The 570,065-nt window shown below is 39.5% G+C and overlaps 21 protein-coding genes, 14 non-coding genes and 3 pseudogenes across 59 annotated transcripts; 23 read left to right on the top strand and 15 right to left on the bottom strand.

The window, feature by feature from the left end:
- Positions 1-28,371: 28,371 nt before the first annotated feature.
- cdon (cell adhesion associated, oncogene regulated) lies at positions 28,372-92,586 on the bottom strand. The gene is made up of 19 exons (XM_023351791.1): positions 92,176-92,586; positions 57,636-57,768; positions 55,677-55,955; positions 53,483-53,629; positions 52,420-52,563; positions 52,041-52,340; positions 50,936-51,205; positions 47,334-47,596; positions 45,810-45,984; positions 44,314-44,433; positions 43,107-43,310; positions 42,218-42,399; positions 40,854-40,959; positions 36,456-36,578; positions 36,172-36,363; positions 34,671-34,951; positions 34,506-34,585; positions 30,679-30,902; positions 28,372-28,923 (listed from the first exon to the last, which is right to left on the bottom strand). The coding sequence occupies exons 2-19, from the start codon at positions 57,700-57,702 to the stop codon at positions 28,763-28,765; spliced, it is 3,318 nt and encodes a 1,105-aa protein (XP_023207559.1). The 5' UTR covers positions 57,703-57,768; positions 92,176-92,586; the 3' UTR covers positions 28,372-28,762.
- A 91,467-nt stretch (positions 92,587-184,053) lies between these two features.
- On the bottom strand, positions 184,054-190,147 carry LOC111611936. 2 transcript variants are annotated; one of them, XM_023350957.1, is made up of 9 exons: positions 189,788-190,147; positions 188,400-188,643; positions 187,590-187,654; positions 187,340-187,490; positions 186,988-187,106; positions 185,838-186,018; positions 185,677-185,760; positions 185,498-185,593; positions 184,054-184,728 (listed from the first exon to the last, which is right to left on the bottom strand). In XM_023350957.1, the coding sequence occupies exons 1-9, from the start codon at positions 189,952-189,954 to the stop codon at positions 184,432-184,434; spliced, it is 1,404 nt and encodes a 467-aa protein (XP_023206725.1). In that variant the 5' UTR covers positions 189,955-190,147; the 3' UTR covers positions 184,054-184,431. The 2 variants fall into 2 exon arrangements, with proteins under 2 accessions (XP_023206725.1, XP_023206726.1); XM_023350958.1 differs by having other exon boundaries at positions 187,590-187,651.
- Positions 190,148-191,374: 1,227 nt separating this feature from the next.
- On the top strand, positions 191,375-191,538 carry LOC111612114. The gene has a single exon (XR_002754417.1). It is a non-coding gene; the product is annotated as a U1 spliceosomal RNA (small nuclear RNA).
- Positions 191,539-197,487: 5,949 nt separating this feature from the next.
- LOC111612098 lies at positions 197,488-197,674 on the top strand (annotated as a pseudogene).
- A 6,116-nt stretch (positions 197,675-203,790) lies between these two features.
- On the top strand, positions 203,791-203,976 carry LOC111612097 (annotated as a pseudogene).
- Positions 203,977-215,485: 11,509 nt separating this feature from the next.
- LOC111612095 lies at positions 215,486-215,648 on the top strand. The gene has a single exon (XR_002754402.1). It is a non-coding gene; the product is annotated as a U1 spliceosomal RNA (small nuclear RNA).
- Positions 215,649-216,024: 376 nt separating this feature from the next.
- On the top strand, positions 216,025-216,096 carry trnad-guc. Its single transcript has one exon. It is a non-coding gene; the product is annotated as a tRNA-Asp (tRNA).
- A 1,105-nt stretch (positions 216,097-217,201) lies between these two features.
- On the top strand, positions 217,202-217,364 carry LOC111612094. Its single transcript, XR_002754401.1, has one exon. It is a non-coding gene; the product is annotated as a U1 spliceosomal RNA (small nuclear RNA).
- Positions 217,365-217,740: 376 nt separating this feature from the next.
- trnad-guc lies at positions 217,741-217,812 on the top strand. Its single transcript has one exon. It is a non-coding gene; the product is annotated as a tRNA-Asp (tRNA).
- A 681-nt stretch (positions 217,813-218,493) lies between these two features.
- On the top strand, positions 218,494-218,656 carry LOC111612092. Its single transcript, XR_002754399.1, has one exon. It is a non-coding gene; the product is annotated as a U1 spliceosomal RNA (small nuclear RNA).
- Positions 218,657-221,093: 2,437 nt separating this feature from the next.
- On the top strand, positions 221,094-221,257 carry LOC111612107. The gene has a single exon (XR_002754410.1). It is a non-coding gene; the product is annotated as a U1 spliceosomal RNA (small nuclear RNA).
- Positions 221,258-223,360: 2,103 nt separating this feature from the next.
- LOC111612088 lies at positions 223,361-223,523 on the bottom strand. Its single transcript, XR_002754395.1, has one exon. It is a non-coding gene; the product is annotated as a U1 spliceosomal RNA (small nuclear RNA).
- Positions 223,524-227,916: 4,393 nt separating this feature from the next.
- Positions 227,917-240,266, top strand: bckdha (branched chain keto acid dehydrogenase E1, alpha polypeptide). The gene is made up of 8 exons (XM_005796842.3): positions 227,917-228,186; positions 231,020-231,199; positions 231,273-231,359; positions 231,433-231,541; positions 232,551-232,712; positions 233,921-234,127; positions 235,028-235,169; positions 238,933-240,266. The coding sequence occupies exons 1-8, from the start codon at positions 228,073-228,075 to the stop codon at positions 239,273-239,275; spliced, it is 1,344 nt and encodes a 447-aa protein (XP_005796899.1). The 5' UTR covers positions 227,917-228,072; the 3' UTR covers positions 239,276-240,266.
- Positions 240,267-241,877: 1,611 nt separating this feature from the next.
- On the bottom strand, positions 241,878-245,991 carry LOC102235283 (N-acetyllactosaminide beta-1,3-N-acetylglucosaminyltransferase 2). The gene is made up of 2 exons (XM_005796901.3): positions 245,905-245,991; positions 241,878-243,413 (listed from the first exon to the last, which is right to left on the bottom strand). The coding sequence occupies exon 2, from the start codon at positions 243,306-243,308 to the stop codon at positions 242,109-242,111; it is 1,200 nt and encodes a 399-aa protein (XP_005796958.2). The 5' UTR covers positions 243,309-243,413; positions 245,905-245,991; the 3' UTR covers positions 241,878-242,108.
- A 75-nt stretch (positions 245,992-246,066) lies between these two features.
- napa (NSF attachment protein alpha) lies at positions 246,067-256,175 on the bottom strand. Of its 2 annotated transcripts, XM_005796843.3 has the most exons (11): positions 255,950-256,174; positions 253,964-254,043; positions 253,760-253,876; positions 252,512-252,558; positions 252,356-252,433; positions 252,215-252,270; positions 252,038-252,122; positions 251,855-251,959; positions 251,696-251,764; positions 249,050-249,100; positions 246,067-248,042 (listed from the first exon to the last, which is right to left on the bottom strand). In XM_005796843.3, exons 1-11 carry the CDS (start codon positions 256,045-256,047, stop codon positions 247,941-247,943), a joined length of 888 nt encoding a protein of 295 aa, XP_005796900.1. In that variant the 5' UTR covers positions 256,048-256,174; the 3' UTR covers positions 246,067-247,940. The 2 variants fall into 2 exon arrangements, with proteins under 2 accessions (XP_005796900.1, XP_014331251.1); XM_014475765.2 differs by having other exon boundaries at positions 253,760-254,043; positions 255,950-256,175.
- Positions 256,176-259,284: 3,109 nt separating this feature from the next.
- bicra (BRD4 interacting chromatin remodeling complex associated protein) lies at positions 259,285-280,658 on the top strand. Of its 4 annotated transcripts, none has more exons than XM_023351610.1 (15): positions 259,285-259,335; positions 262,837-262,882; positions 262,987-263,032; positions 264,139-264,204; positions 266,565-268,529; positions 269,691-269,876; positions 272,573-273,226; positions 275,241-275,421; positions 276,166-276,266; positions 276,355-276,489; positions 277,411-277,472; positions 277,559-277,707; positions 277,788-277,882; positions 277,979-278,081; positions 278,908-280,658. In XM_023351610.1, the coding sequence occupies exons 2-15, from the start codon at positions 262,842-262,844 to the stop codon at positions 280,476-280,478; spliced, it is 5,355 nt and encodes a 1,784-aa protein (XP_023207378.1). In that variant the 5' UTR covers positions 259,285-259,335; positions 262,837-262,841; the 3' UTR covers positions 280,479-280,658. The 4 variants fall into 4 exon arrangements, with proteins under 4 accessions (XP_023207378.1, XP_023207377.1, XP_023207379.1 ...); XM_023351609.1 differs by having other exon boundaries at positions 277,976-278,081; XM_023351611.1 differs by lacking the exon at positions 264,139-264,204 and having other exon boundaries at positions 277,976-278,081.
- A 3,677-nt stretch (positions 280,659-284,335) lies between these two features.
- Positions 284,336-298,728, top strand: ehd2 (EH domain containing 2). 2 transcript variants are annotated; one of them, XM_023351557.1, is made up of 7 exons: positions 284,336-284,645; positions 286,501-286,871; positions 287,937-288,113; positions 290,589-290,704; positions 293,914-294,326; positions 295,131-295,295; positions 296,341-298,728. In XM_023351557.1, the coding sequence occupies exons 2-7, from the start codon at positions 286,651-286,653 to the stop codon at positions 296,887-296,889; spliced, it is 1,641 nt and encodes a 546-aa protein (XP_023207325.1). In that variant the 5' UTR covers positions 284,336-284,645; positions 286,501-286,650; the 3' UTR covers positions 296,890-298,728. The 2 variants fall into 2 exon arrangements, with proteins under 2 accessions (XP_023207325.1, XP_014331317.1); XM_014475831.2 differs by having other exon boundaries at positions 284,337-284,645; positions 290,589-290,686.
- A 5,097-nt stretch (positions 298,729-303,825) lies between these two features.
- nup88 (nucleoporin 88) lies at positions 303,826-307,290 on the bottom strand. Its single transcript, XM_023351971.1, has 2 exons — positions 305,315-307,290; positions 303,826-304,572 (listed from the first exon to the last, which is right to left on the bottom strand). The coding sequence occupies exons 1-2, from the start codon at positions 306,962-306,964 to the stop codon at positions 304,057-304,059; spliced, it is 2,166 nt and encodes a 721-aa protein (XP_023207739.1). The 5' UTR covers positions 306,965-307,290; the 3' UTR covers positions 303,826-304,056.
- Positions 307,291-308,339: 1,049 nt separating this feature from the next.
- psmd8 (proteasome 26S subunit, non-ATPase 8) lies at positions 308,340-312,984 on the top strand. The gene is made up of 7 exons (XM_005796845.3): positions 308,340-308,475; positions 309,275-309,347; positions 309,438-309,540; positions 309,642-309,807; positions 310,848-310,948; positions 312,171-312,282; positions 312,469-312,984. Exons 1-7 carry the CDS (start codon positions 308,371-308,373, stop codon positions 312,604-312,606), a joined length of 798 nt encoding a protein of 265 aa, XP_005796902.1. The 5' UTR covers positions 308,340-308,370; the 3' UTR covers positions 312,607-312,984.
- A 2,123-nt stretch (positions 312,985-315,107) lies between these two features.
- LOC102236047 (sprouty-related, EVH1 domain-containing protein 2) lies at positions 315,108-330,677 on the top strand. Its single transcript, XM_023351972.1, has 6 exons — positions 315,108-315,351; positions 320,915-321,080; positions 324,771-324,939; positions 325,020-325,081; positions 327,436-327,594; positions 329,684-330,677. Exons 1-6 carry the CDS (start codon positions 315,341-315,343, stop codon positions 330,662-330,664), a joined length of 1,548 nt encoding a protein of 515 aa, XP_023207740.1. The 5' UTR covers positions 315,108-315,340; the 3' UTR covers positions 330,665-330,677.
- Positions 330,678-330,789: 112 nt separating this feature from the next.
- On the bottom strand, positions 330,790-352,193 carry dhx34 (DExH-box helicase 34). 2 transcript variants are annotated; one of them, XM_023351970.1, is made up of 17 exons: positions 351,195-352,193; positions 349,748-350,059; positions 348,056-348,310; positions 347,876-347,978; positions 346,526-346,743; positions 346,277-346,451; positions 345,292-345,485; positions 345,104-345,205; positions 344,770-345,027; positions 343,421-343,594; positions 342,074-342,179; positions 341,241-341,347; positions 339,626-339,883; positions 339,359-339,550; positions 338,056-338,200; positions 337,791-337,963; positions 330,790-330,872 (listed from the first exon to the last, which is right to left on the bottom strand). In XM_023351970.1, the coding sequence occupies exons 1-16, from the start codon at positions 351,885-351,887 to the stop codon at positions 337,821-337,823; spliced, it is 3,435 nt and encodes a 1,144-aa protein (XP_023207738.1). In that variant the 5' UTR covers positions 351,888-352,193; the 3' UTR covers positions 330,790-330,872; positions 337,791-337,820. The 2 variants fall into 2 exon arrangements, with proteins under 2 accessions (XP_023207738.1, XP_014331339.1); XM_014475853.2 differs by lacking the exon at positions 330,790-330,872 and having other exon boundaries at positions 337,245-337,963.
- A 1,500-nt stretch (positions 352,194-353,693) lies between these two features.
- LOC102236556 (suppressor of tumorigenicity 14 protein-like) lies at positions 353,694-373,192 on the bottom strand. Of its 2 annotated transcripts, XM_023351793.1 has the most exons (20): positions 372,984-373,192; positions 372,672-372,825; positions 368,549-368,699; positions 366,518-366,648; positions 365,878-365,948; positions 365,631-365,788; positions 365,456-365,491; positions 362,389-362,623; positions 360,469-360,611; positions 360,186-360,289; positions 359,989-360,104; positions 359,750-359,886; positions 359,563-359,667; positions 359,359-359,466; positions 359,165-359,281; positions 357,736-357,858; positions 357,407-357,593; positions 356,249-356,520; positions 355,763-355,899; positions 353,694-354,477 (listed from the first exon to the last, which is right to left on the bottom strand). In XM_023351793.1, exons 2-20 carry the CDS (start codon positions 372,714-372,716, stop codon positions 354,319-354,321), a joined length of 2,535 nt encoding a protein of 844 aa, XP_023207561.1. In that variant the 5' UTR covers positions 372,717-372,825; positions 372,984-373,192; the 3' UTR covers positions 353,694-354,318. The 2 variants fall into 2 exon arrangements, with proteins under 2 accessions (XP_023207561.1, XP_023207560.1); XM_023351792.1 differs by lacking the exon at positions 372,984-373,192 and having other exon boundaries at positions 372,672-372,977.
- Positions 373,193-374,515: 1,323 nt separating this feature from the next.
- On the bottom strand, positions 374,516-456,802 carry aplp2 (amyloid beta precursor like protein 2). Of its 4 annotated transcripts, XM_023350746.1 has the most exons (18): positions 456,476-456,802; positions 416,541-416,714; positions 413,117-413,246; positions 407,182-407,294; positions 403,991-404,208; positions 400,265-400,485; positions 399,341-399,517; positions 396,961-397,094; positions 395,012-395,086; positions 394,638-394,796; positions 393,942-394,070; positions 392,349-392,448; positions 390,779-390,952; positions 389,279-389,314; positions 384,840-384,922; positions 381,612-381,689; positions 377,640-377,798; positions 374,516-376,727 (listed from the first exon to the last, which is right to left on the bottom strand). In XM_023350746.1, exons 1-18 carry the CDS (start codon positions 456,545-456,547, stop codon positions 376,626-376,628), a joined length of 2,334 nt encoding a protein of 777 aa, XP_023206514.1. In that variant the 5' UTR covers positions 456,548-456,802; the 3' UTR covers positions 374,516-376,625. The 4 variants fall into 4 exon arrangements, with proteins under 4 accessions (XP_023206514.1, XP_023206516.1, XP_023206515.1 ...); XM_023350748.1 differs by lacking the exon at positions 381,612-381,689 and having other exon boundaries at positions 456,476-456,547; XM_023350747.1 differs by lacking the exon at positions 389,279-389,314 and having other exon boundaries at positions 456,476-456,547.
- Positions 456,803-459,022: 2,220 nt separating this feature from the next.
- On the top strand, positions 459,023-475,686 carry prdm10 (PR/SET domain 10). 3 transcript variants are annotated; one of them, XM_023351775.1, is made up of 24 exons: positions 459,023-459,067; positions 461,323-461,455; positions 462,769-462,930; positions 463,011-463,070; positions 463,155-463,259; positions 464,089-464,257; positions 464,340-464,581; positions 465,090-465,290; positions 466,511-466,583; positions 466,659-466,776; positions 466,877-466,997; positions 468,032-468,295; positions 468,402-468,413; positions 469,639-469,983; positions 471,017-471,172; positions 471,248-471,427; positions 471,501-471,611; positions 472,532-472,732; positions 472,813-472,950; positions 473,220-473,390; positions 474,206-474,343; positions 474,414-474,588; positions 474,674-474,771; positions 474,947-475,686. In XM_023351775.1, exons 2-24 carry the CDS (start codon positions 461,384-461,386, stop codon positions 475,145-475,147), a joined length of 3,513 nt encoding a protein of 1,170 aa, XP_023207543.1. In that variant the 5' UTR covers positions 459,023-459,067; positions 461,323-461,383; the 3' UTR covers positions 475,148-475,686. The 3 variants fall into 3 exon arrangements, with proteins under 3 accessions (XP_023207543.1, XP_023207544.1, XP_023207542.1); XM_023351774.1 differs by lacking the exon at positions 459,023-459,067 and adding an exon at positions 459,253-459,341 and having other exon boundaries at positions 474,947-475,147; XM_023351776.1 differs by lacking the exon at positions 468,402-468,413 and having other exon boundaries at positions 474,947-475,147.
- A 993-nt stretch (positions 475,687-476,679) lies between these two features.
- LOC111612096 lies at positions 476,680-476,843 on the bottom strand. Its single transcript, XR_002754403.1, has one exon. It is a non-coding gene; the product is annotated as a U1 spliceosomal RNA (small nuclear RNA).
- Positions 476,844-484,212: 7,369 nt separating this feature from the next.
- Positions 484,213-484,375, bottom strand: LOC111612087. Its single transcript, XR_002754394.1, has one exon. It is a non-coding gene; the product is annotated as a U1 spliceosomal RNA (small nuclear RNA).
- An 866-nt stretch (positions 484,376-485,241) lies between these two features.
- Positions 485,242-492,814, top strand: ech1 (enoyl-CoA hydratase 1). The gene is made up of 11 exons (XM_005796846.3): positions 485,242-485,342; positions 485,540-485,587; positions 486,852-487,014; positions 488,164-488,252; positions 489,395-489,519; positions 489,597-489,645; positions 490,217-490,281; positions 491,521-491,591; positions 491,687-491,758; positions 492,048-492,198; positions 492,554-492,814. The coding sequence occupies exons 2-11, from the start codon at positions 485,551-485,553 to the stop codon at positions 492,656-492,658; spliced, it is 927 nt and encodes a 308-aa protein (XP_005796903.1). The 5' UTR covers positions 485,242-485,342; positions 485,540-485,550; the 3' UTR covers positions 492,659-492,814.
- A 33-nt stretch (positions 492,815-492,847) lies between these two features.
- On the bottom strand, positions 492,848-511,216 carry cep295 (centrosomal protein 295). Of its 3 annotated transcripts, XM_023351261.1 has the most exons (30): positions 510,869-511,216; positions 510,333-510,533; positions 510,100-510,224; positions 509,936-510,029; positions 509,109-509,222; positions 508,902-509,042; positions 507,863-508,046; positions 506,698-506,886; positions 506,419-506,622; positions 506,128-506,225; positions 505,739-505,945; positions 504,614-504,690; positions 504,260-504,538; positions 503,115-503,436; positions 502,389-502,563; positions 501,484-501,660; positions 500,646-501,410; positions 500,473-500,570; positions 499,384-499,474; positions 498,490-498,681; positions 498,289-498,410; positions 497,599-497,959; positions 497,394-497,528; positions 495,900-496,393; positions 494,758-494,928; positions 494,457-494,493; positions 494,099-494,356; positions 493,177-493,273; positions 493,001-493,100; positions 492,848-492,934 (listed from the first exon to the last, which is right to left on the bottom strand). In XM_023351261.1, exons 1-30 carry the CDS (start codon positions 510,965-510,967, stop codon positions 492,890-492,892), a joined length of 5,652 nt encoding a protein of 1,883 aa, XP_023207029.1. In that variant the 5' UTR covers positions 510,968-511,216; the 3' UTR covers positions 492,848-492,889. The 3 variants fall into 3 exon arrangements, with proteins under 3 accessions (XP_023207029.1, XP_023207027.1, XP_023207028.1); XM_023351259.1 differs by having other exon boundaries at positions 492,848-493,100; XM_023351260.1 differs by having other exon boundaries at positions 492,848-493,100; positions 498,490-498,678.
- Positions 511,217-511,547: 331 nt separating this feature from the next.
- med17 (mediator complex subunit 17) lies at positions 511,548-521,730 on the top strand. Its single transcript, XM_005796847.2, has 13 exons — positions 511,548-511,964; positions 513,522-513,769; positions 513,842-514,005; positions 514,918-515,137; positions 515,231-515,367; positions 516,575-516,656; positions 516,733-516,885; positions 517,390-517,520; positions 517,598-517,782; positions 518,544-518,681; positions 519,462-519,579; positions 519,647-519,806; positions 520,510-521,730. The coding sequence occupies exons 2-13, from the start codon at positions 513,535-513,537 to the stop codon at positions 520,716-520,718; spliced, it is 1,932 nt and encodes a 643-aa protein (XP_005796904.1). The 5' UTR covers positions 511,548-511,964; positions 513,522-513,534; the 3' UTR covers positions 520,719-521,730.
- On the bottom strand, positions 521,728-527,321 carry vstm5 (V-set and transmembrane domain containing 5). The gene is made up of 4 exons (XM_005796908.3): positions 526,948-527,321; positions 523,241-523,567; positions 522,774-522,917; positions 521,728-521,916 (listed from the first exon to the last, which is right to left on the bottom strand). Exons 1-4 carry the CDS (start codon positions 527,009-527,011, stop codon positions 521,885-521,887), a joined length of 567 nt encoding a protein of 188 aa, XP_005796965.2. The 5' UTR covers positions 527,012-527,321; the 3' UTR covers positions 521,728-521,884.
- Positions 527,322-527,946: 625 nt separating this feature from the next.
- On the top strand, positions 527,947-528,109 carry LOC111612091. The gene has a single exon (XR_002754398.1). It is a non-coding gene; the product is annotated as a U1 spliceosomal RNA (small nuclear RNA).
- A 1,390-nt stretch (positions 528,110-529,499) lies between these two features.
- On the top strand, positions 529,500-529,662 carry LOC111612090. Its single transcript, XR_002754397.1, has one exon. It is a non-coding gene; the product is annotated as a U1 spliceosomal RNA (small nuclear RNA).
- Positions 529,663-531,052: 1,390 nt separating this feature from the next.
- On the top strand, positions 531,053-531,215 carry LOC111612093. Its single transcript, XR_002754400.1, has one exon. It is a non-coding gene; the product is annotated as a U1 spliceosomal RNA (small nuclear RNA).
- A 1,687-nt stretch (positions 531,216-532,902) lies between these two features.
- LOC111612089 lies at positions 532,903-533,065 on the top strand. The gene has a single exon (XR_002754396.1). It is a non-coding gene; the product is annotated as a U1 spliceosomal RNA (small nuclear RNA).
- Positions 533,066-535,304: 2,239 nt separating this feature from the next.
- On the top strand, positions 535,305-537,132 carry LOC111611933. Its single transcript, XM_023350946.1, has 2 exons — positions 535,305-535,582; positions 536,337-537,132. The coding sequence occupies exons 1-2, from the start codon at positions 535,316-535,318 to the stop codon at positions 536,994-536,996; spliced, it is 927 nt and encodes a 308-aa protein (XP_023206714.1). The 5' UTR covers positions 535,305-535,315; the 3' UTR covers positions 536,997-537,132.
- Positions 537,133-537,822: 690 nt separating this feature from the next.
- Positions 537,823-537,959, top strand: LOC111612099 (annotated as a pseudogene).
- Positions 537,960-539,219: 1,260 nt separating this feature from the next.
- Positions 539,220-556,847, bottom strand: LOC102222669 (heterogeneous nuclear ribonucleoprotein L-like). Of its 7 annotated transcripts, none has more exons than XM_023351225.1 (14): positions 556,738-556,847; positions 555,539-555,654; positions 552,280-552,517; positions 551,032-551,117; positions 550,689-550,785; positions 548,584-548,656; positions 544,850-544,882; positions 543,354-543,425; positions 542,656-542,903; positions 542,462-542,583; positions 542,180-542,381; positions 542,046-542,103; positions 541,013-541,159; positions 539,220-539,677 (listed from the first exon to the last, which is right to left on the bottom strand). In XM_023351225.1, the coding sequence occupies exons 1-14, from the start codon at positions 556,813-556,815 to the stop codon at positions 539,619-539,621; spliced, it is 1,629 nt and encodes a 542-aa protein (XP_023206993.1). In that variant the 5' UTR covers positions 556,816-556,847; the 3' UTR covers positions 539,220-539,618. The 7 variants fall into 7 exon arrangements, with proteins under 7 accessions (XP_023206993.1, XP_023206997.1, XP_023206994.1 ...); XM_023351229.1 differs by having other exon boundaries at positions 541,049-541,159; XM_023351226.1 differs by having other exon boundaries at positions 543,354-543,422.
- Positions 556,848-559,599: 2,752 nt separating this feature from the next.
- Positions 559,600-567,064, bottom strand: LOC102223839 (serine/arginine-rich splicing factor 7-like). 4 transcript variants are annotated; one of them, XR_002754364.1, is made up of 9 exons: positions 566,844-567,064; positions 564,945-565,178; positions 564,680-564,856; positions 564,507-564,599; positions 563,986-564,027; positions 563,826-563,870; positions 562,618-562,716; positions 561,741-562,151; positions 559,600-560,237 (listed from the first exon to the last, which is right to left on the bottom strand). XR_002754364.1 is itself a non-coding variant. In XM_023351648.1 (8 exons), the coding sequence occupies exons 2-8, from the start codon at positions 565,166-565,168 to the stop codon at positions 560,186-560,188; spliced, it is 732 nt and encodes a 243-aa protein (XP_023207416.1). In that variant the 5' UTR covers positions 565,169-565,178; positions 566,844-567,063; the 3' UTR covers positions 559,600-560,185. The 4 variants fall into 4 exon arrangements, 3 of the variants coding, with proteins under 3 accessions (XP_023207416.1, XP_023207415.1, XP_023207414.1); XM_023351648.1 differs by lacking the exon at positions 561,741-562,151 and having other exon boundaries at positions 566,844-567,063; XM_023351647.1 differs by lacking the exon at positions 559,600-560,237 and having other exon boundaries at positions 561,000-562,151; positions 564,945-565,181.
- Between the last annotated feature and the right edge of the window lie 3,001 nt (positions 567,065-570,065).

The following is a 570,065-nucleotide window of genomic DNA, read 5'->3' as shown; positions in this document are numbered from 1 at the left end:
TTTGGATTCAGGCCAACATGGTGATGAATAAAGCAAAGAAAACTTTGATCAAGGAGCTGCACAGAAAGCAGCAACCGCACAATCACAAGACCACCCAGAAAAAACCACCAAAGCTCTGGTTTCATTAGGAGGGAAATGGATTCAATAACTTGTTTTTGAGAAAGGTTATGTCATAACATGTTGCTTAATGTTCTCAGTTGAGCACTAAACTCTCATAAACTGCATTTCCATTGACCTTTAAATTAAAATTATGAAAATAAGTTTATTTAATGGAAATAAATAGTCACGCTTTTCAATAAAAAGTTTCTGGTCTCGAATTACTCAAAAACTTTTGAGTATTTTGCAAAACTTGCATCACGAGTCGTGTGATCAACAACAGGATGTTACTACTGGCAGAAACGACACAGATGACAACAGGAAGTGGTTGGAGGATGATGGCGTCTCACATGTTTTTTAATGACTAATGTTTATATATATATATAAATGGAAAAAAAATGTGATTGTGAAACTGTGTTTTTTTGACATTAGCGGAATATCAACAACATTTTTTGTACATTTGAAATTAAGACGCAGCTATAGCTCCCACAAGATCAGACCGGAAGTAAGCCATCTTATTAGTAACTGTTTCACTGTTGAAACAGACAGGAGTCCTTCTTCAGTTTCGGCAACTTAATTTGCCCCACGCTGTGTGTGTATTTTTTTTTAAAATTGTTCTCTCTCAAACAGCCAGGCATGGACGCACAGAAAAAAAAGTCTCTTCTTGTTAAAACTTTACAACTGACAAAAACAGTGACGTAGAACGCAGCTCAGATCCTGTACAACCTCTGCGCCTGAGTAAAAGTAACTAGGCAAAATGTTTTAAACAATTAAATTAATAAGACAAATAAAATATATTAGATACGTGAATAAAAGAGTGTTTTATCCCTAACTTTAAAAAAATAGTAATAATTTACATAAAATACTTCTAGGGTGCAACCGGTAACCGGCGCTACAAAGAAGGAGCAAAACCTACTTTTAAGTTTTAAGGGTTTTTCTGCTCTACATGTTAAATATTTAGCAATAGTCAACAAGTCATTTGTGTTTGCTGAGAGTCATACAACGAGGAAGGTGACATTGTGATCGGTTGTTGCAATGGGAATTGACCGCACTTGTGGTTGCATTAAAAGTGCTTAAAGTTCATCCGCGTCACGAAAGACGTTATATTCTTAACATTGTAAATGTAAGCGCTAGAAACGTCAAAAGGAACATTAATAAAAAGAAAAAGGACTAATTATTAACTAGAATGTGCCGTCTATTGCCACGTTCTCCACACATTTGGCTACAAAGTACATCATTTATAATGAAGGAATCTGTTCAATAAACTACCGAATTATTTTTTAGAAACATTTGAAAATATGCTAGCCGCTAATTAAGTGATCAGATAAAGTTCGTGCCTTATCAGATTATTTGTGTTGGTTTCCGCTACATATTAGCAAGACACTCAGTATTTAGAAGTAAAGTTTGCTCACCTTCACTGGATGTAATGAAAACTCCTCTTTACTGTTTGTTTTTACACCCTGGAATCCAACAGTATCCAAACATCGCGGTTCTCAATGAAGTGGAAAGCTGCTTCCAATGGCGGCGGGATAACCGGAAGCAGGAAATGTGACGTCATGTGATAACTGTATCCAGCAATTCCGGTGTTTCCATTACAAAGAAACATAATTATTATCACACGTGATGAATACGTTTGCTCACCAGACAAGCTATTAAAACATGACGTGCCATTTCGTTTCCGCCAGTAGTAACATCCGGTTGTTGATCACATGACTTGTGTGATTTTCAAAATAAGCGTTTCCATTTCGTTGATAAACCTATATTTGAATTTGATAGAATGATCTGTGAAGGGAGTTAAAAAATTAAGGTGATGACGAGGAGACCTTTGACCTTCAAGAATAAATAATCAAAATACAAGTTGAAACATGCAGAAAGCTATTTAACAATTATAATAAGGGGTTGATTAATATAAATGCCAATAAAAAGAAATTTATTACTGAGAAAGTGCCATAAATCATTTTTAATACTCCTTTGTTTATATTAAAGCTATATTATTTCTTGGTCAACTAAAAATACATTTAAAATCTAAATCTAGCAGGGGTATGAAGAATTTTGCACTGTAGATGTTGGTGCATTTAATGAAATCATTTACTTTACTCCTTACACCATACTAAACACACTGACTTGCTGTTTTTTAGTTAGTTTTTCATTTAGCAAAATGTTACCATTTCTAAATAAAATATGTCGTTATTTAAAGAACGTTTGAAAATTGTAAATATAATGCAGTGAATGTCAACAAATACAGGAGAAAAGAAAATGTAGACATTTGATTGTAGAGAATTAGAACTGCCAGTAGATGGCAGTAAAGATTCTCTGATGAATTTTAATGAGGCTCGCTATTTTTCACCAAGACATTAGAAAATAAAAGTAGGGAAAATTATTTAAATGCTTTCCTTAAAGATGACAAAATAATGTGTGAGGAATTTCAGGTTTTTACGCTGTTTTACACATTTAAAATGAAATCAGTCAACAAAAACAAATAAGCTCAGTACTGCAAAATCACAAAATCTTGTTACCAAGAAGTTTAGTTTCTAGTGCCAATGTATCAGTACACTTGAGATAAGACGAAACAACCTTAAAAGTAACTTTTCAGAAAGATACTGGAGCTTATTTTAGCTTATTTTAAGTAAACAATTCCTTAATAATGATGAAAAAGTACTACTAGCAATAGATTATTTAAATTACAACATGGTAAAAAGTCTTTTACTTTGTCTTGTTTGCAATTGAAACCACAAAAACTAAGGCAACAGGGTTTTATGTTTACAATATTATAGATGTAAAGTTGTGAAAAAGTGTTTATTTATTCTTCAAATTCATTTCACTTTGTCAAAAAGTTATCTTCTGATATTTATCTGTAAGTTCTGTAAGTTCTGCTCTTTACAGTTGGAGGTTGCCATGGCAACAGCTAACTGACAGCTCCTCCCACTTTTTCTGTCAATTCTTCTGTCAACCAGAAGCAGTTCTGATAAAAACAGAGAACCTGAGTGTGTGAACTACATTAGGGCCATAAAGTCTGGTCAAAAGAAAAAGAAAAAGAAAAAGAAAACTAAAAAAAAAAAAAGAAAAACAATTTGAATCTGAAAAAAAAGGATTTGAAACTGAAAAAAAAATTCAAAACTACTTTTTAGATTCAAGTTATTTTTTTTATGTTCCAGTTTATTTTTTTTTTAAGTTTAAAGCTTGTTTTTCAGATTCAAATATTTTCTCTTTAGTTTCAAATTATTTCTTTTCGGTTTAAATTTTCGTCAGTCTCAAAACATTTTGAGCTTAAATTAATATTTTTAGTTTAATTTTTTTCAGTTTCAAATATATCTATTTTTTCAGTTTAAAACATTTTCCAGATTCTACTATTTTATCTTTGAAATCTTTTTTCAGTTTCAAATAATTTCTTTCAGATTCAATTTTTTTTTCCCACTTTCAATTTTTTCCCTTTTGAACAACTTTTATGGCCCCAATGTAGCTCCATAGCCAGTCTAGAGGACCAGAGATGATCAACCAACTGTATTTTTACTGCAAATGAAAGATTGTTACATTTTGGGGCATTAGAAGCCATTTTTAGGTATTTTTCTACATTTTCTTACAACAAATTAAACCTTCAGGTCGCTTTTAGGTGTAATTTCTAATGTCACATCATAATAATCTGGTGAAAATAGTGTCCACATGAGAAAACATAACCCTTTTCTCTGGGGAGTGGCAGACACAGAGCAGGTCCTGTCTGTGAAGTTTACTAGGGCCACTTGAGGTGAAGTCCAGCTCCATTTATGAATTGGTTATGAGCTCCGGAGGTGTCGTTTTGACCTTTTACAAAGCCGTGACCGCCAGCTCGGGTTTTGCAGTGAGACGGAGAGTGTAGTTGTACGTACGGCAGAGTCGTCTTTTAAAACAGTGAGAGCTCAAAGAGGTCTGGATCTTATTAAATTCCTTTGTCTCAGTCCCAATCTTGCCCCTCCTGGTCGGCCTGTCTGCTTTTACTTTATTCATATTCATTCCAGTCTGACCCTCCTCCTTCTGGGCCTTAAACATCCCATGATGCATTTCGTTACGACTGCGAGGCAGATGTGTCTAGTGGTGCAGAAATGCTCAAAATATGTCGACACCAAATACAAATATAGGGTGCACTGCAAAAACACAAAATAATGCCAGGTGTTTTTGTCTAGTTTTAGTGTAAATATCTTAGTCCACTTGAAATAAGACAAAACTAACTTCCAAAAACTTTTCAGCAAGATATAGGAGCTTGTTTTAAGTAAATAATTCCTTAATACTTAATACAGATTATTTCACTTTTAACAAAGGATAATGTCTTTTTATAAGTGAAATAATCTGCCAGTGGAACTGGAACTTTTTCATCCATATTAAGAAATTATTAATATAAAACAAGCTCTTGTAGCTTACTGGAAAGTTACTTTTAAGTTAGTTTGTCTTATTTCAAGTGTACTAAGATATTTACGCTTGAAAATAGTCCAAATTACTGAAGACTTTGTGCTTTTGCAGTGGATCATGTATTTAACACTGCAAAAATGAGAAATCTTGGCTAATTTAATCAAAGTAGCACTTGTATCAATATCAGTTAATTATTTTCTTAAAACAGTCTCCCATATTTTGCCTAAAAGTTACTTGGAAGTTAGTTTTGTCTTATTTCAAGAGTAATAAAATATTTGGACTAGAAATTAAACAAAAATACCTGGTAAGATTTTGTGGTTTTGCAGGGAATAATGTGCTTAACACTGTAAAAAAACAAAACAACAACAAAAAAAAACAATATCAAGTCAAATCCAATCCAATCAAAACTAGTATTTTTTTTTCTAAAATTGATATTAAGGATGTATTTACTTAAAACAAGCTAATATATATTGCTGAAAAGTTACTGTTAAGGTAGTTTTGTCTTATTACAAGTGAACTGAGATATTTGGAGAAGAAACTAGACCAAAAACTCCTTGTGATTTTTCTGTTTTTGCAGTAAGTGTAATCCAATGAATGGAATAACTCTGGTTTTGCTGCAGTGTAAATCTGACCTGGATAATAGACGGCTAGTTTATCCTATTGATCCCTGCAGAAATCCCTCCAGAGCAGCTGGCCGACGGCGGCCTCATCTGGAACCGCCATCAGTCGCTTGTTAAATGCCGAGTACGAGTCGGGGGGGAATGTGGCAGCATGCGGTCCCAGCCAATCCATAACCAGACACCAGGAATGGAGCACCAGCATCAGAGCAGGCACCATTTTTCTTTCTTTTTTTAAAGTTTGTGTGGGTGCTTGTGGTCAATATAGAATCTATACTTCCTCCTCTTTCTCTCAGTCCTGTCTATGTAATTGATCCCAGACTGGACATTTGAGTTGCCAGCAGCCGTTCATATAATTTTTATCTTTTAGACAAGCCCTCTACTGCTTCCAGATGGGGAAAGCACTCCGGGTTCAGGCTTGTTTTTAAAAAAAAATCTAATGCTTTAATGTCTTTACCTTGCAAATGGAGAAACCAACATGAGTGAAACACAGATGTGGGTCGCTTTGTGAAGCCTTGATGCCGACCTGTGGATCGTTTTGTTGTTTATCTTTGTAAGTGTTTGTTTCTGCGGCCACTGTAAGTGTGAATGGATGTTTTGTACACTGCTGATAGTGGCTGTGGTTCAACTCTGTGGGAAACAGCTTGTGCAACATCCCAGAGTCATTCATTTGTGATGATTTGCTTTTATTCTATTTCCACACCGATCTGCACAAAATCTGCCATCACCTGGAAAGAATAGCTAAGACAAACATGATCATTTTAAGTTTAAGTTTGCTTTTCTCTTGGCAAAATTCTAATTTAAAACATTTGTTTTTGAATATCCATCCATCCATCCATCCATCCATTTTCTGTTCACCCTTGTCCCTATGGGGTCGGGAGGGTTGCTGGTGCCCATCTCCAGCTACATTCCAGGCGGGAGGCGGGGTACACCCTGGACAGGTCGCCAGTCTGTCGCAGGGCAACACAAAGACATACAGGACAAACAACCATTCACACACACACACACACACCCCTAGGGAGAATTTAGATAGACCAATTAACCTAACAGTCATGTTTTTGGACTGTGGGAGGAAGCCGGAGTACCCGGAGAGAACCCACGCATGCACAGGGAGAACATGCAAACTCCATGCAGAAAGACCCCGGCCGGGGATCGAACCCAGGACCTTCTTGCTGCAAGGCAACAGTGCTACCAACTGCAACTGCGCCACTGTGCAGCCGTTTTTGAATAATTTGATGAAAAAAGGAACTATCAGAGAACATTTTCCTCTAAAATCAATGCGATTGAAACAGCTAGCTTACATTTAACATGAAAATAGTAAAACTTTTTATGTTAATAAAACATTTTAACATAAAATGACCCCAGATGCTTATGTTTTAATCCCCTCCATTGTCTGTAATGTTATGAAACAACAACGCAGCATTGTTTTTAGCCTTTTGTCATTAGTTATGCTAACAGTAGCTTCTGGTAGCATTAGCTTACCCTGAACTATAATAAAACGTTTTTTAAAAGCTTCACGTGATACACTGAACCTGATCCCATTCAATATCCAAAATTTTTATTGTTGGATATTTACTTTCATAAAATAAATGGATTTTAATTGTCACCTTATATTGTTTATTTAAAAAATAGCTGTTAGCTATTGACCCTTTGCACGTTACGTCACTCTTCGAAACTCGACCCGCTCCGCCATGACGATGCACTCCTTTAAACCCTGTCAAAGTCATCTGGGAGCCTATGACAGCTCCTATATAGTTGATTTCGCAATAAAAATGGTCATAAGGTGCTGCGCGGTCGGCCGCACAAACAGACAAGAGTGAAAACCAAACATTTTATTGTGTAATTTTTAATGAGGAAAGAGCAGCCGTCAATCATCATGACTGGCAGCCCTCGGTGTTATCACGGATTTGTAGCGAACACTTTCTACAAGGTAAGAAGACTAACGTTCATATAGCCTACTTTATAAGTAAGTTTGATTAGAAAGATATTGAATATCGCATTATGGAGAAGGTACGCGTCTAATTATTAGTAACCATGGAGACAGTGCCGCACCGTCATGTAGCCTAATATGGGAAAAAATGGTTAGCAGCTCAGTTTTTGTATATTTTTAATAATCCTCTGGCCTAAGGAGAAATGCCGTTTATGACAGTGATATAAATAATGTGGTGTGAATTCAGGCAATGTCGGTAATTTGATCAACACGTCAGGAGGGAAGAGGTATGGGTCGGTTTCTAAGCTAGCTGTTTCAAGCTTCTATAAATACCGCCGTCTATGAGCCCCAACCAGGTGTGTTACATTCAAAGGCAAAATAAAATGACTGGAACAAGTAGAAGTCATGAATAAACCGACAAAAACAACTCGGGAAAACAACTTCAGTCACTCAGTTCAATATTCCCAATCTTCACTTCTGACGTCCATCATGGCGCCTTAAATGATTAAGTGAAGTAATTGCTAAGGGTCAATACCTAGCATAGCATAAAATTTAAAGGTGAACATTCAGTGAAGATATGAAGACTGGTTCAATCCAGTGTGCTAATCTGAAAGCTAACATTTTTAATGCTGAGTTTTCTACCATCAATTGACAACAGAGTTTGTTTTTAGGCTATAATTAAACTAGAATTTATCATTAAACAAAATAAAATGCTGTGTTATTTTCTTAAGTTTTCCATTTGTTCCACTTAGCCCTTCTAAGGTTAAATGGAAGCTACGTTTCATGCTATGCTGTAAATCCAATGATTTATTATTGTTACTGACAAAACTCAAAGTGTCTAAAAGGTTAGTGGTAAATCTTTTAAAATAACAGATATATGAATGAAAAAGTAACACTGTATATGCAGCCATATTCAATTAGTCAAATATCTAATTTATGTTTTCAACATAAAGGGTTTTTCAGACAGAACCCTTTTGCCTGATCAACACAGCTTAAAATAGGGCAATCTAAGGAGCTCAGTGCAGATCGCACAAAGAGGATAATTTTCCCAAGCCTTTGCCGCACAGCCAGGAATGTCTCTTGGAACAATTTCAAAACAACTGTGGATTCCAGCGCTGTCACTTCAAACACTGGAAGGAAAACGCAAGAAGGAGAATGTCTGGAAGAAGACACACTTTGAAATTCCATGCTCAGGAAAAGTTGATCTCGATGGTAAGCAGCCTCCCAGAGCTTTAGCTTGTTCAGATGATTAAAATAAAGTATTATTTTATTCTGAAATGTTTTAGCCTGCAGAACCATAGACCTCAGGGACAAACTCTTCTGTATTGTCACTTTTTCTACACCTGCGATTTGAATAAACAGCCTGCCAACCGGCTTGTAAATTACACACTAAATGTGTCATCCCAAGAACACAAAGGAGTTAAACTATGTTTAAACTATTGCGCCACTGGGAAACTCAACAGTAATTTCACTGGTGAATGCTTTTTTTTTTCTTTTAGCTTTTTTCTGGTTTTATGGAAACATCTCAACAATTGGCTTGTCAACATCACAATGTGGGGATAAATTCGATAATAATAGAAAGCCGCAGCATTAATAACTTGAATAGAAGAAGTGACAGTGAAATTAGTCAGCTGACTGTAGAAATAAAATTCATTTAAAGCTGTTTTCTACTTCATCCATCCATACGAGATGGAAGTTTAAGAGTAATTTTTGAAAGTATTCAGTAGTTTTTAGACTTTAAAACATCTGTTTAACCCCATAAAACAAAAACAAATCAGCTAAAGCTAAAGGTTTTTAGCTAAAGCGATGCTAGCTGTAGCTAAGAAGAGCACTAGCTGCTACTGAACACTAAAACGTTAGTGGTAAAACTTTAAAAACAACAGATATATGAATTGAAAAGTATGACTGTCCAGTTATTTAGCAACCTAAGCTGAACTCCTGCATATTTGGTCAGCTGGTTTTACCGCTGTACAATGGCTGCTGGAAAACACAAGAGTTGTACAGTTATTGACGTACCAAGAAACCACTTGCTCCACTGTAAAAACACAAAATCTCACCAAGTTGTTCCTTGGCCTGAGCTGCCATGTGGAAAACAATGACAGACCCCCTGCTGTGGGAGGATTGTTGGTTTGAGCTACTGTACACTAAACAGCTGACCCTGGAGCAGCCTACGCGCCCTGTCGGGCAGCAGACTGGCAGGACAAGGCGCTCCAGAGGAAATCACTGCAGAGGTCAGAGCTGAACACAGCCTAACTGCTGCCTGTATCCTGACGGACAGTGGTCAGGTCTTTGCTCAGTATATAAATACTCCACGCTACATTAGCCACCAAAGCCTTTCCACATGTTGTTTGCAGAAGGCCTCTGCGGTGCTTAAACCCCGATCCTCATCTGGCTGTTTGCAGGTCAGCTCAGCCAGGACGCTGCCTGACACGGACCTGCGCTCTGTTTCACCAGAGGGGGAAACAGCCAGACCATGTGTTGTCCTGTGGTTTTTAAATACCCAAACCGGACCGCTGTTAGCCACGCTTCAACCAGCATGCTGTAAAAAAATACTCCTCTGCCGTATCCTCCACAAGCTGCTCCAGGAGTTTTTACTTTTTTACGTTCAGTAAAAAAGTAAAAACAAGGCAGAATAATAAAGTTTTAATAAAAAACTTGTATTGCAGTAAAACTTACACAAAATCTTACCAAGTATTTATGCTTTATTTTCTATTACAAATATCTTATTAGCCTTAAAATAAAACAATACTAACTTACAACTAGCTTTTCAGCAAGATACAGGAGGTTGTTTTTAAGTCAATAATTCCTTAATATTAATGAAAAGGTATGAGTTCCATTGACAGATTATTTCACTGGGAAAAATGTCTTGTTATAAGTGAATTAATCTGGCAATGGAACTAGTAGTTTTTAACTGAAAAGTTACCTGTAAGCCAGTTTTGTCTTATTTCAAGTGCACTAAAATATTTGCACTAGAAACTAGACAAAGATACTTGGTAAGATTCTGTGTTTTTGCAATGGGAATTCTTGTTGATTGTGCAGGAGGCTCTATTTCTGCTTTTCAAAGATGTACAGCTGTGTAATTGGAAACAGATTGTATTGCTGTTTGCCGCCATTTTCACGTGTAAGTATAAACGTTGAGGATGGACTGGTTGTAAAAAAGTAAAAACAACAGTTTCAAGAAAAAACCTTTTATTGCAGAAAAACTTACTCTGCAAAAACAAAATCTTACCAAGTACTTTTGGTTTAGTTAGTAAGTTTTGTCTTCAAATAAGACAAAAGCTAAAAATTGTAAAATCTCATTTTCTCTGTCATCATCAGTGGCCATGCTAACTAGCCTTAGCATTCAGGAAGAAGCTTTAGCATAGCAGAAAGACAGGGGGAGAATGTGAGTAACGCATACACAAGGGTGATTGACAGACATAGGACCCTCCCCCTGGGTCTGATTGGTTGTTTCTGACAGAGAATGTTGTATTTCTGCAGGTGGGAGTAGGACAACAGAGAGGAAGAAGAAGAAATAGATTTTTTTTCTGATTATCCGTCTCATGTCAAAGTATCACAACATTTTGACAGTTTTAACTATTATGTAAAAAGTTACAAAGGTTAAATCTCTTTTAACTCATGTTTGGGTAACAGAGTTGCTATAAAATGGCACTTTGTGGCTGGAAAACACATAATGCCGCCCCTTTAAACATAAATTGAATTTTGTTTCTTTTCAAACCTGACCCAGACTTCTGAGAAAAGCAGAAGTAAACGTAAAATATCTCCTAAACAATATTTTGTGCTTGTGTGCTCCTGGGGCTCCGTGAAAGGAAGAGGCCCCTTCCTGCCTCCCTTGTCCCAAGGCCAGTCAGCTGTGGCTTTGCTCTGCAGTCAAGGCTAACATGGCAAGGTGGGGGGAGGAGGATGATGCTTCTGTGTTTTTCACAAGACCAAACGCCTGCATGGCTGTTTGCCCAGCTGAAATTATGTTAGTCTGGCCAGGATGCAAGATGCTAGCTTGTGCAGCAGAGGATAAACAGCCTTCACCTGCTCAATGTGTGGTCCATCACTCGGCAGCCGAGTGGGGGGGAGGAACCGAGTTGTGGTGGTCTTTAAAGTCAGAGGAAGTCTACATTACTGGAGAAAGGCCAAGCCATTCTCATGAGAAAGAAAAACAAAGAGGTTGAACAGCAGTTTCTGTCAGAGAAGGAAAAATGGAGCGAAATCAGAATCTCGTTAGGTCGTAAGTGGAAACACACATTCTCACTGGAAACCAGTGCAGATTATTTTTATCATCCTAAATCGTCTTCTGTTAAAAGTGACCCATTATAAGTCTATGGGAAATTCAAAACAAGTTCATTACATTTTTTTGGCACAAAATAATTTTTAGATGATGAGATTTCAGTCTGCTCAGTTCTACCTGTTTTGAGCTGTTTTATACAACTGTTTGTCTTTGAGAAGCAGAAGTGGAGCCTCCTGCACAAGCAACAAAAATGCAGAAAGTGGTTTATGGATGGTAAGTCAACAACAAAACATTCGTCTTTTTCAGCAGCCATGGCACAGTGCATACAGCGGTAGAAGCGGGTAGAGTACCCAAAAATTGTACAGGAGTAAGAGTATCACGAATTCAACATATCTTTACTCAAGAGAAAGTAAAAAGTAGCCGTCCAAGAAATTACTCAATAGTAAAACAGTATTCGTTAAAAATGGGGACTTAAGTAATGAGCAACTGATAAAAACATCAATTATTTAATATTGAAAAGTTACATCATCAGATGGACCAAAATATTAAGTTATGGAAATGTTGGTATTTTAAGGACCAAAATGAAAATAATTAATATAAATAATATATTTACAAAGAAAAAAAACATTGTAAATGATTTTCTTTCAATTTAAAATTCTTGAAACTTTAAGTGTGCCCCTGTGTCTGATGAATTTTTGGTTAAAATAAGGTTGTTCGGGCGTGCCGTGGTGGCGTAGTGGTTAGCGCGACCCATATTTGGAGGCCTTGAGTCCTCGACGCGGCCGTCGCGGGTTCGACTCCCGGACCCGACGATATTTGCCTCATGTCTTCCCCCCTCTCCTTCCCAGTTTCCTGTCAGCCTACTATTATATAAGGGACACTAGAGCCCACAAAAAAGACCCCCTGGAGGGGTAAAAAAAAAAAAAAAAAAAAAACCAAAAGGTTGTTCTTCATTCAGTGATGTTACCAATAGTGAGTAGAGAAAACAGAAATCAGCAAAACAGCTGAAACACTGAGGCCCTGCTTATATGACAATGATCCAACGAAAATTGAATTTTTGTTTCGTTTCTGTTAACACATTTACATGAAGACGTTCTAATTACAATCTTTGTTTACACAGTAACGGTACGCATCGAAAAGGTGTAATACTCTCGCCACGCCACTAGTTGGTGCTAAGTTCTTTGAAACTAAGTGCGCATGTGTTTTAAAAAAAGTTCTACGTCGATTCCCCGTCAGGTACACCTGTGCGCTGGGGGAACCGTATCTGATGGGGAAACACGAATTGTAGTAACACCAGCATTGTCCGTAGTTTCTTCTTCTGTGGATTGTAGGAAGCAGCTACATTTTGCGTCAGACTATGCATGAGCTAGGGATTCCTTGACAGAAAAGATCCATTTATTCTGTTTACAAGACAATGGACACCGGTACGTTTCAGAAACATTGCACTCTGGAATCCATACTCAGTCTGTGCCGTTGTCAGAGGAAACATTCGGTGGTTTCATGTAAATGTACAGTACAAACACAACAAAACTCTTCCGTTTTCACCAGAAACTGTTGTGTAAACAGGGCCTGAGTTCCTTTGAACCAAGGCTAAAAATCCACCCGTTTAGATTTGCTTTTGAACGATAATATATGAAACTATTGACCAACATATTTGATGTGTATTGATGATTTTAACAACGGCATTTGACAAGATGCAATGGGCAGCAACAGCCTTAGTTTCCCAGACTTATAGCCAAGAAACTGTTTTTAGAAGCAAGTGAGACCCAGACGGAAGTATAAAAATGTGAATTTTGCATTATATGTCACCTTTAAACCATAGCAGCACATTCCCATACTGGTGGTCCCCAGAAATTAGAGGTTAGCTGAGCTTTCAACAATGCCACTGTGGTAACGACTGATCTAATTACAAGGCGCGCTCAGAGGTCCCACCTGTTCTGCCAGTGCTGCCAACAGTTTGCAGTCTGGCCGGGTGGCAGTAATGTGGAACAGCCTCGGCTATCTGGATCTGATTCTGACATCTTATCTGCTGCCAAAGATGAAGAAGAAACCGCAAGAAGTTGGCCGAACGGACCGCGGTACCTGAAAGCTTTTACCAAACCAGAAGAGCTCCAGATAAGAGATGAAGCTCCCCACTTTCGCCCAACTCCGAAACATTTTGTTTTTCAAACAGCTCACATTTTCCAGCCGCCTGGTCCTCTTCCCCCTGAAGAGAATCAGGCGGGCGGCCAGCAGATGTGGCAGGACTGCAGCGTTTCAGAGAGGATGTGCTTCACCAGACAAGAATGTGGTCAACTCTGTCTCCACGCAGCAGAACCGTCCGTCGTTCGTGGTCTCATTCACGACGCATCATGCTTGTTTTTGCAGTTTGTCTCATCTAGGATGCAGTAGAAGCGTAAAGCAGAATGACTTTGAGGCCAAGTTCAAATGTCTTCTTCAAAGTTTGGGAGTTTAAACAGTTTCCAGTCACTGTCTTCCAGTCGTGGGAAACTCCTGCTCCACCCTGTGATTCAGGAGTTTGTGGAGCCACCTTTCAGCTGATGTTCTCAGTCTGACCTTATTCATCCCTTTGTGGAGGAAATCTGATCTGCTTCCCTTCATTGATGTTTGCAGACATTAAGAGAGTTTTCACACCTGATAGTCTGGTAGAAGTTGCTGCATTTGTTACATTTTCTGCGGTTCAAAAAACCTGTCAAAAAAACAAACCTTTTGAAAAATTTGTTGCCCTCCTTGCCTGCGGTGGTGCTGCACTAAGAACCACTGAAGGAAACAACACAAAAACCTCTGAAGAAGACAATGAGCACAACTTCCTTCTTCACAAAATGTAAACAAAAAGTGGCGTCAGATTTTAGCGGTTGTAGGATTTCTCTTTTGTCTTTTTTCCCACGTTTGTTTTGGTTGTGTTTACCCAGAATGCCTTGCGTTGAAGTCCGCCTCCTGCTTTTGGAGCGGTCTCCGGTTCGTTTGGCGTTCACCAATGCATTCAAACCGAACCAGAGTTCACTTCAACTGAACCAAGACAGGTTTGTAGACGAACCAGGGTTAGACCGCTCCAATAGCGCAGGGCATTCTGGGTAAAAACAACCACACCGAACAAACATGTCGGTGCTAGCAGAAGAAATGGCTCCCATTTTAGCTGTTATTGATTTGCCTCTACCTGCTCTCTTCCCCTGCTGCATCCAATAAAAATAGTTTTGCTTTATTAACAAAAACAATTTCTATTATTTCTAAATTTATATGTTTTGGATCTATCAATAAGTCACATTGTTTTCCAACAAACCATTTAACTACAGTACTTTTCTCATTTAATTACAGCACTGCAGCTTGATTTATTGTTGAGTACATTTAAAAAACACACAGTATTTATTTATTTTCTTCCTTCTTTCTTTATTTTTGGCCCACAAGTCTTTTAAACTTGATGATGAAGTGACAAAACGTTTGGACACTCCTAATTTAGAGGGTCCTCTTGAACCCGATGTAAGCAACAACTTTGATTTTCCCAATTACGGCTCAAAGCCACAAAGAAAACAGAAGAAAGCAGAGAATTCTTTTTTCTTTTTTTTTTTTTAGAAAAACTTTCTTCCAAAATATTAAGAAATATATTCATAAATATTCACATGACAAGTTGAGGTTTCCAGCAACATCACGTTAAAAATGTTTTGAGCTCGTTCTTTTGTGGTGGACCTCCATATTACATCATCCTCTTGGCGGCGGCGTGACTCATGCTTTTATGAAGCAGTAAATCGGTTAGTTTTTTTTTAAATACACGCTTCTTGGCTGTCTTATCAGAAAATATCTGTGTTAACATCTTTTAATTTAACACATCACTTCGCTCTGCCCTCAATGTTGTCTTATTCTGCAGTTCAAATTACATCTGTTTGCCTTCCAGCTGAATCCTAAATTTAGCCCTTTCCTCTGATTCAGCGAAGAAAAAAAAACGAGCTACGTTTAAAGCTGTTACTAATTAGAGGTTTCTCATCAGTCTGGGGTTGCCTCCAGTATAAGCACAAGTTTATGGACTGCATGCATGGCAGCAGCGCTGAGCTTCGGACTCTAACGGCGCAGCCTGCAGGCCCGAAAATCTGCCAGATTTCACTGCAGAAGCTTTTTTTCCCCACTGAATGTGATACAGGTCTGTGATTTTACACATCTGGTGCACAGTTCTCATGGACATACAGTAGTGTGCAAAAGTTTTAAGACACTTCATATTTCTGACTGACTTTTTAAACGGTTTCTGCAAAGATAGAAAGTTACTGAAAAACCAGGAAAGGTCCGAGGGAAAACAATTGACCCGCAATGCTTTTCAAACATTCTCAAAATATTATGTTATATATAAGTCAACACTTATATATTAGTTTATACAACTAATATATAAGTTATATTATATAATATAACTAATATTATACACTGCTCAAAAAAATAAAGGGAACACTTAAACAACACAATATAACTCCAAGTAAATCAAACTTCTGTGAAATCAAACTGTCCACTTAGGAAGCAACACTGATTGACAGTCAATTTCACCTGCTGTTGTGCAAATGGAATAGACAACAGGTGGAAATTATTGGCAATTAGCAAGACACTAAATAAAGGAGTGGTTCTGCAGTTGGGACCACAGACCACTTCTCAGTACCTATGCTGTCTGGCTGATGTTTTGGTCAGATTTGAATGTTGGTGGTGCTTTCACACTCGTGGTAGCACGGACTCCACAACCCACACAAGTGGCTCAGATAGTGCAGCTCATCCAGGATGCCACATCAATGCGAGCTGTGGCAAGAAGGTTTGCTGTGTCTGTCAGTGTAGTGTCCAGAGGCTGGAGGCGCTACCAGGAGACAGGCCAGTACACCAGGAGACGTGGAGGAGGCCATAGGAGGGCAACAACCCAGCAGCAGGACCGCTACCTCCGCCTTTGTGCAAGAAGGAACAGGAGGAGCACTGCCAGAGCCCTGCAAAATGACCTCCAGCAGGCCACAAATGCGCATGTGTCTGCACAAACGGTTAGAAACCGACTCCATGAGGATGGTATGAGGGCCCGACGTCCACAGATGGGGGTTGTGCTCACAGCCCAACACCGTGCAGGACGCTTGGCATTTGCCAGAGAACACCAGGATTGGCAAATTCGCCACTGGCGCCTTGTGTTCTTCAGATGAAAGCAGGTTCACACTGAGCACATGTGACAGATGTGACAGAGTCTGGAGACGCCGTGGAGAGCGGTCTGCTGCCTGCAACATCCTTCAGCATGACCGGTTTGGCAGTGGGTCAGTAATGGTGTGGGGTGGCATTTCTTTGGAGGGCCGCACAGCCCTCCATGTGCTCACCAGAGGTAGCCTGACTGCCATTAGGTACCGAGATGAGATCCTCAGACCCCTTGTGAGACCATATGCTGGTGCGGTTGGCCCTGGGTTCCTCCTAATGCAGGACAATGCTAGACCTCATGTGGCTGGAGTGTGTCAGCAGTTCCTGCAAGATGAAGGCATTGAAGCTATGGACTGGCCAGCCCGTTCCCCAGACCTGAATCCGATTGAGCACATCTGGGACATCATGTCTCGCTCCATCCACCAACGTCACGTTGCACAACAGACTGTCCAGGAGTTGGCGGATGCTTTAGTCCAGGTCTGGGAGGAGATCCCTCAGGAGACCATCCGCCACCTCATCAGGAGCATGCCCAGGCGTTGTAGGGAGGTCATACAGGCACGTGGAGGCCACACACAATACCAAGCCTCATTTTGACTTGTTTTAAGGACATTACATTAAAGTTGGATCAGCGTGTAGTGTTATTTCACTTTAATTTTGTGTGTGGCTCCAAATCCAGGCCTCCATTGGTTAATAAATTTGATTTCCATTGATGATTTTTGTGTGATTTTGTTGTCAGCACATTCAACTTTGTACAGAACAAAGTATTCAATGAGAATATTTCTTTCATTCAGATCTAGGATGTGTTATTTGAGTGTTCCCTTTATTTTTTTGAGCAGTGTATTAATGATATAATATTGTTAATGTTGAGCTAATACGATGTTACTCAACATCGTATTAGCTCAACATCATTTTAGCATGTTGAGTAATATTAACTTAATTCATTCAGTGAGATGATTTAAGTTTTTAAATCCATATTAGCTAAACAGCTAATGTTAGCCTAAATACTAACATTTAGTGATAAATGATAAGGGGCACGCTAGCTAAAATATTAGTTGCGCTAACCATAAAGCATTATAAACACATGCTCTGCTAACATTAAAGCACTACACCAGCACATTATTTAGCAGAAGATTATGCTAAAATGCGATCTTCCACCATGCTTAAGTTCTATAATGTATTTATGTTTATCTTGTTAACTTTTTCTATTCAGTAATATGATTGAAGTTTTGAAGTCCAAATTAGCTCAAAGCATAAGTGCTAACATATAGTGATAACAAGTAACAGGCTAACTAGCTAAAAAATTAGTTGCGCTAACCCTAAAACATCATAAATATAACATCATAAATATTTGCTCTGCTAAAGTTAAGGGGCTATACCAACACATTATATAGCAGAAGCTAATGTTAAAATGCTAACTTCAATCACGTTTATACTCAGGTTCTACAATGTCTTTATATATCGTATTTATATCTTGTTCTCTGTTGTCTGTGTCTTATTTGGTTCCTGTATTGTATTGTTATTGGGCGGGAAAAGTACAGAGAAGAAATGAGGAGAGGAAATGGAACTGCATGTGTCTTCACCCTCTTCAAAATAAGAGCATGAATATAAACATCTATCTAGCCGAGGAATTAGTAACAGTTGATCACCAAAACTTCAACACGGATGTTGAACTTTATTCAACTAGAAGTTTAGAAATCAGCCAAGTAAATTAGGATTGGGTAAGTGCACTAAATGTTTTCAAAGTTAGCAGAAGGCGCTAAATGAAAATTAGCTCCACGGTTAGCGCTTTAGCAAAATGGTGACCACAACTGGTGATAAAAATGGCCTCATTAGCAGCTTATAAGTTGTAAGCAGCTTACAATTTATAAGCCTCTTTAATAAGAGTCAAAACATCTTGATTTAAAACTTTCAAATCCTGGATAACTGGATAACTGAACCTACACCAAAACGTTGAAGTTTATGGTTCCAGCTTGCCAAAGATTGAACTTGGTTGTTACTTTTTGCTTGTGACGCTTTTGTGTTATGAGTTTTGCTTTTTTGTTTTGTTTGTTTCTGGGGAAACTCAGAGGTCTTGACCTTGCCTGGCCTTTGTTTTCAATTTTCTTGGAAGTGATGGAATTTCTAAAAAGTTTCCCCTCAGCCAGCAACTTCAATAATAGATGAAGCAGCGACATCATCCTGACACCCTATATGTCCCTCTCTCAGATTCAGCCATTCGCCCGGTGGAGCGCCAGCCAGGAGGTGGAAATGCAGATGAATAATTTAAAGTGTAGTTTGACTGAATTTCTCCCCGCTGGTGCTCCAGCTGCTTTCAGTCCTTCTCGGTGTGAACAGCAGAGAAGACCAGAAAGGGGAAACGCTACCAGCGCTTCTGATTCCAGGCTTCCAGCGATGGCACCACTCAAAGTCTTTAGGATGACTCTATATGTCTGCTTCCTCCTCTGCTGCCTCCCACTTCCTCTACAAGGTAAAGGCTCTTTGTGTTTTAAAGAGATAACTTATATTTTCTATGTTTTTGTACTTTGATTTGTGATGCTAATGGTTCAGAAAACATCTGAAGAGCTTAAAAACACTCAGCTTTTTTTTTGTTTTAGCAAGAAGTTAATATTTTCTGTGTTTATGGTATGTTAGGGCCATTTTATATAGAAAAAAATAAGTAAATTTCCACCAAAAAACTGAAATTTTGGGAGAAATTTTCTAGAAAAAACAAGGATATCTATGAGTTCAAAAAGACAAAAAATTTGCAAGAAAAATAACTCAGGAATTTTGAGATTAATTGAAGAAAATTTCTAGAAAAAACTGAAATCTTTGAATTTTAAGAGTCTTTTCCTGAACTTTTGGAGGTCAGAAATTTCAAAGAGATTTTTAACAGAAATGCACTCATATTAATGGCCTTAATACATCATTGTAGAAATGTAACAAGTCAGCAGGCACTGCCCAGCTTGTTACCTAGCAACTGCAGGGAAGCCCCTGCCCGTTACCTAGCAACCTAAGCTTAGCTCCAGAACATTTGGTCAGCTGGTTTTTACCACAGTATGGCTGCTAGAAAGAGAAGTGTTTTGTTGACTTACCATCCAGAAACCACTTGCCACTTTCTTGTTGCTTGTGCAGGAGGCTCTACTTATGCTTTTTAAAGATGTACGTTGTGTAATCCAGCAGCCGATGTCATATGCGAGTAAACTGTGTGGTCCAGCAGCAGCTTATTTGGATTTAAAATGACAAAACACCCTAAAACAGCTCAAAATAGGCAGAACAGACCAGACTACAATCTCATTATCTAAGAATAATTTTGTGCGAAAAATGTAAAGAACATATTTTGTATCGCCCAAAGACCTATCCTAACCTGATGGAGTAAGCATAATAGATCACCGATAACAAAGAGCTTCAGTTAGAGACAAGCTGAAACTGGTATTTGTTTTTTTCCCTTGATTGGTATTATTATTTTGTCAGACTGCTGAGTAAAGCAAGAGACAGTCATAAAATTCACCCTATCAAGGATCCCAGAGGTTGAAAACTGTCTTTAAGTACCTGTTGTTCATCCCGAAACACAGAAGTGAATAAACCTGTCAGTCCGGAGGCTATTTTCTAGTCTTTCTTTGTTGATAATTACAGTAATTGACTCCAGCCATCTTGTCTCGCAGGTTTGGAGATATTTGACCCGGAGGAGGTGGAATACATTCGCTCCAACGCCACTGCAACTGCAGGTGGCTCGGTCACCTTGGACTGCGGCTCCGTTATGCCCGCCATCTACATCTGGGGGTTCACCAAACCGGGAACCGACAACAACGTGGCGGTAGCACACAACTACGGGCAGGGCCCCAAGGTCCAGCTGCAGGCCGGCAGCCTGGGCAGCATCAAGCTGCGGGATGACGCCCCCGCTTTGGTGGTAGAGGACCTGCAGAAGGACGCGGCCGGGATGTACACCTGCCAGGCTCTGTACGACACCGACGAAGGAGCCAGGATCACCTTTTACTTCACCCGGCTGGAGGTGGAGGACAAATAACGAGTTTCCTCAACATCGACAGTTTTAAAGCAAAACTTGGTCACATTGTAAAGCTTAAAGAGCCGGCAGGTGATTAAAGGCGATGAAGACCCTTTAACTCAAAAATCAAAGACTACTTGAGCTGTTTGTGGAAGTAGAAAACTAGTAAAAAAAACAACAAAAAAAACTTTATAGACACGTTGCTTGCAGAAGTTCTGCACTGGCGCACAGAGAGCAAAAAGTTGATTCTTTTACTTGCTGTCCATAGCCGTGCATCCACAGTAAAACAAAACCGTTAACTAAATAAAACCTGTAGATGATGGTATTGTTAATTTAATGCTGTGCACCACAGCAAAGAGGAAAATAATGCAAAAAAATCTCTGAAAAAGAACTCAAAACCTCTCAGTATTCTTCTTTTCTCTCTGTGACGGCTATGCCAGGCAGACCTGTTGCCATAGCAACTGACTGACAACAATGGCGCTAATGTATCAGTACTCAATACCAAAAAACACTCAAACATTTCCTAGACAAAGAGCAGATAATTCAGTTTCTTTCAGTTCTATGTTTTCAGGCTTGATGTTTATTTTGCGGTTTTTAATAAGTGATCTCTGAGGTAGATTAGCCACCGCTGTTGTTAGCTAAGCTAACGCTGCAGTGGTTCATTAGCTAATTTAAACACCTGCTCAACTGGTGACCTGTTAGAAAATTGGTGTTCATGTTGCCTTTTAAATTATGTTTTCTAACTGAATTGAAACAGAATTCCACAGCACATCTATATGTTAAAGTTGTCAAAGTCAAGCTAGCATACCGGAAATATTTCTCTCTAACTCGCCTTTGTTTGCAATTAAAACATTTTCCTGACCTTATCTAGTTGTCGTAGTGTTCACCATTAGTAGCAAAGCACTGCATCCATTATTCTTGCATATATCATGTGCATATTAAAGACTTAGTGCGTCATGTTGATAACTTGACAGCTAAAACCAATGCTAGTCGTCGGCTAGCAGTTTTGACGTGACGCTGCAACATGTCTGTAGTTGAATCCGCAGTTAATTCACATAAACTGAACAAAGTAGACTCAAATTTGTTTCAACTTCAGTTTGGAAAGATCATAAATCCTCTAGATCAGTGTCCAACTCTGGGAATCTCCCCAGTGCTGCATCAAAAGACAAACAAGCACCAAAAAAATCTTCAAACCAAAACACAATGAAGACACATAGCTTCTCTTGAGCTGTTTTTTTTTTTTACTTGAACTATCTGAAAAAACATTAAACGGAGCCAGAATTTAAGTTTAAGGGTGTGGTGACAATCTACCAAGTTTTCCTTTAAAGCGATAATTTTAATTAATCTCTGAATACAGTTTTTATGGCTCTTTCCTGGATGTTTACACATCTGTTGAAAGCAGCTAAATAATGGAAAATATGAGTCTGTCTTTGTAGAGTTAAGACTTTTGTTAAATGTCCTTGTAGCTGAAACTTAATGCAGACTGACACGCTTTGATCAGTGAAGACTGCACTATTGTCTCCTGCAGTCATGCAGTCATGCAGGTTGTGGTTTCAATTTCAAAGCCTTTCCCAGTCCTGACTATTGAAACCACCTGGACGGTGGATTCATTAGACAAGACTGTTGTTTTCCACACATACATACGACTCATTAGTGTTTTTTTTGTGTCCTAATAGCTCTGCAATGTCTGTTTTTTATGTGTTTGAGTGCATCAGGCTGTATGTTGTAACATTCATTGTAGTTGAGATTTAATCTGAAGAAACCAAATTCTGGAAACGTTTTGATAATATATACTGACAGAAATCTTTGCACACAACACAAATGTTTTTCTGAGCAATTAGTGTGTTTTAAATAAACAAACTGTTACTTATTTTTGAAATGAGTGAATAAATAAATGGAAAAAAAATTACAAGTCTTTAGGTTTTTTAATATTTATTTAGGATTTGACTGGATTTGAACATTGGCTTTTCATTAGTCATTCGAATTTATTGAAATAAAGGTTTAAAGTTTATCACTTTCTGAATTGCACCACTTAAATACAGAAAGTTTGATCCTGAAGGTTATTGGGATTACAGCTGACACCTTTATGCATCGTTGAATCAGCCTGATTATGCACAATAACTCTGACGATTACGTAATCGGATAACAATTATCACATTCAGAAGATATTTCAATTAAGCCTTTTTTATGCAATGTAAGAAATACATGAAAAGATAAAAATAAATAATTGAATTCTTATTTAAAGTTAGAAAATAAACATTTTATTGCTTAAAATGCAACAACCTAGCATTCCTTTAGTGAATGCTTTGTAACTTGTGGCAGCTAAAAACTAAATACTTTGAGAAAAGAACATGAGAAAAGTTCAGCCCTTTCTGCTTCACTTAACGTAAAGGCTGTGTTGTAATCTGTATTAATCTGCTGATTATCTTTTGGATTAACCAATTAATAACAGGATCGCAAAAGATGACTAATAAGTTTGTTGTTCTTTTATCAAATGTCATTTTCCTGAATGTGTAACATTAGTAAACATTTAATCAATTTCTAAATTAGATGACAATTATTTCAATTATCGACTAATCATTTTCTGCCCCAATTTAAATGTGTCAGTTTATTAAAGCTTTCAATGACCAATTAATCACAATTAACCATTTGAGTCCAATTTAAATGTCATTAATTTAATAAAACTCAGATGATTTTTAAAAATCTCAATTACAAAATGTATAAATGTTCTGGCTTAATTACTGCTCTGACTGGTCTTTTTGGAAAAATTCCTTTTTTGAGTCTATAAACTATAGTTAACGATGAATCACTAATGATCACTAAATTAGTTGACGACTATTTCAACAATCAATTTTGTCATGATTCATCAATTCAGCCCTATGATTTTCAGTGCTGTTGGCTTTTATCCAAAAGCAGCATGTTTTTTTTGTGGTTTGGGACATGTCAAGGAAATAAAAAACGCTAAATCTAGAAAGCCAGCGACAGACTGGTGGACTCATGGGTTTCTTTCATTCATTCAGGGCGTGCTGGGAAGAGAACGGTGGGCGGACTGGTGTTAACAGGTCGGATATGCAGCACAAGGGGGCAAAATTCCTGTCCGAACAATAAGTTTTCTTGTTCCATTGGGCTTCTTAATGAAGGGGTGTAGCCGTGTGGGTGGAGGGGGGCATGCAGGGCTGAAGCAGAGTGCCGACTGACGGATGTGGGAGATGGAGAAGCGGCTCATTTTAGAGACAACCTCAGGCTTTATCTCGGTCTCATCAGGCCGGATTGTATCTTTCAGCATCATCCTCCCTTTCCCAGACCATTTTTCTTTCATTTCTGGCTCCATTTTTGACCACATTGTTTCGTTCCTCTTTCAAAGCGACTGCATTGAAATAAAATTAAAGCTGCAAGCAAACTCAACAAACCAGTTCTGTGGACCAATACTTTTTATTTTTGGCTACGTTCACACTGCAGGGGCCTTAGTGCGCAATTCTGATGTTTTTGTTGTTTTTTTTTGTGAGTGGTCGTTCCCATTTCCAAATATATGCAATTTGTATGATCTCCTGTGTTAAATTTTGAGTCTTTATGTAATGATCATAACATTGACAATAGTATAAATAATGTTCTCTCGTTAGTCAAATATTACATACACAAATGTCACTTCTTTAAAACCATCCCTAACTTCATACAGAGAATGAGTTAAATTTGTCCTTATTTTTTGTGAAGTCAAAAAATGCTTGAAAATTTGCCCTGCTAAGTTTTCGATTCATTTTGTTTTGTTCTTGTTTCTCTGCAAAAATGTAGTTTGAACATATACTTTATATGTTATGGTACATTTATTTATGTTGATTGTATACGTTTATATTAATACTTTTTTTAAAAAATTGCCTGGATGAACCAGGAACAATCCTCAAAGTGTCCAGCATGTGTAGTAGAGGCCCCCGCAAATTTTTTGATACATTTTGGGATTTTTTTGTTTGTTCTCTGTAAAAAAAAAAAAAAGAAAAAAGAAGAAGAGTAAAAACATGATGTAAATGCCATGGTAATTTTTTTTTACGTTGATTGTATTATGTTTAACTTCATGAATACTAGAAAAATTATGAGGGGCCGTTTAGGACAAAATTTACGTTTTGTCTCTCACACACTACCAAAAACTCTCGCATACTCAAAAAAATAGCCTCGCACACTCCAAAAAATTACGTTTTGTCCCTCACACACTACCAAAAACTCACGCATACTCAAAAAAATAGCCTCGCATACTCAAAAAATTACGTTTTGTCTCTCACACACTACCAAAAACTCTCGCATACTCAAAAAAATTACGTTTTGTCTCTCACACACTACCAAAAACTCACGCATACTCAAAAAAATAGCCACGCACACTCAAAAATTACTCACGCACATTCAAAAAATACTCAAATTGCGTATACACACACTACTAAAATGTCACACACACACACACAAACGTTAACTTTCTCGCTCACATACACTACTATCAGCTCGCTCACATACACTGTACTAACAGCTCGCACATTCACAAACGTTAACTTTCTCGCTCACATACACTACTACCAGCTCGCTCACATACACTACTACCAGCTCGCTCACATACACTACTACCAGCTCGCGCACATACACACAAACGTTAACTTTCTCGCTCACACACAGACGTTTATCTCTCACATACACAAGACTAAAGTTGAACACACACACAGTACTAAGACTCGTTTTATGAATGTGTGAGAGCGAGACTTTTTATGAATGTGTGAGAGCGAAACTCTTTTTGAATGTGTGAGAGTTGTCACGGAAGAGGCGGGGCATAATTTTTGGATCAAACTGCGCATGCGTAGATCCTAAACTATAAGTTTCGATTGTTGACTCACTGTATGTTCTATTACTTAGTATATTTGTGCTTTTAAATATATATAGAACGTTTAACTTTCTTGTAGATTAAATGTGCTATAGAAATAAATGAATCTGATTGATTGATTAAAAAGAGCAAAATTGCTGTAGTACAATCTGTCCACTGGGTGCCAGTATTACAGGAATTATTAACCGGCGCCAACTAGTGCCGAAGAAGAAAGAGTTTGCTATACCGAACATGGCTAACTCTAATTCGAAACGAGAGAGAATTGGTCAGGCAGCTGCCATTTTAAACACCGCTCCGGAACGGAACAGAGATGAGAGTTCTGAATCTACTGTAGCACTGCGGGCAGTCGTTGAATCGTTTAATGCGCCTGTCAAAGTGCTGGTTGCCTCCGGAGAAGATAGAATGGTGTTTAAAATGGCAGCTTTCTACTTGACTAAAATTATATTTTTAAGGGGGTACATCACTGAAAAAAGTTTGAGAACCACTGCGCTAGCACATGAACAACTTAACCCGCATTGTCGTCCTTTATGATTGTTGTTTTTCTTCCTGCTTCCGCATATCAGGACGCCGAATAGTGACGTTTGTCGAGTATCAATGACGTAAAGGTCGGGTGAATTCGACCACATCGAAAAGATCAGATACTATCAACAATCCTATCTTTGTTTTTCAGACTGTCGTGAAAAGATCAGATACAGGTTAACATTCAGATTTGGGTCAAGCGTGAAACCTTAAAAACATTTCAGAACTAAAATCCTTTTGTTCCTGGGAAAGAAAAGTGTTTTTTCCCCTCCTGCCAGCCCTAATGGCACTGCTGCCGCCGCCATCAGATCTGAAAATAACAGCCGGAAGAGGCCGCGCCACAGCACAGACTCGGTCCAGGAACATGTACCATGACTGAGGGGAGAGGATGCCAGGCGAGCCGGGTCTGGCACCGAACCGGGCCAGACAGGCTCCGAGCGTTTGGAAAGCCCGAACCGAGGTGGTCCTTAGTGAAGCACAGCAAGGCAGGCATCACACTGCAGGCAAAAACTCAAGTTTGTGAGTTTTTTAAAGGGTAAGTTCACTTAATACCCTACCATCATGCTGCCACGTCCTTGTTTGACAATGGGAGTGGTTGCTGCTCTAGTAGATTGGGTTCGTTTACAGTATTTCCAAAATAATAATAAATATTCACAACCTATAGAAGGGAACAAACTAGTGGAAAAAAATTAAATTTAGGGTGCAAGATTTCTCCATCATCCTGAGATTAAAGAATGTAAACTGGCATACTGAGGAAAGAGAATTATGGGAATAAAATAATTTTGAGATTAGAAATTAAACTAAATTTTGACATTGATATGAGAATTTTTACTTTTTTCCACCAGAATTTAGATTTTTAATCTGAGAATTCTGAAACTTGAAGTCAGATTTCTGGGGCCAAATATATATAGTATATATGGTATATAATGCTGGCGAAAAAAGACAAAATACTAAAATGAAAAATTAGACTTTCCAGGTTAAAAACCAGAATTCTAGCTGAAAAAGGTCAGAATACTGAAAAAATAAAATAAAATAAACAAAATGAAATCTTGGGGGAAATCTCTGAATTCTCAAATTAAGAATAAGATGAAATTCTAACTTTAAGTTTAAAGTCAGATTTCTGACAGGAAAAATATCCAAAAACTGAGATTAAAAAATCTGAATTCTGGCAAGAAAAAGAGTTTTAAAAAAGTCAAAATACTCAAAGTTAGAATTCTAAGATTAAAAATTAGAATTCTGGAAAAAAAAGTCAAAGTTTTGAAATTCTATTTTAGAATTCTGAAATCCATCCATCCATCTTCTTCCGCTTATCGGGGGTCGGGTCGCGGGGGTAGCAGCTTCAGAAGGGAGGCCCAGACTTCCCTCTCCCCGGCCACTTGTTCCAGCTCTTCCGGGGGAATCCCGAGGCGTTCCCAGGCCAGCCGAGAGACATAGTCCCTCCAGCGTGTCCTGGGTCTTCCCCGGGGCCTCCTCCCGGTGGGACATGAACACCTCACCAGGGAGGCGTCCAGGAGGCATCCTGACCAGATGCTCCTCAACTGGCTCCTCTCGATGTGAAGGAGCAGCGGCTCTACTCTGAGTCCCTCCTTGATGACTGAGCTTCTCACCCTATCTCTAAGGGAGAGCCCAGCCACCCTACGGAGAAAACCCATTTCGGCCGCTTGTATCCGCGATCTCGTTCTTTCGGTCACGACCCAAATGACCATAGATGAGGGTGGGAACGTAGATCGACCGGTAAATCGAGAGCTTCGCTCTTTGGCTCAGCTCTTTCTTCACCACGGCGGACCGGTACAGCGCCCGCTTGATGGCAGACGCTGCGCCAATCCGCCTGTCGATCTCCCGCTCCCTTCTTCCCCCATTCATTAAAATCAAAATGATTGCAAAAAAATAAAAAATAAAAAATCTGAATTCTAAGTTTAAAATCAGAATTCTGGAGAAAAAAAGTCATAATACTGAGATTACAGTCAATGGCTGGGGAGCCTTTGATAATACAGAGAAGGATTCTCCATAAAATCAAGAAAATCATGGATCACCCTGCTTCTTGGGAAAACAGTGTTCAGTCAGAGGCTTCTTCAGATTCGCTCTGATACAGACTGCTACAGGAGATCATTGAAGAATTTGAATTCTTCAAATTTGAAGGAAAATTACAACAACATTTAATTTCCCTTTGGGATCAATATAGTATTTTTGAACTGAATTGAAGTTGTAAGACTGAAAGTCAGAATTTGTGGGAGTCAAAATTTTGAGATTAAAAGGGAGAATTTGGACAGTGGAAACCAGATTTCTGAGATTAAATTCATAATTTGTTTCTATCAGTGGCCCTAATCCTCTTCTGTAAAATCTTCATATTCTGTCCATCTGCTGGTTGCAGATTTGCCATGTAAACAGAGATTACATCCTGTAAAACTCCAGATTAGCATCAGACTTCACTGTTAGCGCAACCGCTTCACTTCTGCAACAGATTGGGGTCAAAAGGTCAGCGCTGCTCTCAAAGCCGACGTGCGTTTTGCGGAAAGTGATGAGTTATCGAGCATCCGGCGAAGCGCGCCGCAGCCGGGCGGATCCAAACAAAGCAAGGAGTGTTTGCGGAGTTCAAAGGTCACCAGATCAAAGGATATTCTGAGAAAATGGATGTTTGTCTCCCATATCTTCTTTTTTTTTATATTATTACAAAACTTTACACAAACAATCGCTAATCTCCACAGCTTGGAGCGGGACACAAAGGGACAAAACAACAAAAATAAAAAGTATTTCTCATCCAAAAGGCATAAATAATATAAAAGACAAACTTTTTTCTTTTAAACAGATACATTCATATGAAATAATATTTTACTACTACAAAAAATAAATAAGTCTTCTAAACAGTTCTTGATGTTTCATGAGTTTTCCCTCCAGTGGGATTAATAGTTTTTGTTTTGTTTCCATCTCTGAGTCTTTCATTCCTTAACGTCCATTTTGTCTCAGTCCCGTTTCACCGTCACATTTAGAGTCTCTGTCTTCCTCCCAGTGTTCCCGCCGGTTGGGCTCAGGCCTCCTGTGGGCCGGCCGGGATCAGCTCTCCCACCAGGCTACTGCTGGAGATCCAGCCGGGCTTCTCGTCGCAGTCCAGGTCCGGCAGGCCCAGCCCGTCCCAGGAGGACACCACCTGGTCCTCCGTCTCCACGCTGTCCTCCGGCTCGTCCTCCGCTGCAGAAACCACAAAAACAGAGAGCGGTGAGACGGCTTGTCAGTTTGTACTTCAAAAAAAAAAAAGCAAATAAAAAAATAACTGCAAAGATTAAAGGAAAATTTTTTATTTAATTGTTTTTCTTGTCACACCATTTGATTATGTTCTGTGTTTTTTGTTCTGAACGTATGAATTTAATATTTACCTCCTTGTTTTGATTTGTTTGTTTTGTTGTTGTTGCTGTTTTACTTTCTCTTACTTTGTAGATCTTTTTGTTGGTCTGTAATGTTTGTTCTGTGTGCACTAAAGAAAGGAGAAAAGAGGCCGGATTCTGGAGAAGCTCATGGTGCAATTTGTGGCTTTGCTGCAAAGTTTGTCTGCAAACATGAGAAATGCTGATATAAAACCGCAGTGGTGACAGTTCACTGCTGAACTATGAGAGCCTTGCATCTCTTAAAGGGACGGTGTCATAAAAAAATTAACTTTTTTTGTGCTTTACTTCATGTTATAATGTTATTCCCTCATCTAAAACAAACATGGAGTGTTGCATGTGCGAGACATACTTTAATCTCCATGGCAACCATTCAGCTGTGCAAAACGCCTGATTGGACCTAACTCCACACCCACTCAGCTCCTTCGGACTAGCCAGCAGCAATTAGTGGGACTGTGCATCTCATTATAGAAGCTACTTCTCACTGAAACGCTGGTAAAAACGTTGTTAAAGGGTTAATAGAGGAGCCATGTTGGGACGACTTCCAGAAGGCGGAGCTTCAGAAAGAGCAGGAGTTTTTAAAGAGACAAAGGCCCAATTTTAAGGAGTTAAATCAGGAAGGAAAATTTCTTTTAAGTGATATTTGATATATACAACTATTTTATACCAATTGAAGGTAAAATAGTTGCTTTATTGCGCTACAACACGGCACAAAGAGCCTGGAAAAGAGATAATACTTCCCCTTTAAAACAGCAGTTTTAGACTAACACATTGGAAAGTATTTACACCCTTCACAACAAACGTGAATGCAGTGTGTTAGCATTAGCTCTGGACAAAGTACTCAGCTAGTGTACTTGAGTACAAAACTACCAAAAACAGGATGATAAAAGTTTGGTGTTTTGGTCTTAACTTTATTTAGAAGGATAATTTTGTTTACAGAGACTTCATAATTAATTTTATTTGTTGTTTCATTGATTTATTTTGGATCTTTAAAATGTTCCAGTGTTAGATGTTCAGTAGGATTGAAAGTTTCTTGAGCTTTGAGATTGTGTTCTTACATTATTATGCCTTTATTACCATTATATTACTTGAAAATGGTTTCAAATCAATATTATCGTTTATTGCGATAACTTCTGGGACCCACCCCGACAGACCAAAGTGCAATTAGAAATGTAACATCCAATGTAAAATAAATAACAAGGAAACAGAAACTGACTAAATTGTTCCCATCAGTCAAACATGTCAAATGGTTCAGAAAGTACAATTAGGAATTCTAAATAAAATGTAAAATAAATAATTAAGCCTAGAATTAGACTGAATAGATCTGCCTATTGTCACAGATACCAGGTCTAGAATATTTTTCATAATATCGGACTGATACAGATATTAATATCGGATCGGTGCATCTCTACTTTATAGTTTCTGATTCAAATTAAATTTCTTCACTAATCTGAACCCAGATGGACAAAATTTTATTTAATTTCCCTTCAGGATCATAAAAATATGATTGAATTTGAACAAATATGCTTTAAAATAATAAAAATACTAATAATAAACAAGTCACCGGTGCTGTCTCCCTGAGAGTTTTCGTTGTTCCGGATCAGACAGCAGGAATGCTGGGAAGGCGACGACCCTCTGTTCCCGTCTGGCGGCTGGAAGCCGGCGTCGGGGTCCGACCCGCGGCACTGCGGGGAAACCTGGCCCAGCGGAACCATCTCCAGCCCGTCCTGGTGGCACGGCGTCACGCGGTGCATTAACGGCGCAGCGCCGTTGGTTTTATTGTAGCATCTGGTCGGAGACGGAGAGGCAGGATTAATACCAAAACAAATCAGGAACGGATCCAAACCGGCTGACCAAACCGTGACACATTGTGGTTTATAAGTTTCTGAGCTCGACGCCGCTTCATCGGTACACGATGTGATTGTGACGCCGCCCCCTCCATTTTCCCAGCAGCCAGAGGTAAATAAACACAGAGCTCATTAGGTCTGCCGGCTGGATGCACACAGAGTAAACTGTGATGCTGGAGACTCTTAAACACATAAACAAGGCAAACAGGGGGCCGGAGCTGCATCTCAGTCTGTGTGCGCGCGAGTCCGTTTGGGCCTCAGAAGCACGTTCTGTCAGCTCTGTTTTATAAAATGTGAGGAATGTTTAATATTTTAACCAAGAGGAACTGTTCTGCATCATTTAAGCGTTTTCAGATTATTTATTTTCCCGGTAAAACTGCAAACCATCAGAAAATGTGGAGATTTAAAGTTACAGACCAAATGTTTTAAATCTGAAAAGTGTGGCATGCCCTCCTGTACGTCAATATATATTACTGGATTAGACGGGGCCCAATTAGCCGCTAATGCTAGCGACGTGCATCAACAGGCGCAATTACCAATCGGAAGAATTCGTCACTTATTTCTTATTCGTTTTCTATAAAAAATTAGAATATTTCAGATGTTTTGATGTGTAAAATATTTATCATACCATGATATAAATCTATAAACCGTTCGGCTTCTGTCAGTTTTCTTAAGATGCAACAAAATATTTAAAAGATTCCTCTTTTATTTCGGACTATTATTTTGATTTCACCTAATTGCCACTGTAGGAGCCATAGTTCGTTCAATACTTTATGAACGAACGTTGCATCTTTGATGACAAGCGAGGCAATTAGTCCCGGTTTTGTCATTTGTTGATTTTCCAGAAACTACAGTGGCTGCAGTTTGCCACAAAAAAGGAAAAATAACGCAGAAAAACTGGTGAACAACTCAAAATGCCTCTGTTTTCTCATTCCCTCTGTGTTGGCTTTCCTCCACATGCACATCCGTTGCCGTGGCAACCAACTGGCAGCAGTTCGACTAGCTGTCATGGCAGCAGAGATTACGTTCAAATTAAATTAGCCAATTTAAACACCTGTTCCATTGATATTCTGTCACAAGATGGTGTGTGAGTCGCCTTATTTTGAAATGCAGAATTGAAAACCACATGTACCTGTTAGGATGTCAAAGTCAACTAGCATAAAACCAACCTACTTCTCACTTCATTAACATTTTTCTCCCAATAGTATCTCAGGGTGTTTTCACACTTGATAGTCTGTCGAGTTGCAACATTTGTTACGTTTTCAGTTGCTGTGCTTCTCTTTCTAGCTGCACTGTCAAATGAACAAAACCCTTCAAAAAAATCAGTTCCCCTCCTCACCTGTGGGAGCGCTGCACCAAAAACCACTGAAGCAAATTACATGAAAACCTCTGACAAAGACGCTGAGCGCAACTTCCTTCTTCACAAAATGTAAAAAGGTGGAGTGGTGTCAGATTTTAGCGGTTGTAGGATTTCTGTTTGGTCTTTGGTAAAAGACAACGAGCCATTTCACCCGCTAGCGCTCGGCTAACGCGTTTGTTTAGTCCATTTTAATCTACCTGTAGTTCATTTGTCTAGAAGGTCTGGTTTCTTTGAGGAGGTGTGAATGTGTAATCAAACTCTGATGCCGACCAAAAAAGCAAACTCTAGTTTGGCTACAAACATAGATGTCGGTTTGGTTGATGTGAATTCTGGTGCGGTTTGAATGCTAATGTGAACGTCAAGCGGACTAAACACTGCTCCAAAAGCAGGAAGTGAACTACAGCGAGGGCACTCTAGGTAAATACAAAACAAACTGGAGAGTCTAGCGCTAGCAGGAGTAGCTTGTGGTTTCTTTTACCAAACGGAAAATAGAGAAATCTTACAACCGCTAAAATCTGACGCCACTCCATTTTTTTTTACATTTTATGAAGAAGGAAGTTACACTCAGTTTCTTCTTCAGATGATTTTGTGTCATTTCCTTCAGTAGTCCTTGGTGCAGCGCCACCACAGTCGAGGAGGGGAACAGGTTTTTCAAAAGCGAACCAAACCAACAGAAAATGTAACAAATGTTGCAATTTTAGTCACCAAAGGCGGCTGTCCCTGGATCCACTGTAACTGAATTCAACGTCTTGATAGATATCGAAGTTTGCGTTAGAGACAATCCAAATAAAGAAACAATGTAGGTTTATTTATAGGAATCGTTAATAAATAGAACGGAGCTCAGCGTGTTTCCAAAAAGCACAAAGCCAAATACAATGACAATAGTTGCCCCCATTTGAGTTGCGTTTATACAGAGCGCTGAACATTGAGGGTGAAGTTCCTGCATAAACTGTGTGGTACATTGTAACCTGTGTAGATTGTGCTTCGGTTTGTCTGTTGCAGAAAAACATGTTTTTTTGTTAGTGAAATGGGCTTTGACCATGTTTCGCTGTTAATCTCAACTCGCAAATCTGTTTCCCAATGGGTTTGGACTTTTCATTTGTAAGAGGATTTAGCATCATTAGTTGCCCATAAAAAAAGAAATCAATTTCTTTTTATGGTTGGGACTCATTAAATTTAAGAAAATGTTCTACGGGATTGAAGCTTGGCTGGTCATCTGGAAAAATAAGCGATGATTGTACAAAATGTCTTGGAGAAAACTAAAGAAGTCCTTCTGTAAAACATCATGCTTAATTTGTATTTGCCTAAAAGACATAAAACCACCTTCTTCAAACAAGTTTTAAGTTTTTGTGATACCAGTTGAAAAATATACTTTGACCAATGCCAGGAGGAAAGGCTGGTCTTAATAAGTGGCTCCATTGGATATTTTCCTCTCCCAATGAGTCTTAATGTTACGCCAAACTTTTAGTGTTAAAAGCAGTAAGTTTTTGTTTCTAACAACAATTGTCTACATGCAATTCTGGTGTTTAAAAAAAGAGTTTAAGCATCTTGAACTTAAGCCAACATAGTATGCCCAATAATAATATAACTTAGAAATAGCCTGACCTAGAGCTGGGCGATTTCAATTTCTGATTTTAATGGTTTTTTCCTCTTAGTTCCTTCTTCTTTTCAAAAAGTGACTTATTTCCAATAATGTCTTCTGTGAGTTGTGCAGTTATTTAATACTGAATATGATTAAGTATTCAACATGAAATTATTAAATATTGCATCATATTCAATAATTTCACTGAACTCCGATGCAGAACCGCACAGCATTCTGGGGGATGTAGGCAGAGGAAATGTTTAAGCCGCTCAGTCTCAGGTTGGTGGAATCAACTAACTCACTCACTCTTTGGTTACCTAGCAACTCATCCATTCTTTGGTTACCTAGCAACAACCCGTTAAGCAATTTGCACAGCAGCAGTTTAAGGTTTCCCCACCATGCCTCATAACGGCTTAAAATTAAAAATCAACAGTGTGGGGTTAAAGGTCACAAGGAGACCTAGGAAGGAAGGAAGGAAAAAAAGAAGGAAGGAAGGAGACAAAGAGGCCAGAGAAGGAAAAAAGAGAAAGAAAGAGAAACAGGAATGAAGGAAGGCAGTTTGAAGAGAAAAATCTCCATTGTCTTTAAGAACTTCCTCCCACCTGTTGTTGTTGCAGAGGTTCTGGCAGCTCATACACTCTGACGTCTCTTTCTGAGGAAGAGCCGTGTACAAACTCCCACCCTGACAACACAACACCAACATCTGAGTTAGCCTCCAAAAAACAGCGGACACACCCCTCTGCTCCGGTCGCCAGCGGAGAACTCACATTCAGGTGGTGGTGGGGGTGCGGGTGCTCGCACTCGTGGGTGCTGTGAGGCAGGGTGCCGTCATGGCCGTGCGGCACGAAGCCGCCAGAGCCGTTGAGCAACGTCAAGCCATTGGGGAGTTTGTGGTGGAGGTGATGGCAGCCCTGAGGCAACATCTGGCCGCCGTAGCCACCGTGAACGCCTCCATTCACGCGCCCGCCGCCTGTCGTCAGCGTGGTGTACTCGAGCACGTGGCCGTTCAGGTCCGCCGGCTGGTACAGGTAGCCAGGAGGGTCATACTCTGCAAGGTGGTGCATAAATGGAAAGCTTTAGCCCCTTTAAACCTTAAAATCAAGTCTTATTTTGCTAAATTCACTTTTTGTGTTTGCATTTGGGTCTCTACTGCTTCTAAAAACAACTCAACCCAAGCCAGTTGTTTTTTTGGCAACAGGTTAATGTTTGTTGGTGTCTGGAAAATTAGCCATTTCAAAAACATTTGAAATGCAATGTCACAAATCAGCAGGCACTGCACTGTTACCTAGCAACCGCAACAGAGGTTGTTATTGATGTGTCTTATTAAAACCAACAGGTTGAAATACTGATCTTACCAATCTGATTAATCTATAATAAAATGCAAGATTTGTTTATTCGCACTGACCAAACAAAGTTAATTTTCCAGTTTAAAAAAAAAAACTTTTGTTCACCCGAGGAAGCCCAATGAATGATGGGGAAAAGGCTGCAGAAAGCGTAGACCTCTGACTCTTTTTCAAATTTCCCCCAAAGCTTTAAAACCCACAACTATTTCCACATCCAGAAGGTCAAAGAGCGAACGTAACGAACCATAAGCCAACAGTTTTGCAAGCACCTCGGGACAAGTACATGCACTGGAATATGACTCACAAGCCGCCGTGGAGCCAACTATTATTAAAGGTGACCTGTTATGCTTCCCTGAACAGGTTAGGATAGATCTATAGGCTATGTAAAACATGATAAATACATTCTTATTTGGACAACAATATTCATAGACCATGAGATTATAGTCTGATCAGTTCTTCCTTTCAGAATGAGCCGTTTTTGGGCGTCTGCTGTTAGCCACGCCCCCTAACTTGACGTTTGCAGCCATTTTCACATATGGGTGTAAACAGATGCGCAAGTATACAACCGTCTTTGAACATTACATAAACCAACAACAAAACTCGTCTTTTCAGCAGCAATTGCACAGCGCATACATACAGCAGTAAAATCAGCTGACCAATCTCGCAGGAGCTCTGGTTGGGTTGCTAGGTAACGGGCTGTGCCTGCTGATTTGTGATATTATATTTAGTGATATGAAGAATACTACACTCAAAGAATAGAGGAAAATTGGATTTTAGCAACAAAAAATCAGAATTGAGCATCACTATCTGCTGTTCATCATCAAAAATCTGCTTTTTAAAAAGGTTTTTAGAAGCAGTTGAGACCCAAATTGAAGTACAAAAATGTGCAAAATGTGAATTTTGCGTCATCAGTCGTTGGTCTCACTGTGCATGTTGTTCTGCTGCCGGTTCCTCCACAGACACATGGCGATGAAGGACAGCAGGATGAGCACCATCACTCCCAGCACGCAGCCGACAATCAGGTACAGCAGACCGCCGGGCGGCGTCGGGGGGTCCGGAGGATGCGGGCCGGGCGGGGTGAAGGGGTGCTGACTGGGCGAATCTGGAGACTGACGAGCTGCAGAGAAGAGGAAGAGGAGCGGCGGCTTTAGAGGAGAAACGTTTGCTGATGACATCATCATCATCGACGCTAGAGGCTGAAACTCTCACCTCTGGTCTCACAGATCATCACGTTGCTGTAGTCGCTCTCCCCACCGCCATTGAAACATTGCATTTTGATGTCATAGGACGTCTCTGGCTGCAGGTGGCCAATCATGTGCCAGGTTTTCACACCTGAGACGACGATGACGACAAACGAGACAAGAAGTCAGAGATACGCATGAAGATAGGGTCAGGGGTTGCTTTAAGGACGAGGAATCACATTTACTTTGTAGTTTTATGTCATTTTTAGATTAAAGGAAGCAAGGAAGGACACCAAGGAAGTGATGAAGGAAACAAGTAGACCAAGGAAGGAAGGAAATTAAGAAACAAGGAGATAAAGGAAGAAAACCAAAGAGGGAATGAAGGACACATGAAGAACTAGGAAGGAAGGAGGCAAAAGTAAAAAAGAAGAACACAGTGAGACCAAAGATGGTAAAAAGGATACTAGGAGACCAATGAAGGATGAAGAGAACCAAGGAAGGAAGGACACAATGAGACCAGGGAAGGAATGAACACCACAAGGAAAACAACAAAGGAAGCATATAAGAAGATGAAGTAAGGAAGGAAGGACACAGAGTGAAAGGATGGAATGAATGAAGGACACAAGAAGACCAAGGTAGAAAAGAAGGAAACAAAGAAACCAGGGAAGGAAGAACATCATGAGAATTGGAAAGGAAAGAAGGATAAAAGGAAAACAAGAAGGGAAAAAAGCCTACAAAGAGACTAAGGTAGGAAGGAAGGGCACAAGGAGACCAGGGGAGAAATAAAGGAAACTAGCTTTCTTTACCAAGATAGTAAGGAAAGACATGAAGACCAAGGAAGGAAGCAGACTAGGAGACCAATGAAAGAATGAAGACTAAACAGAGAAAAAAGATGAAATAAAAACACAAGAAAAGCAATTAAGGAAACAAAACGAAGGAGGAAATTTAAAGGTTTTGTGCAGAAACCTGATAAATAAAACTGTTTCTGAAAGACAACGCGACTAAGGAAGGAAGGAAGGAAGAACATTTTTTTGGAATAATGAAGTCTGGAAACAAATGTTTTGTCTATTTCCTTGTTTTCATTCAAGGAAATAGACAAAATTTCCCTTTTTTGTCTATTTCCTTGAATAGACAAGGACACAAGTTCAGACTATTTCTGAACTTGTTTCTGATGGAAACAAGTTCTGATGTTCCCATCAGAACTTTATGGAAACATCAAGTTCTGATGTTGATTGATGGAAACATCAAGTTCTGTTCTGTTTCAGGTTTTTCAGCCTCCACAGCCGTCCTGTAGAACGTGGTGGAGAAATTTAAACCACAGATACATTTCTGTAAGGAGCCAGAATTTGTTAACCAAGTGTTTTCCCTTGGTCTCATTTTCAGTGCAGTCCCTGTTCACAACCACAACAGTAGACGAACCGGGACCCAGACGGTCGCATCGCTCTGTTCCAGCTCCATATATGGCTGCTTCATGTTTGCTCTGGCTGGCCTCCAGTGTTCCCACTCCGTACATTCCCCACGGCTCAACAACCACACACTGTCACACCGCAGCAACGCGCTGCAGAATCACACACCAGACAACGGCCTGTGGATGTGGAAACGCTACATTTCCAACAAATGAGGCTGAAATAAGCTGCTGCTTATGGTCCGAGTGGTGCAAAGTGACCTTCTGAAAACACGCTGCTGCCTGAACGTACGGAGGGCTGACTGATAGGAGTAAATATGTAAGTTAATTAGTGATATGCAGACCAGAATTTTATCTGAGAAGAACCAATTGGAATAACTTACATCTGTATAAAAATCTCCTTTTATTGCATACAGTTAGTATTTAAATATTCAAAATGTGTTGTTTTATGAAAAAAAAGCAACATAGAGCGGTAAAACCAGCTGACCAAACGTGATAGTACTCAGTTGGGGTTGCTAGGAGACAGTCGGAGCACCGCTGGGGTTGCTAGGTAACGGACTGGGCTTTGCTGGGGTTACTAAGTTACTAGCTGCTGATTATTACATGCGTAAGAGTTTTGAAATGGCTCATTTTCCAAACACTGTCAGCCTGCCTGACCGGCTGAAACTTTGTTTTTCTCCTGTGTTTAAGCAAATCCAGTCATGGGCACGTTTCCGCTACTGCGCTGTTAGTGGCGTTAAGTTAGCATGTTAGCGTTTTCGCTGATTTTGAAAACGTTTATCACACTTAGATTTCCCTAAATGTATTTTTCCGGACAAATTCTGAAGTGCTAGTTGACTTTTTGCCGTTTTTAAACTTTCAGTTGAATAAAGTTTGGCGTCCGTGTTGAAATCTTGGTTTTTGACTGTAAATAATTCTTCAGTTAAACGTTTACATTTATGCTCCTGTTTTGAAATAGTTGAAGACTGTTTATTTCTGTTTCCTCTCCTCACATTCTGTCTCTTTTTTCCATAAAATTTATTTCAAACAAGAAACTTCCAGGGACAAAATAAAACCAGATAGTAGAGAACCAGATGGGCACTCTGCCACTATTCTACTAATGCGCCAACAGCAAAGCTAATTTTTCGCTAATTGGCTCGTTTTTAAACTTTAGATTGAATAAAGTTCAACAATTGTGCTGAAAGTTTGTTTATCGACTGTTAAGACTTCTCCAAGTAGACAGACGTTTATATTCACGCTTTTATTTTGAAATGAGTGAAGATTGTTTACGCAGCATTTCTGGTTTTTCTCCTCATGTTCTTAATGCGATACGTTTACTATGTACCCAGAATGCATTGCTGTGTAGTTGTACAGTAAATAGTTTAAAATCGACTGATTTCTGACTGAAGCCATACAGAGTTCAATTCGGTAAAATCAGCAACAACATAACATCGATTTTATTAAGTTACTTCAATGCAAAGCTACTAAATTTTCAGATAGCTATATATCTGGCATTTATATTATTAGTTTTAGTATATTGTCAGATCAAGTAGAAGCAAATTTCTTCTGATAAATGACCCCAGTTGTGTTGATAATCATCTGTTTTTTGTACATAGAGCACCGTCTTTAAAATGCTGAAATTAACATGATGTCTGGATTTCAAACAAAGAAATATATGTTGATGTCTAGTTAGAGATGGGAAAAACCTGAAATTGTCCCCAAGTTGGACAAAAATCCTCTAAATATGGCTGCAGTTTGTTTAATGTACTGAACTCAGAGTGACATTTTCAGCTGTTTTGATATTTTGGAGTCCAGCCAGGCGACGGGTTTGGAAAGCCAAATGCTCAGATGTTGCAGAGTCGTGTTGGGTCAATAGATGCCTCTCCTTCCCTTCCTGCAGCAGGCTCAACTGTTAGCATTCCAGGCAGCAACCTGAGCCCCTTTCCTCTGAACGGGCTCCGGTTTCAGCCCGGTACCATTAGCAGTTTATTAAAAACAGACCCCAGAAGACACCCTGTCTCTATAAATCAGACGGACAGACATGTCCTCTCTTCACTACTCCCAGTATCCGTTACGTTTCCAGCTCCAGTTGATCTGGACACTCTGAGGTTACATCTACGGCAGGACAAGGCTGTCGACAAACACTCTGTGAACTCACTCTACAGCGTGCTTTAAAAGTTACTTGTTATGCTTCCTTGAACAGGTTAGGACGGGTTTATGGTGTTATACAAAACATGTCCAGCATATTTGTTTTGTACAAAATCATTCTTAGATAATGAGATTTTAATCTGCTCAGTTCTGCCTATTTGGGTTGTTTTAGAGCGTCTTGTCACTTTAATAAGCTGCTGCTTATTGGGATTCAACAAATAAATCAACGTTTACACTGGCACATGAAAATAACTGCAAGCAGTTTTGCCTCCATGCACATCTCAGAGCGTTCTCTGGAAGGCAGGTAAAGTTTGCATTTCATTAGGAAATTAAGGTCTCAAAGTTTGGAAAGGTTGAAGTCCAGTGGTTCCAGTCAGTGATGGTCTGGGTCGTCATGTCAACTGCTGGTGGTGGGCTAGTGCATTTTCTAGAGACCGATGCAGCTGTCTACCAACATCAGAGCAATTTAGAGAAGCTGAGTGACTCAGTGGCACAATAATGTAACCATTTTATCTTCTTATTTTTTCTTAGTATGGCCTTAATAGTCCATCAAACATTGAACAGCGGTAAAACCAGCTGAACAAACGTGCTGGAGCTCAAACTGCTGCGTAAACTGTATCATGTTGGGTTGCTAAGCAACAAGCTTGACTTTGCTGGGGTTGCTAGGTAACGGGCTGGGCTATGCTGGGGTTACTAGGTGAGAGGTCGTGCCTGCTTATTTGTGATGTTACATTCAGAAAGCTTATATTTCAAACACCAAAACACATCGACTTATTTAAGAAAAAACAAAACATATTTTTAAATTGTTTGGAAACAGTAGAGACCCAGAAGGAAGAACATGCAAAGTGTGAATTTTACACAATATGTCCGCTGTAAACTCCTCGGTTCTCTCACCTTCCACCACGTCTCTTTTGTAGTCGCTGTCATTGTCGCTGTCCGTGGGTCTGTAGTAGATGTAGAAGCCTTGGATCGGAGTGTTGTTGTTACTCGAGGGGTCATACTGGCAGGAAAAAACACATTTGTTAGACGGCAGAAAATCAGCGGGCAATTACAACCCAAAGCGAGGCCATTTTCCCCCGCGGCTAATGGCGGGCCTTGATATCAGCACATGATGATTGCGCTGTCTGCCCGAAGCTCGGGGAAATAATGAGGCCGGCTGAAATCAAGAGGAGAAAATGAGGGGAACTATCTGCATCCGTCTGCAGCTCAAACAGCAGAATCAGAACAAAGAGGGAAATTTCTTCTTTAATGAGAAAACATTTGAGTCTCAGCTGCCACAGGAAACGGGAAACAGAAATTCAGTCCATACAGGAAGTTACCATCGTAAATATTAACGCAAAATTCTCAAAATTCATTAAGCTGGTTAACAAGAATACTAACGCTGCTAGCTGTTTTACATCCCTTGTTGGTTATTTAATGCTCTGTTTTACAGAGATGAATTTCTTTAATCTCTGTAAAACATTTTATTTCAATGCTTGTCATACGGTATATGTTTCCTAAGCATCTATATTTCATTTATTTGCTTTTAAATATGATGAACATACTAAAACATGGGAGAATCTGAATGATGCAGTGGTCCTCACATTTCTTCTTTTCTGAGCTGTGGAAGTCTCTTTATCAGTTTGGAGGCTTAATATTTGCTTCTTTTTTTTTTTTTTACTAATGTAGGAGAAGAACGAACCAAGAAAAATAAAAAGGTCGAAGTGTTTTAATGTTTCAAAATGCCTCAGTTTCTTTCTATTTCTATGAAAGCAAGTTTCTCTCAGTTTCTCCAAAAGACAGAAATCCATCATCTTTTCTGTCGACATTTCAAACATAACAGACAAAACGAACTTAGAACTATTTAAACTAGACATAAATCATTTATCTTAAGTCAATAATTCCTTAATATTGATGAAAAAGTGCTAGTTCCGCTAGCAGATTGTTTTATTGATAACAAGACATTTCTTTCTCTGTTATTAGTGAAATAATCTACCAGTGAAACAAGTATCTTAATCAATATTATTGGTAGATTATTTCACTTATAACATGAGAAAAATAACTTATTTGCCAGTGGAAATAGTACTTTTTCATAAATAATAAAGAATTATTGACTTAAAACAAGCTCCCACAAAATTACTTGTAAGTTGATTTTGTCTTATTTCAAGTGCAACAAGACATTTTAACTAAAAATTACTTGGCAAGATTTGGTGTTTTTGCAGTGCACAACCAGTTTCTCATCAGGTTGTAAATGAAAGTGTTTGTTTTGATCGACTCACGGTCCAGCGCAGCATGATCTGCGTGTCGCTGATGGCGTCCGTGGCCAGGATGTGCGGTCCGGCCACGGGCCGGTCGGCCTTGTGAGGGCTGGCGTTGGGGACCTGGTACGGCTTGGAGGGCGTGCTGGGCAGGCTGTCGCCGTACGTGTTCGAAGCCAGGACCCGAAACCTGTAGGTGGACCCTGCCACACGAAAACATTCAGATTGAAAAATACGTTTTTGATCCCAAAGGGAAATTAAATGTTTTCTTAACTCATATTAATTCAGATTCTTCAAAGAGTCATTGTAGATGGTGATGGCGGGAAAGAAAGCAGGAAGCAAAGCTCGGAAGTAACCAGTTATATTTGATTTGTAGAAAATGAATGTACTTTTTGGAGTATTTTTACTTTTTATTTTTACTTGAGTAATTTTATTAGAAACTTCAGTAAGATTTCTGGATACTTTACACACTGTTTTAACTAAAAATTCACCAGACATAAACACACACCTGCAGTTTTTGTTAAAATTTCACAAGTTTGATTTTTAAAGAAATTGATTCTGAATTTTTTATATGTATTTTTTATTACTTATGTCAATTATTTTCATTTTGATCTTTAACATACCGAAGTTTCCACATAACTTTATATTTTGATCCATCTGATGATGAAATTTTTAAATATTAAATGGTTGATAAATTGATCAGTTGAGTCGCCTTTTTAAAAAATAATTTTTTACTCTTACATTATTTCTTGGACGGCTTACATTTTACTTTTACTTGAGTAAAAATATGTTGACGTAGTTCTACTCCTACTTGAATATAATTTTTGGCTCAACTCTGCTAAGATTTGTTGATGTAGGAGAAAATCTGGCTGGATTAATTCAGATTTTCCTGACTGACATGAAACCTCACCAGGCTCCAGATTGCGGATTTCCACAGACAGCTTCAGAGGTGAGATGTTATCCGCCGCCACGATCCACTCCGCGCTGCGGCCGCGCCTGTACTCCACTCGAAACGCCGTGACCGGGGAGCCGCCGTTGGCTCGAGGGATCCATGCCACGTAGACCGAACTGTCGGTTGCCATGGAGATGGTTGGACGGTCGGGAGCTTCTGGAACTGTGAACGAATCAAATGAACATCAGGACTCAGGAAGACAGAATTGCAGTCTTTACTCTGTTACCCGTCACGCTAGCATAAGTGAACATGATCAGGATAGCCTTTCAGCTAACATTAGCTTTCTAGCTAATTTAGACACAAAAGCTTAAGTTTACTTACAGAAAGGATTAACTTAATGTTACCCATAATGTTAAGGTAACATGATAATAAAAGCATTTAAGCTAACATTAGCTTCTTAGCTAATTTGCTAATGCTAATGTGTACTTTAGCTTTTGACACCAACTATAATGTCACAAGATGCTCAGTATTTCTCATTTTAAGCTTGGTATAAAGTTAAAGTTCCTCTAAAATTATGACCTTATTTCATTAGTGAATAGATTAAGATAATGTTGCCAATCATTATGAGCCAACATGATAATGAAAGAATTTAAGCTAACACTAGCTTCCTAGCTAATGTCAACTCCAAAGCAAAAGTGAACTTACAGGGTAGATTAAGTTAATGTTACCCTTAATGTTAGTATAAGCCAACATGATAATGAAAAGATTTAAGCTAACATTAGCCGAACAGATAATGTTACTTTACACACTGCAGTATTTAGTTATGAGTACAAAAGTATCTGTGTATGAGACTTTGAAAGACGCATACTCACTATTATGGCTCTTAGTCACAGAGACAGAAGGCAGAAGGGGTGGAAGGAAAAGAGGGTTAGCTGAAGAAAGAGACGAACTCCCAAGCAGAAAGTTTAGCAGCAAAGTGAATAAAACATGCATACAATGTGACCCCAATGCTGTGTGCAGTCTGAGATTTTCTGGTTACAGCATTTCTCTCCCAAAGAGTCGTTACATGCTGTCAGCTGCTGGTTCACTGTTTGTGCTTCCATGCGAAACAAAGCAGAGAACTTTCTTCTTTTTTTCAAGCATTAAGTTCTGATTCTGCAGATTCCTATCCAGAATGATGATAGGAATCTGCAGATTCTGCCGTTGTGATCTGGTCTACACCTACGTCTGTCATGGAGGACGACGCCATAGTTCGTCTTCGTGGGTCTGTCTTCTGGAACCTTGGGTGGAACTGGGATGCTGGAAGGCTTGGAAGGATTCTTATTACTGGGAGAGATGGTCTTTTCTGGAAAAAATATGAAAAAAATATCTGGGGTTGAGACAACATTAGCAGCAGGAACCAGCAGCAGATTTAGAGCTGATGAACATTTTTCTATCTTGCGACGTATCCTGGAGTTTTAAAAAGTACATGGGTGTAAATGTGAGAAGATGAATAGAAATTTCTTCCATGTTTGAAATGTCTGTGCCACTTTTGATGAACTTCCGTTCTGAATAGAGCATCTTTATTGGGATGAAGTGTGTGGAATAAAGAGAAGTTACTGTTACTATGAAGTGGATCATCTGGGAATGGATTTTTAATTTTCAATGGATGCCTTCAAGTGAGCAAATAGCTGGAATTAAAGAAATTTCAACATTGATTTCTTTACATTAGTATGAACATATGGAAGCCTGAGACAGATGCTTATGTTGATTTTTTAAAGCTGTGCAAAACCCATTTGAGCTTCTTTTAATATGCTAATAATTTTCATTCAAATACAGACAATATAACCATTTAAACAACAAAAAAGAAGTGAAGTTTTTTAATGAACCTGAACATTCACAGTCATAAAAGTCTTAAAAGTTTCTGACTCTGGAAAACTTTGTGAGTCTTGTTGTTACACAATAATAACACTGTTGTTCTTTTCAAGTACGTAAACCAGCACTGGATAATAAATCAATAATAATAAGTCATGACAGACTCATAATATCATTAGATAATACGTCTGATAGAAATTTCAATAACTTCACTGAATTCTGACCCAAAACCGCACAGCATTCTGGGTGATGTAGGCAGAGGAAAGGCTGTAGCTGCTAAACCTCTAATGGCTAGTTAAGAAAAGTTTGTGGAATCAACTAACTCACTCACTCTTTGGTTACCTAGCAACTTATCCATTCTTTGGTCTCCTAGCAACTCATTCATTCTTTGGTTTCCTAGCAACAACCTGCTGAGTAACTTGAGCAGCAGCAGTTTCAGTTTTCACCACCGTGACTCATAGCTGTTTAAAAGTAAAAAAATAACACCACCAGTTTGTCAGTATTTCAGATATTTAAAACAGACGTATCAGTAAATATGGATATAGAGTAATTTAATCTGCTTTTTCCATGATCTGTTTTTCAGCCATATCAACCAGCACTAATCTAAATCAAATCTTTTCACTACACAACAAAAACACAAAATATTACCAAGTATTTTTGGTCTAATTTACCATCAGAAAATGTGTTGTTATAAGTGAAAAAATCTGCCAGTAAAACAAGCTCCTTTATCTTGGTGGAAAGTTACTTGTAAGTTAATTTTGTCTTATTTCAAGTACACCAAAACATCTGCAGTGAAAACTAGACCAAAAACACTTGTTGAAACCAGTTTATTGACCGTTAAAAGTGTGTTTTGTTAGCGGGACTGACCTTTTCCTGTGCGGAACGTGAGCATGGCCGGCTGACCCTCGCCCGCTGCGCTCCGAGCCACCATCAGAACCTCGTAGAGGCTGGAGGGCTCCAGCTCCGACAGCCGCAGGGTTTTCTCGCTGCCGGGGACTCGGACCGTCTGCCAGCTCCCCACCACTGCTCCCATGTCGTCAACCTGATGCAGAAACACACAGATGCCTGTAAGCAACAGGGAATTAGCTTTTTTCAGGCCAGCGTTTTTTTTAAGCTCAGAAACAAGGCCTGTGAGATTTATGTCACAGTTTCCAACTTTAGCAAAACTGAGTGCTGCTGCCAATGCTGTCCTTACTGGTTTTGCTGCAGTTTTATAGTGAGATGGACTCTGAATCACAACATTTTTTAAAGGGGGAAACAACTCAAGGGGTGTCCAAACTTTTGGTCACATGGGCCAAAATTGCCAGGTCAAAATTACCAAAAGAAACTAAAATCAAGCCAATAACGTAGTTTTTTTGTTTTATTAAATGGACGTTTTTCATCGTGGATTAGGTCAGAGCAATATGGCTGAAAGATTTATCACAATATAAGCATTTCTTATCAGTAGATATCAATCATTATTGATTAGTTTTATGTTTTAGATAAGTAAAGAAATAATAAGATAATTAATTACTTTATATTGATTTTTAAAAAGTATACTATTATAACAAGACATTATTCCCTTGTTAAATTAGACCAAACATACTTGGCAAGCTTTTGTGTTTTTGCTGCGTAGTGAAAATATTTGGTTTGAATGTGGCTGGAAAACGTATCACAATATAAGCATTTCATGTCAGGTGATACTGATAATTACTGATTAGTTGTTTTGTTTTAAATATATGAAATACTGCCAAACTGATGACATGACCTGTCCTGTTTCATCCACAGTTTTCACTCCACATCATTTTTTTTTGATTTTCAAGCAGTTATGAGACAAACTGGCGAAACTTTAAACTGCAGGTTACTCAGCAGGCTGTTGCTAGGTAACCAAAGAACGAACGAGTTGCTAGGCAACCAGAGTGAGTTAGTTGGTGCCACCAAAATTTCTTAACTATATTAGTATTGACTATTTAAAATGATATCAGACGTATTATCTATTGATATTTGTTACGTGTTATCATGACATTTATTATTATTGGTTTATTTTTCAGCTCTATTGTAGATCTGAACTTAAAAATTACTTTGCATATTTGTCTTGTCTTGTTATGAAACAAGAACTTTTTCATCATTATTAAGGAATTATTGACTTAAAACAAGTCTCACTGTCTTCCTGAAAGTTACTTTTAGTTTTGCCCTATTTTAAGATATTTGCAGTAGAATACTTGGTAAGATTTTGTGTTTTTGCAGTGTACTTTGTGCAACACCTCACATTTTTTAAGACAATTATTTCGTTAATATTTTTTACTTTAAAAAGTCATCAACCACCTCCTTACATTTTTGATTCACTTGTTTCAGTCAACAACACTTCAGATCAAACAAAGGGAATAAAAATGGCAGCAGAAACGTTCCCACCTTGCGGTATTTAACAAAGTAAGCGTTGATGGGACTGCCTCCATCTCGGCCCGCTCTCCACTCCAGGTCGTAAACGTCCGGTTTGTGCGTCTGCGGCGGGCTGATGATGATCGGCGCCTCCGGAGTGGGCCGGTCGCCGCTCCGGTCGGCCGGCGCGTTAAACGGGTCGTCGTCTTCGGTCAGGAAGCTCTCGTCGCTTTGAATCGGATGAAACGACGGTGAAGCTTTGGGCAGCAGAACGGCAGTGGATCCCAACTGAGGATCTGTGAGGGAAAAAATATCAAATCTACGTCAGAGGAGACAAAATCTGAGATAAATCACACGAATCCATAACTGTTCATTTACATTATGCATCAAAAGTTAAGGTCTAAACTCTAACTTCTTTTAGCAAAAATTTGTCTTTATATTTCTTAGGACTTCAGAAAAGACAAATGCAAACGGTACAACATTTGATTTTATCCAAATATTTGTAGAGCAACAAAGGACTGATTTCTTGATTATTAGGTTAAAATGTGATAATCTCACACGCTTAAGCTTTAAAGCCAAGACACTTCTGCCAAAAACAAACGCTAAAAGTACCGAACATCAAAAAAGTACAGAAGAGGATTAGATACACTGATAAAAACCGTTTATTCTGAGTTTAATCTCATAATTACAGCAGTGTATCTGGGCCTTTGTAGATAGAACATAAATGAGTAGATTTCAGTTTAAACCCTGAAAATTTTGAAAGGTTTAATGTTGTCCAGTGAGTGAAAAAAGGTTAAAAGCTTGTTTTTTTTTAAATTTAATCTTTGATGATCAGGAAGTCAAAAAACTAAATGCAGGTCTTAAAAACAAGTTGTGAAATAGAAAATTAATAATAAATTTGTCATTTAAATATATAAATGAATGTAAAGCCAACAGCATTATTACATCTTTGTCCTTAAAAAATGGATCAAGAGAAAAAAGAAAAATAAATCCTTAAACATAAAAAAAATAAAGTGAAAAAAAAGTGAACTTCTCTTACAAAACAACATTTTTGGAGGAAACCGTCTCCAGGATCTGTCAGTTTTCTACTGAGATTTATGCATCATCAGAATCTGAAGCTTAATTTTGATTTTGATTCCTCTAAAGTTGCAAAACATTTACAGCAGCCTCAGCTGACCAAAGTGCTTCACAACAAAAACGACGTCACAGGCAGATGAATGATGAAACAGAAAATAAAATCAAGTTGAGTAAAAATAACAATCTTTCTGTCTCCTCCAAACCGCTGCGGCTCGGAGAAACAGCCAAACAGCCGACACGGACTGGACCCTGAGGTCAGAGCTGAACTGGGAGCAGAGGAAGGTTTTCCACGTTTCAGGGCTCAGGGTCCCGTAACAAGCTGCTGCTGCTGCTGCGCACCGGTCCACTTTGTAAAACAAACAGGCCTGAAGCTGGTAACATGAGACCTGATCCCCGGACCGCGGCCAGCTGCCGCACATTCCACACACAGACCAGTAAAATACCGGAGAGAATCGCACCTGAGCGGCCCGGAGAGACAAACATGATCCAGACCATTTGGGAGAGGCACATGGACGGTAAATACCTAAAGTTCACTTTGGTTTAGGGCTGAAACGATTAATCGTGATTAATTTATTAACTAAGTTAGCAATCAATTAATCTGCAACTGCAATTGATCACAACAACTGAAGGCAGCACAGTTACTTTATTGTGCTATAAAATCAGGTAACTGTGTACCTGGAAAATACATAGTAAAAATACATAGTAAAAATACATAGTAAAAATACATAGTAAAAATACATAGTACCGCCTCTTTGGTGATCGCAGCAAAACAAACACGTACAATGTTGTAAAAATACCAGATTAAACAAAATGCAGAATGCTAATTTCCATCAGTAATCCCATAGTCCCTAGTTGGGTCTGGAGGTGCTGGTGTCTATCTCCAGCTAACGTTCCGGGTCGAGAGGCAGGGTCACCTGGGACAGGACACACAACCATGCACACACACACTCACACCTAAGGAGAATTTGGAGAGACCAATTAACCTGACAGTCATGCTTTTGGACTGTGGGAGGAAGCCGGAGTACCTGGAGATGCACAGGGAGAACATGCAAACTCCGTGCAGAAATACCCGGGAATCGAACCCAGGACCTCCTTGCTGCAAGTCAACAGCTCTACCAACTGCGCCACTGTGCACAGTTGGTAGGTTGTCCTATAGTTATAGTCCCTATATATGGCTATAACCATATAACCATATATAACCAAATGTTATAGAAATGTCTATAACATTTCTGCTATAGACAAAAATGTTTTTACAATAGAGTTGCATAAAAATGATTTTTCACAGATAATCTACCAATATAATCTGTAGTAATAGTCCTAGGAGGATTAAGACGACTAGATTCTCAATCCTCTTCTGAAAACTACGTAAGAGGATTGGAACCACTGGAAAAAACTAATTGAGACTTTTTTCCTCAAATTTCTATCTTTTTTCTTATAACTCTAGAGTTAATCTCAGAATATGGAATTGTTTCCCAGAATTCTGAATTTATTCCCAGAATTCTGATTTTTTTTCTCAGAATTCTGATTTGAAACTTCTGAATTCTGAGAAAAAAAGCTAGAATTTTCTTTTTAGTTTTTTTTTCAGTGGCCGTAATTTTCTCCCGTACAAAAAAACACCTCATGTGTTATTGGAAAGAATCGAGGGCGGCCTTTTCATGGTGATGGAAAACATTCGTACGGAACTCAAAAAGAACCAATTTCAGATTATTTCTCCTGATTCATTGCAATAACAGTTTACTCCGACTACGAAGGACTCGATAAGCTCTGCGCCTGGTACCATGGAGTGTTTACTACATCTCCTGATAGTCGGGCCCCGGGTTCTGCGTATGAAGGTGGTCTGCAGAGACTGATCCCAACTCTTCCTGGTGCGGTTTGTGGAGGGGATCCTGTCTGATTTGAACTCCCCGTGTCTCGGCATTAATCAGCCAAGGAGCGAGGCCTTGGCACGGGAGAGGATCGGAGGCTCGGGAGGAGGAGGAGGAGGGCTGTGATGTGTTAATAAATAAAAGGCAGTTGTGTACGATGTTGACAGCTGGGTGGTCTGGACCTCGTCATAGCCCTCCGCGACTACTCCTTACATTCCTGCGTCCGGAGCTTATCCCCGACGGTGCGCACAAAGCTCACTCTCACGCTCAGTTCAAGGCTCAGGAGGAGGCGGCCTTGGCTTTGGCCTGCACCCCCCAACCCTCCTACACACACACACAGTGTAACACAGAGAGCAAGGACGCCCTGCAGATACTGTATGTGCAGACCTCCAGAGAGCCAACACAAGCTTAGGGTGGATTCACAACTGATTTGAGACAAAACTGCAATATTTGCTACATTTTCAGCTGGGGTGGTTCACGATCTCACTGCACTGTCAAACAAACCAAACTAATTGAAAAACCTGTTCCCCTCCTTGCCTTTGGGGGGGCGCTGTAGCAAGAACCACTGAAGGAAACAACAAAAATCTCAGTTGAATTTTTAATGTCATAAACTGGAAATAAAAGCTGAAAATCACCCAGGTTTGAGAACTTCCCATCAGTTGAGAGAGTTGAGGTCAGTCGAAGCTGTCATACCTGACTGTATCGTGAGGAACCCGTGCGACTGCGCCGAGCCGATGCCGTTGTCCAGCAGACACTGGTACACGCCTTCGTCCTGCGGCGTCGCGTCCGACACCACGAGCGAGGACCCGGAGATTTGTAGGCGTAGAGATGGAGCGACGGGCTCGGCGTTGAACAGCCAGGTGACGTTCGGGGACGGGTTTCCTCTCGCTGAGCAGGTGAAACGAGCAGAAGAGCCCAGAGGAACAAGCAGGTCACCCGGTCCGTCGACGATGGAGGCGGGCTCTGTTAGAGAAACACGGACAAACCATCATCTGCAGCAAAACGTCTGCAAACCTCCTGGGTTTTCTTTAGTGTCATCATTCAGTTTAAAAATATTCTTAATCACTGTCTAGCTATTAAATACCTCCTTGTGCCACACTTCAATTAAAATTCAACCAATTACAATTATGTAACTGGTTGAATTGTAATTGTCTACATTTTGTGATATAAGCACATCAAAATCTTCTTAAAAGCATGCTAACATACGACCAAAAAAAAAAAGAAGAGTACATTTTTGCCAAAAATGTAGAAATTTTTAGATTAATCTCATAAATTTTCTTGGAATTAAAAAAAAAAAAAAAATCAAGGAAGTTTCTGAGCTGAGTTGAAAATTTGCCTGAAAAAAAAAAATCTCAGAAAGTGAGGTTATCTCATATTTTCTAGAAAAAGAACATGGAAATTGGTGAGTTTGAAAAGTCAAAATTTGAGAGAAGAAACTCGAAAATTAATCTAAAAGTGTTTTTGAGAAAAAATGATAAACTTTTCAAAAGTTTCTGAGTTGAACTTTTGAAAATGTTAAGAAGTCCAACAAAAAACTCAAACATTTTGAAATGAATCTCAGAAATTTTCCAACTTTTTTCTAGAAAATATCTGAGTTTGAAAAATTGAAAATTTGTGAGAAATTATTTCCACTAGTTTTTTGAAACTCATACATTTTATAGAAAAAGAGAAGCAAATTTTTGACTTTTCAAACAAAAAAATCTTCTGCGTGAAATTTACTCCTTTTTTAATCTACAATGGTCCTAATATCCCGTTGTATTACCACGTTAACAGCCCTAGTTTTATTTCTCTTTCTTACCGAGAACGTTTACAGTGTAGTCGGGGCCGATCGCCGTGCCCCGCTCGGTCTGGACCCTGCAGCTGTAGCGCCCTTCATCGCTCCTCGCCAGCCGCGTGAACTCCAGGTTGTTGTTCCGTCTCTGGAGCGAAGGCCCCGATGCGACCTCCTGACCGTCCTTAAACCACGCGGCTGCAGGCGCAGGACTCCCAGAGACGACACACTCCAACGTCAGCGGCTCCGAATGCAGCATCGAAACCGACACCGGAGCGGTGGGATAAACTATCCGAACCAACGAGGAGGAGGAGGAGGAAGAGGATCCTGTACACAAACATGCAACGAATCACTTCAGTAGTAAAAACAAACAGAAATCTGCATTTTTTAAATGAGTTTTACTCACGTTTGACTAGCAGCTTGACGCCATGGGACTGAACAACGGTTTCCCCGGTAACAGGGTTCACGGCGCCGCACTTATACATGCCCTGGTGCTGGGCCGACACCGAGACAATCTGCAGGTTGCCGGATGGAAGTAATAAATAGTTATCTGAAAAGAGAGAACAGCACATTCAGTTACAGCGTTTAATGGGCTGCAAGTAACAAAAAATACAGAGCAGGGTGGAGAATTTCTCCGTTTTATGCAGCACAAATAAACTTTCACCTCCTTTTGATAACCGATGCATATTTTCCGGTTATTTTAGATTTCATTATAAGATGGGATGTTTGCAAGTAAAACATAATTTAAAAAAGAATAAAGAACGAAGACAGATCTGCTGCTGTCAACTTTTGTACAGTTTTAGCTTCGTTACTATTCTGGTATACGTTATTTTTTTAAAGCAATCTGCTTTTTTTTTAATCTATACATGATTAACTAATTAATTAACAATTATTTCAATAATAGATTATTCATGATTGTTTCATCCAGCATGATTAATCGATTAATCATATATAAATATGCTTAATCGATTAATCGTTCTATTTACATAGAGAGAAGGGTTTTTATTTGAAATGTGAAATATTATTTTTTTGTACAGTTTTGGTTTAATTACTGCTCTGAATGCTGTTTTTAAGCAATTTGCCTTTTTCTGAGTAACTGATTAATTGATCAATTACTAAATTTGTTGATTATTTTAGTAAATGACAATCATAATTAAAAGTAAACATAATCACAATATGATTAAGAATTCTCCACCTAAAAGTTAACCAAAGCATAAACACTAAAATTAATTAACTAATAAAACTAATAATAACAAATAAACACACTAAAAACAAATTAAAACCAACTAAATTAAACAAACACAACAAAATAAAACTAAAATATACTTTTATGACCCTGATAAGAACTGGGATACATTTGTTTTGCAGAGAGCAGTGAGAGGTCTGGCTCTCCATCAGGAGTATGAAACAGACTAAATAAATCATTATTAAAGTTAAAAAGTCCTGTCTTTACGTAGCTTCAAACAAACCTCTCGACTCTTCGATCCAGTCGCCTCTGACTCTCAGTTTGGGGCGAGCCGGCGGAGCGCTGCGCGGCAGCGGACACTCTACGACCGCCGTGCTGCCTTCCTGCGCCGACACCGCCGGCTGTCGGCCAGCTTCGTATTCTGATATTTCTGCATGAAACGGAGAGAGGAAAACACTCACTGAGCAGCGGCGCTACTTGAAGTGAAGCTGTTAGTGTTGGATCGCCGGGTTTGTTTATTGTTGCAAAGAGGGATTCAGTTCGTGCCGGATACGGCTTCCGATCGGGGTCAAGCACTTAACGTGTGGAGGCCAAGAGAAAGCAGCGTCCCAACAGGAGCATAACACGCTTCCACACAGGAAACCCAAGGCTCATTAAGGACAGCAGTCAAGAGGAAACTGGACGGCTGCCTGACTGAAACTCCAACTGCTTCCTTCCCGTCTGCCACTCGGCGGCCGGCAGCCGAGGTTACTCTTCCTTTCTACTTGTTCGAAACGCATAAATGAACTTCCTTTACTCCTTTACTCAAGGCCGCTTCCTCTCTTTCTTCAACGCTCTTTGACATGAAGTGTGCAGAGTGGGATTATGATCCGTGTTGAGGCTGGGCGATGCGTAGCGCCTTTTCATTCCTCCAGATGGGTTCCTACTGCATCTAAAATCAGCCCAAACACTTAAAAATGGAAGAAAAAAAAACACACCCAGCTGTTTTGGGGCAATAAGTTCATGTTTTTTGGTGCCTGGAGTGAGCCGTTTAATCGTGATTGTTTCATCCAGCATGATTAATCGATTAATCATATCTAAATATGATTAATCGATTAATCATGAATATGATTAATCGATTAATCATTCTATTTACATAGACAGAAGGGTTTTTATTTGAAATGTGAAATATAATTTTATATCTCGAATGTAACGAGATAAAAAATGTAACGTCACAAATCAGCAGGCACTGCACCGTTGCCTAGCAACCCCAGCGGAACTCCACCCATTGCCTAGCAACCCAAACTGAGTTCCAGCACTCTGTGCTTCCTTAAAACTTCAAATATGCAAGAGAAACTAAATGATGTGGTTAGGCAGGTCACAATAAGTAATAAATAAGTTAAAATAAAATAACAAAATAATAAATAAAATAATCTCTCCCTTTCTACCAAAGTTGGATGACTAAAGTCTTTTTTTTTAAGGATAATTTTGTTTACAGACTTCATAATTTGTTTTATTTATTGTTTCTGTTTAGTTTATTTATTTTGGATATGTAAAATGTCTCCCAGTTCCAGTGTTTAAAGTTTATTAATCTTTGAAACTGTGTTCTTGCAGTATTACCATTATATTACTTGAAAATGATCTAAACAAAAAAACAATATTAATGTTTATTGAAATAACTTCTGGGGCAATTTATTGTCCAGAAAATGTGTTATTGTGACAGGCACAGATGTGGCAGCTCATTAACTCAGAAGTCTTCAAAGAATTACAGTAAATGGTGAAGCAGGAAAAATCTCCTGTAGCAGTCTGCATTTAAGAAGCTTCTGACTAAAGACACTGAACGGGTTGGCATAAGTTTATGGTGTTATAAAAACATGTTCATTTAATTTTTTGCACAAAATCATTCTTAAATAAAAAGTTTATTGTCTGATCAGTTTTGGACTCCTTTCAGAATGAGTTGTTTTAGGGTTTCTGTCACTTTAAATCAAGATTAGCTGCTGCTGGCCACGCCCCCAACTCAATGTTTACACTCACACATGAAAATGACTGCAAACAGATGTGCAGTTGTATAACTACTAATGCTTTTCATCTTTGAAAAGCATTAGTAGAGCCTCCTACACAACCAACAAGAATGCAGCAAGTGGTTTCTGAATGGCAAGTCAACAACAAAACACTTCTCTTTTCCAGCAGCCATTGTACAACAAGCTGACCAAACGTACTGGAGCTTTGCTTGCGTTGCTAGGTGATGGGGTGGGTTCAGCTGAGGCTGCTAGGTAACGGAGCAACGCCCCTTGAATGTGTTTTAACAATCGAGAAGATTTTGAAACTGCTCCTTTTCTAGACACCAGTAACTGGCTGTGTGTGTTTTTTAAAAGAGCTTTGGCTGTTTTTAAAAGCAGTTGAAGAACAATAACATATAAGATGTGAATTATGTACAACAGCTCCACTTTTGAAACAATAAAATCGATTTACCGCCCAGCTCTAATCTGCCTCCGTACCTGCTAAAGCCACCCGGGCGAGGCGGCTGGCGACGGCCGGCCCGCGCCCCGAGCGCGCCACACACTGATAGACGCCGGCGTGGTCGGGCGTGAGGCTGGAGATGACGAGGGAGCCGCGGCCAAGCTCCACCCCAGGCAGCGAGTCCCGGTCCAGGGGACGGCCTCGGAAGCGCCAGGAAACCGCCGCCGACGGAGGGCTCGCCGAGCACTGCAGATGGACCGCAGAACCTGGACTCTGGACCACAGAGGTTGGCTCAGAGCGGAGAGACGGATACTGAGCTGGAGAGAAAACATGACAGCAGAAACGTGAATCATCCGATTGCACCGCATTACGACATACAGTCTGGGATTTCTCACTAATAATAACAACACTGGGAGGCTCCAGCACTCAGCAACATGCTTCTCCTTACTAATACAAAGAATTGGTGCAATTTGGAGATGATTATCAGTTCATCTAGTTTTTAAATTATTCCTCCAAATGTGCCACAAAAAAGCAGCAACACCAGCTGGTGGTACATTAAATGTGGTCACTGTTTAAAACCTGATGGTAGAAGAAAAAAAACTTATTGTTAACTTAAAACAAGCTCCTGCTTCTTGTTGAAAAGCTACTTCTATGTTAATTTTGTGTTATTTCAAGTGTAGTAAGATGTTTGGACTAGAAACTAGACCAAAAATATTAAAATAATCGCTTGATTGTGATTAATCAATTACTAAGATAATTGGCAACTGATTTAGTAATTGATTAATTGTTAATTGCAGTATAAAGACTCAAAAAGAGGCTATTTGGTGAAAGAACAACATATTCAGAGCAGTGATTAAGCCAAAACTGTCCTAAAAATATAACATTTTGTATTTAAGATTAAAAAACATCTTTGTCTGTAAATAATTTCTACCCAGAACTCCTCAAGTTGCACAACTTTAGCTTCACCTGGTTCAAATCCTGTAAAAATAAACATTTCCAATTAAGCATATCCAATTATTAATCAGTTAATTTAAAAATTAAACAGATCCGTCCCACGCTGTATTAAGTCAAGCAGAAAGCGCTGAGCTTTTCACATGTTGTAAAAATTTTTCTTAGCTGCAGATGATCAAAGCGTTCCCTAAAGAAATACTGTTATTCTATTTTAAGCAATAAAACGTTTAGTTTCTCATTCAAAAAAAGGAATTAAATACCTTGTTTATATTTCTATGCATTTCTAATGTTGCATTAAAAAAGGCTTGAGCGGTTAAATAAAAAAATCTCTGGAACAAAACAATTTTTTAAAAATCCAATTATTCACCAGAATAATTGATAGATAATTAATTTGTAAAATTATTGTCAGTTGTGGCCCTAATTAAATATCCAGATTCTCTGCTGGATGCCAAATATGGAAAATATTCTCATGATTTTTCCACATTTTGTGACTTTATAGCCTCATTTCAAATTGTATTAAATTAATCTCTTTTCTCAACACGCTACCCACAGATTTCCCACTGTGACGGAAAAAAAAAATACAAAAGAGACAATAATCCAATTGTTTTCTGCCTGTTCTGGTTTCTATTTATTTTATTTTATTTATTTTTTTGCTGCATTTTAAGCTTTAGATCAGGGGTGTCCAAAGTGTGGCACATGGGCCATTTATGGCCCTTGAAATGATTTTGATCGGCCAAGTCAAAATATAAAAAAACTGATAACCACAAATATTTGGATATTGTCTGTTTTTCTTGTCAAAAACTGTTTTTTATTTTATTTTAGATCTTAAAGGATTTATAAATTTCATAAAAAATATGTTTATTAGAGAACATAGAACTAAAAAAAAGGGGATTTAAAAAAATTAATAATTCTGATGTTTTTATAAAGATGCTATAAAAAAAGGAAGGTAAGTTAAAGAGCCGGGTTGTCATGGATGCATTTAAAGAGCAAAAACAGTGGGAATTTTCAGTTTTGATTCATTTAAGGGAAGAATAGTTCAAACTTACTTGAGCAGCTGATAATCTGGCTGAGCCACAGCACAGTGGACAGGAGGACCCTTAGGCCACTGTCCATGGCGGCCTTTGACCCCAGCCAGCGGCCGTGTTGCCTGGAGCGCGCGCCCTCGCCTGCTTAGAAAACCTGAAACACAAAATACATTTGAAAATTAAAAAACAGAAACAAGGTGGGACTTTATGGCTTGAAAACTGATTTTATTACACAAATATTGTTCTTGTAAAACATTCCCGTTTTAATAGGCTTGATCTGGACGCCACTAAATAAAAATGTGATTTATTACATTAAGCTGCACACAGAAACTGCATTTAATCATATTGTTGAATTTAGTGATATTTATAGATGCTCTGGTGGCTGAAAAAGTATCACGATACGGACGTTTCATATCAGTCAAAATAATACAATTATTGATTTGTTTTTTTATCTGAAATACAGCCGAACTGGGCGACCGTTCCTGTTCAATCCACAGTTTTCACTCCACGCCGTTGTTTTTTATTTTTAATCAGTTATGAGGAACAGTGGGGAAACCTTAAACTGTTGCTCCGTAAGTTACTCAACAGGTCGTTGCCAGGCAACGGAAGAATGGGTGAGTTGCTAGGTAACCAAAGAGCGAGTGAGTCAGCTATTCTAGAGGTTGAGTGGCTACAGCCTTTCCTCTGCCGACATCACCCAGAATGCTGTGCGGTTCTGGGTCAAAATTCATTGAAATTATTCAATATTCTATAAACTGACATACTGATTTATATTGTTATTGATTTACTGCCAAGCTTACTGAAAATATTTTTGTTTACTGAAGTAAAAACAATAATTAATGGGAGAAAACTACAATAACTGGAATTATGTTGCGCGCTTATAAAAATAAAACATACCAAAATTATAGATATACCTTTCGCTTTTGTGCTTATGAATCTATTTATTTCGAACTGATGTGAGATAATTTGTTTTCCCTCCACACAAGCAGTTTACGTCAGTACAGTTACCAACAGTAACAACTCCTGCTGGCGGCTACGCTAATCCGCAAAACAGCGACAGCAAAACCTGAGAGAAAACATCAGTCGGTTGGTTGTTCAACGATAATTGAAAACATCTTTTGAAAATGTTGTCGTCTGTTGAGCATTCATTAACCAATCCACATATACTGAACCACAATATAATGCTTTGACCTTTTAGAATGAAAAAACTAAAACTACGGCCGCTTGTCAAAATAACAAATCTTTATGGACAATAAATTGTCCCACAGGTTATTGGGAAAAACGACAATATTGTCGTCTTGAGACCATTTTGAAGTAATGTAATGGTAATGGCATAATAGCAAGATGATAAACTTTAAATTCTAATAAACATTTTAACACTGCAACTGGAAGGCATTTTAAATATCCAAAATAAACAAACAAAACAACAAATAAAATGAATTACAAAAATGGACAGTGGAGGCCAAAAACACCAGAATGAAAAGTTTTATCATCCAGTTTTTGGGAGAAAGAGAAAAACGATAAATCATGCAAATGGAAATTATTGAGCTCATTTTAATTCATCATGCAATTAATTGATTTATTTCTTATTAACTAAAACTATTAAAAAAATAAACTAAAACTAAACAATATTTAACTGGTAATAATTAATCAAATCTAGCAAACATTCAGATAGTTTTTAGACAAAAAGTCACAAAAAAACTAAATAAACTATAAAAACCTAAAGCTATTATAATCCTGATTTACTGTCCAGCTCTGTCAGTTTTGTTTAGTTTTTTTATTTACCGTCAATAAGTGGAATTTAACACACCAAGAATACATTAAATCAAAAGTCCTGTAAGAAATGTTCAACGATAAATCATCATCAGCTTTACCTATAAACCAGTTTAACACCAGTCACAGCAGGAACATGAGCAAAATTACACAGTTAGTCAAAAGAAACTAACTGTTTTGATTAAGTAGAGTCACGTCTGAGTTGGGTTGAAGGCCAATGAGTAAAAATAAATGTTAAGATAAATGAGTGAGGACATTACGAGTCACGTCGACACTAATATTCCCCTCTTGTCCCACCGTGTTTCCTCCACACCAGCAGAAGAGCCAGAGGACAAGAGGAGGCGCGTAATTAGGAGCATTCCTCCATCCTTTTCAAATCAAACCCTCTGAAAGCTCCTCCTGCTCCTCCTCCTCCTCCTCAGAGAAATCCCGGCCGGCTTTGATCCCGTGCTCCTGGTTGGTAACCAGGCCTGGAGCCTCAGGCTGCACAGACAATGGCCGCCCAGCTGTGACATTCACGCTGGCGCTCCGGCGGCTCGCAGCCATCAGCGTTCGGGGCTGGGGGGGGTCAAAGGGAAAAGGCCCGGCGCCTGGGTGGGATGGCAGGAGGTGAACAGGTTTCTAACCCTCATTCTTCAGGCTAAGAAGTTGTTTCAAATACCTGACAATCAGTCAGGTCAGTTTGCTTAGCCTCCTGTCGGAGAGCAGGAGCTCATTTTCAGTTCTGACGGAGACAACTCAACCGATGCGTAGGAATTTAAAGCAAATATAGTGAACAGAACGCAAAAACACTAAATATTACCAAGTGTTTTTGGTGCAAACATCTTAATACACTTTAAATAAGACAAAACTAGCGTAGAAAGATATAGGAGTTAGTTTTAATTCCTTAATATTTATATATTTCACTTATGACAGAATAAACGTATTTTTTCATGAAATAATCTGCCAAAGTAACTAGTATTTTTTTTTAATTAATTAAGGATTTATTTACTTAACTTAATCTCCTATATTTTACCGAAAAGTTACTTGTAAGTTAGTTTTTTATTATTTTAGGTGTAATAAGATATTTGCACTAAACCAAAACTACTTGGTAAGATTTTTAGTTTTTGCAGTGAACTAATCTAACGCAACTTGGGAGAGAAAGTACACTGCAAAAACACAAATTACTACCAAGTATTTATTAGTCTACTTTCTAGTGTGGATATGGGAAACATTTCTTTATTTTAGTGAAATTATCTGCTAATGTAACTAAAACCTTTTCATGAATATTAAAGAATTAATTTAAAGCAAGCTCCTATATCTTACTGAAAGGTGAATTTTAAGTTAGTTTAGTCTTATTTCAAGTGTACTACGATATTTGCACTATAAACTAGATCAATACTACTTGGTAAGATTTTGTCTTTTTGCTGTTAATAAAGCCAACACAGCTTGGTAGAGTAAGTACACTGCAAAAACCCCAAAGTATTTTTGGTCTAGTTTCTAGAGCAAATACAAAATTAGTACATTTGAAATAAGACTAAATTAATTTGGAAGTAGCTTTTCATCAAAATATAGGAGTTTGTTTAGGTCAATAATTCATAATATTGATGAATAAATTCTAGTTCCAATGGCAGATTATTTTACTTACAGCAAGACATTTTCCCCATGCTGTAACGGAAATAATCTGCCAACAGAACCAGTACTTTTCACCAATATTAAGAAAGTATTGACTTAAAACAAGCTCATCGTATATCTTGCTGAAAGTTACTTATGAGTCAGTTTTGTCTTATTTCAAGTGTAGCAAGACATTTGCACAACAAACCAGATGAAAAATACTTGATAAGATTTTGTGTTTTTTGAAAATCCTTCAAAATTTGCCAACGTCTCCTGCTATAAGCAGCAGAATCAACATGTCAAGCTGTTTACGCTGCCTGCAGTTTAATGCTAATGCTAATCGCTTTAAATGTCAAAACTCCGGCCTTACTGATGCCACCCGACTCCATCTCTTCATCGGAAACCTGACAGAGAAGACGAGGAGGAGGAGGAAGGAAATAATAAACTCTTCCAGCTCCTGGCTCACGCCCCCTTCTCACTCCGGGGTCAGGGGTCAAGGAAGAGCAGAGGGAGAGGTCACACCAGCGGGTGTCTGGTGGCCCCGGGTCACCCTCGCTTCTTACTGTTTCAATCACAAACCAGGCTTTTCTTCCCAATTTAACACACAGAGTGAATGACTGGTGAGCAAAATCTGCTTTATTATTATTAACACTAACTGAAGGGCTGAATAATAAATCAACAATATATCACAATATCAACAGATAATACATCTAATAGACTATTGAATATATGAAACAGTCACTAAACCACAGCACTCTGGGGGATGAAGGCAGGAAAGAGTTTAGATGATCAACCTCTCAAAGTGAACTAAGAAGGTTGGTGGGATGAACCATCTCACTCACTCCTTCATTACCTAGCAACCCTCTCACTCTCCGGTTACCTAGCAACAACTTGTTGAGTAACTTGCGCAGGAGCAGTTTAAAGTTTTGCCACTGAGCTTCATAACTGCTTAAAACAAAAACAAAAAAAATCAGTCTGTTCTGACCCAAAGGAGCTAAAACTGGCATAAAAATGTAATTTCTCTATAAAAACAGTGTCCCATAGCAACTGTTTATACTAAAACATGGTGTGTTGTCATACTTTCAACAACAAAAAATGCTAATGTTGTATCCACTTATGTTGTGGCTCTGAAAGAGAATCTGTCAAAATTAGTATCGGGAGGAAAAAGCTTTACAAAACCCATAATTGGGAAAATCAGCTACAAAACATTTGCTTACTGATGCCATCTGTGCTGTTTTAGCCCCAATAAGCTAACGATGGCGTTAAAATGTCAACTCCTTGATAATTTCTCTTGGTTTTAAAGAGTAAAACAGTGTTTTAGAGAGACTATTTCTTACACATGGTATAACATCATTCTTTCTTCCAATAATAAAACAGATCACCTACTCCAGGAAGGCTAATAAACTACTACTAGTTTGAATGTTGGTTTATCCTCGTGTATACGACTCAAATAGAAATCTGAATTTATCAAAACTAGAATCTGGAGGCAAAAGATTTACAAAAACACCATACATGGAAAATGACTACAAAATGTGCTTAGTTATGTTAGCAGTGTTAAGAAGAAGAAGAATTACTTTATTCATCCCAGCAGGGAAATTATTTTGCAGTTACAGCAAGAATTTTTTATACACAGATTAACACACACGACGGGAGCTGCGTCTGCAGGCAGCCAGCTGAGCCGGCACCATTTTTGAAGGAGGACATGCGGGACCGGGAGTCGGGACCGGGAGTCGAACCCGCGACGTCCGCGGGTCTAAGGCCTCCAAATGTGGGAGGCCCCTGCGCCACCACAGCACGCCCCTAGCTTAACCCCTAGAAGCTAGAGATGCTAACTGTGCTAACCATAAGAAGCTAAATATTGTGTTAAAATGTCAACTCCATGATCATTCTTCTTGGTTTTAAAGGAGTAAATAGAGTTTTAGTGACTGTTTATTCTAACACAGGGTTTGACGTTAGCCTATCAATAAAAAAAAGATAACTTACTTCAGGAAGGCTGGAAAACTACTGCTGGTTTTATATTATGGCTCTTAAAAACAATCTTGGGAAATCAGCTACAAAATTTGCTGGTGCTTGAAATCCCACAATAAGTCCATTACTGAGCTAGCACAAGCTAAAGATGGGGTTAAAATTAGGGATGCTGCGATCAGGTTTTTTGCTGCCGATACCGATCACCCATGAGGCCGATCTCTGCCGATCTTTGCCAATCGCCTGGATCGACTGTTTATTTTTCGTGGTAGTTATAAAAGATACTATGTGATCTGTCAAAATTAAAAAATGATCTGGTAATAAATTCACCTAATTAACGTAAACATGCAACATGCTTGCAGGCACAATACAGCAGCTGGTCAGTCAAAAGAAACACTGAAAAACCTGCAACCAGTTAAACAACAAGGTTCTCTGCACCATAAATTATACATGAGTCAAATAAATCTCACAACACTGCCTATATCAAACAATGTCTAGTAAAAGAGGGAAACATTCATTCAAAGTCAAATGCAGGTTGCATCAAAATAAACAATCCTAAGTTACTGAATCAGAACTTCCTAAGAGCGGCTAGCTGATTAATGCTGGTTCTGATTGGCTGGTTCTGACTGAGCGGATTAATTCTGCAGAACACAGGAGGAGGGAGAGGAGATCGATTATTATCATTATTTTTTTCATAAGTTATCTCTCATGTTTGGACATAGCGAAAGTTTTAATATGTGAAATCTTTGTTGTTGCTTATGTTACATACTGCAGCTTTAAGCAGAAACGGCGCTCCGTCTGTGGAATATTACTACCAGTAGCACGTAGTGGCGGTCCAAGAGCGAGAGCAGAACCAGCGTCTTTCACCGCCAACTCAAAGACTTTAATTGTTTTTTGGGTTATTTGTTTAGCTTTCTGACTGTCGTGCTAACCAGGGTGAGTGTTGGTAGTTGTGCTGCTTTACCTGCTGTCTGGCCGCTCCTGCTGTCATTTTGTTCCTGCGTTGAGCCTCGATGTAGCCAAAGTCCGTCAAGAGTTTGTTTTTTAAATGTCCTATTAGATTCGTTGTGTTTATGCATTTTGACGCGCTTCACCCCCGAGCTAATTTCCCCATTCACTCTCAGAGCGTTAAAGTTCCACATGACAGGATTTGTTGCTGCGCGAAGACAAGAAGAGATCAGCTGCACGCGCAGGCTGAGAAGTGAGATACAGGTGATCGGTTTTGGTGATCACCGATCATACACTTTTTCAAGGCAATCGGCCGATTATGATCGGTGACCGACCAATCGGCACACCTCTAGTTAAAATGACAACTCCATGATCATTTTGTCTCAGTTTTTAAAGCGTTACACAGTGTTTTATAGTGACTGTTTATTCTAACGCATGGTGTGACATTAGACTTTCTTTCAATAAAAAAATAATGACATGGAAGCTAGAAAACTACAGCGAATTTTAACGTGAGTTTATCCTCTTAAATTATGGGTCTTAAAAAGAAATCGGAAAATTAGTATCAGGAGGCAAAAGCTTCACAAAAACCAAAATTTTCTCTCTGGTGCTTCCTGTGCTAACCACAGGAAGCTAATAATTGTATTAAAATGTAATTTCTCTGTTTTTAAAGAGGAAAACAGTTTTACAGTGACTGCTCTTTCTTACACATGGTGTGACATCACCCTCTTTCAACAACAACAACAAAGAAAGACGGCTTACTCCAGGAAAGCTAGAAAACCACCATTGCTTTGAATGTTTTATCGCAGCTCTTAAAGATAATCTCTCAAAATTAGTGTCGGGAAGCAAAAGCTTTACAAAAAGTCCAACAGTTGGGAAATAAGGTACAAAGTTCCAGTTGTTGCATCTCCAAACAGTGCAGAACATTTTACTGAAAAAGACACTGAAGAGTCAAAAGAGCTGATCAAAATGGAAACGCAACCCTCTCTCCTGTACTGAAACCTATCATTATTGACTAAGTATCTGGAAATTTGATGCGAGGGCTCGGAGTCGCACCTCAGGATGTATATTCTTTGCATTTCCAGCTCAGGTTTAAATGTGAGCATGCTCAGTCAGGCACATCAACCCACATCAGACAGAGGCTGGCGTTTCTCCACCTCACAGGTCGCAACAAGCCCTGCACGCTGCCCCCATGTCAGCGCTGGAAACTCCTGCCTCTGCCGGAATAATGATATATAATTACAACAATAACAACAGTGCTGGAACAATGCGCTGCCAAGCACGGGCACTTTGGCACAAGGTACAGTAAGACACCGGAGATGATTCTGTATCCGTCTTATTTCTACTCTCATCTCGGCTCGTAGCTCCGTTGGGCCGTGAACTTCCAAATGGATGCCCTTGTGTAAACACACACAGTTGCCTTATCGGGCCCGTCGATCTGCCGTAACGAGGAAACAAAGGGGCATCATTCCTGGTTCTTATCTGTTTGGCTTTTTCCTGTGACATCCGCCACCATGAAGCCTCCTGCTCAGTGGAGACGGACACCATGAGGCTCAGAGACCGACCCGTCTGAAGGCGACAGCAGCCGCAGCCAAAAGAAACTCAAGCTTCCTCTTAAGACTAAACTCGAAGTAGCTTTTAAATAAAGGAAGCCAAACGACGAACCAAACGCTCCTAATGTGTGAAAGTGTAGCTAGCAAAACCCCGCCACCGACAAAGTTTGAAAACTCCAAAGTGGGCGGAGTCAACACACACTAAGGGGCGTGGCCAAGTGGAGGTGGGCGGAGTTATAGTGGGCGTTTTCACACCAAGTAGTTCGTTCCAGCAGTAGAAATCTTACAGAAATGAACAGAAATAACTGATCTGTGTGGTGACTAGTTTAAAAAGAAAGTTAAGTGTACCATCTCCTGCCTCAACGTCAAATGTTTACCAACTAAAACTGATTTTTTTTTTCTTAATGCAAGGCATCAACTTTCAGCCATCTCTACTTATAAACATCTCTGAATCTCAGTGTAATCTACGTTGATGCTCTTATTTTGAAATGTAATTTTCAACAACTAACATAGTTCTCACAAGTCTGGACAGGAAGTGACTCGCGCCATCTTGGTAGGAAAGCACAGCACAAAGCATAGATGAGCCACAACTTCCAGACCAACAAAAAGAAAGTAAAGCTCTGGAGAATATTAAGAGACACTTAAAATGACCAGTTTCTCTAATTTTACTTTTTATAGGTATATATTTGAGAAGAAGAAGAAAAAGAATTACTTTATTCATCCCAGCAGGGAAATTATTTTGCAGTTACACCACACGACAGGAGCTGCGTCTGCAGGCAGCCAGCTGAGCCGGCGCCATTTTTGAAGGAGGACATGCGGCAAAGGTCATCGGGACCGGGAGTCAAACCCGCGACGTCTGGGGTCTAAGGCCTCCAAATGTGGGGCGTGCTAACCCCCTGCGCCACCACAGCACGCTGCATATTTGAGTAAAATGTTTTTTTATTCTATGAACTACTGACAACATGTCTCCAAAATGTCGAGCAGTAAATTTAGTATTTATTTGCAGAAAATGACAAAAAAGAAGCAATGCTTTCAGACCTCAAATAATGCAAAGGAAACAAGTTCATATTCATTTAGAAACAACAATATTGATGTTTTAACTCAGGAAGAGTCAGAAATCAGAATTTGGTGGAAAAACCAGGAGGTTTTCAGTGCTGTGGGCTCTTAGTTTTTTCCAGACCTGTATATTGGCACTCTTGACCAATGTGCAAGAGAAATATAAACAAAATGGCTGCTGTCAGGATCAACCATCATGAGATAGATAACAGATAATGTGGACAAACTGCCTCCCATCTCCTACCATGACATAGTTCACATTAATGTCCAAACTTTATGTCACATGGGCCAAAATCGTCAAGTGAAAGCAAATTTTAAAAAAAGTTAAATCAAGCAAATGAAGTAGTCATTTTTTGTAGTAGTGGTAAATGCAAAAATTTCAACAAGATTTCGTACATTTACTGTATTAAAATAAATGCATCTAGTTGTGTCACTTCCTGTCAAAAAGTTTACAGTATTTACCCAAGTTTAATAAATTAGATTAAAGTTGATTTGGATGCAGCAAAGTGACATTTTTAGTAATAGACATGGTTCTATTTATTATAAAAGCTACTTGTATATATAAAACACAATACTTTGGGTTGTTGTAAGAAAATTATGTTTGTTATAATTTCACCCTCATCACAAATAAAAAGTCTCCATCTACATCACATCCCTGAGCTGGATGTGTCAAATATGCATCATTCTTGAATTTCAGTTGGTGGGCGGCAACAAATCAGTTCAAGGGCCACAAATGGCCCCTGCACCGCATTCTAAAACTTTGAGACTTAAAGCCTTAAGAAATTAGATTTGTTTCATGAATTCTATTATACTCATCTTTGGTTGTAAATTATTTGAAGCTAAAGCTAAAAAAAAACATAATCCATGATACTAATTACTTTATTTTAGCGAAACATGGTAATTACATCATTAGCTAACATGTATTGCAGTTTATTCTTTTTTTGCACTTTAACTGAAGTGGATGTCAGCGAGTTCAAGCGGGAAAGTTGCTTGTCTTGTGTTTAGTACATTTTTAACTGACATCTGGTTTAAAGGTTTGAAACGCTTCGGTTTGATGCAGCACCTTCACTTATTCATCTAAACGGTTCCTAAACGTTTCACAGTAAATTCAAATTGCTCTCAAGCAGGGTTACTTTTCAAACTTTTCCAGCACTTCACTGTGGAGTTAAAATAAAACTGAACTAAAGAAGACAGTTTCAATTCATTATATGGCATCAATTCTTACTGCTATTACTGTTAACAAAAAAATCCCAATTTCAAAAACATATAAAATATGTTACCCCCTAACTCTATCCCTGACCACCTTTATTTAAATTACACAGATCAAGAACTTATTGAGCTATGAGGAATAATAAATATTAATTACACTGAACAAATCAGCTTGTGTTGAGGTAAATTACCTCCCTGCTCAAATTAAATGTGCAAATATTATGAAAATGTTTAATTTTTACACGGTGTTGTACTTCCGTTTGGGTCTTTGCTGATCTAAAGATAGTCCAAGCACTTAAAAAAAACCCAGTAAGTTGATATTTTTTGGTGTCTGAAAAATGAGTCGTTTCAAAAACCTTCTGAATGCAACGTCACAAATCAGCAGCCACTGCACCGTTACCTAGCGACCACAGCAGAGTTCCGCCCGTTACCTAGCAACCCAACCTGAGCACCAGCATGTTTGGCCAGCTGGTTTATGTGCCATTTAGTGGCTACGTTTTGTTGCTGACTTGACAAAAACCACTTGCTGCATTCTTGTTGGTTGCGCAGAAGCCTCTATTAATGCTTCTCAAAGACGTACGGTTGTATAATGGCTCATCTGTTTGCAGCCATTTTTACAGGCGAGTGTAAGTGTTGAGTTGGGGTGTGGCCAGGAGCAGCTTATTTAGATTTAAAGTGACAGGAGACCCTAAAACATCTCATTCTGAAAGGAGCTTGAGCAGATTCAAATCTCATCATCTAAGAACGATTTTGTGGAAAAAATGTAATTCTTTAGCCCATAAATCTATCCTAACCTATTGAAGGAAGCATAAGGGGTCACCTTTACGCACAAGATAATCACCTGAACTTCTCTAAGGAGTCTTTAAAGAATGTCAAACCTTTCCAAACCCTGGAAAACACTTTTTCTAAAGGATTTCAGGCACTAAAATCCAACTTTGATCTAGGAAATCATCTTAAAATACAGGAACCCAGCGGGATCCCTGGTGATGACACAGGAGAAAATAAACACAAAGCCTGGATCCCCTCAGGGGAGGGAAACAGATCAGAGTTATCAGGCGGCTAGCACCTGCACTTTGTTTTCTTTTTTTAACCCTCCAGCCTGTAGGAACTACTTAAAGCCCCATTTACCCCCGTCATGCGGGGCAGGGCCCACATCCCTGTCGTACCGGGTAAACGGCGACAAAAGCATCAAAGAGCCGGAGGGCAGAGGAAGAACAGGTCACCACTTGGTGCAGAGGGCCCGGCCTGTTCGCTTCACAACGCCGCGCCAAAAGCAAACAGAAGCTCATGGATTTGATAACAGGTACCGATCGGGTCCAAATTACACCAAGGATTCATGTAAAAACAACAGGGTGAAGCAGATCAGCGGGGCGGAAGAGACGGAGCAAGTCTTTTCTGGAACGGTGGTCTAATCTGACCCGTGCTGAATGCCCCGAACCTGTCTGCACTCGCCCCGCGTCTCACCGACCGACGATCCGCAGCGAACACATTCCTCCGTTCCACAGAGAGACGAGGAGCAGAAACCCGAACGAGACGGCGGGTAGTTCAGCACGGAGGGACGGGGACAGACGGGTAAAAAGAGGGCAAACGGCCACGCCTCGATTTCCTCTTCCTCCGCTTTTAGTTCAGCTCAGGTACCACAGAGTATCAGAACCACTCAGAAATATTTTTATAAAATTACAAAGAAACACGTATGACAATAAAGTCAATATAATATGACGAACTTTATGGTAAAAATATAATTATTATGGTAATATGACTTTATTCTCGTATTATTTCGACTTTATTCTTGTAATATGATGAGTTATAATTGTAATATTATAACTATTCTTGTAATATGACTTTATTCTTACATTGTTTCATCTTTATCGTCTTATTTCGACTTTATTCTTGTAATATTATTACTTTTTGTAATGATGTTATTCTTTAATTATATATTTATTCTAATATTATGACTATTCTCATATTTTTTTTACCTTATTCTTGTATTATTTCCACTTTATTCTCATATTTCAACTTTATTCTTGAAATTAGATTTTTTAAAACTACATTTTTTCTTATTATGGCTCCGTCATATTAAGGGAAACTTCATTGATTGTTTTAAATGTCCGGTTTTCCCATGAAGCATATTCTATTTTTATTTTTTTTTTATTTACAATTCTTCAGGTGCAACAACGTTTTCAAGAAGCAACTTAAACTTTCTAGTAAAAACGACGTTATGCTGAAAATAATGCTTTAAAAAATGAGGAACTTTGACTGCAACTTTTTGAAAAAGGTTTCACAAAATCAGTAATTTTATTCTGAAAGAATCACCAAAAAATGTTGCGACATCCTGGAGGGGCTGATTTTGGGCTTCTAGAAACTATTGAGTGGAGACAGGATGTTCTGGTTGAGCCCAACACCGTCTGATTAAAGACTTTATTAGAGGAAGACAGAAAGGGAAGGAGGAGAATGAAGGGAGAGAAAGACGGTGGGAGTTGGAAAGAGGTGAAGGGAGTTGGGACGAGAAAGCGGAGTTATTTTATCGAACTGTGAGAGGTAGAAACCACATTCAAGGGCTTTTGGAGGATCCACAATGCAAGCTAGCTGCTTTCTCAGTTGGAGAAATAACGTCGTCGTTTATGTTCACTTTAAAGGTATCACGATAATCATTTCATGTCAGTCGATATCAATAATTATTGATTAGTTTTTTTGTTTTATATCTCTGAAATACTGCCAGCCTGGTGTCGTGACCTTTCCTGTTTTATCCACATTTTTCAGTCCATGTTGGTTTTTTTTGTTTGTTTGTTTCAAGCACAGTGGAAAAACGTTAAACTGCTGCAGCATCAGCCACTCAAAAGGTCGTTGCTAGGTAACCAAGGAATGAGTGAGTTGCTAGGTAACCGAAGAGTGAGAGAGCTAGTTGAGAGAGTAGTCGTCTTCCATCTGCCTACATATAATCAATAACAATATATATCGCCATAGATGTGAGATCATGTCAATAGATAAACGGTCCAATAGAATATTCAATATATAGAATATTTACTGAACTCCGGATCCAGAACCGCACAGCATTCTGGGAGATGTAGGCAGAGGAAAGGCTTTAGCCACTCAACCTCACAGCTAGCAAAGCAAGGTTGCTGGAATCAACTAACTCACTCTTCTGTTACCTAGCAACTCACTCACTCTTCTGTTACCTAGCAACAACTGTTGAGAATAAATAATTCTGTGTTTTTCCTTTTATCTCTTTTAGCTAGCTGCAAAGCTAAAGCTAAAGGAAATGACATGTTAGGAAATGCCCTCAAAGCTAGGGCTAAAGGAACGCCCTCTTTAGAGCGTAGCTTAGATGGAGGCTAACAAAGGGAATGGAAAACTTTTGTTTGATGCCATTTTGTCCTGCTAAATCCTAAAGGTAGCATGAGAAATGGACCAGCTGTATTTTGGTATTAATAAATTAATGAATTCAACTCACTGATTCTTCTTCAACTTCATACATCAAGAGCTTAACATGGAGAACAGATAAATTCTCCACACAACCTACTGAGTAACTGGCGCAGCAGCAGTTTAAGGTTTCGCCACTCTGCCTCATAACTGCTTGAAAATGAATAATAACAGTGCGGAGTGAAAACTGGATGAACAGGAAAGGTTTCGCCACCAGTCTGGCAGTATTTCAGGTATGTTTTTTTTAAAACTAGTCAATAATTATCGATATTGACTCATCTAAAAAGCTTTTATCTTGATAAGATTTTCAGACAGAGAAGGGAAGGAAGGAATTAAACTCCTTATGTTATGGAAAAATGGTCAACCCTCTTGAAATAGGAGACAACTCAGGTTTTTAAGATCAATCAACTTCAGATTTATTCATTAATCGATAAGTAGCGTCCTTGCTTTAAACCTGGTGCTTTTGCTGCAGACACTCGAAGCATGTGTTCGGTTTCCGGACGGAGCATCAGCCGTCCTGGAGGTGACAAAGAGGCCAAGGCGGCCCCAGAGCGCTTTGACGGCAAAGTCCCTGCGTCCGCTGCCGTGGAGCGGGATCAGACTGGCGGAGGAATGAAAGGCGAGGCCCTCGGGGATCAGACAGTCACATCCCACAAAGCCCTGTTTACCAAGGACACACACACCCCCGCCTCCTCCCAACAACGCCTCTGTTCACCCAAAAGCCCGACTCTCCCCGAGTGCCAGGGCCGGGACCTGGGAGACCGCGCTAATTCCAGCCTGAGGCGCAGAGAAAGGGAGACGGAGCCGCTGAATGGTACAGTATGTGAAACCCCGTCTTAATTGGCGATTGTTCTGGAACGTCTTGTTTTTCCTGGGAATCTGCGAGGCGGCCCGGTTGTTTCCCAAGGTCCTGAACAGCGGGGATTAACCGCGGGGAGGAAACTCAATAGCGCCCTCGGACACTGGAAACAGAGCTCCGAGTATCGCCGCCAAACAAGGCCACCTTCAAGACCTTTTGCAAAGCGCATGTAACTAACAACCCTGGGCCTTTGTGTGGGCCCTCTGGGCGCTTCCAGCTGATTTCACAGGCCTTTCAGCCATTAGCGCAGACAGAAAGGTAATGCTGAGGGATGGCAGGAATGCTCAATGCGGCCCTTCTTGGCCTGTTCCAACCAGAGTTAGTTCACCAAAACGAACGGAATGACAAAACCTGAAATTGAAATAAATAAAAACGGTGATTAAATGGGGAAAATCTATAACTAACTGGAATTATATTGTGCGTTTATAAAACTGAAACTATAGCCATGCTATAAAGACTTAGCTATAATATCTTTAATTGTTTTTTGGATTAACCAATTCGTAATTGAATAGAAAAGGTGCTTAACTGGCAATTTTTTCTTATATAATGTGAACCAAGTGAAGCTAAAAATGTAACTTGAGAAGTTTTGAGAAAAACAAAAAAGTTTTTTTTATCTTAAATACAAAATGTATAAATTTTTTATTCAGTTTTGACTTAATTACGTCTCTGAATATGTTGTTTTGTCAGTAAATTGCCCCTTTTGAGTTTGTATCCCCAATAAACAATTAATCTGCTACTGAATTAGGTGACAATTATTTAAAAAATTTATTAATCACAATTAATCACGATTAATTGTTTCATTCATCCCTATAAAAATCAACTGAATTTAACTGCCTTGTACCAAAGTGTGTCAAGGATTACAATATGTAAACATGATTAATCAATCAGATTAATTAGAAAGAAGGGTTTTTATCTTAAAAAAACTTAAAATTTTTATCATTTTTGTACAGTTTTGACTTAATTACTGCTCTGAATATGTTGGTTTTTTTAAAGTAACTTGTCTTTTTTTAAGTCTGTACACTCAAAATTAGTTGGTGATTATTTCAAAAATCAATTAATCACTATTAATCGTTTCATCCCTACAAACATTAACTGAATTTGACTGTCCTGTATGTAACTTCATAACCGTTTTAGAATGGGATAAAATTAGTTTCTTCAAACAGAATCTGGTCCAAAACGTGATTGTTTTAATAACTTCGGTTCGTATTCGGTTAAAGTTAACCAAAACGATCAAAACCATGAAAACATTTTTGATAACTGAAATAAAAACAGTAATTAATGCGACAAGCCGGAGACGTTTACTATAGTTTGCAAAACGGCCACAGCAAAAGTTGAGATAAAACACCAGAAACAGTTGATTGTTCAACTATAATACATCTTTTGAAAATGGTATTTTCTTGTACTTACTTACTTAGACTTGTAAGTAAATCAATTAATCGTATGCTAAATTAATACAAGCTTAATTTCCACTTGCGTGATTTATCGTTTTTCTTCTACTGAATGACAAAAAGCTCCAGTCTGGTTCTTTGGTCTCAACCAGTCGTCTTTTTTTGAAGGATAATTGTATTTACAGGAACTTTATAATTCATTTTATTTGTCGTTTCTGTTGTTTGGTTTATTTATTTTGGTTATTTAAAATGTCTTCCAGTTCCAGTGTTAAATGTTAATTATAATTTAAAGTTTATTGATCTTTGAGAATGTGTTTCTATTGATATTATATTATTTGAAAATGGTCTCCAGACAACATTATTGTTTATCGGCAAAACTTCCTAGACAACTAATGAAAACTAAACTGAAACTAAGGAACATTTAACAAATAGAAACTAGCAAATGCACTCTAAAAAACTTATTAAAACTAACTGATTTAGACAAAAGGTCACAACGAAACCAAACTACTATAACCCTGGTTCTAGTAGACTCTAGTGAGTCTTATTCTCCACAGGAAGGGGCGGGGCCTGCGCAGGAAGTCACAGATATCAGTCCAGATTAGAGGGATGATGGGAAAACGCGCTGATGTGATCCAGAAATGAAGAAAACTTTTATCAGCAATGCCCAGCGTCTCTGGGGATGCAGAAATCAGATCCATCTGCCATGATGATGGACTCCATCGTAACCACAGCAACAAACTTTGTTCAGCTTTTTCCTGATTGGTTCCCGACGCCACAAACAAAACGGTTCTCAAACTGCGGTACTGGTACCACTGGTAGTACTTTGGTTACACTAACAACTGTTTTAGTAACTTATTTATCTGATGATTAATCGGCTAAAGAAAAATTTAATTTAACCTCAATTTTTTAAACAATATTAGAAATACATTGAAAGAGTAAAATAAACAATTATGGTCTTTTTTAAAATAATGTTTCAAATGTATGTTATGTAGGGGTGCAGCATAATTATTTTTGTAATTGATTATTCTGACGATTAATCGGGTAAAAAAAATAAATTAATTTAATCTGTTCACTTTTTATACAATTCTAAAAATACATTGTCAGAGGAAAATATACAAATTTATTTACTTTTAAAATGAGGTTTCAAATTTATGTTATCAAGGGCTGCAACTAATTTTGGTAATCAATTATTGTATTGATTATTCTGATGATTAATTAGTTAATAAAATTGGCACCTTATTCAGATTCTTCATTTAACTTCTTAAGGTTTTTCATACAATATTAGAAATACATTAAAATATGCAAATAAACAATAAAATATACTAAACACTAAATTACCTTTGCAAACAAGATCTTAAATTAATGTAATTTCAGGCTGCAACTCGCAATAATTTTAGAAATTAGTTTTTCCATCAATTATTCTGACGATTAATTGATTAATCTGATTTTTAAAAAGTTGGCACATTGTGCAAATTTCTCATTTAACTTCTTCAGCTTTTTATTCATTAGAAATACGTCAAAGTGTACAAATAAACAAATAATTTTCCTTTTAAATAAGGTATCACATGTATGTAATCTAGAGCTGCAACAATTAGTAATTGATTATCCTACCAATTATTCTGACGATTAGTTGGATGAAAAAGGTAAATTTTCCAGATTTTTCATTTAACCTCTTAAGCTTTATTATGCAATATTAGAAATACATTAAAAGAGGCAAATACATAATTAAATCCCCTTTTTTAAGTAAAAAACAAACAAAATATAACAATATAGCTTTCCTTCAGTGACCTTGAACCAGGTGAAAATAAAACTGCCACTTGAAAAGTTTTGGGTAAAATATTTCCACAGACAAAGATGTTTTTATCTTAAATGCAGAATGAATGTGTATTTTGTACAGTTTCAACTTAATTACTGCTCAGAATGTGTTGTTCTTTCAGCAAATGGCCTTTTTTCAGTTTGTGTAATCCAGTTAACAATTAATCGATTCCAAAATTAGTTGGCGGTTAATCGCAATTAATCCAATTAAAATTGATATGGCTGCTAATGAACAAAGGCAGCAAAAAAGACAAGTTGAAGACCAGTAAATTGGTCTTTTCTTCTCCAGAGCAAAAATTACTGCAGAAAGGGACGGAAATCCACCGGTCCATTAAAACACCAATGCAACCAAATCCCATTCCTTCTTAGCCCAATTCCAATCAATGTCAGACTTATTCTACTGATTTCAACACAGTCAGAATGGTCATGTCATATTATTCACAAAATATGAAATCCCTTCCTAAGAACTGGCTGTTCAAGCAAAGCCATTAAAACGCTAAGGTCAGTGTCCACGGTTCAGCACCGACGCAGGCAGGGAGAAAATGGCATCCACGCAAGATTTGTTCTGCAAAAATAAACTCTACCGACCGAAAAGAACACAAAGGCCACATTCACATTACCACAAAAATCTGGCTCATCTGAGGAGATGAGAACATGCTCTATGAACGCACAAGGCCAAAGGTAGAACATTCTGGAAAGTGTGAGTCGCAATACATCAGGCGTTAGTTAAAATAACAATTCAGACATAGAGCCGAACACGGTGGAGGGAGTGTGGTGATCTGGGCCGACTCTGCTGCAGCCGCAACATCTGAACCAGAAAATCACACAGGAAAACTACATTTACTGGGTGATAAATTGTCCCAGACGTTATCGCAATAAACGATAATATTGTTTTGACACCATTTTCAAGTGATATAAAAGTAATAATGGCATAATAATGCAAGAACACATTCTTAAAAATTAATAAACTTTCAGTTCTAATGAACATTTAACACTGGAACTGTAAGACATTTTAAATAAACAAAATAAATACACAAAACAACAAATAAAATTAATTATAAAGTCTTCCTAAACAAAACTGTCTTTCACAAAAAGGAGCTAGTTGAGACCAAAACACCAACCTGACGACTTTATCATCTAATTATTGAGAGAAAAAAGAAAAATGATAAATAATGCTAATGGAAATTTCTGAGTTTGTTTTAATTGAGCGAGCAATTAATAGTGACAGGCCTACGTTTAGTCCACTTGTACACTGGAAATTAGACAAAATTAACTTACAGGCAAAATATAAGAGCTTGTTTTAAGTAAATCATTCTTTATTATTAATTTTAAAAAGTACTATTTCCACAGCATATTATTTATTCTACTGTCTTATCTTGGAACTGGCACATTCAAGAATTATTTTTTCTTGAATCACGCTCCTATATCTTGTAGAAAAGATACTTGTCAGTTAGTTTTGTCCTACGAAAATATTTCCACTAAAAACTAGATAAAAACCTCTTGGTAAGATTGTGTTGTCTTTATAGTGTAAAATGAAGGTTTTGGAGGGTATTACTAAATTATGCTGAAATACAGAACTTAACAAAAAACACCAACTCAAATTTAAGACTTTCTAAGACCATTATGAATGAAATTTAAGCCCTCTATCGCGACAGAAATGATGAAAGCTGCAGCTCTGTTTTCTCTTGCTTCCTCCTTTTCAGCTGCATCTCCCTTCAGAGGAACGACTTGGTTGAAATAAATTTCTTAAAAAGCTAAAATTGGAGCCTGATCGTGTTTAAAATCTAATAAACCTCCGATTTCTGAATTTATGTCGCACCAAAAGCTGAACTTAGACCACTGCTAGCAGTAGCATTGCAAACAGTTTTCTGTGTTAAACTTTTCAGTAAAAAAATTTACTTATCATGTAGTTTGGCAACAGATGAAATCCAATGATAAACGATAAATTTGCACTTAAACCATAACAGACGCAAAAACACCCAAAAAACTAGCTGGCTAGGTAGGAAGGGTATGTTAGCATCTAGCTAGCAGTAGTCTACGAGTTGCTTGAAAGAAAAAATTAAGCAAGAAAGGAACAATTTAGAACTACATAGAGCATTAAAGATTAAATAGTTCTTCCACGTCAAAATTTACAGCCTGTGATGAACACATCAGATTTTTTGATTAATTTAAGAATTTAAAGTCTTAATTTTAGACTTTTTAAGAATGCGTGAATCCTTCGTAGAAGAAACTAGGATAACGCTGTAAAAAAAACAACATAAAAATACTAAAATATCTCCAAAGCTATGTGGTAGATTCATATAACAAGCTGGTAGGTATTTGGGAGAAATTTCAAATAGCAAATTAGTTTATTACTCTGAAACAATTATGTTAAAAATGCGTGAAATGTAAAAAAAAAACCTCTATTTTCTAAAAATCTATTGACATGGACTTTGCAAGTCTGCACCTTTCAAACCTTTATTTACTTTTTAAAACCTGTGCAGCAAAACGATAAACATCCAGGCAGTGCAGACGGCCTAAAACGCCTGCAGAGATGAAACTGCTTGGTGTTGCTTTTGGCGTTTTGTTTGTTGCTCGACAGGCATGAGAAAGAAAGAACTTTTCAGTCGTCTGTGTGATGAATGGACTCTGAAAGTATGATAAAGCTAAAGCAACGGCTGTAGATCCATGGAGGGGAGGATTTATGTGACTGCGAAAACTTGAACCCCCACAAGCAGACGGCTCAACCAAAACAAACACGCAGAAAAAAAAAGAAAAAAAGTTAAAATATAATTAGTCTTCTTCACCGAATCCACAAATCTTTTGCAAACAAACCAGCTGTCTTACAAGCCTGAGGACCTCAAGATAAATACTTGCTCCTAAATAGAAAGTGTGAACACTTTATTTAGGCTGTCTAAATGTTTATCCGTCTCCATTTGTAGCACATCTTGTTGTGCGTGCGGCGATCGCGAAGCAAACTCAGAGGGAGATAAATCCACACATCTGGGCCTTAAAATAAAGACGGAACTCCTTGGAAAGCCGTTTCTGATGCCAGAGGAGTTTTCTGTGGAAGAAACGACCACAAGAAAACAAGAAAACGTTGCATCTCTTACAGACACCCACCAGCTTTGTCAACAAGGCAGGAGTCTCTGCTCCAATCACTGCAAAAACACAAAATCTCTCCAAATATTTTTGGTCTGGTTTCTGGTGTAAAGATCTAAGTACACTAAACGTAAGAAAAAACTAACTTAAATATTTCAGTTTGTTTGGAGTCCATAATTCCTTAACATTCCTGAAAAAGTACTGGAGAGATTATTCAGTTATAACATGGGGAAAGTTTCTTATGAGGGAAATAATCTGCCAATGGAACTAGTTCTATTCCTATTCAATATTGAAGGGCACATATCATGCAAAATTCACATTTTGCACATTTTTTGGTCTCTATCGCTTCTGAAAACATTCCAAGTGTTTTTTTTTTAAAAAAATACCCGCCTGTTTTTTTGGCAATCAATTAATATTTTTTGGTGTCTGGAAAATGTGCCGTTTCAAAAACCGAATGCAACGTCACAAATCAGCAGGAACTACAGGTCATCTAGGAGCCACAGACCGTTACCTAGCAACCCCAGTGGAACGCCTTCTGTCACCTAGCAACCCACACTGAGTTCCAGCATGTTCAGTCAGCTGGTTTTACTGCTATATGTGCTGTACAATGGCTGCTGGAGGCGACAAGGGTTTAGTTGCTGACTTACAGTTGTTTTGTGTTGATTATAGACATATCCTAACCTCTTCAAGGAAGCATAACAGGTGATTATTTATTTAAAAAGAGCTCTTGTATCTTGTAAGTTGTAAGTTGGATTTTTCTTGTTTCAAGTGTTCTAAAACATTTGCACTACTGTAGAAACTAGACCATAAATACTTACTAAGATTTTGTTTTTGCAGTGCAGAACCAATCTGAATTAGATTATTCGGCTCACTTTAAATATCTTTTATAAATAGGGGTTTCTGCTGCTCCCTGAAGGGCCACATGTTGGTGGAGGGAAGGCCCAAAATGGCACCCGCAACCACAGAACCAGAGGCAGGCAGCGGCGGTCTCCATGCTGCCTCTCGCTCTGATCTGGGAGAAAAACAGCCCTTCAAACAAGACGCCTGTTTGCCAGCTAAAAGGAGAGAGCCAGTCCCTGCGTTGGCCCTTAATATAGTCTCGCTGATCTGAGCGTCGGCTTCCAGAGCGGCGCAGGCATTCCTGTCCCTGCCGAAAACCCGCCCCACTCAGATGGGACTCATTGGTTCGGCGTTTTGGGAGTAGAAAGCTGCGGTCGCTAGCGGGCGGGCGGGCGGGCTCCTGGGGGCCTCGGCGCTGAGGTGACGGACCCACTGAACGGGGTCACTTACAGGAAGGGAAACAGAAATGAATACTGCAAACAGGAAAAGCCAAAGAATGCAGAAGAAAGAAAAATCGCATCACATCTCCTCTGGTTCACAAGTTCAGCGCCAGAGTTTCTCCTTCCTGGAGGGGAAAAGTTAAGAAAACGACAGAACAATGGCGGCCATCAGTCTTCTGTTGGACGATTTCAGTTTGATTCTGGCAGAACCGCAACGTACGGGTTAAGATCTGACCAACATAAAAACAAGGGAAAGAGACAGTACACCCTCTTTTGGTACTAAATGTTTTATGAACCAGGATATATTAATGAAAAATCTGGTTTTTACTAAATCTTAAATGTATGGAACCTAGAGAAACAACTAATGATTATTTCAGTAAATCAATTATTCTGACGATTAATCGGAACATTTTGGGGCTGAATTGGCACATTCTGCACATTTTACCTCTTAACCTTTTTATACAATATTGGAAAAACATTAAAAGAGGCAAATTAGCAAATACTTTTCTTTGTTAAATAAGAAATAAACTATTTATTGTCTACAATGCAATAATATACTGTAGCTTTCCATTGGTGAATTTTAACCGAGTGAAACTAAAACTTTGCCACTTGTTGAGTTTTGTGTAAAACATATTTAAATGTTGTTTTTATCTTGAATGCAAAATGTATTTGTATTTTGTTAAGTTTTGGCTTAAATGCTGCTCTGAATATGAGCAGTATCTGAATTTGCCAAAAAAAAGACAAATAACCTTTTTTTAACCTTTGTACTCCAGTTAGCGATTAATCGATTGCTCAAATAGTTGATTTCAATAATTGATAAATCACAATTAATCATTTCAGACCTAATGTAATTAACACAAAGTGTTAAAAAAACACAATTAAATGCAGACAGTTAACGATTTATCGATTACTAAATTAGTTGATTATTTCAGTTATCGATTAATTGTTTCAGCACTCCTGTAATCTAACCTCAAACACAAATGGATACAGATTTTAGGGATGCCTATATCAGCACTAACATCAGGATTGGCGGATGTTTGTCATTTTTTTAAACATATCAGTATCGGCCCAATAAATAAAACTGGATCAATATTATCGACAGATATTTATTTCCATTTTATTCGTTTCTGGTGGAGGAAGTTATTTGTCTGGTCATGTGACAGTGATAACGCAGCGCAGGACTGTGGGGGGTTTAACCTACGCAGCAGTAAAGTCAGTGGTGAGGTAATTTTTTCAACCCATATAATTAGATTCAGGTTTGGACTTTGACTAGGCCAATGTAACTCCTCCAGTTTGGGTCAAGCTTCAGTCATCAGACTCAAATTTGACTTAAATTCACATACATAGGAGCTTGTGGTAGATTTTTAGTCTACCTAGCTCCTGCTGCTGATTAAGCCCATATCACCAACCTTCCACCACCGTGCTCGACAACTGATGACTTGAAATAGTTTTTAAAAGTCCTGATAACCCCTTCCAGATTGATGCTGCCTTTGCAGTTTGCTAACCTTTGTTTCCACACCAGCAAAACAAAGTAAAACCTGTTACTTTCGTAGAAAGTCAAACTCATGACAATCAATTAATAAATCCAGCTGATTTAAATGCTGTTTAAATGGTGAACCCCGTGGAAGCAGTGGGGGTGCGCTTAATTTTCATTTTCCCTCTTTGTTTAATAAATATTGTCAGTAGAGAATCTGCTGCAGTCTGGATTAGATTTAAATGTTTATAGAAGCAGATAAGTTTTATTCTGTCCAGAAACATAAAAGAGGACATATTTTTATTTTGCAATGGTTGTAACATTTTCTTAGAGTAAAAAAAGAAGAAGAAGCAGCAGCAGCAGCATCCCCTACTGCGTCAACTACACCGTTCCTGGTGCATTTTCATTATCTAAAGCTGCCTGGATGGTTTATTCTTCCTCATAGCAGCCGTGTGTGGTACTGATCCACATTCCCTAATCATGCTGGGAACACACAAACGCACACATATACATTTAGCAGGAGCCTGTATTCCCATTACATTAACACAAACCAACCCATCTTTTGCCTCTGCTGCCTTTCAGTGGCTGCCTCCCAACATCTGCTTCTGCTGCACCAAAAACTGTTTGTTTGTCTTAACAATTACAGCCCGATGTTTCTCATTTCATTTCTCCAATCTCTCGAAAGCCATTACCCGGTTTCAGGTCCTTTTCTGCTCCAAACTTTCAGAAACTAGATCCAGTCATTTGTTGGGAACAAGCGGTCAGTGGACGCCTCTGACATTTCAGGAAGGGTCGGTTCAGAGGAAGCGCACGGGTCGTCTGAAAACCCGACTTGGTTACGCACAGGAGACTGTTTGGATCGTCTGTCAAACTCGGATGGGGGTGAGGGTGGAAACATTGAGGAGTTTTGAAGGAGAGAAATGTGTTGTCCAGATAAAATAATTACACTGCGAGTTCTGAGCCGATAAGAAGTGCTACAAATGACAGAGACACAAACATTCAGCTACTGCTTTCACCCTCAATCCAGCGCTCACAGTTTCAAAGTTGGTGGAGAGTAAAGTCACCAGCACATCTTTGCCAGCGACCCGCGTCTCAAGGCTGCCGGGTGTTGTCAATCAGCACCAACCGGCTCCCTGGCCCGCTGCCCAACGCACCCCTCTGTCCGTCTAAAACGACCCTCAGGTTCATGTATCATTCACAAGTAGCTAACAGAACAAAAGTCAGCATTAGAAACCAGTTAGGGCTACAGCTAACAATTATTTTAATATTGATTAATCGCTTATTCTAACGATTAATCGGATAAAATTTGCACATATACATTTTTCTCATTTAACCTCTTAAGCCTTTTCTATTAAAAATACACAAAAGGATGGAAATAAACAATTCAATTGCTTTTTTAAATAAGAAAATAAACATTTGATTGTTTGGTAAATCTGAACCCGGTGAACCTAAAACTAAACTACTTGAAGAATTTTGACTATTTAACATATTTAGACAAAGGTGTTTTTAATCTTAGATGCAAAATGTATACATTTTTTAACAGTCTTGGCTTTATTACTGCTCTGAATTAATTTATTTTCTCATCAAATGGCCTTTTTTGAGTCTATATACCCCAGTTAATGATTAATTGATTAATGAGTAAGTCTGTCATTATTTAAATAATTGATTAATCACAATTAACTTGATTAATCACAACTGGACTGATTGTTTCATCCCTACTTTGATGTGGCAGCTAATGAGAAAAAGCATCAAATAAGATGATTTGTTCATGAGGTGGGTGATACGGGTTAATGATTAATCTGATTAATCGTTTCATCCCCTGGTGGGATGAAGCAAAGTGCAAGTACTCTGTTATTGTACTTAAGTACATTTTTCATGTACATGTACTTGTGGGTACTTTTGACTTTTCTTAATTTTACATTTAGGGTGTTTCACACCCGACCATCCGGTTCGACTCGGTTCGATTGGGGACCAAAATTACAGTATTTGTTATATTTTCAACTTACTTTCAATACTTATTATTTTTAAAAACAAGTACTTACTTTTACTCAAGTGAAATATTCTTGTGGTACTTTTATTAGAGTTTATTGTTACCTGTTTATTTGTAGGTTTAGTTAAGTACACTGTTTCTCTCCAGCACTGTTAGAAACTACAGCAGTGTGACTCAATCGCAGAGCAATGAGAGGTGTCAGAAGTTCAAACCAAGCCAGGTTTTTAAGTTTGGGAATGACTGCCTGGAAGGTCAAACACCAACCATAAAACAAGCCTCTAAATTCCTCTGTGTTGTAGCTGAGCTCACTCCCTGTCCGAGATTAAGTTTCCCTCTCTTATTAGTTAAATGGATCCCAACTAAGAACTCCAAACACTTTAGTAAATAAACAGGACGTACTCCGATACACTCCTTGTAAACATAATAAAAGTCATAAGGGTTAAGGAGACATGTTTTGATGAATGACAACCACCTGAGATCTTAAAGTATTAAGTGTTTTCCAGGCGCATTGTGTTATTTTACAGCACAATCAAGTAACTATACATTTCATTCAGTTATAAAAAAGCTGTATATGTCAAACATAACTTTAAAAGAATTAATTTCACATCTGACGCCTTGAATTCGGGCCTCTGTCTCTTTAAGAAGCTCCTGCTCTTAACGAGACTTCATCACAACAATGCTCCTTGTTACGGCCCCTGGCCTCTTGAGGCTGTGCAGGCTTTGTTTTTTTTCTATTATGCAGGATCAGCTGTGCGGGCACAGTTTTCTGATTGGCTGCCTAGAAGCTGCAGGAGAGCAGCCACCCCATTGGAGCAGCAAAGCCAATCAGACGTTGATGAGACCCACCTGCATCATATAAAAGACGTCCGAGTTCATTCCTCCAGTGGGGCAGCTAGCAGGAAGAGGTTGTGTACAGCTGACCCCCACCTTCTGTGTTTTGTGACTGTTTGTGGACAGTTTGAGCAATTTTGTTCTTGTTTCTTTTGTTAAGTAGTGAATCTGCCTTAGATAAACTTTGAACAAGCTAGAGGCTTGTGTTTGGGAGGTTTTTGGTGCTCCCCTTTGTTCTTTCTTTTTGGTTGTTTTGAGTTACTTTAGACTGATGTGTTTGCACATCTTATTTAATTTGCACTCAGTGTTTTCTGCGTTTGTTGGTTCTTTACTTTTGTTTAATTGGCTTAAGTTGTATTGTGTTTTGTGAAAACCATCTTTTGTAATAAATCATTCTTTCATTCCACTTTTATCTCTGGACACATTTTATGTTGCCGCCCCTGGACCCCTAGACCTAAGGGGGCGTAACATAAGTGGGGGCTCGTCCGGGATCCTCGTTAAGAGGATCCCTCTGTTCAGAGTTAGAAGAGGAACATTTTTGGTTGTCTGTATCCAGCAACTATGTCAGGTACATTCAGTCTGGAGCACTTTTTAGCCGATCCCTCTCTTGAGCTTATTGATAGCTGCCGCAAGAATGAATTGCTGCAAATTGTGGAGTACTTTCAGCTGCAGGTCCCAAAACAGGTCCTTAAAGGTGACCTAAAGGCTCTGATGGTGGATAAGTTGGTGGAAATTGGGGTGATCAAAGAGCCTGATCTGCCTGAGGCTGCTGCGGTGCCAAGCCGAGAGACCCTGTCTGTGGAGGACTTCAAAGATGGTCCTAGTGCGGAAGCAGCAGTGAGTGACCGGGGAAAGACACCTCGCACACTCCCTCGCTATGATCCACTGTCTTCTGTGAGTTCAGAAGGACGAGATGGAGCTCGTTTGAAGGTGCGGTTGGCACGTCTCCAAATGGAGGCTGAGGAAAAAGCCCAGGACAGAAAAGCTCAGCTGGAGCTTGAGGTCAGGAGACTGGAAATAGAGGCTGATAAAGCTATAAAGCTGCGCAAACTTGAGCTGGAGGCCCAGACTCGAGCGCCCTCTGCCTCTGTCACACCCGGTTCCACCTCCATGTCTGCTATGCCATTTGACATCAGTAAGTGTATTTCTTTAGTACCTGCTTTTAGAGAATCTGAGGTGGACACATACTTTGCAGCATTTGAACGCATTGCTGGTGCTTTGCAATGGCCTAGGGAAACCTGGCCACTCTTGTTACAATGTAAGTTTTCTGGTAAAGCTCAAGAGGTGTTGGCAGCGCTCCCTTTAAAAGATAGTTTAGACTATGATCTGGTTAAAGCTGCTGTCTTACAAGCCTATGAGTTGGTCCCAGAAGCTTATAGACAGAAGTTTCGACAGCAGAAGAAAACTATCGGACAAACGCATGTTGAGTTTGCCAGAGAGAAATCCATTCTCTTTGATAAGTGGTGTACTGCATCCAGGGTAAATAACTATGAGACATTACGTGAGCTAATATTGCTAGAAGACTTCAAGAAGTGCATTCCAGATCGGGTGGTGGTGTACCTAAATGAACAGAAGGTGACTACTTTGGCATCTGCTGCTGTTCTGGCTGATGAGTATGCTCTTACCCATAAGTCATCCTTCACTTTTAATGAAAAGTCACCTACTAGCTCTGTACCACAGTCTCAGATGGTTAAGACCACGGTTCCAAAAGAAAGCCGAGAATGTTTTTATTGTCACAAACCTGGACATGTCATCGCTGATTGTTTAGCTTTAAAACGCAAAACACAGTCAAATTCTAAACAAACTAAAGGTGTTGGTTTTGTGAAAAAAGAACCCCGTAATAAGAGCGTTGGTTGTGGTGACAAATTACCTGATCCCTGTTTTGTACCATTCATTTTCGATGGCTTAATCTCATTGACGGCTGATCCCTCTGATTTGAAGCCAGTACGTATCCTGAGAGATACTGGAGGTTCCCAGTCAGTCATTCTCGCAAATGTTTTACCTTTCACACATGAGAGTGCCTGTGGTTATAACTCTGTTCTGAGGGGGATAGAGATGGGCTACACTCCAAGACCAGTCCACAGAGTTTACATAAAATCCAAACTTGTCACTGGCTTTTTCCCTGTTGCTGTCTGCCCAGAGTTACCCATAGATGGGGTGGCTATGCTAATGGGAAATGACATTGCTGGAGGTTTAGTACTTCCCAGTCTGGAGGTTTTAGACAATCCCTTAGATCAGACAACCCCAGACTCTTCAGACCCTGAGTTGTACCCAGCCTGTGTGGTCACCCGTGCACAAGCACGCAAGGATCGGGATATTTCCATTTCTGATTCTGTGTTGTCTCCATTTTCTAGTGAGGGTGATGCACAAACCAAAAGTAACAACATGATGTTACCTCCATATTTGGTGGAGCTGGAGGAGCCTTGCCCACTCTTGGAGAAAGCATCCATCCCCCTGACCAGACAACACTTGTCATCTGCTCATCAAGCTGATAAAACATTACAAAGATGTTTCAAGAATGTGGTGAGTGCTGAACAAGCCAATAAAACGAAACTAGGTGTCTTAAAGCGTCGATGGTCTTCATCATTTGTAGGAAGCTCAGACAGGTGTAAGGTTAAGCAGTCATACCACCCCCGACCTGCACTCAAACCTAATGGTGTTTGTGCTCGAGTTGCAGTCAGAACTCCACTAAAAGTGGATGGGCTGAACAATACTGGTGGTCTAGGAACAAATGATCTCATCTGTTCTAGTCCTTCTCTTACTCCTGTCAATGCCAACACTGTGGCAATGAATGGTTATCCTACACCAAAAACAAAACTTGAGCGGCATATTCTTTGTCACACACCAGTACTAGCTTCACCTGATCTGACCCGACCTTTCAAGCTGGAGGTGGATGCCAGCGCTGTTGGGGCTGGTGCAGTGCTAATTCAGGAAGATTTGCAGGGTTTAGATCATCCTGTTTGCTATTTCTCTCGCAAGTTCAACAGACATCAACTGAACTATTCCACCATTGAAAAAGAAACCTTGGCTCTATTGTTGGCTCTTCAGCACTTTCATGTCTACCTTGGTTCCAGTAGTTTACCGATTGATGTATTCACAGATCATAATCCACTAGTTTTTCTTTCTCGCATGTATAACCACAACCAGCGCCTTATGCGGTGGGCATTACTGTTGCCAGAATACCACCTAAATATTCGGCATAAGAAAGAGGGCAGAAAATGTTCTTGCAGATGGCCTGTCCAGGATGTGAGTATTCTTTTGTTTTGTGTAACATTCAGCATTTACAAAACCTGGTTTTGTAATTTAAGGGGGGGAGTGTTACGGCCCCTGGCCTCTTGAGGCTGTGCAGGCTTTGTTTTTTTTCTATTATGCAGGATCAGCTGTGCGGGCACAGTTTTCTGATTGGCTGCCTAGAAGCTGCAGGAGAGCAGCCACCCCATTGGAGCAGCAAAGCCAATCAGACGTTGATGAGACCCACCTGCATCATATAAAAGACGTCCGAGTTCATTCCTCCAGTGGGGCAGCTAGCAGGAAGAGGTTGTGTACAGCTGACCCCCACCTTCTGTGTTTTGTGACTGTTTGTGGACAGTTTGAGCAATTTTGTTCTTGTTTCTTTTGTTAAGTAGTGAATCTGCCTTAGATAAACTTTGAACAAGCTAGAGGCTTGTGTTTGGGAGGTTTTTGGTGCTCCCCTTTGTTCTTTCTTTTTGGTTGTTTTGAGTTACTTTAGACTGATGTGTTTGCACATCTTATTTAATTTGCACTCAGTGTTTTCTGCGTTTGTTGGTTCTTTACTTTTGTTTAATTGGCTTAAGTTGTATTGTGTTTTGTGAAAACCATCTTTTGTAATAAATCATTCTTTCATTCCACTTTTATCTCTGGACACATTTTATGTTGCCGCCCCTGGACCCCTAGACCTAAGGGGGCGTAACACTCCTCATTATGCCGTTTACAGCCAATCAATATGCAGTTTGTAGACAAACTCAAACATACATGAAGGAATCAAAGCAACATTAGGTTTGTTTTTGATGAGGGAATAATATTATAACACGGCATAAATCTCAATAAAGTTGATTTTGCATTTTACCTCCTCCGTTAGTTTTCCGTTAGATTCAAAACTACAACCTCAAACAAGAAAACTGGAGCATATTTTCTTCTCTTTCATGAGCCATTTTCTTTAGCATACACAAATAAAAATCAGAAACTAATCAGCCATCCTGACGAAAACCTGAAACCGGTCCTGAATGGTCCATTTCTATGAAGAACAGTGCAGGTCCCTAAAATAATGGCCAGTTTCAAAAGCTGTTGTTGAATTTGACACCATAATAAAATAAAGAAGCAAAACACAATTTGGAAAATTCAAATCCATTCACACTGGGACGAGCATTCGGGTTTGCCTAATGGCTTGAAAAATTAAGAGAAATCATCAATCAGACTCACTGATTTCCATCTTAAATCATTTGTGAGAATAATGCCACCAGCTAATCGTTAGCTGCTTACTGTTAGCATCAGCTTTCAAGCTTCTTAGTGGAATCAACTTATGCCACCATTTTATTTATCGAGACTTGAACACATTTAACCGCATCTTATGACATAGACAGAGAAAAAGGAACAAAAATTAATAAAATAAAATAAAAAAAAGATCCAAAATCCAAGCAATGTAAGAAAATATTGACTGGCTAGTTGTTAGCAGCTAACAGTTAGCATCTGTGTTGAAGATTCTTGTCTACATTAATGAGCTATTTTACAGCTTCTACAAAGTTAGGACTGCGTTTGATCGTCCGAATGTAATGGACAGGGAGGCTAGTACTGAGAGATTTACAAAGTTTCTAAGAATCTCTTAATAATAAGGCAAGAAATTAACAAGTTGCCTTGTTGTGTTGACAGAGTCAGCTAATAAAGACGTCTCATTAGCCTAGCATGTTATAATGGGTTACATAAATACTGGAGTCCCTTTTAAAAAGTTTAATTGTTTGTGCAGAGTGTTCAAAATACCAGGAAGAAAAAAGGAACAAAACGATGTCAGGAAAAATTCAAATGGTTTGTAAGCACTGTGAAAACACAGTTAGCTTACAGTTAGCATCTGATTCAATCTTAGGGATAGTTTAAAGTGTTTTAAGAGTCTGGACTGGATTTGATCATGTCTATTTTAAAAAATACAAAAATATTGGCCTGACTTGATCTCTATAATTCTACACTGAATGGAGAGCTTTTAAAACTTTATTAAATCTTAATTTAATTTGTGAAAACATAAAAATTGGACATTAATACTGCTTTAGTGGCTTTATGACCATGTAAAAAATGCAACATATAGACTTGTCAGAGCTGGACTTCAGTATATAAACATATTTATCACTTTGTTTTGAAAAGTTTTAGTTTTCCCCAAATTATTGCTGAAATATTATCTCTTTTGACACGCCCGATCTTCAACCACTAATCCATCACGCATTATTAAAATGAAGAGGTAATTAAGGTTATTATAAAAAAGACATCACACAAAAATACACTTTTATTGCCATTTTTTCCTCTTTTTTGGCATTAACTAAGAAAGGCACAAACAGTTACCTCATGTAAAGATCATGACTCACATATGACCTCACTTCCTGTTGTTTTTTTTTAACTTTAAATAAAACCTCAGCCATAATTTGTCGTTGCTGGTGTGCACGTGGCTTCACGAACATTAGAAAAAAGAAAAAATCAAGAGAGCCATTATGAGAGCAGAGGCTGGTATCATTACACATGCTTACATTCAAATTGCCCACTTAACATAGTTTTCCTACAGAAACATGTGTTTATCATTAACGAGCGCCCTAATAGCTCAAAGATTATTCAGGCCCTCTTAATGGCGCGGTTGTGCTTTGTGCAGGTCGGTCTGATAAGAGCCAGGGCCACTAATGGTTTATTAATTCCCCCCAAAAAAGAGAAAAAAACCCACTTTAAAAACAGTTTAGAAAAATTAAAAATACTCTGACATCTCATTCAATCAGCGTCACAAAAACTTAGAGGAACTGAAGAGGAAACAATTAGACAAAAATACTCAACTAACTGGTTTACTGGGTTTAGAATAAGGCAGCTATTGTTGAAATAATTCAGATTTTTTTTTTATATACATCTTGTTTTTCATGACAAAATGCAATTTGCAGTTATGTTAAAGTTTACAAACGCATCTGTACTCACAATTTGTTGAGAGACTTTCATAATAGCAAATTTCTTTGACCATAAATAGAGGAAAAAACAGCTGCAAGTGAGAAATGCTCCGTAATTTAGCAAAATTATCAAGTCAATTAAGTTAAAGTGAGGTAAACTGAGGGAGAGAAGCTACAAAAAAAAGCAAATTACTGCAAAAACACTTTGCACCAAAACGTGATGCTGGACCCAACGAGCGAGCCTCTCTGCGTTGGTTGAAAGCAACGCAGGGATCTGAAAGCCATCAGAAGCGTCTTCTTGTCCCCCACCCGACGAAACAATGCATGTGCAACTGTTTGAACTTGGGGAGGGATTTTATCTGAGAGCAGCCATGTGTGTCCCACTGACTGCATGTCACGCATGTGGGAGAGAAAGAGACAGATTCCAGAAAACGTCCCCCAGAATCCGCCAATATGGGACAAAAATCAACGTAAATGACAACAAATGTGAGCAAGAGGCTCAGGAATCGATTGGTTTAAAATCACTGATTGTAAGATTCGTTTTAGGAATCTCCCAATTAAATCTCAAATAGATTGGCAAATAACCATTAAAACTAAATGGTTAAACCTTTTTCTGGTTTATGCTTTGAAATACGTTCCCAGTAAACAAATGATGACATCTTCATTTAACTTGGCGTACTTAATGTGCTACATTTTGCACCTTTTGTAACACCAAAAGTACTTATCTGAAATGATAAAAGTTTTCCATCTCTGGAGGAAACTAGGGAAAAACCCCACCAAATGTTGACGTTCTGGTTGGTGGTTGATGTTGGCTGTTGTGATGAAATGTAAAGGTAACACTGATGTGTTCAGGGCAACATGTTTGTCCTTTTTAAACAGACACTTTCAGAAAAACAGCCTGCAGGAAATCTGCTTTCTACCAGAGTGCAAGACGACTGTTCAAGACTCAATAGTGCCTTTTATGGATATTTATTTAAGCTTTTGTTTTTCTTCAAGTCGTCCCAGAGAGCAGTAGCAATATGTTGCATCTAAATGTCAACTTTTTGAATTTGTTTAAAGGACCAAACGCCAACATTTGGCTTTAAAACGGTTTTAAAGTTGATCAGGTTTTCTATTGCAAGTCCAAGTTTATTTAACTGGATGCCAGAGACTCTGTGGGCATCTTCTCTGTTTATATGGAGCATAAAAAATACACCAACCTTCCCCCTCTTGATGCTGTGCACTGCCAGTCCGCTGGCTGAAACATTTCCTTTGTGTAAAAGAAGACTAAATCTTATGTTTGGAAAAAATTTTCCATGGTAAAAAACATAAAGCGTGAAAACTAATGGAGGTTTTGGGAATGTTTAAAACTAAAGCTGCAACTGGACTGACTACCTGAGCAGATAGCTTGACTAATTAATCATCATATCATCTTTTTATCAAACTCCAGAAAAGCAAAGAGCAGCAAAACCGGTTCAGATTCTGTTAATTAAACACTTAGAAATTACTCAACAATTCAAACAGGTCTTTATTTTCTGTTGTATAAACTAATGGAAACACCAATCAGTTTGGGAAATGTTTTAAAACTACAGCTGCATGTGGACTACCTGAGCAGATAGCTTGACTAATTAATCATCAAATATCATAATGTTATTTTTTCATATTTCAGAGAAGAAAAAAAATTGTTCATATTCAGCTAATTAAGCACCTAAGCTTCAAACAAGTGTTTGTTTTTCTATTATTTATCTTTAATGTTTGCATCAAAAGCAAAATAAAGGCATATTGGAGATAAACACACTTGCCTTTCTGTTTTAAACCATCAGCCAGACTTATCTTAACGCGATCAGTTCACGTCACTCCTGATCAGAACTTTTACAAATCAGCATTATTTCCTTTTTAGATGAAGGGCTTGTTTCAAGCTGTGCCGAAACGCAAACATAACGCAGAAAATCAGGCCAGCCCAGCGCATAATGCATGCATTCAGAGGCAGAGCCCATAATGCTGCACCGTGGCTTCATATACAAACTGTGTATTAACTCGGAGCAGTGCAGGGACGCCCCCGTTCACCAGAGTTAACCAAACACCGCAACCACCGCAACCACCGCTCCTTTTAGCGTCACCTTTCTTTTGTTATTCCCAGACCAGCTCCTCCGGCCCCGGTGCGCACACCGACCCTTCCCCCGAGCCCTCTCCGCCTGCCTTACCTCTCTTCCAGGAGGGCGAAAGCTGCGACGCGTCGGGTCCCTCAGCAGCGGCCAAACGCATTATTCTGATCCCAAATCCGTGCGGGGCCCTCCATTAGAAACGGGCTCAAAGTGCGCGGTGACGGGAGGAACATGAAAACTCTCGGAGGTGGAAAGTTTTGTTTTCTTTTAAGACCCGAAAAGCAGCGACTGGCTTCGGCGGCCAAGGTGCGCCAACTTCCCCCAGTCTGGTTCTGGACTCGAGTTTTTCGGGCCGAAACCGCTTGTTCCGGTCCCGTTAAGTGCAACTTCTAACTTCTACCTTCTGAGTGCAACCGTCTCTACTGCTGCCTCTTCCACACACGCATCTTTGAGGGCAGTCAGTGTCGAGTTGCTCAGCAAATCATGGCAGCGACCCGGCTGCTCGTCAAACCAGGAATGTCCCAGCCCCGCAGCTCGGCACGGCTCCTGGAGAGGGGAGGGAGGAGGCGGGCAGGGAAGGAGCTGTGCATTAACAAGTTTTACAATCTAACGAGAAAATAACTTCCTCCTTCCCCCCTCGGAGCACACGTGTGGACATCGTTAAGGAATCACCTAAGCCAGGGTGTCGCACTCATTTTCATTTCGGGCCGAATCGAGATCACGAATGTTTTCAAGAACCGCGTTACAAACAGGTCCAGCTGACAAACAGTAAGAAGTTTAGTAAGTAGCTGTCCCTGCAGTCCATAAGTACTGAGAGTTGGGTGGTAACTTTTACTCAATTACATTTACATGAGTAACTTTTTAGAAAAAAATTACTTTTAGGAGAATTTCTACTACTTTCTGCTCTTACTTGAGGAAAATTTCTGGATTTTCTACCCAGTGAATAAAAACAAACATGTTTTTATCCAAAAATTCAACAGAGTGTGACACAGACACACACCTGCAGTTTTTGTTAAAGTTTCACACGTTTTTTTCTTGAAAGAAACTGATTTGGAAACATTTCTTTTGCCAGATTTTATTATTTTTTTGTTACTTTTATGATTTACTGTCATTTTTGTCCCTAAAAAAAAAAATCCACATAACTTTATATTTTGGTCGGTCTGATGATGTAATTTTTAAATATTAAATGAGTGTTAATTTGATTGTCTCTGTACTTTGGTCGCCTTTTTACCAAATAACTTTTTACCGGAGTCGTTTCTTGGACGCTACTTTTTACTTTGACTTGAGGACATTTTTGGCTCCTCTGCCAAACTGCTAGTACTGAACTTCTTTTAGCATTCATCGGTGCCTCCATGATTTCGCAATTGTTTTTGTGACTTTTTGCAATCAAAATCACAGATTTTCTCTCTGTCAATTATGCCTGTGTATGTGCTGCTTACACCCTTCCCTTTTCTCTCTGCTAAGCTACAGCTAGTTCCCCATGTCAGAGCCTGCCATGAATGCTAAGGCTAGTTAGCATAGCCACTGATGATGGCAGAGAAATGGTTTTTCTAGAATTGTAATTTCTTTCTCTGCCATTAACAACTTTAGCATCACATTCACAGGGATGATTGACAAAGTTAAGGCACTTGTAAAAAAACTGGATGGACTGACTGATGTAAGTTAGAGGGCCATAAAAAAGCTATGGCTACCAGATTTGGCCCCTGGGCTTTGAGTTTAACACGTGTGACCAAAGCATTTGAAAAAGATCAATATAAAACTCCCCACCAATAATCAAATCAATATTAAACAACCCAGTCAAAAAGTTCAAATTAAAATAAAAAATTAAACTTAAAAATCTTAGAAGTAATACTTCTGTTGCCAGGTACGTCAGTGTTAGTTAAAAATGTGAACTAACTCATTTACATAAAGAGTAAATAGTATGTGTGTGTGTGTGTGTGTGGGCGTGTGTGTGTGCGTGTGTGCGCGTGTGTGTGTGTGTGTGTGCGTGTGTGTGTGTGTGTGTGTGTGTGTGTGTGTGTGTGTGTGTGTGTGTGTGTGTGTGTGTGTGTGTGTGTGTGTGTGTGTTAGGATCAACAATGTGTCAGGACAGGGTTCATTACTTTTGCTGTGATGTCGTCATTTTGTCAATATTTGTTTTCCTTCACGAATAAAGTTTAACCGCCCATTAGAGGAGGGTGGATTGATCCAGAATATCAATAATATTGATACCAAATCGGTATTAGATAGATACTTTAGTTTCAGATTCCTTTTTGAAAATTTGTTTTACTTTTGCATTGGAGTTTCTAAGTTCCATAAAAACGTATTTTGCTTAGATTTGCTCTCAAATGAAAATGTTTTGCACTTTGTTTATTTAGAAAACAATGAACTCACGTTCAGGTGTATAACAAGGACATTGTCAGACCAGGATACCCAGCAGGTGCATCAATTTCTCAAAACTCTGAGCTGGTGATATTTCATAGGGAAGCTTGTTAAGCCTCAGGCCTTATTCCATCACACAATAATTATCTAAACTATCTGTTCTTCTCTGTTAACAAATACTGGCGCCTTGCTGTGGTATGTATGGTGAGCCATTGTCTCTATCAGCCTGCAGGGACCCCAAGGACTGGTTCTGCAGAAACTCTCTAGCCTTCATACGCTAACAGATTGAACAATACTATTGTGGTTAAATGAGTAAAAGAATTAAATAAAATTGTTAAGAGAAATAATAAAACCATTTTACACTTCACACACTTTCTGTTTGAGACCCCAGTTACAAAACACTGCATCAAGGATTGCTGTCATCTTTATTTAATGCGGAATAATCTGTTTCTTTTTGAAAACAGCTCAACAAAATAAACTGTGTTTCTGAAAAGTCCTCTGCTGTTTAGACAGCCTGAGTGTTCTGCAAACCATTCCCCTGACTTGGAGAGACGCCTGCTCAGAAATGCAGCAGAGAGGGAGCAGTCGGAGGCAAACAGTCATCTGCTGTGCGTATGGGCATGAGTAAACAGCATAATCAGCTCTGAAGAAGCACTTATGTGTTCCAGTGTGTGTTTGGTGGCCCACCCTGCTGCAGGCTGCAGGTGCAGCTCGCCGTCTGACAGAGGAGGCTCCAGCAAGGTGTCAGCTTGTCCTCCAGAGGTTAGACGAACTCACTGGGGGTCTTCGGTTGGTCAAGGCCAAATTCAGCAAACCTTCAGCCACAGCAAAGTTTTGCGAAATAACTTTATGGATATGTGCTGCTCAGTGGAGGACATACAGAGCCCACTGCACTGAAAACCTCCTGGTTTTTCCACCAAATACTGATTTCTGACTCTTCCTGAGTTAAAACATCAGTATTGTTGTTTCTCAATGAATATGAACTTGTTTTCTTTGCATTATTTAAGGTCTGAAAGCGCTGCATCTTTTTCATCTTTTTCTGTAATTAAATACTAAATTTCTGCTTGGAATTTCAGAGTTATGTTGTCAGCAGTTCATAGAATAAAATAACAAAGTTAATTTTACTCAAACAATTACCTATAAGGAGTAAAACCAGAGAAACTGATCATTTTAAGTGGTCTCAGTATGTCACTGTTTACATCCTCATTGTTTATTTTGTATTAATAAACACGGTTATTTTATTTGAAAGCTTGCATTAAGGTTTGTTTATGTATTTATATTAGAGTAAAAACTCGTTTATCCTTCCCTCCTGCTCTGCTCCTCTGGCTGCTTGTGAAACTTCACTGTAAAAACACAAAATCTTACCACCTATTTTAGGTCTACTTTCTAGTGCAAATATTTTAGTACACTTGAAATGAGACAAAACTAACTTACAAGTAACTTTTTTGGAAAAGAAATGGGAGCTTGTTTTAATCAATAATTCCTCAGTATTGATGAAAAAGTGCTGGTTCCCCTGGGAGGGACATTTTTCCCATGTTATATGGAAGTAGCACTTTGTCATCAATATTAAGAAATTATTGAAGCAAACACTTTTTTTTGCTTCCCGAGTCACATGATCAACAGCTGGATGTTACTACTGGTGAAAACGACAAAGAAGACGACAGGAAGTGGCAGAAGGATGATGGTTTGTTTTTGTTTTTCAGACAATGAGCAGCTGGCTCCACCAGACTCCTCACAGCATTGCACAGTTTATAAAACGTTGTGTATCATTCAAACGTGTTGAATCCAAAGCTCTTCTGCAAAACCGAATACAATTTCTCCAAAACGCTGCATACATAGTAGCTTCCATAGCCTGTTAGCGTAGCCACCAAGGAACCGTATCAACATTTTTCTTGTAACGGTAAGTTGTTTCTCTGCAATTAGCACATTTAGCAGCGCGTTCACGAGGGTGATTGACAGCTCCAAGACCCTCTTCCTGGCTGGTCTTGGATTGGTTGTTTTCGTTCTGTAGCGTTGTCAGCAGTAGCAGATGGATGTTTTTACAGATTATCTGGCTAATGTTATACTGTCACTACATGGTGACAATTTTAGCAAATATGTAAATTATATGGAAACACTGCAATGGCAAAAATGTGTTGTTTTCTGTTTTATATTAAGAGAATATAGAGAAAGATGAGCAAACAACTGCACCCAGCAGCATAAACTCAATGGTGAAAACTCTTCTAATGAGCTTCACATAGTAAATTGCTTTAGAAAAGATTAATATTTTTAAGGAATCAATGTTGGCACCTCAACTTTGATTCAATATAAAATAAACTAAAACGTGCATATCTATCAAAATTTAGGTGATGGTTGAATCAACATGCAATTGTTTTTTCAACATGTGCACAATTATGATGAAAATGCAGCTACTGTCCGGTCTCACAAACATGTTTCTGGAAGAAAAGTCAAAGATTCCCACAAACACTCTGAAACCTTGAGGAAAGTACGGTTTGCACTTTGTTACAATTTAATTTCCTGGCCAACAGGCTAATTTCTCTTCAGGCAGGTATTCAGCTCTTTAATCTACCGGGTCAGGCGCTGGTTGGAGAAGGAGACAGAGGCTCCAGATCCAGAGGAGGAGGGAGCGCCGGGTGATTGGACACAGTCGCATGTGAAAGGCCAGAGAGAGCGGCGAGTCCGCAGGGAGCACGGTCCGCACACAAAAGCGCCAACAGAGTGGCGCTGTGGGGGCGGGAGGGGAGAAAGGCCACGCTGGGAACCAGAGCTGACAGCGCAGACACTTTTCATCCACTCGGAGCCCGGCTGTCTCTGGCCCCCTGGGGTCCAGCGCAGCTCGCCTCGGATAGCAGCAGAAACATTCCCCACGCAAAGCAGCGCTGACTCCTGGCCTACATATTCAACCGATATGGCCTTCCAACATGTCCTCCGTCCTGATCTGACAGATTCCAGCACATTTAGCCAATATGGGATTACTTGCTGACGTTTGGCTGGAAGACGCAAGCAGTTTACACTAAAATACCGACTTTCTGCACCTGGCCGCCCCGGCCGAGGAGTCACGCTAACAAGGGATTTGAGCTCTGCGGGTTGGGGTTGTTTGAAGTTGGGACATCCAGCTTGTTGTCGCTGGGTGTGAAGATAGCTGATCACTGTCACCAGAGTGTTTATGACCTGTGAAGCAGAGCGCCGTCTGTTGACTCCGACAGCAGGAGGCCGAGTGACGTTTGACTCCCTCAGAGCTATTAAAAACTTTCAGATAAGAACAAAAACTGACTTTTTCACTCTACAATAATAGTTTACAGCTAAGTTTTTATGGTCGCAGATTCAATTAATCATATGAAATCAGAAACCTTTAACATGAAATGAAATATTTTGTCAGTATCTCTCCTCTCTAATTGTCAAACCTGGTCGGAGGGGGTAGAGTACCAAAAGTTGTAGTCAAGTAAAAGTAAAAAGTAGCCGTCCAAGAAATTACTCAAGTAACATTACAAAAGTATTTGGTAAAAAGTTTACTCAAATATTTAAAAAGTACACCATCAGATGAACCAAAATGCAAAGTTAAGTGGAAATGTTTCTATTTTAAAGACCAAAACGACAATACCTCATATAAGTAACAACAACAAAAAATTAGGCAAAAAATAATAATTTCCAAATCAGTTTATTTAAAAAAAAAAAAAAGATGAACCTTTAATAAAAACTGCAGCTGTGTGTCTGAGTCTGGTGAACTATTGGTTAAAATATGTTTGTTTTTCATTCAGTGGGTAGAAAATCTAGAAATTTTACTCAAGTAAGAGTAGAAATACTTCATAATAGCGTACCATAGTAAAAATATACCTAAAAGTAATTTTTTTTGTGTGAAAAAGTTACTCAGGTAAAGTAATTGAGTAAATGTAACTAGTTACTAACCATTATGCTCCTGGGAAACATGTAAAAAATCTTAAATTATATTAATCTTTTATAATATTGCATTTAAATTTTGGGAAAATGAAGCGTGTTTATTTAAATGTGTTTATTCAGCAAGGGGAAAAAATTACAGTAGCAAATAGGGCTGGACAAAAACGATACACACAATGTATCGCGATATAATGGTTTTTTATTAATCAATATCAGTAATTATTGATTACTTTAGGCTTCTTCTGGGTAATATTTAAAAGAACAGATAACTAAATCGACTTAAACAAATACTAGTCAGGAACTAATCAGATATTCTCTAATTAATACAGCCAGTGTGGTTACACTAAGGGGTGTTTTGTTATGGAGGGAGCAAATTTTACTATTTCATTCAGAGAAAAATATAGTTAAAACTTTATGTCTGTTATTTTTTCCCCCAACAAATCTCTGTTTTTTGTCCTGTTAGAAAAGGTGCACACTTCTGACGTTGTCTGAACAAAAGGCTGGACGGGATGGCTGAAAAACTGATTGCAATACTAAGGTTTCATATCAGCCGATATCGATGATTACTGGTTAGTTTATTGTTTTAAATACATGAATTGCCGCCAAACTGGTGGCATGACCCTCCTGTTTTATCTAGAAGTTTTCACTCTATGGGTTGTTTCGTTTTATTTCTAAGCGGTTATGACACAGCGAGGCAGAACCTTAAACTGCTGCTCCATGAGTTACTCAACAGATCGTTGCTAGGTAACCAAAGAATTATTGAGTTGCTAGGTAACCAGAGTGAGTGAGCCTCGCAGTTGATTCCACCAACCTAGCTTAGCCAACAAGGTTCTGCTTAGATCCTCCAGAATGAATATCTATTGATATCAATCACGTCTTTATCGCAATGCATATTGTTATTGATTTATTTCAGAGTACAGTCATTTTTGGCAACCTTGATAAAAAATACAAAAAGAAAAATTTGTTACTTTCCCTTTGAGATCAGTAAAGTATTTTTGAATTTAAAAAGTAAATAAGCAATGAAAGCTCAATGCTGTTTGAATTATGCTAATTAATGTGGATCATTATTAACTGAATTAATTAGATTCAGTTCTGTATTTTCCTTGAATGGACAAATTCTTCATCAGTGTAGACAGAGTGTTTGCATAGCATAGCATGAGATAAAATTATGTCAAAATTAAATTGGTGCTTGGGGTCTTTTAAGGACAGATATAATTTGGATTGAAGTTATCAAGTTAGCATTAGCTTCTGCTGAATATGGTGTTCTTGTAGTGTGTTAGCTTTAGTGAAATTAATATTTATGATTAGCGATAACTTTTTTAGTTAGTGGCGCTCACCACTGTGACAATGCTCAGATGTTCTTTAAGGATCTTAGCTTTTGTATTTGTGTCTTTTCCTGAGGCTTTTCCTCAAATGTAAATCGTAAACCTGTTATAACCTGAAGAGATTACGTGTTGTCCAAGTTACAGGAATTATTTTTCTTATAAATGATTCATTTACTTTAGAGCTTCATTGTCACCAGAGGTGCCTATAACTATGGAGGGTGCTGTGAATGTTTTCATCAGACAAGTAAAACTTTGTTCAGGAGAGGAAACATATATGTGGGTGAGGAAAAATCACATTATTTTACAGGATAGGTTAAACAAATTTCCCTTCAGAAGCTCATAGATCATCCAACTGAGGCAGGTGTGTGTCTCTCTGTGTTGCGTTCATTGGTGTGTTTTCATGGATGTGTAAAAGACGAGGGAGGAGGCGCCGTCCCCATCTGTTTTCTGCATCATGTTATCCGTTTGTTGGCTCTCTGGGAATCCCATCAGTCTGTAACGTCTCACTTATTCACACGTCTCCCAGAACTTTTCCGCATACAGTAGATCAATCTGGGTCCCTGTTGGCTCGGCGGCGACCCGGAACATCCTCTGACCGTCTCCACACCGGTCTCTCATAAATAAGCTCTCTGTCAAAAACGCTTCAGGGAAATTTCACTGGATTTATTTAGAGAAAATTTTGATGTCAAAAAAAGGAAGAAAATATTACAAACTAGGCAGCATATATAGATAAACAATTCTCAGCTTAGTAATAAATAATAAAAAAATATATAGATGTAATATTTACAACCAGTATAATTTATTATATAAGCATTTAAAATATATTTTTTAACATTTAACCAAATATAAACGCTAGTAACATACAAACACAATGAATACAAAGTTCAGCAAGTTTATTCATATTTATTTATATTTTATATCAATATTAATATTGACATAAAATATTTGTATAATACAAATAAATGCAGTTATTTATATTTTACATAAATATACTTATTATTTATATTTTATAAGATAAATATATTTACTTACATAAATTAAATAAATATTTGGATATATATTATAAATAAACTTTTAGTAAATATATATACTTATAACACATTATAAAGATACATTATATTTTAAATACATATATATTCATGATAAACACCTAAAAAATAAATATACATATATAATTTTTGTCATTTAAAATTTATTTACATATGATTTAAATAAGTATTAATTCTATTTTTATATAAATCGATACATCCAAATATTTTATTTTGAATATATATGTTTTATTAATCCGATTTTATTGGATTTAATAGATATTCAATTGTTTAAACTATTATTATTATGCATTTCCAGTTTATTTTTTATTATCGTACATGGAAATATTGCTCTATTGAACAATTGCCCTTTTTTCCTATTTAATTCAGTAAAAAAAAGTGTTGAAGAATTAACCCACTAAATTAATTTTGTTACATTGTGAGAGTGAAAACATGCATTTTAATAATGTACTAAAAAGAGAAGAAGACGGTTTATGCTTCTTTAATTTATTTTTTATATCAGTTGAACAACCTGTAAATCCTTGTAAAAATCATTTTAAAAGTGTCACTCTTTACGCATTATTCATGAATGAAACCCCATTCCTCCTTAACTCCGGTTCTTCCTCTCCTCCCAGAGGCTCACGATGACCTTCTGATTTTCTCTGCAGATTACATCTCCAATTTAACTCCACCAGACCAGCAGATTAAATGTTTTCAGCCTGCAGCCACATTTATTCACATTTTTTGTTTGATTCAGTGGGTGAAGTGAAAAAAAAGAAAGAAAGAAAAAAGCAACGCTTGTTGCGGCCAACTGGCTTTTCCAGTTCACTCCAAGTGGCATGAAGCGATGTAGAAAATGAGCCAGATGACTAGGATTAAACCTCCGAGTCCTTATCGTCTCCGGCGGCGCTGGAGTGTAACCATGGAAACAGGAAGCTAGCGGCAAACTTCCAAGATGGCCGCCAGCTTGTGAATGGGCGCATTCCTCAACGGCAGGGCGTCTGAGGCGGGAAGGAGCGGCCGGGAGCTTGTTTACCTCCACAAGGGCCAGTATAAATAGCAGCATCTGCTGCTTTAAGGACTTCCTGTCCCCAGGTTTTCCATATAACAGTCGCTGAATAAACAATCGCTTTCCCATCGGGGGTGTCGGTATAGTGGGGGTCCAGTCAAGAGCCGCGGCGTGTGGATTTTTAAAAGCCACCAGGCTGCAGTCATGAAGCTGTTCCAGGTCACCACACTCTCTTTCACTCCCACCCCGCCTGCTCATATAACCTCTGAAGCAGAGCCTGAATGCAGCAAACAGCTCGTTTCCAGCCGGAGTGCGGTGACCACTCCCTCATGTTTTGGTTTCTAACTGCAAATACCAATCAGCAGGGCGCAAACAGCCAATTAACTGCGTCCTTAATCATTTCTTTTTGTATTTAATGACAAAAACTCTTATTAAATAAGAAATGCCAAGCCATATTATTCTCATAAGCTTCTTTTTTAGTTTCTAAAACTTATATCTAGAGCTATTAGAGTTTAGGGTTTTTCCATTATAGTTTCATTTTATTTCATTTTGACTTGTTTGTGTAATTTAGTTAGTTTTAATCAGTTTTTAGAGTGGGTATGCTAGTTTTTATTAGCTGTTACTGGTTAAATATTGCTTAAGTTTAGCTGAGTTTTTATTAGTTATAGTAATAAGTTAGTTTTGTCTAATTTCTTTAAAGGTCAAAGTATTGATTATGTATACATCAATTTGGTAATGAATACTCAACAGAAGAGTATTCAGAAAAACAAAACAAAAACACGGATAAAATGGAAAATTAATTAACCCAAGTCGCCATTTTACAGACTTTTCCCCCCGGAAAATAGAGTTAACTCATGTAACTTTGCCAGTACTAGTTGAAAAGACAGAACAGTTACAACTTAACCGACTGCAACACATTCCTGGAAACCTCTCTCCATGTTTGGCCCATGCTAGCTTACGACATCCACTGTTTACGTCAACATCTGACAAAATTATATTTATAATATGATTGGTTCACTCTGAAATCCACAAGACAATTGAATTAAAATAATCAATTGATATATATGATGAAAGCTATCCAAGTTGTACATTTAAGATTGTTTTCAGCTTGATTATTAAAACAAATCTATTTGGAAAATGTTCTGTATATAATTTTTTTTAAACGTTTTTAAAAAAGAGATAAGTATGGAAGGCAATGGTTATAGAGGTAGTCATACCAGAAGATCACGCTATAATGTTTAGTTTGTCGGAACAAGTCAAACAGTGACTCACAGTAAAATAATTTGTTTAGTTTTTCTCTTTTTTGCAACATTTCAAAGGTTCACTCAAAACAACTGGATGGAAACATAGCTAACCTGACTTCACAGGCAGCAGGAGAAACATCATAGAAACATGAAATGTATCAGTTTTATTTCTGAATTAGTGAAGTTTTTTTTTACTACCAATGTTTAGAGAGGCTGGAAGAGTTACCATAAACATACGCCAGATAAAGAAAAGTCACATTTCTGCTACTGATTTGGTTTTGAATATATCACCAATTGGTTTAGGTCCCACATATTTAACTACAACAGTCGACATTGAGAGGTTAACTAGATGGTGATTTCTAGATGGGGAAATAACCAAAACCACCTTCTGAAAAATCAAACTCCAACTTTTATATTCAGAAATACACAAACACCTTCCAGTTGGCATTGTCAATAAGGACGCGCCATCCGTCATGCTGCGTCTGTTTCAGACAAGGGCACCAAGTTGTCAGCATGCATTCCTCACAACAGCAGATTTTTAAGATCGCATTTGTCCTCTTGGAGCGGAGCGCATGCCCAAAATGTTTGAACGTTTAAACTTATCTCATTGTGGCCTCTGGAAATGGCAGGAATTCCCACAGGTGCTAAAATAATCCAGGAACAAAGCTTCATCCCAGGCCGAGCTGTAATCTCTGCATCATATTTCAGGCGTGCCATCATGCTGGTTTGGTTTTCTGGGCAGAGATAAAGAGGCTGGTGTTTACTGGAGGACAGGGCGTGACAAAATATCATTTATTTATTTTACTGTTACATTATGAGAAGTATTGATTTCACTTTTTTATAGTTATTAGCAATCTTTGTGATTGTTTAGAGCTGCCGCCTGGAGTGGACCAAGAGAAACTGAATTGTCAGAGAATGGGATTAGAAATGCATAAATTGTGCTAATTAAAGGTTAGTATAGTTAATTAAAACTAACAAAACAACAAAAACCAAAATTGAGAAAACGTTTTTGTTAACTGTAATAAATAAAAACAGTAATTAATGGGGAAAAAACTAAAAAACTGCTATTATAACTGAAACATACTGAAATTACAGATACAATCTCCTTCATTTTTGTCTTTATTAATCTACTTATTAGCTTTTTGAAATGATTTGAAATTTATGTTTTTACATCAGCTCCATACTCCTGGCAGATAACGCTGCGCTTGTCTGCAAAGTTTTGGGAAAAAACACCAGATTCAGTTGGTTTTCCAACAATAACTGAATGATTTTCTTTTAAAAATGGTCTCTTCTGTTGAGCATTTTGGCTCCACCAACAAACACATCATGACTATTTTAACTGCATTTCTTATGTAGTGGAAACACAACAACTGTGAAATGGTGGAATATTGACAAAGTAATGGAAACGTAACTACTGCCACCCAATCAGAGAACATAGGAACAGAGGATAGTGTATAAAATCTGGATTAGTTGATTGGAAATTCTGATATCTCCATAAGGTTCTCTATTTCCCAACACACACAGGCCAGAGATCCGTGAACAATTTGCTCCATCCCGCAGGTCTCCTTGTACCTCTTGGTTCCATAAATCTCAGATCCCCTCGGGGAAGACCGGTCAGACAGGAGCAAAATAAAGCTGTCTGAAAAGTCGACTGCTTCAAGTTACATTCGCTGGGCAAATCTTAAATCAAGGCTGAAGCTCTGTAGCACTGCAGAGTTTTCCTTTGGCCAGAAGAACGGACGGTCGGTTGGTCGGCTGGTGGAGGCCGATGAAGCTGGTGGTCTTCTGATCGGAAAGTGGGTTCACTGCCCTGTTAAAGGCAAATAAAGCATTTCTCTTTGGAGGCATATATTTAATGGCTCTTGTGTTACTCCAGTTAACGTCCCGGCACAGCAGGAGTTCGGTGAACTTCCTCCATCATATTGTCGGATGAACTCAATAACCTTCTCAGAGGTGGACTCACTGTGAAATAGGCGACCTTTTGTTGGATAACGTAGGTGTAGGTGTTCTAGAAATGTCTTCTTTAGCTATTAAAGGTGACCGATTATTCTTCATTGAACAGATTAGGGTAAGTCTATATCCAAAATATTTTTATTACACCTTTTGCACTTATTCGTTCTTAGATAATGAGATTTTGTTCTGCTCAGCTGTGGCTCTGTTCTGCACCTTTCAGAATGAGCTGTTTTAGGTCGCTGTCTCTTTAAATCCCAATAAGCTGCTGCTGGCCACGCCTCCAACTCAACGTTACTAGATGAGCCTCTATTGTGCAGAGGAACATGTTGCCTTCTGTAATTACATTAATTTCTGATTATGTAACATTCAAAAATAACCTTTAAAAAAATCTAGAATAGATTATGAAATAATATTGAAATGATGGAATGGATGAATTTATACACAAAGTGAAGATTGTTACCGTTTGTTTTTATCTTTGAAATTGTTGAAATTTTGTTTTTATTTTGTGTATTTTAAGGTATTTCATGATGTCTTTTGGAATGTTTGTTAAATGTTGAGGAGATCAATTTGAATTTTGTAGTTTGATTTTGTTTGTTTTGTTAAGGTATTATTTTTGTTAAGGAACAAATATTTTTGTAATGTTCGTAAAAGAATGATTTTATTGTAATGTTTGCGGTTTGGAGCCCAGGAAGTATAGTCTCTGTGGTATTCTATGGTAGAGACTAATGGCGATCCTTAAATAAACACATTTTTACATGAAAATGGCTACAAACACGTGCAATTATACAACTGTATATAAATGAAAAGCAGAAGTGGAGCCTCCTGCACAACCAACGACGATGCAGCAAGTGGTTTCTGGATGGCAGGTCAATAAGACACCTGTCTTTTTCCATTGTACAGCGCTTAGAGAGGTAAAACCAGCTGACCAAACATGCTTGAGCTCCAGTTGGGTTGCTAGGTAACAGGATGAGGTTGCTAGGTAACGGGCAGCGCCTGCTGATTTGTGACTCTTTATTCTGGAGATTTCTGAAGCGGTTCCTTTTCCAGACACCAAAATATTGCTAGTAGTTTTATTTTTTAAGCGCTTAGATTGTTTTCAGAAGCAGTAAAAACCCAAACGGAAGAATAAAGATGCACAAAATGGGAATTTTGCACATTTTACTTGCTTCGTATATTGAGGCATTTATCAGCCATTTTGAGAAATGTCTTAAATTGACAAGGGAAAGAAGCTTCAGTTCTACTTTCAGGGGAAGGCAGATGAGGTAAACAACATGTGTTTTGTCAGTTAGAAGTGAATGAAACCGAAGAAGCCGGGACAAATGGAGTGAAAGAATGACATCCCTCAGGGAGGGTTGATGCGGCAGAGCACCAACTGCCGCCGCAGGTGTATATCTTATTGGCTATGTGAAACGGTTCGATAGTGACTAATGGATTGACCCAGGTGCTCAGGGCGGATCTGTTTGCAGGGTCAGGGCAGCGGGGGAGCATGGCTAACATGACCCTGACCTGACAGGGGGATATGCCATCTTTCCCATCATAACCATCTCATTCAGAGGTCGTTTCATGGGTCAGGTACAAGCGACTTTGTCTCTTTTACGACGTCTTTAAATGCAATAACACCTCACAGATGATGTCTCAGTTAACACTCAGTGCAACTTTTTGTTTTTCTTTTTATTTATGCACCAAAACCCCAAGTCTATACATAAAACAGGTCCAAAAGACCAACAACAAAAAAAAACCCAAAACATGTGGATATTTTCCCAAAACTCTTGGAGGATCATGAAGGTTGGTGGAAACTGGCAGTATTAATGGTAGAAAGGCCATTACTGTTTCATGGTTCTTTAGAGTTTTGCATAATGTTTGCTTTTTGAGATCTTTCAGCCTACTTCATGCTATCAGACAGGTCCTATTTAAGAGATTTTGTTGATTCTGCAGATCTTGTAATCATGCGTGGCGGTGGCAAGGAAAGTCGAATCAAAATGGACCACTGCGAAAATAAGGAAGATTGCAGATGTTAGCTTCTGCAGTACATGGTTTCCTCTGTGCGTATTAATGCATATTAACGTATATTTGTTTTTTGATCTATATTGAAATAGGCAGAGAGAAACATTTTTCAAGGAAGTGTAAAGCAAGACCGCGCCAAATGTAAAAAATTCCAGCAAAGTGGGCGGAGCCAATTAACAGTGAGGGGCGTGGCCAAGTGGAGGGGTGTGGTCAGGACAAGAGAAGTACTGTTGAAAACTTTTAAACTGTCGCTATAGCAACTATAACCAACATACTATCAGATGGGCTTTGTTTTGATTATTTATTTCCAATAAATGGTACTATGAACTGAAAACTTTTCTTGTTTACTCAGGCTAAATTAATCTTGTTTTAAAATTATTTTGATAACCTGAAATTTTTAAGTGTGACAAAAAAAGCAAAAAGAGGAAATCTATATGATTACTTTTCACAGATGAACAAAAATGATAAAGATGATTTCCACAGAAATAATGAAAACAAATAAGCACTAAAGTTATTTTATTACTTATTCGACCCATTTTTTATCTACCTGTGATGTTGTGATTGTAGCTACTCACACTATTGTAGCTTTATTTCCCCTCAGCTCTATTAGTTTTTAATCAAAAACTGAATGATTTCAGTTTTTAAGTTTATGAAAGTAATTTCTACCATCTGCAGTGATAAAGCTCCCATCGCTCCCAGTCAGCCTCTCCCATCAGCTCATTAAAGCCAGGCTCTTCACACCTTCCACCATGTTGGGCCCAGCTGTGAACCCGGTCTGCCCGGGCCGGCCCAAAGTGTCAGGAAAGGCTGCCGGTTTCACAGGCGTGGCAACGGGCCGCGGCCTCTGATCTGGGCTGAAGAAATTCTGTAAATCACAGCGTGAAGGTGGCGCTCCAAAGTGCTCATTAAGGCAGCCGGTAATAAACGTGGTGAGAACGAACGGCTCTCCCTACCTGTCAAACCCGGCTGGGTAATGAGCCGAGGCAGAACCCAAAAACTGTACTCAAGTAAAAGTAGAACTACTTCAATATATTTCTAATCACGTAAAAAGTAGTCGGTCAAGAAATGACCCAAGTAAGAGTAAAAAAGTATTTGGTAAAAAGTCTACTAAAGAATTGAGTAACTGATCTAATTATCAGTCAATTAATATTTAAAAATTACATCATCAGATTGTAAAGTCAAGTGGAAATTTTGGTATCTTAAGGATGAAAATGGCAATAATTCCTAAAAGTAACAAAAAATAAAACAGGCAAAAGAAATTTTTTCCAAATCAGATTCTTTCAAGAAAAAAAATCATATAAAACTATTTTATATTTTATATTCATAGAAAATATAAAAGAAAACCTGCAGGTGTGTGTCTGTGTCTGGTGAATTTTTGGTTTGTCTTTCATTCAGTGGGTAGAAAATCCAGAAATTTTACTCAACTAAGACAGAGCTACTTAAAAATAAACTACTCAGGTAAAAGTAAAAAGTACAGCTAGCTGAAAAAAACCCTCATAAATGTAAAAGAAAATAAAGAAAATTTCTGAGTTTGAAAAGTCAAAAATTAGCTTGAAAAAATTGAAATACTGAGAGTAGAGATACTTCATAATAAAATTACTAAAGTAAAAGTAAAAGGTACAGCAGTAAAGTAAACATACTCCCAAAAGTACTTTTTTCCAAAAAGTTACTCAAGTAAATGTAATTGAGTAAATGTAGCTACTTACTACCCACCTCTGGTAGAGAGAGGCGTGTCAGCAGCGTTCCCTTTGATTAGAAAGAGACTTTCTGTTTTCTTTATAATTAAATTTTATGAGTGAAATCAGGGCCGGACAAAGCTTTTTTGGGGCCCTAAGTAGATTTTCATTGGTGGCCCCCCGAATGCTACTGAATGCTTTCCGTGTCTAACATACCTACTGTGATTAGCATCATTTCTATTTAGCTCATCAGTTTTGTTTTAGCAAACTAAAAAAATTAATAATTTGGATTTTGAAATGATATTTAAGTGTACCACAAACGTTAACAATTTAAAAGTAGCATCAGCATTAAAACACTGAAGTTACAGGAAACAAGTTAACAAATTTAAGATCTCACATTTCTTCATTCTGTGTGGTCGATCACCGAACTGTGGCCTAGGGTGTCCTGGTGCCAAGTGCACATATGGACACCCTTATGCCTGAACATGGTGTTCGTTATGGCCAATCTGTGATGAGCACAGAAGTCCAACAACAGAACACCACTGGAGTTCAGATCCGGGGGGCCGTTCCTCCCAACCACGCCCCTCCAGGTCTCACTGTCATTGCCCACCTGAGCGTTGAAGTCCCCCAGCAGAACAAGGGAGTCCCCAGGAGGAGCACTCTCCAGTACCCCCTCTAAGGACTCCAAAAAGGGTGGGTAATCTGAACTGTCGTTCGGCCCGTAAGCACAAACGACAGTCAGAACCCGTCCCCCCACCCGTAGGCGGAGGGAGTGCTACCCTCTCGTTCACCGGAGTAAACCCCAACGTACAGGCGCCGAGATGAGGAGCAACAAGTATGCCCACCCCTGCCCGACGCCTCTCATCGTGGGCAACTCCAGAGTGGAAGTATGTCCAGCCCCTCTCAAGGAGGCTGGTTCCAGAATCAGAACCGTGCGTCGAGGTGAGACCGACTGTTTCTAGCCGGAACCTCTCAGCCTCACACACTAGCTCCGGCACCTTCCCCACCAGAGAGGTGACATTCCACATCCCAAGAGCTTCTGCAACCGAGGATCAGACCGCCAGGGCCCCCTCCCTCGGCCGCCACCCATCACACACAGCATCAGACCCCTTTGGCCCCTCTCACTGGCGGTGGGCCCATGGGAGGGGGACCCATGTCTCCTCTTCAGGCTGAACCCGTCCGGGCTCCATGGGTAAAAGCTCGGCCACCCGGCGCTCGCCGTCATGCCCCCCCTCCAGGTCTGGCTCCAGAGTGGGGCCCCGGTGATCCGCGTCCGGGCGAGGGAACACAAAGTCGAATGTTGTCTTTCATCATCGGGGTCTTGGGGCTGCGCTTTGTCTGGTCCCTCACCTAGGACCCGTCTGCCTTGGGTGACCCTACCAGGGGCATGAAGCCCCAGACAGCGTAGCTCCTAGGATCATTGGGGCCCTCAGACCCCTCCACCACAATAAGGTGGCAGCCCAAGGAGAGGTAAATAATAATAATAATAAGTAAATAATTCTTTAATAATGATAAAAAAAAGTTCAAGGTAACCGGTAGATTATTTCACTTATAACAAGACATTTTTTCCTTGTTATAATGAAATAATCTGCCAGTTGAATTAGTAGTTTTTAATTAATTTTAGGGAGTTACTGACTTAAAACAAGCTCATATTTTGTGGAAAGGTTACTTGTAAGTTAGTTTGTCTTATTTCAAGTGCACTAAGACATTTGCACTAGAAACTGGACAAAATAAAATACTTGGTAAGATTTCTTTTGCTGTTTTTTGGGATTTTTTTGGAGTGAGAAACTCAGTGAACTACCCCATCCAATGCTTCTTGTTTTAGAAACATTTTCTCTGCTGAATTTAAAATAGACGGAGGGAAACGGAGAGCAGAGTGAAGGAGCAGACTGGACTGGATTAGCAGAGGGCCTGTTTTTCCTCTCCATGTCCAGGCACCCCTGGACCAGGATGGATAGATAGTGACGGCCTGCCAGTTGGTTTTCATTACATTAACCCTCCTTTTCTTCCTCCCCCTCTCCTGAACACACGTCCCCCTCTGAAGGAAAGGTAGAAAATTGTTCCTAAAAGTGAAAGAAATTGCCAGAGGCAACTTTTTCCAATGTATTTTTCTAATATCCTCCTCAGACTTGCAGTCTCCCTTTTCTCTTTCATGTAAAGCCCTGTCATGTACCCCATGGGGGCGAGACTGGAATGCAGCTTCAATATAAGATCTGCACCTTTGCATTCTCCGTGATGCATGGCTCTGTGAGTCCATTCGGGTCTGTATACCGGCGCAACACTGAACAGCAATGAAATAAGGCACAGATGTGCATCGCTGGCTCAGACCTTCGGTTGGAGGCCCGTTCGGAAAGTCGGACATTTCGATTTTCTTGCCCTCCTCCGGGTTTGTTATCTCTCCAACACGCTGCGCCGGCATCCGATAACCACAACCAGAACCGTGCCCCTCCCCCGTCATGGTTCTGCTCAGCCCGTTCGGCTCGAGTCACGCCATGCTGAACCTACGGGAGCGCCGCGCTTCAAAGGCACTTCAGAGCCTCAGCAGGCTGATCCCCACTCGATAAGACAACTGCTGTCTGTTTTCTGTGAAGCGATGACCTTTAACCTCCACAGCTTCGGCACTGACAACAATTTATATTACTCTGAAATCCCTCCCTGCCTCCTGCTTTAAATCATGGCAGGAGAAAACGCGCAGCGTGATGCAGAAAGAGACGACCATAAAGGCATCGACCGAATGAGGCCGCGAGAAGCCAAACTGCTGCTCCTCATTTCTGACGGCGCCGGTCCAAGTTTGGGCTGAAATATTCCCGGCTCGTCGAGTCATACTGTCAATAAAACGTTTTTCCCATCGGGATAGCCTCACGTCTGTTTTGTTTCTGTAAAAGAAAAACCCAACAATGTGCATTGATCAGTCAGTCTTTTGATGTTTAGGGTTTTCACACCTTACAGTCAAGTAGATTCGGGTTGGCTGGGAACCAAAACTGCAACATTTGTTACATTTTCAGCTGCTGTGTTTCAGTTTTTCACTGCCCTGCCAAAAATAAACCAAACACGTTGAAAAACCTGTTCCCCTCCTCGCCTGTAGTGGCGCTGCACCAAGAATCACTGAAGGAAACGATACAAAAACCTCTCAAGAAGAAACCGAGCGCAACTTCCTTCTTTATGAAATGTAAATAAAAATGGAGAAGAGTCGGATTTTAGCGGTTGAAGGGTTTCTCTTATCTTTTGCAAAATACATTTCTCCACTAGAGCTGAAATTACATGTCCGTTTTGGTTGTTTTGACCCAGAATGCCCTGCCATGTAGTCAGCTTCCTGATTTTGGAGAGGTCTCTGGTCCGCTTGGCGTTCACATTTGGATTCAAACCGCATCAGAGTTCACTTCAACCGAACCAAGTCCGAGGTTTGTAGGCAAACCAAAGTTGTTTTCTTAGTCCACATCAGAATTCGATTCCAGATTCACGCCTCTCCAAACGTACCACAGTTGAAAAAAGTGGACTAAACAGGACTGGTGTGGATGCGCCTAATTTAAAGCGAACCTATTATAAAATGCGTCAATCAAAGAGTATTTTGCAGGAGATTTATTACTCAGAATTCACTTTCTGCATGTCTTTGTACTTCCATTTGGGTCTATTCTGCTTCCAAAAACAGCACAAGTGCCTCAAAAGAAAGAAAGAAGAAAAACTGTATTTGGCAATAAGTTAAGGTTTTTGCATATGATCCGTTTTAAAAACCTCCTGCCCTGTTGCCTAGCTACCCAAGTTGAGCTCAGCAAGTTTTACTCCTGTATGCTCTGTACAATGGCTGCTAGAAATGTCGAGCATTTTGTTGTTGGCTTGCCATCCAGAAACTGTCATGAAGTGTGGTGAGGGTTGGTGAGGCAGACGCAGCGGACCCCGGAATGATGAATTATGATGTTTTTAATGAAAATAACTTAGTCCAAACAACGAGCAGGAGTAACACAAACTGAACACGAGGAGACTAAACATTGACGAGGACCCGACGAGGAACAAAGAACACAGGTGGAGTTAAATACACGGGAGGGTAATCACAGAGACGAGACACACCTGGGAACAATCAAGGGGAGGACAGGACAACGAAGAGACTTAAGGACACAAAAAACTCTAAATGAACACAGAAAACACAGATCCTGACAGTACCCCCCCCTCAAGGGCGGCTACCAGACGCCCAAAAAAAAAAAACCCCACAACAAGGGTGGGCGGAGGGGCGCCGGATGGGGGGCCAGAGTCCAGAAAAAACAAAAACACAACAAGGGTGGGCGGAGGGGCGCTGGACGGGGGGCCAGAGTCCAGAAAAACAAAAAACTACCCACCATCGTGGGCGGAAACACAAGAAGGGCCAAGAGTCCATAAACAAACAAAAAACTACCCACAGGGTGGGCGGAGGCAAAGGAGGCGGGAACCACGGAGGTGGTCCGGTGGTCGTCCGCGGCGGCGGGAACCACGGAGGTGGTCCGGTGGTCGTCCGCGGCGCTGGAGGCGGGAACCACAGAGGCGGTCCGGCGGCCGTCCGCGGCGCTGGAGGCGGGAATCACGGAGGCGGTCCGGCGGCCGTCCGCGGCGCTGGAGGCGGGAACCACGGAGACGGGAACCCCGGAGGCGGGAACCACGGAGGCGGTCCGGCGGCCGTCCGCGGCGCTGGAGGCGGGAACCACGGAGGCGGTCCGGCGGCCGTCCGCGGCGCTGGAGGCGGGAACCACGGAGGCGGTCCGGCGGCCGTCCGCGGCGCTGGAGGTGGCGATGAGTCCCGGGGGCCGCCCACAGACGGCGACGACGAGCCCCCCGAGGCAGGGTCTCTGGTGGAGCACAGGGGGTCTCGGTCGGAACGCTGGGGGTCTCGGTCTCGGGTGGAACGCAGGGAGTCTCGGTATCGGGTGGAACGCAGGGGGTCTCGGTCTCGGGTGGAACGCAGGGGGTCTCGGTCTCGGGTGGAACGCAGGGAGTCTCGGTCTCGGGTGGAACGCAGGGAGTCTCGGGTGGAACGCAGGGAGTCTCGGGTGGAACGCAGGGAGTCTCGGGTGGAACGCAGGGAGTCTCGGTCTCGGGTGGAACGCTGGAGGTCAGGGTCTCAGGAGGAACGCTGGAGGTCAGGGTCTCAGGAGGAACGCTGGAGGTCAGGGTCTCTGGAGGAACGCTGGAGGTCAGGGTCTCTGGAGGAACGCTGGAGGTCAGGATCTCTGGAGGAACGCAGGGAGTCTCGGGAGTCGGGGTCTCGGAGGGAACGTAGAGGGTCTCGGGAGTCGGGGTCTCGGAAGGAACGTAGAGGGTCTGGGTCTCGGTAGGAACACAGGGAGTCTCTGGAGGAACACAGGGAGTCTGAGTCGGAGCGCTGGGGGTCTGGGTCTCGGAAGGAACACTGGGAGTCTCGGAAGGAACACTGGGAGTCTCGGAAGGAACGCCGGCTGGAACGCCGGCTGACTCGGCCTCGGGTGCGCCGGCTGGAACGCCGGCTGATTCGGCCTCGGGTGCGCCGGCTGGAACGCCGGCTGATTCGGCCTCGGGTGCGCCGGCTGGAACGCCGGCTGACTCGGCCTCGGGTGCGCCGGCTGGAACGCCGGCTGACTCGGCCTCGGGTGCGCCGGAGCGAAGCCTTGGAACCGGCCGCGGAGGCGAGCCGCAGCGAAGCCTTGGAACCGGCCGCGGAGGCGAGCCGCAGCGAAGCCTTGGAACCGGCCGCGGAGGCGAGCCGCAGCGAAGCCTTGGAACCGGCCGCGGAGGCGAGCCGCAGCGAAGCCTTGGAACCGGCCGCGGGGGCGAGCCGCAGCGAAGCCTTGGAACCGGCCGCGGGGGCGAGCCGCAGCGAAGCCTTGGAACCGGCCGCGGGGGTGACAGCTCCGGAAGGCGACGAGGGGCCGGGTCCACCGGCGGCTCACGTCGCTGTCTCCGGGCTGACCGTGGAGGTGGCGGCTCCGGAAAGCGACGAGGGGCCGGGTCCGCCGGCGGCTCACGTCGCTGTCTCCGGGCAGGCAGCGGAGGTGGTGTTTCCGGAAAGCGACGAGGGGCCGGCTCCACCGGCGGCTCACGTCGCTGTCTCCGGGCAGGCAGCGGAGGTGGTGTTTCCGGAAAGCGACGAGGGGCCGGCTCCACCGGCGGCTCACGTCGCTGACTACCCGGACGGAGGAACCGACGCGGGCCGAATCCGGGGGGCGCCAACACCAGTCTTGTCCCTCGGAAAAGCTCCCGCTGCAGCTCGGCGAGAGCGTCAGCCAGCGCCCTGTCCTCCCTGCCGGATCTCCGCCTCCGCACTCCAGCTGGGTCCATAATAGCAGCCTCACCTTTCGGTCTGGTCGGGTCCTACTGTCATGAAGTGTGGTGAGGGTTGGTGAGGCAGACGCAGCGGACCCCGGAATGATGAATTATGATGTTTTTAATGAAAATAACTTAGTCCAAACAACGAGCAGGAGTAACACAAACTGAACACGAGGAGACTAAACATTGACGAGGACCCGACGAGGAACAAAGAACACAGGTGGAGTTAAATACACGGGAGGGTAATCACAGAGACGAGACACACCTGGGAACAATCAAGGGGAGGACAGGACAACGAAGAGACTTAAGGACACAAAAAACTCTAAATGAACACAGAAAACACAGATCCTGACAGAAACCACTTTTTGCATTGTTGGTTGTGCAGAAGGCTCCACTTCTGCTTTTCAAAGATGTGTAGTTGTCACAGCCATTTTCACACGCGAGTGTAAATATTGAGTTGGGGGGCGTGGCCTGGGGCAGCTTATATGGATTTGAAGTGACAGGAGATCCTACAACAGTTCAAAACAGGCAGAATTTATGTCTAAAATCTTATTATATGAGAATGATTCTGTGCAGAAAATGTTTTGTATAGGCTATAGGCCCATCGTAACCTGTTCAAAGACATCCCTTTGGTTTTCTAAGTCTTTGATCTGTGTTCAGACGATTCTGGTTGACTAAGAAACAACCAGAAGCTGTTTCCTTTCATGGGATTAAAAATTAAATCCTTCCTTTAATCTGCAGTTGTTTGTTAAACCTTTGTCGTTGCGGCTTAATGCAAATGAAAAGAAAGTTTATTCCCTGATTTTCACCATCAGGGGACAATATGGGAACTGTTTTCCAACCCAGCAGCCTGCAGATCTTCCAGATATCCTATCTGCCTCTTGAACTCAGCCAGAAAGGGTTTTGCGAGGGGCCAAGACCCTTCAGCGGGCATCAGTCTGTTGATGCAAAGCAGAGTAATTACAATTCCTGCCCGGTTTGACTCCGCATCACGAGACCACTATGTACGTGCTGTACTCTTATCTCCCGCCGCAGCCCTGCCACTGATAGGGATAAAGAGCAAGAGAGCTACCGAGACGAGAGACAGGATCACTCCGACGACACGCAGAGGAGTAATCTTTGCTCTAACCACACCAATTAGTTCACTCAAAGAGAGGTGAGGTCAGGAGCATTAGCCTTGAGGCATCAGTTCTCCTTTAATCTCTGCCAGTTAGCCGTATTGGTGAAAAAACGCAAACCCCAAGAGAAACCTTGATCATTCTTTAAATTATTCTTCAGCCGTTCTTTTTTGTTGTTGTTTATGTCTCCTGAAATTCATTTTGGTGCTACTGAACTGCAAGAATGATTGGTAAACTTATAGTAGCTCAAATTGGAATCATGAAAATAAATTTGCAGAATGGAAGCAGGTAAATTTTGAAAGGATACAATTAAAAGCCACTTTTTCTATAATATTGAAGCTACTGGCCGTTCCAATTGGACCACTGACACCCAACTTGGTGTGCCAATGGTCCAAACCTAGCTTTATATCTTCTCTTGTTTATTGATTTTACAACCAATTACAAAGATACCAGTCATTTCTCTGGATCAGAGTCTCAGTAAAATAGCAAAAAAGCTACATTTTCACACTTTTTAGTATTTTATAGCGATGTTTTGGGATCTGTATTGATCCCAAAACAGCTTAATTTATTTACAAGACTGACGTGACTGGTGCTCAAAATCCCCACATGCCTAATAAGTTTGAGAATTTTTTGTTTTTCTTTTTTTGTGGTCTGATTAAAATAAGAAAAAAAGAGGAACAAACTCTTCCAGACAAATATGTTCCAACTTCTTGAGCTTGTAGAGTTGTGCTATGCGCTCAACACTGAGTGCCAATTTTACAAAGGGCTTCAAAAAACTTCTCCAACAAAAAGTGACGGGAAATCCAACTCTGAAGAAAGCAAAGTTCAAGGAATGAGAAAATATTAAGGAATTATGAATAGAGCTGTTTGTGCAGAAGTAATTGCATGTCAAACTAATGAGCATAAGTCAGTAAAAATTCAACTTAAATGATTATGTAGTTTCATTATGTACTGAAAAACATACTTGAAGACACTGATTTATGCCATAAATTCACAGTCCTGTTTCTATATGGTTAAAAGAGCTTTAGTGTTTGATTTAAAAGACTGTACAGAGAAAAACACAAAATCTTACCAAATATTTCTGTTTAGTTTTTAGTCCAAATATCTTAGTTTACTAGAGGTGTAAATATGTAATAAAACTCTGATGCATACCAAAAAGCAAACTCTACTCTGCCTAAAAACCTCGATCTCAGTTCAGCTGAAGTGAACTCTGGTGCAGTTTGGATGCATATGTGAACACCAAGCGGACCGGAGAACACTGTGAGAGCAGGAAGTGGACTGCAGCGCAGAGCATTCTGGGTAAATACAACCAAAACAAACGAAAGAGTCTAACGTTAGCCGGAGAAATGGCTTTTGCAAAAAACAAAAAAGAAATTCCCCAACCATTAAAATCTGACGCCACTCCATTTTTATTTACATTTTGTGAAGAAGGAAGTTGCGCTCAGTGTCGTCTGCAGAGGTTTTTGTGTTGTTTCCTTCAGTGGTTCTTGTTGCAGCGCCACCACAGGCGAGGAGGGGAACAGGTTTTTTAATTAGTTTGGATTGTTTGACACAGTGCAGTGAGAAAGGGAACCGCAGGAGCGGAAAATGTAACAAATGTTGCAATTTTGGTCTCCAATCGTACTGAATCTACCGGACTGTCAGGTGTGAAAATATCCCTATATACGGCAATAATTTGAAACTGCTTTATACAGAAAAATCTGTAAATACTGAACAGCCAATAAGTGCCAAAGTTCACTGTATATCAGATTTTCACTCTGCAGAAGGAGAATGTTTGTCATGAACTTTGGGACTTAATATCAGTCGTTTAATTTTCAGTTCTTTAGGTTTAAAAATCCTTTTTAGGGCAGATTAAGATGCTGACGGTAGTGAAAAATCAGGTGAAATCAAACGTTAGCCATTTCCTTGATTTGGGAGCCAACTTTATCTTCGTAACTCCATGTGATGTTGTAATCTGTTTTCAGTGACAGCGCAGAGCTGTGACCCCTGACAACATGTTTAGTCTGTCAATAGGACCTTCAAGTGGCTCCACACATGGTCAGTTAACACACATAATAAAATTCAGCTGCAGACTTGCTCCGGGCCGAAGCATTTACGCTCATCTTTGAGGCGAGGAAGACGAAGTGGCAAATGCGCGTCTGTCTTTGAGAGTCACTCAAGCGAGCGTTGTGTGCTGGGAGCCCCGCGAGCCCCCGGCTCCGGCAGGTTGCGTTTAGAGAGAGGGAGCCAGCGGAGCTGCATGACCGTCCCGTGGTGTGAGAGCGAGGAGCTGGAATTATCCGAACCCCCTGCAGTAGCTCCAACATCTGCCCGCCCGCCACAGCCAATCAGACGGGCAGAGCTGGGAGCCGCGACGAATGCGTCTGTTCGGCGATCCTTTCAAGGCGTCCTGGTGGAGGCCTGGAGACAAAAGCCCACCCCCACCTAGAGAAACCGCCCGCTGCATCCACCCTTCCTCAGCCCTCTGCTTTGATATCTTAGACCCCTGCATGGAGGAGTAGCTTTCCCTGCTCACGCACGCACGCACGCACACCCACACACCTCCATTTCAAATGATCCAATTGAGTCAGTGGTTGGATGTAGCAAAATACTTCTTTACTGTACTTAAGTACATTTTTCATATATCTGTATTTTACTTAAAGGTCACCTAAGCATCCTGGAACAGGTTAGGATAAGTCTATGGCCTATACAAAACATGTTCATTACACTTTTAGCACACAATTATTCTTAAATATCGAGATAATAGTCTGCTCACTTCGTCCTATTTTGTGCTGTTTTAGGGCCTCTTGTCACTTTAAATCCAAATAAGCTGCTGCTGGCCACACACCCCAACTCAACGTTTACACTCACACGTGAAAATGGCTCCAAACAGATGCATAATTATACAACCATGCATCTTTGAAAAGCAATAGTAGAACCTTCTGCACAACCAACAAGAAAGCAACAAGTGGTTTCTGGATGGTAAGTCAGCAACAAAACCCTTGTGTCTCCCAGCAGCCATTGTACAGCGCATACAGCGGTAAAACCAGCTGACCAAATGTACTAGAGCTTTGCTTACGTTGCTAAGTGACTGGGTGGGTTCAGCTGAAGTTGCTAGGTAACGGGCAGTGCCTGCTGAATTGTGACGTTACATTCCGAAGGTTTTTGAAACATCTCATTTTCCAGACACCAAACAAACATGAACTTACTGACAAAAAATAGATCTGTTTTTTTAAAGCATTTGGGCTTTTTCTAGAAGAAACAGCTCAAATGGAAGTAAAAAAAAAAACATACCAAATGTGAATTTTGCATCCACTTAAAATGGATTTAATTGTGTGTATTTTTGACTTTTACATTTACGTCACGTTGCGTTTTTTTAATCAATTATTCGTTTGAAAGTCATCAATTAGTTATTCAAGGTAACTGGCTCAAAAAGCAACTCCAAGTGTAAACAATTTCCAGAGGATAAACAATAAAAACAGAAATTATCTGTAGCATTGCTCATTAAAATGGCACACTGTTAATCTACATAAACATACATACAGTAAGAACACTTTTACTTTTTTCTCAAGTAAAAATGTTAATGTGGTACATTTACTCCTACTAAAGTACATTTTTGTCTGTTTATTTGTACTTTGACTCAAGTCTGAGTACTTTTCAATGCGGACTCCAGAAATATGGAGGTAAAGCGGCACATCTGGTGTTCGACAGGTTGTTTTTTAACTGGATAAACTGGGACGAGCTCAGAGATAACCCAGCATCCAAACTGTCTATCTTGTTCCTCATCTGTTATCTAGACATTCCTGCTGTAAGCAGAGATAAACTCTGGCAGCCAGAGGATACACAGGCGTCCTGATAGCAGATAGCCAAAGCAACGGCTGTTTTCCAGTGCCAGATAAGGACACCGCAGATATGTAACGCCATAAATCACTGCCGGTAAAGTTGAGTCGTGGAGAACAGTTTCTCAGACCGGAGCAGATCGGCTTCCAGACGGCCGGCCCATCTGAACAGGTTCTCTTTCAACATCTGGCTGGAGTTCAGAAGGTAATTATGGTTTGGAGTAATAGAGACACAGACAGTCGGGGCACCGGTGCCCGTGGAGGGATGACATCCCCTCGGCCCAGATAACAGGCCGTGACCGGCTAGAATTACAACGTGCTGAAATGTGTCTACAGGTTCATTTCAGTCATTGATTCACCTCAAGATATCCGACGTCCATCTAGACAAACAGAAATATATAAATTAACAACTCAAGCTGTTCTAGAATGTTGTAAGTTTTCAGGAGTGACGGTTGGTTGGGCTGTTGAAGCAGTACTTAATTTTTACTTCATGTTACAATCTCAAACTTTAATATGACTCATTGGGATTTCAGACAAAAACAAAAGCAAATTACAAGGCTTTACTCGATTACCTATAAATAAAATACTGTGTAATCCACTGCAACATTTGCATGTTTTTGTGCTTCCATTTGTGTTTCTACTGCTTCTAAAAACAGCCCAAATGCTTAAAAGAAAACACCCAGCAATTTTTAGGCCATAAGATCATGTTTTTTTGGTGTCTAGAAAATGAGCCGTTTCAAAAACCTGCCTAATGCAACGTCACAAATCAGCAGGCGCTGCCCGTTACCTAGCAACCCCAGCAGAGTTCCAGCACGTTTGGTCAGCTTGTTTTCCCGTTGCATGAACTGTACAAGTCAGCAACAAGTGTTTTGTTGCCGACTTACCATCCAGAAACCACATGTTGCACTCCCCAGTAGATCTCTGTTGCCTAGCAACGAAATGTTTGGTCAGCTGGTTTTACCTCTGCATGCGCTGTGTAATGGCTGCGCATTGAAATCTCATTATCCAAGAATAATTTTGTGACAAAAATGTAACAAGCACCAAATTTCAACAATTTTAAAGATAAATGAACACCAAACAAACAATCTTCATTTTGAGTAGAAATTCATCCATTCCTTCAATTCAATATTATTTCATAATAGATTTTTTTAAGGTTCTTTTTAAATGTTACAAAATCAGAAACTAATGTAATAACAGAAGGCAAAAGGTTCCTATTCACAGTTGTTTTTTGAGAGTTTGAGGTAAAATAAAAGTAACAATAGATGCTCATCTACTAACGTTGAGTTGTGGGCGTGGCCAGCAGCAGCTTATTTGGATTTAAAGAGACAATACGCCCTAAACCAGTTCATCCTGAAAGGAGAACTGACCAGACTGAAATCTCGTTATCTAGGAATGATTTTCTTCAAAAAGTGTAATAAACCAATAGACGTATCCTAACCCGTTCAAGGAAACATTTAAGGAATAGCTGATTTACAAGAAGCTCCTAGATCTTGTTGAAAAGTTATCTTATTTTAAGCGTACGAAGATTTTTGACTAGAAGCTAGACCAAAAATATTTGGTAAAATTGTATGTTTTTGCACCAAAAAGCAATCAGCACAACCCTGCACCTAAAACCTCTCCAATTGTGTTTTACTAATGTTTCTGGTCGACTCGTCTTGTGTTTTGGAGAAAGTCTACCACATCCCGGTGGTCTCTGGTTTCAGAGCAGATGTGCTGCTCGGTGGGGGGGTCACCTGAGGAAGCCTCTGCCTCACCATGGAGCAGGTGGTTAATGGCTGCAAAATCAAGTTTGGTGAGGTCAGTGTTACTTTTTGAATTTGCACATCGGTGAGGCATCTTCCTTTCATCCCCTGGCTGTCAGTTCTGATTCATCTAATTGGTTCTCCTGGTGAAGAAGCACTGACCCGCCGCCCAGCGCTCCTTCCTCCCGCCTGTGGCCCCCTCAGTGGCCCTTAGACCTCATGGCTCCGGCTCCATACCTGCACTAATTTTATGCGCTTCTGCACACTGAACTCTGCTTCACCCCTGGTAATGATCAGACTCGACAGGAACAGACTGAGCGGGTGAAATACGACACAATCTGATGCAAGCAGTGAAGTTTAAGGTCTGTTTATGAAACGGGATGTAAATGAGGTGTTTCTCTTTTCTTCACTTCCTTATGTATCTTCGTGTGGATTTTAAACGCTGTGAGATACAAGTCCAAACGAGTAGTTAAGGTGATACTTTCTCTTTAAATTCACAAGTGCAGATTTGTTTGCCTCCCTTATAACCATCTGAACTGCGCTTGGCGGTAAGATAAACGTAGATCCTCATTTGCCACATTTCTAGTTTTTTTATTTATTTAAATGTTTCAACTATTGTTCCAACTGTAAGCCTGGGCAAAATTATGCATTCTCATTAAGTTCTCAAACACTTTGATTAGCAAAAGAAGAAAAGTATAAACAACCAAGACATGTTGGTTGCATTTATTATTTAGAAAATATTTACAGTCCAAGAAAAATAGTAGTAATGTTTTCATTTTTTTGCATGTTTTTCGCAGGAGAAATGATGATCGCTAACTTTGTTTTGCAGTTTATCTGAGGTTGATGGCATAAAAGATGAAAAATAAAATGCAAAACATAAAGTATGAAGTGCATTTCTCAAAAACAAATCATTTTGGAATAAAAAATTATATATTTAGAGGGATAAATAAAAGTCTTTGCCTCTAACTACACACTTCCACTAATGCGCTAATAGAGGAGCTAATTTTTTGTTTAGTGGTTTTGTAACTTCAAAAATGTTTAGCACACTTAGCTTAGCTGCTAAATGTACTTGCCTGTTTTGTAAACTTTCACTTGAATAACTTTTGACATCCTTGTTAAAGCTTTAGTTGGAGACTAAAGAATGGTTTGTATAGTTAAATGTTTATATTCATGCTCTTATTTTGAAGGGGCACAGACTGTCTACGCAGCAGTTGCATTTCCTCTCCAAATTAAAACAATGAATTATTCTAAAGTCAAATTAAATTGGTGCTTGTTGGTTGTAGTCTTACAATTTGAATTGAAGTTAGCGCTTTAGCATTAGCTTTCTTTAAATACCATGGTGGTATAGCACATTAGCGTTAGCCAGGCTAATATTTATTATATATTATTATATAGTTAGTATTGTTATGTTGTCATTTATTTTGTAAAGTGTATTAGTCTACTCTGTAATCAAACACCCCACAGCATGATGCAGCCACCTTGTGCTTCACAGTTGGGATGATATTCTTAAAGCTTCTTCCTTCTATTAATGGTCATTACAGCCAAAAAAAAACAGCTTTTTTTTCTTTTTTGATGGCAGGATCTTTGTTCTGCAACATATGATTGTATGAAGCCAGGGGAATCTTGTCAAACAGTCTCAATGCTTCATTTCTCTGCTTTACTGCGGCCCAGACTCAGCCTTCTGACCCACAAGGACGTAAATAATCCAAAATATGAGAACAGTAAAGTTTGAAAACTAGACAGGAAGCACGGTGGAGCTGAGAGGGAGTTTTGAAATGGAGTCAGCCGACAGGGTGAGAGGGAGGCTGGGGGTGGGGGGCTGGACCGCCTGAGAAACAAAAACTGGCCCTCTGAAAGCGTTTCAGTCAGGAAGACACAGTGGCTGCTGGGTAATTTATAGCACAGAAAGGCTTGTCGAGTGAAAAACATTATTTTAGCGGCCCCCACAACCTAATAGAAGCCAGATGTGGAGGGCTTAACAAAGACCATTCCCCCCCCTTCTCTTTCTCTGCCCCTCTTTCGCTCACCTACTTTTTTCTTCCTTCCTTCCTTTCCAGCTCTACTCCCCCCTCCGTCTCTCTCTCTCTTTCATTCCTAACTTTAGGCTTCTGCTGCATATTTTTCCTTGAGAGTACGAGATGCATGGGGAATGCGCAGGTTTCTGAGCCTTTCTGAACAGATCCTCGGTTTACTTTCACGTGGGCAAACCAGATCTTTGTGGTTGCTGATGTCATTTTACGGCAGCGTTGGAGTGGCCTGGCAACACTTTACCCACTGCTGGGGGTATTTGTTTGAGCCATTCAGTACAAAGACACTGTTTTAAAGTGGTTCCTGCACCTTCAAATGCTATAAAGCTGTGATTACCTGGTCCGGAAGACAAACTGAGCCTTTTATAAAGGGGACCTATTATGCGAAATTTACATTTTTTCAAGTTTTTATTCTCCCATTTGGGTCTCAACTGTTTCTAAAAACAACCCAAGTGCTTAAAAAAGTGAATGTTTTTCGTGTCTGGAAGACGAGCCACTTAAAAAATGCAACATGACAAATCAGCAGGACCTGCCTGTTACCTAGCAACCCCAGCTAGTTACCTAGCTGTTACCTTTTACAATTACATGGATATACAAAAAGTAAAAAAAATACCATCCTTGGAATTACTTCTTTTAGCACATGCACAAATTAGCCGAAGCCGCGGATCATGAAATGAGAAACGTATTCGTTGAGTTGGGGGGGCGTGGCCAGCAGCAGATTATTTGGATTTAAAGTGACAGAGACCCTAAAACAGCTCAAAATAAGCAGAACTGAGCAGACTAAAATCTGATTATCAAAGTGAGTTTGTCCAAACATGTTTTGAATAGTCCACAGATCTATCCTAACATGTTCAAGGAAGGATAATAGGTCACCTTTAAAGCTGCAGAGCCATATGCAGCAGCCAAACACAGTTGGATGGGAAAGTGGGACAGATGTTTCAAGTCTGTTTGAGGACATTAATCACTAAAATGTGTTGAGCGAGAGCGCTGCCAGAGAGAAGGTTCTGCGGTCGTTCCAGCAGAACGGTCTCGCTTCCAAAGTCAACACATTATGTAAATTGAATAAGATTATTTTCACTCTTCCCTCAACACTTACATCATCAGCTGGGAATAAAAGCTGGAGGTTGCAAGTCGGCCTGCAGCCTCAGAAGACCTTTGGCGGCGCGATGAAGGGTGTGGAGTCAGGACAGGTGTTCCTGAGAAAGTTTTTGCTCCATGGGAATGACGTGATGAAAAGTTTTATTGAAATTAGAGCAGCATTTTAGATGGTCAAACTGCCAAGGCAAACTTTAGAGAATGCAACAAAGAAAAAGATAAGAAAAAGCAGTGTTTTTTACCCCCTACAAGCTTCCCATAATAGATTGCTGGAGTAAATAAAGGAGAAATAAAGGGAAAAAAGAGGGAATGTGAGGGGGGAAACAGAACTGCTGCATAGAGTCCCGACTTCAAAATAAGAGCATAAACATAAACTTCTAACTTTATAGTTGATAACCAAAACTTAAAGGATGTCAAACTTTATTCAAGTGAACATTACCAAACAGTCAAGTAAATTAGAGCTATATAGTTGATCAGGAAAATTTTTTTGGGTGGGGAAGCTACATGTGCTAAACATTTAGCTAAAGCACTAAACTAAAACTTTGCTGCACAATTAGTGCATAATTGGTGTGTATCCACCACACCAAGAAGGGTTTCAACTTTGGTAAGCCACGTACATAACTAATGAACAGTACAATTTGACGTTTTAAATGTATAAATACACTTTCTTTAGCATCTCTAATGAATGCGACTCCTTTCAGGATTTTACTTCGTTTATCACTCCCAAAGTGATAAATGTAGCAAACGTAGCATTGCTTCCAGAGAGAAGCAATGCTGCAACTGCATTGCTTCCACACAAAAATTATTGCAGCTAACGGCTAGCTGTAGTTGATCAGATGAAATTGTGCCTGAATGCCTGGTCTCATCTGTTAGTCCTCACTTTCTGTGTGTGTGTGTGTGTGTGTGTGTGCGTGTGTGTGTGTGTGTGTGCGTGTGTGTGTGTGTGTGTGTGTGTGTGTGTGTGTGTGTGTGTGTGTGTGTGTGTGTGTGCGTGTGTGAGAAAGCAGCGGGGGGAGCAGCTCGGAGAATGACAGTGTGTCTGCGGCGGTCAGAAACTCAAACCCTCTGATCTCGACTCGGGGTCTCCTGCCTCCCAGCTGTCACCGAGCCTCTGGCATCCCACTCAGCCCCCAGCACCCTCCCGCCGGCTCCCTTTGAAGGCCGCTGCCCAGGAAATTGAAAGATGTTTTCAAACAAAGACAAGTGAGGAGAGAAGAGCAAAAATAATAATAATAATAAAAAAAGCAGAGACCAGTTGAGGAGTTTGTGAACAGACGGCGACGGAGAGGTTTAAAGTTAAAAAAGGGACAACTTTGCTTTTGCATTTGGTAGAGAGAAAAATAATTAATCCAAAAGTTATCAGGAATTTAGCTAAAAAAGCTAATTAAAGTTTTTACTCAAAAGAAGAAACTCAGAATCATTTGCAGCTGGAAGCTTTGACACCTGAAAACTAGTTAGTTCATGACCATCTATTATAATCCGTTTCATATATAGGGAAAAATTAAACCTCCTCTCTCATTAAAGCAGGTTTTTTTAATGTCTAAATCTGTACCATCAGATTGGACAGAAAAAAGCAAATTCTGGTCTTCTTAAAAACCTCAGTCTCAATTTGGTTGAAGTGAACTCTGTTATAAGTATACCGGAAAGCAACAAGTGGACTACAACGCAGGGAAATCTGGGTAAATACAACCAAAACAAACATGCTAGTCTAGTGCTAGCTGGACAAAAGGCTTCTTGTGTTTGCCAAAGACAAAAGAGAAATCCTACAACTGCTAAAATCTGATGTAGCTCCATTTGTGTTTACATTTTGTGAAGAAAGAAGTTGCGCTCAGTGTCTCCTTCAGAGCTTTTTCTGTTGCTTCCTTCAGTAGTTTTTGTTGTAGCGCTCCCGCAGGCGAGGAGAGGAACAGATTTATAAAAGAATTTGGTTTGTTTGACACAGAGAAACGTGAAAGCAAACTGCAGCAGTTGAACAAGAAAACATCCCAAGCGTAGACGATCGGTGTGATATGATCTATGATAAATTAGTGACGGAAAGAATCACTTTCTCAACAAAACTTCAGCAATCCAAATTCAAAGAGACGGAAAATCTACATTTATTTCACTGAGACGCCCTTCTTTTGTATAGGTCTCCTTTTCTTTTTTGTCTTTTTGGTAAATTTGAAAATAAAAACAACTCTGCACAAAGAAACTAAAACCAGGACTTGCAGGATTTAGGACTTGCTGCATAGACCTATACTACTCCAGGAATCAAAACATAATCTGTGCCCCAATTTAAACGGCATTTAATTAAAATGACTCTTGACTGTCATACAGACGGACATATTGTGTACTGTTCCCTGCTTACTTATGTTGTCCTTTTTTTGTTGTTATTTCAATAATAACTACCGGACTATCAGGTGAAAAACTTTATTTTGTCAAAGCATTGAGTCTTCCTATAATATATAGCTTGACAGCAGGGCAGAAATATGCAGTTTTCAGTTTTTATTAATGTGGAAGTGAGCTAGAAATATATTCAAGTGTGTCGTTTATGGAAAAAAATTCATTCAGCGCTCAATGACCTGAATCTCTGAAGCATGCAGGAGAATCTCTGGTCCAGTTGAGCTCCTTTCACGCCTCCGATACAATGCAGAAGTGTGCCAGAGCGCCGGGGTTTCCGTGGTTTACACTGCAATAACAGTTAGACGGGACGAGGGCCAGGCGCAGGGCAGATGGTTTTGGTTTGGCCCAACAGCAGCCAGGCCAGAGGACAGGCAAACAAACAGTGATGGACAGGTGGGCGTCTCGGAGGGCCGCTGCCAGGCAGACAATCAGCCGGAGAGCGGCAGCGGACGCTTCAAACTGGCACCTTGGCACCAAACGTCCGACTGACAGCGCAAAGCAAACAACAATGTCTGCTCGCTTAGATGGAAACCAGAAGGAAGACCAGTTGTTCCAGTGGGGAGAAAAACTTTGGAAATGTAAAGTTTATTATTGCAACAGATGGGTTTGAAAACTGTTGGACTAAGTAGAGAATCTGATTGGTATTCATACACAGGGCCGGAGTTAGAAGGTTAAAGGACCCTGGGCAGGAGCCAGTTTTGGTTATCCAAGCTTTTTTTCTTATGAGAAAATGTCTTTTTCAGAATTTTAAGACATTGTGGTAAAACTGAGCCTTTCGTCTGCTAATATTACGACTACAATCTCGCAATTGAACAAAAAATTTCATAGCCTGGCACAAATTCTCCATCAAACAATTCACAGAAGAGACGACTGAAATCAAAGCCGCTTTTAAAAAATATTTTCTCTCATTTGGAATTTCTTTTAGAAAAGAAAGCGAGAAAAAAAGAGGAAAATTCATGATTCCATAAGTGCCGATTGTTTTGATATTGAGCATTATTGCCTTTAGATGACATTCTCCTAATTTATGAAACAGTGAAAACACATTGGAATTAATGTGTTTTAATTCACATTAAAACAGTGAATTTAATGTGAAGTTAAAGTAACATAACTATTAATTCGGGTCTCTCTGATACCTGAAAAATAGCTGAAAACAGATGCACAATTATACAACCTTACATCTTTGAAAAGCAGACATGGAGCCTCCTGCACAACCAACAGGAATGCTAGAAGTGGTTTCTGGATGGTAAGTCAAGAAAAAAAAACACTTGTCTCTTCCAGTAGCCATTGTACAGTGAATACAGCAGTGAAAACAAGGTGACCAAAAGTTCTGGAATACAGCTTTGGTTGCTACGTAACAAGGCTTGGCTCTACTGGGGTTGCTAGGTTACGGCACAGTTCCCGTTAAATCTGACTCTACATTTTGGAGGCTTTTGAAACGGCTTACTTTCCAGAAACCAAAATATATTAGCCTGACTGCCTTTATTAGTCAGTCAGGCTAATAAAGACAGCCGTCCCTTTGCGCACACAGATCACCTTCCTCAGTTACACTCAGGCACCAGCTGGACCATTACATGGCTAAATTTGAGTAAAAACTTTAAAGCTGTGTAACTATGGACTAAAGCAGCTTAAGAAACAGGAAGCTCGATTACGGCGAGTCTGCTTCCCCAACGCCTGGGAGTGCTGAGGTTTTTATTTCTGTAGCAACAGCCTGACAAGTGATCGGTTTGAGGAACCGACGCTGTAATTAATCCGCTGCTGTGCTAACAAGACGTCCTCGGATTATGTTATTCACGGCTCATGAATGTTATTTATTTTAAGCAAAACGCTTTGACTCTTTTTTGCTGTGTCGCTTCCTCAGGGTTGGGAAGTGTGTTGATGTTTTATAAGTGATTTTCCTGGTCGGGAAGAAGATGACATGAAGAAAGTGAAGAATGGGGCAAAAATATTGTCTCCAGGCTATTATTATTTATATTAGTTCTATCTTATTATTTTTTATCTCTTTCTGCAGTGGCAGTCTAGCATGAACTGTCCAGCCTACCCACAACCAAAAACAAACCCATTAAACAACATATAGATAAGTGGATGGACAGTTACTGGTAACTTTTTTTGAGAAATTTAAGAATAAATGTCTTGGAAAAATCAATTCATTTTATATTTTTTAAATTCTCAACGTGTCAACATAAAATGTCATTTCATACATTTTGATTCCAATCTTGTTATAATGCAAATCATTCCAGTTAACTGCTTTGTTTGATGCTACCTCTGTGTAGCATCAAACAGCCATAGGTTTTGAATGATTTAGCTGAGGTCTGCTTAAAAGTAGAGCTGCATAGTTCCGCCCCATTGAGGTGCCGCCCTGGGCAAGAGCCATTTCGGCAATAACTAAAAGCCACCTCCTCCTCCACTTTCTAATCGATGGCTGTAGGTTTTGTGACCTTCATCTCCAGGTGCAGAGGTCAAAGGTCAGGGCTTTCATGGTACGGCAGGAGGAGGTCGGGACCTTGGCTCTGTGGTATTCTGGTGTCACTACGGCAATCACAATGGAGCACTGAGGGAGGACAGGTATCCCCCTGGGGCTGTAAATAGCACATATACTCTCATGCTTATAGGGGGGTTTGCTGATTGTCTGGTGTGGCTCAAAAACAGGAAATGAGCGTATAAGGGAAAACAAAAACAGTGAAATGGGAAAAGATAATTGAATTTTAGGAAGAAAGGACTGCCACTGACTGAGGGCTGGAATCTCATATCCAACTTAAAGTCCTGCTAAACCACCTAAATTCAGATGTTTACAGGGACATTTTTGTTTTCTTATTAGTTTCTTGAACCGTTTCAGAGCTCCTGCTCTGGGAGTAAACAAAAAGACAAGCAATAAAAAGCTAAAGGGATTCTCAGCAATGAGTCTTATCGCATCCACTCTTTGAAATCCGAGCTCAAAAGAAAGACTGACAACTCCTCAGTTCTTCAACAAAGAAAACAAGCTCTTCTTGGCCCCTGCAGGCAGCGCATGGCGACACGGTCCTGACGCCGAGCCAGCGGTGGAACAAACACACCGACGGCCCAGAAAGAGAGAAACACCAGGAGAAAACGAACCAAACAGAAACTTTCTGTTTGAGTCAACAAAAAATGTCAAGTTCCACTGTAAAAAATGTTTAAAACATCTGAATTTGTTTTATCCTATTAGTCATATTTGGTACACAGAATCAGTAAATATCAATTATTAAGTCTTGCTTCAGATTCTTAATTGGATGTAGGTCTGGACTTTGACTAGGCCATATTAAAATATGAATGTGCATTAATCTCCAACCTAGTCTCAAAGCTTTCTCAGGTTTTCACAGTACAGTATCTTGTAACTCCATTCATCTTCTCATTTTCTCTGTCCAGCTTCCCAGTTACTCCTGAAGACTATCCCCACATCCTGATGCTGCCTCCACTGTGTTTCACATTGAGGATGTGTCTTCCAGCTCATCTGGAGTGTTAGTTCTCTGCGTGTTCATGGCGTGTTCGCCATGAAGTCTTCTCTGATAGCCCTAAAATATTAATGTTTTTGTTTTCACAGGTTTTCTCAGTGTAAATCCAGCTCTCAGTGAAGGTTTTAGAAGATTTTTAGAGGAAATTAATGAACAAACAGCATCATGAAGGCCAGAGGAAACACCAGAAAGGAGATTTAAATGTGTGGATGAAGAGATGGGAAAGTTTAAATGTGAGCAAAGCTACAGCTCCTCCAGACTAGCGGCAGCAGCAATTACCAAACACCTGTTAGAACTGCGATTCTGGAGAGATCATCATATGAACTACTTTTCACAGCACAGTTGTAAACGGCACAATAAGGAGCATAGTGATGACGTGCTGAAGGTCTGAAGCGTCAGAAAGAGCAGGAGCTTCTTAAAGAGACAGAGACCCAATTTCAAGGCATGAAATTGCAACGTCAATTTTTTTATGTCATGTTTGATAACAACTGGAGGTAAAATTGTTACTTGACTGTGCTATAAAATGGCACTTTGTGGTTCCCCTTTTAACTTTTGAGCTACACAAACCTTTGAACACACCTTTCCTACTGTCAAACATGATGGTAGCAGCAACAAACTGTCATGCTCTGGGGATATTTTTCTTCAGAAGTGACATGGACTACAAATAGAGCCTCCTAAGTCTTTTTTCTGTTGATATTTTACATAAAAACCCAGTAAAATACAATTTTTTTTGCCATCTTAACAAAATGTAATTAATTATGTAAAATTAAAACCATCTACTATTGTTAAGACTTGTTAATTTACATAGTTTTTATGTTCTGAATGACTCACAGATCAAAATTACTTCATTTAAAATGAAATTGGTAGAAAAAAACTCAAAAAGACCAAATAATTATTTGGGAACAACTGGCTCATCCACCTTCACTTTTGCTGATTTAATCCCCCAAAAACGAAGTGATTGAACTATAATCTTTATATTGGTTGGATTTTTAATGCAAAATCAGATTTTTGAGAGACATTTCTACATTTTCCCAGTGTTTTCTCTCCACCTGCACAACGAATCCACGGCGCTAAAGCTAACTGATCCGTCCTAACGATCCAAAACGGAGCCGGAAACCGGATCCAGTGGCTCTTTCTGCACTCTGTCAGGCGATCCAAGGAGGAACAACGGACTCAGGTGTGTACAAAATAAAGAAATGGGCAGCCACTTCCCATATCTTAAGGACGGATGGGAGGGCGGGGGTCCTGCAGTCGCCCCCAGGGTAGGTCGAAGTCCCTGACCCCGTGACCTCTCCCTGAAAGAAGGGAATTTTAGGGAGGGAGAGGGAGACATGTCTGAGCAGAGAGAGGAGGAAAGGGAAACAAAGGCTAGATGCAAGCATGCTAGCCTACCAAGTAGATTTAATATATTATTATAATTCATAGAAAATAAGAATAAACCATTTGTTGAGCTACCTGGGCGTTTTTCTCGTTTTTTTCTGCTAACATGATGGCATCCTGACCTGATAACAGCAGATCAGACGCTCCTTCTCCCCTGGAGCCACTCCAGACGTTTGTTCATGTCTGTTGTTCCTCACTTTTCATCTTCACTCTGGATTAAAGAGCCAGGATGACCTCTCACCCCTCATGCATCTGTCTTCACTAACCATGTGTCCTCCAGATGTGGACGCATCTGACCCCACCGCTGTAGCTAAAACCCAGACCGCTCAGCAGATGGCAGCACCCCAGGCGCACCCACAAACACCAAATTTTATTTAAAATGTATCACAGTGAAGAAAAAACTCCCATAAGTCATTAAATAACATTTTAAGCTTTTTGTTTTTGGTACTTTTCTCAAAGTTAAAGGGGACCTATTATGCATAACTCATATTTTCCATGTTTTTGTACTTCCATTTGGGTTTTTCCTGCTTCTAAAAACAATTCAAGAGCTTTAAGAAAACTAAGTTAATGTTCTTTGGTGTCTGGAAAATGAGCCATTTCAAAAACCTTTGGACTATAACATCACAAATCGGCAAGAAAATCAGATCAAATAGTAATGTTACAAATCAGCAGGCACTGCCCCTGACCTAGTAACCACAGCAAAGCACGCCGCGTTACCAGGCAACCCCAGCAGAGTTCCGCCCGTTACCTAGCAACCCAATCTGAGTTCCAGAAACATTTGGTCAGTTTTATGCCCTGTACAATGGTTGCTGGAAAAGATACGAGTTTTGTTATTGACTTGTCATCCAGAATCAGCAGTTCAACATTTTTGAAAAGCAGAATATTATCTTTTATCTGTATGTATTTGTTCATTTCATTCGTTTACAGATACAAATAACATGTCACAAGTTACATAAACAAATGTTTTGAGTGAACAGGAGTAACTTTGAGAAAAAAAACAATCTTCCATCAACAGTCAATTTGCTATACCATAAGCAACAAGGAAACTATCAAGGACTTTTAATTGGTAATCCATAAATTCCTGTTTCCATGGGTGCAAATATAATTGGAGAAAGAAATCTGTTTCTTTCAGCCGCACGTCAAAATGGGAAATGCTAGAGAGCATGCCAGTCATTTGAAGCAGATGTATTGGGAATGCAAGATTAGGAAATGGCTCCTAAAAAATAACTACTTCCAAATTATTGAACAGTCATGACATGTGGCCCATCAAAAGAGACAGTTGGTGCAGATGGACAGATTTCTTATTTTCAAGGCAAATTATAATAAAAAAACTTTTTATGTGCCTGGAAAATGGAAAGCAATGATAAACATTTTAAGGGATTTTTTCTGCATACTGCCCAGGCTTGTTTTCCTGAATTTACTAGTTTTAATAAACTGTAGTTAAAGCTACAAAAATGGTAGAAAACCATTACAGATTTAAAACGTACATTTATATTTAAAATCCAAAACATTGTGTCAGATTGATGTTGTTTCCATGAATGCAGGCAGTAAACTCGAAATTAAATCATTTTCATTGGGCGATGTCTAATAAGTTTAATCCAGCTCTGCTGATTTCTATACTAACCACAGTTCAGTTTTAAGAAGGAAAACTCCAAAAGTGATTTAAAAGTTAACAGTGAGAATTTAAAGTTAAATATTTCTAGCAGCTTGTGCAAACACTTGCCTTTTCTGTACTGGGAGGGAGATTGGACCGACCACAAAACTTTCTCCCTCTTGCATAATTGGAAAAGTAAAGTTCTTAATGGTGTGTTTATGCACTGTAATTCATATTTACCCAATCTAGCCATGTGAACGTTTTTAAAGATTATTATGTTCAAAATAATTTTGGATGCAGGAGAAAATCTTCATGCGTCGCTGACTTTACAAGTGTTGTAGAAGGTATAAATTGGGCTCTGTTTTCAATTCAGAGTGTATGATTTGGCAAAAGATTTCTATATTTGAGTTCAAAATTTTTATAATGAGTCATAAATCCCAATAAAACATTATTGATTATTATTCTGAATACATTTTGGCATGTACAAATCAAATACAGAATGATATGTACATGCCAAATCATTCTGACGGCATGTACAGAATGGAGCGAACTGCTGCAGAACATTTTGTACCGACCACCCGCCGATAAGTGTTACTTCCTACCTGCTTTGACAGAATATGACAAAAAAAATGGGCTTCAGTAAAAAAAAAAGTAACAATATATATATATATATATATATATATATATATATATATATATATATATATATATATATATATATATATATATATATGTATATATATATATGCTTACTGGACCTAATATTTTAGACTCATGGCTGCCTATTTTAATAGTTCAAGCACCAAATATACCTTAATATGCATTAATACACACAATGGAAACCATTATAGCACAGCAGAAGCTAACATCTACAGTCTTCCTGACGGTTCAGCCAATCAACACCAAGGTCAATAAATGCAGTGGCGCAAAAAGTGGGTATGCAGGGTATGCAACGCATAGGGGCGCTGCACTAGAGGGGGCGCCAAAACCCCGTCTCGAAAAATGTTTTTTTCTTGTTGGCATTTTCTATAATTAACAGAATGAAATGATCAATAACAGGGGAACAGCACTGATTAGGCGCCCCTCTGCTCCTTCACCTCCCCTCCTGTCGCTCTCCCTTCCCATGCAGGTGGCTGTGCACGCGCCCCTAAGAGTACGCAGGCGCGTTTTTTTTTTTTTTTAATTTTAGACTACCACTCGTAGTGCACTTGACAAAATGGAGCGGCAGAAAAAAAGCTGTCCGGGGCGCAAAACAGGAAAAGGGAGAAGGATAAAGATGTTGGCGGGATGAAAAAAAGCCTTTCAATGTGGTTGAAAGATAGTAGGTAAGTACCGTCAGTGTATTAGCAGGACAGGAGGGTTGTAAATAATCAAGTTAGCTAAAGCTAGCAGCTAGCCTAATACGGAATCGTCCCATATTTGCTGTTAAAAGTTGCCTCCCCTATTAAACCATTAAGGGACGCGATTTGTTTTGTATTTCTATGAATATCTGATACATAAAATTGTCACAGACACATAACCGCGCACTAAGTAAGAATGACCGAAATATTAACACAGGAAAGCTAAAGCTGCTGTGGCGGCAGTGCCCAGCTATGGTCCAACACTTAGCCCTCCTGGGTGCATTTTTTCACTCATATGTATTATGGATTCTTTAATTAAAGATGAGTTGTTCAAGTTCATGCGTGTATCAGACAAATTAGTCATCAGAGTCACTAAAGCCCTTAAACTCAAAAAGGTTGGTGACCTATTTTACCAACCTTTTTGGCAGGGGGACACTTGATTTTAAATGTCTTATTCAATACCACTACAGTGGTGTTGTGATGTATCTGATAAGTCAGATCAGATGTAATGTCCAATCAGTAACTGTTATCCAACAAGGAGTGGCCTTTACCACACAAAATGGGGGACACATTTAGGCAGTGTATGGTTGTAAATGGCCCACAGAAAGTTTCTGATGGTCCATATCCAAGATCAGAGAAGAATAAGAGGTGTTTTTCCAAAGCATACTGTTTTCGTTTACTGTCTAATGGAGAGAAAGTTGAACGAGATTGGTTACTGTATTCTAAAAAATACTAACAGAGTCTATTGTTTTGCATGTAAGCTTTTTGGTGAAGCTAAAGTTCTTGACACATGCCTTGTGGAGGGGTATAATAACTGGCGATGTCTTTCAAAAACACGGAAGCACCATGAAACCAGTAGTTCTCACATAAATGCTTATCTGACGTGGAAAGAAATGGCATCTCGCTTACGCCTAGGTAAAACTATTGATAGTGAACTGCAGAAAACCATGGCAGCTGAAAAAGCACACTGGAGAAGTGTGTTGACTAGAGTTATCGACTGCATACTTTTCCTTGCAGAGAGAAACTTGCCACTAAGGGGGAAAAATTCTCAGTTAGGAAATCCTAAAAATGGAAATTTTCTGGGAATCCTTGAGCTCATAGCACGATATGATGTAACACTGGCAGAGCATCTTAGAAAGGCTGCCTCCAAACAAACCACTGGATATCTGACATGGTGCACTCAGAATGAATTTTTAGATTCAATATCAGAGTGTGTTTTGAGTAAAATATCTGCCAAGATCAAGTCCTCTAAGTACTTTGCAGTGGAACTGGACTGCACACCTGATATTTCAAAGCAAGAGCAGGCCTCAGTCATCATTCGATATATGGGGGGGCGCCGAAGATATGTTCGCATCCACCTCAAAAATATGGAGTTGCGCCCCTGAATAAATGGCACTCAAGGATTGGCTGTTTTGCGAACGCCAGATATTAGCATGTCAGGTAATATTGCGCCTTGCTTTGCCGGATTTGAAATAGTTAAAAGTCTGTCCTTCTGTTTTTAACATCTGTAAACTACTTTGAGTTACACCTGACTCCATAAGAAGTGATCCATAAATAAAGACTGATTGGTTATACTGTTTTTATCATCTGCAAATCTTAACTGGGCAACACATTTTAACCAGAGACCCTAAACAAATCTTTAAATTTTCTCTGAGTTTTTAGGCTGGTAGTAACAGCAGAAACTAAAATATATTCTTTCAAACAGCATCCAAGTCCCGAAATGTGGCTTTGAAGAAGCTGACAGAGAGAAGTTACAGCCTTTCAACAGTTTTCTCTGTGAAGCCTTGAAATGCAAGAGAAATGGATGGGTAAAGGAAGCTAAGAGGCACACTGTGATAATGAAAACCATCCAGAGCGAGGCTTGGAAGAACGCAGCTCTTTCCAGAGGCCTTGTCCCTCTGTAGCTCCTGCAGAATGATGGAGAGGGATTTCCGGGTCATGGGAGTAAAGGAAGCAAAAGTCAGAGGAAGATAAATCACTGCTCATTGGTACATTCAACAGAATATGCTAACTCCATCCTTGTTATGGGATGTAGCAAAGACACTAATTGATATACAGCAGTGGTTACCATAAGGATTTAAAGAGAGCAAAAACAAACAACCCGAGTCCAGCAGCAACCTGCGGGTATTCCCAGGCCAGACACAGTCTCTCCACTGAGTTCTGGGTCTTCTCTGGGATCTCCTCCAACAGGAGACGCCCAGTTGGCTGAACCACCTCAACCGACAGCAGATAAACAGCAGCTCCGCTCTGATTTCCACCCCGATGAGGGAGATTCTCACCTTATCTCTAATACCCAGTTCACAGGGTGAGATCCTTATGCCAATTTTTGTCCTGATTTGCCTGAGAAGGAAAATTCACAAAACATTTAAGATAATTGCCAATCTAACCAGGAGCAAATGTCCTTGTAAATTCAACCCAAGATCAGATCATATTAAAGGTCACAATAGTCAAGCTAGAAAAAGACTGAACGAGTTTGGCTTTGTTGAAAAGGTTGCCAGGAGAAATCGTTGTCTCTACAGAAAATACCACAGAATGGCTTAGGTTTGCAACGTTGTGTCAGAATGAACCACAGGACTTCAGCAACAATGTCCATCAGACAGATGAGACGGTCACGATGCGCAGCACCATGTTTGGAGAAAACCAGAGCAAATTGAACTTAGTTTATTTATATAGCGCCAAGTTACAACAAATATAATCAGAAGGCACTTTTCATGACAACCAGACCCAGATTTCATGTTTATAAAAGTTTCAGTCCAATACAACCCAATTACACTGACAGATGAAAGCTCTTTTATAGGAATTTCTGCTTGTTTTAGTAATACACTTAAGTCAAAAGCAGTTTATAATGCTAACTGGTAACAAGTAACTTCTATTACAAAGTTTAATAGAAGTGTATCGCAACCAGGGGACTTGGGCACCTTGAAGTCACTGAGTGGACCACCAACTCTACTGAAAACTGATTGACCCAAACTGGGTCATTCATGCACTGAGGCAAGAAGAGTTGGCAAAAATTAATTCACAACAAAGTGAGAGATGGATATAGTCAACCTGACAATGGCCACTAAGAGTTGCTACGTTCTGGAGTAATGTCCTTTGGATAGACCACAGTAGACCATGGTGCACAGTGCATGTGGTCATACCAACTATCAAGATTGGTGGTGGAGGACTGATGATGTGGGCTTGTTTTGCAGGCTTTTTAGGCCCTTTAAACCATTTTTCCCCAGTTAGCTTCAGCCAGATTTGTCTCTATTTGATCATTCCCGTTTTTCAGAACCACCTCACTGGTGGTACAATAGGGTGTTGTACACAAGCAATTTGATTGGCAGTAGATTTCATTCGTTGATTGGCCCATTGATTTACATCACTGAGTGAAGACGGTACTAGCAAAACTCCTAGAAGAACAACATCTCAACGACCATTTACCGTAGTAGTTGAGATAGCAAGTTGCTAAACAATTTATTCCATGATCTTGAGGTCAAAACCTTTTTATCAATTGACATGACGCCAGCTCCGTGTTGCCTCAGTGTTGGTTTATGAGGCAGAAATGACTCAAAAAATTGTCTCGGGTAATGCATTGAGTTCCCTTACCTCTGCCATAATAACAGTTTGTCTTGGTTTGCTCTACTTCCGCAAGTGGGCGGAGCCGGCGTCATGTCAATTGTGGCACAGGTGTCAAACTCCAGTCCTCAAGGGCCGGTGTCCTGCAGATTTTAGATGTGCCACAGGTTACAAAACACTGGAATGAAATGGCTTAATTTCCTCCGTGTGTAGATCAGTTCTCCAGAGCCTTGATGACCTAATTATTCTATTCAGGTGGTGCAGCAGAGGCACATCTAAAAGTTGCAGGACAGCGGCCCTCGAGGACTGGAGTTTGACACCCCTGGCGTGAACTGGGCAACCCACAACCAACAAATATGCCAAGAGATTTCTAAGAAACTGGTGGCCCAAAATGACATCATCAGAGCCCATATTCACACCCACATAGTGAGGAACACAATACCAATGGAGACACACCCAACATGGCTGGTACTGAACAAGACATGAACCAACTAGAGTGAAACTTGACAATACAGAAGGGACTTTGTCAACCATGAATTCATCTGAGCATATTTTATATTTAAACAGCTGAAGCTCAAAGTAGGTCATGTGTGGAAGACTAAACGTTTTCCACACAGATGTCAGGGAGTGATAAAGTCGTTCTAAAATTACTACTTCAAGTTATTGCTACTGAAGGAGGTTCTAGGAGCTGCTAAGTCATGGCATGTAGTTAGCACACACAGCCTTTTCCCTTTGGCTTCATCTTTGTTTAATAAACAATGACAGTGCAGAGTCTGTTTTGTGTTTTTGTACACTCCAGCCTTAAATAAATTGTTTAAATTTTACAACCTGGTAAAGACCAGATCATGTTTATATTTTATATAACTTTATATTTAAAGTGGACATACTTTCTTTTTCACCTGACGTTTACTCCTCACTCTGTTACACTTGTCATTCTTAAACTGCAGGAAATGCGTGTCCATTCTTGAATGAAACGGATAATGCAAAATTCACATTTGGGACGTTTTCGTACTTCCGTTTGAGTTTTCCTCTACTTCTAAAAACCCCGGAGCTTAAAAAATGAATGGAAAAAGTTTCTTTGGCAATTAATGTTTTATGGTGTCTGGAAAATGAGACGCTTCAAAAACCTCCTGACTGTAACGTCACAAATAAGAAGGTCACCTAGCAACCCCAACACGTTACCTAGCGACCTCAGCAAAGCCCATTCCGTCACCTAGCAACCCAAGCTGAGCTCCAGCATGTTTGGTTAGATGGTTTTACTGCTGTACAATGCCTGTTGAAAAAGACAAATGTTGTCCACTTGCTGTCTTCTTGTTGGGTGTGCAGGAGGCTCTACTTCTGCTTTTCAAAAATATACGGTTGTATAACTGTGCTTCTGTTTGCAGCCGTCTTCATAGGCAGAACTGATTAGACTAAAATCTCATTTTCTAAGAATGATTTATGCAGAAAAAATGTATGAATGTGTTTTGTTTAGTCCATAGACCCATCCTAACCTGCTCAGGGAAGCATAATGGGTCACCTTTAGCACTTTCTTCCTCCCTGAGATACACCTTCTTTCTCTCTAGGCTCTTTCTCTTAATCCTGAGCTCCTTCGCCTCTACTTTGGCTTCAGCATCTTCCTCAGAGCCAAAATCTCTGAGACCAGAGAGAGAGACCTCTCCTTGTGAAGGGGGCAAAAATGCTGAGAACAAGTCGGTCTGAGAAAGGAGGCCATTGTAGGGGGCTGGCCTGGGGACAAGTCACCCATTCAGATGCGGTCAGCCATGTACAATGGCTAAACTAACATCACTGACATTTGGAGTTGCCCGAGCTTTAGACTGAGAGGAAAGGGGAGGAGTACGTGGGGGGGGGGGGGGGGGGGGGGGGGCCTTCAGAGGCACCAGCCATTGATCAAAAATTCATGTTGGTGGCTGGGATCAGACCAGCGTGCCCTCTGTTGGCTTTCATGTGCTGGAGAGGCAGGAGGAAGGAAGAACATCTGAGATATCCGCCCTTTTTAAAACCAAGTCCCATCGGACCTGACCGGGCTAGCGCCACCAGGCCACCCAGGGCCACACGGGGTCACCTGGGGCCAAACGGGTGATAGAAAACAAGCAGTAGCTTGATCAAAGCTCTCTGATAGCACCACTTGCTACACTCTGTTGCTCACCATTAAGGGAAGCTGAGCTTTGATTAACAAACATCTAAGTGGCATTAATGGCAGCAACTAACGAGTCAATCAGCCGCTCTTGACTGATATGGATGAGGTCCGTATCAGTGATGGTACCGGCCCACTAGGAGATTTTCCAAGGATTAAATTCCTTGCTAAATGGTTTAAATAGTACATGAGATCATTGTCCAATAGGGAAGGAAGCAAAGGCAATTTCTTGAGTTTCTTAAGCAGGCAACTGGTTAAACATCAAACATTTGGTATTCTGGGTTTTATGAAATATTCTTATTTGAACTTAGATGGTTAAACTGAATAAACTCTACGTGAGTTTATTTAATTGGACTAAACAGGATTAAATTGGGATAATGGAATTGTCTTTGTTCCCGTAATGGCTAGTTCCCACAGCAAGATTTTTATTTTTTAATTTCCCCCCATTTTTTTCTCCAAAGAGTTTTTCGCTAGTGGCTCGTATTTTTTGCGACAATAGGCAGACAGCAAAGAGGGCGAGGAGAGGGGGGAAGACATGCGGTAAAGGTCGCCGGGTCAGGGAGTCAAACCCGCGACGTCCGCGTCGAGCACTAAGGCCTCCAAACGTGGGGCATGCTAACCCCCTGCGCCACCACAGCAAGATTTTATGCCGATTTCTGTCCCGATTTCCCCTTTCCCAAGAATCTAAACTGTACCTAAATTTGCATTTGCACATTTTGTACTTCCGTTTGGATCTCTACTGCTTTTAAAAACATTCCAAGTGGTTAAGAAAAATATACACTGTCATTTTTTGGCAACAAATTAATACTTTTTGGTGTCAGGAAAATGAGCTGCGTCAAAAATCTCCCGATTGTTAAATCACATTAAACAGGCACTACGGTGTTACTTACCAATCTCATCCAAGTCCAGCCCATCACCTAGCAACCCAAGGAGTTCCAGTAGGTTTGGTCAGCTGGTTTTACTCCTGTATAGTTATATGGAGCAATTAATCTCCATAACGATAAACGAACAATAACACTAACATATCATGCCCCTGGACTGGTATTTCACAATTATTTTCATTATCACTTGAATATACTTTATAATTACAGTGTTTGAAGAAAATGTGTACTTTTAGTTGAGAGTTATTGAACAATTACACGCAACTGAAAGAGTTCAAAAGTATAAAATAACTTAACTTACAACGTCCTTGCTGAACCCAAAATGTAGACACAGTTTTTGGAATTGAGCGGCTCCTCTTCCTCCTGGACCAGCGCTACTACCGCCGCAGCAACATTTGAAATGTCCTCCATTTTCTCAACTTCGCCGTCGCTGTCACTTCTGTTAGGGTGGAGTCACGTGACTAAAGACTGCAGAAGTAGCGTAGCGTGGCGTACGTAACATCTTAAAGCAGGGATGTCAAACTCCAGTCCTCAAGGGCCGCTGTCCTGCAACTTTTAGATGTAGGCCTACCTGTGCTGCACCACCTGAATAGAATAATTAGGTCATTAAGGCTCTGGAGAACTGATCAACACAAGGAGGAGGTAATTAAACCATTTCATTCCAGTGTTTGTACCTGTGGCACATCTAAACACTGCAGGACAGCGGCCCTCGAGGCCTGGAGTTTGACACCTGTGTCTTAAAGGGATATGAGCAAAGTTAAGATGACGTATTAGGGCCATTGTAGATAGAAAAAAAAGGAGTAAATTTCCGCCAAAAACAAACTCAGAAAATTTCTAGAAAAAAGGCTAGGACATTTCTGAGTTTGTAAAGTCGAAAATTTGCTAGAAAAAAACTAAGAAATTTTTAGATCAATCTCAGATATTGTATAGAAAATATTGAAAACATTTGACTTTTGGAAGTTTTTTCCTTTAAATTTTTTGACATTGTTGCTCAGATAAATCCTGTTTTTTTCCCCTTAATTTTCTGAGATTAATCTCAACATTTCTGAGTTTTTATTTTGTTTTTTTGTTTGTTTTTTGCTTTATGAAGAAATTTACTCTTTTTTCCATCTACAACGACTCTGATACACTGTTGTACATACTTACGCAGAGAGACGAACAACTTTACTTTCTTTTTTTTAAATATCATCAATGGTGTCGATCATTGTAATAAATTATCGGTTTATCGCTCACGTCTATCTTTCAGTCTCGGGTCACCTCTCTTCCCCCCTGCAAAGACAAATTAAAGATTTCAGAAAGAACATCATTTAAATTCACCCACGAAATACATCAGCAAGCAATCTGGATTTTGTGCTGTTTCTATCAAAACAAAGTTATGCAAAAATTTAAAAAAAACATATGGAAAGCAGATATTTCTTCCATCTGAAAGAGATTAACTGATTTTTAAGCAGTTTTACAGACTCATGTTATGATTTTTTAAAATTATTATTATTCTTGAGTTTCTCTAGATGTTTAGCTGAGTTAGAGTTGAGTTTACTCGCAGGGAGCAGGCAACAGGTGATGAATCGACAGGAAAAGCAGCAGGAGCTGGGGATATCTGGAGAGGAAGAATGCTGAATCCTTAGCAGCCGGACTCGCCTCCGGGATCCAAAATGTCATCCGGCCTGCCAGGAGGATTTTGATGCCGCTCCACCATCTTTTTTGGCTCACATCTATCTGTTCCAACAACTGGGACGAAGGGCTGCTGCGGTTTGATTTTCTCAGCTGCCAGCATCTCTTGCTCTCTCGGTACTCCAGAGAAAGGCCACATCAACGCTCGGCGGAGCTGATGACGTCCGCGGGCCGAGTGAAGGCATCCACTTTGTTTAAACAAGCCTGCGCTTGGAGCTGGAGGGGTAAACATGGCTGGACCACCAAGCCTGCGCTGCCTGCCTGGAAACGGCCTGGCACGGGCCGGGCAGGGACGTATCATCTCTGTGACATCACTGAAGATCCTGGTCTCTCTCTCTCTGTGGAATCCTCTGGATGCAAAATCAGCTTCTGAAAGCAGCAAACTGGGAAGCTGATATTTACTCTGAAGGGATGAACCCTGATCATGAATCAGAGCTCGGACAGAAAGCGCATCAATCCGGATCATGAACACTTCTCTCTGAAACTACCTCCAGATCTTCTCGGCTCATTTGGGATCCAAAATCAAAAGACCTTGAACATTTGAAGCTGAAAATCCCTGTTTAGTCCGCTTTAATCGGACTCCAGCTCGTTTGACTAGAAAGTAGAGGCGAGTAAAGTACCCAAAAATTATACTCAGGTAAGTAAAAAGTAGCCTAAACAGTCCAAGTGCTTCTAAAAAAAACACGCAGACATTATTTGGCAATAGGTTCATGTTTTTTGTGCCTGAAAATGAGTCGTTTCGAAAACCTCCCGATTTTCTCCCGTTACTTAGCAACCGGAGTCCTGTTACTTAGCAACTCAGGCGGAGCTACGACAAAGCTTTGTCAGCGTTTCAGTGTTGCCAGATTGGTCAGGCATCCACCCAATCTGGCTCCTTTTGAATATGTTAGCCTGGATAAAAACAACTTTGGGTTTGTTGTTAAAATTCAAGCTGCTTTTCACAACATTTGGCAATTTTTTAAAAAGTGATCACAGAAAAATTATATTGAAATAGCTGCCAGAATAACACAAAACCTTAAACTCATGGGGGGTTTTTTGTTCATTTATTTTAAAAAGTCTAGTATCTGTAAAATATAACATCTAAATTAATTGGTTTATCAAGTGTCACTATGTAACAGTATTTTGAAATTACAACAATCCCACTGCAAATGTTTAAACATGGAGTATATAACAGGAAAAAAAATGTTATTTGTATTAATAAAATACCCAAAGTATCTATATTTATTTATAAGATATACAAGGTCATATATATATCCTTATTTATTATATATATATATATATATATCTTTATTTATATAAATAAAAAGAAGCCAGCACTAAAAGGAAAAATATTGCAAGAATAATCAAATTTGTACTAAAATGTCAACATTTGTACAGAAGCATAGACTATTAAACCTTTTAGGCAGTTTACCATAAAAACGTTGATTTGAGGTCTAGTAATGCCTTAAAGAGACAGAAGCCAATCTCATGACGTCAGATACGGCTGTGATGTGAAGTCAAATTTTTTTAAAGTTGTTTTTGATATATACAGCATTTTCATACCAACTGAAGGTAAAATATCTCCTTGATTGTGCAATGAAATGGGATCCTGTGCCTGGAAAATACATATAACAAGAAGTCTCCTTGGAAGAAAACCACAAGGAAAAAAAGCATACTTTACTTTTTTTACTGCACAAACCTAAGAATGTCAGAATGCAGTGAGAAACTGAGGTATCCAGAGGGACACACACACACATGTGCCCTGTGTGTGTTTGCAGAGATTAGCACGTACTGTAACCGGCCAGCGGTTGGTTATGCTTTCCCATGGTTCCCTGCTCTCCAACAGCTGCGGAGGCCCGTTAACACCCCAATCACCGACGTGATTATGACTCTCTTAAGATAGCGAACCACACGCAGCTCCTGTTGGATAAATACGGGCCTGTTCTGCACCGCCCAGGAGATCCTGACACAACCCCAGCTGGAACAGGCGGCACGTTGACACGGGCCGCCGTCCAGCTCACCTTCTGTGTCCTTGGATGTGAGGTGGCGGCGGTGGGGGTCATGTTCGCCAACAGGCGCTACAATTGATACTCACATCAACACTCCCAACGTGGGCCACCCCCCGAGCAAAAGGCCACCCAACGGACTCAACGGACCGGTTTGTGCTGTTGAATGTTTTTCCAATTTGTTGGTGTCTTTTAAAAAACATCTTTTTGCATGTGTCCCGAGATTTCAATGTGCGTTTTGGATTTATTATTGCAGAGTTCACACAGGTGGTAGGAAATGGGTATAACATCCCCGTCCTTCAGAGATGAGCGATGTCCTGCCAACACCTCCGTTCATCTGCCATACACATTTCTGGAGCACCAATGGAGAGCAAGGCCCCAGATCCTGCAGAGACCGACCTTCTCCCGTCGCATGAAGTCGTTTGCAAACAGGTAGAACGTAAAATTACTGCTTCAAACTCAAAACAGCATGACATCATAACAAGGCTCTGAGAAACTCCTTTACAGCTGGGCGTTTAACCCTCGTTTTAGGTCTTCAGACCAGACGTCATTCTTGCGTCATCGCAGAAGCAGCAGCGGTATATATGTTGGACAGCTTACAAACATGACATGCAAGCAGAAAATAGGCAGCCTGTGTGCACCATGTTTGCAGAGGGAGGTGTGGCCACGGCTAAGCAGAGTCTATGCAAAAAGCAACTGTGGATTTGGTGAAAAACGAAAAAGATGTGGTTAAATTACATTTATACAGCTCTAATCACAGCAACTCAAACTCTGAATACATAAATAAAACAAAGAACATACAGAAATGACAGTTTAAATTATGTAAATTGTACTGGAGCCACGGCTAATAATTATTGTAATTATTATATTCTGACTTTTACATATATACAACAGATCCAAACTACAGGAATACAACCAAATACACAAAATACATACCAAGGGAAATCATTTAGGCTGCCTTCACAATGCGGCCTGAAGTGACCCAAATCTGATTTTTTCTTTTCTTTTCTTTTTTTTTTTTTGGCTTAAACGAGACCTGTATCTGATTTTTTCATGTCAACACGGATCGGATTTGGATATCCGATCCGTTTCAGATCTTTTCAAATGTGACCTGAATCTGAACGGCCAGGTCGCGTTCATCCTACGTGAACGTCGTTGAAACTCGACAAACGTCACTATTCTGCGTCCTGATACTTGCAAGCGGGAAGAAAAACAACAACCATGGCGGACTATAATGAAGATTAAGTTGTTAACTTGTTGGCTCCGATCGAACAACAACTTCAAAATTGTAAGATATGCTCCACCGTTAGCATCCATGTTTACTTCCGCCAACAGCGAGTGATTCTTCTTCTTCTTCTTCTTTTTGTTATTGCGGTTGGCAAAACAGGGAGCACGCTCTCTATGCGTGACTATTGCGCCCTCTACTGCTCATGCGGGATACCTTTAGGTGCTTGCAGTTCACACAGATTACAGATTATTTGGAGAAAAAAAAAATCTGTTTTCGCAAAAAAATCGGCATTGAGCGTTAATGCCTGCAGTGTGAATGTAGCCTTAGTTACAGGAGCCAATTTATCTGATCTTTCTGTCCTTTAGAATCGATTTAAAATGCAGGTAAGAGGAAATGATAAAATGTTGGCGCATTTAACCACTTTGCCTTACTCTATGCAATATTTGAAATGCATTAATACATACTTGTTGTGTTTCTTGGTCATCATGATGCTAATGTTTATTTGTATAGCACATTTCAGCAACAAGGCAGTTCAAAGTCATGAAACATCATCCAGTAGACAATTATGAAACTGGCCATAAACATTACATGATGAGGAAATATGATCAAATATGTTGATCAATGTTCCAGATATGATTCAAATGAAATTCTAAACTGGTAGGTTTTTAGTCTAGATTTTAAGGAACAGTGTTTCGGCAAATTTTTTTGTAGTTTTCTTTAAGTTTGTTCCAGATTTGTGGAGCATAGAAGCTGAATGCTGCTTCTCCAGGTTTGGTTCTGGTTCTGGTGATGCAGAACAGAACCAGAAGACCTGAGAGGTCTGGAAGGTTGATACAACAGCAGATCTTTAATGGTGTTGTGGTGCTAATCCGTTCAGTGATCTGTGAACTAACGAAAGTATTTTAAAGTGTATTTAATGGAAAATGAAGACACTGTTGCAGCAAAAATAAACACATGGAGGAGTTTCTTTAGATCTTTCTGAGACATTAATCCTCTAAAGCTGGAAATATTTTTCAAGTGACAGAAGGCCGACTTTGTAACTGTCTTTATGTGATTGAAGATTCAGGTCTGAGTTCATATCTGTCTGTCTGTCTCGCTAATTTCTATCCAAAATAGCTAGGTAGGATAGATAGATAGATAGATAGATAGATGATAGATAGATAGATAGATAGATAGATAGATAGATAGATAGATAGATAGATAGATAGATAGATAGATAGATAGATAGATAGATAGATAGATAGATAGATAGATAGATAGATAGATAGATAGATAGATAGATAGATAGATAGATAGATAGATAGATAGATAGATAGATAGATAGATAGATAGATAGATTTTAGTTAATATCTGAGAGAAAATAAGCCTACTGTAAGGAAAAAATCGCTGCTGTCTCTGTTTTTGATCTGCACTGAAACCCAATCAGAGAAACTGGAAATCAGGCAGAACAATCAGGCTGATCAGTCGTCTCTTCTGTTTGTTTTTCACCGCCTTTCGCTCTCAGTTTACTTCCTGAAGCGTTCTGGCCAAGCTTTTGCTGTTTCAGCAGCAAAATTCAATTATTGTTTTGGAGTTGTTGTTTTTTTTATCCACAGGCGATGAATAATCTCTGAATAGTAAATCAGCTTCGTGGCGTCTCATCTCTGGACTGCAGATCACGTCTAATGGGTCTGCAGGGGCCTGGATGGATGGAGACCAAGCAGGCTCTAGTCCATCCCCTGCTGGTGCAAATAAAAAAATAAAAGCCCTTCTGAAAGGCTCAGCATGTGCTCAAGTCATCTGAGGCCCCATCAAGAACAAACCGAGAAAAACTGCAAAAAAATCTTCATCCAGATATTGACGGGTCCACAAATCAAAAATGCCTGAAGCAATGCCATGGTGGAGTGATGAGGTATGACTCTGTAAAATTAAGGAATAAAACATCGATACGTTGAACTTTCCTAAGAGTCGCTACTCACTTCTCTATTGACTTTATACACATGAGAAAGTAGCTATAGTCGCCTAATATCACTTTTATTTTGTAGATTTCACTTTAAAAATGGTCATAGGCAGAGTACAGACGTAAGGCTATCACTACTTTAACTTATTTTTACTCAAGTAAAAGTAAAAAGTAGCAATCCAAGAAATTCCTCAAATTAGAGTAAAAAAAATATTTAGTCTACTCAAGTACTGAGTAACTGATCAAATTATGAATCAATTACTATTTAAAAATTACATCATCAGATTGATCAAAATATAAAGTTAAGTGGAAATTTTGACAATAATCCATATAAATGACAAAAAACACAAAATCAGGCAACAGAAAATGTTTCTGTCAATAAAAAACTTATGAAACGTTAACAGAAACTGCAGGTGTGTGTCTGCCTGGTGAAGTTTAGATTAAAACATGTTTGTTTTTCATTCAGTGGGTAGAAAATCCAGAAATGTTACTCAAGTAAAAGTAAAAATTATTGCAGGGTGAAAACCCGTCTAAAAGTATACAAGGTAAGAAGATTAATGTTCATAGATTTAATAAGTGAGTAATCTTATTACGAAATAATCAAATATTGCAGTACCCGTCTAATAATTAGTCATTAATCCCACCCTAACATTTACGAGAAATCTAGTTAATAGCTTGACTTTTGTGCGTTTGTAAGTCCGCTCTGGTGTTTAAAACATAAGCTGTGTTTCAATTGACCATATAGTTGTGCAAACTGGAACTACAAAAATAAATTTACTTAATGGAAACATGTCAATTTTGAAAAATAAAAATGTTTTTTGTTAAAAGGTTTTCGTGCTAAGATGATTTTGTTTTTCAGCTCTATAGAGATTAGAGTATTTCGCAAAACTGCAATGGAAATACTTTTTTCACATCATGAGTCGCAGGATCAACAGACGGATGTTGCTACTGTCGGGAATGATGAAGAAGACAACAGGAAGTGGTAGGAGTGTGATGGCATGGCATGTTTTTAATGACTTCTCGCACTAACAAACTTATTCACATGTGATTTTTATTGAATTTCTTAATTAACAGAAACACAGCAAATAAAAAATTCCGTTTTTTTTTGACATTAGCGGAATATTGACAAAGTTTTGCACAGTTATGTAATGAAAATGCAGCTAGTGTGGCATAAATCATGTTCCATGAATTCAGCAATTTGTTCAAATCAGCGAATGTTTGGGTTGATTTCTATGCTAGCTATGTTTAACTTTTGTAATTGTTACTATCTATGAGTATTGAACTAAATTGGGGCCATAAAGTTTTTCAAAAGAAAGAAAAATCTGGGGGGAAAAAACCTTGAATCTGAACAGTAGTTTTGAACATATTTTTCAGTTAGAATTTTTTTTTCTCTTGAACAAACTTTATGGCCCCAATTTAGCTCCATATAAGCTCCAACTGAGTGAGCTGCTTCGTGGTTAGGTGACATAGTTGCGAAGACTCAATACTAAACTTCACTAACTTCCTTCATTGTCTTCATGTCATCATGGGGGAATTCTAGTCCAATCCTAATTATAACTTTCCAAGCGTTCAGCTACCAGACAGATGAAAGGCTTCATGGTCGACTCAAAGACAGAAGATACCAAAGTCCTCTGGCTCCAAAGCAGGCAAAAATCATCTCCCCTCCTCCACCATTTGGCATGATGTGTTTTTGTTTGTTTGTTTTTTTATGGTGCTAATTATAGCCAAGCATCTCTAATTTATTATCATTTGTACCAGATGTTGTGGTTATTCATGCTGCAGATGTGTAAAAGTCATGCTCTCATGTTCCTTTCAGAGGGAAGAGGCGTCTCCATGACAACCCTGCCAAACAAGTCGTGCTTGTTCAGTCTCTTTCTTGTTGCCCTTATTTCTGTTGCACAACCTTTCCTTAGGTTAAACTTTCAGGGGAATTTTGGAGGACTAAATGGCTGCAAAGTGCAGAAGGCTTGAGGCTGCAAAACACAGCCCACATCATCACTCCTCCACCACTCTACCTGGTCGGTAGTGTGCTAAGGGTCATTTTAGCAGCTTATGAATAGTGTTTTAGCTCTAGCTTCCACTAAATACTATATTGTAGTGCTTTAGCATAGCAAATTTTTATGATTAGTGATTTAGCTTTAGCATTAGCTTCCACTAAATACTATACTGGTGTAGCGCAGAGCTAATGTTAATGATTTGTGCTTCATGTTTAGCACAACTAACAACAACTAACGTTTTAGCTAGCGGTGTCCACAGCTGGTCAGTAAACATTTTTTGTTATGGTAATTGCTGATGTCTGTCCATGTCGCATTGTGTTCCAGATCACTCAAATACATTTAATGAAAAATCTCTGGCTGTCACTTCCCCCTATTAAAACCCTACTGAAGCAGCAATGAGGTACTTGGTTAGCATTACATTTTGGTTTTTGTATAAGAAGCTAAGCTGTGGGCTTTGTATAAATAATCCCCCAGATAAACAGAGTTGAATATGCACCAACTACTCTAATGGACTGAGTTTTTTTGTGTGTGTGACGCAGTGGGGCGGAGGGCTGGCGGTGTCTTCCCACAGCAGATGTTGGAGTTCTGTCTGAATAATTTGGTGGGAATTTTCACGAGCTGCTCAGAGCTACAGCTGGGATACAGGTGCGGAGAAGCTGGGTGGATGCATGGCTGTGAGAAGATCCTTGGACCCCTTCAGGATAAAATCTCACCCAGGAATTATTAAAGAAAGAAACAGAAGAGAGTCGGATCTATGCAGATCCAAGAAGGCGGATTCCGGATAACAACAATTATCCAAATTACCATGAAACTCTCGATCATCCAAGTTTTTTATCAAGCTTAGATGCATGAACAGGTGCTATGATATTTGATGTTGCTTCTGGAGGCTGAGTCAAGTTCAAAAATATAAAACTACAACAAGGAGAGGAAATTTTGAAAAAGAAACCTAGACATACAGTGTGGCAATTACCTCAAACCTTGGCAGGGATTCTAATTAAAACCAAGCTTGTTTCCTTCAGTGAACAAACATGACAGTCCCTGAGCAGAGGAGTGTTTCTTTTTCTCTTTTTAGTTTTTTTCTCCATTCTTGCCAAAACATTAAGTGAGTGCAGGTGCTGCAGGAATGTCTTCAAGGGAGGGGGCATCGCAGGGCTGACCTTTTCCCTTCTCTATTGTGAAGGTGCGTGTGTTTATTTTCATATGGTTTCATGCACCCATCAGTTTTTCTTAGCGCCTTTCTGGAGCATCACCAAAGCAGAAACCTGGAGCTAAAGAAAATGATTTGGAGGAGGATCTAAACGGGACCAGATGCAAAGTTCAAGCCAGGCTGGTGGAGGCTTGGCAAACCTATCTGGAGTCTGCAGAGGTGCAGGATATAGGACTGTTTCCAGCACAACAGAAACTTTACCAAACTCAGGCCTTCCAATTGGCTCCCTAATCAATATGCTGCTGAAATAATTGATCAGATGCTGTTGATTGGTAGTTTATTAGATTAAAATTAGTTTTGATCAGTTAGCTAGTAACCACAACAATATTTTATGGCCATTGTACTGTAGATAGAATTTTTTTAAAAAGAGTACATTTCTTCCACAAAAAAACAGGAAATTTCTAAGTTTGAAAATTACAATTTGCTTTAAAAAAACTCAGACATTTTTAGATTAATCTCGAAAATATAACAGAAAAATAAACACGGAAATTTCTGGATTTGAAAAGTCACAAATTCGCTTTTTTCTAGAAGAAAAATCTTGTAAATCTTTCCGTTTCAAAACTTTTCGACTCTTGAAACTCAGAGAATTTCACTTTTGATGCTCAGAAATTTGCACGTTTTTTCTCCTACAATATTTCTGAGATTAATCTCAAACTTTGAGTCGTAAATAACCGCTCAGGTCTGCTGAGACCTTCTTTCAGTGTTGTAGTTTGGCCGCCATCCAGCAGAGGGCGCCGCTCGGCATCCTGAAGCGGAGGCGACCGTTGACACAGAAACGAAGGTGGCGAAGGGAGCAGGACGAGAAAGACAAACGGTCCAAACGGAGCCCGGTGTGAGATGGAAAATTTACTTTATGCGGTTCTGTTTTGAAATATAAACACTCGACAAACTCCTTAAGTTTCACCTTTAATGGCGCTTCATTCAGCCGAGCAGCACGACGGAGCGGCGTCGACTTTATAAACCGAAATGCAATGATGTGCTATGAGGAAGATAACAGAGAAATTTGTAAAATGACGAGAAAGTACGCTTGATTTTGATTCTGTTGTGAATTAAAGCACTTCATGGAGCCAAGTTTTAACCTTAAAAAGTATAGTATAGTCCTTCAAGAGACCATACTTATATATGAACGTTTTTCTGTTAATGGGGAGTTAAGTTTTTCACATATTTTGCTCTTTTCATCTTTTATATTTCTATTCGGCAGCCTAAGAGGTTCTTTTTTTCGTTATATTTTATAGATTTTCTAAGTTAATGTAAGAAAGTCAGAATTTCCTGCATATTTTCTCAGTATTTAGAGCAGCTGACGAAAAACTGTTTTCAAATTTTGTGGATGTCAGCAGAAAAAGACGAAGAAGTAATTTGAGTCTTGCCTTATTCTCAATGTCTTCCAACTAAAACCAAAACTAGAATGAAGGACAACCGTTGGTCACCTTCTCCCCTTCACAATAAGAGCATACATTCTGGTGTGAAATACAGTATATACATTGTATCCGCCGCAATTTAATGTTGTTTTTTTATTCAGAATATTATGAAAAATGTTGTAACTTATGTTATGAAAAGAGAGCTGGCTTTTTTGAAATGATTAAGAAATTATTATTTAACTCATTAAACGATAACTTCTCTAATCGCTGCTCATTGTTAACGTCCATCATTGAAACCTTCTGTTCCCGGACGTTTGCAGTCACTGCAGCCCGTCTCCCAGCCATCACCTGGAGTTGGAGGAATTGCAGGACTCCTGCGCTGATGCGGCGGGATATTTTGAAAACGTTCTGTGGGTCAAACATGCCTCAACAGAGGGGCAGTTGGTGGAAGAGGACACCTGGTCTAGAATGACACCCTGAGGCCGTGCAGCCAGGTGAACTGCCGCAGGACAGGTGGCTAAAATGAGGCCATAACGATGGAAGGGGTTATTGGCTAGAAGTGGGTAAACAGATACTGATGATGACATTCACATTTTTTAAAACTCCTTACAACTTTATTACAAAACTGTGGAGATATAATAACACTCCAAAAACACAAAATATTACCAATATATTGAGCTAGTTGTCTTAGTACACTTGAAATTAGACAAAACTAATTTGCAAGCAACTTTTTGTCAAGATATAGGAGTTTGTTTTACATCAACAATTCCTTAATGTTGATGGAAAAGTATTAGTTCTACTGGCAGAATATTTAATTTATAATGTGGTAAAATGTCTTGTTATAAGCAAAATAATTTACCATTGGACCTGGAACTTTTAAAAATATATATTCAGTAATTGTTTACTTAAAACAAGCTCCTGCTGAAATGCTGCTTGCAAGTTTGTTTTGTTTTATTTCAAATCTAGCAAGATCCTACCTCCAAAAACTAGACCAAAACTACTTGAGTACTTTGAAGTACTTTATACAAATCAAGCTCTTTCCAAACCATCAGAAAACATTAAATGAAATTCAAGCATTTTCAAGGTTTTCAAACACCCGTACGAAACCTGCCTAAAGTCTAAAACACAACCCCAATTTAATTAAACTGGAACTTCATGTACCATTCTAAATCTGGAACAAATTTCCAGAAAACTGCAACACAGCTGAAACACTGATTTCCTTTAAATCAAGACTAAAACTTCACCTGTTTACCTTCTATTGAACCACAATAAACTGAACATCGATCAATATATTTGACGTGTGTTGATGATTTTGATGATGGCACTCGTCAACATGTTCTGGTTCCTCAATTATCGACTGCATGCTGTTTAGATTGGCTTTTTATTTTTGTGTTTTTACAATATAAAGTACTTTGATCTACCTTGTTGCCAGCGTTGGGTAATAATTAGTTACATTTACTCAATTACATTTACTTCAGTATTTTAAAAAATACTGAATATTCTGTACTTTTTACTTTCACTTGAGTAATTTTATCATGAAGTATTTCTGCTCTTACGTAAGTAAAATTTCTGAGTTTTCTACCAACTGAATGAAAAACATGTTTTAACCAAAGATTTACCAAAACACACTCCTGCTGTTTTTATTTCATAATTGTTTTGTTAAAAGAAACTGATTTGGAAACATTATCTTTTCTCTGATTTTGTTATTGTTTTGTTTCTCATATGAATTATTGATATTTTGGTCTTTAAAATGCCAAAATTTCCACTTAACTTTATATTTTGGTCCATCTGATTATGTAATTTTTTAAATATTAAATGATTGATAATTTGATCAGTTACTCAGTACTAGAGTAGATTTTTTACCAAATACTTTTTTACTCTTACTTGAGTAATTTCTTGGACGACTACTTTTTACTTTTACTAGATTACAATATGTTGAAGTAATGCTACTTTTGCTTGAGTAAAAGTTTGGGCTACTACACCCACCTCTGCTTGTTGCTGAAATCTAAACAAATAGTCAGATTGATTGATTCTGACCAGTTTTAATGAAAAATTAGGTTTACCGCGCAGGTACATCCACCAAAACAAGGTGAGCCCTGTCACTGCAGAACCTGAGTTGCTTCCAGGAACCTTTGGAGATAATTAGGCTGGTTTATTATTTTTGCCCGGCCCACACAGCTGGAAGCCAGAGAGTCATCTGCCAGATGTCATGCAGAAACCAGTAAATGTTGTCTTGTTCTGCTGTTGTCGTCACTCTGGACCTGTTTTGCGGTCCGGAGTGGATCAATTAGCTTGAGCGCCACGTTACCACTGGCATCTTTCACACCTTTACTCGATGTAATCCAAAGCCAGATGTTACCACCTGCCTTTTTAATGGACTTCAGACTTACTTCACAGTATTTCCTGCCAAAGCGAGCTGCAAAGTAAAGCCTGGCGATTCATACGCTGATCAACACCCCCTCACACCCTCTTTGGCCTTGGATAAATGTTGGCTCTCCCGATCAGGCATTCCTCCGGAGTCCCGCCTCACAGGGCCAGGCGCCTTGGCACGGCGCTGACAGGGAATTTTCCACAGGTCGTCAGTGGAAGGGGCACACAGGCCTACCTTTGTCTGTACCCGTGCTCTCCGAGAAAAGCACACACTCCCATTTTCGTAGCGGCCGTCACACACTCTGAGAAACACACGAAGGCAGTCGCACACATGGCAATCAGGGGGGATTAGGCCCAGAGTGCAGATGTTTGCACTCTGGGCCATATTTTTCCCTTCGCTCCCAATTTTCTATTTCTATATAAAAAATACTTCATGAAATGCATTAAATTTATTTGGTTGTGACACAAATGTTGGCCATAAAGATCTGGGAATGTTTCCAGGTGTACAAAGTCTGCTGATGTGGCCTAAAAACAAAGAGACTTTCTGTTGGAAATGAATCTAAATGTAATTTAAATTACAGCCACAACTTTAACGCGTTAATTTAAATTAATTAATTACGTAGATTTTAACTTGTAAAAAATTTTAATTGCACTTTTTTTAATACAAAATGCTATTTGAAACAAAATGTAGTTGCGTGTTTCTGGTACATCCATTAACAACATTGATGGACGACAAAGCTGCTTATTTTGGTACAGTGGAAGTTCATTTTTGCTTCATAAATAGGAGTTAGACTATTAGCTAAGCTATTGTAGCCTAAAATAGCATGTCAACGCTAACCATGTAGCAGCAGCAGACGTCCCCAATGCTAATGTCACCGTCCACATTTCTAAAGAAGCTCCATGGATGATCATGGGATCCTGAAATTCTTGAAAGCTGAATGGGTTTGGTAGTACTTTGCACCAATCTGATGGTTGAACAACCGGTTCTCTTCAACTGGGGACCAAAGTTGCAGCATTTGTTACATTTTCAGATGATGTGGTTCTTTTTCACACTGGACTGTGTCAAACAAACCAAACCTGGTGGAAAACCCATTCCCCTCCTCGCCTGTGGGGGCGCTGCACCAAGAACTACTGACGGAAATTACATAAAAACTTCTGAAGACATTGCACGCAACTTTTTTCTTCACAAAATATAAACAAAAATGGAGTAGCATCAAATTTTAGCGGTTGTAAAGAAACCGTGAGCTATTTCTTCCGCTACCGCTATATTCACGTGTTTTGGTTGTATTTACCCAGAAGTATTCACACCTCCACAAACAAACTGGACTTTCAAGACAAGCAAACTGGAGTTTGATTAAAGCGGATTAAACAGGACTAGTGTGAACGAAGCCTAAATAACAGATTAAAATAATAAATATATCTGTTGTGAACTCATATCTCTATTTATTTGATTATTTAGCACCAAGATGGGTTTGTGGGTTAAAAGTATTGCTTATTTTGTCAATGTATAGTTCTTGACTACAGTTCTTGCAATAAAAGTGACTAAAAATTTTAATCACGTCCTAACACCAAATTAAAGCAACACAGAAATAAAGTTGAGCGAACTGAGGTACACTTGGCACTAAAGCCGTGCAGTCAAGGTTAAAATGGCTGTCAGGGCTTAGTGTGAGCTGACCTGATGAGAAGGGCTCTGGGATTATTCCCATGTAAAGACAGAAGCTTCCTCCCCACCACCCCAGCTTGTTACCTGCCGGGCCGCTCTGAGGCCCCCTGGTGGCAGGTTAATTAAAGCACCATAGCCCAGCCAAGCTGCAGTAACCCTCCCAAATCCGCAAAGAATGACCACAGCCATGGGAGCTCCTAATCCTGTTTGCGGCCATCGGGAACTACTTCAGTCCCAGCCGGAAGACGGGGAGGTCGGGGACTGGCAAACAAAGGCCCAGCAGAAAGAGAGAGAACAGGGACGGGTGTGAAGGGGCGAGGCGGAAGGGGTTGGGTGGGGGTACCAAACGTGCCTTCAGCATCACCCCATGCCTCCTTCTGTTTTACTGCTTTTGCTGGTGGAAAACTATTCGCAGAACCTCCCTTTTCTCCTGTAACTTGTCGTGACATATCTGACAGGCTCAGCCTCATTTCTGATTCAGCCAGTTCACTGAACAGGAAGAGATCTGGGCAGCCGCAACCCAGCCAACCGTGACGATGTTCTTGCCTGGTTCATTTAAGTTCAGTTTGATCGGCTTGCAAAGATGCAAGCTCGGACAATGGACCTCTGACCTACACCAGCTCATTTCTCATGAATTTGTATGAAAGGTGACCCTGTTATGCTTCCTTGAACAGGTTAGGATAGGTCTATGGCCTATACAAAACATGTTCATTACATTTTCTGCACAAAATAATGCTTAGATAATGCTCAGTTCTTCCAATGTCGAGTTCCTTACAGAATGAGCTGATTTAGGGTCTGTGTCACCTTAAATCCAAATAAATGCAATTATAGAACCACACATTTTTGAAAAGCAGAAGTAGAGCCTCCAGCACAGTCAACAACATTGCAAAAACATAAAATCTTACCAAGTATGTTAGTTTTAGTGCAAATTTGAAATGAGACAAAACTAGACATAACAGCTTGCTTTGAGTCAATAATTTCTTAAAATTAAAAAGTATGGCTAGCAGGTTAGTAGATTATTTCACTTGCAACATGATACTTTTCCTATGTAGAAAGTGAAATAAAAGGCCAGTGGAACTAGTACTTTTTTTCTATATTAAAGAACAATTTATTTAAGACAAGCTCCTATCTCTTGCTAAAAAGTTACTTATAAATTAGTTTTGTCTTATTTCAAAGTGTACTAAGATATTTACACTACAATCTAGACAAAAATATTCAACAAAACGCTAGTCTTTTCCAGCAGTCATTGTACGTGCTTACAGCGGTAAAACCAGCTGATCAAATGTTATTTTATTTTATTTATTTATTTTTATTATTTCCTTTATTTAACCAGGTAAAACCTTATTGAGATCTAGATCTCATTTTCAAGAGGGAACAGAAATCTGCGACACACAACAACCTGGTTACACAAAAGTACAACAAATTAAAACATATGCACAAATTTTAAAAGTGCCAGAACTCAGCTGTGGTTGCTAGGTAACGTGGCTTGACTTTGCTGTGGTTGCTAGGTAACGTGGCTTGACTTTGCTGTGGTTGCTAGGTGCTGATTTGTGACGTTACATTCCAGAGGTTTTTGAAACGGCTCATTTTCCAGACACCAGAAATTATTAACTTATTGCCCAAAAACGGCTGGGTGGATCTTTTTAAAGAATTTTGGTTGTTTTTAGAGGCAGCACAAACCCAAATAGATGTACAAAAACGTGCAAAATGTGAATTTCCCCTTTGAAAAAGCTGAATTGGTGTTTCCTCGCATGACTTGCTCATGAGATGCTGTCTCACCAGATCGTACAGACAATAATCCCCTACCTTAGGACAGAGCAGGGGAGTAAAGGCTACGGTAATCCGGCCTGCAGGTTTGCTCCCCAAATGTCGCCTCTCTTCAGGGGGCTCGGACTTACATGAGCTGTAAGCTGCACCTGTGCTTTCTCCCACACTCCAGGGTGTAGACAGAGCCGAGATCCTCAGGAGGGCACACAGGACGGTGGGCGCGGCAAACTCCATTTGTTGACTAATTTCCGACTAGGTTGCTGAAAACTTTATGCGGCGTCCAGCTCTGCACAGGCGGCGCTCTGTGCTGGGTTTTCCATGACATGGTGTCCCCCTGAGGCAGAAACCACTGACAGCGACACCCTGTTACGGCGAAAGCACTACCTAACTACTCAGGAACTCACCACTCACGCTCAACACCCTCTGACTGTAGCACATGATGTAAAATTAAGGTTTTAACAGTGGACAAGCAGATACAAAAATGTATCTCCCAGGACACCTAATTTATTTTTCACTTTTCATTCCAAGATGTAACACCTCATAGTCTGGTGTGAAAACACCTGACTGTTGATTTTAGTCACTAATCGACACGGTTTGAGTGGGGACTAAAAACTACTAGACTAAAAACCCACATGTTCAGAGTTACTTTTGAACCATAATAATTGAAACTGTAACCAATATTTTGATGTGTAATGAACGCACTTGGCAAAATTTACTGGTTTTCTCAATTGTTGACTTTGTATTTTTGTGCTTTTATTATGTAACACACTTTGTAATCAAAGTGTGTTACACTTGATTAATTGGTTTACCAAAATTTTGTTACATTTTCAGCTCCTGAGGTTCACTTTCACACCGTGTCAAACATCCATCCATCCATTTTCTTACACCTTTGTCCCTAGTGGGGTCTGGAGGTGCAGCTAACATTCCGGGCGAGAGGCGGGGTCACCTGGACAGGTCACCAGTCACACCTAGGGAGAATGATTTCATGTTTTTGGACTGTGGGAGGAAGCTGGAGAACCCGGAGAGAACCCACGCATGCACAGGGAGAACATGCAAACTCCATGCAGAAAGACCCCGGGCTGGGAATCGAACCCAGGACCTTCTTGCTGCAAGGCAACACTGTGCAGCCCCCGTGTCAAACAAACCAAACTAATTTAAAAACATGTTCTCCTCCTCGCCTCTGGGGGTGCTGCACCAAGAACCACTGGAGGAAATGACACAAAAACCTCCGAAGTAACACGGAGCGCAACTTGGTTCTTCATGAAATGTAGACAAAATGAAATAGCCTTCAGATTTTCTCAGTTGTAGGATTCCTCTTTTGTCTCTGGTAAAAGACTACGGGCCATTTGTGCCGCTAACGCTAGACTAGCGCATTTGTTTTGGTTGTTTGTACCCAGAATGCCCTGTGCTGTAGTTTACTTCCTGCTTGTGGAGGAAGCAGACTACCAGGGAGCAATAAAGGATATTTCTATTCTAGTTTTTCTCCAAACAGACTCTCTTTCATGGCCAAAAAGTTAAGCTTTGGTGTTCAGTCTTATCATTGGCTGACTGCCTGTTTTTCTGGGCAATGTTTCTCATGCTTGGACCATCAGTTTAGGTGTAAGGCTGCCATGTCTTGGCATGTTTGCCACCCTCGTCTGATTTTTCTATGATGAAGAGTGGTTTGAGGAAGATCGGAGCTGACTGGTGTGTCCAAATGAGGCCTCCACTGTTTTTTATTTAGTGTTAAAGGATTAAAGTAGCCATAATATACACGCAAACCAGATAAATTGCATTATTTTCCATTTCTCACTGTTCTACAGCATGAAATCTCCTTAAAATACATCAAATTTGGGGGTTGCACCATGACAAGAAGTACAAACGTTCAGGTCATATGAGCGCTTTCAAAGTACATTTAATCTTTATTAGACATATGAACAGAAGCTATTTCTTGTTTGGGAACGCACTGCTGCCTGTAAAGTTCATCTAGGATTAGAAAGGCAACACGAGACAAGAAAAATCATGTCCGTATGTTCTGCCAAAGCGCCCAACATTCATTCTTCATCCTCGTCCTGCACACTGTGATTCCTTCAGTCAGCACGAATCATTACAAGCATCATTCATCCTAGCACCACCGGCTATGATGAGAAATCCAGTGTAATGTACTATAAATATCATGATTGCTTTCATTGGACCTTAATGAACATCTTTCATTTGTGCTGCTGACGGTGAAGAGCGGAGGTTGGCCAGGGTGAACTGGCAGCTTATTTCCATATGTACACCCTCGTCTTCCTTTGTGTCACACATTTCTCCGAGACTTGGAAGCGAGATGGAAAACATGTGTGAGTGAAAAAGAAGAGCAGTGAACATAACTGGGTCCTGTTGTTCTCGCTGTGAAGGACGCAAACTGCTTCATAACTTTCTACAGACTCTTTAATCCAAACTGATGCGTCCCTGTGGAAAAACTATGGAATATTTCCTTGGCTTTACATGATTGATTGGCTCATAAATAGTCAAACTTTTTTCTGCATGTTCTTCACACATACATAGGATCAAAGTCAAGAGAGAAAGCTTGAGGACACCAACAGCTGTGAACGTGTTTGATCACAAAATGAAAGTGCCGCAACATCCAAAAGTGCTGTGGGTGTCGCCTGTTTAGCCAAAGCTAGAAGAAATAAACTTTAATCTTTATCTCAAGTTCCAATTTAAGAATTTTTTTGTTTAATTGAAGTTGTCTTGTGATAAGTTTTTATGAAAAGTGGAAGAATAACTTTTTTATCTGCAGGCGACATCAGCCAGAATCTCAAGCTGTTTGTAAATTAAAACAAAATCAATAATTTCCATTTACATGATTCACTGTTTGTCTCTTTTCTCTCTCTTTCTACCAACCAGGGAAATTTTGCTCAGAGATTTCAAAATTAATTTTATTTGTTGTTTCTGTTGTTTTGTTTATTTATTTTGGACATTTAAAATGTCTTCCAGTTCCTGTGTTAAATGTTTATTAGAATTGAAAGTTTATTAATCTTTGAGAACAGGTTCTTGCATTATGATGTCATTACTATTATATTACTTGAAAATGGTCTTAAAACAACAGTATCATTGTTTATGAGAGAATTTGTTGTTCAGCAAAATTTGTTATCCTGACAGGACTGAAAATGTAACAAATTTTGCAATTTTGGTTCTCAATCGAACCAAGTTGTCTATCAGGTGTGAAAGCAGCCTGACGATGAATTAATTAAAGAAACTTCTTCTGCCTGTAAATTTGTGTTGACACCCATTCTTGGTTGGTTTTCCAACCCGCTTTGAGGAGCCCTCCCAGCAGCAAACCCCCACATTCCTGGAGAAATCGCAGACTCAACAGGCATGAAATTCATTTCTCACATCACCGCATCTGTGCCTCCTAATCATAACCTGGACTGACAATTCAATCCCATACTCCAGCGCCTGCTTCCTCCTCCCCGCTCACCCCACGTCTCCTGAAAAAACTCCTTCAGCCTCCCCAAATTACAGCCTCCACCCACCGCCTCATTAGGCTCTACAAGAAAAACTAAAAAAAAACAACAAATCAATTAGGAACGTCAGCTATAATTACAGTAATGGCCGTAAGGGAGTCAGTGACCCGGTTCCTCTGCAAGTCCAACCAGCCCACTTCCCAAAATCTGCTGGCCTGCAAACGGAGACCAAGCTGGGGTGAAGTTTGGGTGCCGGATGTGGTGTCAAGGTCAGTCTGAACTGCCTGACTAATGGCTGGTCAGAGCTGGTAATTAGGCCGAGAGGCAGAGAGTCCGCCTCGGTCCGCTGGAGGAAAACATTTTCTACACTGCACCGGTTTATCTAAAATATCTAAAACTGATGAATGTGTGAGGTCAGGTAAATTTCAGCATTTATTCTGTCGCAGATCCGGGAATTTACAATCCTAGCTGCAGCACATTTCTGCTTAATCCCAGAGTTCGAATGTGAGGGTAAGCCCCTCAATGACAGCGTGCAGCCAACCTTAAAATCCTCAGTTTGATGTTAAACACGCTTGTGGGAATAAAAAAAAAAGAAGATAGAAAGTCAGTTAAAGCCCACCTATGAAGGTATCAACTGGAAGTCACCTATAAAGTCGGAAAAGAAAAAATAGCATGTTGTGTAATGCGCTAATAGGGAAGCTAGTTTTTCATTTAGCACTTTTGCTAACTTTGAAAACAGTTGCCGCACTTAGCTTACAATAAATGACTTTCTCCAGATACATTTTAAAGTGATGTTTTGTAAACTTTCAGTCGAATAAAGTTTGACATCTGTGCTAAAGTTTTGGTCATAGACTGTTTATATTCATGCTTTTATTTTGAAGTGGGTGAAGACTGTTTACATAGCATTTCTTATTGGCGAAGAAAAATAAAGTTTTTTTTCTTCACCAATAACTTTATTTCAAACAGACATACAGGAACAAAGTAAAACCTAGACGTAGATACAATATCCAAGGGCATTATAGTACTTTTTGATATAAGTCCAAATTAAGTAATAATTTGAATTGAATTTAGCGCTTTAGCATTAGCTTCAGCTGCTTTATGGTGTCATTATCACCATTATATTACGTGAAAATGGTCTCAAAACAACAATATTATCATTTATCGCAATAACTTCTGGGTCACTTTATCGTCCAGTAAAATTAGTTATCATGACAAGCCAAGTCATGCCATGAAAAATCTTTTCTAGAGTTCATTTTGAACCATACTGAGGCCGTTTGGAGGAGTTGGTTGCTTTGGTCCGCACCCTGGTGCGATTGTTGTGCTCACATCTACACAAGCAAGCCACACCAAGGGGGGAAACAAACCAAAGTTTATTGTAAACAGACAAAACACAGCAGGTATGAAAACACCCTGAGTGAATTCAACTGAAGAGGTCGTATTTTCAGCAAACCACATGTCTTTTACGCCTTTAGTAAAACGAAATAGTAAAAGAGTTGGCCACAAACAGCTGAAGAAGTTCCATTTATAGAAAACGGCACCTTGAAATGAGCCGGAAACGCGGTTTAAAAACCGCCCTGCCACACTGAAGCACCGCTGAGCCTAACAGCGTCTCAAATTTCTGACGATGAACCGTCAGAAGTGGGAAAAGCCGCGGTTCTGGACCGTCCAACACCCGCCTTCAGACGGGGAGTCTGCTGCAGTGCGCGTTGTGTGAGCGCAGGCCGCGGCCAGGGTGATCTGGCAGTTTGGCACCGCTGAGCTCCAGCCCCCTCGCTCCTTGGATTAATGCCGATTGTTTGGGAATGACTCGGAGCTCCGGACCACACAGGGAGAAGGAGCGGAGGGGGGACCTGCGAGAGAGCGAAGGAAAACCTTCAGCAAGAAGCTTCAATCTACTCTGACAGTTTCCTTTCGTCCTCCATCTTTGTGCAGCGCGGACATAAACTCTTTCTCTCTTTGTCTGAAACTCTCGATGTTTTCATCCAGTCTTTGAGAACCAATGAGCTTCTACTCGTGCCATTTCTTTTCATGGGGTCCAAATGAAACAGTATTTCCTGAAATATGGAGTAGTTGAGTGTTATGAGTGTGGCGTATCTGTGCAGTGTTTTGTGGGAGGTCTGGAGCGCGGTGTGGGAGAAACACAGGGAGGGAGATGAGGAGAACAAATCATCGAAAAGATGCTGGCTTCAATTAGCTGAACAATGCAAAGATCCTACCAAGTATTTTTGCTTAGTTTCATACAAAAACTAACTCACAAGTAGCATTTCTGCAAGATATATGAGCTTGTTTTAGTCAATATTGATTTAAATAATGTACATTCACTAGCAGATTATATCACTTCCTATTTTTACCATGTTTTAAGTCAAACAATTTAGTACTTTTTATCAATATTGAGGAATTATAATCTTAAACAAGCTCATATATGGCTGAAAAGTTACTTGAAAATTGGATTGGTTGTATTTCAAGTGTATTTAGATTTTTCCAGCAGAAACTAGAGTAAAAATACTTTGTAAAATTTTGTGTTTTGCTCAATGTATCAGCACTAACATTAGTACTGGATGATTTTAGTTACTTTTTTTGCACAAATAAAGGAAGATTGATGTTGAAATCCGATATATATTTCCATCTTTCCATCTGTTTTTGAAGGGAAAGAGGTTTGTCATGTTGTATTTGTTTGGTCATGTGACAGTGCAGCGATGCAGCAAAGGATTGTGGAAGTTCAACCGAAGCAAAGAAGCAGTGGGGAGGTCAAAGGTTTGGTCGTTTTCTTCACGGGTAGTGAAATATCTTAATATACTTGAAATAAGACAAAACTAATTTACAAGTAACTTTTCAGCAAGATATAGAAGCTTATTATAAGTAAATAATTCCTTAGTATTTATGAAAAAGTGCTAGTTTATTTCAGTTATTTCGCAGGCCACAGGCACTGTGCTGTTACCTAGCAACCCCAGCCAAGCCAAGCCCGTTGCCTAGCAACCCGGTTCAACTTCACTTAAGTGAAATAATCTGATAGTGGAAGATGTTCTTTTCCATTAGTATTAAGGAATTATTGTCCCAAATCCAGATCCTATAACTTGTAGAAACTTGTAAGTTGGAGTGTTTTCACACCTGATAGTCCGGTAGACTCGGTTCGACTGGGGACCAAAATTGTATCATTCGTTACACTTTCAGTTTGCTTTCACACTGACTGAGTTAAATGAACCAAACTCTTTGAAAAACCTGTACCCCTCCTGGCCTGTGGAGGCACTGCACCAAGAACCTCAGAAGGAAAAAACATGAAAACCTCTGAAGAAGACATGAACGCAAATTCCTTCTTCATGAAATGTAAACAAAAATGGAGTAGCGTCAGATTTTAGCTGTTGTTGAATTTCTGTTTTGTCTCTGGTGAAAAATCACGAATCATCTCTCCCGCTAGCGCTAGACTCATGTCTTTGTTTTGGTTATATTTACCCAGAAAGCCCTGCGCTATAGTCCACTTCCTGCCTTTGGAGCAATATCCAGTCCACTTGGTGTTCACATATACATTCATACTGCACCAGTAACTTCAACCGAATCCACATCCACAAACAAATTGAATTTCTAGACAAACAACCTATATTTTGATTAAAGCAGAATAAACAGGACTGGTATAAATGCACAATTAGTTTTATCTTATTTATCTTATAACTAGCCAAAAGCTACTTGGTAAGATTTTGTGTTTTTGCCATGAAGTGTTGCTAAAAGCTTTGCTGTTCTCTGAACTCATCACTGGTGTTTCCCAGCAATTTGCAAAAGTATGTTTGGAAAACACACATTTATCAGTCGAGTCACCAAAAGCTCTCCTGTAGAGGAGGATGTTGACGGAGAGCTGTCGCCCTGCTCGGCGCAAATTAAGCAAAACAGGAGAGAATAAAAATCAGGAGCTGAAAATGACAGCAAACACGAGACTGGCAGCTGTGTTTATGGAGCTGAGTGTGGGAGGCTCCAGCGCCGTCCAGAAAATGGCTCCCATGACCCGCCCAGATGTTGCACTGTGACTTGATCGTGTTCATGTGGGAGCGCCGGTCCTGATATCAAGTTAGTTGTTACTCCCTGTCTGGAAACGGAGAACTCACAGTCAGGAATGTTTGGTGAAATATAAGCATGTGTGGGTGGCAATGACAGGTGTGTATGCTGCTGCTGGAACAGTAATCTTTCAAAATAAAATAATTATATTTTGAAGGATTTACTCATTTCTTCTCAGATAAGTATGTTTATCTGTGTTTTGTTTACTTTCTGTTATTTTATTTTTTTTGTGGAAAGTCTATGAAGAGGAACTTGCATCAACCGATATATGCAGTTATGTTTTTACACCAGCAGGTGGCATACACTACAGTAACTAACATAAACAAATAACTTACTACATTAAAATAACTGTGTCCTTCACAATTTTCAATTTAAAAATGTTAGCTTAGCATTCCTTCTTTATATCTTTTCTGTCATTTTTCTTATGATATTAACTTTGTTTTTAGCAGTTTTCCCACCAGGAAAATCACGTATCATTACAACCATAGAAGAAGATCTTTAGGTTTGAGCTAAATATTTACTTTGTGAAAATTAAATGTTTAATTTGGAAAATAAATATTTTGTTAATATATTATATGTGTAATTTGGGGCTGCATATTTAATTTACAAATAAAATATTTAGCTTCCTATCCATCCATCCATCCATCCACCCATCCATCCATCCATCCATCCATCCATCCCTTTATCCGAGGTCGGGTTTCGGGGGTAGCAGCTTCAGAAGGGAGGCCCAGACTTCCCTCTCCCCGGCCACTTCTTCCAGCTCCTCCGGGGGAATCCCAAGGCGTTCCCAGACCAGCCGAGAGACATAGTCCCTCCAGCGTGTCCTGGGTCTTCCCCGGGGCCTCCTCCCGGTGGGACATGAACACCTCACCAGGGAGGCGTCCAGGAGGCATCCTGACCAGATGCTCCTCAACTGGCTCCTCTCGATGTGAAGGAGCAGCGGCTCTACTCTGAGTCCCTCCCGGATGACTGAGCTTCTCACCCTATCTCTAAGGGAGAGCCCAGCCACCCTACGGAGAAAACCCATTTCGGCCGCTTGTATCCGCGATCTCGTTCTTTCGGTCATGATATTTAGCTTCCTAATTAAATATTTATCTTGTGAAGTAAATATTTAGTTTAGAATGATGACATTTATAAATGTATGAATAACCAGGACAATATGACATTTTAAAGGTTAAATTAGCCAATATATTACTTTTACTTTTTTACTGTGTAACTTTTCTTGTGCAAAATTTGGAATATTAGTTGTGTTTTATATGCACTATTGATCTTATATTTATTTATTCATTGTCCTTGCCTTTTCCTTCAGCTGTACTGACATAATTCTGGTGTTTTTATGTGAGATGAGCAGCTTAGTTTTGTTTGTTGACAGCAAAGTGAATCTTATTAATGACCCAAACCAGCTGTTGCTGTAAAAGTAGCAGACATATTCTGTATTAATTGATGGAATAATTGATTTCCTGATGTTCCTTCCTGTTTAATTTAACATTTATCCCATCATTCCTGATATTTGGTAGCAAGTTGCCATTTACTACTCAGTAATCTGTTGCAATGTGCACGCTTTCTGCATGGTTTCCACCCATTTCTTTTTGAATTTCTGTAAATCTAGTTCAATTAATAAAATCATTTTCTGTTTCCTGGTTTGTTTGGAGACACAAACATTATTGTAACTTTTCATGCTGTTGGTTGTATCCGGTCTTTCAGTGTTTTTCATCTAAAACTTTAAAAAATGAATGAAAATTAACGTTCAGAGTCAGTTTCATTGGCGTCTTTTCACTGTTTTTAGCCTCACTGTTTATCTATGCTGGAAACAACTGACTCATCCAGAAATATTAAATTATATTGCATCACCTCAAACGCCATTGAATGTAAGCTTCAGTTTGGATTTTAGCATGACTCAGAAGACGTGATGACTCCAACTCGCTTCAAAACCACAAGAAGAGCTCAGTCAGCGACTGTTTCAGCTTTCCTCTGTTGCTGTTGGGAATTTCATGAACTAACAGGAGCCTCCAGTTTTCTTTTTCCCTCACTGTGTCCAACTTTCATCCGTCTCCCCTCCTCTTCCTCGTCTTCAGCTGACTGCTTCCCCCTCCGTGTAGCTACATCCAACACGCCACCCCCAAAGCCTGCCTCTCTCCACTGCAGCTGCCAAGAATAAGACAGGCTGATGTGGGGGCCCCATGAGGGAGGCCCCGGCGCTGGTGAAATAGTGCTTCTCCAGCCTGAACACGCTCGCTCTGCTGAATTCAGCCACTTGGCTCTGTTTATTTAATATTCAGTCAGCTGTGGGGAGTGGGGTTAGCCACAGCTTATAAAACTCAGTCTGCATGACCAAGATATAGCCCCCATCCCCCCTCATTCTTCTGAAACCGCACACTCTTATGCACAGTACATACATGAACACGCACACACGCGGCGCTGGAGCGAATTCTCCTGCATCATACGGAACAACACTTTGGAGAATTTATCTGTATTTTCTCTTTCACTCAAACGCAAACAGCTTTTATTTATTTTAGTGCTGTTTGAGATAAAGTGATGACATGTGATATTTTTCTAAAGGTGACCTTTTATGCTTCCTTCAATGGGTTGTTCATTAATTTTTTTTAATTTTTTTATTTTGTTAATGTTTTGACTGGTATTTGGTAGAAAAACATGGGCACCAGTGGAGCCATTTTTAAAGCTTGTCGAATGGACAAATATGTATTTTTAATAATTCTCCCAGCAGTTAATATTCATCCCCCACCCTGCTGGGGAAACAAACCCCAGCATGCATTAGCCACAGCTTGACTGGGGAGGCTCCATGGCAACCTCCAGGGTCAGAGGTCGCAGAGAAAGGTTGCTTTTATCTGCTAATGAGGTCGATACCTGGGGCTCCATGTCTCTCCACCTCTTTTTTTCTGCCTCTCCCCTGTGTAGTCGAACTCCAGAGGGGGTAGCACCGGCTATGAATGCCTGCCAAGTGACACCAATGCCATCTTCACTCATCTCTGTGAGCCACGCACTTTGACGCCAGCTGAGCGGGTGGAATGGCGTGTATGGGGCACCGCACTGTAGGGAGGATAACAAACGGCTCCAAAATTGTTGTCTCCCGGTCTGGCTACTCATTGTGTCATAAATGTTCACATGCAAAGTGACAGTCGCCCCACGATCCCGTTGATTGGTGATTCCCGTACCTCGGTGTTTGGAGCTTGATGGATTGCCCCTTGTATCGACACGGTTTATGTTGAGCACCGTTTCCTGTGAAAGTGGGCTTTGATTGATGTTGGGTCGCTGTGGTTCTTAGACACAAATCAAGTCAAGTTTTTCTGTGTCGCACGTTTCAACAGCCAGGCAGTCCAAAGAGCTTTGCACCATAAAGACATAAAATTATGAAACAAGCAATAAACATCACATTTTGCCAAATGCCATAATCATACATCAAATATGTTGATCAATGTTCCACCTCCTTCTAATCAAACAAACTCTGAAGAGGTGGGTTTTTAGCCTTGATTTAAAGAAACTCAGTGTTTTGGCTGTTTTTTTAGTTTTTTGGAAGTGTTCCTCTTTCTTCAATTAGATCAGTTCTGTTTCTGCCTATAAATGTAGTTAAATCCTTTTTAGTGATTCTAGTTTATTTCTTGTCTTTAGATATTGTTACTCTAGTGTATTATGTCTCCTAGGTCTAGTTATTTTTTAGTTATTCTCACCTGCCATTAGTTAGCTAATCAGCCCAGGTCCGTTGTCCCAGTATTCATTCTCCCAGTACGTATACTCCATTTCTCCTCTCAATCCTCACCAGTTCCTCCTGTTATCTCCCCGTTACTTTGTGTCGTTCTTGATATCCTGGATTCTTGTGGTTTTTGCTCCTCCTCTGGCTCCTTGTGCTCCTCTGTTTTTTGTAAGATTTTGTTCTTATTTTTTCATTAAATCTTCTAATCTATTTCCTGCCTCAGCCTCCCTGCATTTGGTTCCACCTACAAACCACTCAACATGACATTTGTGGTGCATAGAAGCTGAATGCTGTTTGGTTCTGGTTCTGGGAATGCAGAGCAGACCAGAACCAGAAGACTCGAGAGGTCTGGAAGGTTGCTATGACAACAGCAGCAGTTCTTTAATGTGGTGCTAAACCGTTCAGTGATTTATAAAGTAGCAACAGTATTTTAAAGTCTATTCTCTGAGTTACAGGGAGCCAGTTTAAGGACTTTAGAACTGGTGTTATGTGTTCCCAATTCCTGGTATTAGTCAGAACTCCAGAAGCTGCGTTGTGGATCTGATTTATTTAATTTTTTTTCTCACAGCTGTGAAGACACTGTTGCCGTAATCAATGGGACTAAATATAAATACATGGGTGAGTTTTTCTAGATCTCGCTGAGACATAAGTCCTCTAACCCTGGAGATGTTCTTCAGGTGACAGAAGGCCGACTTTGTAACTGTCTTTATGTGGCTCTGGAGGTTCAGGCTTGATCTCTAGTTTCCAGTTGTAATAACTGAAGCTGTGCGTTGACTCTAGATCGCTCTTCTTTAGGTCCAAAGATAATAACTTCAGTTTTGTTTCTGTTCAGCTGGAGAAAGTTTTGGCACATCCACACATTTACCTGTTCTAAGCATCTGTTCAGTGATTGGATGGGCTCTGAGTCACCTGGTGACATCATAATGTAGAGCTGTGCATCATCTGCATAGTTATGGTAGCTAATATTATTTCCTGTTATAACCTGAGCCAGTGGGAGCATATAGATATTGAATAAGAGGGGTCCTAGGATTGAGCCTTGGGGTACCCCACACTTATCGAAACAAAGAAATTCCTGTTCTTTATGTAAGATTCAAACCTGTTGAGTACCAGACCGGAGAGTCCGACCCAACTCTCCAGTCATTTCAGTAATATGTAATGTTCAACACTGAGGTCCAATAGGACCAACACTGTGGTTCTTCCACAGTCTGTGTTTATATGGATGTCATTGAACACTTTGACTAGGCCAGTCTCAGTACTGTGGTAACCACGGAAACCCGACTGAAAGACGTCAAAGCTGTTGGTCATCGTTAGGAAGCTATTTAACTGTTGAAGCAGAGATTTTTCTAAACTTTTTCTGATGAATGGAAGGTTGCAGATTGACCTGTAGTTCTCCAGTAGTTATTTGTCTGAATTGTTATCAGTAGTTTGATAACAGATGTTTTTAAAGCCTAGAGGAAAACACTTGACGAAAGGGACAACCATTTTAGTAACGTTCATCATTTTAACATCTGTTTTTGGAGGAGCGGACCTTTCCGTTGGGAGAGGTCTTAATGCCACTGCAGAACATGCTCCCTCACTGGCACATGTGCCCCTTTCACCAGCCCCCGTCCCGTTTATTCACACACGCCCCCTGTCATGTCCGCCGGACTGAGAAAGGAGTCCATTAACTCTGATTTAGTGGCGGTGTCATGCAGTCGCCTTTGTGAGGAGGTGACATCCGCTGAATGGGAATCAGATCACAACGTTCTCCCCCTCCTCCTCCATCGTTGCCTCTCTTGGCTCCACATCCAGAGTGTAGGGTGAAGTCAGTGTGTCTACGGTGGGAGTGTGAGGGTTGTGGAGGGGTAGCGGTGTGAATTGAGAGGGTTTTGCCGCCACATGCCTTTGAGTGGCAGACTTTTTGTGCCTGGGCCAGCCTGTTTGTTTAGCTTTTCCTCATGGAGCCACCTCACACGTCGCTGATTCTCAGAGATGAGCAACGACCAGAAGCTCGTCATGTATCATCTTTGAGACGGTGAATGGAACAACTTGGATTTTATGGCTGTAAAATCTAATCAAAAACAACTTCAAACACAAACATCAACCATCAACAAAGGTTATCGTTGGTTTCACTGAAACAACATGTGCATACTTTCTACAATTCTGAACCGAAAGTAATCCGCACCATCTTAGTAGGCAAGCACAATCCAAAGCTTTGAGATCAACAAAAAGAAAATATATTGACACTCTTGACCAAAGTGCAAGAGAAAGTTACATGAAAAAAAATGGATGCTGTTAGGATCGACCCAAATGAGACGGAGAGGGACAATATGTCAGACGATGTGGACAAGCTGCCTACAATCTACTACTAGTGAACATGAAGAGTTCGTACACCATGAAGGAGTTTTGCCTGAAATCTATGGCGCATACAACGTTTAAACGGATTTGTACAAACTTTTCGTCTGAATAACAAGGTTCTGGTGGCTGACAGAGTGAGTAACAAACACGTAGGCTACATGTCCGTCTTAGCTAGCAGATAGAAGCTATATTAGTTCAGCTAATTTTGCTTGTTCATTAATAAGTACTACAGTAAATATCACTGATACTTATCTTAGCATTGCACAGAGGAGGGTAGAGTACTCAAAAATTGCAATTGATTAAAAGTTGTAATGTACTTATACTTTTTATAAGTTAGATACGAACAACGCGAGAGCATTCTGGGTAAATATAACCAAAACGAACACACATGTCTATTGCTAGTGGGAGAAATGGCACAGAAAAAAAAGGGTAGCACGCTAAACGACCAGTTTGGACAGTTTATATATATATATATATATATATATATATATATATATACAGTATATATGTATACTGTATATATATAACCCGACACACCAACCTGTGCACGGCTTGAATTGATTACAAGAAAGCCTATGACTCAATGCCACACACTTGGATCATTGAATGATTAGAGATGTACATCAACAAGACTCTAAGAACTTTCATTGCAAACTCGATGGGGATGTGGAAAACCACCCTTGAACCCAACTGCAAACCATTTGCACAAGTGTCCATCAAATGTGGCATATACCAAGGAGACGCTCTGTCCCCACTGCTGTTCTGCATAGGCCTGAACCCCCTCAGCCAAATCATCAACAAGACTGGCTACGATATCGACTCAAGAATGGGGCCACCATCAGTCACCTTCTCTACATAGATGACATCAAGCTGTACGCCAAGAGTGAACGAGACATCGACTCACTGATCCACACCACCAGGATCTACAGCACTGACATTGGGATGTCATTCGGACTAGAGAAGTGTGGTTGGATGGTTAAAAAGAGAGGGAAGGTCATCCACACAGAAGGGGTCTCACTCCCAGAAGGAACAATAGAAGACACTGAGGACAGTTACAAGTACCTAGGAATACCACAAGCAAACGGCAAGGAAAGGAGCCACAGCCAAATACCTCCAATGAATAAAACAAGTCCTGAAAAGCCAGCTCAAAGGCAAGAACAAGATTCGTGCAATAAACAGCTACTCCAGTAATCAGATACCCTGCAGGAATAATTAGCTGGCCAAAGGAGGAGATAAAGACCACGGATGTTAAGACTCGGAAACTACTAACCATGCATGGAGGGTTCCACCCCAAATCCAGCACCCTGAGACTGTACACGAGTCGTAAGGAAGGAAGCAGAGGACTAGTGAGTGTGAGAGCCACTGTCCAGGATGAAACATCCAAGATCCATAAATGCATCAAGGACAAAGCCTCAACAGACAATGTGCTCAGTGAATGTCTCAGACAATGGGGAACAGAGGATGAAGTGCTGGAAGTACCTCTTCCTATATATATATATATATATATATATATATATATATATATATATATAAACTGTCGTTTAGGGTGCTACCTTTTTTTCTGTGCCATCTTGCAGAAGATAAAAGTTTTTCTTTTAAGGTGTAACATTATGTAAAATCAACTTGAGCTTTACATCATGTTTATTATTCCCACCTCAAAAACATACCTGGAGTGTTGCCTTGATTCTTTAATGGATGTTTGAGAAATATTTTAATCTCCGTGACAACCTTTCAGCTGTTCAAAACGCCTGGGTGGATCTAGCTCCGCCTTAGAGACGTAGCTCTAAGGCTACGTCCCCCACCCAGCCCCTTCAGACTAGCCAGCAGCAATTAGCAACCATCTGGTGGAACTGTGCATCTCATTACAGGAGTTACTTCTCAGTGGAACGCCGGTAAAACCGGTTGTTAAAGATTTAATAAAGGAGCCATGTTGGGATAACTTCCTGAAGGCGGAGTTTTAGAACGAGCAGGAGTTCTTAAAGAGACAGAGGCCCAATTTCTTGGTGTTAAGTTTCGTTTGAGTCATATTTCATATATATACAGCATTTTTATAACAAATGAATGTAACAGTTACTTGATTCTGCTATAAAATGATACTACGTGGCTGGAAAACACATAATTCTGCCCCACAAGTCCACAAATTACCTAAAAATAAAAAGTACATATAAAATATTTTCCCACAAGAAACATTTCGGCAATAAGCCCTGTTTTATAAAACCACCTTTGACTTTATGTTTTAAACCTTTTATGTTTCCTTGGTGAGTTTATTATCACTTCAGCAGCATATTTTCTGAAAAAGGCCCAGTCTAAAACTATTCCTATTAAGGGACCGACTCAAGATTTGTGCCGCATTTTAGCCAAGAATTTATGGAGCGACCGAGAGCAGAAAAAGCAAAGTTCAAAGCTTCATCATCTGCAGATGCTTCAGAGCAAATCCAAAAAGAAAAGAAAAAAAAGATTTCATAGGGAGGAATGCAGAGAAATCAAACTGTCTAACTTTGGCTACACAGATAAAAGATAAATGAGAGATAAAAGGCAGGTGATGTAATGCACACCGAGGGTTGAACAGCATTATTCCAAGAAATTTAAAGGCGGAAAGATTTATTACTCAATATATAATGCTGCAGACGGCCGCATCTGGAATTTTCTTGTAGGTTGGTGGGATTTTAACAGGAATAATAACTTATTGGGACTTTTACCCCACCAAAAATAAATTATCAACCTTTAATTCTTTTAAAATGTGATATCAGTAGCTGCATTTCCGTTACAAATGTACAAAAAAAAACAATTTTGGAAACTGAGGTGTATCTATTAAATAAGAAACACTATTAAAATCTAATATGAATAACGTTTTTCACTTGATAAGTCATTAAAAGTGACAAAGGCGACACAGAACATGTTCATTATATTTTTTGCAAAAAATCAGTCTTACATAATGAGATTTTCTGCCTTTCGGAATGAGCTGTTGTAGGACGTCTTGTCACTTTAAATCCAAATAAGCTGCTGCTGCTGCCCCCTAACTCAACATTTACACTCGCATGTGAAAATGGCTGCAAACAGATGCACAACTTTACAACCGTACATCTTTGAGAAGCAGAAGTAGAACCTCCTGCACAATCAACAAGTATACAGCAAGGGATTTCTGGATGGTAAATCAACAACAAAACAATTAGTCTGTTCCAGCAGTCATTGCATAGAACATACGGTTGTAAAACCAGCTTTCCAAACGTCTTGAAATTCAGTTTGGGTTGCTAGGTAACAGGCAGAACTCTGCTGGGGTTGCTAGGTAACGGGCGGAACTCTGTGGGGGTTTCTAGGTTACGGGTGGAACTCTGCTGGGGTTGCTAGGTAACAGGCAGTGCCTGCTCATTCGTGACGCTACATCACAAAGGTTTTTGAAACTCTAAAAAGCATTAACATATAGCCAAAAATACAACTTTGACTGTTGTCAGAAGCAGTTGAAACAACACCTCAACCCAGCGCAACCTAGTTTTTTGGGGGGCTTTTATTCAAAATTAAGCACATTTATTTTCGTAATTCCAATTTGTGTAATTTTATGGTCAATGGAGAGACAGCTAGTGACCAGCTAGTCCATCCCTGAACCTTTCCGGGCAGCAGACTGATTTCTACCTCCAAGGAGAGAGTCGTCCAAGGGATGGAAAAACTGGAGGGCAGGGAGATCAGGCATGATTATTCTTCCCTGCTCTCTTGGAACACAAAATAAGAAAATATTTACACAAACAGGAAGCTTAGCATTTCCTAAAGATTGGAAACATGTTGAGCGTGGCACTCACTCACTCCCCCTGGAGTAATTGTGTCGTATCCCCCCCTAATTGTGTGTGCATTTACACACACAATTTTCACACACACACACAATTTTCACACACACACACACACGCACACCCACACACACACACACACACACACACACATAGACTGTCTGGGATGATATTTATGTCAGAGTGGAGATCTTGCATTAGGAAGATTTTAAGAGCGGTTAAGCCTTCTTTCACATTAAAGCCTGGATGCTGGAGCTTTTCAAGCCAAACTAAAAGCCCATTAACATTCTGGGTTCAGTCTCCCCTCCGGCCACGTCAGATCAACCGTAATAAGTTGCGAGTTTATGGACCTTTTGCTCTCCAAATGTCTACCATGTTGCTAATTGCGTACATCTGTGGCTGGTGTTTTGATGTTTTGTCTCAGTGTGCAGCTGTCCGTTCAAACAGCCTCCGGTTAAAGGTGGCACGACTCTTCGTTTCGCTCTGTCCGGCCCTTTAATAGCAACCATGCACGCCGCGGGTGATCACAGCGGCGGCCTTTTGCTCTTTGTGCGAAGCCTCAAATCCGGCATCCAACGAACCTAAAATATCTCTTTTCTGATAAAGTAAAACACGCATTAAGCCTCCAGGCTGCGCAGAGCTGAATCAAATTCACCGTTAAACTTTTACAGCTAAAAATAGTGACTTTTTAATAATCCTTATAAAGTAATCTTGATTAATAGCGCTATCAGAGTTAATTTCTGGCCTTTTTCATTTTCGCTCCATGCCTGCTCTGTTTCTGAAGTTTATTGTTTGCTTAGTCAGTTAAGTCTGAATCATTCAAGCATAAAAAGTTCCCAATGCTTAATGGGTGAATCAGGTTTGTTTACCTAGCAGACAACTTAGCAAAGAAACAATTTAAAAATGCACAATTTTACTATCTGTTATCGGCAGGAGGAAATAAAGACACAACTTGTTCCTGAAAAACATCAAAGATAAATGGTGATACATCAACCAGATGCCAAATCAAATACTGGATTTATTTATTTAGATTAATAGTAAAAAATAGTAAAGACCAGTTAAAGGTCAAAGTTACAGATTTAAGTAAATAAATAATCATTTGTCAGATTTAAAAACTAGTACATCAGGGAACATTTGTATTTTACGTCTGACATAAATTTTATTTACACAAAATTTAAAAGTGCTGCAACGTGTAAGAAAAATACTAATTAGACAAAATTAGTGACCAGTAATAAAATATTTTAACAGTCCTTTGACATTTTTCAATTTTTCTTTTAATTACAATGCACACAGTGTGGTATTAGGAACAATGACTGGGTTTAAAATGAGGAAGGAAAAGAACGGATCAAATAAAATATCTGAAATATATTCCAAACATCTGGAGAAATGTTGCTAAAAACTGCTTCAAAAAATAACCATAAACTCTGACTGCCTGGAAGAAAAAAATAAGAAATGAGAAGTTAGCTTAAAAAAATAGTCATTTTTTATTTAAAACTAAAAATCCTGTCACAAAAAAGCCATATTTCTACCATGTTCTTCTAAAGATGCCTTTACCCTTTTATGTTTGTCATGGTTAGCTGACCTGGTGTTATACATCTGGTATGTTAGCTAATTCTGGCACACAAGCTAATTATAGCACAAAACTTTAGTTTTGGCTAACTAACTAACTAACTAACTAACCTCAGCATAAAAAATTACATTATCTCCAGTTAGCTATTATGACACTATTAGCTAATGTTGAACGTTAGCCAATGCTAGCGTGCTGGCATTGGCTAACGTTCAATGTTTCAAAAAACATTCTTTTCCTTTTCCTTTTCTTTTTAGTTTTTTATTGTATAGATACAGGCTTATGTACAGATACAATGTACATATTGAACAGAACGTTAAAGAACAATAACACAAACGGTAATAGTGAAATCCACATGAGTAAACGTTAGCATAACAAAGTTTCATAACCATAAAGCTACTGTCCCTTTTGTAAATGGTATAGTTTCAAGGAATATCTTAGAGAAGTCAGATTGTTGAGAAATACATTAAATACTGATTTTAGTTTTGATAAATTCACTCTTATGAAAAATTATATGTTCATAGCATTTAATGTATAAAAGAAGCTTAAGTGATTCAACAGGAGGTACCAAGTTTTTAAATCAGATTTAGAGTCAGAATTATCAATTATTAAAATAATCGTTTCGAATGAAATGCTAATTTCTTTAATTTTTCTTAATTTAACCCTCTTTGGAGTTTGGTTTGCTGTACCTTTAATCTGAAGCTTTAGTTTTGTAGCTCACGGTGGATTTTAAGAACAGATTTTAAGCAGCATGCTGAGCTGTTAAAGGGTTTAGTTTGTTTATATCACTTTTTTACTGCCTCACAGTGTCATCAGCAGAGGGATCAGGAATCAGATGTGTGCTACATGTAACACCAGTGAAACCCGATCTTGAGTAATTGTCGGGATAAGTCGAAGGATTGACCTCTGCCATGAACCATATTTTCTCAAACAACACACACTTAAGCTGGCTTTGAAACAGCCTCTCCTGCAGGACCGGAGCAGCAAGGAAACCAGTTATCAGTGTTTTAGTGTAGCTAAACAAAGCCCGTGGTAATTTCATTTGCACACTTTGACAATAAGCAGAAAGCTGATGCTGTGCGCTTCTCCTCTGGGGCTCGTCCCCCTGCTGGCCAAGGCTGGAAACTGCAGCAAGATGAGGCTCCAGTTGCTTTCGATAGATTGTTTAGCAGTGAAATCTTGCCTTTTCTCCATTTATCATCAAATAATCTCTTCCCAGTCATATTTATTCATTAGAATACTTCATAAAGAAGATCTAAGGTCTGATTGTTTATTCTGTGTTTTCTTGACGAGCCACCAGGGGGCACCAAAGCTGCATGTTGAGCCTCATCTCAGGAAACTTTAAATATCCCATCTTCATCTGTAGTTTTTTATTTATAAACATTCAAAATCTGCTCTTATTGCTGTTTTACTTATCTTGTAGTTTTTATCAGTTTAATTTACTTCAAGATGTGTAATTTTAACAGTTTGCTTGTAAAATGTGACAGATTATGTCATTTCTGTGGATCATCTAAAGCAGGGTTTCTACAAGTTTCACCAACTCAAATGTAAGACTTTTAAAAACCATTTAAAGAATATTATAAATAAAATTTAAGACCTGTATTACATCATAAATGTACAAAAGAAATAGTCTTAAACCCCTGTGGTGCCAAACGTTTTTGCACAAGATAAATGTTGGTAACAGAAGAGCTTCCTAGCTAGCTAGCTTGATTATTTTAGCTAGTTAGCTCCTAGCTAGTTTTTCTCCTCCCACTGTTTCCACTGCATATATGACTGCTCGTCTACCTATGCTAGCAGCTAGCATCTTATGGGTTGGCAACAGAAGCAATTCAATGGACCTTACCACAGGGGCCGCTTTTCATTGGCTGATGCCCATTCTACGTGGTCACGTGCGTGGCCGTCTCACAAACACCGTTAGCTTCCCGTTAGCTAAGTACAGCATAATGGCAGAACTGATACAACTTCTACACCTTGAAGCCTGTCTGCTACACAGTCTTACGTTAGCTAAACAGCTCAATATGCAACGTGTCTGTATCTGACATACACTAAAGATTTTATTTTAGCAGAAAAGGCTTTGGACTAAACTGTTACTCGTGTTAGCCACTCTACCACGGTAACAGGTGTGCTGAAACTACACAGAGAGAGAGTAAAAAGGTAGGAGTGGTTTGAGTTGATCACCTGTTCGGGTTATTTTACCTTTGTTTACCTTTGCTGTGGCGCATTACAGCCGCTGTAGTTTCTAAACGTTGGACTAATTACCTCGTTCGTTTGTGAGTTTACGTCATTCACAACAAACATCAAATAGAACAAATATATTTCATAAAATTTTAACAAACAAATGGCTTCTACCACGATAATTATGTGAAATTAAATTAATTATATCCCAACTTCAGAAGATTTGCCTTTACCTTTACAGAGCTCTTTGGTTCCTCCTATCAGTCTGTAGCTTCTCATATTGACGTCATCAAACTAAATTTCAGATCTACCATAACTGACTGACACCTGCTGGCCTCAGGTTTGGAACCAGCTTGACTGAGAAACCAGTAACCTCCTCCCAGATGATGACATGAACTTGTTAGTTCCTCTGTCCATTTAGTAGCTGATATATTGTGAAAATCCGGTGGAAATGATGCACTAATCAAGTCATGTTTACATAGAAACAAGGCGCTGCGAGGCTTTGGTTGTGAGACTTGCGTGGGTCGTTTGTGGGCGGAGCTTGGTAAGGTCCATGGCAAAGATGAATGTCATCCAGCCAAGGGACGATAAATTTGGACTTAAACCATGATGGATGGAAATCGAGATTCCTAGCTTGCTGGGTCACTTTTTTAGCAAATTGGCTTTTGCTAGGCCACTAGTTTTTTCCACACTATTTATCCACCACATATATAGCTGTTGATATAACTTTGAGAGTTAGCAAGGCTATATTAGCAGCTACAGTCATATGGGTTGGAAACAGAAATTATCCCATGACGAAGATGAATGCCAACTGAAGATAAATTTGCACTTCAGCCATGATAGACACAAAAAAAGCAAGCATGCTAGCTAGCTGGGTTGCTTTATTTTTTAGCTAGGTAGCTTTTTTAGGTTGCTAGTTTTCTTCTCACTCTGTATTTACTGCCTTACATAGCTGTTAATATAGCTTTGCTAGCTAGAAAGGGTATATTAGCAGCCAGTTAGCGTTAGCCTCAATAGCCTCAAGTCACAGAACGCAATGAAGAAGTGAATCAAATGTTTTCCTGACACAAAAAAGGCTACATACACAAGATTAAATATTCATGCCACCACAACATTTAAAACCTGCCATCAACTTATTTGAGGCCAATTTACCTTTTTTTAAATAAATTTGAAACTTTTTAAGCATATTTTAGGGTGTGCGGACTCTCTGTAGAGGGTTATGAATCTCTCCATTGTAGTGTGATCATCTAGAGGCCCCCAGAAAGCTTGAAGCGGCCCTGATTTAACCAAAAGCAGCAGACAGATTTGTGTCTTTGGTGTTTTGACAGCTCTCAGTCCTTTCATCCGAAGTCTTCCCCACCGCTCCGACTCTCAGTTTGAGGGAATCGGACAGATGCGCGATCCGGCAGATGGCCGCCAAGTCCATGGTCGAATGACATCTGTGGCATGCGTACTGTACAGAGTCCACACAACTGTTGCCTAACGGCTGCCATTAATTACCACATGCCAATTACAGCTCTTTTATACTCCGGCCTGAAAAGGAATCTGCTGGTGAAAACTATGTCCGCTTGTTCGCCTAAGATGTGGTGCCGGCTGCAAGGGTAATTGAATATGGATCAAAGGCATTCATGCCTTTCGTAAAGGTCTAGAGGGCTGCTCAGTTTTTAGTAATAACAGAAACGCTTCCGGCGCTGACCTCTACTGCCCCCCTTTCTGCTTTCTCCCTCCTCCATCTCGGATCCCTGTTTTAAACAACGCAGGCTGCTTCAGTTACTTCGTCTGACGCTGACAAAGACGGATGAAAGGAATGAAAAATATTTAAGCTGAGGGAAAAAATGCGTAACGTAGCCAGGGAGCAATTCCTGCAAAAAAAAAAAAAAAAAAACTCAGAATGGGCAAGACATTATAAAAAAAGATCCAATACTAGACAATGTAGTTTATTAAAGGTGACATATTATGCTTTGTTGAACAGGTTAGGTTAGGTTTATGGCCTATACAAAACATGTTCAGTAAACTTTTATTGCACAAAATCATTCTAAGAAAATTACATTTTAGTCTGCTTAGTTCGAACTCTTCTCAGAATGTTTAAGGATCTCTTGTCACTTTAAATTCAAACAAGCCGAATGTTTAAACTCGCACATGAAAATGCACAATTATACAACTGTACATTTTTGAAAAGCATTAGTAGAACCTCCTGCACAACCAACAAGAATGCAGCAAGTGGTTTCTGAATGGTAAGTCAACAAAGAGCAGCCATTATACAGCAGTAAAACCGACTGACCAAATGTGGTGGAGCTCAGCTTGGGTTGCTAGGTAACGGCGTTGGGCTCAGCGGAGGTTGCTAGGTAACACCAGAACGTAATGTTACATTCTGGAGGTTTTTGAAACGGCTCCTTTTCCAGACACCAGAAAATGATCTAAAAACCAACTGGGTGTTGTTGTTTTTTCTTTAACTGCTTAGGCTGTTTTTAGAAACAGTGGAGAACAAAATGTGAACTTTAAAACAATGGGTTCTTTTAGAGTTTGTCATTCAAAACAGATGAGGTTTAAGCTTTTTTTTGTTGTTGTTGATAAAATCCTGATCAGATTTTACTCTGGAAACATGTTGGACTCCAGCAACATAAAAAAACTCCAGATAACGAGTCTGAAACTCCAGTTTTTGGCACCGGACCCCTCAGTATGACATCAGGTTGCAGCGCTCCATGATAATGACGCAGTTATTTGATCCAAGTGTGCTGAAGCAGAGATACGTGTCCAAATCTAATCAAAAAACAAAGACGATGATTGTATATTTGGTTTGCTGCTCATTTCAGCAGCCAACTTTACACTCAAAACAGATTTGCTCATGTGGACATTGTATCACCTTTTAGTTTTTAAAAACTTATAAATGTGTAAACAAAAAGTGATTTAATTTTTTCAGCAAAATGTTCCTCTTTTGGATTAAAACTACACTGCAAAAACACAAAATCTTATTAATTTTTGTTTAGTTTCGAATGCAAATATCTTAGTACACATGAAATAAAACAAAACTGACTTTTCAGTGAGATATAGTATTTTGTTTTAACTCAAATTCCTCATTTTTGATTAAAAATGATTTTAGTTAGGTTAAGATTTTTTTCGCTTATGAGGAAAATGTCTTTTTCATGGAAAATCTAGCATTTTGGTCAAGATTAAGAAATTGTTGGCTCAAAACAAGCTCCTATATGTTGCCGAAATATTACTTGTATGTTAGTTTTGTCTTTATTTTAAAGATATTTACAGTGGAAACAAGATAAAAGTACAAAGTGAAACTTTGTGTTTTTGCAGTGCAAGTAAAGTCAAAGGAATTTGTTATTTTTTTAAATCTGGTTTAGATTCTCCTGGAGGTTTTAGAGGTTCATGTGTCTCCAACAATCTTGATTAAAATCATAAAATTTCAGTTTAAAGTTGTGCAGAAACTCAACCAGGTTGAGAGCACCACATTTGGTTTATTCTCCCACCAGCTAAAAGTTTCAATAATTTTCTTTCTGCATTTATTATCAATTTCCACCCTGCTTAAAATCCAGAAACATTTATTTGTGTTACCAGCTACATAAAACACAACGGCCATTGAGTTACAGATCAGGTTTTTCTTCTGTTTTGTGTCTCTCTGTCTTATCCTGCTGTGCCACCTACTGGCGAGGAACAGAACTGCTAGTGAATCACATCCCAGGTGTTTTCTGATTCAGTTCTTGGATCCGTTCATGGCAGCATGTTGGGCAAGAAATTTCCTGTTGTTAGCAGGAAATTAATTTACTACTAAGTCTTTTCATTTTTGATTGCATTAAAAGTTAGGTTTTTGTGCTCTATTGTGTATTTAAATTAGAATTTTGTTTACTTTTTCTAATTTTCTGTAGTAGTTTTCTGATTGTATCTTGTTGATTTAATCCATTTTTCTTCAGTTCATCACAAGATCTTTTTAATTGTTTTGGCACAACCTTGGCACTGTCACGTTTTGTTGTGTTCTGTTTATTTGAAAATGTTTTTCCATTCAGTTGTTACTTTAGGATTTTGTTTTGTTTTCTGACTATTTTTTATTGTTAAACCTTTCTTTTTTTAAGTTGCTCGACTCTGCAGATTGCTTGCATTCAGCAACTACGACAACATGAGCAATTTGTAGGTCGAAGGAGCAACATTCCTCCCAAAATTCAGACTCCAAATGGATGAAAAAGTGACCAGGTTTCCAAAAAATTTTGAAAGTTTGATGAAAAAATACTTTAAAGTGATACAAGAAACACAAATTTGAAGTAATTAATAATTTAATGCATTTACATAAATCTCAAACTGCTCCAAGCAAGGTCCGTAAGATACAGATTTAGAATTAAAAGAAAATTATAAACTGCTTAGAGTTGCATCATGAATAAAAATATTTTCTCACTTTTTATGGGGAAAATGTGCTGAAAATATTTTCTTTAAAACTTTCTTAGCTTGAAACTCATTCTGTGTTTTTAGAGTAAATCAGCAAATAGCATTTTCTTTTTTTTAATTTTTAAAAAGAATTAATCAAAGCTTTTTCCGCTTTAGTCTTGAAGAAATGCTGACTGTCCCAGAACAAAGCCGTGCATTGTTGTAACATCCGGTGTAAGTCTGCCCTCTAGTGTTCAAAACATTCTCTGCACCTGCTGATAAGCTGACATCACTGAAGCTGAGTTATAGATGGAAATATACACAAGCTGCATCCTGTACAAAGTAAACAAATAAAAATAAATACTTAATTCAGAGGCATTCAGCAGATGATCAACATCTGCAAAACATTTTATAAATTAAAGCAGTTCTAATTATGAAACCTGAATCTTTCAGGTAAATAAAATCATTTCTTCCTTCCAGGTTTGGGTAAGCATCCCATCGTGGAGGAGAACTTGAGTGCCGACCTCTCGCGCAGCGATAAATGGGAGTATTTCTTCGTTCCTATGGGGGTTGAGGTCCTCAGAGGCAAATCCACAATATGAAGGGGGTTTGGCAGGGAGGGAACCGCATCAGTTCTGTTAGCAGCAGCGAGCGGCCCGACAGGTTCATCCTGATGGTCTATTCCAAGTCCCTCCAGGTGGGTCTTAAAGGTGGCAGTCTGCTGCTCCAGAGAGCTGAAATTCTCCTGAACTTTGTCAAACTGCAGGAAGAAATGAGTTTTAGATGGTTTACATAACAGGGTTTCTGCTGAACCTCAAATTTAAGACTTTTTAAGACCATTATGAATCAAATTTAAGACCATGTCAGTAACGTACAAAGGGAAATGCCTTAACCCCTGTAGTGCCTCAGATTTTGGTACAGAATGAATGTAGCAACAAAACTGCTCCAACAAGAGAAGCATGTTGTCCAGCCACGTGGTGATAAATTTGCACTTAAACCTTGACAGATGCAACAAGTGAGCTAACTAGCAGTGGAGTTTCGCCTCCCTCTTCTTCTTCTTTAAATTTTAATGGGAGCTTGCATCCATTATTGTTGCACTACTGCCATCTGTTGGATCTTACCTTTTCCTTCATTACCAAGCAACCACATTCTCAAATTTCAATTCTCTCTCAAAATCTATTTCCATTTTCAGTAATCTTCTTTGATTCACATAAATACTTTTTTAGCTGGCTAGCTAGTTTATCTCCTCTCTCTGTTTCCATTGCATTTATATTAGCAGCTACTTACCAGCTGCCTCAAATCAAAGAATGCAACAAAGAAGTGACTCAAACGCCTGCCTGACAGAAGAATCTTACGAGAAAAAAAGCTATATAGAATATACGAGATTAATCTAGGATCACAAAATCTAGGATTTGGGAATAATGTATTTAAAGCTAACTTAGCTTTTTTTTTATTAATTTAAGATATTTTAAGGATGCCCTGATATCCTGAATAAATCTAATCATCTTTTCTATCAAAGTTTAAAGTACCTGTTCGATGTTGGACTGAAGCAAAAACTCGGCCCAGACGGACTCGCAGCTGCTGTTCACCTTGGTACTGATGTGAGCGTGACTCCAGGTTAGTTCCTGAGGGAGCAAAACAAAACACTTTCAGCCAAGAAAACCCCAGAAAATATCAAAGACTTGTTGCGTTGAGAGGAAAGTTGCACCTGTAGGAGCTGTGTGCAGCCTTTCAGGTGAGCCTGACAGGAGTGCAGTTTGGTCCGGTACTGAGCCAACACTGACACCAAGCTCTGGGACACAAAGTGAGAAGATAATTAACGATAAAATGTTAAGTATTGTTAATTAAGCAGCGGTCAGTGCTGCTTACCTCGGCGTCTTCCTGAACCAAAGTCAGGTCTCTGCTGCCCTGGCTGTCGTTTTTGGTGAGTGTCACTCCAGTGTGCAGCTCCTCCAGCTGGGTCCAGAGCCCGTCCAGACCCTGCAGCAAGTCCTCAACGCTGGACTCAAAGTCGCTCTGGACCTGGACCAGAACCTGGAGGGATGCCGTCCTGTGAGAGGTGAACGATTCTCAATCATTCACATAATGAAAGCGTTTTTCCTTTATGATTTGACTTGCTTCATTTGTTACTTTGGTGTTTTGTTTTGATTTTAATGCCTTTTGGATTATTTTTTATTGTTGAACCTTTTTTTCACATTTTTTAAATATCGTTCCTCAGATGCTTGACTTTGCAGATTGCTTTCTTTCAGCAACTAGACAACACGAGCAACTTGTGGGTTGCAGGAGCATTATTCCTCTGAAAATTCAGACTCCAAATAAGTGAAAAAGAGACCAGGTTTAAAAAAACCTTAAGAAAGTTTGATGAATTAATAAAAGAAACACTTTAAAGGACCACAGGAAACAAAAAATTATAGAAACAAATAACTTAACGGTGTTATAATAATAGTAATATGATTTACTTATAATAATTATTTAATTATTTATCATTTATAATGATTAATTATGCTTTTATTTGCTTTCTTAATTTTGTTATTATCTTGGAACTATACAGTCGGCTCCCATTGCTGAATAAACTGTAAAATTGGCCCACTAACGCTAGGGGCCATTATTACTTCCGTAAACAGAGCGCTGCTGGGTGACGTCAACGTTCTTCTACTGCGCATGCGGGTAGCTTTGGGGACGAAAACGGTTAATGTAGAAGTGTAGGCGCACACAAGAAAAAAGTCTGATTTCAACCACAAATCGGACATGTTGTCTGAACAGGAGTTTAAATTTCGAGAATTTATCTGATTTTACATTTAAATAAATATAATTAAAATGTTGAAAGCATTAGCTTTAGCTAGTTTGAGCTAAAGTTTATGCTAATCTAACCATTTTCTTGTGTCTCGCGCACACTTACACGTCGTCGTTTGTATTTATTTTGGATTAATAAACATGGTTATTTAATTTGGACGGTTACATAAATGTTTATTTATATACTTAGATAACTCCCTGTGAGGCCGGGTTCGGTGGTACTGACCTCTGCTGTAGGTAGGCGCAGAGCAGCTTCAGTTTGTCCGTCAGCGCGGAGCCTCGGCCCGCCTCCTCCAGCGTCGCCTCCGGGCCAAAGTTCACCTTATACAGGGTGACAGCCACCGCCTGCAGGGACAGGATTCAGATGAAGACGCTGTTTTTGGTTCAGAATACAAAACAGCGGCAGTTCTATTCTGCCTGAGGCTAAAAAATGTTTTAAAAAATCAGTGTAATCCTGAGAGGAACATGTCTTCCTTCTTGGTGTTTCCAATCAAAAGACTTCAAACCGATCCTTGATTAAAAACACAGGAGAGCAAATGTTGCCTGAGGCGTCTGTGCTGCTTGGTTCTCCGTCTCACCTGCAGCCTGGAGCGGAGAGCCTCGATGTGGGACACGGCGGGGTCCTGCAGCGGCTCCTGGAGCACACACAGCAGCAGACTGTCGGTCAGGGCCCGGGTCAGAGGAACCGAGGCCTCCGGGGTCCAAACCGGGGGCGGCCCGGAGAGCGGGCTGCAGTTTATAGGAAATAAAAATACAAAATTAATTAGTTATTTTACACAACTGGTGGTAAATGAAGCTGGAAATGAATCTAAAATATTAAAACTTCACCATGAGTACAGATTTTTGCTGATTTCAGGCTCAACCAGCTGCTGTTTCCTCTGTGGAGGTTCCTGCTGAAAACACATCAGCTTCAAAAAATGTTACGTTTTAAAGGTTTGGAAAGTGCTTAATTTCTGTATAAAGTCCTTGAAAGTGCACAGTTTTATATTAAAATTAATTAAAACCCTAAATTGGAAAAATGTTTACAGTTACACAGATTTTCTGTTTGCTGTCTGAAGTTAAATCAGAGTAGAAATTTCTTGTTTTAGGTTATTACCAAAATTATTTATATTTACTAAATGCTACAAAACTTAACGGAACATCTTTTTAGAGTTTTTTTCTAAAATTTTGCAGAAGCCTTCAAATTTCCGAGTTTTTGACTTTAGAAAAATGTCTTAGTTTGAAATTTTGAATAATCAAGCTCTGAAATTTCCAACATTTTCTACAACGTTTCTGAGATTATCTTTAACATGTTTAAGATGTTTCTAGCAATTTTTTTCAGCTTTTCAAGCTCAGAAAATTTCATTTTTTTGAGAAATTATCTGAGACTAATCTAAAAAAAAATATTTTTTTATCAACAATGGTCCTAAATTCATCATATAAATTATATCTTAAAATAGTGAATTGAAAATGTCCTCTTAAATTCATTTTTAACTCCAAGGTGTGGTGGAAGAGTTAGAAAACTTTCCTTTAAAGTTCTTGAAATTGCTTGAATTTTAACGTGGAAAAGCGTACAAACATTTGTAGAACATTTGTAGAACTAGATAATTAAATGCTTAAACCCAATAAATATCACTGTGTTTATGCAGCTTTGCTCACCCTGTTCGGTTCTGGCTGCAGACAGCCTTTCAGAGCGTAAATACTTCCAGCCAGAACTGCCCACAGTAAACACAGTAACAGCAGCCTGCAGCATGCGTCCTCCTCCGGCAGAGCGGGGCCCGGCAGCGCCTCCAGCTGGCAGGCAAACCACACTGCAGCCACCGGGGCGAAGCAGCAGAAAGTTTTCAGAGTCTGGGACCAAAACTTGCCTCCGGGCTGAGCTTCACTTAGGATTTCTATTAAACTGGAAAGGAGAAATACAGAAAAACAACGGATAAATGCAAATACAACTGAATAGAAGTTGTTAGAAAAAAGGAAGATATTTGCCTTGAAACTTTAACAAAGCAGAAGAAACGTACAAATGCACTTAAATTTAAGTACAGCTTTTTATTATTCTTTTTTGTAAAAGAGACACATGAATTAATTTTTTTAAAATCTGTTATTAGTAGTGTTTTTAGTGTGAACAATATTGCTCCCCACCTTGGGTGCAACAGTGTTAGGGGCGCCAGAAAATGAAATGTTTTGGATTTTTTTACATTTTCTTTTAAAGAAAAAAATATTTAAGCACTATTCAAGGATTTTAAAGGAACGTTTTCAGACTTTTCCAGCATAAAACTTTGGAGATACAAACATCTCTCAAACTTTCCAGAAAAACAGAAATTTTCAAGTTTTTTTTTCTAGAAAATTTCTCAAGAATTCTCAAAATAATTCAAAATATTTTTAGATCAAACAAAATTTTAGAGTTTCAGCATTTAAAAAAATTTTTTTTTTAATCTTTTGTGCACTTTGGGCACTAAGTGGTATAAATTAGTGCCAAAATGTAGTGAAAGTCACTTGAAGCACAAGCTTTGACTTTTGTCCTGGTAGAAAAATCTGGAGTTTTCACAAATAACATGGATGCTTTCATCATTGATGTTTATAAAATGATTAAATCCATCAGGGATTATATGAAAACTACTGAGAATTTAAGTCAGGATATTTCCTTGAGCATGTGATGAACTGGCAGTGCCAGATTGTCTAGGCCAGATTATGGACTTTCATTCAGAAAACACAGATTTGGTGTTTTCAGTAGTGCAGGACTGGGAGTGGCTCCAGTTATTCTGGTGAACTGGGATGACTTTTACTCTTCCCAGTTTGTATACTGTATAGGATATACGAACCTGGAGCAAGTTGAATTTTAATTTCTTGGGTTTATCTCAGAGGAAGTGGGCCACACGAGGAACTTGAAATCAAATCCAAACTGTTTCTTAAAACGAGTGACAAGCTGTCAAACGCTAAACAAACGAGGACGGTATTAATCCGCCTGTTAAGAGCTGCTGGATGTTGACAGATTTCTGAAACATTTCCAGTCACAGTGAAACATTTCTGGTTGTTTAAACGAGGCTCACCTATTGAGAGTCGTCCATTGTTGCTGGTTGTCTGCTGCTGCTCTCTCGCCATCCTCCCTCTCCTCCCTCATCGGTTTACTGGTCCACTCCCAGCCTCCCTTCTCTTCCAGTCCAGCTGCCCTCTGACCTTTGGGGTGAGATGGTGGTTGAATCTGCGACCAAGCCATCTGCCGTTTTAATGTCCACTGGTTTAAAACATGATTCGACAGACCAAGCCAGTCGAACAGGCCCGACTGGAGGATTTGTTTTGGTGTTTTACTCCCTTCACTGCATTCCAGCCAGACAGGAATGTGTTAAACGGGCCAGAGTGGAGAGCGATCCCGACTCCACCCAGAAACAGTTTCTGACTCACAAACTACTAAACTTACTGCAGTCTGAGCCCCGATCGCTCAGGAAGAAGTCAACACTGAGATTTAACGGTGATTCACACTGGTTGTTTTTAGGCACTAATCTATGGAGTGCCATTAGGGACATTAAGCAGAATTTAAAAATTTTCATATAAAGTACTAAGAATCCTAGAAGAAATTCTAGAAACTTAAAGCTCTAACTACATCATAAGTTATAGATAGGCTACATTTAGCCTCTCTGATTTTAAACTGAAGGATGATTTATTTATTTTTTAATCTTGATGCTTTAATATCTCGTTGCTATGACAACTTTCATGCTTAAATGTTGTTTTAAGCATAAAACAACATTTTCATGTGTTTATGTTTTGTGCGAACTTAGATAAGTTGCATAGAGTGTTTAAAATAGAAATAATGTAATCTTTGTCATTCAGCTCCAGCTAAGCTAATGCAGAGTTGCATTGCGGGAATCCAAACTGTATTTTCAGCCTTAAGACCTGATATCTAGCACCAAGAAAGGCATACATAGTACAGCAATATCGCCTCCAGTCTGTGGTTTTAGTAGTTCCTCCACAAGTTTACCTGCAAACAATCAGAAAACATCCACATTTTATATTATTTATAGAAATTTTGACCAAAAATTGCTGACATTAATATTCTATCATCAACTTGAGGAGGAAAATCGTGTAATTTGTGCCCATGTCCTGAACTACAGTTGTGTGAAGGAGGTCTGAAAACTGGAATCACTTTGTAGTTTGTCTCGTTTCACCACAGATGGATGCAGTTTTCACTAACGAACAGCAGGTGGCAGCAGAACTTTTTCTGAAGTCATCACACGAAGACACAGGGAGAAATGTAATTTTAAATAAAAGAGAAAGTAATTAAGTATTGTATGTTATATTTAATAAATACTATCATTCTCATCTTTGTTTAACTCGTGATCCGTCTGCTTGGTTTTTGGAGCTTTAGTGGAAGCTGAAAAGAGTAGAAATATGCCAGCCGTTTGTTAGCTTTAGCTGAACTATTACAGCGTTGCATTGTGGGTAATCAAACTGTATTTTGTACATTAAATTTAACATTTTTCATCGTTTCTATAACCCAGTTATCAAAGTGTGTTTTAGCTAGTGTCGCAAGGCAGCCGCCTCCAGGATCTTTTATTTTTTTTAAGTTAACAACGTACTGGCACCGTGAGTCATGCGGGTATGTCTGCGAAAGACATCCCGGCGTGAGAGTCGAGCAACTCATACTTACCTGGCAGGGGAGATACCATGATCATGAAGGTGGTTCACCCAGGGTGAGGCTCAGCCATTGCACTCCGGTTGTGCTGACCCCTGCGAATTCCCCAAATGTGGGAATCTCGACTGCATAATTTCTGGTAGTGGGGGACTGCGTTCGCGCTCTCCCCTGATTCACTGTTAATGACAAATATAAACATGTAATACTGAGCCTTTCTGAGTTCATTTCTGACACATTATGGATACAATGTAGCTAACAAAAGAAAAGCTTTAGAGTCCCCGCTTCCTGACTTCGTTTTTGGTTTAAAACAGAGCAAAATGGATCACAGCGAGTACGGTAACGGAACAGATCTTATGGACCTTATAAGACTTCTCTTATAACCTTGAGGATTTACCTGGTGTCGAGGAGATCCACATAACTCACTATCTGGAGCTGCAGACTTCATATTACATGAGGAGCCCGATGGAAGGAGCAAACTTGTGGAGTGAAAGGACGGAGAATGACGGACAGCTTGGCCTTGATTAGAGATGGTTACCTATATAGTCAGGAAAGGCAACTTTCAACAGCTATTTTAGGTGTTTAGGTGTATTTTAGGTGTAAGAGCGAGACTTAGAAAAAGCGTTTGACAGTGTAAACCATAAATTTTTAGAAAGAATTTTAGATCATTTTAATTTTGGAGAAACATTTAAAAGATGGATAAGGACTTTGTATAATGAGTGTAGTAGCGTAGCGGTAGTGAATGGGACCTTAACTCCCCCTTTGGCTATTAAAGCAGGAGTGAGACAGGGCTGCCCACTGTCCCCGCTGTTATTTATAATAGCAATAGAACCATTAGCATGCGCTATTAGGGAAAACAAAATGATCAAGGGAATAACACCACCTGGTAACGAAGGTAAAGACATAAAATTAACGATATACATGGACGACCTGACGCTTCTGTTAGCAGATAATGCTTCTATGTACGAGAGTTTAAAGATAAGTGAGAAATTTACAAGAGCTTCAGGAATGAAAGTTAACAAGCAAAAGAGCGAGATTTTATATATAAATTGGAGGGAAATAAGAGATAATTGGGGCTTAATAGAAAAAAAGGATACAATAAAGGTTTGGCTCGGCCTTCGGTGTCCAGTGAATAGTGCCTATGAATTAAAGGACGAAGATGGAATCAGAACAGGAGGGAAACGTTTCTTTGTTCAATTAAAAAAAGATCCTACTACAGGTGAGACCCATCATTTGCCACCGGTCATACAGCTGGGTGCAATTAGGGGCTTCGTGTTCTACCCGGGCCAGCCGAAGGTTTGCCGTAGGTGTGGTTCTCAACAGCATCTCTCTGCTGAATGCAACAACATTTAACATTGTAGAGCAAATGATCACTCGACAAAAGCGTGCCCACTCCCTGTGAGCTGTAACCTCTGTGGAGAAGGAGGCCACGCCTTTAGATCATGCCCTAAATCATACGCAAATCGAGTCAAAGTGGCTTCCTTACAAGAAACAGAAATGATATTAACTTTGGGAAATAGTTTAATTCAAGAACCAGCCCTTCCTGTGAGGAGACCAGAGGAGAACCAGCAGCAGGAGAGTATGGAGGAACGAGAGAAGGACGAAGGAGGACAAGGCCCCCTCGTCTCCAGCAGACCTTCTGCAACCGAACTTCTGACATCTGAGGAAACGGAGACGGTGCCCGACAGAACGGATTCAGCGACGACGGAACGGATGAAACAACAGGAATCAGAGGCCATCCCCCATCAGGAGGATACGCCACAGAACATCACCCGCGGAGTGACGGTAGGAGAGTGTGGAGAAATGCTGGACCTAATGATGAGGAACTTGGCACAGCTACAGCCGAAAGTAGCACTAGATGCAGACACTGAAGGATGTAGCGCCCCGCTGTTTTTAGAGGACGAAACTCCCTTGGAGGGAATCCAACCTCTTATTCCAGGTTGATTTTCCAGACCAGCTAATCTCTCGAAAGCGCTCCCAAGCCCCCTCTACGGACTCTTCAGGGGGACCAGACATTGAAAATTGGCCGGTAACTTCGCAAAACCCGACCCCCTTCCTGGAGGAGGAAAGTTTGGAGGCCTTCTCGGGAGTCACCCAGCTGAGGGCGGGTGAGCAAGAGGCGGAGGACAGCAACCAACCGGGGACTTGGAAAACCCAAAGGAAGAAAAAGAAAAAGGTAAAGACTGATGTTGACTAATAGACGCACCACAGACTCCACCACCTTAAGAGGACATTTTATCACTTCAAATCTCAACAGTCAATAGTAGAGGTTTAAATGACACAGTAAAATGCCAAACTGTTTTTGATTACCTACATAACAGCGGAGGGGACCTTTTTCTACTACAGGAATGTGCTGTACCCTTCATGGACAATTATGCAAAATTTCAAAAAAGATGGACATTTGGACAGTCTGTATGGTCAGGAGATAATCAAAACAGATCCACAGGGGTAGTGGTGTTGTTTAATAATAGAGCACTTCAGGTAGAGAGAGTAGAGAATGTAATGGAGGGTAGAGTTTTACTAATAGACATTGATAAAGGCGGGTGTAAAATCAGATTAATTAATGTATACGGGCCGACAGACTTACGAGAAAGGGTAACTTTACTGCAAAATCTCCAGCCCTACATATGTAGTGGGAGGCATGTAATTGTGGGTGGGGACTTTAATTGTGTATTAGAAAAAAGAACTGGTAACTCGGCTAATTGTTCGGAGAACAGAAGTGATTCAAGCTCTCATGTATTAGATAATTTGATCAACGATTGTAAACTTACCGACGTATTTAAAACCCTCTATCCAAGAGAACCGGGTTTCACTTGGTCAAATGGAAGAACATTCTCAAGAATAGATTATATACTGACATCCCCCATGATTATACCAACTGCATGTTCAGTGGACCCGGTTCCCTTCTCTGACCACCACAAACTAACAGTTTCAATTAACATAAGAGATTGCCAAAAACCAAATGTTGGTGTGTGGAAATTGAACATAAGTTTATTAAATAATGAAAAATTAGTATCAAAATATAAATACAAATTTAAACAATGGATGACACTAAGCCCTCTATTTGAAACTGTCGGTGAGTGGTGGGAGGAGATAAAAGATAGGACGAAAAGGTTTTTTTGCAAGGAAGGAAAGAGGATAGCAGGAGGAAAAAGGAAGTGGCAAAGGAGAAACCAAATGAAACTGCAAAGATATTATAACCTTTTGAAGGCAGGTTTCCAAGTCAGTGATGAAATAGTGAAACTTAAAAAGGAAATGATGACAGAAATGAATGAAAAAAGCAAAGGAATATTGGTTCGGAGTAGAGTACAGCATCTAGAGGAAAACGAGAAGTGTACTAGGTATTTTTTTTAGAAAACTTTTTAGATCTCAACAATCGATTAATACGCTGATTAATGAAAATGGAGAACTAAACGATAATAAACAAACTAACTCTGAAATCTATGAGTTTTACAAGAAATTATATGAAAGCAAACCGATGGAAGAGGAAGAGATGTCCCTTTTCCTATCTAAGTTGACCAATAAACTAACAACAAAAGAGAGAGAGAGCTTGGATCAAGAAATAACAATCGACGAAATAACAAAGGCCATGCAGAACAATAAGGCACCAGGCCTGGATGGGTTGCCAAAGGAGTATTATGTCACCTTCTGGGAACTCTTGAAAGGACCATTACTTTTAGTTTATAAGGAAGCCTTTAAAGAAGGAATATTACCAAACACTATGAATCAAGGTATGATTTCCCTGCTATATAAAAAAGGCCCACAAACAGACTTAAAAAACTGGAGACCTTTAACTCTACTGGGAGTAGACATAAAAATATTATCAAAAGCTTTATTTTTTCGCTTAAAAACTGTTATTTCGAATATAATAGAAAAAGAACAGACTTGTGGAATACCGGGAAGAAAAATGACAGATAGTTTAGCACTGATCAGAGATACTTACACATATTGTCAAGAGAGGAAACTCCCGTTGTCCATTTTAGGAATAGATTTAGAGAAAGCATTTGACAGCGTTAATCACAGGTTTTTAGAAGAAATATTGCGTCACTTTAACTTTGGTAGCGGTTTTATAAAATGGATAAAGATTCTGTACAACGAATGCAGCAGCGTCGTGGTAGTGAACAGGAAAGCAACCCCACCTTTCACAATAAAAGCAGGAGTCAGGCAGGGCTGCCCACTGTCTCCTTTGCTGTTTATTTTAGCCATGGAGCCTTTAGCATGTGCAATAAGACATAACGAAGCTATTAAAGGAATAATTCCTCCAGGGAACTATGGAAAAGATATTAAACTAACTATGTACATGGACGACCTAACTCTTTTACTACCAGATAACAATTCTATACAGGAAAGCTTAAAGATAAGCGAAAGATTCACAGCAGCATCAGGAATGAAGATTAACAAAAATAAAAGTGAGATATTGTGCAGCAACTGGAAAGAGTCGAGGGAAAATTGGGGATTGATAGAAAAAGGCGACACAATAAAAGTTTTAGGCGTCCAAATAGGGAAGAACATGGAAATAGACAACTGGGAGTCAAAATTGCCTAAAATTCAAGGTAAATTGCTGCAATGGAAGGACAGAGAATTATCATTAATTGGCAAAGTGTTAGTGATCAAGACAGAAGTTATATCAACTTTAGCCTTTTTAGCGGCAACCTTTCCATTACCACACAAAATAATGGCAACAATTCGGAAAATGATGTTTCGATTCTTATGGGGAAGTCAGCATGAAAAACTAAAAAGAGATATCATGTATAGACCTTTGAACGATGGAGGGAGGAATGTACCAAATATAGGGATAAAATTTAAAGCAATGTTTATAACACCGATCCTAAAGGTCTGTTTAAATGTGTGTCCCGAGCCCATCTGGGCCCCCTTAGCCAGAATTTGGCTAGGAGGGCGAGTATTAAAGGCATGGAATAAGAGGATCACTCTACACACACCCTTCTCCGATGGGTATCCTGCAATTTTTAATATAGTAGTCCAGGCACTGAAAGGTGGTATAAAAGAAATTGCACCAGAATTTATTAAAAGAATAACAGTAGAAAGTAAACTATCTCCCTCTGCCAGGTTGACGCCAATCGAGAAATTGAAAGAAGAGGATGTTAGAATAACATGGAAAAATGTTAATAATAAAAATTTGACCAATAACCAGAAGGACTTGGCGTGGCAGATCGCCACCCAATGTTTACCCACAAGGGATTTTTTGTACAAAAGGGACTGTGTAACAAGCCCTAAATGTCCCAGGCTCAGATGTGGGGACAATGAGACAACAAAGCATTTGTTTTGGACATGTCCGATAGTTAGAAAAGTTTGGTCTTTAATGGCACCATGGCTGAATAATTTGTGTAGGGAGGAGCTAAATTATGAAAAGATAGCCTATGGTTTGTTAAAAGATGGTGGGGGGAAAAATGAACTGTTGTGGTGGATTGTAATTAATTGCGTAAAAGAAGCAATTTGGAAATCAAGAAATAATTTAATCTATAAAAATTATGAGATAACGGAAATAAATGTTATAAAGATAGCAGTTTCATTGGTAAAAGACTATATTTGGAAAATGAGTTGTGGGAAAAAAAGGGATGATGAGGTTTTGGTATGGAAAGTGCCGGATGGACTACAGAATATGGTTAGATAATTATTTATATATTTCCTTTCTTTTGTAATCTGACATGAAAGATCGTCCCCCCCCACCCCCCTTGTTATAATTTCCCCTTTGTGTCAATGAAATGATGTACAGGTAGTAATATAAGATTGAAAAATTTGTTGAAAACTGTTTGCACGGGAAAAAAAAAAAAAAAAAAAAAAAAAAAAAAAAAAAAAAAGGATCGCTCAGTTTGGTCTCTAATGGCACCATGGCTGAATAATTTGTGTAGGGAGGAGCTAACTTACGAAAAGATAGCCTATGGTTTGTTAAAAGATGGTTTGGGAAAAAAATGAACTGTTGTGGTGGATTGTAACTAATTGCCGGATGGTCTACAGAATATTGTTAGATAATTATTTATTTATTTCCTTTCCTTTTTAATCTGACATGAAATATCGTCTCTCCCCCCCCCCTTGTTATAAATTCCCCTTTGTGTCAATGAAATGATGTATAAGTAGTAATGTAAGATTGTAAAAATTTGTTGAAAACTGCTTGCACTGGAAATTGTATGTTAAGAACCAATAAAAAACTTCTTGAAAATTGAATTGGTTCACCCAGGGTGAGGCTCAGCCATTGCACTCCGGTTGTGCTGACCCCTGCGAATTCCCCAAATGTGGGAATCTCGACTGCATTATTTCTGGTAGTGGGGGACTGCGTTCGCGCTCTCCCCTGATTCACTGTTAATGACAAATATAAACATGTAATACTGAGCCATTCTGAGTTCATTTCTGACACATTATGGATACAATGTAGCTAACAAAAGAAAAGCTTTAGAGTCCCCGCTTCCTGACTTCGTTTTTGGTTTAAAACAGAGCAAAATGGATCACAGCGAGTACGGTAACGGAACAGATCTTATGGACCTTATAAGACTTCTCTTATAACCTTGAGGATTTACCTGGTGTCGAGGAGATCCACATAACTCACTATCTGGAGCTGCAGACTTCATATTACATGAGGAGCCCGATGGAAGGAGCAAACTTGTGGAGTGAAAGGACGGAGAATGACGGACAGCTTGGCCTTGATTAGAGATGGTTACCTATATAGTCAGGAAAGGTAACTTTCAACAGCTATTTTAGGGATTGACTTAGAAAAAGCGTTTGACAGTGTAAACCATAAATTTTTAGAAAGAATTTTAGATCATTTTAATTTTGGAGAAACATTTAAAAGATGGATAAGGACTTTGTATAATGAGTGTAGTAGCGTAGCGGTAGTGAATGGGACCTTAACTCCCCCTTTGGCTATTAAAGCAGGAGTGAGACAGGGCTGCCCACTGTCCCCGCTGTTATTTATAATAGCAATAGAACCATTAGCATGCGCTATTAGGGAAAACAAAATGATCAAGGGAATAACACCACCTGGTAACGAAGGTAAAGACATAAAATTAACGATATACATGGACGACCTGACGCTTCTGTTAGCAGATAATGCTTCTATGTACGAGAGTTTAAAGATAAGTGAGAAATTTACAAGAGCTTCAGGAATGAAAGTTAACAAGCAAAAGAGCGAGATTTTATATATAAATTGGAGGGAAATAAGAGATAATTGGGGCTTAATAGAAAAAAAGGATACAATAAAGGTTTGGCTCGGCCTTCGGTGTCCAGTGAATAGTGCCTATGAATTAAAGGACGAAGATGGAATCAGAACAGGAGGGAAACGTTTCTTTGTTCAATTAAAAAAAGATCCTACTACAGGTGAGACCCATCATTTGCCACCGGTCATACAGCTGGGTGCAATTAGGGGCTTCGTGTTCTACCCGGGCCAGCCGAAGGTTTGCCGTAGGTGTGGTTCTCAACAGCATCTCTCTGCTGAATGCAACAACATTTAACATTGTAGAGCAAATGATCACTCGACAAAAGCGTGCCCACTCCCTGTGAGCTGTAACCTCTGTGGAGAAGGAGGCCACGCCTTTAGATCATGCCCTAAATCATACGCAAATCGAGTCAAAGTGGCTTCCTTACAAGAAACAGAAATGATATTAAGTTTGGGAAATAGTTTAATTCAAGAACCAGCCCTTCCTGTGAGGAGACCAGAGGAGAACCAGCAGCAGGAGAGTATGGAGGAACGAGAGAAGGACGAAGGAGGACAAGGCCCCCTCGTCTCCAGCAGACCTTCTGCAACCGAACTTCTGACATCTGAGGAAACGGAGACGGTGCCCGACAGAACGGATTCAGCGACGACGGAACGGATGAAACAACAGGAATCAGAGGCCATCCCCCATCAGGAGGACACGCCACAGAACATCACCCGCGGAGTGACGGTAGGAGAGTGTGGAGAAATGCTGGACCTAATGATGAGGAACTTGGCACAGCTACAGCCGAAAGTAGCACTAGATGCAGACACTGAAGGATGTAGCGCCCCGCTGTTTTTAGAGGACGAAACTCCCTTGGAGGGAATCCAACCTCTTATTCCAGGTTGATTTTCCAGACCAGCTAATCTCTCGAAAGCGCTCCCAAGCCCCCTCTACGGACTCTTCAGGGGGACCAGACATTGAAAATTGGCCGGTAACTTCGCAAAACCCGACCCCCTTCCTGGAGGAGGAAAGTTTGGAGGCCTTCTCGGGAGTCACCCAGCTGAGGGCGGGTGAGCAAGAGGCGGAGGACAGCAACCAACCGGGGACTTGGAAAACCCAAAGGAAGAAAAAGAAAAAGGTAAAGACTGATGTTGACTAATAGACGCACCACAGACTCCACCACCTTAAGAGGACATTTTATCACTTCAAATCTCAACAGTCAATAGTAGAGGTTTAAATGACACAGTAAAATGCCAAACTGTTTTTGATTACCTACATAACAGCGGAGGGGACCTTTTTCTACTACAGGAATGTGCTGTACCCTTCATGGACAATTATGCAAAATTTCAAAAAAGATGGACATTTGGACAGTCTGTATGGTCAGGAGATAATCAAAACAGATCCACAGGGGTAGTGGTGTTGTTTAATAATAGAGCACTTCAGGTAGAGAGAGTAGAGAATGTAATGGAGGGTAGAGTTTTACTAATAGACATTGATAAAGGCGGGTGTAAAATCAGATTAATTAATGTATACGGGCCGACAGACTTACGAGAAAGGGTAACTTTACTGCAAAATCTCCAGCCCTACATATGTAGTGGGAGGCATGTAATTGTGGGTGGGGACTTTAATTGTGTATTAGAAAAAAGAACTGGTAACTCGGCTAATTGTTCGGAGAACAGAAGTGATTCAAGCTCTCATGTATTAGATAATTTGATCAACGATTGTAAACTTACCGACGTATTTAAAACCCTCTATCCAAGAGAACCGGGTTTCACTTGGTCAAATGGAAGAACATTCTCAAGAATAGATTATATACTGACATCCCCCATGATTATACCAACTGCATGTTCAGTGGACCCGGTTCCCTTCTCTGACCACCACAAACTAACAGTTTCAATTAACATAAGAGATTGCCAAAAACCAAATGTTGGTGTGTGGAAATTGAACATAAGTTTATTAAATAATGAAAAATTAGTATCAAAATATAAATACAAATTTAAACAATGGATGACACTAAGCCCTCTATTTGAAACTGTCGGTGAGTGGTGGGAGGAGATAAAAGATAGGACGAAAAGGTTTTTTTGCAAGGAAGGAAAGAGGATAGCAGGAGGAAAAAGGAAGTGGCAAAGGAGAAACCAAATGAAACTGCAAAGATATTATAACCTTTTGAAGGCAGGTTTCCAAGTCAGTGATGAAATAGTGAAACTTAAAAAGGAAATGATGACAGAAATGAATGAAAAAAGCAAAGGAATATTGGTTCGGAGTAGAGTACAGCATCTAGAGGAAAACGAGAAGTGTACTAGGTATTTTTTTTAGAAAACTTTTTAGATCTCAACAATCGATTAATACGCTGATTAATGAAAATGGAGAACTAAACGATAATAAACAAACTAACTCTGAAATCTATGAGTTTTACAAGAAATTATATGAAAGCAAACCGATGGAAGAGGAAGAGATGTCCCTTTTCCTATCTAAGTTGACCAATAAACTAACAACAAAAGAGAGAGAGAGCTTGGATCAAGAAATAACAATCGACGAAATAACAAAGGCCATGCAGAACAATAAGGCACCAGGCCTGGATGGGTTGCCAAAGGAGTATTATGTCACCTTCTGGGAACTCTTGAAAGGACCATTACTTTTAGTTTATAAGGAAGCCTTTAAAGAAGGAATATTACCAAACACTATGAATCAAGGTATGATTTCCCTGCTATATAAAAAAGGCCCACAAACAGACTTAAAAAACTGGAGACCTTTAACTCTACTGGGAGTAGACATAAAAATATTATCAAAAGCTTTATTTTTTCGCTTAAAAACTGTTATTTCGAATATAATAGAAAAAGAACAGACTTGTGGAATACCGGGAAGAAAAATGACAGATAGTTTAGCACTGATCAGAGATACTTACACATATTGTCAAGAGAGGAAACTCCCGTTGTCCATTTTAGGAATAGATTTAGAGAAAGCATTTGACAGCGTTAATCACAGGTTTTTAGAAGAAATATTGCGTCACTTTAACTTTGGTAGCGGTTTTATAAAATGGATAAAGATTCTGTACAACGAATGCAGCAGCGTCGTGGTAGTGAACAGGAAAGCAACCCCACCTTTCACAATAAAAGCAGGAGTCAGGCAGGGCTGCCCACTGTCTCCTTTGCTGTTTATTTTAGCCATGGAGCCTTTAGCATGTGCAATAAGACATAACGAAGCTATTAAAGGAATAATTCCTCCAGGGAACTATGGAAAAGATATTAAACTAACTATGTACATGGACGACCTAACTCTTTTACTACCAGATAACAATTCTATACAGGAAAGCTTAAAGATAAGCGAAAGATTCACAGCAGCATCAGGAATGAAGATTAACAAAAATAAAAGTGAGATATTGTACAGCAACTGGAAAGAGTCGAGGGAAAATTGGGGATTGATAGAAAAAGGCGACACAATAAAAGTTTTAGGCGTCCAAATAGGGAAGAACATGGAAATAGACAACTGGGAGTCAAAACTGCCTAAAATTCAAGGTAAATTGCTGCAATGGAAGGACAGAGAATTATCATTCATTGGCAAAGTGCTAGTGATCAAGACAGAAGTTATATCAACTTTAGCCTTTTTAGCAGCAACCTTTCCATTACCACACAAAATAATGGCAACAATTCGGAAAATGATGTTTCGATTCTTATGGGGAAGTCAGCATGAAAAACTAAAAAGAGATACAGTATCATGTATAGACCTTTGAACGATGGAGGGAGGAATGTACCAAATATAGGGATAAAATTTAAAGCAATGTTTATAACACCGATCCTAAAGGTCTGTTTAAATGTGCGTCCCAAGCCCATCTGGGCCCCCTTAGCCAGAATTTGGCTAGGAGGGCGAGTATTAAAGGCATGGAATAAGAGGATCACTTTACACACACCCTTCTCCGATGGGTATCCTGCAATTTTTAATACAGTGGTCCAGGCACTGAAAGGTGGTATAAAAGAAATTGCACCAGAATCTATCAAAAGAATAACAGTAGAAAGTAAACTATCTCCCTCCGCCAGGTTGACGCCAATCGAGAAATTGAAAGAAGAGGATGTTAGAATAACATGGAAAAATGTTAATAATAAAAATTTGACCAATAACCAGAAGGACTTGGCGTGGCAGATCGCCACCCAATGTTTACCCACAAGGGATTTTTTGTACAAAAGGGACTGTGCAACAAGCCCTAAATGCCCCAGGCTCAGATGTGGGGACAATGAGACAACAAAGCATTTGTTTTGGACATGTCCGATAGTTAGAAAAGTTTGGTCTCTAATGGCACCATGGCTGAATAATTTGTGTAGGGAGGAGCTAACGTACGAAAAGATAGCCTATGGTTTGTTAAAAGATGGTTGGGAAAAAAATGAACTGTTGTGGTGGATTGTAATTAATTGTGTAAAAGAAGCAATTTGGAAATCAAGAAATATTTTAATCTATAAAAATTATGAGATAACGGAAATAAATGTTATAAAGATAGTAGGTTCTTTGGTAAAGGATTATATTTGGAAAATGAGTTGTGGGAAAAAAAGGGATGATGATGTTTTGGTATGGAAATTGCCGGCTGGACTACAGAATATAGTTAGATAATTATTTATTTATTTCCTTTTTTTTCTAATCCGACATAAAATATCGTCCCTCCCCCACCCCGCCTCTTTGTTATAATTTTCCCCTTTGTGTCAATGAAATGATGTATATGTAACCCTGTCCGTGTGAGACGACACCTCGCTGTTCCTTAGACTCTGCGTTGTGTTTTCTTTAATGGTGGTTGTCGGAAGGAAACTTGAGGCATAAATCGGACCCACACGGCGGTTGAGATCGTGGTTCAGACCGTTTATTCGGACCAACCGACAGCGCAGCGGCTTCGCCTTCAGAATTCACAGCAAATACTGCGTGTCAATATAAGTCTCATTAACGCAGTTATTATTATCATTCTTTTCTTTTTTTGTTTAACAGATACAGCATATACTAAAAAAAAGAAGAAAAAGACAAAACGATACAAAACTAACCACTTGGACATCAAAAGCAACACCCGGCCACATTGAGGAGCTGGCGGTCAGCCCTGCTTACCTTCAGAATTCACAGCAAATACTGACCGTTGTACTGCCAGCGCACCGTAACAGACGCCAAGTACGGTGTCCTTCAACGGACACACTTCACCGACTTCCACAACTAAAAGAACAAATCTAACATTTTGGTGGCATCTGCTGACATATTTAAGCCACTGCCCTACATATACGTAGTAATGTAAGATTGTAAATTTTGTTGAAAACTGCTTGCACTGGAAATTGTATGTTAAGAACCAATAAAAACTTCTTGAAAATTGAATTGGTTCACCCAGGGTGAGGCTCAGCCATTGCACTCCGGTTGTGCTGACCCCTGCGAATTCCCCAAATGTGGGAATCTCGACTGCATAATTTCTGGTAGTGGGGGACTGCGTTCGCGCTCTCCTCTGATTCACTGTTAATGACAAATATAAACATGTAATACTGAGCCTTTCTGAGTTCATTTCTGACACATTATGGATACAATGTAGCTAACAAAAGAAAAGCTTTAGAGTCCCCGCTTCCTGACTTCGTTTTTGGTTCAAAACAGAGCAAAATGGATCACAGCGAGTACGGTAACGGAACAGATCTTATGGACCTTATAAGACTTCTCTTATAACCTTGAGGATTTACCTGGTGTCGAGGAGATCCACATAACTCACTATCTGGAGCTGCAGACTTCATATTACATGAGGAGCCCGATGGAAGGAGCAAACTTGTGGAGTGAAAGGACGGAGAATGACGGACAGCTTGGCCTTGATTAGAGATGGTTACCTATATAGTCAGGAAAGGTAACTTTCAACAGCTATTTTAGGGATTGACTTAGAAAAAGCGTTTGACAGTGTAAACCATAAATTTTTAGAAAGAATTTTAGATCATTTTAATTTTGGAGAAACATTTAAAAGATGGATAAGGACTTTGTATAATGAGTGTAGTAGCGTAGCGGTAGTGAACGGGACCTTAACTCCCCCTTTGGCTATTAAAGCAGGAGTGAGACAGGGCTGCCCACTGTCCCCGCTGTTATTTATAATAGCAATAGAACCATTAGCATGCGCTATTAGGGAAAACAAAATGATCAAGGGAATAACACCACCTGGTAACGAAGGTAAAGACATAAAATTAACGATATACATGGACGACCTGACACTTCTGTTAGCAGATAATGCTTCTATGTACGAGAGTTTAAAGATAAGTGAGAAATTTACAAGAGCTTCAGGAATGAAAGTTAACAAGCAAAAGAGCGAGATTTTATATATAAATTGGAGGGAAATAAGAGATAATTGGGGCTTAATAGAAAAAAAGGATACAATAAAGGTGTTAGGAATACTAATAGGGAAAGACATGGAAACGGAGAATTGGAAAGTTAAACTACCAAAAATCCAGGGGAAGTTGATGCAATGGAGAGACAGAGAATTATCCTTCATAGGTAAAGTATCGCTTCTCGGCCGAGACAGCGGTCCCCTCCTTTGGGTGGTGATAGCGGTAGTCTTTGTGACTTGGCTGTTACCACTGATTTAGAGGTTCAGTAAATTTTGTTCCCGGTTGAGATATTGACCACTAAGTAGTGGAAAATATCTTTTACCTTTTAAGGTTTGTATTTATTGGTGTCTTAACTATTTATTGTTTTTAGTAAAGGTTTTAAACCTTTAACTGGTGGTGCCTCCACCATGGCGGCTAGCCATGCCGGCATGCAGAGGCACCACAGTGTTCGATTTTTATTTAAGGAAAGAGAAGACGAAAATAGAATCACGAGATTGGACTTTTCCAGGAAGCTGGTTCAACAGGTGCTGAAGTTTCGGCCAGATGACCTGAATTGTATCCTTACCCTGCCTTTCAACAAAGGATATGATGTAAGTTTTTGCTCTGCCGCACTTCTCAAGGATTTTTGGACACGGTTTGAAAATGCTAAGACCCAGTTTTCAGTATTTGATGTCGAGAAACTGACTGACAACTCCCTGAAAACGGTGATTGTCAGGATGTTCAATGAGACCGTCAGTGCTGAAGACATCTGTATGTGGCTGGGTAGATACTGCACTGTGAGAGGCCAGGCTATGAAGGTGCGGGATGTGGACGGCATCTGGAACTGTGCTTGGCGGGTCCCCATTAAACAATGGGAAGACCCCCAAGGCTTCCAGGGCCTGAAGCATCTCCCCTCAATGACAGTCCTGGGGGAGAACAGAGGCTACATTCACTATCAAGGCCAACCCAAACTGTGTCGGAAGTGCGGCGAGCATGGTCATCTGGCCGAAACTTGTGAGAAAGTTTTCTGCGGTAAATGTCGAGAAGTGGGACACACGTTTGATGAATGTACGAACGGGCGGAAATGTAATTTGTGTGGTGGACAGGATCATTTGTTCAGAGACTGTCCCAAATCGTTCACGAATAAACTGAAAAAAGGAAAAGAGACGCTAACGGAAACGGCTAATGAGCAAGTGGACACAGCTGGGTCGGAAAATTCAAATCTCCCACCAGGTCCTCTGATTGGAGGAGAGGGCGGGAAGCGGGGAGGGGAAGGAAGCCCCCCCCCCAGACATCCAGTGAGGGGGGGGAGATGCTAACCGTGGATTCCTGCTCACATCGGTGTGGTAGGAAATGAATTGGCGGATAGTTTTGCTAAGGGAGCCTCTAATAAGGAAATTGTTGAGTTAAATATTAAAATAAGTAGGAATGAGATAAAAAGTGTTGTTAAGGAGTACATGAAGGAAAAATGGCAAGAACAGTGGGATAGAGGAGAAAAAGGGAGATTTTATTATAAAATTCAAAAAAGGAGCCGGTGGACGAAGGAGCCGGCGCTCCACAAACAGAGGACCCAGCAGCAGCGGCCTGGCTCTCCGGGTGAGGCAGAAGGGAAGGAGCTTCAGGGCGGGGATCCCCTCTGAGAACCAAGCGCTGTTTGGAAGGTCGGGACGGCCCGGACATTGGAAGGAGTCACCCCGGTCCTGCTCAACTTTTAACACACAGAGATTTTGTATTTTATATTCTTGTTCTTAGCTTCTTTTAGTCTAAACTGATGAAATAGTAAGTTTTTTAAAGAACATGAAAATTTCTGTATTATTGTAATATGCAATGTTTTTAAATGCTTCAAGTAACAATAAAAATTTTCGAAAGAAAAAAAGAAAATTATATCCACCCTGGTTTTTCTTGCATCAACTTTCCCGATGCCTCATAGAACAATGACAGCAGTTAGAAAAATTATGTTTGGCTTCCTTTGGGGAAGCAGACAAGAGAGACTGAAAAGACAAATTATGTATAGACAATTAGAAAAAGGGGGGAGAGAGGTACCAGACATAGGAACAATATTTAGAGCTTTGTTCATCACACCAATCTTGAGCGTGTGCCTGAATTTATCTCCAGAACCGTCATGGGCCCCTTTTGCAAGATTCTGGTTGGGGAGGAAAGTTTTGAAAAGTTGGAGCAAAAGAGTAATTTTGCATAAGCCCTTTGCAGATAGATACCCTGCTATGTTTCAGATGGACCGGTTACCCCTCCGTGATAAACCCTGATGTTTCCAGAAAGCAGCAAAATGCTAATAAGTAGCAAAATAATGTTCCAGTTCTGATGGGGAAGTGTGAAGGATTTACCCTCCATAACAGCTGCTGCTGTTCTATATTCTAATTTATCTGGTAAATCTATTGCTTTTGTTTGGAGGAAGTAACTTGCGTTGTTTAATATTTTTGTTTTAATCATTCTCTCCTCTCTTTGAGGTCACCTGGTCGTGTGTTGCCATGGAAACAGCACTGACGAGGACCAGGTGTTTTCAATCAGCCTCACTGGGGAAATCCGTTGTTTGAGAGGGAGGGGAGACGTTTTTGGATTTTGTTTGGGCCCAGATTGTTTTTGTTTTAGTTGTAATTATGTAAATATTTTTCTAGGAATATAGTTTAACACAAATGTTTTTTTTCTACCTGGAAATGTAAATGTTGTCTCCACCCCTTGATTAGTCCTGGTAGGGACTAAAAGTTTAAAAGCCAGGTGGTTTAGAGCGACTGTTGTTTCAATGCTGTGAGCTGGAATGAAATGTTTGAAGAACTGCATAAAGAAAAAAACTCTACAATTTCTGGATTCCGTCTGATTTTTCATCGCAAACCAACAGGAAGCCAACTAGAAAAATTAAAAAGAGAAACAATGTATAGACAACTAGACAGAGCAGTGCCAGACATAAGAACCAAATTCAGAGCAACGTTCATAACTCCAATGCTAAGAGCCTGCTTAGGCCAGCATCCAGAACCTATTTGGGTCAGGTTTTGGCTGGGAGGTGGTGTGCTGAAGGCGTGGGACATGAGGGTTGTTTTACACATACCCTTCACAGATAAATATCCTTCTATTTCAAAACAGTAGTTAAGTCACTGGGATGTGATTTAAAGGAGATCACGCATGAAACCATTCAACGAACTAAAGTAGAGTTCGTTTAATGGTTCTAAGCATTTCACAACCCCCCCCCCCCCCCCCCCCCCCCCGCAACACCAGTGGATAAGCTGAATAAAGATATGGGTTTTTTTTAAAAAAAAAACATGGAAAATATTAAACATTTTTTTTAATGTTCATGAAGACTTAGCCTTGCAAATTGTAAATAATCGCTGGTACAGTTTCTCCTGTACAAAAAGGCCCTCGTGGGTCAACATTGGTTGGCAATCTGCCAGGCCGTTTTTATGAACGTTTGACAAATTTTTATTAACGTTTTTCCACATTTTTTATAACATTTTCTTCGTTCAGTTTGTCAACTGCAGTCAATTTATCCAAGGGGTAACTTATTCTCTATTGTTGTTCAATTGTTTCTGGTGTAATCTCCTTAGGCCTCATTTCAGTGACTGGACTACTGTTTTTATTTATCTGAAAATGTGTGTAAAACCACCTTCAACACCCGACCTCCCAGCCAAAATCTGACACAAGGAGGCTGGTCTAAACAAGCTCTTAAAATTGGTGTTATAAACATAGTTTTAATTTTAACTCCTATATCCGGCACATCTCTCCCTCCTTCGCCAAGCGGTCTGTACATAATGTCTCTTTTTAATTTTTCTTGTTGGGTTCCCCATAAAAACTGAAACATGTCATGAAGTGCGGTAGGAGGTGGTGAGGCAGATGCTGAGGACCCAGGCTGGTGTGAGGAAAATAATGATTTTAATGAGGAAAACACAAATCCAAAAAACCAGGCAGCACAGCTGAGTAGAAGGCTAAGGAGCAACACTGGTAGCAACTGGTCAACAAATGGACAGCAGCGACAGACTGGTGCAACATAAGGAACACAGGTGGGATTAAATACACAGAGGGTAATCAGGGAACGAGACACACCTGGGAACAATCAAGGGGTAGACAGGACAACACAGAGACTCAGAGACACAGAAAGGGGGGGTTCCCATTCACCATCACCACACTGCTACATTCATTATATAAGAGCTTTATCCACCTTTTAAACGTGTCTCTGAAATGGAGCTGTAATAATATGGCTTCTAGAAACTTATGGTTGACGCTATTAAAGGCTTTCTCTAGATCAATCCCCAGAATAGAGAGAGGAGATTTTCTCTCCTGACAGTAAAGATAAATATCTCTGATCAGAGCTAAACTATCTGACATTCTGCATCCTGGAATCCAGCAGGCTTGTTCTTTATCTATTAAGTTCAAAATGGCTGACCGTAAAAGGAAAAATGGAGCCTTTGATAGTATTTTAACATCGACTCCTAACAAAGTTAAGGGTCTCCAATTCTTCAGGTCATTCTGAGGACCTGTCTTATATAATAAGGTGATCATACCTTGGTCATGGCCCCAGGCAGTGTGCCTCCATTAAAGGCTTAAGAAGTAGAGGGACTTTTAAAAGATCCCAAAAGGTAAAATAATATTTTTTGGCAAGCCGTCCGTTATGCTCCACTCGAAACTTGAACACAGGTATGACGAGAATCCCACGAACACCAGGGATTACCACTGTACTTAAATAGGCTGAACACATGATTGTGAACACAGGAATCTCAGGAGGCTCGGGGGGGGAAAAGGTCTCAGGAACAGGGGAGTCGGGAAACTCTGGAACAGGGTAACTGGGAAACGCTTGAACAGGAGTGTCAGGACACTCTGGAGCTAGACGGTCGGGCAGTGGAGGTGGACCGAGAAAACAACCAGGGGCTGGAATCACCGGCGGCTCAGGTCGCTGTCCTTCCTGACGGAGGTGGCGGCGAGGACCGACACTGGGGGGTGCCTGAACCAGCCTCGACCCCCAAAAACTCTCTTGATCGAGATTGGCGAGAGCCTCACTACAAGCCCTAGCCTCCCCATTAGCTCTCTGCCGTAAGCCTCTGCGCCTTTGTGGTGGGATTCTACTGTCATGTGCTGTCATCATGGAAGACGTGGGGAGAGGTCAGCAGGTAGGAAAATAAGGTTCTTCTTTATTTACACAACTCAGGTAATGCTCCACTCGAGACTTGAACACAGGTATGACGAGAATCCCACAAACACCAGGGATTACCACTGAACTTAAATAGGCTGAACACATGATTGCGAACACAAAACAAGCGGAAGGGGAGGCCAGAAGGAGAACAAAAACATTTCCTGACATTCAGAGCTTTTGCAGTCAGTAAAGAGTTTTAAAAGAGGAAAATCTCCGGGCTCAGATGGACTCCGTTTAGAATTTTATTTAACATTTTGGGACATTTTAGGAACTGATTTAATCATCGTTTTTACTGATTTTAGTAAACTAGACACACTCCCGGACAGTTTTAGAACAGGAATAGTTACACTTTTATACAAAGATAAAGAAAAACAGATCTTAAAAACTGGAGACCCATCACCCTTTTAAAAGTCAATTGCTAAATTTTTAGTAGACTTTTAGCAGCCAGGATGCGTCGAGTGTTGGGGGATCTAATCCACCCGGATCAAGCCTGCACGGTGCCGGGAAGGAGGATCACGGACAGCCTGATACTGATCCGAGACACCATCTGTTTTGCGAGAGACAGAAACATTCGGCTGATAGTCCTAAGTCTAGATTTCGAGAAAGCGTTTGATCGGGTCTCACACCAGTACCTCTTTCAGGTACTGCGAATAATGGGTTTTCCTGGGAGGTTTCTTAGCGTGGGTGGGACTGCTGTACCGAGACATCTCCAGCAGATTCATGGTTAACGGGTTCCTGACAAAAGCAGTGAAAGTGAACTGCGGTGTCCGTCAGGGTTGTCCGTTATCCGCCCTTCTCTATGTGGCCTGCATCGAGCCGCTGGCGCAGATCTTGAGAAGGACCCACAGATTTTAGGTGTAACGATACCGGGGAGTGGAGGGCAGGAAGCTAAATGTCTTTTATATATGGATGATTTTAACATTTTATGTACTGATCTTTTATCAGTAGACACAGTTTTTAAATTAACGGATTGGTTCAGCAAAGCATCGGGTTCAAAAATAAACAAAGAAAAAGGCAAAAGCACAATTTTACGGACCATGGAGAAATAGTGAAAAGACAGGACTGCAGTTTCAGGGAACACAAGAACTAAAAATACTGGGTGTAAAATTTGACAACAATGGGGGAGGAGAGACAAATTGGACAGAAAAAATCAGGAGAGTAAATCAGCGTTTAGGATTGTGGGGACTAAGAGCACTGAAGGCAAGATTTTAATAGTCAAAGCAGTGATTTTACCAGTGTTTTTATTAACCAGTTCTGTTTTTATTCCTCCTAGGAGAGATCTTAGAGCTGCAACGAGCCATTTTTTATTTTCTTTGGGGCTCCAAATGGGAAAGACTGAGGAGAGAAATCATGAAGAAACCAAAGGAGAAAGGAGGAAAAGGAGTCCCAGACCTGCACTTGTTTTTAGGCAGCCTTTACACCAGCACTCACCTCAAACAAGCCATGAACATCTCCAGTAATCACAAAACAAACACAATGACCAGATTCTGGCTGGGTTCATATTTAAGAAAATTAAAACTGGTTAAAAGTGATTTTAAAACCCCAGTAGCTTTTAACCTGCCACCGGCATACGCTTTTATACGGACATTTTTAGAGCATTTTAAACTGGAAGGAGAAGCGAGCAAGATTTTAACTAACCATCGGTTTATTATTTCTGATGTTCAGGACCGGGAACCAGTGACTCCAGTGCGCGGCCTCCAGTATGGAGACGCCTCCACCGTTTGGCGCAACGTGAGCCGTCCCGTCCTTCCAAACAGACTCCAGGATGTCATGGATGGTGGCTCATGGGATCCTCCCGGTCAGAGCCGTTAGGCACTCCCGCGGCATGTCTGCGACGTCCATCTGCCCCCGACCCGGTTGTGGCGCGCCGGAGTCGGTGAGGCACCTGCTGTGGGAGTGCAGCGCTGCTGTGGACCTGTGGGCGAAGGCCGGCTCCTTGCAATTCCCACACTTGCCAGCAAGGGAGGTCCTCGATGTACAGCTAGTGCTGTATGGGGTGAGCCACCAGACAATCCCGAAGAAGGACTTCGCTGAAATGTGGCTCACCCTACCCACCATCAAAGTCGCCATTTGGACCTCCAGAAACTTGCTAGTAAGCAGGCGCAGGCAGATGCCCCCCGTGGCTGTGATCCGGATGGCGGCAGCGAGAAGAAAAACATCCAGAGATGCAGGTGGCGCGCCAAGGACACAGCCACCAAGAAGAATCGCCTGCGCCTCCGTGGACGAAGGAACCGGCGCCCCACGAACAGAGGACCCAGCAGCGGCGGCCTGGCTCTCCGGGTGAGGCAGGAGGGAAGGAGCTTTGGGGCAGGTTTCCCCTCTGAGCAAAAGCACTGCTTGGAAGGACGGGACTGCTCCGGTCTTCGTAAGGCAGGGGTGCTCAATAGGTCGATTGCTGGAAGGTTTTGAGATGATCTCGGCAGTAGGTGACAAACTGAACGCCGCCAGGACGCTGAGACCAGCACTTCCTCTTCTGACGCACTTATTGAAATATTCACTAAGATCCTAAACCTTTGTAGCTTCATTAAAGAGTAATAATTTTTCTTTAAAATCAACAAAACCTGTAAAAATGTATATTCTCAGTAATTACTGTTTCAACAAGGTGTTGTTTTTTACCTTTGTTTACCTTTGCTGTGGCGCATCAGCCGCTGTAGTTTCTAAACGTTCAATACACGACAAAACTTGGACTAATGGGCTCTTTGCACCTGCCGCGCAGACGTCACAACCACATGCGCAAATGCAGCTCTCTTTTTTCGCTTTGAGTTACCATGACAGCTAGAAAAGACAAGGTCTTATTTCAGACGCAAATAAAACAATACTATGAACATTGCTGTCTTCCTAATATAATGGGCTTTTAAGGTTTCATGGATTTCCAAGGGATCCTGAATTAAGAAGAGGATGGCTTGTAAATATTCGGCGCTACCAGTTAAAGCTAACGCAGCACAGCAAAGTTTACAGCCTTCACTTCACTCCGGATCAGCTTCTTCAGCCTAAAGCAGAAGGTAAAAGAGCCTCCTGTGTTATTTCCATGGAATCACTTCTGTATTCAGCCTGAAAGAGAGTTTATGGGAACCAGAGAGCAGACCAGAGCCAGACAGCAGAGCAACTGATCCGCCTGTAAACACTGCTGTAAACACCGTCCTGCTTCACAAGAAGCATGCAAAACTAATAAAGCGAAGTAACACGGAGACCTTAAGGAACACGGCCATATTTTTCTAAAAGCAACAACTGAACCTGAACAGTCAGCTGAACTAGAACTCCGACACCAGAGCTGCTCTACTGTTAAGCTATGGGCTTGTTGTTCCTCAGGCTACAGAAGCAAAAAACCCGAACCGTAAAATCCCCGTTACTTGGTCTCTGACACTAACGACAATAAACGCAGGTAATATACTTGAAAACAAGGTAAAAATATTGTCCGTTAATGAATGATGAAAAATGTTTAGATACTTAAATAGCACATTTTTACAAGAAAAATGTCTAGCATAAGCTAAAGCTAATGTTAGCCACAAAGTTTAAAGAAAGTAAAACTCACCTTCGTATCTGTGTGTAACGAGGCGAACATCTTAAAACCTTTCTCCAGTTTACTTGTCCGGGCTTCGGATCGATGTACATCATTAATTGTTACCTTGGACAAGCCCCGCAAACACCCAGTGGAAAGCACCATTTTCAATAGATCGAAACGATTGAACCGCTTTTCCCCGAACGCGGCAGCTGAGGTGCAAAGAGCTCATTGGCTTCTTCTTCTTCTTCTTCTTCTTTTCCTTTTTTATGGCGGTTGGCAAACAACTTTTAGATGTGCATTACCGCCATCTACTGGAATGGAGTGTGGAGAGCCCATTGGCTCCTTCGTTTGTGAGTATAAGTCATGGACCTTACCAGAGGGGCCGCTTTTCATTGGCTGATGCCCATTCTACGTGGTCACGTGCGCGGCCATCTCACAAACACCGTTAGCTTCCCGTTAGCTAAGTACAGCATAATGGCAGAACTGATACAACTTCTACACCTTGAAGCCTGTCTGCTACACAGTCTTACGTTAGCTAAACAGATCAATATGGAATGTGTCTGTGTCTGACATACACTAAAGATTTTATTTTAGCAGAAAAGGCTTTGGACTAAACTGTTACTCGTGTTAGCCACGTTAGCACCAAGTACAGCTAGTCAATCAACCATCGCTGTGTTCAGGGAAGCGCTGATTAATAATCGAGAAATAAATATCAAGCCTGGAAACTTGATATCGTAACGGACTGAATGTTATGTTTTTACCGTAATCTTTGCTCGTCTTGCGGGGCGCAGGCGGTTGCCACGGTAACAGGTGTGCTTAAGCTACAAAGAGAGAGAGAGAGAGTAAAAAGGTAGGAGTGGTTTTGAGTTGATCACCTGTTCGGGTTATTTTACCTTTGTTTACCTTTGCTGTGGCGCATTACAGCCGCTGTAGTTTCTAAACGTTGGACTAATTACCTCGTTCGTTTGTGAGTTTACGTCATTCACAGCAAACATCAAATAGAACAAATATATTTCATAAAATTTTAACAAACAAATGGCTTCTACCACGATAATTATGTGAAATTAAATTAATTATATCCCAACTTCAGAAGATTTGCCTTTACAGAGCTCTTTGGTTCCTCCTATCAGTCTACTGCTTCTCATATTGAGGTCAAAGTTCAGATCTACCATAACTGACTGACACCTGCTGGCCTCAGGTTTGCAACCAGCTTGTGACTGAGAAACCAGTAACCTCCTCCCAGTGACAGAGTCTCACTGAGGAAGAAACTGCATTGGGTTTTCTATCACTGTAATATTTCTGCTTTAACTGTGTAATAGAGTGGTTTGTTGCCCCTAGTGGTAGAAATACAGATATACCTGTTCTAGGTATAGTTCTTAGTAGGCCAACTATTTAGGTGGGGTTAGCCAGAAAAACAGTACTGTAGTAGTTGTTCTGTTCCTGCGTTCCACCATTAAAAGGACTTTGTCTCCACATTCCCTCTGCTTGTTCTTTCCAACCCCAGAATATCACAAACTGTCTATTTGTCGATGTTTAATTTACCATTTTTATGTCTTTGTGTCATGAGGTAGATCTCAGCCGGCTGACGAGAGAGAAAGTAGATCTTGGTCTCAAAAAGTTTGGGCTCCCTTGTCGTAAGGAGTCACCGCGGTCCTGCTCAACTTTTAAACATACAGAGATTTTTTTTTATATTTCCTTGTTCTTATCATATTTTAGTTTAATAAGATACAACAATAGAATACAACAATTCTAGAGTTGTATTTATTAAAAGAAAAGTTAAAAAAAATTCTGTATAACTGTGCAATGCCATGTTTTAAAATGTCTCAAGTAACAATAAAACATTTTGAAGCTTGAAAGTATACAATTTTAAAATTTCTCAGTTTCTTATTTTGAATTTTTCATATTTTTTATTTTTTCTCTCCAGATCTGACTGTGTTTAGTTAAATGTTAAATCCTAAAGTGACTCATGGAATATTTAATTTCCCACCGTGAGTCAGAACCAGATGTGTGAAGTTGCTAATCGTCAGCCAGAGGAATGAACGGCATACTTACCTGGCAGGGGCGACTCCATGATCCTGTAGGTGGATCGCCCAGGGTGAGGATCAGCCATTGCACTGCGGCGATCTGACCTCTGTGAATTCTCCACATGGGAGAATCTCAGCTGCACAATTTATGGTAGCGGGGGACTGCGTTCGCGCTCTCCCCTGGTACTAATGTCAAATGATAAATTTCTTTGTTTTGAAAGTTAAAAATTTCAGTTTTTCTCAAAGATTTGAGATCAATCTTGAAATCTGAGTGGAAATTAACTACTCCTATTTTGATTATTTCAACCTTTATTTGCTGTAATACGCCACTGTAAATATGAGACATAATCTGAAATAATCCAGCTGCTCCACCTACTCCCAGTGCTTCCAGTATAAACAACCAATCAGAGCCAGGAGGTGGGGCTTAACGCTGTCAATCACTCATGTTTGTCCTGCTAAATTTGCTAACAGAAAAACATCTTACAGTTACAGTGAAACCGTTTATCCACAGCCATTTGTGGCTATGCTAACTAGCTTAGCATAGCCACTAAGCTAGTTCTCCTCGTTAGTATAGTGGTGAGTATCCCCGCCTGTCATGCGGGAGACCGGGGTTCGATTCCCTGACGGGGAATGAAGTTTGTTTCAGGTCCCTCTTGAAAATGAGATCTAGATCTCAACGGGGTTTACCTGAATAAATAAAGAATTATATATATAATTATATATATATTAGCATTCATGTCAGGCTATGCTAGCTGCAACGTAGCAAAGAGCAAAGGGGGAAATTAATCTCAAATATTGAGATGGAAATTTCCAAGTTTTCTCTAGAAAATTCCTGAAATTAGAGTTTGGAACGTATAAAATTTCCTTGAAATACCCGTCATATTTCTGAGATTAATCTCTAATATTTCTGAGGTTTTTTCTAGACAAATCCTGAAGATGAAAGTTGAAAATTTGCTAGAAAAAACTAAATTTCCACTGGAATATTTTCTCCATCTATAGAATAATCTTAAACTTTCAGTTTTTTCCTGTTTGTTTTTCTAGACAATGTCTTATTTTGAAAAGCTGACTTTCATTTCTTAAGAACACAAACTAATAATCTCTGAAGTTTTTTACTAGTCTTATGGATTCTCTCTTTTCCTCCGTCTCTTCTAGCCTCTTTTATCTGCTTACACGCACACGCTGCAGCTTACTTAACCATGTTCATGTGTGACTGCCGGCAGTCATATGTAAACAGACTGAACCTGATTAGACTGGACTTTAGGGAGGGAACAGATTGCAGACAAGAATAAAAGCTAAACTCTACAATCTTTGGCTCACCTGGTTCCGTCCATAAGGTGCTCAGTGACCCGGCGCTGGACGGTAACTCTGTATCTGATCCATTTCTAGCATGTTTGGCTCGTAACGTTTGACAATCTTTCGGCATTAAAGCCTGTTTTTATACGTAACCGAATCTCATTATTTCTCAAGGTAATTTACACCGAGGGGTTCTGGTCGGGTCCTGAAACTGGTAAACGGACCTGGTGGAGCACAGAGACAAAAATGGATGAACTCAAACACTAGAAAACTTCTGGGATTAATTTCAAAATTTCTGAGTTTTTGTATAAATGTTTTATTTCTCTGAGTTTCTGATTGTGTTTAGTTAAATCCTAAAGTGACTCAGCGAATATTTAATTTCCCACCGTGAGTCAGAACCAGATGTGTGAAGTTGCTAATCGTCAGCCAGAGGAATGAACGGCATACTTACCTGGCAGGGGCGACTCCATGATCCTGTAGGTGGATCGCCCAGGGTGAGGATCAGCCATTGCACTGCGGCGATCTGACCTCTGTGAATTCTCCACATGGGAGAATCTCAGCTGCACAATTTATGGTAGCGGGGGACTGCGTTCGCGCTCTCCCCTGGTACTAATGTCAAATGATAAATTTCTTTGTTTTGAAAGTTAAAAATTTCAGTTTTTCTCAAAGATTTGAGATTAATCTTGAAATCTGAGTGGAAATTAACTACTCCTATTTTGATTATTTCAACCTTTATTTGCTGTAATACGCCACTGTAAATATGAGACATAATCTGAAATAATCCAGCTGCTCCACCTACTCCCAGTGCTTCCAGTATAAACAACCAATCAGAGCCAGGAGGTGGGGCTTAACGCTGTCAATCACTCATGTTTGTCCTGCTAAATTTGCTAACAGAAAAACATCTTACAGTTACAGTGAAACCGTTTATCCACAGCCATTTGTGGCTATGCTAACTAGCTTAGCATAGCCACTAAGCTAGTTCTCCTCGTTAGTATAGTGGTGAGTATCCCCGCCTGTCATGCGGGAGACCGGGGTTCGATTCCCTGACGGGGAATGAAGTTTGTTTCAGGTCCCTCTTGAAAATGAGATCTAGATCTCAACGGGGTTTACCTGAATAAATAAAGAATTATATATATAATTATATATATATTAGCATTCATGTCAGGCTATGCTAGCTGCAACGTAGCAAAGAGCAAAGGGGGAAATTAATCTGAAATATTGAGATGGAAATTTCCAAGTTTTCTCTAGAAAATTCCTGAAATTAGAGTTTGGAACGTATAAAATTTCCTTGAAATACCCGTCATATTTCTGAGATTTATCTCTAATATTTCTGAGGTTTTTTCTAGACAAATCCTGAAGATGAAAGTTGAAAATTTGCTAGAAAAAACTAAATTTCCACTGGAATATTTTCTCCATCTATAGAATAATCTTAAACTTTCAGTTTTTTCCTGTTTGTTTTTCTAGACAATGTCTTATTTTGAAAAGCTGACTTTCATTTCTTAAGAACACAAACTAATAATCTATGAAGTTTTTTACTAGAAAACCTCTGGGATAAACTAACATTTCTGAGTTTTTCTAAGTTTCCTATTTTGAGTTTTTATATAAATGTATTATTTCTGAGTTTCTGATTGTGTTTAGTTAAATCCTAAAGTGACTCAGCGAATATTTAATTTCCCACCGTGAGTCAGAACCAGATGTGTGAAGTTGCTAATCGTCAGCCAGAGGAATGAACGGCATACTTACCTGGCAGGGGCGACTCCATGATCCTGTAGGTGGATCGCCCAGGGTGAGGATCAGCCATTGCACTGCGGCGATCTGACCTCTGTGAATTCTCCACATGGGAGAATCTCAGCTGCACAATTTATGGTAGTGGGGGACTGCGTTCGCGCTCTCCCCTGGTACTAATGTCAAATGATAAATTTCTTTGTTTTAAAAGTTAAAAATTTGAGGTTAATCTTGAAATCTGAGTGGAAATCTGAGTGGAAATTAACTACTCCTATTTTGATTATTTCAACCTTTATTTGCTGTAATACGCCACTGTAAATGAGACATAATCTGAAATAATCCAGCTGCTCCACCTACTCCCAGTGCTTCCAGTATAAACAACCAATCAGAGCCAGGAGGTGGGGCTTAACGCTGTCAATCACTCATGTTTGTCCTGCTAAATTTGCTAACAGAAAAACATCTTACAGTTACAGTGAAACCGTTTATCCACTGCCATTTGTGGCTATGCTAACTAGTTTATGGTATTTATGGTAGTGGGGGACTGCGTTCGCGCTCTCCCCTGGTACTAATGTCAAATGATAAATTATGTGATACTGTCTGGATCAATTTATACATGATATTAAAGACTGAAATAAATAGCTAAAGCTACTGGAATGAGGATCAGTGCCTCCAAATCAGAGGCCATGGTCTGGGATGGAGGTGGTGTCCTGCCCCAAGTGGAGGAGTTCATGTATCTTGGGATCTTGTTCACGAATGAGGGAAGATGGAAGCAGGAGATCGACAGGCGGATTGGCAGCGTCTCCGGTCCGTCGTGGTGAAGAGAGAGCTGAGCCAAAGAGCAAAGCTCTCGATTTGCCGGTCGATCTACGTTCCCACCCTCATCTATGGTCATGAGCTTTGGGTCATGACCGAAAGAACGAGATCGCGGATACAAGCGGCCAAAATGGGTTTTCTCCGTAGGGTGGCTGGGCTCTCCCTTAGAGATAGGGTGAGAAGCTCAGTCATCCGGGAGGGACTCAGAGTAGAGCCGCTGCTCCTTCACATCGAGAGGAGCCAGTTGAGGAGCATCTGGTCAGGATGCCTCCTGGACGCCTCCCTGGTGAGGTGTTCATGTCCCACCGGGAGGAGGCCCCGGGGAAGACCCAGGACACGCTGGAGAGACTATGTCTCTCGGCTGGCTTGGGAACGCCTTGGGATTCCCCCGGAGGAGCTGGAACAAGTGGCCGGGGAGAGGGAAGTCTGGGCCTCCCTTCTGAAGCTGCTACCCCCGCGACCCGACCCCCGATAAGCGGAAGAAGATGGATGGATAAATAGCTTTCCGTGTACTTCTAAATCTACTCCTTAGTCGCATCTTTTCGGGCTTGCTACTGCCTCTAGTGGCGCGGGGGTGGTAACACAACTAATCTAATTACATTACTGAATCAGAATACCACAAAGTCTTTATTATTTACCATTAATTTCGGCATTACTGGCAGCGTAAAAAATAAATTATCTTATAAAACACCATATTTTTTTCATTTTCTTACAGATGTAGAGCTAATTAAATGACAATACATTATAAATACAGTAATATCTATATATCTCCATCAGTTATAGGAAGAACAAACAAATTAATTAGGTATACAGCAGAATAACAGCCCAGGTTGTTACAACCAGAGTTGTTAAACTGATATAAGCAAAAATTCACATTTTTGTTTTTACGGTTCCATGTATATTATTTTGAGAGACATTGTATTGATAGAGTCTTACATATAGGAAAAAATAAGATGAAACTATTTAGTCTATCAACGTGGAAATTTTCCTTCGACTCTTTACCGATAAATCATATTCATAGAATCCCAATATCAACAATTTGTGAATAGAGCAAAACACCTACCTATAGGTAAATGTTATAATTTAGTTGGTTAAGAATAATTATTATAATTATTAGCATCTATTATATTAAATAGTTTGCAGTTTAAATAATCCATACCTCAAATTTTAGATGTTTTTGTAACTCAGTATAAGGCAGTGAATACTTGAAAGGCATATTAGTCTAAATCAGTAGGAAGAATAGCATACATACTTATTTTGTGACTGATTTTGTCTCCTGTTGACAAGAAACAACTTTAGGGAAACAGTCAGTTATTGTGTACCTTTGCATTGAATCAGTCTGGTCTCTTCTTTATCCCCACTAATGAATGCGGTTTCTCCTTATGAACAGCAGGTGGCAGCAGCTCGTCGTAAAGAAAGGAAGTGGTTGAACTGTAAGTAAAAGAAAAACTAATAAAATGTTTGTGTTCTGTTTATAAAGTAGTTGTTAGTAACACGGTAACGTTTATTTGACTCCTTATGTCTGGTTTTTGAGGCGTTGGAAGATGTTTAAACAGTGAAAATATGTCAGTTGTTTCTTAGCTAACAGCGCTGCATTATGGGTAATCAAACCTTATTTTGAACATTAAATCTACATTTTTCCTGGTTTCTATAGCCCAGTTATCCCAGAATCCTTTAGCTAGTGGAGCACTAGCCACCCAGCTATATATTTGCTTTAAAGCTAACAAAGTGTTGTGGCACCGTGAGTCATGCGGGTATGTCTGCGAAAGACATCCCGGCGTGAGAGTCGAGCAACTCATACTTACCTGGCAGGGGAGATACCATGATCATGAAGGTGGTTCACCCAGGGTGAGGCTCAGCCATTGCACTCCGGTTGTGCTGACCCCTGCGAATTCCCCAAATGTGGGAATCTCGACTGCATAATTTCTGGTAGTGGGGGACTGCGTTCGCGCTCTCCCCTGGTTCACTGTTAATGACAAATATAAACATGTAATACTGAGCCTTTCTGAGTTCATTTCTAATATATTATGGATACAATGTTGCAGTTCAAAGTAGCTGACAAAAGCTTTAGAGTCCCCGCTTTGTGACCCTGAAATGGATTTTTCTGGTTCAAAACAGAGCAAAATGGATCACAGCGAGTACGGTAACGGAACAGATCTTATGGACCTTATAAGACTTCTCTTATAACCTTGAGGATTTACCTGGTGTCGAGGAGATCCACATAACTCACTATCTGGAGCTGCAGATGAAAGATTTCAGAAATATAAAATTATTTTGTTTCAAGTTGGGTCAACCATTTAGGATCAGAAGAAACATTACATGGCTGTTTCTGCAGGGTGAGTAGTTAGTTGTACTATTTTAAGTAATTAGTCTATGATAACAATGCTATTGCTAACAACAAACTAGATATTACCTATGTTATTTATATGAGCTTGGATCTCCCGGTAAATAATTTAGTTAGCTTCTGTAAAGCCAAATTCATGCTGGACTTGTACGTTAATGCTGAGTTGTTGCTGGATTCAGGTCCAATGTAGGTCAACCATTCAGTGATCTGCAGAAACCCGGATGTTCTGTGTCACACGAATATAGTCCGTAGCCAGACACGAACCATGTGGGGAGATAGCTGGGTAGGTTATTTTTTATTTATTTACCTTTTTTTTAGCATAAAAGTCCAACTGAATAAACATTATTTTTTTCTGTCCGGGACTCGGCACTGAGCTAGCTGCTAACAACATTAGCACTCTGGGGACTACCAGGCTAGGGCGTAAACATAATATATCTTACCTTACCTGGTTGTCCTTCTAAGTAACTGTCCAATAAAATATCTGAAAATACAATTTAAACGATGCGATCGTTACCTGTTAGAAGGTGGGCGTTGGAAACTCTGGCGTTAGTTTCCATATCTCCTGTTTCTGGCCATAGATTGTTGATCCACATTTCTCCTCATTTTTCCGTAAGTTTTTTAAAACGAACTCCCTTCTGACCAACTATCTGCGAAAGATGAAAATAACGTTGATCTTTCTCTCTATTAGAACGGTTGAAACAACCTTACACGACTCAGACATTTTGATGCTGGATTTACAGAAGTTTTTTTACATTTACTTCTTGCCCTCCATCTGCATTGGGTGACGTCGCTGCTACGTCATCTGAAACTCAGCAAGAAAATGTACATCTTGGCCAAAAAACCCAAAACACATCTAGAAATGGAGATAAACTGTATAGAAAAAACTTGAAATTGTTTTGTTTTTTTCCTTTTATAAAAATTTCTACAAAGAAAAAAAGAAGAGGGCTGCACAGTGGCGCACTGTTGGTAGCACTTTTTTTTTTTCTTTCGAAAAATTTTATTGTTACTGTAAACATTTAAAAACATTACATTGTTGCAATTATTCAGAAATTTTTAAAAACTTACAAATTCATCAATTTAGGCTAAAAGAAGCTAAGAACAAGAATTATAAAATACAAAATCTCTGTGTGTTAAAAGTTGAGCAGGACCGGGGTGACTCCTTCCAAAGTCCGGAGCCGTCCCGTCCTTCCAGACAGCGCTTGGTGCTCAGAGGGGAAACCTGCCCCAAAGCTCCTTCCCTCCTGCCTCACCCGGAGAGCCAAGCCGCCGCTGCTTGGACCTCTGCTCGTGGAGCGCCGGCTCCTTCGTCCACGGAGGCGCAGGCGATTCTTCTTGGTGGCTGTGTCCTTGGCGCGCCACCTGCAGCCCTTGGTGTTGTTCTTTTTGCTGCCGCCATCCGGATCACAGCCACGGGGGGCATCTGCCTGATGTTTTTCTGTTAGCAAATTTAGCAGGACAAACATGAGTGATTGACAGCGTTAAGCCCCGCCTCCTGGCTCTGATTGGTTTATATTGGAAGCACTGGGAGTAGGTGGAGCAGCTGGATTATTTCAGATTATGTCTCATATTTACAGTGGCGTATTACAGCAAATAAAGGTTGAAATAATCGAAATAGAAGTAGTTAATTTCCACTCAGATTTCAAGATTAATCTCAAATCTTTGAGAAAAACTGAAATTTTTGACTTTTAAAACAAAGAAATTTATCATTTGACATCAATATCAGGGGAGAGCGCGAACGCAGTCCCCCACTACCATAAATTGTGCAGTTGAGATTCTCCCATGTGGAAAATTCACAGAGGTCAGATCGCCGCAGTGCAATGGCTGATCCTCACCCTGGGCGATCCACCTACAGGATCATGGAGTCGCCCCTGCCAGGTAAGTATGCCGTTCATTCCTCTGGCTGACGATTAGCAACTTCACACATCTGGTTCTGACTCACGGTGGGAAATTAAATATTTGCTGAGTCACTTTAGGATTTAACATTTAACTAAACACAGTCGGATCTGGAGAGAAAAAATAAAAAATATGAAAAATTCAAAATAAGAAACTGAGAAATTTTAAAATTGTATACTTTCAAGCTTCAAAATGTTTTATTGTTACTTGAGACATTTTAAAACATGGCATTGCACAGTTATACAGAATTTTTTTAAACTTTTCTTTTAATAAATACAACTCTAGAATTGTTGTATTCTATTGTTGTATCTTATTAAACTAAAATAAGATAAGAACAAGGAAATATAAAAAAAAATCTCTGTATGTTTAAAAGTTGAGCAGGACCGCGGTGACTCCTTACGACAAGGGAGCCCAAACTTTTTGAGACCAAGATCTACTTTCTCTCTCGTCAGCCGGCTGATATCTACCTCATGACACGAAGACGTAAAAATGGTAAATTAAACATCGACAAATAGACAGTTTGTGATATTCTGGGGTTGGAAAGAACAAGCAGAGGGAATGTGGAGACGAAGTCCTTTTAATGGTGGAACGCAGGAACAGAACAACTACTACAGTACAGTTTTTCTGGCTAACCCCACCTAAATAGTTGGCCTTCTAAGAACTATACCTAGAACAGGTATATCTGTATTTCTACCACTAGGGGCAACAAACCACTCTATTACACAGTTAAAGCAGAAATATTACAGTGATAGAAAACCCAATGCAGTTTCTTCCTCAGTGAGACTCTGTCACTGGGAGGAGGTTACTGGTTTCTCAGTCACAAGCTGGTTGCAAACCTGAGGCCAGCAGGTGTCAGTCAGTTATGGTAGATCTGAACTTTGACCTCAATATGAGAAGCAGCAGACTGATAGGAGGAACCAAAGAGCTCTGTAAAGGTAAAGGCAAATCTTCTGAAGTTGGGATATAATTAATTTAATTTCACATAATTATCGTGGTAGAAGCCATTTGTTTGTTAAAATTTTATGAAATATATTTGTTCTATTTGATGTTTGTTGTGAATGACGTAAACTCACAAACGAACGAGGTAATTAGTCCAACGTTTAGAAACTACAGCGGCTGTAATGTGCCACAGCAAAGGTAAACAAAGGTAAAATAACCCGAACAGGTGATCAACTCAAAACCACTCCTACCTTTTTACTCTCTCTCTCTCTTTGTAGCTTAAGCACACCTGTTACCGTGGCAACCGCCTGCGCCCCGCAAGACGAGCAAAGATTACGGTAAAAACATAACATTCAGTCCGTTACGATATCAAGTTTCCAGGCTTGATATTTATTTCTCGATTATTAATCAGCGCTTCCCTGAACACAGCCATGGTTGATTGACTAGCTGTACTTGGTGCTAACGTGGCTAACACGAGTAACAGTTTAGTCCAAAGCCTTTTGTGCTAAAAATAAAATCTTTAGTGTATGTCAGATACAGACACGTTGCATATTGATCTGTTTAGCTAACGTAAGACTGTGTAGCAGACAGGCTTCAAGGTGTAGAAGTTGTATCAGTTCTGCCATTATGCTGTACTTAGCTAACGGGAAGCTAACGGTGTTTGTGAGACGGCCACGCACGTGACCACGTAGAATGGGCATCAGCCAATGAAAAGCGGCCCCTCTGGTAAGGTCCATGACTTATACTCACAAACGAAGGAGCCAGTGGGCTCTCCACACTCCATTCCAGTAGATGGCGGTAATGCACATCTAAAAGTTGTTTGCCAACCGCCATAAAAAAGGAAAAGAAGAAGAAGAAGAAGAAGCCAATGAGCTCTTTGCACCTCAGCTGCCGCGTTCGGGGAAAAGCGGCTCAATCGTTTCGATCTATTGAAAATGGTGCTTTCCACTGGGTGTTTGCGGGGCTTGTCCAAGGTAACAATTAATGATGTACATCGATCCGAAGCCCGGACAAGTAAACTGGAGAAAGGTTTTAAGATGTTCGCCTCGTTATACACAGATACGAAGGTGAGTTTTACTTTCTTTAAACTTTGTGGCTAACATTAGCTTTAGCTTATGCTAGACATTTTTCTTGTAAAAATGTGCTATTTAAGTATCTAAACATTTTTCATCATTCATTAACGGACAATATTTTTACCTTGTTTTCAAGTATATTACCTGCGTTTATTGTCGTTAGTGTCAGAGACCAAGTAACGGGGATTTTACGGTTCGGGTTTTTTGCTTCTGTAGCCTGAGGAACAACAAGCCCATAGCTTAACAGTAGAGCAGCTCTGGTGTCGGAGTTCTAGTTCAGCTGACTGTTCAGGTTCAGTTGTTGCTTTTAGAAAAATATGGCCGTGTTCCTTAAGGTCTCCGTGTTACTTCGCTTTATTAGTTTTGCATGCTTCTTGTGAAGCAGGACGGTATTTACAGCAGTGTTTACAGGCGGATCAGTTGCTCTGCTGTCTGGCTCTGGTCTGCTCTCTGGTTCCCATAAACTCTCTTTCAGGCTGAATACAGAAGTGATTCCATGGAAATAACACAGGAGGCTCCTTTACCTTCTTCTTTAGGCTGAAGAAGCTGATCCGGAGTGAAGTGAAGGCTGTAAACTTTGCTGTGCTGCGTTAGCTTTAACTGGTAGCGCCGAATATTTACAAGCCATCCTCTTCTTAATTCAGGATCCCTTGGAAATCCATGAAACCTTAAAAGCCCATTATATTAGGAAGACAGCAATGTTCATAGTATTGTTTTATTTGCGTCTGAAATAAGACCTTGTCTTTTCTAGCTGTCATGGTAACTCAAAGCGAAAAAAGAGAGCTGCATTTGCGCATGCGGTTGTGACGTCTGCGCGGCAGGTGCAAAGAGCCCATTAGTCCAAGTTTTGTCGTGTATTGAACGTTTAGAAACTACAGCGGCTGATGCGCCACAGCAAAGGTAAACAAAGGTAAAAAACAACACCTTGTTGAAACAGTAATTACTGAGAATATACATTTTTACAGGTTTTGTTGATTTTAAAGAAAAATTATTACTCTTTAATGAAGCTACAAAGGTTTAGGATCTTAGTGAATATTTCAATAAGTGCGTCAGAAGAGGAAGTGCTGGTCTCAGCGTCCTGGCGGCGTTCAGTTTGTCACCTACTGCCGAGATCATCTCAAAACCTTCCAGCAATCGACCTATTGAGCACCCCTGCCTTACGAAGACCGGAGCAGTCCCGTCCTTCCAAGCAGCGCTTTTGCTCAGAGGGGAAACCTGCCCCAAAGCTCCTTCCCTCCTGCCTCACCCGGAGAGCCAGGCCGCCGCTGCTGGGTCCTCTGTTCGTGGGGCGCCGGTTCCTTCGTCCACGGAGGCGCAGGCGATTCTTCTTGGTGGCTGTGTCCTTGGCTCGCCACCTGCATCTCTGGATGTTTTTCTTCTCGCTGCCGCCATCCGGATCACAGCCACGGGGGGCATCTGCCTGCGCCTGCTTACTAGCAAGTTTCTGGAGGTCCAAGTGGCGTCTTTGATGGTGGGTAGGGTGAGCCACATTTCAGCGAAGTCTTTTTTTGTCATTTTCAGCTGGCTCACCCCGTACAGCACTAGCTGTGCATGGAGGACCTCCCTTGCTGGCAAGTGTGGGAATTGCAAGGAGCCGGCCTTCGCCCACAGGTCCACAGCAGCGCTGCACTCTCACAGCAGGTGCCTCACCGACTCCGGCGCGCCACAACCGGGTCGGGGGCAGATGGCCGTTGCAGACACGCCGCGGGAGTGCATAACGGCTCTGACCGGCAGGATCCCATGAGCCACCATCCATCATGTAGCACTGTTGCCTTGCAGCAAGAAGGTGTTTGATTCCGGCCGGGGTCTTTCTGCATGGAGTTTGCATGTTCTCCCTGTGCATGCATGGGTTCTTTCCGGGTACTTCCTCCCACAGTCCAAAAACATGACTGTCAGGTTAATTGGTCTCTCTAAATTCTCCCTAGGTGTGAGAGTGTTTGTGCATGGTTGTTTGTCCTGTATGTCTCTGTGTTGCCCTGGTGACCTGTCCAGGGTGACCCGCCTCTCGCCCGGAACGTAGCTGAAGATAGGCACCGGAAACCCTCCCGACCCCATTAGGGGGAAAGGGTGAACAGAAAATGGATGGATGGATGGAAAAAAAGAAGAAATTTCTGTGTTTAAAAAAAATCTTCCTTTTTCTAGAATAAACTCAGAAATTATTCGGTTAATTTCATAAATTATCTATAATTTCTAAAACAAAAATCGTTTTTTTGAAAGTGGACAATTTGCTAGAAGACACTTGAGAAATTTTGTCTCAGAAATTCTGTTTTAAAAAGTTGCTTCTAGAATTACTGAACAGCTGTCGATTGTATTCTGCTTTTTAGGAGGCGAGCCCGATCAGTGTCACTATCTGGCCTAAAGGTGGCAGTGTGGCGTCATCCAACCGTATATACCGAAAGAGAAAGAGTGAATGGGAGCAGTGGAGGTCTGAGAGTTTTCCACTTTATCCTGTTGAAGTCAAACTCATTACTGTAACCGTGTAGCAGTACTGTTTCTGGGATTTCTACCAAGCGGCTGAAGAATTCAGATGGCGGCTGTTAGCGGTATGAGCAGAATATCTGGGTTATGTCGTCATGCTGTTCGGCAAACGGCTGCACTGAAGACGCCGAGGCTGCTGCAGCGTCGGTCCTTCATAGTTACTGTGAGTTTAAACGGCGTCACATCAAACTGAAATACAGATTTAAGATGGGTTCAGTTGTATGTAACCCACAAAGGTCTAACACGGTGGAGTGGTTGCGCATTAAAGTCGCTTAGCAAAAAGAGGGTCATGGCGAGCGTTTTATTTGGCTTCCTTGGTGCCGAAATGTACATGACCGTGTTATATGCGTCATCGAATTCTCGCGATAGTTTATAAACAAGATACTTATGTTAGCATCTCTGAGACTAATGCAGGCGACAAATAAAGCAAAAAACATAACACCCTAATGGAATAATACGACTTTATTATAAATTCGATTTTTTTGCGTTATTTTCATTCGTTCGGACCCTGAAACCCAGCTATATAGCTAGTTAGCGGCCGGCTAAAGTTTTGGCTAGCTTCCTTTCTATTGGTCAAACAAAGGGGCGTGAGGACTCAAACCAACCAGGGCACCCGCTCTCCGGGTGAGGCAGGAGGGAAGGAGCTTCAGGGCAGGTTTCCCCTCTGAGCACCAAGTGCTGTCTGGAAGGACGGGACGGCCCCGGACTTTGGAAGGAGTCACCCCGGTCCTGCTCAACTTTTAACCCACAGAGATTTTGTATTTTATATTCTTGTTCTTAGCTTCTTTTAGTCTGAACTAATGATTTTGTAAGTTCCTGAAAAAAATTTCTGTATAACTGCAATAATGTAATTTTTTAATGTATACAGTAACAATAAAAATTTTTCGAAAGAAAAAAACCCCAGCTATTTTAGAACACCTACATGGCAGGCTACATACGGGTACCAATAAGCTTTGTTGTAAATGTTGAAGGACGTACTTTCAGCAGTAAACAAATGAAGTGTTCCAAAGGAATGTGCAACTGAGATGGTTAATTAAAAATGTATCTATTTGCACATTAAATACTAATCAGTGTAAATAAGTAACTGCAATAGTAAAGTCATACAGATACCAGGACGAATATGTTTTATCTCCTCCACTGTAGTGCTGCTGACCATTCGTCAGGTGTGTGGCAGTATGGAAACTAGTTGAACATGCTGGACTGTAGACTCTGATAACCAGAACTCAGAACCACCAATTTAGTCCTTGTTGCTCTTAGGCTACGTAAGACTTTTTTGACGTCTCCGCTTCAGGAGTGGCTTTTTACCTTTTTCCACCACACTTTTTTCTTCCACTCAATTTTCCTTGAATATACTTGGACAAAACACTCTGATCAGTCAGCTTAAATAGCCCTAACGTTTTGTGGTTTATCGTTCCTGTAGAATGTGTTAAATACTGTCTTGTCCATAATTTTCTAGGCCACTTGAAGGTAACATAGTTACTTGATTGTACTCTAAGATGGCACTGTGTGTTCCTTTGGAAATACATAATGCCACCCCTTTAATATGTAGAAATCTATGTAAAGTTATTTTACACTTGTGGATTGAATCTTATTAACTGAAGTGTCAGATTGAGCTGAAATATTACAGTTTATTGTATTTTGTTTAGTGTCCATATTAGACAAGTTCAGGTATCCGATGATAAATCTGCATGAGGTGGGCAAACAGGACAAGGATTTAGTCTTTAGATTGGGGAAAGAAAAACTTAATCGAAGTGTTGTTGTTTTAGTTAACCTGTGGTGCCACCTAGAGGTGAACATGATCTTCTCAGAGCTGGTTTTATGAGTCTATGGTGACTAACTGATTTAACGTGCTTTAAAACAGACTAATTAATACATTTTAAGATTTTCATTCAAGCAGAAACCAGAAATATCACTCTTTTTTATTTTTTTTTAACCAGACAGTAGAAGTTAAAATCTCACCACTTATTTTGTCTTGAGGACACCCAGCTGGTGGACACTGTGTCTTCATTTGCTCCGATATGCTTGTAGGAAATGCAAATATAGACTTCACGGTCCGTTCGTCAGACACTCCCTTTGTGCTGCACCAAGTCTTTGGCTTCTAAATAGGCAAATATCCATGCAGTTTTTCTTTACTTTTTTGTCAAACAATTAATCGAGTTACGATTTATTGACAATGAATTGCTTATTAAATCTAAATTAATTCCAATAGATTAACTAATAACGTCCGCTTAGATCTTCTTTTAGTGTTGCAGTTTGGCCGCCTTCCAGCAGAGGGCGCCACTGGTCATCCATAAACGGAGCCGTTGATGGACAGGTTGAAACAGAAACAAAGATGGCGGAGATATCTAAGAACGGGAAAGGGCAACGGTCCAAACAGAGTCCGGTTTGGGATGGAAAATGCACTTTATGCGGTTCTGTTTTGAAATATACACACCGGAGAAGCTTAATTTGTCACTTTAATGGAGCAATGTCAGCTTTTTATTAAAAAATTGCTGATTTGCTATGAAGTTGAGGATGTGATAACACAAAGCTTAGTGTTAATTTCTTCAAGAGTAAACACAAACGGTACTTCCGTATAAATATCTCTCTGTACATTGGGAAAGAAGTGCTTAAGATATTTTTTCTTTTCATCTTTATTTTTCTATTCAAAAATCTAAGAGGTTTCTGTTGTGTTATTTTTTCTAAGTTTAATAATGTGAGAAAACCAAAAAATATGTTTATTCAGGCAGTGTTTTTCAACAGCTGATGCAAAATAATGTTAAAATTTAAAGTATATATTTTTAATTCAGAATATTCTGAAGAAAATTGCTCTTCCTGTTATGGAAATAGAAGAAAAAACTCTAAGAAAAAACTTTAGATTAACTCATTAATAGATCTCTTGCATCCCTAGTTCTACTGTTTTGTATCAAGAATTACAAAGTAATCTAGTCAGATCTGTAGTTACTCACATACTGGAGGCTTTTTGAGAATAAAATGATGAACTTTTCCTCCTCCAGGCTGTACAGCAGCAGCAGCAGCCCTTTGACTCGTCTCTGGAAAAGCCCCAGTTTCCTGGCGCCTCAGCAGAGTTTGTGGACCGTCTTGAATTCATTCAGCCCAATGTTATTTCTGGGATTCCCGTGTACCGGGTGATGGACAGGCAGGGCAACATAATCAACCCCTCTGAGGACCCCCAGGTAAATCCACTCTACCTGTATGTGTCGTTGTTAAAGTTCACATTAGGAGCTCTGCTGTTTGTTTCCCGTTCAGCTCTCCAAAGAGACGGTTCTAAACTTCTACCAGAAAATGACGCTGCTGAACACGATGGACCGGATTCTCTACGAGTCTCAGAGACAGGTCCGGTTTTTACTTCAAGGTTTAACCGGAGAACAGGTGCAATTAGATGTAAGATGCAATTGTTTGTTTTCAGGGTCGAATCTCCTTCTACATGACCAACTACGGAGAGGAGGGGACGCACATCGGCAGCGCTGCAGCTCTCGAGTCTAATGATTTGGTTTTTGGTCAATACAGAGAAGCTGGTACGAAAAAAGCTGTTCTTATTATACTTTACGACCTTTAACCCTGTAAATGTCATTGTTTCTATTCAAAGTATTGCCTGAGGATTGTTTTGCATTTCATGCATTGCTTCAAAAGTATTTACACCTTTAGGGGTTTTTCACTAACTCCAGTGTATTTTATTGATTTTCTTTTTTGTGGTAGATCCACAGAAAATAAAAATGGAATAAAATTTAACAGGTTTAGTAGCAGGAATGTTCTATATTTTGCTTTAATTCTGGTTTCATTTTACTTGAGTATCTTTTTTGCATATACACTGCAAAATAAAATTTATCAAGTATTATTGATCTAGTTTCTAAACCAAATGTCTTATTACACTTGAAATAAAACCAAATTAACCTACAAGAACATTACAGCAAGATACAGGCGCTTGTTTTAAGTCAATAATTGTTGAAGCTTGATTTATAAAATGGTAAAAATCCACTGGCAAATTATTTCACATGTTATATAAGACAATAAGTGAAATAAACTTCCAGTGGAATTAGTCATTTTTCATAAATATTAAGGAATTATTGACTTAAATTAATCTTCTATAGTTTGCTGAAAAGTTACTTTTAAGTTAGTTTTGTCTTATTTCAGTTCCACGTACGATCAGGGTTCTTGAAACTCTGGAAAGCTGAATGATATAAAAGCATTTTTTGCTCCAATCTGATGGTTGAATAACCTAAAAAACAGATTAAAAAACAATAAATATCTTTGTTGTTGAAATAATAAAATGATTTAGCAATGAAAATGTTTTTTTTAGATGTATAGTTTTTGATTAAAATGTCATAAATTACAGACCCTGCTATTAACTCGATTAAAAAATGTTCATCCAGTCCTGCAACTAAAATAAATGCCAATATATGTCAAACATTTTCCTTCCAGTTGAGTTATTCGCCACCTTGATTCTGTATTTCGGTTCCGTTAGCTGTATGATGACCGTTACCGTTTGTGGTTTTCATATATAAATATTCCCCTGTGGCTCCTCAGGAGTGCTGATGTACCGCGGTTTCCCCCTGGATCTGTTCATGGCTCAGTGCTACGCCAACGCCGACGACCTTGGGAAGGGCCGCCAGATGCCTGTCCACTACGGCTGCAAAGATCTGCACTTCGTCACCATCTCGTCTCCTCTGGCCACGCAGATTCCTCAGGGTGAGGCCGCACAGCCACGTGTAACTAACAGGGTTCGCCTGAAATCCTTCAAAATGCTCCAGACAGGGTTTTTCAAGACATGGAAAGTGCTTGATTTATGGAAAAAGGTCCTTGAAAATGTTTGATATTCAAACTGCGCAGTCTGGTAATAAAGTGGAAGCTAATATTTCATTAAAAGCCTAAATTTGGAAAACATTATTGCACACACCTAATAAAAGAAACTTTTTTTTCTCACTTAAATAATCAAGTCCCAGTTAAAATTCCTAAAATTATTTCTGTCTGTTAAATGCTGGAAACATCAAACATTTTTAGATATTTGTTTTGTAACTTTCTATGATTTCAAAGGTTTGTGAAGATGCTGTATTTATGTTTAGGTGTTTAATTTGAGCAGGAAGGTTATTTAGCTTAACAAAATGTTTGGAAAGAGTTGAATTCTGTATAAAATCTTTTAAAAATGTTCGATATTCAAACTACACAGTTTTGTGATAAAGTTCAATCTAACGTTGGATTAAAAGCCTAAATTTTGAAAACATTACATATAGTTGAAACTTGATGTTTTCGTACACCTAATAAAAAACCTTTTTTTCCCTCACTGCTTAAAGTCAAATCAGATTAAACTTTTCTTCTTTTAGGTCATTAATAATTACCCAAATTATTTATATTTGCTGAATGCCAGAAAACTTTGCGATAACATAATTTATTTTTTTTTTAGATTTTTCTTGTAGCCTTCTTTGTATTTTGTGTTTAAACATTTAATTTGAGCATTTAATTTACCTCAACAAGATTTGTTTGGGTTGTTTCAATGTAAAAAATAGTTATTACTCCTAATTACTTATTGATCTGTGTAATTGAAATATATGTTGTTTCATATTTTATACGTTATACAACATTACTAAAATTGGAGGATTTTTATGTCAAATTAGCGTTTTATTCTCAGATCAGTTAGGCTTGTAGGATGTATGAGAGACATTTAAAAACTACATTTTGTTTTATATCAGTTCGTCTCTGTTTTGTAATGTAGATTAATATCATTAAACATCAAGAACAGTCATAAATGATACCATATAATATGTAGTGCTGGGGAAAGTTTGAAAACTCCCGTTTAAATGCTTGAAAAGTGCTGAAATTGTACCCTGGGAAAAGTGTATGAACCCTGATTTAACCTCTGATATGTGAATGTTGACGCTGAATGTTCCTGTTTTTCTCAGCGGCGGGAGCTGCGTACGCGCTGAAGAGGGAGAACATGAACCGCGCGGTGATCTGTTACTTCGGGGAGGGAGCGGCCAGCGAAGGGGACGCACACGCCGGCTTCAACTTCTCAGCGACCCTCGAGTGTCCGCTGATCTTCTTCTGTCGCAACAACGGCTACGCGATCTCCACCCCGACCAACGAGCAGTACAGAGGCGACGGCATCGGTGAGACGGATTTAAAAATCCAAATGGGTTGATCAGTTAGGCGTAGACAGAGTTGGGTAGTAACTATTTACCTGAGTAACTTTTTGGAAAAAAATTACTTATAGGAGTATTTTTACTATGCTGTGCTTTGAGTAATTTTATTATGAAAGTATCTCTGCTCTTGAGTAAAACTTCTGGATTTTTTTTTTTTTTTTTTAAAGGTTTTATTGGCTCTAGTGGCCTTTATTTGATAGTTACTTGACAGGAAAGTGGGTAATGAGAGAAGGGGGAAGACATGCAGCAAAGGTCGCCAGGCCAGGAATCGAACCTGCGACAGCCGCAACGAGGACTAAGGCCTCCTTATGTGGGTTGTGCTTAACCCCTGCGCCACCACAGCACATCCCACTTCTGGATTTTTAACCACTGAATGAAATTAAAATATCAAAATGTCCACTTAACTTTAAATTTCGGTCCGTATGATTATTTAATTTTTAAATATTAAATGATTGATACTTGAGTAGACTTTTTACCAAATACTTTATAACTCTTGAGTAATTTCTTGGATGACTACTTTTTACTTTTACTTGAGTAAAAATATGTTGAAGTATTGCTACTCTTACTTGTGTGCAATTTGTTTGCGTACTCTAAACACCTCTGATCATTCATTAATCTGTTGATTATTCTGACAATTAATTATTTATAAAAATTGATTTAAGACTTTTTAATACATTTTTGGCTTAATTACTGCACCGAATGTGTTGTTCTTTCAGTGAATGGCCTTTTTTTAGTCTCTATAATCCAGTTAACGATTAATAAATTAGTTGACAATTTCATCAATCGATTAATTACAATTCATTTGATTAATTGTTGAATTAATTGATTAATCGAAGAAATGATGTATCATTTCTTCTTTTTCTCCAGCTGCTAGAGGGCCTGGTTATGGCATGCTGTCCATCCGTGTCGATGGAAACGACGTGTTCGCCGTCTACAACGCCACAAAGGAAGCGCGGCGCAGGGCTGTGGCTGAAAACCAGCCTTTCCTTATCGAGGCGATGACTTACAGGTTCGCAGTTTGATCTTTTTTCCACGCACTCCACCCTCATTTCCGAATCAAAACATTAATAATCAAGTAGTGAGAGAGGGGAAGAATTAAAAAAAAGACGTGTGCAGCAAATTAAAGTTACAACAGTTATTTCTTTCAGCACAATAGCAGCTTTATTGTTATTAAAATGCACATTTAACCTGTTTAATGAAGTTGGGATTTCACCTGTCCAAAGATCATTTTACATCTAAACAACCAGAAGTTGTCAGACGTTCCTGACAACCAGAAGCAGACAGTGCTTTTGGATTTGATTAACAAATTCTTGTGAAGGGGAAATTTCCACAAGTTGTCTGAAGGAAATACTTTCACTCTCAAATGTTTCAGGTGTTCCCACTTCAGACCGGAATCGAATTACTACTAAAACCTCTTAGATTAAGCCGACAAAGCCTCCACAGTGTGAATGGAGTAAAATGTCTCTAAGCTTCTTCCTCTTAAAAATATAATCACTCACAATATTTTCATTGCATTAATTCTGGCCCAAGCAGTGCAATTCACCAGCAAATTAGAAAAAAATGATAATTTAAAAGTGTTGCTTTTCTTTATTGTAAGACATTAGATGAGATAACACTTAGCAGTTGTTATTGCTCATCTGTTCATTTGCCTTTCACTGAACTGCTAATCAAGGATGATTATGTTTTAACACAAGTTCAACAGGTCTAAATATAAATCTGGTCCTTTGACAAAATTAAGTGAAATAAAAGCAATTTAATTCAGCAGCAACCTTTTAAGATTTTGTCTCCAGTAGTCTTGGACCATATTGTCTGTGTTGATCAGCTGGGGCCTGGTTGATTTCTGAATTCTCCTCAAAGAAACCTAACTTGGTGCATGTACACCACAAATGACTATTGATGCAAATTAGACTTAGACTTAGACTTAGACTGACTTTATTGTCATTTTGCATGCACAAGGTGTATACAGAACGAAATTTAGTTGCATACGGCTCAGGACAATGTTTTGAGCTTTCAATTGTGAGGTTACTCCAGAATAAAATAAAATACAGTATAAAATATGAATATAAAATATAAAGTGCAGTAATGACAGTAAAATATAAGTTATTTAGCTCTGTACATGTACAAGGTATAAAGTGGAGACCAGATTTTAAGTGCAGTCCAGTTAAGAGTTCAGCAGTCTGATGGCAAGTGGGAAAAAGCTGTTTCGGAACCTGGTGGACCTGCACCGGATGCTGCGGAACCTCTTTCCAGAGGGCAGCAGGGAGAACAGTCCATGGTGGGGGTGTGAGGGGTCACTGATGATGTTTCGGCCTCGGGACACGCAGCGCTGGGATGAAATGTCCTGGATGGAGGGAAGGGGGGCCCCGATGATCCTCTCTGCTGTCCGCACCACTCTCCTCACGTTCTTCCAGTCGGAGGCGCTGCAGCCTCCACACCACACAGAGAGGCAGCTGGTCAGAATGCTCTCTATGGTGCTTCTGTAGAACGTCTTGAGGATGGGTGGGGGCAGGTGTGCTCTTCTCATCCTCCGCAGGAAATACAAGTGTTTCTGTGCCCTCTTGACCAGAGACGTGGTGTTCACAGTCCAGGTGAGGTCGTTAGTGATGTGCACCCCCAGGAATTTGGTGCTGCTGACCACCTCCACAGCCGAGCTGTTGATGAGCAGTGGAGCGTGGCTGGGCCGGTTCTTCCTGAAGTCGACGATCATCTCCTTCGTCTTGTCAACGTTCAGGATCAGGCTGTTGTCTCTGCACCAGTCCACCAGCTGCTCCACCTCCTCTCTGTAGTCCAGGTCGTTGTCGTCTCTGATGAGGCCCACCACCGTTGTGTCGTCCGCGAACTTCACGATGTGATTGGTGGCGAACCTGGGGACGCAGTTGTGTGTCATCAGAGTGAACAGCAGAGGGCTCAGGACGCAGCCCTGAGGGGAGCCTGTGCTGAGGGTGATGACATCGGAGGTGTGTTGTCCGATCCGGACTGACTGAGGTCTGTCGGTGAGGAAGTCTAGCAGCCAGTTGCGCAGGGGGGTGCTGAAGCCCAGGTGTCCCAGTTTTCCTGCCAGATGCTGTGGGATGATTGTGTTGAACGCTGAGCTGAAGTCCAGGAACAACATCCGCACATGAGTGTTCTTCTCCTCCAGGTGAGCCAGGCTCAGGTGTAGGGCGGAGGAGATGGTGTCCTCAGTGGAGCTGTTTCGGCGGTAGGCAAACTGGAACGGGTCGAATGTGGAGGGGAGTCTGGAGACGATGTGTTCTTTTACCAGCCTTTCAAAGCACTTCATCATGATGGGAGTCAGTGCCACAGGCCGGTAATCGTTGAAAGAGGTGGCTTGAGGTTTCTTCGGCACCGGAATGATGGAGGCAGTTTTGAGACAGGCTGGCACTGTGGCTTGGTCCAGTGAGGTGTTAAAAATGTCTGTTAGGACACCAGCCAGCTGACCTGCGCATTCCCTGAACACCCGCCCAGGTATGTTGTCGGGGCCTGGGGCCTTCTGTGGGTTGACTCTTTTCAGAGTCTTCAACACATCGGCTGTGTCCAGGCAGAGTGCCTCCTCTTCCTGGTGGGGAACAGTTTTCTTTGCCGGAGTACTGTTCAGTGCCTCGAACCTCCCAAAGGAGTTATTGAGTCCATTTAGAAAGTCAGCATCAACTTTACCCACTGGGGGGGAGGATGGATTGTAATCTGTGATCGCCTTTATGCCTTGCCACATACTTCTGGTGTTGCTGGTGTCGTGGAAGAACTCCTGTATTTTTCGACTGTGGGTTCGCTTTGCTAACCTGATAGCACAGTTCAAGTTGGCTCTCGGTGTCCTCAGTGCCTCCTTGTCGCCAGACTTGAAGGCTGAGTTCCGTGCTTTTAGCATTTCACGTACCTCCTTAGTCATCCAGGGTTTTTGGTTGGCCCGGGTGATAATGTTCTTAGTGATGCTGACGTCCTCTGTGCACTTGTTGATGTAGGCTGACACCGTCATGGCGTACTCATCGATGTTGATCTGGTCGTTGTAAGTGGCTGCTGCCTTGAACATCTCCCAGTCAGAGCACTCAAAACAGTCCTGAAGTGCCTCCATGGCCCCCTCAGTCCACATTCTCACTTGCTTCACTGTAGGTTTTGTTCTGATCAGCAGGGGCTTGTATGCAGGAATTAGCATAACAGATAGGTGGTCTGAAGAACCGAGGTGGAAGCGGGGGGCTGCTCTGAATGCTTCTTTGATGTTGGTGTAGGCCAAGTCTAGAGTATTTCAACACGTACCAATAACCATACCAGAAGCTTGAAGTAGAGATGTATCTTAGGGTGCACTCACACCAATCCTGTTTATTCCACATTAATCGATCTCTAGGTTGTTTGTCTAGAAAGTCTGGTTCGTTTGTGGAGGTGTGAATGCGCAATCAGTTCAATCTAGTTGCTGTAGTGTTGACAATTAGCAGCAAAGCACTGCGTCCCCTTTTATTTCATATATCAAGCGTACATTTAAGATTTAGTGCATTATGTTAACAACTTGACATCTAAAACCAATGGTAGCCATTGTCGGCTAGCAGCTTTTTGCGGGGTCTTGCGTCACGTTGCAACATATCTATATTTATATTCAGTTTGAATATAGTTAAAGTTTATTCTAATTCTATATTTAAAGCGTAACAAAGGCTCACAGTGCAGTTGGATTTGAATACCAAATTCTTGATAAAATCTCCTCTCAGGTTGTTTATTTGAAGGAACTAGTTTCCCTCTCAAATGTAAAAATATGAAAAGCCTGATGGATGTTTCTGGTCCTTCCTCAGAATCGGGCATCACAGCACCAGCGACGACAGCTCGGCCTACCGCTCCGTGGACGAGGTGAACTATTGGGACAAGCAGGACCACCCCATCTCCCGGCTCAGGCACTACATGACGGCGCGCGGCTGGTGGAGCGAGGACGACGAGCGCAGCTGGAGGAAACAGTCACGCAAGACTGTGATGGAGGCGTTTGAGAAGGCGGAGAGGCGCCTGAAGCCCAACCCAGAGCTGCTGTTTACCGACGTCTACCAGGAAATGAACCCCACCCTGGCCAAGCAGAGAGAGTCCCTCTTCAGGCACATCCAGCAGTACAAAGAGCACTACCCCCTCGACCTGTACGAGAAATAACCGCCATGTGCAATAGTGTGTGAGGACTGGAAGTAGCTGCACACCACATGCTGTGTTCATGTAACAGTTTTGATGTGTCATTGCACATTCTGCACATATGCTTTCAAAACAAATGATTTCTAATGTTTTTTGGTGCCTTATGGTAGACAAAAGGCACATTTTACCTAAATGAAATGGTTTCTTTTAGGGCCGGGCGATAGATTTAATTTTCTTTCACATGTTGCGTTTCCATAGTTCAGTGTGACGTCATCGTGCCCAGGGCGGCCATCTTGTTATACAACTTGAATTCAGGTCAGCTCTACAACAGAACATCAGGGCCGGGCTACGATTTTCTTTATTTAACTACTAAAATTAGTAGAATTTAAGACAGAAAAAAATGATAATAATGACATAATATTGCCAGAATAATTGTAATAATAGGAGAATGAAAATAAGTTTAAAATTAGGAATGTTGAGCATCTTGTGTAGTTACAGTTAACTGTTACAGTTAGCAACTTTTCTTAATTTAAGATGTTCTTCATGTAAAATTGTTTTTATTTTGATAATATAAACATATTCTTGTAGTTAAATAAAATTTGTGTAGCCTGGCTTTAGTTACTCAGTCATACAACTCACAGAAGAGATGGTTGAACTAAAAGTTAATTTCAAAAATATTTCCTGACATTTGTAATTTATTTTTTAGAAAAGAAAGCAAGACAAAAATAGATTAAAATCACATCTGGCATGAAAAATATTGATTTTATTTTGAATCCATATCGCCCAGCCCTACTTTTTTAAAAATCCAGATCAAACAGATGAATTAAATTGGAAAGCAGGATGTATTATGGAGAGTTGACCTCTATTTGTCATTACATCTTTCCCTTTCAACAGCTGATAAGCAGGTTTCCTCGTGTGTCATTGGGGTTATCCGTTAGTTTTTGTTTGTTGAGATGCTGTTACACAGTCATTTTTCTCAATACTGTAGATCTGTTAAAATAAACTGTAGAACATTGGTTGTCTTCAAGTGTTTATTTAAAAATCAACATCATATTAAAGGAAAGGGTAGATGAGATGTAATTCTATATCCATCTGCTCATCTTTGTCTACTTGAATTTATAAAAATGTGCCTTTTTGTTTGTAAGCCCCGGGTGAGGCAGTGTAGTGCTGTTCCTCGTCTATGGTGGCGCTGTTTTACATACTAATGAAGCAGGCAGTTGGCGCATGCCCATTGCGGTCTCTTTATTGACCCTTTGCCCGTGACGTCACTCTCTTCGAAACTGCCCGCTCCGCCATGACGGACGTCAAAACAACATATGCTCTCTTGTTAAATCTGTAAAAAAAAAAAAAACGCACGTGCTAGCCTAATGTCGCATTTATTAAGTTGATTTTGCAGTTAAAAAAATAATAAAAAAATGTCAGGGTGCTGCAGAGTAGGATGAAAACCAAACTTGCAATTTTATTGTGTAACTTTTAACGAGGAAAGATGCGTTGGCGATGGATAGCAGCCGTCAGGCATAATGACCGGCAGCCCTCGGTGTTATCACGGATTTGCAGCGAACACTTTTTACAAGGTAAGACTAACGTTCATATACTTTATAAGTATGATTAGAACATCAAATATCTCTTTATGGAGAAGATAGGAACCATGGAAAATTAAGTCATGTAGCCTAGCATGTATGGAAAAAAACTGTTAGCATCTTGTCTTTTGTAAGTTTTTAATGCTGCTCTGGGGAAACTCCGTTTATGACACAATGATATAAATAACTAAATTCAGGCAAAGGCGGCAATTTGAGCGAGGAGGTACGGGCCGGTTTCTAAGCTAGCTATTTCAAGCTTTTGTAAATACCACTGGCTATGAGCCCCAACCAGGTGTGTTACCTTCACAGACAAATTAGCTCGTCTTGAACGAGTAGAAGCCATGAATAAACTGACAAAAAGAACTTTGAAAAACAATTTCAGTTGCTTTGTTCAATACTCCCGATCCTCACTTCTGACGTCCATCATGGCGCTTTAAATGATTAAGTGACATAGTTGCAAAGGGTCAATATTGCTAATATATTTATTTAATTAACCATGTTGATGTTCAACACAATGTCTAATATATTTAATAAATGTGAATGATAGTCTTTCTGATTGGCTGAAAATTAATGTGCAAGTTGAGGTGAAAGTACCGTGCCTCACTGACGGAGGGCGCTGCTGAGCCCAAAAGGACAAACTGTGCTCTTCTTCAAAGTCAGCAAACTTATGAGGAAGAAAGACAACAATTGATCCAAAATTGAATAGAATTAAAGTTAAAAGATATTTAGTTCATTTAAGTAGAGATAACTTGAAAAGTAAAATTTATCTGATAATATTTTGTTACCTTAAACAGTTGTATAACAAAATTTAATTCTTGAGTGACATTCTGGTCCACACTCCGGACCAGTCAGTGGCAGTAATGCACCAATTTTGTTGTTACCAACCACCAAACAGAAGAAGAAGAAAAATCCAGTCAGAACTTGGAATAAAACCGTTCAAGGTTGCTCTTCTTCTTGACAATCATCCCCATTGAAGCTGTCGGATTTTTAAAAATAAAAGAAGACAAAATTTTAAAAAGTCATATTAAATGTTTTATTTTTCTTGCCATAATGTTGTTGAATTTTAATTGATCAAAGATTAATTGAAATCTTACATTAGTTAAGGTCAAAACTGAAATACAAGCATTACAATATTAGATGTTGGATTTGTACATCCAACTCTGGTGGAGTGCCAGTCATGAACCTCACCCAGCTAAAACTGTAACCGGAAAACATTCCCCCAAAGCCATCTGTTGTAAGATGGTAAAAAAGGAAACTAGTGCAGGTGATCCATCAGTTCAACAAGACACCAGGGGGTTGTGGATGTTCTTCCACATTACTTCAATCTCCCTTGGGGATCGTTGGTGTATGAGGAGATTCTGCTTCTGGACACAAACATTTCCGCGGTCTTGTTTCCTGATGTCAAAGGTCTGAAATCCTTCATGCCGCTTGGGGGTGATTCCAAGTGCCTTCATGCACAAACCCATGTAAACATCGTCTATGGGGAACAGAGGAAACAGCTTCGAAACAAAAGAAAGAGACTGTATCAACTCTCCGGAGATGACAAACCCTCCTCCACCTGTGTACGCAGGGTAGGGCCCGCTGTAGAAGGTCGGAGGAATGTAGTATTTGCTTCTTGGGTCCCTGATTGGACTTGCTGATTCCAAGACGTGTCCAACATACAGCTGAGATGCCTGAGAGGCGTCTAAAGACTCCAGGTATCGGATCAGTCCGTCAGTGTTGACAAAAACATCATCGTCCCCACTGAAGACGAAGGACACCAGTGGACAGTGTTTCACTGTCCACTGGAGAAACATGTCCATTTTGAGGGTCAGGTTCAGGAGGGACTCGTGGAAGTCCCACTGCAGGATGTCTCCAAAGTGTTTGGCTTCGAACGACAGCAGTGCGCCAAGGTTTGGGTCATCGGGCTGGTAGTTGCCAAGGAAGAACACCGAGCGCACCCTCCGCCCGTTCTGGTACACCCCATCTCGACCCCAAGTGTCCCGCACCGCCTGTCTCCTCTCGAAGTTTGCGGGGGATGACTTGATAGCAAAAAGCAGGAAGGTGTGGTTGTTGCACTTCCTGAGCTGGTTGATAAGGATCGGAGGAGATCTGCAGTTTATGCCCTTCAGGTAAGTCTGGAATAGTGGAGGGTAGGAATCAAAGTCATGAACGTTTATTCTCAGAACCTCCTGGTTCTCCTCCTTGCAGGCCGACCAGGGGTACGCTCTCCTGGAAGGGTTGTCATTATCCTCAATGTTCGTCACTGCCGAGTAAAACAGGCGGTTCCAGTACGTAACGTCTTGAGGGATGATCTTCCTCAAGTCTTCAGAAATCACTGGGGTGTGAGGGTTCACAGGGGATGATGTGAAGTTCACCTGCTTTGAGAAGTTTGCTACTCTGGTGGTATTGATCTTCTCTAGACTTATGGTCAAGTAGAAGAGGATCAGAAGTGAAACAGAGAGGACCATGGCAAAGAGTCTTTGATTAAACCTCATAAGGTCAGAACGGGGCACCCAAAGCGGTGTGAGGAGTTTTTCTAGAGATGGATCATCTTTCAGCGGAGATGACGGATCTCATCAGAGGTTACGCTCCAAATGTTCCTGCAGAACAGAAAAATAATGCCTCAAACCAGCCAAAATCCTTAGAGATTCTTAAAAAGTTTTAGCTACACATCACCACTTATTCCCAATGAACGCCTATTGACCAACTGCTATTTTCATATCAACTATTTGATCAAAAACTTGATTTTCATCTGTAAAGCGTAGGCCAATTTTTTTCAAGGGGATGATTATACAAAAAATGACTGAGATCAATTGTAAATACAAGAATTTGTTGCACAAACCTGACATTTATTTAGGATTTTCTCTAATCCACACTGAATTTAAATGTGTATATAACCCTTCTATGGTTTAGTTGGTTGACATTTTCAGGTTCACTGAATATGCATGCAAGAAAAATGAGACTATTGTGAGAAACTTCCAGTACTTTTTGTCCTTCATTTCATTACATAGTGTGAATTATTGATAACATACAACAATGAGAACCGTCTAAAAATAAATATTACATAAGATCAATAAAAAATAATATTTTAACTGAAATGTCTTTGAATGACACCAAACTGAACAATTATCTTCTTCAGCAGTGACTTTTTGTCCCTTCCCCTCTTTATAAATGGTGCATTTTTATTGACCAAATAATTGTACAATTTGACATTTCGAAAACAAATTTGCTTGATGGAAGCAGAAATTTCAAAACCATGAAGAAGAAGATGACAGGAAGTGATTGGAGGATGATGACGCAGCATTTTTTTAAAAATTAATTATAGCATAAACAAACTTGTTCAAGTTTTATTTTAACTGTTTCTTATTTAATGGAAACGCCAAGATAGAATTTATTTATTTTTTTAACATTAGCAGAAGATTGACAAAGCTTTGCGGACATTTGTAGTCAAAATGACAAATCAAGACTTGAAACATTTCTCTGTGGATCCATCAGTTTTATTTTCTAAAGTAATTGACAAATATATTGAACTTTTTCATAAATTTTTTTAGGACACTTGTGGACTCAGACACAAAACTAGCACTAAAAAATAAATCTTCATTTTGATGATCTCTTTGTTGTAACGATGCTTTTTCAGAATGCCAGTTATTGGAAACACTATTTTGTGCCACAATTTTATGGAAAATTCTACTTTTCTTTTCTCTTTTTACCAAAAACTGAATGACAAAAAAATCTTCAGTCTGGTTTTTTGGTCTCAACTAGCCTTTTTTTGAAGGATGATTTTATTTACAAAGACTTAATAATTTAATTTATTTGTTGTTTTGTTTATTTATTTGGGATATTTAAAATGTATTCCAGTTCCAGCGTCAAATGTCCATTAGAATTTAAAATTTATTTACTCTGATAATCTGTTGTTTACTTTGATAATCTGTTCTTGCATTGTTACACCATTGCCATTATATTACTGGAAAATGGTGTCAAAACAACAATATTATAATTTATTGCAATAACTTCTGAGATAATTAATTGTCCAGCAAAATTTGGCCTGGTCAGTTTAACCTGAATCACTTAAACATATTTTGTTTCACTTTTGGCAAAAATGACTTAGGACTTTGTTTTTCTTACAGAGATGGTATGCAATTAACCTAAAAAAGTACTAGATGTTTTATTCAGTTGAAATAAACCAAAGATCTCAAGAAACTCAAGAATAATTTACCTCTCAGTAACAGTAACTAAAAGGTTAAAAATATAGATTTTTCTGAGTTTTAACCGTAAACATATTTTTTTCAGTTTAATTAATGAGTTGAATCTGCTCTAGCTGCTGGTTGTTTATGGTGATGAACGAGCTCTGTGGGGGACGCACAACCTGCTCACAGGTGTTCAATTAGAGCAGGGGTGGGCACTCCTGGTCCTCGAGGGCCGGTGTCCTGCAACTCTTAGATGTCTCCCTGGTCCAACACACCTGAATCCAACAGCTGAATCTCCTCCTAAGTGCAGTCAAGTTCTCCAGAGTCCTGTTAACGACCTCATTATTTGACTCAGGTGTGTTGAAGTAGAGATGCATCTAAAAGTTGCAGGACACCGGCCCTCGAGGACCAGGAGTGCCCACCCCTGAATTAGAGGATACACCTGCTGAAAACTAAGGAACAGCAGGAAGAAATCCCAAAACACCTGCCTGCTCAGAAACACAGAGCTGGCTTATTATGAAAATGTAAAAACACAAAAAATAGTTTTAATCTGGTTTCTGGTGCAAATACTTTTATTAAACTTGGAATAAGACAAAACTAATTTACATGTAGCTTTTCAGCAAGATATAGGAGCATGTTTTGAGTCAATAACTTTTTAATACTGATAAAAAAGTGATACACAAAATATATATTTTCACCTATATTTTGCTGGAAAGTTACTTTTAGGTTAGTATAGTCTTATTTCAAGTGTACCAATATATTCGCACCACAATCCAAACAAAAACTACTTTGGTAAGATTTTGTGTTTTTGCAGTTCGTTTATTCTAGAAAGATATTTTGTCTGTAAAATCTGACGCAGAACTTTTACATTTCAGCACGAAAAGCAGGAAGTAAAGCTACTCACAGGGAAAATGAAGAAAACAGTAGCAGATTTAAATATTCTCCACTCTTCCTGGGTAGGAGATGTTTTTCCAGTTCGTCCACATCGCAGAGTGGTTGATGGTAAAATGAAGCCAGATGAGGCAGCGCAGCACAAACACGGGGAGTAAACCACGCCCAGAGAGGCTGCAGGTCCACTCAGGTTTATTCAACAAGACATCACAAACAACGCTCAAGACCAAACGTTTCACAGGATCATTGGGAGGAGATGTGAGCACAGTGTCCCGATCCATAAAGCTTTTTCTTTTTTTTAAATGTATTGCATCTCCATCAGGCTGTCAAACACAATTTAATCAGCCTGCTTACAAAAATACAAACCATTCTGCTAAACCAATAAACCCCCCTTTCATTCCAAGCCATGCAAATGATCACAAAGGTCAAGATCTTTTCAGGAATAAAATGACTTTAAATGGGAGCAAATACGCAAAGTCACCGCTAATAAGGGCTGGGCGATAACGTTTCAAAATAAAGTCTGATTTTAATTGCTATCTTTTGTAAAGAAATTACAAATGACAGAAAATATTTTGCTTTTATTTCAGTCATCCCTTCTTTAAGTTGTACGACAGAAAATTAGGGGAAAACTGCAAGAATTTTAAGTTATTTATGAGAATATGTTTACTTAAGTTTTGTTTTTTCATACTCAATCTGATGTTAATTTTTTCCCCTTAAAAACAGAAATTACAAATGACAGAAAATATTTTAAAAAGTGGCTTTTATTTCAATTGTGCAACAAACTATTGTAACCTGGCCTCAAGAATTTTTATTTAATTCCAAATATGTAGTCGTTTAGATATTTAATTATGAAAGTATAAACATAATTGGGAGATTTTATCCAACTTTAATAGTTTCTTTAATCGATTTTGTTAAAAAAAATTTTTTTACAAATGACAGAAAATATTTTCAAAAGGTGACTTTAATTAATTCATCCTTTCTTTAAGTTCAATATTAGGGGGGAAGCTGCAAGATTTTAAAATTAATTACAAGAAGAATGTCATGTGGATATTTAATTATGAGGATAGTCAGATTTTTTTCATACCAGATTCAATTTTAATAATTTTTAAAATCTCTTTTTTTCAAAAAAAAAAAAAAAAAAAAGACTGAAAATATCTTTTACTCCAGTCAGCGCGAGATTAGGGCCAGACTGAGACGTTTTGTTTAATTACAATAACGTAGTCATAATATTAGCCGAATAAAAATGAAATTTAGTCAGAAAAATTTCTTAAAATTACACAAGAAAAACACTTGGATAGATTGTTTTTTGTTTTTAGCTTTGGAGTTCGTAAAAATTGCTTCTTCGTTTTACTAATATTACGGCTTTATCCTCAACCTGACCGTTAAATGTTGACCTGAATTCAATGTCCAAATAAATAGGAGCTGTAAAACAAGACGGTGGTTCTTGGTGCAACGCTCTAAACTACAAAATGAGAATTGGTGGGAAAAGAAACGGATTGTGCAAAAAAAAAAAAAAAAAAGTTCAAAAACAAGAAAAAGTGTGATTAATGTCTAAAATTATCGCCCAGCCCTTTGGAAGCGTCCTGCTGTGCACATCCTGAGAGCAGCTTAAGGCAGAGGAGGGTTACAACTCAGACTCGCTTTTTAATTAGAAATGCCCTGATCTAAGAAAAATAAAACTCCAAATGTTACCGCTGCAGGCAGAACTCGCGTTTCAGTTCGTTTAGTTTATTCTGGACATTTCAATCACACCGTTATCCGCGATCTCTCACTCATCACACGACAGCGGAAATAAAGTTTTAATCTTCATCACTCAAGTCTGCTGGTATTATTGCATCCCAATCATGAATGTTGTGGCCAAAATGCCGAACGTAAAACTAATACCGGGTGCCGAGCGCAGCCAGCGAGATAGTGTTCACACGCATGATATAAAGACTTGTTCTGAGTGGAATAAAAGGCAACAAAGACATAATGCAGACGGCAGAAAATAGAGAGTACATAAAACGATGAATGCAGCGGGAATCGAAGGATGTGAGGCGGCTGGTGAGGTCAGCGGAGGTCGTTCTCGTCGTCCTGTATGGTCTTCTTGATGCGTAGCAGCATGGTAGTGAGCCACTGGTCCAGACGGGAAATGGTGTCATATTCCTTCACCTGGAAATAATCCCAACATGTAATTAAACAAAAAACACATGTAATGTGTAATGTGTCATGATAAGAACGAGGGAGAATCATCGCTGAAGGTTTTTGTTTGGAGAAAACTGTAAATCTGACAAATATAATGAAGTAAAATCGCAAATACTTCCGCTTTTTTTCTGTTTAATCAAACAAAACCTGGCTAAAAAATAAAATTAGGTATGAGCTTTCTATTGAACAGTTAATGCAAGGGATTATTGATTAATGAGTGAATCTAAGGTTGATTTATCACTAAGGAGCCATTTTATTAAAAAACAGCGTTTCTCATAATACGCTGAATTAAAAAAAAAGTTCACATTTTAACAAAATAATGTTAAAAAGTGTTAAAAAATTTATTTAAAATTATTTTCTTCAAATAAAATTTATAACAATATTTAAAAAAAAGTTATTTTAAAAATTATTTTTCAACTGTCAGCTTTTAAATAATGACAGATTAATTAAAATTCAAAACTACTTTATTGATCCCAAAAGGGAAATTAAATGTGTTTGTAACTCATATTAATTCAAATACGTTATTGTAGATCATTATGGCTCACGTTATTAAACTTAGAAAATATAACAAAACAGGAACTTGTTCGATTGCTGAATAGAAAAAAAAAATTAAATGAGTAAAAACATGCAACAGAGAGAGTATGTATATTTCAAGACTTTTTAATGCTAGCTTAAATTAAATTTAAGATCACAAACTATAAATATAAAGGTTGGCAACAGAAGTGAACCAGTGGCAAAAACGAAGGTTTAAGTTTGCTAACTAGCCAGTAGCAGCTAGTTAGTGGTAGCCTCGACCGCCTGAAGTTACAGAATGCAATGAAGATAACTAAAACTTTTGCCTGACAGAAAAGTAACGCAAGAAAAAAAGAATCCCTACAAGTTTGAATAGTTCCTCAACAACGCAATATAAGACCTGTGATTAGCATATTTACATTTAGTCAATTTAAGCAACAAGCCTCAGTTTGCCCACTCACCGCGTCAGTGTAGCCGTCCACGTTCTGTTCTTCATATGCATCTAGAAGTTTCTGTTGGGACAAAAACCCACTAGAATAAAAACACATTAAATAGCAAACAATAGCACCGTACAAAAGTGCGTTTCATTATTCAACCATGTATAAACTTGTACCAGCTGATAATCTAACCATCCAAATGTAAGTAAAACAGTTTTTAACAGTTATAACGAGTAAAGTTACTGATTTTTAGATGTAAAAGTTGTTTAAAAAGGCATCAAATGTGTAACTTCAACTAAATTTAAGCATAGACCTCCAACATTTAATTAAATCTGTAAGCTTTTGATTGATAATATTTCAGTCAGATTAAACATCCTGGATAACAACATCAAAATTAAAACAAAAAAACAGGAGCAGCACTACAAAAACATAAAATCTTACAAAGTATTTTGGTTTAGTTCCAAGTGCAAATATCTTATTACACTTGGAAAAATCTAAACTATACTATCAACAATTTATAGGAGTTTAATTTAAGTCAATGGTTCTTTAATATTCATGAAAAGGTTCTAGTTCCTCTGGCAGATTATTTCACTTATAACATGGAAAAAATTATTGTAATTAAATGTTCATTATTTTTTATTAATATTAAGGAATTATTGCCTTAATATTCTCAAGCTCCTATTTCTTGTTGAAAAGTTACTTGTAAGTTAGTTTTGTCTTATTCCAAGTCCACTAAGACATTTACACACAAAACTATACAAAACAGTTGGTAATATTTTGTGTTTTTGCAGTAAAATAAAAAAAACTAAAATAATGAGGATCATATTTGCTTATTTTCATAGACATTTATTTTTAATAAAATTCTAGATTTCAAACAAAAGCCATTATTAGATTTATTTCTCTGCGTGCTTTGCGTTTACTGTCCACTTGATGGCGCTGTGGACCACAACGTCTCATCTCAGTATCTAAATCTTTTTTTCTGGAGGAAATCCTGATAAACACAAAAAAGACAACAACTCCAAGCACATCAGCTCATAATTTCTGATAATCAGGTCAGTAATCAGACTGACGGATTCACCTGTGGATCATTAAAACGTGTATATCAGATAAAAATCCTGCCGGGATTTCGATGCACCAGAAGCTCATTCTAAACCAAAACTGTTACAAAACACAAACTGAGAATAACCGACTAAAATGCCTTTCAGATCACAGGCAGTGTTGTTATATTATGGTAGAGTTTTGTCTACAACCAGCTGTTCTTTAGGTAAAACATGCTTTAAAACAGGCTTTTTTAAATATAAGTGAAATAAAATGGGGTAGTTAAAGTTTTTCTCCAATATTATACATCAAACTTCCACAACAACATTAAACTAACTATCCAGTAATCTACATGCCTTTCTTTATTTTGAATAAACATGATATCGGTATCGTCTTTTCAGGAAACTGTATTTCTAATTTTAAGGCAGTTTGATTCTTTCCTCCTAACTGAAAATAAAAAAATAATTTATACAAAAATAAAAAGTCTTATCAACTGAAATTATATTTACTTTTTCACAAGCAGATTTAGCAACTATATTTGAATATTACTAAGTCTATGTGTCTTTGGACTGTAAAATTTGATAACTAAATGTGAAAAAAGGTCACTTTATGACTATATTTGGCCCGGTTCTAACCTAAATATTGATTATGGATCAGTGCGTTTTATTAGAATGTATTCACTCCTGGTAGACTCGGTTTGATTGGGGATAAAAGTTGCAACATTTGCTACATTTTCAGCTGCTGTGGTTTTCTTTCACACTGTATTGTGTCAAACAAACCAACCTAATTGAAAACCTGTTCCCCTCTTTGCCTGTGGGGGCGCTGCTCCAACAACTCCTGAAAGAAATGACACAAAAACCTCTGAAGAAGACACTGAGCGCAACTTTCTTCTTCACAAGATGTAAACAAAAATGGAGTGGCATCAGATTTTAGCAGTTGCAGGATTTTTCTTTTCTCTGTTAAATGAGCCATTTTTCCTGTTAGCACTAGCCAAGCGCATTTGGTTCGGTTGTATTTACCCAGAATGCACTGCATTGTAGTCCACTTCCTGCTTTTGGAGCAGTCTTCTCCTACAAACCCAGTTCTTGGTTTGATTAAAGTGAACTCTGGTGCGATTTGAATGCTTATGTGAACGCCAAGCGGACCGGAGATTGCTCCAAAAGCAGGAAGTCGACTACAGCTCAGGGCATTCTGGGTAAGTACAACCAAAACAAACAAGCTAATCTAGCGCTAGCAGGAAAAATGACCTGTGGTCTTTTACGAAAGACAACAATGAAATCCAACAACCGCTAAAATCTGACGCTTCTTCACTTTTGTTTACATTTTGTGATGAAGAAAGTTGCGCTCAGTGTCTTCTTCAGATGTTTTTGTGTTGTTTCCTTCAGTGGTTCTTGGTGCAGCGCCACCCCAGGCAAGGAGGGGAACTGTTTTTTAAAGAGTTTGGTTTTGATTCAGTCAGTGTGAAACTGAACCACAGCAGCTGAAAATCTAGCAAATGTTGCAATTTTGTTCTCCAATCGAACTCGGTCTACCAGACTGTCAGGTGTGGAAACACCCTTAGGTTTAACGCAGAAATGCTTCCTGGGAAACCTTTCTCCATGTTGACATTTAGTCATTTTTCAGTCAGCCTACCTTCAACAGCTTGCACTCTCTGGAGTCTGAAAACGCTGGAAACATTTCTTCATACTTCTGCACGGCAAGCTGAGTGGACAGCAAAGAAAACGGCCTTAACACAGAAACTAACACTTCGCTAGCTTCACAGCTAGGAAATGTTATGTAAATTACGCTCACCTTTGCGTTTAGCATATCTACACAGAAGTGACACAGCGCCGCCTTGAAGAAGTGATCCTTGGCGCTGTATTTCAGGAGCGTACTGTCCATCGCGTGAGTTCCAACCTGAAATCAAGAGCTTACGCTTATTTTACAGATTCTTTGCTCAGCAAGACGTCAGACGCTAAATGTCTAACATCTCACCTGTTCATAGATCTCTATCGCTTTCTGGTACTGCTCCAGCTGGGCTGCATAGGTCGCAACTTTAAGAAGGCACTTGTTTGCAGAACTGAAAAAAGAAAATCCATTTAACAAACCTACATATTTAACTATTTGAAGTAAAGCGCAGAAAAGTGTTCAGATATTATCTAAAATATTCACCTGGTGGATTCTTCACCTTTATAATAATCTGCTGCTTGTTCAAAATGAGCAATGGCCTGTATGTAAAAATGTAAATAAAGGTTATTTTTTTAAAAAGTAAACGAAATTAAATTAAAATGAATGGTTTAATTTTTCTTTAACCTTGTCGATGTCCACCAACTCTGTCTCGTAAATCTCTGCGATGGATATGTGATGCTTCGCTGCGATGGTGAAACGACCCTGAAAACGGACGAGAACAACGATTTTTACAAAAGTCAGCTTTAACCCAAACTTAATAAAAGGAAAACACAAACTCACCATATCTGTGTAAATCTCGATGGCTCGGTTTAAGCAGTTGATAGCCTCTGTAGAGAGAGGAAATATTTAGTCGAGAGCAGAAACACAAACATCTCCAGACATTAATACGTATGTCATGAAAACTAATTCTGCTGCACGATAAATTATCCCAAAAGTTACTGCGATAAACGATAATGTTGTCACTTTGAGATCATTTTCAAGGAATATAATGGTAACAGTGGCATAATAATGCAAGTACAACGTGTCACAGATCAATTAACTGTTAATAAACAATTTAAATCTGGAACTGGAAGATATTTTACATAAATTAACAAAATAGATGCTGACGTCTTTGTGAATAAAACAGTCCTTGACAAATGGGCTGGATGCACAACAGTGTAGAAAGAACAATAGGTGGACATTTTGAGATTGAGCTGAGACATTTTCTTGTTCTTTTCCAGAGAATTTCTAAGTTTGAAAAGTAAAATATTTACTACAAAAATATCATAAATTTTGAGACAAATCTCAGCAATTTTTGAGGGAAAAAAAACCCATGAAAATCTTTTTCAACTCAGAAATTTCCAAGCTGTCTAGAAAATGTAGAAATTTTTCTAACAAATTTGTAACTTTTTAAACTCTGAAATTTTAGTTTTTTTCTATAAAATTTCCAAGATTAATCTAAAAATTGCCAAGTTTTTCTAGAAATTTGGGGGATTTTTTTAATGGAAATGTACTCCTCATTTTAAATTTTTTCTATCTACAATTGCTCTAATACGCCGTACCATAGATAAGACTAAAGCAGCAAACTCAATGTTTTTGTCATCCAGTCTTTCTTTAGAAAAAGAAATATGAGAAACAAAAATATCAATCATACAAATGGAAGATATTGGTTAATTTATTTATTGCTTATATTTTCAGCAGATGTATTTAGTCTTACACCAGATTTAAGGCTTTGTATCTAAAGTAAGATGAAATATATATTTAAAAAAACCTATTATTTTTATTCCTAAATAAAAATAATGATAAATAAAGCTGAAGGCCTTAAAAACCAGATGGTCAGACCCCCCACAAAGCCTCTACTGAGGGTGAGCCTGGAAAAAGCAACCAAACTCAGTCGCCTTAAATCCATGAACATCAGAAAGCTTTGAACAAATCAGCTAATTAAGCTGAAGAAATGCTGCTCTGTATGACAAATAATACAACACAATATTTTGAGCCATTTTCACAGAGAATGCAGCAGAACCGAAGACATACAGGAGCCAGACTGACCTTGTGGATCTGCCTTTTTGAAGGCGTTTCCAGCGTCTATCAGGTTGGTGGCTGCATCGTGTTTGCTCTGCATCTGCAGGTGAAGATGAGCAGCTTTGGAAAACGCATTTCCTGCAGCTGAGAGCAGATGGTTTGGTGTTATAACAGTGATCATAAATACAGCCGTGAATGAGGAGGAGAAGGAGAAGAGGTCGGCCTTCTTACCACACCAGTTCTTCGCCATCTTGTACATGTTGGCTGCTCTCACATACATGTCACAGGCCTCTTCCAACTTAGAGGAACCGCTGGAAAACACACACACTTTTCTAAAACATAATGATCTAGACCAGCTTTCCTCAAACTGGTGGTCCGTGGGCCCCCTCTACTGGTCGACTGCATGTAATCAACCGTTTATTTGCTGCGACGCTACACTTAGCTTAGCAAAGAATTGTGTTTAAAAATAATAATGGATAAATTGCTTACGATCTAAAGCTGAAGATACCGGTGGAAAGTTTCTCAGGTTGAGTTGCAGAACTTTTGTTTTTGAACATTATTACATAGCATGCAGATTTATATTTTAGTCCATCTGATGACGTTATTTTTTAACATTAAAGGATTGATATTTTGATACGTTACTCAGTACTTGAGTAGACTTTTTTACCAAATACTTTTTTACTCTTACTTGAGTTATTTCTTGGACCGCTACTTTTTTGTTTACTTGAGTAAAAATAAGTTGAAGTAGTGCTACTCTTATTTGTGTGAAAACTTGAGTTACTCTGCCATCTCTGGTTCTGTTTACATTCCCCCATCAGCTGATGCAGCGGTGGCCTGTGACGTCATCAGCTTTGCCACAGCCAAACTCCAGACTCAACACCCAGACGTTGTTATTGTGTTTTGTCTCTTGTCTTGTCTTGTCTCTATGCTGTAACTGCGAAGAAATTTCCCTGCTGGGATGAATAAAGTACTTCTATTCTATTCTATAATAACTACTTTTGCTTTGTCCAAGAAATTATTGCAATAAACAATAATTTTGTTGTTTTGAAACCATTTTTAAGTAATATAGTAATAATAGCATATTAATACAACTCTCTTAAAGACCAATAAAAGTTAATTTTGTACAGAACTCTTAACACTCGAACTGGAGGATATTTGAAATAATACAAAATAAAACAACAACAACCAAAACCATAAAGAAAATATATTGTAGTGTTCCTGTAAATAATAATTGTGCTTCAAAAATGTTAACCATCTTATTGTGACGGACTAATTAGCACCAGTAATGTGTAAACAACCTGTCTTATATCAAGTCTTAGTTCAACAGAAGGGCAGGATGATGACTTGGTTATTTTTTGCAGCACAGGAAGGAGCTCCAGCTTTCTAATCCTGGCTCGGTCTTCCTGTGTGGCATTTGTAAATTTTTCCTGTGAATCTGTTTGTTTTTTTCCAGGTAGTCCTGCTTCCAAAAACACGCCTGTCAGGGGAATCAGTGAGCTTGTGAGCATGGTTGTCCGTCCTGTTTTAGCCCTTTGATGATACTTAAAGAACACCGTCAGGTTTTTATTTTTAGTGTATTTTCTTTTCAGTTTCTTCAGTTTTTATGGACACAATGCAAACAATCTCAATACATCACATCAGAACATAATTCTTATCACCTTGTTGCTTAAAAGATTGTGACTTTCTCCAGTTAATTTGTGAATTTACTGAATATTTTAGGGGCCTCTGGGAGTTTGTTGTAATTTCTAAATACGTTAAGTGCAATATATGTTTTCTAGTTTGATACTATAAACAAACGTGACTGACATGTGACTTGCACAGATCGACTCCTCCAATAGGAGGCGCTAGAGCAGCGACATTACAGAAAGTGTCCACACATATCGAACTTTATACTTAAATGTGTCATTTAGGTCACAAATAAACAAATAATAGCTTGTTACCGAATCGATTTGTGTTAACAATGGAATTGTCACGACGTATATCGCTATTTTAGCCGTGAAAAACAACATATTACGCATTGATGTGTCCAGACGTGTCCAGTCGGGGTCTATAGAAACATTTTAACACTCGTTGATAACATGGAACGTTAAACACCACCGTATATCACCGACAGCTGTACTGGTACTGTATATTTTGCCATCAGATTTGCTGCTAACAGCTCAGCTAGCCACCTTCCGCATAGTTGGCCCTCACACTGGCTAACAGTCACACACTCACCCAAACATCGAGCCGAAAAACGACTGGGAAGACTTTAACTTCTTCTCCGCCTCCGCCATTAAAGCCGCGGCTTCTTTTTCTTTCCCGCTGTTGTCCATTTTTGCTAGCTTTTCTCCCAACGGTCAGGAGGCGCGAGTAACTGCGAAAGTCAACAAACTTAGCTAACGAGTGCTAGCAGCACTGTCACATCACCAACCACAGGCGGCCCTCTGTCACGTGACAGGGAAGAAAGGAACCCCCTCTGCTGGTGCGTTCAGGTACTCTTCGTAAAACGCAGAGACAACTTTTATTTTCCCGTAAGGCAAACATTTAAGAGCCGTCGCTCCCTCAAATTTTTTACTCGTCCATAAAAGAAAAAAAGACTTTTATTTTATATGTCCATTCAGATTTATACCCAAAAAGGAAAGCTATGTACGCTTTAGTGCTGGGTTCAATGAATCTCGGATATCGGAGCTAAGAGTTGAGTTTTATTTTTTTTAATTAATCAGTGCAGAGTCAGTAGTGCGTTTGTAATAAAGTGTGGCAAGAAACAAAATGTTTCTTAAAATGCCAAGCAACAAGTCAGAAGTTTTTTATAAAACATAAACAATATTTGCATGAGTAAAAATCACAGTACAACCCAAATATTTAGTTGCTCTAGCTTTTTAAGGTCAATTCAATTCTAAAATACTTTATTAACTCCAAAGAGAAATTCAATGCTGTTAGTCATCCAAAGTGCATTCAAAGTGGAAATCCAGTAGCAGTCAGTTCTGCACCTAATCAGAAGAGGCCTCTGACTGAAGACTGTTGCTGTATAGTTTTCTCATGACTGTCATAGCTGCTCATTTTCTGGGCCGCAGTGATGATATTCCACAGGAACATGTCCTGGATGACAACATCCATTTGGCGAGCCCTGCTAATCCACTTCATTTGTTTTTGCCACTCCTCTTTAAATCTCTGTCTGGTCATATGGTTAAAAAGTAGTCCAATGATCCTTGTCCATCACAATAAATCGAAGAGATGGTTTGAACTTACTTCAAGCCTCGTGTTCAACTCTTCTGGGATTTGTGGTCATAGTTCAGGTATTTTGAGCTTTTGAGATGCTAATTAGCTGCACAGAGTTGTTAAAACAATACTTTGTTGCCATGGTATTGCATTATAACAACTGTCCAAAAGTTTAAAAAAAGTAAAGAACCAATCAGAAGTAACGTCACAAACCTGTTCCAATATTTAATTTTCCTTTTGGAAAAATAGTTATGTTTAATTGAGTTAAAAAGTGCCACAATAAATAACTCTAGAATTACAAGAATTTTCCAGATTTGATTAAGTAATAAAAGATTTTTTCCCCCTCTAGGCAACTGCACAAAAATGGCATTTACAGCAAATAAATAATGACAAATGCTTTTTCTTAATATTTTTGTCATTATTTAGCAATGCTTGCATAAATTGTTTTAATTGTGAGAAAATTATTCATTCATACACCTTTTTATCAAACATTTTGCCATAAGAATAATTTTAAAAAGATGAGATATATCCTTAGAAAACATGATCACATATCACTTTGTCACAAATTAATATAACTTTATGTCTCTTCATCATCAAAACTGCAAAGGGACCATTGTTGTGTGGTGCTCAGAATATTTTAACTGCCATTTTTATTATTGTTCTTGTTGTCTGAACACATTTGAATTCTATTAAGTTAAAAAAAATGCTTTATTGATCCCAAAAGGAAATTAAATGTTGTAACTCAAACTATGCAGGTTCTTTCAGAGAATTGCTGTGGTCAGGAAGCATCTCCAGTAGTAGACTTTGTTACAGCGGTTTTGAAGCAACCTCTGACTGAAGATACTCTGTTGTTGTTTAACAGTTTCATAAATAGGATGCCAGAGTTGTCCATAGTTTTCTTTATTTTATGAAGAATCATTATTTGCACAATAAACTAGATGCTTCAGAGCAACCCACAAAAAAAAAAACAACAGAGAAATTATTAACTCCTGCTTTGGATGTTCTGAGTATGGCGTCCCTGAATTGTTATGGTAATTAAAAAAAACTTGCACTGACAAGTTAATCTTTTCACAATAAAGCTGCTATGTCTTGATCTTGTTGGTTATTTTAAAAATCAAAACCACAGGCAGCAGGAAAAAGCTCAGGAATGTTCTCAAATAAATAAATTTAAAAGTTATAAAAACTAATAAAAAAAAGAAGGAGGGTAAGTCTATTTACAAAGTTTAGAAATATGTAGGCACATGTGTGTGATTCATCTCTTCAGTTTAGTACATCTGTTCACATGAAATTCGTTATATGTTCTACTACTTTTGTGTCTTCATTGGTAAACCTAAACATTTCGTTTTCTACCTACCTTCCTCAGTTTTCTGATGCTTATTGTTATTTAAACTGACAGCTCTCCATGGGAACATGTTAGTTTATAAGCTATGTGCAAGAACCGAGAAAGAATTTACCTAAAGTTAGTCAATCTGCAGAGTTTGATTGAATTCAGGTGGAATATCATAGGAAGGGTGTGATTTACATTTCATTGTTGCTAATTTAAAATTAGCCTTTTGGCTGTTAATGATGTAATATCCTAATAAAAACACTTTGCTCACCATTCAAGTGGAAAATTATTCCCACTCTTCTTTGTCATCACTTCTGCAAGGGTTACCTCTGGCAGTAAAGGAATAGTCCTTCTCTTTTTGCACTGCAAAATCAACATGAATAGTCAGGTTTGTCCAGGTATTTGTGTTAAAACTTCATTTTATAGGTAGCCAATAATTTTTCTTTCCTTATATGATCCAAAAACAAACACTTTCAGAATTGCTCTAAGAATTCTGACTTTATTCCCAGAATTCAGACTTTTCTCAGAATGTTTCTTTCCTTTTTTTCAGACTGTTTATATAGGAGAGGATTAAATTCATCCTTTTTTGCTGAAAATGTCAACATTCTCAGGTTAAAATAAGAAATCTGAGATTAAAGTCAGAGTTCTGACTTTTGCCTGAGACTTTTTCTCACAAATCCCACTTTTTCCTCTGAATTTAGATAAAAGTCTCAGATTAAAGTCCGAATTAGGACAGGGTTTTTTTTCCCCCGAAAGAAAGATCGCTATTCTTTTCTTTTCAGTGACCCAAATTATCCTTCTCCTAATGTTTACAACTAACTGGTAGGATGAGGAAGGTTTTTTTGTTTTTTTTTTTAGCTAATTTACCAAAAACATTGTTTAATTTTGTGTGAGAGGTTGATCGTTGTGTTAGAAAAACTGTATGAATCCCGGGCAAAACCTCCGTATGAACAACGCAGATTTCGATCAGGCAAAGCGGAAGTCTCCAGTTTCCTGCCTCTACTCGGGTCCTGTTGAGCAGCCCGTGCGAGGCTGTCCTGGAGACCCCGCGCTGCCTGCACCTCTAACGTCTCGGGTGAGTTTGTTACAATGTAGCAATTTCTCTATTAATCCGAATAACCGTTACAAAGCCGCAATATCTGCCAACTGCGCACAAAACACAAACCGCATCGCTAACGCAATCGAAGCGCCACGCTGCCGCACCGCACCGTAAACACGTTCATTTTCCACCGAATTCCCAAGCATACCCCCCTCATCCAAGAGTATTCCAACATTAACTCATATTTTGCTTGCAATTAGCGATAGCTCGCTACGTAGTTGCGCTTAAACGTCCCCGGCAGGCGGCTCTTCTCGGTTCTGGCTGAACTGCGGTTCCGCTGTGCAGCTCCAGTGTTCAAATTGTGTCACTCGATGGTTTGTTTTGAATGTCAAAGGCTCAAGCTAGCTGTATGTCTCAATATTGTTGATAGCTGATTAGCTCGCTAGGCTAATGCAACTCAGCAGAGCTGCATCAAAAAATGACCAGAAATAGGGGTGAAAACTGGGTTTCAAAACCAAAAGTTTGGTTTCATTTGAGTTCTAAGCCAGGTGTGTTGCTGTCAAACGTTATGTGCTGGCAGAAATAATTAAAGATTGCTTGCAAAGCTGTTTAAAAACACCAGCTAGCATGTAGCAATCCGTTTGCAGTGTCTCCATTCAAATCCTGCGCACTGGGTTTGCTCTACCCGAGCAATGGCTCCGACCCGCTGCCTTCTCAGAGCGGCAACCGAGCTACCTTTATGGTGTCGATGACCACTCTGCTTAAACACCGTGTGTATTTGTTGCGTTTGTGTTGCTGGAAGCTGTGTGCACAGTTGTTACTTGTGATGAAGACAGTGGAGACACTCGGAAATCCTTCCAGGTGGTGCGAAAACCGCGCGTTTTCAGTTTGTTGTCGGCCGTTTGTCGGTGTTTAGCAAATCTAAGTTCTTGTCTGAGTTCATCCTAACCGCATCAGTGTTTATTATTACTGAGCCTGCATGTGAAAAGATGACGCGCTGCAAGTCATCGTGAAAATAGTGCAAAAGAGAAAACACTCTTCTTTATTTTAGGACCTCATTTATGGCAATAACGCGAATTTACTTGTTTAATAGCAAATTAAACAAACATTTTAGGGAAGAATATGCAAAAATAACTGATAAAATAACGTTTTCATGTTACAGGAAAGCTACAATAAGTTATGATTTCTGTCTTGCTTTTAATAAGTTGTTAGTTTCTGTTTCTCTCCGGTGTTTAGCTGGTTGTATCTACAATTGTTTTTAAACTAGCTTTTAAACTATCCATTTATCTTTTAATTTTAAACTAGCTTGTAGCATTGTTCTTTGGGAATGCAGAGTAAACAGCTTTTTGGCAACGTAAGAGATGTAGAGATGACAAGTAATTTATTATTTTACAATTACAATCAATTTTCTTGATTTTAGTCAAAACTGTAGTAGCAACATTTTCTCTGATTTGTTTTTGTTTGTTTTTATCAAATTGACTCAGTTCCAGTAATCTAAAAACTGAAAATAAAGGCATGCTTTTCTCTACTTATTGCCAGCTTAAAAATAGTCATTTTGAATTCTTTATCTATAGTACACATGCTTAAAGATGAAAAAAATGTTTTAATTTGTACTGTTTGATATTTTAATTAATTACTGTAGATGATTTTAATAACTATATACCTATTTCCAAATTGCCTTTTATACACAAAATTTTGGAAAAAGTAATCTGTATTCATTAATTGGCTTTTTAAAATAATAATTCAAGTTTTCAATCTGAAAATGCACTTTTAAGGATTCGGAACGACATTACAGTGAGCTGAGCTGCTGTCCAGTTTTGGTTTTGTTGGACCTCTCAGCTTCATTTGGAACATAAACTCAAACGTGTTTTAAATATTCTTTTGTGAACAGACACTCAGTTATTTCATGTCTCTTCACACATACCTGTCATGTTTTGACCGTGTACTTCCGTGTTCATTAGAGGTGTTGAAGCTGATGTTCAACCATCAGCTCTTACTTAAGTGACAGGTTTTTCTCAGTTACTGTTGGCAGTAACTCCTAGTTTTGTGGCGTTCCTCAGGGCTCCATTCTTGTCCCGCTGTTATTTTCCATTAAATTATTCATAAATATCTCTTGTCACTTTTACGCACATGATTCTGAAACCTGCCTGAAAATATACTAAATTTATGTCTCTCTGGCTTCAAAGTCTGAATGTCTGATAACTTTTTATTGTTAATAACAAACCGGAAGTGTTAGATTTTGGTCAGAGACTCCAGTCCAAGAGTTTTGAGGTGGTTTATATTCTGATTTGAGCTTTAATAATATCACTAGAACTGCCTTTTATTAAATTAGGAATACTGCCAAAATAAAATCGATGATCTCCCTCCCTAATTCTCACTCAAGCTTCATCTCTTGTTGCCTTTTTTTTTACTGTAATTCTCTATTTGCTGATATTCCTCAGAAAGCCCTCAGTAGACCCAGGAGGTGGGAACATACCAGTCCAACTCTTTCCACTGCTCACCTGTGATGCTCAGTGTTGGTTTTAAGATTTTAATGCTGCTTTTTGAATCAGTGAATTGCTTCGCCCCATCTTATGGTTCTGAGCTTCGGACTCCTTACACTGTTGGATCATCAGACCAGACATTACTCTCTGTGCCCAGAGGAAGATTGAAGACTGAGTGTTATCAAGCTTTTATGATCAAGGCGCCGCCTCTATGGAATCGACTGCCACTTAGCGTTGGAGCCTCTTCGATGTTTAAAACTCGTTGCTTCTCATTCGGCTCCTCATTCTCTGCGTGTTTATTTTATGCATTTTGATTTCATAATTACAACAGTAATGTAAAAGAAGCAAAACAAATACTAATTATTATTACTATTGTTAATTTATTAATAATAACAGGGAGTGGACCGATTGCAGTTTTCTGGCTGATCACCAATCTCTAAAAGCCTAACCTGCTGAAAATGTTTTCCCCAAAAAAGTTGCTAAATAAAGCGATAAAGTCCCTGTGGGCGCTTTCACTCTTGATAGTCCAGTATTTGATTAGATTGGGGGCCAAAATTGCAACATTTGTTACATTTTCAGCTGCTGCCGTTCGCTTTCACACGGCACTGTCAAACAAACCAAACATTTTGAAAAACTTGTTCCCCTCCTGGCCTGAGGCCGCAACAAGAACCACTGGAGGAAACGACACAAAAACCTCTGAAGAAGACACTGAGTGCACAAAATGTAAACAAAAATGGAGCATCGTCATATTTTAGCTGTTGTACCATTTCTGTTTTGTCTTTGGTAAAAGCCAATTTCTTCCGCAACTGCTGGATATCACATCTGATATTATCGCAATTTTCTCCAAAAACATGAGGTTCTAATGGTCAGTTGGCCTACACCCCCAAAATTAGCTCCCTATAACTATAAAGCTGTCAAAAATGTAAAAAAGGAGAGGTGTCTGGTGTAATTACAGCCAAATTATAAACGTCTAATTTACTGCATTTAATAAGAGCTAATATTCTGTTGTTGTCTGTTGTTACACTTTTGTGTTTTCTTTTTAAATCTGCATCAGTTGTCATGGATGATGAGGACGGCAGGTGCCTTCTAGATGTAATTTGGTGAGTTCTCGCTCTAATATCTCGTAATAATAACAATATTAATCAAAATAATACTAGATAAGATCTTAGGTGCGTCTTTATGCCTTTGGTTTTTTTGTCTACAGTGACCCAGAAGCTCTAAATGACTTTCTTCATGGATCTGAGACCCATGTAAGTACATAGAAACGGTTCATTCTAGATACAAAACAAACCTTTTTGTTGATGAACTTGTTTATTTGGTTATTTTTGGTGAATATTTTAGTAATGAAGTGGTGTGCAATCACAAGTTGCTGCTTTCGTTTACATCATTATGGTTGCTTCTTCACAAAACAAGAAAGGCTACTAACGCTTCCCAACTCTTGAGTTTTTCCCTTCATTTTATTCCTCTGTCGCTTCTTTTCTGGTGCTTTTGGTTTTTCTGAACCCTCCTTTTTCCTCACCATTCTCTATTTTTGATGGTCTGAATGTTTCATCCTGGTGTAGGCCTGGGCGATAAATCGATTTTATTGAGTAATCACAGTTTTGGGTTTTTGAAAATTAAATCTCTGGAAAAGCTTGGATTTTTTTTCACCAATTCATTTGTTGGGTTTCCGCCATCTTGTTTGACAAGGGATTTTTACAGATTTTTATTGATTTAAACTCAGTGTCAAAACATTAGGACTAGGCTACGATTTTTTTGGTTTTTAATCACGAGAATAAAGTCGTATAATAGTAAAGTTAAAAAGAATAAAAAAGAGCATAAAATCCTAATATTAGGATCATATTTATGCTGGGGTTATTTTATGATAACTCCAACATGAAAAATAACAGAAACATAAAAATTAAAGTAGTACTTTGGTATTGGTTTTTCAAATAAGGAAATATTTTATCTTTCAAGACATCAGAACCAAATTATTATCAGTAGCAGAAGTTTGAAATGATTCAAACGATTGAGTCTGTTTTGAAGAAAGAACGACATGAACTAAGTTGATAACTATTCAAGCTTTTCTCTCATTAAAATGACTTTTTCTCGTAATTTTACAACTTTCTTCTGCTAATTTTAGGACTTTATTCTAGTAATAAAAGAAAACTCGTATTCTGCCATACAACTCACAGAAGGGATGATTGAAATAAAAGCAACTTGTAATAACTTAGAAATGAGATCAGATCTGGTGTGAAAGAAATGGCAGGTTTTATGTTGAATCCGTATCGCCCAGCCCTATCCTGGTGACTTTTTGTCTGTTGCTTTGGGTATCTTCGCTTTCTGTCTGTCTTACCCTTGGTGGATGTGTCTATAGTTGGACACTGACGACCTTTTGGATGGTACGAGTGACCCCTCCAGCTCGTTCTTCTCTGCCACTGGGGTGAGTAAAATCCCCCGATCTTCTTCCTGCTCTCGTCTATCGGTCTCTGTAGCATGCAACTTCTGATCCCCTTTCCTTCCACTAACATGTATGAGCTCCAATTAGCTCAGGGTTTGTTTGGGTGCTTGAAATTCTTGGATTTAAAGTAGGTGTTTTTTAAGGTTTGGAAAGTGCTTGATTTCTGTATGCAGTCTTTAAAAGTGTTTGATATTCAAACTGCACAGTTTTGTAAAAGAGTTCAATCCAACGTGTGATTAAAAAACTTATTTAAAGTTGAAACTAGATATTTTCATACAGCTAATTAAAAGATAGATGGATATTTTTCTCAATGTTTGAAGTTAAATCAGATTAAACTTTTGATTTTTTAGGTCAGTAAGAATGACAAAAATTATTTCTATTTGTGAGAACATTTTTTAGAGATTTTTTTTGTCACTTTCTTTGTATTTTGTGTTTAAGCATTTATTTTGAGCAGGAAGTTGATTTACCTTAACACCACTTGTTTGTTTCAATGTAATGAATATTTGTTATTCCTAATTTCTCAACGATTTATTGATCCTTGTAATTGAAATAAAGTCTGTCTTTTATATGTTAAAGGTTATTGAAACCGGGGGATTTTTTACATTTAAATTAGTATTTTGTTTTTAGACCAGTCAGATGTATTGACCCCTTGGATGTTGTTATTGACATCCGAAAATTTCACGCATGCGCACAACGCTGGAGCGCAAAAAAGACAATTTTACTTGTCATCCATAGCTGTGTTGCCGCTGTGGAACAATCCCGTTAATTAAATAAAATCTGGACATGTAGGAATAAATAATTTAGTGCAATATGCCACAGCAAAGGGGAAAATAACGCAGAAAAACCGTTAAAGAACCACTCAAAACCACTTTTTTCTCGCTCTCTTCATTGGCTACTCTACGCTCAGACTCGTTGCCATAGCAACTGACTGAGGATTCACCACCAAAAAACACTCAGACATTTCCCACACAAAGAACAGAACATTCAGTCCGTTACACTTTTATAATTTCAGGCTTGATGTTTATTTTGCGATCGACAGGCGGATTGGCGCAGCGTCTGCCATCAACCGGGCGCTGTACCGGTCCGCTGTGGTGAAGAGAGAGCTGAGCCAAAAAGCGAAGCTCTCGATTTACCGGTCGATCTACGTTCCCACCCTCATCTATGGTCATGAGCTTTGGGTCGTGACCGAAAGAACGAGATCGCGGATACAAGCGGCCGAAATGGGTTTTCTCCGTAGGGTGTCTGGGCTCTCCCTTAGAGATAGGGTGAGAAACTCAGTCATCCGGGAGGGACTCAGAGTAGAGCCGCTGCTCCTTCACATCGAGAGGAGCCAGTTGAGGAGCATCTGGTCAGGATGCCTCCTGGACGCCTCCCTGGTGAGGTGTTCATGTCCCACCAGGAGGAGGCCCCGGGGAAGACCCAGGACACGCTGGAGGGACGATGTCTCTCGGCTGGCCTGGGAACGCCTTGGGATTCCCCCGGAGGAGCTGGAAGAAGTGGCCGAGGAGAGGGAAGTCTGGGCCTCCCTTCTGAAGCTGCTGCCCCCGCGACCCGACCCCCGATAACGCGAAAGAAAATGGGTGGATGGATATTAATAATTGATTGCTCTGGTAGACTAGCTACCGCTGCTATTAGCTAAGCTAACACAGTGGTGGTTAATTAGCTAATTTAAACACCTGCTCTACTGATCATCTGTCAGAGCTAGGCCACCTTTTTTTATTTTTTAACTGAACCAAAACACCAAATTCCACAGCACATCTACATGTTACGGTTGTCAAAGTCAAGCTAGCATAACTGAACTACTTCCCCCCCTTGCTATTTTTTTTAACTAAAACTTTTTCCTGACCTTATCTGTTGCAAAGCACCGTGTTCCCTTTTCCTTTATATATCAGTTGTGCATTTAAGATTTTTTGCGTTACATTGACAACAGCTAAAACCAGTGTTATTGTCGGGGAGCAGCTTTTTGCCCTCCTGGAGGAAGATGGGGGTGGGATTTGGTGCGCATGAAGTCATGCTGTACTTGGTCCATAGGGTGTGTGAGAGACATTTCAAAACATAAAATTTTGTTACATTTTAGTTTAGCTTGTCCCTGTGTAGAAGAATACTATCCAAACCAGACATTATTAATAATAGGTATAAATTATTATAATAATAGGGAATTGAAACTGCCTTTTTTTAGTTCATGTATATTGTTTTATCTCCAAAGTAGTGCTGGAAAAGTTTGAAAACTTGCCTTGAAAGTGCTTGAAAAGTGTGTGTTTCCTGTTAGTGTCAGTTTGATGTTTTGTGTTGGTATCTAGATCACCTGGTTTCACGTTGTTTCTTCTTCTGCTGTTCTAAAGGGCCATGTTTCAGAGGTCCAGCCCGTGGTTCAGCTGCCAGTCAGCGAGTCGGCCGGCCTCCCCAGAGTCAGCGTGGACTTGGACTTCCTGGAGGACGATGACATTCTGGGCGGCTCACCGGGCGGAGACGGCGACAGCAATGGCATTGGAACAAACCACGAGACGTGCGACATCCTGCAGCAGAGCCTGGCGGAGGCCAACATCACTGAGCAGAGCCTGCAGGAAGCCGGGTCCGAGCTGGACCTGGTGTCCTTCGGGATCCCGGGCCTCACCCAGGTGGTCCAGACCCTGCCTGACGCTGGAAGCGCTGCTGCCGTCGGGGTAGGCATCGGCGTCGGCGGGGCGGCAACCATTTTCCCCGGGTCGGCGCAGAGTGCGGCGGGTAACCCTGGCAACGCCACGGCCGACATGCTGGGGTCGGTTCTGGCCCAGCAGGGGCTCCAGCTGCAGCCGCAGGTGATGAACAAAACCATCAGCGTCCAGCCATTCATGCAGCCGGTCGGCCTCGGCAACGTGACGCTTCAGCCCATTTCCAGCCTCCAGGCCCTTTCCAACGGGAGCCAGTCGGGACCGTTGGGTATCGGACAGATTCAGGTTGTGGGCCAGCCAACGGTCATGACCATCAACCAGTCGGGGCAGCAGATCCTGGCCAAAGCCATGGGTGGGTACCAGGAGGTGTCCGCTGCTGGCTCTCAGGCCGGTCTGGGCCTGATCCAGGGTAACAAAGCCACGGTCGGCGCTCCAGCTTTAAACGGACCGGCTGTTTCTGTCAGCAGCACGAGCAGCATCGGCGCCGCCACCATGAGCGCCCCCGCTGGGCTCGTGGGCTTCGGAGGAGGAGTGGGGCCGCCGACACAAACTCAAGCCCAGATCATGCAGAACGTGATCATCCAGCGCACGCCGACACCCATTCAGCCCAAACCCCCACAGGGGGGCACCATCCAGCCGAAAGTCTTCAAACCGCAGCAGCCGCCGCCGCCGCAGGCAGCGCCCCAGGCTCAGCAGAATGACACACACAAAGCGCTTGGGCTGCAGCAGATTCCAGTTTCTGCTGCCCAGAACGTCGCCTTCCTGGCGGGAAAGCCCGGTTCTAATGTTGTCCTGAGCACCCAAGCCGCCTCTCAGGGCCCGCAGTTCCAGCAGGCCCTGTTCAAGCAGCAAGCGGCGCCGCCTTCTGGGAAGCCCCTCAGCGTGCATCTGTTGAACCAGCAGGGCAGCATCGTCATCCCGTCCCAGACAGTCCTGCAGAGCCAGAACCACCAGTTCCTGCTGCCCCAGCTGCAGGCCGGAGGCCAGATTCTGACCCAACACCCGGGTGGCCACATCATCACAAGCCAGGGCCCCGGCGGACAGCTCATCGCCAATCAGATCCTAACCGCCAACCAGAACATCAATCTGGGTCAGGTGTTAACGTCGCAGGGCCACCCCGGCGCCACCCACATCCTGTCCGGACCCATTCAGCTCCAGCCCGGTCAGATGGGCACGCCGACGCTTTTTCAGATGCCGGTTGCATCTTTGGCTCAGAGTCAAAGCCAGACGCAGACGCCGGCCGCCTCGGGCCACGCCCAGACGGTGATCCAGGGCCTCCAGAACTCCTTGACCATGGTGGGTCAGGTGGAGGGGCTGAGCCCGGCCATCAGTCTGCAGACCACCCTGCAGGCCCAGCCGGGCGCCGTGCCCAGCGCCGCAGGAGGCCAGACCGCGGAGGCTGCTGTTACCGTGCTGGGAGGCTCCACAGAACCAGCGCCGCAGCTTTTACCGCAGTCGTCGCTCCTCGCCGTGCAGCCTGCATCATCTGCTGCTGTTTCCTCCTCTCCGTCCATGTCTGTCTCAACGTCGTCCTCCGTGACGGCCGTGGGGCTGGTCCCCCCGCAGGCTCAGAGCAGCCCAGGGAGGCTGCTGTTCACCAACCAGGGGTCGAGCATGATCCTGAGCCAGGAGTCACTTCAGATGTTCCTCCAGCAGGTCAGCGCTCCGCCCGTCTGCTTTTCTTCTTAACATTGTCTGTAAAGGCGACCTATTATGCAAAATTTACTTTTTGCCCTTTTTTGTTCTTCCATTTGGGTTTCTACTGCTTCTAAAAACAACACTCAGCTGTTTTTTAGCAATAAGTAAAAGTTTTATGAGTCTGGAAAATGAGTTGTTTCAAAAATGTCCTGAAGGTTGAGTCACAATCTACAGGCCCTGCATCGTTACCCAGAGTTTGGCAGTAACTAGTTACATTTACTTGAGTAATGTTTTGGAATAAAATTACATTTAAGAGTAATTTTACTACACTGTACTATTTACTTTTACTTGAGTAATTTATTATTAGGTATCTCTACTCTTACTTGAGTTGTTGACTTACCATCCAGAAACCACTTGCTGCATTCTTGTTTGTTGTGCAGGAAGCTCTACTTCTGCTTTTCAAAGATGTACAGTTGTATAATTGTTTGCAAGCATTTTTACGTGAGAGTGTAAACACATTGCAAAACCACAAAATCTTACCAAGTATTACTGGTCTATTTTCTTTACAGCAAGATATAAGGGCGTGTTTTAAGTTAATAACTCCTTAATATTGATGAAGTTCTAATTCATCAATATTAACTAGATGAATTAGTTAATATTGGCAGATTATTTCATTTACCACAAGGGAAAAATGTTTCTTAGAGGTGAGTTTATCTACCAATTGAAATAGTACTTTTTTATTAATATTAAGGAATTTTAACTTAAAACAAGCTCCAATAACTTGTTGAAAAGTCACTTGTAAGTTTGTTTTTGTTATGTCAAGTCTACTAAGATATTTGCACTAGAAATTAGACAAAACTTTGTGTTTTTGCAGTGTAGCCAGCAGCAGCTAATTTAGATTTAAAGTGACAAGATGCCCTAAAACAGCTCAAAATATACAGAACTGATCCTATATAAGAACAATTTTGTGCAAAAAAGAAAATGTAATGAACATTCTTTATATATTTATATATCCTAACTTGTTCAAGGAAGCATAATAGGTCACCTTTAAATAAATAAAAAGAAAAGTAACATGCACGAGTGTTAAATTGGTGTGATCTCTTTGGTTTAGTATTTTGCTGCTCATTCTCCTTCCCTTCCTCCTCCCTCCCCCTTATCCTGAAATGGTAATTGTATCAGGAGCAGCGCCACCAAACAGAGAATGAGTCAACCCAATCAGTGGGCGTCCCAGCGTCTGTAATCGTCAGCAGCAACAGCGTCACTACTGCGGCCCCTGCTGTCCATGACAGCCAGTTAACTGACTCCTGGCTGGGTCAGAGCCACAGCCCTTCCCCTGGCCCCTCCCACATGACAGCAGTGGTAAAGGTAGAACTGCCCCTTTATGTTGAGCCCCACCCCAACTTGCTGCTGCCGCTGCTGCCACAGTGTTAGGTTTTTTCTACCTTTTCTACCCCCCCCCCCCCCCCCCTCCCCCCTCCCCCCTCACAACTCTGTACCCTTCCTGCTCCACTGCTCTCGCCAGCGCTGTTTTTAACTCCTGGGCGAAAGAAACCGGTCCTTCGCTTGCGGCATCTGTGCTTTTCCACACTTTGCTTCATTTTAGTAGCAGCATGATCGTCCCTGTTGTTTGTTCCTGTTTTATTACTCAGTAGAGATGCACCGATCAGAGATTTCTGGCCGGTTTTGAAGTTGATCTCCAGTCTCAATTTGGGCGGCAAGTCGTATTAGTAATCAATTAATTTGACAATTATTTGGATAAAAAATTCAGCAGATTGTTCTGGGATCCCCAAAGCTGAGCTGTAGAGTTTTGCTTGGAAGAAAGAGGAAATTATTTCAAATAAACTAGAACAGTAAATGGATGGAAGTTTGCTCTGCCACTTAAAAAATATCTCTGCTTTTGCAGTTTTGTAAGTTGTATTAAAAAATATCGGCTTGAATAAATGCAAAAATTATGAGGTTGAAACATGACTAAAAACGGAACGTGAAAGTTTTTCTGACGATTAATCGGATAAAAAATTGGCACATTCTGCAGATTTTTCTTTCATCATCTTAAGCCTTTTTAATGCAATATTATAAATACATTAAAATATGCAAATAAACAATTAAATTCCTTTTTAAAACAATAAATCAATATACTGTAGTGCTGATCTGTTTATCTTTGGATTAACATGTAATTAATAATTGGAGAGAAATTGCTCCAATAATTGCTGTTGCCGCTAGTCTGGAGGAGCAGCTCGCCTACGGACTGCAGCTCTAAGGCGGAGCTTTGTGTAAATAGGCTGCTGAAGGAGATTCAAGGATTCCTAAGACATTATGTAAAGAATCAATAACGATAGAAAAACACTCCAGGGGTGTTTTTTTATGAGATGACATGAAAAAATACCAGGTTAGAGCTAATCACGCTAAATAAATCGGTTTCACGGTGCATCTCTATTGCTTTGTGACTCGTTCATGCAAACATTTTGGCTGACAGTGAAGATTCCTTTTCATTTTTGTTGTTTTTATTAATATTCTAATTTTAAAATGTGCATTTCCCAACTACATGCAGATGTGCTTGTTCAAAAATATAAAAACATTTTCCAAGAGCAGCTTCTTCACCTCTCTAATCGCTCTGTAGGATTTCCTCTGCCTCTCCGCTGATGAATCAGGCGTCTGCTCTCTGTTTTGCATGCCTCGTTACATTGTGTCTCCTGTTTTAAACCCCCCACGTTGACCAGTAGCGCCTCCCAAACCCAAATCATTTGGTCCGCCGACTTGTGACCTCACGACCTTCAGATCACCTTCTAATTCACCATCACAGTCCCACAGATCTGGCTTCTGTCAACAGGTTTTCCTTTTGGTTCACTGAGCAGTCATTCCTCCCCTTTATGTGTTTATTGCCCCCAGACGCAGGAAAAAGAATAATCTGTGTGCTTTAATTGTTTGTAGATACAGAAGGCTAACAGTCCGCTTTCGTGTTGTTTGTTTTTGTTTGACTGATGTTTGTGCGACCAGGGGCTGGGCGACATTTTCATTTCAATTTATGATTCATTTAACTTGTATTTACTGCTGGGTGATATTCATTTAAACATCTACATTTTTTCATACCTGATCTGATTTCTGTGACAGCGTGCTAAAGAAAGTAGCACATTTCCGGCAAAAAACTCAGAGCTTAATCTCAGACGTTTTCCAGAAAAAACAGCGGAACTTTTTTAGCTTCAAAAGTCAAACATTTTCAATATTTGGAAGTTTTTAATCCCAAAGTTTTTGATTTTTTTTTCTTTTTTTTGTTGCAAATTTTCTCCATCTGGAGCTCAAAGGTTTTGTTTTTTTTTTCTTGAAAATATTTGAAATTGATCACAAAGTTTTGAAATTTTTTACTTTGAAATTTGTGACTTTTGGAGCTCAGACATTTCCTTGTTTTTTCTAGAGAATTTCTGAGTTTATACAACAAATTTTTTAAAATGGAAATTTAGATTTCTGGTTTCAGCAGAAATCTAAATTTTTGCTATTTCTGCTAAAAAAAACATCAGATTTTTTAAAATTTATTTTTGTTTGACTTCTTTTCTAAAACAGACATTACAAACAACAGAAAATATTTTTTAAAAGTGGCTTTTATTTCCACTACACCTTCTGTCATTTGTACGAATCAGGGCCGTGCGGTTCTGGATTGGAGTTATAGAATATTGTATCAGACGTATTATCTATTGATGGTAATCTATCAAGATTTATAGTTATTGATTTATTGTCCAGCCCTACATTCTTGTAATAATGAAAATAATCAGAACCTAGCCGTAATATTTTGTCTATTTGAACTCAACATCCAAATATATATAGAATTTGAAAACTCATTTGTCAGTTTTTTGTGCGGACCTAATTTAGCTTATCATTTTACCCTTAAATGAAATATAAAAACTATATTTCACAGCAGTTTGTGATGAAATCTTGTCGCCCAGCCCTGATGTTGGATCCTATTGTTAAAACCATGTGGATGTTTTTGCGTTTTGTTCCTTTTCTTGTTGGTTTATAGAGGTTTAAACCCTGATTTGTTTTTGTGCTGCGACGTTGTGTTCTCCCTCCAGGTTCCCTCTGGTGGAACTCAGCAGGCTCTGAAGATCCAGGGCATGTCCTCCTCGCCGGCGTTGACCTCCCACGCCACGACACCTCCGGTGGCGGAAAGCCCGCAGCCTTCCCAGTCTCCTCTGACTCTGAGCCAGCAGATCCAGTCGCCTCACCATCAACAGCCGCCACAGTCGCGCCCTTCTTCTCAGCCTCAGCCGCAGACTCCCTCGCGCTCCTGCACGCCGTCATCTCACACCCAGCTCTTCATCGTCCACAACCAGATCGCAGAATCTCCCAAACCCGCTGCCACCTCCGCCACGCAGGCTCAGCTGCAGCAGACGCCGCCCCAGCAGGTGCACGTTCAGGTCCAGCACCAACCTCTGCCTAGACCAGCCTCGCAGCCCACGCCCTACCAGCAGGAAATGCCTCCCATGTCGCAGTCGCCTAAGCCTCTTCCTGTTGCTGCTGCTGCTGCTCCACCTGCGCTGCACCAGTTTGCCGCGCCTCCTGTTAGCGCCTGCGCTCCAGCCGTAGTGAAAGCCCAAGCTCCCCTCCAGGGCCTCACAGCTGGGCAGCAGCATCACCTGCAGTTAGTAGGAGCACAAATCCAGACTCTGTCCTCCATCACTCAGCCCTCGCCTCAGCATAAACAGCTGCTGGAGAAGCTGCAGCAGGTATTGCTTCTGGTTTTACTGCAAAAACATAGTAATTTTTTTTTTCCCGGTACAATTTGTGCTAATATGGGTTGAACAAGGTGTTTCTACACACTTAAAAAGTTTTAAATTTACATTTTTACAGGCAGATTTTTTTTTATCTTAAATGTAAAATGTTTTTTTTTTTTTCTAGGGATGCACCAATCCATTTGTTTCTCTTCCAGTATCAATACCTGAGGTTTAGTATCAGCCAATACTGATCAGATACAGAAAAGCTGTTAACTTAAAAAGTTTCTTTTCAATACCTGTCGCAATAATAAAAAAATTATACATGTTTTGTTTATTCATTTTGGATATTTACAATGTCCTAGTGTTAAATGTTCAGTATAATTTAAAGTTTATTGATCTTTGAGAATGGGTTCCTGCATCATTATCACAATTATATTACTTGAAATTGTTCTCAAAACAACAATATTATAATTTGTCCAACAAAATTTGTTATCTTGACAAAATTATAAATTATCATGTTTACTATTTATAAATGTATAAATTTATAAATATAAACATTCATAGATTTGTAACTCATAAACGTACTGAATTACAAATTTATTTGATAGCTCTGCTCCGGTACAGCTCCCTTAAATACACCAGTAGCTTCACCGTTTGCTCAAAAACCCCTAAAAACAACTTTTATATGTTCAGTTAGTTCATTTAGGAGTAAAAGAGCCGATTTAAAATAAATTAGAAGACACTGAAACTGACAACAAAGATAAGTTAACTGCTCTGTTGAAGGTAGTGAACCATTTCTGCTTTTTGAAATGGTCCAGAAAGTGAGATTAGAAATTCTAAATATATCCATCCATCCATCCATCCATTTTCTGTTCACCCTTGTCCCTAATGGGGTCGGGAGGGTTGCTGGTGCCCATCTCCAGCTACGTTCCGGGCGAGAGGCGGGGTACACCCTGGACAGGTCGCCAGTCTGTCGCAGGGCAACACAGAGACATACAGGACAAACAACCATGCACACACACACTCACACCTAGGGAGAATTTAGAGAAACCAATTGACCTGACAGTCATGTTTTTGGACTGTGGGAGGAAGCCGGAGTACCCGGAGAGAACCCACGCATGCACAGGGAGAACATGCAAACTCCATGCAGAAAGACCCCGGCCGGGAATCGAACCCAGGACCTTCTTGCTGCAAGGCAACAGTGCTACCAACTGCGCCACTGTGCAGCCGTCATTCATTCTAAATATAATGTAAAATAAATAATAAAGCATAGAATTTAACTGAATAGATCTGCTGATATATATCACACACGTTGTCACCCATGTCCAATCTAGAATTTTTTCAATATCGGGATCAATACAGATATTAAGAATGGATTGGTGCCTCTAACGCAGTAAGCGATTTTTACTTACTCGGAGTGTGTCGCTTTTTCAACAAATAGCTTCTTTTTTTGAGTCTGTATCCTCCAGTTAATGGTTAATCAATTACTAAATTAGTTGATAAATATTTTCAATAATTGATTCATCACAATTAATTGTTTCAGGCCTTTGTTTTATCAGCTTCTTTACAAATGTGTCTCTGCTTTGTTTTGATCTAGTGCAAAAAATACCAATGAAATACATAAAGGTTTGTAGTTGCAACAGTATTAAATGTGAAAAGGTTCAAGGAGAATTACTACTTTGTTAGAATCCTGTAAATTTTCTGGATTATGATGAAATAAGAATGAAAAAATATTTTTAAAAAAGCAATATTTTCTTTTGAAATCTTCAGGGCCAAGAGTTCAAAACGTTTCCTACAGATGAAAGAGGCCAAGTTGCACTTTAATACCCAAGTGAAAAATTGTCAAATGCTTCATTTATTTAAAAAATAAAACACTGGTTTATCAGCCATCTTGGAAAGCTTGGAAATACTTGCATTGACAGAAATTTTGGCTTCTTGGAAAATAAATTACACTGTAAAAGATGAAAGTGGTTCCACAATCCTGTGTAAAAATTGTAACTTATTAATTTTTTACTTTTTTGCTCAGGTCAAGCAGAACATCATGCTACAAGCAAAGCCTCAGCCTCAAGCCACGAGTCAGTTTAATTCGCAGCAAGACGTGCCTGTTGACAAGGTGGTGATGACATCATCAGCGAGCGCTGACGCACCTGCTCAGCTTCCCACGATGCTGCAGCCGACCTCGGTGCTCGTCAAAACCGCCGCCACAGGTAGCGAATTAAAAAACCCCAGCGACGCGATTCTACCACCAGGGAAAAAGAAAAAGGAAGAATACATTTTGCCAAAAAACTCACAAATTTTTACATTAATCTAATACATTTTCTAAAAATAAAAAAAAATTCTGAAATTAAAAAGTTTAAAATCTGCAATAAAATTTTTATTTTATTTTTTACAATAATCTCAGAAATTTTTCTAGAAAATGAAGGAGGTTTATGAGTTTGGAAAGTAAAAAACTTGCTGGAAAAAACTCTAAAATTGCGGGATTAATCTGAGAAATTTTCAAGAAGAAAAAAATAAATTTCTGAATTTGAAAAGTTGTTAGGAAAGAACTTCAAAATATTAGATTTTCTGACATTTTTAGAAAAAACTTGAAAATTTAATCTACAAATTTAATTAGATTAATCTCAAAATTTGAGTCTTCCTAGCAAATGTTTTACTTTTCAAACTCAGAAATTTACAAGTTTTTTCTAGAAAATGTTGACCTTTTCATTTTTCCTTGTTTTTTTCCCCCTATAAAATTTCTGAGATTTTTCATTGCAAATTTTTGAATTTTTATACTCGGCAATTTCTGTGTTTCTTCCAGAAAATGTTCTTATGTTAATTTGAAAATCTCTGAGATTTTCATAAAAATTTTTTTACTTTTAGAGTTCACAACTTTCCTTGCTTGTTCTTGTGTTTCACCTACATAGGTCACAATGGTACGATTTAATCATTGTTTTTGTCTTTTTTTACAGGATCAAGTGACTTACAGGTATTCTCAGGAGCCCAAGGGCAAGCTGCAGCAGCAACGGGGAATCAGACGGTCACTCTTGCCAGCCTTACCCAGCCTGCACAGGTGGGTCGATCTGTTCCATGTTGTGGTTTTCCTCCAGGTGTTTGGTGAGCGTTTGAGATGAAGCGTTTCTTTCTGAATTGGTGCTCAGGTTCAGCCAAAGCCAGGAGTGATCAGCTCGGTGGGGGGGATGACTCTGGGAAAAGCAGCGATGAAGATCCAGGTGTTGGGGCCCGCTCTGACTCAGATGCCGGTTCCGCAGCCGCAGCCTCCTCTGCAGACTCAGGTAGGAGCGGCAAACCGCGCAGCATGGAGGCGGGCGAGATGTGGACAGAAAATATTTATGTTCCTTATCCTGTTCTCTAAAGGTTAATCTATCTATTCTTTTCTTCCTTTTAGTTCATCTATCATTTTACCCCCTCCATCGTTTGTCCGTTTGATTCTCCCTTTATTTATTCTTCCATCCACCCAACCCTGAGTTGATCTGTCTTTGTTCATTCTAGTAATAATTTATTCTATCAATTATTTTGATGATTAATCTGATAAAAAAAAGATTAATTCTGCTGAATTTTTATTAAAACATTAAGCCGCTGTCATACAATATTAGAAATGCATAAAAATAAATAATTAAATCACTTTTTTAAAATAAAAAATAAACATTTTATTCTCTAAAATAACACAACATCTTTAGTGAATACTTGGTCAATTGTAGCAAAGGATGCATCTGGAGCTAAACAAAAACTTCTAACATCAACATGTGCTTACCTTGTCAATACAACTTAAAAATAATCTATTGATTTTTTGTATTATTAATATGATTGCAAAAGATGCAATAAAATTGCAGGTGAAGATAAAACTATGCCAGTGGAGGAGTTTTAGGGAGAACCTCTTTACAGAGAAAGAAGGATTATTTCATGTCAAATGCAAAATTTGTACTTATTTTGTCCAACTGTCGCTTAATTACTGTCTTTTTGGAGTCTGTATACTCCAGTTATCAATTATTGATTTCTAAATTAGTTGACAATTATTTGATTATTCCAACTAATTATGTCAGCCCTAATTCATAGTTTAAAAATTGGCTAAGAAATTAAAACCTGGTAAATAAAACATGTGGAAAACCCAGCAAAAGGCTTTTAAAGGTGTTTTCTGTAACTGATATTTGTTGTTCAAAGTGAATTTTTTTAATGTTTCCTTCTTTGCCTTTCAGCTCACATCACAGACGCCACCAGTAAAAATGCCTTTAAGCACCGAGCCCAGTAAAGAAGCCAGGTTTGCTGCTTCTGCTGCCTTCAAGCCAGAGTTGAACCGTTTTGTTGTTGGCATATTTCTGACCGGTTCCTGTAAACACTCTGCAGGATGCTGGAGCAGCTAAGAAAACATCAGGGTTCAGTGCTTCACCCCAACTACAGCGCTCCTTTCCACTCGTTTGACGACACTCTGCACAGACTGGTGCCTTACCATCTCTACCAGGGAACTGCCAACTCCTCTCAAGACTATCAGAGAGGTAAAAGCCAGAGTAAAATCCTGGATCTGTTGAGTGCTGCACCTTTCACGGTCCTTACGTTTTGCTGTTTTTATACACAGTGGATGATGAGTTTGAGAGAGTCTCCTGCCAGCTGCTAAAGCGAACCCAGGCCATGCTGGATAAATATCGGTACCTGCTCTTCACAGAGTCAAAAGTAAGTTTATAACCCAGTGATCTCCATGTCCGAGTCACTTTTTGTTGTTTTGGATTGATTTTGAATCAACTGCTTTTGGCCTCTGAACCTGAGCAGAGACTGGGCCCGTCGGCAGAGATGGTGATGATCGACCGGATGTTCATCCAGGAGGAAAAGGTCGCCCTGAACCAGGACAGGATTCTGGCCAAGGAGAGACCGGGTCAGTGGTTTTTAATGTCCAAACTAATAAAAACAATAAAACTGCAACGTGGGAAAATGTTTGGAGAAACCGAATTATTACACTGAAAAATACTTTCTCCTGATCTGGATGGAAATGGAGAAACTTTCAAATTGTCATCCATTTAATAGTCTGTTTATCCATCCATTTATTTATCCATCCATTTATCCAACCATCCATCCATCTTCACCCTCCGTCCGTACGTCCATCCGTCCGTCCATGAGTCCGTACCCTCCTTCTTCATAAAATGGAAACAAAAATTGAGTAGCGTCAGTGTGGTGGTTGTAGGATTTCTTGTTTATCTTTGGTAAAAGACCACGAATCATTTCTCTCGCTAGCACAAGACCTTTTGTTTTGGTTGTATTTACCCAGAATGCCCTGCGTTGTAGTGCGCTTCCTGCTGTTAAAGTGGCCTCCGCTCCACTTGGTGTTCACACATAAGCATTCAGATGGCACCAGAGTTCACTTCAACCAAACTGAGGCCAAACATTTAACCCTGGAACTGGAAGACATGTTAAATATCCAAAATAAGTAAACAAAACAACAGAAACAACAAATAAAATTAATTATGAAGTCTCTGTAAAGAAAAATTGTCCTTCAAAAAATGGGCTGGTTGGGGCCAAAACACCAAACTGTAAACTTTTGTCATCCAGCTTTTGGTAAAAAAAGAGAAAAAACATAAAATATGCAAATGGAAATTATTGAGCTTATTTTAATTGAGGTCAAATAATTTATTGCTTTTTGTGACAGGCCTGGTCATACAAAGTCTATATTTATCAGTAATGTAAATGTTTTTATTTCCTTGCAGAGGAGTTTGCAGCGACCGTGCGGATGCTGGAGAGCGGCGTTCCATCCCAGCCAAAACCAGCGCCTCCGGATCTGCCGTCAGCGAGTCCGGCGGCCTCCTCCGCTGCTCCTGCTCTGATACCGTCTCCCGCTCCTCTCCTCAAGGTCACTCCAACTCCTCCTCCTGCTCCTGCTGCTCCTGCGTCTCCCACGCCTCCTCCCGCCCCCACCACTCCTTCCAGTTCCCCCTTCCCTCCCACCAAGCTGGTCATAAAGCACGGCGGCGGCAGCGCCTCCGTCTCCTGGTCCAGCAGCTGTCCTCCGGCGCCGCCGGCCAAGCCGGTCACTCCGGCGGCGCCCTCCTCTTCGTCGTCGTCGCTAAATTCCCAGTCGGCGGCGGATGACGACGACGCTCTTCCACAGCGAACCAGCAAGCCGCCCATCAAGACGTACGAGGCGCGCAGCCGGATCGGCCTGAAGCTGAAGATCAAGCAGGACCAGACCGGGTTCAGCAAGGTGGTCCACAACACCGCGCTGGATCCCGTCCACGCCCCCCAACCTCGCTCCACCCTGGAGCCGCCGCCGGAGCCCTCAAAGTCCCAGCACCTAGCCACGCCCCCCAGCACCGTCATCAGGACTCAGTCCCCGACGGCGTCGGTCACGCCCACTCAGAGCAACCTCAGAAACGCTCCTCCGTCGTCGTCAACAACAACGCAGATGAACGGCTCGTTGGACCACCACCCGGTCAAACACAACCCGGCGGCGTCACAAACCACCTGCCGCCTGCCGCTTAGAAAGACCTACAGGGAGAACATCAGTCCCCGGGTCCGGCCCGGCGTCCCCGGCGGACTGGACGAAAACTTTTCCTACCCCATCACCACGCCGTCGCCGCCGCGGCACGAGGCGTCCACCCCGCCATCAGAACGGACCGTCATAGCGAGCGTACGGGTGGAGAAGCGAGACAGGGAGGCGGACCCGAGTCTTGAAGGCGGACGCTTGGGGAACACGATGGACAAAATGAACGAGGTGTTCAACCGGAGCGTGAAGACGGCGACCCACCACCATCTTTCTCTGCTGCTGGATCGGGAGGCAGCGAAGGAGAGGGAGGACGAGCACACAGACCAAGACGCTGACAAGTACAAACGGTTCAGCGGGAAAAACAAACACAGGACTGGCGGGACGTTCAGAATGGACCAGCACGCGCCCGGACCGCCGTCCCCGGAGTCATCGTTCGCCCGAGACTCTCTGCTTCCCGCCAAACGCTGCAAGTCGGACTCGCCCGACATGGACAACGCCAGCTTCTCCAGCGGCAGCCCGCCAGACGACTCGCTCAACGAGCATCTGCAGTGCGCCATCGACAGCATCCTCAACCTGCAGCAGGAGCCCGCCGTGCGCGGACACCATGTCCGGGCCGGCGCCGGCGGCAGGACGCACCAACACCAAAGTCAACGCCCGGGAGACTCGGCGGTCTCCACACACAGAGCTCCGCCCCCTACGGCGCCGTCCGCTCCGTCATCATCCTCCTCGCTGGGCCCTCAGGTCGGAGGGCGGGGCCACAACGGCAGCCTGGTCCCCCAGACTCAGAGCAGATAACAGGCCCTCAACCCCAGGCTGGACTGACCGGGGTGACGCTGCAAAAGGGGAGAGACAGGGGGCGCTGCACTGCAGAAAACACTCAATCTGACCACTTTTAGTCCAGTTTCTGCTGCAGTTCACTTTAAATAAGATAAAACCAACTCACAAGTAACTTTCCAGCAAGATATTGGAGCTTGTTTTAAGTCAACAATTCTTGAATATTGAAGTAAAAAGTTCTACAGGCAGATTATTTAACTTAAAATAAAACATTTTTCCAATGTTACAAATTAAATAATCTGCCAGTGTAACAAGAATATTAAGAAATTATTGACTTAAAATAACCTAAAAAGTTTCTAATAAATTAGTTTTGTCTTATTTCAACTAAACTGAGATATTTCTACTAGAAACTAGACAAAAATACATGGTAAGATTTTGTGTTTTTGCAGTGTGACAACAGTTACTCTCTTAAGCTGTGTTGACTTTGTTCACTGTAAAAACACAAACTCTGACCAAATATTTATCTAGTTTTTAGTCAAATAGCTTAGTACGCTTGAATAAGACAAAACTTACAAGTAACCTTTCAGCCAAATATAGGAACTTGTTTTAAGTCAATAATTTCTTAATATTAATAAAAATGTTATAGTTAAACCGGCAATTTTTTTCATCTATAATAAAGGGAAAATTTCTTGTTATAAGTGAAGTAATCTGCCAATTGATTTTATTTAATCAATATTAATTTATTTGCTAAAACATGCTTCTATGTATTGCTGAAAAGTTATTTTGAAGTTAGTTTTGTCTTAAATTATTTCAAATAAATGAAGATCTTGGCAGATTGTTTCATTTATATCATGAAGAAAATATTATAAGTTAAGAAATCTGGATTTAAAAAAATCAATATTAAGGAATTATTGGCTTAAAACAAGCTCCAATATCTTACTGAAAAGTTACTTGTGACTTTTGTCTTTTTTAAAGTGTAAGAAGTTATTTTCAGTAGAAACTAGACCAAAACTATATGGTAAGATTTTGTATTTTTGCAGTGTTTGTCCATTTGAATTGTCCAAACATTTCTTATTTTTAGCCCAATTTATGGATTAAATGTGGCAAAAGCAAAACGGTGAAATGCAGACCTTTATCATGCCTGCTTTTTTATGTTTTCTTTTTTCAATCTTCTTCATGTTTACATTCCTCTAACTTGTCCCCAGGAGCAGACTCTGTCCACTCGGCTGGTCGAAACGGCGTCCTGTCGAGCATCACAGAAAAATAAACCGGCGGGGCGCCTTAACGCGTTCCCTGCACCTTACACATTTGACTGTTTATCACAAATGCAAATGACACACTTTAACTGCAGTTACAAAACGAGGAAATGATTTGAGAAACGTTTTGTTTTGATTTACTCTCTAATGCTGTAACACCAAGATGTCAGAATGTAAATTAACTCTGTTCTTTTCCGCGCCTATCGACAGATTTCACCAGGTTTCTGTTTGTCTACTGCTCATGAAGTTAAAGCATTATGCATTTCCGTCAGCAGGGGGCAGACTAGTTCTGACTTTCCTCATTCTTTCAGCTTTCTTCTTCAGCTATGTTTTCTGTTTTTATCTTTATTTCTAGGCCTAGTGGACAATTCAAAAACAAACACAGCACAAAAACATTGAAATGGAAAAAAATTGAACAATAATAATGTACAAAAAAAAAGACCGGAAGAGAATTTGAAGTATAGTATTACAGATTAATTTTTGTATTGTATTTATTGTGTATAATGACACTTTTTAAAAAGAAATGTACATTTAGTAAAACTGTAAATTAAACCTTGCTTCTTTTATGAATCTTTTTGAGTTCCTGGTGATCTGTGGAGTCGTGCAGACCAGGTAATCCAAATATATATAGGTAAGGCTAATTTTAACAACTCTTATGTGCATTTTTTATTTTCCTAAATAATTCAACTTGACTTTCATCATTTTATTGTAAAAATTATATTTCTTTCCTCTACTCAAACCTAAAATGAAGAATGAAATCAATTCGGTTTCTCCAGTTTTACCACAATTTTGCAGATTCAAAGCATTTTTCTTTGGTTTTGTTGTTGTTGCATATTTCAAATCAATCAGGATTATTTTTTTATCTCAAAGATAAACTAAGTAAATATTAAAAAAAACATTTTGGCTAGATTTCACTATTTCTAAGCCAAATATGTAACCAAATAACTTATAAACGTAATAACTGATTGCGCAGCAAAACTTTTCTTCAAGCATTTACAATTCTTTACACCCCTGTGGAGGAACTTTAGCTCACTTTACTTTGCAGAATTGTTTTGAATAGTTTACATTAGTGTGTCTTCAACCATGAATACCATTTTACGGGTCATGTCATAGCCTAAACTTTGACTAAACCCCTCAAATATTGTAATTTTCCAATTTTAGCTTATGTTCACTCTGTAATCAGAGATCTGATTAGATTACAATAAGAAAACATTAAAATTCGCTCAGAAAAACAATGTAAATTGTAGTAATATCACAAACGGAGAAACGGTTTTCCTGTAACAGTGACAGGTTTAACAAATAAAGTCATATATTTAATACGCTAGTCACAAATATTCAATTTCGTTTACGATTTCATGTAGTTTTTTTTTTCTCCGGGAACTTTTCCGTCAGGCAAAAGTTTGAGTCACGCGCATAATGCTACTTAACGTCTTTTTGTCAACCGCCAATAAAAATGGAGAAGAAGAGTCTGGAAGCTATCGCTAACTAGTTGCTAATGGCTAATATAACTCTTGCTAGCTAGCTAGCTAGCTAGCTTTTTTCCCGCCGCTATGATGGGTGAGTGAAAATTTATCGCCAGTTAACTGGACGACGTTCATCTCCGCCACTTGCTGCTAACCCACACAATGCTAGGTTAATGAATAAAATGTATATTTTACAGTGTGAGGAGCACAGAGGTGGACAGAGTACTTCAATTTATTTTTATTCAAGTAAAAGTTTCACTGGCAGATTATTTCACTTATAACAATAGATTTTTCTCATGTTACAAGTGACAAAAACCTGTATTTTAAATCAATATTCAACCATTTTTGACTTAAAACAAACTCCTATGTCTTCATAAAAAGTTACTTTAATTTAATAATTATTGATTAATTAATAATTAATTTAATAATTTTATGTTATTTGAAATGTAATAAAAAATATTTGCACCAGAAAGTAGACAAGAATACTCTGTAAAATGTTGTGTTTCTTGGACTGTAATGGTTGCATCATCGCACTGCAAAAACACAAAATTTACCAAATATCTTTTGACTAGTTTCTAATGCAAATATCTTATTACACCTGAAATGAGACTAAACTAACTTACCAGTAACTTTTCAGCAAGATATAAAAGCTTGTTTTAAATAATTAATTTTTTGTTGATATTAAAATTGTTCTAGTTCCACTGGCAGATTGTTTTACTAATAATACATTTTCCCATATTAAGAGTGAATTTTGTTTTAAAAACAATTATTGACTTTAAACAAGCTCCTGTGTCTTGCTAAAAGTTACCTGTAAGTTAGTTTTATGTTGTTTGCAGTGTAATAAGATATTTGCACCAGAAACTAGACCAAAATACTTGGTAATATTTTGTGTATTTTGGATTGTAACGGTTGAATCTTTGCGTTCCTTGGTACATAATAAATGTTTCCTCCATCATTTTGCCACCAGGTGGTGCTTCCACAGTGAGTCTACAGACACTACAGTGTTTAAAATACACATTGTTTCAGAGTTAGTAGAAGACAACATGAGCATGAGGTCATATGATTTGAAATATGCACAAGGATGTTGTGTCATTTAGAGAAAAAAAAAACTCCACCCAGATTATTTACCCCTCCTCTGAGGATCCACACCCTCTGGTCACTCCTCTGCAGAACGTTGGCGCTCAGTGCCCAGGCATCCCTGCAAGAGGAGGAGGGTCTGTCAAACTCAAACAAGCAAAGGGAGAGAAAAAATTTCCCCCAGTGAGTGTTTGCCTCGTGTTTTTCCAGCCAGCAGATCCAGAGCTCATCTGAAATGTATTAAACCCTGGAGAAAGAAGGATCCTCTGTAATCTAGCCGACGCTCCGCAGAGGGATCCTACTTGCTGCAGGAGGCATACGTGTAGCAGCGGCTCTTCTGTCTCACTCTCAGGGCGAATCAAGGTGTTTTGGGAAGAATCCTCGTCGACTTGGTAAATTCTGCCTTTTAATCTTCATATCTTGCATCTAATCCCTCTTTTTATTATGAACATTTTCGGTTTTAATAGAATTATCATTTTTCTGCTCATCCTTATTGTAAAAGTTGCTGCTGCAGCAGGGTATAACTGTAGTTTTCTTGTTCTAAGTCCAAACATGTGTTGCAGCTGTGGTTCTGAAACCCACAAGACATTTTCCACCAAACTGACTCCAGAGTCTCAACCAAAGTTTGGACTTTTCTGCTTGGTGATCAGATGTGAAGGCAACCTTTAATGTCTCTCCAGAGTTCGCCATTTTGACTCTTTCCACTGTGGTCTTGTGACATGTCAGAACTGTGTTCCCTCTTCTCCCCTGGGCAAAAAAAAAAAGGAAAAGATGAGTTATAGCCCTGCTGGCCTCACCTCTCTGCTGCCATAATGAGTTCAGTTCCCAACCCTGAACTTCTGTTTACGTAAACTCCAGTCAAAAGATCACCTTTGAGGGTGAAAACTTTGAAAAGCTGCACCCTTCCTCCACATCCATGCACATATTTGTGGGAGACGCAGCAGATAAAAGGAACGTCTTACTCATTTCACTGTAAAGAAATGAGCTGTGCCTGTGCAAATCCCTCACATTTTCCAGTGAGAGCACTCTGTTTTTTTTTTTTTCCAGCATACTCTGCACTGGAAAAACTCAAAACCTTACCAAGTATTTTTGGTTTAGTTTCTAGAGCAAATATTTAATTACACATGAATATCGTTCTAAAAGTAACCTTTTTAGAAAGATATGAGATCTAAAGTAAATAATTCCTTAATATTGATCAAGAAAAAGTTCTAGTTCCAGTGGCAAATGTTTTAATCTAAGATGTTCTTCCTATAAGTTAAACTTATTTAGTGAATATTAAGGAATCATTTACTTAAAACAAGCTCTCAAATCTTTCTAAGACGTTACTTGTTAGTTTTGTCTTATTTCAAGTTTACTAAGACATTTGCACAAGAAACTAGACAAAAGTACTTGGTAAGATTTTGTGTTTTTGTAGTGAACAAATCCAACAGGCTTGGGAAAGGAAGTACACTGCAAAACCACAAAATATTTCCATGTGTTTTTATCTAGTTTCTTGTGGAAATGTTTGAGTAAACTTGAAATAAGACAAAACTAACTTCCAAGTCCCTTTTTTTAGAAAGATATAGTAGCTTATTTTAAGTAAATAGTTCCTTGATATTTATTTTAAAAAGTAATAGTTCCACTGCCAAAACATGGGAAAAATGTCATATTATTAGTGAAACAAATCTGCCAGTGGAACTCGTACTTTTTAAAATAAATATTAAGGAATTATTTACTTAAAACAATCTCCTTTGTCCTACCAGAAAGTTACTTGTAAGTTAGTTTTGTCTTAATTCAAGTGTACTTAAATATTTGCACTATAAACTAACTAAAATACTTGGTAAGATTTTGTCTCTGCAGTGTTATGATGCTCCACTGCAAAAACAAAATTGTTACCAAGTACTTTTGTTTTGTTTCTGGTGCAAATAGTACACTTGTACTATTACTTGTAAACTAACTTACAAGTAACTTTTCAGCAATATATAGGAACTTGTTTTAAGTAAGTAATTCCTTAATACAAAAAAAAATATTATTTCCACTGGCAAATTATTTTCACTTAAAGCAGGAAGAAAACGAGCTCCTATATTTTACTGAAAAGTTCAAGGGTACTAAGGTATTTGTACTACAAACTAGACAAACATATTTGGTAGGATTTTTAGTTTTTGCAGTGTTGGCAGTCTTTAAGACTATTGGCAGAGTTTCATCACCAGCTGCTTTGTTTCCCATATGTGTTACCTGCTTTCTCTCTGTCTTTGGTACACATTTCAGGGGTCAAAGGTCGTCATTGTTGGAGCTACTTCTTCAGTCCTATCATTCCCCACGGTGCGTACCGAATCCATCTCAAGCACAAAGTGAGCAGCTTTCAGGTAAACACAGGAAGCACCTGTAGGCTCACACAGGAATTACAAGCGTCAGAAAATGTCTCGCTGGGGGCGTAAAAACGTGAAGAAGGCGCCTGAGGTGATCCGCACGGTGACAGAGGGCCTGAAGTCTCTGTACCGCAAGAAGCTGCTGCCTCTGGAGCAATACTATGGTTTCCATGACTTCCACTCCCTCAGCCTGGAGGACGCTGACTTCGACAACAAGCCCATGGTTCTGGTCGTGGGTCAGTACTCCACTGGAAAAACTACGTTCATCAAGTAAGACCCTGCAGCTTCGCTGAAGATACAAACGTTACTACAAAAACACAAAATCTTACCAAGTGTTTAAGACTGTGATCCAAATGTCTTACTACACTTGAAATAAGACAAAACTAACTTAGAAGTAACTTTTCTGCAAGAAATAGAAGCTTGGGTGTGCTGTGGTGGCGCAGGGGCAAAGCATGACCCATGTGATAAGGCCTTAGTCCTCGTGGCGGTGGTTGCAGGTTCAATTCCCGGCCTAGCGACATTTTCCACATGTCTTCCCCCTCTATTGTTACACCCTTTTTCTGTCGAACTAGTTTCAAATAAAGGCCACAAGAGCCAACAAAACCTTTAAAAAAAGTAGAAGCTTGTTATAAGTAAATAATTCCTTAATGTTGATGAAAAGTACAGATGATTTCACTTATAAACATAATTTTTTAATGTTTTAAGTGAAATAATCTGCCAGTTAAACTAGAACTTTTAAAAAAGTCAATATAAGTAATAATCGACCTAAAACAAACTCTTATTTTTTGCTGAATCGTAACTTCAGAGTTGAAGTGAGCTGAGATATCTACTACAAACTAGATCAAAAATACTTGGTAAGATTTTGTGTTTTTGCAGTGTGGTTTCATTATTTATCATAATATAAAAATACTGAATATACAAAATGAAATATGGTGGTGGCAGCATCATGCTGTGGGTGCTGTCTACACATCTAGAAAGTTGTCTGCTCCAGATTATATATAGTAAGTAAAATAATCTGTCGTTGCAGCTACAACTTTTTCATCAATATTAAGTAATTGACTTAAAACAAGCTCATATTTCTTGCTGAGAACTAATTTGTAATTTAGTTTTGTCTTATTTCAAGTGTATTAAGATATTTGTACTAAAAACTAGATTAAAGCTACTTGGTAAGATTTCATGTTTTTGCAGTGTTAACAGTGACAAACCTCTTTCTGCTGATCCATCAGATAAACAAACACCAAACTTTGTGGTTTTAAGTTGATTAAAGCTGCAGATGTTCATTAGTTTCCCAGTCAGGATCAGCCTGATGTGAACGGTTCTGCCTGTGACGGACAGGTATCTGCTGGAGCAGGATATTCCCGGGAGCAGAGTGGGCCCTGAACCCACCACGGACTGCTTCACTGCCATCATGCACGGGGAGGTGGAGGGCGTCATCCCCGGGAACGCCCTCATCGTCGACCCCAACAAGCCGTTCCGAAAACTCAACCCCTTCGGAAACACCTTCCTCAACAGGTGAGACCCGCAGACGCCTCTATACACACAGGATTTTACAGCCTTTCCACTGAGAGAGAGGGAGTGTGTGACATATCGAAGAGGAATGAGCGGAGTGTGTGTGTGAGGAAGTTTGTGGAAAGTGTTTTAGCTCTTTGGTATTTCAAGAGCTTGTGCCAAATTTCGGAGAGAGGCGGCCCCCTGCCTTATTTGTGGAAAAAAGGGAAAGACGGAGCGAGTGGGTGATGAAAGTACGCAGTTTAAGAGGCAAGGTCAAAGGGCGGCACAGTCCCACAGGGAAAAGACAAACATTTATAGCTACACTGCAAAAAAACACCACAAAGCTTTACCAAGTATTTTGGCCTAGTTTCTACTACAAATGTCTTTGTAGCCTTGAAATAAGACAAAACTAATTTAAATAACTTTTCAGCAAGATATAGGAGCTTGCTTCTTACTATTGATTTAAAAAATGACCCCTGGATTATTTCACTTGTAACAAGAAATTTTTTCAGTATTAAATTCAATCTTTTACATCAATAGTGAGGAATTATTTGCTTAAAACAAGCTTCTATAGCTTACTATTTCGATTGTAGTAAGATATTTACGCCAGAAACTATGTTAAATCAACTTGGTTTGATTTTGTGTTTTTGCAGTGTAGGAGAAAAAGAAGTACTTTCCACCCAAATTCAGAGCTGCGACGCTGCAAAAACACAAAATTTTACCAAGTATTTATCTTAGTACACTTGAAATAAGACAAAACTGACTTACAAGGAACTTTTTTACAAACATATAGGAGCTTCTTTTAAATAATTTCTTAATATTTATTGAAAAAAATACTAGTTCCACTGGCAAATTATTGCGCTAACATGAGAAGAATGTCTTGTTATAAGTGAAATAATCTTCCAGTTGAACTAGCACTTTTTAAGCTAAATTAAATAATTATTTACTTAAAACAAGCTCCTAGAACTTACTGGAAAGTTACTTCTCAGTTAGTGTTTTCTTATTTCAAGTGTGCTACGATATTTGCACTAGTAACCAGATAAAAAATACTTGGTGAGGTTTTGTGTTTTTGCAGTGAAGAAGTTATTTCCACTGAAATTCATCTTCTGAGCTGCCAGTTGTTGGATGTAAACGCCAGCAGTTGTTCAGAGGGGAGCAGAAAGACGTCACAGGAACATGCAGCGCTCCTGCTAATGGCAGCTCCGTCTGATGCGAGTTTTCCATCAGGGTCATGTTTGTGAAGAAATCTGCGTCTCCTTTTGCGTTGACTTCCTGTCTTGGAAACCGGAGGGGCCCGTTAAGCCTTTAAAATGCAGGAAGTGGGGTTGTTGTTCTGAGCCCTAGATCGTTAGCAGATCTTATTGTTTGATTCTGGCAGTGATGGTCATTTTCCTTCAGGAAGCCCAGAGCAGCGAGGCCGGCCTGCACACAATGGGCCGGCTGGGTGTGAGTGTCGGATCTGTGGCTCACACTGACTGACCTCCTACCATTCTCATTTACTTTAAACGGGATCTATTATGCAAAATTCACATTTTTACATTTCCATTTGGGTTTCTGCTTCTAAAATCAGCCCAGGTGGTTTAAAAAAAAAAAACACGGGTCTGTTTGTTAGCGAGTTTTTTGGTGACTGGAAAATTAACCGTTTCAAAAAGCTTCGGAATGTAAAGTCACCAATCAGCAGGCACTGCCCGTTACTTAGCAACCCCAGTGGAGTTCCGCCCATTACCTAGCAACCACAAGCTGAACTCCTGCACCTTTGGTCAGCTGGTTTTATCTCTGTACTCTACAATATAATATATTAATATATTTGTGAAAAAGTTGTAATTTCATTGGCCGATTATGTCACTTATAACAAGACATTTTCCCCATGTTTTAAGTAATATAGTCTGCCAATACAACTAATAATGTTTTTTTAATCATTATTAAGAAATTATTGACTTGGAACAAACTCCTATATCTTGGTAAAATTTTAATGTTACTTGTAAGTTAGTTTTGTCTTATTCCAAGTATACTAACATATTTACTCTATAAACTATACCAAAAAACACTTGGTAAGCTCCAGAACATTTGGTCAGCTGGTTTTACCACTGTATGCGCTGTACAGTGGCTGCTGGAAAAGACAAGTGTGTTGTTGTTGACTTACCATCCAGAAACTACCTGTTGCATTCTTGTTGGTTGTGCAGACAGCTCTACTAATGCTTTTCAAAGATGTACGATTGTATAATTGTCATCTGTTTGCAGCCATTTTTACGTTGAGTTAGTGGGCATGGCCAGCAGCAACTTATTTGGATTTTAAGTGACAAGAGGCCCTAAAACAGCTCAAATCTCATTCTCTAAAAATTATTTTGTGCAAAAAAATTTTATTTACATGTTTTGTATAGACCATATATTTCTCCTAACCTTTTCAAGAAAGCATAATAGGTGACCTTCCAACTTCATTTACTGTATTTTTACCCCCAAATTGTGTAATTCTTCTCGTTTTGACCTGTTGTCCAGATTCCAGTGCGCCCAGATGCCCAACCAGGTCCTGGAGAGCATCAGCATCATTGACACCCCAGGGATCCTGTCCGGCGCCAAGCAGAGAGTGAGCCGAGGTGAGCGGGGTGACAAAGGTGAGGAGAGGGCATGAGGTCAGGTCGGCCTTCAGAGAGAGAGAGAGGCGTATCCGTGCTCATCAGCTCATAAGCTCATCTCCTCGCCACGCCTGGCTAACTCACGGGACCGGTTTGTTCCACCACCAATAACACTTGGCAGCAGGACTCACAAACATCCCTGCAGAACACTGAGCAGCCATAAACTCATAATTAAGCGCAGAGACTCTGTCAGCACATCTGGAAGAATGCACTGTTGAGAAATCTCTTCCATCATCTTCATCTTGCATTCATTTTATGCTAACCCATCCTGCAGCCGAGCCGTTCTTCCTGCTAATCCTGAGTGATTCAGTCGGCTTCACCGCTGCACGTTTAGTTTTGTGTTTATTTAGATTTTTAGCTGAAAGGGTACAGGTGTACGTCAGCACAATGCCAGGACGGAAAGACATCAGCAACGACTCCATAAACTATTCCTAAACTATCTTAAATACTTCATTCCACTAAAACAGAAGCAATGCTTTTTGAAATGTAAATATCAAACTGGAAACACAAAATTTCCTGAATAAATTTTATAATTGTTAATTTTTTTTGCACTTAAAACAAAAAACAAAAAATTATCAGCAAATAAACTTTTTTGAGCAGCTTAGAGAACACCTGGTGGAACTACGAGTTTGCTGAGCTCCTAAGAGCGGCTATAAACGGCATAATGAGGAGCATTGTTGTGATGACGTGATGAGGTGGACTGTCAGAAATAACACTGCAAAAGCACAAAACATTACCAGGTATTTTTATTCTGATTTCTAGTTCAGATATTTTGGTTCACTTGAAATAAGATAAAACTAACTTACAAGTAACTTTTAGTAAGATATAGGGGTTTGTTTTAATTAAATAATTGCTTAATATTGATGAAAAAGTACAAGTACTCGTTTCATTGGCAGATTATTTTACTTAAAATATGGGAAAATGTCTTGTTATAAGTGAAATAATCTGCCAACTAGTATTTTTTTAAGTCAACATTTAGTAATTATTAACTTAAACTTCTATATCTTGCTGGAAAGTTACTTGTAAGTTAATTTTATCTTATTATATGGTGAAATTTTGTGTTTTTGCACTGAGCTGAAGCTTCTTAAAGAGACAGAGCCCCAATTTCATGGCATACTTTCGCATTATTTCAAATGATGCAAGGCCAAATATCTTTTAAGCTGTTTTAATATAATGTGGAAGAAAGCTGCTTTTTTTTCTAAAACAAAATGGTGGCACAGCTCCTACAGAGACCAAAACAAAATAATTTGTCTGAAAAAGAAAACTGTCCAACTGCATTTTAAATTACTGCTGTAAAAGCTGGCTGTACACATTTTCAACTATCAATCAACAAGAGTTCCTCCTCCAGCCTGAAGCTGCAGAGCTGACTGGCTTGTTGCCTGAGGCGCTGACAGGAATTAAAAACATTTTCAACATTCTTCATAAACACACCTCTCCAGAAACAGTCTGGAAACAGTCTCACTCTGTTGCTTCATTCTTCTCAGCTGCGCGACACAGAAATCACTCAAAGTAAAGTTGAGACAGGATATTCTGCTGAAGGAACGGCTAAAAAAGGAAGAAAAGATTAGTCCAAGTAGAATAATTGCTGTTCCTTGCAAAACAAGCGTGAGAATCTTAATCTGCTGAACGAACGTACCGTAAGATTCTGATTAGAGAGAAAGAGCTGAAAATATTTTATATGGAGCCCAATGGAGGACGGGGTGACATTCTTGCGCTCAGGGAGTGTTTCAAAGAAAACCGTAAAACCTACAGCAATGACACTTATATTTCCTAAAAGCAGATGGCTGTGGCTACGTTTTGATGCATAAATTGTTTCTGTAGAGTGAGATATTTCCGATCAGCAGCGTTTTGTTTGTCAGACTTTAAAAAGCGTCGGTTGTTAGAGTGGCGCACTCTGGCAGCCGAAGAATTCCGCCAGTGGATTACATTGTGAAGCTGAAAACGGCCAAAAATCTGCATGAAACAAACCGGGATTTTAGAAAACCCGTAAGAGATATCAATAAATTTAACCATCTGAAGATAGATTGACTTCTTGTGATTGGTTTGAAAGCGGAATGGAACCTCTAGGTCCAAGTAGGCAGATGTAGTAAGCTGTCAAAGAGCAGAAACGTTTTACTGAATTTTGTGAAATTCTGAAAAAATTCAATTAATTTCAATGAAGCTGAAATTTGCATAAAAGTTTAAATATTTAAAAAATTATAAAAACTGAAATTACAAAGATATAGCAAAAATTTCCAGAAAAAGCTGAATGTTTTTTATGTGTATTGGTTAAATCTATGACAGCATATCAGGGAAAATTACCATAGAAAAAAAGGAGACGGGTAAATTTCCACCAAAAAAGTCAGAAATTTTTAGATGAATCTCTGAAATTTTCTGGAAAAAATCTTTCAAAAGTCAAAAATCTCTCAACTTTTGAAAATTATCCGAGTTTAAAAAGCTGAAAGTTTAAAAGTTTAAACTTTTAAACTTTTGTTTAAAAGTTTTTTGTTCAACTTTTAAACAAAAAAGTTTCTGTTTTTTTTTTTTTAAGAAAAAAAGACTTGATTTTCTCTCTAGCAAATATGTAACTTCCTTGAAAAAAAGTCTAATTTTGACATTAATCAAGTCAAATATAAAATTTCAAGAAAATTTTCATGTTTTTTTCTAGCAAGTTTTGAACTTTTTAAACTCAGATTTTTTTCTACAAGAAAATTAATACTAATCTAGAAAATTTCAGTTTTTCCTAGAAAATTGTCCAACTTGATAAACTCTAAAATTTTCTTGTTTGTTTTTCTAGAAAATGTTTTATATTAAGCTCTAAATTTCTGTTTTTTTGTTTTGTTTTTTGTGCAAATTTTCTCAAAGAGCAATTCAGGTTTTTTTAAATCTAAAATGGTCCAAATACGCCGTTGTTGTTGAAGTATGCAGAAAGTTTTTTTATCCCTGTATTTATTATTGTGTTTGAACATTAGCCTGGCTACAATCTCATGTATTTACATATCAATATAAATACATGAGGGACATATTATCTCATTTTTGAAATTGAAATTGAACTGGAACGATTAAACGCTGCACAGATGACTGAATGAAAAGAAAGAAAACCAGAATCTTCAGGAGAAAAGTGTCTTTACTGTAGCCGGCTGCAGGCGATGTGCAGATGTGTAGATAAGATTCTGTGTCATCTCTTCCTGCTCTCGCTCTTCTCTCAGGTTACGACTTCCCGGCGGTGCTGCGCTGGTTTGCGGAGCGCGTGGACCGCATCATCCTGCTGTTCGACGCCCACAAACTGGAGATCTCGGACGAGTTCTCGGAGGCCATCGGCGCCCTGAAGGGCAACGAGGACAAGCTGCGGGTGGTGCTGAACAAGGCCGACATGGTGGGCACCCAGCAGCTGATGCGGGTCTACGGGGCGCTCATGTGGTCCCTGGGGAAGGTGTTCGGCACCCCGGAGGTCCTGCGCGTCTACATCGGCTCCTTCTGGTCGGAGCCGCTGCTGGTGCCTGATAACAGGAAGCTGTTTGAGCTGGAGGAGGAGGATCTGTTCGCCGACATCCAAAACCTCCCTCGCAACGCAGCTCTACGCAAACTCAACGACCTGGTGAAGAGGGCGCGTCTGGTCAGGGTAGGCGACCCGACCCGGAGGTTCTCTCTGCAAAAACACTAAACGCTACCAAGTATTTTTAGCAAATGTATAGTGAAAATATCTTATCACACTTAAGTTAAGACTAAACTTTTTAGAAAGATATAGGAGCTTATTTTCAGTAAATAATTCCTTAATAGTGATGAAAAAGTACTAATTCTTCTAGCAGAATATTTCACTTATAACAAGACATTTTTCCCACATTATAAATGAAAAAATCAGTACTTTTTATTAATATTTAGCAAATATTTACTTAAAACATCCAAGAAGATACAGGAAGATCCTGTATCTTCTTAAAAAAGTTTGGTCTTACTTCAGGTGTACCAACAGAAGAAATTAAACAAAAATTCTTGACATGATTTTGTGTTTTTGTAGTGTGAAGCACATGATACACTGATAAAACATAAAATCCTACCAAGTATTTTTATGTCATTTCTAATGAAAATATCTTAATACACTTAAAATAAGACAAAACTAACTTACAAGTAACTTTTCAGCAAGATTTAGGAGCTTGTTTACAGTAAATATTTCCATAATACTGATGACAAATTACTTAAAACATTTTCCAGTGTTATAAATGAAATAATGAGCCAGTGGAACTAGAACTGACAATATTTCTTGCTGAAATGTTATTTGTAAGTTAGTTTGGTCTTACTTCCGGTGTGTTAAGATGTTTTTTCTATAAATTAGACAAAAATACTTGGTAATATTTTGTGTTTTTGCAGTGCTGGACTTTACTCCAACCTTCCCCTGAAGTAGTGAACCAACCGGCTTCTCTTCCTGCAGGTTCATGCTCATATCATCAGCTACCTGAAGCAGGAGATGCCGTCTGTCTTCAGGAAGGACAACAAGAAGAAGCATCTCATCCATGAGCTGCCAGTGATCTTCTCTAAGATCCAGCTGCAGCACAACATTTCTGCAGGAGACTTCCCCGACTGCGCCAAGATGCAGGTCAGTCCTTAAGTTTTGTACATTTTGTCACGTTACAGCCATAAATATCGATGCATACCGAGGGGTTTAATGTGAAACACCAACAGAAATAAGTGCATAAATGTGAAGTGGAAGAAAAATGAAATACTTTACATAATTTGGCCTGACACAACCATCACTGTGTTTCTCTGATGGTGTGACAAGTGAGCCTTGATTTAAAGGAACTCAGTGTTTCTGCTGTTTTGCAGTTTTCAGGAAGCTTGTTCCAGATTAGTGTTCATTTATTTTGTGGGGGACATATCATGCAAAATTCACATTTTGATCCTTTCTGTACTTCCATTCGGGTCTCATCTGTTTCTAAAAAACGGCTTTAAAAAGTGCTTTAAAAAACAACCCAACTGTTCTTAGCAATAAGTTCATGTTTTTGGTGTCTGGAAAATGATCCAAAAGAACTTCCAAATGTTACAAATCAGCAGGCACTGCCCGTTACCTAGCAATCCCAGAAGCCCAACCCGTTACCTAGCAATCCCAGAAGCCCAGCCTGTTACCTAGCAACACAAGCTGAGCTCCAAGACTTTTGGTCAGCTCTGTATGCGCTGTAAAAACACAAAATCTTACCAAGTATTTTTGGTCTAATACTAGTGTAAATATCTTAAATAAGTATTTCAAGTGTACTGACTTATAAGTAACTTTTCAGCAAGACATAGGATTTTGTTTTAAGCCAATAATTTCCTAATAAAGATAAAAAGAGCACTAGTTCCATTGGCAGATTATTTCACTTATTATATGAGAAAAATGTCTTGTTGTAAGTGAAGTAATCTGCTAGTAGAAGAAGTAATTTTTAGCTAATTTAAGGAATTATTGACATAAAATAATCTCTTGTATCTTACTTGTAAATTAGTTTTGTCTTATTTCAAGAGAGCTAAGATACTTGCACTAGAAAGTAGACTAAAAATCTTGGTAAGATTTTGTGTTTTTGCAGTGTGAGAGGGTTCATGCATTGTATTGTAGTTCATGTCGAATTTAAACTGCCAGCTAACAAATCAACGCTGCTGCGTTCTTAAAGGAACAACTGATGGCTCACGATTTCACCAAGTTCAAAAGCTTGAAGCCGAACCTGATGGCGGCGCTGGACGAGCTGCTGTCCTGCGACATCGCCAAGCTGATGCCGCTGCTGCGCCAGGAGGAGCTGGAAGCCGGAGACCAGCCCGGCGTCCAGGGCGGCGCCTTCCTGGGGACCCGGGCCGGGCCCTTCACGGAGGGCGACCCGTTCGCCGAGGAGAACGGCGAGGAACGCGAGGAAGAGGAGGACTGGGTGGTGACCAAAGACAAGCCCAAGTACGACGAAATCTTCTACAACTTGGCGCCCAACGAGGGCAAGCTGAGTGGCACCAAGGCCAAGGACTGGATGGTGAGCACGCGCCTGCCCAACTCGGTGCTGGGCCGCATCTGGAAGCTGTCGGACGTGGACCGCGACGGCATGCTGGACGACGAGGAGTTCGCCCTGGCCAGCCATCTGATCGAGGTGAAGCTGGAGGGCCACGGTCTTCCTCCAGAGCTGCCCAGCTGGCTCATCCCGCCGTCCAAACGCAGGCAGAAGGGATCGGATGCTTAGAAACGCACCAGCAGCCCGACGGATCCTGCTGCTGACGCCGTTTGGCTACTGTTTGTGTTTGGTCGTAGTTACGACGGAGTCGGGGCCTCGCTAGGAAAATAAAAATATATTATTACGGGAATAAAGTCATAAAATTATCACTTTATTCTAGAAATATTTCGACTTTAGTCTAAGAAAAATATGAATATGTTCTCCTAATATTTCAACTTTATTCACATATGACTTTTTCCTCATATTATTTAAAATTTATTCTCATTCTATTTCGACCTTATTCGAAATAAAATTCACTGTATTCCCATAATCATATGATTTTATTCTCATAATATTACGATTTTTTTCTTGTTATTTTATTACTTTATTCCCGTAATTTTATTTTTTATTTTTCTTTAGTTTGGCCTTCGTTCTCCGTTGTACTTATCTCCTCAACCCCATGAAAATGTTTTATCTACATTGCTGTGCAAAAGATGTGCCTTCTAAAGAGTCAGACTTTCATTTTATAATTTAAATTAAGTTTTATCAACCCAACAGTGGTGACCCAAAGGGGGGTGAAGAGGAGCCATGGCCCCCATTCAAAAATATTGGCCACCTCCCTGCCTCCACCCAGAGAATCATGTTCAGGCATCATTTTCTTCAATCCAAACATGTATCTAAAACAAAATCAATAAATTTATAAAATTAAGAAAATAATACATACATAAATATTTTTTATCTTTCTTTTTTTTTTTAAGCTATGCCACTCTGAGGTTTTCTTGGGGTGCCACAGCATTTACACTTTAAAAAAATAGAAATATAGCTTAAAAAAGGAAACATAAGATCTAAAATGACAATTTAAATCAGATAAACTTAATTTTAAGTTACTTAAAATCTTTACTTAAAATTTAACTATAGCAATGTGTGAAAGCTTAGCTCCGCCCCTAGACAAATTAGGAAAGATTCCACTGAAGTGGGCGGGGCCAAGAAACGTAGGGGTGGAGCTAAGAGATAGGGGAGGAGCTACGAGTCAGGGGCGTGGCTAAGAGTGAGGATGAGCAGACTGAGCTGGAAGTAACACTGTTTCTTTTCTTTTTTAGACCCCTGTAGCGACTTTTTTTCAAAATAAGTGACAAATATAGAGACTTTTTTTCTGTTGTAGATTTTTATGGCGACATCGCTCTGCATCTGAAAAAAACAACAACAAAAATAGTCCAAAAAAGCCTTTAAATCTACTAACTAGAGTACTTTAAAAGAACACAAGAGTCTGGCTGCTTGGAGCCAAAACATAAATAAACTTTTGCACAGACTGACTGTACTCTGGCGCAGCTGAACGTAGTTTATTTAAGCGTAACTTTCTGTAAGTTACCGAGTTTGGCTGCTTCCTCTCTTTCTGCTCTTAAAAAGGAGCTTTTGAAAATGTTTCTACTCGTGTTTGCAGAAGGTAAACACTTGGACAGCTCTTATTAGAAAAATATAGGCTTTAAATGTAACAATTAGATTCTCAGTGGTAATTTCATCATGAAGTTATTCTGCTTGGCACTTTTTTTTTCCTTCCACATTTCCAGGACCAGCTTAGCTCACATGATGCGTTTATAGCATTTTCTATAAGAAGAAAGCAGCTCAAATCTAATGTATTTCACTTTGATGCTTCACATGGTTTTGTGCAAACTCTATATGGTATTATTTTCATTTTTTGTATTTTAACTGTTGCTTTTAATGTGCAGGAGCAAGTTGCATAAAAGAACATTACAAGCTTTGATTCAAAGAAGACTGAATGACTGATAAGTTACTGACTACTGTACACTGCTCCACCAATTGTTTGTATGTTTACTATTATTGCAAACAAATAAAATTCCTTGACTGTGACACGTTTCTAACAGTATTAGTGTTTTCACGTTTTGTCATAGTACAATTTCAAACTTTAATGTATTTTTTTGTGATTTTAAAGCAACACAAAGTAGAGCCTGTCGGTTCCTGACTCGGTTGTAACAAACTTGGAAGATTTGAAATTGAAATTGTCTTGACTTCCTATTTGAAGCAGCCAATCAGACGTCAGAGTGTCCTCTAATCCCGCCCACTGAGTTTGGCAGGTGAAGTTGACCGTTTAGCACAGGAACAAGAAATAATTTAATAAATCATAAAATAATATCTAGTTTTGAAATTTAAATCAAATTTAATTGTAATTTATCTTAATTGAGGCATATATATTGAATTCTACATTTTATTGTTTTTGTATTTCCAGTTAAAAAGTTAAAAAGTATTATAATTGTTTCATGATTTATTGGGATTTGGCACTCTTCACCTTCCATATATTTGCAGCGAAAAGGTGGATATTTGCATATTTTGGTAATAAACCGATACCAAGTAAAGAAATATTGCTGATATTGATACCTATACAGATATTATAGTAACTATTGAATAGTATAATATACTTGGAACTTCAGGTGTTTTTGTGATTTTTCCATTGAATCATTTTGTTAAAACTTAGAACAGAATTTAGATAAAGTATATAACTGTCTACAAAATACAAACTATAAACATGAACAACAGAACGAAAAAACAAATTTTTTCCACTGTTTTCTAAATAAAGTGCAAATCAATTGAAATATTTTTTTAAGATGGCGTTGAGAAACTACAATGCAAAAATACAATTATCAAGACGGAATCTGGGATTAAAGTATTTATATGGAGCTAACTTGGGGCCATAAAGTTTGTTCTAAAATAAATAAATAAAAAATTTGAAACTGAAAAATATTCAAAAATCTTTTTAAGATCCAAGAAATTTTTTCAGTTTAATCCTTTTTCTCTTTTTTTGAACAAACTTTGTGGTCTCAATTTAGCTCCATATGTGGATCTCTTTTTTGATCCATCTGCCCTCTAGTTTGTTCCACTTTTTCCCATTTCTGCTAGTAGATATTTGATCGGTAAACTATTCAGAAAACTACTGATCACTTTCTTTCTACTTTGCTCACATTTGTCTCCCATATAAAAGTTTTCGTCGCATTAGAAAGGTTCAAAAGGCACGAATGCTTATTATGCAAGCTGTGGACAAAGAAGGCTTTGAAAGTGAATAAAGTAAGAACTGAGTGTATCTGATTTTTTTTTTCCCATCAGGCCTTTTCTGTCTCCTGGTGACAGGCCAGATAAACAGTGACTCACACTCTCCGCTGCCAAATCCCGGTACCACCATTTTCCAAACCGCTCTCCCTCTATGGAAAGCCGTTTTAACATAAAATCAGTTTAACATTACTCTCCATAATTACTTTATAGATATCTAAAAATGTGTTTTTACTCGATACAGTTTCACTATTCTGACTGGTGAATTATTACATTATTCCAATTATTACCTTCACATTCTAACTAGTAAGAATAATAATTGAAGATATTAATATTCAGCTGCATTTTGACGAGTTCATTTTCAAGATGTCATTTGAAGGGTCTCATCTATAATTACAATTTAAGATATCTCAAATGTGAATATGACTGGTCAAAGTTACATTTTACACACCTGAATTAAGAATTGTGCGTAAGTGACTGAGATGTCCAAACAGATGCCTGCAGAATTTTACACACATTTAAGATTTCTTTAATTAGAATCGAACTAAAGGTGAGATATCTTAAATTTACTTTATGACTATTCATAATTTTATAGTTGGTTTCTTAAATATATATGTTTCAGACAGTCAGCAATTAATTCCAAATATCTTGAATTAAAGCTTCTATACAAAGTAATGGTGAATCCGACAACATTTATATTTGTCTGTAATCTCAAGTTGGTATTTTGTCTGGTCAAAATCTAATTAGAGATATCTTAATTTATTATGTTTATAGTCATAAAACAATTTCAGATATCTATATTGTAAGTATGCTGTAAAACCTAATCTAGTGCAAATATATTAGTACAGTTGAAATAAGACAAAACTAACTTACAGGTGACTTTTTAGAAAGTTAAATGAGCTTGTTTTAAGTAATTAATTCCTCAATAATGATTGTTTTATTATCAGAGTTTTTATAAGACATTTTTCCTGTATTATAAGTATAATATTTATTTAAAACAAGCTCCTATATCTTGCTGAAGATTTACTTTTAAGCTAATTTTGGCTTATACCAACTGTACTAAGAGATTTGCGCAAGAAACTGGAGCAAAAATACTTGGTAACAATTGTGTTTTTGCAGTGTGTGAAGAGACCGATTTTATGTTATGACAGCTTGCCATAACGTGAGGCCTTTACCTCCCTCTCCCATACTGCATTAGTTCAACCTCATCTCAGCTAAGTTTTTCTCTAATGCTCTTACATTAATGACTGGCCGTCTTGTTTTTTTGTTTTGTTTTTTGGGGGGTTAAACTTTGTAACTATGAGCAACCAGACGAGAATCCCGCGGTAAACCACGAGGATTTCCGAGGTTTCCTAATGACGCTCCACTCCTGCGTGGAAACAAGCTCAAATGAGAAACAGAGGCAACCCTGCGCTTTCCTCCGTTTGCTCTCTGGCTTACAGTGACTCACATGTGAAGAATGTGGTGGGCCGGTCCTGAGAGTTATTAATATCTCCTTTCCTAGGGTCCGCTAACTCCCACTGTACCTTTATGAAAGATTTCCCTATTTGAAGGGTCTGAGTGGAAGAACGCCACACCATCCACTGTGTGTTTTGAGAAGGAAAGTCTGAGCTAATGTGCAAAACAAGATAAAATCCAGCTGAAACGAACCTTATATGGCCACAAACTCCGCTTATTTGTGTATTTTAAGCTTGCTAAGAAATCAGAGTGCAGGAAAATCCCCGGGGCAGTTCGAACAATGCCTGCCTGAAAAGAGTCATAAATCACTTAAAATGCTTTATGCCCAAATCAGCAACAGAGGGAGAAACAGGCAGGTTGCAGCAGATGACCCCCACAGCAGAGCTTACTCAACAAAACCGGGGTCTCCGCTTGTACGTCACGCAGCAGCGGACATGCGGGGAATTCCTCAAAGCTGCTGTGGAAACATCTTCTGCGGGGAAGGAGCGACATCTGGTGGAGGAAGGTTTTCCTTTTCATTCATTTCAACGAGTTTTCACCAGGAAATAAGTCAAAGTCAGATCAGGGGGGTCCAAAGTGCGGGTCCAGGGCCATTTGCGGCCACATGATTGACTGTGTGTGGCCCTTGACTTCAGGATAACAAAAGAAATTTAGGCAAAATTATCACAAACAAGTAAAATAGTCTTAAAATAGAAAATATTGGCTTAAACACAAAGGATTCTCTTTTTGCATTTTCTCCAAGAACCAGAGACTTTCACTCAAAAGCCAACTTTGCTTCACCCAAATCTGCTTTTAATGAATTCAAAGAAAAAGTGTCGTAAGTCCTGATTTTAGTCATTAGATTTGATTAAACTTTTATTTTATTTCTTTTTTGATTGATGCTTAGATACTTAGCAAACATTTTTTTAATAAGGCAAACCTGCAGAACCCTTTTTAAGTTTTGGATCTAGAATAATTTACACATCCTATTCCAGTAACTTTGTTTAATTTACACACTGCATGTTAACCCTCTATGGCATGGCGTTGCCCTCAGGCAACAAACCACATAGCTGTACCTCACATTGCTCCTTTATTTTATTTTTTGGGGGGCATGATTTTTGACATTTTTGTCCAAAAAATAGTTCTTTTATGAATATAGTTTTTGTTTGATTTGTATTTCATTTCTCATAATCAGTGTAGACAATCTTGGTGTTCTAGACCAATGTTACCCTGAGGCAACAAACCCAAATCTGGTTCCAGGAGGTGTCAGAGTCCGATTTTATGATTGACATGTAATTAGGGACCACCAAGCTCCCAAAGAATGCAGGAAAATATTTCTTCCCCACAAAAATAAAAAGTCATGCCATAGAGGGTTAAGTTTAGTTTATAATTTAAAAAACTTTTATTTTGACCCTTGAGTCCTTTTGGCCCATTTGACAAAAGTTTGGATTCCACTGTGTTAGATATTAAATTCTGTAGATATGCTAATAATTTAGTAAGCGATTACTCTTTGAATTTTTTCTGCACTTTAAAGCTGCAGTATATAACTTTTATTTATTTTTGCATATCTGTTAAAACTGTAACCATGTTGTGGCAGTTTAATATGAGCCGAGTTCGGTAGTAACTAGTTACATTTACTTGAGTAATAATTTTACTTGGAGAAGTATTTTTACTTCAGTAACTTTATTATGAAGTGTTGCTACTTTTACTCGCGTACTTCTGGATTCACTGAATTGTCAATCAACCTTATGTACGTGCTGCTAAATGTGTTAATGGTGGAGAAACAACTTACAGTTACAGGAAAACGGTTTATCCGATCATTGGCTATGCTAACTAGCCTTAGCATTCATGACAGGCTCTGCTGTTAGAAAGACGTAGCGTATTTGAGGTGATTAACAGCGCGAGGCTCATCTTAGCTAGTTAGCACCAGAAGGCAGAGGAGCTCCATTTTTTTCACAGATTATCTGTCCCATAAATTGTCACAACATGGTGAGTTTTAACAAATATGTATAAACATATTTTGCATATGTTACATACTGCAACTTTAGGATTCAAGGATTTTTAAAAATTGTAATACTAACTCACATTTGCTTGTGGTACAAAATTTGGAATCTGATTTCAGATTAAGAAGTCTAATATATAAAGTACTTTATACTATATATATTTACAGGATTTCCCTCAGAGTATTATAAGCCTGGTGGGCCACCAGGCTTTACTTGCCTCCCACCAGGCTAATTGACATTTTTCTTAAATTATTTTAAACGATTAAATTTATTTATTCAACTTCTAATTTTCTTTGTTTTCATTCCATAATTTTCTGTCAACTTCACATGTTTTAACACAGAAACAGTGAACTACCCCAGCACCTTACCAGAAGGGTAAGGGTGCTGGAAATCCTGTATATGTTTATATAAACAGTCAAACCAGAAGTGGTTTATACATTTCAGCAAGAACAGAAGAAAACTGTTAGAAAGTTTGTTTCGTTTATTCTAAAAGTTAACAAATCACATCAAAAATAGTAATATTAATGTATTTACATGTCTTTTTCTGCTCTTAGTTACTGAAATGAACAAAGATGGCACACATAGTAATTAGAAAATATGTAGTTGTGGGGAAAATGGTTGTAATTTTCTGGCATAGCTTTTCAACAATTGACAGAAACGTCAGTGAAACCAAAACATTGAAACATTCTGGGAGCGTTTAGAAGCTGAAATGATTTTTGATGTCTTTGATTTGCTTCATCATGTCTCCGATCTGCTGTCCCTGCTCCCTCAGAACGTCCTGGACCACCTTCTTCTGCTGCGCGTTGAGCGGGACGGCCGTCTTGGACGCGGACATCTCCTTGTCCACCTGCGTCTTCTGGTACTCCAGCTTGGTGTTGACCTGCCGGATGCAGTTGTCCAGGTGTTTGAGCTTGTCATTGACGCTCTGCAGCTCCTTCCTCATGTCCTTCTCACTGTTGGACAGGACGGGCAGCTGGCTCTGCAGGTTGCACAGAACCTTCTTCACCCGATTCATCAGCGCCTCCTGACGATACTTTGCGTCTTCGTATTTGTCCGCCAATCTCTCCGCCGCTTCCGTCAGACTCTTCCTCTCCTCCCGGCAGGACGCCAGCTCCTCCACCTGCTTGACCTTCTGACCCGTCAGGAGCTTCACCCTCCTCTCCATCTCCTCGCGTGCCATGTCCTGCTTCATGATGTATTCCTCGCGGAACACCTGCATGACAGAATCAATGGTTAACCATTGGATAAATCTGAAAGGGCATAATGAGAATCATCCTTTTAAGACACTATCTGCGCTTACATTAAACGTGTAACCCCAAATTTATTTCTGCAGAATAAGTGCATGTATTTCAATACTTGGACCTAAATATCACATAATATTGATGAATTATTACATTTTATGTTGGTTATGTTACTCATTTTTTATTAAAAAATGCATGCAGTAGAGAACCCTTTAAAGACTATATGTACAAGATATTTTAGTTATATTTATTTAATGTATTTTACCGATTTCCTCTTTTACATGTTTGAGATTTTAATTTTATGTCTTGATGCAAAATTTTTATTTTTTCAACATTTGCCCACATTTGTGATGGGAGTTACTGAAATACACACACACACACACACACACACACATATATATATAAAATTAAATCAATCATGCGACTATTTTCGTGGCTTATGCCAGTGGTAACATCCGGCTGTTGTTCACGTGACTCCAATGACGCAGTTTTGCTAAATAACTATTTAAATATGGCTGAAAAACCACCTCAAACTAGCGCAAAAACGTCTGTACGGAAAAACAAGATTTTTTTTTTTTTTTGCGAAATTGACGTGTTTCCATTAACCAAATTTATTTTCTAATTTCCATTTGCGTAGTTTTATAGTTAATGGAAATGCAGCTATTGGTGGACGGATGCTAGCTGCCATTAAGAACCAAAGAAGAAGAAAAAGACCTGCGTGGCTCTGCTGAGGAGCTGCAGACACTCCGCCGGCGGTGAGGACGCCTCCTTGTCACCAGCTTTCAGCACCATGGGGTTGTTGGAGCTCCGCGCCAGGATGCTACGGATGTGCTGCTCGAAGGAGTCGCTGGCCAGGCCGCGGAGGGGCGAGCTGGCGGAACCGGGACCCGGATCGGAGCAAAGCAGCGGTGGAGAGGGAGGGCGAATGGAGCTGAGAAGGGGCAACATGATGCACTCATAGCTGGAGGTGATGCAGATCATGGTGGCTCCCAGAGAGAGGTCAGACACGATGAGGAAGCCGCGGACAGGAGCCGAGCGCCGGCTGGGCAGGGGCCGGGTGCAGAGGATGTGCTCCACGATGCAGCGCTTCTCCGCGGCCAGCTCCTGCAGGCTGTCCTTGTCCTCTTCGTTGGACTGGAGGAACTTCTGCAGCTTGTTGAGCCAGATGAGCCCCACGCTGTGCACCCCGGCCTCGTGGGTGCAGTGGTACCGCTGCGGACACAGCGGGTCCCGGTGCAGCTTGATGGGGCAGGTGAAGTCAAACTCCTGCGGCTCGTCCTCCTCCGCTGCCACTCTGAGTGTGAGCTCCAGCTCCACGCATTCAAACACGTAGAGAGCCGGAACCGCCTCCGAGCCTCGGATCCACTCCTCCTCCTCTTCACACTCCAGCACCACGCAGTGATACAGCATCCCCGTTTCCGTGGCGATCACCAGGATGCTGGGGACGCATGGCAGGCACAAGACTGCGCATGCGTCGTAGCCGTAGTTGTCCTCCGCGGCGGGATACATGGGCAGTGGTCCGGCCGGTTTGCTCACGCTGAGGCCGGTTGCATAGCTGGTGTAACTCACGTAGGTTTCCCCGTTTTCATAGAGGATGTAGAGGGGATAATAAACCGGTTGGTTTTTGGAGCACTGCGCCGCCAGCTGCCGCGGAGGACCGGAAGCCGAACCGAAGTCGAAGGCGACTGCTATTTCTCCCAGAGACGCGGCGTAGGAGCGAACCGGCGGGTGGAGGCTGCTGGTTTCATCCTCCGACTGCGACACGGGCAGCACTTTAGCCGGCGTGTGCGGCGACTTCAGCGCGTAGAATCGGATGGTGTTGTCGGATGTGAGCAGAACCAGGTGGGGCTCGTCGGTTTCGCTCGGGTACCAAGCCGCCTGTCGCAGCTTCACTGACGGGGAGCTGGTGAAGTAGCGCTCCGCCACCGGGATGGTCTTGCAGTTGATCTTTTCCCGGCCGCCCTCGAACTCGGACCGCTTCCCCCACCGCTGAGGGAGCTCCAAAACCGAAACCCCTCTCTGGCCGACCAGCGCGACGAGGTGCTGCGTGGGGCTCAGCAGCAGCTGGCACACCTGGAACAGAGGCGGGTTGATGCACTGGAGCGTCTGGTACTTCCCGCTGCTTTCGGACTCCTCGGAGTTCAACTGCCGCAGGTTGGTGGTGTAAAACACGCCTTCAGAGTCGTCCCACAGGAAAAAGTCTCCACCCAGACAAAACGTCAGGTTCTTGGCCGTTTCCTTCTCATTTCTCTCGGACTCCGGGTCCAGCCTTTCTCGTATCTTCTTGAAAATAGTGTGATTTGGTAAATCATTCAGCCACCGATCTGCTCCGAACGCCGCCATCTTGATCAACTGGCCGAACATTCGTCATCAGCGTCTTCTTCGTGTTTAACAAGGCTTAGCAGCCATGTTTGTAGGGCATTACAGCCACCTGCCGGCAGAGGTTTGTACTACAAGAAATCAAGCTGACATCCAGTTTCCTCGAAAATCTCACAATAAAAATATGAAGAACTAAACTGTGTGACTTGTTAATAGTTCTGCCATGTAACCCATTATCACTGGAAATTACATTTACATATTTTGCCATGATGCAACTTAAACACATCATATTTTAATTATACATTAGGATTGTCAAAAAAATATTAAAAATCCGACACTAATTACTGTTACTGTGTGACAATGATCAAAACCCCATGTCATTTCAGAGGCAAGACCACAGAACTAGAAGTATTACATGAAAATATGTATGTGTGTAACCTTTATTTCATCAGGTATGTCATTGAGAATAGAAATCTTTTTTTTTTTCAATCAAGACCTGGTTGATATCCCTCTGCAGAGCTGCAAATATGACAACAGCACAACGAAATAGAGTGTTGGCCATAAATGCATGCAAAAAGATAGATACAGTAAAACAGTTGTAACTGTATTTACATCTCACAAAAATAGTGTGTCTACACAATAGATGTTTGTGACTTTGACCCCCTTTGTTATATTATATTATATTATTTTATATTATATTATGTTATGTTATATTATATCCTACTCACATTTTTCGGCATTAAAACATAGTGACGAATGTCTACTTTAAGGAACTATTGCTATCATTGCTACAGGTCTTAATGTTTTCTGTCAAACTCTTCTGGAGTTCAGACATGTCACACCTTCTCCGATTCCTTGAATGTATTTCTTTGTTGTGCTCTGTTTCTATCTGTGTGTCAGCATTCTGCTTTTACTGGTTCTACTGTCTACAAAGGTCTTCTGTAAACTTTAATCAATTTTAGCAATTCATATATCAAAATGTTCTGCTTGTTCTTTGTGCTTTTTTTTGGCTATGTTTTACTTTTCAACTTTTTCAACTATTTTAGGATTTATATTAATTTCTGCTTCTGCTAATTCATGCTACTTCTTTTGCTATGTTTTTTTTTCCAACTATTTCAGGTTTTATACAAATTTCTGCTTTTGCTGATTTCTGCTATTTCTTTTGCTACGTTTTAGTTTCCAGCTTTTTCAAATATTTCAGGTTCTTATGCTTTTTTTCCCCCTGCTTTTTCTTGCATTTTCTTCAGCAATCATTCTGCAAATATACATTCTCACGGCTGTTTCGCCAGAAGCAGCACATTTTTTGTATTATATTATATTGGTTCCCTTCCCAATATGGCGGACTGTTTTAACGTTCCGGGCTGATAGGAACCCATCAGTTGCATGCTGCCCTTGGCAACGCCTCCTAACGTATGACAGTGGCCCGGTGTCGTACATTTTGCAGACTCACCATGGCGTTGAAAGAGACAGCGGGGCTGTATGAGACTCTGAAAGCCGAGTGGAACAAGAAAAACCCGAACCTGAATAAATGTGGGGACCTTCTGAGCAAGTTGAAGGTGACAAATCTGTCTGGTTTATTTCTTTGTTTTTGTTTGAGTAAAATCGGAATTTATTTCAACATTGTGAAGCTGGAGCGCTATTAGCTAACATAGCTAGCATGCTAACGGTCTAGCGTAGCTTAGCAGAGGAAATGTTTTGCAGTTATTATGATTATCTACATTTGATTCTAGTCTTATCTACTTTTGTAATAACTTTTATTGGTATTTTTACCCTAAGGCATTTAAAAAGCCAATTACAACTCGATAAACAAATGTATAATGTGTTCTTTGAGGAGCTTCGGTATTAAAAACAATCGGATCTGCTTAAATATGGAATAATTGTTCGTATATTTAAAAGAAGATGTATATTTTTCTACTTGTACAGATAATTTAAATGCTAAATTACACAAAGATAAACAATGAAAGCGTTTATACATGCATGGAGCTTTTTACTATAAAAGCTCAACACTAATATAAATTAATGTACCTTTTGATTAAATCTGGGATTATAATAAAAAAAAATCTGATTGTTGGAGTTATTTTGCAGGCATTTTTAAAATGATTTTGTTATTATTACTTGCCAGTTGTCTGTTTACTTTTTGAATCGATTGTTTAATTTAGTCCCTTGGGTTCATTTTGTGCTATTTTTCTTATACTTTTTAATTCTTTGATTTTTAAAATTAGGTTTTAGTTAAGGAAAAGATTACACCTACTATAATAACATAGTAACCGTCCACTCAGTCAGTTGAAATATAATTTGTTTGGACAAAAACTGAAGTAAACAATCTTTTGCTTATCTTTTTTTTTTTTTTTGCAGGTTTCCCTGCTGGAGCTGAACTTTTTACCTACCAGTGGCTCTGCGATCACCAAGCAGCAGCTCATTTTAGCTCGTAAGTAAACAGAATCGGGTTGCGCTCCAGCTGTCAGGGATGACATTATAATGAAATATTAGTTTTAATCAGAACTGACTCGTGTTTCAGGGGATGTCCTTGAGATCGGAGCCCTGTGGAGCATCCTGAAGAAAGACATCCCGTCTTTTGAGCGATACATGGCTCAGCTAAAGTGTTACTACTTTGACTACAAGTAATGTCCCATGTTTTGTCTTTTACATTCTTGTGAGAATTTATTCTGAACACTTGAGTTTCTATTGTAAGATGTTTTGTTTGTTTGTTGTCGTGTTTTAGGGATGAACTTCCTGCAGCCGCCTACATGCACCAGTTGCTTGGACTCAACCTGCTCTTCCTGCTCTCTCAGAACCGAGTGTCTGAGTTTCACACAGAGCTGGAGAGGCTCAGCGCTCGAGACATTCAGACCAACATTTACATCAAACATCCCGTCTCCCTAGAACAGGTGCAGTCATTGATTCCTGGAAGCAGCAGGAAGATAGAATACCAAATTTACTTTTATCTATTATAGATTTGAATTTCATTTTTATTTAATTTGTTCTGACAAAATGGAATAACTTTTTTATTTTTTTATTTTATTGAAAAAAGAACAGTTTTGAATTTTTTATTTACCAAAAGAACAGCTAAATGTTTTATTTTATTTACAAAAATGTTTTTAATTATTTTAGCTTTCATTTACAAAATGAACAGTTTTTCTTTTTTTCTTTTAACTAAACTCATTTTATTTTAACAATCAATATTTATTTCTCTTTTTTATCTAAACAATTTATTTTTAAAAGTACAGTTTGTCTTTTAAATAAAGAACATTGTTTTGTTTTTAAATAACAGTTATATGACTTTTTTATTTATTTAAATAAAAATAATAGTTTTACTTGTTTTTATTTTAATAATATATTTTTTAAATAATTTTGTTATTTAAAAAAAGATTTCTTTCACATTTTTACTTTTATTTAAAGAGAAAAATTGCAGTTTTTATTTCATTGTAAAACAATATAAAGTGTGTAACATCCCCGACTAAAACACATTTAAATGTGATCTTTTATCCTGATGCGTTTTAAAACGTCTCAGATATTCTTAATGTTGAACACAGCAGGCCAAATAAAAATAAAATCTGTTTGCAACTTTTTATCAGCTGGTTGTTCTTAAACTTAATCCAGATTTATCAGGTTAGGTAAAGCTGCTACAGACTGTAACTTAATCGACTTTCCTCTTCATACTGTGACACAGAAGGTTTGGTTCATGTCCTGTTTTATTCCTCCTCTCAATAAAATGGATTTGCACATTTTCATGTATAATCAGGTAAAAATGTAAAAGATTTAAAGATAAACTTCCACACAGACGAGCTCTGTGTGTGAAAACAGCTTCAGGATCTAATGCCTGTTGTTGGTGGATGTGTTGTTTCTAAAATGTTGTTCTCTCCAACACCGTGTCCACAACGACCCAACCTGATATGAATAATTAATCCTTCCTCTCTTGTCATCTCAGTACCTGATGGAGGGAAGCTACAACAAGGTTTTCCTCGCCAAAGGAAACATCCCAGCTGAGAGTTACAACTTTTTCATAGATATTCTGCTGGACACCATCCGGTAAGAATCAGATGAACCCTAAAATTTGGTGGCTTCCTCCATCTCTTATTTCATTCTTAATGGCTAGATCTGACTGTTCTTCACTCAGTAACAACTTCCACACTGAAAACTGTTGTCAGCAGCGTTCATGGGTGGTGCAGTCACCGATTGGAAAAGGTCAGGGGTTAAAGGTCAGGGCAAATAGAGCTGAAAACGATCTTCCTCTGGTCAGCAGCTGATTTATATATTATATTTTATTTCTATTTCATCACAATGAGACAAAAGAACAAGATTCTCTATAGACGACACTGCAAAAACAAACTACTGCAAAGTATATTTCTTCAGTTTCTAGTGCAAATATCTCATTACACTTAAAATAAAACAAAACTAACTTTTCAGCAACATATAGGAGCTTTTTTTAAGTAGGTAACTCCTTAATATTGATAAAAAATGCTAGTTGGTTGGTAGATTATTTCACGTCTTCAAGCCATTTTTTCTCATGTTATAATTTAAATAATCTGCTGGTGGTTCTAATACTTTTCTTTCTACATTTTTTAAATAACATTTTAACAGTAAATGGATGGATATTTCATTCCCCAATTTAAGAAAAATCATGCTTCTGCAGTTTTATAAGTTGCATTGGAAAATATTTTCTTGACTCCATTTGTGGCAGAAACATAACTCACTTTCATTAGACCACTTAAGCTTTTTTATACAATACTAGAAGAATAAATAAGAAAATTTACATTTTATTGCCTAAAATGCAACAATATAACATTCCCTTAGTGAGCGCTTTATATTTTTGTAATAAAAAATTAATCAGCAGCTAAATATTACTCCTAACATGAACATATGAAAAGTTTAACACATCAATACAGTGTCGGGCTGATTTATTGATTATTTCTTTGAATTAATCGACTGATAATTGGATTGCAAAAGATGTTTAATAGGAGCTTTTTACAGAATCTTAACCAGGTGAAACTGAAACTGTGCCACTTGAGGAGCTCTGCCTAGAAAATATTTACAGACAAAGAAGATTTTTTATCTTTTAAATGTGAAATGTGTGTATTTTTCATACAGGTTTTGTTTTAATTACGGCTCTGATTGTGTTGTCAGCAAATGGCTTTTTTTGAGTCTGTACTCCAATTAATAATGAATCATTTACTAAATTGGCTGACAATTACTTAAATAATCGATTAATCGCTTCAGCCCTGTTGAGATTAATGTATTTATTCTCTTGCAGTGATGAGATTGCGGGTTGCATAGAAAAGGCCTACGAACAGATCCAGTTCAGTGAAGCAACCAGAGTTCTTTTCTTCAACTCTCCCAAAAAGATGACGGACTACGCCAAGAAGGTATAACAAACATTTTACGTTACGGAAAAACCTTCGTTTGATCCTCATTTAAAACGTCACATTAATAAGGACAGAAAGTTCACAGTGTGTTTTCACGCACTGTGAACTTTGAACAGCTAAGTTTTTGCACATGAATTAGAGAACGACCCGATGACCTGATGAGGTTTCTGTCCCGTTTGTCCTCAGAGAGGCTGGACTCAGAACCGGGACGGCTACTACACCTTCACCAGCCAGCAGCAGCGGACGGAGGAGGTGGCCATCCCCTCCAAAGAGCTGGCGGAGCAGGTCATCTTATACGCGCGACACCTGGAAATGATTGTGTAATCCGCCCCCGGGAACACTCAGCCATGCAGAGACAAACACGCCGCCGCGCCAGGAAGCATCAGACCGCTTCAAACTCCGGCGCCGCAGTTCCCTCAGAGCGGACCTGCAGGTCCCTCTGTCCGTCTCTACAGACCAAACTGAGTTTAATCTGGATTATTTTCAACATTTACCTTGGACTTTTTTGTTTTTTAAGCTTGATTAAACGCATAGAGCTTTTTATTTTCTTCTTTACTTTCAGAAATGTAAATTTTTTTTGTGCCCACAACTGAAAGAAACGCCATTAAAAATTGTTTTCTAACCAGTGATGTCACTTCCTCCCCGGACGGTTTATATTATAACAAAATTATTTGTTTGCAATAAACTGTTCCAAAAATAATCCTTTACGTATCTATGAATTTATTTAGCTCTATTGCTTTATCATTTCTAGCTTGATTTTCTCAATTTTCTTTTGAAAAGAAATTGAACTTATTGAACTCAGAAAAGTTCCTGCAGGAGATTCACTAAATGTTTTTAACAAATTATAAGCAGAAGGTGCAAATTTAGTGTTTCATTTTCACATTTTAAGTTTTACTTTATCTCGACCATATTCACATCCACAATTCAAATATTATGATATATATTTAGAAAACCATTTGTTTGAGAGGTAGGCAGAAGAATGAACTTATTTAATCCTACCTCCTTTCTTTTCTATATCTATATGTATATAGATATACATGTATATCTATATACATATATATCTACAGTATATAGATATAATTTTTTTCACAGCAGAGAGATAAAGGACAGACGTCAGTTCTTTAAAACAAACAAACAAACCATCTTCACAGTGGTGGAGTCAGTTTCACTCCATTTCTACCATCAACATTGATTCTTCCACCAAATAACCACCTAAAGGGGCGGCATTATATGTTTTCCAGACACATAGCGACATTTTATAGCACAATCAAGTTACTATGTTAGCTTAAGTTGTTTTAAAAATGCTACATATATCAGATATGACTTAACAGAAATGTTACTTCCTACTTCAATACCTTGGAATTGGGTCTCTGTCTCTTTAAAAACTCCTGCTCATTCTGAAACTCCACCTTCAGGAAGTCACCATAACATGGCTCCTATGTTAACCCATTAATGTTTTTACCAGCGTTTCACTGAGAAGTGTCTCCTACAATGAGCTCAGTTCCTCCAGGGGTTTGCTAATTGCTGCTGGCTAGTCTGAAGGAGCTGAGCGGGGAGGTTGTGGGGGAGAAGCTAGGTCTTGAATAATATGAATTATTTTCCTGCTACAGGAAAATTAATCATAATTTTAAAACTATTATTAAATAAAACAAATATATTTATACATATTTAAAAAAAATACTTCATTACTCCATTAATTGGTATAGAAAGAGTTATTTTCCTCCTACAGGCAAAATAATCACCATTTTTAACTATTTAAAATATAAAACAAAAATATTGATTTATATTTTTAAAATTTGTAATAAAATATGTAACTTTGGTCATTTTCGGAGGACCAATCAAAGGTTATTCATGTTTGATGAATACAAATGCATGCCACACTATTCAGATGTATTATTATTCATCCAGTTCACATTTAGACGTCACCTTCTTTTAGTCCATTACACAAGGTCCCGAAAAGAAAAACGCATTGAAAAAGTTCAGGAGGTTTGAATTTAACCGTTGAATAAAGCTCCTTACTGCGCAGGCGCAGTAAGGAGCGCCGCCGGTCGCTGTCCGCGGTGCTGAAACCTTCACTCCATTTACTACATTTATTTTCCTCCTACATGCAATTTTCAAGCATGTTTAAAAAAATAAAACAAAAATATTTATAGACATTTTTTAAATTGTAAAATAAAATATATTGTTTCTGTCGTTTTTTTCGGAGTATCAACCAGAGGTCATTCATGTTTCCTGAATATAAACGCATGCCACACTTTTCAGATGCTTTATTAATTATCCGTCTCACAATTATAAATTGCTATCTTTTGGTTTGTTACATGAAACCATTTCAAAAACATTGAAAAAGTCCAAAAGGAATGAATTTAACTGTGTAGAATGAAGTTCCTACTGCGCATGCGCAGTAAGGAGCGCCGCCTGTCGCTGTCCGCGGTTCTGAAACCTTCACTCCATTAATGACTACAGGAAGAGTTATTTCCCTCCTACATGCAATTAAAAAAAAAATAAATAAATAAAATAAAACGGAAATATTTATAGATATTTTTATTTAAATTAAAATAAAATCTGAGGCTTCTGTCGTTTTTTTTTTTTTTTTTCGGAGGATCAACCAGAGGTCATTCATGCTTTATGACACCAGCAGATATAAAACCAGCTCGGCTCACATTTCCGATCATTTACAGTGAGCTGTGGGGAAGTGAGCGGCCCACCAAGAGAGGAGATGCTGTCAATGATTAGTGCGGATGTGCTGGCACAGGGCAGGTAGAGGGAGAGGAAGAGAGGGAGGAAGAGGAGGCAGGGAGGGAGGGAGGGAGGGAGGGAGGATGCTGCCAGCGGAAAATGGCTGCTGCAACCTCAAGCCTATCCTGATACACCGAAACGACATCAAGGTGGAGAGAGTAAGAGAGAGAGAGAGCGAGAGAGAGGAAGATTAGGAAAATGAGAGCAGATGGAGAGAGAATGTGAAGCGAGTCTGAGTGTTTCCTGAAAGGAGGAATAAAAAGAAGAGGGAGAGAGGAGAGCCTGGGGGTGGGCTGCTGCAAGCGGCGGGCAACACCGAGCCATGGAGGGCGAGTAAGTCCTTATTTTTATTCCTTACATCCCTCATTTCCACAGGAACAAGCAGCAGCAGCAGCAGCATCCTGGGCTGTTAGCGGTCGGCGCTGTGCAGCTCAGCGAGCAGCCGAGAATACAAAACACCATTACGTAGTCCTGGATCAACAGCATACACCCCACACCCGAGACATCCACGCCACTGTGGGATAAATGTGCGGCCACATTCATGCGGGAGCCGCCGCTCGTTCATTACACGCCAGAAAAAGGAGACACACACACTCAACACACACTCAACACACACCCAACACACACTCAACACACACACACACACACACACACACACACACACACACACACACACACACACACACACACACACACACACACACACACACACACAAACACAGAGTGAGAAAGAGCGCGTTTTAAAAGCCAAACCCGAAGCCATGCAACGGTTCTGATTCTGCTGCGCCTTGCTTTAAAAACAATCCCGAAATCAGCCAGTGTGTAAAATGCATGACGGGGAGAAAGGAGGAGGAAAAAAGAGGAGTTTAAGGGCCAGCATCGCGTCATGAAAGTGGGATGAAGGAGGGATGGAGGCGTTGTGATTTTTATCAACGTGTCTCGGGGTTTCATTATGATTTTTAAAGCCAAACTTTATGAATGAAATGTGATTTTTTCCCTCTCTCTCTCTCCCTCCCTCGCTCTCCCTTATTCTCACCCCTCCTCTCATTCTTCCCTTTTCTAATCGGCCCCCTCCCCCCATCTCTCTCTGGTTTCCTCTCTCCATCCTCTCACCCACTCGTTCCTCTCTTTTCATTTCTCCTCCGGATCCTTCTCTCGTTCCCACCTTTAGGCCCGACGCTTGTTGCTTTTATTGTTGTTATTCTTGCGATGGCGGCCTTTATTTCTGCTGCATGTCTGAAGGCGCAGTGCGAACACGAAGCCCGGTCCCATTCATAAAAACATATAACATAATATCGGGGTGTGTTAATGAGTCCGAGCAGCAGGGGCGGAATGGAGACAGAGCAGCTGCAACAATTAAAACACGACAATAAAATGAAAACAAGCGAGATGCGAGAATATGGAGGGAAAAAATGACGAATTTCTGCGTGGATTTCATTCATATGTTGGGGGAAAATGCGGCTCTGAATTATTCATCCGAATGGCGAGTGTGCTGCTCTTTTATTTATTTATTTTTGCCGCTTTGCAAGAATGCCTGGGCCTCTGATGTCGACTGGGTGCGTTCATTGATACGTCTCTATGTGGGAGAGACTCATTCTTCCTCCCTCCTCCCAGTCCCGTCCTCCTCGGCGGACTCTCTGTCCATTTGCTTCCACATTTCACAGCCCGTTTTTTTTTTTCTTTACAGATTATTGTTTTTTGGGTTTTTTTAGCGGGTTGGGGGTAAAAATAACGCGTCAGAATGAGGAGAAAATGAACTGGGAGGCCCTTTAAAGCAACACAGACAGAAATCCAGCAGCTCTTTGTGTGAATGTTGCCATGTTGCGTCTCCATTCATACAGAAATCCCCATGGATGCGGTTTTATTTTTTTTTTATTGGTATTATTCAACTGTTTCAGGATTTATGTGCACTGTAAAATGTGAATGTTCAACAGCAATTTGAAAAAAATGTAAATTGCAAGAGAAAAATTGAAATTTGTTAGTTTGATTTGGGAAAATAAAACAGCAAATTGTTAAGCACCCAGAAAGAATGACATGCTTTGGAAATAATTTAGTATATACTTGGTATATATTTGGTATATATGTATATAAATAAATATATTTATATATATTAAAAACAACTAAGAGCCCACAGCACTGAACCCTGTTGAAAACTTCCTGGTTTTTCCACCAAATACTGATTTCTGACTCTTCCTGAGTTAAAACATTAATATTGTTGTTTCTAAATGAATATGAACTTGTTTTTTTTCTCTTTGCATTATTTGAGGTCTGAAAGCGCTGCTTCTTTTTCGTCATTTTCTGCAAAAAAATACAAAATTTCTGTTTTGAATTTCAGAGAGATGTTGTCAGTAGTTCATAGAATAAAAGAATAATGTTCATTTCACTCAAACATAAACCTATAAAGAGTAAAATCAGACAAACTGATAATCTTAAGTGGTCTCTTAATGTTCTCCAGAGCTGTATATACGTATGTTTTACTTGATTTCTCTAAAGTTGGACCATTCCTGTAAAAATCTTGAGTTGATTTTGGGTCAATTTCTGTAAAAACTCGGACAAAACCAGCTTGTTTTCTATGGATTCACATTATTAAAACATCTCTTCCTGTCAATATTTGATCTTTCGTTCATAAGCAGCTTCGTTTATAAATACTGTTTTTGTTTCCTGAACGACGTTTTTAAGCTTAAACTACCCAAAGCACATCACTTCAAACTCAAAACTGGCGAAACAAAGAAACTGACAGTTTAGAAACAAAGTAATAAACAGCATTTATAGATCACTGCAAAATCACAAAATCTTATCAAGTATTTCTAGTGCAAATATTTCAGTTACTTGAAATTAGACAAAACTGACTTTTAATAAGTTTTCAGCAAAATATAGGAGCTTATTTTAAATAAATAAGAAAAAGTTCTGGATGTGATTATTTCACTTATAAAAATATATTTTTCCCGTGTCACAAATGAAATAATCTGCAGAGAACCAGAACTTTTTCATCAATATTAAAGATCTATTCAGTTAAAATAATCTCCTGTTTCTTGCTTAAAAGTTACTAATGAGTTAGTTTCATCTTATTTCAAGTAACAAAGATATTTGCACTAGAAACTAAATTAAAATTACTTGGTAAGATTAGTGTTTTTGCAGTGACTCAGCTTTAAACTGCAGCTGTGACCACTTCCTTTGTAAACATAAGAAATTAGGAAAATGTTTCAGTTGCTTTTAAAGGGAGAAATAAATGCATTTAATTCTGTTTTTCATAAAACAGCTGGAAGTTGTGAGGGAAAGATGTAAAAAAAGAAATGAATCTGATTACAAAAGTCTGCATCTATAAAATAATATGTTGTTATAAACACAGTTTTTACTGCTGGTGAGATTCTGTCAGCATCCCAAATCTACAGTTAGTCTCACTAAATTACACAAAATGTCCGATTCTTCAGGAGGCGCCTCTGGTTTTCTGACGAGTTTCAATCTGCATGGCGATGTTTTATTTTGCAATTGTGGTTCAAAGTTTGAGTTTGGTTTCATCAGAACCTTCTGGGAGATTTTACTCTGGATGTTTTCTGGTTGCTGTAAAATGTAGGTTATAACCAACTATTTAAATGTTTCTGTCGGTATCTTGGATTCCTCCACACAGCTCCTGTTTTATCTCTACATCATGAAATTGGAGAAACAACCAATTTGGACATTTCTAAAATTTGCTCCAATCTTTTGTGGAAGATTGGAGCAAAAAGATTTCTCCAATCTCTTTGGAGCAAGATTTATTCAAAAAGGTTGATAAAACAATATGAGCTTAAAGCTTTACACTTAGATTGTTCCAGCTTTTTCACATTTTGTAACAGATTTGTTTGTTTTTCAGTAGAATTTTATTGGATAAATGTCACATTAGATCTGGAAAAATCATCTATTATATCTCATTCCTTTCATTTTATAACCTTTAAAGCCTGAGCACTGTAGACCTACATATATACAGATCAAAAATAGAAGTATGAAAAAGAAGAGATAAATATGACAGAGCAACAAACTGTGTAACCATAGTGGTTCATCTGAAAATGAAAATATTCAATAAAGGAAATGTTTAGCTGTTAAAGAAATGAAATCTCTGGATTATAAAAAATAGTTGATGACTTCCAGAGGAGCAGGATGCGACACGGAAAATAAGAGTTTTAGCACTTCCTGTCCTTCCTGTCCAGTTTCCTGTTGGTGTTGATGATCTTGTTCATGGTTTCTATCATAAATTAAACACATGAAAAGTGAAACTAACTACATACGGCTTAGATGCTTGCTGGTCTCCATCTTAGTTTCTAGAGCTGAGATTAAGATTTCCTGCAGAGTTGGTTTTTTCTTAATGCCCAGATTTGGTCATTGTTTCTGTTTGGTTGCCTCTTCCTGTCAGTGAATGTTTTTCAGCTCGACCAGAACTTGTTGTTCTTTTAAAGTAATTTTGATGATCTTAAACAGCAGCTCCCAAACAGCATCAGACAAGAAATACAAAATATGTGAAGAAACATAATTTTTGGACATTTTTATCATTTTGATTGTGCTGCCTTTTACCTTCTGATTTTTCTGACCAGGAGTTTTTAGGGTTTTTTGCAGAACTGACCTGAACAGCGAGGATGTTGGATGGTTTCCTCCATCTCTTTCCTGTCAGAAACTTTTCCTTTTTCATTTCCATCTCCTATGCTAGCATCAAAAAGATGAACATGTTAAATAACATTTTAATAAATTATATATATTTGATACATTTAAATACATTTAAAATTTATGATTTAACTTTTTGGGGCACACATATCGCCCCCTTGTGGCCGCGCCCCTCACTTTGAGAAACACTAATCTTGAATATCGAGTCATACATAAATATATTAGCTTAATTTAAGGTGTTGGATGGTTAAATTTCAAAAGGACACACAATATATTAGCATTAATATCTGATGATATTAGTTATTTTTTAACACATCAATATCAGTCCGATTAATAAAACTGGGCTAATATTAACAACCAACATTTATTTACATTTGTGTTTCTGTGGTATTTGTTTGGTGACAGTTATAATGATGGAGCAAAGGATTATGGGATGTTTACCTGAAGCAGAGAGTCAGTTTCATCTCATTTACCCGATGTTTAAATGAATAAAATATGCATAATATCGGTAAACATTGCTTATCTTCAGTGGCGTATGAGAGCCATAGACACAAAAAAAGGAGGAGTAAATTTCAGCCAAAAAAATAAATATCTCAGATATTTTGAGATTAATCTCCAAAATTTTCTAGAAAAGTAAAACAAATTGCAAGAAAAAAAAATTCGACACAAATTTAGTGTCAAAACTTTTCAGCCCTGAAATTTCCACTATTTTCTTGAAAATTTCTGAGTTTAATCTTAAAATTTCAGATTTTTTTTCTTGTAAAAAAAATCTTTCTTTTTTTTTTTTTTTTACTGAGCTACAATTTTTTTGTAGCTCAGAATTTTCTTTTATTTTTTTCTAAAATTTTTCTGAAATTAAGCTAAAAAAAAAAAATTCAGTATTATTCTTGTAAATTTTTGAAACTCAGAAATGTTCGTATTTTTCTGAGCTAAATCTCAAAACGTAGGAGTTTTTTTTTTTTGGTAGAAATTTACTCCTTCTTGTTTTCTTTTTGTTTTCTATCAAAAATATCCCAAATATGCCTTTGTTCTTATTGGCAGCATTAATATTTTGGCTATTGCAAAAATAACAACGCAAAGTAGTAACTACAGTTGGGAATTTATGTAAAAAAAATAAAATAAAGTAGCGCTAAAGTTAGCTTTAGCATCAAAACAAGTATCTAACCTAATAAAATATATACTGTATGTAATTTCAACATTTCTAAAACTGTTTTTAAGTGTTTATTACGGTATAATCACCGCTTTGTGGTCTGTTTCCCGCCAGTGTGCGTGTTCGTGCGGTGGTGATGACACGTGATGACTCCAGTGGCGGTTGGGTGCCCCTCGGAGGAGGCGGGCTCAGTCACGTGGTCATATGCAAGGGGCGGAGCCTCGACGGCAGGGGGCGCAGGGAGTACATCATCCGAGGAGAGCGCCTGCGCGACCGAGCAGTGAGTGTGTGCGTGTGTTATGGAGGCACGTCAACACCACCTAAAGCAGGGGTGTCCAAGGTGTGGCCCGCAGGCCATTTGTAGCCCTTAGAGTGATTTTGTGTGGTCCCCAACTGCAATTCAAAAATGAAACATCTTTGGCCAACAGATGCAGGCGGAGAGTTTTAAAATGATCAGCAACGTAATTTTCTTACAAATGATTTGTCTTCTCAAAAGGTAAAAAACATGTTTATCCAGAGACTTTTGCCTCAAAGCCAAATCAGCTTTATTTGTTTTTTTTAAATTACATTTAAGTAAAAATAGGAAGCGTTTTGAAAGAAAATTTCTGAATTTTAAATGTTGAATTTTTTTGTTTTTTTTCTTTTGAAACTCAGAAAATGTCAAAAAAAAAAAAATCTGGAAGAATTTTGAAATTACATAATTTCTGTAGCTTTTGGTGAAAATGTATTTTATTATTATTATTATTATTATTATTATTTACAATGGTCCCAATACACGGTCATAAAAGTTTTGAATCTGCAATAAATTAAACATAAAAAATTTTTGCTACTTTATTTGCCTGATTTTATGTTGGGGTTTTTTGACCAATGACTCATTTGAGTCAATAATTTTGGTTAACATGTCAAAAGATTTGGACACCCCTGACCTAAAGACTGTAGCGACATTCAGAGGCAGGTAGAGTAGCCAAACGTAGCACTACTTCAACAGACAGTATTTTTACTGAAGTAGAAGTAAAAAGTAGAGTAAAAAAGTACTTGGTAAATGACTGATCAAACAATCAGTAATTTAATGTAAAAAACATGTAATTTGTGCGATTATATGATCAATGGATGACCATAAAATCGCATTTATATTAATAAAATGAAACCTTGACTTAAAGGAACTCAGTGTTTCAGCTGTTTTGCAGTTTTCTTTAAGTTTGTTCCAGATTTGTGGTGTGTGGAATCTGAATGCTGCTTCTCCTTGTTTGGTTCTGGTTCTGGGAATGCAGACCAGACCCAGAACCAGAAAACCCGAGAGGTCTGGAAGGTTGCTATGACAACGGCAGCAGATCTTTAATGTATTGTTACAGTGATTTATAAACTAGCAGCAGTGTTTTAAACTCTACTCTCTGAGCTATAGGAAACCAGTTTGGGGCTTGAGAACTGGATGATGTGCTCTAACTTCCTGGTTTTAGTCAGAACACCAGCAGCAGCGTTCAGAATCAGCTGCAGCTTATGCAGATCTATAAAGACACTGTTGCAGGAATCGATGCTACTAAAGATAAACTCATGGATGAGTTTCTCTTGCTAACACATTAGTCCTCTAATCCTGGAAATGTTCTTGAGGTGATAGAAGGTCGACTTTGTAACTGTCTTTATGTGGCTCTGAACGTTCAGAGTCCATCACTGCACCTCATTTCAGCCTGATCTCTAGTTTCCAGCTGTAATAACCAAAGCCACATGCTTCACCTTTAGCATAAGGTAATTACTCGTACAGGATGGATTTAGGACAACTACGGGAGAAAGTTGGGACCCATATGGGAGCTAACTTGGAATCAATTTGTAGCTAAGACCTCCATAGAGTTTCCAGAGGAAGGGCTTGGATTCAGGCAACCAAATGGGTGCCAAACAACAAACCTGTTGTGAATTCAAGCCCACTTAGTATCCATCCATTCTGAACAAAATTCTTAGGTAAAGTATCAGGGCAGTATCATGTAAAACCGACAGTTTTTTTTTGTTTTTTTTTTAGCTTTACCTAAATCTGCTGATCTCATTATAGGAGCTACTTCTCAGAGAAACACTGAGTAGTAAAAGCTAAAAGGTTAATAGAGGAGCCATGTTGTGATGACTTCCAGGAGGCGGAGTTTCAGAAAGAGAAGGAGTTTTTAAAGAGACAGAGGCCCAACTTCATGGCATTAATCAGGTAGTCAATTTTTTAAGCCATATTTGATATATGTAGCACTTTTTAATTTAAGTTAACATAGTTACTTGATTGTGCTATGAAATGGCGTTATGTCTGGAAACATTATAACACTTCCCCTTTAAATAGTTATTTGGTAGAGGAATCAATGTTGATGATAGGAAATCAACTCCATTCCCATAAAACGGTTTGTTTTTGGTGAATGTACGTTTGACTGAAAGAAACCACTTGGATGTCTCTGTTGTGAAATAATTTTATTTTTTAACTAATTATTTTTACATATATATTTTTTATTTAAATAAAGAATAATGTGACAAAAGAAAGGTGATAGGACTAAATAAGTTTATACTTCTGTCTACATCCTTTGCAAACATTTATCTAAATATATATATCATGGTATTTGAATTGTGAATGTGAAAATGTTTATATAAATAAACTAAATCTAACTACATTCACACCTTCTGATCATAGGCGTAAATCCCGGGGGGGTTGGAGGGGCCCGGACCCCCCCAATCTGGGAAAAGTCTAGAATTGTCCCCTCCAAAAAAAATCATTGAAGGAACATTTGCATTTAAATAATATCAATATGAAAAGGCAAAAGAAACAAAGAACGAAATAAATCTGCCATTTATCTCAGAAAAAAAATAAGAATTCATTTTTAGGCCCCCCTACCATTATTAGAACAATGGTTCAGTCCAAAGTGTAGGAGGAGCCACTGAAGTGAGGGGCTAGCTGTTAGCTGTGGCTCTGCAGCACAAACATCAAGCCCTCCAGTAAGTAAATACTTAAAGCAAAAGACATGTAATACTTTTTATTTACTTTCACTGCTCAATAAGAAACATTTGTTAACAATTTAACAATAAAACCAGACTGCAGTTCGTTATTTCATTGGCTGAATCATGATAAGCTGCCTCATTAGCAAAACTGCTACACTGCTTTCATAGACTGAAGCTTTTTTGTCAAAGGTAGCAAACATCTCATTCATATTTAGCTCTTTAACTTTTAGTTAATTAGAAGAGTTTGAAACGGGAGGGAGGGGCTGATTAAGTGGACCCAGCTCTGTGTGTGGGAGCCGAGAACAGATAGAAGAAACAGAAAGTTATGCCTTTATTTCTCACTGTCTTCCACATAGAGCCGTTAAAACCACGAAATATAATCTGAATATTTTTCTATATAAACCCTGGTGCTTTAAGTGTTATGTTTAAGTTATAATACCCTCCAGATATTCATTTCTATCTACTTGTTGGTTTTCAGTCATCCAGGATGTGGCAAAATTACAAAAGGCTTAAAAATAAAGCAACTTAAGTTATAATTTAAATATCCCATGACTTGTATTGGGAGCCATTTCAATAAATCGATGTTTATGAGGAATTTTATTAAAAGAAGTTACTCATTAAAGCTGAACCTTAAATCTTTGTAAAGGTGTAGCAGAGATTCGATCAGTCAGACTGAACAAAATTTGCATAGAAGCAACATTTGAATTTTAGTTTCATTTCTCAATAGTTTGTTGATATGCATTACTAGTCAGTTTTGGTCCTGCAGCTTGAATGGGGTTTAAAAACGTTTTAAATCATATCTGACGTCACATTTCACTGAAACTTCGCTGACCCCCCAAAAATTGCTCTTAAGTAATTTTCCTGTTTATGGTTCCCCCCCAATAATGAGATGGGATTTACGCCCTAGCTTCTGCTTCTAATTTGTTAAAAACCATGTACGAGTCACATGCAGAACCCACTTATGCACGCCGAGCTCGGTCTGACCTCTGACCCTTGCTGTTTGCGTCTGCAGCCAGTGCTGGAGTGTGCGGTCCAGAGGGGGCTGGTGTACAACAAGGTGAATCCCATCTTCCATCACTGGAGAGTCGAGGACCGGAAGTTCGGCCTTACTTTCCAGAGTCCTGCCGACGCCATCTCCTTTGAAAAAGGGCTGCAGACCGTCTTAGACAAACTCGACAGAGGTACACCTGCACAGACACCAACGTTTTAATTTCATTGTTTTAACTTTGAACAAACCTTCGAGCTTCTTCTTTTCATCCAGGCTCTGACTCGCCATCGTCGTCCACGCCAGAAGAGGTGGACACTGAAGACGATGGTCAAGTTGTGAGTTTGTTGGTTCACTGATTGTTTTGCAGTATCCGACAGTAAGACAGTATATTTACTTGACTGCTGTATTTAGGTAAATGTTTTGAGCATATCTACTTTATTGGAGTAAAGTAAAGTATAAGTGTAAGTTTATACTTTACTTTATAAAGTAAAGTCACAAGTTCAAAGTACTTATGACTTTGAACAGCAAATCAGAGCCATGCTGAGAAAATGAAAAAATATATAAAATAACAAGAATAAGGTGACTTTATTCTAAAAATGAAGTGAAGCATTATTTCTTTATTCTCTTAATATTTTGACTTTATTCTCATATTATTTTTACTTTATTCTCGTATTTTTATTACTTTATTCTCATAATATTTTACTTTATTCCCATTATAACAATTTTTTCCTAGCATGGCCCTAATACTCAGTTTCGGTTGGGGTTGAGGAGGGTTGCATTTTGAATAGCAAAGAAAAAATGAAAACAACTCTTCTTTTTTTTAAATTACATTTTTATGTGGTGTAGACGTTTTGTAGCAGAATGCATCAATATGTCAATACATCACCATGTGATTTCAGGAAGTTACAAGATTCTGTAAAACACTCAGAAAATAACACAGCGATGTACTGATATTAGAAAATATAATGTGTACTTTGCTTGCCTAAATATTTTATTATTATTATTTTATTTATGTAAAAGTAAATACTTTAGTACTTGTAGTCAGGGGGGAAAAGTTATGACAATTCCAACACATTTTTTATTTTGTTCATAGAAATGTTAAAAAAAAAAAAAAGGGGGGGGGGGAGGGGGGCAATTACAAAATTAATTATATTGTATATTATAAAATAGTTTTTAGCAGTAAAAATTAAATGTTACCCCTCCCAGACCAAAAAGCACACATTTGCCCTGAACCCCCGGATCTGCATGAAATGGTTCGTTCCTGCTTGGCGCTTTACGGTGTTCAGCAGCAGTCAGTAGAAGACAAGAACAACTGTGGCTCTTACTATGCTGCCAAGAAAAATAAAGTTAGATTTTTAAAAAATAGAGTGACAGAGAGAGAAAAAGTTAAAAGTGTCAATGAGTAACCCAGTTTTTCTCCGAGAGGTGGGTAGACTGTGAGATTATCAACCATTTAGCATAGTTAGCTTAGCTACAGACTGTTTGCCTCCATTTCACTAACATTTAATGAATTAAGGAAAGAAATTACAAAGATATTTATATACTTAACGTGTCCTTGTACCTTTTACCACTTAACAGGTGAGTCAGTCAGCAGCAGCTCTAACCCACATCTCTCCTGACCCGAACTCTCCTGAGTGAAATTAAAGCTGCAGTATGTAACTTTTATTTTTTTTTAAATTATACATATTTGTTAAAACTATCATTATGTTGGGACAGTATGGTATGAGAGATAATCTGTGAAAAATCTATTTCTTTTGTCTTCTTCCAGTGCTATCTAGAAACAACCAATCAGAGACAGGAGAGTTTTAGTGCTGTCAATCACAATCTCATGTGGTGCTGCTCATCCTCCCTCCCCTTGCTCTGTGCTATGCTGCAGCTAGCACAGCTTGTTGTGAATGCTCAGTCTAGTTAGCATAGCTACCAATGACAGCCAATAAACAATTTTCCTGTAACGATAAGTTGTTTTTCCACTTGCTAGCACATTTAGCAGTGAGTACATGAGGTTGATTAACAGCGCTAAGACGCTTCTACTGGTTCTGATTGGTTGTTTTGGTCAGAACGTTGCATTACTTTACCTAGCAACAGTAGATGAGGGAGGAGGTGGAGGAGATTGATTGTTTTCACAGATTATCTGTCTCATAACAAACTGGCACAACATGGTGCCAGCTTTATCAACTATGGAGAAAACATATTTTTTATTAAAGCTATGTACTGCAGCTTGAATAAAATGCAACTACACCGCATTTTTTGAGAAGTGTGGATTGCTTCGTGTATATTTTGCATGTTGCCTATGATTGTTGGAGAGACATTTCAGTAATCTAAAACTAATAGAAAACATTTAAGCAACCTACTTGCATACTGTATGCGGACTGTTGCATGTAAAATTCATGAGAAGTAAATATTGTGCTAGTATTGGACCAAAGAAAGCAAGGCCGTTGCAAGCCTTTAAAATTGTGAAGCTTTTGATGGGTCAGATAGACTCAAAAAATTGCAACAGCAGCTGCTAATTTTTTGTCATGGGGCCCAAGATTCCTGGCAGCGCCCCTGCTTGTAGTTGAGTAAGATTTGACCATGAATCTCCATATTTACGGTACTTACTACGTTGTGGTAAGTAAATACTACGTAGTATGTACTTGGCGCATGCGCCAAAAACTGTGGTTTTTAGCACGTGACGCCCAAACTTTGCCAGTCCCATACAGGAAGCGAGTCGTCGTCAAACAGCAGAAAGGAGATGCTTCCCAAGCCGATCACCATAGTAACAAGCGAGTCCTCCTCCACCTGCTTCCTGCGGCCCGAAGAGTTCAGCTTTGGATCCAGCCATGCCGTCACCAGTCACACACCTGCTCAGGTAGATCGAAGACAAACTGTCTTCTTCACAACCTCATCTCGGCTCGTTCCTCTGCTGCAAATGTTCCCCTAAACTCTGGATACTCCGCTTATGTCGAAAAAATGTGTCTCTTGCAGTTTTGTGAAACACTCTAATGCCAACACAGCTGAAAAGCTACCTCAACCTTTGATCAAAAAACGTATTTTTTTTTTATTTTTAAATTGGCGTTTCCATTAAGCAAATTTATTTTTCGTAATTTCAATTTCATGGTCGACTGTCTAACAGCTAACAACTGGAGATACTTTGGAGAAAAAGTATAGAAACAAGCAACAAATAAAGAACGGTGAAGTTCTTTTACTCATCCAATATTTGTGAAAAAATTACCAAAGCAGCTCGGTCTTCATGAAAAAAAAGAATAAAAAAATTATAATATCGAACAGAAATTCACCTCTGAGTGCTGCTGTAAACATGCCAATAGGGGGCAGTGTTGTGCAAAATTAAAATGAAATTGCTTCAAAACGACAACTTCCTGTTAGGAAATAAACATGGTGCCACTTCAGGACTTTCATTTGTGTAGACAGATGTGTATTTTGAGCTTTTAAACAGGATTTTAGAATATAAAGTTAATAAAACACAATTTGATGCTGATTGGGAATCATGTCAAAAAATTTATATGGATATTTTGGGTCATTATCTGTCACATGATCTCAATATATTTATGTTTATATGTACATACATAAACGTAAATAGTCTCCATTTTGGCTAGAGTTTTTATCAATAATCATTTTTTTGCGGATGAAAGGATAAAAGTTTATTAATTTTCTTAGATTATGTGTGGACTAGGCCTAAAGGAAAGCCTCTCTTCCTGGAAGCAGAGCATAAAACATGAGGGATGACTCAAGACTTTTGCACCAAACTCCATCAGGACATTGTGTCCTACGGACCGGGATCAGATACCGATGCCTCAGAGGGACATCTCACGCAGTTTTGAGTTTCCTCAGATGGAAACCTTCTACATCCAGAGCTGCAGTACATGGTGTTCCTGACTCACCGTGTAACCCTACACCCTCTGCACTACACCGTCTCCCTGTAGCTCAGACAATGGACTTTAAAATAGGGATGTTAGTTTATAAATCACTGAACGGCTTAAAGATTTGCTTGTGTTGCATCAACATTCCAGACCTCTGCATCCCCAGAACCAAATGAGGAGAAGCAGCATTCATCTTCTATGCACCACAAATCTGGAACAAACGTCCAGAAAACTGCAAAACTGTCGAAACACTGAGTTCCTTTAAATCAAAGCTAAAATCCCACCAGTCTAGAGTTGATTTGATTAGCGGGAAGTGGAAGATTAGCTGTGTTTTCATTGAACACTTAATTCCACAAATTGGAATTTTGAAAATTTATTTTCGAAAAACTCAAATTTTTTGACAAAAAGTTAAGATGAGATGTTTTTTTGGCTGTATTTAAATTTGTGTATTTTGCAAAACTGCAATGTAACAGTTATTTTCCATCACGAGTCACATGATCAGCAACCGGATGTTATCACTGGTGGAAAAGACGAAGAAGACAACAGGAAGTGGTAGATATTAGGGAAGCCTCAATCACACTGCATACTTACAGCACTTATAAAATATCTAAAACACACAAGGTTAGCTGAGAGAATTTAATATATTTACATATGTATTTATGTTTGTTAAACAAGGGTGTTGAAGATATAGAATTAGTTAAATTTGTGGTTGGACCTCAGTTCAGTTTATGGTGTTAATACACAGAGACTGTAAGCTAAAAATAAAACGCTACAGAAGAAGAAAGAAGAGGAAGAAAGAAGATGATGATGGCGGCGCTATGAGTTTTTAATGACTTATTGCATGAATAAACTTATGAATGTGTGATTTAAATTACAATTTTTAGTGAATGGACGGGCTGTAATTGTGAAATTGTGTTCGCGGATTATCGTCAATCTTTGCACACACTTGTAGCAGAAAGTGATCAATGTGCTCAGTGATGCGTCTTTGCTTGATAATTTGGCAAAATGTAATATTTATTGTCTGTTTCTTGATTAGCCGCTGGTGCAACGCACTTTGATCAAATAAACTTGACTCCACAGATCCACACCAGGCCGGGACAGCACCAGCTCTCTCAAATGACCACCGTGTTGAACCCCCCGGCGCCTCCACCGCCGCCTCCAGCTCCACCCACTCCTCCTGTGGGGCCCCCGGCCTCGTCCCCACTCTCCCCGCTGTCGCCCACCATTTCGCTGCTGGAGGAAGGAGATCTGCGCAGCGTGGACCCTTGCAAGGACCTGTGGGGTTCTCGGGGTTACGAGGATTACAGACGCGCCGGTGCGACCAGGACTATGGTTGGGGGCCTGACGGGCGGCGTGGTGGTCGGCGGCGGCGGGAGCCAGCAGGACAAGTCGGAGCTGTGCGTGGTTCGCTTTGAGAAGGAGCTGGCGGGCGTGGGGCCGGCCGGCTGCGAGGTCACCGTGAGCCTGGACAGCAAAGCCTCCCAGCGCCTGTCCTCGTCATCCCCCACCTGCATGTCCATGCCCAACGCCGTGTCCGGAGTGTCCTCAGGTGCCGGCTCGCCGCAGGAGCCCGCCAAAGGCTCGCCATCCCCATGCTGCATCCACGCCTCCCGGACTCGTAAGAGAGGCGGGGCCGGCGGCAGCGACCCGGGCGCCATCTCGCCCGACGACGACAGCCCGTGCCCCCAGGCATCGTCGTCGTGCTCATCTCGCTGCGTCTACTGCCGCTCTGTGTTCAGCGCCTCGGAGAACGGGCGGGGCCGCTGCAGGGACGCCCCCGACCCGGCGCTGCACTGCCTCCGCCAGTGGACCTGCGTGTGGTGCGCGGAGAGCCTGCTGTACCACTGCATGTCGGACTCGGAGGGGGAGTTCTGGGAGCCCTGTTCGTGCGATGACTCAATGGGGGGCCACCCACACCCGCTCTGCTGCGCCCGCTGGTTGGCCCTGCTGGCCCTGTCGCTCTTCGTGCCCTGCATGTGCTGCTACCTGCCTCTGCGCGCCTGCCTGCGATGCGGGGAGAGGTGCGGCTGCTGCGGGGGGAAGCACAAAGCGGTCCGATGAGGCCAGGCTGAGGGGCGGGAGGGCTTCCCTGGACCGGGTGAACCGAGCACCCGACGGCAGTCCTCCAAAGCCCCGCAGCTTTCCACTGATTTCAGCTCTTTCTCTTTTCAGCCGGGAGCCTTCCTCGACGGTCCAGGTGCTCTGCACTCTGACTGGGCTCTCTGGGAGTCATCTGGAGCCTTCGTAGTGGATTCACTGGGGGAGCGCACTGCAAAAACACCAAATCTCACCAAGTGTGTTTTTTTTGTTGTCTAGTTTCTACTGCAAATATCTCAGTCCACTTGCTTGGTTTTTCTACTTATACTACTTCAAAAAACAACCCAGGCACTTAAAAAAACACCCCAACCATTTTTTGGTGTCTGGAAAATTAACCCTTTGAAAAACTGTCATTTGACGGGTGTTACCTAGCAACCCCAGCTCATCACCTAGCAACGCAACTCGAGCACCATTGGTGAGCTGTTGAATGGTTGCTGGAAAAGAGAAATGTTTTGTTGCTGACGTGCTACTCAGAAACCACTTGCCACATTCCTGTTGGTTGTGTAGGAGGCCCTACTTCTGCTTTTCAAAGATGTTTGTATGGTCATATAATTGCAGCCATTTTCACGTGCGATAGTAAAGGTTGATTTTGTGGGCGTGGCCAGCAGCAGCTTATTTGGATTTAAAGTGTCAGAGTCCACAAAACAACTCATTCTGCACAGAAGAACTGACCAGACTAAAATCACATTATCTAAGAATGATTTTGTGGAAAAAATATAATGAACATGTTTTATAAAGTTAATATCCTAAGGCATAAAAGTTCAACTTTAAAATAAGACAAAACTAACTTACAAGTAACATTTCAGCATGAAATTAAGGCTGCAGCTAACAATTATTTTAGTAATCGATTATTCTATCAATTAATCGGGTTAAAAAAACATTGACCAAGCCAAAGAGGCTTATTGTGTTAATTTAGACATCGATGTCAAAACATTCTTAAAAATATATTTTATGTGCTCTTAGTAAAGGCAATCCAGATTTCATGAGTGTCAAATTACTTTTAAAAAATGAAAGAATAATCCAGGAATTCAAATCTTTAAAAAACAGTAAAATTGGCCTTTAAAACACTTTTTAAAAGCTGCTAATCTTTTATATTTTCCAGCAGCCACATATTTATAGCGTTAACACTCTCCGCTAACTAAACATGCAGTTACTCTAGAGCTGCAACTAATGAGCAGTTTAGGAAACATTTATTCTATCAATTAATCAAATAATTATTTAACAGTTCTGCAGATTTTTCCTTTAACCACTTAAACTTATTTTATACAATATTATAAATACCTAAAAATGCCAATATTCAAATGATTGCAGGGCTGATTTGTTTATTATTGTTACTGTTTTATTAACGGATTACTAATTGGATAGCAAAAACTACTAATAAGAAATTTTACAGCATTTGAATCAGTTGAAACTAAAACTTGAGGCGTTCTGAGTAGAACATATTTACAGACAGAAGATTTTTTTATCTTCAATCCAAAATGTATATATTTTGTTTACAGGTTTGGCTTAATTACTGCTCTGAGTGTGTTGTTCTTTCAGCAAACGGCATGTTTTAGAGTGTATATTCAAGCTAACAATTAACCAATTACTAAATTAGTTAATGATTAATTCAATAATCGATTCATTACGATTAATCCAATTATTCATTTCAGCTCTACAATGTATAGGAGCTTGTTTTAAGAGAATAAATCCTTAACATTGATGAAAATGTACTAGTTCAACTGGCAGATATTTACACTTATAATAAGTTATAAGTTAAATAATCTGCCTATGGAACCAATGCTTTTTTAAAATCAGTATTAAGGAATTATGGACTTAAAACACGCTCATATATCTTGCTAAAAAGCTACTTGTGATAAAGTTTTGTCTTATTTCAAGCGTACTAAGATGTTTGCACTAGAAACTAAAAAAATACTTGGTAGGATTTTGTGTTTTTGCAGTGTGGCTGATTTAGCTGTCAGCTTGTCAATGACGTTAGCGAAGAAGCAAAGAAGGAGGGTTTGCAGAGGCAACAATGGTGTGTACACTGTTTCAAATGTCCGTTTGTTTTGGTTTTTTATTTAGAAAGAAAATCTTTAAAAAAAAACAACAAAAGATGTTTATATATATGATTGTTATAATTTTAATTGGTATATTTTATTAAATGTAAAACACATCGACGGAATCCCCAAACACACACGCACACACCCACCACATTTTCACAGAGCTCTTGGGGAAGTTATTCGTTTCATGTTGAACAGACGTCACCCTTTACCTCTAATTTTACCTCAGATGTTACTCAAACCTGGGTTGGAGATAAAAACAAACGGGGGTTCAGAACGAGAAAGCACAAACGCGTGCAGTCTTCATCAGACATCTGAGACCACGAGCTTCGTCTTCTAGTTGACGAGTAAAATGCAAACAGACAATTATTGTTGAGGGACGCTGCAATGACAACTACAAAGACTTATAAATCGTATTCTGGTTCATAATAGTTCTTAGTGCGTTGAATTTTGTTTCGACAGAGCCGGTCCAAAGTTTTCTGGGGCCTTAAAGTGAACTTTTATGGGGCCCACCAGCCATTGCTGATTGTTTCAATCAGGGCTGTTTCCAGCTTTGGGGTTTAGTTTAGTTCATCAGAGATGCTCCACTAAAATTCTGCAATTTATTAAATTTTATAAGCAAAGCAGTTTGCAGTTAAAATTACACATCATGACGTGAGTTAAACTAATTTAAAAAATATATAATACAAAAGAAAAAAGAAATCTATAAGTCAATAAAAAAACTGATTTTGAGTGTTTATAAAATACAGAATTTGAATAAACAGGTTATAATGTGAACTAATCATGGAAAAAACACCAGCCAAAGTTAATCTTTGCAGTTTATTCTTTTATATTCTACATATATATATATTTTTATGCAAAAGATTTTACATTTTAATTTTCCGGAGATGAGGCTGAACAGGTAGTTTTGGGGCCCTTTGGTGATTAGGAGGGTCTAGTTCGCCTATAACAAGAAACCTGATTTCAATACAGATTTGGAAACATTTAAAAAAATATTTTATTTGTAAAGGGAAAAAAATTGTTAACTTTGGCTGATGTGAAAAAGTAATCATGTTAAACTATTAATTAATCGCAAATAGGGTATTTTCGGAACTACAAGTCGCATTTAGGAGAGGAAAACTTACCCAACTTTCCAAAAATATGTTTTGACCCAGCAGTTTGCACACAAAGACGAATCCATTTTTGATTAGTCTTTGTGTAATAATTTTTAACTTTCTATCATCCAGAACTGTTGGTTTTCATTAGCAGTACGCTCCAAACACGCAGCTTGAAATGTATCACTCCGTCAGAGATTAATCAATATCAGAGTTTAAATATTGAAATAAATTAACTTTGACTATGTTCTAATTAATCAGTACTGTAATAAAACCATCGAGAATTTTGTTTACATTTACAACTAGTAAACTAAATTATTTGCATCTAATAAGGTGGTAAAAGTAAATTGTAGTGATTAAATAATTTATCAATTCCTAAATTGTCATCAAATTGAAAAATGGGATTTCTAGATAAATGTTCAGGATGTGAACTGAAGTATTTTTGTGGGCCCCCAGATTGTTTTCGTGGTCCTAAGGAGCGGCTTAGTTTGTTTATATTTTGGGCCGGCTCTGTTTTTTAAGCAGTAAACATCTCTTTGCCGCTATTTCACCGTTAAGTTTTGACATGAATCATAAAAACTGTCATCCCACTCCTAGTGAATCAGACTAGGTGCTGAAATAAATTAGAGTTTTGTCATGTTGGTGATTTTTTTTTCTCCTCTGTGGGGCTAAAAAGTAAAACAACTGACTAAACATCCACCAATTTTTCTATTCTGCAGCTGACAGCTGCACACAAAGACTAATTTATCCCAAAGTATTTTTAAAAGTACATTGGATTCTCCGTATTTTGTTTATCTGAGGTGTTTTCTTCATTTAAATTCATGCGGTTTGTCTCAGTCCCAGTTTCAATTAAAATGTCTAAAGTCAAACGATTTCCCAGAGAATCTGAAGAACTTCAGCATAAAAAAGTAAGAACTCAAGTTATGGAAACGTTGGATAGTAAATAATGAAGATTATCTGATATGTCGAGGGCCAAAAGTGCCACAATTCAATACAAAAGTTGAGAAATAAATATTTATATAGGTGATAAAGTAAATAAAACTGAAAAACATATAATTACTTACCGTTTATATTTTGTATTTCGTAGTCTTGTGTTGCAGCACAATGGGAATTTCTTTTATCTGTCATCCTTACGGTCAAAGTCAATGGGCGGGGCCGACACAGCAAAATGCAATCTGATTGGTCTGCAGTTAAGTTGCTGTGCAAATTGACCAATCAGCTTTTGGAATCTATTGATGAAACGCTGCTGAAATGTAGCACAGGAAATATTAAATAATTTGATAAATACTGAAATTATTATGATTCAACATATAGAATAATCAGATTTCAGTCACTTATTTTTACATTTAGTTAGTTGTGTATTAAATTATTTGCATCTAATAAAGTAGTTTTATTTAATTGCATTTAGTTTATTCAATTACCACAGATATAAGTGTAATCTTAATCTCAGACTTAAGTTCTTATGATTTGCACACTTAATTGTGAAAATACATCTGACACATTTAACTACATTATTATGTAATTTATTTATAACAGGTCTATTAAAGTTATCACAAGAACTTTAAAAGTGAATCAAAATTTAATCAACATTTCAACTGTTGATGCAATTAATGAATTCAATTTTAATTATCAGATGCAATTTGTAAATTTTATTTATTAAATTATCACAAATAAATCTGAGACATACTTTCTTGTTTCAACTATGAATATATTTTTCTTAGTTTTAAATGATTATATTTATAAAAAATATTAAAACTTGAATTCAGATTACTTAAACTATTGACACATTTGAATAATTATGCATATGTATTCATTTAATACCTGATTTTAATTTTATTTTAAACTATATTTTTATGTATTGGATAGTGGTGTTTTTTTGTCCTCGATACATAAAAACTAATGAGCACCAAAGAATAAAAGTCCCAACAGCCTGCAAGGGTCTGTGGATTTCTGAAATCCAGGATTCCCATAAAAGAAAAGAAAAAAGCATTAAGATCATTTTTGGCAGAATGAGACGCGAGAAGCTTAGATTTAGAGCTTTTTTTTTTCTTTTTCTTCCCCAAAGTGACTTAAAAACAGCGGGGTTCACTCAGGACACGCTCACAACGAACGCAGGAACCAACATCCGGGTCTCAGTGCCCGATTGTAAACGAACCGTTAGTTTGGCGACCGACATCATCTCCAAACAAACATCCGGTCTCAGTCGGTCCCCCGGTCATAAACGAACTGTTCGTACTAACGACTTCTCCGATGAAACATCCGGGTCTCAGACGATTCTTCCGATTGTAAACGAACCGTTAGTTTGATACTCTGTCCCCAAACAAACATCCGGTTTCAGTCGGTTACCGAATCGTAAACGAACCGTTTGACACCGTAACCTCAAACAAATATCCGGATCTCAGTCGGTCACCCAATCGTAAACGAACCGTTCGTATTGACGGACCGACGCCTTCCCCAAACATCCGGGTCTCAGTGACGCACAAACACCGTCCCCACTAATCTGCGACCCTGTGCACCACAAACCACACCGTCGAGCCCCCTGACGGTGCAGATTTAACCGAACCAGTAAAGCCATTGCACCCAGTTTGCTCCTTCTGGTTCAGAAGAGTTCAACTCTGACAGTCATGCAATCACAGTGCAGGTCCCATCCTTACATCTTAATAAATGTGCCTTTTGATTTGAGTAATCAATAACTTTTGATTTCAAAGTAACTCTGTATTAAGTACTTTTCCTTGATTTTTGGGGGTCATTGATTTCTGCCAATGAGCATATTTTCACATGTATGTATTTATTAGTTTCAAAGTAATTATTGAGATATGACCTGTTTATTTATTGAGATATTTATTGATTCTTTATTTTTTGAGACAGGTTTTTATCTTCTGTGCTGTCTTACTTCTGACTTTGTGCCAATGTGCTGCTTTGAGGTGTTACATATCGTGGGTTTGTATCATTATTAAACCCTCACTCTATATTTTAAATCTGAGTTTTCTTTTCTTACATTCATTATTATTTGACAAAAACACCCAAAGTTAAAAATGTCCCTGAAGTGCCAAGATTTATGTCCAATCCAGTACAATAATAGCATATTTATTCTTCTCTCAGCAGAAGTTTTCTTTTGCATCTTTGCAGATCGATGGAGATATGGAGAGAAATTTGGTCCAACAACTTTCAAAAATTGAAATATGAAAAAAATTCATTTCAAAAATAAAACTTTGAAAAACTTCTCAATCAAAAGATATGTTCAGTAGATTAATCTAGATTGATGTGGTTTGTTTTCAGATTAAATTTTTTTCAAAAATATTTTTCTGATTTAATTTTTTCAGATTGTAGTTTTTCAAATTATTTTTCAGATTTCAATTTTTCAAATTATTTTCAATGATTTAATTTTTTTCAAATATTTTTTTCAGATTTTATTTTTCCTAGATTTATTTGTTCAAATAATTGTTTTAGATTTTATTTTTTCTAAAGACATTTTTAGATTCTGAAAAGATATAAAATGTGAACGTGGGTTCCACTGTTGCATACACATAGTAAATTACTCTCAAAACTCATTTTTTGATTGAGAAATTTGTCAAAGTTTCATTTTTGAAACGCGTTTTTTGGTTGCAATAACAAATTTCTTTCCGCATGGAGAAAGTAAAACCTGCGACTGTAAACGAAGCTTAACGGGTTCAAAAGTTCAAAGGAGAAGAAATCCTTTTGCAAAATTACAAAATATTTTCGGTCTACTTTCTTGTGCAAATATCTTAACACACCTGAAATAAGACAAAGTTAACTTACAAGTACCTTTTCAGCAAGATATAGGAGCTGTTTTAAGGTCAATAAATCCTTCATACTGATTTTTTTACAATATTCAAGAATTATTGACCTAATTATATCATGCTGGAAAGTTACTTGTTTTGTCTTATTTCAAGTGAACTAAGATATTTACACCAGAAATTAGAACAAAAATACCCGTAAAGGTTTGGTGTTGTTGCAGTCCAGTCACTTTGCTGAAAACGTGTGCTGCCTTTTATGTTTGAGGATCTCCGTGGATGTGAGCTTCAGATCCTCATCACAGACGTCACAGTGATAGACCCTCGTCAGACTCGACTTTCCGGATGAGCCGGACTTTCCGTCTCCTGATTCTAGAAACAGACCCATAATTAGTCCCATGCTGCTATTATCTGCAGGTGCGTCAGGTAAAAGAAGCAGGAATCAGTTGAATGAATTTCCTGACCTTCCTCTGCCTCCTGCCGCTCTCCGGCGGGCCTGCAGGAAGCTTCGTGATGCATCCGCTCCAGAGGAGTCAGAGGCATGTAGAGGTCACAGTTAGGGCAGCTCCAGAAGGTCCGCAAACACTCGCTGTAGAGATCCTTCGAATCCTGGACGTTGTTAAAGAAGGACATTTGTTTATTTTAGAAAAGCTCTTCCAGTTCTTTAGACTGATTTTGTTCCTCTGACCTGATGATCTCGGGAAGATACTGCTCCTATTAATCCCTTTTTTATAATACTGTTTTGGATCAAACTTTTTCCAAATGTGAAAAGTTGTCGTCTGCCTCAGGCGTTTCATACGGATTGCGCCTCCATTTGGTGACAATTCATACCTCAACAAATAATTTACTCCAAGAAATAACCCCAACCAGCTTGCTGACTGTCCCAAATGGAGATTGGACCCACAATTAATAGAAACAATTAAACATAAATTCATATACATTATGAATTTCCAAGTAACACCTAAACCTTTAAATTTAAATGTAAAAAACTGGTAACACTTTATAACATAAGACTGACATAACACTGTGATAAACATGAAAACACCTGTTATGAACATGAAGGAGTCTTCAGAAATGTTTACGACCGTCATGAAGTGTCATTCTGTAAATAATGACACTTTAATGCAAAGGTGAAACTTAGTAGATTTTTAACAAAAGTTGTTAAGCAACTTTGCATTAAAAGTATCATTATTTACCAAATTATAGTCGCAAACATTCATAAAGACTCAATCATGTTTATGCCAGTCTTACGCAAATAAAGTGTTACCAAATATTGTGATGAATTCCCAAATCATCAAATTTAATTTTAAAATCTTGCTCACTCTTGATAAAAACATGTTAAGTGTTTTTAAGACAGCTGTTAAGTCAAGTTTCCTTGTTGGTTTTGAGCAGTAAACACCATCACTTTACACATTTTCCCTCATTTCATCATAAAGTTTTAATATTAATCATAAAAAATAAAAAGGTGATGGACATCTCACCTCTGGTCTCATTTTGTTTTTTAAAGAACAAAATTTGCTGGAGATTTTTGTTCTTTTTTCTGATACTTTTCCATTTTTTTAGTCCTTGAATGACTGAAAAAATTTTAAAAAGCATCCAAAAAATGGAGAAAAACTTTGGAAGAGCTTTTGACAGCCTTGATAACGCCACTTTAAAAGGTGTGAAGAATCTCTGGCTGTTTGTAAATAAACTATAGAGAATTAATTGATGCATTTCATTCCCTTTCTAACACCAGAAGCCTTCACTTGGAGTGTTGGACGAACTCACAGCGAGACAGTTGTAGGTGAAGAAGCTGGTCACTCTCAGGCCTCCTTTAATTGGATCCGGTTTGGCTTCTGCTCCTGGAAACAGCAGGCTCAGATCTGGAAGCTCAGAGTAAACCGAGTCCGGGTCAGCCTGAGGTCCGACGTACAGGTTCTGGGTCTGGAGAGCCGTGATTCGCTGAAGGCTGTAACTGACCTGGACAGGAGGTGTCGTTACAGAAAACAGCACTAAGCAGAGGTTGTATTTCACTGAAATCTCCATGTTTTGTACCTCTGTGTAAAGCAGGAAGCGGACGAGGCCGTCGCTCAGCTTCTCCATGTCTCTGCGGGACACTCCCTGTCCGGAGGTGGCGCTCTGTCCTAGCTGAGCCTTCAGCAAACGCTCCCACTCAGACCTAAGACTGAGGGCCCTGGAGAGAACCCTCAGGGCCTCCTCGGGCTCCCGGACCTCCAGCTCCAGCCAGCCGTCCACCACCAGCCGTGTGCAGTCGGCGTTTGTGTCCACCGAGTTGGCCACCAGCAGCAGAGCCTGGTTAGCAATACAACAGATTTCACCAACTTTAATTTATGACTTTTTAAGATCATCAATTTGTGAGAAACATAGAATCAGCTTACAATTAATTGTTGATTAATGGTTTATTATATTAAAATAAACTAATAACGCCTGATTAGACCTTCTTTCAGTGTTGTAGTTTGGCCGCCATCCAGCAGAGGGCGCCACTTGTCATCCTGAAGCGGAGCCGTTGAGACAAAAACAAAGATGGCGGCTGCACCATTTCAGAACGGTAAAGAGAAATGGTCCAAACAGAGTCCGGTTTGGGATGGAAAATGCACTTTATGCGGTTTTGTTTTGAAATATAAACACTCGACAAACTCCTTAGGTTATCACCTTTAACAGCGCTTCATTCAGCAGAGCTGCACGGCGGAGTAGCGCCAACTTTATCATCTAAACATTTCTGATGTGCTACGAAGGCGAGGATGGGTTGGCAGGAAAGCGGAGAGCAAAATACACCGGAAAAAAACAAGAAGCAAAGATTATTTTGAGTTCTGTCCGAGTTAACTCACTTCATGGAGAGAAATTTAACATTCCTTCAAAAACAACCATAGACTCTACTTTGAACATTAGGAATTAAATATTTCACATATTTTATTCGTTTCATTTTTTAATTTTCTATTCAGCAACTAAAGAGATTTCCTGTTTTGTAAAATGTTATTAATATGTCAGATATGAGAAAACCACAATTTATTCATTGACACAAAATTTATAAATTTAATTATGTTTTTTTGTTATGGATCATAAAATAAACATTTAACCCTTCATGTTATGGAAACACAGTCTGCCCTCTTGATACAAGAGAAAAAAACATAGGTGGAAAACGTCCACTTTCTGTTTCTGTAAAATGTTTTATAAGTGAAATAATTTGCCAGTGGAACTAGCACTTTTTATTAATATTCAAGAATTATTTACTTAGAACAAGCTTCTACTGTATATCTTGCTGAAAAATTACTTGTTAGTTTAGTCTTATTTTAATTAAGTAAAATGTTTACACTACAAACTATACACAAAAGTAAGAGTTTATGTTTTTACAATGTATGGAGTGTTACTTTTCCAGCACTCAGTTTTGCATAAAGGCAAAGCAAATTTAATTTAGTTTCATCCGGTAAATACAAATGCATGCAACACTTTTCAGGTTTCTATTCGCAAAGAATGTTGAAAATCTTTCCTTTTTCCTCCACTTCACAACAATGCGCTACTTTGAGTTGATTTATCACATAAAACTCCTTGAAGTTTGAGAGTCACAAGCTTAAAAACACTTCTCAGATTTTAATTAATCAGGAAGCAGCACAGCGGTTTGATCTTCGGTCGACTCGCCGCTGATACTGACCTGGAGGGCTGGAACCCGGACGCAGTTGGACAAATACGGCTTGTTGGTCTCCAGCAGCGTGACGAAGGCCAACAGCTGATGTCTGCTGCTGTCCCTCCTGTCCGGTCCTGCAAACAGGAGACAAGGACAAAGACTTTCAATGAGAAGGAGAACTAGCTAGTGTTGTAGTGGAAGACATAATTTACTGCACCTCCCATGCACTTAAAAAATTCTTGGGATTAAAGAGCAGATAAAATCTATTGATAACTTAAAGCTTCATATAGACTTGTAGAGTCTCTGTGAAGGGAGAAGAGTTTAAATCAGGGCTGTCCAAAGTGCAGCCTGGGGACCACATGTTATGGAAAAATTATTACAAACAAATTAAAATGTTCTTATAATGTAAAATGTTTGATGCAACATCATTTTATAACCACAATTTATGCGTGAGAACACCTTTATTTAGTGACTTCTACTTGGTGCACCAAAATCTGCTTTTATTTTTCTATTAATCATGGCTAAATGCACAAAATTTTGATCCAGAAAGTGACTTTCTTTATTTATATCTGAGATGTTTCCCCCCTAAAAAATTACAAATTGGATGCCTTTCTTTTAATAAAGCACTTGTGCAAGATCCTTTTTAATTTTAGGGATACAATGATTTATTGTTGAGTTTATTGTTGAGCAGGTAAAAGTTGGTTTTAAATTGTTTTAGAAATTATGTCTTCTTTGGCTCACAAGTAATTCTGACTTGACTGTTATGTGACAGAAAGTTTGAGCCCCTCTGGTTTACATCAAAGGTTCAAATCATTTTTAAACGACCTTTGACATCTTTGTGTTCTCAGGTTCTTGCTCACCTGTTTCTCTGGGTTCGTCCTCGGGAACATGCAGCACCTCCGGATCGCTGGCGAACACACTGGTCGGGTGCATCACCACGCCCTGCTTGTTCCTCGTGTGGAACACCTACCAAGAGTCACAAAATAAATAAATGAGAACTTCTTGCACCATATATCAGGTTAAAATCAATACGCATCACAGCCTGGTAAAGATGGATCCTAAAATGAATGAATATCTTTGCTGGAACGTTTCAAAGAGTTTTAGAAAACTTTTACCTTTCATTTTATTGTATTTATTCAGTGGGGAAAACCCTATAACAGTAAAATAATTGCTTTTAACTAAATCTCAACTGCCACAATTACTGGCAGCCCTAACAAATCCTCATATTGCAAACTAACGTATTTTTCTCAGGTTATTCTCTAAAAAAATTAATGGATATAAAAACAAAAGCAGGCTTTGGTGATTTTTTTCAGCTGCCTCATGGAATAATTATAAAATATATTCTAAACAGCTTTTATAATTAAAGTGTATTCTATTATTTTCTAATTACATTTAATTCCCACCATAGATTGACACTAAAATTTTTGATTCTGATTTTTAGGGTCACGATTCAATTCAGAAACTATTTTTAATAAAATCTTTCCATTCAAACTGTTTAGAGACTAATTATGTGATTGACCAGAGGAATAAAATGTTAATTTAAAACAATTATTTAAGGCTCCATGCTGTATGCTTGTGACAATGACAATAAAGATTTATCTTATCTATCTCTATCTGTATCAAATCCCATCAGCTTATATTTAAGCAAAAATAGGTTTGTACATAAAAGTATTAGGTTAGTTTAGCTGCCTGGGTTTTTCTTAAATAACAAAAAAAAAAATCAAAGAATTATTCAAAATACAAACAGTGGGTGAGTGGACGCGTAATACAATATAGAGCGTACTCGCAAATGGAAGGATGTGCAACTTAAGAGAATTTTAAAATAAATTTGTATTTTGAATCTATTCAGAATTCTCTGGAATAGGAATCGATTCTTCTCTGTACCTTTTTTTGAAACTATGCGCAAATATTGATGAGAAAATGTAGCAATCATCTTTTTGAAAATGTTTTGTTTTTCTTTATATTAAAAACTAAAATGAGGAATAAAATGTTTGCTCTTTAAAAAATTGAACAGATTTCCTGTAATAGATATTTATAAAGATTTCTAAGATGTGTTTTTTCAAAGTGTTAGGTAATATTTGTGGCTCTAGACCCGTTTTATTTAACTGTTTGAGGACAAAAACGGCTCCTTGGGCAGTAAAGGTTGCAGCCGGCAGATCTGGTCAGACTGTGAGGTTTCCGTTCGCCGGTGCAGCAGGAAACCGGACCTGATCCGAGTCTTTCCGGGTGGTGTTGTGCTCATCAGGGAGCGCCAGCTGAGGGTAGAGTCCTCGGCAGAGCAGCAGCTTGAGCAAAGCTTGGTGACGCGAGGACAAGTCCTGACTGGCGCCAACGGCCTCCTGCAGCTCTGAGACGTTGTGGCGCAATTTAAACTTCACTTCCTATTTGAAGACAAACAGAAAAAGTTCTTAGATTCCCAGGAACAGCCAAATATTTCCATCTCTAACATCTTCAGGCTGTAGTTTTAAGAAGATGTTAAAGGTGACATATTATGCTTCCTCGAACAGGTTAGGATGGATCTATGGGTAAAACATGTTCAAAACTTTTTTTTTCACAAAATCATCCTTAGATAATGAGATTTTAATCTGGTCAGTTCTGTCTAATTTGAGCTGTTTCAGGGCATCTTGTCAATTTAAATCCAAATTGGCTGCTGCTGGTCACTCCTAGGCCTGTCACAATAACACATGTTGATGGACGATAAATTCTTCCAGAAGTTATTGTCATAAACAATAATATTATTGTTTTGAGACCATTTTCAAATAACAGTAACGACATAATTATGCAACAACACATTCTCAAAGATAAATAAACTTTAAATTCTAACGAACAATTACTACTGGAACTGGAAGACATTTTAAATGTCCAAAATAAATAAAGAAAACGACAAAGAAAATGAAAATTCTAGTTGAGACCAAAGCACCAAGCTGAAGATTTTGTTATTCTTTAGTAGAAAGAGAGAAACAAATAGAAAAACAATAAATCATGCAAATGGAAATTATTGAACTCATTTTAATTTATTATGCGATTAATAGATTTATTGTGACAGGCCCGGCCACGCCAACAACTCAATGTTTACGCTCACACATGAAAATGGCTGCAAATAGAGGAGCAAATATACAACCACACATCTTTAAAAAGTATTAGTGGAGCCTCCTGCACAACCAGCAAGAAGGCAACAAGCCGTTTCTGGATGGTAAGTCAACAACAAAACACTTGTCTTTTCCAGCAGCCATTGGACAGTGCATACAGTGGTAAAACCAGCTGACCAAACATAATGGAACTCAACTTGGATTACTGTATAACAGGACAGTGCCTGCTGATTTGTGAAGTTACATTCAGGAGGCATTTTGAAATGGCTCATTTTCCAGACACAAAAAAAAACATGAACTTATTGTCAAAAAAACAGTCATTTTGTTTTTTCAAGTGCTTGGATTGTTTTTAGAAGCAGTAGAGACACAAATGGAAGTACAAAAATGTGAAAAATGTGAATCTTGCACAGCAGGTCCCCTGTAAGTATGTTTTTGACTGTGTCTGCTGTTGAACAACAGATGCTCACCTGGATGTCCACCTCCTGTCCCTGTCCCTCCTTGGACTTCCTGCCTCTGCCTCTGTCTTCAGAGTCCGATCCTGAGGAAAACTCTCCGCCCTCCTCCAGCCGCAGGACTTTACGTTTGGTCCCCTCCTGCTGCTCATGGTCTCTTTTCAGCTGATGCAGCTTCTTCCTCTCGGTGAACCTCTCCCTGCGCTGCTCGCGGTCGCCACTAGATGGAGCCGTGTCCTCTGACTCCAGGAGGCCATGGCTTCTCAGCAAGTTCTGCAAACCACCAAAGGAGCTTTATCCAGGAGGAAGTTAACTAAAAACATTGGGATGATGCTGAGGAGGAACTTGCCTTGAACTGTCTGCGCAGGTTGACCATCTCATAAAGTCGCTGCTCCTCCAGGCCTCTCCTCCTGCACCACTTCCTGGAGCCGCCGCCTCGCTCTCCTTTCACCTGTTGAGCTCAAACCTCAGTCACACCAAACATTCAATCTGTTCATGTCAGGAAGCCAGCAGCATGTGGCATCTCCACGCACTGACCTCCACCCAGGCGTTGAAGGTGTTGAGCAGGGTAAAGGGATCTCCCTGGTTGCTGTGCAGGGGCTGGCAGGACGTTTTGCAGTCCGGGTTCTGCTGCGAGCTGCGCAGGAACGGTGACTGGACACTGAGGGCGGCTGCGATGGTCAGCACGGGCTCCACCAAGTTAAACAGAGAACCAAGAACCAACATCTTCCCTGCAGGATGAAAATTTAGTTTTTGTGCAAAGCAGAAAAAAACTTTCTTATAGACTCTCCTGGAACTAATTTATATGCTTTCTTCTCCAGAGGATTTATGTCTGATGGACAAAATGTATTTTCTACCTGATTATGCATTTTAAATTTAGAGTGGTTTTACTCCGTCTTTTGGGGACCATAGTTGCAATATTTGTTACATTTTCAGCTGCTGCAGTTCGCTTTCACACAGCACTGACTCAGAACCAAACTATTTGAGAAACCTGTTCCCCTCCTCACCTGCATCAAGAACCACTGAAGGAAATAACATAAAAACCTCTGAAGAAGACAGTGATCATCACTTCCTTCTTCACAAAATATAAACAAAAGTGGAGCAGTGGAAGATTTTAGCAGTTGTAGGATTTCTATTTTGTCTTTGGTAAAAAGACCAGAAGCCATTTCTGCCGCTCGCATGTTTATTATAGTTGTATTTACCCAGAATGCCCTGCACTACAGTCCACTTCTGTTTTGGAGTGGTCTCTGGTCCGCATGGTGTTCAGATATCCATTCAAACCGCACTAGAGTTCACTTCAATCGAACCAAGACCTAGGCTAGGGTAGGGTCGGTCCATCATAGGGCTGCATTAATCATTACAGCCCTATATTTGAGCACAACCGAGAAAAAATGGGGATGTTTGAAGAATAAAAGAGTCTGATAAACGTGCAAAACTAAAACCATGAAGGCTTTTCTTTCTGAAGCCTTCATGCTAACATGCAAACATTAAAAACTGAACAGTCTAGGGTGGACAATCTTACCTATAACAACATCAACGGGCAGCTGAGCCAACAGTTTACCAATGGATGTTAGTTCACCACGACTGTCTAGCGCCCCCTGCTCCTTCAGGTATGTAACTGCAGTCTGGATACTGGCCGTTGGAGGAGGATCAATGAAGACAAAAGAAAGCGGATCTCCCAGATCCATGCTTTTCATCTGCAGGGACACGGACATGTTACTGAAACTTGAATTCTAACGTGAAATCTTCATGTTTATCAGGATGCTCCCACCTGCAGGACCAAGGAGTCCAGAGCCACTCTGTGAATTTCAGGGACAGGATACGGAGCGAAGGCGTTGTAGTCCGACTCCGAGTAGAGGCGATAGCAAACACCAGGACCCGTGCGACCGGCTCGACCTTTCCTCTGCTCGGAGCTGGCTCGGCTGATCCAGAACTCCTGCAGGCGCTGCATCTTAGCCTTTGGGTCAAAGCTCATCTCCTTCACCTTTCCTAAAAACAAAAACCCACAGAACCTGAAAAGAAGGTATGGCTATGTTCACACAGCATGCGAAAGGGACTCAAATCTGCTTTTGTTGCCCACATGCGACCTATATCTGACTTTTTGGTGTCTCAAAGGGTGAAATTATTATTGTTGATGTTAATAACTTGTAAATAATTGTGCAGTCAATGATGAAAATGTGAAGTTTAAGCATCATTTAATGTGGGGATACTTTAATGGTTTAACTGAGTGGAGATTTAAATGATTGTATGTTGATGTGTATGAGAGGAGCAGGAAATCACAAGATATTTGATCTTCTACCTGCTTCTACTTGTCAATTGTGTAAAACTGAATGCCTATTTGGCTAATTATTTTTTCTATTGTCTGTTCAAAATAAGTAAATACAAATTATGACTAAACATCCAAACAGATTTTTCTTTGAAATTGCAGTAGAAAGGTCCACAAAGGTCATCGTTATTAATTGTGATTTGAAATGAGCGGAGCGTCCTACATTTGTAAACAGTGCGCTGCTGTCGGACGTTAACGTTCTTCTGCGCATGCGCATACAAAAGGTCGTCTAAATTCGTTACGTATCGCGCCTGCAACTCTAAACTGAACAAATTTAAAGTGGTGTTCGCTTGTGGAATGTAACGCTTAAAATTATATTTGTAAGAGCTTTTGCGAAACAGTATTTGTGAGCGTCGCCATATTGGGACTGACGGGCTACGCGTGGCACAATTAAATAATTTTACCGTGTATTTCCCCCCCCCTTCCTGTGACAATACTTTCAAATTAAATGACGAAAAATATTCTCAAACGTAAAATATAATAACAAATTTCGGTTCTGACGTCAATTCATAGTTCCCACTTCCGAGGTAACTGGAACGTTACTACTGCTAACTAACACGTAAATACTGTTGATATTACTAACCTTACCTTTCGCAAGACGACGAGTGTCCGTGAATTTTCCAGGCAGGCTAAATTACACCGAAAGTACAGATAAGCCGCATCTAGTCAGAACGGAAGTTGTCTGACGTAATAGCGAAAAGGCCTAGGGGCCGATTAGCCCTAGCTAATGGTGTTAGCTCTGTGAACGTAGCCTTTGACGTGAAAACTGCGAGGAGAGGAGGGACAGTTAAATACCTGAATCCACAACAAACCGAACCCCATCTATCGTAACTGAGGTTTCAGCGATGTTGGTGGAGATGATGCATTTTCTTACACCAGGAGGAGAGACGTCAAACACCTGAGGAACGTCATCAGTTCAGAGTTAGACATCAGAGATGATCTCCTTTATTTAAAACATGTTCCGATGGCGCCCACCTTGTCCTGCTGAGCGAGAGAGAGGGTGCTGTGCAGCGGCAGGACTATCCAGCGCCGAGTGTGTGTGGCGTAAACCTGACAGGCCTCCTGGATGTTGGAGATCTCCGCCACGCCGCTGAGGAAGAGGAGCAGGTCCCCACGCTCCTCTGGAGGGTAGCGCTGATCGATGCCCTGCAGGATGCGCAGGTACGGCCTAGGATCCAGCTTCTCTGAGCGAGAGGGCTGCTCCTCAGGGGGGATGGGCTGGTAGATGACCTGGGTGCAGGAAACAGAGCATCACTTCTCTCAGTAACGCGTTACTCCAACCCGACACCTTGTTCCAGTAACGTGGAGAGTTGGGCTGTAACTACTTACATTTACTTGAGTATTTTTACTATGCTGTTGTTTTTGTTGTTGTTGTTTTTACTTTTGTCTGAGTAATTATATTATGAAGTATCGCCAGAGGTGGGTTAGGGATTTTTGAAATTGTAAATAGTTAACTTTTAAACTCAGTTTTCCAGCTTTTTTCTAAACATTTACGAGATCAATCTCAAAATATGAGTTTTTGTTTTAGCAATTTTTTTTACTTGTCAAACTCAGAAATTTTCCTGCAATCTCCTGAAAATATGAAATTAATCTAAAAAAAAATTCTGAGTTTTTCCTAGAAATTTTGACTTTTAAAACTCAAAAAATCTATATATTTTTTTTATAAAATTTCTGAAATTAATCTAAAAATTTCTGAGCTTTTTGGAGAAAATTTACTCTTTTTCTGTCTACAACCACCCTTATAGACAATTGTACTTCACTGAATGAAGTACAATTGAGTAAACCTTTCACCACATAAATATTTTACTCTTATTTGAGTAATTTTGTGAATGGGTACTTTTTACTTGAGTAAAAATTTGTTGAAGTAGTTCTACTCTTACTTGAGTACAATTTTTGGGTTCTCTGATTTTCAATACTTCTCTTAATATCCAGGATGTCACTGCAGTTTAATGCAATGAGGACAGAGCGCGATAGCCCCCTGGAGGACGGAGTCACTACCAATCGATCCCAGAACAGGCTTACTAGCTGTCCTCCAATAAAATGGGAAATATAAAAAATAAATAAATAAATTCCAATTGTTTACTTACTGTATTTGGATTGTTTTTAGGTTTATGTTAACTAATGTGGATTGATATTTTTTGTAACCCATTTTACAGTAAATTGTTACTTTCTTTTTTAAGGTTAAATCTTGTACGAAATCAACTTATAACAACTGCATAGAATCTTTTTGTACTGCACTGGATGTATAAAAGCAGTCTCTGGATCTATAAAACTACCTAGCTTCAAAAATACCAAATTTGAAGAAATATTTGGAACATAGTACAGTCAAATTGGCAGAGCAGGTTCAACCAGACACCACCACCCAAACAAAACTTGAACTGTGGTGCAAAACCAGTAAGTGTAAAGAAAATGCTGCTGCTAAACAAATCTGACTCCCCCTGGTCAGCATTTTTATTTTCAGGCTGAGGGGCTGTTGTTGAGAACAGCTGAACATAACTAATAGAGTACCTTGTAATCTAACTTAGTTACTTTTAAAATGAAGTAATTAGTAAAGTCACTATGCTGCGTTTTCAAGGTAACTGTACCATCACTGATAGAGAGAACATCTGGCTATGAGGAGGTCTAAAAGAAAAACATCCCTGCGCGTCCTGACTGTCTGCTGCTTACCTGAATGGGAAACAGCCTGCCTGGTACCTGCAGCACCGGGGCGCTGCGGAAGTATTCAGAGAAGAGCTTGATGTTGATGGTGGCTGACATGAGGATGAGACGGAGGTCCGGCCGTTCAGCCAGCAGGGAGCGCAGGACGCCGAGGAGGAAGTCGCAGTGGAGATGTCTCTCGTGGACCTCATCCACGATGACCACCTGGTACTGATCCAGGATCTTGTCCTGCTGGATCTGACGCAGGAGGAGCCCCTCAGTCAGGAAGAGCAGCTTGGTGGCTGCCGTCCGAGAAGTCTCGAAGCGGATCTGATATCCAACCTGGAAATGTAGAAATATATTAGGTGACCTATTATACTTCTTTGAACATATTAGGATAGGTCTATATGCTACACAAAGCATGTTCATTTCATTTTTGCACAAATTACTCTTAGAAAATGAGATTTTAATCCGGTCGGTTCTGCCTATATTGACATCCTTTTAGAATGAGCTGTTTTAGAAGGTCGTGTCACTTTAAATCCAAACAGTTGCTGCTGGCCAACTCAACATTTATACTCTCACATTAAAATGGTTGTGAAAAGATACACAATTATGCAACCGTACATCTTTGAAAAGCAGAAGTGGAGCCTCCTGCACAACCAACAATAATGCAGCAAGTAATAGTAGTACTTTCACGCCCAGCTCAAAGGCGATGACACTGGATGGTAAGTCAACTAGGCAGTGCCCATGGGTTGTGACTCAACAATCAGGAGGATTTTAAAACGGCTAATTTTCCAGACACCAAAAAACATAAACGTATTGCCAAAAAATGGCTGGGCTGAGTTTAGAACTAGTACAGACCCATATGGAAGTGCAAAAATGTTCAAAAGGTGAATTTTGCAAAAACAGTTCCCTTTTAAAGTCCATAATAACAATTCAACATCTGTTTTGATTCTTTAACTAGTTTATGAAAGAACAAGATTGAAATAAATAGTTAGTAATATTGGTTTGATGCTGATATGTTTAAAAATGACTGATATCAGCCGATACTGATGTTAGTGGCAATATTTTGTATATCCCTGGTTATATTCCAAACTGCTGCAATAGAATACAAACTACATCATAAATGGGAGAGTAAATGCAATTCAGGGTTTCCGCCAAGTGCATTATAAGCCTGGCGGGCCACCAGGCTAAACACCTTATTTATTTTAGGTAGTTGGTGTTTAAGTATTGCTAATAATTACTTCCAATAATACATAATTACCTCATTATATTTTCAAGTTTACTGTCAACTTTAAACCTTTTAACTCAAAAACACGGTGGGCAGACAACTGCCTAGCACCCCTACCACCGGACTTACCAAGTTTTCATGGCGGAAACCGGAATGCGTGTCTTGTTTATTAATCTAGTAGATGTTAAGAATCTTTATCTCCCTTACGTCCAGGCGTTTCTAAATGTATATTCTGTATGGACCAACCTTGGATCCGTACTGATTGAGGCTCTCAAAGCTGACTCTCTTTGCGAGGGAAATGCAAGCGATCCGGCGGGGCTGGGTGCAGGCGATGTGGCTGAAGCCAGCCGAGAGCAGATACTGGGGCACCTGGGTGGATTTCCCGCAGCCCGTGTCCCCGGCCACCACAATCACCGGGTGACGCCGCACCAGCTCCACGATCCGATCTCGGTACTGAAAGATGGGCAGGTTCTTCTGCTCCCGGCGGAGCTTGGCCAGTTTCCCAAAGCTCTGTTTCTGGCTGAAGTCTAGGAAGTGCAGCAAAGCCAGGCGGCAGTCCGAGACCTCCTGCGGACCTGGTCCCGAGGATCTCTGCCTGCTCCTGGGATCGGATTTCCTCACTCGCTTCTCGATGTCCCCGGTGCACACGGACACATTAATCCGGTACCGAGCGTCGTACTCTTTAGGAAGCCCCAAATCCACTTTTTCAGAACCTGACCTTATCTTTTCTTTGACATCATCTCTTATTCCAGACCCAGACATTTCCCGCTTTGCTTTGAATCTCTGGAAACGGTCAAAGAAAGCCCAGAACTCTTTATGTTCCGTGCAGCCAGCCTGAATGTAATCCTGTTCACGGAAAAATATCTCATCCATCTGGGCTCGGTTTTGCGGGCTGCCCCAGTCCCAACTCCGGCCGTCTCTACTCCTGTCCCGATCCATGTTTACTGGAAGTTTTCAGCATCCAACTACTGTAGACTGATTATGACAAACACAAAATATGAGGTTTCCGAAGCCATCACACTGAACGGCAGGCTAACGAGCTTTCCACCGAAATAAATCCGAAATATTTAACTTTTATTAACTCCACATAAATCAAAGTCGAGGCCGTAACACTGCCAAACACGTCTACATGTGAACATGCCGAAAAACAATTAATAATAGATTATGAGAAAGAAATTACTAGGAGATAAAAAACGATAGCGTACAAGTTACACCTCTACCAATAGGGAACAAAAATAGTGTAGGACATTTTCCGGTCCGTGCTCTAAAACAATCCGTCGCTTTTGCGGAACAAATATACCAACCACCGGAAAACATTTTTTGTATGTGTGTTTGTGAACCAAACTCTAAGGAAAGTCTCCGAACTTCTGAATTTTGACTTTTATCTCAAAATTATACCATTTTCTCCCAGAATTTAGAAAACGTTTTGAAACTTTGAAATTTCCCTTTTCCCCTAAATTCTGAGTAAAAACTCAAAATCGCTTGCAAAAAAGTCCCAATTCAGAGAGAAAACATTTTTTCCCAGTTTTATCTGGTGAGAAAATACTTGATTGAATTATTCACGTGCAATCCAAACCTGTTTTAATATGATCTGACTGTTTTCTGAAGCGTATTCGTAGTGACTGAGGGCTCTTTGAACCATAGACCCAGTAAACGCAGATACACTGGTTGCTATGGGGATTGTCGTCTATTTATGGAAAAGAAAACATCAGGCCCACATTTTTCGTAAAAAATGCGAATTTCAGCCTCACACCAACAGTAAGTTAGAGTCAACCATTCAACTATTTTTGAACAGTCAATAGGGTCCTATGTGGGGTAAACAAGTTTAAGAGATATTTCAACTGCAGTTGCAAAGGAAAAAAAATCAAAGCAGAAATATTAAAAGTTTAAAACAATCAGTACCTCAGCAGTAGATAATACACATGGGATGAAGGGTGACTAACATTTTTATATATATAAAAAATGTGTGTCGCTTTACGTGGCTAATTTCAACACTAAATGATGAACCTTCATGGAGCTCCAAAGATTTTCTTACACTTCTCTATAATTCATTGTTGGGGAGGTGGAGAGGGGTTGATTTATTTATTTTTTTGTTATGTCAAACACTACAGTTCGTTGTTCCTAAACCTATAACCTTTTAAGGCACAGTTGCGATTACTTTTTTCCACACAATTAGGAGCATCTACCTGAAAACTATGATGGAAAATAAACATAATGCATAATAATGGATGCTTCAACAATAAGGTCTAAGATACAAAACTATATATACATAATATTTTGCATTAGACAAAGCAGTTAAGAATTTAAATGTGAACAATAAAACAACATTTCAAGTCAAATCAAAATGACCAAAACACTGGAAGCACATTTGGAAAATGAATCATTGTTCTGATTCAATATCACATTTTCTACTGGAAATTATACACTTGTTTTATCTAAAAATACTTTATTAATCCAAGACGGAAATTAAATTCAATCACTAAAACTTTGTCTTTGTTTTCCAGTGCAACAACTTCTGCAGAAAGCCTTTTTTTGCCCACCTTGTGATCATCAGAGGTCAAAAACCAGGGGTGCACACTCTGCTATACCAGAAACCAGGACCAGGAGTAAACCTAAACATTTGAGGTTCCTAATGTTATTTACAGCATCCCACTATAATGAAGCTTCTGATTCAACAATCAGTTTTGTTTAAATAAAATACATTATGAACAGATCAGAAGCAAAGTAACCCACACTTACACAAAAGGTTATTTAAAATTTTATTAGAAGCCATCTGCTATAAAATATACATTTATAATAATTTTAGACTAATTAAACTGCAGGAACTGTTACCCAACGTTTAACTTTTTCCAAGCACATATAAATCTGTGTCTCTGGAAATAAAACGATATCAATGATGGGAATTGTGAAAAAGTGATGACAGATTTTAAAGGAATGTCTAATAGGCTTAAATAAACAAAACCTAGAGGATAAGAGCAAAAGAAGTCAAATAATTTTCATTTACACAGCTCAAAGTTTGCTCTTGAACGTAAGTTTATGTAACAAGTGTGCCTTAAAACTATGTCCTGTGCATCATATAACATTGGTACTCCATCAAATAATAATAAAAACACAAAAATAAAACATTTACATTTAAAGCAGATAACCAATCACCATCCTGGTAAAACAAACAACAACAAAAAACAATCACAGTAGGGTTAAAAGGCATAGGACTTGCTGTAAAAGTTGTTCATTTTCCAATGTCGCTACAACCAGAAGTCAAGTTCACTGAATCCGCTGGATGGTCTGTCAGATTGGAGTCTCATTGAATGAATTTTTCAAGTCAGCAGTTTATATCCGTAATGATCCTGTTCGATAAGGTTAAACTAGACTAGATTCCAGTCTTCTCCTTGATCCAGCCAAGAAATTCAGTGACAGTGGAGTAGATCCCTGGTTTATTCCTACGAGCGCAGCCGTCGCCCCAACTGACCACTCCTGCCAGGAACATACATTCACCTTCCGGACTGGACAGAGGTCCACCAGAATCTCCCTAAAGGAAGGAAACACAGATATGAAACCAATGTAACCAAATCACAACAAGAAGGCAATAGGAGAGTAACAAAAACCAGTCAATTTCTGCATGGGTTCTGTTCAATATGTTATTAAACTTATTAATTCATCACAGACAAAGACGGAGAGCAAGGCAGGAAAAAGTAATTTTGGACGTTTAGAACTACAGCAAAAATATGACATCACTAATTCATAATTAAGATATTAATAATATAATTATTAGAAACATCTAATACAGCTTAATTATTTTATTATATAGTGTTACAATTGTACACTTATGAATTAATGTTTCTAATAATATGTCAAGTGTGTGCAACTGTTACAGGCTTTATCCTGGTGACGTGGTCAGCAGGAAGACTAGCCGTTGTTATGCTAGTGTTATGCTAGTTTATTTGGAATGGATCCAAATAAACAAGCGAACAAACAAATCACTCCTTTGTAATCACTGGCTTTATCGCGCGACCTCTCATTTCCCGCGCATGCGTCTTGTTGTTCCGGAGCGGATAACGGACGAAAGCAGAGGGAAATGGGGATCCGCGGAATGGCTGCGGTCCCCTACGAAGTGCGCAGCCGGATGCAGCGTGAAGAGGTTAACCTGTCATCGTAGCTCTGGAGGTCATTCATCGACCACGAAGACCGTATGTGAGTGGCTGTGGAATTGGACGGCCTAGCCTTTATTCCCGCCGAAACTGCGGCGTATAGCCCGTTGCTTGGCAGCAGTGAAGCCACATTGCTAACCGTTGGTTGCTAATGATGCTTAAGTTAGCGTTTACTTTATAGATTCATGTCGCTTTTAGCCCGTTTTTAAGGATGGCGTCTGATCACCTCTTGGTCGAAATGTAAATCAAGAACTAGATTATTCTACACTGAAAGCAGATAAAAAAAAATACAGTTTGAGATTTAGAGCCGAAGCTAAAATTGTTTATTGGCTGAATTCTAAAATGTTGAGCCTTGTGCTATAAATATTTTACACATGAGCGGTAAGTATTTTAAATAGCTAAAGGAACCCAATATTACAAGGTTTTCATCTAAATGTACCACTAAATTGTACTTTTGATGACAATTGCTGTCTCATAATTCAAGCAGGATAATTATCCCAAGTATATCTACAAGTGGGCTGCATTATGGAGAAGTTTGTAGAACCGTTAAACAGTTTCATAAACTGAAATTAAGGAAAATTCAAGATAGAACATAAAGAAAGGGACGCAAAGCAAGATGAAAAGTAGACCAACAAAGTCAGAGTAAAGGAAAAATAAACTCCTAACCTGACAAGCATCCACTCCTCCTGTCAGTACTCCAGCACACAACATCCGGGATGTGAGACGAAAGCTCATTAATTTATTACACTCGTTATGGTTTATGATTCGGACTGAAGCTTTCTGGAGGGTCTTCGCAGCAGTTCCTGAATAATGATAAAAGAAAAAAACAATCAATAGAATCATAGAACCATGTCACTGATCATTTGCACTAGAATAATCTAAACACTAAAATATCTTATAAATATAAGCAGACTATAACCTCAAACATGGTATATGTAAAACACAAACGTTAGAACCTAATTGCCTAAAAGAATATATTCATCCTACATTTCATCAATCAGAAAAAGCCTAAAATGTTTTTCAGCTTTTGCCGGTATAAAATCTGATGCCCTTTAATGGCCATAGTTTAAGCCCAATCATTTCATTTAACATGTTCTAGTGAGTATGGGGAATTGTTTGAGCTCATACTTAAATGTATTCCTGCACACTCACCTCCCTCTCTTGTTGCTCCCCACCCTGTGATCCACACATTTTGGCCGGCTGGAATCTTGTAGTCGGCGGTTGGTAAGCAGATGGGCTGAATGTAATCTGAATATTCGATGGGGGTGTCCAGCTCCATCAGGGCGATGTCGTTGTCGAAGGTATTAGGGTTGTAGTTAGGGTGGGGTATGATCTGCTTCAGCTTCCTTTTTACAACAAATTTGTCAATCTTCCGTTGGTCATGAAGACCGAGATAAACCTCCCATTTCGCAGGCTCTCCGAATCTGAGATCAAACAGGGAAGCAGATCAGACAATCAGATTAAATGGGAAAAGAATAGATACAACTGTAGTATACAGAAAGTCAAAAGTTATGTCATTAGATCAGAAGGAGTTATAAAGACAGCTGCAGTGAATATTCATACATTCAGTTAAAAACAACTGAATACTTTTCAAGACTCCATGTCAATTTGTGCATTAATTCTAAATCCACTGATTGCTATGATCTACTTTAGAATTTACATTAGTAGTATTTTTCACCTACAGACCAACCATTTTGTACCAAAACCATGATGTACAAGTATATTTGCATTGTTGATATGAATGAGTGATGGGGAGAAATGGCCATTTAAATCCTCAAGTTTCTCATTTAATTTTTATGTTGAACTCTATTCCCAACTTTTTGGTCCTGCTGGCTCTAAAGTTCAACAGATTAGATTCAAAACAGAATAAATAAAAGACCTTCTGATGGTGAATATTATCTACTGAAGCCATTAAACCTTATGCATTATGGAGATGCGATGTCGTATGGCAGACTTTGAATAAATAATGGACAATTACTTTAAAAGCAGATACAAAAAATTTTTCTGGACGCTATGAACTGATGAAGCTACCAAAATTTTAAAAGGTAAGCACTGGCATTTGAATATTTACACACGCCAATTTTAGTAAGTATAGAAGTTCATTTAATAATTAAGCAACTGAAGTAGCTGGAAAATACTAGCTATTTTCCATTTGTACTCTTAGGCAAATGCAGCCCATTTAAAAAACAAACAAAAAATGCTTCACCCAGAACTAGATCTCATCTCTTTTAACTGCTATGTTTATTATAAAGCTTAAAGCTCAATGGTTGAAGTATGTTACATTTGAAAAGGCATAAGCTGAAGCTTTACCTAAGGTTACCCTCATTTTGCACACAGTGGGCAGCAGTGACCAGCCATATTTTACTGATGATGGACGCTCCACACACATGTCCGTAAGTGTGGTAGTGAAGGCTGACTTGCCACGGAAATTCCCCTAGTGCGGCGTCTTGACCGCCCACAATACGCGTAGACGACCGTAACTGTTTCTTTCCACAGGCTGAAAAGCAAACAGATGGTAACAGGAATACATGTGGCAACTTGTTGTCGTGTTAAAACTGGTTTGGTTAGAAAGGCTGAGCTCAGAAGATGAAGATAAGCAGGAGTTGTTTCATCTCAGACATGCTTAAATTGCAACATACCACAGTTCTCCTCATCAGATCCATCTGCACAGTCGGACGTTCCGTCACACATTGGGTTCACCTTATCAATGCATTTGCCGTTCTTGCATTTGTATGTAGACTCTGTGCATTGTATCTCAGGATCTGGGGAGATGAAACAAATTTTAAATCTATCTTTTAAAACAGATAACAGCAATAACAGGGTATTTTAACATTTTCTGCTAGACTAGCAACAATGCCTTGCTAAAGTATTCGTACTCCAACTTCTTCATAATTTCCCAATATTACAACTGCATAATTCAATGCATTTATTGGGTTCTATTTGATAACACAATTGTGCATATTTGTAAAATAAAATGTTAATAAAGATCCTAAAAGTGGTGTGCTTTTATATTCACCACTCTCAATTTAAACTTTATAGAACCACCTTTTGTAGCAATTAAAGCAGCAAGTCTTTTGCTGTAATAATTAGGCTTGGACATCGTTTGAATTTGTACGATTCTGGTTCCAAACAATTTTCAATTCCGATTCTATATTGAGATAGGATAAATTAGGCCTTTTGATGAGGAAAGAAGACAGCAATGGAAAGCAGCCATCAAGGACTGGCAGCCCTCGATGTCTTTGCAGAATAGCAGCAAAAACACCTGTTACAAGGTAAGAACATCAACGTTCTTACACTTCATAAGTAAATAAGACTATTAAGATGCAATCAAATATTGCATTATTTAGAAGGTATGTGTCTTCTCATTAGTAACCCCAAATAGAAAGCCCCACCATCATGTAGCCTACCATGTACCAAAAACTACTTAGCAAACACTTGTGTGTTTAAGTTTGCTCTAGTCTAATGTGAAACACTATTTGTGATATAGTGGTAAAAATCATGTGGCGTAAATTCAGGCAAAGTCATCGATTTGAGCTAATTAACAAACATGTTAGGTGGGAGGAGACCTGGCTCAGTTTCTAAGCCAGCCATTTTCAACTTTTGTAAAAACAGCTGTCTATGAGCCTCAACTAGGTGTACAGACAAATTAGCCTGACTTTAACAAGTAGAAGCCAAGGCTATATTGGCAATTAGGAAAACAATTGCAGTCACTCCATTCAATACTCCCCAATCCTGGTGGTTCTGGTCCCAAGAACAACTACTACCTCTGTCCCATTTCCAACCTTCCTTTCATTTCCTAAATAATTGCAAAAAAACTGCTGATCTCTACTCCCATTTAACTCAACCTGATTGAAGGAGTAACAATCAGACTGTCATCCTTACATCTCAATTGCCCATTAGTTCTCATTTAAATATTTATTTGATTATTTGGCTTACTGTAGCGGCACTTTTGCTAATTGAAAAGTGAATGTGACCTCTTATAGATTTATATTTAAGTTTATTGCATTGCATTATTGGACAGCAACAACTTAAGTGACAAAAACAGAAAAAAAGATCCACTAATCTTACTTTTTTGACAGTTGAGCTCATCTGAATTATCTCCACAGTCGTCTTTTCCATCGCATTGTTTCTTCTCAGAAACACATTTTTTATTCTTGCAGGTGATGTGTGCAGAGTCACATGTGCCTTAAAAAAATAAAAGGATGTATGAAAAACTGGTCTGAAATCCTTCCATTGAAATCTCCAGTGCCAGCGGCTCTTACAATCACGCTCATCTGTTCCGTCTCCGCAGTCATCTATGCCATCACACTTCCAGAACATGGGCTTACATAACCCATTTCCACAGGTCAAGAGTGTGTCTCCTTTGCACTCTGGAGGAGAAAAGGTTTAGAACAGGTGTTTGTTATACACTGATAAAACCATGGCGGCAACAAGTAGTTCAAATGTAATGTGAGTAAATAACGTACTGCAGTTCTTCTCGTCACTCATGTCTCCACAGTCGTTCCAGCCGTCACACGTGAGGTTTTGGAAGATGCACTGGTCATTTCTGCAACGGAACCTACCAGGGCAAGCTGTGGACGACACAGTGAGCGTGAAAAATAAAAGACACATCTTTAAGAGGAAAGTAGACCTAAACGTGGTTCCATTACTTACGATCTACGGGGTCAATGGCCTCGTACACTGCTTGGAAGCCTCTGTCTACGTAGGAGTGATCGGAGAGAAACCGCAATGTCATTTTGTTGGTTGTGCTGATTTCAACTAGAGTTCCCTTCTTGTGATCTCCACACAGTCTGAGAAACAGATTTGCAAGCAATGACAAACCCTTTTACTTTTTTCTACAAACCTGTTTTCACATCGATTTAAAATCCCAAACTCGTCGTTGTTGAACTTACTTCTTGTTTCCATCAATCATCACGTAGTCTTTGTAACAGTTCTTGCCGTCTTCCTGCCCTGGCTCAGCCAACAGGAGCTTTTTGAATGCAACTTTCACCACCTTATTGCTAGGCACCTTCAAGAAAACGGATAAGTAAGCATACAGGAATACAAGTATATTAAATCACTGAATAAGGTGTTCATGAGGAAAACTCGCCTCTATTTCCCAATCACACACAATGTTAGGAGGATAGTAGTTTGGAAAGTTGGGAGTGGAGAAGGTCCCCTTTAAATCGGTTAGTTTGGTACCGCAGGTCTGACCTACATAGACAGTTAAATAAATAATTTTAAATATGAAACAATAGATGAAATCTGAGAAATTAAAGCTTTTTTCAAGGACGACTTCGTTCCTCATGGGAATGAGAATACAATCCAAACCAATCTTGCCATTTGTCAAAGTAATCTGGATGCGTAAATAAAATCAAGGCTTCAACACTTACGTAAGGTTGCCGGTTCCACTTGTGAAACAGATGCCCGAAATCCTGGAAAGTCGTATTCCTCGTTTGTGCCCATTGTAACCAGCATGACATTTCCAGAAGAATAAAACGTCAAAGGTTCACTGGGTGAGTAGTGTTCACACAACCTGTAGAAGACAGTCATGCATTTTAACAACTAATTCATAACCCCGAAGTGCGAAAGATTTGTTTTTCCCCAAAGAATTTTGACTTTAACCTAAATATTTTTTAGTTTTTCCAAGGCTGGTGGCATCTGACATTTATAACCTCTGTGGAAACATTTGTTTGATTATGCTAGTATTTTATGATGTTCGACTTTAGCTAACCTGTTTCATTTATAGTTTAATCAGTAGAGTGTTTAACATTAGATCAAATTCTTAGAGGTCTGTAGACCACATATATTCAGTGGAGAAATAAAACTTCTCAAGATTAATTTTGGTAAATAAAAATCAGAAAAGCTCAAGCATGATATACGTACTAATCATAAATTATCCATGTTGTTCTACGCAAGTTTGAAAAATATTATATGTGATATGTGTTTTAATCTTTTGTATCAAAACGTGCTGTTTAACGTAGTAAGGCGTGACGTCATGGAGGGGTGAGGAGAGCAAAGTGTGGTCTCAGAAACTGGTCTGAAGCCGTTTAAAGGGATAGGGAGTAATAGGGAGTAAAGGCTTTGAGGAATGCGCCAGATAGCTGGTCCCACGTCCTTGAGTAGAAATGTTTTAGCACAAAATAACATTTGTGCAGAAAATTATCACGCGTTGCCTGTGTGCAGCAGTAGCCCATCATCATGTGCTGCCTGCACGTTGGAAAAGTCCACCTCTGAACAGTAACGTCTGAATACGTCAGACAGCAAAGAACCGCCTACTTTGATATAAACGTATCTAAGTTAAAACCTCCAATCAGATCGCTGACTGCCCTTTTTCTGTCCACACGGTGCTCTCCGAAGATGTAGTCATATTTTTTCTAAAGGTGGTTAATGTTTTCTTTGTGATTTTGGGATCGGATGATCTTGAGATGTTGGTCTGGTTTTATGCTTTTGGTTGATTGAATAAAATACTGTTTGACTGTGAATTTGAACAGTGACTAATGTCTTGGTTTCACTTTTACACCCGGCATCTACGAACCTGGGGAGACGAGAAGTGACAACGAAAAATTGGTAGAAATACCTCGTCTCAACACTGCATAAATTTAACTTTTATTCTAAAAAGACAACATAGCATATTCGATTTCTGAAGAAGCCTCTGACTGAAGACGATCTGTTACATAACAGTGGGCTAGAGATAATGCTAAGGGCAATTTTCTTGAATTTATAAGGAATCCTTCTTGGCATCATCATCTCCAGTGGTTCCCCAGTTATCTCTAAAACAGAACCAGCCTTCTCTACAAGTTGTTGAGCCTTTGTGAGTCCTTTGCTCTGATGCTGTTTCTCCAATAGATGATGGCAGAAGAGAAAATCTGCCTCATCTTACCGCAACAAACACTGAATAACCTAAACTTGCTCAAGAACTACAGCCTGCTCCATCTCTTCATGTTGACGTCTTCACTGTCCAGTCACTTGAATATAGTAGTATTTATACTTTTCCCACATACATAATTGTGTCTTAAAATGTACTATTTTACCTAAAGATTAAAGTAAATTTCATCAGTTTGAATTTAATAAACAATTAAATTTAGTGCACAAGTGGGGCGTCCATTATTTTACCCAAATACTGCTGGCAATCTTGGGTCTCTATTGACAGACCTCTAAATGAACGGTTTTACCTCCATGGGAAGTGAAGCATGAAGTGGATAACCAGCCAATGGTGTTAACTACTTCTGCTAAGAAGTATTCAGCAAACTAAAAAGCAGAGGGCCCAGTGCAGAGCCATGAGGTACACCAAAAACGGTAGATATACTCACTCTTCCAAAGCGCGGTTCTCTATTGGCACCAGAGAGTCATAGATTTTCACAAAGTCATTAGAGCAGTTTTCTTCCAGATACATGGTGTCAAAGTCAAGCTTGATGATGCTTCCTTCGTCACCTCGCAGCTCCCACTGCGTGAAGGTGTTCGGTTCATACGCATCGTTGGGGAAACCTTTGGTCGAGATCTTAACAATTTCTTGGGGCTTTGTATGTATTTTCAACTTTGTATGCGCTGACAAACACAGACATAAAATGCAATATATTAAATTCTACTTAGTAAGTCACAATCACACATTAACCAAAACTTCACATGCTTTGTTTTAATCTTGCCTTAGATTAGTAAGTGAAATCTTAACGAGTCTTTGTTTCATTTCTCTGTCGCCGTTGCTTCTTCCTCGTCAGACAAATTTGTTTACTCTGAATTCTAGTTTGATCCTGAGAGGTTTTGCAATATTTCCCTCTGCCATCTGAATGTTCATCATTAGTTACATTTGACCATATAGTTGGGTCATATGACAGGTCGAAAATAAATTTGTTTAATGGAAGCACGGCAATTTCACAAAAACTCTTGATAAAAAGTTTTGGCGTTAGGATGAGGTGGTTTTTCAAAATTGGTTTATTTCTCAAAACTGCAATGGAAAGACTTTTTTCACATCACAGGAGTCACATGATCGACAACCTGATGTTGCCACTGACGCAAACCATGAAGAAGAAGACAAAAAGTAGTTGGAGGATCATGGACCGGCACATTTTTAATGACTTAAAGAGTCATTCGATTCCTCGAATGATTCAAGTGCCTTGATTATTAAAATTCCTCGAGGAAAATTTACCTGCCTCGAAGCCTCGTTAATTTATGTTTTATTATTTAGCGCACCGTGCTACGACCGGGACATTATTTGCGTTGCGCGGAGCTCTGACTTCCACCTCTGAGTTGTTGTCGGAAGCTAAGTGTTAGCGGCATAACGTCCAATTTTCAAGTTCGGCCCGTGGGGATTTTATTGATTGATGATAGTTCCCGGGTTTTCATCGTTTTTGGGGGACCAATAAGCATCCTTAAAATGACTGGAGCGATGCCTGGAGTACGGCAGCCTTTCTCCTCCAGGAGGTGCCGTAAATATCCCGTATTGCTCCCCCCAGTTCTTACTTTCGTCCCCTGGTCTACCGATTGTCTCTCACCCTCCCCCCACATTAGGTTTGTTCGTTCGCCTGCCTCCTCCCCCCCACACCAGGCGACATTTCCCGGATTCTCAAATCCAAATCTTGACAGGTATGGGGCAAGGTGAGAATTCATCTATTAAACTGACTGAAGATGAACAGATAAACTAAAAGCTGGAGCATATACATTTTTTATAAGCATATTTGTGAGCCTGCCTCTTTATTATTAAAGTAAATATAATTTCAGATTTTTGTATAACTTTTCTTCAGGTTAACTTAGAAAGTGAGCTATTATTGTTACAGGTTAGTTTTCCAAACTACAGAAAAGTAACTGGTCAGGAAGCTCAAAAATGAAAAACTGGACTGATACTGATATCCGATAGTAACACAGATGTTATGCCAGATTTACCAATATTTTTATAAATTTTTTAAATCAGATTACTCAGTTAATCATAAGAATAATTGATAGATTACTAAAATATTTGTTTACAACAGCCCTAGAAGAAACTTTTTAATCTGCGATTTTAATTCCGTCTAATTTAATGGAAACTCATGACTTCACAATTGTCAAATTGTGTCTTTAACATTAATACTGACAACGTTTTGCGCACGTTTGTAATAGTGTCTTTGCCCTGTGGCTTTACACCAAACACTGTAGGACCAAACAAATGATCTCCATCATTATCTTTATGTGTCACGATCTCAGGTTGGTTTACTTCTGCATCTTTTAGCAGAAAGCAAACTGAGCCAGGCACTATTTAGATGATTTCTTGATTCTACAGGTCATCACGGAATAATCACACCTAGTGAATGCTTTTATAAAACTTTAGTTCGTCACAATTTACCATCGAATAATTAAATTTTTACTAAGGGCTAGGTTGGTTTTCACAATGTTTTGTAGCTCAACTAAATGAAATAATCATTAAAACAGTTTTTTCAATTTATTCGTCATACTGTTGCCTGGTGTAAACATGGCAAACCTCCACAGCACAGTAGTTCATGACCATTTAAAGCAGTTCCTTTTCTAACTTCCTGTGGCAGCTTGCTTTGCTGCAGTGTTACCATCTTTAGAATAGAATTAAACTTTATTGTCTTTGCACTGTCACAAGTACAAGCAACGAGATGTAATTTGCATCTATCCAGAAGTGCTCTACGAGATATAAATATTTATTTACAGATGTACAAGACTACAGTATGTATGTATGGACTATAAGGGATTATAGCAAGAGATATAGATATTGTGTATAAATATAAATATGGGAGCTATATGCACAGATTATACAAATTATACAGATTATACAAGAATGTTAGGGAATGGATTATAGATAAATAATGGCAGATAAAATTTACAGGTTGCATGTGTGTGTGAAGAAAACAGTCCGTGATGTGTGTGTGAGGATAGTCCATGTGTTATTGTTGTATGAGAGGATAGGGGAGTACAGTCCTTATAGTTTATGTTTTATAAACATAAAACGTTCAAAAGCGTGACAGCTGTGGGAAAGAAGCATAACTGCTTTCAACTTAAAACGTTAAATTTCTTGTATTCATTCCCCCAAATTTAAAGCTCTTTTTATGTGTAGGTTCTATAGCTTTCTAAGTAATAAGTAAAAACTAAAAACTACAGGGGGCACAAGGTTTTTCAAAGTTTTCGGTTTGTTTGACACTGCAGTGTGAAAGAGAACTACACCCGCTAAAAATGTAACAAATCGAACTGAGTCTACCGGACTATCGGGTGAAAAAACCCAATTTTAGCTTTTCAGTTCAAATTAACTGAGTTATGTACGGTACCTACATCACCCCTTTAGCTCTGCTTAAAATGCTTTACTTTTAGTTCATCAAAATATTGTTAAGTCTTATAAAAAAAAATATGTATATATATAAAAGACACACATGTAACTTCGATACTTACTCTTAAATGATGTTGGCGACATTCTGGAATCTATAACTGTGAAAGAAACCAAAAACAGACAGAATGAGATTAAAAGTCCTGCCACACAGGATGTAGCAACAGACAACCACAACAACTTGTTAATATCAAGATTCATGCACCACGTCAATCCAGATACAGAGTAAGTGACGATTACCAGAGGTCTTCATGTCTGTAACCTGCAGGTTGTTTCTTGACTTCACTGGAAGTCCTTTTGGTCTTTGCTGGTTCAAACCAGCTATGGCATCATCAACAGATTTTTCTTGGCCCACAGGCACTTTAAACTCAGACATGTAGTAGGCGATAATACCCTCACTGGAGACAAAGACATCACAACCAATTTAAGCAAATACCCAACATATGCGACCAACAGGAACAGAGATTTGACTCTACGGATTCTATACCTGAACGCGTCAACTTCAGATTTGACGTAGTATTTCTTCAGCGTTGGATTGCTGGAGTAAATAGTTTTTAGCTGAAAGAGGTTGCAATAGAATAAAGAAAAAAAATCACAAAGAAAAGCTTGGTTAAACAATAAAATTTCTTTTTAAAAAAATTTATATTGCACTTCATAGAACAAACAGTTAACATATACAATGTCTAGTACTTGACATTTTTGGCATTATGTTGCTATCTTACAACTTCCAATTTGCAATCCTTCTTTTTCTTTTTAAATGAAATCAGAAGATAAAAACTATATTGATTTAATCAACAAAAAATGTATCATAAAAAAGCACATAAACACCTTGAAAACCAGATAATTATTTACATACAAAATTCAATCTTAATGATTTATTATAATTCCAACATTCTTATCACACGGTCTCAAATGTATTTAATTCAAGTCTACAGAAAAAAGTTAGCTTCTCTATAAAATAAATAGACATCAAAACATTTATTTGGCATTTCCTCATTATTCCCTTTGTTCCTGCCAATATCAAGATCCTAAGTAATTTAATCCCATTTACTCTGCCTTTTCATGTTTAAACAATAAAAATAGAAAAATGTGTTCGTGTATTGGGTCAGAGAACTCGGCAGTCTTACCTCCTGCTGCACCTTTTCATCCAAGGCCTTGAACTCGCGTGTGTTTGAGTTCTCATAGGCGTTGTCAAACACCTGGTTCTCGATCTTCATTGAGCCAATGTATATCCTTTTGGTGTATTCGTCTTTACGGACTGAAAAAAAAGCACACGTAACTCAAACAGTGGAAGTATGTTTATGCACCTCTCTACTGTTTCAGGTCAATCAATCGACCGTCACTCCAGCAGTTTAAGTGTTTTTTTTGGCTAGCAGTTGGTAGCAGTGGAGCGCACCGCATGTCCTGCGCTCTAAAGACAAGAGGAAGTGTTCGTTGTTAGGGTACAAAACATTGCAGTTTCAAATACAGTTGTGTGTGGGAGTCCCTTGAGTTTTCTCCAGCTGATTGAATAGAAGAATAACCCAGTTATGTCTTCCACTGCTGGCCAGCTGGCTGAAAGAGGGGAACAATAGTTTCTTGTCGCTTGCAAGAAAAAAAAAAGTTTCTATTTTGGTTATGAAACACAGAGACTCATGGTGTGCTAATTGAAAGAGCTTCAGCTATTTAGAATGCAGCCCATCAGGGCTCTGATTCACTTTCCATTAATGTAAAAAAATAAAATAAAATGAAATACTTTCAGGTTCAACTTTCCAAAGTTTTCTCTCCTTTACGGAAGGAATAACTTTCTCCAAGAAAGTAAGGACACAAAGAAGGAAGGACATCAAGGAAGGAAGTAAGCACGAAAAGATAGGAGGAAATGACACAAAGGAAGAAGAGGGAAGGACATAAAGAAGGAAGGAAGGATGCAATGTGAAGAAGAAGAGGACCAACAAGAGGAAGGAAGGATGCAAAGGAAGGTATGAAGCACACAGATCAGGTATGAGGGAAGGACACAAAAAGGACAAGAGGAAGGGATGGAGGAAGGACGTTTCTGGCTGTTTCCTATCTGTGATTTTGTCAACATGCCATCGCCTGTCAGAGATCTGCAGTCAACCAGCAGGTTCCTCTTCGTTCAGAGACGAGTTCAGTTAAAACACAAAGGAGATTGAGAAACACCCAACCACTACCCTACTGGCATCACTCAGACCTCTGAGAAACACCCAACCACTACCCTACTGGCATCGCTCAGACCTCTGAGAAACACCCAACCACTACCCGACCGGTATCGCTCAGACCTCTGAGAAACACCCAACCACTACCCGACCGGTATCGCTCAGACCTCTGAGAAACACCCAACCACTACCCTACTGGCATCACTCAGACCTCTGAGAAACACCCAACCACTACCCGACCGGTATCGCTCAGACCTCTGAGAAACACCCAACCACTACCCTACTGGCATCATTCAGACCTCTGAGAAACACCCAACCACTACCCTACTGGCATCACTCAGACCTCTGAGAAACACCCAACCACTACCCTACTGGCATCACTCAGACCTCTGAGAAACACCCAACCACTACCCTACTGGCATCACTCAGACCTCTGAGAAACACCCAACCACTACCCGACCGGTATCGCTCAGACCTCGGATTCGTTTAAACCATCCGTTAAAAACTCCTCTTTGTGTCCTGCTCTGGAAAGTTGGACACAAATAAGAAAGGAAGGAAGGAAATAAGGACACCAACGGGGAAGGAAAGACACAAAACAGGAAGGATGGAAGCACATAAAGAAGGAAGGAAGGAGATGAAAAAGGTAGGAAGGAAAATAGGCAGGAGGGAAGAAGAAATTAATGAAGAAATTAATTAAGGAAGGACATAAACAGAGAACAGGTTTCGCTCTCTGCAGCGTCTTTCTTTGTGGATATTGCTTTAAATCACCACACAAGTCTAATCTGCTCTTTGATTTTTAGTATTTTTATACATATTTATCTAAATTATTCAGTACAATGAGTTACTCCTCAAACTGCTTGGGAAAATATTTCATTTTCATAACAATAACCATTTATAAAAACAAAATAACCTTAAAAGGGTAACATAAAGCAATTAAATTCCTTGTTTGTGTGCAGAAGACACAGTTTTTCCCATTACAGCCATTCACTAGTTGGAGCTACTTACAGTGGAAATGCCAGACCAGCAGTCCGGTAATGAGACCAACAGCAACAGCAAGAATCACCACGCCGATCACAGCGCCCGTCTTCCCCGGACCCTTCTCCAGCTTTTTGCTATCCCCCGTTTGCAGGAACTGCACAGACTCATACTCTTTATCCTGCAAAACAAAAGTAAATTAATTAAGAAATATGGAAAACAGTTCAGCGTCAAGATTTAATAACTGAGAATTTTAAAGTAAAATACTCGTTGACCTCCTTAAAGATTAAAGTTTTTTGTTCTTTGCCACTTAAATCAACACTTTTTAATATTAGACAAGTATATCCAGTGAAATACTTCATATTATTTTATTAGTTAAGGGAAAATAGTTTTCCAAACCAATCTGACCCTATGTGAAAACTAAACTTCGTTACTATCTGTCCCACTTTGTTTGGCAGCAATCACTGCCATTAAGGGTTTGTGATAAGTGAGAACGAGTCTTTTACGTCACTTTAGAGGAACTTTCAGTGCAGAATTGTTTTTATTTCAGCCATAGTGGAGTGTATTAAGACTGAAACGACTAATTGGATGAATAATGATAAATCGATTACCACCTTAGCTGACTGTCATTTCAATATTCCAAGTATCCAAGTGCATAGGCAAAAAAGATGACCATTTTCTGAAAGAACGACTGGCAGTAAGTAAGCCAAAATGGTACAAAACAGATTACACATTTTCCATTTGAATCTGTTCTACCCTGAACTTTATTAATTGGAATAATTTTAGCTTCAGCTGGTCCAGATTTTGAAACATCTTGAACGTTTCACAGTTTTGATGTTAAGTTGAGCAGAAAGGGCTCAGCTTTTCACATGTTGATGTTAAGTATTTATTTATTACGGGTGCAAACAATTCATCGAATTATGATTAATGGTCGATTAATGGTTTATTAGACTAAGATTAGTTATATTATCGTCCGCTTAGATCTTTCTTTTAGTGTTGTAGTTTGGCCGCCATCCAGCAGAGGGCGCCGCTAAAGCAAAGATGGCGGAAGACACGCCGGTCCAAACAGAGTACGTTGTGGTGTGGAAAATCCCCTTCATGCGTTTCTGTTTTGAAATATAAACACTCCGCAAACTCCTTAAGTTTCAACTCAACAGCGCTCATTCAGCGGAGGTAACGCATCCGTCAGCATATTATGAATAATGTAGCCCTTTGTTTTCTTGATGCAAAACTCAGGTTTTTAAGTGAATGGCCACTCATCACTTAATCGTATGTTGATTAATAAGCTGAATAAATTTTAGATAAACTCTCTAAACGATCACTTGCATCCATAGTCCAGATGCATCTTTGGCTATAAATGATCAAGTTTACACTAAAAGAAAACTTTGTCACTGCATTTTAGGTAAAAACATTTTTTTAAAATATGAACTGAACTGTTTATTTTAAATGAATTTTTGTACAAAGAAGGCCTAGGATGTTTAATGGAAAATTTGCAGAGTGTGCCAATGTTTTTATTCAATTAATTAGACTAATCGATAGAATACTCAGTGACTAAAATAATTATTGCAGCCATATTATTAGTCAATAATTGCAGCAAAGCTTTAGGAAAGTTTTTTTCTAGACTGACTTTGTCATCAGTTTGACTTCATGGGTTTGAGATCTTTTGTTGTCAGACAGGTTTCAGTGAAGTGATTTAGTAACACTACAGAGCTGACAATGACACACACACACACACACACACACACACACAAAACAAATTATGCAAAGCAACGTCACAATTTTACAACGAAAGAAAAATCTTTCTACAGAGAGCCAGGTTGGTTTGGATCGTTTCTCCCCACCTCAATAAATACAGTGATTGAAAACGGCATTCTGTATTCATTCAAGTTATTTTTATCTGGTATTAAAAGTTATTGGGAAATAAATAAGAGACAAAAAGAGCATAAAGAAGTTTGTAAGGAGGTAAAATACATTAAGGTACAGTAATTACACGTTAGCTGCCCACAGAAATTATTTCTCCTGAGTCAGAAATGTGCAACACTGTTTTTATTTTGGTTTCTCTTGATTTAACTTAACATACGAACTCCTTCACTGCAAATACACAAAATATTACCAAGTATTTTTGATCTGATTTCTAGAGCAAATATCGTATTGCACTTGAAATAAGAGAAAAATAACTTGCAAGTAACTTTTCAGCAAGAAATATGAGCTTGTTTTAAGTCAATAATCTAAAATTGATTAAAACAAACTAGTTTCACTGGCAGATTAATTCACTAATAAGACATTTTCCCCCATGTTATAAGTGAAATAATCTGCCAGTGAAACTAGCATTTTCATCAGTTATTGGCTTAAAACAAGTTCCTATATCTTGCTAAGAACTTACTTATAAGTTAGTTTTATCTTATTTCAAGTTTGCTGAGGTAATTGGAAAGAAACTAGACAAATTAATTGGTAAGATTTTGTTTTCACTTCTGAATAAAAAGCAATTTTCCAGAGCCAATGATGCGTGAGGTGGGACCGTAACGCCCGATTCAGGGTGACGGAGTGGTTACTTCCACCGATTGGGGCGGGGGAGGGAGAACAAAGGTTTCACCACGCACAATCCTGCCAAACCTGCTGGGAGAGCAAACCGCAAACCAACAAGTTCCTGAGTGTTTACTGCAGCAGAAACTGAAAAACAACCGGGTTTACAGCTTACCCAACAGATCAAACAGAAAGAGCCATTTTGTCTGAGATAAATACGATCAACTCCAACTTTAAGCCTCACCAATCCTTGATAATGATTGTCACCAAAACTGTGACATAAGTTTCAGCTGTAAGGACAGAAATACTTTCAGTTTGCCCACGCTCGATACTTCTGCACTGAAAGGACACTTTGTACCGCAAAGCCTGAGGCCAAAGCTCAAGCATCCGATCTAAACAGCAAGAAGTTTTAAATCCAGCAGAGCAGAAATATAAGTTCCCAATGTTTATCTGGATCATGATCACACAATTACATACATCATGTCAATTACAGTCCAAGCACCTTCTTGGAAGCTCAGACATCCTTAAGAAATAAAAATATTATTTTCAAAATATTGAGGTAAAAATCAGAAAAAAGTGGGAGAATTTATTGCAAAGAGCAATTTACAATTTTCTTTAACTTCTCAGTGACTAATTTTGATTTAAATAGAATAAAATACATTACAAGATTATCCATGTTTATGAATCAAAAGCATATCCTGAAACTTTAGTCTGTTTTTTTTCTCTGAGCTCAGATAAAGTACATGCAGCTGGGTGGGGCCTTTATATCTGACCTACTGATCTTCATTCGGATCCGTTTGGTTCTGACAGGTTGATGCAGCCCAAAATATAACAAATCTGGATTTTATTCTCATGATGCAATCAAATTATTCCTAAAAAAAAAAAAAAAGGTGGTTCAAATTCTCCAAATATGAAGGGTTAGTTTCCATGTCGCTAATTTGAATTTATTTTATGGAGGACAAACCGTAACAAGCCCCAACCTGCAGGAATTTACTGCCACTGACTTTTGAACTGCTGTTTTAATCAAAACGTCGGTGCTGGCGTGAAAGTTGCTGCTCTGAAGGAGGAAGAGAGTCGTGAGCGAGTTTATGTTGTACAGAGTTCTTGGAAAACGCAGCCCAGGAAAAGGTGTGTTCAGGTTCAGCGGGATATTTTTCCGCCTCTCCTCCTGACGACATTTTTTTACTACAGAAATCAGGTCACCATTTTATTGCGACAATACTTTTATGCCTAAGATTACGAATTTAACCTGCCGCAGGTGTAACTTTTATTCATTTCTCTTTCAATTAACACCAGGATAATCAAAAAACTAGGGTTATTAATTATTAAACTATAGTCAAAACCAAAAAGTTTTACTTTCCTTTTTATCTCTAGATAACAGCAACCTTTGGTTTCAGAAAGTTTTTTATTTTAAATCTCAGGTGAAACAAATTTGCTGATGAAAGATAAAAGCTGATACAGCCCTCATCCTGCTCACTGTGTTTGTTGACTGTATACAATAAACACACAAGAAAACACCATTTTAATTCCCTTCATTCCGAGAGTTTAAGGGGTTTAACATTCAGAAAATCATGGGAACAAAACACAGAAACCCGGAGGAGACAGCGCCACCCATCCGAGGAAAACTTACCAGTTTTGGCATGTATTTTATTCCACTTTCCATGGGGTCCGCCATGTCGCCAGTTTTGTTTTAAAATGTCCCCAAAAGTTGTTTTTCAGTCCTCCTCTGAGCTCTTTGTGCGAGTTTCAGTAGATGGATCCCGAAGGCTGCTTCCCAGGTGAACCTGCAGGCCCAGCCACAGCAGGTGAATCCTCAGTTTATCAACACAACAACAAATTAAGCGGCAAAAAAATATCTAAATATCCCGAAAAGCGAAATAAAACACGACTGCAGCTCCAGTGGAGATGTCGGTCAGTTTCCACCTAAGATAAAAATGCCCACCTGCTCGTCTTAAAGGAGGGACAGGCGCGGAAAAAGACTCCTTTCTTCCGGGAGCGTAGTTTCTGAGGGCGTGTCTTCCTGTTTACCTGAGAGAGCAAAACCCGATGTAAACAACACAACCGGGCTTTCTTCCCGTCACCAAAGCGTTGAACAACGATGCATGTGTTGGTTCTGGACGCGGTTCTGATCCACATTAGCCGCCAGGTTCAAACATTAACTGTTAAACTGCGGTTTAGTTCTCATCCGGTCCAATCTACCGATGCAGTCACGTGATCTTTACGCGCATCAGTTTTGGATTTATGACTCATCTCCACTGTCGAGTTTCATGTGAAACAAACAAACCATAAAGTGAGAAAATGGGTAAATATTTCCATTTTACACGCTGGCTGCACAATCTATGTTTTCTGCGTTTCAGAAATTATTTACTTACCAAGTATTTTAGGGTTAGTTTCTATTTCAAATATCTAAATATCTCAAACATCTAAATACAATTGAAATACAACAAAAAGAACTTGCAAGTAACTTTTCAGCACGATATATGAGCTCGTTTTAAGTAAATAATTAGTGCTATAACAAGACATTTGAGTTGTAATATGACATTTTCCCATATTTAAAGTGAAACTAATTGACTTAAAACAAGTTAATATCCTGCTCAAAAGTTACTTATAACTTAGTTTTGTCTTCTGTCAAGAGAGTAAACAAAAATACTATGTTTTTGCAGCGTACCAGAACAATTTGTTCATATTTTTATGTTTGTACAGACAAAGTAGTGTGTAAGTGGGATAAAAATGCTCTTTTTTATTTTTATTTTTACAGAAAAAAGAAAAAGAGACAAATGTCAATTTATCCTGAAAAAGACAAATTGTTCTTCTGGCAAATTTTTTCACCTATAGCAAAATATGTTCCCAGCCTGAGTTAATCTTTTTTTTTTTTTACTAAATTTTGCTTTTATATTTTTCTTTTAATTTCCTTATATAAATAAATGTCATGAGGATGATTTGAAAAGGCATAAAACAAGTTTTTTCACTAAAAGGTTTTCTGTTGTTAGCATTGCTTCAAAAAGATTAAACCAAATAAAAAAATATACCTTTACATAAACCTGTGATTATTGCTGGTTATAATATGTACTATTTGTCAATTATTGTTCATTTTTTTTGCAATTGACACTTTAATAATTGAAATTAAATAGATACTGTACTGATGAATTAACTAAACGTGAGTTAAGTTGTAACAAATGTAAGATTATTACTTTTTAACATGTGGGAATAAATGTGGGAATATTGGGAAGTTTATGCATCCACCCACTCTCTAAACAAAAGGTTTGGCATTATGCTTCAAACTGCAAGTATTTCTTGTACATGTTCAAAAAATAAACAAACAAAACCTAAGTTGGAGTTTAAAAACTTAAAATTAGGTTCTCGACTAAACCTTCATGTTTCCTCAGACCGATATTCTCTCCTGTATTTTAAAAAATATGAGATTTTGTAAAAAAAAATTTAAACATCAGTTTAATAAAAAAAAAGACACGTTCAGTTGTTTGTTGTGAGTTTATTGATGTGTAACCCCTTGTAACCTTAAATCAGTTTCCATTGGTGTTGATCAGTTTTAAATCACTAATATGCATAATATAATCAATGTCCCCTGGTCCTCTTCCACAGTCAAGCAGGCAGTTACGAGATCGAAGCTTTTGGGTGCATAGTGAGACAGTCACATACAGATATACTGTCACAGAAAGAGGAGAAAGAAACTGGAAAATAAAATTAAAAACAGATTTCATATAAGAACAATGCACACCACAGAAATCCTCATAAGAAAAAAAAGAGCCATGGTTGCAACATCAACTGTACAGGCATACAAAGACGATACTAAGATAGAGAGAGAGGATTAGGATTCACTTGTTTCGTGTCATTCTCTACCTGTAAAAACACACACAACCAGCTCTCCGCCTGCGCAGACCTCCGGATAGCTTCATCACATCATTAAATGTTTGAGCAGTTAATCCGGGTTTGGTTCTCAGCCCAGTTCGGATCTCCAGAAGCGCTAAGCTCAAGCAATCCAGCTGCAACATCCACAAATCTATCTGCGGATATCTGGGAGTTAATTGTTTGACTTTGGATAATCTGTGCAAAATATAAAAAAATAAAAATAAAAAAAAGAAAAAGAAGAGAGAGAGCAAAGCTTCAAGGGAACCCATGATATACATAGTATGGAGAAATACATTCAGCTATGTATTCCCAACTAGCAAAAGGTTGATTTTGCTAGTCGGGTTTATCGATCGAGTTTATCGATCATAACGGTTACTTGATTAGCCGACAATTCCTTAAAAACCTGAGTTTTCTCTTTTATCAAGAGAATGGACCGTCTTTCCACAAGGGGCAACATTTTTCATAATTCGCTGACACTGCGCCATCGCAGGCTATTAAACTAAAACTTGAGTGTTTATATTTCTAAACAGAACCGCATAAAGTGCATTTTGCACCGGACTCTGTTCGGACCGTTTACAGTCCCCGTTCAGGAATCGCCCCGCCGCCATCTTTGTTTCTGTCTCAGCGGCTCCGCTTATGAATGACCACTGGCGCTCTCTGCTGGATGAAGGCCAAACTACAACGCTTCTAAAAGAAGATGTAATCGGATATTATTAATGTATTGGAACCAATTGTAATCTAATAAACCATTAATCGACAAATGATCATTTGAATCCCTAGTTTGTGTGTATGAGGTGGTAAATGAACACATTCACTCATTTTTATTATGAATCTTTTTTGTCTTCGCTTAGCTAGACATTAGTTTGTCTGGTTGCCTTGCTGTGTCAGATCAGAATGTATATATATATAAATTTTGTCCTGATGCTCAAGACTTTAATGAACTACTGGCTTGGAAAAAAAAAGACCAATTAAAGCAAAAAAGAAGAGAAGTGGCGATTCAGTCAATAATGATGTTTGAGCTGGAGGTCTGCACAGGTCCTCACCTTTTCCAATGCCTGCAAACATTCGATCCACCGAATAAAAATAAGGATAAAAAATAAAAACCCAAACCAATCCATAATTTCTTCCTTTGGGAAAAGGTAGAATAAAAACATCTAATTTTATATATATTTATGTATATTTAAACATTTTATGTATATTTGTTATTATAACAAAGCAAAGAAATAAACCATGATTTATTTCCCCCCCATTTGTTTTTTTTAATCACTAAACATTTTGATTGGTACGAAGAACCTTCATATACAAGCAATCTATTGAGATTAAAAATAACACATTAAAACACCAATTATTTAATGAAACCCATCAGAGTCTGCATGATGAAGAAACTAAATGTAGTGCCAGTTTGATGACTAAAAAACATTAGTTTGATTTGCTTTTCACATAATAAAAATGTCAGAAGAAATGTTATACATCTTGATCCGTCTCAGTAATTACAGATAAATCGTTTTCTATTTTGCGAACTGGCAGAAACATCAAACATGTGATCAAAAAGAGCTCTATAGTACAACAGTAGTAGAAGTAGTAGCATTACTTAAGGATTGTTTTGAACAAACCAGTAAATGGAGTTTGGATGTACGCAAAGGATTTTAACAATAGCATCGTGTGTTATTGGTCAGTAGTATGTTCCCGCTGTGGGCTCCACGGCGCCCCCTCTCAGTTAGATCTGCATCTGCTCCAGGTATTTGTAGGTGGGGTTTTCGTAGCCGTGGTTCTGCATCTTGTTTAGGTGTCGCTCCTCTGGCGTCAGCATGGGGTCCACCTGTGAACAAGACGCAGATGATTATCAGAAAGACAACGCAGAGAGAGCAGAGCGTTCTGTCTGAGCTAACGTGGGGCTAAAACGATTAATCAGATCAGTCACGATTAATCACGATTAATTGTTTACTATTTGACTCAAAAAGGCCAGTTGCTGAAAGAACAACATACTCGTAGCTGCTATTAAGCCAAAACTTTAAAAAAATATTTACATTCTTTAGAACCTTAGTCTGTAAATATGTTTTGCACAAAACTCCTTAGTTGGTAAAGTTTTGGCTTCATCCAGTTCAAATTCTGTCAAAAAATAAACTCCAATTAAGCGCCTTTTCTTATCTAAGCCAATCTTTTCACGTTGATGTTAAGTGTTTTTTTTAGCTGTGGATGGATCCTTTATATTCACTAAAGTAAGGTTGTTATTGCATTCTTATTTAAAAAACCAATCAAATTGTTTATTTATTTGTATTTCAAATCTATTTAAAATATTGCAATACAATAAGGTTAAATGAAAAATCCTCAGAATGTTCCCAATGAACTTTATCTGATTAATTGATTAATCGTCAGAATTAATCTGGGAAATTAACCCTTACATTCCTTTCAGGCAATGTGTTTCATCCACTGAATCTCTAAACTTACTCAAGTCAACATTTTCCAATGCAACTTATAAAATGCAAAAGAATAAAAATTTTAATTGGTAGATCAAATATCCCTCAATTTACTGCTCTTCCTTCTTCCAGCAACACTCTCCAGCTCATCATGGGGGATCCCAGAGCATTTTCAGGACAAATTAAAAATCCTAAGAATACAACATTCTCTAATCCGATTAATCGCCAGGCTAATCGATTAGTAAAATAATCGTTAGAAACAGCCTTAGATTCGGTGACTCCTGTTGGCATTCCTTGTTGTTGTGGTGTCTTACCTCTACAATGCCGTGGCTGATGGTGCCGTACTGCCTTTTCCTCAATAGAACCAAGCTGATCACAATCACAGTTGCTATGGCTACGGCGATCACCAGCAGGCCAATCAGCGCGGTGTTGGTGTACCTGATGCTGAAGTCTTCTCCCAGGGGGCGGTAGGGCTGACGGGCAGGACAAAACAGGAGGAGGAAATTACAGATTTCAGTTTAAAATAACAAATTATAAATAAGACTAATTTTTTATCTAACTTTTCCTGTCTGCAACTCCTCATCTTGCCCACACTGATTTAGAAGATCTTCAGGTTCACATTCGAGTGAACACAGATTTGCCTGCAGTTATTACCAGTAATTAATTTTTTTACTTTACAGGAAAGGTTTTGTAGTTACTGCCTTCCCAAATCAATGCAACAAGATCAATACGGCAATTTCTGCTGCAGGCTCTATTCTTAAATCTCAGCAGGTGAGGTGTTGAGTAAATCATGATGATCAATAGTAATAAAGGGAAGACACGAGATCCTGAATTTCCTATTAAAATTTTAAAAGTAACTCAGTTTGATGGATAAAGTTTGGTTTTTTAGGCTCTGCATATAAACTCAGCTTTAATCTGAAAAATATTCAAATCAAAATATTCAAAGGAGATGGTGCGAAATATGACTTTACAGATCAAAGTTCCTTGAAGCGGCTTTGAAGTGTGGAAATCAATCGACTGGAGGAGTTTCGCTTTGCTGTGCATCAGGGACAATATCCTCTTGGGTGCAAAGTCTGAGCAACATGCAAATGCTGTTTGCAGATTGCCAATTCAATTTACACAAACTTCTCACATTAAAACCAACAATAGGTACCAAATCAACGTTATTTCCAAGCTAAAATTAAGTTGATGTTACTTTGAAAAAAAGCTGCCTGATTTAATGCTACTCAACAACCATAAAAATCCAAATGCTGCCAGGCAGCGCGGCTCATCTTGAGCGAGGAAATGCCTCGAGGAATGCTATTAAGGTGCAATAATGCTGTGCAATATTCATTTTAAAAAGCAATAAAATTCACTTTAGTAACACAGAATCCCAGGAGGAACTAAACAAGGATTAGTTAAGTACTGTATTTCTTAATGCTTAGCGTCTGCTTACATTCATTCATAAATACCTGTGCTAATTCAATAGGAAACTGTCTGTAAACCAATACCTAATGAACTCCAGATCAAAGTCTGGTGAAAAGATAGCTAATAGCTGTTTATATTGCAATATTGAATTACTAAAAGACCAACATAACAATGGATCAAAATTTGGTAACTAACTACTAGTTGCCCATAGAGCTTCAAATAAGTCAGTCATACTGAACTCCATAAAATCTTTTACGTTTTGGCCGATGAGAAGCTATTAATGAAGTAGACTTTATTTAACCATTACCCAGTGGTTAATGATGAACATGTTTTGCTAACTAGATACTAGCAAGTTGCAAATCATTATTTGTAAGTTAACATTACAAAGTATTAATTTAAGAATATTACTCTGATACATGAATTAATTATTCCTTTATGACGAAACCAACTAATTTTACATTCACTGTCAACTCCTGATCACAATTTCTGAAAAGGTAAATGACTAGTTTGAATATTGTTTGTGTATTGCTTTATATTACTATTATTACTATGTAATCAATCTCTGTTCAAACGCTAATAAATAGTTTATAGTTAGGTAAATATTAATTCAAAATTAACTCCTGATCATACTTTCCTAAATACTATAAACAAATCTGAACTGTTTTATTGACAATCAATTGAAAGTTAGCAGCGACTAAATAAACAGCTAACAGCTAAATAGACAGCTAACTGCTAACAGCAGTTAATGCTACAGAGGAACTTTTGGTTGGATCCTCCGGGCAGCTTCGAGCCAAGTTCGAGTTGGACAAAGAACTCTGCAGCTGAAGAAGAGCCGGGGCCACAGAGCCGAAGACTGTCCTGCACATGGGGACCAATCCGTCAGGCCCACAACATGTGGCTTCAAATCGTATTTCTCTCATCAGCTGGGTTCAGACCCCAAAGACATAGATGAAGATAAAGGCAAAGACAAAGAACAAAGGCAAAGAAGAAGAACTGGTGCCTTCCTTCCATGAGGTCAGCTCGCCTACATCTCAACGGACCAGAAAGATCGTGAGACAAGATGAAGGGAGCTTCAGACCAGAGACCTGCCGCTCTAAGTCAGTACTCTTCCTGCCAGCACCCAAGTCCTGTGTGACCTCATCTTCCATGCAGAGACAAAAGCTCATCAGACCTACAGAGATCCTGCCTTTGTCAATCAATATCCTCCTCCTGCTGCAAAACCTTCTTCATCATCAGGTCTGGGGTTCGAAACGCCAAACTCCGTCCGTCTCTCTCAAAGGTTCCCTTTTTAGTTTTCAGTGTCAGCAGTAGGGAAAGATAGACTAGATGATTGATTTTACTTATTTGATTATTTCTGCTACCGAATTAAGCTGTACTGACCCTTGCAAAATTGCCTTACTAATAAAATATTTAGCATAAAGAAAATCTAAAAGATGTTGTGGACATTCAGTTAATGAGTCGCCTTAAAGTTCTTTGATGGTTGTAAAATAGCTCTGATGTTTGATTCTGGAGAGGAAAAAGTGGGAAATGTTTTATAGGTTGCTGGTAGCCCATATGTACAACATCATCCTTGGGACTCGCCGAGTCACTAAAACGAACCTGGCTCAGTGACAAGTGCAAGTTGTAATAAAGAGAAACAGCGACCGTTAACAGGTGTGCTCTGTGAAACTAGTTGGCTGTTCAGTCTGGCTAATTCACAGGGGAAGAAGGTTGGGACACCTGGATGGAGGTCGTCAGGAACCAGGTGAATCTTTTCTCGTGACCAGCTTTAAACAGTTTACTTCAGTTTACTTCAGTAAACAGTTTACTTCAGTTCTGGACAGGATAAATCCCAGCAGATTTAGGAAACTCAATTCACCTGTTAGACGGAGAGCTGGTAGCACATCTCCCCTCTCAGAAGAGGAAGTAGAGAGTGAGAGAGTAGAGAGAGAACGGGGGGTTTGTGCAACGACGAGTGGTTTAAGTTTTGCTGATTCAGTTACAAAGAGACAAATGCAACATTAAACTGCAGAGCTATGAAGAAAGGACTAAATGTTGATTAACAACTGTCTCATTATCAGCAGTTTAACAAAATAATCAACTCATAAATAAAAGTTAGCATTAGCCAATGTTAGAATTACCAATGCTAGCATTAGCAATTAGCTACCGATTTTTTTTCTCACTCACATCAACTAAATGTTCATTATAGGTACTAATTTATTAGTTGCAGTCAGAATGCAAGACGATATTTATAGTTAGATAATCAGTACTAAGTTAAATAACCCTTGATATTGTTCATTATGTAATAGTAATCTGTAGTTTATCATTATGTAATAGTTAGCATTGGTTTCTCATTTATTTTTTTGCTATTTGCTGAGTGGATTTTATGCTCTAAAATGATGAAAATGAGAAATTCACCTCTAAATCTTCATCTTCTAATCCTAAATTAATTGAGTATTTACATAGGAAACATGAAGAAACTCAAGAAGAAAAAGAAAAAAAACATCTTAATGCTGCAGCTGATCGTATCTGAGCTGACGTTTCATCACAATCCGTTTTTCTACATTCACATTGTAATTTGGCACATATGACACAATCTGATCATATGTGGACAGCTGCTGGGGAATTTCTTCACCGCTCATTCCCACACAAAAACTGAGCCACGTCAGTTTCTGCTGATCTTTTTTCCAATGTGTACATTCAGGTACATTCACATAACAAACATGCTCCCATGCAGGAATGACAATTTTTTTTTAATAGCTTGAACAGAAAACTTTTACTCATGAAGAGAAAGGGGTAAGAAAAGTTTGGTTGCACACTCCTACACTCTCCTACTGTCACATTCTCCCCGCTGCCTGTAGTTCCCCAGAGAGCCCAGAGGAGGGCGCCGCTGTACTCACCAGCTCATCACCATGCATAACGCTGACTCTCTCAGCACTGTAAACCACTTCGTTAACATCCAGAGACTCATCAATCACCTGTCAACACAGACAGGGGAGCCCAGGTTACACTCACAGCAGTGTGTGTGTGGGGGGGTGTCGGCATGTGTGTGTGAGTGTGTAACCAGGTTTTTATATGCTTGTGAGGACCTATTTCTGTCTACATTGTGGGGACCGCTGATTCTTGTGGGGACAAATCCTGGTCCCCAGGAGGGGAATGTTGTTTTTGAGTTAGGGGTTAGGATTAATATTACGGTGTGAATTGAGTTTTGGTTAGGGTTAAGTATGTGATGGTTAGGGGTAGGAGTGGGAGTGGGCTGTAGAAAATGAATGGAAATCAACGTAAAGTCCCCACAAGATACAAAAACGTGTCTGTGTGTGTGAGAGGGAGAAAGACAGAGGAATAATTAGTTTTTCTTGTTAGATAGGAATGGAGAGGCAGGAAAGCAAGAGAGTGTGGATGTGCAGCAAAGTGTTAAAGTGATGATAAGCTTGAAGTTTTCTGGTTCAAACTGAAAGGAAAGAAAGAGACAGAAAGATAGAGCGAGAGAGAGAGAGAGAGAGAAAGTGCAGCAGCTTTAATAACATGCAGTGGATGTAAAGGTTTACACACCCGTCATCCAACAGGAAGCCAATTTATTCAAGGTTTTCCACCTTCAGTCAGATCGTTATCCATCCATCCATCTTAACCAACCAACCATCCTAACCAACCAACCAACCATCCGTCCATCCATCCATCCATCCTATCCATCCATCCATCCATCCATCCATTCATCCATCCATCCATCTTAACCAACCAACCAACCATCAATCCATTCATTCATTCATCCATCCATCCATCCATCCATCCATCCATCCATCCATCCTAACCAACCAACCAACCAACCAACCAACCAACCAACCAACCAACCAACCATCCGTCCTTCCATCCATCCATCTTAACCAACCAACCATCAATCCATCCATCAATCCATCCATCAATCCATCCATCCATCCATCCATCCATCCATCCATCCTAACCAACCAACCAACCAACCAACCAACCAACCAACCATCCGTCCTTCCATCCATCCATCTTAACCAACCAACCATCAATCCATTCATCCATCTATCATCCATCCATCCATCCTAACCAACCAACCATCAATCCATTCATCCATCCATCCATCCATCTTAACCAACCAACCAACCATCAATCCATTCATCCATCCATCCATCCATCCATCCATCCATCCATCCATCCATCCATCCATCCATCCATCCATCAATCCTAACCAACCAACCAACCAACCAACCATCCGTCCTTCCATCCATCCATCTTAACCAACCAACCATCAATCCATCCATCCATCCATCCATCCATCCATCCATCCATCCATCCATCCATCCATCCATCAATCCTAACCAACCAACCAACCATCCGTCCTTCCATCCATCCATCTTAACCAACCAACCATCAATCCATCCATCCATCCATCCATCCATCCATCCATCCATCCATCCATCCATCCATCCATCTTAATCAACCAACCATCAATCCATTCATCCATCCATCCATCCATCCATTCATCCATCCATCCACCCATCCATCCATCTTAACCAACCAACCAACCAACCATCCATCCATCCATCCATCCATCCATCCATCCATCCATCCATCCATCCATCCATCCATCCATCTTATCCATCAATCCGTCCTTCCATCCATTCATCTTAACCAACCATCCATCCATCCATCCATCCATCCATCCATCCATCCATCCATCCATCCATCCATCCATCCATCCATCCATCCATCCATCCATCCATCTCCAGGTCTAAGGACAAATTAAACGTGAAAAAAAATTGGAAATATTTTTATGTAGCATTTTAATAGGGTGTTAACATTCCTTATATACACTGTAAATTATTTCAGTCACTCTTCTTGTGTGAACAGGCCATCAGCATCTTTCTACTCACTGCCCAATCACAGGGTAAAGACGATGCTTTTAGGAGATAGAAACAAGTGAAAATCTGCATTTTCTAGAGAGACCAATCCAGATTCTGTATCTGACTCAAGAAAATGTTTTTAGGTTTCACACCCATTGGATAATTTCACTGCCAGGTTGCTCTATCTCAGAAAAACAGCCTTACTCCACAAAAGACAGAAAACCCATGCACACAAACATGCAGCTTGGTATCTGTGGGTGTTGGTTTGACATGCAGAACACAAGACACACTCAGAGGCCAAACATGGTTTGAAAATCCTCGCGGAGGCCTGGCGAGTTGGGTGAGGAAATGTGCCATGCAGTGACTGGCGAACAGAGCGTGGAGCCGATTTGCATGAAGGCCGGCTGGAGGAAGCCACACACAGATGCGCGAATAGCCCAGAGCGAGACGGATGTAACTATGACAACATAGTTACTGGAATCATCCGTCACAGTGAAAACTGAAATTAAGAGAAAGCGCCGGGTCGCCTCATTCATCTCAATCAGCCTCCGCTGAATGAAATTAACCTGTCTACAGTCAGCCCTGTGTTTATCCTCAACAAAACTGCTCTCAGGTCACAGAGGTAGAGCTTAAACAATTAATAGGGTGAATTGACTATTAAAATAATCAATTAATCATTAAGTGGTGTACACATGTGCTGAAAGAACAACACACTCAGAGCTGTAATTAAACCAAAACATATATACATTTTGTAATAAATTAATGACATGTTAAATTAGGACTGAAATAATTAATTGTGATTAATCAATTATTGAAACAATAATTAACTAGTTTAGTAAATGATTAATCATTAACTGAAGTATGCAGACTCAAAAGGTAATTTGCTGAAATCATAATCAAGGAAGTGATTGAGCCAAAACTGTACAAAAATATATACATTTTGAAATTAAGATAAGAAAAATCCTTCAAGTTTTAGTATATTAATGACACATTTAAATGAAAATGCTTAATAGTCATCTAATTTAGTACACGATTAATCATTAACTGAAGTAGGAACATGTTTATTTTCCTATTTAAAAAGGAATTGAATTATTTGTACATTTGCATGTTTTTTCTAATATTGTATAAAAATGCCTAAATAAAAAATAAGCAGAATGTGTCATTTCAAAAAACCCAATTATCAATTAATCGTCAGATTAATCAACTGATTAATTGATAATTAAAATAGCCGTTGGCTGCACAGAAGCATCAGGCACTCACCAGGTCTTCGCCCATCTTCGGCTTGCTGTTGATGACTCTTTCCTCGGCGCCGATCAGACCGTCCAGACCAGCCATGGCGGAGCCTGGTGGCGGTAAAGCCGGATCGGTCAGCGACACGTAGAAAACAAGCAAAACAAAACAGACAAACAGGGGTGGTGATGTTGGTGGAAAGCAGACTGTTTCGTCACAGCCGTCGCATCAGTCTCCTCGGTGCGCTGGTGACAACAAAACCCTTTCTCCCATTCAGCACAGAGAGACGACTGTGAACACGACGGCGCTCTCCCACAAAGGCCCTCTCAAACCAGACGCATGCGATTTTTCATTAACAATCATTGTTGTTCACCAACAGATGCATTTTTCTGTAAATACACCTTCATGTGAAATAAATGAGACAATGATGTGACAACAAGCTGAGGAGATTCTGTCCCTGCAGGGTGTGTATGGCAGGCAGCTGCAGCGGCGCTCTGCATACAGAGCAGCGCAGCTTTTTAAACAATTAACACCATGTGTGGAAAAATGTGACAAGTATTTTAATTAATTTATTATTACCAGCATTCAATCTTTTTCTGTTCAAAGAGTGAAGAGAGCCAAATTACAATGAATAAAATACTCATCAATATTAGGGCTGCAACCAAAGATTATTTTAGTAATCGACTACTCAGACACTTAATCAATTAATCAGTTAATCGATTAATTGGATGAAACGTTTTGTTCATTCTGCAGACTTTTCATTTAACCACTTAAGCCTTTTTTATACAATACTAGAAATAGATTAAACAATGCAACTAAACAATTAAATTACATTCTTAAATGAGAAAATAAACATTATATTGGTTAAAATGCAACAACAATCACTCCTTTTGAGCTGCAGATGCTCAAGGATGAATCTGCAGCTAAAAAAATCACTTTATAACATCCAGATGTGGAAAGCTCTTTCTGTTCGATTTAACATGAATACAGTTCAGGGCTAATCTGTTGATTATTTTTAGGATTAGCTGAATAATAATTTGTTATATTTTTAAACTATATCAAATTGTAAAAGTATTTGAAGCTAAAATTCTACCACTGGAGACGTTCTAGGTAGAATATATTTGCATACAAAGTTTTTTTTTTAAATCTTAAATGCAAAATGTTAATGTTTTTGAACAGTTTTGACTAACTTACTGCTCTGTGTCTGTTCTTTCAGCAAATGGCCTCTTTTTGAGTCTCTATGCTCCAGTTAATTAATCGACTACTACATTGGTTGACAATTATTTTAGTTATTGATTAATCATGATTAGTCCAATTAACCGTTTAAGTCTGAATTTCAATATGTCAATCATTTAATAAACCTTCAAATATAGAATGAATTTATTTAGCATAGAATTAATTCTATGTCCCTCAATTAAAGTATTAATTTTATTAATTTATTTCCTTTTATTAGAAATATGCTTAAATTTAACGTCTTGCCTGACCTAAAGTCATAGATAAAATTATTCATGTTTTTGTAAATTATTTCATGTTCCTATACTAAATCACATCATTAATTAGTTTAAACTATCAACTTCACCCATCAGACTAAATTAGAAATTGAGCTTCTAATTGAAGTTGTTTATTTATTGTAATTTGGCACTTTTCACTCTCCAAAGAAATGTGGACAAATGTTTAATAGAAAAACTGTATCTGGGAGTAATCACACCTCTCTAATTGTTCTGTTTTAAAAAGAATAAAAAGTTTAAATTTGCATCAAAAGTCATTTAATTGGCAAAAGTCCAGCAATGCGAGATTTAAAATCAGAATAACAACATGAACACTACAGGTTCCCCCAGCACACCAACCACATGGTGAGACTCGTCCTCATGGATGAAGCTAAATACAATCAACCAACAACCATAAACAACCAGGCAGAGCTACAACGGATATATTCATGTGTCACAATGGCCCAGTCAAAGTTTAGAGTAAATACAATTGAGAACTGTGGTGAGACATAAAAATGTATGTCCACTGCTGCTCACCATCCAACCAGACTGAGTTAGTGGCACAAAATATAAATAAATGCCACATCTTTAAGATTTTAATCTGTATAAAAAGTTTAAAATTATCTTTTTTTTCCTTCTTCTCCATAAATATGTTCTACTGAGCGCTGGCTGATCAAATATATAGATTTTTGTGCTTGTAGCACAGGAAAATGTGAAAAATACAGGGGTCAAAAGGTGCCAACGCACAATGATGCAAATCCCAAAACATGAAAGAAAATAAATGCAACAAATGCTCAAATGGAAAATTTTGCAACCACTGGAAATAGAACCAAAAGGGAAAATGTCACAAGTATGAAACAATGAAAACTCGCGCAACAAAACGTAAGTCCTTCAGGCCACAAGGGGGAGTCAATCAATAACTCGTACAGAATGAGAACCTCAGTAAAGATGGGATGTCATGATTATCGGGACGGAAGAAAGAAAAGATGCGTTATAGTTCATGCCTTTCAAACACACAGTCTTTCACAACATTATGGAACAGTAGCATATTTACAGAGGTAACTCTGCCTACTATAAACTCCCCCTAGTGGTCTGGAGGTCTTCTGTTTAGCATTTATTTTGTCGATTGTACGTTTTTGCTAGAGATGAAAAAACCTATACAAATACAAAAATTTGGGTTGATATCGATATCTGATATTAATGTTATGGCAAATAACCGATACCGAAATTATGTACATTGCATCATAAATATTTCTCTACCGTTCTGAAACTTAAAAAATTTAATAGAAACAGAAAGCAACAAGATGAAAATAAATACCAGTTGTTCAAATCTACCTAATTTTATTTATCGGATCGATACGTTTAAAAAATTAATATCGGCTGATACCGATGTTGATGTACATACAGTATATTTGCAGCGTTTTTGGTTGCATTTGTTTTTTGTGTTTGTGTGTTTTGTATTTTTTACCACCTTTTTTGTTCCCATCGGAGAAAATGTTTGGGGTGGATGAACACTTTAAAATAAAACAGCAAACAGTTGTCATATTTCCTGTCAAGGATGCAAACTGTGCCGAAAATCCAAAATGGCCACTTTCACATCACAAATAAAAGGTAATCAGTAGGAGAAATGGTAAAAGAGCCCACTATCAACCTAAGTGGAGAACGTTTTCTTCTTAGTTTGAGACATTAGAGACATGAAGGTTGCACTGATCACAGATTCAAGCCATGATAAGAATATGTTTTCCTTCCAGGCAGCCGGACGTTCTTATAATCTATTAAGGTTTCAGGATTACAGCATAAAGACGGTAGGGGCAATTGAAAACTTCTCCACACGCTGTAATCTCTGGATTTAAACAAAATTTTTTTAGTTTATTTTTGTGTGAACACAGAGTTCAGAGAGGTACACTGCAAAAACACAAAATCTAATCAAGTATTTTTAGTCTAGTTTCTAGTGCAAATATCTAAGTACAGTTAAAATAAGAAAAAATCAATTTACAAGTAACTTTTCAGTAAGATATAGGAGCTTGTTTTTCATCAATAATTCATTAATATTGATTTGAAAAAGTCCTAGTTTCACTGGTAGATTATTTTACTTATAACAAGACATTTTCCCATGTTATAAGTTAAATAATCTGCCAATGGAACTAGAACTATTTTTATAAATATTAAGGGATTTTTGACTTAAAACAAACTCATATTTCTTGCTGAAAGGTTACTAGTAAGTTTTGTTTTACTTTAAGTGTACCAAGATATTTACAATAAAAACTAGATTTAAAAAATACTTAAGATTTTGTTTTTTGTAGTTTCATATTGTATAAACTATAATCTTACCAAGTCTAGTTTTTAGTGCAAATATACTAGTACTAAGTACACTTAGAGTAAAATAAAACGTACAAGTACCTTTTCAGCAAGATATAGCAGCTTGTTTTAAGTCAATAATTTGTAGTTATTGACTGGTTCCACTTTCAGATTATTTCTCTTGTAAAATGGGAAAATGTCTCGTTATAAGTGAAATAATCTGCCAGTTGGACTAAGACTTTTCTATTATTATATTAAAGAATTACTGACTTAAAACAAGCTACTACATCTTGCTAAAAAGTTACTTGTAAGTTGGTTTTGCCTTATTTCAAGTGTTCTCAGTTTGCACTAAAAACTAAACAAAATACTTGGTAAAATTTTGCGTTTTTGCAGCATATATGCTACATTTCACAGCTCCTATCGGAAACTAGACGGCTGGTGAGAAAAATACCCATAATTCTGGTGAGAGCCAACAGACTGCCGAGTAAAAGTTACCAGCTTTTCTACAAAGCATGAGGTGATAATCCAAATATGATGAAGAAAAACAGAACAAAAACAAAGAAATAAGCAACGAAACCAGGGTGGTCAGTAAGAAAGGGTGAACAGGAGAGGAAAAGCAAAGGAAAACAATGCGGATGGTTTTAGTCGGGTGAGAGGAGAACAAGACGCAACAGAGGCACCCACCTTTCTTGAAGGCACGTGGGGAGTCTGATAGGTCGCCTTGACGTTAGAAATGAGCAACAGAAAAACAGAAGATCAGAAAGCGGGACGGAGAGAAGAGAGAAACTGAGGTGAGACGAGAAACGGCAGGATTATCAAGCTCTGTTAACTGACTGAGCAGAAAAGGGAGAATCAGAACCAGAATCGGAGTTGGCGCGCCTTACTGAGCCCTCCGGGCCGCTGGTCTCAAAACACTCCTCTGGGGTTTCACTGTAATTTGCCTCCCGTTTTGCTGGGAATATTCCATCCATCATTTCTACTTCTCCTTAAGGATTGTTTGGCACCAATTTGACGTTCATTTCCCCCGAAGCGATTGGCTGCAGCTCAGTTTAATCTGAACACTGGAGCTCTGATAAATGGGGTCTATTAAGCAAAATTCACATTTTCATACTTCCATTTGGGTTTCTGCTGCTTCTGAAAACAGCCAAATCACTTAAAAACAGACAAACAAGCAAACAAAAAACGAAACACCCAGCGGGTTTTTGGCAACAATTTAATGTTTTTTGGTTTCTGGAAAATGAGACGTTTCAAAAACCTTCAAAACATTACAAATCAGCAGGAACTGCCCGTCACCTAGTAAACCCAGCAAAGCCCAGGCCGTTACCTAGCAACCTCAGCAGAACTCCGCCCGTCACCTAGCAACCAAGCTGAGCTCCAGAACCTTTGGTCAACTGATTTTCAAATTCAAAAATAGCTTAGTGGTCCCAGATGGAAACTAAGCATTGGTTTAACTTCCGTAACACAATTTCTAGTCATTGTTTTCTATCCTGAGTTTTACGACAGTTGGAAGCGTTTTATGGTTAGGCTTCCAACTGTCGTAAAACTCAGGACAGAAAACAATGACTAGAAAGTGTTACTCTCATATTAATTAAAAATTCTTCAGAGTTATTGTAGATGGTAATAGCTGTTGACAGAAAATATCTCCTGTAGCAGTCTGTATGACAGGGAATTTGAAGAGGCCTCTGACCAGAGATGCTGATTTTATATGAAAGTCTCATGAAGCAGATGCTCAGGATTATTGATTATTTTCTTGATGTTATGTAAAATTCTTCTTCCCGCCATCATTCCCAGTGTTTCTGCAGTTGGCCCCCCCTGACCAGTTCCAGCCTTCTTTATCAGGCTGTTGAGCTTTTTTTGGTCCCTGGCTCTGCCACCCCAACAGGAGAGACAACACTCAACATTGTAAAAAGATATATGCTTTGTACATATATCTTTTTACAGCAAGTGGTGGATTCCAGCAAGAATCCACCACTTGCTGGATTTTCTTTGGTTGTGCGGGAGGCTCTACTAATGCTTTTCAAAGATGTACAGTTGTATATTTGTGCATCCGTTTGCAGCCATTTTCACGTGCGAGTGTAAATATTGCGTTAGGGGGCATGGCCAGCAGCTAATTTGAATTTAAAGCAATAGGTCACCTTTAAAGGTTTTGCTTGGAAACACAGTGTGCGTCGTGTTGTGTTGTACCTTCTGGCTCCGAGCGCGCGCCCAGAGACGTGACCTGGATGGGTCGGTACGGTTTGCCCTCGGGGACCGGAACCTCCACGCTCTCCTCCGACGACACGGTGACGTCAGGCTGCGATTCAGAGATGGAGGACAGGAACTGGTCCATGTCGGCCTTCTGCTCCTGGAGCAGGTCGTCTGCAGAGCAAGAAAAATCACAAAACAACAGTTACACTGCAAAAACATAAAATCTCATCAAGTATGTTTGGTCTAGTTTCTAGTGCAAACATGTTAGTACACTTAAAATAAGACAAGCAGAGTTGAGTTGTAACTAGCTACATTTATTTGAGTGGTAAAAAGAAAGAAAGTACAGTTTTTACTGAACTGTATGCTTTACTCATACTTGAGTAAAATTTCTGGGTGCCCACTGCTTGTAACTTCACTGAATAAAGAACAAACATGTTTTAACCAAACATGTGGGACCAGACCAACAGTGTTGGTTTCATAAGTTATTTTGCTGAAAAATATTGATTATTAATTAGTTTGTTTGTTCATTTTGGTCTTTAAAGTACCAGAATTTTCACACAGCTTCATATTTCTGTCTGCCTCATGATTGACTCTGATCATTCAGTGTTTGAGTAAACGTAACTTTTTTTACTCTTACTCAAGTAATTTCTTGGTTGAGCACTTTTTACTTTTACTTGAGTAAAATGTTTTAATACGGTTACTCTTACTTGATTGTTGTGAACTCGACCAGCCACTGGTTACAAGTAACTTTTCAACAAGATATGGGATCTTGTTTTAAGTAAATAATTTCTTAATATTAATGAAAAAGTTCTGGTTTCACCATCAGATTATTTCACTTATAACTGGAGAAAAATGTCATGTTATGATTTAAATAATCTGCCAATGGAATAAGTACTTTTTAAAAATATGATTGACTTAAAACAAGCTCCTATATCTTGTTGAAACATTTCTTTTAAGTTAGTTTTGTCATTTTTTAAGTGTACTCAGATGTTTACACTAAAAACTAGACCAAAAATACTTGGTAAGATTTGTGATTTTTTGCAGAGTATCTGCTTCTGTTAAGTGTTTATAAACCAAATCTCATTTTCTAAGAACAGCAACAGCTTCTGGTTCTGCTAACCACCAATTAGCATTTCTCTGGAAGCTGGTTCTCTCATAACTCTGCTCTGTAGATCTCAGACGAACGCGGCGCAGTGAAAGCTGCGACCCAGTTCTGTCAGTACAGCAACTCAACTTTAATTTATGCTTCAACTTCACACCACGTTTCCTTTCAAACCAAGCAGAGAAAACAGAAGACCATTTTCAAATCCTGAAACTGGGATAAATAGCTAAGCGTGAAAACAGAGATTGGTCTTAAAAACCCAAAGAGAGGGACTTTTGTTAAAATTTTCACCAGGAGCTGAAGAAAAGACGATGTGTGTCTGAATAATTGGGTCGTAGTCAGACATTTAAACCGACCATATTTGTTTTTCATTTTTCGAGAGCCTTTAGGTAGAAATAAAAGGCGGAAAAAAACAAAACGTGCTGGATTTAACTTTCTATTTCACTTCATTCTCCTGTGACTCACCGATTTCATCCTGCAGCTCCTCGGCCACGTAGGGAACTTTGTAGAGCAGAGACAGACTCTGGTTCATCCGCTCCTCGATCACCCGCAGGTGCGTCATCACCTGACATCAGGAAGGCAGGAAAACGAAGCGGTAAGCCAGCAGAACAACAACCTACCGCCTTTAGAGTCATCTTTAGAGACATTCTCCTGCTTTAACTAGGCCATTTAGGAGAAGGAAGGAAAGAAGGAAGGAAGGAAGGAAGGAAGGATAAGCTGGTAATTTATTGTAACCATAGCGACGACTGAGGGAAAATAGAATAAAATTTAAATTGTTTTTGGAGCCTTCAGGATTTCTCTGAAACGAATGAATCAACAGGAAGTCTGACCCAGACGCCTGACCTCTGACCCAACGAGGAAGAACTGGTTTCACTTTGTGAACTCAAACATTAAATTTAAAGAAACAATCTCTCTCCGTACATTTCCATCCTGCTGCTTCAGCTCACAGCAACGTCTAATTTTTCACAAAATGATCAGAAATCTGAATCTTTGCGTCTGATTTTTGCCGGGGAATCAAACCGCCGTCCTCCTCAGCCCTCTGCTGTTTACCTCCAGTGACCAACAGGTGGCAGTAAAGCACCGTTAGCAAAGCGCTGTAGCGCCTGCGGCTCCTTCCTGACAAACAATCCTCATCGTGAGGGATTTCACATCTCAGAGCAGAAACTGATGCATTAAGCAACCGCACTGACTCCAGACGTTTCAAGTTATTAAAAACTGAAACTTAAGGTGTAATAAACAACAGATTATCCTGGATTATGAGTCAAAATCATGACAGAGAAGGAAAATGGAAACTGGAGGAGGAAATGCCAGCCTGACTTCTTCCATCTTTTATGCCAATATTCCCTGTGACTTGTGTGGCTTCGTCCGTTTGCAGACTCAGAGATCTGAATCCAGGGAAGGAGAGTCCGACCCGATCCCAGCGCCAGCAGGTCAGGGTCCGGCGCCGTTTCGCTGCGGTGTGTTAATCTGCAGCTCAGGCTGGAGTGAATGAAACACTCTCTGCTCTCTCTGCCGCCCACACACTTACAAACAGGGCAGAGAGGAGCAGGATGAGACATCATTATCCCTGCTCTGTGTGAGCAGCAGGAGGAAGAGGAGGGGGAGGAGGGGGAAGAGGAAGAGGAGGAGGAGAGGGAAGAGGAGGAGGGGTAAAAGGAAGAGGAAGAGGAGGAAGAGGAGGGGAGGGGCGGTGGGAGGAAGATCGACTCGCCACACGCTTCCAGATCTGACAGGACAGATTTTAGTTACGGCAACAACACAGTTTGGGGATTAAGATTAAATAAAAAGGTTCATGATGGATGGATGGATGGATGGATGGATGGATGGATGGATGGATGGATGGATGGATGGATGGATTCTTCCTGCTGAATGTTGAGGATAAACTTTTGTTGGTTAAACCAACTGAAGTTCCGTTTGGTTCAGTTTGGCTGCCTTCCCTCCTCATAGCGAGATCTTAACAACGTCACACTGAATTTCTCCTTCTGATGAGCCCCAAGGCTCAGAATCGGCCATTTTGGCGTTGCCGTTAGCGACGGCCAGCAGGATGGAGACACCAACCTGAGACTTCATCTGCGCGGCTTTCTCTGGGTCCACCGCCAGGACGTGCTGGTAGTGGCGCACGGTGTGCTGCCGGTCCTTGTTCTCGGCTCGGACGTACTTTTTCAGCGCTTGCATGATGCGGTGGGGCTGAAACAGACACAGAGCGACGGGTCAACGCCATCAGAACCGGGTTTCCACTTCCTGAACCCTAAACCGGGTCTGAGCTCATGCTAAGGAACAGGAAGATGAGCTGAAGGCCGGCACCAAATACTATAAACAACCGATCACAAATCTTAGAAACAATCCACAAATCTGGATGTGGCAAAATAAAATCACTGCTCTCACTCAGATAACTATGGAAGTCCATTACTGCCATAAAGAAAAATAAAAGCCCAACAAAAAGTCATGTAATGTTTTGAAGTATTAATTATAATCTCATAATCATAACCCTAGAAAGTTGAAATTATGATATTTAGTCTCATAAATATGACTTTATAAAAATAAAGTATGACTTTTACTCTTGTAAATATGACTTTAAAACTCAAAATTTATAATTTTGAGTCATATTTTTATGACCTTTACTCCCAAATATATGACCTTTACTCTCGTAAATGTGACTTTAAAACTCAAAATTATGGCTTTTACTCTCATAAACATATCTTTAAAACTTGTCGTTTTGTCATTAATGGTGGTAATTAGTGGGTCTGCACTGACCCTGGGGGGGTCGGCCTGCAGGGCGGCCAGGTAGTTCTCCAGGGCGACGCGGCGGCGGTCGTTCAGCATGGCCTCCACCCGGGCCAGGTGAGTCTCCACCAGCTGCTGCTTCTCGCTGGCTGCCTCCTCCTCCAGGGACTCCACCATCGCCTGGAAGTGCTGGAAACAAAACACTCAGATTACGACACAGAGTGGCACTCGTTTTATTTTTATTAAGGAAATAAAAATCTAGGTCTCAGTTTCAGTCCTCCAGCCTCCAGGGAGACTCATTTCTGTCCTAATTCAGACTGAGCAAAGACAGAGCAGCTGGAGAAACAGATAATTACAGACCTGTTGAGTCTCACCCAAACAAAGAGACAAAGATTAGGGCTTACCTGGACCAGAGTCTGTCTCTCCGCCCGGGGAATGTTCCTGGCCTGCCGATCCGCCTCTTCCCACTCTTTCCTTACCTGCAAGAGACGAACAGGACGACGCTTTACCTTTTCTCCAGGTGAAACGGAACAAAAACACCACGATGTAGAAAACTATCGGACCAAATCTCAACATAAAGCCCTGATATAAACCAGCTGAAATCACAAAGAGTCGATGTAATTTACCCAGAGCCAAAACCTTTACTCAGGCAAAAGCAGCAATAGTTCAGCATTACTCAAGTAAAAGTAAAAAGTAGCCATCCAAGAAATTACTCAAATAAGAGTAGAAAATTATTTAGTAAAAGTAACTGATCAAATTATCAACCATTTAATATTTAAAAATGACATCAAAATACAAAGTTAAATCACAATAATTCATGTAAGTAACAAAAAAATAACAAAATTAGGCAAATAATGTTTCCAAATCAGTTTCTTTAAGTAAAAAACATTTAAATAAAACTTTAATAAATAAAAGCTGCAGGTGTGTGTTTGTGTCTGGTGAGTTTTTGGTTAAAACATGTTTGTTTTTCATTCAGTGGGCAGAAAAATCTACAGATTTTACTCAAGCAAAAGTAAAAATACTCCTAAAAATACATTTTTTCAAAAAAGTTACTCAAGTAAATGTAACTAGTTACTACCAACCTGGAAGGTTTGTGTTGTTCATGTTTTTTTTGTTTTTGCTTGGTGTTTTGTAAATGTGAGTCATGATAACAAAATTTACTGGATGATAAATTGTCCCACAAGTTATTCCGATAAACGATGAAATTGTTGTTTTGAGATGATTTTCAAGTGATTTAATGGTAATAATGCCTTAATAAAGCAATAGCACATTCTCAAAGATCAATAAACTTCATATTTTAGTTAACTTTTTACACTAAAAACTGGAAGATATTTTAAATATCCAAACTACATAAACAAAACAACAAACAAAATGAATTATGAAGTCTCTATAAAAAAAGGAGGCAGTGGAGACCAAAGAACCAGGCTGACAATAAACATGTAAAAGACAATAAATTATGTAAATGGAAATTATTGATTTTGTTTTAATTAATCATGTGATTAATTGAATTATTGCGACAGGTCTGGAATAAAAGCAGGTTTTATTTTCTGAAAATAAAACCTGCAAAATGTTATGTTGGACTGGGCGGTATAACTTAAAAATAAAACGTCAGATTTTTTAAATAACAAATACGATTTTTATTTTCCTCCCTTTTTTTTCCAAGAAAACAAAACACATAACTGAAAATATTTTCAACAAGTGGCTTTTATTTCAATAATCCCTTCAGCGAGTTGTACGACGGATTACTATGCAACGAGAATTTGTTTCACTACAAATTTGAGCAGAAATGCATTTTAAATTTAGGAGAAAAAAATCTGTTTTAATGAGAAAAAAGCTTTAAGATAAATGATAAAAGCTTGTAATAATCATAACGCTATAATGATCATTATGAAAATAAACATAATATTAGCAGAATAAAGATGCAATTTTAGCAGAAATACATTTTAAAATTGGGGGGAAAAAGCCGTTTCAATGAGAACAGAGTTTGTGGTTCTCAGTCGTTTCAACGTCCGGCTACCAGAGACACAAATCGATTGGATTCCGATTTTTAGGATCGCGATTCAATTCAGAATGATTTTCAGTTCAGAAACCAAATTTTTCTATTCAAACGTTTTAGAGATTCTGTTTAAATTAAGCGACTGGTGAGAGGAAAAGACTGTGCAGAACTGTTTCATTTGCTAATATACCATCTCCAGAGTAACGATCCTGTAAGGTTCCACATTGTATCGCCCAGCATTACCAGGAAATACAAAACAGTTCATTTAAATCAGTAAACCCCTGTTTTCTCTCAGACTGGCAGCAAAAGCAAAAAATGGGGGTGAAAATAAGAGAGGAGCAGTTTCTGGTAGCTCACCCTCTCCATGCGGTTCCGGTGCCGGACCTCCAGCTGCTCCTTGGCTTTCTGGAAGCGGCCGTGCTCCTTGTCGTCCGCCGGCGTCTCGAAGTAGACGTCCACATCGTCGGACCAGGCCGCAGGATCGAAGTAGACTATTAGAAAGTAGGAATTAGTGAGACGAGCAAATGAAAAGAGACAAAGAGTCGAGGTGCAGCAGGAGAGAAAGGAGCTGGAACAGGAGGAAGGTTTGTTATTCGAAGGTGTTCCTCTTCCCACAGCGAGGCTGAGATATCTGAGGGAATCTGACAGTCTTTCCGTTTCAATTTCCCCTCATCGGCTTTCAGCTGACAGGTTTCACTCCATGTTTGACAGCTGGGTGAAACCGGGAGGCCTGTTTTAGTCTTTATTTTTTAGTTTCCTCACCGAATCGTCTAACTAGGAGTCACCAAAGCCGCAGGAGGGAAACCTTATCATGCCGCTGCAGCATCAAAACAAAGATAAACTCCAGCTTCCTGCTCCGAACGCCACGACTTCATCTCCGTATGTTAGCCTGGGTTTTTATAAATGTCACAAAATCCAGTTGGAAAGGTTCCTGAACCGTCTGGAATGATAAAAGCGAATCAACGAGAAAATAAAAAACAACAACAAAACAAAAACATCCTGGTGGGTTTCTAAAAATAAACTCTGTGGGAAGACGAACGAAGAAACATGAAAAAACGTCAGAAAGCAAACACAAATATGGAGACAAAAACACGAGCATGCACGAACAGAACAAAAGCAGAAGAAGAAAAACATTTTTAATATCAAGCTGTGACCCGACGAGCGATGGGAACAGAGTTCTGGCATTTCCACTCACAATATAATGTCGTTTTTTCTTCTGAGGGGTTTTTACGACATCAGAAGTAGCTGGAAAAAAGGAGCATATTTCCTCCAAAAATCTCAGAAATTTTAAGATTATCGTCATAAATATTCTAGAAAAATTAAGGAAATTCATGAGGTCCAAAAATTAACATTTTGTTCTTTAAAAAATCAGAAATTTTGAGATTCTCATAAGTTTTCTAGAAAAAAATCTGAAATATGTTTAAGGTTCAAATGTTGAGAATTTGCGTTTTACCAAAAAGTCAGAAATTTTAAGATTAATCTCAGAAATTTTCTAGAGAAAAAAAATCTCATAAAAATTTGAGGTCCAAGAGTTGAAAATTTGTTTTAAAAAAAAAAATCTGAAATTTTTAGATTATTCTCAGAAATTCACTAGGAAAGAAAAATAAGAAAAATTTCTGGATGTCCAAAAGTTTAAAATTTGTGTGCAAAATTAAATCAAAAATTAAAAATTAATTTCAAAAAATTTGTAGGAAAAAAAATTAATTACTAAGCTTTAAAAGTAAAAAATATTATAAGAAAAAACTAGAAAAGTCAAAATGTGCAACTTTTAGAACTTTGAATATTTTTCCTAAAGAAATTGACATTAATATTAAAATAGAAAATGATTAAAAAATGGTAATATTATAAAATATTAAAAGTTTTTTTTCTTGCAACTGTTTAACTTCAGTAATCCCCCAATAAATTCTAGGAAATTCCTCATATTAATCTAAAAGTTTCTGAGTTATTTCTTTTTTGGGGGCAGGGGTAAAAATGTACTCCTTTTTTCTACCACAGTGGACCGAAATACCCCACTGCTACTACATTTACTGTCTGTGGAGAACTGAAATAAATCAGTCATTAAAAACGTGGCTGGGCGTAGAAACGTTTCAGTTTGAGTTTCTGGCAGTTAACAAATCGCTCCAACATTTTACACTGGGGTTTTGTTGAGAGCTTATGAGCAGTGAGTGTTTTCTATACAGTAGATAAATCTTTATTTTCACTGTAACCATCAGCCAAGAATAAAGAATAAAAAACATTCTAAACAACTAAAATTTCCAAAAAGAATGCAGCAAGTGGTTTCTGGATGATAAGACACTTGTGTTTTTCAGCAGCCATTGTACTCCCACAAAAAACCTGCTGACCAAACGTTCCGGAGCTCAGCTTGGGTTGCTAGGTAACGAAGCATTTCAACTCAGTAATCTGGAGGTTTTTGAAACAAGACACCAAACGCATGAAATTATTGCCAAAAAACGGGGGGTGTTTTTCTTTTTAACTGCTGGGGCTATTTTTAGCAGCAGTAAAGACAAAATGGAAGTAAAAAAAACGCACAAAATGTGAATTTTGCAAAACATGTTTCCTTTAGGTCATGACAGGCAAATGGAGAGAAATCAAAATAAAATTATGAGATGATTTCAGCAGTGAAGAGGTTTTGCTTAATTGGAGAAAAACTAAACCAAAGTGATGCTTATCGATTTTCAGGCCGACAGGCAGAGAGCGGACGGCTCAGCCACACAGGCCTCTGTCACATCAGACTTACAGTTGTAAACGCACATGTTGATGCAATGAAACCATGAGTGGAAATTGTTTTCGTTGCCACGGCAGCCACCGTAAACAAAGGGCAAACAGTCATGCCTCTCCACGTCGAAGTACCATCGAGGAAAGTAGGCGCGACAGGGACCCGTCTCACTCGGAAGGGAGCAGATATAGTTCAGGGCTGAAACGATTAATCGTTAATCTGAGTTTACACACCGGGAAAAAAAAGACTGTCTGGTGAAACAGTAAGTAAGATAAAACTGTACAAAAAATATATGCATTCTGCATTTAAGATAAATAACACCTTTGTTCTACTCATGGTTTTAGTTTCACCTGGTTCAAAAGTTTTTTTGTAAATATAAATATAAATATATCTAAGCACCTTTTGCTCCCTTTAGTGTACTCTAGAGCATCTGTAGATTAATTGCTAAAATAATAAACATTTGTTTTTTTATTAAAAAATTTTTTAGCTAAAAAAATATTTTTTTTTTGCTAAAATTATAGTCAATTATAAAATGGCTTTATTTGTAAAAACTAGTTAATTATTTGTTTATTTTTATTTTTTAACTTACTTCTAACATTGCATAAAAAGGGCTTATGTGGTTAAATAAAAAATCTGTAGTTATCTGCCATTTTTAAAAAACAGTTTAATCGATTAATCGTCTGTATAATCAAAACAATAATTGATTACTGACATGGCTGTGAGTATTTTTCTGATCCGATGACTCAGTTAATCTCCAGAATAATTGATTGATTTCTAACATTTCTTGCAGGAGTTTTATGAACAGCATGGCGACTTTAAGGTGAGATGACCTGAAATAAAAGGATCTGCATGCTGATGAGTCGTAAGTTGAAGTAAATAATAATCATCAATATTTCTATCAAAATGAATGCAGGGTAATATAATATTAAAGAAAATATTACTCACCCTCACGAAGAGGGATTTGGTTCTGCTTAATTTTCTTTGGTGGTTTGCTGCTTTCTTCTTCTTTTTCTTCTTCTGCTTCTTCTTCTTCTTCCTCTGCGTTCATTTTTGTCTCTTCATCCCCGTAGACGTAGTGGTACTCGTCCTCATCTTCCTCCTCCTCCTCCTCATCTTCGTCCACAGCGTCTTCCTTCTGAATTGGTTCCTTATTAGCTTTGGTCACACTGAGATGAGAAAGATGAAAGAAGACAATTAGAGCCTTTTTCCACCCGTGTTTCAGTGTCCAAAACATTGACGCATAACTTCCTTTTACAACAAAACTTTTTTCAAATACATTTCCTGGTATCTCGATCCCACCAACCTCAGCCAGTATTATTGTATAAACACAGGGAGTCATGTTTAAGTCTCTCTGTGGCAACATATTTTTTATTGCAGTTAGCTATTTAAAAACAACATAAATTTGTTTTTTTTTGTTATTGTTTTGTTTTGTTTTAACAGAAGCCCGGCCTGCAGCTGTAGCTACATTAAAACCTTTAATATGGATCCGTTGCAGGAAGGCAATAAACTGCTAGCTAACATCGACTAGCATTGGTTTTAGCTGTTAAGTTGTCAACTTAACACTCTAAATCTTAACGGACGCCCGATATATAAAAGTAAAAGCATGTTTTGCTACACTATGGCAATTAGATGACAAGGTCAGGAAAAAGTTTTAATAAAAAAGAAAAAATAGCAAAGGAGAGGGAAGTAGGTCGGCTATGCTAGCTTGACTATGACAACCGTAACATGTAGATGTGATGTGGAAATCTGTTGTCAACTTAACAGATTGGCAACTTAACAGTTGTCAATCTGTTAAGTTAAAAAAATAAAAAGGCGACCTAAACACCAATGACAAATAATCGGTAGAGAAAGTGTTTGAATTAGCTAATCTACCATTGTTGTGTTAGCCTAGCTAATAGCAGCAGTAGCTAATCTACCACAGCGATCACTTAATAATAAAAGAGAAATAAACATCAAGGCTAAAAACAAACTGTGGTGGCCTGAATGTTTTGTTTGAGTATATTTTCTTGTTGAATCCTGATAGGTAAAGTGGCGCTGTTGTCAGTTGCCATGGTTACGAGTTTAAGTGTAGCGTAGCCAACACATAGAGCGAGAAAAAGTGCTTTTTAGTTGTTCTTCAAGGGTTTTTCTGCATTATTTTCCCCTTTGCGGTGGCACAGTGCACTAAACTGCAAAATTTCCACATGTAAACAATACCAGCCCTGGGCCTACATGTAAAAAATATGTTAATTATCTATGTAACGCTTTAAAACATCTCATACCAAATGACTTTCTAGAAGGAAGGATGCAGTCTCCTGAAATAAACTTGATTATGTAATTTATAATCCATTCTTGACATGTTTACTGTTTGTTCCTGACAATTCAGATTTTCAGTTGTCTTTAGTGAAAAGTTCTGCTAAATTACTATGCTCTTTCAAAAAGTCTGTAAAAACAATAATTACCTGTAAAAACTACACCCGATTATTTTGTTTTGCGTCTGGCATTTTGCACATAAGTTTGTGGTTTGTTTGTATCCTGTGGAAAAGAATATAAAACTTGATATGACAGGTAACTTACATGTAAAAGCTTTTCCAAAAACATTATATTTCAGAAAAGATACCTTCTAGGATTAGAAATATAGCATGAACTGACCAGTAAATACATTATTATTGTGTTTGAATGGAAAAACTTTGCTATGCAGCTATGAACTTCAATCTGTTTGCTTGAACTTCAGTTCGTCCTCTAGTTAACCTTACACCTGGTAAAATACAGTCAGAAATGTCATGGTGGGGATTTATTGTATCTTCCTTTGTATTGCACTTTTTTTATCATGATTAAAGTTGAAACAATTAATCATGATTAATTGATTATTGAAATAATCCTCAACTAATTTCATTCAGTTTTCCTAATGGAATGCTATATTTTACCTCTTAGGCAATAAAATGTTTATTTTCTTCTTACAAAGAGGACTTGAATTATTTGCTTATTTGCACTTTTTAATGTATTCCTAACATACCAAAGTGGTTAAATGAAAAATTCAGATTAATCAGATTAGTCACGTTTGATTATTGAGATAATCTCCAACTAATTTAGTATTTGATTAATAGCTAATTGGAGAATACAGACTCATAAATAAAGGCTGTTTGCCGAAGAAACAACATATGAAGAGCAGTAATTAAATCAAAACTTTAAGAAAAAACACTTTTCTTTGTCTGGATGGTATGTATCTCTAAAGCACAGCTGATTTCTGCACACTGAGCAGCTCAGCATGCTTCAGCTCACCATTATTTCTCCTTGACTGGGTTTCTGTTGTTCCTATTTGCTGATACCACTAACAGTTGATTGCTGAATGTTACGACTTGCTGCACAGGTGGCATCCTCTCAAATTACCATGCTTGAATTCACGGAGCTCCTGAGAACGACCCGTTTGTTAAAAAAATGTTTGTACAAGCAGTCTGCAAGCCTTTACATCCTTGAGCTGAGAGAAAACAACTTTGGAGAGGTTGGAACACTGGAAGCAAACGATTTAGAGTAGGGATGCTACGGTTCTGTCCTCAAGAGCTGCAACACTTTAAGTATTAGACGCTCCAAAAGATCTGAATAAAACGGATGAATTTCCTCACAGCAGATCATTCAGCTCTGCAGAGAACTGGTGATGAGCTGTTCATTTGACTCAGGTGTGGTGGAGAAGTAGCAGCAGCTACCGAATAGTAGCTTTGAGAACTGGACGAAGGAATCCCTGATTTAGAGAGTTTTCACACTTGATAGTCCGGTAGACTCGGTTCTATTGGAGACGAAAGTTGCAACATTTATTATATTTTCAGCTGCTGCGGTTCACTTTCACACTGCTCTGTGTCAAACGATCCAAACTAAGTGAAAAACCTGTTCCCCTCCTGGCCTCCGGAGGGGAGCAGGGGAACTCTGCACAAACTCCCACTGAAGGAAACAACACAAAAACCTCTGAAGAAAAAACTGAGCACAACTTCCTGCTTCGTGAAATGTAAAGCATAAAATTTTAGTGGTTGTAAGATTTCTTTTTTGTGTTTGATAAAATACTTTTCTCTCTGGCACTAGACTCTTTTGTTTTGGTCGTATTTACCCAGAATGCCCTGGGCTGTAGTCCACTTCCTGGTTTTGGAGCGGTCTGGTTCATTTGGTGAGGTTTGAATGTGTAACCGAACTCTGATGCAAACAAAAAAAGTGAACTCTAGTCCACCTACAAAGCTCGTTCTTTGTTTGGTTTAAGTGAACTCCAGTGCAATTTGAACGCATGCGGAAAAACCAAACAGGAAGTGGGCTACGGCGCAGGGCATTGTGGGTAAATACAACCGAAACAAATGCATGAGTGTAACACTAGCAGGAGAAATGGCTTGTTGTCTTTTACCAAAGACAAAAGAGAAATCCTAAAACTGCTAAAATCCGATGCCGCTCAGTGTCTTCTTCAGAAGTTTCATGTTGTTTCCTTCAGTGGTTATAAGTGCAGCGCCCCCACAGGCAATGAGGGGAACAGGTTTTTCAAAGGGTTTGGGTCGCAGCAGCTGAAAATGTAACAAATGTTGTAGTTTTGCTCCCCAATCGAACCTAATCTACCGAACTATCGGGTGAGAAAACACTAAGAAATAAATAGGCTAAACTTAAACAACACGACCAGAAGGTTTCTCTTGTTGCATGGAGTTTCAAAGATCTGCTCACCTTTCCTCCAGAGGCTCATCGTCACCCAGGGCAACGTCCTCATCCTCCACGTGCTCGTCTTCGTCGTCGTCTTCCTCCTGGGAGGGCAGGGACGCCGGGGCGGACTCTGCGGAGCGGGAGGCGGGGCAGCAGACGTACTCTGTGCCGTGGAACTTGTCGATGTCGCAGGGCAGCAGCATGCCGTAGCTGTGGAGCACCGTGGAGCTCCTGGAGCAGGCCTGACAGGGTCACACCAAGCAGCTTCCTGTCAGCGGATTCCCCGACCCGAGTACCACCGCCCACAGGTGAGCACCGCTGCCAAAAAACCCGCTAGCTGCTAACCCTAACACGCTAATCATAAACATCAGCTTTGCTAACGCTAAAGTGCTGAACAAACATCATTCTTAATGGAAGCTAATGCTAAAGCGCTAATTCAAATTATATGTGCCCTTGAAAGAAAAACAAACCTCTGATACCAGTTTAATTTTGACATTTATCTTTTATAAACAACAACAGAGAACATGCAGGCAGGAAACAGAACTGCTGCATGAACAGGCTTCACTCACTTCAAAATAAGAGCATGACCATAAACATATAACTGCTTGAAGAATTCTCAGCAGTCAAAAACCAAAACGTAAGCACAAATGTTGAACTTTATTCAACTGAAAGTTCATAAAAAGATTGTGTGTTGGAGAAGTAGCAGCTTTATAACTTAGCTAGGGGAAGCTAAGTGCGCTAAGCAATTTTAAACACTGATAGAATCTAAATATTGAGGTCTTTGGTTGTAACTTTGAAACGTCAAACACAAAACCAGCAAAAACTCAAACATAAATGAGGAGAGACTCTCCTCATTTACAGATTTATTAATAATCTGTTTATATTAAAATCAATTTAGGGGCAGCTAAGTATGCTAAATGTTGTCAAAACTAGCAGAAACGCAAAATGAAAAATCAGTACTGCTAGTCGGCTGTTGGCGGATTAGCCCAACACTGACCTTCTGGCTGAGGCTCTAATAAAGGCTCTTTTTACACTTCTGGACGCTGGATTGTACAGGGATGTTGTTTATTTCCTTATAATAAACATGCTTTAAATTTTTCTACAGTTTTATCTGTAACCCATTTGTTGTTCTCCAGAGAATGAAAAGATTCCAGATCAGATATCCGGCAGATTTATTCAGGCTAATTCTATGTTTGATTATTTATTTTGCATTATGTCGACTTTCACTTTCTGAGCCATTTCAAAGAAAGTTTGTTGCAGTTTATTGCCGTAAAGTAGCCATCCTGTAGTTTTTGTCAGTTTCCGTTTCTTTATTATTTATTTTAAATTGGCCGTTTCACTCCTAATTAACTAACTAACTGGACAAATCAAAGTTGTTTTTACATGTTTTACCAAGCGAATTAAGATATTGGTGCATTTAAGTGAGCTACATTGGTGCAGAGTTATCAAATGCATTATCAAATAAGTTTGTAATTCAGTAGATTTATATTTTAATGTTTCAAATCAATTCAGATATCTGTATCAGAAGTACAAAAAGTGAATCTGTGCGTCTTTAGTTCACACTTAAACACTAATTTCTGTTGGTATTTCATTGGAAATCCCAGTGAAGTTTCTGTTTGTACTGCGGTAAAAGTTTGAGTTTGAGTGAGGCGCTCCATATTTTCCCAAAGTCACGCTGTCCTGCAGGTGACCTGCTTTTCCCAAACGCTTCCATCCTGCAGCTGCTGGAAGGTATCGGTCACGAACTCGGCTTGAAACTCCACCGGCGCAGAGACGGATTAGCCGCCCCACTTAACATCTCAGCAAAGGATGTTGCTTGAGAAACAACATCCTTTGTTTTCCAAGTCTTTTCTCACATTTTGTCCACTGGAAACATTTCAAATCGGCTGACAGTTTGCATTAAACGTCCACAGTGCAGAAGGAAACAGAAAATCTAGAAGGTGAGGAAATGTTTGAGGAGAGCTTCAGTTACGCTCAAACTAACTCTGCAGCCTCCTGAGGGGGATTAGCAGCCGCAGCACTAATCTGATTATAGGCTGAAATGTGAGGATGTCTGATCACACACACTCACAGAGGAGGAAGGAATATTTTTAAAAATAACCATATTATGGATGTTTTTTAGGATTTTTTCTGGGCTTGATATCAAACATTTGGAATAATCTTCATGAAAACCCCCACAAAGTCTTACAAAGTAATTTTAGTCTAGTTTCTAATGCAAGAGGAGAGCAAAGTAAGTAAGAGTAAAAAAGTATTTGGTAAAAAGTCTACTCAAGTACTAGGTATCAATCATTTAAGATTTTAAAATTACATAGTCAAAATATAAAGTTAAGTGGAGATTTTGGTATTTTAAGGACCAAAATTACAATAATTCAGTTAAGTAACAAAAAATAACAAAACGAGACAAGAGAAAAATTTTCCAAATCAGTTTCTTTCAATAAAAAACTTATGAAACTTTAACAAAAACTGCAGGTGTGTGTCTGCATCTGGTGAATTTTTGGTACAAACATGTTTGTTTTTCATTCAGTGTGTAGAAAATACGGAAATTTTACTCAAATAAGAGTAAAAATACTTCATAATAAAATTACTCAAAGCACAGCGTAGTGAAAATACTCCTAAAAATTTATTTTATTATATTTTTTTCTAAATTTTTCAAGTAAATGTAATTTAGTTAATTACTGAAAGAAACTGATTTGGAAAATACCAAAATTTCCATTTAACTTAATATTTTATTTAATATTAAATTTGATCAGTTACTCAGTACTTGAGTAAACTGTTTATCAAATACTTTTTTACTCGAGTAATTTCACGGACAGATACTTTTTACTTAAAGTAAAAATAAGTTTAATACTCTTTGGGAACAATATTCACTCTATTTTTACCAACTCAGTGGCTTTCTTGCTATATTCAGCCACATTTCAGAGAAAAACAATCAGAATCTTTTTAAAGATCGGTCAGAAAACTTCACTGCTGATTCTTATAAAACTTCCTAAATATTAAACGGAGAGAAGAAGAATTCAGTTCAAACGTTTCAAAAATCATCTTGGAAGATGCTTTGAAGGGATTTAATTGCGTAATCCTGCTGAATTTTTGACCAAGTCGTTTTATTAAGACTCTCAGAAAGCGTGTCAGTTAGAAACGTATAAACGCCTCCTCTAACTAAAGCGTGACCAGGGAATCTGTAAAGACGGCGGTAATCCTGCGGAGCGGATCCTCACCTCCTTGGCCACGGCGTGCCACTGCTGGTGGCTGATGCACAGGTCCATGCGCTCCTTGTGGAAGAACTTGCACTTCTCTGGAACCAGCAGGACGTCACTCACAAACTCGCCCACTGAAAGAGAATGATGGCCATTAGTCTCGGCACCGATCTGTGCAGGAAAATCCATTCCTCTGAAACACGGCCGGGTTGGAGGCAATAAATCAGCCGACTGGAGTTAAAAAAGGAAGATGAGATGAGGATATTCAATAATTCATAGCTGCCTCGTCCTTTAATTTTCTCTATAGTGGAATAAAAAGGCGGCCTTTGACATCTGCACCTGTGTGAACCCCTAAACTAAAAAAAGGGATTATCCAATCTGCTTAGCTGCAATGGAGAAAATCGGTTTCACATTTTTAAACTCTTCCTGCGTCTCAATGATATCATTTGCTTGATGATTTATATTCAGCCATGTTTAATTCATGGAGCAGGAAGTCAGATCCGGAGGAAATAAATGGCTTGAAAGGCATCTTGTGACTCTCTATGAATAGTTTCAGGCTGAAATCCGTGCAGATCTAAATCTGGAGTCTGGGTTCCTGATGAAGATTAAACGCCTGGCTGGCATTTTGACGGAGGAGAAAATGGCAGAGGGTTGGTGGAGTCGGCTGGGAGCCGGCTCATTTAGCGCCATAGCCTCGGACGGCGGGAACGCCGCTGGAGGTAAGGAGCGGCTTGGAAAAGCAGTGTTTTGGAAAATGAGAGGGTAGGAAAGAAAGAGGAGAGCGCTGGAAATAGCAGAGGACTCAGCAGCTGCTTCTCCTCTCCGTCTGGGAGGTACAGTTACAGAAAACATTTAGACCTGGAGTTGGCCGCACAACAGGTCGCTTCACCACTGAAAGGGAACCCATTATGAAAAATTCACATTTTACACATTTTTTCTTCCAGTTTTGTCTCTACTGCTTCAAAAAACAGAAAAAACACCCAGTTGTTTTATGGAAATGAGTTAATGTGCTTTGGTGTCTGGAAAATGACCAGTTTCAAAAACCTCCAAGTGGTTAAGTACCATTCCACAGGCACTACACCGTTACCCAGCAACCCAAGTTTAACTCCAGCATGTTTGGTCAGCTGGTTTTACTGCTGCACAATGGCTGCTAGAAAGGACAAATGTTTTATTGTTGACTTGCCATGCTACATTCTTGTTGGTTTGCAGGAGGTTCCACTTCTGCTTTTCATTTAGTAGACAGAGAATCCAGAAATTTTATTCAAGTAAGAGTAGAAATACTTCATAATAAAATTACTTGAGAGTAAAAAGCACAATGGCTGCTGGAAAAGAAGAGTATTTTATTGTTGACTTCCTTTCAAGTAAACCATTTGCTACAATCTTGTTGGTTGGTTGTGCAGGAGGCCCAACTTCTGCTTTTCAAAAATGTACAGTTGTATAATTGCACATCTGTTGGCAGCCATTTTCACGTACAAGTTGGGGGCATGACCAGCAGCAGCACATTTAGATTTAAAGTGACGGGGCTTCCTAAAACAGCTCAAAGTTGGCAGAACTGAGCAGACTGAAAATCTCATTGTAAGAATGATTTTATGCAAAAAATTTAATGAACATGTTTTGTATAACTCAAAAACCTGTTCTAACCTGTTCAAGGGAGCATAACAGGTCATCAACGTTTACTCTTGCAAATGAAAATGGCTGCAAACAGATGTGCAATTTACACAACAATACATTTGTGAAAATGTATTGAGCCTACTCCACAACCAACAAGAATGCAACAAGTGAGACGACAGCAAAACACTTGTCTTTTCCAGCAGCCATTGTACAGGCCATACAACGGTAATACCTGCAGATCAGACATGCTGGAGTTACACTTGGGTTGCTGGGTAACAACTCAACAATCTGGAGGTTTTTGAAACGGTTCATTTTCCAGACCCCCAAAAACAGCTTATTGCCAAGGAACATCTGGATAATGTTTTTTGAGCTCTTGCGCTGTTCTTAAAAGAGGAGAAACCTAAATGGAAGAACCAAGTCGTACAAAATGTGAATTTTGCATCATATTTCCCCTTTAAATAAAACAATATCCTTGTTTTATTTAAAGGGACAACTTTAAATAAAGGTTGCCCTTTATTTAAAGGTTGCCCCTTTAATGTGCCAGCAACAGCCTGGTGCAATTACAGCCCTGGTGCAATTTGGAGGGGTGTGTGTGGTTCCCCTCGGCCCACTGCATAAAACTCTTTCTAATGTGGATACGATGCATTTATCAGCCAGGAGAGCTAAAATCTGGGATTTTAGGTTGCAGACATGACATGACCCCAACATGGCCAGTCCTGATTCAGATTTTCTGAAGATGAAGCGACCAAGCTCCTCCACAGCGCACTGCCAGGTTATTTCACATATAGTAAGACATTTTACCCAATAAAGTTAAACAATCTGACACTGGAATAAATAATTTCAATAATATTAGGAAATTATTTACTAAAAACAAGCATAATTACCAGTAATAAGTTACTTTCAAGTTAGTTTTGTCTTATTTCAAGTGTACCAAGTCTGACCTTGAAGTAGATAAGATCTGTGTTGAGCCTGAAAACTTCCTAATGTGTTTCCTGGGGTTTTCCTTGTTTGACATTTATATTTGTTTTATGATCTGAAACGTTGAAGTCTAATAAAATAACACAAATCAGAAACAGAGCAAATACTGTAGCAACATCCATGTTTACTGCAAATAAATTTACAGGCTGTGTCAATGTTAAAAAAAAGTCAAAACAATAAAAGAGAAACAACTGTTTCAAATAAAATCAAATGAACTGTTTCATACTTTATTAAGGTTTTATACCTAAAAACAGAAGCAACAGCAGCAAAAACAAGAGGCTCCTTTTGGAAGGAAGCAAATGAAGCAGCTGGAAGAATAATTCAGCATATTGGCGTTTCCTCCCATAAAAAAAACAGTAAATAATGACATTCAGTCTCCTCCTCTAATTTTCTGCACAGAGTTTGTTTGCATTGCATCACAGACTGTGCAGAAATCTGATCACACCACCAGGATTATTTGAAGTGATGAAAAAAACCCAACAAAGGTAACTGGAGGTCAGTGTTGCATAACAAATATTTTCTTATAAACTCAAAGTTTCACCTTCCAGCTCGAACACACAACTTCGTTTTTCCTGTTTCAGCATTTTGTATCTTCACCCACCAGTCCCGACTGACGCTATTATTTTCCTGTCCTGCACCGCGGCTCGTTGTTCTGTGATTGTGAATGATTGTCTGGCGCAAGTTATTATGATTCAGGGTTTAACGCTCGGTGCAGAGAAATTTACAAAGAGACGGAGGAATGCAATAACCTGAGGCGCGGTGCTCCGAAACAAGCCCCAATCTGTTATCGGCGCCGTCACTCCGCCTTTCTGATGGTTTGTAAATGTGGAGGCTGCTCTTTATAAAACCCACTAGGTTAGTCAACAAGAGAAGAAGATAATTATTTAAATGCCTTTTTCCTCTGATAAGTCAAAAAGGAGAACTAAAAAACAAAAGACAAGAGAATCAATATCAAACTGGAATTCATAAAACAAAAGGGAATAAAAAGTAGTGGTGCTATAAATGTACTATGTATAAAAGGCATACTGGCAAATTGTGTTTTAAATTGAACTTTTTATGTTTCTTTGAACCAGATAGATTTCACCATAAAACTGTGTTTTCTGGAGGAACATATTTCATACTTTATTCACATTATCTGTTGTTTGAAATTAGACTTTAAAGGATGATCAATACACAGAAGGTTTTGTTCCGATCAAAATGATAATCACAGACAAACCAAGTCTTAAAAATACAAATTAAAATCATCTGCTAATGGAGAAACAGCTAGCAGATGTTTCTCAATGAGAAACATCTGCTTCAGATGTTTCTAACATCTCAGTTAGATGTTAACAAAACCACCTGAATTTGTGGAGATTTTGTTTAGGGAGAGAAAACATGGAGGAACTGAAACTGTGCATCAATTTTAAACTGAGCTAATTTTGTGTAGCTTATTTTATTTTTCTAAAACCAATAACCTCATACGGATTCAGAACAATCATATCATTCAAGGCCATCTTCTGCATTTTGTTTCTTCCTTATTAAACTGTAATTACTGTACAGCGATGAATATTCCTTGATATTATGCTAATAACTCAGCTAATTAGCACTTTCTTGCCAACTTTTAGCACCCTTAACTTCCCCTAAATTAATTTTTCCTGATTAATTCTAGTGCACTAATTTACTCAGCTGTTTTGTAAACATTCAATTGAATAAAGTTTAACATCTCTGTTGAAATTTTTCTATTATCTACATGACTAAAATGAACGCATTAGCATTAGCTTTCACTAAATACCATGTTGGTGTAGCGCTTTAATGTTAGCGGAACTAATGTGTATGATCAATGCTTTAGGGTTTGTGTAGCTAACTTTTTAGCTAGCCGTGTCAAATTATTAGAGATGATCAAAGCTAAATAAAAAACTCTGGAACCTAAATGCTCTGATAAGTGTCTCTAAATGTGTAGCAGCCAAATCCAAAAACCTACGAAACTGGATGGGATGAAAACTAAAGCCATGATTTTACCTTTGCTTAATGTTATTGCCTTGGCTTCTTTAGATAAAAAGCTATTTGCCGATGGGTAAAACACGACTAAGTGAATCTGACTGTTACAGCATATGCTTCTCTCAAGTATGTGACATTTTGACCCTTTCATTTCCTCCTCAGGTCAGACAGTCTGTCGTCTCCAGTTTGTATTATAGCCAGACACGCAGCTGAAGGGTTTGCATTTCTGTTAAGCTTTTCTATAAGACCCAAACAGACTGGGCTTCTAATTAATTGAGAATATTGGATGGTTAAAGATAATAATCCTTTTCTATGGTTGTTTCATAGCTTTGATTGGTAATAATTACAGCCGTTTTCAAGTGTGTGTCGTTTAAGGCAATGATTATGAAATACAGTTATTCAATAGATTAGAACATGCATTCAGATTAGGCTTGTTTGTCAGATTAAAATACTTGTAGAAAATTATAACTTGTAAGCTATTAAACATACTTTTCCTTAAATCCATATTTCTATAAAATAAAAAGTCATTTTTATTGGTCTGATGTAATATTGTAATTTTAAATGTCATGTTTTCATTACCCACAAGTAGAAAATCATCATAATTAAAAGGAATAAAGGCTTTCAAACATCCATTTCTTTGTAATTAACCTATATAATGCGTTTCCGTTAGTGATAAAGTTCATGAAATAAATGGGTTTTTCTGTAATATTCTAATTTTGTGAATGGAGCTATGTATGTATATATATCCAGCATTTTTCAAGGGAGACATGGCCTCCCTTGCCCCCCCTCTTGGAGACACCACTGCTCAGACAAAGATGTTTCTTCTTTTTATAGCTGGAGGGAGAGTCTTTGTTTTCAGGAATCCATTTCTCATATTCCTTCATCCCTAGGAGGGAGAAGCAGAGTGCTGCGGTCTTTTTTCTTCATCCGACTTTGCATGTGACATTTCATGCAGCAGAATACGGCCATGTTGCCGCTGCAGATTACCGTGATCCTGCCGGGAACAGAGGAGGACGGGAGTCGTTTGTGACAGTGCAGTCAAACAGCGGTATGAGATGCAATAAAGCAAGCCCTCCGCCGCTGACCCTGTGTGTCAGCGTGAGTTTATGACCGCTGTCTGAGGGGGCAAATAAGATTGTGCTTTATTGTTCAACAAGCATCCCCAGCAATAAAATCCTCCCCCCATCAGCCATCCGTTCTGGGAGACATTAACTCCCCATCCAGCGCGGATCGGCTCAGTCTGCAGCTAAAGGCCAGAATTAGTGAACCGAATCCAATATCACTCAATGTCACCTCTGCCCAAGGCTGAAATGACTCATAAGCTCTTCGTTTTCAGCACAGAGGGGAGCAGAGGAGAGGGGCTGAGTTAAAGGAGTGTTTACTAGCTTACCTAAGCACATGTAAGGCACCACGAAGTGGGCGTGGCCTTTGCACACCTTCTTCTCCTCTTTGCACCAGTTCTCAATGCGGACAGGCTGGTTGGCTTCCACTACGTTGGTGATTTTGAGATCTGGATACATCTGTTGGAAAAAGAAACCAGCAGCAGATATTAAACACTTATGTTCATGGCTGACTGGAGCTTTAAAGGTGACCTATTATGCTTCATTGAACAGGTTAGGATAGGTCTATGGTCCATACAAAACATGTTCATTATATTTTCTTTTTTTTTTTCAAAATCATTCTTAGTTAATGAGATTTTAGTTTGGTCAGTTCTACCTATTTGGAGCTGCTTTAGCTCCAAATAAATCCAAATAAGCTGCTCCTGGCTGCGCTTACACTTGCATGTGAAAGTGGCTGCAAACAGATGCACAATTACACAACCATGCATCTTTGAAAAACAGTCGTAGAGCCTCCTGCACAACCAACAAGAATGCAGCAAGTGATTTCTGGATTTGAAGCCAACAATAAAAAATATTTTACAGCAGTAAAACAAGCTGACCAAACATTCTGGAGCTCAGCTTGGGTTGCTAGGTGACGGGCGGAACTCCGCTGTGGTTGCTAGGTAACAAGCTGGGGTTACTATGTCAGTGCCTACTGATTTGTGATGATCCATTCGGAAGGTTTTTGAAACAGAATACATTAAATTAATGCCAAAAAAGCCGCTGGGTGTTTTTAGAAACAGTAAAGACACAAATGGAAGAACAAAAATGCGCCATTTGTGGCCCTTCTGACAATTCTTTTGTGACCCTCAACTGCAGTTCAAGCATGATAAACTTTCCAGTACAGGTGATTAATGCAGATGGAGGCTTTTTATTTCTAATCAGGGTAACATGATCACCAATGTCATTTTCCTATAATAAAAAAATATTAAGTACATAACCAAGATTTTATGATAAGTAGAACATCCAGAGACTTACTGAAAATCCAACTTTACTGCACCTAAATCAGCTTCTATTTAATTTATTAAACTTGGCTAAATATATTGAGCATTTTGAAAGAAAAAGACCCAAATCCTGTCTTCATTAGTGAGATTTTTTTAAATAAAGCCCAAAAAAACGTTAAAGTTAAATGCCTTTCTTTTAATACAGCAAGCGTGAAAAATCTGTTTAATGATTTGGATCTAACATCAGTGTCCTACAAAATGTAACGACTTTATTTGTCTCATTTTAGTTGGTTTTTTTGCCTTCAAGTTTTTTCAAAAAGTTTGGACACCTTTGGCATAATTCATCCCCTTTAATAGATCCTTTTATCTGGACTTTATACCCACTAGCTTGGCTTCTGCTCAACTGTGAAAGAGCACACAGGTTTGCACTTTCCTTAAATGCCATGAAAATGTCATCTATAAAACGCAACTGAAGCATCTGAGGACGCTTCCTCCCTAAAAATCTCCCAGCAGGATTACAATGTGCTGCTAACAGACACAGGCCAAGACAAGAATGAGGAAATCCGTGTTGTGGAGAAACACCTCCTTAATTTCAGGCAAAGCCCAGGAAATGACAGGTAGAGGCTCCGGTAATTGAAATGCCACACACTACAATAACATCCGTCCCCCAGGAAGAGCTTAATGGCGTTTCTGAGGACAAATCACCATGAAATGAAAAGGAGCGTATTCAATCTTTCCAGCTAATCCAGATCTTCACCTGAACCAAAATGCCTTCAACCAACTGGAAATAGATGTAAAATGTATTTCTATTTAGTTTATTCTAGACTAAATGAATTTTTAATGTAACTTTCATCTAGAAATGTGACACATTTGTGACACGTGTGTCAGCTTCTCTTCAACCACACAGAAGCTTTGTGCATATAGCTGTTGTGCTTCTTTTTTTTTTAAACACATCCAGACTTTAATTTTGACTTTGTTTTGTTTCAAAGTACCACTTACATATGAAAGTAAACTTAAAATCTGGAAATCAAGACCCAAGACTTTTGGGGAAAAGTGGAGCGACTTAGAATAAAAACCTACATGACTAGCGGTGGGAATGCTTCCGCCAATACCGGAGACAATTTTTCGTGTAGCAATTTAGCGCACTTAGCTTCCTCTAAATGTCTTTTTCTGGATAAATTCTGAAAATTCTAACTCACTTGGACGTTTTGTAAAGTTTTAGTTGAATAAATAAAACATCTGTGTTGACGTTTTGGTCGACTGTTGAGAATTATTCAAGTAGTTAAGACGTTTATATCAACGCTCTTATTTTGAAGTGGGTGAAGCCAGCAGTTTCGTTTCCTCTCCTCATGTTTTCTCTATTTTTTCTCAGTAACTTTATTTCAAAGACATTAGAACATGCTACGGTAAATTAAATTTGTTAAGTGTTTTCCAAGGGGAGATATTTGTATTGAAATCAGTGCTTTAGCATTAGCTTCTGCTAAGTACCATGTTAGCGTAGTGCTTTAGCATCAGCGGAACTAATGTTTATGATTAATGTTTTAGCGCAACTAACTTTCTAGTAAGAGGTTTGACCTAAAACTTGTAGATTTGTATTGTCAAGAGGAAAATGAGGGGCACTGATGAGAAAGAGCCCAAGGCTGCTGTTAAGGCAAACTGGCACCTAAGTAGAGCCTCAGGGTGTTCACCTCCAGGCGGTACGGTATTGAGACAGTCATGCAAAATGAGTCCTAACCAAGCACCGAATGCAGTATAAACCCTCCAAACAATTTAATCAATGGAATATTTCCAGTATACCACTCTGAGAAATAAATATGTATCCCCATTTCATTTTAAAAAATGTAATTCACTCAATAAATATGAATAGTTCATGTAACAACACGTATAAACTTATATCTGCCTGCTATCCACATAAAGAGAAAATTAGCTTATTCAACTCAGAAGACTATCACTGATATATTTCAGATACACAACAAAACATCGTCTTATTCAATGCCATATTGATTCATCATAATGATTTATTTTAAATGCTGAAAGAGATTTGGGTTGTTTTTTCTCAGTCAAAATTGTTCCATAAACAGACATCTTGAATTGAAATGCATCATCGTCATTGTAAATCTAAATTAAAAAAAAAAATCTCAGTTAGTTTTGAGTAATATTTGCTTTCTCTTTTCCCGAATCTGCTTTGAATCTTGTCAGTTCATTAGGTTTCAATAAGTTAAAATGTATAAATGTTGGGTTTGTGTGATCTCTGTATCCACAAAAGTAAAATCAGATTTAGTTTTTGAGGAATTACTGAAATAATTTAACTTTTTAATGATATTGTAATGTATTTAGATGCAAAAGTAACTTTAATGACCAAACCCACATAAATCCTCCCTCACGTCCTAATAAAATCATATAATAATTTAATCTGCTTTGTCACTTCCTTTATTTAGTGACTGATTTCAACACAAGTCTGACATGAGGGGTCTGTGTCGCTGTGACTCACCTCCTGACAGTACTGAAGCACGCCCTCTTTGGTTCCCACGCAGCTTTTGGTTCCTGACGGGTCGGGCTCCCAGCGACCGGTCTGAATGTTGACGTGCATGTTGAGTTTTCCACAGAACATGGCCACCTGTGGCTCCACCGCAGCGAGCCCTGTTCCCGCGTTGGCAGCAAGAGCCTGCAGAGAGAGGAGGAAAGTGTCATTATAAACCAAATAAAAGCTTCGAATGCTGTTATTGTCAATTAACAGTTTATTATATAAAAATGAGTTCCAATCAATTAACTAGTAACGTCCGTTTTACACCGGTGTTCAGTCAGATCAGCGTAAGCCGTCAGATCACGCTTAGCACGAAGTGGCGGCTATATCTGTCAGACAAGTATACGCTGTCATTACCATATGATTTTATTTAATCAGCAACATAGAATCATGACATAAATCGTCATACACCTTGTTATTAACAGCTGTATGACATCCTGACTTAGCGGTTAACTAGTCAGACCGTCATCAAGCAACAGGGAGGTGAGTTTTACACAGGTGTGTGTTGTAATCGACTGCAACTTTAGCTAGTCACTGCTTTAAATACACTTTTAAACCACGACAATGCATGTATATCTATCTAGTTATCATTGAAAACAGTTTATTGACTTATTTTCATCATAACTTGCCGCGTATGCTGAACTGACAACTCTTCTGAAGGGCGGACTTCTTGATGCGCATGCGCAGGCATGTCAGATACAGACACATTCCATATTGATCTGTTTAGCTAACGTAAGACTGTGTAGCAGACAGGCTTCGAGGTGTAGAAGTTGTATCAGTTCTGCCATTATGCTGTACTTAGCTAACGGGAAGCTAAGTGTGTTTGTGAGACGGCCACGCACGTGACCACGTAGAATGGTCATCAGCCAATGAAACGCGGCCCCTCTGGTAAGGTCCATTCTGGACAGCGTATAGAACACCGGCTTTTAGTGTTGTAGTTTGGCCGCCATCCAGCAGAGGGCAATGCTGGTCATCCTTAAGCGGAGCCGTTAAGACAGAATCAAAGATGGCGGCGGGGCTGTAGCATAACAAAGAGCAACGGGCCAAAGAGAGTCCGGTTTGGGATGGAAAAGGCATTTTAAGCGGTTCTGTTTTGAAATATAAACACTCGACAAACTCCTTAAGTCATCACCTTTAATAGTGTTCATTCAACCGAGCCGCATGACGAAGTCGCTTTAACTTCTCAATCAAAAATTAATGATGTGTTATGAAGGCAAGGATGTAACGACAGAAAGGCAGAGCCATAACAGAAAAAAATTGTAACATAACGCATTTTGAGTGTTAATGCTCTTCGTGGAGGGAAGTATTAACATTCCTTCAAGAGCAACCGCAGACTTTTCATTTAAAAACATTTCTCTGTTCACTGGGGATTCACTGTTTCATATATTTTATCATTTAATTCCATATTTTATTGTTCTATTCAACCATCAGAGGTGCTTCTGTTTTGCTATATTTTATAAGTTTAATAATATGACTAAGCCACAATTTTCTGTTTATTCAGGCAATTAGTGCTAGCTGACACAAAACAATAAATCTTTTATTTGGCATATTATGAGAAATTTAGCCCTTTATATAATAAAAAGACAGTTGGTCCTTTTCATACAAGAGTAAACTGTTTTTTATGTTAGTGTAGAGATAAGATCAACTTTAAATTAACTCGTTAATTGATAACTTGCATTCCTTACGCAGACAGATTTGAGTAATTATCCACTTTCTGTCCAAAAGCAGCAGCGTTTTGTGCAGAGAAGTCAGGCCTGATGAAGCAGATTCAGCTCATCGGTTGCAGTAGATAACTACATGATGGAGCAGCTCGATGCTGCAGTGCTGAGAGAGCAGAGCGGCTCAGACAGGACACAAATGGAAAGAAACAGGAACATCTTGCAAAGTTGATATTAAAGTGGTGTGTTCAAAACTCTAGATCTCATTTCTGCTCGGTTTCAGCTCACAGAGCTGGAAACATGGCAGCAGTTTGTACTGTTTCATAAAACAGGACATTCGTATTTGGGGCAGAGCTCTGCTATCTCGCCTCTCCTGGGACCAACGTCTCCCCACGAAGGACGCATCCATTATCCTTAAAGGTAAACAACGAGGCTGAGGGACTCTACCATGCTAGCTAAACAAAAATAACACATTTTATGGACAAATAAAGAAAAAATAAAATTAATTTAAATAAACACTGAAAGCTAAAAAAATTGATGCTCAGTTCCATTTTGTTTTGCAAGAATCATATTTTTTGTAACATTGATCATATCACTAATTAAATGACATTGGGATCAGACTTCAGTGTGAGCTGTTCAACCCCAAGCACAGAACAACGTTGATGTCACAACAGCACAATTTAAATTCCCTTAGAAGATATTTTTAATAGTCAAAAATCAAACAGAATTTTTTTTATCATGATAAAAAAAAAGATACATACACTGTTTTCCAATTATGCAAGTGATATTTTCTCAGATTTTCTTAAATGGTCAATGCAAATGATGGTCAGTATAATTTTCAAGTCATGAACTATTACAGTATAAATCAAATTTTACTGAACAAAGCTCCCCATGAGAACACTATTTAAAAAAAAACAAAAACTCAAAATGCACTGTTCCAAATTATTATGCACAGCAGATTTTCTAAACATTTTATGGATTATAAAGAACTGCAAACGGTCATTCTTTGAATGTGCAGCATTAAGTGGTTACATGTACTAAAATCAAAAGCAATTTCAATCAAAAACATCTTAACAGACAGAGTTACATGTTAACATAGGACCTTCTTTGATATCACAGCACAATTCTTCCATCCATTGAACTTGTGAGTTTGTGGAAAGTTTCTGCTTGAATTTCTTTGCAGGATGTCAGAAAACCTTCCCAGAGCTGCTGGTTTGATATGAACTGCATTCCACCCTCAGATCTTCTGCTTGAGGAAACTCCAAAGGTTCTCAATAGGGTTGAGGTCAGAGGTCAGAGGAGGATGGTGACCACACCAGGAGTTTCTCCCCTTTCCTGCCCATAGCAGCCAATGACACAGTGGTATTCCTTGCAGCATTTATTGTCATGCATGAAGATGATTTTGCTACTGAAGGTTCGGCTCTTCTTTTTGAACCATGAAAGAAAGTGATCAGTCAGAAAGTCCATATACTTTGCTGAGGTCATTTTCACACCTTTGGAGACTCTGAAGGGGCCGACCAATGATTCTCTCCTCATGATTTCGGCCCAAAGCATGACTCCACCACCTCCTTGCTGACATCACGGCCGTGTTGGGACGTGGTGGCCATCCACCACCAACTGCGTCCATCTGGACCATCCAGGGTTGCACAGCAGTCATAAGTGAACTAGTCTGAAAATTAATCTTCATGTAGGGCTGGGCCCACTGGGACCGGTTCTGCTTGTGAGCTCTGGTTAGTGGCCCAATAGTAGGTTCATGCACCGCAAGCCTCTGGAGGATCCTCCACCTTGAGGTTCCAGCAGCTTCAAATAACTGTTTGCTGCTTTGTAAGGACATTTTAACAGCTGTTGTCTTAATCCGATGAATTTGTCTAACAGAAACTTTCCTCATTCTGCCTTTATCTGTACAAACAATCTTTGTTCTGAATCAGCCACAAATCTCTTCACAGTACGATGATAACGCTTCCGTTTTCGTTAAATGTCTAATGTTTTCATATCTTGTCATACGGCACTACACTATCTGATGATTTTCGTCAGCAGACAGATCTTTTCTCTTTCCCATATTGCTTGAAACCTGTGGCCTGCTTAATAATGTGGAACATCCTTCTTAAGTAGATTTCCTTTAATTGAGCTCACCAGACAAACTAATCAACCCAGCTCTCTGAAATTAATTATAGTGATTCAAAGAGCCCTGACACACAATAAATCTATAAATTTAATAGCACAACAAAATTTTTTATCTGTACGACACTTAAATCCAATTTGCATAATAATTTGGAACACAGTGTAAATGATGCAGAGTTAAAAATAAACAGCAATTTTTTAAAAAGAAAGCGCATTCAATGCCTTTTAGACCATTGTAAAGATTACATAATGCATGTTTTTAAATATAAATCTAATATATTTTAGTACTCTGAGATCATATAAAAAAATTTTTTTTTTCCTTTTTTTTCTCCGAAGAGTTTTTGCGGCGCTAGTGGCTCGTATTTTTTCGACAGTAGGCAGACAGGAAGGAGGGTGAGGAGAGGGGGGAAGACATGCAGCAAAGGTCGTCGGGACCGGGAGTCGAACCCGCGACGTTCACGTTGAGGACTAAGGCCTCCAAACGTGGGGCGTGCTAACCCCCTGCGCCACCACAGCACACACCCAGATCATATTAATTTTTAACAAATGTGACCCGAGTATGGAGCTTTGTGGAACCCCACATATGATATTTAATTTATTACTCTGAAATCACCCAGAAAAGTCTCGGTTTACCAAATAATACATGACTCTGACAACCCCAGTAACCTGCTATGATCAGCTGTTTGCTCCATCCTGTCCGACTCACTATCTTAACCTTTGAACGCGGGAGGAAATCTGTTATTACTCCCCTGCCATTGTTTACTGAACTCTGCACGAGGGAGGAATCAGGATGAGTATCAAGGTTTCTGGCTCTTCAATCCTCTTTAAGGAGAAAAGACATTTCTAATCAGCTTTTAGAAGACTGATGTGTTGGCATCAGCTTCCAACTGGCACAATAAGTCACGGCGGCCAAACACTCGACCTTCTGCTGAGTCTCTAATTAACTTTTAAAGGGAAGCGGCTCTGAATCCCAAGACAACAGGAAGTGGTTTGGAAGTCATTTGATCTCGATGCTATCAGATCATCAAAACAAATTTCAAACCCGTAGCGAGACATCGCAGGAATGATCAAGGACAAACTGTTTTCTGCTCTTCCAGGTTTGGTAAACATTGGACAAAACTCTCTGCCTGATTCAGAGTCGCTGACAAAAGGAGAGCGGACAAAACAAGTGCTGCGTAATCAGCAGTTGGCTGCTGTGTGTGATGAGCTGCAGCCACAAATACACACTGCAGAAGCACGTAGCACTCAGAAAAAACCCATAATCAAGAGCTGAATTCAGTCCAAAAGGCACAACAATCCCCTCCTCTGTCCTCGCTCTGCCCATCTCTGCCCCTCGTGGAATTCAACGTTGCGTAAGCGCAAACAGCGATTATATTTCCGTTATAGGAAAATGGACCTCGGGAAGAAAAACAGCAATTAAAAGAGGTCCAATTAAGCAGCAAATAAACAGCCCTGTTTGCTCTCCTTCCTGTGTTTTCTTTCACAGGGCGGTTTGAGAGGCGGTGGCTGGAGGAGGACAACAACGAAGCGTGAAAACTCAAGAGCTGGACTCGAAGAATTTTAACTCCTCTTGTGGAAAAAGGGGAGGACTGACTTTAATCTGGAGTCATGTGCCTCCTCAGCAGTTGAAACAAGGCCTTTTGAACTACAGTGTAGCAGTGATGCTATTTCTGAAGCATATTTTCATGAAATCCAGCAAGGCTCAGCAAACAGGGCCTGAGAGAAAGTTATACAGTTTATTATTAGCTTATTATGATGTCACGTCATTAACCCCAAAGGGTAGGTGCAAATATGTCCACATACCAGGACACAATGCAGAGAGTTTTCCACCCTTTCAAACAATGAAATCAAATTAATATGGACAATAAATCAACAATATATATCGCAATAAGACAGGTGATCAATATCGATAGGTAATAGACTGATAAAATGTTCAATCATTTGTAGGAAGAGGAAAGACTTCATCTCCTGAACCTCTCAATGCTAGCTAAGAAATGTTAGTGGAGTCAACTAGCCCACTCACTCTTTGGTTGCCTAGCAACTCATCCATTCTTTGGTTACCTAGCAACAACATGCTGAGTAACTTGTACAAGCAGCAGTTTAAGGTTTCCCCACTGTGCCTCATAACTGATTAAAAATGTTAAAAACCAGCAGCATAGAGAGAAAACTGTGGATAAGACAGGAAAGGTCACATCGCCAGTTTGGCAGCATTTCATTTATTTAACCAAAAAGCTAATCGATAATTATCTATCGCTGATATCTTGATGCGTTTTTCAGCCATATCAACCAGCTCTACTAAAAACGTGAAGCCTTATTCAGATGCCATTGGTGAGCAGAAAGCTAGTAAAGACTGACATTAGAGCTGCAACGAATGATTATCTTAGTATCGATTATTGATAATTCTGACGATTAATTCATCAATCAGATTTTAAAAAATTGATTTACCACTGGAGCCTTTCTAGAAATACATTAAAACAATTTAATTCCTTTTTAAGCAAGAAAATAAACATTGTATTGAGTAAAATGAACAAGTAGCTACAAATTACCTCTTTTTTATTTTGCAAAATTGAGGAAACTAATTTGAATTTTGTTTTTTCTATCAACCTTTTATAATCCAATACTTTATGGAAGCTCGGCTAATGAGATAACCAGGGATATTAAGAAAACCCCCACATGGAAACCTTCAACATCTGCACCAGCTGCTTTCCAAAAACACACACAGTCATCAGAAACACCAACCAAACACCCGGTTTCAGCCCACACATGACGAAGCCGTCTGCTCTGAATAACTTTAATTATCCCTCTAGACCTACAAAAACCTCTTCACTGCCTTGATTCGGTCAAGTTGACCCTTTTCTCAGAGGTCCATCAGGACTAATGAGGCCTTATTGGACCTCATTAACTCTCCGGTAAGTAAAAGCAACAGGCAGCTTTTCTGATAGACCTCGACTGTCTGACTGAGTAGCACAGCAGCAACACAACAAAACCTTCGCATCCTTATAAACTTCAACTCTTTTCACTGCTACAGAATATTAATGTTTTATTCAGAGATCATGGCAGAAGAGTTTCATGGACGGATCCGAGCTGGATCTGCAATGGTGAGGATCCACTCTGCTGCTGTGAAGAGGAAGAAGAGGTCAAAGGGCAAAGCTGTCAGTTTCCTGCTTCATCTAAGTTCCAGTCCTCTAGTTTATGACATATGGATCAGAACCAAATGAACAAGATCATGAATAGATGGATGGACAAACAAATTAGATAGATAAATTGGATTAATGATTGATTAGAGGGATGGATGGACAATGAGGGGGTGAATGGATGATGAGGGATGGATGATTAATGAGGGATGGATGATGAGAGGGATGGATAATTAATAAGGGATGGATAATGAGAGGATAAATGAATAATTAATAAGAGGGATGATGACAGGGGGAACGGACAGCTTGGACAACTCTCTCCTTTCCTCCATCTTTCTCTCTCTCCATCTTAGGGCTGAAACAATTCCTCGAATGATTCGAGTATCTCGATTATTAAAATTCCTCAAGGGAAATTTATCTGCCTCGAAGCTTTGTTAAATTATGTTTCATTATGTAGCACATCGTGCTCCGCCCGGATCATTATTTGTGGAGGGCAGCGCTCTTACTGCGCGCGAGAGAGAGGATTCCTCGGATAATTGTAAAATTATTCTATAGAGTACTCGATTACTGAAATATTATTTTACAACAGCCCAACTCCATCTTTTTCTCTGTTCATCGTCTCCCTGCATTATAATTTGCTAACACTGATCTTAAATTGGATCTGAGGCATTTAGCTCTAATTTGACACCAACATCGGTTTTAAGGGTGAGCAACGCTAAGGTTCATTTAGCTAATCAAGTGGCTGATTGCATTATTAACACTAATTAAGGCAAACCACCTCAGTGCACAGGTTAGCGCCTACTGCTGCTGCTAATTCACATAGTGGATGTGGATCAATCAGACTAAATATCTACCTGACCTCCTCAGACCGAACAAGGTCAGATTTTACTCTGACACACACACAATGTGGAAAATGTGGTGCCACACCTAGCGAGCGATTGAGCCGTCTCATCTCTGGGTTCTGACTCACTGGGATGTAATATCATGTGCAAGTGTGAACACCTGCTGCTGTGTGAAGGCTGATCCACGCTGCGAGAGACAAAAAGGAGGGAGGAGAGGGCAAAGGGAGAGGCGGCTCGATGGAGCCAAACAACAGCAAGACGAGCCACTGTGAGCGTTATCCTCATCCGAATCCAGACTTTAATGCAACAAACGCTGCATGGGCTGAGGATCATTCAGCCTGTTTTCACCCGTCAACACAGACCAGTAGGCTGCTGCATTCCCAGTCTGCCTCCAGCAGGAAAACATGCTTTACTGGGCTGCTCTGTGTGGCTGCAGCCAAACTTGGCGCTGGAACAAGCCGAGACACGGACAGGCTGCTTGTAAAAGAACATGTGGAGCTTTTTTGATGCAAACAAGCCCTGCTTCCTGTGACCACAGCGGTAAAATACAGTTCTACAGATTCCACCTGGGAACTTTTTTCTCATGGTGTCACAACAGGACTTTATAAAAACAGAAAAAAACAAACGACAAAACAGACCTGTTCAGTCCACTTTAATCAAACTCTGGATAGTTTCTGAAGAAAGTCCGGTTCGTTTGAACTCTGATGCAGATCAAAAATGTGAATCATTTTGTCGTCTTATCGTTATTTGTTGCCATTTGTTTCTGGTTAAACAGCGACACACTGAACATACCAAAGTTATCTTATTTGGTAAACCGAGACTTTTCTGAGTGATTTGAGAGTAATGAATGCTCATGCATTATGTGGGGTTGTACAAGGCTCCATACTCGGGCCACTTTTGTTCAAAATCTATATGCTCCCGGTGGCTCCGACTTTAGAGAACTAAAACATCTTCTATGATCTGATAACACTTTGGATTTATATTTAAAAGCATAAATAAAGCGGAACAATCTTAGCACACAGCTTCAGTTATTACAGCTGGAAATTAGCGATCAGGCCAGAAATCTGGGAATGGTGATGGACTCTGATCTGAACCTTCAGAGCCACATAAAGACAGTTACAAAGTTGGCCTTCTAACACCTGAAGAACATTTCCAGGATTAGAGGACAAATGTCTCAGCAAGATCCAGAGAAACTCATCCATGCATCTATCTTTAGTCGCATTGATTACTGCGATCTTCACAAGTCTGACTAAAAACCCAATCCTCCTGCTACAGCTGATCCAGAACACTGCTGAATTAGGTCAGTTAATATTTATGGTATCACTTATTTTATATTCCATATTTTCTATTTAATAGTCATATTTTTGTAGAAATCATTTTTTATTTTGACATTAGCTGTGTTTTTCCTCATTTCTTCTGTAAAAAAAAGCCCAATTTTGTTGATCATTACTAATTTGTAAAAGCAAATCAAGTGGGTGAATGAATACTTTTATAGGTATTGGATTTTAGTAAGAAGAAAAGGCAAAAATGATAAATGCAAAAACATTTGCAAAATGTGGTTTTACATGATATTGCCTCACTTTTCAAATAATTAATCACATCTAATCCCAACAGAAAACATTTAAATTTGTGGTTTTAGCGAGATAAAATATTTTTCAAGTTAAATCCACTGGTTTTGATGAGACTTCTGGAAGGGCCGGGGTCGGTTACCACAAGCCATCCGGGCAATAACAATCCAAAGACGCCAATACAATTTCTGTGTTAGTCTGTGTATGTTGCCCGGAGTGACGCGCGGTGTGATTTCAGGACACACACCAGCCGTGTGTGTGGCAGGGTTATATTTTAACTATATTATAGAAGTGAAGTCTGCTAAAGCTTGTTTATTTATTCTTTGAATTTATTTTGTTTAGTCAACAAGTTGTTTCTCCAGACATCTATTCATGTTTTAAGTTCTGTTACAAAGCGCTGGGCAGTTGGTGGTTACCGTAGCAACCAGTCACTGACAGCCCCTCCCCCTTTTTCTGTTGCCGTCGGTAACTGTGGTATATTGGGATCAGTTCTGTGTCTTCTTTACAAGTATTATATTTTAACATACATTTTAGACAGATTTAATTATTTACAGTGTTTCATGAGTAATTCTGCTATGTTTTATATACGTTTTTAACTGTTATAATTATTAATGTTCTCCATTGTAGCTACGATTAATTTCACAACTGCTAACTGCTGCTGACTGTTACTAATGGCTGCTCATTCAGAGCTATTGCTTTGTAGTTTGTTTAGGGTTATTTATTGTATTTTATTTCATATATAGCGGCAGAAGCTGCTGGATTGACGTTAGCCACCTGTTTTGATTTCCTGTTTTGTTAGAATAAATTCTATGAACCTGACTGTCGTGAAGTCAACCTACAGGACCTGAGACGAACATAGAAGGGTTGCACATAATCAGGAGAAGGATTGGACATCTAAGACCCATAATGTTCAGAACAACTGAGTTTGAGCCTAACCGATGATCTGTCAGCTGAAATTTACCGCCAATACCAACATCTGGCCTTACATTTCTGACATGTTTTTGTGTAAAAACATTTCCTCTGCCTCCAGCTCTGGTGTCAACCGGGCTATAAACCCCCGCAGGTCTCAATCAGCCGTGGCAACCGGTCTAAATTTGGCAAGAGGTCCTTAAAAACGAGGCGCCGCTCAGGATCGGTGGGTTCCCCAACGTGCTAACGGTGCATGTGACTGCAAAGAAATGCCTGGCACCAATAATCCAGCTAATCCTTCCCTGTGGTGCACCAAACACTTAAATAAGACGTAGCTGTGAGAAAAAAAACAGAGAAATGCCGGGAGAGGGAGGAAAAATCCGTCCTGATCCCTCGTTGCTTTCCACATTAAAGGCAGGAATTACTGTAATTAGAGAGATGATAATATTTCTGCATTAGCTGCTGTAATGTACCATGTATTTTGTGGTTCTTGCGTCAGTCGCTGAATTCCCATCCAGACTTTCTTGTTGGATGTTTTTTAAGCAGGCTGATTTTGGAAAACAAAGCTGCTCCACTGAAAATGAGCAGAAAAAACTGAGCCTGATGCTGGAATAACAAAACCGTGTAAAATCACTCAACAATGCAAACATCACTGAAAGGTATTTAAACTTCTTGTCCATTTAAACCATAAAAAAAAATTTTAATTTGATGAACTGGAGTGCTTCATGTCTGCTCCCAGAACAAGGAAATGGACTTTTATCATTTGTCCTATTGATTGCAGATACAGCTATGGCTTAAATGCATTTCCACAATATATTATAGCATTTTGCTCATTCTGTACAATTTGCAGGCCAGACAAAAATCCATACAACACAGATAAACTGGCTGCCCTTTCCTTAGGCTTTATATTTAATGCTTGTGTTATCCCATCTGTTTTATAACAGTTAACTTTTTATTTTAATATAGCATCTTCAATCTATATCCATAAAATTTTAATGTGTACACTTTTATACTTCTGCAATAATAGTAAATAAACAATACCAACAATAATACAAATAATATTTGTTATTACTCTTATTAAGTTAGCTGTGCTAATCTGAAAGCGCTAATTATAAACATTAGTTCTGCTAACGCTAAAGCGCTAAACCAAAATGGTTATTAGCAAAACTAAATGCTAAAGTGCTAACTTCTATTTAAACTGAATCTGCTCTTGAAACACTACAAACCTCACGCTATAATTTACATGTTCTATAACACCCTTAAATATTGAATTAATGTTTATATCTCGTTCTCTGATTTTATTTGGCTCCTGAATGTTTATTGTTTTAAATAGTTAAGAAAAAAAGAAGAAAGAACTAATGACAGGAAACAGAGCAGCTTCCCTCACTTCAAAATAAGAGCATGAATAGAAACAGCTAATCGCTTGAATTCTTTACATTCGCTAACTAAAACGCAAACACCGATGTCGAACTTTATTCAACGGCAAAGTAAATTAGCACTTTAGAATTTATCTGGAAAATTTATTTAAGGGAAGCTTAATAAATATAGCTTCCCCTAAATTTGTAGCTTTTTAGCTTCCTCTAAATGTTTTCAACATTAGCGAAAGAGCTAAGCTAAAAATTAGCTCCACTATTAGTGAATTAGCAGAAATGTGCCCACCACTGTGGTTCTTACTGCTGTCGCTACTATTTTACACTGAAATAATACATAATTTATGCAGCATCCCTCACTCACTCCCTTCAAAAGATGCAAAATGTATCAAATCACAACTTTTGTTTTTACCATTGATGCTTATTAGATTTGTAAAGGGGTGACTGAGAGCCATAATTTTGCAGGAAATACAAGAGAGCTGCGAAATATCAGGAAAACATTGATTGTATGATTACAGTTGTTCCACATTCCTCTGACTCTTTTCTTTCTTTACCAACACCATGTTGCTCCACTGCTCTCCGTGTGTTTATTACCCCATATATCAATATTAGAAGTGTTATTAAAGGCAACCAACTGGCCACTCAGTGTTGCACTCTAAATATAATATCCTACTAATTATTGCATTGTTTGCGATTCCCACTGAAAGCATATTTTTAGTGGCTCAAATGATCAAGCCCATTATCACCCAGTCATCCCTCAAAGTGCAAATCATTTTATTTTTCCCTTCAGCCACCAAAAGTTGTTTTATGAATGCCTCTCTACTAATGTAGACCTTTATTTTTCATCTGTTTGTCCATCCTGGTGTTTCGTCTGTCCATCTATATTTGGCCGCCTTCTAACTGTCAGTGAAACTCCTTCGGACGTGAAGCAGACAGGAAGGTTGCGACCCGAATCGCTGATACCAGAACAGAAACGGATCACAGCAGATAGCAGCCGGCAGGCTGGAGGACAGCTGCGTTTCCACTGACCATGAAATCATACAAACTGGAAATATGAAAACAAATCTGGTCAATGGAAACGGGACAATTTGAAAAATTTGTTTTTTTGATAATGTTTCTTGAATAATATGGGTCACGTCATCAATAGCTGGATGTTACTACTGGCAAAAATGATGAAGAAGACGACAGGAAGTGTACCACTTCCTGTCGTCTTCTTCTTCTTCTTCTTCATCACTACAACACTACAATTGCAAAATTCTGTTATTTTGACGTTTTCCTGCCAACCTCCACCTCCTCCCATCACTAAAACAGAGACGAAAAACAGAAAGGTTAAAAGGAAACGAAGGGGAAAAAGCCAAAGGGGAACCTGCACTCTGCTCCTTCTAAGTAAATCAGGAGAAAAAGACCTTTTTGTCGTCTCCATCTCGACTCGTTCTGAGATTCGATGAGTCACCGCTCCAAACTCTGTGAAAAGTGCCCACACTGTTTGGGGAACAATGGCGTCCAGTAAATGCCACTTTCTGAACACAAGAACCGAAAGTGGTGAAATTTACAGCTGCACATAAAGCTGAGAGTGAGTTTTTCCTTCACCAAGGAAACACAGCTCACAGTCCGGTTCTTCTCACCTCTAAAGAGCAAAATAAATTCCTGTAAATTACGTTTTAATTTGTTTTTCTTCAATATTGAAGGTTCTGTTTTGGTAATTTTGTTTGACTTATGCTGCTCAAAAAGCAGAGCTGGTGATTCCTTTAGGTCATCATCAGAGTGATGACAGAGTGACAGAAACTTTGTTCTTATTTAACTAAAATGAAATCACCAATACCAACGGAGTGACCCAATGGTACCAGGCCCAGTTCAGACTTTAAGCTTGTTTGGATGAAACATGTCACTGGTTCAGTGAAGACTCCCTCACAAATGGAAACATTAATATTAATATCTGACTTTTTGGGGGAGTGAAAATATCGGGATTGGACCGTTCAGAAAGAGCCATCTAAGAGTCAGAAATGTTTTGCGTTAATTGCTGTGTCAACGTAGTTAGTTTCTGATGTCTGCTTCACAAATTTTTACTACTATATATTAAACCTAAACTTAACAATGACAATGTGTTCTTGCAGTATTGCTTGAAAATGGTCTCAAAACAACAATATTATCATTTATCGCAATTCTGGGACAATTTATCGTCCAGCACCAGGCCCAACTTGTGGCTCCTAAAACTAGTGCAGGGTTTTCTTCTCCCCAGTGAAAACACTGCGGGGGAGAAAAGGATCTTTGCCCTAATTATCAGTTTCTTCTCTTCTTTGGCTCCACTTCCCTACATTTACAATATTTTAGTTCCTCCTAAACCCGCATTTGCTGAAAATAACTCAGAGGAGGGCAGAGTATAACATTTTTTACTCAAGATTAGCACTACTTCTGTATATTTTTACTAAAGCAAAATTAAAGAGTAGCCGCCCAAGAAATTACTGAAGCAAGAGTAAAAAAAAAATTTGGTAAAAAGTCTACTCAAGTACTCAGTAACTGATCAAATTATCAATCATTTAATATATAAAAATTACATTATCAAAATAAAAATGGAGTGTAAATTTTGGTATTTTGAGGACCAAAATGACAATAAGTAATAAAAAAAAAAAAAAAAAATTTTCCAAATCAGTTTTTTTCAATATAAAACTGATGAAACCAACAGAAACTCCAGGTGTGTGTCTGGTGAATATTTGGTTAAAACATGTTTGTTTTTCATTCAGTGGGTAGAAAATCCAGAAATTTTACTCAAGAGTGGAGATACTTTATGATAAATTTACTGAAGTAAAAGTAAAAAGCTCAGCATAGTAAAAATACTACTAAAAGTAATTTTTTCCAAAAAGGTTACTAAGTAAATGTAATTGAGTAAATGTAACCAGTTACTACCAAACTCTGTAAATCAGCAGGCACTGCCCGTTACCTAGCAAGCCCAAAAGAACTCCAGCAGGTTTGGTCAGCTGGTTTTGCAATGGCTGCTGGAAAAGAAGAGTGTTTTGTTGTTGACTTACTATCCAAAAAGTAAAAGTAAAAAAGTACAGCATAGTAAAAATACTCCTAAAAGTACATGTAATACTGGCAGTGGAGAGAGTGGCGGTGCTTCAAGGGCTTTCCTGTGATAAAGTGAAGACGCTCTAAAAAAAATAAATATGCAAACAGCAGCACAAAGCTACTGAAGGTCAAGCAACAGCATAAAAATCAACCAAGTGGAAGATCTCCAACTAAATATTTGGCTGCCAGCCGTGATGTTTTTATCTCCGTGAAAAATGTCCCCTCACTCCCCGCCTTCCTCTGACAGCTGAAGGGATTTTGCAGCTGGTTTCTTTCAGCCGATGGCGAAACGCTCGCTCTGACAGAAACAAGAACTCTGCCTTCGCTTAATTTCATTTAGCCTGTCAGAGCAATCCAGCCGCTTGACAAATATCTGTTTTTAAGCTTAGATATATGTCAATTTGGACTTCAATACAATGAAGTACAGCGTAAAAGAAAAAAAAAACACTCTGTAGTCCAATTTTATGGAAACTTTGTTTTGAAACGTAAAATTTATTTGCTTTATCGTGCTACAAAATAGCACTCCATGTGTGAAAAACACGTAGCACCGCCCCTTTAAGAAGACCTGGAGTTATTTTGATCTACCTGGAAACTCTGACTTCTTGTAGAGAACGCATAAAGAAATGAGGTGTAATTTTCATTTTTCCCCTCAGGGCACGTTTGGAAAAGTGGAAACAATTAGAGACTTATGATGGATGATTATTTATCCTCCGGTTCTCCACCTACAGGGTGGCGTTGCTAGCTAGCGTGTCGAAACTGGTTCGTTTCCAGTCTCTGGTGAGGACTTCCTGGTCTCCAGCTGGGATCTGCGGCATGGCGATGGCGCCGCTTGCTTTATTCGGAGGACAGACGTGGCTTTGGGCCGAGGGTCGTTTTCTTGTTTTCATAGGAGGAGGACATGGTGGAGCTGAAGGTTTTATTCGCTCCATCAATCCGTCACATTCTCTCCCATTCCAGCCTCTCATAACTGAGGCCTCCTTCCTGCTTCGCCGTTATTATTTTCTACCTCTAATCTTTTTTTCCCCTCCTCTTCCTCTCCTGTCGCTGTCGGCGTCTGATGATCTATCTCCCTACTTTCATCCCCCAATCTACTTCTCCATTACTCTATGCTACTTCCTCTTCCATCTCTTCTACTCTTTTCTCCCTCTCTCTCTCTCTTTTCCCCTCGTTCCTCTGTATGAATAGCTGGGATGCTTTGGTAGATGGTTTCCATGGAGACGGGCCGTTTGAGAAAGTTGTCCGTTTGCTGTAAACTGGAGAGACGCCATGTTATCTGGCCCTCTCCGTCACAGAGACCCAGTCTGACCGTAAAACCCTCCGGAGAAATCGGGGGTGCGAGTTATCAATTAATGAGTTAACATAAAGTTGATGGAAGCAGCCATTTAGTTAAAAAACTGAACTTTCTCTTGCATCAGGGGGATCTTTCTATAACACTTTCTTCCTCTTTTATATGGCTGGACAATATGGCTAAAATACAAATCACGATATAAGTGTTTCATATCAGCTGAAATCAGTAATTATTGATTTTTTTGTTTTAAATGTCTTAAAAACTGCCAAACTCACGATATGACCTATTCTGTTTTCTACACAATTTTTACTCCGTCGTTGTTTATTTTCCAGCAGTTACAGCGGCACCAGGCTGTTGCTGGGTAACCAAAGAATGAATGAGTTGCTAGGTAACCAAAGAGAGAGTCAGTTGATTCCACCAACTTTGCTTAAAGTCTTTCCTCTGCCTCGATTGGGGTTCAGTGAAATTACTGAACAGTCTATCAGACATATTATTTATTGACAATGATCACAGGTCAACTGTTATATATTTTATTGATTTATTGTCCAGACTTGTTGAGATTTTGTGACAATTCTTTTGGCTCTCATTGCCCAGCAATTCTAAAAATTGATCCATAGACGCCGGCGGCTATTGCTACTTCCATAAAATCACAGCAAATTCAGTTTGTTTGTTTCAAAGGTCTGGTTTGTTCAGGTAGGTGTGATTGTGCAATCAAAGTCTGATTTGTACCAAAAAAGCGAACCCCAGTCCACATAAACCAGGTCTCAGTTTGGTTGAAGTGAACTCTGATGAGTTTATGTGAACGCCAAACGGAGCACAGACCGCTCCAAAATGAGGAAGCTGACTATGACACAGGGGATTCTGGGTAAATATTACCAAAACAAACGTGTGTGACGAGGCCTTCTATGTTCCAAAACCAAAATTTCCAACAAACGCCGTGGGTGGTAACAGGTGGTTTGATTTGCACGCACTTCCAACTTGATTGTTAAAAATATGTGATTTTTTTCTCGTAAAAGCAGAGACAAAATAATTACCAAAAATGTCTTGCAACTTAGTCGAAAACAAAAAATAATCTCAATTTGATGTTTGAAGCTCCAAAAAAAGTGGTAAAAAAAAATCATTTACAAAACTTCCCGTCAACACACCAGACATTTACCAAACAACAGAGCTCCACCAAGCACCCGGTGTGTTCTTAATTACTCAAATTAATGGGAGGATCTAACAATTAACAACGTAAACAATTCCAAATATAAAAATTAATGACACATTTTGGTTCTAAACTAACTTAAATATATTCTAACTACCCAAAGAAGAAAACTAAATTGGTAGGAAATACAATCCACAAAATTTAGCATAAATGGCCACAACACGCGTGAGTGTAGCACTATGGGAGAAATTACTCGTGGTCTCTTACCAAAGACAAAAGAGAAATTGTATAACCGCTTAAATCTATTTTTGCCCATTTTTGTTTACATTTTGTGAAAAAGAAAGTTGCGCTCATGTCTTCTTTAGAGGTTTTTGTGTAGTTTCCTTCAACGGTTCTTGTTGCAGCGCCACCACAGGCGAGGAGTGGAAAGTAAGCAGCAGCTGAAAATGTAGCAAATGTTGTAATTTTGGTGCCCAATAAAACCGATTCTACCCTTAATTAGTAGTATGAACGTCAACACAAAGATAACTGGATCATAGAAAAAAACGACTGGAATTGAGTTATTTGAAAGTTGTCAAACAACTCATTTCCACCGAGCGGTCGGTCCGGTGGGTCCGGTTTGATACACCATTTTGTCTGTTTCCGTTGTAAAGGCCGTCCATACAACTGCCACAGGAATCCAGGGTCCAGTTCAAATGTAGATCCATTGGGACAACAAAACGGTTGGCGCTGCTGGTGTCACACCACACAGTCCAAGGAAAATCATCAGAACCAGACATACTATTGCGTCACGTTTGTTGTTTAACTATATGACGCTACGTCAGGCCAGTGAGAGTCCAACGGCTGGTGGAAACTCTCTCCTGAAAATGTCGGGACATAAAATAGCTCACCAAACCACAATGACCTGTGCTTTACCGCTCAGTGGAAACGAGGCAAAAATAGCTGCAGATGAAAAGAGTTTAAGACTTCAAACGTCTCATAAGCAGAGAAACAGCAAAGTGTAAACCTTACAAAAACACCGATTTATGTGCTTGTTTCATAATCTAATTAAAAGCTGCCTGAGGTTGAGGCAAAACTGAATTTCTTGGCTCTAAACAGATTGTCATTAGCGTTCTTGCTTTCTTTTCATTTCTACGACTGCAGTTGAAGTCTTTGTACACTTAGCCTTCTAAGAAATGTGTGTCCCTGTGTCTTTCACAGAAAAACCCATTAATTTTTCGCAAGTGTTAGGTCTAAGTGAACAAAAAGCCAGCAGCTTTAGCAATAGACAAATAACTAAAAACACCAGCATTGCTCAGCAGGAGAAGCAGAGCCAGAAATGATCACAGGACAAAGGCTGCTTTTTCTGCAGACTCAAATCTTCACTCAATCTTGTCAGGCTGGCAGCGGCTGCCACCATCTTTCCCTCTGCTGTTTTCTCCTGCGTCAGACAGAAAACACAGAGGCGCTGCTTGTGAACATTCACTCAGAGGCTGACGGTGGACATCAGGATGCCTGCTGCATCCTGTGTTTTATTATCCTTTCGTTTTGACAGCCGGCGGAGCGGGAAGCGGGGCCGAGCCGGAGGAAACCGAGGAGCCATTTCCCTTCACAAACTCTCAACAAAACTCCTTCACCTCTCGGGGTCATTCACAGCAATCATGGGATTATTTTTCTGCCTACCTGCTTAGATTATTGGGGCAGATTGGTTTCTATCTGCAGAGCAGCAGGGAGCATGGAGGATGACGACGAGTGAAGGAAGGAAAGAAAATTAGCTTTGAATATCCGCAGGCAGAGCAGCTAAATACTGGGGAAGGGAACATCAAGTGTTAGCCAGGAGATGGATCGTGTTTTATGTCCCGTTTGGGTAAAACACAAACACAGACTCAAGAAAGATGAATTCAGGAGCGATAAATCCCTAATTTATTCACAGCAACATTAGACTTACTTTTAATTATTAATCCATTTGAAATATCTCACATTTCTTTTCACCAGTCAGATTTTCCAAAAAGACTGTTAAGAATTTTTGGACCTTTTCTGTTTTTTTCCATGTAGCTAGCATGCTACAAGCAGCTAGCTGTAAAGCAGCAGACTGCCAGCTAGCTACCCAAACAAATATCGCTATTAATTAACCAGCCATCAGCTTGTTTTACTCTAATTTGCTACATTATGAAGACCAGAAAGGTAAAAAAAAGCATAAAGCTTTGTAAAACAACAAGAAATTTACTTAAACTCTACTACAGTGGTGAACACTGCTAGCTTAATAATTAGTTGTGCTAATCCTATAGCATTATTCATAAACAATTTCTGCTAACGCTAAAGCATTACACCAACACAGGCTTAGCGGAAGCTAATGTTAGAGCGCTAACGTCAATTCAAATTATATCTGCTTTAGAAAGACTACAGCCACCGAGCACCAGTTTGATTTTGACGTAAATAAAAATTGAACCAACGTGAAGAGAGGAAGTGGAACTGCTACCTAATCAGTCTTCACCCACTTCAAAATAAGAGCATGAATATAATATATCTAATTACTAATGCTCAACTACAATAGAAAATAAACTCATAAATAGGGTAAAAAACTGTTTGTTTCCAGGTCTGACAAGGATGCAAGAAATGAAAAAATGGCAAATCATAGATATGAAATGCTGGTGTAAACAGATAATGTTTCCATATTTTGCTGAAATGTGAAGATAAATATAACAAAAATGCTTCGACGTCACACATTTAATAAAATTTTGTGTTATTTTCCCAAAGATTTCATAAAGACAATCACATTTCAGGGTAGATAACAGAGAATCACTGTAAATAAACGGCTGTCAAAGCAATTATGTTCTGGCTAGAAAACAAACAGGCATTTAAAAGTTTAACAGCACTCACATTTTTATGGCTGAAGGCTTTTTAAAGCAGAGCTAACTGGCTTAACAGGCAGAAAACAATCCGTTCTTTGAAAATCGCCTGGTATTTGAATAAAAACTAAACAAAAAAAGCAGCAAAAGTCCAAAGAAACAACTTGAAAAACCTTCAGATGGCCTGAAAATCAGCTGAGCAAGACCTCAAGCTAATGCTAACAAATATAAACAATATATTTATTCAATAAATAGTTTGGCTTTATTGTTGCTAACCATCCTGAAGAGATCAAGACGAAAAATTAAAACATAAATGATGTTTTTTCACTTTAAAATCTGAGCTGAATTTGAAAGTATTGGACCTAAAAATGACTATGATTGGGATGAAGTGGATTAACTTGTATTTTTTGCACAGAATGAATTTGATTCCATTTAACTGTGTATTGAACTTGATCCGTTTCTGTGTTAAAGTGCATTAAACCGTGAACTGAACTGGATTAAACTGAATAGCAACAAACAACTGAGTCGTCTTCCTCTACAAACCATCGAAGCGAATCCGACCTCCTCACAAAAGGAGAAGTTTGAAGTACAAATGTTTCTTTTAGTGAAACGCTTAGAGATAAATTAAATGGAGACTATCAACTCTGTTACCAAATATGATGAAAAGAAAGAGCTGTGTGTCAAAAGAGCCTCTGTTATCTATTACCGAAACACATTTACATTAATTAAAAATAAACTGAAACATTTGTTTTTATCTTGTAAACAAAACGGCAACAGATTGTTTTCACCAAAACGTTGGAGAAAAAGAAAAAAAAGTGTTTTTAAATGGTGACTTGTTGCTTTATTTGTTTCTAATTTTAGATTGTGGTGCAAAGACAACACATCAAACTTCACGTTTCTGAGCGCGAGGCGTGTGCATTAACGCAAATCAGCTGAAAAAGCAGCAGCGAAGGTCGAGCTGAGGCGATAAGGAGATAATCCTTTACCTGCAGCTTGTTGCTCGCAAAGACTAAGCAGGTGTAACGATAATAAACTATTTCTTTGTTTCACAGTGAAGATAATTACTTTCCGTTTAAGGCTGATGACGAAGAGCTTAACTTTAATACATGTTACAGAAAATAATCCGTTGATCTGTACACTGAAGCAGAAAATTATGCATTCCTCTGAATATAGATTATTTAATCGAGATGTTTCTGTTGGATAGTAAAATTAGTATCTATAAGAGAAAATATGTTCCTATTTACATTTAGTTTAAAAAATGACGATAAATAAAGGGCAGTCAAACTTTTTTTCTTCATGTTTCTACAGATTCAAGTCGGACCAGAAAAACTAATACTGGATGAAAATCAAATCACAATATCAGGATTTTATGTTTATATTATTATCTTGGAAAAATACTTAGATTATTTGTGATTAATCGATTATTAAACTGATAATCAACTCGTTTAGTAATTGATTAATCGCTAACAGGGGCATTCAGACAAAAAAAGAGACAATTTGCTAAAATAAACTCAGAGCAGTAATTAAGATAAAACTGTACAAAAAATAAATACATTAAGATGAAAACATTCGTTCTACATTACCTAAATATGTATCTTTTTCTATCCAATTATTTATCAGTTCATTGAGAAATAATCAACAGATCAGCACCATCATGTCATGTTTTTGCATTTTAGGCAATAAAATGTTTGTTTTCTCATTCAAAAAACGAACTGAATTATTTTTATGCATTTTTTATATTTTATAAAATAAGCTCAAATGAAAAATATGCAGAATGTGCCCTTTTTTTTATTCAATTAACCGTCAGAATAATCAATTACTAAAATAATTGTTAACTGATATCGATGATTACTTATTAGTTTTTCTTTTTATATTGGAAATGCTGCCAAACTGGTGTCGTGACCTTTCCTGTTTTATTCTCAGTTTTAACTCCAAGCCGTTGTTTTTTATTTTTAAGGAGTAATTAGACACAATGGAGAAATTTTAAACGGTTGTTGCTAGGTAACCAGATATTGAATGAGTTACTAGGTAACGAAAGAGTGAGTAAGTTAGTAGATTCCACCAACATGTCTTAGCTAGCCATAAGATTGATCAGCTAAAGTCTTTCCTCTGCCTACATTTCCCAGAATGCTGTGCGGTTCAGGAGTGAACATTCTTTCTGACATATTTTTTTATTGATTTTGATCATGTATTGCAATAGATATTGTTATTGAATCAGCTAAGACCTAAATTAAATGGACCATTTCTCTTTTACGTTTCTGTGTCTACTTTGAGCCCCTTTTAGCGTCGAACATCCACAGTTCAACTCCATCTGGTCCTGTTTTTAGCTGGAATGTTTTTATTTTTAAAGAACACCACAGCTGTGTGTGTTCCTCCCCTGCTGCCGGTACAATCGCCCATTCTTCCCGCGCCGTCCACTAAAAGCTCTCCGAGTGAGCAACCTTTCCAGCCCTCCTTTCATCCGAGCACTCTGAGCAACTCAATGGGAATCCATTTCCCGTCGCCTCGGCTTTTTCCACACATCCACCTCCCCACCTGCCTCCGCCGCCTCCAGGATCCACGTGACCCGCCGGCCCTCTCAGCCCTCTCTATCCGGGCTTAATCGTCCACGTGGGGCGGAGAGGATTACGTTCCTGACATCACCAGGCCAGATGTTTACGACCAAAATAGACGGCCTCACCTTCGACTCAAACAAAGCGTCTACCCTCGACTTGATTCTGTGTTTATACTTCATCGCCGGGCGGCCTGCAGATTCAGCCCAGAGTTTTCTCCAGCGGAGAGATCAATAACATGCACATTAGCATGATTAAATTGCCCGTTGCCTGTCCATTTATTAAAAGCCTGGGTGTGCAGAGTGGGAGCTCCACTTAGTCAGCGAGTAGCGAAGAGTCAGGAGTCGTTTGCTTGAGAGAAAAAGAAGGTTTGGGGGAGCAGAGGTTTCCCACCAGAGGTTTTAAACTGGAGCAGTTGGTAGCACCAGTACAGGATTCCCAAAAGCTGTACTCAAGTAGGAGTAAAAAAAGTACTGATCAATCATTTGATATTTAAAAATTACATAATCAGACAGACCAAAATATAAAGTTAGTGGAAATTTTGGTGTTTTAAGGACCAAAATGACAATAATTCATGTAAGAAACAAAATCAGGTGTGTCTCTGTGTCTGGTGAATGTTTGGTTAAAACATGTTTGTTTTTCATTCAGTGGGTAGAAAATCCCAAAATTTTACTCAAGCAAGAGTAGAAATACTTCATAATAAAATTACTCTAGTAAAAGTAAGAAGTAGAGCGTAGTAAAAATACTCCCAGAAGTATTTTTTTTCCAAAAAACCTGCTAATTAAATGTAACTAGTTGCTACCCAACTCTTGTCCTGGGTTCAGAACCCGTCCTAGGGTCTTTTTGCATGTTTTGCACGCATGCAATTTCTACAGCTTCTTCCCACAGTCCAAAAACACAACAAGCTGTGTTTCCATTGACCACCTAATTACACAAATTGAAATTACAAAGTTAAATTTGCTTAATGAAAACTCGTCAATTTCCAATGCGCAATTACACAACCGTACACCTTTGAAAAGCAGAAGTGAAGCCTCCTGCACAACCACCAAACTGCAGCAAGTTGTTTCTGAAAGGTAAGTGGACAACAAAGCACTTGTTTTTCTTCCAGCAGCCATTGTATCACGGAGAGGCCAGCTGATGAAATGTGCTGGAGCTCAGCTTGGGTTGCTAGGTAACGGGCGTGACTTCACTGGGGTTGCTAGGTTACATTGTAGGACCCGTAGATTGCGACTCAACAGTGGGAATGTTTTCAAAATGGCTCATTATCCAGACACTAAAAAAAATAACTAACTTTTCACCAACCTGTGTGGTGTTTGGATGCTTTTAGAAACAACATGGAAATATAAAAACGTGCAAAAAAAAAGAATTTTCCACAAATTTTGTGATAAACATTTTCAACTTTTATCACAACCTTTTGAAAACAATCCTTCAAAGAAGAGGCTGGTTAAATCGGGGCTTCATTAGAAGATAAGTTAGAGGTGTTTCTGTTCGAACAAACAGGTCAGCTCTGAAGAATCACCTGAAGCAGCTGTTAATCGGAGCGCGGTCTGTGTTTTCCCACAGGCGCAGTCTTTCTCCCCGCTTTGTTCTGCTCGCTCAGCAGTTTAACCGAGGAGGGGGCAGGGATTAGCGGTAGGAGCGTTTCTCTCCCCAGCGCCTGCTGGTGAGCAGAGTCTCCTAATCCTTCATGCTGAGAGGAGGCAATTTGGGAGAAGTGACCTGTGCTCACTTCCCTTTCTCGCCCTCCTTTCCCTCTAATTTCCTAGCAGTTCAGCGCAAACAGGTTGCCACATCCTTCCTTCGATTCCCCACTCCCACTTTCCGGTTTTCCGTTTTGCTGCTGGACTCATCAGCATGCAGCGCCGTGCAGCTGCTCCTCAGGACCGGGCAGAGTCGTCAATAAAAGAACAGGCGCCGCAGCAAGGCCTCGCTGACGACTCTCTCTGCACTCCATCAGTTAATGAGCAGGTAATTGTTGAGCGAGCAGAAAAGAAAATAGGGAAAGTAAGGTGGCAGGAGTGGCAGTGAGGTGAGAAACACAATGGAGAGGTGACATAAAGAAGGACGAACCGTTTCTGTGGACAACATTAAATATAAAACAGGGAGAGCTGTGGAGGGAAACCGAGGTGCGACATTGAGATTCAAGGACAAAGTGGAAATATCCAGAAGGTAGAGGAGCCTCCCTGGAGGACATTACATTTACTGAACGCAGGAGGACATGATGGAGGCAGAGCTTCCCGTCTGAAAGGTTCCTGAAGCTTTACGCGACAGGAGGGAACTGTACTCCCTTCGTTATAGAGATAAAAATATTACATTTAGAGGCTTTTCTTGATACATCCCGTTGAGAAGAGACCCAGAAATCACTGAAGAGACAAGAACATCCTTCTGGACGAAGGACAGTTTGACAACCTGGGGGGGAAAGGAGTGTTGATGAGAAATGAGACAAACGGCTCAGGGGGTTTCTGTAGTGGATAAATAGATCCCTGATAATGGATGGATGGATGGATGGATAAACGGATGGATGGATGGATGGATGGATGGATAAACGGATGGATGGATGGATAAACGGATGGATGGATGGATAAACGGATGGGTGGATGGATGGATAAACGGATGGATGGATGGATAAACGGATGGATGTACTGTCTAGAGTTAATTTCTGAAGCGACGCCATCGTTGTTTCTCTTCGTTCTGCTCCGTTGACTTGCCGCCATTTTCTCTCTGCTGAATCCTCGGAAGACTTTGAAACCTCCAACCTTCCTAGACTACCCAAAGCATCAACGTCCGTAAATACTCAGCCACAATGATTACGGTTTTCAAAGAAAAATTAACTCAACTGACATACTAAACAGCCCAAAATAAAAATAATATTTATGAACTTATTTAATGTGACAAAAGAATCTCAGATTGGAAACTCGGTGAAATTCTCATGGGCCAAATTTCCACCATCTAATTCAATCAAACGTTTGTTTCCCCTAATTGCTTTTAAAGAATCCCAACTTCACTCTAATAAAATGGAGTAATTTGTTATTTGTGTTAAACGATCTCACTGACATTTCCGGACCGGCTCTTCCTCCTGCAGTCGAAGCTGCACAGTGACTTCTTCCAGTAAAGATGATTCCTCTGCGTTGCTCTAGCCGAGTTAGCTCCAGCATTTACTGCCTGCCGCTCTCCGACAGCCACCCACGTTGGTTTTAAACCAATACATGCTTCAATCAAAGAGCTCCCGGCTTCATATCCCCGCCTCCTAAAGAGCCGGAGCAGCGGAGCGTGAAACAGGACGCGGAGGCCATCTTTACTGGGGGCAACATGACAGATGTAATGTCTGTCCCTTATCCGTCATTAAGCCCTGCTCTGCCCTCCCTCTGCCTCTCAGCAGGCAGGACAGAAGGGCTTCAATCAGATTAGTGGGGAATAAACTCCACAGAGACACGGCAACGCTGGAAGCCAATCAGTCACGTCTACATGGAGAAGACGGAGGCATCTCTGACTTGGTTTATGTCAGTTTATGGTTTATGGTTAAAATTAGTGACAAACATCTCTATTGTGAGTTGCTAGCTTTTGTTACGGAGGTGTCATCATGCCCTCACATGGTATCAAACTCTCCCTCTTTAGATCTTCACAAGTCACCTGCTTGACCTTGTCCTGCCCCCGCCTGTTTCTGTTCTCAAAGTCAAACCGTCCTGCAGCTTAATGCGACCCGCCGCAGAGGAATGTTACGGTCCTAACAAAACCCAACATTTCCAAAAATAGCAGCTTCCAACTCTTAAAGCGGAAAATAATTCAGCCTTAATTTTATTAGGAATTTTAAGATTACTTTGGTTTTTTACATTTTTTAACATTTTAAATATAAAGAAAATAAAAAAATTACATTTTAAAATATATATTTTTTATTAGGAACTGATTTTTCTAACAACTATTCTGACAATTAATCGATTATTCTGCCGATTAATCAAGTATTTTGGCAATTAATCGAATTTTAAAAATTTCCATATTAATCAATTATCCTTGTGATTAATTGGGTTTTCTGACGATTAATCAAATATAAAAATTTACCAGATCAATCTAGTATTCTGACAATGAAGTTATTCTGGCATTTAATCAAATACTTTCACAATTAATCGAATTTAGATATTTGCCAGATCAATCAATTATTCTATCGATTAATTCAGTATTCTTGTGATTAATCAAATAAAAATATTTGCCATATTCTGCAGATTTTTTAGCTAACCACTTACACCTTTTTAAGTGTTTTGCTACAATATTAGAAATACATTAAAAGACACAAATTAACAGTTTGATTCCTATTTTGAATAAGAAAATAAACATTTTATTGCCAAAAATGCAATAACATCCCATAAAAACATGCTTAAAACTTCAACATGTGGAAAAGATTCTTCCTTTCTGCCAGACTGAATATCAATACACTGTGGAGCTGAAACAATTGTGATTGATCAATAACTCTCTACTCTTTTAGTAACTGATGAATCAATAACTGGAGTATGCTTGATCATTTCTAGCAAAGGATTCATCTGCAACTTAAAAAATACTTCTAACAACAGAGTAGGGCTAATCTGGTAACTTTTTCAGGACTAATTGATTAATAATTGGAAAGCAAAATGTCCTTAAGAGATTTTTGCAACTTTAGCTCCAAGTACAATATATTTACCGATGAAGGATTTTAAAAAAATCTTAAATCCAAAATGTATTTATTTTTGTACAGTTTTGACTTAATTACTGCTCTGAGTGAGTCGTTCTTTCACCATACAGCCTGTTGTTTAGTTTTTATACTCCACTTATCGATTAATCGAATACTGAATTAGTTGATTACCTCAATACCCGATTAATCGAAATTAATCTGACTAATCTGATGAATAATTTCCTCCTTAAACCCTTTTAGTTCAATTTATCTCTGCCGTCCTCACACAGATGAGTAACTGCATCTCTTGTTGAATATGTTAAATGTTGTCTGATTTATTTTTGATGCCATTTCTGTAAAAACGCTACTAGCAGAACCCAGCAGGCGCCGAAACAAATACCAACTCGCCATGTTACAGAACCGCAGGGATCATCTGATTCTTCCATCTAAATGTCAAAGTAACATTTTAGCCAGTTGTGATTCTGTTTTGTTTCTGTCACTTTTAAATTCATTAATGAAATGCTGATTTTTCGGAGCTCTTAGTTCTCATTTGAGTTTCGGCAGCAAATTAAATGCAGAAAAGCGAGCAGCAGCATGACAGCACTTATGACGAGTCGGAAATGTTAACGATAAGAACGTCTTCTGAGGAGAGTGAGTATTTTGGAGAGGAGTTGAGGAGTAACGGGGAGGTTGAGGCCGGTCAGCGTCTCGCTGCTCGGAAGCCTCTATAATTAGCCCGGCGCTGATCAAATGACTTAATGGGTTTGTGTGAAAACAGCAGACGATTTCAGCTTCGCGCTCCAAGCTGTGCTCATATCTCATCACACTAATGGGATACTCTGGAGACCTTGATTGCTTTACATCTCTGATCAAGATGCCTGATAGAGGTGTGCAGCTGCAGCATTCATAAAATAAAATAAAAAGTCCTCATCTTTGGACAAAATTATGCAAAAAGGGAATAAAGACAAAGGACAGCGCTTCCACTCTTCTCCCTGACGAGTCATTTCCTGTGGATGCGACAGGCAAAACGGGCTCATAACTTCTTTCATATGGTCATTAGTTAGAGCAGGGGTGTCCAAAGTGTGGCCTGGGGGCCAATTTATGGCCTCTGGACTGATTTTATGTGGCCCCCCAACTACAATTTACAAATACAGTTTGTCCTGTAGATGCAGATGGAGACTGAATTTGTAACCAGGGTAAAAATGGTTACCAATATAATTTACTGAAAAGCTGAGTTTACTTGACCCAATTCAGTTTTCATTCTTTCTTAAACTTGACTAAATATAACAAATGTTTCAAAAGAAAGTGACTCGGATCCTGTTCTTACTACTGAAAAATTTTTTAATTCAATCGAGCCCAAAAGAAACTGAAAACTAGATGTCTTCCTTTTAAACATGCAAAATTAAAGTGGTAGTAAATTCCTGCCAAAAAATAATCTCAGAAATTTGCTATAAAAACAAAATCTAATCTTTAGGTTAATAGACATTTTCTACAAAAAAAACCTTGGACATTTCTGAATTTAAATGTTGGAAATTTTCTTTTGAAATTTTTTCAAGAAAAATTCCCAAAGTTTTCTAGAAAATTTTGTAGATTAATCACAAAATTTCTGAGTTTTTGGCAGAAATGTACTCCGAACAGCCCTGATAAGTTATCATAAAAATCGCTTTCACGTTTTGAATCTACAATAAATATCGAGCTCCATTATGTGCTTGATTTAGTTTGTTTTGTTTTGGGGGGGTTTTGGCCCATGCCCACATATGATGGGAGTCCAAAGTGTGGCCTGGGGGCCAATTGCAACCTGTGAGCTCATTTGTGCGGCCACCCAACTGCACCTTAAAGTGGCAGTGCACTATTAAGCCTCGTTTATTTTTCTAAAATCTTGGTTAATATCTGCTCTCCACTGCAAAAACATAAAATCTCAACAAGTACTTTTTATCTAGGTTCTGGTGCAAATATCTTAGGCCACGTGAATTAAGACACGTAACTTAAACGTAACTTTTCAGCAAGCTAGACAAGCTCAATTTAAGAAAATAATTCCTTAATATTGGCAAAGTTTTAGTTCGACTGGAAGATGCCACATCCTGGGCAGGGCTTGAGTTTTCTTGTCGTTCTAGTTTGTTTAGATATTGCTGAATATTTTTAATATTTCTCTCCATATTTTAACTGTTATTCTGTAAGAGAAACTCAACACGTTCGCCTAGAGGAAATTATCCCGTGTGTCTGTCAGTGTTTTCTCTTTGAAGCAGCTTTAATTTCCCTCAGTCTGAGAAAACTCTTGTTTCTGCTCGTTTCTTCCTCCCTAAATTACACAGAGCACAAAACATGCCGTGCTTATTGCCACTGGGAGGAGATCTGCAGCCTCCTCATCTCGCACCAACACCTATAATTGAACAAAATGTGGCGAACGAAGGAGGGAGCTTCAACGCAATTAGGGAGAAAAGCTCGGCGGAGGCATTTCCATCTAGTTTTTTAATGATGGCGCATAAACAGCCGCTGTGTCTGTTTGTCCCACATGAGCCGACCGAGGGGGGCGCCGCGTCCTTGGCCACCTTCTCCTTGAGAAAACGCTGCATCAGGCAGGCTGCTAATGGGCAATAACGCATCCTGATCACCGCCAGGAGCAGAAACAGCAGCAGCCGTCGCCTCTCTGGGGGTTTTCAGTTACACTGCAGCGCTTCCATCTTCTGCTGCTCTGACAGATTCATCACTCCGCCCACGACAAGAAAAAACAAAGCAAGCAATAATGACCTCCAGGACTGACGGAAGAGGAAATTTCTGTCAAAAAAACTCAGAAAGTTTTAGATTAATCTCAGATATTTTCTAGGAAAGAAATGTGAAAATGTCTGAGCTGGTAGAAAAAAAAAATCTGAAAATTCCTGAGTAATCCCAGAAATTTTCAAGAAAAAAATTTCAAAGTTGCAAAGGTTGAACATTTTCAACTTTAGAGTTAAAACTGACTTTTGAAACCAAGAAATTTATGAGATTAACTTCAAACTTTCTGAATTTTTTTTTTTTTCACTTTTGAAGCTCAGAAATTTCCTCGTTATTTCTAAAACATTTCTGACATTAATCTCAGGAATTTTCTAGAAAAAAATTTGAAAATGTAAAAAGCTGAAAATTTTCAACTTTGGAATTTGAAACTTTTGAAACTAATACTTTTTTTCTAGAAAATTTCTGAAATAAATCTTAATTTCTGAATCTTGAAAAAATTAGGACTTTTTTTTAGCTCAAACAGTTGAATATTTGCTAGAAAGAAGAACATTTTGAGATTAATCTCAGGAATTTTCCTGAAAACATTCTGAAATCTGTTTCAGAAGTTGACATTTTTTACTTCAGAAAATTTTGACTTTTGTAAGTAAGAAATTCCCACATTTTCTTCTTGAAAATTTGTGAGGATAATCAAAAATTTCCTGAGTTATGTCTAGGAGATTTTTGACTTTTGGAGATCGCAAAAAAAAAAAAAACTCTAAAAAAGTTTTGTTTTTTGTAGAAAATCTTAAAATTAATCTCATGAGTTTTTTGGCAGAAATGTACTCCTCTATATGTAGATAGTACGAATTAAATTCAATGAAGCTAATGCTACTCAGGTAAGACTAGAGATACTTAATAAAATAAAACAAGTAAAACTAAAAAGTACAGCGTAGTAAAAGTACATTTTCTCTAAAAAGTAAATGTAACTGAGTAAACTTAACTCTAGAGTTGAGTAATTTATCTCCATAGAGTTTCTGCAAACCGCAGGAATGAATCTCGTCTTGCCAGATCTATGTTGTCTAAATCAGTGGAAACGCCTCGCTCTGCTCTGAATCATTAAACTCCCCAGAGCAGCAGCTGCACACCTGGACAAGACGACCAGGTGGGAACAAAGTCCGCTCTGCGCACGTGGCCGACCGGAAGGGGCGGCGGTGAAACCGACAGCAGAGCAAATATTTTACTGATGGAACGAAAACCTGAAGGAGCCGAAGAAACTCAGAGAAACACAGAGAGCGGAGCTGACGGAGTTTCACCTGGCGACAACAACACAGAAAACACATAAAAAAATAACGGCAGGAACAGTTTTCTGGAGGTTAAAGGTCATCTGCTGAATGGTGTGTAGAAACTGTCAGCAAGGAAAGAGACGCAGGAAGGCAGCAGGCGACGGGTCCTCCAGAGGAAGAGGAGCGAAAAAGAAGAGGGAAGGAAGGAAAGAAGGCATAAAAAAGGAAGGAAGGAAATAGGATGAAAAATAATGTAGGAAAAGGAGACAGGAGACAGAGAAAGGAAACAGGAAACAAACAAAGGAGACAGGAAACAAAGAAAGGAGACAGGAAACAAAGAGAGAAGACAGGAAACAAAGAAAGGAGACAGGAAACAAAGAAAGGAGACAGGAAACAAAGAAAGGAGACAGGAAACAGAGAAAGGAGACAGGAAACAGAAAGAAGACAGGAAACAAAGAAAGGAGACAGGAAACAGAGAAAGGAGACAGGAAACAGAGAAAGGAGACAGGAAACAGAAAGAAGACAGGAAACAAAGAAAGGAGACAGGAAACAAAGAAAGGAGACAGGAAACAAAGAAAGGAAACAGGAAACAGAGAAAGGAGACAGGAAACAAAGAAAGGAAACAGGAAACAGAGAAAGGAGACAGGAAACAGAAAGAAGACAGGAAACAAAGAAAGGAGACAGGAAACAGAAAGAAGACAGGAAACAAAGAAAGGAGACAGGAAACAAAGAAAGGAGACAGGAAACAAAGAAAGGAAACAGGAAACAGAGAAAGGAGACAGGAAACAGAAAGAAGACAGGAAACAAAGAAAGGAGACAGGAAACAAAGAAAGGAGACAGGAAAGAAGGAAAGGACAAACTCATTGTTAAAGGAGACAAAAGCTGTTTTGGGCACAGAAAGAAAATAATGAGAAAAATAAACAAGGAAGGAATGAAAACAAAGATACAGGGATGAGAGAGGAAGGAGGGAAGGACAAGGAGGGTGTAGAGGAGGAAGGACGCAGGAAAGGAAGGACAATTTGGAGGAAAAAATTAAGAATTCAAGGAAGAAACAAAGGAAGGAAGGAGTGAAAGAGAAAGTAAAAGAAATAAGCCGAGTGAGAACAGCAGGGAGGGACAAAGGACAGAAGGAAGTGAGGACATTAGGGCAGGAAACTTGTGCTGTGCTCCATTTTTCAGGAGGCTGAAATGATGTGCAGCCATGGATGAGCTGATGTGAACCCGCTCACTCCCTCCCCACCGCGCAGCGACTCTCACCGACGAGAAGAAGAAACTAAATATGTCATGAGCTGCGAGAAGATTCACAAAACACCCGCCCACACACACACACACACACACACACACACACACACACACACACACACACACACACTTGAGAGATAATTAGAGCCGATGCACAGCTGGGAGACAAAGGCTGCCGTTGTGAGAACAAGGACCGCCTGATGAGGCCGCCATCTTTAAATCCTCAGGACGAGGAGAGAGCGCGCGCCGGTCGATGAGACGCTACAGGAGGCGATGATCGATTTCATCATTAACGCTCCTGATAGGAGTATTAAGGTGAGGCTACGACAAAATGACCAAATTACGAGAATAAAGCAGGAGTAATACAAGAATAAAGTCGTATTACAAGAATTTTGTTGTAATATAACAAAAAATAAGAGAATAAAGTTGTAGTATTACGAAAGTAAAGTTATAATATTATGAGAATAAAGCCATACGAAAATAAAATCAAAATATAAAAGTCATAATATCACGAGAATAAAGTTATACTAGAAACGTCATACAAAAAAGTAAAATACAAAAAAGTCATAGTATTATGAGAGTTAAGTCGTGCAAAAATAAAATCTAATTATGAGAATAAAGTTGTAATAAAGAGAATAAAATTGTACAAGAATAGAATAGAAATACAAGAATATTACGAGAATATAGTCACAATAACACAATATCAAAACAGTACAATAAAGATGTACTGTAGGGAAAAAAGTCCTATTACAAGAATAAAGTTGTATGAAAATAAAATCGAAATACAAGAATAAATTAATATTATTACATTATACCTGAAATATTAACATTCAACAACTTGTATGGAGAAGCTTGTCAACTAACAAGCGATTTGCCCTGGAGATCAAGAAAGAATATTCTATTCTATTACAAGAATAAAAGAGAAATTGTGCCAGAATAATGTTGTAACATCGTAAACAAGTTATTTCAAACATATAAAAATATATTTTTGGTTTGTTTTCAGTAAAACCAGGAAATCTCCAGTTTTGTTGCAAAAAAAGGCAAAACGTCTCATCGTTTATTTACTAAAACCTCCATAAATTTGCTTCGTTTTACGTCTTTACCCAGATAATCTCCACAAGTGAATCTATGGCTCCTAAAGGTCTGCAGCCTTATTTTGGGTATTTCTAAACGATTTATATGCTGTTTGATGCAAAAGAGAAAGAAAAAAATCCAAATTATTTCCTGTTTTATCCTGATTTTCTCTGAAGCAGTTGCTGCGATCCTGATGCTTTACTGAAACAGTTTGTAATCACTGAGGGAAACTAAATTAGATTTGTTATTCTAAACATAAACTTCAGGTTGGATGAGGCAGAGAGGAGACATAAAAGCAGCCAGATTACAAATTAAAATCAGACATTCCTTCCCGGCGTCGGTCGGATCAGGCCGACGTCGGCTGAGTCACCGGTTTGAAGTCGGATCGCCTGTGGGGGGAGTGGAAAACGGGAATGAGAGGGGAGTACCAGGGAGCTGGGATTAGTAGCTTTCTCCTGGCAAATCCATGATCCGCCTGCACTTCTTGTTGCTAAGAGGATTCAGAAGAACGACCCAACGACGGGAGCGACGCTTTGGGCTCTAATCTACTGATTCAGGAGGCAGAGAGGCAGATTCTTGTGCTAAATATCTAAACATGGAGGACAGCGGCCGATCGCAGATTACCGATCTGTAAAAACCCGGACCTGCTGATTAATATGTTATGGCTTCTCAGGAATAAGTTATGAAATTACGAGAATAAGGTTATAAAACTATGAGAATAAAGTTATGAAATTATGAGATAAAACTCGGAAATAAAGTCAAAACATTTGGGGAATAAAGTCATAAAACTATTGCCATTGATGCACCAAAGCATAACCTCTTACCTTTTGTAAGGTTGTATTAAACTAAAAAAAATAAACAAATGCAACTGATTGTTGCAATTCTAGACTGCAAAAACTCAAATATCCAAGTAGACTTAAAATAAAACAAATCTGACTAATAAGTAACTTTTCTGCAAGATATAGAAGCTTGTTTTAAATAAACAATTCCTTAATGTTGATTTTTTTTTAAAGTTTGGTTGTCAGATTATTTAACTTAAAACATGGGAAAAATGCATCTTTCTCAGTGAAATAATCTGACAGAGTAATACTTTTTCATCGGTGTCAAGGAATTGTTTACTAGAAACAACCTCCTGTATCTTGCTAAAAAGATACTTGTACGTAATTTTGTTTGTATTTTAGCAAAAATACATTTTTGTGTGTTTTTGCAGTGTGGGAGTTCTGACTAATGAACTGTAAATAAAAAATATCTGATTTTTTCACCAAGCCAAGCAAGAAAACCAGTCGATTGATTGGTGAAACGTAACTTTTTTAGCTTGATCATCCCTCCAATAGATACAACACATAACGAAACAAAATGTGGCTTTAAATGTTTGCAGATGTCCTTATGTTTGTATGAAAAAAAAACAGCTGGGAGGATTTGTTTTTCAAAAATATTCAGCAGAAAAATTTGATGTTATGTTTCATAAGAGTCAGAAATGTTGGAGCTAATCCTCGGCAGCTTAACTCAGTACAAAATAAAATGTTCTGTCTGGGCTGATGGAGCCGCATACCTCAGAGTGATGCAACCGCATGGCTGACGCCAGCCTGCATCCCGCACAGATCCAGCTGCTACAAGAAAGCCAGATTAAACTAAACATCAGTTGTTGTTGCACCGTTTTTGTTTTCTTGGATAAAGAAATCCAGCACAGATGCTCACATAGCTGAGCGTTAAAAACCTCCAGCTGCAGAAACAAAAGTTCAGGCCGGTCTTCACAGGTAGCAGCCACAACCAAACTGTTTAGGCAGCTGAAGAAGTCGGATCAATCTCAAACCGAAAAGCGGGAACTACGACAGACTGAAGCTTTACGGAGCAGAAATATCTCTGCAGACAAAAGCTGGATATTTTAACAGCTTTAGCGACAGCAATCTTATATTTTCTGCTTTTTCAATCCTGATAGTTCGGTAGAATCGGTTCGATTCTGGACCAAAGTTGCAACATTTGCTACATTTTCAGCTGCTGAGGTTCGTTTCCATGCTGCACTGAGTCAAACAAACCAAACTAGTTGACAAACCTGTTCCCCTCCTCACCTGTGGGGGCGCTGCATCAAGAACCACTGAAGGAAACAACATGAAAACCATAAATATCAAAAAGAAAAGAAGATATATGAGGAGATAGTTTGAAAACATTAATAGAAAAAGTGACTTTATTGGATACATTGAAGAAGAATTTGGGTAGTAAGCGCATACAAATCATTATTCAATTTTAAAAGAAAACAGATTATTTATTTAGTCGGTATAAGTGTGTGTGTGTGAATGCATGTATATTTCGGTGGTGGCTGTAATGCTACTTTCTTCCAACTGAAATAAACATAAAAATCTCTGAAGAAGACACCGAGTGCAACTTCCTTCTTCATAAAATGTAATTAAAAATGGAGCGGCGTCAGATTTTAGCATCTGCAGAATCTCTCTGTTTTATTTGGTTAAAAAAAAAACCCAAAGACTGTTTTTCTTCCTAGATTCACACGTTTTTTCTTGGGTTGCATTTAGTCCGCTTCCTGCTTTTGGATTCACCCTCACGTTGCGTTCACACCAGCCTCGTCTAATCAGACTCCAGTCTGTTTGTAGAAGATCTGATTTGTTTGTGGAGGTTTGAATCTCTAATCTGCCTACAGACCTCAATCTCGGTTCGGTTTGAATGCGTACGTGAACGCCAGGTGGACTGGAGACCGCTCCGAAAGCAGGAAGTGGACTACAACACAAGGCATTCTGGGTAAATAACACCAAAACAAACGAACTAGCAGTGCTAGCAGGTGAAATGGCTCATGGTCTTTCACCAAAGACAGAAGTGAAATCCTACTGACGCTAAAATATGACGCTAAAATGTTTTGTCTACATTTTGTGAAGAAGGAAGTTGCTGTCAGCGTGTTCTTTACTGATTTTTGATGCAGTGCCACAGGCGAGGAGGGGAACTGGTTTTTCAAGGAGTTTAGATCGTTTAAACTGTGAAAGAGAACCAAACCAGCTGAAAATGTAGCAAATGTTGCAATTTTAGTCCCAACTGAACCGAATCTATCGGACTACAAAGTGCGAAAGCAACCTAAAACTTAAATTTGAGCTTTTTTTATTTTATTTTATTTTTTTTACATCTGACACAATCAGACATGCAGCTTTGTAACCCAAAGCTTCCTAAATATCAAGTCTTTTCTCTCTACTGTCTCCAACTCTGAGCCGAATGGCTGCCATATCACTAAAAGGAAGGAATGCATAAAACTCCGAAAGTAAAAACAAAAGAAAAACGCCTTGTTTTTGATACAATCAAATTAATTTGTATCATACAGTCAACAAGCAACGTGGATTTTACACCATTTTCCATTTCAGGAGAATCCGCAGCATCGACCTGGAGGTTTGTGGCCTTTCTGAGAGAGCAGCAGCACGGATTTTATTGTGGTCATAATAATCGGGATCGCTGCCTCCAAACACAATCTTCACCTCCACAGCCTCAAAATGGCTGAGCCGCTAACTTTTCTATTTTTGCGTAGTGGAAGAAGCTTGACAGGCAAAGTCAGGAGGAGGCATCTTGTTGAAAATGTTTGTCACGTTTGAGCAGAAAAAAGATTGTGTTTGCCCTCGGGTGGGGGCTGTTTGTTGTGGAAATGGCAGCATTGTTGCACCAAGACACACATGAAACTCTGCAAGAGTCTGCAGTGATGAGGCAGCAGGAAAATAGGACATCGAGATTTTATTTATTCATCAAGATTGAAAAAAAGTATCTATTTTCCCAAGTTGTTACCAGCATCATAACTATTGTGTCACAATTTGTGCTTCTTTATTCCACTTGATAATTAAAAGAGGCAAAAATAGATTAAAAACAAGGTTGAATGACTCACTAATCTTAGATTGTAAAGAAATACGAATATTTCCACTTTTATTTGAAGGGGATTTTGGCAAAATCCTCTTAAAAATGAATAGCTTCATGATATTTTACCACAGCAGCACCTATCAAAGTTTAAATAGCTTCTAAGTTGGTCTTCATGTGATTGAATTAGCGTTTTGATATCCATTACATCACTGCTTTTTCTGTAATTTGACTAAAAAAAAGCTACAACTTGCGTGTTTTATAATGTCACACACTCCAAGTTTAAAATATTCACAAACGTTTTAATTTAAGCTGCTTTCCGCCTCAACTTTCACCTCTCTGTGTAAATATTTCTGGTAAAATGTTGATACTTTCCTCGTCTAAATGAGCAGGAAACGCACATTTAGCAGAACGTTTCCTCCATAGAGCAGAATAACAATCTGGCAAAACGTGTGAGAAAACCATGGCAACTTTTCAGCTCCATAATTCAACCATATTTTACAGCAGCATCAACTTTCACAGTTCAAATGGTTACTGAATTTGTATTCTTGATACATTTGATCTATTTTTACACAATAACGTGTTTACTTTCTGTTTAAAAACGTAATGTTCAGCTTTGGGAGTAATAACACTGACAGTGTAAAACATTCAATGACATTTTATTTGCACCGATTGCAGTTTTCTGTCCGATCACCGATTTTTAAAAAGCCTGACCTGCCGAATCCAATTCTGATCGATAGATTGTTTCGTCTGAAAAGTCGCTAAATATATTAACAAAGTCACTAAGTGAGGATGACTGTTGTTGACTGCGCAGGTTCAGACGTGACCTGAGATCATAACATGACAGATATGATCATAAACACATAAAATGTTTACATTTCTGCCCTTTCAGAAGGTTCAATGCCTCACGTCACCAAAGTCGCTATTTGACTGAGACAAAAAAATGTTGCTTATGTTGCGATCTGCACTGCAAAAACACAAACTCTTACCAAGTATTTTTGGTCTAGTTTCTAGTGTAAATATCTTAGTACACTTGAAATAAGACAAAACTAATTTACAGTTAACGTTTCACCAAGATAAGAGATTGTTTTAAGTGAATAATTCCTTATTATTGATGAATAACTTCTAGTTCCACAGGCAGATTATTTCACTCAAGGCATTTTTGCCATTTTATAAGGGAAATAATCTGCCAGTGGAACGAGAACGTTCTCATCAACATGAAGAAATTACTTACTTAAAATAAGCCACTATATCTAACTAAATCGCTACTTATAAGTTATTTTCATCTTATTTCAAGAGTACCAAGAACTTTCAACCAAAAAAAGACCTTCCCCGCCCCCAAAAAGAAAACTTTGTAATATTTTGTGTTTTTGCTACCATTTCTTCCAATATTAATCCAACATGGCCGCCCCACTAACATTCTCAGCGCCATCTCTGATTGGAGGTTTCAGCTGTGTCCTCCTGTTTTCTTTTCCATAGAAGCTACTCCTAACATTGTTCTTTCATGTTTTGTTTGCCGTTTGTGTCAGTAATGCTGGCTGCACATTCTGTGAAAAGAGGGCCATGCCTTCCCACTGTCGCCTCATGCTTGCTCCGGTCCAGAGGTTGCTGCATAGTCAATAGCTGCGTTTGGAAATTTATGTCGAAAAAACATTCGACAATTTTACAATTGTGGTGTTTTCGTTGAATAAGAAACACAGTTAAAGTCACAATTAATCGGTTTGTTGGTGTGCTAAGTCGTGTGGCGCCATCATTCTCCTCCCACTTCCGGTTGTCTTCGCTGTTTTCGCCGGTAGTAAACATCGGATGTTGATCACTAGACTGTTTCCGTTGCAGTTTTGATACAGCAATAAGAAAACACGCCATCTAAGCGCAAAAGCAAGATTTTTTTTTTTCTAAATTGATGTGTTTCGATTAAGCGAATTGCGAAATTTTATGGTGAATAGAAACACGTCTATTGATTTAGAGATTACATTTGAATGTGACTAATAAATCAAACTAAAACGTGTCTGTTTGGATTGATCTGATTCTAAGTGTTAAAATGACATTTATTTATAGAAATGAACTGAATTGTGCAGTAAATGAATCCCCACCATCCGTAAATGTATTATAGAGCCGAAGTTAATCAAAATGAGACACTTTGAAGGAAGGAGGCCGTGAAGAGGCAGGAAAAGCCACATTTTGGATCCGAGGTAAAGGATTTCCTCTCTTCAGGGTTTATGATCCGCGGCAGAAGCCATTGTATCCCCTGAAGGCCCCTCTGAGCGTCTTTCATTTGATCTCTGCAGCAAAACTCTGCTGTTATTCAACCTCCTACTACAGGACACCCCGGCCGCACATTGTCCACTGACTCGCAGACGAAACTGCAATCACAGCTCAGGAATGAGGCGGAGAATGACCTGGAAAGCGAGCTGATTAATTATTAAACCCCCTCTCGTGTCTTTTTATGATTTTAAATGAAGCAAAAACGCAACAAGGAATCTGTAAACAACAAACAGAGGCGATCAGATCGGCTACTTGTTGGCAAAAAGCCCGATCAATACAGTTCACATGAAGCGAGATAATGCGCAAATAAACGACACGGTCGCTTATTGTTATGGCTCCACAGATTTAATTTGCTTTTAAATCGCAGTGATAAATCGGGAACATTTACCTCAATGTATCCGGCCAGGGCTGGAACCACAATGCCCAAAACGAGGGCAGAAATCGCAGGGACTGAACCCATCTTCCAGGCTCTCCTGATCCGCTGATCTGCTGGAAATAACTTATATCCCCCTCAGCTGTTCCTGCGCGCAGGCGTCCGCAGGAATCAACGGCAAACAAACCAGGTCCCGGGGATATTTCAGGAGTTTTCCCCCCAGCCGGCTCAACCAAACGGGTCAAAATAAAAAGGTTTCTGCTTGTTTCGGACCACGGAGCTCGACTGGGAAGCGCCTCGGTGTCGGACTGCTGTGGAAATGTGGGCAAATTGTGGTTTCTCCCTCCCTTTACTGCCTCCTCCCTCCTTTACGCCTCCCGTCTATCCGAGCTGAGCATCTGGAGAGGGAACAGCGCCACCAGGCGGCCAGCGTTGTAATCTCACTGCCTTTTAAAACGGTCCAACAACGGATTACAGTTGGATATGCAAGAATGAACATTTACTTGAGTAACCTCTTTTAAATAAATGTACTTTTAGGAATATTTTTTTTACTAAATCGTACTTTTTACTTTTACTTGAGTAATTTTATTTTTAAATATCACTACTGTAGTGAGTAAAATTTCTGGATTCATTAAGTTCACCGAATAACTGAATTATTGCTCAAATTTAATACATAATAGTACCACAAATGATTGTTTCCTTGTAAGTTATAAGGAGTTGCACGTCACTCTTTCTTCTAAAATCAACTGCTACGTAACAGTGTGTAGCAGTGTACTTGCTATTTACGTTTCATTAATGTAGTGTTGCAAAAGTCATCATTTACATTTGTTATTACAGTAAAAATGTTACACCTTACCTCCCAGAAGAGTCTAAATAAAGCACAAAAAGCTAAGTTTTCTCTATTTTAGCTAAGCTAAATAATTAAAAACAAATACTATGTCTGTTTCTCATGTAATTTCACATTTGGCAAGCCTTAGCGTTAAAATATGTTGTTATTATGAGACCTTGGTGACGCAAAAATATCAGTCTATGCTGTATTTCTCTGATATTGCGTTTATTTTAACTGCCTTATGTCCTCTCCTCATGCTGTATAAACTTATGCCCTCATCCAGCCTTGTTTTTATTAATTGCAATGTTATTATTTGATTTCACGGTAATAGGCAAGAAAAAAAATATTTATATGGCTTGATTCAGATACAAGACAAACCAAAGTGCTTCACAGGACGTCAAAGGAAACACAAATCATGAAAAGCATTTAATAAAAGATATATTTTTTAAAATCCATATATATATAACAGATTCTTGGATCAAAAAATGCATTCAGTCCTAATTTAAAGGAATCAAATATTTTTGCACATTTCAGGTTTCAGAGATTTTGTCTCTAAATGAGAGCAATTCATAATTGCATCATGAATTTCACACTAATTCCCTTCGGCTGCTCCACCAGGAAGCCTGATGACAACCCTCTAATGAACCAGATATTCTTTCTGAAGGTTTTTTTTTTTACTTATGCAGTTTATTTAAAGCAGGCATATGCTGAATTGCTCAGGGTCCAGTTGCTGAGTTTTTGGCTGCTTTGGGAAAATTCAGCTCCCAGTTAATGATGTGATTGTGCCTCAGGGAAATCCCCGGAGTTATTTGAACTCTAGAAGTCTAGTCTCTGAAGTCTAGAACAGAAAGTAAACGGAAATATACCTAGTAGAGTAAAATCAGCTCTATAAACCATCACAGGATTGTTTTCATGGGTTTAATTATGATTTTCTTTATTCTTGATTAACCATTACCCCATTTATTATTTTAATTTAATTTATTTATGTCGTATCTGTGAGTGTTTGGCTCCCTTTAGTGGTTACTTTGAGAAACTAGGTCATGAATTTTCTTACTACCTTACCCAGATTATTTAAAATATACTACTCAACCTTAGCTATTTAAAGTGATTACTAATTGTAAATATTTGCATTGATTTTCAAGCTATACTTGCAAACTATAAAGTTAATGTAATTTCTTTTTACCTGACTAAATGTTTTTTCGTTTTTATGTTTTTTTTTTACTATTGACCAAATTTGGAAAACGGATGAAAATCCATTCGTTTCTAAATATTATCAGTAGGGGTAAAAAAAAAAAAAAAAAACCTGATTAACATTCAGACCATTTTTGTACCATTAATGTGAAAGGGGTCTTTTTTACAAATATGTCATATAAAAATAAAATAAAATAAAATAAAATACAAAGGGCCACGCTACAGAAATTAAAATCAGATGGATTTTTGCATTGGAAAGAGTAAAAATCATTTTCACAGTAACTTAAAATGTGATTGGACAACGTCAGGATTAAAATTTTCTGATTGGCTGTGCATATGGGGGCCTGTAATTTGAAAATTATGTCACACTGTTTTAAGAGAGGTAGACAGTAGCTTTAGTGCTAAAGCAAAAACACTTACAGTAATGAAAATATCGGCATGGCTGGTCAAATATTGATTTGAAACCGGGCTATAGTGCCTTTGCGCCAAAGTTTACAGCCACCAATCAGATACCGCGCTCTGGCGTGTTGCTAGGTAGATTATGTTAATATATGCAATGCAGCCATCTCTGCAGCTACCATTCTGAGGTAAGAACAACTTGTGCGTTTTCGACAAAATGCAAAAATTCATGGGATTAAACAGCGATCCGGTCTGTAGCTCGACTGTACAGAGGTGTTTACAGTATCGCAAATTAAAATCTCGGTTTGTTTTTGCGGATATCCTCCGGCGGATATTATATTTATTTTTGCGTAGGTCTCTTTGGATGTAGCTGTTGTTGTTAGTCCCACCCAAAATGGAGCCCGTTCTTCCTTGTTTCACGGCAGACTCGAAGGGCTGGGCTCAACTGGAAATGGGGGACGGGTGGGTTTAGCCAAATATTTCAGTCCTTAACGGTCTAAAAAAACCGGTTTGCCTCAGAGCGGATGATGAGTGGAGTTTTCCGCGGTGTGATAAGTGGAGTTAGGCGGACTGCCCGGCCTCCGTGCGGGGCTACGCGGCCGTATTGCTGGCGTTGCGGCGCTGTGACTGCCCGTGTTTCCACAGCGCTGCTTTCTGTGGTATGGTCCGGTTGGGACCGGCAACCTGCGGGGTTAAAATGGGGGGGAATGAACATTTTATTGATTATACCAAGTAGGTTTATGAATGAGAGGAGAGAATTGGTGTTTTCCGTTTGGATTTGCGGCTGTGCTTTTAAGATTCCCTCACCCGGAGCGGCCTGCGGATCACCGGCCTTTTTCTGTGGAACGTTCCCCCGCAGAGAGGCTCATGTGGCGGCTCTGTTCACGCAGCTACACGCCGCTTTATTTTGGCAATCCCGGCCTGCCATTGGATCAAAACTGTGGCTGAATGTCACTAATTATGAAGAATATCACATTACATATGTTTTTAATGAATGCACTCATTGATATTTTGGCCTACGTCCGCGCTTAAACAGAATAAAGATGATTACATTCCAGAGTTTTCTATGAATAAAAGTATTTGCCCCCTCACTAATTTCCTCTGGCATGCTTAAATTTTTCAGACTTAGACTTTGACTCCCCTCCAGAACCATCACATATTCACTTTGAATATGTTTTATATTATTGTGCAGAATCATAACCCCAATGAAAACTTGTCAGGATTTTTATGTAAACACACCTTTCATAGGTGTTTTTTTTTTTTTTTTTTTAAGTTATTTTGGCCTACTTCATGATGTCTGGCAGGTTCTGTTTGTGGTTCTTTGGTTGAAAGCTCACACAGCAACTTGCTTTGTTTTTAGTTACTCAACTCTCCAAATATGTGGTTAATTACATTTAATTCAGGATTTAACAATTACTTTTCCACACAGGGCAATGCTAGATGTATTTATGTTTTTTCCAGTCAGAAATAATATCATGTGAAAATATGTTTTTATTTGTAGTCAGGTTATCAATATCTGACACTAAATTTTGCTTGATGATTAGTGGTGGTAGTCTTACAAGAAACCTGTCGAAATAAAATGTTCATCCAAGTGTTAAATTTATTTAGGGTTGAAACGATTAGTCGTGATGAAACGATTACTGAAGTAATAGTCTCTTAATTTAGTAATGGATTAATTGTTAACTAGAGTATGCAGAAATTAAAAGGCCATTTGAACAGTACCCTCAAAGCAGTAATTACTGTACAAAAAATATCTACATTTTGCATTTAAAATGGAAAACAACTTTTTTGTCTATAAATTTGTTCTACCAGAACTCTTCAAGTGGCAGTTTTAGCTTCACCCAGTTCAAATTCTGTGAAAGAAAATGAAGAAAATCTTCTATTAGGCACCTTTTTCAACCCAATTATTAATTGATTAATCCAAAAAATAATCAACAGATCAGCCCTACACTGTATGGATGTTAAATCAGAAAGAGTTGAGCTTTTCACATGTTGATGTTTAGAAATATTTATAGCTATAGATGCATCTTTTGCTACAAATGGAAAAAAGGAATATGATTATTGCATTTTAGGCAATAAAATGTTTGTTTTCCTATTTTTAAAAGCACTTGTAGCATTTGTTTATTTGCAGTTTAAATGCAATTATAATTGTTGAATAAAAAAAAAATCAACACTTTGAAGCTGAATTTAAATTCTCCTTTAGGAATCCTTACTTAATTACCCAACTGTATTTTTTAGGTAGTTTGCATATGAATAGAAAAATGCATAACTGGGCTGAGGAATCTTTTAAACAACTGTATTTCTCTACGAGTTATCTTTGACAAAGAAGGTCTTTGAATGTGAAATAATATTATCTAAAATCAGTTTAGTTTTGTTTTTTGTGACCGTATTACCTTTAGAATAACAGGTGTGTGTATAATTTTACATTTCTTTTGTACTTTAGGCATCCCACGCTGTCAGGAGAACAGCGCTGCGGCTGCTAAAGGGTCTGGCGCTTCGTAGCCATGGAAACCAAACAGGAACCGTCAGCCGTGTGGAGCCAGACCGTCAACGACGACTCAAACAATTCAACACAGGTATGAAGTAAACCTGTTCCTGAGCTGCTGGTTCAGTCACTTTCATTCACACTGACAGAAAATAAAAACATTAATTTACTGCTTAAATATTTCCAGGATTCTAAATATTATCACGTTACGTCAACAAACGCCATTTTTTGTGGGTTTTTGTTGAACCAACAGAAAGTTTTGCACAACTATAGAGTGAAAAGAAAATAGTTGTGACTTTGGTGATTGCTGTTGTGTGAACAAAAAACTGAAAAGTGTGGTGTGCCGCTGTGTCCAGCCACTCTGAATTTGTAAAACCACCTTTTGGTGCGATTACAGATGGAGGTGGTTTGTCTAGGCCATTCTTCCATGTGAAAATACTTTGATCTGTAGCTAAGGCTGTCTGTGTTGTTTGGGGATGTCCGAACAACACCGACAGAATCGTTTTGTCTGGTTCTACAAACCGACCTACAGTGATGTATTAGAATCGTTGCAGATGGAAAAACGGAGTACATTTTTGCCAGAAAATTTCAGGACTTTCAAGAAAGAAAAAAAATTCTCAAATGATTCTGTGATTAATCTAATAATTTGAGGTCTTTTCAAACTCAGGCATTTCCTTGTTTTTTTCTCTGTTTTTTTGTTTAGACTAATCTAAATATTTCTGAGTTTTTTATAACACATTTTCAACTTTTAAATTCAAAAATGTCCTTGTTTTTTTCTTTTAAAAAAAAAGTCTAAGATTTTAGTTTTTTTCTAGAATTTCTTTTTTTACTTTTCAAGCTCAGAAAATTTCTGGGATTAATCTTAAAATGTCTCAGATTTTTGTCAGAAATGTACTCTTTTTTTCATTTACAATGACCTAATATGTCATTGCACAGACATCATGCAGATGGACATATTTTACAATTTTTGAACAGGGAGGTTTTCAGTAGTTATTAGAAGCATTACTGGAATATTCTGGTTATTGGAAGTATTTTCATTTATTAGCCGTGTTTATTTTGGCATTCATTTTAATTTATAGTAGCGACCATTTACTCAAAAACAGATCGATTCATTAAACTGGGCTGAATACTGAAAGGATTTTGAACAAAGTTCTTGTATTTGTTGTTGAGGATCAACTAATAGCTAAATTAGAAAACGACCCAGAAAGCTCAGAAACAGTCTGCCTTTATTTTATCAAAACAAACGTCTGAGATTTTCTTCAAGAATTTCAGTAAATTTAGTTGAATGCTTAGCAGATAAAAACAGTAAATTATTTTGTGATTTTTACTTTGATTGCATACAGTGAAGTTTCAGGGAACAGAGCGATAATTTTCTCATCTAAAAGTTGGAGCTTTGTGCTGCAGGTGCATTTTGAAGGCAGCGCCGTGACCCAGATTGTGTACAGTGGCGATCAGTCGGACCGGGCGGAGCAGCAGGTGGTCTACACAGCGGAGGGGAACTCCTTCACCTCTGTGGAGTCTGCAGAGCACACTCTGGTCTACATTCATCCTGCAGACGGCAGCCAAGTAAACATGGAGCTCTTTTATTTACTAAAGACTAAAACAAGCCCAGAACTGTCTCTGAGATACTTTCACCCTTTCCTCAGACGGTGTTTTCTGATCAGCCTCAGGTGGCTTACATCCAGCAGGATGGCACGACTCAGCAGGTACGGCTGCCTCACTGTTCCACATTTCTCTGACTCGCTTGCTTTTTTTTTCCACAAACAGGTTTTTTCCCCTCTCTCCTACAGGTGACTGTTCTCCTTCCTGGTGGACAGAATGTGAATGCTGCCAATCTGCACGTTCTCAGTAACGTAGCAGAGGCTCCACAAGCCATCCTGGAGCCAGTTTCCCAGGTGAGCAGGCATTCAGGCCTGCAGCTAATGAACATCTTAGCTATTCTGTCAATTATTCTGATGATTAATCAATTACTCTGGTGATTAATCTGGTGATTAATGAATTATTCTGGCGATTAATCAATTATTCTGGGGATTAATTAGAATAAAAATTGCCATGTTCTTCAGATTTTTCACTTAACCACTCAAGCTTTTTTATACAGTATTTTAAATACATGAAAGTGAAAATAAATAAGTAATTTAACTACTTTTAAATAAGGAAATAAACATTGTATTGCCTAAAATGCAATAACACTATCCCTACAGTAAACGGTTGACCATTTATAGCAAGGGATGCATCTGCAGCTAAAAAAATATTCCTAACATCGACATAAGAAAAACTCAGCTCTTTCTGCTTGATTTAACAGGATGTATTGAGTATTTATTGGATTGCCAATTAACAACTGAATAGCTAAAGGTGATAATTGATTTTTTTATTTTTTTTTTTATTTTACAAGGGTTTTTTTATTCCATGAAGTTTTTTTATTCCTCAAATGCAAAATGTATATATTTTCTTAGTTATAGCCATAATTTCAATAATTGATTAATCCGATTAATTGTTTCAGCCCTAGATACTTTTATCTATGAAAATGTTGATCTCAGCAAATAAAGTTAGAATTCATTCTGACAGAGTTTAATATAATAGACCTGCAGGAGTTTAGGTTGTTTCTGTCATATTATCATGTATGTCATACATCCTATCCTCTTTGTCAGATATTCCAAATATTTGTTTTAATATCTCATTAAAACAAATATTTAATTGCAGCCAACTGTTGACTGTCTCTCGTAGGAGCATCTGTCCAACTCCCTGACAGACATGGCCGACATCGCCGAGCCCCCCAGCAGCCCGCTTGGAGCCACCGACTCCACAGACGACTCAGACGAAGTCGACGACGAAGACTCGGAGATGGACGACTGGGAGCTGCGACACCCTCCGCTGTTCGACCCTCACGCCCTCTGTGAGCGGAGCTCTGCACCGCCGCCACATCTGGAACAAAAACATCTAGTTTGATTAATTTCCTTTGTCTGCGTCCACCTCAGGGTGCGAGGAGTGCAACAGTTCCAACCCTTCAGACTGTCCGCTGCACGGCCCCCTGCATCCCATCCCCAACCGGCCCGTGTTATCCAAAGCCAGGGCCAGCCTGCCTCAGATTCTGTACATCGACCGCTTCCTGGGAGGAGTCTTCTCCAAGAGGCGCATCCCCAAGCGATCCCAGTTTGGCCCTGTGGAGGCGCCGCTGGTTTCCCAGAGTGAGCTGCAAGACCACAATTTTAAATTAAAAGTAAGTCATGTGAGGCTGCACAGCGTTCAGTTCATTTTTGAACGCAAACAACCGACTACTGCTGTGAGTTCAAGCTAATTCCCCCTGAGAGCAGACCGCAGGATGTTAAAGTCTCCAAAATACAGCAGAGTCCTGGTACTGTTAAAGGCCGCAACTAACAATTATGTTAGAAATAAATTATTCTGACGATTAATCTGTTTTATTGAGGATTGAGGATTAATCAAATATTCTGACGATTAATTGATTACTCTGACGATTAATCAGAATTAAAATTGCCACATTCTTCAGATTTTTCATTTAACCGTTTCTTTTTTATGCAAAACATTTATATTTTTGCACAGTTTTGGTTTAGTTGCTGCTCTTCGTGTGCCGTTCTTTCAGCGCATGGCCTTTTTTGCGTCTGTATACCCCAGCTAACGATTAATCGATTACTAAATTAGTTAATGAATGTTTCAGTAATCGATTAATCACTGTTAATTTGATTAATCGTTTCTTGTTTCTCCGTCAGGTGTGCATGCTGGATGCAGAGAAGGAAGAAGAGAAGCCAAGCGACGTCTGGTTGGATCTCTCCGACGAGGAAAGCTGCAACTGGATGATGTTTGTGAGGCCGGCGCAGAACCACCTGGAGCAGAACCTGGTGGCCTACCAGTACGGCTCCGACATCTTTTACTCCACCATCAAACACATCCAGCCCAAGCAGGAGCTGAAGGTCGGTGAGCGCTGGATACAAAAAAAGAAAAAGTCACAAAGTCTTAGCTAATTTTGATGTAGTTTTTAGTGCAAATATCTTGGTGCACTTGAAATAAGACAAAACAAATCTACAAATAACTTTTCAGAAAGATACAAGAGCTTATTTATAATTCTTGAGTATTGATTTAAAAGGTTTACTCATTCCTAACGGTGGAAATGTATTGTTTTGTTTATCATTTATCATGAAAAATGTCTTATTATGGTAAGAATTTTGATTTATTATTCTCCTGATAAATTTTAGTTTCTGATTCTGAATAAAAAACAAAACTGACAGTGATCAGAAATGTTAGATTTATTTTTTCCTCAACTATTTGTTCCTTGAGTGAATTAATAAATATGAGTAAATGGGAATGTTTTTCAAAAACATTCCCATTTAATATTTTGTGTTGCAAAAACACAAAATAATATTACTGACTAGTTTCTGGTAAATATTTCAGTACACTTCAATTAGATAAAACTAACTTGTAGGTAACTTTTCTACAATAGAAACTTATTTTAAGTCAATAATTCCTTAGTATTGATTTAAAAAGTCATAGTTCCACTGGCAGATTATTTGACTTAAACTATGAAAAAATGTTTTAAGTGAAATAATCTCTCAATATAACTAGTACTTTTTAATAAATATTAATTAATCATTGACTTAAAAAAGCTCATATTTCTTGCTGTAATGCTATTTGTAAGATAGTTTTGTCTTATTTCAAGTGTAATAAAATATTTGCACAAGAAACTTGACAAAAAAAAATGCTTGGTAATATTTAGTGTTTTTGCAGTGTTTGTGTTTTTGGCGCTACAGATGCTGCGCCATGCAGTCACAGAGAAACATTTACCTAAAAAAGAAGTAGTCATTATATTTTCTTTTTCATCATAATCTTTATTGTTATCACTATAGTACCACAAAATATCACAATAAAATTCCACATTGGCCAGCCGTACTTGTTTTGACTTACAGCAGGACATTTTTCTCCTGGTATGAATGAAAAAAGAAAATACATAAATGTATTTAAAAAGTTGCTTTTAAGTTAGTTTTGTTTTGTTCCAAGTGTATTAAGATATTTTCACAAGAAACTAGACAAAAATACGTGGTAAGATTTTATGTCTTTGCAAGATGAATGATGCAATGAGCCAAAACAGCAAAAAAAGTTATTTATTGCTGTGGTTTTAAAATGTTTTTTTCTGCAGGTTTGGTACGCCGCCTCGTACGCAGACTTTGTGAACCAGAAGATCCACGATGTTACGGACGAGGAGCGTAAAGGTGAGTTTTTCTTCCGTCTGGTTTCGGACGCGTCGGCAGCGGCTTCCTGACCTCCGCCTCGCCTCGTTCGCCCAGCGCTCCAGGAGCAGGAGTGGAACTGGCCGTGCTACGAGTGCAACCGGCGCTTCGTGAGCTCCGAGCAGCTGCAGCAGCACCTCAACATGCACGACGACAAGCTCAGCTCCGCTTCCAGGTGGAAACTCTTACTTCTCATCGCCATGGCTCCTGTTTTATTTTATGTATCTTTTTTTATTTAGTGACGTCTACTTATCTCTGCGAGTGTCCGGTTTCAGATCCAGAGGCCGCGGCAGAGGAAGAGGCAGGAAGCGGTTTGGGACGGGGAGACGACCGGGACGGCCGCCAAAATTTATCCGTCTGGATCCAGCTGCAGACACCAATGGAGACAAGACGGCAGTAAGGGGACCGTTCCATCATTTTGTAAATTAACAAATGGAGAATCTGCTGAGGGAAGTAAAGATTAGGGTGATGGCCAAGAGGCCTTCTAATCTCTCAGATTAAGGATGCATGAAGCTGCTCAGCAATATTAGGAAGCCATTAAAGATAATGATGTTCCCACTGGGTCTTGAGAAAAATAGAAATAAGTTTTGGTGCAATTTTTACAGTTAAAAAATGAGCCAAAACAAATAAATCACATTTTTAGTTTGTTTTATTCTTTTTTTAAAATCTAGAATATTGCATAAAAGTGCAACATTTCTCTGCAGTCACCTCAGAAAGTGAAAGAGATTAATTTCACCTAGAGTCAAATATTTTGAGCTATTATTTTTTGCAATTTTAATGACTATGGCTTACAGGAAAAGACCAAGCAAAAATTAGGTTTTAAGCACAAAAGCATGTAAAGTTAACAAATTTAAGATTATTTGAAACATTAAAATATAAAACAAATAAGCAAAAATGAAACTTATAAAGCTGAATAAAATATAAAGAATAGAAATACTGCAAAGTTACAAATAATTATGTACAAAAAAAAAGGATAGTAAGAAAATTCAAGATATTAAAAATAATACAAATAAATTATAAAAAACTAACACTACTTAAAAGACTAAAAATAATAATATAAAAAATAAAAATTATTAGAAAATTATAAATATTAAAACAAAAATACTAAAACAAAAAGAAAAATTTTAAAAATATACATATTTGATACTAAAAATAATATAAAAAAGCTAAAAATTAGTAGAAAGTAAAAATATTAAAACCAAATCATTTAAGACAGTAAATAAATAATTCTGAATTATTATTATTATTGTTGTTGTTGTTGTGTTTGACCAGTAAGACTGACATAAACTGTGGTGATGGTAACAACTTTGAACCAACAATAATAAATATATTTTTTAAAAAGCATAAAGATATTAGAGATGAAAGGTGGATTTATTTGTACGTAAAACGTCTAAACCAGCCGACCAACATTGTGACGATGTTTTCATCAGGAGCTGCTGGATCTGACGGAGAAGCCGCTGGAGGAGGACGGCGCCCAGAACGGGCTGAAGGAGGTCGACACGGAGCCGGAGGGGGAGGCCGGGACGGAGGACGAGGGCCCGCCGGACCCCCCCGCCGAGGAGCCGCTGCTGCAGGCCGACGCCCCGCCGCCTCGCCCCGACCCGGCCGTTCCTGTGAAGGACGACCCGGCGCCGAGTGGGCAGCCAGAACCAAGCCTGACCTCCCAGGACCTTCACCGCGCCAAAAAGATCCGGGTGAGACTCTGAGACTCTGTTCCTGAGGAAGAGTCTCACTTTCTGGTGCTGCTTTACGCTTGACAACGATTTGTCTCTTCTTCCTCAATGTGTGCCTCCCTCTCAGGCGGACGAGCAGGTAGGTGAAACCCGGAAGACGACGAGAAACAAACATTTACTTTGTGTAGGACAACTGGGGCGACTGACATCCTCAGCTTTTTGTGTTGTTTTTAAGCTGAAACAGAAAAACTCGCTGCAGGTTACCGGATTGAATTTGGCCACACAAATCAAACAAAATTGATGTCAGACGTTTGTGCAGCAAAAAACCTTCTGAAGGTGTTAATAAATGTTTCCGGAGGTCATGAAAGGTCAACCTGCTAACAAGTTGTGTAGAAATTTTGAGATTAATCTTGAAAAACAAGGGAATTTCTGAACTCTAAAAGTTGAAAATTTGTAATAAAAATGTTTTTAATTTTTAGATTAATGTCAGAAATTGTCTAGAAAAAACTGGGAAATTTCAAAAAAAAAATTTTAGATTAATCTACCGTAATTAATTTGCTTATTAATCCAATTTATTAGCATTTTTTTTTACTTCAAACTCAGAAATTTCAATGTTTTTTCTAGAAAAGTTCTGAGGTTAATCTCACACTTTCTGAGTTGTTTGTTCTGCTTTTTTTTGAGGATAGTAAGGATTTGCAAAGGTGAAAGGTCAACCAACCCAAATTGAACAAATTTGATTTCAATGCATTGTGCTTTGTTTGTATGATGGGCTAAACTGAGAAAATAACTGAGAACAAAGTCATTACAAGAATAGAGTCAAAATAATATGAGAATAAAGTCAGAATATTAACAGAACAAAGTCATAAAATTATGAGAATAAAGTAACATTAATAAATATTCTCATATTTTAATTTCTGTATTTTCTTACCGTTGCCCTAATCCTCTGTCATACGTTTGTAATAGTTTGATAGTTTGTGCTGGCAAAACGTTTTTTGTTCGTTTATAATTTTGAAGACATGAATACAGATTTTTATTTAAAATGATTGTGGCACAAATAAAAAATTTTGCTGCACCAATTTTGTTAGATTTGGGTAATATGGTGGTGGTGCAGTAACATTTCCAAAACAAAAGCAGCACAAATTAAAGTTTTATCAGCGCAAACGTAGCACCAATTTCATTTGATTTGAAGGACATGGCCGGGGCTGGTTGACCTTGCTTGACCTCTGAAAATTGTTATTAAATCTTTAAAATGACAGCAGCAAAAACAACAAAACGTTGCTGGTTTGAAGAATGTCCGGGGGTCGACTTCCCTCAGGTCTGCAGATTTTGCTGCGGCTAACCTCCGGCTGCTCTCTGCCTCCCAGAATGCCGCGCTGCAGCACCTCTTCATCAGGAAGAGCTTCCGGCCGTTCAAATGCACGCTGTGCGGCAAGGCCTTCCGGGACAAAGACAAGCTGGAGCTCCACCTGCGGGTCCACGGCCGCGACGCCTACGCCTTCTCCTGCCACTGCTGCGGGAAGAGCTTCGTGAGCGACGCGGCGCTGGAGGACCACCTGCTGGTGCACGCAGAGAGCCGCTCCTACTCCTGCCTCCTGTGTCCGGAGACGTTCGAGAGGCTGGAGCTGCTGAAGGACCACGTGGACGTCCACGCCGTGGACGGCTGCTTCAGCTGTCCGTCCTGCAACAAGAGCTTCACGGATTTCATCCAGGTTGGTCTGGAGCCTGCAGCTCTTAGAAATCCACAAAGGAAATGTTGTGATTATCTAAGATTTTTGCTTAATTTGTTTTATGTTAAAACATTTTATGCATTAGATATTTAGAAAATCGTTTTTTTGTGGCTTGAAGCGAGTTTTATTTTGTAGCAGCGGTGTTAAAAGTGGTTCTTTGAATGGAAGGAGTTGCTGACCCCTGGGCCAGAGTGATGCTAACGGATGTAGGCCTAAAATGATTAATAGTGATGAATCAATTATTGAAATAATCATCAACTAATTTAATGATCGATTAATCATTAGCTGGTATGTACAGACTCAAAAAAGGCAACTTGCTGAAAGTACAACACACTCAAACTGTACAAAAATATATAGACCTGCAACAAACAATTATCTTAGTAATCGATTAATCGGTTAGTCTGACGATTAATCACATAAAAAATGGGACATTCTGCTGATTTTTTATTTAACTCTGTAAGCATTTTTATAAAACATTAGAAATACCTGAATCTAAATGTGTTTTTTAAAGCAAATAGCCTTTTTTTCAGACGGTATACTCCAGTTAGCAATTAATCAAATGCCGAATTTGATTAATCAAATGATAAATTGATCATAAGTCAAACAGACAAAGATGAGCTTTTCACACATTGATGTATTATTTTTTACTTGCATCATCGTGAACCTTATAAAGGGCTTTAACACACAGCAGAAACAAAGAGCTGAACATCAGTAATAAATAAATAAAATGACGGATTATTACAATTCAAACTGATAAAATCAAGACCAATGATGGTTCAATTCTACAAATGTCAACCATACGCTAAAGGGAAGCTGTTTCTGTGTGTTAGGGTTGAATTATTTGTATTTTTTATGCATCTCTATATGAAATTAGCTTAAGTGCTTAAATTAAAAGTCTGCAGAATGGACCAATTGTCTTTATCTGATCAAATTGATTAATCGTCTACTAAAATAATCGTAGAGTTCCTTAGACTTTCTCATTCTCCTGCGTTTTGGACCTTGTGCTTTTCCATAGATGAAGAAGCATGTCCGCTGCTTCCACTCGGAGAAGATCTTCCAGTGTCCAGACTGCGATAAGGCCTTCTGCCGACCGGACAAGCTGCGGCTCCACATGCTGCGCCACTCCGACCGCAAGGACTTCCTGTGCTCAACCTGCGGCAAGCAGTTCAAGGTGCGCCGCCGAAGGCTAGCAGCTAGCTTTGTTACCTGAAACCAAATCGTTAATCACTAATGTTTCTCCCACCAGAGGAAGGATAAGCTGCGGGAACACATGCAGCGCATGCACAATCCGGACAGAGAGGCCAAGAAGTCCGACCGGACCCACCGCTCCAAAGCCCACAAAACCAAGGTCCCCTCCACCGACCTGGAAAGCTTCGTGTTCAAATGCAGGCTGTGCATGATGGGATTCCGACGCCGAGGGATGCTGGTGAGCGGCGGCTCTCGGGGACGAAGCGGACCGGGAGTCGGTGCCTCGCTCAGCTCTGGTTTCCTGTCTGCAGGTCAATCATCTGTCCAAACGGCATCCGGAGATGAGGATCGACGACGTGCCAGAGCTGACGTTACCGATCATCAAACCCAACAGGGATTACTTCTGCCAATACTGCGATAAGGTTGTTTTTTTTATAACAAACACAACACAGAGCCAGTGTAGTTATGATGCAAACTGAAGTGTGAAAAAAAAAACCTGGTGTGGATAAAGGGTAAAAAATTATTCATATTCCTTAATTTAACCAGGTAAACGCCGTTGAGATCTAGATCTCATTTTCAAGAGGGACCTGAGCAAAAAATTTGCAATACATAGCAACCTGGTTACAAGATGAAAACAATTAATACATATGCACAAGTATAAAACAATAAAAACAATTTAAAAACAATGACACTGTTTCATAGAATCTTGTTGCCTATCTTTAAGAACTGCTTGAAATAAGTCCAGTGAAATCATTTCCGACATCTTAAGACATCTTATAATAAATTTACTAAACAAAAGAAATAACCGGTGGCAACTGCTGGAAGCTGCCACTGTTTTGGGGTAATGCTGATGTCAGTGTTAGTTCTAATGCATGTTTGCAAGTAATTACTTAATTTGAAATGATGATGCTATTAGTTATTAAAACTAGAAAGACTTGTACTATTTTGACTTAATTTACCTGATGGAAAGTGGCAGGTCCAGTGGCTTCGGTGGCAGCCGCCACTAATTAAATATGAATTTGTTTGTTTTGAGCAAATCAATAAAAAACAAGAATACATTTGCAAACGTACACACATGCATGCATTTAAAAATGTACCAGAAAAAAATCCAATGTTTTGTAAAAGCAGTGGCAGCTGCCAGCAGAACTGCCACTTTCCATCAAGTAGATGAGGTCAAAATATTACAAGTCTTACATAGTTTAATACCAACGGGCCAAATAACTAACACGTTCTCTGAAAACCGGACTGACCTTCCCTAAAGCAGCTGCTGGAAGCTGCCACTGATTGAGCTTCCTGTCTCTCCTCTCATCCTGCCGTTTATTGACGGGTTTTTTCTCTGCAGGTGTATAAGAGCGCCAGTAAAAGGAAAGCTCACATCCTGAAGAACCACCCGGGGGCGGAGTTACCCCCCAGCATCCGGAAGCTGCGCCCGGCTGCTCCTGGAGAGCCGGACCCGATGCTCAGCACCCACACCCAGCTGACCGGAACCATAGCAACCGCGCCGGTCTGCTGCCCGCACTGTGCCAAACAATACAGCAGCAAGGTGAGCGGGCTTCATCAGCCAGGTCGTCTCCTCACTCAGGAGCAGGGATTTCTAACAAAAACAACTTTTTCCCCCCCCAGACTAAGATGGTGCAGCACATCAGAAAGAAGCATCCCGAGTTCGCCCAGCTGGCCAACACCATCCACTCTCCTCTGACCACGGCGGTGGTCGCTCCGGCAGTCATCACCGCTGATGGTGCAACGGCAGAGGCTGTAGTGGTGAGAACGAACACTCCTCAGAAAGATTCACTGAACGCAGAGAATAAACATTTACCATCAACTAGAGGAGATATTCACTCAGTGGACAAGATTCAAACACAGACAACCTGCAAAATATGCATGGATGGATAAGTGAACAGATTCATTCATTCACTGATGAACTAATTGACTGGATCTTTCAGACTAAATGACAGAAAATCAAAATGTTTCTCTTCACTCTGATTTCTTTCCTGGATTGTTGGGTCAAATGTTTTGCTTCTTTGCGTCAGACCACCGACCTGCTGACCCAGGCCATGACGGAGCTTTCCCAGACGCTGACCGCAGACTACCGGACCTCGCAGGGAGACTACCAGCGGATCCAGTACATCCCAGTGTCCCAGGCGGGTGGCGGCCTGGCGCAGCCGCAGCACATCCAGCTGCAGGTCGTCCAGGTCGCGCCGGTGAGATAACAACCAGCCAGGCCTTAAATAAAAACAAAAATACGTTTTTTATTACACCAGATACTGTTTCTGATTTTCTAAAAAATGATTTACAAATGACAGAAAATATTTTCAAAAAGTGTCTTTTCTGTCAATCGTCCCTTCTATTCGTTGGACATCAGAATATTATGGCTGAGCTGTGAGAATTTTTGTTTCATTTCCAGAATAAAAACCTCAAAAGTTGACCAGAAGGAAACCTTTTAAAATTACAAGAAAAACGTTTGAATATTGAATAAAAAATGTTTGTACATCTGTTTTGGTTTCAGTTGCTTCTACAAACAACTTAAGCGCTTTAAAAAAACAAACAAACAAACAAACAAACAAACAAACACCTGGCTGTTCATGGCAATAAGTTAATGTCTTTTGGTGTCTGAAAAATGAGCCGTTTCAAAAACCTCCAGAATGTAGCGTCACAAATGAGCAGGCACAGCCCGTTACCTAGCAACCCCAGCGGAATTTAGCCCGATACCTAGCAACCCCAGCGGAATTCAGCCCCGTTACCTAGCAACCCAAACTGAATTCCAGCATGTTTGGTCAACTGGGTTTAAACCACTGTATGCGCTGTACAATGGCTGCTGGAAAAGACAAGTTCTTTGATCAAAGGAGTTAAAAATAGGCAGAACAGAGCAAACTACAGTCTTGTTGTCTAAGAATAATTTTACGTTAAAAAAGTAACGAACATGTCTAAGGAAGCATAACCTTTAAATCTCCAAAACCCAAATATTTGATAGATTTGATGAGATTGATGATGGAGTTGTGCTTCTTTGCGTCTGCAGGCCGCCTCGCCTCACTCCCAGGCCCAGACAGTCGATGTGAGCCAGCTGCACGACCCCCACGGCTACAGTCAGCACTCCATCCAGGTGCAACACATCCAGGTGTCGGAGTCCTCCGGCGCCGCTCAAGCCGCCACGCAGGTAAATAACTAGAACTCGTTCTGCAGTACAATTATACGTCTATGTTGGTTTATGCTGAGCGTCCCTCCAGGGAAACAGTCAGCCTCTAAGCCCCGCCTCCCAGCAGCCCAATCAGGAGCTGAGCCCCGCCCAGCTGACCCCCGTCACTCTGGCTCAAGGTCACGCCATGCAGACTGGCACCTCCCAGCAGCAGGGGGCGGTGCAGCATGCCTACATCCCCGGAAACTGGAACTACAGAGGCTACTGTGAGTGACTCTAAATCCACAGCTCTTCTTCTCCTCCTTCTGTTTGGATCCATGAGAATAAAAAGTCAACCCCAAACTGTTCCAGCGTCTGAGATCCAGATGATGGCGCTACCTCACGCGCAGTACGTGATCGCAGAGCCCGGCACGCCCGCGTCTGGAGTCAACAGCAGCCAGGTGAAGACGGTGAGTCCCAATCATACCGAATCTACCAGAATACACACATCCTAAGACAAACTAACTAAACTATCGTTTCCTTGACGACAGCATGTCTCTTTCCACATGCTGACAACCTTATTTGTAATTTATAATAATAAAACTTAATTTATGGAGCTGGACGTTTTTTTTATTTGTCTCTCAGGCACACTTTGTCATCTCTGAGGGTCAGACTGACCTGGAGACGAAGCAGGCGGCTCCTCAGAGCACGACCCAGACCCAGACCCAGACCCAGACCGACCACCTGGACCCGCCGCCTGCGACCCAGCAGGCCGCCACGCAGTACATTATTACCACGACAACCAACGGCGGCGGCACTGGCGAAGTCCACATCACCAAGCCGTGAGCTCTGGGCGTTTCCGCTGGGTCTCACTGAAGAATCACGGCGTGGACCTGTGGACATTTAAAGGAAACGAAAGGCTCCCAGCACAGTTTTATGTGTCTGAATGTTAATGAGCTGCTGCCAGAACTTTATCAGGAAATTAAAATAAAGTTTCCACCTAGGACTGAAGACACCGACGACGACAGGGGGAAAACACACTACTTCTAACATCATGCACTGGAAAATAAAACTGAGTTGTGCTTTTTGGGTTTTCTAAAATAAAAATAAATGAAGTGAACCTCTGTTCTAATCCAGGTTTATGTTACAAAAATATTAGGGTTTTATTTGTGAATGACGTGAAAACCCAGTTAGAGATGTTACAATCATGCAGGGACGTGTCGTCTGTTGGATGTTACCGCACAGTGTTGTTGATTTTTGTGAATTTTCTCCCATCAGTTTCCTCTTCTGACAGTTTTTATTTGCTGGATCGTTATGAAATATTTTAGTATGGGAATCTGTTGTCTTTGTCATCAGTTTTTATAGTAAAATGTTGGAAAAACAAACACGGCTCATGCGTTCTTCAAAATCTTTCCCTTTTAACCATTTAGTCTGTGGCCGATTTGGTTTAAAGGTCATGAAAATGTGAATTTAATTTCTTAATGTTGATTAAAGGGGTTTTATTATGTATTTTTCAGACATAAGGCATTTTTTATATAATCAAGGTATAAAGATTCTGTATGTATCAATAAGACTTAAAATAAATGTTACTTTTCAGTGCCACACTCCTAATAAACATAACAGAGATGCACTGTTGTGCTGACTTCCTGAAGGCGGAGTCTCTTTATAAAGAGTAGGAGCTTCTTAAAGAGACAGAGACCTAATTTCTAGTAAAATTTCTTAGTGAGTTATGTTTGATATTTATGGCATTTTTATAACAACTGAAGGTAACATAGTGAGTAAAAATGGTTCTATGTGCCTGGGAAATACATAATACTGTCTAATTTTGTGATCACATTTAGCCTTTTTGGCCTCCCTGCCCCAATACTAACACGTAATTCCTCCTGCTTTAATGACTAAAAAAATATGTTTTATTATTATTACTACATTAAAACACATTTTCTATGTCAGGTTTCAGTTGTTTAGACCTGTTTGCAGCACCTAAAAACAGCTTAAATCATCTATTTGTGCTCTAAAAAAACGGCATTTTTGGAATGGGAATCTCATTCACAATGTAATTCTAATTTTAAACGCTAGATGGCAGCATGACTCCATACTCTGTATTGAAATACATCAGTGATCAGTGAATAGTAAACTAAAAAACACTCTTAATGAAAATTCGTCAGATATTCTTGACGGGTTCAGTTGAAAAGGAAATGAAACTATAGGCGAAGCTTAATCGATACAAAAGTGACTGTAAATAAAAACCTTTAATAAATAAATAACGTCGTAAAAATAACCAATAACGAAACTAAAACTTAGAACGAACCCAACCACCGAACATGCCACAACCTATCAGCGCACATTTTAGTAAACTATAATTCTCAGTAACAGTGAACCAGGGGAGAGCGCGAACGCAGTCCCCCACTACCAGAAATTATGCAGTCGAGATTCCCACATTTGGGGAATTCGCAGGGGTCAGCACAACCGGAGTGCAATGGCTGAGCCTCACCCTGGGTGAACCACCTTCATGATCATGGTATCTCCCCTGCCAGGTAAGTATGAGTTGCTCGTCTCTCACGCCGGGATGTATTTCGCAGACATACCCGCATGACTCACGGTGCCACAACACTTTGTTAGCTTTAAAGCAAATATATAGCTGGGTGGCTAGTGCTCCACTAGCTAAAAGATTCTGGGGTAACTGGGCTATAAAAACCAGGAAAAATGTAGATTTAATGTTCAAAATAAGGTTTGATTACCCATAATGCAGCGCTGTTAGCTAAGAAACAACTGACATATTTTCACTGTTTAAACATCTTCCAACGCCTCAAAAACCAGACATAAGGAGTCAAATAAACGTTACCGTGTTACTAACAACTACTTTATAAACAGAACACAAACATTTTATTAGTTTTTCTTTTACTTACAGTTCAACCACTTCGAGCTGCTGCCACCTGCTGTTCATAAGGAGAAACCGCATTCATTAGTGGGGATAAAGAAGAGACCAGACTGATTCAATGCAAAGGTACACAATAACTGACTGTTTCCCTAAATTTGTTTCTTGTCAACAGGAGACAAAATCAGTCACAAAATAAGTATGTATGCTATTCTTCCTACTGATTTAGACTAATATGCCTTTCAAGTATTCACTGCCTTATACTGAGTTACAAAAACATCTAAAATTTGAGGTATTTTTTTTCTTTCGAAAAATTTTTATTGTTACTGTAAACATTTTAAAATTTACATTTTTTCAATTATACAGAAATTTTTAAAACTTACAATTTCATCAGTTTAGACTAAAAGAAGCTAAGAACAAGAATTATAAAATACAAAATCTGTGTGTTAAAAGTTGAGCAGGACCGGGGTGACTCCTTCCAAAGTCCGGGGCCGTCCCGTCCTTCCAGACAGCGCTTGGTGCTCAGAGGGGATCCCGCCTTAAAGCTCCTTCCCTCCTGCCTCACCCGGAGAGCCAGGCCGCCGCTGCTTGGACCTCTGCTCGTGGAGCGCCGGCTCCTTCGTCCACGGAGGCGCAGGCGATTCTTCTTGGTGGCTGTGTCCTTGGCGCGCCACCTGCAGCCCTTGATGTTCCTCTTTTTGCTGCTGCCATCCGGATCACAGCCACGGGGGGCATCTGCCTGCGCCTGCTCACCAACAAGTTTCTGGAGGTCCAAGTGGCGTCTTTGATGGTGGCTGGGGTGAGCCACATCTCAGCGAAGTCTTTTTTCTTCACCCTGGGCGATGCAATTTTCAAAGATTTTTTATTGGTCCTTTACATAAATCGCCTTGTCCAATAGGACAATAGTCCAAAGTTTACATTGTCACACCATACCATTGTTAACTCAAAATGGAACACACCAAGACAATACATACATAAAGATTTATAAAACAGAATAAATTAAACCGATTAAAGGAAACAAAGGAGGAAAGCAAGAAACGGAGGTTCGAGTTTGTGTTATTCAAGGTTGTTTCACTATTTTTAATAATTCAGTAGGCACTTCCCACTCGGAGATCTCCTCATCATTCTTTTTTCCTTGACTCCATTTAAAAATATAATCTTTGACTGATGCACCCACCATCTTTATAACATTTGTTTCAATTATTTCATATTTTCTGTATAACCAAATATTTCTTGTTTTCCAAATTGCATCCTTGACACAATTAATTACAATCCACCACCTGATTTCATTTCTTTCCCAGTCCTCCTTAAATAACCCGTACGCTATATTTTCATAAGTTAAAATCACATTATGCAACTTGCTCAACCATGGCAACATTAACGTCCAAACTCTTTTTGCAAAAGGACATGTCCAAAACAGATGTTTGATCGTCTCCTCGTCCCCACATCTAGCTCTAGGACATCTCGGCCTTTTGGTGCAATTTCTCTTGTATAAAAAGTCTCTTGTAGGTAAACATTTGTTAACAATTTGCCAAGCCAAGTCTTTGTGGATATTCAATAAGTTTTTATTATTCACATTTTTCCATGTTTTTATAACTTCCTCCTCGTTCAGTTTTTCAATTGGTGTCAATTTATTGTAAGATACCAATTTATTCTCTATTTCTTTCCTCTTAATTCTTTCCGGTGGGATTTCTTGTAGGCCACATCTCAGTGCTTGTATTACCGTCTGAAATATAGCAGGGTATCTATCTGCAAAGGGTTTATTCAAATTTATTCTTTTGTTCCAATTTTTCAAAACTTTCCTCCCCAACCAGAATCTTGCGAATGGAGCCCATGACGGTTCTGGAGATATATTCAAGCACACGCTCAAGATAGGAGTGATGAACAATGCTTTAAATTTTATTCCTATATCTGGTACCTCTCTCCCCCCTTTTTCTAATTGTCTATACATAATTTCTCTTTTCAGTCTCTCCTGTCTGCTTCCCCAAAGGAAACTAAACATCATTTTTCTAATTGCCGTCATTGTTCTATGGGGCATCGGGAAAGTTGATGCAAGAAAGGCCAGAGTAGATATAATTTCTGCTTTTATTACTAATACTTTACCTATAAAGGATAATTCTCTGTCTCTCCATTGCATCAACTTCCCCTGGATTCTTTGTAATTTAAGTTTCCAATTCTCTGTTTTCATGTCTTTCCCTATTAGTATTCCTAACACCTTTATTGTATCCTTTTTTTCTATTAAACCCCAATTTTCTCTTATTTCCCTCCAATTTATATATAAAATCTCGCTCTTTTGCTTGTTAACTTTCATTCCTGAAGCTTTTGTGAATTTCTCGCTTATCTTTAAACTCTCACTTATAGAAACATTATCTGCTAACAGAAGCGTCAGGTCGTCCATGTATATCGTTAATTTTATGTCTTTACCTTCGTTACCAGGTGGTGTTATTCCCTTGATCATTTTGTTTTCCCTAATAGCGCATGCTAATGGTTCTATTGCTATTATAAATAACAGCGGGGACAGTGGGCAGCCCTGTCTCACTCCTGCTTTAATAGCCAAAGGGAGAGTTATGGTCCCGTTCACTACCGCTACGCTACTACACTCATTATACAAAGTCCTTATCCATCTTTTAAATGTTTCTCCAAAATTAAGATGATCTAAAATTCTTTCTAAAAATTCATGATTTACACTGTCAAATGCTTTTTCTAAGTCAATCCCTAAAATAGCTGTTGAAAGTTACCTTTCCTGACTATATAGGTAACCATCTCTAATCAAGGCCAAGCTGTCCGTCATTCTCCGTCCTTTCACTCCACAAGTTTGCTCCTTCCCTATTATAGTGGTAATCACAGTCTGTAGCCGAAAGAATAAAACTTTCGCTATTATTTTTACATCTACACCTAGCAATGTCAATGGTCTCCAATTTTTCAGATCCGTTTTTTCCCCTTTTTTATATAACAATGAAATCATACCTTGATTCATTGAGTTGGGCAATTTTTCTTCACTTAGTGCTTCTCTGTAGACTTGTAGCAAGGGGGCTTTTAAGGATTCCCAAAATGTTGTATAAAATTCCTTTGGCAGCCCGTCTAGTCCTGGGGTTTTATTATTTTTCATACTTATCAAGGCTTCCGTAATTTCATTAATTGTTATTTCTTGGTCTAGTCTACTTTTTTCCGTATGAGTTAATTTGTTAGTCAGCTTCATTAACAATTCAACCATCTCGTCTTCTTGGGCCGCCTGGTGCCTATATAGGTTCTTATAATAATCGTAAATTTCAGTTAAAATCTGCTGCTCTTCACATTTCTCTTCACCTTTTTCATTAATTAACTTATTTATTGTCGTTGTTGATCGAAATAGTTTTCTAAAAAAATATCTTGTGCATTTTTCATTCTCCTCAAAATGTTGTATTCTACTTCGTATCACCGCTCCTCTGCTTCTTTCATTCATTACTGTCATTAACTCTTTTTTTAGTCTCATTATTTCCTCATTTACTTGAAAACCCGCATGAAGTAGCTTGTAGTATCTTTGAAGTTTAGCTTCTTTTCTTTTTTGCCATTTTCTCTTTTCTTTTGCTAGTCTTCTTCCTTCTCGACAAAAAAATGTTTTTGTTCTATTTTTAATCTCTTCCCACCACTCACCTACTGAGTCATATAAAGGACACAAAGAAGTCCATTGATTAAATTTAATTTTATATTTTTCAACTACTTTTTTATTGTTTAGTATACTTATGTTTAATTTCCATATTCCAAAATTAGATTTTTGGGTGCTGGGAAATTCTATGACACATGTAAGTTGGTGGTGGTCCGAGAAAGGGACTGGCTCAACTTTACATGACACAGGTGTAACTGTGCTAGATGTTAAAATATAATCAATCCTTGAAAAAATTTTCCCGTTGGACCAGGTAAACCCTGCGTCCTCTGAATGTAAAGATCTATAGACGTCCGTAAGTTTACAATCCTTTATAAGGTTATTTAACGCCTGTGAACTTAGGTCTACTCTATTTGTCAAACAGGCACTTGTATTTCCAATTCTTTTCTCCAAATTACAATTAAAGTCCCCACCTATAATTACGTGTCTCCCATTACATATATAATATTGCAAAGTTTGCAATAGAAGTACTCTTTCTTGCATATCCGTTGAACCATATACATTAATTATTCTTATTTTACATCCGTTTTTTTCCATGTCTATTAACAATACTCTTCCATCCATAATGATTTCAATTTTTTCTATATTAATAGTTCTATTATTCAACAATACTACTACTCCAGTCGCTCTGTTTAAATTATCCCCTGACCAAAAGGACAGTCCATATGGCCACCGCTTTTGAAATTTCATATAATTATCCCTAAAGGGTAAGGAACATTCTTGTAGTAAAAAAAGGTCGCCACCATTATTATGTAAGAAATCAAATACTGTCTGACATTTCACTGGGTCATTTAAGCCCCTCGTGTTTATTGTAGTTATATATAACGTAACTATATTTACTTAAAGAAAAAAGGAATCTTATTCTCATATAAGGTAAAATAACCCAAAATAGAAAGTTCCAAACGAAACACCAATCTCCATTAGTCTTTACCTTTTTTCTTCTTTTTCTTTTGTGTTCGCCAAGTCTCCTTCGGTTCTTCCTCTCGTTCCACGCTAGATATTTGGGTAATGTCTGAAAAAGTTACTAATCCTTTCTCATCTAAGAATGGAGTAGGGTTCTGTAGGATCGCTGGCCAATGTTCAAGTTCTGGTCCTCCCGACGAGTCAGTTGAGGGACCTTGAGGTCTTTTCCGTGAACTCGCTTGGTCCCCCATTCCTGGCTCGAAGAGTAGGTGCAGGTCTTCCAATGTCCCTTCGTCCTCCGGGAAAAGGGGGGCCACTGCCTTCCTCTGGCATCTTGTCCTGTAGTTGTTCTTGTTGAGGAAGAAATAAATTACTCGTTGCTTGTTCCAACAATTCTCCGCATTCTCCAATTGTTATGACTCGAGTTGGTTTCTTCATCCCTTCTCCATCCAGCGATGGCGTCTCTATTAACGATCCTGGCTGTTGAAGTGTTTCCGTCGTAATTGGGATCAGCTGATCCCTTTCAGGTTCTTGTGTCACTCGAGGAGGGATCATGGGTGTGGTCCCTCCATTCTCTTTTCTTTGTTCCTCTGCGCTTACCAGCTGTTTTTCTTCATCTGGTTCCGTATTTGTCTCCATTTGTAGTAACTGGTCCCCCAAGTCTGCTCTCTCACTCGTTTCTTGTGAAGCAAAAGTCTTGACTCTGTTAGCATATGACTTGGGGCAACTTTTGAAGGTATGCCCCCTCTCGCCACAAAGATTACAATTTACCGGTTCCTGGCAGTCTTTAGTTAAATGTCTCTCAGTTCCACAGTTTTTGCAATATGTAATCCGGCATTCCGCCGAAAGATGTTGCTGGGAACCGCATCTACGGCAGGTCTTAGGCTGGCCCGGGTAGAAAACATGGCCTCTTATGGCTCCCAACTGGATCACAGGCGGTAGATGATAGATCTCACCTGTTGCCAAATTTCTCTTCAATTGTACGAAGAAGCGTCTGCCGCCAGTCCTGACCCCGTCCTCGTCCTTTAACTCGTATCCGTGTTTCACTGTACACCTTTGCTGTAGCCAAGTTCTAATGTCCTCCATTCGAACTTGTTCAGAGAACATTAGCACTATGATTGACTTAGGCTCCGTTTGCGATAAAGAAGTCATTTCTATATTAGCTAATTGGGGTCTCGTCTCTTTCAATCTTCCAAACGATCCCAAGCATTTTTCAAAAAAGGTATTAGTGGTAAATATTACTTCAAAAATCCTTCTTCCCGGCATAGCAAAGATATAGTCCATCTGTGTTGGTGAAATTCCAAGTTCTTTTTGCAGGATAAGGCGACTAAACTGAAGTCTGTCCATTTCCATATCATTTCTTAAATCAAATCTCACTGCGTTCCTACGGGAACCAGACTTGGCCAGGGATGAAGCCATCTTTCTCACGCATGGTATCTCCCCTGCCAGGTAAGTATGCCGTTCATTCCTCTGGCTGACGATTAGCAACTTCACACATCTGGTTCTGACTCACGGTGGGAAATTAAATATTCGCTGAGTCACTTTAGGATTTAACTAAACACAATCAGAAACTCAGAGAAATAAAACATTTATACAAAAACTCAGAAATTTTGAAATTAATCCCAGAAGTTTTCTAGTGTTTGAGTTCATCCATTTTTGTCTCTGTGCTCCACCAGGTCCGTTTACCAGTTTCAGGACCCGACCAGAACCCCTCGGTGTAAATTACCTTGAGAAATAATGAGATTCGGTTACGTATAAAAACAGGCTTTAATGCCGAAAGATTAATTTCCCCCTTTGCTCTTTGCTACGTTGCAGCTAGCACAGCCTGACATGAATGCTATGCTAGTTAGCATAGCCACAAATGGCCGTGGATAAACGGTTTCACTGTAACTGTAAGATGTTTCTCTGTTAGCAAATTTAGCAGGACAAACATGAGTGATTGACAGCGTTAAGCCCCGCCTCCTGGCTCTGATTGGTTGTTTGTACTGGAAGCACTGGGAGTAGGTGGAGCAGCTGGATTATTTCAGATTATGTCTCATATTTACAGTGGCGTATTACAGCAAATAAAGGTTGAAATAATCAAAATAGGAGTAGTTAATTTCCACTCAGATTTCAAGATTAATCTCAGAAAGTTTTGTGAAAAAATGGACATTTTTGACTTTTAAGAAAAAGAAAAGTAAATAAAATGCCATAAGAATCGGAGGATTTCGGCAGAATTTATTTTTTAATCTATTTTTTAACCCTGTTACGCCTCATACAGATTTTACTGACATGACAACTAAATATGTTTAAAATATGTTACTTAGTGCTGCTTTAATTACTGGTTTTACCAATTAGTTGCTTTTCAAAATAAAATGAGTTAAAAGTAACATTTATTACTATAGTGTCACTTCACTGAAGTAAACAGTTTTAAGGATAAGATTATGTTTTTAATATCATGTATGAATTGCTTCAGACAGTATCACATATTTTATCATTTGACATTAGTACCAGGGGAGAGCGCGAACGCAGTCCCCCACTACCATAAATTGTGCAGTTGAGATTCTCCCATGTGGAGAATTCACAGAGGTCAGATCGCCGCAGTGCAATGGCTGATCCTCACCCTGGGCGATCCACCTACAGGATCATGGAGTCGCCCCTGCCAGGTAAGTATGCCGTTCATTCCTCTGGCTGACGATTAGCAACTTCACACATCTGGTTCTGACTCACGGTGGGAAATTAAATATTCGCTGAGTCACTTTAGGATTTAACTAAACACAATCAGAAACTCAGAAATAATACATTTATATAAAAACTCAAAATAGGAAACTTAGAAAAACTCAGAAATGTTAGTTTATCCCAGAGGTTTTCTAGTACAAAACTTTATAGATTAATATTTTTTAACATATTTTTTCTAAAAAAAAAAACATCTACCTTTCATACTAAGACATTGTCTAGAAGAAGAATAAAACTCAAATGTTAAGATTAATCCCAGAAATTGAAAACAAAGAAAAACTTTTTTTTTGCTAGTATAAAGGCAGGAACAGCAGTAGAGCATGTTGTGCTGATTGATCTTTATATCAGATCCATTTTATATTTATTTTAGACAAGAGGAAGTTTATGTGCTAATTTATTATTTTCGAACCGGCTGGCAGCCGACAGAAAGCTGGAAGAAAGCAGAAAGATGGAATTATTAATCTAATTTTATTTAATTTCAATTCATACACGTTTTCTACTTAATTTTTTAATTTTAATTTTTTACTGTACTTTTTATTTTTTTATTGTCTTTGCTTTCCTTTGTATGTAATCTGGACTCTGAGTCTGTAATAAAATAAATCTAATCTAATCTTAACTAAAGTTAAGTAGGTTCAAGAACTGACATTTCATGGAAATATTCTTTAAAAATATCAGTTTATTTTTAAAGAATTTCTACAAAAACATTTGTTATTAGTTTTTCCCTGTTATCTCTATGAATTTTCTTTTATTTTGAAAATAAATAACTTCATTTTAACATTAACAGTATCAATAGTAAAAATCCTGAACGGATCAGTTTGCGTTTCTCTGTACACTACTTTACCCTCATCGGCCACCGTATGAGAAGCTACACTAGCTGGGGATCCGTTTCTAACAGTTTCGTTCAGGTTTGTAGTTTAATTTTAGACATACATTGTTGTGTTGTCTAACATTTAGCTGGAGGCGAACCAGTGAAGCAGAGGAGAGTTTCGATAAGTTAGCTAGTTAGTCTCAGTTAGCATTAGCCATGCTAGTTAGCAGGCTAGCTAGCAGTGATGTTTCTAAATGTCAGTTTTATCACGTTGAAAACATCCGGTGTCTGCAGGGCAAAAGGCGATGCTGTCGGTCCTTCTCAGATCAGCTCTGCCTAAATGTAAGTGTAACTGTTTATGTTGCCTTATTAACTCGTTTATGTTTATATTGGCTTATTAATTCTTAGTTTGTGTTTTTGAAAGTTAAAAAATAAACATGGAGAGTTTCCGGTCATCTTCTCATGTTTTTATCGGAGTTTAGGTTCGAAAATCAATTTAACAACTGAGAGAAACGAGCTTTAAATTGAATGTAGGTGAAAGGTCAAGGTTAAGGATTGAGTCAAAGTTCTTAGTGTTTTCTTAAAATTAACAAAATATTTTTAATAACATATCTAAAATCAGGTAGACCTTATTCCACGGGTGTCCAAAGTGCGGATAGGGGGCCATTAAAGGCCTTGAAGTGAAGTTGAGCGGCCCTCTGTCACAGTACAAAAATGATCTTCCATTTTTTCTGTTGGTGCAGTTACGCATTTTATAGATGAATTAAATCTGTTAAAAGTGAACGATAAAACACAAAATATTGATCTTTAGTCAGCCATGTTTGATGCAATTATTCGATTTCACAACAAACATCCAGTGACCTTTCCTCAAGGGCAGACTTTAGTACAAATGTTTGGTGAACTGAGCAAAATAAAGCAAGATATTTTTTAGAAAAACGAGCGACACATAATCTGTTCTTGTTGCTGAGAATAAAAGAAAACAACTAACGTTTAAGACTTTAATGTTTCAAATATACTGTAAGATAAAGCAGTTTTTTCTACCAAAATATGACCTCCTTATTGTACTTTTTTAAAATTATAGTTGTCAAAGTAAAAACAGAAAACTTTTAAATGTATATGTTTAAAAAAGAAAAATCAAAGTACTGATTTTTGACTCAAATGTTTTGCTGCTTTTTTCAGAGTTTTATTTCTTTCATCATAAAAACAAAGTTGAATAATAGTTTACGTGAGAAAAATACAAATATTATTCCATAACATAATGAATGAACTGAAAGTAACAAATAATCAGCAGCAAATCTATAAAAGGAATGAATAATTTCACATTTAGAAACTATTTGTGCCCTACTAGCAAATATTTTCACAACCATAAACAAAATATGCAAAGAAAAAGATGGGAGGAATAGTAAACAAGGTTTTTCATTTGTTAAAATATAAGTGAAGCAAAACACCTGAGTGGATTTAAACTGATCGGACTCAGAATCCTTTTGTTTTTGTAAGTTTTAAAACATGTTAAACTTTACTTAAAGGCGGCGCAGTTTGTCTCCTCAGCTGGGTCAAAGGTCAGCTTTTCTCTGTGAATGAATAATGAAATGCTTTTGTCGTTCAGACTGCAGGTTGTGGCGACCTGGCCCGGTCAGAACCATGTCGTCCTCAGACGGGCCCACGGCGCCGTTCACCACGCTGGCCGTCAGCCGGCCGGCCGAGTCCGTCACGCACGTCCAGCTGCACCGACCCGCCAAGCGCAACGCCATGAACAAAGCCTTCTGGAGGCAAGACGAGCCTCCAAACACTCAGCGCCGCCTTCAGTTTTTCCAACATTTAACTTCCGAAAAATCTGGATTTTTTTTGTTAATTTTCTTTCCTGGGTTTCCGTAGTTCAGGATGATGTCATCACGCCCAGGGCGGCCATCTTGTAGAAGTTTTACAGCTTCTATTTATTTGGACTCTGAATTCTTATCAACTCTTTGACGAAGTGTTAGGCCAGGCTGCGAGTTTTTGTTTTTTATGTTTAATTACAAGAGTAAAGGAAGAATATTGCAATAATTCATTCATACGACAATAAAGTCAAAATAATGCGAGAATAAAATGTTAATATTACCAGACAACAGTCGTAATATAAAGAGAATAAAGTAATAACTTTATGATTAATCAAAAGTGAAATGAGGAAAGTGGAGCATCTTGTAAAGTTTCACAGGTAACGGCTGAGCTGGTCACGTTACGTCCTGAAGCTTTTCTCTCATTAAAACAGTTTTTCTGGTAATTTTAAGACTTTGTTCTGGTAAAGTTGCGGCTCTATTCCGGCACCAATTCTCTGTAGTTCAGAGAGTTAAAGGAGTAGTTCAGAGAAAGGAGGATTAAAATAAAACTCGCTTTCTGAGAATATTTTCCATCATTTCTAATTTCTCTTTTACATTTTTCTTTTTATTAATAAAATCAGAAATCAAATTTAATGTGAAAAAATCGGAGATTTTTTTTTTGAGCCACATTAAATATCGATTAAATGGAAAGTAGAAGTTTGTTATTGTTAAATATGGCGCATATCTGCCAGTTTAGTGTAGTAATTTTTAATTTATATCATAAATGTTCTTTTTTTTAAAAAATATTCTGTATTCAAATTGGGTTTAGAAATTATTTTCAACTAGCAAAATATTAATGTGGGAAACCCTACTGGTGCAATCACATTTCACAAGCTTCCCCAAATTCTTTAAGGGTGGTGTATTTTTTTCCTTCCACTCAACTTTACTGTATTTGACGTTTTCACAGTTTTCTAAAGCAGAGACACTGAATCTTGGGTTTTAATTCTTTAAAAGGCTAAAAATAAGTCATTCATCATGAATTTAGTTAATAGTTAGTTTTTTTGAGACGATCTTTTGATCATTTTATTGTTTTGTTACAAATGGAGGTTTTTCCCGTTGTAGTGAGATGGTGGAGTGTTTCCAGCAGATCTCTGATGACCAGGCCTGCAGGGTGGTGGTGATTTCTGGAGCAGGGACGATGTTCACAGCAGGTGAGCGTCCGTCTGTCTGTAGACGGGCCTTTAATAGAAATATGTTTATGTAACTTTTCATATAAAATACATAATAAACGGTGACATGCAGAAAATACTGAGATTAGTGCAAACATTAGCTGCAGAAATCTAAGAATCCGTTTCCGGTCTCTGAAGTTTGCTTCTTTAAATACAAAAATCAATCTGCTCCAGTACGATGGCGCATTAATGCCACTGGAAGAGTACATCCATCCATTTTCTGTTCACCCTTTGTCCCTAATGAGGTCGGGAGGGGTGCCGGTGCCTCTCCAGCTACGTTCCAGGCGAGAGGCAGGGGTCACCCTGGACAGGTCGCCCGTCTGTCGCAGGGCAACACAGAGACAGACAGGACAAACAACCGTGCGCACACACACTCACACCTAGGGAGAATTTAAAGAGACCAATTAACCTGACAGTCATGTTTTTGGACTGTGGGAGGAAACCGGAGTACCCGGAGAGAACCCACGCATGCACAGGGAGAACATGCAAACTCCATGCAGAAAGACCCTGGCCGGGAATCGAACCCAGGACCTTCTTGCTGCAAGGCAACAGTGCTACCAACTGCGCCACTGTGCTGGAAGAGTACATTTCTGCCAAAAACAGCTCACAAATTTTCCAAAAAAAAAGCAAATGAAAAAATTTGAGATGAATTTCAGAACATTTCTAGAAAAAAAGGAAATGTGCAAAAATCCAAATTTTAAGACTAACAAAAAAAGTTGGAGATTTCAGAATTTCAAATGTCACAAATTTTTCTAGAAAATTTCTGAGACTTAATCACTGAATTTTGAAGTTTTTGGCAGTAATGTCCTCCTATATTTCTATCTACGAAGCCCCTGACAGGCCAGTGTAAAAATCCCTTTAAGTTTTGGATCTACATTAAAAATCGAGTTACTTTATTAGTTTAATTTTAAGTCGGGTTGTTTTATCGACAATTTTGGTTCACGTGGAAAACGTTTGCGCTCCCCCTCCTTAGTGGATGAAACTGAGATAGGAGTAACAGACAGATGGCCACTCTGAGGTTAAAAATAAACAGCCTCCAGTTTGGCGGGCACCGCTGACTCTGGGTGGGCAACAGCACGATGCCGCCTCCGGGTTCTAATCCTGTCTGACCTGCCGCCGTCCAGGGATCGACCTGATGGACATGGCGGCCGACATTGTGCAGCCGGAGGGCGACGACACGGCGCGGATCGCCTGGAACCTCAGGAAGCTGATCAGGAGGTACCAGGAGACGTTCTCCGTCCTGGAGAAGGTAAACGCTGCGAGAGAGGACCGGCGGTCAGAAAGGTTCATCAAATGCCCAGTTAATTTCTTCTTCTTCTCCTCCAGTGTCCAAAGCCAGTGGTGGCGGCGGTCCACGGAGCCTGCATCGGAGGAGGTAGGACGCCATCAAGATGGCCGACTTTAAAATCCAGCAGCAAGAAGCGCAACAAAGACATATCACTGCTTATTTTTACCTGATCAAAGAAACCTTCAATTAGATTTAACTTTTTTTACAGTTAAATTTACTTAATCTGAAACCGCAAACATATTAATTAATTTGAGTCATTTTATTCAGGAAAGAGAAGGTCCGTTGTTTTTACTGGTCCTTCACTGTAAAAAGTAAAATCTTTCCAAGTATTTTTAGTCAAATATCTCAGTACGTTTGAAATAAGACAAAACTAACTTACAAGTAAGGTATAGGAGCTTGTTTATAGTTAATAATTCATTAATTTTGATGAAAAAGTTCTAGCTCCACTGCCAAATTATTTCACTTATGGGAAAAATGCCTCACTAAGTGAAATAATCTGAAGGTTTTTTCTATCAATATTGAGGAATTTCTGGCATAAAGAAGCTCCTAAAACTTTTTGAAAAATTACTTCTGTCAGTTTTGTTTTATTTCAAGTCTACAGAGATATTTACACTAGAAACTAGCCTGAAAATACTTTAATAATTGGTTCTTCCTGCAGGCGTTGACCTGATCACAGCCTGTGACATTCGGCTGTGCACCCAGGACGCCTGGTTCCAGGTCAAGGTCAGAAAACGGATCAGAACTCAGTAATAGTGTAAATGTAGCCGGAAATCTGGAAAACAAGCATTTTTATGTTTCATCCACACAAAAGTCAGTTTAATATTTCTAAAAAAACAAACAGACTGGAGATTTGAGAAAGCTGCTTTGTGTTTATATGAAAAGGCTGGACGGTGTAGAGGGGCCTCGGTCAATAGGAAAGAAAAAGAAGAGCAGTAAATTTCTGCCAGAAAATGAGAAATTTTGATAATTCAAAATTTTCAAGAAGAAATAAATTTCTGAACTCTGGAAGTTTAAAATTTGCTAGAAAAAGAAATCTCAAAAGTTTTCTAGAAATGACGAAATTTTCCAGTTTGAAAAGTCAAGTTTTTGGCTAAAAACTAAAAATAGATTTCTGTGATATTTCTGAGATCAAACTCAATTTCTGCTTAGCAAATTTTCGACTTTTCGATCATGGAAATGTCTTTGTAGAAAGTTTCTGACTTTAATCAAAATCTGAGCATTTTTTCTAGCACATTTGACTTTTCAAACTCAAATTTCTTCATTTTCAAGCAAATTTCTGAGATTAATCTAAATATTTTAGATTTATTTTTAGAAAATATTTTAGATTCATCTCATAATGTCTTTCTATAAAATAAAGACATTATTTTAAACTCAAATTCCATTTTTTCCTGAAAATCTCCAAGAGAAACCTAAAAAATTCTGGTGGGGCAGAAATTTAGGATCCTGCGCATTGCATTCTGGGACAAATGATGCGCTAATATATCAACATATCGCTTTGACACAATTTCAAATCGTTTTGTGTTTTAATTACTTTATATTCCGATAAAGTATTTAAAAGTAGCTTAAGCTGCAACTGATCCTCCTGGCGCCATGTTTAATTCCTAACAGGAAGTTGTGGTTGTTTTGAAGCAATCTGATTGGCTGACAGGTTTTAGCTTTGTGCTGCACTGCCCCCTATGGGTTGGCATGTTTAAAGCAACACGGAGTGGCGTATTTGTGTGGATGAGAACTTTTCGGAAACCATTCCAGCTTCTACGAGTTTTTCCTCTAATATGTGGCAGACATGTTTGTTTTGTAGAGACTGAGCTACGTGTGGATGAAGAAACATCAGTTTCTCTGGAGTTTTTTACTTTTTGAACTTCCCTGTTAAAGTTAGCAGCTCAGTCTTGATGGTTGGGAAAGTTCTGAGCGGTTCCGTCTGATCCGAACTGTTTCCTCAGCGTCTCCGTCTCGGTTTCACAGGAGGTGGACATCGGTCTGGCAGCGGACGTAGGAACGCTGCAGCGGCTTCCTAAAGTGATCGGCAGCCGCAGGTAAAACCCAACCCGGTTCTGGTCGTCCGGTTTCGGACTCGGCCGTGTTTATTAGCAGGAACCCTGAGTTCAAAGGTCACGTGTGGTCTGTGCAGCCTGGTGAACGAGCTGGCTCTGACCGCCAGGAAGATGTACGCTGACGAGGCCAAGAGCAGCGGACTGGTCAGGTAAAAACCGAACGTTAAAAATAATGGATGTGCAACAAAACATCAGTTTAAATATAAACAACTGAAGGCAAATATAAACAACCGGAGGCAAATATAAACAACCGGAGGCTGTCCAAATACTGTCAGGTAAGTACTTGGACAGAGACAACTGAGTTTTTATCACTTTAAAAACTTTTCTCATATTTTTTCCCCAGATTTTATTTTCTGTAAATTTGACATATTTTCAGCGATCATTATTTTGTGATTCCCGTTTTAAGCTGCAGCCTGAACGTGCTTGTTGTTGCTGCAGCCGAGTGTTTCCAGATCAGGAAGCCATGATGGCCGGCGCGCTGGAGATGGCGGCGGAGATTGTGGCCCGCAGCCCGGTGGCCGTGCAGGGAACCAAAATCAACCTGATCTACTCCAGAGATCACGGCGTCACCGAGGGACTCGACTACATGGTACGACACCCTGCTGCTTTTATTTACAAACATTATCCGTTCATCATATTAAAGTTTATAATAATGTTCATTTGGCCTGTTTATCTTTATTAGTTTTATATTTTTATTTTAGTCTTTGGTTTTAAATGAGGTTTTTTTGCATTTTGTTTTATTAGTCAATATATTCAGGGTAATTCGTTTTATTTTGTGTAATTTTTTTTAAAGTTCAAATCAGATAATATTCATGTTTGTTTTTTTCATGGATCTTTTTTATGTTGAGTTTTACTCTTTTTACATTTATCGGTTTTAGTATTGGTTCGTGCCGATCGTATAAAATAAAACCCTGGCTGCAGTTTCTGCTGTCTGGTCTCTGCAGGCGACCTGGAACATGAGCATGCTGCAGACCCAGGATGTGATGAAGTCGGCTCAAGCCGCCATGGAGAAGAAAAGCCCCAAAGAGACGCTTTTCTCCAAACTCTGAGCCTCACTGCTGACGGTTTTAATCTCCAGATTATTCTCTTCAGCCACCAGATTAACACCGACCTCCTGGATGATCGCTTTGGGTTCTCTAATCTTTATAACTTTGGTTTCTTTTTGCAAACCAATTATGTTTCTTTAATAAACTCATCTGAATGAATGTTTATTTTGCCAAACATTAGTCTGAGCCGAATCTTTAAAACAATCTGAGTTTTTATTAAATAAAGGTGATAAATTAAAACGTTGGCGTCTGCTTGGCTCGGAGCTTCTGCAGCGTTTTCTGTGAAGGGAAATCAGAGTGAGCTGCGGTTCTGCTGCAAGAACCCGGAGGCGGAAACGCTCCTACCCTGTGGAACTCCTTGGCCCTCAGCCGGTTCCTGGCCCAGTCCTCCTGCCGGCTGCGGGCCGCTCGCTGCTGCTTCACCTCCTCCAGCTGCTCGTACAGCCTAAACACACACACACACACACGGCGCTCACACACGGCGCTCAGAGCGCAGGCGGCCCGCCTCGGCCCACCGGTACCTCTGGGTCCGCTGGTGCATCTCTGACAGGTTCCGCTTCCTCTGATCCGGATCGCTGATCCGAACGTCGGTTCCGATCTGAGGACTGGAGCGGCGACCTGAGAGAAGAACCGGGTCGCAAAATTCAGTTAAAACAACGTCTAGAGATGAACAAATCAGAACCAGGCTGGAAAAAAAAAAAAAATACCAACAACAAAAATCTGTAAAACAGCAACCAGAGCTGGGGAGTAACTAGATACATTTACTCAACTTACTTGAGTAACTTTTTGGAAAAAGTTTCCATTAAGGAGTATTTTTACTTGACTAATTTTATTATGAAGTATTTCTATTCTTGCGTAAAATTTCTGGATTTTCTGCCCACTGAATGAAAAACAAACATGTTTGAACCAGAAATTCACCAGACACAAACTCACAGTTTAATAAAAAATAAAAATCAGCTTTTAAATGAAAAAAACTGGTTTGGAAAAAAAATCCTTTGTCTGGTTTTGTTTTGTCTATGAATTATTGTCATTTTGGTCTGATGATGTAATTTTTAAATGTTAAATGATTGATAATTTGATCAGTTACTCAGTACTTGAGTAGACTTTTTTTTCCCAAATATGTTTTTTACTCTTACTCGGGTAAAAATGTATTGAAGTAGTTCTACTCTTGCTATAGTACAATTTTAGTTACTCTACCCAGCTAATAAAATTATGAGACCCGAGAAATTTCTAATAATCTGAGAAAAAAAGTTGTAATAACACAAGAATAAAGTCAAACGACAAAAAGTCAAGATGAGAAAATTAAATTAATACAAAAAATCGTACAACAGTAAGTCGTAATAATGCGATAAAAAAACATCCTAATGATACGATAAAAAGTTACATCATAAAGTCGTAACATGAGAATAAAATGTTCTGAGATTAAAGTCGTAGGTGTGCTACCTGGTGGAGGTGGGCGGAGCTTCCTCTCCGCTCTCTTCCTGTCCTCTGCCGTCTCCTTCCTGGGGACGGTCTGGACCGCGGCTCTACCCGGGTCCCGTCCTTCGACCAGAACCCGACCAGGTCCATTCCTGGCGGCAGCCCGCTTGGCTTTGATCTCCTGAACGCGGCGGTCAGACCGCTGCATGAGAACCCGGCGCCGCTGCTGGAAGACGTCCTGAAGGTTCCTGCCGGGACTCCAGAGGGACACCAGGAGGGACGCTGGACACGGGGACCAACAAGATGGCGGCCATAATCAAGATGGCGGCTTTAACGCCTCACATGACGCTTTGATTGCCCTGAGCAGGTGGTCTGTCTGTACCTGATGGCGTCTGATGAGCCAACGTGGATTCAGCCCCCTGGTGGACAAAGTTTGCAGGTTATAAAAATGTTTATTTGTTCAAACTGTCACCATATTGTGACGTTTTTCTTCCAAATATTTTACTTTTGAAACACAAATTTTGAATTTTTTTCAAGAACATTTCTGAGACTAATAAAAAAAATTTCTGTCTACAATGTTCATTAATATTCAGTATTTTTCTGGTGATAAGTTTAACAAACATGTAAAAGACATTTTTTATTAAAGTAACTGCAGCTTTGATATAAAGCTGAGATGCATGAACCTCTGTTGGCTCCGTTTCCATGGTTTCCTGTCCATCTGTGATGCTGTCTGCACCGTCGCCGTCCTGCAGTCCCTCGTCGTCCGTGGCGACCGCGTCCTGGAGCGTCGTGTCCGTCAGACTCACCAACGTGATCTGAGACTGCTCCAGGATGCCCCTCTCCTCGTCTGACTCCTACAGAACCAGAAATCAACCCGGTTCAGATCCAGCAGGGGAACTAAGACGGTTCGGTTAAAGCGGGGTGTACAAACTTTCTATCTTGTGGGCAACAATTGTTGCCAGACTTGTTGCAAAACCTTGAGTCGTGCGCATACATGTTCGCTGCGTTCTGTGATTCAAGCCATTTGCGGCTACCGCTAACTAGATGCTAATAGCTGCTGAAGCTATCTAGCTTTTTGTACAGATGTTCTATAAAGGGGCTTCTCCTGATGAATAAGGAGAATTTTATCCCTGCATGAATCTTTTAACCATCAGAAGAGTAAATGTAAGCATGGCAACGATTGTTGCCACTATGAGCAGCACGACTACAAAGTATATTTACTCAAGTAAAAATAAAAAGTAGCAAGAAATTACTCAAAGTATCTGATAAGGAGACTACTCAAGTACTGAGCAACTGACAAAATTATCAAGCATTTAATATTTAACAAACACCAAAATATAAAGTTTAGTGGAATTATTTTTAAGGACAAAAATTATAATCTATTCAAGTCACAAAAAATAAAATCAGGCAAAAGAAAATGTTTCTAAATCAGTTTCTTTCAATAAAAAACTGATGAAACTTTAACAGAAGCTGCCGCTGTGTGTCTGTCTGGTTAAGACGTGTTTGTTTTTCATTCAGTGGGAAAAAAATCCAGAAATTTTACTCAAGACAGAGTAAAAATACTTCATAATAAAATTACTCAAGAGTAAAAAGTACAGCATGCTAAAAATACTTCTAAAAGTAATTTTTTCCCCCAAAACCTTACTCAAGTAAATGTAAGTAGTTACTCCCCAGCTCTGCATAACACACAGCGCTACGCTAGCTGCTGCTTCTATTCATCTCGTTTTTCCACAAAACTTTAAATTATCTGATGTCTTAGATTATCGGCACCTGAACGAACCTTAAAATGATTCTTGTTTTCTACGTCAGTCAGATGTAAACATACCGGTGTGATTTCTGAGGTGGAGAAAACCTCCTGACGTTCACAGACTGGGACGGAAACTCTGGAGGATTTTGTCTCCGACGAGCCGAGAGCGGACGCTTCCCTGAACCCACAGGGCGGCGTCCTAGGGGCGGGGGAGACGCGGGGCGGCGTCCCCGGGGCGGGGGAGACGCGGGGCGGCGTCCCCGGGGCGGGAGACACGCAGGGTGGCGTCCTTGGGGCGGGAGACACGTGTGGCGGCGTCCCCGGGGCGCGGGACACGTGTGGCAGCGTCCTCAGGGCAGGGGACGACATCAGGACAGAGTCCTGCTGGACGCACTCGGAGATGACGAGCCGGGAGAAGGACTCCTGAACTTCTCTGCGGCCGTGCGGCTCCTCCACTCTCAGCTGCTCCAGCGATGGATCGTCAGAGGTGTTGAGGTCAGGAAGCTGAAAGGTCACAGAGGGCTCAGCGGTTTCGTTGTGGGTGATTTCTGGTTGCAGCAGGTGAAACGAATCTGAGTGGAGAGAGAAAGACGAGTCGTTTCAGTCCAACTTTATTTTTGAAGAACAAAAAATATAGGACTAAAACAATTAACTGTGATCAATCGATTATTAAATTAGTTGATTATTTCTGTAATCAATTGATATCTGGAGAGAACAGACTCAAAAAGGCAATTTGCTAAAACAACACAGAGCAGTGATTAAACAAAGTGTGCAAAAAATATATTAAGATAAAAATGAATCTGCTCTCCCAGTTTTAGCTTCACGTGGATAAAATTCAGGAAAAATATCCTTTTAATCACCTTTTGCTCTCTATTTATTAATCAGTTGCTAAAATATCATGACCAGATCAACTCTGTCTCTGATCTCATGGTTTTCCTGGTGGAGATGGGATTTGTCGTCTCTCCATCAGGTTTTAGTTCTGACCCAGAATCAGGTTTTAAAATCATAAAATCTCCTGCTCTTTCTGAAGCTCCGTCTTCACCCCAACACGGCTCCTCTATTAACCCTTTAACAACGTTTTCTACCAGCGTTGAAGTAAGAAGTAGCTCCTATGATGAGAACTGCTATGTTTGCTAATTGCTGCTGGCTAGTCTGAAGGATCTCAGTTTCAGGGCTGCTCTGTGAGGCAGAAGTTTGGAAACTGCAGCTCTGAGGAAGAGCTGCGCATCGAAGGCGGGGCTAGGTCCACCCAGCTGCATGGTTGCCATGGAGACTCATGCATGTTTGAGAAATCCTTTAAAGAATCAAAGCACCAAATATTTTTGTTTGGGATTAACATTAAAATAATATGGAAAGCTTATAAAAGTTGATTTTACATAAAACTGCTCCTTTAATCCGTCTTTGCTATTGCTGGTAAATAAAAACAATATTTTAAATAAATAACCATTTGTCCTGGTGGGAGCCGGTTAATCCTGGCGGCCTGCCAGGCTGATGATAAACCAAGGGAACCCAGACTACCAAATGACAGGAATCGGGTTCAAATGAGAAACGGCTCCTGATGTTTTCTCTCACCGTCGGCGCCGTGCGGGTCCAGGTCCTCCAGGCCGGCTCGGTTCTGCAGCACCGGGTTCGAGGCGGGCGGACTCCCAGCCAGGCAACGCTGCAGTCCTGATGGTTCTCTGGACTCAGCTGCAGAACTTCGTTCACCTGAATTCGGTCATTAATTTAAATGATCTTTAACTTAAAAACCAGAAATGATCCACAATAAAACACATACCGGAGCTTTCACTGTGCTGATCGGCAGAGACCTGCAGCTCTCCAACCAGAACCCTCATCCGGATCTCCTCCGGTAGCTCATCCGACCAGGACCGTTCCGACGTGTCATGACCAGCGCAGAAACCCGGACCCGGAGAGTCGGACTGTTGGGACAGGCGGCCGATCATCCGGCTCAGAGTGGAGTCCCAGCCGCTCCGATCCGGCGGACCGGGCCTGGCACCGATCATGGAGGAGTGAGCCGATGGCTGGCCGACCAACCGCTCCAAAACCGAAAGCCTCTCTGGAGCCAAGCAGGACGGGTTCTGGTCCGGGTCGACGGGACAGAAACGCTCCAGGGCGGGATGACCTGGGGTCGTCTGCTCCTGAAAACAGCAGAAACGCTCAGATTCATCGAAGAGGACCGGAGACCGCTTCAGGAGCAGGAAGTGGACTAGAGCGCAGGGCATTCTGGGTAAATAAAACCAAAGCTAATGTGCTAGCCTAGCGCTAGCAGCAGAAATGGCTCCTGGTCTTCAGCCAAAGACTAGAGAGAAATCCTCGAACCGCTAAAATCCGACGCCTCCATCGTGTTTCCATCTGGTGAAGAAGGAAGTTGGTCTCTGATGCTCTGATTACATGTAGCTGATTTATCAGATCAACGGATCAGATCTTCTGATTGATCTGAACCTGGTTGAATGGATGAGTGACTGACCGGGTTGGGGTCCTGACCGGCCGTCGGGTGGCGCCGGACGTCCCGACGACGAGCCGAGGTCTCATCCTCCGTCCTGGATGGCTGAGAGAGCGAAGAGCCGGACTCCTCCAGAGCGTCGCTGTCTGAGATCAACAGGAGAGTTTTTATCGTTCTAGATGTGAACCGGGCCGGAGGCGGGCAGAGAGGGAACTGGATCTGGACCTGTAGTTGTTCCTGCGGCGCTGAGCGAGACGTCGAGCTCTCTGGTGTATTTATCGATGATGCGCTGGATGACGCTGTCGTTAAACACCGAGTCTACAGGCAGACCGGCGGGGACGGACGAGTCCCGAAAACCTGCACAGGAAACGCCACCAGAACCCGGTCCAGTTGGGTTGAAGAGCCGAGGGTCGTCTGCTGAAAACAGGAAGCTGGCGATCATTTTTAACGATTAGGCACGTTTTCTGCTCCACAGCAGAAGGAAAAATAAAAGCCCAACAGGAAATCATAATTACCAGAATAAAAGCCATAATTAGTTTTATTCATAATTAACACAACAAAAAAGTCATAATTAAAATAACAAGTAATTTTGAGCCTTAAAGTCATAATTAGTCACAATAATACATTTTGCTGGATGATAAATTGTCCCATAAGTTATTGCCATAAACAATAATATTGTTGTTTTGAGATCATTTTAAAGTAATATAATAATAAGAACTCATTCCCAAAAATCAATAAACTTTAAATTCTAGCGAACATTTAACACTGGAACTGGAAGACATTTTAAATATCCAAAATAAATAACACAGAAACAACCAATAAAACTAGTTATAAAGCTTTGGTAAACTAAATTATCCTCCAAAATAAAGGCTTGTTGAGACCAAAACACCAGACTGAAAACTTATCATCCAGTTTTTGGTAGAAAGACAAAATCAATAAATCGTGGAAATAGAAATTGAGACACGCCTAGTCATAGTTATTGAAATAAGTCATAATTTTGAGAATAAAAGCCTAATTACAGGTTTTAAAGTCATAATTAGGATAATAAGAGCCGATGTTTCTGTTTTAAGTCGATCTTGACTGGTTTCAGGTCGTTGTGAAGGTCCGGCTGACACTCACCGACATTTTGTTCCGGGTCGGTGGAGACGTAGCTGCCGCTGGAGATGGTGGTGGAGGAGAGGCAGTCGGAACCGGCGAACCTGCAGAGAGCCTGAGACAAAACTGAAGACTCATTCAAGTTTGTTCGTAATGCACATTTCAGCAACAAGACGGTTTAAAGTCATTTATGTAACAAAAAAACAAACAACAAAAACATCCCAGTGGCAAAATCAAGAGAAGTCATGAAAAGTTGGACTAAAATAAATGACGTTCCAGTTATTACTAATCAAAGGAAACTAAACAGACAGGGAGTCTTAGTCTGGATTTAAAGGAACTCTGTGTTTCGGATGTTTTTCAGTTTTCTGGAACTTTGTTCCAGGTTTGTGGTGCACAGAGGCTGAATGATGCTTCTCCATGTTTGGTTCCGGTTCCGTGTGCATCATCTGCGTAGCTATGGTAACTAATCTTCTTGTTATAACCTGAGCCAGTGAGAGCAGGTAAGTATTAAATAGGAGGATTGAGCCTGGAGGATTTTCCTCCGTTCCAATGACTTACTGTTACTTTAGGTGAAACTGTGGTTTGGTATCGGACTGCTCCCAGAGTCGGACCCAGCTATAGCGGTGTTGAATGCTGTGCTGAGGTCCAACAGAACCATTAAAACTTCTGATATTTTAGGATCAGAACTAAAGGACTGAGCTCAGTTCAAGTGTAGAAACCCTCATGAAAACGTGTTTAATGGACACGCTTCAGGTTCAGACATTTCACATCATCGCTCAGTACACAGAAACACAGAACACATACACACCCAACAACACACACACACACACACACCAACACCCAACAACAACAACACACACACACACCCAACAACAACAACACACACACACACCCAACAACAACACGCGCACACCCACATAGAAGCTTCTCCAGCGTAATCAGCGGCTGAGGCATTGTCTGCCTCCGCTCAGATTTGGCTAGATTTCATCATTGATCCACAGCCGGTGGACCTCAGAGGGGATTCACAGGCAGAAAAAAGTCCAGATATGAAGTTAAATCTGTCTGATTGTCAGTAGAATCACACAGACTGCGCGGTTTGATTGGCACGGTTACCTCTGAGGGGAATCTGGAGCTCAGAGCTGCAGGACCGGGCGAGTCGGCTCCTCTTCCAGAATCAGAACAAGGCGGTGACGTCGCTTTCATGGCTGAATCTAGAAAAACAGGAATGCATCACTGCAGTTTTACATCTTCTCCCTCAGCAGAGGTCGATTCCTGTGCATCCGTACCGGAATCAGACGACTCTGGAGTCGTTGCTGCTCCAGACAGCAGTCGCTCCCTCCAGGGAAGACGGCAGGAGGTCTCCGACCCGACCCGGCTCTCAACAGAACCATCCTGCAGGTTAACTTCTGCTGGGAGTGAAGGAACGGCATCTTCTGGACCTGAAAAGACGACCCGTCTCCCAGCAGAATCCGCTCTAAAGCTGGACACAGACAGAGACTGCGCAGTCCTGTCAGACGTGGATAAAGATACAGAATCACCCTGCAGACTGGAGTCTGCAGGCCATAAAGGAAAGTCATTTTCTGGGCCTGAAGAAACGACCCGTGTCTTGGCAGAAGAATCCTGCAGGTTAACGTCTGATAGGCGTGAAGGGACATCGTCTTCTGGACCTGAAAAGACAACCCGTCTCCCAGCAGAGTCTTTTCTACAGCTGGAGACAGACCCAGACTGTCTTGTGTCATGTACTGAATCCTGCAGGTTACCGTCTGCTGAGCGGGCACGCATGTCGCCTTCAGTGTCTGAAAAGACGACCCGTCTCTTGGCAGAACGACACCGCAGGTTGTAGTCTGCTGGGATTGAAGGAATGTCATCTTCTGGGCCTAAAAAGGCGACCCGTCTCCCAGCAGAATCGGGTCTACAGCTGGAGACAGACACAGACAGCGCAGTCCTGTCAGCTGTGGAGAAAAATCCTGAACCTTCCTGCGGGTGTGAAGGATCGTCGTCTTCTGGACCAGAAAAGACAAGCCGCAGTTCAGCAGAATTGGGTCTACAGCCTGAAAAGACAAGAATCATCATCAGGAGCTTCTCTTGGTTTAAATACTGGACGAAACGGGTCTGGAAGCGGACCTGTAACCCGACTCATGTTGACCGGAGTCTCCACCTCTTGGATGGCGCTGAGCTCATGTTGTTGAGGAATCATCCACTTGAAACCCAGTTTGACCCGCGTCACTGGAGGCTTCTGATTCCGTGGAGGATGGAGGAGTCCAGAAGGTTCTGGAGGAACGACGCTCGGAACCAGAGGAGCTTCAAAAGGAAAGCAGAAAGAACAGAACATATTTTAAAACAATTAAACCTGGATAAATGACACAGATCAACAACGCTGACTTTGTCGATCTGTGTCATGCTGTAATGCGGGGAGCTACCAGGAGTTAAATTACACAGAAAAAAAACGTAAATAATAATAGAGTTAAGATATGAAGGTCTTTCAGAATTAAATTTCAAATGCAGTCTTGGATGTTGGAGCTACCGACTCTTTATAATGTGAAGAAGTTATTGATCTTCTTGAGAGTCATGGTGAAATTGTGCAGAATGTTGTATGCATTTCATGACTAATCCACCATTAGTACATCTGTTACCGCACACACACACACACACACACACACACACGCGCCTCGGATTAGGGCAACACATTTTATATCAAGTCTGTCCACAGTTTGTGGTTTGAACATATTTCACTGATCTGAAGAAAATAGTAAAGGTTGAAGGTGAATTGTGACTTTATAACACCTGACATGTCAGTTATCACAAAACAAAAAAAAACAAATCGGTACTGGCCAAAGATCAGAAAATCTTAATCTGTGCAGCCCTAAATGAACAGAAGTTCAAAGACAAAATTAAATATCGGATTAAATATGATACGGAAAATCTGTCCATATTTAAAGGCTTTTGCAGCCTTAAAAAGGAGATGATGAACTCTTCTGTATAAAGTTTATAAAAACTGACTTTGCGAGCCGGAGGACCTCGGCAGATACCTCTTCCTCTAAGATCGGGCTGAAGGGAGTCGTCTCCGTCCTCCGGCTCCTCTAAGTGGGACAGACTTCCTCCATTCGACTCTTCGATGGCTCTCAGCAGAGTTGCCAGCAGCTGCAGCCGTTTCCGCTCGGCCTCCTGTGGGTCCGAAGCTTCACTGGGAGAATCGGAACCGCTCTGCAGGCGACCAGAAAACACCAGGAGGTCCTCACTCAGACTAAACAGAACAAATCCTGCATATTTTCATACAATATTAGAAATAAACTAAACAAGTAATACAATTTCTTTCTTAAATTAGAAAATAAACATTTTACTGCCTAAATGCAGCAACATAGTATTTCTCCAGTAAACACCTGATAATTTGTAGCAGCAAAGGATCCATCTGCAGCTAAAATAATCCTAATAATCCTTTCTGATGGATTAACATCAATACAGTGTAAGGCTGATCTGCTGATTATTATTATATTGATTAACTAATTAGACAGTAAAAGTTGCTTAATATTTATAGAATTTCAAGCTAAAGCTGCAATATGTTCCAGGTTGAACATATTTACACACAAAGATTTTTTTTCATCTTAATGCAAAATGTTTTTGTTTTTATACAGGTTTGGTTTAATCACTGCTCTGAATGTTTTTTCAACAAACTGTCTTTTTTTGAGTCTTTCAACTCCAGTTAATCAATCACTGAATTAGTTGTGATTATGCCATTGATTGCTGAAGCCACTGACTCGTCTATCGGCGTCGATCAGAGCCTGCAGCGCCTCCTTCTGCCTCCTCATGTGCTGCAGCTCCTCCTCCGCTCTGAGCCTCTCCTCCTCTTGCTGCTCCTTCTGTAGCATCAGCGCCGCCCTCTGCTCCACCACCCGTCTCTGGGCCTCCTGCAGGCAGACCCGTCTCCTGCGGTCCGCCTCTCTGGAGGTCAGGGTCATCGGGTCAAAGGTGGCCGAGGAGCTGGCTGATCCGTGTGCGGCGTCGGGTTCGTACGGCCCTGCAGCGACCGGCGAAGCTCTTGGTCTGTCCGGCAGGAGCTTCGCTACTCGCTCCATTATCCTGCCAGCAGAAATGGATTGTAACTAGTTACATTTACTCGAGTAACTTTTTTTTAAATAATGCACTTTTAAGGGTATTTTTACTACACTTTTTACTTTTACTTGAGTAATTTTATTATAAACAGATCCGGGCAGAGAATCCAAAAACTGAACTTGAGTAAGAGTAGAACTACTTTAACATATTTTTACTCAAGCAAAAGTAAAAAGTAGCCATTCAGAAAATTAAATCAGAGTAAAAAAGTATTTGGTAAAAAGTATTGCGTAACTGATCAAATTATCAATCATTTAATTAATAAAATTACTCAAGTAAAAAATACAGAGCATTAAAAATACAGTTTTCAAAATGTTACTGAAGTAAATATGAATAGTTACTACCCAACTGATTATGAAGTACTTCAGATTTCTGGATTTTCTTCCCACTGAATGAAAAACAAACATGTTTTAACCAGAAAGTCACCAGACACAAACCTGGAGTTTCTGTTAATGTTTCGTCAGTTTTTTATTGAAAGAAACTGATTTTGAAAAAAATACAAAATGTGTTTTTATTTTGTAACTATGTTATTTATATGAATTATTTTCATTCTGTTCTTTAAGATAATAACATTTTTATTATACTAAAAATAATAAAATATTACTTTAACACATTTTTACTCAAGTAAAAGCAAAAAAAAACAAAAAAAAACCCAGGTAAAAAGTCTACTCAAGTACCGAGTAACTGATCAAATTATCAATCATTTAATACTTAAAAATTACATCATCAGATGGATCAAAATATAAGGTAGTTCTACTCTCAGCTGAGAACAGTTTTTGGATTCTCTGCCCACCTCTGGCTGTCGGCGAGCGAAGCAGCGTCTGGTCTCAGTGAGTTGAACCGGTTCGTAATGGACGGTACGCTGGAGCCGGCGCTGCTGCTGAAAGCAGGAAGTGACACGCCTGAAGGCACCGAGGGTGTCGCTGGGTGACTTTCAGACGGGGGAGCGAGGAACGCAGGATGAACGGGAGGCCTCAACAAGGCGGTGGCGGTCAGGTTGTGGCGGATCCGGAGAGCTCGCTGGTATTCCTCCAGCCGCTGCCGGGCCACTTCCACGGATCTCTGGTGAATCCTGAAAGATCGCCTTCGTTCAGTCGGGCTGACGGAGCGGCGCTTCAGAAGGAGCTGAAGGAGAAACGATACGCACCTGTTCTGCTCCAGCAGGCGCTGCTGGTACTGTCTGAGCCTCCTGGTGGACACGCCTTCCTCTGCAGGAGCCACAGCCTGCAGGAAACAGGAAGTTATCACTGCAGCAGATAACTGAATATGTTAGTTATAAACAGACATTCTCAGGAGTTTGCTTTTCAGAAAATAAATGTCAGCCAATAAAAATTTCAAGATGGATGTTGAGAAAAAACATTTTTTTGCGAATATTTATTACATGTAAATACTCTGCATGTCAAATCATACATAATTGCCAATTGGTCTCATATAAATCATATTTCCTAATAATTTTTTTCAAGATGGCCACTATGGTCGTCGAGGAAAATTAACTTCTGCACTAAAATCGGCAAGTAGATGAATGTATTTGGTGCCAAATTATAGCCCACATATTTAGAACCATGGAAATCGTAAACATTTTCTTGATCCCGGTGGACATTTCTCAAAATGGCCACCATTGTTGCACTAAAATCGACAGTGTTGATTTTAGTGCAACACTGTCGCTAGTGTTGCTAGTGTTGAGCACTAGCTCAACACTAGCAACGGTTCTGCTGGTTCCACTAGCTAGTGTTGAGCACGGCTAACCAAAACGTTAGGATCATTAAGCTCTAATTCACTAAACAAGAATCTTTGTTATGCTAATTCTAAACATCTAAACACATTAAAATTAGCAGAAGCTAACACAAAACTGCTAAATAAATAAATAAAATAAATAGCAGGAGATAATGCTAACAATGAAGACAACTGTGTTTTGGTCTTTGTTTCTCATCGTTTCCTTCCAGCTGATGACTGGTGTGGCACTCGCAAACAGCAAAGTCCCATTTTCAGGTTTGGAATCAGATTTTACTTTATTACCTTAAAGTGGAAAAAACATGATGCGACATAAATTCATCCAAGGCATGAAAATGTGTCGCAATTTATGGCAATATCTGGTGTAAAGGAACAAAAAAAGAAAAATGGCTGACATCCTGAAATTCAAGTGACTAATTGAAATGTGAAAACATAACCTGAGGGGGGAGCATTTCATGTTCATGCTATCCACACTTTAAATATTTAATGGAATATGCTGCAGTAATTCCACCAACATCCTGTTCAAACATGCTGGACCTACTTCTTCCTCAGAGGTTAAGCTGATCGGGGAGCGGTCCTGGACAGGAACCTGTGGTTGGAGGAGCAGCGCCTCCTGCTGGGCAGCAGCTCTCAGCTGCTCCCTCTCCCTCTGAGCCTCCTGCAGCATCTGCTCCAGCTCCGCTTTTTGCTCCTCCAGTTCCTGGAGGAGAGCAAGCTGCTGCTGCTTCTCCACCTCCAGCTCTGCTTCCTTTCAAACAAACAAAACGGTGAAAACTTTCAAAATATGAGCCTCCCTTCTATAAGTCAACACATTATCATTATAGGACTTAAAAATGGTCTCAAAACAGCAACATTCTCATTTACTTCATTACTGGGAGAATTTGACACCATGACAGGCCAACAATAAGACATTTTAACCGTTTCTCTCACCCGCTTCTTCCGTTCTTCTTCGGCTTCCTGGATTCTGCTCAGAAAATTGGCAGGAAGTGAACGTTCTGCTGCTGGTGGCGGTTCTGCTGGTTCCACAGCTGCATGAGTCAAACAAACACACAAAAAACACAAACAGTTAAAAATAGAAACATTAATGTTGGAGAAAAGCATCTAAATAATTCTGATTTCAGAAAATTATGTAAACAACTTAAAACTGTGCGATTATTGTCATGAGAGCATCAAACTGACAGTCTATTGTTGCTATGGAGACAAAGCAAAACAGAGACGCACTCGGTGCAGGCACGCCGGGTTCACTGAGCGCCTCGGGGGTCAGAGATCCGGTTTCGATGCTCATGTCTCGCTCTGGGATCAGCTCTGTGTCGACGGACGGAGAATCCGCTGCAGGAACCTGGCTGCTGCCGTTGATCCAGTCGGTTCTTTGGCTCCGGATCCGATCCAGGAGTTTCCGGAGCGCCTGTCTGGGAGGAGTTGCGCCTGCGGGAGAGAGTTTGATGTGAAACGAGACGCAGACATGAGATGAAGGGAGTGTTTAGTCAAAACTTTGTTCACCATCTGCTGCTTCCTGCTCTCTGCCTTCAACTTCATCCCCAAAGTCATTCTGAATATTTTCTGCTTCGGGTTCGGCGTTTTCATCCACAGTGACATCCAGGTCCTGATCCGGGTCCAGATCCAGATCGGTGCTGGATGAGGTTGGGAGAGGCTCCGGTACCAGCTGGACCACCAGGTCACCTTTTACCCCTGAGAAGAGAAACGACTGAGATGCAGAGAGGCTCAGGACTAAGGATGCGTTCACACCCGCCCCATCTATTCCGCTTTAATCCATCTCCAGTCCGGTTGGCCAGAAAATCCAGTTCGGTTGGTGAGGTGTGAATGCTAAGCTAACTCTGGTCCACCTACAAACTTCAGTCTGGGTTCGGCTGAAGTGAACACCGGTGCGGTTTGAATGCATATGTGAACTCAGCAGACCAAAGCAGGAAGTGGACTACAGCGCAGGGCATTCTGGGTAAATTTAACCACAAAACAAACATGCTAACCTAGCGTTAGCAGGAGATATGACTTATGGTCTTTAGCCAAAGACAAAAGGAAATTCCTACATCTACTAAAATCTAACGCCACCCTGTTTTTGTTGAAAATGTTTGGCTTTAGGAGTATTTGTTACTTTAGGAGATGGTTAAGCTTATCTTTTTTAACTTACTTGAGTAATTTTATTTTGAAGAATTGCTTCTTTTATACGAGAAAAATGTCTGGATTTTCTACCTACTGGATGAAAAACAAACATTTTTTAACCAAAAATTCACCAGTCAGACACCTGCAGTTTCTGTTCAAGTTTTATGAGTTTTTTTTATTGAAAGAAACTGATTTGGAAAAATGTTTGCCTGATTTTATTAGTTTTTTTTTTACTTATATGAATTATTGGCATTTTTGTCCTTAAAATACCCAAATTTCCAATTAATTTTATATTTTGGTTTGTCTGATATAATTTTTAAATCTTAAATGATTGATAATTTGATCAGTTACTCAGTACATGAGACGACTTTTTACCAAATACTTTCTACGTCTTACTTGAGTAATTTCTTGCTACTTTTTACTTTTACTTTAGTGAAAACATGTTGAAGTAGTGCTATTCTTACTTGAGTACAGTTTTTGAACAGAGTCTACTGAACTATCAGGTGTGTAAATGGCCTAAATCAATCCACAGCCGAGTCGCCCTCACGTCTCTCTCCGGTGTACATGTCCTCGAAGGCAAACTCCAGTTCCCTCTGGAGTTCCTCCCTGGCCTCCTGCCTCTGGTAGAGAGGCTGGAAGATCTGTGGTGGCATCCGGGACACCTGCTGCCTCCGCCGCAGCAGGTCGGTCTGCTGCAGGTGCTGCAGCTCCACCAGGAGGCGCTCCCGGTCCTGAAACCAGAGGCTGCAGTTAAAACGTCTGCAGCACAAAAACTACCATGTGAACAGAAGATGGGTGATGTGAGAACAGTTCACACGACTGCATTAAAAACATTCAAAACGTACAAACAGAAGAAAAGTGGGAGACATGGAGACTTCAAACCAAAGACAGTGGAGAAGAACAGAGCAAGAAACCAACAAACTGAATAATGAGACTAAAGGGCTGTTAAAAAAAATCGCTACCAAGCAAAAGTTACTTTCTTATTTTACACTGTGCCGAATGTGAACATAGAGAAGTTGCATATAGGAAAATTCCAATAAGAAGGTAAACGATGAACATTCAAAAGTCAAAAGAAAAACAAAGAAAAAGTAAAATCAGGATGACCCAAAACTAACGGCACATCAGAATGTAATGCAAAAAGAGGTTTTAATCTGCCAAGATTAAAGCGTTGGATAAAAACTAGTGGTGCACAGATTTCCTTCATTCTGCAGGGTCAGTGATTGGCCAACACTTGTATGTGAAACTAATCTTATTTACAACTGGGAATATCTGAAAATCAACAGCTTTCTCATTCTGCAGTGAGAGGGGAGGGAGGAAGGGACTGACTGGCTGTTTTTTATTTCTGTTATTTATTTTGTTGTTTTCAGATGTGTTGTATTTTGGATATTAAAAATGTCTTCCAGTTTGAGTGTTAATTGTTCTTCAATAAATTGAAGTTTATTGAGAGGGTGAACTTGCTTTATTATGCCATTATCAATTAGAAAATGGTCTCAAAACAACATTACTATTGTTCATAGTGATGATTACTGGGATCATTTATTATCCAGCTGTCGTGGTGAGTCAGTGTTTCAGGATAGGAGGCTTACCTGCTCCAGCTGCTCCCTCCTCAGGGCCTGCCTCCCTCTGACCCGGGCCTTCTCCAGCTGCTCCTCTCTCCTCCTGTCCTCCTCCCTCTGGAGCTCCTGCAGCCTCCTGGACTCCAGGTCAGCTTCCAGTCTGGCATCAGACTGCAGAGAGGACCAGAGCTTAGAGTTGGCGGACATCAGAACCAGAAGCAGAAGCAGCTCTCTGACCTGCAGCGCCTCCGGCTCCTTCGCCACGGCGCTCTCTGGCATGTGATAGCGAGTGGTAGCGAAGGCGTTCAGATTCGATCTCTTCACCATGTGGGACTTCCTGGGATCGATGTCCTGCTCCAAACAAGACACAGTCAACACTCAGAGCCACAGCTGGGCATTTACAACACCATTCATCATTTATCATGATGAATTTGTTACCATGAGAGGAATTTACATTTATTGTTGTCATGATAAATTCCAACTAATGATGCTTAAATAAAAACATAACTGTTTGCATTGTTTGATTTACTATTTTCGCCACCAATAAATGTGAAAACCAGAGCTACACTGATCAGATGTTGATATCCGTCCCAAAATTGAAGAAAAATCTAGATATTTTACATTATATTTAGAATTCCTAATTCCACTTTCTGACCCATTGTACTGAATGTAGTCCAGGTACATTTACCTTTGTGTTAAAAAAAAGTGACATTTTAAGTTAATTTGGCTGTTTTTCTGTATCAGATATCTGATGCTAAACCTCGGATATCTGTAACAATATCTGAAGTGAAGAGGGGACCAATGCGTCACTTGTGAAAATAAGATTAACAGCAGCCACTGCGTGCAGTTTAGTGATGCAAATCACTCTTCTTCATCTTACTGGTGTCCTAAAGAAACAAACTGATGGCTGAGCTCTGCAGTTACAGCTTTAGTTTCATAGCAATGGTTCCACAAAATACGGTGATAAAACTTTGAGTGCCGGTCAGCCACCGCTACTTGGACCAAATAAATCTGCCAGAGTAGGAAAACAATCTGAAAACGGTTGAATTTTGCAGGGAAAGCACCTGGATGGGATCAGGCGGAGGCGGCGGGAGTCTGGCCACTTTAGCTGATCGTTCCTTCTCCGTCTGCAGCGCTTTCTTCCTCGCATTGATGGATCTATAAATGAAGAAGGGAAGCTATCATTCTGCACCAACTCAAATGTTTTAACAGCTTTCAGGTCTCTCACCGTTTCTGTCTCTCCTGCTCTTTAGTTTTTTGGATCTTGAGTTCCTTCAAAGCTTCACAGTAACGCTCCTCTGCTTTAGCATGATGCTCCTCCTCTCTCTGAGCTGCAGCTGCCAGCTCAACTTCCTGAAGCAGAAATGTAAACCTTTTCCGTTAGCTTATTATGTTAGCCACATTCTGGCTCCACAGCATCGTGTTTCTCACTGCTAAGCTAGGAAGCCTCTGCTAGCTCACGGTTTCCTTGGCGCTTCTGTGGCTCTGACCGATGAGCTGCAGGCTCTCCAGATACAAACTCTGCAGCGTGTGTAGCTTCTCCCTCTGACGCCTCTCCCAGTCCTCCCTCAGCTGCTCCTCCAGCTGCCGCAGCTCCTGTTGCCGGCGCTGCTCCACCTCCCGCCGGATCTGCAGCGCAATCTGCCGCTGCTGCTCCCGCACCTGGACATCCAACGCACAACATCATGTCAGAAACTGGTTCTGGACGAAGTTTCAACATAGAAAGTACTCCTGGTCCAGCCATTCTTTCTGAGTTTGGTTGTTCTTCTTGTGAAAAGGGAATCGTTTCTTTCCACTGTCACCATATGCTTCCTCTGGATCAAGCTGAACAGTTTATAAATAGAGCTTATTTGTTCAAATAGATAACTTTTTAACATTTCATGTCTGTGTTTTTAAAAAAGCACAGTTATTTGGATTGAATCTGACTGGATTAAAACAGAATAATTACTGAAATCTGGGTTGAAGCGACAGAACCTTCTGGTAAAACCAACCATTACCTGCTGGATCCGTAGTTTCCTCCGCCTGTCAAGCTCCTCACGTATTATACGAGCCTCTTCGTTGGGACTCAATCTTAATTTCGACATTTTTCTCTTCATTTTCCTCAAAAATGCTACCGGGCACTTTCACAAAAGCGAGTTTGAATGCTAATTAGGCTAACATGACTTCTCTCAGAGTCCAAAATCCGTTCCTTTCGAGCCGCAGCAACCATTGTAACCTAGTCCGACGGTTAAAGCGTGAAATAAAACCTTAGTTATGTCATAAATAAAAGGAAAAAACAGCTAAATGCTCAATTTTTGGAGAACTCTAACCCGTTGAACAAAACCGACCGTTTGTGTTCCAGACGTCATATCCGGTGGTTTAAACTGACCGCCTTAGCTTTTAAGCACTTTGGTTCCTACTTCCAACCATTTTCTGATTTATAAATATATATTATTAAATTATAATTACATTAAAATAACAATAACTTGATTCCAACATTTTTGAAGCACTTAAAAAGTTAACAGCCAATGGTATTGGAGGTCGGGTTTTTTTCGGAGAAATAAAAAATGTCAGGGGATCTATGATGTTGTGACACCGGATCTGCACCATTTTTCTTTCACCGGCAGACAATCGGATAACTTCCACCACGGGAGGCGGTCGATCACAAAATAAAATTGATCCCAGCAGGCTGAAGAATCTCTTAATGAAGGGGGTACTAAGCTGACTTTGCGGGTTTATTCAACTGTAGATTACAAAATAAAAAATACAGTTAAGGAAAAAGCGATATAACTAATCCCAAACTGGTTACTGACCGGGAAGAAGTATATGGCCTATCCCCACGGGAAAGCAAGCTGCAGCATAAACAAGTAATATATGATTGAGTAAAGAGAACCTTGTTATGCTTGAAAGTGAGCCCATTAAAATAAAATGGGTGGGTTTTAGTGGTTGTTACCGGCCCGCTTAACGAGGACAGACTACCCAAGTGCCCCGGCATTTAAATGGTGCAGACCCTCCAGTTCCTGCGGTCTTGGGGAAGAAAACGCCTCACGGATCTCCAAATCTGGCTGATTTCAGAGAATAACCGCTTATATTCGATTGTATTCTGAATAACAGGTGAGATTTATTCGATTAAAACTTCTCTGAAGTAGTTTCTGTTCTCTTGAGTTCTGGTGTTTAGTTAATTATATTCCGTTGGACTAACGAACAGCTAATGTGAGCTAATATTGCTATGTTGACTAAAGAAAACAATGAATCCAGCTATAAATGATGAACCCTGATGATTTAAAATTGAACAGTCTGTTTAATAAAAGAGCAACCCGAAGGTTTCTAGTATTTTTACGGAGATCAGAGCAGACTGAAGATGTTCAGATTTGGGATATTTGTTATTTTTCGGGTCAGTTTCTCCCACCTTCATGCTTGACAGTGTTTGAATCATATTCAGCTTTTCTCTACCTCCAAACCCGCCAACTTGATGCCAAAGATTTACATTTCGCTGACAAAAAAGGGGATGAAATGCAAATCTATTTTTTAGATTTTTAAGCGTGTTTTCTACATTTTCTGTTTATATTCTGCCTTTCTTTACCTAAATGAAATAGCTGTAAACTCTGGAGACTTTGCTTTAAATTGGACTAAAGTTAAAGCTTTAAAGCTACAGTACATAACTTTAGTGAATAAAGTTATGCACTGTATGTATGAGACAGATAATCTGTGAAAAGATGGATCTCCTCCCTGATCTATTATTGTCTGAAGAAATGCTCCGTTCTGAGCGCTGTCAATCAGGCTCATGTACCTGCTGTTAAATGTGCTAATGGCGAGAAACAATTTATGTTGCAAGAAAACAGTTTATCCACTGTCGACCATTGCTATGCTAACTTGTGGTTGGCTATGCTGTGGTGAATCAGCTGTAGTGTAGCAGAGAAAAAGTGGAGGAGGGTGCGCACGAGCATGATTGACAGCGCTAAGACCCTCTTGTAGACTCTGATTGGTTGTTTCTGAGAGAGTGGTGTATTTCTGTAGTTATTACTGGGAGAAAGCGGAAAGAGTATCACTACTTTGACATATTTTTACTCAAGTAAAAGTAAAACGTATTTGGTAAAATGTCTACTCAAGTACTGAGTAACTAATCAAACTATCAATCATTTGATGTTTACAAATGACATCATCAGACCAATCAAAATATAAAGTAAAGTGGAAATTTTGGTATTCTAAGGACCAAAATGACAATAATTCATATAAGTAACAAAAAAATAACAAAATCAGGCAAAATAATTTTTTCCCAAATCGGTGTCTTTGAATAAAAAACCTTCAGAAATTTTAACAGAAACTGCAGTCAGGTGTCTGTCTGATGAATTTTTGGTTTAAACATGTTTGTTTTTCATTCAGTGGATGGAAAACTGAGAAAGTTTACACAAGTAAGATTAGAAATACTTCATAATAAAATGACTCAAAAATAAAAAGTACTGCGTATTAAAAATACTCCTAAAATGTATATTTTTTTAAAGTTACTCAAGTAAATGTAATTGGTTACTAGGCAACTCTGCTATCATGACAAGATCATTTTAGCAAAAACGTAAAAAATACATATTTCTTATAAAAGCAACTGTAGCTTTAACCCTATAAACCAGCAGGAAGTGAGCTGATAGTGTTGGCTCCTCCTCTTCCTCTCTGCAGCTCTGGTCTCATCATGTCGGGCGGTCCGGCTGTCAGGATCAGCATCGAGTCTTCCTGTGAGAAGCAGGTGCAGGAAGTGGACTTCCACGGCACGGAGACGTACGTCCCTCCTCTGTCCATGTCCCAGAACCTGACCAAGCTGGCACAGAGGATCGACTTCAGCCAGGGCTCCGACTCCGAGGAGGACGGGGCCGACGGAGAGCCCAGGGACAGGGAGTGGGGCAAGCAGGAGACGGAGGAAGAGGAAGGTAGGAGGAACGTCTGCCAGCCTGAAGCCACGTCAGATCTGAGGCTGCAGACTTCATGGTTGCTTCTTTCAGGCACGGTGAAGTTCCAGCCGTCTCTTTGGCCCTGGGATTCTGTGCGCAACAATCTGCGCAGCGCCCTGACGGAGATGTGTGTGCTCCACGACGTGCTCAGCGTGGTGAAGGAGAAGAAGTACATGGCTCTGGATCCGGTGTCTCAGGATCCCAATGCTGGAAAAGTAAGCTGATAAAAATCCTCATCAAACATCTGTGGCTTCGGCCCGTCAGCCTTCCTGACCGGAGCAGACGTGCAGAGTAATCACTAGCTTTTCGTTTTTAGTTTTATTCACCAGTTAGTGTTTATGAAACAAATATTACAGACTAACAAAAAGAAATGTAGAGTCAATCAAATAAATAACCAGAGAAGAGAACGAATAACGGCAACAAATAAAAAAACAAACAAAAGCAAAACAACAGGATTTATATTAAAATGGATGCATTCAGGGCAAATACAGAACATTACCAAATTATGTAACAAGAAGAACAATTAAATTGTTTAGCATACGTCGGTTAGGATATGCTGTTTTTTTTCTTTAATATAGGCAGCTATTTTCTGATTTGCATCATTATTTTCCTTTTCTCCAATATTCCTTGGTTCACTGAGGATCACAGATGGTTTGGGTGGAAAAAGAGGGAAAGTAAGTAAATAAAACATTAAAGCCATAATAAAGAAGAATTTAAAAAAGGATAACTAAATTACACGTTTTGTGATTTTAGTACGTTTTCCCATTTCTCCTCCTCCCCTAGTCTCTGTTTCTGCAGTGGCTTTAATTCACCGTCAATTAAATGGCATCTAGAATTATGTTTTATATTTTATTGAAATATTCAAATAGATTTTTATCTGTTGCTGAGAAGATCTCCATTGTGAAGCAATTTTTTTTTCTCCTGTTTTCCCAGTTAAGCAGTATTAGTTGTATTGGGTCAGAGCAAAAGGGAAGCCGGTTTGGATCTGTTTGGAGCTCATGTTCACTTCTTACTAACATTTTAAAACTAAAACTGCATGAAAACAGAGCAGATGAAATAATAAATGCACACGAATTTTCTTCCTTCTGACGCCTCGGTGCTGTTTTGTTTCCTCGTTGGTTCTGCAGACGCCACAGGTTTTCCAGCTGATCAGCAAAAAGAAATCTCTGGCCACGGCGGCGCAGCTCCTCCTGAAAGGAGCCGAGAAGCTCAGCAAGTCCGTGGCCGAGAACCAGGAGAACCGGCGGCAGCGCGACTTCAACGCCGAGCTTCTGCGACTCCGATCGCAGTGGAAACTCCGAAAAGTCGGAGACAAGATCCTGGGAGACCTCAGCTACCGGAGCGCAGGTGAGAAAAAACCTCGCCGATCAGTAAATAACTGATTAATCCCAACAAGTAACTGATTATTTTAGCTTTGTAACCTTTGACTGAGTCGTTTAGGTTCCCTTTTTCCTCACCCCGGCACGTTTGAGGTGATCAAAAACACAGACATTGATCTGGACAAAAAGATCCCAGAGGACTACTGTCCGCTGGACGTCCAGATCCCGAGCGACCTGGAGGGATCGGCTTACATCAAGGTCTGAGTCCCGGCCGCAGAAACATGTTTCTACATTAAACTCTGCTGGGCTGAGTTTAATGATCGATTAATCATGATTAATTCCAACATAATCACCAACTAATTTAGTAATCAGTTAATCGTCATCTCTAGTGTATAGGCTAAAAAAAAAAGTGATTTGCTGAAAAATTTAACTACAAAAATGTAATTAATTTTAAAATTAACTAAAAAGAATGAATTAATTTAAAATTAATTAAATAATAATTTCCATTTGGTATTAATAAAGTACTTTGGAATTTGAAAAATAAACAACAAATTCAGAGCCAAAACTGTACAAAGTATATAAACATTTTGCATTTAAGATAAATATAAAAAAAACCTTTATGAATCTGTTCTACCAGAAGTCTTCAAATGTAATTTTAGTTTCACTTGCTTGTAAAAAAAATTTAAATAATTAAATACTAATTATTTATTTGTTAATTAAATGAATAATCAGCACAGCTTTTCACATGTTGATGTAGTAAATAAATCAATAACAAGGTATATAGCGAGATGTGATCAGTATCAATATTCTGATATTCACTGAACTTCGATCCAGAACTGCACAGCATTCTGGGAGATGTAGGAAAAGGAAAGTCTTTATCTGCTCAGCCTCTCACTGCTAGCTAGACTAGAATCAACTAACTCACTCGCTCTATGGTTGCCTAGCAACAACCAGCTGGGGCGTTTCAGCCCCCCCACACCTTCTGTTACCTAGCAACAACATGCTGAGTAACTTCCAGCAGCAGTTTGAGGTTAACTGCTTAAAAATTAACAACGAAGGAAAAATCTCCAGTTTGACAGGATTTCAGATATTAAAACAAAAAAAAAAACGAATCAGCAATTATCAACATCGACTCATAAAACACAAACATTGTGATCCGTTTTCAGCCGTATCGTTGGCGTTAGAAGTATTTTTAGCTGCAGATGATCAGCGCTCACTAAAGGAAGGCTGTTGCATTTTAGGCAATAAAATGTTAATTTCTTTTATTTAAAAAGGAATTAAATTATGTGTTTATTTGCATCTTTTAATGTATTTTCAATATTCTATAAAAAAGATTTGAACTGCCAAACTTTTTATCCGATTAATCGATTGCTAAAATAATCATTGGTTGCATCTAAGCTGCTCCTCCTGTTGGTGTTCAAGTTGCTGCGGTGGAAATAAAAATGGCGGCTGTGTTTGTCTTCAGGTCTCCATCCAGAAACAGGCTCCAGACATCGGTGACCTCGGAACCGTCAACCTCTTCAGGAGACCTCAGAAAAGCAAAGCAGGTCCGGTTCTGACCCGTCTGGACTCCAGACCAGACGGGTTGTCCGTTGATGTCCGTCTGTCTTATCCTTCCCCCAGGAACGCAGCCGTGGCACTTGAAGCTGGAGGCGGCGCAGAACGTCCTGCTCTGCAAGGAGATCTTTGCGCAGCTTTCCAGAGAAGCGGTCCAGATTAAAGCGCAGATCCCGCACATCGTGGTGAAGAACCAGATCATCTCGCAGCCTTTCCCAGGTCAGAACCCGGCCGGGCGTCTCTACCGGTCTAAGAGATATCCTTTATTTTTACAAACTGGAGAAAGTGAGACGTCGACTGAAGGATTCTCAGGCCAAATTCTCAAGGATTTGGGATATTAGTCTTGATCAAAGCAGGTATATCTGGAATAAAATTAACAGCTAATGTTCGACCAATAAATAACCGATCGATGGTCACTGGATAGATAAAATATTATTTTATTTATTTAAAATGTATTATCTATTTATTTTAAGTTTAAAAAAAAGCAACATTTTAAAATATATGTATTTTTAAAATTTTAAATACATTTTTCATTTACTAGGGTCCATTAAAAGTGTTATTTACTGACTGACTGCAAACATTCAACCATTTATGAAGACTTCCTGTTCATGTCAGTCTGATAGAAACATCTTCAAATAAAGCGTCGCTGTGTTTTCTGGTTCCGTTCCTGAGTGTTATGTAAGGAGTTAAAGTTTCTTCTCCGTTTCTCGCCGCTGTCTGAAGGTTTGCAGCTTTCCATCTCTCTGTGCCACTCCGCTGGAGAGAGGAAGAGCAGCCGAGCGTCTCCGGAGAAACCCAAACCGGACGACCATCTTTACGTCCTGGAGCACAATCTGCACCAGATGATGAGAGAGGTGACGCAGTTCAGCCCTGCAGGATGTGCGAGTCGGACTCTGAGGAAGTGACCCGCTGACGTTCTGCCCCGTTTCAGTTCCATAAGCAGCAGCTGAGCTCGGTGGTGATGCCGCATCCGGCCAGCGCGCCGTTCGGCCACAAGCGTCTGCGGCTGGCGGGGCCGATGGCGTACGACAAGGCCGAGATCTCCAGCCTGCAGCAGGGCGAGGGGCTGCTGGAGAAGATCATCAAACAGGCCAAACACATCTTCCTGCGCAGCAGGTAGCGCCGTCGTGCTTTAACTAGGCCTCAACAATAAACTGGTTTTAGCAATTAATCACATTTTTGGTTTTTGAAGATTTAACTTTTGGAAAATCAGAATTTATTTTTTTCACCTGCAGAAACTCAAGGAGAGTGGCCGACCTGACATCAGAGTGATGTCAGGGCGGCCATCTTGTTTTACAGCTTCTGTTTGTTTTTGATTTTGAATTCAAGTAGAACTGAAACAATTGATCAGTTGAATCAATTTTTAAAATAATTGCCAACAAATTTATGAATTGATTAATCGCTAAAGAGGCCATTTCCTGAAAGAACAACACAACCGGAGCACTTGTATAAAAACATAAACATTTTGCATTTAAAATAATAAAAGAAACATCTTTGTCTGTAAATCTATTTTACCCAAAGTTCCTCATTTGGCAGCTTTAGCTTCGCCTGCTTCAGATTGTGTCAAATAAAATCTTTTAAGCATCTTTTGCTGTTCAGTGAACCGTCTTCATCCTCACTGCAGAGCCGCCGTGACACGAGACAAAACAATGCAAAGCCTTTCTTCTGGTTTATTTATTCACCAGTTAAATATATTTTTAAATTAAATTAAATGATCAGAGCTGCGGCAGTGTGCAGAGCATTGCAAGCAAGCAAAGTTGTAAAAAGTCCCTTCTCTCTGACCGGCTGCGGCTCCGGTCCTGCTCATGGTAAAGATCCGTTCAGAGGAATCAGACGGTCTCTGACGTCAGCTCTAACGCTGCGGGTCGGTTCTGCAGGACGGCTCGGACCATCGACAGCCTGGCCAGCCGCATCGAAGACCCTCAGATCCAGGCCCACTGGTCCAACATCAACGACGTTTATGAGTCCAGCGTCAAGGTGCTCATCACCTCACACGGCTACGAGCAAATCTGCAAGTGAGTCTGATGCCTCTGTGAAGGCAACTTTATTCTTCCCTAATTTGTTTTTTTTATTTTTATTTTGACCATAAATATTTATTAACCCAACAAGTTTTCAGTTATGGTGGAATCAAAGAAACTGAACAAATCAGTTTCTGGCGTTCACATTTCCTGTCATTCTGTCACTAACCAAACAAATTCAACAGAACGGGATTCCAACACCATGACATCGATTTGCTAGAGAAAAAACTCAGAAATTTTCTAGAATAAACCTGAGTTTGAAAAGTTGCTGGGGAAAAAGGTGAGAAATTTTTGGATGCAATTTTCTAGAAGAAAGTGCAACGTCCTCAGTTTTAAAGTCATAAACATCTTAGAACAACACTTGAAAATTTATGAGTTTCAAAAGTTGAAAATTTACTAGAAAAAAATATGAGACTTTGAGGTTGATGTCGGGTTGTGGAGAAAAAAAACTAGGAAATTTCTGAGCTGCAAAAGTGCCAGAAAAGAATCAGAAACGTTGAAAAACAGACATGAACATTTCTGAGTTGCACAAATCAAAAATGTTTTTTTTACATAAAATTTCTGCCTTCCTAAAAATTTAGGTTTATTTTAGCAAATTTTTCAATTTTTTCAAAGAAAATGGTAGAGTTTTTGGCTGAAGTTTATTTCTTTTATTCTTTTAGCTGATCGGCTAATTCAGTTAAATTCTGCGTTTTATTTTAAACGTCTGCGTTTGCGGCATCGTGGGGGCCGTCCTGCGCTGCGTTGCCATGGTAACCGTCGCTGCTCTGCGTGCAGGTCCATCCAGCTGCAGCTGAACATCGGCGTGGAGCAGATCCGCGTGGTGCACCGGGACGGCCGGGTCGTCACGCTGTCGCACCAGGAGCAGGAGCTGCAGGACTTCCTCCTCTCTCAGGTACGGCCCGTCGCTCCCGCAGCCGTTTCCGGGAGCGGGCGGTGGGTGACGGCGCGCCTCGTTTCAGATGTCGCAGCACCAGGTGCACGCCGTGCAGCAGCTGGCCAAGGTGATGGGCTGGCACGTCCTGAGCTTCAGCAACCACGTGGGGCTGGGACCTGTGGAGAGCATCGGGAACGCCTCCGCCATCACTGTCGCTTCCCTCAACGGAGAGTACGCCATCTCAGGTGAGGCCGCAGCGCCGCCTTGACCGACGCTGGGCCGGTGCCATTCCAACAGCCAAAACCACATCATTGGAGGTCACAAAACATCTTAAAATTAACAGGAAAAATGAGAAAATAGCTTCGATATGAGTTATTATCAGTCTGTGATTCTTTCTTCTAAAAGTTGCATTCTGGGAAATGTAGGCAGAAGAAGGACGTTAGATGTTCAACCTCTCACTGCTAGCTAAGCAAAGTTGCTGGCTTCAACACACTTGTTTTATGGTTACCTAGCAACAACCTGCTGGTTAACAGTTTTATGCTTCCCCTCTTTGCCTGATAACTTCTAAAAAATAAAAAAAAACAAAAAAACTGGATAAAAGAGGAAAGGTCTCACCACCAGTCTGGTAGCACTTCAGATATTTAAAACAAAAAACTTATCAATAATTATCAATACAGACCTTTATGAAATGCTTCAGCCGTAGCGTCCATCTCCACTGCGGAAACCCAAAAAGAGCACAGTAGGAAAAAAATCCATATTTTTCCAGAAATTAAATATCCAAAAACCTTAAAAGTATTTAAATAATTAAAGTAAAGCAGCAGACCTGCTTCTTTAGATTAGCACAACTTTCTGTTCTGGAAAAAAAAAAATTAAAGCCTGTTCATTTTGAGGAGAAATGCCAGAGAATCCTGACCCGGCTCCTGACCCGGCCCTCTGCTTGCCTTCCAGTGCGCAACGGCCCAGAGAGCGGCTGTAAGGTTCTGGTCCAGTTCCCGCGCAGCCAGATCAAAGAGCTGCCAAAGAGCGACGCGGTCCAGGACGCCAAGTGGAGCCAGTTGCGCGGGCCGCACAGGGAGGTCAACTGGAGCAAGATGGAGGGACGCAACTTCGTCTACAAGATGGAGCTACTCATGGCGGCGCTCACTCCGTGTCCTTAGGCCAAGCTGACGGTTTTCCTTCCACTCAACCTTCAGCCGTGGAGCCAGACTGCAGCTCTCGCTCAGCTGAATCAGATTTATGTCGGACTTGAATGAAAAGCGAAGACATTTGTTTACTGCTGATTTTTAAAACGACAAACCTGCAGGAAGATCTGATGTTCAAACACAAACCGCAAGAAAACAAAGTATTTTTCTATAGTTTCTAGTGCAATGCTTGAAATATCTTTTATGTAATTTTATTTTCAGATGATTGTAGATGCATAAAACTAACTTACAAGTAACTTTTCAGCTTGGTGTACCTAAATAATTTTAGGATTATTTAGGTCAATAACTCCTTAATACTGATTTTAAAAAGCATTATTTCCACTGGCAGATTGCTTCACTCATAACTTGACATTTTTCTCAGGTTATTAGTTAAATAATCTGCCAGTGGAACTAAAATTTAATATTAAGGAACTGTTTACCTAAAAAAGCCCAAAAGTTACTTGTGAATTTTTAGATTGAAACTTTATTTCAAATTAATTTTGTTCTAGTAAAAATATTAGTAGTTTAAATGAGACAAAACTGAATTATAAGTAATTTAAGTAACTGATTCTTGAATATAGATAAAAGTTGTGGTTCCACTGGCAGATAATTTCACCCATAAGACATTTCCCCATGTTTTAGTGACATAATGTGGACTAAGATATTTACAGTAGAAAAATTACAGTTACTTGGTAAGATTTTGTGTTTTAAGTGCAACTAAAAAAAGGAACAAAACAAACAGACATACGTATCTACAATCATGTAAAAATAAAATTCAATATGGAGGTTTTATTTGAAGTGTACTGTGATATCTGCTGCAGGATCTAGACTAAAATGCTTTTCTGCAGTGTGATGCTCTTGTTTCAGACTTCCTGTTATTTTTTTACGAAACAGAAAAAGTTTCTTTCTCATGTTTCTGCTTTTCGGATTCAAACTCCGAGCCGTTTCAGGCCACAACGGTGAATAAAGCCACACAGCTCAGATGAAATCACACGGTTGGTTTAATTCGACAATAAATAAGGGGAGTCGGGTGTATTTACATGGTCTGTTCAAAATGTAAAAATGATGCAGGCATTTTAAAATCTGGATCCGGGCTTCATAGGCAGGACGGAGTCTGGACTCTGCAGGAGTTCGTGTCTTCATCACAGAGGCTGCAGCTCCGCCGCATCATTTACTGCAACGGGACAAACATGAGAATCACCGCAGCTGTATGAATATTTATGGGTCACAAACTCAAATCATTAATGGATGCAACATTAAAATGTTAGTTGGACTCGGTGGGAACAAAAAGGCAAGAGCAGCACTACAATATGTTCTTACTCAAAGGTAAAAATATTTGGTAAGAAGGAAAGTCAAATGTTACTGAATAGGATTAGAGAAACAAAAGAATCATTCTGACATTTTCCCTCAAAATTATGACTTTTTCTCAGATTTCTGATTTTTATCTTCTGAAACCAGTTTGTTTTTTTAGTTTTAATCATTTTAAAAAGCAGATTTTTCTTTACTATTGAAACTCTGCAAATTCTCATGTTTTTTTCCAGAACATTTCTGGCATTATTCTAAACAATTCTGAGTTTTTTGGCAGAAATTTCCTCCTTTTCACTTTCTATCCAGAACAGCAGCATTCAGACGGAGATTAAATTGAAAACTGGTGTCTTTTTATTTCAGGGTATCAGAATAAAAGGGGAACGTATGTGTAGATACTTATCTATAAATCTTGATTTTCTCAAAAATAGATCCTAATCCAAGTATCGCGGGCCACTTTGTGTTGGACAAAAAAATCCAGGAAGTTTTTTTGGTTCCAAATTGAAGAAATGAATCAAGAATTTAAGCGGTGTGAATAATTTCAGTTTAAACTTTTCAGTAAAAAAATAAAAAGTTTAAATTAAATTTCCGGCTGCAGTTTTTCTATAAAGATGCATTAAAACGTGGAGGAGGCCCAGACGTCCGCCCTGAGGGACGCCGTCCTCGGGCCAATAGCATTAGCTTAGCATTAGCTTTGGTTCTCCGGTGAGCGTTTGAAGGCCTCACCTGGCATCTGCCGCTGGCGTCGCCACGCCCTCAGCTTCCTGCAGCCCCGGTGCAGCAGCCACATGGCCAGCATGAGCAGAGCAGCCGCCACCATCAGCGCCAACGCCGTGACCGACAGGTACTGCAGATCCTCGTACAGAACCTCTGGAGGACAGACCGATTTAACCTTTGACCCCAACTTTACAGATCAAAGATTTGCTGTCTGAGATGCTTTTATCTTCTTTTATCTCTAGTTTTCGGCCTTTGACCTTTCCTTCCTTCCTTTTACTCCTTTTAATATAGTATATATATAATTATGTAATATATAATTAACACCTGGCCAATGGAGTTTATCAAAACATTTCAAAGTCAAACTTTGACTCTTCCTGCACTCAGATATTTACAAACTGTTGATCTGCCTCAGTCTGTTGTCTCGCAGCTCATATTTTAGAAGAAAGTTTGGCGAAAGGACGACATGGAGGACCCACCGTTCACTTTGAGGACGAAGCCAAGGTCGCGGCTGTTCCCGGCTGGGTCCTCGGCCGTCACCACGTAGTATCCGGCGTCCTGCAGCTTCAGGTCGGACAGCAGCATGGAGCCGTTGTCGCAGGCGTTCACCCGGTCGCTGTAGTCCTGGGTGATGTTGGTGAAGCTGCCGGGCCGCCAGGCGCCGATGGAGCGGCTCTCCGCCCCGGACATGAAGCTCCATCGGATGGTGGGGACGCCGGAGGACGCCACGTCCACCGAGAAGAAGACATCGTCCTGCACCGACCGGATCAGGTTCCTCTGGGAGGAGCTGACGGAGATCGATCCGGCTGCAGGAGGACGAGAGGAAACGATTCAGATTTTATACAATAAATGTTTGAAAAGTCAAAAATGTACCCAAAATAAAAACCTCAAACATTTTGAGATTAATCTTAGAAATGTTCTAGAAATTTATGAGTTCCAAAGGTCAAAATTAGTGAGAGAAAAAAACATGGAAATCTCTGAGCTCCAAAAATAGAAAATATGTTAGAAATAATAATTTAAAAAGAAAAAATAGTGGAAATTTTTTTAGCTCAAAAAGTTACAAATTTGCAAGAGAAAAACTCAGAAACATTGAGATTAACCTTAGAAACTTCTGAAACTGAAAATTTGTAGGAAGAAGCTTTTAGATTAATCTCAAAAATGTTTCCAGAAGAAAACAAGGTAATTTCTGAATTTCAAAAGTCTAAAATTTCCCAAAAAATACTAATCAGAAAATTTCAAAAATAACACCAGAATTTGCTTGGAAAATCCCCAGAAATGTTGGCATAAATTTCATAAACTTTCCAGTACAAATCACGGCACTTCTGATTTGGAAATACCATTAATTTGTCAAAAGAAAGATAAATATGAAATTTTCTAATTAATCTCAGAAACTGGCTAGAAAAAAAGAGAAATGTTTGAGTTTAATTTAAGACATTTTCTAAAAAAAAACCAAAAAAAACACAAAGTATGAAAAGTCAACAATTTGCCCAAAAAAGAATGAAAAAGTTTCGTTCCACTGGCAGATTATCCCACTGTAACAAGATATTTTTTCCATGTTATACGTGAAATAATCTGTCAGTGGGACTAGAATTTTTCATCAAAATTAAGAAATTATTTAGTGAAAACAAACTCCTATATTTTGCTGAAAAGTTACTTCTAAGTTAGTAAACCTGAAATAATATATGATATTTTCACTGGAAACTAAAACCTCTTGGTAAGATTTTATGTTTTTCATTGTCATGGCGATAAAACAAATAAAATTTTAAATGCGTTTATCAGGAAAGGAGAGAACGTTTCTATTCACCACCATCAGGAGGGGGAAGCGCAGCGTTTCAGAAATATTAGTCACAGAAAACAGGGAAATACAAAATGCAGTTTATAAATGAAGGTGTTTATTATCAAAGGAGAAAATATGATCTAATATAATAAAAGTGGATGGAGAGCAGTGGACCCGTCTTATTCTGCAGAACCAGACTTGGAGAAACAGAATTCAGTTTTTATTCTAATCAGGAACAAGAACTGAAACACTGAGTTCCCTTAAATTAAGGCTAAAGCCCTTTTTCTCTAGAGCTGCCTCAATAACAACTTTAATATTCCCTGGAGCATCAGAAAGTTTCAGCCTGGGCTGAACGGCCTCCTGCAGAAACCTGCTGCACAAACAAACCTGAGGTGGATGTAAACTTATGAGCTGCAGCAGATCATGAAACTGAACATTTAAAAGTTTTTTAACTGGAGGTTGAAATTCTTCCAACAAACCAGCAGGCAGAGCGAAGCTTCATACGGAGAGCGAAGCTTCATATGGAGAGCGAAGCTTCATACGGAGAACGAAGCTTCATACGGAGAACGAAGCTTCAGAGAGCGAAGCTTCAGAGAGCGAAGCTTCATACGGAGAACGAAGCTTCATATGGAGAGCGAAGCTTCATACGGAGAACGAAGCTTCATACGGAGAACGAAGCTTCAGAGAGCGAAGCTTCAGAGAGCGAAGCTTCATACGGAGAACGAAGCTTCATACGGAGAACGAAGCTTCACAGAGCGAAGCTTCAGACGGAGAGTGAAGCTTCAGACAGAGAGCGAAGCTTCAGACGGAGAGCGAAGCTTCAGACGGAGAGCGAAGCTTCAGACGGAGAGCGAAGCTTCAGACGGAGAGCGAAGCTTCATACGGAGAGCGAAGCTTCATACGGAGAACGAAGCTTCACAGAGCGAAGCTTCAGAGAGCGAAGCTTCAGACGGAGAGCGAAGCTTCATACGGAGAGCAAAGCTTCAGACGGAGAGCGAAGCTTCAGACGGAGAGCGAAGCTTCAGACGGAGAGCGAAGCTTCATACGGAGAACGAAGCTTCATACGGAGAACGAAGCTTCAGAGAGCGAAGCTTCAGAGAGCGAAGCTTCATACGGAGAACGAAGCTTCATACGGAGAACGAAGCTTCACAGAGCGAAGCTTCAGACGGAGAGTGAAGCTTCAGACAGAGAGCGAAGCTTCAGACGGAGAGCGAAGCTTCAGACGGAGAGCGAAGCTTCAGACGGAGAGCGAAGCTTCAGACGGAGAGCGAAGCTTCATACGGAGAGCGAAGCTTCATACGGAGAACGAAGCTTCACAGAGCGAAGCTTCAGAGAGCGAAGCTTCAGACGGAGAGCGAAGCTTCATACGGAGAGCAAAGCTTCAGACGGAGAGCGAAGCTTCAGACGGAGAGCGAAGCTTCAGACGGAGAGCGAAGCTTCATACGGAGAACGAAGCTTCATACGGAGAACGAAGCTTCAGAGAGCGAAGCTTCAGAGAGCGAAGCTTCATACGGAGAACGAAGCTTCATACGGAGAACGAAGCTTCACAGAGCGAAGCTTCAGAGAGCGAAGCTTCAGACGGAGAGCGAAGCTTCATACGGAGAGCAAAGCTTCAGAGAGTGAAGCTTCAGACGGAGAGCGAAGCTTCAGACGGAGAGCGAAGCTTCAGACGGAGAGCGAAGCTTCAGAGAGCGAAGCTTCAGACGGAGAGCGAAGCTTCAGACGCAGAGCGAAGCTTCAGATGCAGAGCGAAGCTTCAGAGAGCGAAGCTTCAGACGGAGAGTGAAGCTTCAGAGAGCGAAGCTTCAGATGCAGAGCGAAGCTTCAGACGGAGAGTGAAGCTTCGGACAGACAGACAAGCTTTCCGGAGCGCAGCTTGGAAATTTGTGAGCTTTTGGCGCTCACAAATTTCTGAGAAAAAAAATCAGAAATGTAGAGATTAATCACGGAAAAAAACTTGGCATTTTATTAGTTTGAGAAGTCGAAGGTTCGTAAGAGAAAAAACTCAGAAATTTTGAGCTTCCACTTAGAAATTTTCTAGAAAAAAAACTTTAAATATTATGAGGTTCAAAAGTAGAAAATATTTGACTTTTCAAGGTTAGAAATGTCTAAGATTTTCCTAAAATATTCTGAGATTAATCTGAACATGTGATGTTTCTAGCAGAAATCGTCTCCTGTTTTCTGTCAGCAGTGGCCCTGATGCGGCAGGTCCGACTGGTTCCATAGTTTCAGTTCTGGTTCTGCTGGAATGTGTTTATTTAAACATTTCAGGCCCGAGAGAAGGAAGGCAGATGATTAAACATTAAACTTCCGAGGTTCTGTTCGACAGAAATGTTGATTTTTCTAACCTAAGCAGCAGATTAACGCGCGCAGCTGCACAAAATAACGCTTTTAGTTGGAGAAACTCACCTGAGTGGCACAGGTAGAGCGTGATACTGAGGAACAGCGCGGCGTCGTGGACCTCCCACAACATTAGAACCGCAGGCCCATCTGATGATCCAATTCTGGACCGTCCCGGTTCCGTTTCCTTCCTGGTTCTCGCGTTTTCTTGGAAATCGGAGAGAAGAAGCGGAGTTCCGCCTAAGACTGCGAGCTGTTCCTCCTCATACCTGCAGTCAGCTCCGGCCCGGTCCACACCCTCCAGACAGGTTGAGCCGCAGATTACACAGACCCGGGACCAGAACCGGAACCACTCACCTGGAGGATCGCAGCCCCGACGCACCTGGAAAAACGTGCCAAACAGGAAGTGCACACGTATGCAAAACACAAACCCCGTGAACACGTTTTAGAACATTTTAACGCAAAGTGGGAAGAACTACGGAGCCCCCTGCAGGACAAACTGCGAAACAACAACAAACAAAAACGAGATGGTTTGGTTTTTATTACAAACAACATTTGAAATTGGACAAAACTAACTTACAAGTAACTTTTTCAGAGAGATAGGAACGTGTTTTAAGCAAATAATTCCTTAATTTAAATAAAAAGTACAAATTCCACTTACAGATTATTTTTACTTAAAACATGACATTGTTACAAATAAGAAAAATAATCTGCCAGTGGAACTGTTTTAAAATCAATACTAAGAAATTATTAGTTAAAATAGGCTTAATTCACGTGTTCTAAGGATATTTGCATGAGAGACTAGATAAATGCTAGATAAATAATAATAATAATACTTATTATTATTATTATTATTATTATTATTATTAGACTATTTCTTTTTTACTTACATAAATTTATTATTTCTCAGTTTCTGAATGTGAACTAAAATCCTGAGTATGAAAGTTGAAAATTTGCTAGACAAAAAAATTCTCCACCGTCTTTCAATCTCTGGAATATTTAATTTCCCACCGTGAGTCAGAACCAGATGTGTGAAGTTGCTAATCGTCAGCCAGAGGAATGAACGGCATACTTACCTGGCAGGGGCGACTCCATGATCCTGTAGGTGGATCGCCCAGGGTGAGGATCAGCCATTGCACTGCGGCGATCTGACCTCTGTGAATTCTCCACATGGGAGAATCTCAGCTGCACAATTTATGGTAGTGGGGGACTGCGTTCGCGCTCTCCCCTGGTACTGATGTTAAATGATAAATTTCTTTGTTTTAAAAGTCAAAAATTTCAGTTTTTCTTAAACATTTGAGATCAATCTTGAAATCTGAGTGGAAATTAACTACTCCTATTTTGATTATTTCAACCTTTATTTGCTGTAATACGCCACTGTAAATATGAGACATAATCTGAAATAATCCAGCTGCTCCACCTACTCCCAGTGCTTCCAGTATAAACAACCAATCAGAACCAGGAGGCGGGGCTTAACGCTGTCAATCACTTATGTTTGTGCTGCTAAATTTGCTAACAGAAAAACATCTTACAGTTACAGTGAAACCGTTTATCCACAGCCATTTGTGGGTATGCTAACTAGCTTAGCATTCATGTCAGGCTGTGCTAGCTGCAATGTAGCAAAGAGCAAAGGGGGAAATTAATCTCAAATATTGAGATGGAAATTTCCAAGTTTTCTCTAGAAAATTCCTGAAATTAGAGTTTGGAACGTATAAAATTTCCTTGAAATACCCGTCATATTTCTGAGATTAATCTCTAATATTTCTGAGGTTTTTTCTAGACAAATCCTGAAGATGAAAGTTGAAAATTTGCTAGAAAAAACTAAATTTCCACTGGAATATTTTCTCCATCTACAGAATAATCTTAAACTTTCAGTTTTTTCCTGTTTGTTTTTCTAGACAATGTCTTATTTTGAAAAGCTGACTTTCATTTCTTAAGAACACAAACTAATAATCTCTGAAGTTTTTTACTAGTCTTATGGATTCTCTCTTTTCCTCCGTCTCTTCTAGCCTCTTTTATCTGCTTACACGCACACGCTGCAGCTTACTTAACCCTGTTCATGTGTGACTGCCGGCAGTCATATGTAAACAGACTGAACCTGATTAGACTGGACTTTAGGGAGGGAACAGATTGCAGACAAGAATAAAAGCTAAACTCTACAATCTGTGACTCACCTGGTTCCGTCCATAAGGTGCTCAGTGACCCGGCGCTGGACGGTGAATGTAACTCTGTATCTGATCCATTTCTAGCATGTTTGGCTTGTAACGTTTGACAATCTTTCGGCATTAAAGCCTGTTTTTATACGTAACCAAATCTCATTATTTCTCAAGGTAATTTACACCGAGGGGTTCTGGTCGGGTCCTGAAACTGGTAAACGGACCTGGTGGAGCACAGAGACAAAAATGGATGAACTCAAACACTAGAAAACTTCTGGGATTAATTTCAAAATTTCTGAGTTTTTCTAAGTTTCCTATTTTGAGTTTTTATATAAATGTATTATTTCTGAGTTTCTGATTGTGTTTAGTTAAATCCTAAAGTGACTCAGCGAATATTTAATTTCCCACCGTGAGTCAGAACCAGATGTGTGAAGTTGCTAATCGTCAGCCAGAGGAATGAACGGCATACTTACCTGGCAGGGGCGACTCCATGATCCTGTAGGTGGATCGCCCAGGGTGAGGATCAGCCATTGCACTGCGGCGATCTGACCTCTGTGAATTCTCCACATGGGAGAATCTCAGCTGCACAATTTATGGTAGTGGGGGACTGCGTTCGCGCTCTCCCCTGATATTGATGTCAAATGATAAATTTCTTTGTTTTAAAAGTCAAAAATTTCAGTTTTTCTCAAACATCTGAGATTAATCTTGAAATCTGAGTGGAAATTAACTACTCCTATTTTGATTATTTCAACCTTTATTTGCTGTAATACGCCACTGTAAATATGAGACATAATCTGAAATAATCCAGCTGCTCCACCTACTCCCAGTGCTTCCAGTATAAACAACCAATCAGAACCAGGAGGCGGGGCTTAACGCTGTCAATCACTTATGTTTGTGCTGCTAAATTTGCTAACAGAAAAACATCTTACAGTTACAGTGAAACCGTTTATCCACAGCCATTTGTGGGTATGCTAACTAGCTTAGCATTCATGTCAGGCTGTGCTAGCTGCAACGTAGCAAAGAGCAAAGGGGGAAATTAATCTCAAATATTGAGATGGAAATTTCCAAGTTTTATCTAGAAAATTCCTGAAATTAGAGTTTGGAACGTATAAAATTTCCTTGAAATACCCGTCATATTTCTGAGATTAATCTCTAATATTTCTGAGGTTTTTTCTAGACAAATTCTGAAGATGAAAGTTGAAAATTTGCTAGAAAAAACTAAATTTCCACTGGAATATTTTCTCCATCTATAGAATAATCTTAAACTTTCAGTTTTTTCCTGTTTGTTTTTCTAGACAATGTCTTATTTTGAAAAGCTGACTTTCATTTCTTAAGAACACAAACTAATAATCTCTGAAGTTTTTTACTAGTCTTATGGATTCTCTCTTTTCCTCCGTCTCTTCTAGCCTCTTTTATCTGCTTACACGCACACGCTGCAGCTTACTTAACCATGTTCATGTGTGACTGCCGGCAGTCATATGTAAACAGACTGAACCTGATTAGACTGGACTTTAGGGAGGGAACAGATTGCAGACAAGAATAAAAGCTAAACTCTACAATCTTTGGCTCACCTGGTTCCGTCCATAAGGTGCTCAGTGGCCCGGCGCTGGACGGTGAATGTAACTCTGTATCTGATCCATTTCTAGCATGTTTGGCTTGTAACGTTTGACAATCTTTCGGTATTAAAGCCTGTTTTTATACGTAACCAAATCTCATTATTTCTCAAGGTAACTTACACCGAGGGGTTCTGGTCGGGTCCTGAAACTGGTAAACGGACCTGGTGGAGCACAGAGACAAAAATGGATGAACTCAAACACTAGAAAACTTCTGGGATTAATTTCAAAATTTCTGAGTTTTTCTAAGTTTCCTATTTTGAGTTTTTATATAAATGTATTATTTCTGAGTTTCTGATTGTGTTTAGTTAAATCCTAAAGTGACTCAGCGAATATTTAATTTCCCACCGTGAGTCAGAACCAGATGTGTGAAGTTGCTAATCGTCAGCCAGAGGAATGAACGGCATACTTACCTGGCAGGGGTGACTCCATGATCCTGTAGGTGGATCGCCCAGGGTGAGGATCAGCCATTGCACTGCGGCGATCTGACCTCTGTGAATTCTCCACATGGGAGAATCTCAGCTGCACAATTTATGGTAGTGGGGGACTGCGTTCGCGCTCTCCCCTGGTACTAATGTTAAATGATAAATTATGTGATACTGTCTGAAGCAATTCATACATGATATTAAAAACATAATCTTATTCTTAAAACTGTTTACTTCAGTGAAGTGACACTATAGTAATAAATGTTACTTTTAACTCATTTTATTTTGAAAAACAACTAATTGGTAAAACCAGTAATTAAAGCAGCACTAAGTAACATATTTTAAACATATTTAGTTGTCATGTCAGTAAAATCTGTATGAGGCGTAACAGGGTTAAAAAATAGATTAAAAAATAAATTCTGCCGAAATCCTCCGATTCTTATGGCATTTTATTTACTTTTCTTTTTCTTAAAAGTCAAAAATGTCAATATTTTCACAAAACTTTCTGAGATTAATCTTGAAATCTGAGTGGAAATTAACTACTCCTATTTTGATTATTTCAACCTTTATTTGCTGTAATACGCCACTGTAAATATGAGACATAATCTGAAATAATCCAGCTGCTCCACCTACTCCCAGTGCTTCCAGTATAAACAACCAATCAGAACCAGGAGGCGGGGCTTAACGCTGTCAATCACTTATGTTTGTGCTGCTAAATTTGCTAACAGAAAAACATCTTACAGTTACAGTGAAACCGTTTATCCACAGCCATTTGTGGGTATGCTAACTAGCTTAGCATTCATGTCAGGCTGTGCTAGCTGCAACGTAGCAAAGAGCAAAGGGGGAAATTAATCTCAAATATTGAGATGGAAATTTCCAAGTTTTATCTAGAAAATTCCTGAAATTAGAGTTTGGAACGTATAAAATTTCCTTGAAATACCCGTCATATTTCTGAGATTAATCTCTAATATTTCTGAGGTTTTTTCTAGACAAATCCTGAAGATGAAAGTTGAAAATTTGCTAGAAAAAACTAAATTTCCACTGGAATATTTTCTCCATCTATAGAATAATCTTAAACTTTCAGTTTTTTCCTGTTTGTTTTTCTAGACAATGTCTTATTTTGAAAAGCTGACTTTCATTTCTTAAGAACACAAACTAATAATCTCTGAAGTTTTTTACTAGTCTTATGGATTCTCTCTTTTCCTCCGTCTCTTCTAGCCTCTTTTATCTGCTTACACGCACACGCTGCAGCTTACTTAACCCTGTTCATGTGTGACTGCCGGCAGTCATATGTAAACAGACTGAACCTGATTAGACTGGACTTTAGGGAGGGAACAGATTGCAGACAAGAATAAAAGCTAAACTCTACAATCTGTGACTCACCTGGTTCCGTCCATAAGGTGCTCAGTGGCCCGGCGCTGGACGGTGAATGTAACTCTGTATCTGATCCATTTCTAGCATGTTTGGCTTGTAACGTTTGACAATCTTTCGGTATTAAAGCCTGTTTTTATACGTAACCAAATCTCATTATTTCTCAAGGTAACTTACACCGAGGGGTTCTGGTCGGGTCCTGAAACTGGTAAACGGACCTGGTGGAGCACAGAGACAAAAATGGATGAACTCAAACACTAGAAAACTTCTGGGATTAATTTCAAAATTTCTGAGTTTTTCTAAGTTTCCTATTTTGAGTTTTTATATAAATGTATTATTTCTGAGTTTCTGATTGTGTTTAGTTAAATCCTAAAGTGACTCAGCGAATATTTAATTTCCCACCGTGAGTCAGAACCAGATGTGTGAAGTTGCTAATCGTCAGCCAGAGGAATGAACGGCATACTTACCTGGCAGGGGCGACTCCATGATCCTGTAGGTGGATCGCCCAGGGTGAGGATCAGCCATTGCACTGCGGCGATCTGACCTCTGTGAATTCTCCACATGGGAGAATCTCAGCTGCACAATTTATGGTAGTGGGGGACTGCGTTCGCGCTCTCCCCTGGTACTAATGTTAAATGATAAATTATGTGATACTGTCTGAAGCAATTCATACATGATATTAAAAACATAATCTTATTCTTAAAACTGTTTACTTCAGTGAAGTGACACTATAGTAATAAATGTTACTTTTAACTCATTTTATTTTGAAAAACAACTAATTGGTAAAACCAGTAATTAAAGCAGCACTAAGTAACATATTTTAAACATATTTAGTTGTCATGTCAGTAAAATCTGTATGAGGCGTAACAGGGTTAAAAAATAGATTAAAAAATAAATTCTGCCGAAATCCTCCGATTCTTATGGCATTTTATTTACTTTTCTTTTTCTTAAAAGTCAAAAATGTCAATATTTTCACAAAACTTTCTGAGATTAATCTTGAAATCTGAGTGGAAATTAACTACTCCTATTTTGATTATTTCAACCTTTATTTGCTGTAATACGCCACTGTAAATATGAGACATAATCTGAAATAATCCAGCTGCTCTGCCTACTCCCAGTGCTTCCAGTACAAACAACCAATCAGAGCCAGGAGGCGGGGCTTAACGCTGTCAATCACTCATGTTTGTCCTGCTAAATTTGCTAACAGAAAAACATCTTACAGTTACAGTGAAACCGTTTATCCACGGCCATTTGTGGCTATGCTAACTAGCATAGCATTCATGTCAGGCTGTGCTAGCTGCAACGGAGCAGAGAGCAAAGGGGGAAATTAATCTTTCGGCATTAAAGCCTGTTTTTATATATAACCAAATCTCATTATTTCTCAAGGTAATTTACACCGAGGGGTTCTGGTCGGGTCCTGAAACTGGTAAACGGACCTGGTGGAGCACAGAGACAAAAATGGATGAACTCAAACACTAGAAAACTTCTGGGATTAATTTCAAAATTTCTGAGTTTTTCTAAGTTTCCTATTTTGAGTTTTTATATAAATGTTTTATTTCTCTGAGTTTCTGATTGTGTTTAGTTAAATCCTAAAGTGACTCAGCAAATATTTAATTTCCCACCGTGAGTCAGAACCAGATGTGTGAAGTTGCTAATCGTCAGCCAGAGGAATGAAAGGCATACTTACCTGGCAGGGGCGACTCCATGATCCTGTAGGTGGATCGCCCAGGGTCTCGCTTCTCGGCCTTTTGGCTCAGACAGCGGTCCCCTCCTTTGGGTGGTGATAGCGGTAGTCTTTGTGACTTGGCTGTTGCCACTGATTTTGAGGTTCAGTAAATTTAGTCCCCCGGGTGAGATATTGACCACTAAGTAGTGGAAAATATCTTTTACCTTTTATTTGTATTTATTGGTGTTTTTTAACTATTTATTGTTTTTAGTAAAGGTTTTAAACCTTTAACTGGTGGTGCCTCCACCATGGCGGCTAGCCATGCCGGCATGCGGAGGCACCACAGTGTTCGATTTTTATTTAAGGAAAGAGAAGAAGAAAATAGAGTAACAAGATTGGACTTTTCCAGAAAACTAATCCAACAGGTGCTGAAGTTTCGGCCAGATGACCTGAATTGTATCCTTACCCTGCCTTTCAACAAAGGATATGACGTAAGATTTTGCTCTGCCGCACTTCTTAAGGAGTTTTGGACACGGTTTGAAAATGCTAAGACCCAGTTTTCAGTATTTGACGTCGAGAAACTGACTGACAACTCCCTGAAAACGGTGATTGTCAGGATGTTCAATGAGACCGTCAGTGCTGAAGACATCTGTATGTGGCTGGGTAGATACTGCACTGTGAGAGGCCAGGCTATGAAGGTGCGGGATGTGGACGGCATCTGGAGCTGTGCTTGGCGGGTCCCCATTAAACAATGGGAAGACCCCCAAGGCTTCCAGGGCCTGAAGCATCTCCCCTCAATGATAGTCCTGGGGGAGAACAGAGGCTACATTCACTATCAAGGCCAACCCAAACTGTGTCGGAAGTGCGGCGAGCATGGTCATCTGGCCGAAACTTGTGAGAAAGTTTTCTGTGGTAAATGTCGAGAAGTGGGACACACTTTTGATGAATGTACGAACGGGCGGAAATGTAATTTGTGTGGTGGACAGGATCATTTGTTCAGAGACTGTCCAAAGTCGTTTGCAAATAAACTGAAAAAAGGAAAAGAGACGGTAACGGAAACGGCTAATGAGCAAGTGGACACAGCTGGGTCGGAAAATTCAAATCTCCCGCCAGGTCCTCTGATTGGAGGAGAGGAGGAGAGGGCGGGAAGCGGGGAGGGGAAGGAAGCCCCCCCCCCAGACCGAAACATCCAGTGAGGGGGGGGAGATGCTAACCGAAGGCGGAGCTAGCTCGGACTCTGAGGAAGAACAGACGGACAGCAGCGATGATGCCCCCCTCCCCGACGCCCAGCTGGCTAAGAGGCCGGCATCTGAGTCACCTCCCGACCTTACCCCCAAGGTAGGGAAGAGAGGAAGGCTGGAGGAACTCTTCGGTTCTTTCGGAGAGGAATCCAAAGCCTTCCTCGCTGGCTCATCCAATGAGGTCTCGTTCCTAGACTTTGCTCACCAATCAACCCCGAAGGACCCAAACAAGGTAACGGCTTTAGAAAGACGGCCGACACCGAGAGCCCGAAGGGGGAATGGAGCTCCAACCCGACCTGCACCACCATGTGGGAAGGAAGAGCTCTGTTCACAGGACAGTCTCTGAACCCGCCTTGTTTTAATGACCGCCCGTTTTTTAACATGGGTTTAAATTAGTCTTATCTTGTCTTTAATCCTTTAAAATGTCGTACTTGATTTTAGCCATCATACTCATGACTCTCACCTTCTCAACCATCAATGTTAGAAGTGTGAAGTCGCGAGTTAGAGCCCAGAGTGTTTTATCCTTTTTAACCTCCGTACAGTCAGATGTGTTTTTACTACAAGAATGTTCACTCCCGTTTTTAAAGAACTACACCCGGTGGCAGGACTTGTGGCCACGGCCGTCTATATGGAGCGGCTCCAATGAAAATAAAAATGACGGCGTGGCCATTTTAATAAACAACCCGCACATCTTGGTGGAGGGGAGCACCGTGGTGAGAGAGGGACGAGCACTTTTAGCAAATCTGACTTTTAACGGACAGGATTTTAACCTCTTAAATATTTATGGCTTTAATGACAAACAAGACAGGTATGACTTTTTAGACAGAAAAAGATACAGAAAATTAAAAATAAGAGATTTTAGAACCCCAGTAGGTTTTAACCTTTCTCTTATATATGCTTTTATTCGGAAATTTTTAGAACATTTTGGACTGGAAGGAGAGGAGAACAAGATTTTAACTAATCGTTTTATTGTCCCTGTTGTGCAGGACCGGGAATCAGTGACTCCAGTGCGCGGCCTCCTGTATGGAGACGCCTCCACCGTTTGGCGCAACGTGAGCCATCCCGTCCTTCCAAACAGACTCCAGGACCTGTCATGGATGGTGGCTCATGGGATCCTGCCGGTCAGAGCCGTTATGCACTCCCGCGGCATGTCTGCAACGTCCATCTGCCCCCGACCCGGTTGTGGCGCGCCGGAGTCGGTGAGGCCCCTGCCGTGGGAGTGCAGCACTGCTGTGGACCTGTGGGCGAAGGCCGGCTCCTTGCAATTCCCATACTTGCCAGCAAGGGAGGTCCTCCATGCACAGTTAGTGCTGTACGGGGTGAGCCAGCAGAAAATGACTAAAAAAGACTTCGCTGAGATGTGGCTCACCCCAGCCACCATCAAAAACGCCACTTGGACCTCCAGAAACTTGCTGGTGAGCAGGCGCAGGCAGATGCCCCCCGTGGCTGTGATCCGGATGGCAGCAGCAAAAGAGGAACATCAAGGGCTGCAGGTGGCGCGCCAAGGACACAGCCACCAAGAAGAATCGCCTGCGCCTCCGTGGACGAAGGAGCCGGCGCTCCACGAGCAGAGGTCCAAGCAGCGGCGGCCTGGCTCTCCGGGTGAGGCAGGAGGGAAGGAGCTTTGGGGCAGGTTTCCCCTCTGAGCACCAAGCGCTGTCTGGAAGGACGGGACGGCTCCGGACTTGGGAGGGAGTCACCCCGGTCCTGCTCAACTTTTAACACACAGAGATTTTGTATTTTATAATTCTTGTTCTTAGCTTCTTTTAGCCTAAATTGATACCTGAGTGAAGTTGGCCCCCCCACCTTCTTCAAATTAGACAAAATGGGTGTCAATCAACTCGGCTACGTTTGTGCTGGTTTGTGCAGCAAAAATTTTTGTTTGTGCTGCTTCGGTTTTGAAGATATTAAGAAATGTTTTAGAGGTCATCAAAGGTCAACCAGCCCTCTTAATATCTTTAAAATGATAGCTGCACAAATGAAAATCTTTGCTGCACAAACCAGCACAAATGTAGCCGAGTTGATTGACACCCATTTCGTCTGATTTGAAGAAGGTGGGGGGGCTGGTTGACCTTTTGACCTTTACCCTTTCCTTAATATCTTCAAAACCGAAGCAGCACAAACAAAAATCTTTGCTGCACAAACCAGCACAAACGTAGCCGAGTTGATTGACACCAATTTCGTCTGATTTGAAGAAGGTGGGGGGCTGGTTGACCTTTGATGACCTCTAAAAACATTTCTTTATATCTTTAAAATGATAACGGCACAAACGAAAATTTTTGCTGCACAAACCAGCACAAACGTAGCCGAGTTGATTGACACCAATTTTGTCTAATTTGAAGAAGGTGGGGGGGCCAACTTCACTCAGGTTAAATTGATGAATTTGTAAGTTTTTAGAAATTTCTGAATAATTGCAACAATGTAATGTTTTTAAATGTTTACAGTAACAATAAAAATTTTTCGAAAGAAAAAAAAAAAAAAAGGTGGATCGCCCAGGGTGAGGATCAGCCATTGCACTGCGGCGATCTGACCTCTGTGAATTCTCCACATGGGAGAATCTCAACTGCACAATTTATGGTAGTGGGGGACTGCGTTCGCGCTCTCCCCTGGTACTGATGTCAAATGATTAACCTTCCTGAAAACCTTTTATTTTTCTGACCACAAGCAGCTATTTACCCTTTGAACCACGGTGGACCCGGTGTATGCAGGTGCAGCTTTTCTGTGGACTTTTCTTCAACCACCAGGGGGCTCTTTATTAGGAAATGAATCATTGGAAGTCAAAATTTGGAAATTAAAGAAATTGCTAATTTTCATTTAGCAGAAATTTCTTCAAACTCATACCCCTCATTATAGAAACACAAATAAATTAATTTGATGCCGGTGTTAAGTTTAGGTCTATCGATCTGGTAGTACAGGAGGGAAACTGCAAGTAAAGCTCGCTGTTAACAATCCATCGTTCAGCGTTGGAGACGGAGCGCTGCGACCTTAATTAATGTAGCGGATTTATTATTGCGGAAAAACCGAGAAGCAGCGATATCAGCCTGTTGATGCGGCCTGTAATAAGATGCGCTCTATAGACGGCAAAATACTGTATTTAAATCAATGTGAGCAGCTGAAGTGTGAGACTCCTGATACTCCGTCCTTAGTTACAGGGAAACTGTTTGTCCATGGTTATTCGGGACAATGCTAACTAGCCTAGCATTCATGGCAGGGAGGTGGGGGGCTAATCTCATCCAGAGATTAAAATTTTCAACAGAAAAGTTTGAAAAGTAAAAAAACAAAAAATGCCAGAAAAAATAAACTATTTGAGATTTCTAATCTTTCAAAGTTCTTTACTAGACAACGAAAAGTAGAAAATTAGATTTTTAGTTTATTTTTCTAAGTAATTTTTAAAAAATATTTTATAAAGAAATAAACACATTAATCTCAAACTTAAGTTTTTTTTTTTAACAACATTTCTGAGAAAAACTCAAATGTTGAGATTAAGTTTCTTCCTAGTTTATTTTATTTTTAACAGCGCTACACATAGGGTGATTGACAACGCTCAGACCCGCCTTCTGGCTGATTGGTTGTTTCCATCTAGCACTGAAAAAGAAGTCAGACAATTTGTCTCACAGATTTTCAGTCTAGGTGGTTACACAACTAATGACATGGTTATACTTTCAAACATCTAAAATATATATTTTATGAAAGTTGAATACTGCAGCTTTAAACACCTCAAAGTGTTTCCATGTTCTTCACATGAGACAGTAAAGCAGGTTTTCAGTGTGCCAACGTTGACCTTTGTACATCTTAATAAAGTGTTTGAAACAGCAGGGGAAGGGCACTAGGACCCAGGGCATGAGAACCAGCAGAAACATGGCCGCCGGCCTGTTGAGCGTTTTTCTTTATTTTCTTAGAACAAAAACATTTTTTTCTCCAGCTGCATATCAGGTCTGAACACACAGAACTAAACCATCAACAATTAAAACAACAAAAAACACGATTGAATAATAAAAAGTTCAGAAAGCCGCTGCCGTCTCGAGCCATTAAACCGCCGGGGCGTCGAAGTGGCTCCTGCCTAGGCGGCCATCTTGGAATACAAAAAGTCAAAGTGACAGCCAGATGGTGTGGAAACAAACCGACACTATGCAGCTCGTCTGTGCTGCAGATGTTGGATTTAAAAGCTCGGCTGTCAGTTTAAACTCCAGACTGATAAAGTTGTCCTGGTTGATGGAGGCCAGCCGGGTCCGGTTCCGTCCTCTGGACCCAGAAGGGCCGGTTCTTTCTCAGTTGGCGTGAGAGACGGTGGAGAAGCACAGCTTTAATGTGTAGGGGTACGGTCCACCTGCAACAGGAAGGGACAGATTGAGACGCTGCAGCGGAGCCGGGCCCGGTCGGGCAGCAGGATGTGGATGAAGCTCAGAGTTGGTCCAAACCGGCTGAGGGCCAATTCTCAAAAACAGAAAACTGAGGCGGGAATTTGTTCTGCTTCAGCTTCACAGACCTACAACGGCCTGTTAGGGACATTATACACAAGAGGAGCACATTTCTGTTAAAAAACAAAACATTTTGATATTTCAGAAATTTTCAAGAGAAAAGTTGGAAATTTCAGTTTGAAAAATACTAAATTTGTTAGAAAAAAACCCCAAAACAAATTTATACATACATTTATCTAAAATTTTCCAGAAAAACAAGACATTTCCATGCTCAAATTAAATAGAAAAAAACTCAGTTAGGTTAATCTCAGAAATTTCTTTGTAAGAAAAAAAAAAAAAATCTTTATTAAATGTTTCTTCCAAGTTTATTTTTTTCCCCCAACAATTTCTGAGTTTGAAAATCTGAAAATTTAAAATTTGTAATTTTTTTTGTCTGGAAAATCTCTGGAAATAATTTCAACATTTGACGGGTTTTTTCCAAGCAAATTTTTGGACTTTTTTCTAAAACTGGACATTTTTCAAAGCTTGAAACTCAGAAATGTTGAGTAATTTCAGAAATTGTTAAAACATTTGGAAGTCTTTGAGTTTAACAAGTGCAAAATTTGCTGGAAAAACTAAAATGTTCTAGAAAAAAAAGCAATTTCTGTGATTAATCTCAAAATTTACCAGTCGTTTTCTATTTACAATGGCCGTACAATTCTTTAACTTATAACATGGAAAAATGTTATAAATGAAATTGTCAGCAGAACTATTTCATCAATCTTAAAAACAATCTTGAACATTTCTGAGCTCCAAACATAGAAATGCTTGTAGCAACAACAACAACAAAAAAAAAAACGTTTGATATTTCTGAGTTTCAAATGTAACATTTTTGGTTTAGGAAATTTTTTGAGTTTCAAAAGTCAAATATTAGACTTTGCCAAGTTTTTTTTCCCTAGAAATTTTATGAGATCATTCTAAAAATTTCCGAGTTTAAAAAAAAATCTACTATGTCCTGAAGATTACAGTCTGCATAAACTGAGCCGTTTTATCGCGCTGTCACTTTAAATCCAATGAGCTGCTGGCCACGCCCCCAGCTCAACGTTTACAATTTATACACATTTAACTGGCTGCAAACAGACGAGTAATTACACAGCCGTTCATCTTTGAAAAGCATTAGTGGGGCCTCCTGCCCAGCCTTCAGCCTAGTGGGACCAACAGTGAGCAGTGAGAGAGGAGATAGTAGATGAGTGATCGAGACAAACCCTTTGATGACCCTTTGCTCGCCTGCCCCCCCACACCTGGGTTTTTCATCTGGTAGTGGTTCATCAGCGCCAGCGCCTCCATGGCGTCGTTGATGGACTCCCATTCCAGCAGGCCGGAGGCGCTGCGGTCGCTGGGAGCAGCGCCACCTGTTGGCAGAAAACAGCAGGGTCAGATCCAGAACAGGAATGAATCGGTTCTGGTACAAATATCTGAGGGTTAGCACCGGCAGATACCAAAAAACAGAACTGAGTATTGGGACATTTATAGATAGAAAAAAAGGTCAAGTCTCAGAAATTTTCTAGAATTTTATTTTTTTCCCCCGCTAGCAAATTTTTGAAGTTTTAAACTCAGACGTTTTTAAGTTGTCTAGAACATTTATGAGATTCTGAGTTTCTTGGCAGAAATTTCCTCAATTATTCTATCAGTGAATAATTGATCCCAACTGATGGGAAAATGTCTTGCCATAAGTGAATCTTTACACGATGCACCGATTCACTTTTTTCACGTCTGATACCGATATCTGAGATTTAGTATCGACTAAATTGACTTAAAATAATTTTTTTTAAAAACACAGATTTAGATGTACTCAATTAGACGTTAATCTGATAACTCTGCACCAGAACAGCACACTTAAAAACACCAAAAGCTTAATCATACATGTAAAAACAACTGTAATTTGTTCAATCACTGCAGTTAGAAGTAGAACAGCCAATAGAAAATACAGAAAATGATAAAAATAGCAGCAAACCTTTCAAATGGTTCAGAAAGTGCAATCAGGAAATCTTAATTTAAAACAAATAAATCATGACGTCGCTCAGAGCCCAAAGTATAGAACTAGACTGAATAGATCTGCCAACATGGATTGGGAATATTGATCAGATCTAAAAAATTTTCAATGCTGGTACCAATAAAAATATTAGAACTGCATTGGTGAAATTCTAGTTCAGAAAGAAAATTATTTTGATTTAAATCTTTTAATTTAATTTCTACACTTTAAAAAAAGGAAAGAAAAAGGTGTTTTAAAGTTCTTACTTTTTCCTGTGAACATTTTGACGTTAACTGGACTCTTAACTCCGAGTTCTTCACAAATCTGTAAAACATCAGGGTGAAACATGAAGGTTCGTGTTTTTTAAGATGGCGTCCTGCCTGCAGCGGCGGCGGCAGACCTGAGCAAAGATCTCGGGCGTGACGTCGGGCTGCGCGTTGAAGAAGTGCAGCACGTTGCTAGGATGCTGGATGCGGTTCTTGGCCGCCTGCTCCGGCGAGGAGAAGCGGTTGTTCCGGGAGCCGTGGAAGTCCTTGAAGCTGCTGGTGCCGTCCTCCAGCTCATAGCACTGGCCGGGGACGATGGCTTGCTGCTTGGAGACGCTGCAGGGGGCGGAGCCACATGGTCAGGCCACGCCCCCTCGGCACAGGAGGGGCGGGGTCACAGGGCCCACTGAACTCACCACACGTTGAGCTTCTGGCCAAACAGGAAGTTGTTGTTGAGGTGGGTGATGGCCCGGTCCACAGCGTAGCAGTCGCCCATCTCCACCATGGCGGCTCCGGGTTTACTCTTCATGAACTTCACCTGGCAGGAGAACAGAACCGGGTCAGACAGCGACTGGACCGGGTCAGAAAACTGCAGCGCTCCTTCACTGACCCGCTCCACGTTTCCATAGAGACAGAAGATGTTGAAGACCCGGTCTGCGTTCATCTTGGCCGTGTCGAGCCCGTAAGCCATAACGACCGGCGAGTCGGCGTGGGCGCCGTATTCACCGGGCGGCGGCGGAGGAGGCCCGTAACCCGGCCCGTAGCTCCGGCTGCCGCGGCCCCTCATCGGGGGGCCCATCCGACGGCCCTCATAGGGAGGGGACCCGTAGCTCTCCTCGTAGCCATGGTAACCGCCTCCTACAGGACGATGAGACAGGAAAACATAATGCACCAAACCTGAGGCTTCGGTCGATCCAACACAGAAGAACCGACTTAAAACGTTTACCAATTTAAAAAAATGTACTGAATAGAAATTAATTTGATAACGCTGCAGCAGCACAGATTACTGAAATACAACGACGCTTCGCAAGTTCGGCAGAAACGACTTTAATCTGTTCAGACAGAGCAGTTAGGATTAGGACAGTCGATGTAAAATAAATAACTGATAAAAACAGGTTAACTTTTCTGCAAACTGCAGAAAGTGCAATTAGGAAGTTAAATACAATGTAAAATAAATGAGCACAAAACATAGAATCAGACCGCATAGATCTGCCCTTATGGATTTCACCTGATGTATAATGTTTTTCAATAACTGGTGGATATTGGCTCTCTGATGCTAGATCAGGGGTCAGAGGTCAGCAGACTCACCGTACTCTGGAGGATGGTCCCCCAGCAGAGCCGGCTGCCTCTGGCGCTTGTTGGGGTTCGCATTCACGTCTTCTGAGGACAGGAAGTCAGGAGGAGGAAGAGACACAAACATGACTCCAGTTAATGTGACGGCAGGACGACCAGCAAACAATGAGCCGACAGGCCGCCCGCCGCCCAAGGAGCGCCAGGCTAAACGGAGCTCCGGGTTCACAGACATGCTGCTCAAGGCTCATCATCTAACCAGGACCCCCCACAGTCAGACTGCCTCAGTGATCAGGGTTGAGGGGAGAGGCGTGAAATGCAACAAACTGCAAGAAGAGCAGTATGTCTGACTTCAGGTTCTGTCCGTCCAGAACCAAACAGACTGGGCCCATTAAGACAACCTGAGTGGAGTAAGCAGAAACGCTTAAGGATGAGGTGAATGCAGATGATCGGCGGCCGCATTCAGACCTGGCAGCAGCATGACCCGGGAGGACGACTGAAACCTGGAGAAACCTCAACAAACTGCTGCGCTTAACGCAACTTTATTAGAAACAAAACAAACAGACCCAGAGTTTCGGCCACGGCATCAGCCTGGCAGCCCGCCAGGCTTTACCTGACTCCTACACCAGGCTTGGTTTTTATTTAAATCTTTTCTTTTTTTTTATTTCACCATAGGGTTTCCGCCAAGGGATTATAAGCTTGGAGATGAAAGGCTTTAGCCTCTCTCAGCTAGCTAAGCTAAGGTAAGGGAATCAACCAACTCACTTTGGTTGCCTAGCAACAACCACTCACTGATGAGTGACTTAATTGCTTAAAATAAGAGAAATCCCCAAAATGGAGTAAAAACTGAACAAAATAGGAAATGTCACACAACCCGCTTGTTTTAAATATCTGAAATTCTGCCAAACAAAAATCCATTATAGATAGGCTGATATGAAATGCTCATATCGCGATACGTTTCTCGCCCATATTGTCCAGCCCTGATTTTCAACCAAAGTAAATGGAACAATGTCCAACACGCCTGAAACCTGGAGAAATTGTGCCAAGTGCAACTGTATTAGGAAAAAACAGAAGTTCTGATGTGTATTGATGATTTTAACAGTGGCACTTGACAAAATTCAGATGTTTATGTTTTTATGATGTAAAGCGTAAAAAAAAAAAAACTTCAATGGATGTTTAGATAAAACCGAGGAGGTATGTAGCGCTGAATTATCCTTAGACTGAAGTACAACCAGTTCATAATAAACATTTCTAAATACATTTTAATCAAAATGTCTTCCTCAGATGTTTGATTTGAGACAATGGAACATTTTTTGAACGTTAAAGGCAGAGATAAAATTAAGCTAGCTTTGATCCAGGTAGCAATAGGGGTCCAGGGTGGATGTTAGTGCCAGGTCTGAACAGGAGCCCAACAGGTGAACTGGGGTATGGGGGGGGGGACCAAACACACAGTCACTCTGGGTCACAAATGGCTCAGTCAGTTAAAGTAAAGAGGTTTGTACGCTCACACACACCTGCACCGCTCCCATTGCCATCTGCATCACCATCTGTACAGGTGCGACAATCAGAGAGTCACAGTGGAAGCCATGTTATTCACCGTTACATGTTCACACAAGAGACAACAGCCGGCATAAATGTCAGGGGGTGGGGGGAAGAGGGGTAAATGAGGAAACCTGAACCCAGCTGTGCTAACTCAGAGTCAGTATGAATACTTTTGGCTCCTTTGAAAAAACCCCAGGATGTAAATCGTGTGTTGTTGCGCTTTGGAAGGGTGGTGGTGGTGGGGGTCTCGCATTACTTACTGCATGTTTACCAACACGGAGAGGGGGGGGGGGGCATTAGCTGCAGCAGATCCCTCACTCTCCATTCACTTCATTTCATCCAAACCCTCCTCTTCCTCCTGCTCCTCTTCATCATCATCATCATCTCCTGGTTTTACCAAAGGCAGCAGCGCTCACTGACGGCTGAGCCGGGGCTCCATCTCTAGAGGAATAATCCTGCTTTAGCGTCCGCCACAGAGCACAGTTCAGAGTGGGGGAGGGCTGTGGCTCCTCTTAGCCGCAAATTGCCAAACCTGCATTACATGGAAGGCATTAAAAAAAAAAAAAAAAAAAAAACTAAACAAGGAATGAGCAGAAAAAGAAGAGAAGGAGCAGAGAGAATGGGCGGTGGTCAGTGGCTCCGGTGTGAGTGGTGTTGGTTGGAGGTGGGTGGGTTCTGTATCAGTATGCATCGTCTGTGGGTCGTCTTGACGCTCCGTTCAGTGAGGCGCTGTAGATGTGGCAGGAGGGGGGGGGGACCGAGTGTAGCTCAGAGCCCCAAACGCATCGCCGTGGCTCAATGAGTCCTACTTCGTCGTGTTGGGTGGGTGGGTGTCTCCTCTGTCCCTCTGTGTGAGCGCGGCTGTGCTTTGACGATGCGTATTCTCTGCAAATCAGACTACAGGTACTGATGCTGGTCCATGCCTCTGCTCTCGCTTTTTAAACCTCCTCAAGCCGGGTTTGGCTTTTTAAGAAACAAACAGCCTCCGTTTCCATTTGTCTTTGTTTTTTTAAAAACAAGAGGTGACCTCCAGAAATATGTGGTCACGCGACAGCGGAAAAGACCAGAATCAGTCTTATGTCACAAAAACTCCAGGCGTTTGTATGAATCAGTCATGAATCCCCCAAGAAGATAACTTGTTACTTGTCATTCAAGTTAATGTTTGATTGATGTGATATCTTACTTGCAAAACACAACCAATAATTATATGAGTTTAAAAAAAATTCCCATCTTGCAACAGAACATTAACTTTTAACCATATTTTCACTTCAATTGAAAAGCAAATATGGAGCATTTTCTACAACCCAAGTTTCCAAAGATGGGATTAAAATCTCCAGAGGAAACTGGATAAAGTAGAAAAGGTCACATCACCAATTTGGAAGTACTTAAAGATAAAAAAAAAAAAACTAATCGATAATAATCAATACTGACTGATGTAGAATAGGTGTGCACCGATTGCAGTTTGGACCGATCTTTAAAAAGCCTGACCTGCCAATTACAATTTTAGCCGATATCAATATTTTTGTTTGAATTTTTGATAAATGTTAGGTCTGCCACAATAACCAATAAATCAATTAATCACATGATAAATTACAATAATTCAAGAATTTTAATTTCCTTGAGTAATTGTCTCTAACGTGTTGAACGATAAAAGTCTTCAGTTTGGTGCTTTGTTTACAGAGACTTTTAATTTTATTTGCTGTTTTGTTTATATATTTTGGATATTTAAAATGTCCAGTGTTAAATGTTCATTACAATTTAAAGTTTATTGTTAATGTGTTCTTGCATTACTATCCCATTATATTACTTTAGAACAACAATATTATTGTTTATCGCAATAACTTGTGTGAAAATGTATCGTCCAGCGGCTTCAGTTATTGAGACAGACCCACATGTAAATCCTCTGACCTGGTGGGTCTGTTGGTGCTTTATTTTCAGACTTAAGATCGGTTTCACAGTAAAGTATCAACCGATCTCCAAAAATTCAGGAAATCAGGGCCGATTTATCGGTGCACCTCTCATATGAAATGCTTTTATCTTGAAATGATTTCCAGCCATATCGTCCACCCTTCAATCAAACAGAAAACCACATGTCCACTGTCTACTTTACTGGTGACTGTTGCAGATGTCCGAGTTGTTCTGTTTGTGCTTCTGTGTGTTTAGAACTGTGAGAACAAATAATCATCCACAGCAGCCTCAGTAAAACAGAAACAATGTGGAGCCGCCCGCCGCTCACCTGATGTGCAGCAGCAGAAACTCGGCTGGCAGCAGAAAGAAAAACAAAAAACACTCCTGGATCAAACAATGGGCGGCCAATGAGGCGAGCGAGTAAACGCCTGGCGAACAAAAGCCTCGCTGTCCTCACCTGCTTAGCAGCTTCTTTAAAGAGCAGCAAACTTAGGACACCATCCACTGAACCAGAATCAGTTCTCATTTCACTGCGCCCGTCATTCAGCCGATCATTTCCGCTCACTTTAAAAAAACGGTTAGGGAAAAATTTTGATTTTCAGATCTCTATTAGAAACACAAATTTTTCTACATGAGGTTTGAGAAATAAAAACTTGCTAGTCTGACTCGTTTACACCGAGTTTCAGAGCGACAGCGATAAAGTTCTGGCCAAACCCAGGCAGAAACTTTCTGAAGGTTCACCAGGTAAAAATTTAAAAAATGGGAAACGAAAAAAAAAAAAAACAAAAAACCACAAAACATTATTAATCAAATTATCAAAACACCTGGCTCTGACAGTCACACCACAATTATTTAACATTTCCAGGATGAAAAAACTGTTTCCAGTTTGTTTCAGAAATCAACTTTTGATCATAAAAACTGGGTCTTTTGCTGTTAAATTTAAGAAATACAGTAACTATTTGCTAAATATGATAAAACCTTGAATCACTAAAGAAATATTGCTATTGCATTTTAGGCAATATGATGCTCATGTTTTAATAAAGGAATTTAATTATTTGCATTTTTGGGCATTTAATGCTATGCAAAATAAGTTACTTTGGTTAAATGAATGTGCCAGTTTTCATCCGATTAACTGTAATTAGTGAAATAGTCATTAGCACTAGCTACATTATACAAAAATAAAAAAAAGCTAAATCTTAAAACGTTGATTATTTCTATCAATTCTCATTTTAAAATTAAGTTTCTAATCATATAAACTTGAAAAACATGAGGAATATTTACCAGAAATGCTGAATCTAGTTTTGGAAGCCATGCTGGATAAACGGACTCATGTAGGAACATTTCTATTTCTTTGAGCTTTAGTACGAAAAAGATTAAAGGTGACTCCGATCCCGACACGGTGTTGTGCGTTTACTGGTTTTCTGAACAAACTGGAGCGTTCCTGCTGGTGAAGCCAGCTGAATTACAGCTGGCTGACAGTATCAGGTAACCTGCAGGCCCCTTACTGTCAATCAGTTGTAAATGTCAGCGTGTTGCCAAGCTGGAACAATAACATACCAGCAGCATGAAGAATGCTAGCCAGCAGAAACGGAGCAGAAAAGCCCTTCCAGTCTAATAGTGTAGCTGCAGGGTGTCATCTTTCTGCTGCCAGCGTGTTCCTGCACATCCCAGCTCCCGGTCAGCGTTCACCCGGACCGGACCCGCCCCGGAGGAGACCCTGAATCATCACTAATCAGGAGGCAAAGTGAGCCGACTGACTGGAGGTCAGCGGCGCTCTGGCGCCCTCTGCAGGTTTTACCTGGGCCGCCCAGGTTGGGGTTGGTGTAGTCCCAGGTGTCCTGGTCGTTCTTGAACACGTTGAGGCGGGTCGGCTGTGGAAACAGAGCGGCACACAAAGTCACTTTAACGCTAAAACAGGGCTTTTCAATGTGGAGGAAGGAGAAAAACTAAAAAACAAACATTTTCTAGCTGTTGTTAAGGATTTATACATCAATAATCCCTTTGCTTCCTTCACGCAACTCCAATCAAAATTTGGTCTTCCTTCTAGCCACTTTTCCAGGTACTTGTAAGTTCGTAATTTTGTCAGACAGTATTTCCCCACTTTGAGACCATACCGGTGCAGCATAGTTTCTGTGAGCTTATAAAAAAAAGCCTACCTCTAAAAAGCTAATTTCTCAGTTTGTTCATCTTTTCAGTTCATCCCCTTCCACTAATCATATTCAGATGAACTGTGAGATCTGAGTCTGTCAAGAACCAAAACCTGTTCCATTAATTCTAGATCGCAGCTTATTTAATTCAAAGTTATCCATCGTCTGCACTTTTCTAAAACCAAACTTAAGATATTTCCCTGTGTCTCACCAACATGTGACAAATGTAAATCAGACGATGAGACTTTGGGTCATCTGTTTTGCTCCTGCTCTAAACTTATGAACTTCTGGTGCAGGACATTTAAATTTTATAGTAACGCTCTTGGCAAGCTTCCATCTCCGGATAAACATTTGATAATTTTGGGTTGCTCTAAATTCTCTTACTCTTCCCAGGCTCTAATGTTTGGTTTAGTGGTTGCAAAACGAGTTATTCTGAGGGAATGGAAATCCTCTACCCCTCCTTGTTTTAAGAAATGGCTCCATGACGTGGTGTCCTGTCTCCTTCTTGAAGAAATTTGATACTTTTTGTCAGACAACCATCATAACTTCCTTGATGTGTGGGGTCCTTTCAATAGATACATACTAATAATGGGTTAAAATGACTGTCGTACTCATCTGGACCTGCATTTTAAATTTTTTTCTTCTTTATTACTATTACTGTTATTATAATTTATTGCTTTCATCTTTTATTGATATTCCGTATTTTATGGTGAACTGTTTAATAAAATGTCTCCAGAAATGTCTGTTGTTCCCTTTGACTCTGTCTTGTGTTTGATTACGCTCTACGGACTCTTATCAGTTCTCCAGAAAGCCGACAGTTTTGACTGCTTTCTCTTGTTAATTTTTGTTTTTGTTGTATTTGTTTACTTTTTGTTGTTTTTGTCTTCTGTCTTGGCTGTTTAACTATGAAAAAAATTATAAATAAATTTATTTTAAAAAAAATAAATTTTTTAACATCCTTTTTGTTCCGTTATATTTTATTTGATTAAAAAAAAAAGTTAATTGATGCAAATGTAACTTCTGCCAGTGAAATTCATCCAGCTGCTTTGCTTTTCAAGCTATTGTAGCAGAAAAAACCAAAGAAAATGTAAAACACCACAAGAACTGCAGAAATAAAATAAAACCTGGTGTGATTAATGAAAGAAAAATTACATATTTTCTCATAATCAGAAGACGGGATTGTGATGATCACATTTTCCACCACCGAACTCAGAGCCGCCTAAAATCAGAAGCTATGAGGTCAGCATTATGCTCAACGAATGTAATAATTATTTAATAGAAAATATCCTAGAAGTTGATGCTTCTTTGTAGACTTTCCAGTATCGTCTCTCAGATGGGGTCAAAGGTTAATGTCTATGGAGGCACAGTGACATGGAAACGTTTGGGAACCAATTCTCTAATTAACTCATGCTCTGATTGGCTGGAGAGTCTAAAAATCATCTTTAAGCTCCAATTTAGGTCTGAACTACAGCTCCAGGAAAAAAATTATTTAAAAAAAACTTACAAAGGAATTTTTTTTTTTTTTTAAAGTTAGAAATCCAAAAGAAAAAATAAAACTTGGAATTAAAAAGAGGAAAAAAATTGAGTTCTGAGGAAATTAAAGTAAAATGATGTTTTGGTGCAACTGTTGGCAGGTTAGTGTTGAGTGACACCAAGTGGATAGAAGTAGAGTTTATATTGGACTGTGGTACATTTAATAGGATCGCTGCCTAATCTAAACATTATTCAGATCTAGCTGAACGGAGTCCTGTCATACCTTTGCGTATTCGATCTTCAGGGTGCAGCAGCCGGAGTAGATGTCGGCTCCGTTGAGCGACGCCTTGGCCCGCTGGGCGCTTTGCACCGAGTCGAACGTGGCGACAGTTAAGGAGGCGACGGCGCTTCAGTTTCCTGACCCTGTGCTTTTCTTTCCCTTCATCATCCATCTGATAAGTTTCTGCCTGACTGAATGACACTTTTAATGACTGAACTGTCTCTGGCTGTTCTTTCGGTTATCGTGTCTCAATCTACGTGCTCGCCCGTCACTCTGCTCCCCCCCCTGTATTTAACCAGGTAAACCCTGTTGAGATCACAGCCAGGCTTTCCAACAGAAAGGATATTCCACCATGGCCTGGACGCCGTTCTTCCGGAAGATGACGATTCTCTGGACGGGTCCACAGTTGTTGCAGATGGTGTAGAGGACGTCCTGCAGTGGAGAGCAAACGCACAACAGAAATCTCTGAAACTCTGACACAACAGACCTCAGTCTAAAAGAAAAAGCTGGGGACTGTTTTCAGTTAATCTGATTGTTCCTAGGAATGCTGGCTTCCTGATGTTTGTTCTAGACGGGTTTTACCATCATGACCATTTGGGCTCCGTCACATTCTGATAAACAAAAACTAAAATGAGCCTTTCACAGATTAAACACTCTATTATTTTCAAAACCGTCCATTTCTATAGCTGTAATTCACAAAATGTCTCCTCATTCGTCCCGACCGGTCCTCGTTAAACAGTTCAAGTTCAGCTTATTATTGAATCACTTTAAGTTTTTATATCTAAGGAAACCCGGCAGATTGTATTGACTCAATGACTTGCAGTATTTCTTCCTCCTGGTTGAGCGACAGCAGAGAAAAAAAAACTGTCCTCTGACAGGAAGAAACCCGTATAAATGCAGTCGAAAAGCCACTTCATCCTTGTGTAATTTAAAAAAATAAAATAAATCAAATAAACTTGTTTTTTCAGAGTTAGTGTGTTTCCATTAAGCTAATTCATTTTTGTAATTCCAACAAAAACGCAGCTTCCATTTAAGAGCAAACTAATGTTTTTAAACATAGATAAAAACAAACCCGGGTTTGGGAGTTTCTCAGCTCTTCATGGAAAAATTGGATCGAATTTCCACGACAGATGTCACTAAAATTAACCAGCAATATTTTTCAGAGCAAGTTGTCCATCAAGTTGAAAAATGTGCCTCTCATAAGCAGTTTTTCCAGAAATATCAATATCCTGCTAAACTTATGTTTTGCTTTTATTTTAAAGCCTAAAAAACAATAAAATTGTGTTTCCTCAAAAAAAAAAACAAAAAAAAACTGATTCCCATTGGTGGACATTTAGCAAAAATATCTGCCATGTTATTTTGTCAAAAGGTGATAAATAGACACTGCAATTATAAATTTGAATCAAGTCGTACCTCTGTTTTTTACAACTTGAATAAATTTCAGACTAAAATTGCAGGTAAACCGTTTCTAAGGCGACACCAGCTGGTTTTTATGCCAACTCTTTTAGCTTCTCCTGTCTTTTTTTATGCCATCTAGGCTGAAAACCCAACTAGAAGCTAAGTTACCCCTCTGAGGAGGAGGCGTGTTGGTTACCGTGGTGATGGGGTAGATGGGGTTCATGATGGTGAAGAGCAGAACGTTGTTGACGCTCCTGGAGTCGTCCGAGTCTCCCGGCCTGGAGATCTTCTTGCTGGTGGAGTAGTTGATGAAGGCCGGGTGTCCGGCGATGTAGACCTGGTTGTCGGCCGCGTACGTGACGGCGGTCGACGAGCCGTTCATGTCCTCGTACTCCACCAGAGCCTGCCGCTTGTTTGGCATCACGACCACATAGCTGGAACGTAAACACACGGCGTTTCCTGCTCTGATCTCTTCACACAGACCGCTTCGTAACAAACCGTGGAGATTCATCTCTCTAAACTGGTTAAATGAATCAACCAGTTCGGCATCATTGTTACACGCCTGGCTGTAGTCACAACAACATCTTTACAGGATGCTGTCCAGCTGCAGCATCTGCTCTGATTGTAGATCATGGCTTCTTTAAAGCTCAGCTGAGGTTAATCTGATCTAGAATCAGTTAATCTGCATCTAACCAGGCCAGAAGAGAACTGCATGTCACGGGAACAATGATCACATCTGTTAGCAGCAGCCAGGTCTGTCGCAATAAATCAATTGAAAGAATGATAAATTAAAACAAGCTCAATAATTTACATTTCCATGATTTATCATCTCTACCAAAAACTGGGTAATAAAAGCCTTCAGTCTGGTGTTTTGGTCTGAACTGAACCTTATTTGTAGAATAATTTTGTTTATAGAAACTTCATAATTCATCTGTTTTGTTCATTTATTTTGGATATTTAAAAAGAAAGACTAAAGCAGACATCAGGTGCATTTCCAATGAAAGACCAAAATAAAAAGTGTTACAACTCTAAAAGGCTGCAACTAATTATTCATTCTGTCGATTACTCAATTAATTGGATAAAAAGAATGGGCAAATTCTGCAGATTTTACAGCTAAACCTTTTATACAATATGAAAAAAAAGTCAAAAAGATGCTAATTAATCACTTTAATTTAAAAAACAGTAGCATTCTTGCATTCACTGAAAATTCAGTTTCTATGATACAAAATGTGATTTAAAATGAGAATCAACAGGAAATAGTTTTTCCATCAGTAAAAGCTAAATGTTGGATTATCAGATGTTAGTGTTTTAAGATTTAGCATCATTGATTTTTGCATAATGTAGCTACAGCTAACGATTATTTTAGAAATCGATTAATCGGGTAAAAATCAGCACACCATGCAGATTTTTCATTTAACCACTCAAGCACATTTTAAAAACTATTCAGTGCCTAAAGAGGCAAATAATGAATTTTATTTAATAAATCTCAACCAAGTGAAGCTAAATCTGTCGAACAGATTTACAGCCAAAGGGTTGAACACATTATTTGTACAGTTTTGGCTTTATTACTGCTATTTCAGAAAACAAAAATCCTATTTTAAAGTCTGTGTACTCCAGTTGACGACTGATTGAAGACGTGATTAAACTCCAATCAGGACCAGACTGGATGCATCAGCCGATCAGCTGCAGTGACGTCGTCGTCTCTCCAGGCCGGTAGTTTACCTGGTGCTGCTCATTTAACGTAATAAATTGTGTTTTAAAGGATCTTTAAGATGTTACAGTAACATCTGCCAGGTAAAACTTATTGAATGAACCAGTGCCAAATCAGATAATCATGATAACAAGCGCTACCTTTCAGCGCTGTTTCAAGATACTGATGTGAAGATAAGACACTTCCTGGTAATCCTTAGTCCCGCCCCCTTTCTCCTCTCCTCTGAGTAAACAGACAGCTGTGTTTACAAAGTTTGGCCAAGTTTTTTTCCCATTAACTTGGCACAGTTCACTTAAATGTGGTTAAAATATGTGAAATAAAGAGGAAAAGCATCTGGAATTAGTAAGATGGTGAATCAGATGTTTAAACTGAATGAAGCACAAAACTTTAGTAATTTCAGATTTTCTTCCACAAAACAAAACTTTGGGGTAATCTGAGCTTCTTACGCCGTCAGACACCAGACATGTCAATCGATTTTGCTGGACAATGAATTGTCCCGGTAATTATTGCAATAAACAATAACATTGTTTTGAGATATTTTTGAAATAAAATATAAATAATGCAAGTTCACCCTCTTATAAACAAACTTTTGTAAAAAAAAAAAAAAAAAACTGTGCCTAAGACAAGAAGCAATAACTTAATTACTCGCATGATAAATTAAAACAAACCCAATAATTTCCGTGATTTATCGTTTCTTTTTTTTTTCTCTTTCTACCAAAAACTGGATGACAAAAGTTCTCAGTCTGGTGTTTTGGTCTGAACTAGCCATTTTTAAAAGATAGTTCTGTTTACAGAGACTCCAGAATTAATTTTATTTGTTGTTTTGTTTATTTATTTTGGATATTTAAAGTGTATTCCAGTTCCATTGTTAAACATTAATTAGAATTTAAAGTTTATTGATCTTTGAGAATGTGTTCTTGCACTATTAACATTATATTGCATGAAAATGGTCTCAAATCAACAATACTGTATATAGCAAATGACTTCTGGGAGAATTTATAGTCCAGAAAAATGTGTTATTGTAAAAAATTCTTATCTAGAAGACATTTTAAATATCCAAAATGAGATAAAAACAGAAATACCCCCCCAAAAACTAAATAAAATGGATTTGGAAATCTCAACAAAATTGTCATTCAAAAAAACAACAACAATGAAAACAATCAAGCTCATTTCAGTTTATCATGTTGATTAATCGTTCATTACTACAGCCTTTGTATACGTCCAAAATTTGCGTCTGGGCTCTTCTGGTGAAGAATTACGATTATACAAGTTGAATAAAATGCTACATGACTGCTTAGACAGATTCAGCTTCACAACTTTTTTTTTTTTTATTAAAGATCTTAATTGGGATACGGATCTGTGGAAGTAGCCTTGGATCCTGGTGATGTCCAACCAGGGAGAAATGTTTGGCATTCTCCCAGCATGCATCCTGATTGGCTAGCTGCAGCAGAGACACACCTACTGAGTCAACCATGCGCTGTGAGGTCAAACAAACCAGACAGAGGCCACCTGTGTGCCTGCAGAATCTGTCAACATTAAGGTGACTGAAAGGCAGGAAATACACCGCCTGACAAGGTGCCGAGTCACAACCTGGATTTGGTTTTCCAGCTTTTCTGTTTTAGATATGGAGGTGTGGTCACCGTGTTATGACTGAACCATAATGTTCTGATATGTTAGGAGGTGAAACATAACGTGTCACATGCAGCTGAAATAGTGCAGACTGCCTTGATTTAATCTTCTGTACCTAATGGCTCCGAACTCCTGCAGCGCCTCTACGAGGTCGGCCTCCGTGACCCCGTCCATCAGCCCCCGGACGTGAACCACCACCGAAGGAAGGGTCTTGTGTGGGTCTTCATATCCCTGCGGGAAGGAAAAACAGCAACTCACACAACCGGTTTGGTTTATTGGTCCGACTTGTTGCCTAAGGGAGGATAACGGAGCGCAACGTTGTGGACAACCCTGAGAATCTTAAGACATTCATTTTTTGGTTGACTTTCTAAGATATTTCTTTTAATCTGCTATTTATTCAAACTTTCTAATTATTTTTGTCCATTGTAATTGCTTGTTGTTTTTTTTTTTCTAGACCTCCGTTGATATTTGAGATCTCTTACAAATAAAATGTATTATTCTCTTCAAGAAACTGCTTTACAACATAACCGCTGCAACACAGACTGCTACAGGAGATTATTCCTGCCTATAGCCATTAGCATCTACAAAACAAGTGAAGGACCTTAAATAATAAGTTACATTTCATTTATCTTTGGAATTGTCTTTTGCTTTTTCTATTAAATTATTTAAAAGTTGCGCAAAAGGTAACTATTTTTTAGTGGGGGGAAACGTTTGTAAGAGCCACTTGCTGCTCCGGGGCCGGAGGTTGCAGACCTCCGGTTTAGCGGAACCGAGGTGCTCGGTTTCAGTTTCAGTGGCAGCTGGGGGAACTGGAACCAACTGCTGCCGTTTCAGTTGATTTGTATGCAGTATTTATCCAGAGTGCATCTCTATTTGCAGCTTAATCTGAGTTACAGTTGGGGAAACTGCTGCATTAAACAGCGTTAGGCCCAATTAGCCAAACAGAACCATGCTAACGACCCCCGGTACTGGAACAAAGCAGGGCTCTCATAAGGCCCGGTGGGGAAACCGCCCTCCTTGGGTCCCGCTCAAAGCGAACCGCACCAACACGCATTAAAATAAACATATGGAGCTATGCTGTATTTTATAACCCATCATTTTGAAAACGCAAAGCTAAGCTAGCCATTTTTAAAACGGGGAGTTCGGAGAATCAACGGTTTCCCGTCGCGGTGCTCCGCCGACCTGAAACCGCGTCGTGACCGCTTTCAAAACGCGAACATGAATGAATTAAAAGTGCACCGCAAAAAAAAAGCCCTCCAACAAAGTTTGGTCCGAAAATTCTGGACGTAAAAAGAAGTGTCGCAGCGGACTCACTGTGGCCATTCCGTCGGTTTTCTGTCGTTTTGTTGCCCTGCCGTCTTCGCTGTAGTAACGGCTCGCTGCAGTAGCCATGTTGTCCCGGTTAAAAAGAATGTTCGACTGAAATGGACGGAAAATTCATGAAAAACGAGGCATGCGTCGCCACGCCCATTATAGTGACGCAACGAAACGTGATAGGCTCAAGAGGCTGTCTATTTTAATTTAAGCCAATAGGAGAAGAGATGGCATAGCTTTTAGTTGGTTGGCCCCAAAGCTTGAATAAATAATGTTATTGAAGCATTTGTCACTTTCAAACTTTCTTTTCATATTCACTTATAGTCTCATGGAAGAAAATATCTTGATTTTAATTTATGTTTAAATTTAATGTTTGTACGCTGTGAGCAAGTGAAAAACGAAGTCAATCCCTTGTTTATGCACATAAACATGGCTGATTCTGATTGTAAGCGGTTTTATTTACAGCACGAGGTATTCCCAGAAGTGGGTGGAGTAGACAAATACTTTATTCAAGTAAGAGTAGCATTACAACATATTTTTACTCTAGTAAAAATAAAATAATGTTATCAGAAAGACAAACATATGAAGTTCGGAGCAAACTCCTGCATTTTAAAAACTAAACTGAAAAATTATACATCAACAGTTTTAAAATAACAGGTTCACTTTTCCAAAATATGAAACTTCCCAATAATGCATGCATACCTCAGAGCAGGATATAGTAATTGGGCTTCTTCTTCAAAGAGTGTCCAAAATATTTACTCATGTAATTGCAGAGAGAGTATGATGTGGTAAAATGTCAAGAAATATATTTTTAACCCCCAACGTCACTCAAGTAAATGCAAATAATAAGCTACTTCAAGATGCATTCAGTTTCAACTCAATTTAAATTGTTAAGAGATATTTTAAAAATACAAACAGAAAACCAGTGATTTACAGTCTGGTGCTTTTCCTGGTTTTGATAAGGAATCTACACAATCCATTTTGGACGACTTGCAGCTGCTTGATTTGATTTTTACCACTTTGTATTGCCATGTTGCTGAAAATGTGCTATATAAATAAAATTACCTTTTACCAAGAACAATAAAAACATCATAATACAACTTACTGTAAATACAACCATCTGATGGTTTTTCTGTGTCCTGATTGAAAATCCTGTTCTGGCGACGACTCAAGGCTGCTTAAATTCCTGTCTGCGTCCATAACCACATGTTTCTAGTTAACTGAGGTTTTTACTCTCATCTCCAACGTTGATCACATTTTCTGAATCACACACCATGACTTCTCTTTCCTGCATTAAACTGGAGAAACTTAGTCAATTAATTCAACATAAAATGTGTGCATAAAATCAATGTCATCTAGTGACACACAAAAAGTTGTCATCTGCTGTGTTACTGTGTGAAGACTACACAGTAATAGTCTTTAATAAAAAAGTCCCCCAGAATGGAGCCTTGAGGAGCCTCACAAGGCCCCACATGATTAAACTTTAATAATCTGCGCAGTAAGATCTCAAGCAACTTACCGGTTAAGATAAAACTTTGAAGGTTTTAACTAGAAAAACTACTTAGAAAAAGATCTTTATCAGTTAACTGATAAACTGAGCAGCGCTGCTGTTTCTCATGAGCTGAGTAATTTCAAAGTTTTGAAACTCAATTTACCAAGTTTTTTTGTCCATCCATCCATCTTCTTCCGCTTATCCGAGGTCGGGTCGCGGGGGTAGCAGCTTCAGAAGGGAGGCCCAGACTTCCCTCTCCCCGGCCACTTCTTCCAGCTCTTCCGGGGGAATCCCGAGGCGTTCCCAGGCCAGCCGAGAGACATAGTCTCTCCAGCGTGTCCTGGGTCTTCCCCGGGGCCTCCTCCCGGTGGGACGTGCCCGGAACACCTCACCAGGGAGGCGTCCAGGAGGCATCCTGACCAAATGCCCAAGCCACCTCAACTGGCTCCTCTCGATGTGAAGGAGCAGCGGCTCTACTCTGAGTCCCTCCCGGATGACTGAGCTTCTCACCCTATCTCTAAGGGAGAGCCCAGCCACCCTACGGAGAAAACCCATTTCGGCCGCTTGTATCCGCGATCTCGTTCTTTCGGTCATGACCCAAAGCTCATGACCATAGATGAGGGTGGGAACGTAGATCGACCGGTAAATCGAGAGCTTCGCTTTTTGGCTCAGCTCTCTCTTCACCACGACGGACCGGTACAGCGCCCGCTTGAGAGCAGACGCTGCGCCAATCCGCCTGTCGATCTCCCGCTCCCTTCTTCCCCCATTCGTGAACAAGATCCCGAGATACTTGAACTCCTCCACTTGGGGCAGGACACCCCCCTGACCCGGAGAAGGCACTCTACCCTTTTCCGGCTCAAGACCATGGCCTCGGATTTGGAGGCACTGATCCCCATCCCGGCCGCTTCACACTCGGCTGCGAACCGCTCCAGCGAGAGCTGCAGATCACGATCTGATGAAGCCAAAAGGACCACATCGTCTGCGAAAAGCAGAGATGAGATCCTAAGGCCACCAAATCGGATCCCCTCAACACCTTGGCTGCGCCTAGAAATTCTGTCCATGAAAGTGATGAACAGAATCGGTGACAAAGGGCAGCCCTGGCGGAGTCCAACTCTCACCGGAAACGAGCCCGACTTACTGCCAGCAATGCGGACCAGACTCTGACACCGGTCAAGTTTTTTTGTATAAAATTTAATTTGAGTATTTTTGGCAGAAATGTGCAATTTTGTCCTATCTACAATGGCCCTAGTACAGCACTTATTTAATACAATATTAGAAACATATTTAAAACTTTAAAATAATAAATTAGCACAACGTTAATGTCTGAATCTGACAGAATATCAACAGAAACACAACAGAGCAGCAGCAGGATGTGTTGAAGAGGTTTATTCCAAAATAAAACCGCCACACTTTCACTTCTAAAGCTGAGAACAGAAAGAAAAGCAAACAGCTGCCCCAACATGAGCCTCGCTTGTGTTTTAAAATCGGGTCAGAGCAATGTATCAAACTCAGAGGGAATCACATTATTCAGGTAGCTTCATGAAGGGGAAGCAGGAAAACAACGTGACTTTAAATCTAAAGGCATGCAGAGCAACAAGTGTCCCTGTGAAGAGGAGACCAACAGAAAAACTCAGGATGTTTTAATACTTCAGCTCATTTCATCTGCTCAGCCCATTCCTGCCATTTGCTGCTGGAAGATCTGAGTTTTACAGCTAAAAGTCAAACGAGGTGTCGCATCCCGTCTCTGCTACGCTTTTCAAAATACAGATCGCTTACACAGCAGCAACAGTTAAAACTACTCCTATTTATACAACCTGGGCCATGTGGAGCTGTGGAGACGGCAGTCCTGGCGGTAAAAAAAACCCAAAAATGGATCTGGAAATAATGAGAGAGACGACACGGACCGATACCAGAACCAAAGGAAAACAGCTGCTGCTGGCTGTGAGTCTTGGTCGCTCAGTCTTCTGCAGGCGTGGGGCTCCGGGCCGGACTCGCTGAGCGGGAGCGACTGAAACAGAAACGGACCGGGGTCAGCCTGCGGCAGCAGCAGACGGGGAGACACACATACGGCTTCTCTGCACTGCAAAAACTACCAGGAATAAAGTCAGTTTAAAGGGCCAGCGCGGCCGAGCCAACTGTCCAGGCGGGTTAACGCCGTTTCACCGCCGCAGCGACGCTTCTGGGTTTTTATGTGATTTACAATTAACAAGTAAGCCTGTCACAATCAATAAATCAAATAATCGCATTACAAATTAAAATGAGCGTGATAATTTCTTTTTGAATGATTTATCGTTTTTTTTCTTTCTACCAAAAACTAGACGGTAAAAGTTTTCAGTTTGGTGTTTTGGTCTCAACAAGCCTTTATTCTCAAGGACAATCTTCTTTACAAAGACTTTTGGATATTTAAAATGTCTTCCAGTTCCAGTGTCGAATGTTCTTTAGAATTTAAAGTTTATTGATCTTTGTTTATGTCTTAGTTATTTTTAAACCAGGTGAGTTATTAAGAACAAATTATTACTTACATTTATGACCTGGCAATTACAATTTTATCACTTTAAAATGGTCTCAAAGCAAAAATATTATTGTTTATCGCAATAACTTCTGGAAAAATGTATCATCCAGAAATATTTGTTATTGTGACTGGCCTAATGAGAGCAAAACATTTATTATCAAAAAAAAAAAAAAAAAAAAAAAAGACAGCCACAATGTCATGACAGTTTAGTTTGTCAAATAATCTGGGAAAAAAAGAAAAGAAATTTCCTTTGTCTCCTCCCAGTAACAACTAGAGACAACCAGTCAAAGCCAGGAGGCGGGTCTTAGCGCTGTCAATCATCCTGTGTGTGGCGCTAAAAGCTCCCTTGCTCTCTGCTGCACTGCAGCTAGCATAGCCGTTGTGAATCCTGAAGCCTTCACAGCATAGTCACTAAAGACAGCGGATAAATGGTTTTCCTGTTGTTTTCTTCGCCATTAGCACATTTAGCAGCGAGGACATGAGTTGACTGACAGCGCTAAGCCCCTCCTCCTGGCTCAGATTTTTTTTGTTTTTGGTGCATTTCTTCAGGCAGCACTGTTAGCTCAGGAAGGAGACCGATGTTTTCACAGATTATCTGTGTCATATTAAACTGTCACAACCTGGTGAGAGTTTAAACAAATATGTAAAAAACATTTGATAAAAGTTACATTCTGCAGCTTTACTGTTAAATTGTTTTCTTTTTTTCCAACATTTTCAAAGCATCGACACATTGATAATGTAAAAGCAGCATCAGAGAGCTGATCTGGGCAGTTGGGTCGACCGTGCGGCGCCTTTAAGCTGCGCTAACAGATTTCATGTCAGAATGAGAAGCTGTGGCGGCGGGCGGCTAACGCCCTCCTTCCTGCCTGTCAGCCTGACACACATTCACACGTCCACTCACTCACTCCCACATCCAGCCACACATGCTCGCTTTTTAACGGCTCAACATGTTCTGTCACCATCAACATGAGCTTAGTCAGGGGGTGGGGGGTTGGTTACCTTTGGAGACAGCGGCAGAAACAACAAGTACAGAGAAGCGAAGGATCAAAGGACTGAAGGACGGACGACTACAACTCGGAGACGCTCTTGAAGTCTGATCTCTCGTCAGCTCTGTGTCTCACGCTCAGAAGCTAAGACCGAGGCGAAGAACTCTGGTAGGTAGGGGGGTTCTGGTAGGTGGGGAACGGGTTTTTAAAGCCCGGCTCTGAAGGCTGGCCGGCTGGCTCTAGGGGCGAGGGGTCGGTCGGTAGGTCGACCTCTGTCTCGCTGTCTAACGTCAGACGCCGGCGGAGGCTGATCTCAGGTCAGCGCTTAAGTCACCCTCCCGCAGGCTGTGCACACCGCCAGCTGGCAGACCCTGGGCCTGGGATCAGTGGCGGTGTCTGTGCAGTGCTCAGCTCCCACCACACGCTTTAAAGAAAATATGAAAAATAAACAAAACGTTCTGCAAAGATGTTCACCCCAACTCACACCACTGGTGCTCATTTAGCTGATCTCACCTAGCAAAGCTGCCCTCGGCTAGCCAAACTCAGCTAAGTACCTTCTGTCTGCTAGCTTCTGCTAATGTCTGGCTTCGTTAGCTAAGAGTGGCTCCAGGAGAACCGGTGTCGTGGCGGCTCGTCGTCTTCCTGTGCTCCCTGTTCCTGATCAGAGCTGATCCGGAACAGAGAGCACAAGAGCTCAGGTCTTCCTTCCGCTGAACTTTCCCTGAACCAGCAGTGAGGAAGCTGTGGAGTCTTCGGATCCTCCGTCTGGCCGTCGGCGCCCTGGCTAAGATGGCTGACTCTGACCTGAACACCTGCCCTCTACACATATTTCACCCCTCCCACTGCCCTGTGCTGCCACACACACACACACACACACACTGAGGATTTACCTGGCCCGCTTGTGGTTGGCCGACGGGGATCGAGAGCGGGAGCGAGATGCAGAGCGCCCCCTGGGGGCAGAACCGGACCGAGAGCGGGACCTGGAGCGGCTGGGAGACAAAAACAAAAACTAAACATGAAGAAACCACATTTATTACGCCGGACTCATCCTGATGCTCTGCATCCGGGGAACATTCCCAGGACCGGATCAGTTTTAATGTACCAAACCAGTTCAGCGCTGGAGAAAAACCAGTACGGGTTTCCAACTCGGAGCCGCTGGAAACGCCTCGCCCAGTCCGTTAGCAGAGCAAACCTTTTCCACCTTGGGTCACATCGAGGTTAACAATGTCTTAAAGGGCCGGTAGTGGCAGAAAAATAAAACTACTGATTAACAAACCGTCAAAATATTAAGAAATAGCTGCCGCTGCAGTCGATGATTAATATATTCTCACTTTTTTGTAACAACAAAACAACTGATCTGACTGATAAAATAATATTTAAAAACACAACTGTAAGCTCCAGAGTCTAGAGCAGGGGTGGGCAACTCCAGGCCTCGAGGGCCGGTCTCCTGCAACTTTTAGATGTGTCTCTACTTCAATACACCTGAGTCAAATAATGAGGTCATTAGCAGGACTCTGGAGAACTTGACTGCACTTAGGAGGTGATTCAGCTGTTGGATTCAAGCGTGTTGGACCAGGGAGACATCTAAGAGTTGCAGGACACCGGCCCTCGAGGACCAGGATTGCCCACCCCTGGTCTAGAGGGTCCAGTAAAAACTTTTGACCCATGCCGTAGAGGATCAGAGCTCCAGCTCGAACCAACTGTATATGAGCTTTATGCGAAAACTGGAACCAGTTTGGAAGGAAGTCAGTCATTTTCCACAAGGAAGAAGCTAAGATTTTATCAGCATGAAGGCGTTACTGTAAACACGAGGGAAAAAAACAGGGCTGAGTAATCTCACATTCCCAGCATATTAACTAAACCACAACGTCACTTTAAATCAAGCTGCAATAAAATGTTTTTACTGGAAACCAGAGTGGAAATCCGTTTTCAGAAGAAGATAGAATCAAAAACCAAACAAAATGAGGAGCAATTAAAATGATTCATAGTAAAAACTCTAAACATTTTCAGTCGGTGTGAGGAGAACTGGGACTAAACAGCAACAACGTTCTAAAGGACCAGGGTGGGGTCAGAGGTCAGGTTGGACCCAGTCCCATACCTTCTCACTGGAGTCCTAGACTTGGACCGGGCCTGGGAGCCAGACCTGATGATGCAGAAGCAAAGAACGTTTTCATTAGAGCAGCAGAAACTTCCTGGTTGCAGACAGAACCGGCCGGCCGGGTTGCAGCGTGTCTGTGGTCAGGCCGTTGTGGTCTCACCTGCTTCTGCGTCTGGAGTATGACGGTGATCTGCGGCGGCTCCTGGTAAACAGACAAAAGAAACGGTTACCACCGGTCGGACCGGCGCGATTCAGCTTCACAGAGCTGTCTCCTAGCAACAGAACGGGACCGGGCTGATTCCAGGCAGTTTTTACTAGTACTAATTTCTCTTTTTCAATAATTTAATTTTACTGCAGGAGCCAGTTATTTATTAAATATTTCACCCTATTTGACGTTTGTTATGAATATCGCCACGTTCCACAGACAAACAAGGGGATTAGTCCACTTCTTGTTGTTTGATTTATCTTTTAGAAATTACAAAGGTTGTTTCCAGGTGTGATGGTGATTTTGTGATTATTGATAATTGATCGCCTGAACAGCGGCGGTTAGCTAGTTTAAACACCCGATGATCGGTCAGAGTTGCCGTCTGTGTCGGATTATTTTACTGCTAACTGAACCAAACTGTGCAGATTTTGTTGGTTAGCATTTCTGGTGGCGTGCCCGTTTCCACGGTGACTTACCGGCTGTAGCTGCGGCTACGGCTGCGGGAGTGAGAGCGGTAGCGCCGTCCGCGGGACCTGGACCGTGAGCGGGACCGGGATCTGGACCGGGACCTGGAACAGAAAGACGGCCAGGTCAGCGCTGCTCTAACGAGCTGACAGGCACTAAGCGGCTAGCATGGCCCCGTCCCCACCTGCTGCTGCGCCGGCCTCTCTTGCTGTAACGGTAGCAGTCATAGGCGTAATGGCCCCGGTCCCCGCACTGGTAGCAGCGGTCGTTGGGGTCAAACTGGCGGCGGCTGGGGCGCCCGCGGCCCTTCCTGGACAGGCCGGTGGACATCTCCACACGAACACGGGAGCCACAAAGGATCCTGGGAATGAAGGGCTGCCGTGAGTTCAGGGAGCAGAAATCCTAACCTGTTCTACTTAAAAACCCGTTTAATGGAGGACAACACCTACTTCCCGTCCATGCCTTTGACCGCGTCCTCTGCGTCTCGGGGATCCTCAAACTCCACGAAGGCGAAGCCGGGCGGGTTCCTGGCCACCCACACGGTCCTCAGGGGCCCGTAGTAACTGAAGGCCCGCTCCAGCTCCCCTTTGGCGGCGCCGTTACCAAGGTCACCCACGTAAACTTTACAGTCGGTGGCCCGAGACGAGCTCCGGGACGATGAGTAGTACGACATCGCTCCTTAGCTGCTGGGACAAAGTAAACATGAAAACATAATGACACACAGAAACACAGCTGAGTCCGACTGGGAAAACAAGACGGTTCTGGTTCTTTTTTATGTAAATGATGTATCTTCTTTTGACTAAACAACATTTAAATGGTACAAAATGAAAATATGATTAAATATTCTGTATTACAGTATCTCATATTTTATGTTAATTTCTTTGATTAACGTTAACGTTTATATTCTAGCCATTAGAGGGGGTCCATAATCATTTTAACTAAATTGACTTAGCATATTTTAATTAACTCAAGTTTAAATAAATTATGTAAAGAAAGAAATGGGATGCATAGTTCTGAATGTTTAATGGAGTTTAAAAGATAAAGGAAGAAAAATAAAAGAAACTTTAAAAATAATGGTTCAAAAATGTGATGCATTTACAGAGTATCGGGAGCATTGTAGATAAAATATTAAACATTGGCCACAGAGTACATTTCTGCCAAAAAAATTACATATTTCCTAGAATCTTTTGTCGGTGATATTCACTGTTAACACATTGTAAAATTATGCAAAAAACATATATATATATATGTAATTTTCCACGATTGAAGGCATATATTTACCATTTTAAACAAGAATTTGGGCTGACATTATGTGCATTTTATAAATTTGATACCTCAACCTTAGAGGACTTTTTTGTTGCAATTGTTTTTTTACTTTGTAATTTCAGAAAATATCTTACTGTCTTTACAATATTTACTATTGTAAATTTATCCCAATAATCATCAAAACTGTAAAAGAAAAAACAAAGATTCCTCACAAAATTATGATTTTTCATCTGAGAATGTCCTAGTTATTTCTTAACGTTTGAGATTTTGCGTTTTCAGAGTGTTTTGACCACATTATTTGCTTTTTCCCCCCCATTTTTCTGGGCCGCTGCATTTTCCTCCCGTCGAGGAGCGCGCGGGAGGTAAACAGACCGTCTCCATGGTGACGGGATTTTGCCTGCCGCTAAAACGCAAAAGGGATTCCGTTAACCAACCGCAAACTATTTGCCTTACGACCGTTTGTGTTGTGCGGATTCTTCATGTAGTGACAGAAATCGAAACCCGAAAGCACTGAAACCAGCCCCCCGTGTCTGGCGCTGCTGCAGGTGGTCTGACGCCATGATGGCTGCATTAAAACCCATTAAACCTCCCGTTGTTTAAATAAAAAAAATATATACATACATTTCTTTTAAACATAGTTTATGCTAAAGAAAGACACGAACTGAGCTAAACGGTTCGTAACTACGGCCGGACTTATTGGACTGGTTGCTCTCAAACGGCATTTGTGTATTTGTATTATTAATAAACTAAATTCATAAAAATATCCACAGTTTTCGAACAACAATCTCTTACACCATTCTAAATAGATTTATATACTCGAATACTGACAACTGAAAGTGAGGTGCGGAATGTAAATTGTAAATTTGTGCTAGCGTCTCAATTTCCCTGCCTATTATCTCCGTGTTTTATGCCTAATGGAATCAGGTCTGTTTAAACAACTTTAAATGAAAACTCTACTGAACAACACAGAAGTGTTTAGATACGTGAGTTCCGGGATTATTAATAGACGGTTAAATCCAGGAAATAGTCCAGGCCCGGCTCATAAACAATGGCGGGCGGCAGCACGCGTTAGCCGGCCTTACCTTCCTCTGTTGATTTTCGTAGCTCCGCTTCGAGAAAACCCAACTCCGGCAGTCTCGATCGGAAGCCTGTGGTCGTAGCGAAGTGACGGGAATAAAAATCGTACAGAATAAAGTTGGTTAACCGCCACTAACACGCACGTTAATCTAACTCCAGCATGTCTTTCCGCAACGACTTCACCTCCAACTGCTAGCAGGTTCTTCTTCTTCTTCTTGTCTTGGAATGTTGACGGTTAGCATATCAGCTGGTGCTCTTACCGCCCCCTACCGGACTAAAATGGGAACGTGAATGCTGGACAGAGGGAAATTACCCATTCACACTATTTAAATACGGTTAAATAGCCTATTAAAATCACATTAATACTTTACGATAAATCTTCCAGATTTAAAGAGAACTGTTCAAGAGAGTTAAACATATTTGATAAAAGAAAAGTAGTAAAAAAAACTTTCACACAGACTATCTTTCTATACAGCAACACGATAGAGCAGCTTTGTTAGTTCTCATTTGTTTTTGTTAATTTTTTCACCTGTTTGGACAATTAGTCCCTCTGGTTCTGGATGCTGTGCAGCTCTTACTTTTGGAGAGTTCTTATGATGAGTAACAACTTGGAGCAACTGATTAGCATCACAAAAGCTCAAATAATATCTGAACTTTGACCTCAAATCCCAGAGGAGTTGAAAAGGAGGCTTCATGGATGCAGAGGGAGAAGGGGGAAGTCATAATAAGGGTTTTATATCCTACTCTATCATTCTAACCAACCAGACAACTTTCAAGAGTCGAACATTTTTGACTTTTGAAACTCAGAAATGTCCAAGTTTTTTCTAGAAAATTTCTGAAATTATTCTCAAAATGTCTTAAGTTTTTTGGTGGAAATGTACTCCTTTTTCTTCTACCTATAATGGCCCTAAGACGCCATTTTAGGAGTGACTTTTAATGAGAGAATTCAGGCATTTTATTCAGATGTCTTAGAGCAGGTATGCATTTAAAAGTTGCTGCTCTTGAGAACTACACCGCGAAAACACAAAATCTTTCCAAGTAGTTTTGTCTAGTTTCTAGTGCAAATATCTTAATACACTTAAAAATAATACAACACTAATTTATAAGTAACGTTTTCACAAGACTAGGAGACTGTTCTAAGACAATATTTTATTAAAAGGGATTAAAACAAACAAAAAAGTAATGGTTCAATTGACATATTATTTTACTTCTGAATACTTTTTAAAATCAATTTTAACAAATTGTTGATTTAAATAAGCTTAGAATATTCTTGAATTTGATTTGATAGGATTTCTGTTTAAGTGCAAATAATACCCAGTTTTATGGATATCTTTTCTAATTCATTAAACCACAATTTCAGACTTTAATGAAACCATTTTTAATATCAGAATTAGTTTGAAGCTCTGGTCAAGTCTGGTGATAGTAGAATAAATCTGAAAAAGAACAAATACTTTTTCAGAAACCTAATTGACAATAAACATAGAAATAAATAAATGGCTTGGAAGAAACAGTTTAATGTATGATTGAAAAATGTGACAGTACATAAAAAATGTAAAATAAATTCAAAATATATTTAAATAAAATGCAACAAGTAAAAAATTCCTTAAATAAATACACTGTGTGAAAAAAATTATGGAATAAAAAAGGAAACTAACAATAAAATTAGAAATGAAATGGATAAATTACATAAATACTGTTTAAAATGATAAATAAATATTAACTTACGTTACAGTATAACCAAATAAGTTGGGAAAGTTCTGGATGCAATATTTTGTACATCAATCACTTATTCAAGCTATTTATTTATTTCTATGTTTATTGGGAATTATGTGAGAATCTGTACTTCATATTATTATTATTATTACTTAATGTATAAATAATGACTCGGACTCGTCACACATTGAAAATAAATAAACTATATTTAACTAAGGTCAAGTTCATTTGATTAAAGACCTTCGTTTTCGTTCAGTAACACGTTACATCTCATGCCAAGTTTTCAAAAACAAGATTTTTTTTCTTCAATTTTTTCTGTTACATTTCATACAAAAAACTTCAGTTAATTCATTAGAATATTGACTAAATGTATATTTCTATCACATTATATTATAATAACTCAGTCATAGTTTTAAGACGGCGTAGTAGGACCATTCCAAGTAGAAAAAAAAGGAGAGTGTTCACCCAAAAAATTGGAAAATTTCAGATTAATCTCAGATATTTTCTAGAAAATACAAATTTGAAAATTCAAAATTATTATTGAGATTATTCTCAAAATTTCAGATTTTTTTTCTACCAAATTTTTGATTTTCTAGAAATGTTGAGATTAATCTAAAAAAAAATTTCTACCAAATTTTGCAGACAAGTTTTTTCTTCAAAAAGTCTGACTTTTCAAACTCAGCTATTTTTTCTGCATTTGAAACGATTTTTCAATCTCAAAATTTCCAAGTTTTTTTTTTTTTTTTTTTTTAACCAAAATTTAGAGTTTTCAAACTTATAAAATTCTCAAAACTCAAATGTGTTCAAATTTTAAACTCAGAAATTTTAAATTTTTTTCCACAAATATTTCTAAGGTTAATCTCAACATTTCTGAGCTTTTTCTGAAATTGCTAAATTTTTAAAATTAACTTTTTTTTTCTATCAATAACGGCCCTAATTCGCTGTCGTACAGGTTCCCTACAAAGGTTCAGGCAGAGACAAATCTTTTTTTAATTATCACATAAAACGAGTTCACAAAGAGACATTGGAGAGCAAGACCTGGGCAGGAGCAATGGGTGGGGGAGGGGGGACATGAACACGGACACGGAGATTTCACAGCGGAAACAAACTGGGGGATGAGCCGAACGGAGGAAACAGTGTTTCTGTGCAAATGTAGGAGACGGACTTAGAAAAATAAAAAAATAAAACGTCTCCATCAGGGTAGACCATGCTGCTAACACACAAACACACGGATTCATCATGCATGTCCGGAGCAACACAGAAACACAGAACACAGTGGGGGAGGGGCGAGGCGGCGGTGACCACCTCTATCTAAAGAACAGCTAAGACCCAACGGGCCGACAGTTAGTACAGAAGTTCACGGAAACACCGAGCAGTTCTGGTTCCGGCTACTGGGCAGTGTCTGGAGCACCGATTCCAACCGGTTCCGACCAGTTCCAATAAGCTCCAGCTGGTTCCAACCGATTTTGACCAGTTCCAGCCAGTTCTGACTGGTTCTGACCAACTACAACTGG

This window comes from Xiphophorus maculatus, chromosome 18 (assembly GCF_002775205.1).
Source record: "Xiphophorus maculatus strain JP 163 A chromosome 18, X_maculatus-5.0-male, whole genome shotgun sequence".
NCBI classification, from domain to species: domain Eukaryota; kingdom Metazoa; phylum Chordata; class Actinopteri; order Cyprinodontiformes; family Poeciliidae; genus Xiphophorus; species Xiphophorus maculatus.
The sequence above is the reverse complement of the archived record's forward strand: the minus strand, read 5'-3'. Positions and strand labels throughout refer to the sequence as shown.

Bases quoted from the DNA above. Each gene is read 5' to 3' on its own strand.
- med17 (XM_005796847.2), top strand. From the start codon at position 513,535: ATGTCGGGCGGTCCGGCTGTCAGGATCAGCATCGAGTCTTCCTGTGAG. The intron at 515,138-515,230 runs GTGAGAAAAAAC...TGAGTCGTTTAG, and splicing joins CCTCAGCTACCGGAGCGCAG to GTTCCCTTTTTCCTCACCCC. The intron at 519,807-520,509 runs GTGAGGCCGCAG...CTTGCCTTCCAG, and splicing joins CGGAGAGTACGCCATCTCAG to TGCGCAACGGCCCAGAGAGC.
- LOC102223839 (XM_023351647.1), bottom strand. From the start codon at position 565,168: ATGTCGTACTACTCATCGTCCCGGAGCTCGTCTCGGGCCACCGACTGT. The intron at 564,600-564,679 runs GTGGGGACGGGG...TTTCTGTTCCAG, and splicing joins AGAGGCCGGCGCAGCAGCAG to GTCCCGGTCCAGATCCCGGT. The intron at 563,871-563,985 runs GTGAGACCACAA...CTGCATCATCAG, and splicing joins TACTCCAGACGCAGAAGCAG to GTCTGGCTCCCAGGCCCGGT.
- aplp2 (XM_023350746.1), bottom strand. From the start codon at position 456,547: ATGGGTTCAGTCCCTGCGATTTCTGCCCTCGTTTTGGGCATTGTGGTT. The intron at 395,087-396,960 runs GTGAGCTACCAG...CGTCTCTTGCAG, and splicing joins ACCGGAACCGCATGGAGAGG to GTAAGGAAAGAGTGGGAAGA. The intron at 384,923-389,278 runs GTGGGTGCCTCT...TACCGCCACCAG, and splicing joins CCCACGTGCCTTCAAGAAAG to GCTCCGCCATGGCTGGTCTG.
- LOC111611936 (XM_023350957.1), bottom strand. From the start codon at position 189,954: ATGGCTTGGTCGCAGATTCAACCACCATCTCACCCCAAAGGTCAGAGG. The intron at 186,019-186,987 runs GTCAGTACCACC...CACCTCTCACAG, and splicing joins TGCGCCTACCTACAGCAGAG to GACGGCATCCCTCCAGGTTC. The intron at 185,594-185,676 runs GTGCAACTTTCC...TTGCTCCCTCAG, and splicing joins GCTGCACACAGCTCCTACAG to GAACTAACCTGGAGTCACGC.
- dhx34 (XM_023351970.1), bottom strand. From the start codon at position 351,887: ATGGATCGGGACAGGAGTAGAGACGGCCGGAGTTGGGACTGGGGCAGC. The intron at 346,744-347,875 runs GTATTTAACTGT...TTTTGTTTTTAG, and splicing joins TCGGTTTGTTGTGGATTCAG to GAAAGGTGAAGGAGATGAGC. The intron at 342,180-343,420 runs GTCCGGTTTCCT...GACTCTTGGTAG, and splicing joins CCCGGAAAGACTCGGATCAG to GTGTTCCACACGAGGAACAA.
- LOC102222669 (XM_023351225.1), bottom strand. From the start codon at position 556,815: ATGGCTACTGCAGCGAGCCGTTACTACAGCGAAGACGGCAGGGCAACA. The intron at 548,657-550,688 runs GTATGACAGGAC...CTGTTTCCACAG, and splicing joins TGAAGATCGAATACGCAAAG to CCGACCCGCCTCAACGTGTT. The intron at 539,678-541,012 runs GTTTGTCTCGAT...TTCCTGTTGCAG, and splicing joins GAGCAAAGGGTCATCAAAGG to GTGGACCGTACCCCTACACA.
- ehd2 (XM_023351557.1), top strand. From the start codon at position 286,651: ATGTCTCGCTGGGGGCGTAAAAACGTGAAGAAGGCGCCTGAGGTGATC. The intron at 286,872-287,936 runs GTAAGACCCTGC...TGTGACGGACAG, and splicing joins GGAAAAACTACGTTCATCAA to GTATCTGCTGGAGCAGGATA. The intron at 294,327-295,130 runs GTAGGCGACCCG...CTCTTCCTGCAG, and splicing joins AGAGGGCGCGTCTGGTCAGG to GTTCATGCTCATATCATCAG.
- psmd8 (XM_005796845.3), top strand. From the start codon at position 308,371: ATGGCGTTGAAAGAGACAGCGGGGCTGTATGAGACTCTGAAAGCCGAG. The intron at 308,476-309,274 runs GTGACAAATCTG...TTTTTTTTGCAG, and splicing joins ACCTTCTGAGCAAGTTGAAG to GTTTCCCTGCTGGAGCTGAA. The intron at 309,808-310,847 runs GTGCAGTCATTG...TTGTCATCTCAG, and splicing joins ATCCCGTCTCCCTAGAACAG to TACCTGATGGAGGGAAGCTA.
- napa (XM_014475765.2), bottom strand. From the start codon at position 256,047: ATGGACAACAGCGGGAAAGAAAAAGAAGCCGCGGCTTTAATGGCGGAG. The intron at 254,044-255,949 runs GTGAGTGTGTGA...TGTGTTTTCCAG, and splicing joins TTTTTCGGCTCGATGTTTGG to CGGTTCCTCTAAGTTGGAAG. The intron at 248,043-249,049 runs GTGAGTGGGCAA...GATTATTTCCAG, and splicing joins TGGACGGCTACACTGACGCG to GTGAAGGAATATGACACCAT.
- vstm5 (XM_005796908.3), bottom strand. From the start codon at position 527,011: ATGTTGTGGGAGGTCCACGACGCCGCGCTGTTCCTCAGTATCACGCTC. The intron at 522,918-523,240 runs GTGGGTCCTCCA...TCTGTCCTCCAG, and splicing joins CTTCGTCCTCAAAGTGAACG to AGGTTCTGTACGAGGATCTG. The intron at 521,917-522,773 runs GTGAGGCCTTCA...GTCCCGTTGCAG, and splicing joins ACGCCAGCGGCAGATGCCAG to TAAATGATGCGGCGGAGCTG.
- LOC102236556 (XM_023351793.1), bottom strand. From the start codon at position 372,716: ATGGCGGACCCCATGGAAAGTGGAATAAAATACATGCCAAAACTG. The intron at 362,624-365,455 runs GTAAGTATCGAA...TGTGTTTGTCAG, and splicing joins GTCGCCAACATCATTTAAGA to CGCATACAAAGTTGAAAATA. The intron at 354,478-355,762 runs GTTAGGAGTTTA...TCCTTCCTTTAG, and splicing joins GAGGAGTGGATGCTTGTCAG to GGAGATTCTGGTGGACCTCT.
- ech1 (XM_005796846.3), top strand. From the start codon at position 485,551: ATGCTGTCGGTCCTTCTCAGATCAGCTCTGCCTAAAT. The intron at 489,520-489,596 runs GTAAACGCTGCG...CTTCTCCTCCAG, and splicing joins CGTTCTCCGTCCTGGAGAAG to TGTCCAAAGCCAGTGGTGGC. The intron at 491,592-491,686 runs GTAAAACCCAAC...TGGTCTGTGCAG, and splicing joins AAAGTGATCGGCAGCCGCAG to CCTGGTGAACGAGCTGGCTC.
- LOC111611933 (XM_023350946.1), top strand. From the start codon at position 535,316: ATGCTAACCGAAGGCGGAGCTAGCTCGGACTCTGAGGAAGAACAGACG. The intron at 535,583-536,336 runs GTAACGGCTTTA...CCTGTTGTGCAG, and splicing joins CCCCGAAGGACCCAAACAAG to GACCGGGAATCAGTGACTCC.
- prdm10 (XM_023351775.1), top strand. From the start codon at position 461,384: ATGGAAACCAAACAGGAACCGTCAGCCGTGTGGAGCCAGACCGTCAAC. The intron at 461,456-462,768 runs GTATGAAGTAAA...TTTGTGCTGCAG, and splicing joins ACTCAAACAATTCAACACAG to GTGCATTTTGAAGGCAGCGC. The intron at 474,589-474,673 runs GTGAGTGACTCT...AAACTGTTCCAG, and splicing joins CTGGAACTACAGAGGCTACT to CGTCTGAGATCCAGATGATG.
- nup88 (XM_023351971.1), bottom strand. From the start codon at position 306,964: ATGTTCGGCCAGTTGATCAAGATGGCGGCGTTCGGAGCAGATCGGTGG. The intron at 304,573-305,314 runs GTCTTTTTCTTC...TCTGTCATGCAG, and splicing joins TCCTCAGCAGAGCCACGCAG to GTGTTCCGCGAGGAATACAT.
- LOC102236047 (XM_023351972.1), top strand. The intron at 321,081-324,770 runs GTGAGTGTGTGC...TTGCGTCTGCAG, and splicing joins AGCGCCTGCGCGACCGAGCA to CCAGTGCTGGAGTGTGCGGT. The intron at 324,940-325,019 runs GTACACCTGCAC...CTTTTCATCCAG, and splicing joins CTTAGACAAACTCGACAGAG to GCTCTGACTCGCCATCGTCG.
- bckdha (XM_005796842.3), top strand. From the start codon at position 228,073: ATGGCGGCTGTTAGCGGTATGAGCAGAATATCTGGGTTATGTCGTCAT. The intron at 228,187-231,019 runs GTGAGTTTAAAC...TTCCTCCTCCAG, and splicing joins GTCGGTCCTTCATAGTTACT to GCTGTACAGCAGCAGCAGCA. The intron at 234,128-235,027 runs GTGAGACGGATT...CTTTTTCTCCAG, and splicing joins GTACAGAGGCGACGGCATCG to CTGCTAGAGGGCCTGGTTAT.
- cdon (XM_023351791.1), bottom strand. From the start codon at position 57,702: ATGGACAGTGGCCTAAGGGTCCTCCTGTCCACTGTGCTGTGGCTCAGC. The intron at 55,956-57,635 runs GTAAGTTTGAAC...TTTTCTCTCCAG, and splicing joins CCAGATTATCAGCTGCTCAA to CTCAGTATCCGTCTCTCCGC. The intron at 53,630-55,676 runs GTACGGAGGCAG...CGTTTCATGCAG, and splicing joins CGCCCGGGTGGCTTTAGCAG to AAATATCAGAATACGAAGCT.
- cep295 (XM_023351259.1), bottom strand. From the start codon at position 510,967: ATGAAGAGAAAAATGTCGAAATTAAGATTGAGTCCCAACGAAGAGGCT. The intron at 501,661-502,388 runs GTATCTGCCGAG...TTCCTTTTGAAG, and splicing joins GCCCGATCTTAGAGGAAGAG to CTCCTCTGGTTCCGAGCGTC. The intron at 500,571-500,645 runs GTACGGATGCAC...CTGTTTTTCTAG, and splicing joins TCCAGAGTCGTCTGATTCCG to ATTCAGCCATGAAAGCGACG.
- LOC102235283 (XM_005796901.3), bottom strand. From the start codon at position 243,308: ATGAGGTTTAATCAAAGACTCTTTGCCATGGTCCTCTCTGTTTCACTT.
- bicra (XM_023351609.1), top strand. From the start codon at position 262,842: ATGGATGATGAGGACGGCAGGTGCCTTCTAGATGTAATTTG. The intron at 268,530-269,690 runs GTCAGCGCTCCG...TAATTGTATCAG, and splicing joins TTCAGATGTTCCTCCAGCAG to GAGCAGCGCCACCAAACAGA. The intron at 278,082-278,907 runs GTCAGTGGTTTT...ATTTCCTTGCAG, and splicing joins TCTGGCCAAGGAGAGACCGG to AGGAGTTTGCAGCGACCGTG.